General features: G+C 45.2%; 4 protein-coding genes across 7 annotated transcripts; 1 reads left to right on the top strand and 3 right to left on the bottom strand.

Annotated features, from left to right (window-relative positions):
- Nucleotides 1-12479: 12479 nt before the first annotated feature.
- On the top strand, nt 12480-17383 carry inka1a (inka box actin regulator 1a). The gene is made up of 2 exons (XM_078413830.1): nt 12480-12626; nt 16295-17383. The coding sequence occupies exons 1-2, from the start codon at nt 12576-12578 to the stop codon at nt 17276-17278; spliced, it is 1035 nt and encodes a 344-aa protein (XP_078269956.1). The 5' UTR covers nt 12480-12575; the 3' UTR covers nt 17279-17383.
- Nucleotides 17384-18372: 989 nt separating this feature from the next.
- On the bottom strand, nt 18373-253112 carry LOC144601779 (ubiquitin-like modifier-activating enzyme 1). The gene is made up of 25 exons (XM_078414193.1): nt 252970-253112; nt 247989-248055; nt 244702-244870; nt 244190-244324; nt 239665-239771; nt 236751-236841; nt 234911-235043; nt 232974-233071; nt 231610-231756; nt 229519-229695; nt 228834-228944; nt 222112-222192; nt 220686-220841; nt 214371-214536; nt 207785-207981; nt 185990-186054; nt 182587-182782; nt 172504-172578; nt 143228-143417; nt 138500-138588; nt 123899-123991; nt 96214-96405; nt 38462-38563; nt 31170-31270; nt 18373-24501 (listed from the first exon to the last, which is right to left on the bottom strand). Exons 2-25 carry the CDS (start codon nt 248042-248044, stop codon nt 24366-24368), a joined length of 3063 nt encoding a protein of 1020 aa, XP_078270319.1. The 5' UTR covers nt 248045-248055; nt 252970-253112; the 3' UTR covers nt 18373-24365.
- A 3395-nt stretch (nt 253113-256507) lies between these two features.
- traip (TRAF-interacting protein) lies at nt 256508-292049 on the bottom strand. Of its 2 annotated transcripts, XM_078414191.1 has the most exons (16): nt 291988-292049; nt 290495-290665; nt 287633-287690; nt 285658-285738; nt 282971-283010; nt 280795-280922; nt 280584-280678; nt 276961-277074; nt 275038-275125; nt 273496-273585; nt 269794-269882; nt 267191-267346; nt 266423-266468; nt 263895-264008; nt 261368-261418; nt 256508-260446 (listed from the first exon to the last, which is right to left on the bottom strand). In XM_078414191.1, the coding sequence occupies exons 2-16, from the start codon at nt 290590-290592 to the stop codon at nt 260339-260341; spliced, it is 1356 nt and encodes a 451-aa protein (XP_078270317.1). In that variant the 5' UTR covers nt 290593-290665; nt 291988-292049; the 3' UTR covers nt 256508-260338. The 2 variants fall into 2 exon arrangements, with proteins under 2 accessions (XP_078270317.1, XP_078270316.1); XM_078414190.1 differs by lacking the exon at nt 291988-292049 and having other exon boundaries at nt 290495-290759.
- Nucleotides 292050-301572: 9523 nt separating this feature from the next.
- On the bottom strand, nt 301573-395516 carry camkva (CaM kinase-like vesicle-associated a). 3 transcript variants are annotated; one of them, XM_078414187.1, is made up of 11 exons: nt 395283-395516; nt 347055-347162; nt 340955-341086; nt 333860-333934; nt 321174-321312; nt 316697-316817; nt 312061-312136; nt 311040-311176; nt 307025-307103; nt 306845-306941; nt 301573-304379 (listed from the first exon to the last, which is right to left on the bottom strand). In XM_078414187.1, exons 2-11 carry the CDS (start codon nt 347147-347149, stop codon nt 304119-304121), a joined length of 1212 nt encoding a protein of 403 aa, XP_078270313.1. In that variant the 5' UTR covers nt 347150-347162; nt 395283-395516; the 3' UTR covers nt 301573-304118. The 3 variants fall into 3 exon arrangements, with proteins under 3 accessions (XP_078270313.1, XP_078270315.1, XP_078270314.1); XM_078414189.1 differs by having other exon boundaries at nt 306854-306941; nt 395283-395514; XM_078414188.1 differs by lacking the exon at nt 395283-395516 and adding an exon at nt 394249-394328.
- Between the last annotated feature and the right edge of the window lie 96211 nt (nt 395517-491727).

Here is a 491727-nt window from a genome sequence, read left to right as displayed (position 1 = left end):
GGAGGTGATGGATTGGGAAAATTAGCCCTTAATTTCCCTCTCTTTGTGTTTTCAGGAGCTCTGTGTCTGGAGTTGATTACAGAGACATAAGGGAGACAAAGGAAGCACTTCAGGTGAAAGGGGGGAAGAGATGTGCGATCGATTCGCAGTCAAGTCAAGTCAAGTCAATTTTATTTGTATAGCACATTTAAAAACAACCCACGTTGACCAAAGTGCTGCACATCTGAGGGTTGGTTGTAAAAAAAGGAAGAAGAAATTGGGCTTTATAGACTTAAACGCAGGAACAGGAATTATCTTTGTAGGATCGAGTGAAAATAACAGGCCCACTGGTCATTGTGGCTTTTGCCATAGGGTTGAGATGCCAAATGGGCTATGACTCATGGACAGTATAGTGGTGCAGCAGTAGGAACATAGAAAACATAGAAACATAGAAAATAGGTGCAGTAGGTCATTCGGCCCTTCGAGCCAGCACCTCCATTCAATACGATCATGGGTGATTTTGGATGATCGTCATCCAAAATCAGTACACCGTTTCCGCTTTTTCCTCATATCCCTTGATTCCGTTAGCCCTAAGCTAAATCTAACTTTCTCTTGAAAGCATCCAGTGAATTGCCTCCACTGCCTTCTGTGGCACAGAATTCCACAGATTCACAACTCTTTGGGTGAAAACGTTTTTCCTTATCTCAGTCCTAAATGCCCTGCCCATTATTCTAAAAACTGTGACCCCTGGTACTGGACTCTCCCAACATCGGGAACATTTTTCCTGCATCTAGCCTGTCCAATCCCTTAAGAATTTTATATGTTTCTATAAGATCCCCTCTCATCCTACTAAATTCCAGTAAATACAAGCCCAGTCGACCCATTCTTTCATCATATGTCAGTCCTGCCATCCCAGGAATTAACCTGGTGAACCTACGCTGCACTCCCTCAATAGCAATAATGTCCTTCCTCAAATTAGGAGACCAATACTGCACACAATACTCCAGGTGCGGTCTCACCAGGGCCTTGTACAACTGTAGGGCCTCCTTGCTCCTAAACTCAAATCCTTTCGCAACGAAGGCCAACATGCCATTAGCTTTCTTCACTGCCTGCTGTACCTGCATGCTTACTTTCAGTTACTGATGTACAAGAACACCCAGGTCTCATTGTACCTTCCCGTTTCCTAATGTGACACCATTCAGATAATAATCTGCCTTCCTGCTCTTTCCACCAAAATGGATAACCTCACATGTATCCACATTATATTGCATCTGCCATGCTTCTGCCCACTCACCCAACATATCCACGTCACCCTGCAGCCTCATAGCATCCTCATCGCAGGCCACACAGCTTTGTGTCATCCACAAACTTGGAGATGTTACATTTAATTCCCTCGTTTAAATCATTAATATATATTGTAAATAAATGGAGTCCCAGCACCGAGCCTTGCGGCACCCCACTAGTCACTGCCTGCCATTCTGAAAAGGACCCGTTAATTCCTACTCTTTGCTTCCTGTCTGCCAACCAGTTCTCTATCCATGTCAATACCCTATCCCCAATACCATGTGCTCTAATTTTGCACACTAATCTCTTGTGTGGGACCTTGTCAAAGGCTTTTTGAAAGTCCAGATACACCACATCCCTTTTCCATTCTACTTGTTACATCCTCAAAAAATTCCAGATGTCAAGCATGATTTCCCCTTCATAAATCCATGCTGACTGACCAATCCTGTCACTGCTTTCCAAATGCGCTGCTATTACATTAAAGCTACTATTAGAGTTGCTGCCCTACAGCGCTAGAGGCCTGGGTTCGATCCTGATTATGGGTGTTGTCTGTATCGAGTTTGTACATTCTCCCTGTGACTGCGTGGGTTTTCTCCAGTTGCTCCGGTTTCCTCCCACATTCAAAAGACATGCAAGTTTGTAGATGAATTGGATTCTGTAAATTGTTCCTAGTGTGTAGGATAGAACTGGCGTATAGGTGATTGCAGATTGGTGTGCACTCAGTTGGCCGAAGGGCCTGTTTCCACACTGTATCACTAAAAATAAAAATAAAAATAAATCCATTCCTCTAGTTTAGTTCAGTTTATAGATACAAAGGGGAAACAGGCCCTTCAGTCCACTGAGTCCGTGCCGACTAGCGATCCCTGCACACTAACACTATCCTACACACTTGGGACAATTTACAATTTTACTGAAGCCAATTAACCTACAAACCTGTACCTTTTTGGAGTGTGGGAAGAAACCGAAGCACCCAGGGAAAACCCATGCAGGTCTCCGGGAGAATGTACAAACTCCATACAGACAGCACTTGTAATTAGGATCAAACCTTTTTACCTTTTTCAGAAGGAACATTTAAAGTTGCAGCAGATATCCATGTAACTCAGAAATAATTTAAGAATCAACTGGAAGCTGTAACAGGAGCTGTAAGAGTTTTACTTAAGGCGAATCATCAAAGATAAATTGAGTGACCTCTATATTTGCACATCTTCTAAGGAGTTTCACAGACATAGTGTGGAAACAGGCCCTTTGGCCTACCAAGTGCGCGCCGACCAAAGATCATCCGTACACTACTTCTAACCAACACACTAGGTGCAATTTACAGAAACCAATTAACCTACAAACCTGAACATCTTTGGAATGTGGGAGGAAACCGGAGTACCCGCAGAAAACCCACGCAGTCACAGGGAGAACGTACAAACTCCATACAGACTGCACCCATAGGATCGAACCCGGGTCTCTGGAGCTGCATGGTAGCGGATGTACCAGCTGCGTCACTGTGCCGCCCAAAGGATCTTACTGATTTACGGTAACTTTTTTGTACTGTGCTATGCAGCGAAGATTAACACCATCTTGGGATGCAGTCAGATTTCTCGTTTCAATTTCAGATAATTATACGCTTCTTCCAAACCTTTTCATTATTTTTTCAGGCTTCCCTCCTTCCTTCCAACCCCACTATTAACGAAACCTACTGGCTAGTGAATACAAGTCCTAAATTATCAGATGGTACATTGTGTTTTGTTGGATGTTGGGCTGATTTAAGGTTTAGACTTTAAGTCAGTACTGATTGACTGAAAGATACAGCATGGAAACTGGCCCTTCAGCCCACTAAGTCAATCATCAATCCCCTGATGACACACTACTTTACTTTAGTATAGAGATACAGCATGGAAACAGGCTATTGGGCCCACTAAGTCCACACCTACCATCGATCACCCATTCACACTAGTTCCATGTTATCTCACTTTCGCATCCACTCCCGACACACTGGGGGCAATTTACAGAGACCAATTAACCTCCAAACCCGCACGTCTTTGGGATGTGGGAGGAAACAGGAGCACAAGGTCTCAGGGAGAACGTGCAAACTTTCAAGTAAATGCTGAATGTTGTAGTATAACTTTAACAGCACATTAAACAGACAGATATTATGCACAAAATTACATTATTAACTTATTTCATGCATCATAAAGGTTCTAATGATTATTGTAGAGATTTGTGTTCTTGCTGATAACTCTTCCCCAACTAATTGGTTTGTAAGCTACCCAAGCGGACGAGATTCATATTTGCTTCTTTTCCATCCTGGAAGAAATCTAAGTTTTCTCTTCATCCATTTCCATCCACTCTAATGACTTGGCTTTGTGGGGGATGTAAGATAGAAACAGGGGTTGGTCGTTCATCCAGGTGAAGACACCAGGGACTGCGGATGCTGGAGTCTATCACAATAAAGAATCTGCTGGAGGAGCTCAACGGGTCAGACAGTATCTGCAGAGGGAAAGGAATGACTGATGCTGTGGGTTGAGACCCTGCATCGGGACAAAGAGTGGAGGAGGAAGATAGCAGGTAAAAAGAGGAGCGGGGTTGGGGCCAGTGGATGACCGGTGGATTGAGGAGGGGGTCAGGATGAGAGGCAAATGGAGCCAGGTAGGGAGGAGGAGCGGTGGGATTGGGAGAGATCAACAAAAAAAAGTTACAAAACACCAGCTGCCTCTATTTTTTCCGTTCTGTCTAAAGCTAGGGTGGCACAATGATGCAGCGGTAGAGCTGCTGCTTTACAGTGCCAGAGACCCGGGTTTAATCCTGGCTACAGGTGCTGTCTGTATGGAGTTTGTACATTCTGCCTGGGACCACGTGGGTTTTCTCTGGGTGCTCCGGTTTCCTCCCACATTCCAAAGACATTGTTAATTGGTTAATAGGTTAATTGGCTTCTGTAAAATTGTAAATTGTCCCTAATAAGGGGCCATCATTGGTCGTTGCGGACTCAGTGGGTCGAAGGGCCTGTTTCTGCGCTACATCTCTAAAGTCTACAGTCTAAATTGAGGAAGAAAGTAAGCTGAACCAACCAATTTGTGGGGACAAAGCCAGAGTCAAGTGGCAACATGTTGCTACTCTGTCTGAAGAAGTGTCCAGACCTGAAATGTCGCCTATCCATGTTCTCCAGACGTTAAAGATAGACACAAAGTGCTGGAGTAACTCAGCGCGTCAGGCAGCATTTCTGAAGAAAATGGATAGCTGATGTTTCAGGCCAGGACCCTTCCTTAGATGCTGCCTGACTCGCTGAGTGACTTGAACTCCTCTGACCCTGTTACCAACATTTATCACCTCATTACTTCCTTTCCTTAAAGAAGCAATGAGATAAAACGTTGTGTATTACTGTTAAAGCATTGCACCATGGCTCAATAGGAGAAAACACAGTTCTTGACATGGTTAATGATTCCCAAACAAGAGCACAACAAGCCTTAAGCACATGAGAAAACATTGGACAAACTTGACCAGATCACTAATCTCATTAATTCACAGCGTCATCCTGTCCAGACAATGTGATCTCATCAGATTTTTAATTATATTTCATTTCACCTCGTCTGTTAAAAATAACAAAGGTGTTAAATGACTTGGTGTCAGTAAAGTGTTTAGCAGGCCAGAACAATAAATATTATAAAGACGGTAATATATCAATTAAAAATAGCAGGAAAGCCTGAAAATTAAGCAGATCTTCAAAAAAGGAAACATTATTTAACAGGTACTCCTTTTTATGATTGTATTTGACCTGGAGATAAAGCTGTGGTAAAAAGACAATTAGATTTAGGAAAGTCTAAATGTGCTGCAATTTGGAAAGCAATTGCAGTGAGGTACATTTACCACTTGGGGGCAAAGAAGCCACACTCGAATCAGACGTTCAAACTGAATCTTTATTAAAAATTCAGTATTTTGCTTCAGGTATAGAATCAGGCGGCATGCAGGGTGACTTAACATTTTGGTTTGTTAGAAAGCCAATATTAAATTAATTTAATTCAACCGCAGTTTACTGCACACTAATTGGGATAAATTAATTCTGCAATGCATACGGTGAGTTAGTAACATTCCTATTTTTGTTTGGCTTTGTGGCCGAATTTGTGGTTAAGTAATTAATGCTGCTAAATTATAAAGTGCAGATTATCTTTGCATATGTGATCATGGCTGATCATTCAGCCCATAATGTCTGTGCTGAACGTGATGCCAAGACCATCATTTATCTTCTTGTGCATAACCCATATCCCTTCATTCCCTATGTATCGCCAAGAGTGTTTTATTGTCAGATATCCTAGACAGAACAATTAAATTTTTATTTGCAACAGCACAACAGAATATGTATAGCACCCTGTAAACAATATAATAAATGTGAAAAGAAGTTATATGTATATATAAGCACGCGCACACACACATTAAAAACAAACAATATGCCGATCCAAAAGTCTTTTCAAAACCAGTATCGTGCCTGCTTCAACCACCACCCCTGGCAGCGTGTTCCAGGCACCCACCACCCTCTGCGCATCTCCTTTAAACATTGCCCCTATGATCACCACACAGAACATTTTTCCCTGCATGGAAATATCAAATACTAGAAGGCCTCGGATTAAGGGAGAGGGGCAAAATTTAAAGAAGATGTGCAGGGCAATTTTTTTAGGCAGTGGGGGGTGAGGGCCTGGAACGCACTGCCAGGGGTGGTGGTGTAGGAGGCAGATATGATAGTGGCATTTTGGAGACTTTTGGATAGCCACATAAACATGCAGGGAATGGAGGGATATGGATTATGTGTAGGCAGATAAGAGTTGGTCTTGGCATCATGTTGGCACTGACTTTGTGGGCCGAAGGGCCTGTATGTCTGCTGTATTGTACTATGTTCAATGTTCTATGTATGTCCTGTTTTAATCAGGATAAATTTGATGAATTCAGTTTCATAATGCAGGTTTATGGTGCTGTCATCTCACTGTCTATTCTCAACTCGTACGCTTGATGATGCTATTAAACGATTGATTTTTTTCTGCTAATGAGGAAATCATTTAACACAACAAATTCAACCCTATGTAAGATCCCCAAGGGCAGCTTGTTCTTTATTTTTTAAAGTGTGAAAGTTTTGAGTGAAGTAGGGGAAAAAAGTACAAACTCTCTCCACCCAGCCTGGCCTGAAATAATAAAGTACTAAATCTCTCACGAAAAGCCTAGGGTAGGTGGGTGTGCCTCCCGGGGAGATTTGGCTGACAAAATGTAACACGGAGACTAATCAAGTTGAAACACTTCACTTCCGCACGCGCCTCTACCTTTAACCACGCGCCTTACCACTTATCCTTGAGAGTTCCCAGCGAACAGAACTCTCTCTCATTCAGCTGTGTAGACCCACCCACTGCTGGAGTCTGCTGGGAATCAATCCAAGCTCTTTAGGAGCCTCTGGTTACATTGGAAGAAATTATATTTGCAGGCGAATCTGAAATCAAACCATTTTCACTGTGGACACATCAGGAATTAGGACGGGTTAAAGAAGTCTGAAGGCAGTCTGAAGTCTGAGACAGTCTAAGGAAGGGTTCCGACCCAAAACATCCTTTTCCTCCAGAGATGCTGCCTAACCCGCTGAGTTCACAATTTATAGTAGAATTAGGCCATTCGACCCATTGAGTCTACTTCACCATTCAATCATGGCTAATCACTGGCCCCTAATCCCATTCTCCTGTCTTCTCCCTATAACCCTGACACTTGTTCTAATCAAGAACGTCTATCTCTGCCTTAAAACTATCCGCTGACGGCCTCCACAGCCCTCTGTGGCAATGAGTTCCACAGATTAACTACCCTCGGACTAAAGAAGTTCCTCCTCACCTCCTTTAATTCTAAGGTTTTGACCTCTGGTCCGAGACTTTCCCACCAGTGGAAACATCCTTTCTTTATCCACCCTATCTATGGCTTTCATTATTCTGCAAGTTTCAATGACTCCAGCATTTTATGTCTATCTTAGGAATCAGGTCAGGTTGCTTTCTGACCACAGAGAAACAATAGGAAAAAGGTATGTTCACAAATAATATTTTGAAATCAGCAGCTGCCTTGAAGTAGGGATTATAGTGTGACTGTTTACCGAAGCAGATTCCATTTCAAATCTAAGTAGGAGCGTATAATAGAGACAGCATGCGATCAATGGGCTGAACAGCATTCTGTGGACTTACCTTCCACAGTTGTAGATGCACCCTTTGTAGATGCATCTCTGGAGAACATGGCTCGGCGATGTTTCTGGTCAGAATTCTTCTTCAGACTGATTGGGGTAAGACAAAGCCTGGCAAATAAGACAATAAAAGGTACCGCTAGTCTCCCCACAAAGATGGTATGATAAATGATTAAAAAGGAAACAACGGCAGCTGAAATGAGAAATGAAATGTCAGTGCTTATGGTAGAAGAATCTTGCCTAAAATATGGTTGCCTGGTCTGAAGGCACATCAGTTCGATATTTAAGGCAGGCCAACAAACATTTTGTTCAAGGGCCTGATGCAGTAAGATTCAGTAATGCACAAAGCACAAGAGCTGTTTAGTGTTGTTTAGTTTAATTTAGAGATACAGCATGGAAACAGTCCCTTCAACCCATCAAGTCCACAACGACCATTACCACTACTAGTTCTGTTATCCCAATTATTCATCAGCAAAATCAAAGACAAGTATCACCCTGGTCACTCCCTCTTCTCCCCTCTCCAATCAGGCAAGAGGTACTGAGGTGTGAAAACACACACCTCCAGATTCAGGGACAGTTTCATCCCAGCTGTTATCAGGCAACTGGACCATCCTATCACCAACTAGAGATCAACCCTGACTTACCATCTACCTCATTGAAGGCCCTCGGACTATCTTTAATTGGATTTTATCTTGCACTAAACATTATTCCCTTTATCCTGTATTTGTACACTGTGAACGGCTTAATTGTAATCATGTACAGTCTTTTTGCTGACTGGATAGCATGCAAAAAAAAACCTTTTCACTGTACCTCGGTACGCGTGACAATAAATAAGCCAAACAAAGTTAAACTAGGGGCAATTTCACAGAGACCTCCAATCAGAGGCCATTTAACTTACAAACTTGCACATCTTTGGGACGAGGCAGCAGGTCTACCTGCTGTGCCACTGTGCTGCCCTCAAATTGCCTTTGAAAAGAAAATGTATAGACATTTGAGAGAGAATAATTTGTAGGGCAATGGGGAAAGACCAAGGGAATGGCATTGACAGGATTGCTAACTAAGAGCTGGCGTAGATTCAATGTCCTTCTGTTCTGTAATAACTCAATGGTTCCGTACCTTGACCTGTACCAGGACTGGTGTAAATATCAGATGCCTTTGCAGTTAACAGCCTTCAATGTGCATTGACCTGGAACTGCTTCTGCAGCTTTGATTATTTGGCTCCAGTCCTCAACTTTTCTACTAAATTTCCTTTAGCTCTTGAACAAAAGAAACAAGCGCTGGAGGAACTCAGCGGGTCAGGCAGCATCTGAGGAGGGGGATGGACAAACGACAGAGCTGAGTTTGAAGAAGAGTTTCAACCCATTCCCCAGCACAGATGTTGCCTGACCCACTGAATTCCTTCAGCAGTTTGCTTTTGGCTCACGATTCCAGCATCTGCAGTCTCTTGTGTTTCTGTCTTCCTTTAGAGGTGCCACAGTAGTGCAGCTGGTAGAACTGTTGCCTCATGGCGCAGAAGACCCAAGTTCGGTCCTGACCCTGAGTGCTCTCTGTGGGGAGTTTGCACGTTCTGCCTGTGGATTTCATCTGGGTAATCTGGTATCCTCCCACATCCCAAAGATGTGTGGGTTTGACCCTAGTGTGTATGGAGCGGATGCGAAAGTGGAATAACATTGAACTAATGATCGAATGGGTGATCGATGGTCAGCATGGACGCGGTGTGCCGAAGGGTCTGTTTCCATACTATATTTTTCAATCAATCAATCTTTTGCTTTACCTTTCTTTCTCCTTATGTATATATTTTTAGAAGGGTGTAGTTTGCAATGGAAACTCCTTTTGTCAGCAATGCAGTTAATTGCAATCCACTTCCACAATTTGTTAGGCACAAAATATTCAGGACCTTACAATGTTTCTTGTTAACACCTTTGCTTTAAGAGACATTTCACAGCTGGACATGACGACGGACTCCACAAATATTTATATCATCCGATTTTAGTTCCAATACCTTTCCTTGTAAACACAAGCAATTACAGACGCTGGCTTACAAAAAAAAGATACACAGTGCTGGACTAACTGAACGAGTCAGGCAGCATCTCTGGGGAAGAACACAAAAAGCTGGAGCAACTCAGTGGGACAGGCAGCATCTCTGGAGAGAAGGAATGGGTGACGTTTCGGGTCGAGACCCTTCTTCAGTCTGAAGCTTTTTGTGTCTATCTTCGGTTTAGATTGAAGACGCAAAAGTAGAGGTAAAAGAGGAGCTGGCCAGCTGTATGGAGGACAGAGATGTGATGGTGCGTCCATCACCGTGCCCGTCAGAAACCAGCACCACTGAGTCGCTAATGTTTTCAATGATTTAAAATTAATTAAAAAATTAAATTAAAATTAATTCGGTTTAAACCAGCATCTGCAGTTCCTTCTTACACATTTCTGGAGAACATGGACAGGTGATGTTTTGGATCGTGGTCCTTCTTCAGACTGATTGTGATGGGGAGAGAAAATAATCAATGCATTGTAGTTCATTTTCACCTATTTGATCGATTGTAAGGTACTGAATATTTTGTATCTAGAAATTTGTGGAAGTGGGCAGCAATTGACTATAGAGAATTAAAAAAGAGCTTCCATTAGAAACTTTGCACGTGTCATAAGAACCAACACCTTTCTAAAAGATATATACAGAGCAGAACATCATCACCTTGGGAGCTGGAGGTAAGACTCTGAAGGCTGTCAGATGATTGAGGATCAGTAAGCTTGTTCAAGAGTCAGAGCCAGTTTCTTCCTAGTTGTTTTAAGGCAACTGAACCATCTTCTCACCAGCTAGAGTGTGGTCCCAACCTACTGTCTGCCTACTCCCTACCTTATTGGAGACCTTTGAACTATCTTTAATCGAACTTTACCTTGCACTAAATGTTATACCCTTTATCCTGTATCCACACAGTGGATACTGTAATCATGTATAGTCCTCTCATTGACTGGATAGCAAGCAACAACAAAACTTTCACTGTACACATGTGACAATAATAATCTAAACTAACTCTGAAAAGTAAACGAACTGGTACCTATGCTTAGTATCTATGCCATATATGCAGTATCTATGCCATGTATACGGAGAATTTGTAAAATTCCAAGGGCAAATAATTTTCACAGCAATCACTAAAGTATAAAATGTCCTGCAGTTATGATAAATCAGGCTTGTAATGTGTAATCGATGCTCTATATTAGAGCTAACATTCCGTATTGAAATTTTCCCATCGATTAAAGGCAATCAAGATGGATAACATATTAAATTAACATGGCAAATTAGGTGGATAATCAACATGGTATTAAACAAACAGCATGCAGTGCTGTGGACTGTAAATTAGGCAGTCAGCACTACCAGGTCCATCACAAGTATTCAGCTCCTCACATTCAAGGGGTACTGCCTCAAAAAGGCAGCTGCTATCACCAGAGACCCACACCACTCTGGCCACACTTTGCGTCTACCGACTACATCACCCATAGAAACATCACCTATCCATGTTCTCCAGAGATGTTGCCCGACCCGTTGAGTTATTCCTCCCCTCCCTCTCTCTTCCCCCCTCCCCCCTCCATCCCCCTCAACCTCCCTAGGAGATAGATTTAAACTTTAAAATGTGAATAGCTTTAAAAATATAACACCGATTTCAATGAAACTTCTTCCATTAGCACCAAAGGGACGACGGTGAGTAAGGTGGGCCCAAAATTGTCGTGCTGTCGTGCACCGTTTTGGCTGTAGTTCAGGAACAAACAAACAAACAAACGAGAGTTTTAGTATATAGATTATTCGTTCCATTGAATTTCTTGATTTGGCTCCCCCCCCCCCCCCGCCGCATCTCAAGCTCTCTCATCCTCACCCACCTTTACCAATTTCTCCATTCCACTCTCTGTATCATCTTAACTGGAAGCGACGCAGAAAGTTTGTGGAAGACAAGAATACATGACAGAGTCCCGAGATTTCCCATACATTGTGCACCGGTGACAAGCACTGGGGACTTCACCCGGAATCTCCATTAAAACCCCTTCAGATCGTCAAGTCACTACGTTGCCATCAGTAATTGAGTGCATTCCCGTCCCATCAACTCTGCACCCAAGATTCAAGATATCTTTATTTGTCATCCAAAAAAACGGAAAGAACTATCTCTAAATCTAAAAAAAAAAAAAAATCTAAAATAACCGCTGTCCACGCGTAATACACGTGGGAGCGCTTGGAAAAAAAAAGTTGCTGATTCTTTATTAATTCTTATGCAAACACTACTAGATTTAATGACGCCGATACACAATATAATATAAACCTTCAGAAAGATGCATTTTTGAAATGAAAGTACTTTGGCTTTGCACGTGGAGACAGGGAGGCGCTGAAGGAAAAAGTTGCAAATTTATTATGAATCTTGGTGCAAACTTTACCAAGTTTTATTGCATCTAATTGCAACATGTGAAGAGCTTCAGGAAATTAAAGTACTTTGGCTCCGCATGGGGAGGGAGGCACGATGAGGAAAAAAAAAAAGTCGCAAATGCATTATTAATCTTATTGCAAAGTCTACCAAGTTTAAACGTGCTTAATTGCAATATTTAAGAACTTCTGAAAAGTGCATTTACGAAATTAAAATACTTTGGCTCTGCACTTTGGGGAGGGAGTTGCGAGGAGAGAAAAAGTTGCAAATACATTATTAATCTCATTGCAAACTCTCATTCCAAGTTAAAATGGAATATTTTAAGAACTTCAGAAGAGTGCATTTGTGAAATGAAAGTGCTTTGGCTCTGCACGTGGAAGAAGTTTTGCTGGCCCCTCCGTTGACACTTGGCGGAGTGTCAATTTTTCCACGTTGTAAGTCTCTAATGTATTCCGTGGATAATGTTACAGGGGCAGGGAATTGGCCCGGTTCTCCCTCTGGAGGACGGACTTGTGCACTGAATGGCTGTTTTCAAAGCAAGGTGGGGTGACGGGGGCGGGTCCGACGAAGGGGTATGTGTATATCTTTGTGCACAGAGGTTTTAAGTGAGATTGTCTGAATTTTAAAACAAAAAATATTGAGAGAGAGGGAACAAGGAAAAAAAAAAGAGTGAAGCCAGTTTCAAATCCCAAATGTAGGACTGAGATTTCCAGGAGGGAGACGGTACGGGAATGCAGGACATTAAACTCGATGATTTCATTTGCCATCTTCGGAAAGAAATGGTGAGTTCAGAAATATGAGATTTCTTCCGACGAATTCGTGTTAACTGCAATTATCTGAATGCCCCCTTCATTGGGGGTGGGATGTTTTGTCGGGTGTTATCTGGAGTTGGGGTTCAGACACACAGCACGGGGTTAGACTTGTAATTATTTGAACAAAAAATGCACTCAACAAATTTGAATTGCCTTCACTGTACTAAATGCATGCAGCATCAGGCTAAGGACTGCAGCTCTTCCAGATTTGTTATGGTTTCAGGTTGTGGTTTGGCTTTGGGAATTTTCCAGTCGGGGCATCCTGACTTGGGCTGTTAATTGAATCTTGAGTCATTTGGATGTTCCGGGGTGATGAGTTAGTGTGAGAAGTGAGGACAGAGGGCGAGGCTTGGCGGGAAATGGGGCAATAGGGGGAGAATCAGCTGGGCTAAACCCCAACAGCTGCTGTTTTCTTGTTCAGAGAAGGGTAGGGGGGGGAATGATTCGCTTCACATCAGTAGCTTGAATGCGAATTGTGAAAAGCGAGATTGAGGGAAGAATGGCAGAGGCTTCCTTTTGTGAAACAGGCAAGGTGAGTGTCCAGGTGTTCGCCGCCGTTTGCATGTCCCTACCTGCCCGCAGTCTCCACGCTACACAAGCTGGAATGTTTCACTGCTCCACCGCTTACTCATCCCTGAAACCACCAGAAGCAGCGAGCGAGGGCTTCAGAACCAGTTACAGAACCAGTGGAGAAAAACATTTTTTTCTCTCTCTCTCCCAAGACTTACCATTTTTTTAATCAACTCCTCTATTTAAATGTGAGAGGCAGAAATGTTGGGAGAAGGAGCCCCAGCATCTATCCTAGCATTACAATGTCCTTTCCTTGTATCTCTTTACATTTAATTTGGTGGATGAATTTTTGTTTTGATTTATCTGCATATTCCTTTCTCCAACTTGGGATATTGGTTTGGGAGGTGGGAGACGGGTTTGAGCTGGTCCCGTGGAAGGAGTGTGGGGTTTGACAGTCTGGACATCTTCATTGCCAATTCGTATGCTGGCGTAATTAAAGTCGACACAGATGGATTTGGGACCCATTCGCGACAGCTCACGCTGTAGTTAGCCACAGAGACGCTAGAGGGAGCATGTTAGTCACATCTATCACCCACAAAGGCATCGCCTCCACAGCAGTGATGGTTTGAAGAAAGAAAAGCAACCCCCTAAAAATGTTTCTCAGTACAAATTCCAGATGCATTGCTGAACAGTGCAAGCTTCTACAATCTCGCCTCACAATGGTCATTGTTCTGTGTGCAAAAACAAAATTGGTTGGGCAACAGTTGGAGTATTGTGTGCAGTTCTGGTGGCCTCACTATAGGAAGGATGTGATTAAGTCAGAGAGGCTGCAGAGAAAAAATAACAATAATGGTACCGGGACTGGAGTTATAAGGAGAGATTAGATAGGCTGGAAGGGACACAAAGTGCTGGAGTAACTCAGCAGGCCAGGCAGCGTCTCTGGAGGACATGGGCAGGCGACGTTTCTGGTCGAGACCCTTCTTAAGATAGACTGGGGCTGTTTTCCCTGGAGTGTATGAAGCTGAGGGGTGACGTTATAAAATTATGAGTGGTACAGAGAGGGTAGATGGTCTTTTTCCTGGGGTAGTGGAGTCTAACCCTAGAGAACATAGGTTTAAGGTTCGAGGGGAAAGATTGAAAGGGGATTTGACGGGGCAAATTATTCGCAGAGGTGAGGCGGTAGTGGGTATATAGAACGAGCTGCCAGAGGTAGTGGTGAAGGCCACTACATTTAAAACAAAGCATTTGGACAGGTACATGGATCGAAAAAGCTTGGAGGAACATGGGCCAAATGCAGGCAAATGGTTCGGTTTAGTTTAGATTGCCGTCGCGTCTACTGAGGTACAGTGAAAAGCTTTTTTTGTTGCGTGCTATCAGATCAGCGGAAAGACTACGGGATTATTACAAGCGTGTCGTGCACAGTGTACACATGCATGATAAAGGGAATAGAGTAAGAAATACTGCTGTTGGAGTAAAGGTTTAAAGGAGTAGAGTGATTGCAACGAATGATTGCAGATCCACTTCTGGGAACAGCATGCAGAGAGTCACCTGGCTTATGTGGGTGGAGTTAGTGTATATGAGCATCTTGGTCAGCGTGGACAAGTTGTGCCTGTTTCCCTGTTATATAACTCCGTAAATCTATCAAATCATTCTCAAGTGCCAAAACATCTATTGTGACAAATTGAACTTCATGGGAAACGATTAAAAGAAATTCTTATTGAAACGCACGTTTACAATTTCAGCAGAGATGTGCATTGTAATCGGAGATAATCCATTGCACACAGTAGGATACACACAACAGCTATTGAGCAACTGGAGGACAAAATGTCATCTTGACATTGGCACTTGAATATTTGTGGGTGTTGGTGGATTAATAGGGTTATTCTGGTCTGTGAGCAAAGGTGCACGCAACACACCTTGGTGTACATGGTCAAAGGTTACCAAAATTTGGGCATGGTAGGTCATTCTGTCTCGAGTCCAATATCTCACTATTTGGCTCATGAAGAAGCATCTCTGGAGAATACTGATAGGTTTTCTTTGGTATGAACCTGAGTACATGTGACAATAAAGTACTATTCGAACCATTGGAACTGGAGCACCCAGAGGGAACCCATGCGGTCATTGGGAGAACGTGTGAAATCCATACTAAGTCGTGATTGAACCAGGTTTTGTTCAGAGGTACAACTTGGAAAAAGACTCTTCGGCCCACCGCGTTACACCGACCAACAATCGGAAACAAGGATGTAAATGCTGAGTCTTTATAAGGTGCTGGTCAGACCGCATTTGGAGTATAGTGAGCAGTTTTGGACCCCATATCTGAGGAAGGATGTGTCAGTTAGCGCTGGAGTGAGTCCAGAGGAGGTTTATAAGAATGATCCCAGAAATTATTGAGTTAACATAATGATGAGCGTTTCATGGCACTGTGCCTGCATTTGCTAGAGTTTAGAAGGACGAGGGGGGGACCTCATTTAAACTTACCGAATAGTGAAAGGCCTGGATTGAGTGGATGTGGAGAGGATGTTTCCATTAATGGGAGAGTCTAGGACCAGAGGCCATAGCCTAAGAATAAAAGGATGTACCTTTAGAAAGATGAAGAGGAATTTCTTTAGTCAGAGAGCGGTGAATCTGTGGAATTCATTGCCACAGAAAACCGTGGAGGCCAAGTTAATGGATATTTTTAAGGCAGAGATTGATAGATTCTTAATTAGTACGGGTGTCGGGAGGGGTATGGGGAGAAGGCAGGAGAATGGGGTTGAGAGGGAAAGTTAGATCAGCCGTGATTGAATGGCGGAGTAGACTTGATGGGCCGAATGACCTAATTCTGGTCCTCTCACAGATTAAACACCCATACATTAGTTCTATCCTGTACTGTAGAGACAATTTACAGAAGCCAATTAACCTACAAACCTGCACGTATTTGGAGTGCGGGAGGAAACCGGAGCACCCGGAGAAAACCCCAGGGGTTGTAGGGTGAACGTGCAAACGCCATACAGGCAGCGCTCGAGGTCAGGACAGGCCGTGTGATTGGGTATAGGCTATAAACCCAGATCCTGACAAATTAATGACTTTTTCCCGCTGATAATGAGGACTTGAATAAGCAGTTCCTTGTGTTCTCTCTCCTTGCACAGATAAACATGAAGGAGGCGGGAGCATGCCTTCGGGATCAGATGCAGTGCATGATGCACGCTCTGCAGGACCTGAAGCAGATCCACAACATCAGCAGCCTGAGCCTGAGGGAAGAGGAGGGACGGAGACCCCTGCCCCCTCCCAAGGGGAGGACCACGCACAGCTTCACGTCCGATATCTCAGAGTCGGACACGTACGACTCTGCCTGCTGCCTGGCATCTCCCAGGAGCGAGGAGGAAGGGAGCCCCTCAGTATTTGCATCAAACTCCAGTGACAGGAGCTTGGAGTTTGACTCGGGCTATTCGGAGGCCTCTGGGCCTACACTGACGAAGGCTGCACGCGTTGGAAGCTCACCTTGCCTGAGAGAAAACAGACTTCCCCCTGTTGGGATTTTGAGAAACAAGATTGGCCTTGGGCCAAACAAAAAAATAAGACCCAAGTCTACCTCCGATGTTTATTCAGAACAGTCCTCTTGGAAGATATTTGACTATGGGGATCCCAATGACTGGACAGTGAACTTGCTCTCCCAGAGCAGGAACAGGCAGCCCCTGGTACTGGGAGACAATTGCTTTGCCGATCTGGTGGAAAACTGGATGGATCTACCGGAAGAGGTGGACGAGATGATGGAACCAAGGGGCAAGGATCACTCCAGCAGATGGCTTGGGAAGCCTCACGAGTTCATCCTCAACATCTCGGGAAATGTCAGGCGCAAACTGGCCAACATCTCCAGGTCTGATAGGTCAAAGAGCACGGATCCAAAGCACCAAAGCAGCAGAGACAACAGCCATGCGCACATGCAATCAAAGAGACTCTCTTGTCCAACAAATTTGGCTAATTATATGCCAAAGCTCTCTTATCTCCACCGTTCTCACTCTAGCATACCCCAGACACATGAAGCATCAACAGACTTTGATAAATTCATTGCTTTGATGAAAAGCAGAAGTCGGAAGCCAATTATTTGCAAGGACACAATTAGTTATGTATAGAATAAACAAAATGGACATTGAAGCTGATGCTTGCAATATGAGGCATACATTAATCCCATTTTTTATATCTCTTTGATATAAGCCAAAATGTATAAAACTATTTAGTTTGTGTTCATACATTTTTATATTTTATACATTGTCTTAAAATAAACATGAAGAATTATTTTAAGATTTTATTTGACAGAAGCTTGTTTATTTGGGTTTTATGTTCCAGCAGAGATAAAGAATGACAATTTATAATCCTTTCTGTAGATATTTATCTTCATTACTATTTTATGGTGCATCTCCTCCAAGCGAGATTTCCAATTTGATTCAAAGCAGAGCCACAGTCAATCTCAATCAGAATTGTTTTTCCATTTTGTAAACAATTACAACATTACGAAACACAACTATTTCAATTAGCTGTAGGTTCCCACAGCCTCGTTGACAATTATTTAAAGTATAGGTTTTAAGTTAAAGCTGTGTGGAGATTGCTGTTATCAATTAAGACACTAACAATTCTAGTTGGTGCAGGAGTCATTAAATGGAGGGCTTTCTAGATAAAAAAGTATGTGAGGATGGGAGTTTCAAAAAGGCTACAAACCAGCTAATAGTTTTATCAATGCCCGTGGAATTATGTAGACAGCAGGAACTACAGTTCTCGTTTACAGAAAAAGACACAAAGTGTTGGAGTAACTTAGTGGTTCAGCCAGCATCTCTGGAGAACATAGATAGGCGATGTTTCAGGCTTTGGACTGAATATCCATATCCATGTTCTCCAGAGATGATGCCTGACCTGCTGAAATCTTCCAGTACTTTGAGGCTTGCTAGTGAAATTATGTTAGTCACTACTTTGGGCACCTTGCTAATTGAGCAGGGTTGGATTAAATAAGGTGCACAATATAGTCAAGTCAAGTCAAGTCCATTTTATTTGTATAGCACATTTAAAAACAACCCACGTTGACCAAAGTGCTGTACATCTGATTAGGTACTAAGGAAAAAAATGAAACATACAGTAGCACGCAAACAGTTCACAGCGCCTCCTCAATGAGCCTCAAACGCTAGGGAGTAGAAATAGGTTTTGAGCCTGGACTTAAAGGAGTCGATGGAGGGGGCAGTTCTGATGGGGAGAGGGATGCTGTTCCACAGTCTAGGAGCTGCAACCGCAAAAGCGCGGTCACCCCTGAGCTTAAGCCTAGACCGCGGGATAGTGAGTAGCCCCAAGTCGGCCGACCTGAGGGACCTGGAGTTAGAGAGGGGGGTTAGAAGATTTTTGATGTGGGGGGGGGGGGGGAATGTCCATTTAGGGCTTTATACGTGAATAGGAGGAGCTTGAAGTAAATAAGGTATTACAAATTTCATTCAAAATCTAAAGTCTACAACTTCACGGATATATCCAATATTGCATAGTGCTTATCAAATGTACTTCTCACTCAGTAAAGGTGATGGACGTACTTACAGTGCAAGGCGACCAAAAATGAAAAGGATAGGTCGGGATTAGTGACATAGTGGCTGCAGAGTGTGTTCACATTATTGATCAGGACTATAATTGTCAGAGATGGCTACAAACGTGGTGAAAAACATTGGCTCCTTCACGAATATCTACACTCACTCTCTTCACCCAAGTAGTACAGGACCATGTAGAGGCCATTAACAAGAGCTAACAGGCAGATAGGGCGGCACGGTGGCGCAGTGGTAGAGTTGCTGCCTTACAGCGAATGCAGCGCCTGAGACTCAGGTTCGATCCTGACTACGGGCGCCGTCTGTACGGAGTTTGTACGTTCTCCCCGTGGCCGGCGTGGGTTTTCTCCGAGATCTTCGGTTTCCTCCCACATTCCAAAGACGTACAGGTATGTAGGTTAATTAACTGGGTAAATGTAAAAAAGATTGTCCCTAGTGTGTGTAGGATAGTGTTAATGTGCGGGGATTGCTGGGCGGCGCGGACTTGGTGGGCCGAAGGGCCTGTTTCTGCGCTGTATCTCTAAATCTAAATCTTAAAAAAAAAATCTAAATCCAGGACAAGATTGCAGTAGACGAGGAGAAAATAGAAAAAAAATCATGATTTAAATCATCCTGAAATAATTATGAAATTTAGGCCATAAAGATTATCTCTGAAGAAGGGTCTCGACCCGAAACGTCACCCATTCCTTCTCTCCAGAGATGCTGCCTGTCCCGCTGAGTTACTCCAGCATTTTGTGTCTACCTTCGACTTAAACCAGCATCTGCAGTTCTTTCCTACACATAAAGATTATAATTGACTAATTATTTACTAATATTAACGAACATAAAGAGCTTTAACGATTTTCATTACATTCTTCATATTCAATTAAATATTTTCGTTGTCATACTTCACATTAAGCCTATACTTTCAAAGGGTCTATTTATTTCTATTTAAAGTCCATCAGATAAGTGAAGAAAGCCCTCTCTCCTGACAGTCTGAAGCTCCAAATCTGACAGGAATGTACGTGATTGCTTTTTTTTGTTGTTTTGCTAGCATTTTCAGATATTGACATTTTCGTGATTACATTTTATCTATCTGCCAAGATGAAGTGTGTGATTAGTACTTGCTGAGTAAAATGTAGCCTAAAGGTTTCTCTCCCAACTCGCTTCTGTTTCCTTATGATATGGAAGGAGGCCCATAACCCCACCGCAATTATACCACCACCCAACCGCACTAGGAGTGGTTTACAGTGGACAATTAGTCCACCGTCCAGCATATTTTTGTATCTGGTGGAGTAAACGGCTGCATCTATAGGAACTCATGCAGGCACGGGAAGAACATGCAAACTCCATACAGTCAGCACCAGAAGTCAGGATAGAACTTGGCTCACAGCAGCGCTTCCTCAGTGCATTTTCAGCCAGTGCATTTGCATTCAAAGTCTTTACTTTTACAATGAGATTTGTGTTCACTAAGTGCCTGCGCTGAATATGTTGCATGTCCTGTCCCGACATCAAGTGTGAAGTATTCTTAAGTGTAGCAAATTCTCGGTGAAATCTATCCTTGACATTCTGACGGAGTGGGGGTCTTTATGTTCCGACAATGTGGTGGCACAGCTGTTGGAACTGCTGCCTCACAGCGCCAATGGTTCGATCCTGACCTCAGGTGATGCCTGTGTGGAGTTTGCACGTTCTCCCTGTGAACGCTTGGGTTTCCTCCGGGCGCTCCGGTTAACCCCCAACCTCCCAAAGAGGTGCGGGTTTGTAGGCTAATTGGCCCTAGTGTGTAGGGAGTGGATACGAAAGTGGAATAAAGTTAAACTAGTGTGAACAGGTGATCAATGACTGTCGTAGACTCGGTGGGCCGATGAACCTGTTTCCACACTGTATCTTTCAAGTATATCAATGTCAAAATGTGATGTTTACACAAGGGCTATTGGGGGGGGGGGGGGGCAGATTTATGAAAGTGAGAATGACAACTTAGGCCAATTATTATTGAGCTTGGGGAAAGCATTGTGAAATAGATTAATTCATGGTGCAGTACTGATTTGCAGCTTGTCTCATTCATACCACAAAAGATCTTCAACACGACAAGAATGACAGACGTGGAAGAAATATTTATCCTCAGTCTGGGTTAGACTCAGACGCAGACCTCGAGATGAAAGGATAATGCAGCCCAAGATAACTTGATCGGGGTTAATTTAAAAGCAGGTTGCCACAAGTGTGAAAGACAGAATCTCTGTCCACTATCTGCACTTCAGTGTCATGTTGCAATTATCTTTGCAAGATGTTTGCAGATAAAAGTAAAGACTTAAACCATTAGCCAGAGAGCTTCATTGCATTAGAAAAAAGATGTGCTTTGTGAGTCATAGTTGGATTTCTTAAAAATCGAGTCTTTTTTAAGAGGGTAAAGTGAATCGGATACTTGCCTTCAAAAAGGAAAAGAATATAAGAACTGGATAGACACATAGTATTGGAGCAACTCTGCGGTCAGGCAGCATCTCTGGAGAAAAGGACAGAGCAGGATGCTGACCCGAGACGTCACTTATCCTTTCTCCTGGAGCAGTAGTGGAGCTGCTGCCTCACAGCGCCAGAGTCCCGGCTTTGATCTTGACTATGGGTGCTGTCTGTGGGTTTTCTCCAGGCGCTCCGGTTTCCACAATCCAAAGACATGCAAATTTGTAGGTTAATTGGTTTCAATAAAGATATGAATTGTACATTGCCCCTAGTGTGTAGAATGGGGATCGCTGGTCGTTGCGGTCAGTGGTGTGGCAAATTGGATTAGTAAATTTGCAGATGATACTAAGATAGGTGGTGTAGTTAATAATGAAGTAGAGTTTCAAAGTCTACAGAGAGATTTGGGCCTTTTGGAAGGGTGGGCTGAAAGATGGCAGATGGAGTTTAATGCTGATAAGTGTGAGGTGCTGCATTTTGGTAGGACAAACCAAAATAGGACGTACAGGGTAAATGGTAGGGAATTGAGGAATGCAGTGGAACAGAGGGATCTGGGAATAACTGCATTGTTCCCTGAAGGTGGAATCTCATGTGGATAGAGTGGTGAAGAAGGCGTTTGGTATGCTTGCCTTTATAAATCAGAGCATCGAATATAGAAGTTGGGATGTAATGTTAAAATTGTACAGGGCATTGGTGAGGCCGAATCTGGAGTATGGTGTGCAGTTCTGGTCGCCAAATTATAGGAAGGATGTCGACAAAATGGAGAGGGTCAGAGGAGATTTACTAGAATGTTGCCTGGGTTTCAGCACTTAAGCTACAGAGAGAGGTTGAACAGGTTTATTCTTTGGAGCGTAGAAGGTTGAGGGGGGACTTGATAGAGGTTTTAAACATTTTAAGAGGGACGGACAGAGTTGACGTGGGTAGGCTTTTCCCTTTGAGAGTGGGGAAGATTCCAACAAGGGGACATAACTTCAGAATTGAGGGACAAAAGTTTAGGGGTAACATGAGGGGTAACTTCTTTACTCAGAGGGTGGTGGCTGTATGGAATGGGCTTCCGGTGGAAGTGGTGGAGGCAGGCTCGATTTTATTATTTAAGAGTAAATTGGATAGTAACTCAGTAGGTCAGGCAGCATCTCAGGAGAGAAGGAATGCGTGACGTTTCGGGTCGAGACCCTTCTTCAGACTGATGTCAGGGGGGCGGGACAAAGGAAGGATATAGGTGGAGACAGGAAGATAGAGGGAGATCTGGGAAGGAGGAGGGGAAGAGAGGGACAGAGGAGCTATCTAAAGTTGGAGAAGTCGATGTTCATACCACTGGGCTGCAAGCTGCCCAGGCGAAATATGAGGTGCTGTTCCTCCAATTTCCGGTGGGCCTCACTATGGCACTGGAAGAGGCCCATGACAGAAAGGTCAGACTGGGAATGGGAGGGGGAGTTGAAGTGCTCGGCCACCGGGAGATCAGTCAATGCGGACCGAGCGCAGTTGTTGAGCGAAGCGATCGCCGAGCCTGCGCTTAGTTTCGCCGATGTAAATAAGTTGACATCTAGAGCAGCGGATGCAATAGATGAGGTTGGAGGAGGTGCAGGTGAACCTTTGTCTCACCTGGAAAGACTGTTTGGGTCCTTGGATGGAGTTGAGGGGGGAGGTAAAGAGACAGGTGTTGCATCTCGTGCGGTTGCAGGGGAAAGTGCCCGGAGATGGGGTGGTTTGGGTAGGAAGGGACGAGTGGACCAGGGAGTTACGGAGGGAACGGTCTCTGCGGAACGCAGAGAGGGGAGGGGATGGGAAGATATGGCCAGTGGTGGGGTCCCGTTGTAGGTGACGGAAATGTTGGCGGATGATTTGTTGGATCCGCTGGCTGGTGGGGTGGAAGGTGAGAACGAGGGGGATTCTGTCCTTGTTGCGAGTGGGGGGAGGGGGAGCAAGAGCGGAGCTGCGGGATGTAGAAGAGACCCTAGTGAGAGCCTCATCTATAATGGAAGAGGGGAAGCCCTGTTTCCTGAAGAATGAGGACATCTCTGACGCCCTAGTGTGAAACACCTCATCCCGGGCGCAGATGCGGCATAGACGGAGGAATTGGGAGTAGGGGATAGACATTTTGCAGGGGACCGGGTGGGAAGAAGTGTAGTCCAGATAGCTGTGCGAGTCAGTGGGTTTATAGTAAATGTCCGTCACTAGTCTGTCTCCTGTGATGGAGATGGTGAGGTCCAGAAACGGGAGGGAGATGCCGGAGATAGTCTAGGTATATTTAAGGGCAGGATGGAAATTGGAAGTGAAGTGTATGAAGTCAGTGAGTTCTGCATGGGTGCAAGAGGTAGCACCAATGCAGTTGTCGATGTAGTGGAGGTAGAGTTCGGGGATGGGGCCGGTGTACGCCCAGAACAGGGATTGTTCGACGTACCCGACAAAGAGGCAGGCGTAGATAGGGCCCATGCGAGTGCCCATAGCTACGCCTCTGGTTTGGAGAAAGTGGGAGGAGTTAAAGGAGAAGTTGTTGAGGGTAAGAACCAGCTCTGCTAGGCAGAGGAGAGTGTTGGTAGATGGGGATTGGCTGGTTCTACGGTCGAGGAAGAAACGGAGGGCTTCGAGACCATCCTTGTGGGGGATGGAAGTGTAGAGTGACTGGACATCCATGGTAAAGATGAGGGAGTGGGGGCCTGGGAACCGGAAGTTATCGAGGAGATGGAGAGCGTGTGAGGTGTCTTGGACGTAGGTGGGGAGGGATTTAACCAGGGGGGATAGGATGGAGACGAAGTAGGTAGAGATAAGTTCGATGGGACATGAGCAGGCAGAGACAATGGGTCTGCCGGGACAGTTCTGTTTATGGATTTTGGGTAGGAGGTAGAATCGGGCCGTGCGGGGCTGGGGAATTATAAGTTTGGAGGCATTGGAGGGTAGATTGCCGGAAATGGTGAGGTCCGTGATGGTGCTGATGATAAAGGTCTGGTGTTTGTCGGTGGGGTCATGGTCCAGAGGTCAGCACGCCAAACTACCACAGCACCTCCCTTGTCAGCGGGTTTGATGATTAAGTCCAGGTTGTTGCGGAGTAAGTGGAGGGCTGCACGTTCAGGAGGGGAGACGTTAGAGTTAGTCAGGGGAGTGGAGAATTTGAGGCGGTTAATGTCACGACGGCAGTTGGATTAGTGGTGACTTGGGAGGACGGGAGGAGGTTGTGTGAATGGGGGAATGGGTGAAGTGGTCTCATTCTGCCACAGGTTCACCGGATCCAGTAGCAAACAAGGGGATTGTCAACCTCTTCGTCGTTTTCAGCACTGCAGATGATCTCAAGCGTTAGGAGCTTCACATGTTCCTCAATCGCCTTTTCACGGAACGTTGCCACAATTTCTGAGATTCTGAAGCAAAAGTAACAATTATTAATGGTTAGTTTTAGTTTAGTTTCGGGACTTTGTTTAGAGATACAGCATAGAAATGGGCCCTTCGGCCCATCGAGTCCATGCTGACAATCAACTAACTACCCATTCACACTAGTTCTACATTATCTCACTTTTGCACTCCCTTATATGGTATAAGATAAACCTTGATACTTTAACCCTCTGGGCACTAAACCTGAATGATTAAAAGAGGCAGCATGGAAGCACGCCCCTCGGTCGAAACGGATCTCTGGCGCTGTGAGGCAGAAGCTCTACCAGCTGTATCACTGCCCCAAATTTGAGATTTTTGGTAGTTTCATAGAAACATAGAAAATAGGTGCAGGAGTAGGCCATTCGGCCCTTCGAGCCTGCACCGCCATTCAATATGATCATGGCTGATCATCCAACTCAGCATCCTGTACCTGCCTTCTCTCCATACCCCCTGATCCCTTTAGCCACAAAGGCCACATCTAACTCCCTCTTAAATATAGCCAATGAACTAGCCTCAACTACCTTCTGTGGCAGAGAATTCCACAGATTCACCACACTCTGTGTGAAAAAAAACGTTCTCATCTCGGTCCTAAAAGACTTCCCCCATATCCTTGAACTGTGACCCCTTGTTCTGGACTTCCCCAACATCAGGAACAATCTTCCTGCATCTAGCCTGTCCAACCCCTTAAGAATTTTGTAAGTTTCTATAAGATCCCCCCTCAATCTTCTAAATTCCAGCGAGTACAAGCCGAGTCTATCCAGTCTTTCTTCATATGAAAGTCCTGCCATCCCAGGAATCAATCTGGTGAACCTTCTCTGTACTCCCTCTATGGCAAGAATGTCTTTCCTCAGATTAGGAGACCAAAACTGTACGCAATACTCCAGGTGTGGTCTCACCAATTCACGTACAAACCTGCATGTCTTTGGAATGCGTGAGGAGACCGGAGCACCATGAGAAAACCCACACGGTGACAGGGAGAAGGTGCAAGCTCAGTACAGGCAGCACCCATGGTCAGGATCGAACCCGGGTCACTGGTGTTGCAAGGCAGCAACTCTACCGCTGCGCCACCGTGTCACCTCACAAAACGCAAAGAATTCTAACTCCAATCATAATGAATTGACAGTTCCTTCACTTAAATAGTACAAGGGTCTGGGGAGTGATGTAGGTTGCTTCATGCAAATGTTCACTGTGGAGGTAGGAAACATGAAGAACAAAGCCATTGATTGTTCAACTCCACTACACAACTCTATTTTCTGGCTATCAATTTCATCCACCACCTTGGATGCACTCTTGCACTTCTACAGGTGTACGGGAGAGAGCATTCGGCTGCTTGCATCACGGCCCGTTTTCGGCAACTGGAACAGCCAGGAACAATAGACAATAGACAATAGGTGCAGGAGGAGGCCATTCGGCCCTTCGAGCCAGCACCGCCATTCAATGTGATCATGGCTGATCATTCTCAATCAGTACCCCGTTCCTGCCTTCTCCCCATACCCCCTGACTCCGCTATCCTTAAGAGCTCTATCTAGCTCTCTCTTGAATGCATTCAGAGAATTGGCCTCCACTGCCTTCTGAGGCAGAGAATTCCACAGATTCACAACTCTCTGACTGAAAAAGTTTTTCCTCATCTCAGTTCTAAATGGCCTACCCCTTATTCTTAAACTGTGGCCCTTTGTTCTGGACTCCGCCAACATTGGGAACATGTTTCCTGCCTCTAACGTGTCCAACTCCTTAATAATCTTATACGTTTCGATAAGATCTCCTCTCATCCTTCTAAATTCCAGTGGATACAAGCCTAGGCGCTCCAGTCTTTCAACATACGACAGTCCCGCCATTCTGGGAATTAACCTAGTAAACCTACGCTGCACGCCCTCCATAGCAAGAATATCCTTCCTCAAATTTGGAGACCAAAACTGCACATAGTACTCCAGGTGCGGTTCACTAGGGCCCTGTACAACTGCAGAAGGACCTCTTTGCTCCTATACTCAACTCCTCTTGTTATGAAGGCCAACATTCCATTGGCTTTCTTCACTGCCTGCTGTACCTGCATGCTTCCTTTCAAGGACACCCAGATCTCGTTGTACGTCCCCTGTTCCTAACTTGACACCATTCAGATAATACTCTGCCTTCCTATTCTTACCACCACAGTGGATAACCTCACACTTATCCACATTAAACTGCATCTGCCATGCATCCGCTCACTCACACAACCTGTCCAAGTCACCCTGCAACCTCATAGCATCTTCCTCACAGTTCACACTACCACCCAGCTTTGTATCATCTGCAAATTTGCTAATGGTACTTTTAATCCCTTCATCCAAGTCATTAATGTATATTGTAAATAGCTGCGGTCCCAGCACCGAGCCTTGCGGTACCCCACTAGTTACTGCCTGCCATTCTGAAAGGGACCCATTTATCCCCACTCTTTGCTTTCTGTCTGTCAACCAATTTTCTATCCATGTCAGTACCCTACCTCCAATACCATGTGCTCTAATTTTGCCCACTAATCTCCTATGTGGAACCTTGTCAAAGGAGGAGATTACAAAACGTGGTGGACACTGCCTGGTCCATCACAGGTACTGACCTCCCCACCTCGAAAAGGCAGTCAGCGCCATCAGAGACCCACACCACCCTTAGTCAAATTAAACCGATTCTTAAAGGTAGACACAAAATGCTGGAGTAACTCAGCGGGTCAGGCAGCATCTCAGGAGAGAAGGAATGGGTGACGTTTCGGGCCGAGACCCTTCTTCACCTGAAGATTGCAGTTGGTTGTAACTCCCTTTGAAAGTCTCTTTGAACATGAAAATGTGATCATGTAAGATTGGCGATAAGTTGTTCTGATTTTTATTTATTTTATAGTCAATGGACATAAAACTAAGGAGAGCCTGGGGAGATGGATTATTGATTCGCAAACACTCCTTGCAAGAATCAAGGCAATTTAATTTTCTTCTTACAGATTCGTTGGAGAATTGAATAAAACTCTGACCCGGAGGAACTGAATAAAGTGTTACCAATGGTTCTCTGACATTCTACACTGCAGATCTACATTTGTAAACCCCTTGTCAGTGCACACAGAAAGTGAAAATGAACTTGCTGAACTTCAGTAAGACTGGAGAATGTCTTACAGAGTGCACAGACACACACCCGCACTGCAGCAGGGCACTGCTATGGTCTGGTGTATGTGATAATTTCAAGAGATCCTGTGCTTTATTTTTAAAGCTGTAGGAAATGTCCTGGAGCTGTATCAGAGAGGAAATAGCCGCGGGCGGATGTTTACTTCATCCGTCAACCTGCAGCTAAGACTTTACATCCTTCAGCTGCTGGCTCAGAGGGTAACCTCCAGCCTCTGCAACCACACACACGAGCTGAAATGCAAGGTTCCCCCAGCAGTTACAACAATCAATAAAAATCCCAGGCAGTGAAAATTAACTTGCTGATCTTCAACGAGGCAGGAAAATCAGCAAGTTTGTTTTCGGAAGACTCCTTAAGGTAGCAGCCGAGGTTTGTGCACCTCAGCTCACTCCCTCCCTCCTTGGTTTAAGGAAGACTTCTTTACTTCAGGAGGGTGGGAGGGGGAGCGGAGACGAGAAGGATTTGAGAGTGCGACTCATTCACTGGAAGTGGAAGAGTCAGAAAATCTTCTACCCAATCTCCTTTGTGCCAACCAACCAACCAACCAACCAACCAACCAACCAACCAACCAACCAACCAACCAACCAACCAACTAACTAACCAACCAACTAACCAACTAACAAATGAACGGACTAACTAACCAACCAACTAACTAACCAACTAACTAATTAACCAACCAACTAACTAACTAACTAACTAACTAACCAGCCAACTAACTAAGAAATTAAAACTTACAAAGCTTAGTAAAGTTCATAACAAAGCATGTTTAAATATTTGTTTCTCATGCTGCTGTAGTTATTAAATATGCTATTATATAAATACATATTCATTAATGCTCTCATTTATTGTATGCATTAAACAAGGTTTCACCAAATGAACTTTAAGTAAACCACACGGCAAAGAAATGGAAGTAATGATTCATTTCTTGCTTGAGATAATCTAATTATTATTACATCCACATTTAGATACTTGGAACCATTAATTCCATCATTAAGAAGCAAAACAATCATTTACTTTTTTTCGGGACTTCATTATGGAGGGACTTTGGGGTGAAGGTCTGGGTTTAATTTAACTAGCAATCACTTGACTCTAAGCAGAGGCCAGTTAGCAATCAATAACTTGTGAATTTCTAGCGGAAGGGGACCTTCACATACAAGGACGTCTGTTACTTTGTTTGTAGAGGTGTATAGTGGCAGCTCCCACCACAATGCCTGTGGTCCTTTATTAAAGTAATTCCAAGCAGTTTGCTGCACAGACTATGCTGAGGTGCATAATCTTGCGATCAATGCAATTGCGTGTAATCACAGAGCCCTTTAAATGATGACGTGCAAGATTTACTACCCTCTTTCTTTAAACAGAAACCAGGTGGGATTCTGTGCCTCCCTACCAACCATTGAGGGAGTTGAAAGTGAGCACACTTGTTCTTCATTATAGGCTTTTCACATCATCAGAGTATTGCGAAAATCCAAAAGCAGATTATTAATTTAGATACATAGAACAGTACTGGAAGATTGTCAATTTAGTCTTTAAGTCTGCATAAAGATACACTTTATTCACTTATACACAGCATGTGTAATATATGCAAAAGGAATTTCACTCTGCAGTTGGCAGGTGACAAATAAAGCAGCATTGAACGATACACTTTAGAATGGCTAAAACACATAGAGTTATAATCATGCAGCACTTAAACAGGCCCTTTGGACCAACTCATCCGTGCCAACCGAGATGCCCCATCTAAGCTAGTCCCACCTGCCCGCTTTTGGCCATCATCCCTCTAAACCTTATCCATGTACCTGTCCATGTGTCTTTTAAATGTGGTTTAAAGTTCCTGCCTGAACTATCTCCTCTGGCAGCTTGTTCCCATATTCCCATCACCTTTTGAGTGAAAATGTTGTTCCTCAAGTTCCTATTTAATCTTTCCCCTCTCATCTTAAACCTATCTTGATTCCCCTACCCTGGGTAAAAGACTGCATTCACTCTATCTATTCCCTTAATGATTTTATGCATGGCTATGTTACTTCTCTGCCTCATGCACTCCAAGGAAAAACATTCTAGCCTGCCCATACTCTGGAGCTGATGCGTTATAATGCTGAGAACTATATTTTTAGATTTAAATTTTTTTTTAGATTTAGAGATACAGCGCAGAAACAGGCCCTTCGGCCAACCGGGTCCGCGCCGCCCAGCGATCCCCGCACACTAACACTATCCTACACCCACTAAGGACAATTTTTACATTTGCCCAGCCAATTAACCTACAAACCTGTACGTCTTTGGAGTGTGGGATGAAACCGAAGATCTCGGAGAAAACCCACGCAGGTCACGGGGAGAACGTACAAACTCCGTACAGACGGCGCCCGTAGTCAGGATCGAACCTGAGTCTCCGGCGCTGCATTCGCTGTAAGGCAGCAACTCTACCGCTGCGCAATCGTGCCGCCCTCTATATCTTTCCCTTCGACTTTGGCTTGATTGTTTTTATGTATAGTATTGCTATAGCTCAGGCCCTTGGTACTACGAATATCATTGTACCTTAATTGGTGCACGTGACAATAAAAGACCTTTGAAACCTTTGAGTCCTGGCAATCTTCTTTACACATTTTCCAGCTTAATGGCATCCTTCCTGTAGCAGGGTGCTCAAAACTGAATACAATATTCCCAATGTGGCATCACCAATGTTGTGTACAACTGTTAATTAGCTTCTGTAAATTGTCCCTAGTGTGTAAGATAGACCGAGTGTATGGCTGGTCAGTGCGGACTCGGTGGGCTGAAGGGCCTGCTTCCACATTATATCTCTAAACTAAATTAAGCCAAAGTCAAGTCAAGTCAAGTCAATTTTATTTGTATAGCACATTTAAAAACAACCCACGTTGACCAAAGTGCTGCACATCTGATTAGGAAAAAAAAAGAAACATACAGTAGGCCAGAGTGCAGAGATTGTAAAAAACATAAAACAATACTCTGCCTTACTTATGTTTGCAAACATGTCTCCTTCCTACTCCCTGCCCTGTCTTTAAAATGGTTTTTTTAAGGGCCATGGAGTATCCTGAGATTGTGAAAGGCACTGGATAAACACAAGACTTTCTTGTTAATGAAGGAAGTACAACAAGAAAGCTTCTTGATTAGTAGGGTGATCAGGGGTTATGGGGAGAATGGGGTTGAGAGGGAAAGATAGATCAGCCATGATTGAATGGTGGAGTAGACTTGATGGGCTGAATGGCCTAATTCTGCTCCTATGACTTATGAACTAATGAACTCGCGGATTATTTTGTAAGAGTCTTTCCACACTATCCAGTTCTGAGACACAGTGGTAAACTCCAGCTCGTTGCCTACAGTCAGAAGTTACTTTCACTTCAGTCTTTGTGATCATACCTTTCAGTTCCTTGACAGCTGTGGAGGCCAAGTCATTGAGTATTTTTAAGGTGAAGGTTGCCAGATTCCTGATTAGTAAGGGCGTCAAGGGTTATGTGGAGAATGGTCTAATTCTGCTCCTATGACTTATGAACTAATGAACTTATGAACAGGTACTTACCTCTGTTCTACTCGCTCCTTTATCATTGCCAGTTCTTGGTGAGAAGAATACACCATGCAGGCCCCACAGACAATCGCAATAACGTCCAGACTATGCTTCATCTGCAGAACGGCAAAGAGAGCAAGTTGAGAGAATTATTCTTCAGAGAGGAAGACAGGGAGGAAACTGAGGAGTTTTCCAATCTCTCCATCCCTGCAGCATGTGTTGGAACACAGCATTCATTGTGTTTTGTGCAAGGGAAAAATCCCAAACATTGTGAATTACAATTTAATTTTCTGCGAAGAGGAAGCAGTTTCCATCTACAGGCACCTCGCGTTTTATGCCCGGGTTACGTTCTTGCAAAGCAGCACGTACTTTAAGAACCATATTTAGTTTTAGTTTAGAGATATAGTGCGGAAACAGGCCCTTCGTCCCACCGAGTCCGCACCAACCAGTGATCCCCGCACATTAACACCATCCTACACGCACTAGGGACAATTTGCACCTATACCAAGCCAATCAACCTAAAAACCTGTACGTCTTTGGAGTGTGGGAGGAAACCGAAGATCTCGGATAAAACCCACGCGGTCACGGGGAGAACGTACAAACTCCGTATAGACAGCGCCCGTAGTCAGGATCGAACCCGGATCTCCGGCGCTGCAAGCGCTATAAGGCAACAACTCTACCGCTGCGCCACAGTGTCCGAGGAAGGATCTGCTGGCTCTGGAGAGGATCCAGAGGAGGTTTACAAGAATGATCCCAGGAATTAGTAGGTTAGGCTATGATGAGCGTTTGTCGGCACTGGGCTAGAGTTTAGAAGAATGAGGGGTGACCTTATTGAAACATAGAGAATAGTGAAAGGCTTGGATAGTGTGGATGTGGAGAGGATGTTTCCTAGTGGGAGAGTCTAGGACTAGAGGTCATAGCCTCAGAATTAACGGTCGTTCTTTTATGAAGGAGGTGAGGAGATATTTCTTTAGTCAGAGGGTGGTGAACCTGTGGAATTCTTTGCCCCAGAAGGCTGGGGAGGCCAAATCAGTGGATATTTTTAAGGCAGAGATAGATTGATTCTTGATTGGTATGGGTGTCAGAGGTTATGGGGAGAAGGCAGGAGAATGGGGTTAGGAGGGAGAGATAGATCAGCCATGATTGAAGGCGGAATAGATTTGATGGAGCAAATCACTTACGATCTTATGAACACGTAAACAAAACATATACATTTAAACGAGCGTAAATTTGAGCGCATTATTACAAAAATACATTGCAACAATTAGGTTCTGGTATTTTTAAAATTTAGAGATATAGCGTGGAAAAAGGCCCTTTGGCCCACCGAGTCCGTGCCTACCCATGGTCACCCGTACACTCATTCTGTCCTACACACTAGGGGCAATTTTAAAGAAGCCAATTAACCTACAAACCTGCACATCTTTGGAGTGTGGGAGGAAACCGGAGCACCCTGAGAAAACCCAAGCGGTCACAGGGAGAACGTACAAACTTCATACAGACAGCACCCGTAGTCAGGAACGAACCCGGGCCTCTGGCGCTGTGAGGCAGCAACTCTACTGCAATGCCACTGTGCCACATATTATTTAAACAAGCACATTATTTGCAAAAGACATAAATCAAACAGGTGTAAAGCACGAGGTACCTGTACTCATAGAATCATAGAGCACGGGAACAGGCCTTTTGGCACACCTTGTCCGTGCCAAGCTGGGCTGGTCCAATTTGCCTGCATTAGGCCCATACCACATTGAATCCTTCAATTCATGCACTGTAGGTTTTTTAAAGAAAAGCTTGAGCGGAAAGGAGGGGAGTTCTTTTCAAAGCACCACACCTGGCTTATGAGCAGATTTGTGCATTTCAATACGAATTTAATTATTATTTTGTCAGTTGTGGCAACTCCAGATGATAATTCTTTGATCTGTAAATTACCAAAAACCCAAAGAAAACACTTTACAGGCTTCAAGGCTTTTTTTGTGTTTTTCATGACTCCAGGGCTTGTTTTCCTCGATAAAACAGAACCACTAACAACATTCTGTCATAATTTAAAGCCCCTCTCATCCACTAATGGTGGAGACGGGCAATTATAAAGGGCACAGCGGTCCAGTTCAGATGCAGCAGCTCAGTGGCATGTTCACACTTGTAACAAGCAGCTCAAAGTAAGTTTGGTTCCTGGCCTGACAGCAATCTTCTGATGTTCACCCACTTTGTTAGAACGCTAGTGGCTCAATAGCAGAGTTGCTGTTTTACAGCGGCAGAGACCTGGACTTGATCCCGACTAGGGGTGCTTGTCTGTGTGGAGTTTGTACGTTCTCCCCGTGACCTGTGCGGATTTTCTCCAGCTGCTCCAATTTCCTCCCACAGTCCAAAGACGTACAGGTTTGTAGACTAATTGGCTTGGTCTAATTGTAAATTGTCCCCAGTGTGTGTGGGATAGTGCTAGTGTGCGGGGATCGCTGGTCGGCGTGGACTCGGTGGGCCGAAGGGCCAGTTTCCCCGCTGTATCTCTAAACTAAACTTGCCCCCACTGACATTACATGAGGATGCCTGCCAGATTGTTACTCCAGAGCAAACTATTTTTTTCCAGAAACTCTGATAAAAGTGGGTTGAAAGATTCAGGTGGCCTTGTCATCTGCATTGAAGTGGCTCAGTTTGGCTCTCGTTCATGTGTCACAACTTGAATTACCTGGGAAAAGATCACATATGGATGAGTTGGGATGAAGGGCCTGTTTCGTGCTGTATGACTTGGGCGGCACAGTGGCGCAGCGGTAGAATTGCTGCCTTACAGCGCCAGAGACCGGGTTTGATCCCGACTGTGGGTGCTGTCTGTGCGGACTTTGCACATTCTCCCTGTAACCGTGGAGATTTTCTCCGGATGCTCCGGTTTCCTCCCACGTTCCAAAAATCGTGCAGGTTTGCAGGTTAATTGGCTTCTTTAAATTGTCGCTAGTGTGCAGGATAACAGTAGCGTACAGGTGATCGTTGGATGGCACGGACTCAGTGGATCGAAGGGCCTGTTTCCACGCTGTATCTCTAAATCTAAAACAAAACTAAACGTCTGAAACTTTAAGTATCTGTCGTCCAGGTCACGCCAGAAGTCATGGATTTTATTTATGCTGCTTTCCCAGAAGAGCATATACTTTAAATATTAGACACAAAAAGCTGGAATAACTTAGGCAGCATCTCTGGAGAGAAAACCATCCCTTCCCTCCTGAGATGCTGCCTGTAACGCTGAGTTACTCCAGCTTTTTGTGTCTATCTTCGGTTTAAACCAGCATCTGCCGACACTACTTGAAATGTTATCTTTCATTGTCATCAACACTCTTGCTTTAGAATGTTTTACAGTCTACAACTCTCTGAGGTTTGTGCTCCACCAATTCTTCTTTGACTGTCATCATGCCATCATTGGTATTCAGGCCTTCAGCTGCCAATCTACCCTCTGGATCTCCCTCACTAAACCTCTCCACCTCCCGTCAGGTATTCCTGAGAACGTACCACTTTCACCAAGCTGTTGATCATTTGGCCCTACAACTCCTAATGTGACTTGCTGCCATTTTTTTTTTCATTAGCATTTGGATCATTTTACTACACTTCAGGTCCTAATATGTCTAAGTGGCTGCCTTACATGGGACTGAAGAGGCCTTTTAAGATGCACTACGTTTTAGAGATACAGTGTGGAAACAGCAGCCCAGTTCTATCCTACACACTAGGGACAATTTACAGAAGTTAATTAAACCTACCAACCTGCAAGACTGGAATGTGAGAGGAAACCAGAGCTCCCAAGGCAAACCTACACGGTCACAGGGAGAACGTACGAGTACAAGTTAGTGTGTCGTGCAAACTGCTATTGTGAATATTGCTCTTATAGGGAAGGGTAGGGGGTCACTGGGGAGAAGGTTATGAAGCCAAGGGGGCGGCTGTGGCCCAAAAACGTTTGGGAACCACTAATTTAGATACTGCTGTTATCTTGGATAACCTTCTTCATTGCCTACTGCACCACCAATTTTGGTGTTATCCACCAAGTTATTAACCATGTTAAACAACATAGTCATCCACATCGGCCCATCGAGTCTATTCCGCCATTTAATAATGGCTGATCTATCTTTCCCTCCCAACACCATTCTCCTGCCTTCTGCTCATAACCCTTGACGTTCCAACTGATCAAGAATTTGTCAATCTCTGCCTTAATGTATTACTCAATTACTTGGCTTCCATTGTGGCAATGAATTCCATACATTCACCACCCTCTGACTAAAGAAATCCCTCCTCATCTCCTTTCTATAGGTACGTCCGTTTATCCTGAGGACATGCCCCCTGATCTTGGATTCTCTCACTAGTGAAAGCATCTTCTCCACATTCACTCTATCCGGACCTTTCAACTAAAGCAACTCATGAAAATCTACTTTATTTAAAGTGTAATAGAAAGCTCGTGCAGCCCTGGGTAGGTTGTGTTATTGGCCACACTATCTGTGTCAATCTAACAAGTATTACTCTGCTCTGCAACAAATGCTACCATTGAACCCAAGATGACCTGTCTGTCCATCAGACGCCAGAAAAAGCTCCACTTACAAGTTTATTAGGTTCCCCAATAAGTCCTCGTGATGGTCGGTCTATTTATTTTTCCATCTTCCCTCTATTAACTCCTTACCTCTGTGGTGACACAACAATCCTGCCTCGGCTTATAAGGTAAACCTTGTTACTTTAACCCTGTGAGCGCCGAAAATCGATCGACTAAAAGATGCAGCATGGTAACAGGCCGACCGAGTGCAGGCTGACCATCGATCACCTGTTCACACTAGTCCTTTGTTACGCCATTTTTGCATTCATTCTCTGCACACTGAGGGGCAATTTACAGAGGCCAATTAATCTTTAAACCCCCATGTCTTTGGGATGTGGGAGGAAACCGAAACACCCGGAGGAAACCCACATGGGCACAGGGAGAATGTGATCAGCACCCGAGGTCAGGATCGAACCTGGGTCTCTGGGGCAGCAGTTCTACCAGCTGCGCTACGGTGTTGCCCCTAACGGTTTGTGGTTCATGGCAGATTTGACGAGGCTTCCTGTTGATGAGTACTCAGTGGGAATGGCATCGGTAATTACCTCACAAGCAATGCAAGGACCCTGCATACACCCTGACAAATGAAGTGGGAGGTTGGACACACACACACACACATGCAGAACCCACCCGGACGACCCGACCCTGCAACTCCGTCAGGACATCGGGCCTTCATGGTCAGGCCAAGAACCCTGCACTTACAACAACTGGGACTTGAAAATCTGGCCAAAGACTGATGACTTTGTATGCTGTCTCACTTGTGCTATACACTTGTACTGTATCTGAGATGCTTATCTCAGAGGTGCTTATGTATGGAAGGCCGAAGGGGAGTGAGCCAGCAACAGCGGTCGAGAGGAGCAAGGCTGATCTCCTCACGGCAGCAGGTCGCCCTTGGCCTGCCGCAACCATACCCGACAGCTGGCCTAGCTCGCCCGCCAGGTGAGAAAGTCAGACGGGGTGGGGGTGGGGGGGGGGGAGGGGGGGACAGTAAGCAGACCGGCGGCAGGAGGGGAGTGCAGGGTCTCAACAGGGGAGTGGGCCGCTGGAGGCCCTGCAACAGCCTGGGGCTCAGTGGACTGGACGCCGCACTATGAGGCCGAGCACGTGGACCGTACATGGCCTACAGCGGTGGAGCAACAGTGGAGGACACCATGGCTACGCGTGGCCAGGCCGACCATGCAACTCTGCCAGGACAACGGGTCTTCATGGTCTGGCCAAGAACCCAGCACTTACAGCGACTGGGATTTGAAAATTTGGCCAAAAACTGATGACTTTATATGCTGTCTCATTTGTGCTATAAACTTGTACTGTATCTGAGATGCTTATCTCAGAGGTGCTTATCTCAGAGATGCTTATCTCAGGTGATAGTTATGCTGAATTGTATACAAAAATGAATTTCACTGTACTATGGTACATATGACAAAAAAAGTGCCATTGAACCACTGAAACATACACCAGAGAAACAGACCATGCAGCTCAAATGGTCTTTAACAATGTTCGTACATTCATCTTCCACATGAACTGCCCAATGAATTATGTAACGATTGGGAGGGGGCGGGAGTATATTTGGTTTGCAATTGAAGGGTGGGGGGGTTAAAACAAAGATACGGTGTGCTGGAGGAGGTCTATTTGAGCAGGTTGGCATTGGGGAAGAGGTACTACAATGATAGAATGGTTCTCAGTTTATATTTATATCGGGCGCCCAAGCCAGGCGTCTCTCTGCGTGCTGGTCCCAGAAGTGGATCTGCAACCACTCATTATGATCACTCCACTCTTTTACAGGACTTTATCCTGCACTAAACATTGTCTCTTTATCTTGTATCTGTACACTGTGGACGGCTTGACTGTGATCATGTATAGTCTTTTCGCTGACCGGATAGCATGCAACAAAAAAGCTTTTCACTGTACCTCGGTACACGTGACAATAAACTAAACTATCAGTCACTCTCATTTGGTCTCTTTTATTTTAACATACATAGTTAGAGCCATCAGATACTACTTTAATTTAGATGGGCTTCTCATAGTATAGACAATAGACAATAGACAATAGGTGCAGGAGTAGGCCATTCAGCCCTTCGAGCCAGCACCGCCATTCAATGCGATCATGGCTGATCACTCTCAATCAGTACCCCGTTCCTGCCTTCTCCCCATACCCCCTCACTCCGCTATCCTTAAGAGCTCTATCCAGCTCTCTCTTGAAAGCATCCAACGAACTGGCCTCCACTGCCTTCTGAGGCAGAGAATTCCACACCTTCACCACTCTCTGACTGAAAAAGTTCTTCCTCATTTCTGTTCTAAATGGCCTACCCCTTATTCTTAAACTGTGGCCCCTTGTTCTGGACTCCCCCAACATTGGGAACATGTTTCTTGCCTTTAATGTGTCCAATCCCCTAATTATCTTATATGTTTCAATAAGATCCCCCCCTCATCCTTCTAAATTCCAGTGTATACAAGCCTAATTGCTCCAGCCTTTCAACATACGACAGTCCCGCCATTCCGGGAATTAACCTAGTGAACCTACGCTGCACGCCCTCAATAGCAAGAATATCCTTCCTCAAATTTGGAGACCAAAACTGCACACGGTACCCCAGGTGCGGTCTCACCAGGGCCCGGTACAAACACCTTTCTTTATTTGAACTACGTGCATTATTAAGGGCACTGGGTGCCTCTAGTTCTCTCTCACTCTCCATGTACATTAGCCCACACTGCCAAGCTCAAGCTCATAAAACAAAGAAATTAACACGGACATTCGATTCACCTTAAAATAAGCCATGAATTCTGCCAGTGTCATCTCATCACCGTTAGGTTTGATGCCTTTTACGTCCATACGATCCCACAGCGTCCATTCTGTGTCGCGGAACTGCAAGATTGAAAAGATGAAGTTACTCTCAGCATCACTGCATAAATTTTAGAGTCTAGTTTAATTGAGTTTATTGTCATGTGTACCAAGGTGCACATGAAAAGCAAGCTATTGTTGTGTGCTCTCCACAGTTTACAGATACAGGATAAAGGGAGCAATGTTTAGCACAAGATAAAGTGCAGCAAAGTCCGATAAAAGATAGTTCAAGGTTTCCAAATACACAGGACAAGATGTTAGAAATCCAAAGTGCCAAATGTCAACTTGCTCCCGGTGGTGATGGGAGGCTTATGCACTCACCTATGCTCCTCCGATGTTGAGAAAGGCTCGGCAGACACGTCATTGGGGTTATCGTAGGCACCTACTTTCATCGACGTTTCGCTGATTGGACCCACGACGTCTCCAGTAGGCTCAGCAGTGCATTCTGGCGTCCCAGAACCACCCCCCTTTGCATCTGCCTAGCCGGCTTATTTGGGAGACCAGATGGGGTCTTTCCTCTTCAGCCAGAGCCACTGCTAGATAGTAGGTCAAAACTGCTCTCTAGTTGTTGGTAGGATGGTTCAGTTGTCTGATCACACCTGGGAAGAATCTGTCCCTGGATCTGAAGGTATGTGTTTACATACTTCTGTACCTCTTGCCTGTTGGGAGAGGGGGTGAGACTGGTCCTTGATTATGCTGGTGGCCTTGCCAAGGCAACGTGAAGTGTATATGGAGTCAATGGAAGGGAGGTTGGTTTGCGTGATGGTCTGAGCTACGTCCGCAACTCTCTGCAATTTCTTGCGGTCTTGGACGGAGTTGTTCCCAAACCATGCTGTGATGCATCCCGATAAAATGCTTTGTAAATGGCGGGTGGTTTGTGTACACAGTTACGTGTGAGGATGGGGTGGGAACGAGATTTAGACTTGATAAAGCGTGGAAACAGGCCCTTCAGCCCACCGAATCCGCACCTACCAGCGATACACTAGCATTAACCTACACACTCAGGACAATGTACAATTTTACCAAAGCCAATTAACCTACAAACCTGTTCATCCTTGGAGTGTGGGAGGAAACCAGAGCATCTGGAGAAAACCTAGGTATAAATTCCATACAGACAGCACCCGTAGTCAAGGATGGAACCTGGGTCTCGAGTTGTATAAGGCAGCAGCTCTACCGCTGGGCCACCATGTTGCCCTTGAGATGGCTTCTAGTTTTCTCCCTGTCCGCGCATGTACTTTGGAGACACATCCAGCAGTTGGGTAATACAGATCAAGGGAAACATTGAACTCTAATAGTTTATTGTTGAAAACATTTCTTCAACTTAATGTAATACAACGCAAGTTTACATTCCAGAGCAGATGTCTTTATTTACTTTTAACTGCCATGTGTATGGTTCACCAGAGGATAAGCATCTTCGGAAGGCTTTTAAAGCATATTCCTTTACAGTGACACAGTAAACCGTAACTGGAACACACGTCTCTGATAAACCCCGAATGAATCACATCACGATCAGCCTCCAGAGGGAATATTATTTGACTTTTGCCTCCTTAGTTAAGCCGTAATCAACTCTAAGCAACTGAAGTGCTCTTTAGAGAGTGATCAGTTTGATTACAGCATTTTTGCACAGAGGGATTTTAATTCAGTTACCAGTCACCAGTTACACTTTCACCAATGGAGCCACCTTCATCAAAGTCTCTCTTCTGCTTTACCTGCAATGGCATATAACCCAGGTCAGTCTTAAGCTGCCAGTACCATGAATGGTGTACTCTGCATGGATAAACCCTGGGTAAGGGTTGTACAGTGGCACAGCGGTACAGTTGTTGCCTTACAGTGCCTTGGTTCCTCAAGCACTTTGTATTTTTGTCTGGCTCAGTAAGGGCATCCAGAGAAGCAGGTTTACTTGGTTGTAAAATAACATCCAATTTTTCAGAAAATCTGTTACTCCAGTGCCAAATAGCGCCAGAGACCCAGGTTTGATCTGTACAAAGTGTACACTCGTCTGTACGATGGTGTTAGTGTACGGGGGCGATTGTTGGATGCCACGGCCTCGGTGGGCCGAAGGGCCTGTTTCCGCGCTGTATATCTGAGGTCTCCAGTCTAAAAGATTGCCTCCACTTCTCTCCTTCCCCTCTACATTAACTTGCTATCAGTACAATTATCCATTCCTCCCACAACCTTTCTGCAGGATGAGAAAAATCATTACTGAGATATATAAATCTCCTGGCTCCTATTAATGTCTCAGCCACTGTTATTTCATCTGTCTTTGTGCCACTATATATTTTGTTGTTTCTTGTCTGGCTGCGTTGATGCATCTTTTGCAAAAGGTTGGGTAGGGATTGGGAGGGGGGGAGGGATGGAGGGGGTGGGGGGGGATGGAGGGGGGGATGATGGAAGGGGGGGGGGATGATGGAGGGGGGGGGTGGGGGGGGATGGAGGGGGGGTGGGTGGGGGATGGAGGCAGGGGAATGCTTCCTACAGCTGCTGCCGCTACCTCCAGTCCATTTCCTGTGTCCATCAATCCACACTTGAAGTGGGGGAGGACAAGGGAGGTAGGAGCGGAAATACTGCCACAGTCTGATGCCCAGTCACTACACTTAACACACTATGGTAACGTTAAGATTACCACAGGCCAGAACATCCAAACAACAGTGAGCAGGCCCTTAATGAGGAACAGACCTGAGCAGCAGCCTCTCTCTCTCCTTCTCCCTGCTCAAAGGTGAAACCCAGTCCATTTCACAACTTGCAAATTAAATGCAAACCAGCTAAACTGTTCAACATCTTCTGAAAGATTGGCTTTCTTTAACGCACACACACAGACACACACAAATTGGATCGTTTTTTACTGAGCACAGACTGGGCCTGTGCAGAATCAAATTAATTTTGTACGGTTTGGTGGGGTTGAGGAGGGGTGATATTAACTGATAAACAGAACCTCCTAAAAGTTGAAAAACTTGAAGGCAGTGTTTGGACGATCTAGGGGGAAGACGTAATTCTCCTAAGTAATGATATCTTGATACCCCCAACAGGAAAATTCACCATCATTACATAGAAATTAGTTATTTAAAGTAGGGAGAGCTTAACATCCCAAAGGAAACATTAATAGGGTTGCCAACTGTCCCGTATTAGCTGGGACATCCCATATTTTGGGCTAAATTGGTTTGTCCCGTATGGGACCGCACTTGTCCTGTATTAGGCCCATGGGCCGCTGTCGGCTGGGACAGTGTAGGCTAACGGAGTGTGTTTGGGGAGTGGGACCGAGTGCGTTTACCTAAAGGAGGTCGCGTAGCAACCCGTCTCCCGGCCCGGGCGGCCGCCGTTGGTGGAGCGAGAGCACGTGGCTGCTGGCTGGGTGAGGTCACATGGGGCACCTTGTGACCTCACCTTGTCCCGTATTTGGGAGTGAGATAGTTGGCGACCCTAAACATTAACCACCTTCACAGAGAAGGACACAAAGTGCTGGAGTAATTGAGCAGGTCAGGCAGCATCTTTGGAGAACATGGACAGGTGGCGTTTCGGGTTGAGACCCTTCCTCATACTTCTCCAGGGATGCTGCCTGATCTGCTGAGTTACTCCAGCACTTTCGTCCCTCTAGTTCTTGATTCCCCAACTCTGAAAATGTGTGTGTGTGCGTCCATAGGTATAACATGTCCTTGCACAGCCAGTAACTATATTTCAGATCGATTTAGGACACTTTGTGTCCTTTTGCCTCTTAACCAGCACCCACATTTCTTTGTTTATACATTTTAACAGAAAAATTAATTCGTTTAGTTTAGAGATGCAGCATGAAAGCAGGCCCTTCAGCCCATCGAGCCCACGCCCACCAGCAGTCTCCAAAACACTAGTTCTATCCTATATATTAGGGACAATTTACAGAAGCCAATTGACCTACAAACCTACACGTTTTGGGAGTGTGCGAGGAAACCTGAGCACCCAGAGAAAACCCACACGGTCACAGAGAGAAGGTACAAACTCTGCACAGATAGCACTGGTAGTCAAGATCGAACCCGTGGTGCTGTAAGGCAGCAATTCCACTGCTGCGCCACTTTAGGGAGATCTTATTATCCCAAAAGGAAAATTAATCATCTTCACATAGAAATTCAGATTTTAGGTTGTTGATCGGTCTGTCCATACTCTGAAGCTGGGGAAGGGTCTTGACCTGAAACGTCACCTATGACGTTTCTCCAGAAATGCTGCCTGACCCGCTGAGTTACTCCGGCTTTTTTGTGCCTATCTCGGAAGCTGACGATGGATAAATGCTGGAGGAGTGTGTGGGGGCCTTTGTGATAATGTGCATTCATACCACTCGTCATTCGCAAATTTCAGTTTTATTATGTTTAGAGAGCAATTGGTCTTTGACTCCTTTTTTAAAAGGTGAAAGCACGACATCTGAATTTGGACCCAGCAAGGATGGGAATCAGGAACTGTTCCTAATGAGCATCTGCGGCCCCAGAGGTTACAGTCCATTTCTTACGCAGGCTGCCCACCTCCCCCGTCACAGTTGCCCTCTCCTCCCCTCTAATCAATCACGCCGGCAGCTTTAACAGTGCACACGTTTAACCCCCGGTTAATGAGGTTTAACCTGCAATTGCTGCAAGCTTTCCAAGGCACCACTGGCTCACAATCTAAGTTCCTTTTTTTAAAAACCAAAAATAGATTTATTCAAGTATTTACAATACTAAATAATTCAAAACAAAACCCACCACCATAGAACAAGTTAAACAAATATTCTTAAATAACTATTTCCCCCATCCTTATTAAGGATGCATCCCCCCCCCCCCAATCCCCCAGGGCACCCGTGGACTGCGCATAGTCCCTCTCCAGTACCACCTGGGCATGGACGTAACCCCCAGAAAAGGGGCAGGCCGCCGGCTCGGGCAGAGCCCTCTTCCGCCTGGCGCCGTGACTCGCGGTTGGCCAGCTTGGCCAGGCCCAGGAGCAACCCAACCAGGACATCTTCAGCACTCCCCTCTCCCCCACGCACAGGGTGTCCAAAGATGAGGATGGTGGGTGTGAAGTGCAGCCAGAAGGCAAGGAGCAGCCTTGCAATCCAAGTTCCTTCCGCTGCTGGACGTTGGGGGGGGGGGGGGGGGGGGGGGGAGGGGGGGCAGGGTGTGGTGGAGACGCCCCTGAAACAAGGGAAGGGATATCACCCCTGGGAGGCAAGGGTTACGAAACACTACAAAATATAACGCCAACGAATGTATGTACAGCCATGGAGAATGACGGAGGAATTTTGCACAGTTCTTATTTTGTTGGGGGGCATGGTGGCTTGGTGGTAGAGTTGCTGCCTTACAGCGCCAGGGACCCAGGATATATCCTGTTTACGGGCGCTGTTTGTACGGAGTTTGTATGTTCTCCCTGTGACCTGCGTGGGTTTTCACCGGGTGCTCCGGTTTCCTCCCATACTCCAAAGACCTGCAGGTTTGTAGGTTAATTGGCTTAGTTAAAATTGTAAAATTGTCCCTCGTGCGTAGGATAGTGGAGCTGGTGGAGCGGGGATCGCTGGTCGGCGCGGACTCGGTTGGCCGATGGGCATGTTTCCGCGCTGTATCTCGGACTGCACTAAACAACACGACATATTTTTAATCCTGAATAAAGTTTATTTTGATTTGAATAAAAGGTCTTTGCCTGAGCCTTCGAATGACTGGGGATTAGTTTCAGGATCGTGTCCAAACATGCATATGGCTACACCCTACAGCAGCCACACACACACACGCACTGAACTCTGTTCAGGCAAGGTATGAGCATGAGTGGACAAAACCTTTCTTTATTTTTGTTCTCGGTTAAGGATGGGTGCTTTAGTACAAGATGGTGTTTGAAACAAGTCTCCCGCTAGTCCACAGAGTGGAAGCTCCTCAGAATGGGGCGCAATGGTTCAAATAATACTTCAGGAAACAAGTAACGATTCAGATGTGGGTGTGAGACTTCCTGAGGAAATTAGGGTCATAGAGCCATACAGTGTGGAAACAACCCCTTCTGCCCAACTTGCCCACATCGACCACCATGTCCCATCAACACTAATCCCACTTGCCTGCGTTTGCTAAACTTGTCCTATCTGTGTACCACTTCTTAAATGTTGCGATAGTCCCTGTCTCAACTACCTCCAGGTAGTTCCATACACCCACCACCCTTTGTATGAAAAGGTTACCCCTCAGATTCCCATTAAATCTTTCCCCCTTCACCTTAAACCCATGCCCTCTGGTTCTTGGTTCCCCTACTCTGGGACAGAGACTCAGAGCGTTTACCTGACGTATTCCTCTCGTGATTTTTATGCATCTCTACAAGATCAACTCTCGTGCTTCTGCACTCCAGGGAACAGAGTCCCTGCCTGCTCAACCTATAGCTCAGACCCTCTGGTCCTGGCAACCTCCTTGTAAATTTTCTCTGCACCCTTTCCAACTTGACAACATCTTTCCTATAACATGGTGCTCAGAACTGAACACGATATTCTAAATGCAGCCTCACCCACATCTTACATAACTGCAGCATGACCACCCAACTTCTATGCTCTCTTGCAGATTTGGGGCTTGGATCAGGAAAGCACAAATCCCTTAAAGCCCTTACTCTGTGAAAGAACTCTTGCTGTGATCACAATGGAGCATAGTGAGGCCCAGCGCAAATTGGCAGAACTGCATCTCATATTTCACTTGGGCCGTTTACACCCCAGCGGTATGAACATTGACTTCTCAAACTTCAGAGAGTTCCTCTGTCCCTCTCTTTCCCCTCCCCCTTCCCAGTTCTCCCACTGTCTTCCTGTCTCCGACTACATCCTATCTTTGTCCCGCCCCCTCCCCTGACATCAGTCTGAAGAAGGGTCTCGACCCAAAAACGTCACCCATTCCTTCTCTCCTGAGATGCTGCCTGACCTGCTGAGTTACTCCAGCATTTTGTGTCTACCTTCAATTTGAACCAGCATCTGCAGTTATTTTCCTACACAATAGAGCAACTGATTAATCTGGAAAAACAATTCTTACAAAATTCTATTACTGAATGCATCCACACTCTGTTAGCTAAAGTCATTGTAATGCCCAGATATGGCATGCATTTGGGTACATTGCACCACGAAGGCTTTCATTTCATTTTTGATAATTGAAAATAACTTTCAATTTCAGACCAAAGAATTTATAACAAGGTACAGCACAAGATATGGGTGGCACGGTGGCACAACAGTAGAGTTGCTGCCTTCCAGCGCCAGAAACCCTATTCGATCCTGACCATGGGTAATGGCTGTACGGAGTTTGTACATTCTCCCTGTGACTGTGTGGGTTTTCCCTGGATGCTCTGGTTTCCTTCCACATTCCAAAGATGTGCAGGTTTGTAGGTTCAATGGCTTCTGTAAATTGTCCCTAGAGTGTATGATAGAACTAGTGCAAGGGGGGATCGCTGGTCGACACGGACTCGGTGGGTTGAAGGGCCTGTTTCCGTGTTGTATCTCTAAAGACTAAAGAACAGGCCCTTTGACCCACATTGTCTGTGCTAAACACAGTGCCAAGACCATCTACACATACCTGCACATAATCCGTATCCCTCCATTCCCTGCATATCCATATGCTTATCCAAAAGTCCTACATGCCACTATCATTTCTGCCTCAACCACCTGCATTCCTGTACTCCAGGGAATAGAGTCCCAGCCTGCTCAACCCCTCCCTATGGCTCAGACCCTCAAGTCCTGGCAACCTCCTTGTAAAATTTCTCTGCACTCTTTCCAACTTGACACCATCTTTCCTATAACATGGTGCTCTGAACACAATACTTTAAATTGTGTCTAAAGGCAGGCACGGGTTATTGATTGTGGACGATCAGCCATGATCACAATGAATGGCGGTGCTGGCTCTAAGGGCCGAATGGCCTCCTCCTGCACCTATTTTCTATGTTTCTAAATGCAGCCTCACCAATGTCTTACAACTTCCCAACTTCTATGCTCCCTTGCAGATTTTGGGCTTGGATCAGGAAAGCACAAACTCCGACTGTGATTACAACAGAGCAGCTAGATAATCTTGGAAAACAATTCTTACAAAAAGATATCACTGAATGCATCCACACTCTGTTGGCCAAAGTCACTGCGATGCCCAGATATGGCATGCATTTGGAGTACATTGCACCACCCAGGCATTCATTTCATTTTCGATTATTGAAAATATCAGTGCGTTCCAGGCACTCACCAGCCTCTGAATAAATTTACTAACTCTGCACTTCTCCTTTTAACATTGCCACTCTCACCTTGAAGCTGTGCTCTCTGGTATTTGACTTTTCCATCCTGAGAAAAAGGTTCCGCCTGATTTCTTAGAACATTTGACCACAAAATCAAACCTAGGGAATGGAATGCCTGAATTTGCATTGGCACATCTCTACATTGTTCAAATGTGCAAATAGTTGGGTGACCATCAATTTCCTTTTAAATGACTCAAGTATATTGCCTGGTGAGCCTCCAGAATTAACATGCAACGTCACTGTTCCATGACTAGGGACTGTAATGTTAACGGTGAACTAACTAATTTCCGTATCCCAATTACTTTAGACTTTGTATTTTAGAGATGCAGCATGGAAACAGGCCCTTCGGCCCACCGACTCCACGTTGACTAACGATCACCCCTTACACTAGCACACGAGGGACAATTTACAATTTACCGAAGCCAATTAACCTACGAACCTGCACGTCTTTGGGATGTGGGAGGAAACCAGAGCACCTGGAGAAAACCCACGCAGTGACAGGGAGAACGTACAAATTCCATTGGGTGGGAGTATTGATCCCGGGTCTCTGGCAGCTGCAAGGCAGTAACTCTACCGCTGCACCGGTGTGCTGTTTACTCTTTTCTTTTTCCGCTTCGATCCTGACCACGGGTTCTGACTGTATGGAGTTTGTATGTTCTCCCCGTGACCTGCGCGGGTTTGCTCCGGGAGCTGCGGCTAAATGTAAATTGTTCCTGGTGTGTGTAGGATAGTGCTAGTGTACGGGGACCGCTGGTCGACACGGACACGGCTGGCCAGAAGTGCCCGCTTCCTTGCTGTATCTCTAAACTAAACTAAACATTGCTGACCAATTACTAGCCAGTAGTTTATACAATTTCCTGCCTGTGACCTAAACAAATAAATACATGGGGAGTTTTAGAAAGGAAAGAGGAGTGTAATCTCCACACCATCATTTCACAGTACAGTAGTGCCAAATTAGGTTCTAATTAACATTAGCAGCATAGCCTGACCCTGCTGGGAATCCAGTGGACATCCTAAGGTGACCCCCAGGGGTCAGAGTCCCAATAAACCTCTCTCACACTTCCCAGCGGCAAACCGGTTAATTAAGTCAAATTATAAACGGACTTACTTGAGGGTCGCCAAGAATGCAGGCTCATGAAAGGGCCGCTTTCAACTCCCCAGTGGTAACAAAGACAGCACACAATTGAGATGCTCATTCAGAGCGAGAGGAAGGATGGGTTAATGTACCGGGGCACAAATGCAGCATTTTGCACAAGACTTATATTATATTTTTCGCTTCAGCTTTTTATCTGAACAAGTCATCGTGTTCTTCAGCCAGATGCCCTGGGGGATTCTTTATCATGGCCGCCCCGTGACCCCCTTGTGGCACTCTGGTGTGTCCTCACTTCTGACTGCTGTACAAAGACCAAGCATTTACTCCAAAAAGTTAAAGCGGTTTAATTAATCACATGGCCAAACTCCCTCCCGAAATAAAATGAGTAAGACATTATAACATTTGCCTGAGATGGTGCAATTCCAAATTAGATAAATCGTGACAAAAAAAAAGACACCAAGTGTTGGAGTAATTGAGCTGGTCATGTCTTTGGAGTGCGGGAGGAGACCGAAGCACCCGGGGAAAACCCACGCGGTCACAGGGAGAACGTGTAAACTCCGTACAGACAGCACCCGTGGTCAGGAGCAAACCCGGGTCTCTGGTGATGTAAGGCAGCAACTGTACCACTGTGCCTCTCTGTGATGGGATTGTAGGAAGAATAAAAATGGATTTGTTGAGGAATAATGTAAAAATGGTGTGGATTAAGTTGGCGTGGACTGTGGGCCAGAGGGTCTGGTTCTGTGCTGTTTCACTCCATGTCTCTCTGTAACTGTGATTCAATGGTTCCAAGGCCTCAAACACCACTAATTGCCGCTGGTCATTTTCCTTCATACTCTGTGAAAGTACAATGTCAGGCCTTGTCAGATTTTGGATGTCCCTGGGAGAGATTTATCCCCAGTTCCAAAATAATGATATTAGTACAGCATATTGTTGAGTATGAAATGAGTTATTAGCCTGTCCCTGTGCTGCACTTTTCTATGTTCTACGCTCTAAAATTCATTTTGCTCTTGAAGTTGATTGAAAAAAAACAACATCCTTAGACACCTGATCACACTGATGAGCCCACAGCCGTCAGACCAAACGTAATAAACTCCATTCTGGGTCTTTTCATGCACTTTGCTTGGGGTTCTCCACTTCATCTCAGATGGTAAAGAGGTTGTCTGGGGCCTGGTGGGGGAAGGGTGGCATAGCGGAGGTAAAAGGTTGGAGAAAGGCTAACAGAAAGACCGGCTCCATCAATTTGGGATGAAGTCCCGAATGGATTTCTGTCTGCTAATAAGGATGGAAAAACACTGGTTTGAACCCAGGTTTGCAGTGTCCCTTAGATTGAGGTTTAGGTTTATTATTGTCACATGTACCGAGGTACAGTGAAAAGCTTTTTTTAGCATGCAGTCCAAATAGGTCAGATATACCATATATAGATACAATCAGTTTGGTAAATAGATAGAGCAAAGTGGAAGATGGCGAGTGCACAATATAATTCTCAGCTTTGGGCTTCACTTTATCTACTTTAGTAAGACACAGGGTGGAAACAGGCCCTTCGGCCCACCGAGTCCACCCCTACACTAGCACTATTCTACACACCAGGGACAATTTACAGTTTAGAGGCCAATTAACCTACAAACCTGCAGGTCTTTGTAGTGTGGGAGGAAACCGCAGCACCCGGGGAAAACACACACGGTCACAGTGACAACGTACAAACTCAGTACAAAAAGCACCCGTACTTAGGATCGAACCTGGGTCTCTGGCACTGAGAAGCGGTAACTCTACCGCTGCGCTACCGTGCACGCCCTACTTCAACAAACCATGATGCCTCAAAGCTGAACAATAACATCATACCCGACAGGATCAATTTGATTAATTGCAAGATACAGCATGGAAACAGGTCCTTTGGCCCACCGAGTCCGCGCCGACCATTGATCACCCATTCTCACTAGTTCTACATTACCACACTTTCTCATCCACTCCCAATGCATCCGGGGCAATTTACAGAGGGCCAATTAATCTACTAACCCGCACGTCTTTGCGATGTGGGAGGAAACCAGAGCACCCAGAGGAAACCCACACTGTCACAGGGAGAAAGTGCAAACTTCACACAGACAGCACTGGAGGTCAGGATCGAACCCTGATCTCTGACGCTGTGTGGCAACAGACTTAGCATCTAGAAATGCCTGCCCGTTTAATGTTAGAGTTGATTAGTATGATGCGCTGTCAATTTGATGCCACTTTGTTGGTGTCCTGGAATAATTTAATAAACGAGATTTGGGTTCATGCATTTTCAGACAGTTTTTGTGGGTAAGCCATTCCGAGAGCGTTTTAATTTATCTTTTGTGCTGAGTCAGAACATCGAAGGTTTAAACCTACCTCAGGAGCTGAATGCAGAATCTACACTGATAATTCAGTAGGGTATTCAGTGAAATACTGATGTTATCCCTAATCAAATCTAACCGGTTACAAATACCCAGATCCTTTATGCCAGAATCAATCAATTTTTCAATGTGGTGAAATTATAATCTGTCTCACTCTTATTTGGTGCCTTATTAGGTGGACGTGTTTCAACAACAAACGCCTCATACGATGAACTGGTCAGAAATTTGGCTGTTGGGGTAATATTGGCAAAACATGGGCTTGTAATTTAAACTTGCACCAACAAATGCTCTGCCCCTTTTGCACATCACTCTGTACAGTGGATGTGGACACAGCTTGGGGGGGGGGATGAATAGATTGTACTCCTGGGGTGCCATTAATCCTTGCCTCACAGCTGGAGATTTCTTACTGTTTATCTTCAACCCCCCTCCCCGGTTCTAATCACAGTGTGCTAAGGTGCAGTCGATTCATACTGGTGGCTAATCTTCGTTATTGGGCTCCAATGTGGGAGTTGCCCAAATGTCTTCTGAAGGTCCAAATATATTACATCTGGTGGATTTCTTCCTCTCTAGTTTAGTTTAGAGATAAGGCACGATAATGTAAAATAAACAAAAAACAAAAAAAAATCAGTAAATTAATAACTGCAATGCCAGCGGAAAAAAGCCCTAAATTGTTTCTGCAATAAAAGACATAGAAAATAGGTGCAGGAGTAGGCCATTCGGCCCTTCGAGCCTGCAACGCCATTCAATATGATCATAGCTGATCATCCAGCTCAGTAACCTGTACCTGCCTTCTCTCCATACCCCCTGATCCCTTTAGCCACAAGGGCCACATCTAACTCCCTCTTAAATATAGCCAATGAAGTGGCCTCAACTACCTTCTGTGGCAGAGAATTCCACAGACTCACCACTCTCTGTGTGAAGAAATGTTTTCTCATCTCGGTCCTAAAAGACTTCCCCCTTATCCTTAAGCTGTGACCCCTGGTTCTGGACTTCCCCAACATCGGGAACAATCTTCCCGCATCTAGCCTCTCCAACCCCTTAAGAATTTTATATGTTTCAATAAGATCCCCCCTCAGTCTTCTAAATTCCAGCGAGTATAAGCCTAGTCTATCCACTCTTCCTTCATATGAAAGTCCTGCCATCCCAGAGATCAATCTGGTGATCTCAAAACAGAGCGTAGTTCATGGTTTAGTGTCTTGTAGAGTTCAAGAGCATGATGGTTGTTTGGGAAGGAGCTATTTTTAAACTTGGTGGTCACAGTTTTCAGACTCTGGTACCATCTTCCCAATGGTAGGAGTGTAATGAGAGTGTGGTCAGGGTGGTGTGGGTCCCTGATGAAATAAGGCTGGCTGCCTTTTTGAGGCAGCGACTCCTGTAGAGGTCAGTACCCATGGTAGACTGGGCAGTGCCCACTACTTTTTGTAATCTCCTTTGTTACTGGGCGTTTGAGTTTAGTTTAGAGATACAACACGGAAATATGCCCTTTGCCCCACTGAGTCCGTGCCAACCAGCAATCCCCGTGCACTAGCACTACCCTAAACACTTGGGGCAATTTACAATTTTTACCCAAGCTAATTAACCTACAAACCTGGACGTCTTTGGAAAGTGGAAGGAAACCAGAGCTCCCAGAGGAAACCCACGCGGCCACAGGGAGAATGTACAAACTCTGTACAGACAGCACCCGCATTCAGGATCAAACCTGGGTCTCTGCCGTTGTAAGGCAGCAACTCTACCGCTGCACCACTGTGCCACCCCTTGAGTTGCTGAACCAGGCCGTGATGCAACCAGTCAATATGCTCTCTACTGTACACCTGTAGAAGTTCAAGAGAGTGTTCGTGGACACAACAAATCTTCTCAATCTTTGGCTGAGATGTTAAACTGTTTGACATGCTCACATCAACATAGGAGATCCCACGGGTTCGTATTAGGAGATAGAATGTTCGCTAGTGTCTTGGCCAATATAACATTAAAGAAAGTTAATTATTTGATGATTATCTCTGATGTTTATGGCAGCTTGTTGTATAGAAATAACGACTAGATTTTTTAAACGTTCCTACATTAACTGGGCAGCACAGTGGCACAGCTGGTAGAGCTGCTGCTTCACAGTGCCAGACACCCGGGTTCCATCCTGACTACTGGTGCTGTTTGTGTGGAGTCTGCTCCCTCACCCATGGGTTTCCTCCCACATCACAAAGAAGTGCGGGTTTGCAGGTTAATTGGCCTCTGTAAAATTGCTCTTAGTGTGTCGGGGTGGATAAGAACGTGGGATAACGTGGAACTAGTGTGAACGGGACAGGAAGGCCCTGCAGAGAGTAGTGCGTTCGGCAGAACGCACCATGGGAACTACACTCGTCCCCCTGCAGGACCTATACATCAGGAGGTGCAGATCCAGAGCAAGCAAGATCATGAGGGACCCCTGCCACCCCAGTAATGGACTGTTCCAGATGCTACGATCAGGCAAACGCCTCCGCTGTCACGCTGTGAAAACGGAGAGGATGAGACGGAGTTTCTTCCCACAGGCCATCAGGACTGTCAACTTTTATAACCCCAGAGACTAAATTTTTGTCGACACTTTTTGTGCTATGTTTAGTAACTTATTAACTTTATTTATATGCTGTAACTGTAATTCTTTTTGTGCACAACCCGCAGGCATTGCCACTTTCATTTCACTGCACATCCAGTATGTGTATGTGACAAATAAATTTGACTTGACTTGATGGGACATGTGACAATAAATTGAATCTTGAATCTTGATGGTCGTGTGGAATCGGGGGGGACGAAGGGCCGACACACACACACACACACGAAGGGCCCGTTTCCACGCTGCATCTCTAATCTAAACTACATCTCAGAATACTTCATTAGTTGTAAAGCACTTAGCGACATACCAGGATTATTAAAGGTGTTTTATGTGCAGGTGCTTTTATATTCTTCTATAGTTCCTGCAGACTGTTTACTTTTGGATAAATTATACCTTCGTTAGCCCGAGGCTACAGGCTTCTAAAGTAATAACATATGGCTTAAAAACAATTACATTCTTAGTGTATCAGATGTATTTCTGATCTCTACTTTTCTGATGTCAGATCCAAAAAGAAGAGAAAATTGAGCATTCATTCAGCCACACGTTGGTACTTGTCTGCTGAAAACGACACAGTGTTAATGATCTGAAATGCCTGCCTGTTTATTGTTGCAGATGACCTGGTATGCTGCCGTCTCCTTTGCTGCAAGATGAACAATGGCTTTATTTTGATGCTGAACAAGACCAAACTCAAGACAGCAGGCTGCTCGCTTCAAGGAATTAAACACAAAGGGTTTCATACATCGGAAGTAAAATTGAAACGGCCACAAATTGCACTGTGACAATCTGTCAGTTATACCGACCAGGAGCACTGGTCCAATGGAATAAAAGTGTTTCTTTCAAAGTTCTGATTGCAAGACTCACACAGTGAACAGAACTATGTAACCATTCAAAAGGCATGGGACCTCTGAAACTACAGTTCTCTGGTCCACTATTGAGACTGATCCTTTGTTTCTGGAAATAGAACACAAGACTTCATTCAGAATGCATCTTATTTTTAGCACCAGAACAGTGGACTTCCTTGGAGTAGATTTGGTTCTGTTAATTGTGGAGAATGAACTCAATTCATTCTACCCAACAATAAATAATAGAGTGATCTATACAGAGTGCTCAATTAATTGAAGCATTACGGGTGAGATTCCAAAATGATTGTGTTTTACATCCCAGTCATAAAAGTGCTGAACTCCTGTTTGAAAGGACTTCTCGTTCAAGCATCATGTGAATGCCCTTCTGTTCTGAGGGTTCGGTATCTAGAGCAATAAATAACCCTGCTCCCATTATGGGGACTAATTGCTTCAGGGAGAGAAAGCCAGACCATTTCAGATGGGCCAAAGAGCTTCTATCAGGTAATGGATTCCACTTCAAACGGCTCGTTAGTTCTGGCGGCACTGGGCCGACACACACTGACATACACAACATCGTGCATTTAGGTAGCACCTTTGGCATCAAAGAGATCTCGACAGATGGGACAAGAAAAGAAAATAAGAAAGCCCTGAAGGAACAGTTAGTTAGTGGATCAAAAGATTGAGCAAAAAATGTGGGCCAAGGAATTACTTTTTAAAATTAACTATTTTTGCATTGATTTTATATTTCATGCTGCAAAGAATTTCTAACCCATTTTCACGGAAACAAGTCTTTTACTAAGGTAGGAGAATCAAAAATCAGAGGACACAGGTGAAAGGGCCAAGGGAATAGGAACCCGAGGGGCAACTTTTTCCACTCACCATGGGGTGAGTAGTAGGAATAAGCGGCCAGAAAAGGTAGTTGAGGAAGGAACTCAAAGCAGCATTTAAAAGACACATGGACAGGTACATGGATAGGAAGGGTTTAGAAGGATGAAGACCAATTGAGGGCAAATGGGATTAGTTTAGATGGAGCATTTTGGTTGGCATGGACGAGTTTAACTAAAGAACCTGTTTCCTGTAGAACTCGAATGACTCTAAAGACAGCATGCCTTAGTGGAAATCCATTTTAATCTGCACATGTAACAAAGATTACTGACAAAGTGATTTTAGTTCTGTTTAGTTTGGAGATACAGGCCCTTCGGCCCACCAAGTCTGCGCAGACCAGTAATCCCCATACACCAGCACTATCCTACACACTAGGGACCCATTGATTTACTCCAGCATTTTGTGTCCCTTCTCTCCAGAGATGCTGCCTGACCCGCTGAGTTACTCCAGCATTTTGTGTCCCTTCTCTCCAGAGATGCTGCCTGACCCGCTGAGTTACTCCAGCATTTTGTGTCCCTTCTCTCCAGAGATGCTGCCTGACCCGCTGAGTTACTCCAGCATTTTGTGTCTGCACGAAGGACAATCTTGGATGGGGAGCTGCAGAAACCAGCCCCAGCAACAATGAAGTATCAGCAACAGATTTCCAAGTCAGGATGATTTGGTAACTTGGAAGGGAACCTGCAGGTGGTGGTGTTCCAATCTACCTGCTACCCAGACTCAGAACAGCTCTTGTTGCCAAAGCATTTCGATTTTAGAGATATATTGTGGAAACAGGTCCTCCGGCCCACCCAGTCCACTCTGACCGGTGATCACATCATACACTAGCACTATCCTACACACTAGGGACAATTTACAATTTTTACTGAAGCCAATTAACCTACAAACCTGTACGTCTTTGGAGTGTGGGAGGAAACCGGAGCACCCGGAGAAAACCCACGCGGTCACAGGGAGAACGTACAAACTCCGTGCAGACAGCACCTGTAGTTAGGATACAACCCGGGGTCTCTGGCGCTGTAAGGCAGCAACTCTACCGCTGCCCAACGTACAGCCCTGGTTCTTTATGTTTAATTTTTTTCCGGTTCTTCATGAGTCCTTTATGGTGGTAACAGACCTTGGGTTGGAGAAATCGTTTGGCAATTCTTTCAACTCTACAGTAACAAAATCAAGGAACTGCTGGAAATATTCACCTATCTGTTGCATTTTTGCTATTGTGTTCAGTTTCACTGATTGTTAATCCCCACTGGATTCCACAATGCATTACCTCATGGTCGCAGTCTTCCAGGTATTAATTATGTAAGAATTATCACTTCCAATTTACAATCATATTGGAAGGCACCGCTGCAACAAAATATCTACACGGCTGCTTTCATAATTGGCGCTACACATAGACCCAGACGTTATAATTAGTATCAAATCCCAAGACAGCAAACATCTCCCTTAATTGGCAACGAGAATATTGCCCCATTTCCTCGTCAACACATAACATCCCCGATTGCACAAATCTACTGTGATGGAGCTAAGAGTCTGGAACCAGCTTTAGATACAGCAGATACAAAAAATAATTTTCTCTCCTGTAGATCAAAGGAGACATTTGTAGTTTAAAAAAAAAAACCATTACATAGAAGTGGAAAGAAGGAACTGCAGATGCTATTTAATCCACAAAAGGACACAAAGTGCTGGAGTAACTCAGCAGGACTGGCACATCTCTGGAGAACATGGGAAAAGGTTTTGACTGTGTACCCTATCTCTGCCTGTCACAATTTGATATACTTCTATCAGGTCTCCCCTCAACCTCTTTCTGGAGAAAACAATCCAAGGTCTGTCCAACATTTCCTTGCAGCTACAGTCTGAAGAAAGGTTTCGATCCAAAAGTTCATCAATCCATGTTCTCCAGAGATGCTGCCTGACCTGCTGAGTTACTCCAGCACTTTGTGTCCTTTTGTGGATTAAATAGCATCTGCAGTTCCTTCTTTCCACTTCTATGTAACGCTTTGTGTCAACCATGAAGAAGTGGTCGACTTTTAAAAGACACTTGGTCAGCTACACAGATGCGAGAGGGTTGGAGGGATATGAGCCAGGCACAGACAAGTGTGATTTGGTTTGGCAACTCGGTTGGTATGGACCAGTTGGCTTGACAACAGACAAAACCCGTAGTCAGGATGGAACCTGGGTCTCCGGTGCTGTAAGGCAGCAACTCTACCCCTGCGCCATTGTGCCGCTGGAGTTACTCCAGCAATTTGTGCCTTTCATACATAAAGTGTTGGCTCCTACATCACATACCCAGCAGAAGCAACTTGAGGGCTGATGAGAAAACAGGGGTTAGGAATAAGTTAAACACTTATTCCGATACAGGAGGGGGGGACGGGGGACAGAGATTTGGGGTGAAGGCTCAGAGGTGCAAAAGCAAACTGTGTCGTCACTGTTTATTTCTTGTGCTAAAGCAGAAATTATTTTTGTGAGGCTCCAAAGGGGTCTGTCTTTTGTTGTCCCCGTTCACAAGAGACGCAAAATGGCAGTGTAGCCCACAGACGATGACAGAAATTATAATAACTTGCCTGTTTTATTTAACGTTCAGAGAAGCAATTACCTTACTTTTATTTGTTTTGTTAAACTGCTGCAGCTGGGGAAATGTTGAAAGAACCCAGGATTTGTAGATTTACAGACACTGTAACCCTTGAAACACCAGTCTTTTTCATTTATTGTGTTAACCGGGCAGTTGCCTGTCTCTTCAGAGCGGTCAGGGCTAAGGGGCATTTCTTTTATATGAGGGGCAAGGGTTGACACAGTGGTTTAGAATAGTGGAGCTATCAAAACAGAAATCAAGGCTGGCTTAAGACGTAGGGTTTATCTGAAACCTTGGCCATGGCAAGGTCGCTCCATCTTTAACGATAGGTTTATATTTTATTGCCTCTTGTCCGGGATTAGGCTCATGAGAGGGGTCTGGTGTACCGTGGAGCCGAACGTCCCGGAGGGTGGGCTGCCGAGGGCGAGGAAGGATCCGCGGCGCCGAGAGGGGGGGTCCCGGCGAGCGGAGCCAAGAGGCTCGCTCACCGCGCTGCCGAGAGCGAGGGGGGGGACCCCTGAGCAACCGTCGAGAGCGAGGGGGCCGTCAGAGAGCTACCCAGTGGGGGGCTGCCGAGAACAAAGAGGGGGACCCGACGGAGTAGGTGCTGCCGAGAATGAAGGGGGACGTGGCAGGCGGGGGGGGGGGGGGGGGGGGATTGCTACTGCCACAAGCAGCGGCAAGCAGCAGATGGGACTTTTCGGCAAACCTTAGTAACTTTGTCAAGGCCAAAATATGGCTGCCTAGGTGAGGCCTGAAATATGATTTTACTGGGTCGTAAGCAAAGCATTTCACTGTACCCAGGCACACGTGGAAATTTATCATCATTGAATCATTGTCTTTTCCTGTTGGGGATCCAGACCTTCACTCAGTGCTTATATTCCCAATTCCCAATTCTCCAGAGCCAACCATCCTTGTTCCTGGAAGAGCCGTCTTGCGGGCCAAAACTGCTCTGCAGCTGGAGTGTGAAGTCTCAAGCTTTCACCTCGTTTCTGGGCCAGTGACAAATTATTTGCAAATTCATTCCGATCAACTTGAAGAAGATTGATGGGATTCGGTAGAACAAGGCTACTGAACAGTCCTCCACAAGCCAGGGTACTGTCCGATTCACCTCTTCCCCACTGCGGACATTGGACTTTGTCTATGGAATAGTTACACTACAATGCTGAGAACTATATTCTGCACTCTGTATCTCCCCCTTCGTTCTACCTATTGTACATGAGTTTGGCTTGACTGTACTAATGTGTACTATTTTCTGTATAAGAAAATAACTGCAGATGCTGGTACAAATCGATTTATTCAAAAAATGCTGGAGTAACTCAGCAGGTCAGGCAGCATCTCGGGAGAGAAGGAATGGGTGACGTTTCGGGTCGAGACCCTTCTTCAGACCCTTCTTCAGACTATTTTCTGATTTGACTGATTAGCAGGCAAAACAAAGCTTGTCACTGCACCTCGGTACAAGTGACAATATTAAACCTAAACTGAAATCTAAATGTTCTTTGTGCGAGTGGGCTTTGTCGACTCTCTGGGGTTGTTCCTCCAGCTTACATTGGGCACCACTGGAACTGTATGGGAGGCAAATACTGAGCAAGGGTGGGACAGAGAATTAAAATGGCAGGGGGCAGGAAACTCAGCTCAAGGTTCCCTTTAAGTCAGATCGATTGGATTGATTGAAAGATAGTCTGGAAACAGGCCCTTTGGGCCCACCGAGTCCACTCTGACCATCGGTCACTCATTCACACTATTTCTATGTTATCCCACTTTCTCATCCACTCCCTACACAATGGTTTTGGGCATGGTTTTGGGAATAGCTCGATCCTAGATAGCGAGAAATTGCAGAGACTTGTGGGCACAGCCCCGATCATCACACAACCCAACGTCCCTTCCACTGACTTCATCTAAACTTCACGCAGCCTCAGCAAGGCCACCAGAATAATCACGGACCGGCCCTCCACCCCGGTCACTCCCTCTTCTCCCCTCTCCCATCCGGCAAGAGGTACAGAAATGTGAAAACAAATACCTCCAGATTCAGGGACAGTTTCTTCCCAGCTGTTATCAGGCAACTGAAACATCCTATCACCAACCAGAGAGCAGTCCTGACCTCCCATTTATCTTATTTGAGGCCCTTGAACTATATTTAATCAAACTTTACTGGACTCTATCTTGTACTAAGCGTTATACCCTTTATCCTGTATATGTACACTGTGGACATCTCGATCGTAATCATGTATAATCTATTTGCTGACTGGACAGCATGCAACAGAAAGGTTTTCACTACCTTGGTACACATGACAATATTAATCTAAACTAATAAAACTAAACTAAACATTAGAGCCAATTTTACATAGGCGCACATCTTTGGGATGTGGGAGGAAACCGGAGCACCCGGAGGAAGCCCACACAGTCACAGGAAGAACATGTGAACTCTGTACAGGCACTGCGCCCGAGGTCAGGATCGAACCTGGGTCTCCGGCACTGTGAGGCAGCAGCTCTACCATCTGCGTCACTGTGCCACCCATATATGTCCCGACGTGAAAATATATCGCCAGTCCTTCATTGTCCCTGGATCTAATTCCTAAAACCCTACCCTATGGGGGCACTACCCAGTCAGTGAAAAGACTGTGGGACAGTGGCACAGCGGTAGAGTTGCTGTCTTACAGCGCCAGGATCCCGGGTTCGATCCTTACTATGGGTGCTGTCTGTACGGAGTTTGTACGTTCTCCCGTGACCTGCGTGGGTTTTCTCCGGGATCTCCGCTTTCCTCCCACACTCCAAAGACGTACAGGTTTCTAGGTTATGTGGCTTGGTATAATTGTAAATTATCCGTTGTGTGTGTAGGATAGTGTTAGGGTGCGAGGATCGCTGGTCGGCTCGTGCCCGGTGGGCCGAAGGGCCTGTTTCTGCTGCTGCAGCTCTTAACTACGCATGATTACAATTAAGCCGTCCACAGTGTACAGATACAGGATAGCTTTGGAGAAGGTGGGTCATCTCCTGCTTCTCAAGGGCAATTAAGAATAGGTGTAAAGCTTCCGGGTTTCCACTAACACTCAATCCTAACGGAAAATAATAAAAACTCAGCTAAAGTAAAGGCTGACATTTTTTTCCAGGATTTCCCTTGACTTTAATGCTCAGTCCTAGTGTGCAAGGTATAAGTTTTAACACCCTTCCATCTGTGCCTAATCAGCAAAGCCATTCCTTGTCCTGAGCCTCTGATCTGAATGGCAGAGTACAGATCATTAAGCCCTTTGGTCCAGCCATTTGCTTACTTTGATGGCAGCAGCCCAGAAGGGATCACCAAATGTTTCTTTGTCTGAAGCTGATTACACACTGCCCTTCACACCTCAAAGTAGCACAAAGTCTCTGCTCATTAACACCTTTGAGCAGTGGAGCCTGATATACCGTCCCCACTTAAAAGCCAGTCCAACCCTGTGCCAATGTTCCCATTCACTTACTGAGAGCTTTGAGTACCCTTTATTCTGTATATGAACACTGTGAGTATGACCTACACTGTTAACTTTTGTTTGCAGATGTTTAACAGTGAATGTATGAGTTAACAGTGAATGTGCTGATGTAAACTGTGAAATGGTCACTGAGGTACCACTGGCTTTAGATTTGAGACTTTAGACATATAGTGCAAAAACAGGCCCTCCGGCCCATTGAGTCCATCCGCACCAGCCAGCGACTACCCCGTACACCCGGAGAAAACCCACCTGGTCACAGGGAGAACGTACAAACTCTTTACAGACGGCACCCTTAGTCAGGATCGAACCCTGGTCTCTGATGCTGTAAGGCAGCAACTCTACCACGGTGTCGCCCTTGTGCCACTATGCTGCTCTCAGAAGGCTATACTTCCGATGTTAATAATAATTATCGTGAGCACGTACAATTGCAAGTCTGATATAGACAAGGCAAACTGCAACCATACTTAATTTAAAATCACTCCACAAAATGGGAATCCATGTCTGTAGAGATTAAAATTGAACATGGAATATAGACACAATATCTGTACCCAACATAATGCCATGATAAATAATTCTCCTCTGCCTGCAAATGATCCATATCCCTCCATCCCCTGCATGTCTATTTGTCTATCTAAAAGCCTCTTAAACATCATATCTGCCCACCACCACCACCCCTGGCAGCGTGTTCCAGGCACTCACCACCCTCTGTGTAAAAGACTTGCCCCGCTCATCTCCTTTAAACTTTGTCCCCATCATTTTAAAGTTATTCCCTCTAGTCTTTGACATTTTCTCCCTGGGAAAAAGGTTCTCACTGTCTACCCTATAATTACTACCCACTATATACTACCCACTGTCTACCCTATCCATGCCTGTCATAATTTTATATACTTATAACCTCCGGTGACCAAAAAACCCAATCAATCTCTCCAAGGGCTCCTTGTAGCCAACAGTCTGAAGAAGGATCTTGACCCAAAACTTCACCAATCCATGTTCTCCAGAGATGCTGCCTTTCCTGCTAAGTTACTCCATCACTATGTGCCCATGCTATGAGGAGAGGTTGGACAAACCTGGATGTTTTCTCTGGAGTGTCAAAAGCTGGGGGGGGGGGGGGGGGTGACCTGATAAAAGTGTATAAAATGAGGAGAGGCTTTGATAGGGTAAAAAGGCGATAATATTAAATACTTGAGGGCATAACTTTAGAGTGAGAGGGGAAAAGTTTAAAGGACATTAGACCAAGTGGACCTGATGGGCCCAAACCTCTCCTGCATTGGTGCAGCACTCTCCCCTCCCCCTCCCTCCACCCCCTCCCCTTTTCCCACCCCCCCACTCCACCCCCTCCCCTTTTCCCACCCCCCCACTCCATCCCCCTCAACCCCTCTCATCCCTCCTCCCCCTCACTCCCTCCCCCCTCCCTCCCTAGGAGATAGATTTAAACTGTAAAATGTGAACAACTTTAAAAATATAACACCGATTTCAATGAAACTTCTTCCATTAGCACCAAAGGTGGGCCTAAAATTGTCGAGCTATCGAGTACCATTTTGGCTGTAGTTCAGGAACAAACAAACAAACAAATGGGAGTTTTAATATATAGATGTGAAAGGCAAGTTTCTTTAGTTTACCTTAGTTTAGTTTAGTTTATTATCACATGTACCGAGGTACAGTGAAAAGCTTTCTGGTTGCGTGCTGTCTAGTCAGTGGAAAGGCTATACATGATTGCAGTCATGCCGTTCAGTGTACAGATGGTAGTTGCCTGGAATGTGCTGCCAGGGGAGATGTTGGTGGCAGAGAGGATACCCTTAGAGTTGCTGCCTCACAGCGCCAGAGTCCCGGGTTCAACCCTGACTACAGGTGCTGTCTGTATGGAGTTTGCACATTTCCCTGTGACCCTTTGAGCTTCTGGTTTCCTCTCACCACTCCAAAGACGTAGGTTAATTGACTTCGATAAAAACGGAAAAATTGTGCCTAGTATGTCGGAGAGTGTGAGTGCACGGGGATTGCTGGTCGGCGTGGACTCTGTGGGCCAAAGAGCCTGTTTCCACGCTGTAGCTCTAAAGTCTAAAGTAAATTCTCTAAAGTAAAGTTAATTGTCGGTAGATTTCTCATCCCGGTCACGCCCTCTTCTCCCCTCTCCCATCAGGCAAGAGGTAAAGAAATTTGACGTCAGGGACAGTTACCTTGCATCCATAGTCCAGAGACAGCATCCATTGTCAGGATGGAATGTAGGCCTCTGGCTCTGTGAGGCAGCAACACTACTGCTGTACCACTGTGCCACTGTACTGCTGTTTCAGAGGATTTCAGGACTGGGAGAGATCACAGACCAAAAGGACAAGGAGGCCATGGAAGAATTGAAAGTTAGGATGGCGACTTTGAAGCAGACATTGGTAAGCTACAAACCTCACATCGGTCAACCAGCACCTTCCTCAACAACCAGAGGGATAGTTTAGGTTAGTTTTATTTCAGTATTGTCACGTGTACTAAGGTACAGTGAGAAGCTTTTGTTTGCGTGCTCTCCAGTCCAGAAGACTATCCATAAATATAATCAAGCTCGCCGCATCACACAGATGAAGTGTAAAGGGTGTAACATTTAGTGCAAAGATATAACATTGAAATCCGATAGAGTCTGATTAAAGAAACTGTCCCTGAATCTAGAGGTGTGCGTTTTCAAACTTCTGTACCTCTTGCCTGAAGGGAGTGGGAAAAGAAGAGGGAGTGACCAGGGTGTGACTCATCATTGATCATGCTGGTGGCCTTGCCATGGCAGCGTGAAGTGTAGAGAAGAGTCAATGGAAGGGAGGTTGGTTTGTGTGATGGCCTGGGCTGCGTCCACAACTCTCTGCAATTTCTTGTGGTCTTGCATGGAGCTGTTCCCAAACCAGGCTGTGATACATCCCGATAAGATGCTTTCTATGAACTTCCTAAGCCTTCAAAGAGGAAGTAGAGGCATTGGTGTGCTTTCTTGGCCATCGTTTCTATGTGGCTGGTCCAGGACAAGTTGCTGGTGATATTTATTTCTATGAACTTGAAGCTTTTGACCATCCTGCATCTCCTGTATATCGGCAAGACCAAGCACAGGCTCGGCGATCGTTTCGCTCAGCCCGCCTTAACCTACCTGATCTCCCGGTTGCTCAGCGCTTTAACTCCCCCTCCCCCTCCCGTTCCCAATCTGACCTTTCTGTCCTGGGCCTCCTCCATTGTCAGAGTGAGGCCCAGCACAAATTAGAGGAACAGCACCTCATATTTCGCTTGGGTAGTATGAACACTGACTTTTCTAACTTCAAATAGCCCTTACGTTCCCTCTCTCTCCATCCCCTCCCCTTCCCAGTTCTCCCACCAGTCTTAATGTCTCCGACTACATTCTATCTCTGTCCCGCCCACTCCCCTGACATCAGTCTGAAGAACGGTCTTGACCCGAAACGTCACCCATTCCTTCTCTCCAGAGATGCTGCCTGTCCCACTGAGTTACCCCAGCATTTTGTGTCTGCTTTTGACCATCTCTACTTCGGCACCATCAATGTATACCAGGGCGTGTGTACTGCTTTTCTTCCTCAAGTCAATCACAATCTACTTTATCCTGCTCGCATTGAGGGAGAGGTTGTTGTCTTGGCGCCATGTTACAAGGATCTCAATCTCCTTTCTGTGCCCCGACTCATCATTATTTGCTATCCAGCCCACTACGGTGGTGGGTGAACGGAACGTGGTGTGAGTTGAGATATGGACAGCAGAGACTAGCATGGCCAAAGATTGAACGATAGCGGACGATGGGAGGCCATTGAAGGCATTGGAGTAGTTGACAGAACACCGAGGCAAGAAAGGGACATTGGGTCAGGGTGAAGACGGTGAAGAAACAAATCATTGAATGGAAGCAAGACTTAGGTAACATAGCGCATCCATTTTAAGATTAAACCTCAAGCTGTTAATGCCGAAAAATGTTTAGTTTAGTTTCGAGATACAGCATGGAAACTGGCCCTTCGACTCCGAACCCACACTGACCATCGATCACCCGTTCACACCAGTTCTATGCTATCCCACTTTCCCACTCCCTACACACTAGCAGCAATTTACAGAGGCCAATTAACCTACACACCCGCACGTCTTTGGGATGTGGGAGGAAACTGGGGTACCCGGAGGAAACCCACGTGGTCACGGGGAGACTCCGCACAGACAGCACTTAAGGTCAGGAAAGAACGCGGGTCTGGCGCTGTGAGGCACGGCTCTACCAGCTTCGACACTGTCCCTTAAACCCAGCATTCAGCTACAGAACGCCTCATCTGAGGAGCACATTCAAGATTTCTTTTGGAATAGGAAAAAAGGGGAAGAACTGAGATTCCTTGTCATGTGAGTCTGGCCACTCCCAATGACTAATAACGTTTGAGTGCAGTAATAGCCTTATTTACTCATTGTTTACCATCACTTCACATAAAGGCCGGCTATTTTTATGTTTATGAAGCCTGCCAAAAACAAGCTCTTTCCTTTCGATGACAGGTGCCCTCGTGATGTGTTATTATGTTCCACCTTACAGTTTGGAGAAAAACAATAGTCGAAGAAAACTTCCCTTTATACTCACACAATAAGCTGCAAAAACAGCCCAGACGGATTTTAACAAAGGAATGTGGAGATTGAACCTCTGAAGGAGGTATTGAGTTGGATGACTAACACATCGTTCAAGGAAATTGTCTTCATTTCATGTCATAGGAGCAGAATTAGGCCATTTGGCCTGTTGGGTCTACTCTGCCATTCAATCATGGCTGATCTATCTTACCTTCTCAAAGCCCATTCTCCTGCCTTCTCCCCGTAACCCCTGACACCCTTGCTACTCAAGAATCTGTCAATCTCCATTTAAAAAATACCCAATGACTTGGCCTCCACAGCCATCAGTGGCAATTAATTCTACAGACTCACCACCCTCTGACTAAAGACATTCCTCCTCCTCATCTTCTTTCTGAAGGCACGTCGCTTTTATTCTGAGGCTGTGCCCTCTGGTCCTAGACGCATCCGCGAGTGGAAGCATCCTCCACATACACCCTATCAAGGCCTTTCACTGTTCGCTAAGTTTCAACAAGGTCACCCCCTCTTCCTTCTGAACTTCAGCGAGGACAGGCCTGTCAGACTCTGGGCACACGTTAAAGGAATACTTCAAGGAGGGAAAATAGTGGGAGAAACAGAGGTGTTTCGGGAGGGTATTTCAAATCTATGGTCCTTGGCAGGTAAAGGCAAAGACACCAAAAACAAGGTCATCCCTAGTGGAGATCACCGATGCCTTTGGTCTTTCTATTATTTAGTTTAGTTTAGTTCAGTTCAGTTTTGAGATTCAGCATGGAATCAGGTCATTCGGCCCACTGAGTCCATGCTAACCATTGATTACCCACTTACATTAGTTCTATGTTATCCCACTTTCTCATCCACTCCTTGCAAATTAGTTTAGTTTTAGTTTAGGTTTATTATTGTCATGTGTACCAAGGTACAGTGAAAAACTGTTGGTTGCGTGCTATTCGGTCAAAGACAAGACTGTACGTAATTACAATCTAGCTGTCCACAGGGTGCAGATAAAGGGTACAACTTTTAGTGCAAGATAAAGTCGGCTAAAGTCCAAATAAAAATAGTGCAAAGGTCTCCAATGAGATGGGAGGTCAGGACCGCACTCTAGCTGGTGAGAGGACGGTGCTGTTGATAACAGCTGGGAAGAACCTGTCCCTGAATCACGAAATTCAACGTTTCGGGTCGGGACCCAGTCTGAAGAAAGGTCCCGACCCGAAACGTCACCCATCCTTTTTCTCCAGAGATGCTGCCTGACCCGCTGAGTGACTCCAGCACTTTGTGTCTTTTTTTTTCTGAGTATAATTGTCTTTACTCAGATGGTAGCAAAACTGCGTAATTCTCTGCCTTGGAGGAAGGTGGAGACCAGATCGTTAGACATATCACGTGGTGTTTGATAAATATTTGAAAGAACGAAGATTTAAGGGAACTGGGAAACCGACAGAGAATTGAGCTGAAGCCTGCAGAGTTAGGCCATGTTCATATTGATTGGCAGGGCAGGCTAGAGGGATGAGTGTTTAGTTTAGAGATACAGCGCGGAAACAGGCCCTTCAGTCCACACTGACCAGTGATCACCCATACACTAGTTCTATCCTACACACTTGGGACAACTTACAGAAGCCAATTAACCTACAAACCCACACTGCCACAGGGACAACGTATAAACTCAGTACAGGCAGCACCCGTAGTCAGGATCGAACCTGGATCTCTGGCGCTGTGAGGCAGCAACTCTACCGCTGCACCACTAGAGTGGCCCTCTCCTATTTACTTCTGAGCTCAGTGTTTTGATTCTGGATATTAAAGGCCCACTTGGCTCAAACCTTCCTGATCAGACAATCCCTTCATTCAGGGAATAACTAGTGAATCTTAACTTTATCCCTCCAGGGCCAGAACAACCTTCCTTACATAAGGAGATCAAAAGCAATTGCAGTGCTCCTGATCTGGTCTTATCTGAGGTCAATAACAGCTGCTGCTCTTCCTATCTACTATCCAAGCTACCCGAGGCTTTCTTCTGACAATATCATGTGTTCTTTATAATGAACTGGCAATTACATTATAGATTTATGAAGGTGTCTTTTATCTCATCAAACATCCCACGGATCCCACCAGGCCATTCGGACAAAGGCTTAGCCAAAGGATGTATGTCTGAAGGAAGGCTTCTCAGAAAGAGAAAGCAAGAGAGATTCAAGGGTAGAATCCCAGAGTCATAGGACTAAACATCTGAAAACAAGTGAACATGTGCTGGTCAACTAAATGTCAGGGTTGTGCAGGAGGCCAGAATTGAAGGAGTGAATAAATCATTTTTAGATTTAATATATAGTTTTAGTTTTAGAGATAAAGCATGGAAACAGGCCTCTAGGCCCACCACCTCCGCACTGACCAGCGATCACCTAATACACTAGTGATAGAGTGTGAAATCAGGCCCTTCGGCCCAACTTGCCCACACCGCCAACATGTCCCAGCTACATTAGTCCCACTTGCCTACATTTGGTCCTCTGCTCTACAACACTCCCCAGAGCCCTATCATTCACTGTGTAGGTCCTGCCCATGTTAGACTTCCCAAAATGCAACACCTCACATTTCCCTGTATTAAATTCCATCAACCATTCCTCAGCCCACCTGGCCAACCGATCAAGATCCTGCTGCAATTTTTCATAACCATCTTCACTATCTGCAAAACCACCAATTTGGTATCATCTGCAAACTTACCAATCTTGCCGTGTATGTTCTCATCCAAATCATTGATATAGACGACAACCCTGAGTTCTATCCCACAGACCAGGAACAATGTACAGAAGCCAATTAACCTACAAACCTGCACGCATTTGGAATGTGTGCCAATGGAGCACCCTGGGAAAGCCCACGCGGTCACAGAGAGAATGTACAAACTCTGTACAGGCAGCACCCGTGGTCAGGATCGAACCCGGATCTCTGGCGCTGTAAGGCAGCAACTCCACCGCTGCGCCACTGTGCCGCCTGAATCTTAAAATTAGAGATTTATTTGGAGTGTAATCAGTCAACAGTTTTCATCAGTCAACAAAAAAATCAGATATTCACACTTCAAAGGGTTCACAAATGTTTTGGACAGAGTGATTGATTTTTGTTGGGTTAGGGCATTAAGTGATATTGAACCCAGACAGGTGTAAAATGGAGTGAAAGCATGAATCAGCAGTGATCTAATTAAGAGGGTAGTGGGAGCAGATTGATAATTTACACCAAGCATTCCTTTTAAATACACTATCTGATTCACTCACCGTCTCACCGGGAAAATCATCTGTTCCCACTGCGACTTCCTCTCGATGAAAATTGGCAGATCAAATATAAACTATGTTCAGCCCAAGTGGCAGCTTTAAGTACGGTGCCAAATAACACGAGCCTGAAACTTATTCACAATAATAATACCTGGGTAAGCTCTAGGCCGCATTGATGCAGGGTCTAATTCGACAAGAAGAGCAGCGGAGGCCTTCCAGCGTTTGAAAAATAATGTATTTTTAAATGGAAAGATACTGATTCAGCAGCAAGAAAGGTTAGCGGGGCTACTGGTGGAAGGCCTCACTTCGCCTCCTCCAGCTAGCGAGAAATGCATTTGCAGCATAATTCACAGAATTCAAACAGTGGTAATTTAGTGGGGCTTAATAGATCTCCCTCCCCTACACAGCATCCTTATGCGATGGGTGTGTAATGGAGATAGATGGCTGTTGTATTACCTCCCCTACATGACAGGTCTATCAAATTCCTTTTATTTTAAGTGAGATTCACTGTCTTGTCCCTTGTGCTCCTCTGCCATAAAGCTCAACGCTATTCACTTTAATGAGTTTCCAATCTGACTCGCCAAATGAAACGAATCCAGCCCAATTGCTTTTACTCAGTCCCGGGTTAGTGGCACTGTAGTTAATACATCGCCTTGTTGAGATGAGGTTGCTATTTGTCTCACTGTATAAACCCCCCCCCCCCCCCCCCCCAACACCCTTGCAAGCTGTTTCAAAGTGGACACAAAACAATCTCTCTCCTTCCCTCCCTCTCCCTTTCTTACGTTTTGCAGGTTCTGGTGTTTTTTTAAATTTCACAGATTAATCAAATTTAAACCACTGTGCTGACTTGTGGAAAGAGGTGTCAGAAATTTACAGGACAGATGGAGGCCATTTGGTCCACTGTGTTCATGCTGGTAAAAAACCTTCCACCAATTCTCTGATAGATTACTGGTTTCTGGAGTGCACACCCAAATACCTTTCAGTGATGACGGCTTCTGTTTCCACTAGTTTGGGGTTGGAAAGGAAATCTCCACTAATTTTTGCATGATATTTGTTTGATGATAAGTCATAGAGTTGTAGAATCATGCAACTCGGAAACAGGCCCCTCGGCCCAACTTGATGCCCCATCCATGCTAGTTCCATTTGCCCGTGTTCGGCCCCTCAGCCTCCGGTGTTCCTTCTCCCAAATCCCTGATAATCTTCAATCATTGAGTTCTAAGACTCCAAGACAAGAGTGCAGGGAAGATTCACAAGGTTATTGCCAGCATTTGAGGGCCTGAGCTATAGGGGGAGGTTGGGCAAGCTAGGACTTTATTCCTTGGAGCTCAGGAAGCTGAAGGGTGATCTTATAGAGGTGTACAATATCATGAGGGGAATGGATAGGATGAATGCCAAGTCTTTTACCCAGTATAGAAGAATCAAGAACCCAAGGACCTCAGTTTAAGGTGAGAGGAGAAAGGTTTACTAGGAAACTGAGGGGCAACTTTTTCACTCAGAGTGTGGTTAGTATATGGAACGAGCTGCCTGAGGAGGTAGTCGAGGCAGGGATTATTCAGCATTTAAAAGACACCTGGACAGGTACAAAGATAGAAAGGATTTAGAGGGCTATGGGTCAAATGTGGGCAAATGGGATGAGCTTAGATGGGGTATCTTGATCATCGTGGACGAGTTGGGCTGAAGGGCCTGTTTCCATGACTCTATGATCATGGTTGATTTGCCCCAGGTATCAACTCTTCTGCTATACCAATTCTCTACAACCCTCTATCGCCCTTCCTCTCCGATCTTTCAATAAATGATCTACCTTTGGGGCACCTTGGTCGGCATAGCCGAGTTGGGCCCAAGGGCCTGTTTCTTTGCTGCATGACTCTATGACTCCTCTTTAAATACCACAAAAGAATCTGAGAATATTAATAGTGTTCCGTTCTGATAAGATCAAAACATGAGATTGAGCTTCAGAAAAGTCTCGATCATTAACAGTAAACAACGAGGTAATGTTAATGTCCATGGCTGACACCATTTCCAGACTTTTCACCACAGGGCTATTGGGAGGGGAAAGCATGAGTTAATTGTTAATTATGTCAAATATAATTGTAAAGGCAATGCGACACAGTGGCGCAGCAGTAGAACGGCTGCCTCGCAGTGCCAGAGAACGCACACGTATTCTATCCTTACCACGTGTGCGTCAGTGGGCGGAGTTTCTACTTTCTCCCTGCGACCGCCCGGGTTTCCTCTTAAGTACTCCAGTTACCTCCCACATCGAAAAGATGTGCGCATTTGTAAGTTAAAGGCTTCTGTAAATTGCATCCTGGTGTACAGGATGGGACAATGGGTTGACATCGAAATAGTGTAGGAAGGAACTGCAGATGCTGGTTTATACTGAAGATAAAAACAAAATTCTGGAGTAATTCAGCGGGCCAGGCTGCATCTCTAGAGAAAAGGAATAGGTGACGTTTCGGGTCGGAACCCTTCTTCAGGAACCCTTGAAACGTCACCTATTCCTTTTCTCCAGAGATGCAGCCTGAACCGCTGAGTTACTCCAGCGTTTTGTGTCTATCTTTAACATACAAAAAGTGGACGGGTGATCGATGGTCAACATGGACTCGGTGGGCTGAAGGGACCTGTTTCCATGCTGTATCTCCAAACTACACTAAACTAATTAACGCTAGAACATGCCTATTACAGCTTACTGTGAGTCCTGTTTATTGAAGCATTTAAAGCATTTGTAAAGCTCAAGAAAGCGAATTATTGCAAAGTTAAAGCACTAAAAGGTAACATACAATACAATACAATATATCTTTATTGTCATTGTACAGGGGTACAACGAGATTGGGAATGCGCCTCCCATACGATGCAATAAATTAATTAGCTAATCAGTATTAATTTAAGCAAACCAATGAAACAAATTAGAAACAGTTTTAAAACAGAATAAAGTGCAAGTAGGTCTGTGCCGGTTCACAGGGAGACTCAGTGGAACTGTGACTGCAGTCTTTATGTTATTAATGAAAGGATATTAAAACAGTTTTTTTATTATATCCATCAGTTTTTGGAGCATGCCCACAAAGAATATTTGAAATTAATGCGGTGTTGACAAAAACTCACGCAAAGGGCTATAATGAAGGCTATAACCCAACTTAATAAAACCAAAGACTAAGAATCTCAGCTGTTTTCCACCCTTTCATAGAACTATTCAAACAGCAATCAAAATGGTGGCCCAAACAAACTTAATCTTTTCACAGAGAATGGCTGGGTGATGCTTTTCACGGGACAGCCTGTTCCATGATGGTCATGGAAGCTTTACTTTGGTTTACATTAGAGATACAGCAATGGAAACAGGCCCTTCGGCCCACTGAGTCCATGTCGACCAGTACACTAGCACTATCACATGAAACAATACACAATTTTTACCGAAGCCAATTCAGATGGTGGTGATTATGCGGAATAATCTGCCAGAGTAAGCGATGGAGGCAATTACATCGTTTAAGAGGTATTTGGGTAGGTACTTAGAAAGGAAAGGAGCAGAGGATTCTGGCCTAAATGCAGGCAAGTGGGATTAGTGTGGATAGGCATCATGGTTGGCATGGACTTGTTGGACTGAAGGGTCTGTTTCTGTGCTGGTCAACTCTATGACTCCCTAGCTCAGTTATTTTTAGCTTTGATTTGGGAATCAGGTCTGTGATTTAACCAACAAATCGCTAAGGAGGTGAGGGCTAATCCATGGAATGGTTCCACTGTGCCTTAAGGAGCACCTTTACCATCAGCACAAACCTTGCCTCCAAGATGAGACTTCTATTTATTGTTCCGAGAAACCTCCCTCAACGTTGCATTTCCCCAAATGCCTGTGATTTTGCAAACTCAACAATTAAGCCCTTAATTATATACATTTGCACAGAACGTAATCTTGTAAGTATTGCCAGTAAGTCACCAAGATATCATTGATAAAATCCTGCCGGTTTTAACTAGTTTTAGGGAGGATCAGTGGCGCAGATGGTAGAGCTGCTGCCTCAGAGCACTAGAGACCTGGCTTGGATCCTGACCGCAGGTGCTGTCTGTGTGGATCTGTTACATTCTCCCTGTGATGGAGTGGGTTTCCTCTGGGTGCTCCAGTTTATCCAACATCCCAAAGACATGCAGCTTTGTAGGTTAATTGGCCTCTGTACAATTGCCGAAGTGTGTAGGGAGTGGGAAAGTGGGATTACACAGATCTAGAGTGAATGACAATAGACAATAGGTGCAGGAGTAGGCCATTCAGCCCTTCGAGCCAGCACCGTCATTCAATGCGATCATGGCTGATCACTCTCAATCAGTACCCCGTTCCTGCCTTCTCCCCATACCCCCTCACTCCGCTATCCTTAAGAGCTCTATCCAGCTCTCTCTTGAAAGCATCCAACGAACTGGCCTCCACTGCCTTCTGAGGCAGAGAATTCCACACCTTCACCACTCTCTGACTGAAAAAGTTCTTCCTCATCTCCGTTCTAAATGGCCTACCCCTTATTCTTAAACTGTGGCCCCTTGTTCTGGACTCCCCCAACATTGGGAACATGTTTCCTGCCTCTAATGTGTCCAATCCCCTAATTATCTTATATGTTTCAATAAGATCCCCCCTCATCCTTCTAAATTCCAGTGTATACAAGCCTAATTGCTCCAGCCTTTCAACATACGACAGTCCTGCCATCCTGGGAATTAACCTAGTGAACCTACGCTGCACGCCCTCAATAGCAAGAATATCCTTCCTCAAATTTGGAGACCAAAACTGCACACAGTACTCCAGGTGCGGTCTCACCAGGGCCCGGTACAACTGTAGAAGGACCTCTTTGCTCCTATACTCAACTCATCTTGTTATGAAGGCCAACATTCCATTGGCTTTCTTCACTGCCTGCTGTACCTGCATGCTTCCTTTCAGTGACTGATGCACTAGGACACCCAGATCTCGTTGAACATCCCCTCTTCCTAACTTGACACCATTCAGATAATAATCTGCCTTTCTATTCTTACTTCCAAAGTGAATAACCTCACACTTATCTACATTAAACTGCATCTGCCATGTATCTGCCCACTCACACAACCTGTCCAATGGGTAACCAATGGTTGGCATAAACTTGTTGGGCCTGTTTCCACGCTGTATTGCTAAAGTAAACTACACACATGCATTGTGTCAGTACAGTTATGCAACTGTTTGGAGCTGATGTAATCCTGGGGTGCGATACAATTTCAATAAAACTATTAAGTTTTCCCTTTACCAGTTGTCAGTAACATAAATCAACAACAAACATGAATTAATTCACCACAGCATCCCATCCAGCACAATAGAGCATTGGTCTGGTTGTGGGTGGCACAGTTGGTCGAGCTGCTTCCTCACAACGCCAGAGACACAGGTTTCATCTCAACATCGGGCACTGACTGTGTGGAGTTTGCATGTTCTTCCTGTGTCCGCGTGTGGTTCCTCGTTGCTCTGGTTTCCACCCACATCTCAAATACGTGCGGATTTGTTGGCTATTGGCCCTGTGTAAATTGCCCCGTGTGTTGGGAGTGGATGAGAAAGTGAGATAACATGGAACTAGTGTGTACGGGTGATTGATGGTCGGCGTGGACTTGGTGGGCCGATGGGCCTGATTCCATGCTGTATCTCTGAACTAAATTAAACTCAGTTACTTTTACAACCTCCCTGAATTTCTAAAGGAATTATCTGTGTTTAGTCTCCTGCAAGGAGATTGGTCTGGTAACTTGAGAGGGGATTCAAGGTGCAGGCACTCTCTGCTAATAAGTTGGCCCTGGTGTGTGATGGTGATGTGTGAACCAAGATCTAGTCTGTGCGCTGTCTTTTGCCAAATTGCCTCAATTCATGGTTTACACAACTGAATCTCTAGATCAGCAGATGGCTCTTGAGCACACTCTGCTTCCTGTAAAACAAGCTTGAGAGGAGAGTCATCTTAATCGTCAGGTTTAGATTTTTTTTTTAGATTTAGAGATACAGCGCGGAAACAGGCCCTTCGGCCCACCGGGTCCACGCCGCCCAGCGATCCCCGCACATTAACACAATCCTACACACACTAGGGACAATTTTTTTACATTTGCCCAGCCAATTAACCTACATACCTGTACGTCTTTGGAGTGTGGGAGGAAACCGAAGATCTCGGAGAAAACCCACGCAGGTCATGGGGAGAACGTACAAACTCCGTACAGACGGCGCCCGTAGTCAGGATCGAACCTGAGTCTCCGGCGCTGCATTCGCTGTAAGGCAGCAACTCTACCGCTGCGCCACCGTGCCACTCTAGAGTTTAGAGATACAGTGTGGAAACAGGCCCTTTGGCCCACCGAGTCCACGCCGACCAGCGATAGTCAGTGCACTATTTCCACGTTATCCCACTTTCGTTTGTTACTGCTTTTAAGGTGAGAGGTGAAGGAGGAACCTGAGCGGCAACCTTTTACACAAAGGGCGGTAGGTGCATGGAATGAGCTGCCGGAGGAGGTAATTGAGGCTGGTACTATCACAACATTTAAGAAACATTTAGACAGGTACATGGATAGGACAGGTTTAGAGGGATATGGGCCAAATGCAGGCAGGTGAGCCTGTTTCCATGCTCATGCTGATAGCTCTATGACTCCACACAATAGGGGCTATTTACAGAAGCCAATTAACCTACAAACCTGCACGTCTTTGGAATGTGGGAGGAAAGTGGAGCACCCGGAGAAAACCCACGTGGTCACAGGGAGAACTTGCAAACCCTGTGCAGACAGCATCCGAGGTTAGGATCGAACCCGGTTCTCTGGCGCCGTGAGGCAGCAACTCTACCGCTGTGCCACTGTGACACCACCAGGTGTTCCAGCTCCTGGAAGTTGACTTCACAAGTTGGGCTGTAATTACAGAGAGGGATCGTGGCAAAGACCAAGAACACAAGGTACAGGAGTCATGTCTATGCAAAAGAACACAACCCCACTGTTAAGCAGCTGTTAGTCACATCTATCATAGATTTATATCTCCTTCGAGGCAGCTTGTTGGTGATAAAAGTTTCTGACAATCTCATGCACTGTTGCGATACTCCCAATGAGCTGTGTAATACAGCCCTGTAGTTCTCAGGTCCTTGGTGTTGGTGAGACTCTCTCATATCTAAAGCATGAATCTCAGAACGCTGTCACACTTGGGCCAACTCCTGCCCTGTTCCACTGCAAATTTAGCTTTTTCATCCATTATCTTTCATTCCCTTTCTAAAGTTATTTCTGAATTTGCCTCCACCTCACTTCAAGGCTGTGCATTCCAGATTTATCTTGCACTAAACGTTATTCCCTTTACCCTGTATCTGTACACAACTCGATTGTAATCATGTGTAGGAAGGAACTGCAGATACTGGTTTTACTCTCAGTCCGAAGAAGGGTCTCGACCCGAAACGTTACCTACTCCTTTTCTCCAGAAATGCTGCCTGACCCGCTGAGTTACTCCAGCATTTTGGGTCTGTCCAAATGAACTCCTAGCCTGCCATATCTCTCCAGATAACTCAAGCCCTTGGGGGCTGGTGACATACTTGTAAAACGTTCTCTGCACTCTGTCCAGCTTAATGGCATCTTTCTTAAAGCAGGGTGAGCAAAGCTAAACAATCCTCCAAGTGCTGCCTCACCAATGAAGGGATGGAATTCAGGGTTTGGCAGCGTACGATCTGGCTGCCAATGGAGATGAGGCCAGACTTGGAGGAACATAGATCTCTTGGAGAGTTATTAGCCCAGAGGAGTTTACAGAGGGGGGGAAACAGCCAAACAAAGGATCTCGGCTTTATTGAAGTGCTTTATTTTATTGGCCAACAGGCCGCATTCTTTCCTCGCTATTATATACACTTTGACTGGCTGGGAGCTTTGCTTAGACAAAGATGTTTTTAGGTGGAAATGCTTTGATCGATGGAAAAAAATCAGTATTCCAGAGAGAGGGAATCATATCTCAAAACGAAGTCCAAAAATTAAAAGATCCCATCATCAGTTCACCAGATGTGAAACTGCACGTCTCAGTCAGGCTCCGAAGGATGGACGGATGGATGATAATCAAAAGCTGCTGCTAATATCTGGCCCAGCTTTTCTCACTGCCTCTCTCTCTCTCTCTCACACACAAACTCTCTCTCCCCCCCCTCTCTCACTGTCTCTCTTACTCTCCCTCTCACACACATACTCTCTCCCCTCTCTAGTTCTCTCTCTCTCACGCACTCCTCTCTCTTTTCTCCCTCTCTCCTCTCTCCCGCACATCCCTCTTTCTCTCCACCCCTCTCTCACACCCTCTCTCCCTCTCTTTCTCTCCCATTCCCATTTGTTCTCTCACTTTCTCACTCTCCTCCTCTTGCTCCCCCTCTCTCTATCTTTGCCTCTCCCACACATCCTTCCCTCTCTCTCACTTTCTCCCCCTCTCCCTCATTGTCTCTCACACTCTTTCCCCCTCTCTCTCTCTCCCATTCTCACACGCTCTCTCTCCCTCTCTTTTTCTCTCTCTCACACTCTCACCCCTCCTCTCTCTCTCTCTCCCCCTCTCTCTCACACACTCCCTGGTACTGTGAAAAGCTTTTGTTGCGTGCTATCCAGTCAGGGCAAGGAGAATACATGATTACAATCGAGATCCTGGGTTATATACACAGGGGCATAGGGTACAAGAGGTCACCACAAACATTTATAAAGCATTGGTTTGGCCTTGGATGGCTCCATTGCCAGAGCGAGGCCACACGCAAACTGGGTGAACAGCACCTCATATTCTGCTTGGGTGGCTTACACAGTGGCGCATTGGGTGGCACAGTGGTAGAGCTGCAGCCTTACAGCGCCAGAGACCCGGGTTCGATCCTGACTATGGATGCCGTCTGTGCGGAGTTTGTATGTTCACCCTGTGACCGCGTGGGTTTTCTCCAGGTGCTCCGGTTTCTTCCCACATTCCAAACATGTACGGGTTTGTAGGCCAATTGGCCTCTGTAAATGTCCGCAGTGTGTAGGATGCGAAAGTTGAAGAACACAGAACTAGAGCAGGAGTTTCCATGGTCTGTGTGGACTTGAAAGGTCGAAGGGCCTGTTTCCATGCTGTGTGCCCGAACCAGACCAAACTAAAACCCAATGGTATGAACACTGAATTCTCCAATTTTAGATGACCTCCAACTAACTCCTGGACGTCCAACTATTTCTCCCCTTCCCCCTCCACCCCCTGCCCCTACTGTTCCTGCTACTTTCCTCCCTCTGGCTTCACAATCCCCAACACAAACCTTCTGTTCTTATCCCTGGCCTTTGTTCTAACTATCTTCCTATTAGACAATAGACAATAGAAAATAGGTGCAGGAGAAGGCCATTCGGCCCTTCGAGCCAGCACCGCCATTCAATGTGATCATAGCTGATCATTCTCAATCAGTACCCCGTTCCTGCCTTCTCCCCATACCCCCTGACTCCGCTATCCTTAAGAGCTCTATCTAGCTCTCTCTTGAATGTATTCAGAGAATTGGCCTCCACTGCCCTCTGAGGCAGAGAATTCCACAGATTCACAACTCTCTGACTAAAAAGGTTTTTCCTCATCTCTATTCTAAATGGCCTACCCCTTATTCTTAAACTGTGGCCCCTGGTTCTGGACTCCCCCAACATTGGGAACATGTTTCCTGCCTCTAACGTGTCCAGCCCCTTAATAATTTTATACGATTCGATAAGATCCCCTCTCATCCTTCTAAATTCCAGTGTATACAAACCTAGTCGCTCCAGTCTTTCAACATATGACAGTCCCGCCATTCCGGGAATTAACCTATTAAACCTACGCTGCACGCCCTCAATAGCAAGAATATCCTTCCTCAAATTTGGAGACCAAAACTGCACACAGTACTCCAGGTGCGGTCTCACTAGGGCCCTGTACAACTGCAGAAGGACCTCTTTGCTCCTATACTCAACTCCTCTTGTTATGAAGGCCAACATTCCATTGGCTTTCTTCACTGCCTGCTGTACCTGCATGCTTCCTTTCAGTGACTGATGCACTAGGACACCCAGATCACATTGTACGTCCCCTTTTCCTAACTTGACACCTATTAAATCACCCTAGCTCCCCCCTTCCCCTTACTTATGTTGCCCTGTTTTCCAGCTGTCTTATCCTCCTGTACAATCAGTCTGGAGAAGGGTCTCAACCCAAATCGTCACCTATCCATGTTCTCCAGCGATGCTGCCTGACCTGCTGACTTACTCCAGCTCTTGGCCTTTTGTATAATAGCCGGCATCTGCTGTTCTTTGTTTCTACATTTTGACTTTTGTGTCCATTATTTATATTTGCTCCAATTTATTAAACTTGTAAAGGCTTTAGAGATGATGCAAAAGATATTTACCAAAATGATTCTAGAGTTGAGGAACTTTAATTATTTAGATAGTCTGGAGAAGCTGGTTTGGGGGCAGATTGTCACATTAAACGTTGTTCCCTTTATCCTGTATCTGTACACTGTGGACGGCTCGATTGTAATCACGTATTGTTTATCCGCTGACCGGATAAGCACGCAACAAAAAACTTTTTATTGTACCTCGGTACACATGACAATAAACCTACTGACTGACCAACTAACATAACCCAATTAACCTACAAACCTGCACGTCTTTGAGTTGTGGGAGGAAACCAGAGCACCCGGAGAAAACCCACGTGGTCACAGGGAGAATGTCTAAATTCCGTACAGCCAGCTGCCGTGGTCAGGATCGAAACCTGTAATGCAGCAACTCGACCAACTGTGTCACCGCGCCGCCCATAAGAACCAAAACCCTAATAGGTGAAGATATTTCAGACAAAAAAAACTGAAGTGGCTTCAAAGGTAAGAATGTCCTGAGGAATTTGAAAATGAGGAAAAGACTTTTAAAATTGTTCCCTGAACTAAGATCCCATGTGGTTCAAGAGGCACTGAGGCAAGCGGGTCAATAGTATTTGTTTTGATGAGAGTTGGGATGCAGACTGCAGGACTCTGGGTGATCGACAGACTTACAGGGAGGCACGAGTGCACTGGAATAGACCATCTGACCACAGACATAACAGCAGAATTAGGCCATTTGGCCCATCATATCTCCTCTGCCACACGATCATGGCCTATCTGTTTTGCCCCCTCAAACCCGTTCTCCTGCCTTTTCCCTGTAACCTTTGACGCCCTTATTAATCAAGAATCTGTCAATCCCCGCTTTAAAAGTATCCAATGACTGGGGCTCCACTGCCATTTGTGGCAATGAATCCCATAGATTCACCACCATCTGGTTGAAGAAATTCCTCCTCATCTCTATTCTAAAGGTCCTTTTATTCAGAGGCCGTGCCCTCTGGTCCTAGACTCTCCCATTACTGGGAACATCCTTTCCACGTCCACTCTATCCAGGCCTTTCATTATTTGGTAGGTTTCAATGGGATCCCTCCTCGTCCTTCTAAACTCCAGCGAGTACAGGCCCATTCCCCTCACACATTAACCCAATCATCCCAGGGATCATTCACATCAACCTCCTCAATGGTCGTCGACAGGCAACAAAAACACAGATGAGGGTTTGCTAGCTAAAACCTGAGGCGGGACAAAGTCAGATGAGGTTAAAAGCAAGTATCTTCAGATGTGCCACAGGCATGGAAACTCTGACAATGAAGTCTTTCTTGTGGATAGCTCCAGTGAAAATCCGACGGGAATCTTTTCACCACATGAATGCAAAACCACATGAAACCAAGGCATCACCAGATATGTTCCTCCCCATTCCCCAACCTGTAAACAAACAGAGGGGAGGGGTCGCTGAATGTGGGGATAATGCGAGGATTGGGTTCAGTGAGGGGAAGACCCCCTTTGTAGGCAAATCCTTAAAGTACAGATGATTACATTGCATGACTTGGTGTCGAGACAACAACCTTTCCTCGCAATGTCAGCAAGACAAAGGAGATAGTGATCGATATCAGGAAGCGAAGCGGTCCACATGCCCCGGTTTGCATTGACGGCACCAAAGTAGAGATGGTTGAAAGCTTCAAATTCCCTGGAGTAAATATCATCAGCAACTTGTCCTGGACCACCCACATTGAAGCAATGGCCAAGAAAGCACACCAACGCCTCTTCTTCCTTAGAAGGCCTAGAAAGCTCAGCATGTCCCCAACAACTCTCACCAACTTCTACAGATGTACCGTAGAAAGCATTTTATCAGGGTGCATTACAGCTTGGTTTGGGAGCAGCAAGAATTTGCAGAGAATTGTGGACGCAGCCCAGACCATGGCACAAACCTACCCCCCTTCCATTGACTCCATTTACACCCCACGCTGCCTCGGCAAGGCCACCAACATTGTCAAGGACAAGTCGCACACCACCACTCCCTCTTCTCCCCTCTCCCATCAGGCAAGAGGTACAGAAGTGTGAAAACGCACACCTCCAGATTCAAGGACAGTTTCTTCCCATCTGTTATCAGGCAATTGAACCATCCTACAAACGACTAGGGAGCAGTCCTGAGCTACTATCTACCTTATTAGAGACCCTCAGATCGGACTTTCCTGGACTTTATTTTGCACTAAATGTCATGTACGTTATTCCCTTTAACATGTATTAGTACACTGTTGATGGCTTGATTGTATAGTCTTTCTGCTGACTGGTCAGCACGCAACAAAAACTTTTCAATCTGTACACGGGACAATAAACTAAACTCAAACAAAATGATTTAATATGAAGGTACAACAGTTATACCTCCTACTGTGGAAAACTATCCTTTAACGTTTGACTTTTGCCATACATCAGAAAAAATGTTCAGTCAGACAAATATAGAATCTGCCATCAAAACCATCCAAGTGCAGCTTCACAATGCATCAGGCAGTTTTGCATGACAAAAAAATGTTGGAGTAATTTAGTGGGTCAAGCAGCATCTCTGGAAAAAAGGAATAGGTGATGTTTCAGGTTTAGACCCTTCTTCAGACTGAGGATGGGTCTGAAGGAGGGTCTCAACCCGAAATGTCACCTATTCCTTTTCTCCAGAGATGCTGCCTGACCTGCTGAGTCACTCCAGCATTTTGTGGCAGATTTACATCTTTCTTTCCCGTTTTTAATCTTGACACCCATAAAAAGACATTGCAGGGGAATTTCAAAAATTGCAATTTTGAAGAACAGTGCTATTGTTATTGGCACTAGAACCATTTTCGGGAGAAATTGAAATTTTCAATACAGCATCCAAATTCAAATTTTCACAACAGAATATCCAGCAAGACAGCAAACGGGGAAAATGTTTTGCAGCAGTGTGTGTACGAAGGAGATAAAGCATCCATTGAGATCCTTCAATGAGTCGGCGGTAGTGCCTGTTTAACGGAGTTTGTAGTCTAAATACTCCAGCTTTGTTCTGGTGGGTAAATATGGAACTAATTTTCTCTTCGACTTCCTTTGCCCAGTAGGTGCACGAAGAGAGGACAGCACGCTTAATTGGTTTCAGTAATAAACTCCTCCTGAGATGGACTTCAGAAGGTTTTCATTGTAAGTTACAATGTGAGAGAAGAGGCATTTCCTGCTGCAGGGTCGACACATATTGAAACCAGATTGTCATGGGCTCCTCTGATCTCTGGTTCACTTCAGATACATCACAGACACACTGTCTTAAAACAGACCTTCAGCACTTTTTTTTGAAAGAAAGATTGGATTCAGTAGCATCTTACTGTGTCTCTTTTAACACTTTCATTGCCACGTTCCTGGGTGGGGGATAATTGTACTTTTAGTGCAGAAAGCCACATTGAGCCTCAGGGCAGCACAGTGGAGCAGCGGCAGAGTCGCTGCCTCACAGCGCCCACATTCCAAAGACATACAGGTTTGTAGGTTAACTGGCTTCCGTAAAATTGTCCCCAGTGTGTCGGATAGTGCTAGTGTACGGGGTGATCACTGGTTGGCGCAGACCCGGTGGGCCGAAGGGCCTGTTTCCACGCTGTATCTCTAAACCTTAAAGTAAATAAACAATAGACAATAGGTGCAGGAGGCCGCCATTCGACCCTTCGAGCCAGCACCGCCATTCAATGTGATCATGGCTGATCATTCTCAATCAGTACCCCGTTCCTGCCTTCTCCCCCTACCCCCTGACTCCGCTATCCTTAAGAGCTCTATCTAGCTCTCTAAAGTCTTCTTCCCATAATCCTTTACCACTCTTACCATTCAAGAATCCGTCAATCTCCACCTTACAAAACACCCACTGACTTGGCCTCCACAGCCGTCTGTGTCAATGGATTCCACAGATTCACCACCCTCTGGCTAAAGAAATTGCTCCTCATCTCCTTTCTAAATGTCCTTTTATTCTGAGACTGTGCCCTCTGGTCCTAGACTCCCCCACTAGTGGAAACATCGTCCCCACATGCTCTCTATCCTGGCCTTTATGCGGTATGTTTCAATGAGGTCCCCCCCCACATCCTTCTGAACTCCAGCGAGTACAGGCCCAGTGCCTGATCACATTACTTCCCCAGTGATTTCAACTCCCTCACACACACACTGCTGTGTCACTGCCATTAGACGTTCGGATAAATTAAAAATTAAAATAAATTAAAAAGTGAGGATCAAAAAATGGAAGAACATGGATGTTGATTGAAATGTTTAAACGCAGCAGGAACATCTTGATCCACAACCCCTGCTGTGTAACTGGGAACTAAAAGGAGAATAAAACTCTCGGAGACTCCTGGAAAAGTTGTGGCACTTGCACAGCCTGCACCAGCCCTTTACCCCTGCATCAGTTCCAAAGCCCAGACTATTTATTTATTTTATTAAAGAGCTCATGGAAAACTTGGGAAGAAAGTTGTTAAGGTATGGAAGGCACTGCCTGGAAGTGTGATTGATTGAATCGGAAGATACAGCATGGAAACAGTGCACACCAGTTCTATGTTATCCCACCCTACACATTGAGGACAAGTTTACAGACACAGGTCTTCAGGATGTGGGCAGTAAACAGAGCATCCAGAGCAACCCGCACGGTCACAGGGAAACAATGCAGTTTTACTTTAGGCTTCAGAGCTTTAGCAATGTAATGCAGAAATTTATTTTTTAATTTACAATTTTTACCAAAGCCACTTAACCTACAAATCTGTTCGTCTTTGGGAGTGTAGGAGGGACTGGAGCACCCGGAGAATTCCCACATGGTCACAGGGAGAACGTACAAACTCGGTACAGACAGCACACATAGTCAGATTAAACTCGGGTCTCTGGCGCTGTAAGGCAGCAACTCTCCCGCTGTGCCACCGTGCCGCCCCGAAAATAATCACTTGTCAGCCGGAGCAAAGACGCACCTGTGAAAGAGCGTGCTTCTATCTGTGTTTATGCGAGTCTGAGGCTGTGCCTTCACATGTCTGTGACTGCATGCGGCCCTGTGTTTGCGCCAGTGTGTGAGGGCACCCATATGTGTATTTGCATGTGTTCTTGTGTGTGCGCGCCTGTATCTGTAAGCGTTTATGCAAGAGTGTGTGTGCGTGTGTATATGCATTTGTCCATTAAAGGGTGGAGATAGGTTCATTTAAGCTTCTGATTATATTTCTGTTATGTCTGTGCATGCATGTACCTCCTTGCGTGTGTGTGTATATATATATATGTATGTTTTCATGCGTGTGTATGAGCGAGAATGAGGACACGTGACCATCTGCCACACATGCATGTGTGTGCGTGGCTGTGTTTCCCTTTATGCCCCATTCGCCTCTCATATTTTGAAATTCTTGGGTCGAAATGTTAAGATATCATGCCTCAAGATCGCTTTCCATTTGGGCTGAAACCCAAGACTCCAGAATCTTAGAGCTGGCACAGTGATAGGTTCAGCATGTTTTAGTTCAGATAGACAGCCAAATATTTTGGCACAGAACTTCCAGCTGAATACTATTACAGTCTTCACTATAACGGAGATACTGATGCAAGGTCTTTGTAGTTTGATCCCTTTCCTGAATTCAGCTGTTAACGTGTGTGTGAAAGGGAGAAAGTGGAGGGGGGGGGGAGAAGAAAGAGAGAGAGAGAGAAAGAGAGAGAGAGAGAAAGAGAGAGAGGATAGAGAGAAGGAGAGAGAGAGAGAGAGGAAAGAGGAGAGGAAAGAAGAGAGAGGAAAGAGGAGAGAGGGAGGGAAGGGAAAGAGGGAGAGAGAGAGAGAGGGAGGGAGAGGGAGAGGGAGAGAGAGAGAGAGAGAGAGAGAGAGAGAGATATTCATGGATGTATACCTATTTTTTGGGGACTTAATAAAATGACTTTAATTACACCAAGGCAGCCAGCTATTAACCCAGTTCCAGTAATAAACTGTCATTCTGATTCAATTATACTGTAGCACAAATGGATTTTCCTGTCATTTAGTAAGGGAGTGATTTTTTCAAGGTTGTATATCTGGAATAATGGTGACATGTGCAATAATCAGCCTGAAATCCAATCACCACTGTTGCTTGCAAACTGCAGTAAATTAGCTCTAAAGCATGAAACCGATCTCCAGCCTCGTGGGACACGGCTACATTTTACAGACCCACTGGCAGTGCTTCTGCTCACCTTCCATCTACTAATCATTTTAACCCTGCGAGTCCTGGCACACTTTAGGAGCAGCAGCCCTCTTGGTTAGTTTCAATGAAAGCTCCGATCTCCTTTAAGGTCACGTTTCTTTGCCAATGTGTTTGCTTGTCATAGTCTGGGAACTAGCCATTGTGCGATTGCCCGTATCACTGAACTGGGGAATCTGTATGAGCTGATTAAAGGTTGAAATTTCTTGGCCAATGCACAATCGTCCGTCAGCCAAAATCTAGAACACAGAGGTGATATTCAGCGGGAAATTATGTGTAAGGTCTACATTTTTGGCCTCTTCTCCCTTATGTCTTCTCATGCTCTCTCTGCATCTCCTGTGTTCTCCCTGTTCAACTAATTGGGCGGCACAGTGGCACAGCGGTAGGGTTGCTGCCTTACAGTGCCAGAGATCCGGTTTCGATCCTGACTATGTGTTGACTGTACGGCGTTTGTACATTTTCCCAATAGGTTTTCTCTGGGTGCTCTGGTTTCCTCCCACATTTCAAAGGCTTACATGCTTGTAGGTTATTCGGCATTGGTAAAAATTGTAAATTGTCCTTAGTGTGTGCAGGATAGTGTTAGTGTGCGTGGTGATCGCTGGTCGGCGCAGAGCGGCGGGCCGAAGGGCCTGTTTCCACGCTGTATCTCTAAACTAAAACTAAACTCATTAAAAACATTTTGAGCATAACGATTAAGTGTTCAGCCACAGGAAGCAGGTCACACTAATTCTTGCCCCTTCCTGTCTCCTGTATCACCCCCATCATCTCCTCATGCCACCTAGTCTTTGTAGTAGCACTGCTGATAGGTGCAATAAAATTCCACAATTCAACATTAATGAATTAGCAAGAACGGGAAACACGGTGAACTGGCAAAAAAATCCACGTTAAAACAAAGTGACTGTGACAGGCTCTCTTGTCAGACAGAAGATATAAAAGCTCGAAAACACGTACCATCAAATTCAAGTTCGCTGTTATCAGACTTAATGGTCCTTGCATGATCTAATGGTGCAGTCCCAATCTCCCAACCTACCTCATTGCAGTGTTTGCAGTTTTCATTGCACTTTCTCTGTAACACTGTGATGGTGCAACACTATATTCTGACACTCTTCTCTGTGCACTACCTGTTGTATCTATGCTTGGCTTGATTGTACTTATGTATGGTAGGATTTGATTGGAGAGCATGAAAAGTTTTTCGCTGTGTCTCCGTGCATGTTTAGTTTAGCTTATTTATTGTCATGTAAAGCTATTTTGTTGCGTGCTATCCAGTCAGCGGAAAGGCTACACATGATTACAATCAAGCTGTCCACAGTGTACAGATACAGGATCAAGGACATAATGTCTAGTGCAAGATAAAGTCCAGAAAAGTCCGATAAAAGATAGTCCGAGGAGCTCCAATGAGGTGGATTGTAGATCAGAACTGCTCTCTAGTTGGTGATAGGATGGTTCAGATGCCTGATAACAGCTGGGAAGAAACTGCCCCTAAATCTGTAACAATAATCATCAACCAAACCAACCTAGTTATTGCAGAGCAGCAGTGGAAGTTGAAGACCAATAATACAAAGTTTGACCAAAACTGACAAGAGGATGAGAGAAGGGGAACATCACGATGTGGTAATGAGGTAATGGGAAACATGTGGCTTAAAGACATCAAAGGGCAGGAAAATTTCAGAGTTTTCAGTTCTGGAAAAGACGATACCGCAATAAAAAACATGAATATCCTTCACTTTTCATAGCCCTACTACTGTAACGAAAGTGCTCTACACAAATATATTTAAAAAAAATTGAAATCACAGGGCAGCACATTGGCTCAGCTGTAGTCACAGAGAGAGTCATACAACATGGAAACAAGCCATTTGAGCCAACTTGCCCATGCTGACCAACATGCCCCATCTACACTAGTACTGCCTGCTTGCATTTGGCCCATATACCTCTAACCTTGTCCTATCCATGTACCTGTCTAAAAGTTTCTTAAACGTTGTGATAGTACCTGCCTCAACTCCCTCCTCCGGCACCTCGTTCCATACACCCACCACCCTTTGTGTAAAAATGTTGCGCCTATGGCTCTGGGTACATTTTCCCCCCCTCACCTACTACATTTTGTGTAAACCAGCATCTGTAGATCCTTGTTTCTACAATAAAAATGCAGGTACGATCCACTCAATCTCCTTCCATACAGCAGTCCCATCATCTCAAAAAACAGTCTGGTCTACACTGTCTTTCACAGAGCAGTGTGCTGCATGGCTAGGTTTTTGTAATCAAGTCTCCGGTGCGGGATTTGAACCCACAACCTTCTGACTCAGAAGTGATACTGCCATCCACAAAGCCGCAGCTGACACTGCAGAGAGGAAATGGCCTAGTCCATTGGGATTCTATTAAACGTCGGAAGACAGTGAGTGTGTCTGGCGCTTTAGAATTTATCACTCTAAGTCTGGGCCAATATCAGAACACCTTACCAAAGAACTATGTTTATATGCATGTACTGTTTAGTTGTGACCGAGCCAGACATCTGTCTGAGGGCGTCGAAGCACATTATAGGAGGCTGTCAGTGAAATAATCCCACAGCAACTGACTAGAGGCAGCTGAGCAAGGATAGCAACAACTGTACACAAGCAGTCTCATAACAAGTTAGGATGTGGTACATTTTTCAAGTGCATAAAGCCAAAACGAAAAGTGCGAATAATTGCAGAAAAGTCAGGCAATGTGCATCATATCCCCCATCGCCATAGAAACAGATGGATCAAGCCCGGGGCAGACACCTAAACAGCTCCCAAGATGGCAGCTGAGAGTGGCATCTCTTTGTGTGCTCTTCCCAGTGGAGGATCTACATTCACAGAGCCATTGCATCCTAACGCAAGGAAACAGGCTCTTCGGCCAACTTGTCCATGCCAACCAAGGTGCCCCGCAGGTCCATATGTGATCTTTCCATTCCCACCTTAAACCTATGTCTCCTGGATCTTGATTGCCCTACACGGTAAAAGACAGTGCATTTATCCTATCTATTCCTCATGATCTTATACCCCTCGATAAGATCACCCTTCCTTGTGTGCTACAATGAATAAAGTCCGAGCCTGCCCAACCTCTCCCTATAGCTCAGGCCCTCAAGTCCTGGAAACATCATCATAGATCTTCTCTGCACACTTGATTGTATTTATGTATAGTATTATCTGACCTGTTTGGATGGCGTGCAGGACAAAGCTATTCACTGTACCTTAGTACAATAGACCATAGAACAGTACAGCACAGGAACAGGCCCTTGGGCCCACAATGTTTGGGGCGAACATGATGCCTAGCTGAACTGATCTCATCTGTCTGTACATGATCTACATTCCTCTATTCCCTGCACCTCCAAATGCCTATCCAAAGGCCTTATAAATGCCACTATGGTATCTGCCTCCACCACTACCCCTGGCAATGCCTTCCACGCCCCCACCACTCTGTTTAAAAAACTTGCCCTGCACATCTCTGTTACATTTTCCCCCTCTCACCTTATAGCTATGGCCTCTAGTGTTGGACATTTCCACTCAGGGTAAAAGGCTCTGACCGTCTACTCTTTCCATGCCTCTCATATCTTTATATAGACTTTAGAGAGACAGTGTGGAAACAGGCCCTTCGGCCCACTGAGTCTGTGCCGACCAGCGATCACTCCGTCCACGAGCACATTCCTACACAATGGAGACAATTTACAATTTTTTCTACGGAGGCCAATTAACCAACAAACCTGTACCTCTTTGGAGTGGTGGGAAAAATCCAGAATATCTGGAGAAAACCCACATGGTCATAGGGAGAACGTACAAACTCTGTACAGACAGCACCCACAGTCAGGATCGAACCCGGGTCTCTGGCATGTAAGGCAGCAACTCTACCATGGCACCACTTTGCCCTCACTTGAACTTCTATCAAGTCTCCCTTCAACCTCCGATGTTCCATTGTAAACAATCCAAGTCTATCCAACCTCTCTCTGTAGCTGAAACCCTCTAATCCGGGCAGCAATCCCGTGAACCTCCTCTGCACCCTCTCCAAAGCTTCCACGTGCGACCAGAACTGCACGCAATACTCCAAATGCGCCCTAACCAAAGTCCCATCGAGCTGCATCGTGACTTCCTGAACTCGTGACAATAATTAAGTTAATCTAACCTAACGTCGGTTAATGGCAGCAGTGTCACCTGTAGCGAACAGCACATAAAGCTGCCAATTTTTTTTAAACAGACGGGGAATGCTGATCCTGGAATTATGACCGCCTGCTGCCTTCACACAACTTAGGGGACTTTACGTTCACTCCCCCATACCTGCCTGCAGTCTTATTTCCAAGTCCCGAAGGATTTATAGCGGAGATATGAAGAAAGAAAATATACCAACCATAAAATGCAGGGCAGAAATCAAATCTACATCCCGTGTGGGTGTGTTCTATTTGGCATGAAGGTGCTCATCCCCACCAGGGGTCCACAGGAGGATAAGCATCAGGAACACAGAGTTATGAAGCACTTCAAAAGCAGAGAGTGCTCCCAGAAAGAAGGAGAGAATATGTACTTATAATAATTATAATGCACCAGCATAATCAAGGACGAGTCTCACCCCTGTCACTCCCTGTTCTCCCCTCTCCCTTCAGGCAAGAGGTACAGAAGTGTGAGAACACACACCTCCAGATTCAGGGCAGTTTCTTCCCGGGTGTTATCAGGCAACTGAATCATCCCATCCACAACTAGAGAGGGGTCCTGAGCTACCGTCTGCCTCACTGGAGACCCTCGGACAATCTTCAAGCAGACTTTACTGGACTTTTTCTTCCACTAAAAGATATTTCCTTTGTCCTGTATCTGTACAGTGTGGACGACTTGATTGTCATCATGTATAGTCTTTCCGCTGAAGAAAGACACAAAAAACTGGAGTAACTCAGCGGGTCAGGCAGCAGATGTACTTGACATTAGGCAAAGAACATGGTGGGCTGAAGGGCCTGTTTCAGTGAATCTATCTCCCAATACACTCAACATACAATGTCATAGAGTGTGAAAACAAGCCCTTTGGTTTAACTTATGAGGTGTTTGCGCAGTAATCAACCAGAACCAGAACTTGCCCTGACAACCAACATGTTCCATCTACACTAGTCCCACCTGCCCGCAATGGGCCCATATCCCTTTAAACCTATCCTATCCATGTACCTGTCGAATGTTTCTTAAACGTTGTGGCATACCTGTCTCAACTACCTTCTCCGGCAGCTCGTTTCATACACCCACCACCTTTTGGGTGAAAAGGTTGCCCCTCAGAATCCTATTAAATCTTTCTCCCCTCACCTTAAAATGCAGTAGCTATGAGATATAATTACCACTGCAAAGTAATCGATAGACAATAGGTGCAGGAGTAGGCCATTCAGCCCTTCGAGCCAGCACCACCATTTAATGTGATCGTGGCTGATCATTCTCGATCAGTACAACGTTCCTGCCTTCTCCCCATACCCCCTGACTCCGCTATCCTTAAGAGCTCTATCTAGTTCTCTCTTGAATGCATTCAGAGACTTGGCCTCCACTGCCTTCTGAGGCAGTGAATTCCACAGATTTACAACTCTCAGACTGATTTTTTTTTTTCTCATCTCCGTTCTAAATGGCCTACCCCTTATTCTTAAGCTGTGGCCCCTGGTTCTGGACTCCCCCAACATTGGGAACATGTTTCCTGCCTCTAACGTGTCCAACCCCTTAATAATCTTATATGTTTCGATAAGATCCCCTCTCATCCTTCTAAATTCCAGTGTAAACAAGCCTAGCCGCTCCAGTCCATACGACAGTCCCGCCATTCCGGGAATTAACCTAGTAAACCTACGCTGCACGCCCTAAATCACTCACCAATCTGACAACACCAATGATCAGAAAATCTGATCTGTTTCAGTGATAATGCCAGAAGAAATATTGTATGTGTAGAAAGGAACTGCAGATGCTGGTCTACACTGAAGATAAACACGAAATGCTGGAGTAACTCAGCGGGTCGGGCAACATCCCTGGAGAAAAGGAATAGGAGACGTTTCGGGTTGAGACCCTTCATCAGACGTTTCGGTCCAGCCAGTCTACTCCGCCATTCAATCATGGCTGATCTATCTTTTTCTCTCAACCCCATTCTCCTGCCTTCTCCCCATAACCCCTGACATCCATACTAATTAAAAATCTGTCAATCTCTGCCTTTAAAATATCCATTGACAGCCTCCACAGCCTTCTGTGGCAATGAATTCCACCAAGCCAGTTTCGGAGGCAATAAATCCGCCAAGTTCAAAACCGAGGTGCAATTGAGTGTCTTATGGAGGATTTTGACTAGATCCGACCACTTTGTCCGTGCTCCCATTGAGAAGCCAGTGGGTTTTGACCTGTTCTGGAGATAAGGGTGCAAGGTATCAATGAGAAATATGGCTAAACCCTTTTTAAATGGGATCGAGACTAAAATCAGGGAGGTGACTGTGGTCATCCAGTACAAATGTTTGGCCACATTGTCCAAAAGACCACTTCATTCTTTTGTTGGGAGTCCAAAAAGACATCACCCAGTTTATTGCTGATGTAACTGTTGGCGATACTCCAGCCCTTCCACTGAGTCTAAACCAGGCCAAAATCCATCTTGGTTGGATCAAAGGCAGCATCTGAAGTTTAACTTCTCCCAATTCAACTGATGTGTGGGAGTTTTTGGCAACAAAGAAACATATGCTGTATCCCCAAATTGGAGGCAGACACAGTTCAGTGGACGCCCACACTCTCAATGGTCTCAGAATTCCCTGATCAATGTTAGACCCTGGAGTTTAAAGTTCAGGGGCCAGCTGGGGTCATCCCAAAGAAGAACCAGTTCGGTCTGTTGCTTTGGGAAACCTGAGTAAAATCAGATGGCGGGAGAATGAGCTTCTGGCACTCTGCCAGCTCTGAGTTGTCAGGGCAATCTGCCCAACTGCACTCTGTGCTTCCTTGCACAGTGTTGAGGGACAGAGGTATTCAAGATAGGCTTTAATACTTGGCCCCTTTCTGCTTTACAGACACCAAGTCTAAGGTGACACTCTTACACTGCACGGAGTGCTGCACATTTTGCTTCCACCATCGAAGGGATCTACAGGAGTCGTTGCCTCAGAAAGGCAGCCAGCATCATCAGAGACCCACACCACCCTGGCCACACACTCATTTCCATTCTTCCGTCGGGAATAAGGTACAGGAGCCTGAAAACTGTAACGTCCAGGTTCACGAGCAACTTCTTCCCTACAGCAATCAGGCTATTAAACACTACAACCTCCAAATAGGCTCTTAACTGAAGAAGGGGAGAATGGGGGGGGGGGGGGGGAGGGGAGGGGGGGGGGGAGGGAGGGAGAGAGGGAGGGAGAGGGGGAGAGAGAGAGGGGGAGAGAGGGGAGAGAGAGAGAGAGGGAGAGAGAGGGAGAGAAAGAGAAAGGGGAGAGAAGGGAGAGGGAGAGAGATATTATACTATATTTTGTTGTTGTTTATTATGGTGTTCACTATGTTTACATGTCTGTCATGCTGCTGCAAGTAAGAATTTCATTTCAGGTAAGGATTCTGTATCAGGACATGACAATAAAACTCTCTCTCTCTCTCTCTCTCATATGCCTCAAGGTGCAATATAACTGTACAACTTTTCATTTAAGATCAGCACAGTTTGAACCCATGTTTCCCCAGATTATATCAACGTACAGGTGAATTAAACACTGAGCCATCATTCTATTTTACAAGAAGGTTTCCTTTAATTGATGTTATTCTTAGTATATGCCTATTGATAACCTGTAAGGTGGGGCTCTTATAATGGAAAGTGCAGCTACCATCTGCACTGCCATCTGGTAGCTTTGGGCCAGCATGACAAAAACTACTTTTGGCTGATCCCGAACAGAAGTCATGATGTGATATGATCAGGAAGAGGCACATCTGTGCTCCTACACTCTTCCCCTTCCACAGACTACGTGGATCACATGATCTTTGCCAGATGGGTGTCCGATTTCACCGTCTGCTTCAGACAGACTTACCAAATAACGAAAGGCCTGGATAGAGTGGATGTGGAGAGGATGTCTCCACTAGTGGGGGAGTCTAGGACCAGAGGCCACAGCCTCAGAATAAAAGGACGTACCTTCAGAAAGGAGATGAGGAGTTTCTTCATTCAGAGGGTGGTGAATCTGTGGAATTCATTGCCACAGATAGCTGTGGAGGTCATTAATGGGTATTTTTAAGGCGCAGTGACAGGTTCTAGATTAGTACGGGTGTCAGGGGTTATGGGGTGAAAGCAGGAGAATGCGGTTCAGAGGGAAAGTTAGATCAAACATGATTGAATGGCAGAGTAGACTTGATGGGCCGAATGTTCTACCTCTGCTCCTATCACTTATGAATGTTCCTTATGCTGCCTAGTCATCATTTGGAGTATTGTGTGCAGCTCTTCCCACCTCATAACACGTCCTGCCCAGGTAACGAACGCCCGCCTTATGTACAGCCCCCTGGGACTGCAGGCACCTCTGTCATGTGGGCATTGAATGATGGGCGACGTCATTGTATCTTGCAGAGAAAACTGAATGGTTAAGTTAAATGCCCTGGTTTAACTACACATAGGCTCTTGTTTGCCCTATGTGTGGAGGGAGTGGACAGGGTTGGGACCTTTCTGCAGTCTTCTTCAACGCAACAACCCACACGTCTTTGGGATGTGGGAGGAAACCAGAGCGCCAAGAGGAAAACAACTTGGTCACAGGGTAAATGTTTAAACACCACACTGACAGCATCAGAAGTCAGGATTGTTTAGCTTAGTTTAGTCTATTGTCACATGTACTGTCCACAATGCACAGATACAGGATAAAGGGAATAACCCTTGTTGCAAGATAAAGTCCAGTAAAGTCTGATCAAAGATAGTTCAAAGGTCTCCAATCACCATGGGCACCCATGTGTCTACAGTGTGTGTCATCTACAAGATGCACGGACGTTGCCAACCAAGGAGGCTCTGATGCCTCCTTGTCGATCCCCAATGGTTACCACCAAGAAGATCAAGGAGACTGGCACATAGGACCATCAGCACTCATAGTATTCTCTCCAATTTGTGAACCATCTTGACTTGGAAGTACATTGGTCATCGTCGCTGGGTCTAATCCTGGACCTCACTATCCCAGAATGATTTGGGGAATACCTTAATCAATCGTCCGACAGTGGGTGGAAGAAGGTGTCTTACCATCACCTTTTTGAGGCCATCAAGGATGTTCAATCAGCCTAGGCTTTGCCAGCAGCAACTACATCCCACAAATGTCTAGCAGCTAAATAGCAAAAAAAAAAACAGAAAGTGACTTGGGAATATTATGTTTTTACACGGGAAAATGGTGTGATGCAGAGTGCACGACTGGAAGAGATTTGGAAGCAGATTCATCACTACAATTCCAAAGGGAGTTGAATAAATAGTTGAAACGAAAAGATTTACAGGAGTGGGATTAATTAGACAATCAACACTGAGATTAATTAAGACAAGTAGATGTTGGTCTGAATGGCCTTTGTTGCTACATCGTTCAATGATTCCATGGTGTCAACATTATCACTGGATTTACTTCTTAGATAGAACATAGACGAGGCCATTTGGCCCACAATGTCTGTGCCAACCATGATGCCAAGTTGAACTAAATGTCCTCTGCCTGCACATGATTCATATCCTCCATTAACTATATTCATGTCCCTAACTACAAGGTCCTTAAATGCCACTGTGTATTTGCCTCCACCGCCATTCCTGGCTGCACATTCCTGGCCCCCATCACTCTCTGTGTAAAAACTCGCCCCGCACATCTACTTTAAGTTCTCCCCCTCGGACGTTAAGGCTAGGCCCCCTTGTCGTTGATGTTTTTACCCTGAGAAGAAAGGTTCTTACTGTCTACACAACTTATGCCTTTGATAATTTTATATACTCTATCAGGTTTCCCCTCCAGCTCCATCGTTCCAGACAGGAATACCATGATATGCCTTAGGAAGGAGTTTCATTACATTTTGTGCACCATTTCTGATGGAGCCTTGCTGAAGCTATCTACCCGGCATGTCTGGGGAACGTGCAATGGATGTGGCCTGGATGATGGTCCCAATCACATTGGACCCAGAGAGGAAGGAAACATGCAGCATGTTGAAGTGAATGAGACTTGTTAACATGACTCTTTTTGTTGCAAATTTTGAGATTGCTCGATAGCTCAAACAAAGTATTTTTTCCAGGTACAGTTTTATTAATTTAATATTATTACAACCCACTCTTCATTTTGAAGTAGTGGTCCTGACCCGAAAAGACTGAGAAAGGGTCCCGACCCAAAAACATCACCCAACCCTTTTCTCCGGAGATGCAGCCTGACCCGCTGATTTACACCAGCACTTTGTGTCTATCTTCAGTATACAACCAGCATCTAGAGTTCCTTTCTACATAAGTCACCTATTCATATTCAGTTTAGTTTAGTTTGGAGATACAGCGTGGAAACAGGCCCTTTGGCCCATCGAGTCAATGTCCCTTTACTTTAGAAGTAAATGCCTCTTCTAACATCATTGTTTCATTTAGTGAGGCTCCGTGGATTTATGCCAAACGGTGAAGAAAACTTTAAATGAATAAAAAAACCTTCCGTCCACTGTGAATGGGTGATCGATGGTGGGTCAAAGGGCCTGTTCCCATACTGCATCTTTCAATGATGGGATGACTCAATGACTTCTGGAAGTCTTAAAAGGATGAACAACAAAGATTGACGTTTAGTCAACAATACCCCAGACTCCCACTGGCTCATCCCACTCTCCTCCAGGTCTCGGGTATGTATCTGTTTGTGAGTCAGGATGGGCTGTGCAAATGGATGCCAGAGGTAATAGTTTAGTTTAGCTTCGTTTAGTTTAGTTTAGGGGTGCAACGTGGAAACAGGCGTTTCGGCCCGCCGAATCCGCGCCGACCAGCGATCACCCCGTATATGCGGACTATCCTACACATGAGGGACAATTTACAAGTTTTACTGAAGCCAATTAACCGACAAACCTGTATGTCTTTGGAGGGTGGGAGGAAACAGGATCACCTGGAGAAAACCCACGCAGACATAGAGAGAATCCCGTACAGACAGCACCCACAGTCAGGATCGAACCCGGGTCTTTGGCACTGCAAGGCAGCATCTAGACCGCTGCGTCACTGTGCTGCCCCATCTCCTGCATTCTCCAAGCTACTCCAGCATTTTGTGGCTTTCTTGCGATCCAGAGAGGTCCAGAAGTAAAAAAGGAACAAAGTGTTGGGGTGACTCGGTGGGTCAGGCAGCATCTCTGGAGAAGGTGGATAGGTGACGTTTCGGGTCGGGTCCCTTCTTCAGACTGGTTGGGAGGTACACTGCCTGTTCTGCAGTGCTCTGTGGCAGATGGCGAGATGTCTAACGTATCTCAGGCTAAAGGCGTTGTGGAGACAAGCCCACCTACATTCTGTTTAGCTCAGGCTTCAGGCATCGGGGAAATGAGCCTACTCACCTTGTGCTTGCAAGCAGGAACAGGCATCGAGAAGGCAAACAAGGGCATGGCCAAGTTGAAGAAGCTATTCCTGTAGGCAGATCGTGGCCTGTCACCTTGCACCACCTTGTACAGCTCCAGGCAGACCAGGCCGGCCACCGCTGCCGTGGTCGTGGCGATCGCAGGGATGATCCTTCCAGCAATCAGTTTGCTCTGCAAGACACAACGACACAACAAAGGTTGAAGGAATATGTAGGAAGGAACTGCAGATGCCGGTTTAAACCGAAGATAGACACAAAATGCTGGAGTAACTCAGCGGGACAGGCGGCATCACTGGAGAGAAGGAACGGGTGACGTTTCGGGTCGAGACACCTTCAGACTGAGAGTCGGGGGAAAGGGAAACGAGAGATATAGATGGTGATGCAGAGAGATACAGAACAAATAAATGAAAGATATGCAAAAAAAGTCACGATGATAAAAGAAACAGGCCATTGCTAGCTGTTTGCTAGATGAGAACGGGAACCTGGTGCGACTTGGGTGGGGGAGGGATGGAGAGAGAGGGAATGCCGGGGTTACTTGAAGTTAGAGAAATCAATATTCATACCACAGGGTTGCAAGTTGCCCAAACAAAATATGAGAAGCTGTTCCTCCAATTTGCGTTTAGCCTCACTCTGACAATGGAGGACTAGGGGGACTCTGTCTCTGTTGAGACTAGGGGAAGGGGGAGCATGGGTGGAACTGTGGGGTACTGAGGAGATCCGTGTGATAGCCTCATCTGTGATGGAAGTTTGAAGGAGTCTGCCTTCATTATTAAAGGTATACGCAACCTGATATTTAGTGGAAACCAAGGAACTGCAGATGCCAATTTCCAAAGAAAACAAATCACAAAGGGCTGGAATAACTCAGTGGGTCAGGCAGTAACTCTGAAGAATACGAAGAGGTGACGTTTCGGGTCGGGGCCCTTCTTCAGACCCAAACAAGCTAGCTATGAACTTGCCTGCATTGAAAGCCATCCACTGCACATTTGCACTCGCATTTCAATTCCCTTTGTGCCATCAAAGTTGTTAAAGCAATGCCAACCTGTCTCTCTGACATAGAGAGGAAACTATTTAGACTATCTGAAGATGGGTCCAGACATGAAACGGCACCTAAAAGACGAAATTGCTGAGCATTTGGATAGCAGTAACAGGATCATTCCGAGTCAGCATGGATTTACGAAGGGGAAATCATGCTTGACAAATCTACTGGAATTTTTTGAGGATGGAACTAGGAAAATTGACAGGGGAGAGTCAGTGGATGTGGTGTACCTCGACTTTCAGAAAGCCTTCGACAAGGTCCCACATAGGAGATTAGTGGGCAAAATTAGGGCACATGGTATTGGGGGTAGGGTACTGACATGGATAGAAAATTGGTTGACAGACAGAAAGCAAAGAGTGGGGATAAATGGGTCCCTTTCGGAATGGCAGGCAGTGACCAGTGGGGTACCGCAAGGTTCGGTGCTGGGACCCCAGCTATTTACGATATACATTAATGACTTAGACGAAGGGATTAAAAGTACCATTAGCAAATTTGCAGATGATACTAAGCTGGGGGGTAGTGTGAATTGTGAGGAAGATGCAATAAGGCTGCAGGGTGACTTGGGCAGGTTGTGTGAGTGGGCGGATACATGGCAGATGCAGTTTAATGTAGATAAGTGTGAGGTTATTCACTTTGGAAGTAAGAATAGAAAGGCAGATTATTATCTGAATGGTGTCAAGTTAGGAGGAGTGGGAGTTCAACGAGATCTGGGTGTCCTAGTGCATCAGTCAATGAAAGGAAGCATGCAGGTACAGCAGGCAGTGAAGAAAGCCTTCGTAACAAGAGGAGTTGAGTATAGGAGCAAAGAGGTCCTTCTACAGTTGTCCCGGGCCCTGGTGAGACCGCACCTGGAGTACTGTGTGCAGTTTTGGTCTCCAAATTTGAGGAAGGATATTCTTGCTATTGAGGGCGTGCAGCGTAGGTTCACTAGGTTAATTCCCAGGATGGCAGGACTGTCGTATGTTGAAAGGCTGGAGCAATTAGGCTTGTATACACTGGAATTTAGAAGGATGAGGGGGGATCTTATTGAAACATATAAGATAATTAGGGGATTGGACACATTAGAGGCAGGAAACATGTTCCCAATGTTGGGGGAGTCCAGAACAAGGGGCCACAGTTTAAGAATAAGGGGTAGGCCATTTAGAACGGAGATGAGGAAGAACTTTTTCAGTCAGAGAGTGGTGAAGGTGTGGAATTCTCTGCCTCAGAAGGCAGTGGAGGCCAGTTCGTTGGATGCTTTCAAGAGAGAGCTGGATAGAGCTCTTAAGGATAGCGGAGTGAGGGGGTATGGGGAGAAGGCAGGAACGGGGTACTGATTGAGTGATCAGCCATGATCGCATTGAATGGCGGTGCTGGCTCGAAGGGCTGAATGGCCTACTCCTGCACCTATTGTCTATTGTCTATTGTCTATTGTCTAACTGTGTTCTCCAGAAATACTGCCTGACCTGCTGAGTTACTGAACTCAGGGTCCTGGTTGAGGGGAGATCAGATACAAATGTACAACACTCTGAGGGATGTAGATAGGGTAGACAGACAAAACCTTTTACCCAGGGAGGAAATGTCAAAGACAAGGGGCATAGCTTTAACATAACATAACAACACTTTATTGTCACTCGGCACAACACCGAGCGAAATTTCAGCAGTCACACAAAACACAGCAAAAAAGAAAAGAACACAGGACACCCGACCCCAACACAAACATCCATCACAGTGACTCCAAACACCCCCTCACTGTGATGGAGGCAACAAAACTTCCCCTCTCCTCTCTTATAGTGGGAGGAGCAACATTGAGTGAAGATGCGTGGGACAAGTTGTTTTACACAGAAAGTGGTGGGTATGTGGAACGTGATGCCGAGGGTGGTGGTGGAGGCAGATATAATAGTGGCATTTAAGAGGCTTTTAGATAGGCACATGGATATTCAGGGAATGAAGGCGCATGGTTCGCATGCAGGCAGGTGAGGTTAGTTTATCTTGGCATCATGTTCGGCACAGACATGTGGGCTGAAGGGTGTGTTCTTGTGTTCCACTTTTCTATGTTCCATGTAAACCTCTGAGAAATTAACTGTCTCAACTGGGTGATCTCATATCTTTAAACCGGGACTCCTACTTCTAAATTCTCCAACAAGAGGAAATATCCTCTACACATCCGCCCAGTCACGTTCCCATGATGGGGCAGATCTTAGCTTTGTGCAATCATGTAAAATTGATGTCAGGGTGTTGACAATTCATGGACACAGGAGACTTAGGAGAATTGTAAAATGCTCTGGAGTTGGTGCCATTTAATTGACACAACACCACTATACACTGTTGTTGTTGTTGCTCATCCTTCGGGTTCGAAGATGACCATAACTTCACTTTCAGTTGGAGGATTGGTGACTGTGGGTCCGGAAGTGACTGGTGAGGCCAATCCGGGCTCGGAAAGCACGCCCACACGTAGGACACAAGTGGATGGGTGCTGTAGTGGAAGTGGAGGTAGCCCGGGCCTTGCGCGCGGTGCGTTTCCTCTGGGCCTCTGCAGTGCGTCTGTTCTCTGCTGCACGGGCTCCTGTGGTGGGCTTGCTACGCCAGGTTGGACGGTCCAGAGCAAGAGACTCCCAAGTGCTGAGGTTGATGTCCAAGTCTTTGAGGGACACTTTGAGGCAGTCCTTAAACCGTTTCTTCTGTCCTCCTACTGAGCGCTTGCCCTGACACAGTTCTCCATACAGAAGCTGTTTTGGCAGTCAACTCTCGGGCATTCTGAAGGCATGGCCTGCCCATCTGGTTTGGGTTTTCCGTAGGAGGGTGTGGACGCTGGGGATTCCGGCCCGTTCCAAGACCTCTGTGTCGGGAATTTTGTCCTGCCACCTGATGTGAAGGAGTCTGCGTAGGCAGCTCAAGTGAAAGTGGTTGAGCTGTTTGGCATGTCTGCTGTAGACAGTCCAGGCCTCACTGGCATAGAGAAGAGTGGTGAGTACCACTGCACGGTAGACCTTCAGCTTGGTGGTAAAGCTGAGTCCTCTCCGCTCCACTAACCCCAACTTAAATACGCAAACGAAGAGAGACAGAAAGAGACGAAGAAGCACATACATAAAAGGAAGGAGTTTGGAAATAATTAGAATTCAAGAGACAAACACAGACAACAATGTCAGTAGACAGGCCCATTTATTTCTGTTGATGAAGAACCCTTTGGGAAATCAACTGATCATGTATAAAGATTGCAAATAGAAAAATCCAATTAATGTTCATGCTTTCAAAGCAAGAATGTGCAGCAGGGACTATATCCTTACCTCTGCATCAAATTAAGACTTTTATAATTTTTGGAAGCAGTCGTCACAAAGGAGTATTAGGTGTTATTCTTGCCCCAAGGATTTAAACCCATGTGTCATGCAGGTTAATAATTACAGGCAGGACTGTCTGCCTTACACAAGGTATCCTCACTGGTGTGAGTTTCTGGGTGACATCATCTTTCTGCATGCAGGCACTCAATTAAGTGGGAACAAATTATTGGTAAGACATAAAATGCTGGAGTAACTCAGCAGGTCAGGCAGCAACCCTGGAGAACGTCACCTATCCATGCTCTCCAGAGATGCTGCCTGCCCCCGCTGAGTTACTCCAGCATTCTGTGTCTTTCTTTGGTAAAGTACAGTTCCTTGTTATTACAAACCATTTGGGGTGGCACAGTGGCACAGTGGTAGTGTTGCTGCATTACAGCGCCAGACATCCGGGATCGATCCTGATTATGGGTGTTGGCTGTACAGAGTTTGTACGTTCTCTCTGTGACTGCGTGTATTTTCTCCGAGTGTTCCGGTTTCCTCCCACACTCCAAAGTGCTCCCCCGCTTACGATGCTTCGATTTGCGATATTTCGACTTTGCGATGGTGCAAATGCCAACGACCCGTAGCGAGCCGCAGCTCGCTGCCGGCCACGTGATCGCGTGGATTTAATGCATTTCGACTGACAATATTTTCCGTTTCCCATGGGTTTCTCGCAATGGAACCCCATTGTAAGCTGAGAAGCACCTGTACACGTTTGTAGGTTAATTGGCTTCGGTAAAATTGTAAATTGTCCCTTCCATTGACCATTGATACCTCATGCTGCCTCGGCAAGGCCACCAACATAATCACGGATGTGGCACCCTGCCTCTTCCTCTTCTCCCCTCAGCAAGAAGTACGGAAGTGTGAAAACGCACACCTCCATATTCAGGGAGTTTCTTCCCAGCTGTTAACAGGCAACTGAACCATCCTACCACCAACAAGAGAGGAGTGCTAATCTGCTATCTACCTCATTGGAGACACTCGTACTATCTTTGATCGGACTTTACTGGAATTTATCTTGCACTAAAAGTTATTCACGTTATTTTCTTTATCATGTATTTGTACACTGTGGCCGGCTCGATTGCAATCATGGATTGTCTTTACGCTACTGGTTAGCATGCAACAAAAGCTTTTCACTCTACCTTGGTACATGTGACAATAAACTAAACTAGTGTGTAGGACAGAGCTTGTGTACGGGATGATCACTGCTCGACACGGACTCGGTTGGCCGAAGGGCCTGTTTCCTCGCTGTATCTCGATCCCGCTGTATCTCGATCAGTATCACGCCGCGAGTCTAAAGTAAAGCCGAAAGCAAGCTGCAAAGGAAATGCCAGCGAGGTGCTTATATTTCTCTTGTGGTTCAGGAGCACCTCGAGTGCAAGGCTTGCTCAGCTGTGGAGAGCAAAACAGATATTTAATTTGATGAATTAGTTTGTCTGCAAAGAAACATTAGCAGCCACGGAGAGTCTGGGTCTCGGCGTGAACTTTATCCTCATACTGTAAGCACTGAGTGATTCTACCCAGCTGTGCTGAAGGGGCCAGTTAGCAGACAAGGGAGAGTCACCTTCCCCAGGATTCATGGTTACTGTATGTCTGCCCACTTCCTTTTCCCATCAAAGCTCGTTAATATTATTTGGCTGATAGGGTGCAGAGTCCTCTTAGCTTGCTTTGCTTTATGACCGGGGATAAGATAATGCCCGAATGCCTGGGAAGGAAAGTGGCTGAATATTAATGCCAGATTGCAAAGCAGTTCCCCCGCCGTGTGCAGTTGTCATCTTCTGCAAATAAATTGAAAATCCCACAACAACTTACCAAATACATTTTCAATGGTTCCCAAACCTCTAGTTTTTTCCAATTATGTAATCCCCCCCCCCCCCCAATGTGCCTCTCTCATAGAGTTATACAGCATGGAAACAGGCCCTTCTGCCCAACTTGCCCACGCCGCCCAACTTGCCCCATCTACACTAGTCCCACCTGCCTACGTTGGGCCCAGATCCCTCTAAACCTGTCCTGTCCATGTACCTGTACAAATGGTTTTTAAACATTGCGATAGTACCAGCCTCAACTTCCTCTTCCGGCAGTTTGTTCCATGCCCCTAACACCCTACGGCGGCACGGTGGCGCAGCGGTAGAGTTGCTGTCTTACAGCGAATGCAGCGCCTGAGACTCAGGTTCGATCCTGAGTACGGGCGCCGTCTGTACGGAGTTTGTACGTTCTCCCCATGACCTGCGTGGGTTTCCTCCGAGATCTTCGGTTTCCTCCCACACTCCAAAGACGTACAGGTATGTAGGTTAATTGACTGGGTAAAATGTAAACAATTGTCCCCAGTGTGTGTAGGATAGTGTTAATGTGCGGGGATCGCTGGGCGGCACGGACGGTGGGTCGAAGGGCCTGTTTCCGCACTGTATCTCTAAATCTAAACCCTTTGTGTAAAACAAGTTGCTCCTCAAGTTCCTAATAAATATTTCCCCCCTCACCTTAAACCTATGGCCTCTGTTTTTTGATTCCACTACTCTGGGTAAAAGACTGTGCATTTCCCCTATCTATTCTTCGTATGATCTTATACTCCTCGAAAAGATTACCCCTCATCCTTCTGTGCTCCAAGGAATAAAGTCCTAGCCTGCCCAACCTCTCCTTATAGCTCAGGCCCTTCAGTCCTGGCAACATCCCCGTAAATCTCTTCTGCATCCTTTCCAGCTTAAAAACATCTGCAAATAAATTGAAAATCCCACAATCAACTTACCAAAGAGATTTTGAATGGGTTGCAAACCTCCCACCGCACTCTAGTCTTTTGTCCCATTTACTTATGTAATACCCTCCTCCCCTCGCCTCCCCCTGGGCCTCTCTCCTTTGTATTCTTCCCAGGTGAGGCACCATATGTGGCTGAGAGACAATAAGTCCTTTTCCCAACAACTCAGCAACCTGGCGATTAAAGGAACTGCAGATGCTGGAATCTTGTGTACAGCACAAAGTGCTGGAGTAACTCAGCAGATCAGGCAGCAGCTGGGGAAGGAATGGATTGGCGACATTTCGGGCTGGGACCCGTCTTCAGACTCATTGTGGTGGGGTGGGGAGGTGGGGGAGGTGAGGGGGAGGGGAGGGGAAGAGAAAGCTGGATCGCTGGCCGGCACAGACTCGGTGGGCTGAAGGGACTGTTGTATCTCTAAACTAAACTAAATTACACATTGTTTTTTATCTGAACCGAGGTAGCAAGCAGACTGGGCAATCGCCCAACCATTTCTTCCCATGAGGGGAGCTGCACTAGCAGAGCAAAACCTTAAAGAACATTGGAGAGTCTGTGCATTTACCCTATCTATACCTCACATGATATTGTGCAACTGTACAAGAACACCCCTCATCCTCCCGCGCTCCATGGGATATATAGGCCTCGGCTACTCAAACAGCTCCCAGAATGCCAACCAAATCTCTTACATAAGAGCATACAAAATAGGAGTGATAGTAGTTATTTCAACATCTCCTGCTAGTCAAACATATTCTTGCAGATAATCAGAGTCAGACCTGCTGGAGACTAAGTATTTCATGGCCTTTCAGAGCCGAGAGATTTTGGGCTCAGTTTTGAAAAGCAGGAATGTCGATTAAGTCACCAGAAAATCAGCTGTACTGTGAGTCAGCTGCAAAATGTTCCATGTAATGTATTAATATCCAAGAGCTAGCTGGGTTACTTCTACTCAACAAGATGCATAAAACAGTCACGCAGGCACCTGATCCATTGGTAGAAAGTCCCAGGCAAAATAATACTGAAGACAATGTACTCAGAATGGCCGAGACTAGACTTCAGAGATACAGTGTGGAAACAGGCCCTTCGGCCCACTGAGTCCATGCTGACCAGCGATCACCCCGTACACTAGCACTATCCTACATACTAGGGACAATTTACAAATGCCAAACCTGTAGGTCTTTGGTGTGGGAGGAAACGGAAGCACCCAGAGAAAACCCACTCGATCACAGGGAGAACGTACAAACGCCGCACAGATAGCACCCGTAGTCAGGATCGAACCAGGGTCTCTGGCGATGTGAGGCAGCAACTCAACCGCTGTGCCGCTGCGCCAAGTTGACTAGCTCATTATTACACGCTCCTGCTATAGTCCTGAGCTAACGAGGGTTAAACTCATGTCAATGATGGTTTACTCAAGGTACCACTTGGTTGTTTTATTTATCTCAGCTGAGAAAATTCAACATGACCAAAATCAGTTGTAGATGTTCAGATTTACCAATTCACAGCTCCATTTCTGGGCTGCAATGCTATAGTTGCTGGGTTATAGTCGTAGAGTCTTACAGCACAGAAACAGGCCCTTCAGCCCAACTTATCCATGCCACCCATGGGGTCCCATCTGCACTAGTCCCACTGCCTGCATTTGGCCCATGTCCCTCTTAACCTTTCCTACCCATGTCCTGCCCAAATGTCTTTTAAATGTTGCTATAGTACCTGCCTCAACCACCTCCTCTGGCAACACATTCCATATATCCATCACCCTCTGTGTGAAAAAGTTGCCCCTCAGGTTTTTATAAAGGTCATAAGTGATAGGAGTAGAATTAGGCCTTCGGCCCATCAAGTCTACTCCGCCATTTACGCATGGGTGATCTTTCTCTCCCTCCTAACCCCATTCTCCTGCCTTCTCCCCATAACCTCTGACACCCGTGCTAATCTTTAGCCTATCTATTCCCCTTATCATCTTTCTCCACTTCTATAAGATTACCCCTCATCCTCCTTTGCTCGAAGGACCTGCCAAACTCCCTTTAACTCAGTCTCTCAAGTTCCGGCAACATCCGATGTTTTGGAGAGGGTGCAGTATCAGAATGCTGCCTGGATTAGAGGGTCACCAAATGCTGGAGTAACTCAGCTGGTCAGGCAGCATCATTGGAGAACATCAAGAAGCGATGTTTTGGGTCTCGACCAGAAGAAGGTTCCCGACTCAAAACATCACCTATCCGGAGATGCTGCCTGATCCGTTGAGTTACTCCAGCATTTTGTGTCTCTTTTTTTAAAAACAAGCATCTGCAGTTCCTTGTGTCTGAATTAGTGTTTAGCTATAAAGAGAGGAGAGGTTGAACAAATTTGGATTATTTTGCTCTGGGGTGTCGGAGGGCGAGGGAAGACCTGATAGAATTATAAGAGGCGTAGATAAGGTAGATGATTAGAATATTTTTCCAAGGGTGTTAATGTTAAAGGCCAAAGCTTTAAGGTGAGATGGACAAATTTTAAGGGAGATGTGTGGGAAATGTTTTTTTTACACAGAGAGTGGTGGGTGCCTGGTATGTGCTGCTGGGGGTGGAATTGGAGGCAGATAGGATATGGTGGCATTTAAGAAGCTTTTAGATTGGCACATGGATATGCAGGTAGAGAAGATTAGTTTAACTTGGCATCTTGTTCGGCGTGGACATTCTCGGCCAAAGGGCATGTTCTTTTGCTGTACTGCTCTATGTTGCATGGCCACTGAAGAACTTTTAAGTTGCAGATTGCAAGTTCCTAAGTTCAGCCAAATGACACGAGAAGACTATTTGCTTTAGTGGTTGAGCGACAAATATTGGAATTCAAATGTTGAACGCTCCTGTTCTGTTTTGAAATGTTGTCACACAGGGTGTTAGAACCATCCGATACTGAGCAGATAGGACCTTGGTTTAAGGTCCTATCAGAAAGATGGGATCTCAGACACAGCAGCAACCCCTCAGTATTCTATTCAAGTGTCAGTGGAAACAAAGGTCACCATCTCAACTGCATCTAACTAGTTTAGCCTGATTCAACCTGATTGAGAGTACTGTGTTCAGTTTTGGTCACTATTTTACAGGAAAGATGTTGTCAAGCTAAAGATTTACGAGGATGTTGCCCGGATTCGAGGGTCTGAGCTATAGGGAGTGGTTGAGTAGGCTAGGACTCTATTCTTTGGAGCGCAGGAGGATAAGGGGTGATCTTATAGAGGTGTTAAAAATCATGAGAGGAATAAATAGAGTAGACACACAAAGTCTCTTGCTCAGAGCAGGGGAATCAAGAACTAGAGGACATAGGTTTAAGGTGAGGAGGAGATTTAATAGGAGCCTGAGGGGTAACATTTTCACACAAAGGGTGGTGGGTGTATGGAACGAGCAGCCGGAGGAAGTAATTGAGGCAGGGACTATCGCAACATGTAAGAAACATTTAGACAGCTACATGGATAGGACAAGTTTAGAGGGATATGGACCAAACGCAGGCAGGTGGGACCAGTGTAGATGGGACATGTTGGTTGGTGAGGGCGTTGGGCCGAAGGACCTGTTTCCACACTGTATGACACTAGTTGAGATCATTTAACTAAACTCTGATTGTAGTTCACTTTTCCCAACCTAAAGACCAGACGATAGAGAGGGTTTGTCTGGTGAATCATTCAGGGAAGATTTTCTGCTGTAATGCCAAATTGGTCTCTGACCAAAATAATTAGTCAAAGAACTTTTATTGAAGGACGTGCAGAATTAAATTTGAGACTGGGTCATTAATATCAAGAATTCTCAATTTCCCATCTATTAATGAAGAAGCCCTCAGCTCACATGGATGTAGTGACTGTCAGGAGCCCATCGAGTGGGTGGATATTGAAACCAATACAATGAAGTAGGGATCGTAACACATTAAGTAATTGCTGTCATTACAATTAATCATTCCGCACCATTATATTCAGCGCCCAAACCGGTTTGGGTCACTCCCGATTCACAGTGGTGTACGGTAGACCTTTTCACCGTTGGATATTATGCAATGGTGGGGCAGCGGTAGAGTTGCTGCCTCGCAGCGACAGTGACCCAGGTTCAATCCCGACTACGGGTGCTGTCTGTACGGAGTTTGTACGTTCTCCCCGTGACCTCTGTGGATTTTCTCCAGGTGCTCCGGTTTCCTCCCACACTCCAAAGACGTGCAGGTTTGTAGGTTAATTGGCTTTGGTAAAATTGTAAATTGTCCCTCGTGTGTAGGAAAGTGCTAGCGCACGGGGGTGATCGCTGGTTGATGCAGACTCGGTGGGCCGAAGGGCCTATTTCCGTGCTGTATCTCTAAACTAAACTAATAAACACAGTATACGGTTAATCAAGACTTTAAAAAAAATTGTGATCTTAGCGTAGCTGGTAACGCCAACAATTCTTGACCATTCTTAACTTCCTTTGAGTAGACGGTGGTTGAGATGCCTTGGTTTTATCTTAGTCTTAGAGATTATCGCCTCAATTTATTCTGCAATGGCTACGACTTAGATAGGAATGACTAAGGTAAAGTATTTCCTTTGGTGATCCAATCAAGGGCAAAGGGACTTTATCTTGGTTTTAGTTTGGGAGATACAGCGTGGAAACAGGCCCTTCGGCCCACCAAGTCCGCTCCGACCAGCGATCAGCCATACTCTAGTTCTATCCTACACACTCGGGACGATTTTACAGAAGCCAATTGACTTGCAAACCTGCATGTCTTTGGAATGTGGGAGGAAACCAGAGCTCCCAGGGAAAACCCATGTGGTCACAGGGAGAACGTACAAACTCTGTGCATACAGCACCCGCCGTCCGGATCGAACGGGGGTCTCTGGCGCTGTGAGGCAGCAGCCTGACACTAACTCGCCTTCTCACTTTCCTAGTTCTGATGAAGGGCTCTGAAATGTACATTCTGTTTCATTTCCCATCGATGTTGCCAGACCAACCGTGCATTTCCAGCATTTTCAGTTCTAATTACAGCAGAACTCGATGGGTCTGACAGAAACAGGAAAAGCAAGTTTACTGAAATCAGTTGAATACTGCTGATTCATATTTATCAGATCCCTCCAATTACCTCGCCCCTCCATCATCTCATTCTACCCTACAAACCTCAGCTGATCCAGCTCCTCCAATCCTGGCCTCCAGCACGTCCCTGATCTCCACTCCTCACCATGGCTGACTGTTCCTCCAGCAGCCACGGTTTTTATGCTTGGGAATTCACTCCCTGTATTCCTCCACATCCCTCTCCCTTCTCGTTTTGCTTGTTAAAATCTTCCACATAACATAGAACATTTGATTTTATAGGTACAATGTGGTAACAGGCCCTTCGGCCCGCTGAGTCCGTGCCGACCTGCGATCATCCCATGCACTACTATCCTACACAGGAGGGGTAATGTGCAGAAGCCAATTAACCTGTAATTCAGCACGTAAATTCATAAGTTATAAGAGCAGAATTAGGCCATTCGGCCCATCAAATCTATCTGCGCCATTCAATCATGCTGATCTATCTTTCCCTTTCAACCCCATTCTCCTGCCTTCTCCCCCATAACCCCCGACACCCTTGGTAATCAAGAATCTGTCAATTAGGTTTAAGGTGAGAGGGGAACAATTTCATAGGAAACTGAGGGACAATTCTTTTTTTTTACACACAGAAGGGTGGTAGGTGTATGGAATGAGCTGCCAGAGGAGGTACTATCACAGCGTTTAAAAACATATGGACAGGTGCATGGATAGGATAGGTTTTTGAAGGATATGGGCCAAATGCAGGCAGGTATGACTAATGTAGATGGGGCATGTTGGTCGGCATGGACAGTTTGGTCCATGGGGCCTGTTTCCAAACTGTATGAGGAGGTATACTGTATAAGTCGGTAGAGGAGCCCAAAAAATACATATTTAGGAGCCAACGGCTGAATGGCATGTCAATAAGCAAATGATCATGATGAGGCTGTTGTATTTCAATAGACAGGAAACTGAAGCATGGTCAAGGAATGGATGGTGATGCAGGAAGATGCTGATGTTTAGTTTAGTTTAGAGATACAGCACGGAAACAAGCCCTGAGCCCAAGTCAAAATCGACCATCGATCACCCGTTTACTCGCTATTACTCAATATTAACCCACTTTCTCATCCACTCCATACACACTGGGAGTCAATTTACAGAGGCCACTTAATCGACAAACCAGCACGTCCTTGGGATGTGGCAAGAAACTGGAGCACCCGGAGGAAACCCGCATGGTCACAAGGAGAACGTGTGAACTCCACACATAGACAGCACCCGATGTCGGGATTGAATCTGGGTCTCTGGTGCTCTATGATGTGCCACTGTGCCGCCCTTTATGTTTGAATTATTCAGGATGGGCAAGGAGGGCATGGATGCTCATTAGATGATTATAATGCCCCAGAAAATTGTGCAGTGCAGCACTAAATGAGCAGTATGTGACCGACCCATCCAAATTGTGCCACAGAACAGCACAATGGTAGAGTTGCTGGCTCACAGCGCCAGAGACCCGGGTTCCATCCCGACTATGGTTGCTGACTGTACGGAACCTGTACGTTCTCCCTGTGACGGTGTGGGTTTTCTCTGGGTGCTCTGGTTTCCTCCCACTTCCCACAGGCAACCAGGTTTGTAGGTTCATTGGCTTCGGTGAGTGGTCCCTAGTGTGTAGGATTGTGCTAGTGCATGTGGATTGCTGGTCGGTGCGGACTCGGTGGGCCGAAGGACCTGTTCCCGTGCTCTATCTCAAAAGTAAAGTCAAAAGAGTGAACGGAGCTCCTCTGTGTGAACTTGCTGGCACAAGGGAAGCCCTTTGTATGTTGAATGTGTAGGTTGCTGCATTGGTGCTGCTTGTGCAAGCACAGATGGCTCTAGTGGACTTTAAACTTAGCCGATTGCATGCATCCAAACCATCTGGCAGATGTAGATGTGTGCTGCTGTGCCTGAACCGCCCCATCATGTTTACAAGGCAGTAACAAGAGCTCTGAGCGAAAGGGAAAAAAAACCCCCTCAAAAACTGCCGGGTCTTAAATTCATTAAGATTTGAATGGAACAGGAATCTGAAGCTCAGAAGGACACAAAGTGCCAGAGTCACTCAGCAGATGAGGCAGCATCTCTGGAGAACACGGATAGGTGATATTTTGGGACGGGATCTTTCTTCAGATTGATCAGAATAAAGAAGGGTCCCGACCCGAAACGTCAGGTCCAGAACAAGGGGTCACAGTTTGAGGATAAGGGGGAAGTCTTTTAGGACCGAGATGAGAAAGTCTTTTTTCACACATGGAGTGGTGAATCTGTGGAATTCTCTGCCACAGAAGGTAGTTGAGGCCAGTTCATTGGCTATATTTAAGAGGGAGTTAGATGTGGCCCTTGAGGCTAAAGGGATCAGGGGGTATGGAGAGAAGGCAGGTACGGGATACTGAGTTGGATGATCAGCCATGATCATATTGAATGGCGGTGCAGGCTCGAAGGGCCGAATGGCCTACTCCTGCGCCTATTTTCTATGTTTCTATGACAGCTATCCATGTTCTCCGGAGATGATCCCTGATCCAATGACTGACTCTGGCACTTTGTGTCCTCTTATATAAACCAGCATCTTGTTTCAACATGGAACGAGTGTGAACGGGTGATTGCTGACCAGCATGGACCCCGGTGGGCTGAAGGGGCTGTTTTTATGCTGTTTCTCCAAAGTACATAGCAACTGCGATATTGGATATATTGCGATATAAGGAGTAATTCCAGGAAGAGTAACTAGAAATATTGATGTTTAGTTTAGAGATACAGCATAGGAACAGGCCCCTCAGTCCACACCGGCCATCGATCAACCGTTCACACTAGTTCTCTGTTATCCCACTTTCTCATCCACTCCCTACACACCAGAGATAATTTACAGAGGCCAACGAACCCACAAGCCAGCACGTCTATGGGATGTGAGAGGAAACCGGAGCACCCGGAGGAAGCCCACAAGGTCACAAGGAGAACGTGCGCCGAACTCCACACACAGACAGCACTCGAGGTCAGGATCAAAACCGGGACTCCGGCGCTGTGAGGCAGCAGCTCATCAGCTAAAAACAAAGCTTCACGCTGCACAATGGTACACGTGACAATAATAACAATAAACTAAATAAACTAAACTGCGTTCTGGCATTACCACCCACATCCTTTGTGGAGCATCGAGCATTGACCTCGAGCCTTTACATGTAGCAGCAATGTCAGCTGTACGTAGGATCTGTGCCTGACGAATTAGCAATGGAAGTCAGTCGCCCACACAGAAGCCTTGCCCCACTGGAAACACTCACAGTACCATCGCACTGCATAACACATTGTTTATTCTACAGCAGAAAGGAAACTTTCAGACACCAAGCACAAGGAGTTATTTTACGAGTGAGAAGGGCCGGCGATAGAAAGGGCCAGCTGCTGTTAAGTCTGTGGGTCTGGTAGGTATTCCGACATGCACAAGGCTGGCGGCGTTTGCCGACCTTTCCTGGCTCCTTGCATGACAGATTCCTGGCTCTGCCTCGGCCCTGGATCGCCGGCCAGCTTTGTGCTCCCCACGGCTCCCTTGCAGAACTGTGGGAAGTTCATTAAGGCTGATCATCTGGGAAAAAAAGCCGCAATCCCTCAGGAACCCCTCTGGCACATTTGCTGGCCGAGCTCTGGAACAATGGGCAAGTGGAAGCTAGAACTAGCTGCACTGTTGCCTTGTGTGTAAAAGAAAACCACCAAGGCTGACAACCTGTGTCAACTTAAAGGCCAAGCTGCGCAAAGTTTACTCTGTCTAGTTTCTTGTCGCTGCGGTGCAGATTGCTTTCTTATCTTTGCAGGCAGCACAACGCACGGTATGGGCTTTCTGCATGACTTCACCCAGGTATCAGGTTAATCCTGGAGGATTCCAGCACCGCAGAATATTGAGTGCAAGCCCATGGCTATTTACTGCCTTCACTTCCACTACTGTTTGCATCGGTGTAAAGGGCGGCATGGTGGCGCAGCGGTAGAGTTGCTGCCTCACAGCGCCAGAGGCCCGGGCTCAACCCTGAACACGGGTGCTGTCTGCACAGAGTTTGTATGTTCTCCCTGTGACCACGTGGGCTTTCTCCAGGTGCTCCGGTATCCTCCCACACTCCAAAGTACAGGTTTGTAGGTTAATTGGCTTCTGTAGATTGTCCTAGTGTGTAGGTTAGTGTGCGGGGTGATCGCTGGCGGTATGGAATCGGTGGGCCGAAGGGCCTGTTTCCGCGCTGTATCGCTAAAGTTTAAAGTATAAAAGGTTCATTTGCTCCAAACGATGCAGAGCCAAGTCCATGTCTCCTTAGAGAGGGCTGGTTACATTTCCCTGAGATTGACTGTCGAGGAAGGGGCTGTTTATTAAATTGCATCCAGATTCTCAGGCGCACAGGGACCACTGTTTCAGATCAAAATAGCGATAATAATCGTACTTACTGGAATGAACAGTTAAAACCCGACCCAGTTCTGTACAGTCTAGCACGGACACAATTACTTACAATTCAGTCAGTTAATTACCCCTTGGTGCATTAAATACCTGCAACCAGTAGACAGCTGAAGCCATGATGATATGGTCTTCAATTTGAAGAAGAGTCCTAATCCGAAACGTTACCTACCCATTCCCCAGATTGAAGAAGGGTCCCGACCCGGTTCTTCGGTTTGAACCAGCGTCTACAGTCCCTTCCTACACACCCGACCTGAAATGTCGCCTACCCATTCCCTCCAGTCTGAAGAACAGTCTTGACCCAAAAGGGACAGTGGCAGGGGGTGGATGCTGGTTCCCGGTTTCAGCAGCATACACACAAGGTGGGGGCGACACAGTGGTAGAGCTGCTGTCACACAGCGCCAGAGACCCGGGTTCCATCCTGACCTTGGGTGCCGTCTTGTGTGTGGAGTTTGCACGTCCTCCCTGTGATCCTCGTGGGTTTCCTCCGGGTGCTCCGGTTTCCCCCCACATCCCAAAGACATGCAGGTTTGTAAGTTAATTGACCTCTGCAAATTGCCAGTGTGTAGTGGGATAACAGGTCGGCATGGACTCAGTGGGCCGAAGGGCCTGTTTCCATGCTGTATCTCCAAGTTAAAGATGAACCGAGATACAACATTGTAAAGAGTGTCTTTAACCAAGCTGTAGAATTCCAGACACTTCAGCCAGTGTATATTATTGACTTTACTTTCATGACAAATTTTCCCACTGATTCCCAATGTCCAAATGTATCCTCCTAACAAGGAGTAACCCTCACAACATCCTCCTGCCTGCACTCTCCAGCAACCTGCTGTGAATGCATGAGCCCAGATCACACCCTCCTCCCTCTCATGAGGAACATAAGCGCAGTTACAATTATCTTCCAGTTTGTTGTTTCATTAAATTGTTCAGAACCAGTTAGTCCACCAATTAAAAACAAAAATCAACAGTTCCCGTAAGTTTAAACAAAAGTTCCTTCAGGATTTGAAACTCCCAGCTAGAAACCTACGGTGTGGTAAACCCTAGGTGACTTTTTACAAGAAATGAGTCACCCTCTGAGCTTCTTGGGCAGTGGCCAATACGTTTGGCAACTGCTTTGAGTTAAAGAGACCATGTGCCGCTAAAAGTCAAAGTGTCATAGTCATAACGCGTGAAAACAAGCCCTTTGGCCCAATCTGCCCTTGCCGACCAACATGTCCCAGGTTCACGAGTCCCACCTGCCTGCATTTGGCCCATATACCTCTAAACCTGTTCTATCCACGTACCTGTCTAATTGTTTCCTAAACGTTGCGATAGTACTTGCCTCAACTAACTCCTCCGGCAGCTCGTTCCATACACCCAACACCCTTAGAGTGAAAACGTTACCCCTCATATCCCTATTGAATCTTTCCCCCTTCACCTTAACATGTCCTCTGGTTCTTGATTCCCCTGCTCTGGGTAAGAGACTCTGTGCATCTACCCGATCTACTCCTCTCATGATTTTATACAGAGATCACCATTCTATAAGATCACCCCTCATCCTCCTGCGCTTCAAGGAATAGAGTCCCAGCCTGCTCAACCTTTCCCTATAGCTCATACCCTCGAGTCCTGGCTACATCCTCGTAAATCTTCTCTGTACCCTTTCCAACTTAACAACATCTTTCCTATAACATGGTGCCCAGAACTGAACACAATACTCTAAACGCAGCCTCACCAATGTCTTGTATAATTGCACCATGTCCTCCCATCTTCTATACTCAATACTCTGATGAAGGCCAATGTGCCTTTTTGACCAAAAGCACAATCTCCACATTACTTGGCACGTGCATTGCTTAGTTATCAACTTCAGGTAGCATGGTGGAGTACATACCCCGATCAATGGTGACAAAGTGGAAATGGCTGAGAGATTCAAGTTGCTTGGTGTTAATATTACCAAAAAACTGCCATGGACCGACCATTTTGATGCAACAACCAGGAAAGCACATCAACGCCTCTACTTCCTGAGGGGACTAAGGAAATTTGGCATGTCTCCAATGACTCCTACAGATGCGCCAGAGAAAATATACTGTCAGATTGCATCAAAGTTTGGTTTGGAAACAACTCTGCCCATCACTGCAAGAAATTGTAGAGTTGTAGATGTAGCAAGCCCAGTCCATCACACCACCCAGACGATCCCACATTGACTCTATGTACACTTCACGTTGCCTTGGAAAAGCAGCCGACATAATCAAAGACGTCCTATCTTATCATTCCTTCTTCATCCTGCTCCTGGCATGCAAAGGTTGAAAGTGCGCACCACCAGACTCGGGAACAACGTCTTCCCCTCTGTTATCAAGCTTCTGAACAGTCCTTCCATAAGCTAGGGTACCGTCCGATTCACCCTCATCCCATTGCGGTCATGGGACTTTGGCCGTGGAACTGTTGTGCTACAATGCTGAGAACTATATTCTGCACTCTGTGTCTTCTCCTTCGCTCTACCCATTGTACTTGACTTTGACTTGATCGTATACATGTATGGTGTTATTAGCTTCACATCGATTCATTGGAGCCAGGTTTTAGTCTAATCGCAAGGAGGTCCAAGTTGATTTGAGATCCATGGACTATTCACAAGCCGAGGATGACCCAACGTAACACAAGGAACTACAGATACTAGAATCTCGCATAAAACACAAAGTGCCGGAGTAAGTCAGTGGGTCAGGCAGCATCTCTAGAGAACATGCAAAGCTCTGAAGAAGGGTCCCGACCCGAAACTTCACCTATCCATGTCCTCCAGAAATACTTAGGAAATGTGTAGGAAGGAACTGCAGATGCTGGTTTAAATCGAAGATGGATACAAAATGCTGGAATAACTCAGTGGGACAGGCAGCATCTCTGGAGAGAAGGATTGGGTGACGGTTCGGGTCGAGACCCTTCTTCAGTGATGCTGCCTGAATTACTCCAGCATTTTGTATCTATCGCCCAGAAATACTGCCTGATCTGCTGAGTAACTACAGCACTGTGTGTTCTATACAGGATGTTCCAGAGTATTTTGCAGCTAATAAAATAACTCTTAAAGTGAAATAACTGTAATAAAGTGGGAAATGTTTCCAGCCAAGTTTTGCACTCTGAGCAGTAACAAAGGGCAATGCAACAATGTTAAAATAACCAGATACTTTGTTTCAGTGATGTTAACTTAGCAGACAATTATTGGTCGGAACAATTGGTACAGCTTTCTTGTAATCTTTGCCAGTCTGTAGGTCGTGTAGGCAAAATGCCGAGACTGTGGATAAACTCACAACACAGTCATCACAAAGAGTCTTGGGACCTGTCATTTACCTTCACTATAAGGTTTCTTACCACCATGAAACCAGGACGAATAGCAAAATCCCACAATAAAGAAGATCACTCCGATCAAAAATGTAAGAAGGCGACAGAGAACAGGGTGAATAATTCTCAATAGGTCACCACTCAGCTTCCTATACACCAAAGAAGAGTCCCAGTCTATCCTAGCCTCTCCCTATAACTCAAGCCCACGTGTCCAAGTAACGTTCTGGTGAATCTCTTCTGCATCCTTTCCAACCTAATGATAATGTTCCCATAGCTGGGCAACCAGAATTACACACAGTATTCTAAGTGTGGTCTCACCGCTGAGTTGTACAGCTTCATCTTGATACGCCACTTTGTCATCTTGATGTGCCAGCTTTTGTATTCAATGAGTACAAACAAATAATTTGATGAAAGGGGGCTGCTAAAGCACCAAAAGTTTTTTAAAAAAGAAACGTCCCGACCCAAAACATCACCTATTCATTTTCTCCAGAGATGCTGCCCGACTCACTGAGTTACTTCAGCACTTTGTGTCTATCTTGGGTCAAATGGTTATTGGAAATACTTTATATTACATAGAACAGGACAACACAGGAATGGCCCACGATATTTGTGCCAAACATGATGGCAAGTTATACTGATCTCATCTGCCTGCACATGATCCATATCCCGCTCGTTTCTACACTTTCATTTCCCGATTCAAAATCCTCTTAAAGGCCACTATTGTATCAGCCTCCACCACCATCCCTAGCAATACGTTTCAGGCCCCTACCACTCTCGGTGTGAAAAACTTAACCTGCACATCTCCATTAAACTTTCCCCCTCTCACCTTATCGCAAGAAATTGCAGCGAATTATGGACGCAGCCCAGACCATCACACAAACCAACCTCCCTCCCTTCCTTTGACTCCATTGCTACCTCACGCTGCCTCAGCAAGGCCACCAGCAAAATCAAGGACGAGTCGCACCCTGGCCACTCCATCTTCTCCGCTCTCCCATTAGGCAAAGGGCATAGAAATGTGAAAACGCACACCTCCAGATTCAGGTACAGTTTTGTCCCAGCTGTTATCAGGTAAATGAACCATCCCAGCATAACTAGAGAGCAGTCCTGAACTACTATATACCTCATTGGTGATCCTCGGACTATCTTTGATCGGACTTTACTGACTTTATCTTGCACTAAACGTTATTCCCTTATTAGGTATCTGTACACTGTGAATGGCTTGATTTTAAACGTATTGTTTTTCCGCTGACTGGTTAGCACGCAACAAAAAGCTTTTCACTGTACCTCGGTGCACGTGGCAATAAACTGAACTAGTTATGCCATCTAATGTTGAACATTTCCACCCTGGAAAATAAGTTCAGTGTCATAATGCTTCTCATAATTTTATATACTTCTATCAAGTCTCCCCTCAACCTCCGATGTTTCAGAGAAACCAATCCAAGACTATCCAACCTCTCCCTGTAGCTCAAACCCTCTAATCTGGTAAGCCTCCTCTGCACTATCTTCAAATTCTCCACAATCCTCCTGTAATGGGATGACCAAAACATACACACAAACTGCTGCCTAACTAAAATCCTGTAGAGCTGCATTATGACTGAGCTCCAGGGAGAGGATGGCAACTTTTTCACACAGGGGCTGGTGGGTGTATGCAACTGTCAAAGGAAGTAGTTGAGGCAGATACAATAACAACATTTAAAATATATTTTGACAGGTACATGGATAGGAAAGGTTTTGAGGGATATGGGCCAACCGCAGGCAAATTGGAAGTAGATCTGGAGAAAAATGATTTGTGACATTTCTGGCTGGAGTCCTTTTTCAGACTCTTCACGTCTGAAGAAGGGTTATGACCCGAAGCTTCTCCCATTCGTTTTCTCCAGAGATGCTGCCTGACCCGCTGAGTTACTGCAGCACTTTGTGTCGATCTTCAGTGTAAACCAGAATCTGCAGTTTCTTCCTACACATTCGGGCAGATTGGACTAGCCTAGATGGGCAGCTTGGTTGACATCGATGAGTTGGGCTGAAGAGCCTGTTTCCATGCTAGATTACCCTATGACTATATTATCATGTAATCAGAGCCAGGCCCTCAGGTGCAAATGAAATATGATTTTTAGAAGCAGACACAAGGAACTGCAGAAGCTGAGATCTTAAGCAAAACACAAAGTGCTGGTATAAGTCGGTGGGTGAGGCAACATCTCTATAGAACATGGAAAGGTGACGTTTCAGACGAAAGAAGGGTCCCGACCTGAAGCATCACCTACTTATGTTTTCCAGAGATGCTGCCTGACCCGCTGAGTTACTCCAGCACTCTGCGTTTTGTTTTATAAAGCATGTGGATTGTACATATAAGACACAGTCCTATCCTTTTTCCCCGGTCACTGCAATTAATGTCCTTCAGTAGTAATTAATAGTATTTAGAGATTTCTCTGTCAATAATTTAAAATACTAACAGACTGTGAACCACAGTAAACTTTGCCATTCTAGAGCTTGGTTCCCTTTAGGGTTACAAAACAATTGTGGGAAATCGTGTGTCAGTCTGGGAGGCTGTATTGTCACAATGAGGTGGCAGAGGAAACGTTAGATGGGATCAGACAATAGGAACTTTAATTAGATTAGCGGGAGTAACTTATACCACTCAGCACAGACTATGTGTGCATAATAATAAAATTATAATATACAATGTGATTTTGACAATCCACTCCCCGTCCTGAAGTTGCTAATCTCACAAATGTGTGTGTTTGTCTGCTTGGTGGGCTATCAGCCCAATTCACAAAGCCAATTGACTGATAAGCTTTCCCTCCCATCCTGGGCTGACCCTCATGAGAAGGGGAGGGAACACGCGAGGATATTCTATACTTAGTTTTCATCAGACCTCTCTGCGTAAGAGATTCGATAGAGTTGAAAGAATGGAAAGAAAGTTTGCTCTCTACTAATTCACTCCTATAGCTCCGAGCACAGGTTTAGAGGGATATGGGCCAAATGCAGGCAGGGCCTTTGTGGCCAGCTACAGATGGGATGGTAAAATGGGGCCTCTTGCGGATGGACTCAGTGGGCTGTTTTGTGCACACTGTACTGACCGGGGAGATTGTGCGTATGTACGGGGATAGTCTAGCTGAGCTGTATGCAAAATCTCTTTTCCACTGTACATAGAAACATAGAGAATAGGTGCAGGAGTAGGCCATTCAGCCCTTCGAGCCAGTGTCGCCATTCAATATGATCATGGCTGATCATCCAGAATCAGTATCCTGTTCCTGCTTTCTCCCCATATCCCTTGATTCCGTTAGCTCTAAGAGCTATATCTAACTCTCTTGAATACATCTTTCCTCATCTCAGTCCTAAATGGCCTACCCCTTATTCTTAAACTGTGACCCCTGGTTCTGGATCCCCCCAACATCGGGAACATTTTTCCTGCATCTAGCCTGTCCAATCTCTTTAAGAATTTTATATGTTTCTATAAGATCCCCTCTCATCCTTCTACACATGATCCTGGTACACGTGACAATAAAGAAACCATTGAACCACTAGTGTCGACACAAAAAGCTGGAGTAACTCAGTGGGTCGACTCGAAACGTCACCTATTCCTTTTCTCCAGAGATGCTGTCTGACCCGCTGAGTTACTCCAGCTTTTCGTGTCTATCTTCAGTTTAAAACAGCATCTGCAGTTCCTTCCTACCCATAACCACTAGTGTAGATGGCACGTGTTGGTCAGTGAAAGGTATGTTGGGCCGAAGGGCCTGTTTCCACGCCGTATGACTATAATTGTGAAATTTGCATTGAAACAGATGTGAAAAAGACCGCAAGGCATTTCGACTCACTATTTTAAGAAGTTATTAACTGGCTCACTTAATATTTCCTCTGCGGCTCACTCCATATTTCTGCAGCACCTTTCACAAACTCAGGAATCCCAACGCAGTCTTCACTTTAGACTTTAGTCCAAAGACTTTGGACATGCAATGCGGAAACTGGCCTTTCGACCCACCAAGTCTGAGCTGATCACTAAACACCCTGCACACTAGCACTATCCTAGCACTATCCGACACACAAGGGACAATTTACAATTTTACAGAAGCCAATTAATCTATAAAACTGAGCAGGTCAGGCAGCATCTCGGGAGAGAAGGAATGGGTGACGTTTCGGATCGAGACCCTTCTTCAGACTTTCGTCTGAAGAAGGGTCTCGACCCGAAACGTCACCCATTCCTTCTCTCCCGAGATGCTGCCTGACATGCTGAGTTACTCCAGCATTTTGTGAATAAATCGATTTGTACCAGCATCTGCAGTTATTTTCTTAATCTATAAAACTGTACGTCTTGTAGGTTAATTTGGCCTTGGTAAAACTGTAAATTGTCCCTGGTGTGTGGAGGAGTGCTAGTGTATGGGGGGATCGCTGGTTGGCGCGGACTCGGTGGGCCGTAGGGCTTGTTTCCGCGCTGTATGTCTAAAGTCCAAAGACGTTTCCACTCAAAGAGGCTAAGAAAGGGAATTTCAAAGTTTTTTGCTCCTTGGCTGCATTAACAGGGTGAGCAAACATGGGAGAGATCAGATATCTCGGAGGGTTTTGGGCTGGGGGGATTTACAGAGATGGAAGGGCATGACACACGGAGGAACTTTGAAACAGGGATCTCGAGCTGCGAGAGAGTTTGGAAGTTAGAGTTAATAACCGGAAATAGCAAAAGGTGAAATTAGAACTTAACACAAAATGGAGCGAGGGTAGGGTTAAATGCAATCTCTTCACCCTGAGCCAGAATGTAGACTTTCTTCCAGCCAACCATCGTTCGGAAGAGTTTGAGAGAGAGTGCCTTTACAGGAGGATTATAAATCAATACAGAGACTCCATCTGCCTGCCATCACTTTTAATATTATTATAAACATTCTGCTTTAGAAGCTGTGTGGATGTTAAGTGCACTGGCACTGCGCCAAGCTTGTTTTCACTTTGAACGCTGGGAACTTTGGCAGAAGGGGAAGGCTGGATTTGACATTACTCCTCGTTGAAGCCAACGAGGGTGCATACCGCCCCCAGCTAAAGGTTGGTCTAGAATACTTTGTGCTGAACTTGTAAACAGAGTGGACGAGAAATTGAGTTCACTCTTATTTGGTGTGGCGAATGAGCTTTCTGAATTGGGTTCCGACTTCAAAGGGTCCCGACCCGAAACATCACCTATCCATGTTCCCCAGAGATGCTGCCTGGCCCACTGAGTTATTCCGGCACTTTGTGTTTAACTCAGAAAGCATTGCTGCCCTCTGTATGTTTCTCCAAAACAGCTAAATAACTCAATCGGGAAACTTACTTTAAAAACAGGAATCACAGAGGGGGCGGGGAAGCAAAACATTCGGAAGAAGGGTCCCGACTCGAAACACCACCTATCCGTAGTTCTCCAGAGATGCTCCTGACCCGCTAAGTAACTCTGGTACTTTGTGACTTTTTTCTACCCTTTAAACTGAACTGCAACACAAGAAACTGCAGATCCTGGTTTACAACAAAAAAAACTGAGTGCTGGAGTAACTCAGCGGGTCAGGCAGCATCTTTGGAGAACATGGATAGGGGACGTTTCAATCCGGGACTCTTCTTCAGATCAAATTTTAATAAACTGTTCACCCTGTGCTGCGTAAAACACGACCTGCCCAACAGCAATGCATGCAGAGACTGTGGAGAGAATGTCGCTGGCGAACACTGGAGGGCACAGTAGCCCAGCGGGTTGAGCTGCTCCCTCACAGCGCCAGAGACCCGGGTTCCATCCTGACCTCGGATGCTGTCTGTGTGGAGTTTGCACGTTCTCCCTGTGACCGCGTGGGTTTCCTCCGGGTGCTCCAGTTTCTTCCCACACCCCAAAGACGTGCGGGATTGTAGGTTAATTGGCCTCTGTAAATTGCTTCTACTGTGTAGAAAGCAGATCCGAAAGGGGGATAACATAGGACTAGTTCTGATGGATGACCGATGGTCAGCAGTGGGCCGAAGGGCCTGTTTCCATGCTGTAAACGAATAATATGCAGGAGGGAGAGGCAAACATAATCAGGAAAGATCGGACAGGCTGGGTTTGGGTTAAAGACTGACCTATTAAACTCTGGCCATGATAAACAAGGGCCTGGAGACATTCTCACTTGTGGGAGAGGCCAGACTGGGGTCTTTAAATATAAGACAGACGTTAGTAAATGCAGACTCGTTTAGAAACTAATTTAGACAGAGGTAACCAGCGAAAGGGAATGCTGGGGTTCTGAGTACTAAAGCACCAAACGGGAAGGTAAAGGTAACGGGTAGACGGATAGAGTGCAAGAGTTACAGGTGGATAGAGCGTAGCACTTAGAACAGTACGGCATAGGAACAGGCCCTTCGGCCCACAATGTCTATGCCAAACATAGGCACCAAGTTAACCTGATCTCCTCTGCCCGCACGTGATCAATATCCCTCCATCCCCTGCACATCCTTGCGCCTATCCAAAAGCCTCTTAAAGGCCACTGTAGTACATGCCTCCACCACCACCCCTGGCAGTGCGTTCCAGGCACCCATCACCCTCTGTGTAAAACAATCTCAGCCCCGCACATCTGCATTAAACTTTGCCCCTCTCAGCTTAAAGCTATGCCCTCTAGCCTTTGTCATTTCCACCCTGGGGGAAAAAGGTTCTTAATGTCTAACCTATCTCTCTCTCTCATCATTTTATATATTTCTATCAGATCAATAGACAATAGGTGCAGGAGGAGGCCATTCGGCCCTTCGAGCCAGCACCGCCATTCAATGTGATCATGGCTGATCATTCTCAATCAGTACCCCGTTCCTGCTTTCTCCCCATACCCCCTGACTCCGCTATCCTTAAGAGCTCTATCTAGCTCTCTCTTGAATGTATTCAGAGAATTGGCCTCTACTGCCCTCTGAGGCAGAGAATTCCACAGATTCACAACTCTCTGACTGAAAAAGTTTTTCCTCATCTCTGTTCTAAAGATCCATGTACCGCAGCCCAGTCCATCACACAAACCGACCGCCCTTCCATTGACTCCATCTCCACTGCCTCAGCAAGGCCACCAGCATAATCAAAGACCAGTCTCACCCTGGTCACTCCCTCTTCCCCCCCTCTCCCATCAGGTAAGAGGCACAGAAGTGTGAAATCGCACACCTCCAAATTCAGGACCAGCTTCTTCCCAGCTGTTATCAGGCAACTGAACCATCCTGTTACTAAAGAGACAGTGGTCCTGACCTACTATCTACCTCATTGGAGACCCTCAAGACTATCTTTAATCAGATTTTATCATGCACTAAATGTTATTCCCTTCATCCTGTATCTGTACACTGTACGGCTTAATTGTAATCATGTATAGTCTTTTCGCTGACTGGCTAGCACACACCAAAAAAGCTTCTCACTGTACCATAAACGTAACAGAACTAAACTAAACTATCGGAATGAGTGACCTGTCCTCAGCACTAAAACATCAGCATGGACTATCTAGGCTCTGTGCCTCTGTGCCATAAATTCTCTAAGATGCAGAACAGCTTAACCCAACATTTCCCCCGGGTTTAATAATTGCTGGCAGTTCTAGCTGCTCCCCGACTCCTCCCTGCGAGTATCCTGTGGTAATTGTCGGCATCGATCTTGCTGCGCAGATGTTACAGTGACAGATCGCCGGTGGTGACAGGTGAGGTGAAAGCTGGGGACCAGCATTCAATCCGTCCCGGGTAAATGGCCGAGCGCACTGATTGATTGCTTCTCTGGTGTCACTAATCCTGCAACTGTTAGTTCGGGGCTCAGGGATTCCGCCTCAGTTCACTCGGCAAACATTAGACAAAGATCAGCATGCCCTGTGGTTGGCGTCCCCTCCTCTTACAGCGGAGGATCGTGTTCGCTGGCTTGTCTGTGCGTGCCATTGCTAGGTGCTCTCCCCAGGTGCCTGCTCCCTACCTTGTGGCGGTCTGCCGGTGGAATGCTGTAATTCTCCGCCCTCAGGTTAGAAGCAGCCATGATGAAATCCATGTGGACGTTAGTGTCATCGTCCTGCAAAATAAAACATACAAGAAATTGCGGGTGGAAATAAATCAACTATTTTAGTTTAGTTTACTTTAGAGATGCAGCATGGAAACAGGCCCCTCGGCCCACCTACCCCATTACACTAGCATGCACTGCACACGAGGGACAATTTACAATTTTTACCAAAACCAATTAACCTACAAACCTGTACGTCTTTGGAGTGTGGGAGGAAACCGGAGCTCCCAGGGAAAACCCACGCGGTCACGGGGAGAACGTACAAAGACCATACAGACTGCACCCATAGTCAGCATCGAACCCACGTCTCTGGTGCTATAAGGCATCAACTCCACTGCTGTGCCACCGTAGATCACGTGCAGGCAGAGGAGATCAGTTTAACATGGCATCATTCTGCACCTAGCAATGGCACGCACTGGCAAGCCAGTGAACACGATCCTCCACTGTAAGAGGAGGGGATGCCAACCACAGGGCATCGTGGGCTGAAGGGGCTGTTCCTGTGCTGTACTGTTCTGTGTACTATCTTCTATTTCTGGGCTTTTCTCTCTTCCCCTTTAAGATACTTGTTAAAACATTCTTCCAAAGATCAAGGTCATGGGCCTCAACATTCATGTGCTTACTCGTGGAAGGAGAGACAGGAAGCAGCAAATTGTAGGCCAGTCAGCCTAACATCTGTTCCATGTTCTTTACCCAGGATTTATTTTTGATCTCTGTTTTGAATGAGCAGAATATCTGAGCCTCCATGACCCTCCTAGATAGAGAAGTCCAACAGTTTTCACCCTCCATGTGAAAAAAAATCTCTTTATTGTCATCATACAAGGCCTACATCTTTTTTTTCATACAGGATGATGGCATGGTGGTAGAGTTGCTTCCTTACAGCGCCAGAGACCCGGGTTCCATCCTGACTACGGGTGCTGTCTGTACGGAGTTTGGACGTTCTCCCTGTTACCTGCGTGGGTTTTCTCCGAGTGCTCCGGTTTCCTCTCACACTTCAAAGACATTCAGGTCTTTAGGTTAATTGGCATCTGTATATTGTAAATTGTTCCTAATGTGTAGGATAGTGCTATTGTACCAAGTGATCGCTGGTCGGCGCTGACCCGGTGGATCGAAGGGCCTGTTTCCACGCTGTATCTCTAATTCTAAAGTCTAAAGCAAACGGCAACTTGGAAAGAAATGTCAGCGAAGTGCTTCTATTTCTCCTGTGGTTCAGTATAAGGCTCACGTACAAGGCTCCTTCGGCTGTGGAAGGTAAACAGATATTTCATTTGATGAATTAGTTCAGTGCAAGATAAAGTCCAGTAAAGTCCAAATAAAGATGGCTGGAAGGTCTCCAATGAGGTAGATGGGAAGTCAGGACCGCTCTGAGTCACACAGCGTGGAAACAGGCCCTTCTGCCCAACGTGTCCACACCATTGTTGGTGAGAGGACGGTTCAGTTCCCTGATAACAGCTGGGAAGAAACTGTCCCTGATTCTGGAGGTCTGCATTCTCAAACGTCTGTACCTCTTGCCTGATAGAAGAGGGGAGAAAAAGGAGTGACCAGGGCAAGACGGGTCCTTGATTATGCTGGCGGCCTTGCCAAGGCAGTGTGAAGTGTAGATGGAGTCAACGGAAGGAAGGTTGGCTTGCGTGATGGACGGGGCTGCATGCACAATTCTCTGCAACTTCTTGCGGCCTTGGATGGAGCTGTTCCCAAACCAGGCTGTGATGCATCCCGATAAAATGCTTTCTATGGGGCATCCTCGGAGGTTGGTGAGGATTGTTTGGGACATGCCAAACCTCCTCAGCCTTCTAAAATCCTCCAGCACTTTGTCTTTTTGTTCAAGATTCCAGCATCTGCAGTTTCTTGTTTCGCCAAGGCTTCCTTCCTCATGTATTCAATACCTCTTGAAATAAAGACCAACGTACTATTTACCCTAATCACTAGTTGTAGCAGCACGGTGGCCTTCAGTGATTTGAGCACAAACGCATTGATCCATTGACTGTCCACACTCTATTGCTCCATTGCCAGACTGAGGCCACATGCAAACTGGAGGAGCAGTACCTTATAATGCGCTTAGGTACCTTACAACCCTGTGGTATGAACATTCAATTCCCCGATTCTAACACTCCCCTTCCCCCTTTCTATTTCCTGTGCCCCCCATCCTCTTGCGACCCATTCTCCCGCTGTCCCACTCCCTCATCCTCCCTTTCCCCTTCCACCTCTCTCCCCTCCTCTGGCTTTTCATTTCACATCTCTTCTCTCCTTATCTGACACCATTTTGTCTCTTTTTCATCCCTCGCCTTTGCCCACCCATCTCCCAATAAAAAAGAAGTCACCCGTATCTACCTATGACTTGCCAGAATTTATCCTGCCCCCGCGCCTTTTCCAGCTATCTCTCTCCTACTACAATCAATGTGAAGAAGAGTCCCGACCCGAAACGTTGGCCATTCATTCCTTCGACAGGTGCGGGCTGACCCACTGAGTTCCTCCAGCACTTTGTGTTCAACACTACTCAGTTGTTCACCATTTAATCAATATTCAGCATTTTGGTTTTCTGTAGGGACGTGATGGTCTCCATATTATATCCCATCTCGCCCTGCTCTCGCCCATTCACTCCGCTCGTCCATATCTCCAAAGCATCTTCACATCTTCCCCAACACTCAATCTCACTTCGTTCAGCATCATCTGCAAACATTTGGTCCCCTCAGTCATAGAGTCATACAGCATGGAAACAGGCCCTTCGGCCCAACTTGCCCATGCCGACCAACATGCCCCATCTAAACAAGACCCACCTGCCTGCTTTTGGTCCATATCCCTCTAAACTATTGAGGGATAAAGGCCAAAAGCTCATCATTGACACAGATTGTGAAATAGGTGCTTTAAAGCCAGATATCCAGATTTAAGAAGAACTTCTCCTCGACAGCTATCAAACTCGAGAACCAATCCTGTATATGAAGGAACTGCAGATGCTAGTTTAAACCAAAGATAGACACAAAATGCTGCAGTAACTCAGCGGGACAGGCAGCATCTCTGGAGAGAAGGAATTCCTTCTATCCAGAGATGCTGCCTGTCCCGTTGAGTTACTCTATTGTGAACCAATCATCTCTTTCACACGCCATTCCTGGAGGTGTTGCCACGTACTCTGACTCTTAACTCCACCTCATTTGGTTATTCCGTTATTGCACCAATATGTTATTTTGCATTAATTCAATTTGCACCTCAATCTTTGCTTCAATCTGCTGCTTTGCATTTGTCGTTGTATTTATTGTTGTACTTAATGGTTTTGGGTAGACTGATGGGACTGAAGGCTGATAAATCCCCAGGGCCTGATGGTCTGCATCCCAGAGTACTTAAGGAGGTGGCTCTAGAAATAGTGGAAGCATTGGAGATCATTTTTCAATGTTCTATAGATTCAGGATCAGTTCCTGTGGATTGGAGGATAGCAAATGTTACCCCACTTTTTAAGAAAGGAGGGAGAGAGAAAACGGGGAATTATAGACCAGTTAGTCTGACATCAGTGGTGGGGAAGATGCTGGAGTCAATTATAAAAGACGAAATTGCTGAGCATTTGGATAGCAGTAACGGGATCATTCCGAGTCAGCATGGATTTACGAAGGGGAAATCATGCTTGACAAATCTACTGGAATTTTTTGAGGATGTAACTAGGAAAATTGACAAGGGAGAGTCAGTGGATGTGGTGTACCTTGACTTTCAGAAAGCCTTCGACAAGGTCCCACATAGGAGATTAGTGGGCAAAATTAGGGCACATGGTAATGGGGTAGGGTACTGACATGGATAGAAAATTGGTTGACAGACAGAAAACAGAGTGGGGATAAATGGGTCCCTTTCGGAATGGCAGGCAGTGACCAGTGGGGTACCGCAAGGTTCGGTGCTGGGACCCCAGCTATTTACGATATACATTAATGACTTAGACGAAGGGATTAAAAGTACCATTAGCAAATTTGCAGATGATACTAAGTTGGGGGGTAGTGTGAATTGTGAGGAAGATGCAATAAGGCTGCAGGGTGACTTGGACAGGTTGTGTGAGTGGGTGGATACATGGCAGATGCAGTTTAATGTAGATAAGTGTGAGGTTATTCACTTTGGAAGTAAGAATAGAAAGGCAGATTATTATCTGAATGGTGTCAAGTTAGGAGGAGGGGGAGTACAACGAGATCTGGGTGTCCTAGTGCATCAGTCAATGAAAGGAAGCATGCAGGTACAGCAGGCAGTGAAGAAAGCCAATGGAATGTTGGCCTTCGTAACAAGAGGAGTTGAGTATAGGAGCAAAGAGGTCCTTCTACAGTTGTACCGGGCCCTGGTGAGACCGCACCTGGAGTACTGTGTGCAGTTTTGGTCTCCAAATTTGAGGAAGGATATTCTTGCTATGGAGGGCGTGCAGCGTAGGTTCACTAGGTTAATTCCCGGAATGGCGGGGGGATCTTATTGAAACATATAAGATAATTAGGGGATTGGACACATTAGAGGCAGATAACATGTTCCCAATGTTGGGGGAGTCCAGAACAAGGGGCCACAGTTTAAGAATAAGGGGTAGGCCATTTAGAACGGAGATGAGGAAGAACTTTTTCAGTCAGAGGGTGGTGAAGGTGTGGAATTCTCTGCCTCAGAAGGCAGTGGAGGCCAGTTCGTTGGATGCTTTCAAGAGAGAGCTGGATAGAGCTCTTAAGGATAGCGGAGTGAGGGGGTATGGGGAGAAGGCAGGAACGGGGTACTGATTGAGAGTGATCAGCCATGATCGCATTGAATGGCGGTGCTGGCTCGAAGGGCTGAATGGCCTACTCCTGCACCTATTGTCTATTGTCTATTGCTTCCTCTGTGAGTTTCATGCAAACTAGGATTTTCATTGCACCACGGTGTTTATGACAATAAATGAATTTATTTCTGTTGAGTTTAGAGATACAACGTTTGTTGTATGATAACCAATTCTTGACCCACATTGCTACACCAGACTCAATTCCAGGTGCTTTAGCCTCTTCTGTGGAATCTTTATGATAAACCTTCAGAAAATCCAACTAGGTCACATCCATTCCTTTCCCCTTATCTATCCTACTAAATACTTGGTTCAGTTCAGAGATACAGCAGGGAATCAGGCCCTTTGCCCCACCGACTCCACACCGACCATCAATCACCCGTTCACACGAGTTCTGTGTTATCCCCCTTTCACATCTACTCCTTATACACCAGGGCAATTGACAGAGGCCAATTAACCTCCAGACCCGCAGGTCTTTGGGGTGTGGGAGGAAACCAGAGCACCCAGAGGAAATCCTCGCGATCAGAAAGAACTGGCAAATGCCAAGTAAATAGTGCCCGAGGTCAGGATTGAACCTGGTTCTCTGGAGCTGTGAGGCAGTAGCTCTACCAGCTGCGCTGGCCCTCTTCCTTAAAGAAATGCAGCAGATTAGTACGAACATAACTGTCCTTTGGCAAATCGCCTCTCCTCTATCCTATTATTCTTTGCAAGGGACTGCAGATGCTGGAATCTTGTGCAAAACGTTGGAGGAACTCAGTGGGTCAGGTAGCTTCTGTGGAGAACAGGCCATATTTTGGGCTGGGACCCTTCTTCAGACTCAATTCAGATTATTTTCAAGGTATTCTGTTAGTACATCCTTCATTATAAATGCCAGCATTTTTCCTGAGCTTGATGCTAGGTTAACAGGTCAATAACAGGTCCCCCACTTTCTCATTCCCTCCTTTCTTACGCAGTGGGTTCACACTTGCTGCTTTTCTCAAAACCAATTCCAGAATAGACAATAGACAATAGGTGCAGGAGTAGGCCATTCAGCCCTTCGAGCCAGCACCGCCATTCAATGCGATCATGGCTGATCACTCTCAATCAGTACCCCGTTCCTGCCTTCTCCCCATACCCCCTCACTCCGCTATCCTTAAGAGCTCTATCCAGCTCTCTCTTGAAAGCATCCAACGAACTGGCCTCCACTGCCTTCTGAGGCAGAGAATTCCACACCTTCACCACTCTCTGACTGAAAAAGTTCTTCCTCATCTCCGTTCTAAATGGCCTACCCCTTATTCTTAAACTGTGGCCCCTGGTTCTGGACTCCCCCAACATTGGGAACATGTTTCCTGCCTCTAATGTGTCCAATCCCCTAATTATCTTATATGTTTCAATAAGATCCCCCCTCATCCTTCTAAATTCCAGTGTATACAAGCCCAATCGCTCCAGCCTTTCAACATACGACAGTCCCGCCATTCCGGGAATTAACCTAGTGAACCTACGCTGCACGCCCTCCATAGCAAGAATATCCTTCCTCAAATTTGGAGACCAAAACTGCACACAGTACTCCAGGTGCGGTCTGACCAGGGCCCGGTACAACTGTAGAAGGACCTCTTTGCTCCTATACTCAACTCCTCTTGTTATGAAGAATCTGTTCAAATTTAGACCATAATTATCATACAGTGTGAAAACAGCCCAACTTGTTCATTCTGACCAACGTGCCCCATCTACTCTAGTCCCACCTGCCTGCGTTTGACCCATATCCCTCTTAACCACCCAGGTACCTGTCTAAATGTTTCTTAAACCTTGTGATAGTACCTGCCCCAACCATGTCCTCCAGCAGCTAGTTCCATACACCCACCACCCTTTGAGTGAAAAAGTTGCCCCTCAGATTCCTAATAAATCTTTCCACCCTCACCTTAAACCCGTGTCCTCTGGTTCTCAACTCTGTGCATTTACCATGTCTATTCCTCGTGATCTTGTACACCTCTATAAGATCACCCTTCATCCTCCTGCACTCCAAGGAATAAAATCCCAGCCTGCTCAACCTCTCTCTATAGTTCAGGCCCTCGGGTCCTGGCAACATCCTTGTAAATCCTTTCTCTACACTCTTTCCACCTTCACAACATCTTTCCCATAACAGGGTGACCAAAACTGAACACAATACTCGTATGTGTGGCCTCACCAGGAGCCTGGACAGAGCATGCATCTAATTCAAAACTCTGGGGGGTAGCTGGTCAGTCCTTGGGTTATATAAACTTTCATGGTTAATAACTTCAGTTCCATTATTTGGACTAATATTTACAATATAACCTTGATATAACACATGTATCAGGGGAAATTTTAAAGAAGCATTACAAGCTGTCCATGTTATGAGACATTAATATTTACCCAATTCCCATCTTGGGCTACGTCTAAAACTACGACATAGCAAGGCATGGTGATTCCTTAAGTTCCTTATTCTTGCCCCAGTCTTGTTTCTATGCCAGATTTTTAGTGCCTTCCTTCATGAAGACAGATATAAAGTAATTGCTTAATTTATTTTCCTTCTCATTGTATATGACTAGGACTTTATTCCTTGGAGCGCAGGAGGCTGAACGGTGATCTTATAGAGGTGTGTAATGTAATGATAGGGTGAATGAACAGAGTCTTTTACCCAGGGTATGGTAATCAAGAACCAGGTATAAGGTGAGAGGGGCAAGATTAAAAATAAGCCCGAGGGGCACCTTTTTCACTCAGACTGGTGGGTATATGGAAAGAGCTGTCAGAGGAGGTAGTTGAGGCAGGTGCTATAACAGCACTGAAAAGACACCTGGACAAGTACACGGATCGGAAAGGTTTGGAGGGATATGGGTCAAATGTGAGCAAATGGGACTGGCTTAGATAGGGCATCTTGTTTGGCATGGGTGAGATGGGCTGAAGGGCCTGTTTCCGTGCTGTATGATTCTATGACATCCTTGTGATTTCTTCTCTCAGTCTGTTAAATGACTCGCATTTGCCCTTGCAAAACGTTTTCTTTTCCCATCCCAGTCTACCAGCTGGCTTTTATTATACTCTCCAGCATAGTTGTCTTGCTTTTACTTTTATCATGTTCTCAGTCTTCCTTTGTTGGACTCTTAAAACATTTCCATCCCTCAGGCTTAATGCTTTCTCTGGCAACTTTGCAATCATCTTCCTTTGATTTAATACTATCTTTTATTGCTTTAGTCAGCCACAAATGAATCATTTTTCCTTTTGGGTTTTTGTAACTTAAAGGAAGATATCTTTTTATGCATTATTTCTTTAAACGCGGTCTACTTTCATCCTTTCAATACATTCCATCAACCACAATCCTTTCAGAAATCTAAACTAAGGAAACTATGAAGTTAAGACCTGTTTTTCTATTGAACTAAACTTTAAAAAACGTTGCAAAATTCTATCATTGTCCGATCATTCTTCCTCAAAGGCTTGGGAACAGCACAATTATCAATTAACCTGAGTTTGAGTTTAGCTTATTGTCATGTGTGCCGAGGTACAGTGGAAAGCTCTTGTTGTGTGCTGACCAGTGTTTCCGTCTGCAAGAATCAAGAGTGTTTAATTGTCATATGTATTGGAAATGGAACAATGTAATTCCTACTTGCTGCAGCTTTGCAGTCCATTTACATGATCACACATGCAAAACCCAGAGGTTTAAGGTGAGAGGGGCAAAATGTAATATGAACCTGAGGGGCATCCCATTTCAAATCCTTTTTAACTTATCTCAATCAGATGTTCAATCTTTCACGCTCATGGCCACACAGTGCATAGGGTGGCACAGCGGTAGAGTTACTGCCTTACAGCAACAGGGACCCAGAATTCGATCCTGACTACGGTTGCTGCCTGTACGGAGTTTGCACATTCTGCCCGTGGGTTTTCCCCGGGCGCTCTGGTTTCCTCCCACATTTCAAAGACGTGCAGGTTTGTAAGTTAACTGGCTTCTGTAAATTGTCCCTAATGTGTAGGATAGAATTAGTGAATGGATGATCGCCGGATGGTACAGACTCGGTGGGCCAAAAGGTTTGTATCCATGTTGTATTTCTAAAACGAACGAAAACTAAAACACACAAATAAATATACGGTAATCAATAATGCAATAAATTATCAATAAAACAGGTAACCAGACTGTAATAGAGCTAAACATAAGTCTGTGGGGCAACCAAAACAAAGATCATATTTGATGAGGTAGTGGTTAGTGTTGTGTTCAATGATTGTGGATGATCAGCCATGATCACAGTGAATGGCAGTGCGGGCTCGAAGGGACGAATGGCCTCCTCCTGCACCTACTGTCTATTGTCTAATCACCCCATACTCCAGCACTACCCCAAGCACCAGGCCAATTTCAATTTTTACTGAAGCCAATTAACCTACAAACCTGTACGTCTTTGAAGTGTGGGAGGAAACGGGAACACCCAAAGAAAACCCAGGCGATCACAGGGAGAACGTACAAACTCTGTAGTCAGGATCAAACCCTGGTCTCTGCCAATGTAAGGCAGCAACTCCACCGCTACACTACTGTGCTGCTTATGGGGGTAAACGAAGAATAAAAAAGGTTTAGTTAAGCATTCGTGCAAATGGGTGTTGGATGGCTAGTGCTGATCGGATGAGCCGAATAGACAGCATGTGACTTTCAGTCCGAAGAAGGGTCTCGACCCGAAACATCACCCATTCCTACTCTCCACAGATGCTGCCTGTCCCGCTGAGTTACTCCAGCATTTTGTATCCACCTTCGATTTAAACCAGCATCTGCAGTTCATTACTACACATTTTGCATGCTCCACTGAGAAATCTCCCTAAGGTATGTCCGTCTCTCTCCGATGAGAGTTCTGCATTCACTTGTTCCATATCTCTCTACATCATCGTCTATATCTCTCGTTTCCCTTTCCCGTGAATTTCAGTCTGAAGAAGGGTCTCGACCCGAAAAGTCACCCAATCCTTCTCTCCAGAGATGCTGCCTTTCCTGCCGAGTTACTCCAGCGTTTTGTGTCTATCTTCGGTTTAAACCAGCATCTGCAGTTCCTTCCTGCACATTCAGACTGCATTTATGCTGTATAAGTGCAAGATGGTTCGGGATGTCCCGAGATTGTGCACAGTGCTACATATCCAAATCTCCGTGCTGTTAACTTTATCTAAACCCGTTTCCTTACTGCCACTGGGACAGCCAAAGAAAACTCTTTTTAAACAGAGCACTTTTGAACTCAAATAGGATTGAGGCAAACAGACCTGTACAATATCCTGACATGAAACCTCTTCATTTCCTGGAACAAGTTCCAAATTGGTTGGAATCAAGATCTCAGCCATTGTCCCATCCCCATTGCAAGTTGGATCAATTTAGAATTTTAACAAAAAACATTTGCAGCTTCTCCACCTTTGACCCTAAAACATCCGTTTAACCTCTGGAGCAAAATGAAAGAGTTTAACGGCCGCAGGTCAATTGTGATGCCGCAGATTGATGTATTACCTTCTCAATAAGAGAATAAATCCATCAGGCTAGTGACAGCACTGTAATCTGCCACAGTCCCTATTTTAATAATAGCATTCCCTAACCCTTCCTCTTAAATACAAACCTTTCACTTGCAGAATTTTTTGATTTTCATTTTGGTTAGACAGACACAGCTTTGGGGTCAGATGTTATTAAATGTACTTGGAAGGCAACCACCTCGTGATAATGTTATGGCACGAGAACATAAGAAGCAGACCATTCGGCCCTTAACAGTGTCCCGTCGTTCCAACAAGATCATTGTTGGTGTTCCACATCGCACACCATCACAGGGCGGCACAGTGGCGCAGCTGGTAGAGCTGCTGTCTCACAGCTCCACAATCGATCCTAACCTCAGTTGCTGTCTCTGCGAAGCTTGCACACTCTCCCTTGCGACTGCGTGGGTTTCCTCCGGTTTCCTCCCACGACCCAAAGAAGTGCGGGCTTGTAAGTTAATTGGCCTCTGTAAAATCATCCCCTAGTGGTTGCGAAAGTGGAATAACATGGAACTGGTGTGAAAATTGGTCTGCGTGGACTCGCTAGGCCAAAGGGGCCATCTCCGTGCTGCATCTCGTAACCAAAATTAAACGCTATTTCCCAACCCTGTTCCTAAATCTTATAATTCCTTTACCTCAAAATCTATCCATCAGCTTGAAATACATTCAATGCCTGTCTCCACAGCCCTCTCAGGCAGAGATTTATCATCTCTGATTGACAGAATTTCTCTTTATCTTACCACGAGTGCGTCTACCTCTTAGTTTTGAGATTACCCCTTATTTTGAGATTGCGTAGAGAAGGGATGCAATAGTGGGATAATATAGAGCCAGTGCGAACCGTTTGGTCGGCATGGACGTTGCGGGCCAAAGGGTCTGTTTTCCATGCTGTATCGCTAAAACTAAATTGGCGATTTAATTTTAGTGAGAGAAAGGGAAGGAGAATGAAAAGCAGAGAGTAAGAATGAATACATTGTGAAGAGCAGAGGCCGAGGGCCAAGAAGAGTTACAGCAAAGTGCAAAAGGTGATGGGCAAAAGAACGAAGATAAAGGAAGCGAGCAAAGAATGAGACGAGCAAGTGTGGGGAGAAGAACGAGAGTAATGAGAGAGAAGAAATAAGGATGGGGTGGGCCGAAGGGCCTGTTTCCTTCCTCCCTTCCTATCATTACTCCACCTCAAGAATTGTCGTCATTGGGAGCGTAGTTCTTTTGAGAAGATCTTAAAGGATTTTGAAATGCACAATGGAAAAGCCAAGTGTATTCTTTTTTCCCCTATTTACCACTTCCTCCTCGATAACCTACAGCACAGGAGCACCTCAGGGTTGTGTTCTCAGTTCCCTGCTCCACTCACTCCCACGACGGTGTAGCCAGACACAGTCCCAATACCATTTTTAAATTCACCGTTGTTGGACGAATAACAGGTAATGATGACAATAGACATTAGACAATAGGTGCAGGAGTAGGCCATTCGGCCCTTCGAGCCAGCACCACCATTCAATGTGATCATGGCTGATCATCCACAATCAGTACCCTGTTCCTACCTTCTCCCCATACCCCCTGACTCTGCTATCCTTAAGAGCTCTATCTAGCTCTCTCTTGAATGCATTCAGAGAATTGGCCTCCATTGCCTTCTGAGGCAGAGAATTCCACAGATTTACAACTCTGACTGAAAAATGAGTATAGGAGGGAGATTGAAAATCTGATTGAATGGTGCCAGAACAACAATCATGGTCTCAAGGGCAGCAAGACGAGGGAGCTGATTGTTGACCAGAAGAGGAAATCCAAGGATTCATACACCTATCTTCATTGACGTGGTCGGTGGAGGAGAGAGTCAACAACATTAAGTTTCCGACCACGAATATCTCTGAAGATCTGACCAAGAACCAGCAAACTGGTGCAATCATAAGGAAAGCCCATTAACACCTCCACTTCATTGGATTCTGTATGTCGACGAATACTCCCTGGAGCTTCTACAAGGTGAACATGGACAACATGTTGACTGGGTGCATCAAGGCCTGGTTCGGCAACTGGAAACGCTCAGGAATGAAGATTACAGAGAGTGGTAGACATTGCCTAGTCCAGTCTGGTACTGACCTCCCCACCATCGAAGGGATCGATAGGAGGTGCTGCCTCAAAAAGGTAGCCCAGTATCAACAAAGACCCACACCACCCTGGCCACACTCTCATTTCACTCCTACCACCTGCAAGGGGTACAGGAGCCTGAAAACCATGACCCCCAGGTTCAAGAATAACTTCTTCCCAGCAACCATCAGGCTCTGCACAACACTAACCTCAAGTATGAACTTCTACAGAATGCCTGAGACTTTGGATCTTTGCACTAACATTGTGGTTACAAATGTTTTGATTTTTTGTTTATTAGATACTATATATGTGTATTGAGTTTACAGGCCTGTTATGCTGCTGTAAGTAAGAATTTCATTATTCCATTGTCAGTACATACGATAATTAAACATTCTTGACTCGAGTTCCAGACTACTCAGCCAGTGGAAGAGTCCTGACCTGAAGCATCATCAGTCCATTTCCACCTACAGACGCTGCCAGACCTGCTGAATTCTCCCAGCACTTTGTGCTCTGCTCCAGATTCCAGCATCTGCAGACTCTTGTGTCTCTTTATGACAAAATTGCCATCCCAGGAATCAGTTTCATGAATGTTTGTTGTTCAACCTTAATAGTGAGTACAGTAAAACTTCAGTACACCAGCATCATTAGGACTCTGTTTGTGCTGAACTTTAGGCTTTACTTTTAGAGATACATCGTGGAAACAGGCCCTTCGGCCCACTGAGTCCATGGTGACCAGCGATCACACTGTACACTAACCGACACACACTAGAGACAATTAACCTACAAACCTGCACGTCTTTGAACTGTGGGAGGATACCGGAGCACCCGGAGAAAGCCCACCCGGTCACAGGGAGAACGTACAAACTCCGTAAAACAGCACCCCTCGTCAGGATCGAACCCAGGTCTCTGGTGATGTTTGACACTGGAGTAACAGATTTTCTTAAAAATTGGATGTTATTTTACAACCAAGTAAACCTGTTTTGTCTGGATCCTGTTACTGAGTCAGACCAAAATACAAAGTGCTTGAGGAACCCAGCAGTTCAGGCAACATCTGTGGAGGGAAATGGACGGATGGGTCATGTCCGAAAGGTCCTGAAGCGAAAAGTCATCTGTCTATTTTCCTCCACAGATGCTGCCTGGCCTGCTGAGTTACTCCAGCACCTGTTTTTTTGCACCATATTCCTGTTCCTGTTCCATACTCATCATTGTCTTTGCATCAAGAAATATTCTTCTTAAATGTGTAGGAAAATAACTGCAGATACTGGTAAAAATTGAAGATATCACAAAATGTTGGAGTAACTCAGCAGGCCAGGCAGCATCTCAGGAGAGAAGGAATGGGTGACATTTCAGGTCAAAATCTGAAGAAGGGTCTCAACCCGTAACGTCACCCATTCCTTCTCTCCTGAGATGCTGCCTGGCCCGCTGAGTTACTCCAGCATTTTGTGATACCTTCTTCTTAAATGTGTTCAGTTGTCCTGGCCCTTTACTATCTTCTGAGGTAGAGAATTCCACTCTGAGTGAAAGATCTTCTGCAATGCCTGACTCAATATCCCAAGACTGTGACCCCTGACCATAGACCTCTGGCCTTGGAGAAAATATCCTCCTTGCATCCAGTGTGTTGAGTCCTGTCAGTGATGGTAGTTTGGGGTTAATAACACCAACACAACAAACTAGTTCGTCTTGCCCTCAGTGGTGCGAGCACGTCACTGAACTAATTGCATGAGCACCACAGGACTAGAGTAGAGGTCAGCTGAGATCAGGAGTACTCCACTGAACTTGTCAACACAGAGGGCCTACAAGTGGTAGAGCTGCTGCCTTACAGCGCCAGAGTCCCAGGTTCGATCCTGACTGTGGGTGCTATCTGTACAGAGTTTGCACGTTCTCCCTGTGACCACGTGGGTTTTCTCCGGGTGCTCCGGTTTTCTCCGACATTCCAAAGACGTACAGGTTTGTAGGCCGATTGGCTTCTGTAAATAATTCCCAGTGTGTCGGATAGAACTAGTGTATGGGTGATCGCTGGTCTGTGTGGGCACGTTGAGCCGAGGGGCCCGTTTCCACACTGTATCTCTAAAACTTAAAAAAAACCCGAATGGAATCCAAAGGCCTGGATGGATGGAGGATGGAATACCAAGAAAACGAAGTGGGAAGGAGAAGGAAAAAAATAACTTGTTTAAGCCGAACGTTACCAATGAATCAGCAGTAGGTGTGGCTGGATTTACCTTCTCAAAATCAATGGGGTGCATCTCACATCCACTGAAGGCTTCACGGGAAGAAAGGTTCTTCTTCAGTTTTTCTAAATGGTTCTCATCTGCACCAGGAAACAATAAGAAAGTGAGTTTGGAGCAAGTTAATAGGGAAAGAAAATACACTTGCTTTTCTATTATGCATTTCACATTCATTTAAGATCTTCTCCAAAGCACTATGCTCCGAGTGACTCAAATTCTTGTTGTGGAGTCACCTTTGATTGATTAATTGAAAGATGCAGCATGTAGGCAGGCCCTTCGGCCCACCGAGTCCATGCCAACCATTGATCACCCGTTCACTCTAGTTCTACGTTATTCAACTCTCTCATCCACTCCCTACACATGAGAGGCGATTTACAGAGGCTAATCAACCTACAAACCCGCACTTATTTCAGCAAGCACCCGGAGGAAACCCATGTGGCCACAGGGAGAACTTAGAAACTCCACAAACAACAGCCGAGGTCAGGATCCAACCTGGGTCTATGGCGCTGTGAGGCAGCAGCTTCACCAGCTGTCTCACCGTGCTGCCTGTGTCAAATCTATTTTATTATGTTAGAGAAGAAATGTAGAGACAAGTAAATGCTGATGCTGGTTTACATAAAAAGGGACATAAAGCGCTGGGGTAACTCAAATGATCAGGCAACATCAATGGAGAACGTGGATAGGTGGTGTTTCAGGTCCGGACCCTTTTTTCAGACTTAGAAGTTCTTCATAGTAGGCATCCTTGAGGTGATACAAGGAACTGCAGATGCTGGGTTACCAAAAAAGACACACACAAGTGGCTGGATGAACTCAGCAGGTCAGGCAGCTTCTCTGGAGAACATGGATGGGTGACGTTTCGGGTCAGGACCTTACATCAGACTGCAAGACTACTTCAGTGCACAGGAAACCTGGTCTTAGGACCTTTTACACACACTGATTAGAGCAGTCTGACTAACATCACTTCTGAAAGACAGTCTCTACAGCAATGCTGAGCTGCCTAGAACGGCATTGGATATCCACACTCCCTTCAATTTAGTCCTCAAATGGAGTGGGATTTGAAGCTCAATATTCTGGTAGAGATGCAGAGTTTGGTTTAGTGATACAGCTTAACCCACCGAATCTGCACGGACCAATAATCACCCTGTACACTAGTTCTATCCTACACACTAAGGACAATTTACAGAAGGCAATTAACCTACACATCTGTACATCTTTGGAGGAAACCAGAGCACCCAGCTGCCTGACCAGTTATGTAAACCAGCATAAAATCCAACGCGGTTACAGAGGGAACGTACAAACTCTGCACTGACAGTACCCATTGTCAGGATCGAACCCGGGTCTCTGGCGCTGTAAGGCAGCAACTCTACCTCTGCACCACCCCAAACTAGAGGTCTAGAGTGTTGTCAACTAAACAAAGTCAGTACACCATAAGTTGGAACTAACGAGAGCTCAGTCCTACTTTGTAAGTAGAGTATACCTTAGCTTTATCCTTTAAATAACGTTTTGTCTTCTTGCAGCACAGTGGCACGGCTGGTAGAGCTGCTGCCATACATTGCCAGAGGCCCAGGTTTGATTCTGACCTCGGGTGCTGGCTTTGGGGAGTTTGCACGTTCTCCCGGTGACCAGGTGAGTTTCATCCAAATGCTCTGGTGTCCTCCCACATCCCAAAGGACGACGAGTTTGCACCTTAATAGACCACTATAAAATAAAAGGCCCCAAATGTGTAGAGTGTGGATGGATAAGTGGAATAACATGGGACTAGAGCGAACAGGTGATCGATAGTCAGCATGGACCCTGTGGGCTGAAGGGTCAAAACTAAAACTAAAACAAAATCAGGAAAATTCACATGGCCACAAATAATCAGATATTTGTGCATTTAGAGTTAAATAAGATTATTTTGGTTTCTGTCGTCTGTTGGAGTCAGCTATTTTATTGCCTGCACTCCAATACTGGACCAAGGTGTTGGTGAAATGATGCAGAGGGCAGTAAATAGATATTCTCAGCCCCCTGAGGCGGTTAATGAAAGGCAATTGTGCTCCAGCCCGATAAACTGCTGACACGCTGTTTTGTTGAATTCAGCCTTGGGTGTTTAATGTCCGTTCAGCAGGGGAAAATCACCCAGGCATTTAAAGAAAAAATATTAAAGCATTTTGTGTCCGCAAATGGGCACGCTCACATATATCAGAGTGAGCGCTCTGACAGTAATGAGAACCAGCTACACTCACCCAAGGACATCGTCAGAGCGTGTCTACTTGACTATTTACACAGCCGATCTCATCACTTGCAGACTCAATGGAAGCTTTTTAAAAAGTTTAGTTTAGTTTGTTATTGTCACGTGTACCGAGGTACAGTGAAAAGCTTTTTTGTTGCATGCAATCCAATAGGCGAAAAGACTATAGATGATTGCAATCAAGCCGTCAACTGTTAACAGATGAGGATAAAGGGAATAACATTTAGTGCAAGATAAAGTACTGCAAAGTCCGATAAAAGATAGTCCGTGGGTCTCCAGTGAGGCTGATGGCAGGTCAAGGCCGCTCTCAGTTGCCTGGTTACGGCTGGGAAGAAACTGTCCCTGAATCTGGATGTATGCGTTTTCACACTTCTGTAGAGTGAAAAGCTTTTTTGTCGTGCTGGAATAACACAAGGAACTGCAGATGCAGGTTTGCGGGGGGAAAAGACACAAAGTGCTGGAGTAACACAAGGAACTGCAGATGCTGGTTTGCAAAGAAAAGGCACAATGTGCTGGAGAAACACAAGGACGACAGAAGCTGGTTTACAAAAAAAAGACACAAAGTACTGGAATAACACAGCAGGTCAGGCGGCACCTCTGGAGAACACAGAATGGTGACGTTTTGGGTCGGGACCCTTCTTCAGTCTGAACAAAGGTCCCAACCAAAATGCCACCTATCTATGTACTGCAAAGATGCTTCCTGACCTGATGAGTTACTCCAGTACTTTGTATCCTTCCTTGTTCTTGCTTTTTTGAAAAAGAAATAGTGCTGAATTTACATCGCTACCAAGGCACCACAATCTAACTCCAAAACCTGGACATCAATATTTAGAGTTGCTGACACAATTTGATAAGGTTTTGGACTATAAATCACGATCGCTACAAAGCTGTGGCTCTTTTCACATATTATGAACACAGAACAAAAAGACAATCCTGGCTCAGTAAAACTTCCAAATATTTGGGGGAGAATAAGACTATTGAGGCTTAGAACTAATGTTAGGATCACAGTCCAATAACTGGGCTTTCTTTCTCACAAGTGACTAGCTCCAGGCAAAATGATCTGGTGCAGGAAATAGTGTTGGTCAACCATTTTCGTCAAAGAAATAGGAATCAGTGTGAAGACCATTCTTGATGCATTTTCAGGCAGTTCGTTTGCTTGGCTTGTTTTAAGAGTTCAAGGAACAGGTTATTAGCCCGACTGTTTTTTATGTCATAGTTTGTGGAATCCAATGAGAAGAATATCAAGGAGGCAGAAACAAAGAACATCATCAGCCTGAGGAAGGGTCTCAACCCGAAACATCAACGGGTCTGCATGGCCAGGCTAAGAACTCAACACCTGTAACAACTGGGAGTTAAAAATGGCACTAAACTTGACAACTTTTCACACTGTCTCAGTGTACTATTCCTATACACTTGCACTGTATCGAAGATGTGCTGTATCATAATCATACTTTATTAGCCAAGTATGTTTTGCAACTTACGAGGAATTTGATTTGCCATAAGTGATAGTTGTATTGAACTGTATACAAAAATGAATGTCACTGTACCCCGGTACATGTGACAATAAAGTACAATTGAACCATCATGCTCCCCAGAGATGCTGCCCGACCTGCTGAGTTACTCCCGCACTTTGTATCCTTTTGAGAAAAGTAATAATGCAGCCTGGACCATCCATATTGAAACAATGGCCATAAAAGCCCACTAAAGCCTCTATTTCCTTAGAAGGCTTAGGAAGTTCAGCATGTCCTTAACAACTCTCACCAACTGCTACAGATGCGCCGTAGAACGCATTTTATCGGGATGCATTGCAGCATGGTTTGGGAACAGCTGCATCCAAGCCCGCAAGAAATTGCAGAGAATTGTGAACGCAGCCCAGACCATCACACAAACCAACCCTCCCTTCCATTGACTCCATTTACACCTCACGCTGCCTCGGCAAGACCACCGGCATAATCCAGGGTGAGTCACACCCTGGACACTCCCTCTTCTCCCCTCTCCCATCGGGCAAGAGCTATAGAAGTGTGAAAACGCATACCCCCAGATTCAGGGACAGTTTCTTCCCAGCTGTTATCAGGCAACTGAACCATCCCACCAACAACTAGAGAGCAGTCCTGAGCTACTATCTACCTCATTGGAAAGCCTCGGACTATCTTTGATCGTACTTTACTGGAGTTTATCTTGCACTAAATGTTATTCACGTTCTTGTACACTGTGGATGGCTCAACTGTAATCATGTATTGTCTTTCCACTGACTGGTTTGCATGCAACAAAAGCTTTTCACTGTACCTCGTGACAATAAACTAAACTCAGCTCAACTCTGATGGAAACAGAGGCTTTTGATGCAACTTTGCTTTCGATTGTTACACAGCTGAAAGGGAATACAAGTGTCATCGACTAAAGAACAATGGAGTGTTACCACCATCTCCCATTCGTGTGTGATTACCAACATAACACTCACAAAACACAGAGAATGGTCATAAAGTTAAACCTACCCACTGAATCTTCAGCTGCTTCCATTTCTTGGTCATTGGTGTGGATTGTGACCCCTGACTGTGGGGTGAATGACGGAATGACGACAGACTGAAGGATCTGCTGGATTACAACTCTGTCCTTCGACCCTTTTATGGAATAGTTCTCCGCGAAAAGGTTTGATGCGGCCACGATGTAGTCCATGTGGAGTGGCTATTATAAAAGGGAAAACACCATGTCATTAAATATAAGCACTGCATGGAACACTGATTAAAATAGGGGTGCAACTTCATGAAAGAAACAGGATGAAACCAGCCAACCTTTAATCTTGTCCTGTGGTTAGTCAGTCATAGAACTATATGGGTAAGAAGGAACTGCAGATGCTGGTTTAAACCAACGATAGACACAAAAGGCTGGAGTAACTCAGCAGGACAGGCAGCATCTCTGGAGAGAAGGAATGGGTGACGTTTAGGGTTGGGACCCTTCCTCAGACCAACTATATGGATTGAAACAGGCCCTTTGACCCAGCTTGTCCGTGTCGACCAAGTTGACATTCTAGGCTAGTCCCAATTGCCTGCATTTAATCCATAGCTTTCTAAACCCTTCTTAATGCGATACCTGTTCAAATATCTTTTGAAAGTCGTTATTGTATCCACTTCTATAACTTCTCCTGGCAGTTCATTCCAGATATGGACCACTCGGAATGACAATGTTGCTCAGAGGTCCCTCTTAAATCTCTTAATATGTACTTATTGACTATGTACTAAATATAGCCAATGAACTGGCCTCAATTTATAGAAGCCATTTAACCTACAAACTGCACGTCTTTGGAATGTGGGAGGAAACCGGAGCACCTGGAGAAAACCCATGTGATCACAGGGAGAACATACTGCGAACAGACAGAAGTCAAGATCGAACCTGGGTCTCTGGCGCTGTAAGGCAGCAATTCTACCGCTGCGCCACCGTGCTGCCCCATTTCGCTAGCATGCAAAACAAAGCTTCTCACCGCACCTTGGTACCCATGACAATAACAACACCTAAACCTAAGAATTGTGATAAGCTGTCTTTTGTCTCAAACTGTTTTTGTTCATATCAACTCAATCGGACGCTACCTTTCACCGGAAGAGAAAGGGGGAATACTTGGACATAGAAGGATGCCATTCAGCCCGTCAGATCCTGCGCCAGCAATCCCTTTGGTCTCATTCCTTTTCTCCTTAGCTCCTGTATCTCTCTCATCTCAGTCTGAAGAAGAATCTTGACCAGAAACCTCACCTATCCATGTTCTCCTGAGATGCTTCCGGGCCTGCTGAGTTACTCCAGTACTTTGTGTCCTTTCAGGCACGAGTGAGATACACTAGGCTCAATTTTCTCATGCCAATCAATACCTGAATACAAGAAATGCATCACCAAAAAAATACCACTCAGAAGCGAAAATGTGGTACGTAAACCATTCATAACGAATCCTTTTTTGGAAATCTTGAGATACTGGGTTTGTTCATGCCTTGTTAATTTGAAGTGGGAATTTGTTTTGCTTTTTTTAAAAGAGATGCAGTGTGGAAACAGGCCCTTCGGCCCATCGAGATCACACCGACCCCACGGTCACCCACACTGGCTCTATCCTACACTAGGAACAATTTACAGAAGCCACTTAACCTATAAATCTGCACATCTTTGGAGCATGGGGGGAAATCGAAGCACCCGGAGAAAACCCACGTGGTCACAGGGAGAGAACGTGCAAACTCCGTACAGTCAGTAACCCTAGTCAGGATTGAACCTGGGTCTCTGGCAGCAGGTTACTACCAAGGCCAAGCAGTGAAAATATCATTCAAAAGACTTAAACCACTTTTTGGAAACCTTGAGACGTTGGGATTTGTTCACACCTTGTTAATTTGAGGCGGGGAATTGAAAACAGGAAAAGTAAGAAATACGTACGCATTATCATAGAGGAAGCGGCGGGATTTATGAAAATCTAACGAATGAATACGGATGAATCATTGAAACTAATCACACAGCTCCCATACCGGTGAATTCTATTAACAAAAGGTAGAACCAGTCTATCTGGAATAAATGTTGAAATATAGGGCTTGTGGTTGATGCAATAGTTTAACAGAAAATACATTGGTTCCATAAAATATTTGCAGGTAGGAGTGTTCCAACTAGTCTTTTGCAGTTAGAACATAGAACAGTACAACACAGGAACAGGCACTTCAGTCCATCAGGTCTGTGCTGCACATCTCATCTGCCATACCCCCCCATTCCCCGCATATCCGTGTGTTTATCCAAATGCCACCTTCATATCTTCCTGGCAGTGTCTTCCAGGCACCCACAACTCTCGACAAAAACAAAACTCGCCCTGCACATCTCCTTTAACTTTACCCCTCTCAACTGAAAGCTACGCCCTCTCGTCTTTTCAGTCAGAGAGTTGTGAATCTGTGGAATTCTCTGCCTCAGAAGGCAGTGGAGGCCAATTCTCTGAATGCATTCAAGAGAGAGCTAGATAGAGCTCTTAAGGATAGCGGAGTCAGGGGGTATGGGGAGAAGGCAGGAACGGGGTACTGATTGAGAATGATCAGCCATGATCACAATGAATGGTGCTGCTGGCTCAAAGGGCCGAATGGCCGCCTCCTGCACCTATTGTCTATTGTCTTTTACATTTCTACCCTGATGAAAAAACTTCTGACCGTCTAACCCCATCAATGCCTCTAATAATTTAATGCACTTGAATAAGGTCTCCACTCAGTCTCTGGCGCTCTAAAGAAAACAATCCAAGTTTGTCCAACCTCTCCCTATAGCCAAACCCCTCTAATCCGGGCAGCAGTCTGGTAAACCTCTTCTGCAACATCTCCAAGGCCTTTGTCTCTCTTTCCAGTTACTGCCTGATCTACTGAGTTTTCTCGGCGATTTTTGGTTTTGTTTCGAGTCCATTGCTTTCTTACTCAGTGACAACAGTGGTTCTGACAAGCCCCGATTGACGTTACTTTCAGGGCACCACCAGTTTGACCACCAGAAAATGAAAATTAACGCCGTCGAGGGTTGCACTGAGTTCTGAAGGTGCATTGAGGCTGCAACTCTACCGCTGTGCCACCCCAACAATGAATTCCAACTCTTCATTGTCTCTCTGTCAAAGCGAGACATGGGTGGAACCACATTTCAGAACTCACCGAATGAGGTAACCAGGAAAAAGCAAAGGAGAAGTGGGTCAACACCCTCTTCTGCAAAGCAAATAGTGCTGCAGAAAATGAAAGTGGAACCAATTGAGGCTTCTCCATCTTCAGATGTGGCCTCATCTCCTAAATGTCGGGGAGAGGCCATTTACCATGTGAACTCCGCTAAAAATTCATAAGTTATAGACGCAGAATTAGGCCAATCCACCCATCAAGTCTACTCTGCCATTCAATCATGGCTGATCTATCTTCCCCTCTCAACCCCCTTCTCCTGCCTTCTCCCCATAACCCCTGGCATCCTTACTAATCAAGAATCAGTCAATCTCCGCCTTAAATATATACACTAATGGCCTCCACAGCCTTCTGTGGCAATGATTTCCACAGATTCAACACCCTCTGACTACAGAAATTGCACCCCATCTCTTTTCTAAAGATCCATCCTTTTATTCTGAGGGTAGGCCTCTGATCCTACACAGGTTTGTAGGTTAATTGGCTTCTGTAAATTGTCTCTAGTGCGAAGGGTAGTGCTAGTGTATACGGTAATCGCCAGTCATCTCGGACTCGGTGAGCCACGCTGTGTTTCTAAAGTCTAAAGTATAAAGGCTGTTGGCTTTGAACACTGTGCCTGCCATCGGGATTTGGTTTTGGTTATTGAAAGATACAGTATGGAAATGGGACCTTCGGCCCATCGAGTCCATGCTGACCACCGATCACCTGTTTACACTAATTCTGAGTGATCCCACTTTCACATATATTCCCAACACACTAGCAGCAAGTTACTGTGGCCAATTAACCTACAAACCCTCATGTCTTTGGGATGTGGAAGAAACCAGAGTGCATGGAAGAAACCCACATGGTCACAGGGAGAAGGTACAAACTCCACACAGACAGCACCCATGATTAAGGTAGAACTCGGGTCTTTGGCACAGTGAGGCTGCAACTCTACCGCTGTGCCACCCCGACAATGAATTCCATCTCGTCATCACATTTTAGGTAAAACAAAGATTCTTCTCGTCTCTCCTCAAATCAGTCCACTCGAGTGTGCAGCCAGTCCTAATTGCTCTGTATTGGCATGTGGACTCTATAGCAAAAGCCACAACCTTTTTTGCGGCACAGTGGCGCAAGGGTAGAGCTGCTGCCTTACAGTGCCAGAGACCCGGGTTCAATCTTAACATCGGGTGCTGTCGGTACGGAGTTTGTACGTTCTCCCCGTGACCGCGTGGGTTTCCCCCGAGTGCTCCGGTTTCCTCCCACATTCCAAAGACGTACAGGTTTGTAGCCTGATAGACACAAGGTGCTGGAGTAACTCAGCGGGTCAAAGGCAGCATCTCTGGAGAAAAAGGATGAGTGATGTTTTGGGTCGGAAGAAAACTGAAGAAGGGTTCCGACTCGAAAAGTCACCCATCCTTTTTCTCTGGAGATGCTGCCTGACCCACTGAGTTACTCCAGCACTTTGTGTCTAAACCAGCATCTACAGTTCCTTCCTACTCCAGGTTTGTAGGTTAATTGGCTTCAGTAAAATTGTAAATTGTCCGTAGTGAGTAGGATAGTGCTTGTGTACGGGGTATTGCGGGTCGGCACGGACTCGGTGGGCCGAAAAGCCTGTTTCCGCGCTGTATCTCTAAAGTCTAAAGACTCAAAAGCGATACAGCTGGCCATCAATATAAAACTCAATCGTTCTGAGAAAAATGTTTGTGAAACAACAATTTACAAAGACAGGAACAGTTAAAAAAACAGAGCTGGGAATGATAACTTTACAGTGGCAAACCTAAAAGAGAAAGAGCTATTTTAAGAGCCATTGCTGGGAGTAACACATTGTATCAGTTTCTACAATAATGGGCAAGTCGCAGCAAGCCTGCACTGAGGGTGTGATCGCTTGAAACCTAAGAGGAAAACAGAACTGTTCAGCTGGCAGTAGGAGATACCAGCCCAGGAATTCTAAAACCATAAAGTTACAAAGAGTGTACATGCTACAGACTGCCAGCCCACTGTCTCCAAATTCCATTGCTCAGCATAGGAGCGGTTGCATTGAGCATAAGAACATGGGGCAGCACAGTGGAGCAGCGGTAGATCCTGACTACGGGTGCTGTCTGCACAGCGCTTTCACATTCTCCCACATTCCGAAACGTGCAGGTTTGTGGGCCAACTTGCCTTTGTAAATTGTCCCTGGTGCGTAGGATGCAAAAGTGGGATAACATAGAACTAGTGTGTTGGTAGCACAAAATGCTGGAGTAACTCAGCGGGTCAGGCAGCATCTCTGGAGAGAAGGAACGGGTGACGTTTCAGAGTGAAGAAGGGTCTCGACCCGAAACGTCACCCGTTCCTTCTCTCCAGAGATGCTGCCTGAGCCGCTGAGTTACTCCAGCATTTTGTGATACCTTCGATTTGTACCAGCATCTGCAGTTATTCTCCTACAGTAAGTAGTGTGTTGGTGATTGTTGGTCGGCGTGGACCAGGTGGGCTGAACGGCCTCTTTCCACGCTGCACCTCGAAACTAAATGAACTAAAAATCCTACGGGTGATCATTCCAGGTGTAGATGCTCAGTGATACATATGACACAGTGCAGGAACAGGCCCTGTGACCCACAATGTTTGTGCCAAACACAATGCCAAGATAACTGATCTCAATTGCCCACACTTGACCCATATCCCCCGAATCCCTGCATATCAATGTGCCTATCTAAAAGCCTCTTTGTTACTATAGTTTCTGTGTCCACCGCCACTCCTGGCAGCGTGTTCCAGGTACCCACCACACACTGTGTAAAAAAAAACTTGTCCTGCACACCTCCTTTAAACTTTGCCCCTCTCACCTTAAACCTATGCCCTCTAGTCTATAGATTTCTCACTTTCCGAAGGCAATAAAACTTCTCCCTGTCTACCTGATCTTTGCTTCTCGTAATTTTATATATTTCTATCAGAGGAATCATGAATCATGCCTTTTCTCTTTACCGGCTCTGAGGAGATGTGTGGAACGATACTGCACAAAAGGAGGCCATTCAGCCCATCGTGCCGCGACGGCCCTTTAAAGGACCCCTCCCTTTCAGCCCTTCCTTGACTGCTCTGCAAATGTTCACCCTCTCCAGCATTTATTCAATTCCCTTTTGAATGTTACTATTGGTGTCAGGTTCCACCGCCCTTTCAGGCAACTGAAAGAGTCAAGAAACCTTCCTGATCTTCTTGGCCGTGCTTGTATTTTTATGTTTTCTAGCATCCTGCAAATGTCTCGTATCACTCGTACCCCAGTCATTTTCCCGCTCCCATCAAGCAGAAGATATAGAAGCCTGAAAACCCGCACCACCAGACTCCCCTCTGCAATCAGGCTTCTGAACGGTCCTTCCACAAGCTAGGGTGCTGTCTGATTCACCTCCACCCCATTGCGGACATTGGACTTTGTCTCTGGAACTGTAACGGTACAATGCTGAGAACTATATTCTGCACTCTGTATCTTCGCCTTCGCTCCACCTATTGTACATGAGTTTGGCTTGACTGTATTTTGTCTTTGTGTTTTTGTTGTTTTTTTTGTCTTAGTTGTAGTTGTGATGTGGTGTTTTGTGTTTGTGTACTATGTGTGTATGTGGGGGGGAGGGGGAAACTAACACTGTAAATATGTGTCCCTTCCGAACGGAGACCCGACCTTTGTTTTCTGGGCCGTGTCTCCGTTCCTGCTGCGGCCTACCATCGGCCCAACTCCTGGAGCTGTCAGCCTCCATCGGACTTACCATCCAAGTCCGTGGATCGGACTTACCATCACCGGAGCCGGCCGTCTTCGGAGGCTGCGGGAGCGGCTGCGACTTGCCTTAGGTTCGGGCCGCGTGGATTCCGACATCGGGAGCTCCGGCAGCGGCAGCATGTTCGCCCACCCCGGATCGCGGGGCTTGGGGCGCGGACATTTCACCGTCCGGCGCGGCCTAAGATGGCCGCGGGATATTTCTCTGCTGGGCGGGGGTTTCAATGTCGGGAGCCACGACCGCCCCGACGTGCAGCAACAGCGGCAGCGACAGCGTGTTCGCCCGCCCCGGATCGGACTTATCATCAGCGGAGCCGGCCGTCTTCGGAGGCTGCGGGAACGGCTGCGACGCGACGCGCCTTGGGCTTGGCCCGCTGTGGACCGTCCGGTGCGGCCTGCAACCACAACAACCTGACCGCGGGCGAGGACAGCAGGAGAAGGGAAAGACATTGTGGCCTTCCATCACAGTGAGGAGAGAGAGGACTGGAGGAGACTCACTGTGATGGATGTTTCTTTGATGGATGTTTCTTTTTTGTGTGTTTTTGGGGTTGGGTGGTTTGAGTGCCTGTTTGATGCTTTTATTGTTGGACTGTGTTTTTGGGGGTTTTGGGGTGTGTGATTTGAATGCCTATTTAATGCTTCTATTGTTGGACTGTGTTTTGGGGGGTTTTTGGGGTTGGGTAATTTGGGTGCCTGTTTAGTGCTTTTATTGTTGGACTGTGGGTGATTGAATTAACATTTTGTTCAAGATGGCCGCGCCGTTGTGTTTTGGCTGCCTGCCACTGTATGTTTCTTTTTTTCCTAGTCAGATGTGCAGCACTTTGGTCAACGTGGGTTGTTTTTAAATGTGCTATACAAATAAATTGACTTGACTTGACTTGACTTGGCAATAACAACCCAAAACCTAAACTTCATTTTGTTCCATTTTAGCTGCAAATTGCAATATTCACCTGATTGAAGATGGCACTACCTTATATTCTTTGTACAAGTCCCACCCAAGTGTGGTGAACACTATATACCAGCATTTCCACACTGAATTAAATTTCCCTGAAACATTACAATGGGACTGAATCACACTGGCCTTTATTTTTCCACTGCCTCTCTTTCATTTAAATCATTTTCTCTGTTCATGCAGTTTCCAAAACAGTTCCAGTTAATTACACTTGAAAAGAGTTTTGGGGATGGTCACAGGTTTCTAACTTAGAAACCTGATACCGTAGGTGAGGCATTATTTAAAAAAGAATCATCCCACATCGCTTTTGAAGTCCAATATTTTTTTCATTCACGTTCACGTCTACAGAAAATAAAAACGTTTTTGATTCTGCCGATGAATAGTTTCACAGCTCAGGCCACAGTGCCTCTCTTCCACTCTTGCCTCTCCACCATCACCTGCTCTTACTTTGCCATCTGCTTGTCTCAGGTCTATAAAAGGCAGAAATCTGACTCACATTATTTCTCTCAATGGGCAGGCTTGTGGTTTATCGCCTCAACCCATTTTCCCGAGCAGGTGCTCAAACAGAAAGTGCTGGGGTCAGTAAGAAGTTGCAAAGGTTCTTCCTCCTTGTGAAGACGGTGGTACAGCTCCAGAGACCCAGGTTCGATCCTGACTACGGGTGCTGGCTGTACGGAGTTTGTACGTTCTCCCCGTGACTGTGTGGGTTTTCTCCGGATGCTCCGGTTTCCTTCCTCATTCCAAAGACGTACTGGTCTGCAGGTTAATTGTCCCGAGTGTGTAGGATAGAACTAGAATATGGGTGATTGTTGGTCGGCACAGACTTGGTGGGCTGAAGGGCCTGTTTCCATGCTGTATCTCTAAACTAAACTAAACTAAACTAAACTAAACCGCCCCCAGTACCAGCTTAGTTGGGTCCCCTGCTAAGTGCGAAGAATTCGCTACATTTTTCACCAACAAAGTTGAGAACATTAGAATGAACATTTCCCCTCCCACCCGTGACCTAGCTGTCTCACTAGTCTGTTCATCTAAATTGGACTGCTTCCAACCCGTCACTCTATCCTCCCTTGCAAAGCTTGTCTCCGCTATGAAACCTGCAACCTGCCCCCTTGATCCTGCCCCCACTGCCCTTCTGAAGGATGTCATTGCAATAGCCGGTCCCAGCATCCTCTCTATTATCAACAGTTCTCTGGCCACTGGCACTGTTCCAACCAGTTTCAAGCACGCGGTGGTCCAGCCCCTACTGAAAAAACCTAACCTAGACCCCACCTTGCCTAGGAACTACAGACCCATTTCCAAACGGCCATTCCTGTCAAAAGTCCTTGAAAAGGCAATTCTAAACCAATTAGTGCCCTACCTGCACCAAAACACCATCCTGGAAAGTTTCCAGTCAGGTTTCAGAGCCCACCACAGCACAGAGTCTGCCTTGTTGAAGGTACACAACGACCTGCTTCTCGCCATCGACACCGGCGACTGTGCAATCCTGCTCCTTCTCGACCTCAGCGCAGCGTTCGATACAGTGGACCACACCATCCTTATTGACCGTCTCCGGTACGCGGTTGGCATTGATGGCACTGCCCTGAGCTGGTTTCGCTTCGTACCTCAAAGATAGGAGTTTCGCCATCAACATAGGCAGTTATTCCTCTGCTCCAGCTAGCCTCTCCTGCGGAGTTCCACAAGGCTCCATCCTAGGCCTCATTCTCTTCTCTCTATACATGCTCCCCCTTGGCCAAATCATTCAAAGGCACGGCATTTCTTTCCACTGCTATGCCGATGACACTCAGCTTTACCTCCCCCTGAAACCCAACAACCAGTCAAATTTAAACAGCCTCTTACACTGCCTTGAGGACATAAAATGTTGGATGGCACAGAACTTCCTCCAATTAAATGAGAGCAAGTCTGAGGTCATCCTATTCGGCCCCCCCGACTCCATCAAATCGATAACAGGCAGTCTTGGAAGTCTATCCTGCCTAGTCAAACCGCATGTCAAAAACCTCGGCATGATATTTGACTCTGCATTAAAATTTGATAAGCAAGTCAACGCTGTGGTAAAAGCCAGCTTCTTCCAACTTCGAACCATAGCTAAAATCAAACCTTTCCTCCAATACGACGACACAGAAAAAATCATTCACGCTTTCATTTCCTCCCGCCTAGACTACTGCAACTCCCTATACACTGGGATCAGCCAATCTTCCCTGTCCCGCCTGCAACTGGTCCAAAACGCCGCAGCGAGACTCCTGACGGGTACCCGTAAAAGGGACCACATCACCCCGATTCTGGCCTCTCTCCACTGGCTCCCTGTACGGTACAGAATCAACTTCAAGCTCCTCCTATTCACGTATAAAGCACTAAATGGACATTCCCCCCCCTACATCAAAAATCTTCTAACCCACCTCTCTAACTCCAGGTCCCTCAGGTCGGCCGACTTGGGGCTACTCACTATCCCGCGGTCTAGGCTTAAGCTCAGGGGTGACCGCGCTTTTGCGGTTGCAGCTCCTAGACTGTGGAACAGCATCCCTCTCCCCATCAGAACTGCCCCCTCCATCGACTCCTTTAAGTCCAGGCTCAAAACATATTTCTACTCCCTAGCGTTTGAGGCTCATTGAGGAGGCGCTGTGAACTGTTTGCGTGCTACTGTATGTTTCTTTTTTTTTTCCTTAGTACCTAATCAGATGTACAGGACTTTGGTCAACGTGGGTTGTTTTTAAATGTGCTATACAAATAAAATTGACTTGACTTGACTTGACTAAACTGAGAAAGACACAAAATGCTGGAGTAACTCAGCCGGTCAATCAGCATCTCTGGAGAAAAAGAACAGGTGATGTTTTAGGTCAAGACCCTTCTTCAGACTGAAGACCCGACTCTTTTTCTCCAGGGATGCTCCCTGACCTACTGAGTTACTCCAGCATTTTGTGTCCATCTTCAGTCTAAACCAGCATCTGCAGTTCCTTCCCACACATTTTGTCACCTGCTTGTGAAGAATTGATTTGATTTGCCCAGGTACTACTTTCCAAAACAACAATCACCTATTAAGTTGCAGAAGTACATGCCTCATGTAGAAGCCAAGTCATGAATCATAATCATACTTTATTAACCAAGTAGGTTTTGCAACATACGAGGAATTTCATTTGCCATAGACATACCAATAAAAAAGCAACAGGACACACAAAATAGAGAGGGGGGAAGAGGGGAAGAGAGGGAGGGGAAGGAGAGGATGAGAGAGGGAGGGCGAGGGAGGGAGGGGAAGAGAGGGAGGGGAAGGGAGGGAGGGGAAGAGAGGGAGGGGAAGAGAGGGAGGGGAAGAGAGGGAGGGGAAGAGAGGGAGAGGGGAAGAGAGGGAGGGGAAGAGAGGGAGGGGAAGAGAGGGAGGGGAAGAGAGGGAGGGGAAGAGAGGGAGGGGAAGAAAGGGAGGGGAAGGGAGGGAGGGGAAGAGAGGGAGGGGAAGAGAGGGAGGGGAAGAGAGGGAGGGGAAAAGAGGGATGGGAAGAGAGGGAGGGGAAGAGAGGGAGGGGAAGGGAGGGAGGGGAAGGGAGGGAGGGGGAGGGGAAGAGGGAGGGGAGGGGAAGAGGGAGGGGAAGAGGGAGGGGAAGAGAGGGAGGGGAAGGGAGGGAGGGGAAGGGAGGGAGGGGGAGGGGAAGAGGGAGGGGAAGAGGGAGGGGAAGAGGGAGGGGAAGAGAGAGGGGAAGAGAGAGGGGAAGAGGGAGGAGGAAAGGGAAGTGGAGAGGGAGGTGGAGGAGAGGGAGGTGGAGGAGAGGGAGGTGGAGGAGAGGGAGGTGGAGGAGAGGGAGGTGGAGGAGAGGGAGGTGGAGGAGAGGGAGGTGGAGGAGGAGAGGGCGGCACGGTAGCGCAGCGGTAGAGTGGCTGCTTTACAGCGAATGCAGCGCCGGAGATCCTGACTACGGGTGCTGCACTGTAAGGAGTTTGTCCGTTCTCCCCGTGACCTGCGTGGGTTTTCTCCGAGATCTTCGGTTTCCTCCCACACTCCAAAGACGTACAGGTATGTAGGTTAATTGGCTGGGTAAATGTAAAAATTGTCCCTAGTGGGTGTAGGATAGTGTTAATGTGCGGGGATCGCTGGGCGGCACGGACTGGGTGGGCCGAAAAGGCCTGTTTCCGGCTGTATATATATGATATGATATGATATGAGGAATTGGGCGAGGTGAGGAATTGGGAGAGGTGGAGGAGAGAGGGCAAGGGGTTGTGAGGGGGAGGGGAAGGGAAGGAGAAAGGTAGATTGAGCGTATAGGAGCACAAACACGTTCTGAATAACCACATCACTTCCCAACTGCCAAGAAAATCCATTAATTGGTTGACACACTTGCACGCACAGATCAGTGCCAAGGTTATTAAACAACAGCCATCATTCTTGCCAGGAATCTCAAACGAGTATGAACGAGCACACTTGCATGACTCTGACGGAAGATGCATTCTGTGCCGTGACTCATGCCTTTTTAAGAGAAAGGAGTGTTTTACTTTGAAACAGGGCAAGATTGCTACTGAGGATGATATTTAGTTCATACACTGGCATTAACTAACAGAAGCTCTTCCAGTAAATACACTCGAATCGACCTGACAAAATGGACAATTTCCTGCAGGTATGTCTGCATGTGCAAAAAGCAAAGATAGACACAAGGTGCTGGAGTAACTCAGAGGGTCAGGCAGCATTCCTGGACCACCAGTCTGAAGAAGGGTCTCGACCCGACAACGTCACCCATTCCTTCTCTCCTGAGATGCTGAGTTACTCCAGGTTTTTGTGATCCCTGGAGAAAAACGTTGGGTGACGTTATGGGCCGAGCTGCAGAAGGGTCCCGACCTCAAACGTCACCCGTCCTTTTTCTCCAGAGATACCGCCTGACCTGCTCAATTACTCCAGCATTTTGTGTCTACCTTTGGTATAAACCAGCATCTGCAGTTCCTTCTTTTTAAATTCTACTAGACCAAGTGGACCCGTTGGGCCCAAACCTCTCCTGCATTGGTGCAGCACCCTGTCCTCCCCCCCTCAACCTCCTCTCCCCTCTCCCCCCTTCCCCCCTCCTTTTAAACCTAAAAATGTGAATAACTTTTAAAATATAACACCGATTTCAATAAAACTACTTGCATTATCACTAAAGTGACAATGGTGAGTAAGGTGGGCCTAAAATTGTCATGCTATCGTGTACCGTTTTGGCTGAAGTTCAGTCACAAACAAGATAACAAACGAGAGTTTTAGTATATACTTGTAAGAAACAAATTCAGTCCAGCCAATTTGCACCCAATCAGCTTTCCCTGAAAATAAACAGAGTTCAGAACATAGAGTTACATCTACAGAGGAAGTACAGATTAGAATAAAGTGCAAGTGCTTCTACAAAGTAGATTGGAAGACCGGGAATCTGTCCTTAGCATATTCAGTGTCCTTACAAGAGTCGGGTAACAGGCACTTGGACAGGTACATGGATAGGAAAGGTTTAGAATATGGACCAAATGCGGGCATAGACCTGGGTTCAATCCTGACCTTGGGTGTTGTCTGTGTGGAGTTTGCACATTCCCCCTGTGACCATGTAGGATTTCTTGAGGTGTTCCGTTTTCCTTCCACATCCCAAAGATGCGCTGGTTTGTAGGTTAATTGGCTTCTGTAAATTGCCCCTAGTGTGCAGTGAATGGATGGGAAAGTGGGATCATGTAGAATTAGTGTGAATGGGTGATCGATGGTTGGCATGATCTTAGTGGGTCGAAGAGCCTGCTTCCCTGTTGACTGATTCTGTGACTCAGGGGGGCGGCACAGTGGCACAGCTGTAGGGTTGCTGCCTCTCAGCGCCAGAGACCTGGGTTCAATCCTGACAATGGGCGCTGGCTGTCTGTACGGAGTTTGTACGTTCTCCCAGTGACCACGCGGGATATTCTCTGGGTGCTCCGGTTTCCTCCCACACACTAAGGACTTACAGGTTTGTAGGTTAATTGACTTTGGTAAAATTGTAAATTTGCCCCAGTGTGTTAGTGTGCCGAGATCGCTGGTCGGTGTGGACTTGGTGGGCCAAAGGGTCTGTTTCCACGCTGAATCTCTAAACTCTAACGAATCTTTTCCTGAACCTGATAGAGTAGGTTTTCAAGTGTTTGTATCTTCTGCCTGGCAGGAGAGGGGAGAAGTGGGAATGACGGGGAGGGGGGATGGGAGCTCCCGCAGAAATGCCACGTGGTCACAGGGAGACCAAAATCCTGGGGTTCCTTCCCTAATAACACTGTGGGCTACAGATACATACTGCAGCTGGTCAAGGCAGCTCATCATTACCTTACGGGCAACTGGAGAAAGGAAATAAATGCTTTTCACCTCGTGAATAAACAGAAAATAATTACCTTCAGTAACTCGCAGTTTTAAAAAAACTCCAATACAGTAAAAATTAAATCCAATTTTTATTCCAGTTTGGACGTTAACATTGGGTTAGCCAGTAAATCTAAGCCCTGTGACTACACAGTTAGTCATGGGGTCATGGAGCTACACAGGACGGAAACGAGTCCTTCGTCACAACTCGTTCATGTTGATCAATTTGCCTAACCCTGTCTCTGCACCTGGCTGATATCCCTCCAAACCCTTCCTATCCTAACACGTACCTGTCAAAATGATTCTCTTAAAAATGTTGTCATCGGACCCACCTTTTAGTTTTTCTCTTAGTTTAGAGATACAGAGCGGAAACAGGCTCTTCGGCCCACTGAGTCATTGCCGACCAGCGATCCCCATACACAAGCACTATCCTAAAAACTAGGGACAATTTACAATATTACCAAAGCCGATTAACCTACAAACCTGTACGTCTTTGGAGTGTGGGAGGAAACCAGAGCACCCGGGGAAAACCCACCCCTACAAACAGTTCCAGTACAAACAGCACCCACAGTTAGGATCGAGCCCAGGTCTCTCACTCTGCAAGGCAGCAATTCTACCACTGTGCCACCACTCCACTTCCTCTGGCTGGTCGTTCCATATAACAACCACCTTTGTTTGACAAGGTTGCCCCTCATGTCTCCTAAATCTTTTTGCTCTCGCCTTAATTCTATGCCCTCTAATTTTAGACTCCCCTACACTGGGGAAAAGACTGTGGTTCTTCACCTAATGTATGCCTCTCATGATTTTATACACCTTTGTAAGGTCACCTCTCAGCCTTGTGAGCTCCAGGCACAAAAAAAAGCCCAGCCTATCCAACCCTCTTTCTCATTCAGTCCTCCAGACTTGATGACATCCTGGTCAATCTGTTTTGCATCTTTTCCAGTTTAATGACATCCTTCTCATAGCTGGATGGCCAGAATTGTACACAGTACTCCAAATTTAGGGTGGCACAGTGACACAGTGGTAGAGTTGCTGCCTTACAGCGCCAGAGACCCGGGTTCCATCTTCACTATGAGTTTTACGTTCTCTCTGTGACCACGTGGGTTTTCTCCGGGTGCTCTGGTTTCCTCCCACACTCCAAAGACGTGCTGGTTTGTAGGTTAATTGGCTTCTGTAAGTTGTTCCTAGTGTCTAGGATAGAACTAGTGCATGGGTGATCGTTGGTTGGCACGGACTAGGTGGACGAGAGAGCTTGCTTCCACACTGTATCTCTAAACTTAAGCTTAAAACTAAACTAAACTTATATATTACTGTATCAACATCTGGTACAGCTGTGACACCAAGTCCCAACTCCTGTACTCACTAGCCTGCCTGATGAGGGGTCGCGTGCCAGCTACCTTCTTTACAAACCTGTCGGCCTATGCCATTACTTTCAGGGAACTATGTACCTACATCCCAAGGTCACCCTGTTCCACAATATACCTCAAGGCCTTACTATTTAATGTAATGTAATGATACTTCATTGTCACATGTACGTAGGTACAGTGAAATTCGTTATTTTTACATACAATACATGAAGTACGCTGAGTCGTCACACATCTGGCGCCGACAAAGTTACAAAAGTACTCATTAGAATCCTGATGGTTCCTCCTTGTTCTCAGTGGCCCCCTGGGCCGGGTCTTTCCCTTGTTCTCAGCGGTCCCCCTCCCCTTCCACCCCACTGGGTCACTTAGTTCTAAGCAGTCCTCCCTGCGCCGGTTCCCTTTTGTTCTTGGGACCCCCCCCCCCCATCGGGTCCCTCTTTGCTCTAAGCGCCTCCCCCCCACCGGGTCCTTCTTTGTTCTTGGTGGCCCCCCTTTCCAACGGGTCCTTCTTTGTTCTTGGCGGCCTGACTGACTCTCAGCGGCTCGTCCTTGGTCCCACCGCCTCTCCCACTCGTACGCTTCGCCAGCGAGCCGATCCTCTCCTCTCTGGTCCTTCAGCCTTCAGGCCCCGGGCAGTGCCACCCGCAGCCCACCTTGGGCACGGGAGGTTAGATCCCTCCCGCACCTCCCCCTACCAACCCTTTGTCCAGCGTCTGCCGGTGTCACCGACTCTCTCCCCCTTCCGGTTCCCTGTCTTTGCGGGGGGCGAGTGGGATGTAAGACTTGCTTTGATTTGTCTTGCCAAACTGCAACACCTCACATTTATCTGCATCTGCCACTCCTTGGTCCATTGGCCCACTTTAACAAGAACTGGGCCAATCATAAACAATCTTCTTCGCTGTCTACTAAACCACCAATTTTATTGTCACCCGCAAACTTACTAACCAGTCCTCCAGAATCCACACGGTGAAGTCATTCACTGTGAAATTTGTTACGCTTTCCACATCTTGGAGGACAAAGAAGACAGACACAAAATGCTGGAGTAACTCAGCGAGTGAGGCTGCATCTCAGGAGAAAAAGGATGGTTGATGTTTCGGGTCGGAACCCTCGTTCAGACTGAAAGTCGAGGGGAGGGAACTGGTGGTAAGAAACGACCAGAACAAAGCAGGGCCGGCAACAGATGACCAAGGAAGGGTGGAGCCCATCATGGCCCATTGCTGGCTGGGGAAGAGGTGATAACGAGGGGATGCAAGGATGCGAACAGTGGAACTAGTAGGACAATTAGGATGGGGGATTGAGGGAAGAGCAGGGAGAATGCAGGGCTTGTTTCGAAGGCAACATTGGACGAAAATATTTTAGAGATTAAATTCACAATTTCCACACTTCCACCTGACACGCTATCTGACTTGTTTTGAACTTGTACCCACATTTTGTATCGTAAGAAATGCCGAGAGCATGAAAATATGAAAAGAAAGGCTGGCAAACCTGAGATCACGGTTCTTCAAATCCCACTTTGGACAATATTGTGATGAAATTCCAGTAAATTATTATTCGTTAATTCACTTGACAAATGATGGCCCACAGCTTTTCAGTATTTCACCTGGCAAACTTTGCGGAAAGTTCCGGAAGGTTTCCCACAACAATGCATGGCTGATATTGGACCAGGAATCTTGCTTTCAGGATGTGGTGACACTTGCTGCCCATCCCCAACCGTTTGGACAGCAGCTCCAGAGACAACTCCTGACCTCCCAGGGAGAGCCTCGGGCTGTGTGTCCATGTTCACATCACTCCCCAAACATTGTGTGTTGGTGCAGGATGGCAGTAGCAAGGTGCCAACGGGTCCTCCTTTGCACATTCTTTTTGGCAACAGGTAGTAGTGGCAGTCCAACTATACTCCAGGTTTTGAGCAGTGTGAATGTTATACGGGCCCTCCACCGATTTTCCAGCACCACTGGGTTCCAGAGTCTGGCTGTCTTTCCCTCTCCCCTGACTCTCAGACTGAAGGGTCCCGACCCTAAACGTCACCCGTTCCTTTCCTCCAGAGATGCTACCTGACCAGGGTGAGTTACTCCAGCATTTTGTGTCTGTCCCTGCAGGATTATCCATTTTGCCGGACCAACAGAGGCCACGGCCTAGGCCAAGAGGGGCCGAGATGCCAACCCCCCAAAGTTGGACTCGGAAATCGGCTATGGATCTGCGGGCCGCGCTGGGGGCAAATGCGACCCGCCGATCGGCCGCAGAAGTCCCAATGAGGTTGAGGTCGGCCAACTCACCCTGCCTGGGCGCCACGTTCTCGGCATTTTCCGGGGGTGGGTATTTCAAGCGCACTCTCGTAATTTTGTCCAGGTTAAAGGAATTGCCGGAAAAAATAGATGGTGGACCCGTACAACTAAATGGCTACAATCATGGAAGTTACTGCACAGAAACCTTCAAATTCCATTTTTAAAAAAGGCAAAAAGTGCCAGAGTATCACAGTGGGTCAGGCAGGATCTCTGGAGAACTAATTTTGTTATCCTTGCAGCTTTTTGGAAACTCTTTTCATTGCAATGACTGAGCAAAGCAATTTTAGCCACATAGTTCAACATCGAGGCACAGTGGTACAGTTGGTGGAGCTGCTGCCTCACAACGCCAGAGACCCGGGTTTGATCCTGACCTTGGCTGCTGTCTGTTTGTATGTTCTCCCAATGACCGTGCGGGTTTCCTCTGGGTGCTCCAGTTTTCTCCCACATCCCAAAGACGTGCAGGTTTGTCGGTTAATTGGCCTCTCTAATTGGCCCCTTGGAGAATCCTAGGCATAGCTATGGGCACTCACATGGGCCCTAGCTATGCCTGCCTCTTTGTCGGGTACGTTGAACAATCCCTGTTCCAGGCCTACACTGGCCCTATCCCCGAACTCTACCTCTGCTACATTGACGACTGCATGGGGTGCTACCTCCTGCACCCATGACAGAACTCACTGACCATCGACTTCACCTCCAATTTCCATCCTGCACTCAAATTCACTTGGACCATTTCCGACATCTCCCCAAGGTTTCAGTTCTCACCGTCTCCATCACAGGAAACAGACTGTTGACCAACATCTACTACAAACCTACTGACTCCCACCGCTATCTTGACTACACTTCTTCCCACCCTGCTTCCTGTAAAGATTCTATCCCTTACTCTCAATTCCTCCGTCTACGCCGCATCTGCGCCCAGGATGAGGTGTTCCATACCAGGGCATTCGAGATGTCCTCAGTCTTTTAGGGACATGGGTTCCCATCATCCATTATGGACGAGGCTCTCACTAGGGCCTCCTCTATATCCCGCAGCTCCGCTCTTGCTCCCCCTCCCCCCATTCGTAACAAGGACTGAGTCCCCCTTGTCCTCACCTTCCATCCCATCAGCCGTCGCTTACAACATATTATCCTCCAACATTTTCGCCGCCACCAACGGGATCCCACTACTGGCCGGATCTTCCCATCTCCACCCATTTTTGCTTTCCGCAGAGACCATTCCCTCTGTAACTCCCTGGTCCACTCGTCCCTTCCCACCCAAACCACCCCCTCCCCAGGTACTTTCCCCAGCAACCGCAGGAGATGCAACACCTGTCCCTTTACCTCCCCCCTCGACTCCATCCAAAGACCCAAACAGTCTTTCCAGGTGAGGCAGAGGTTCACCTGCACCTCCTCCAACCTCATCTACTGTATCCGCTGTTCCAGATGTCAACTTCGCTACATCGGCGAGACCAAGCGCAGTCTCGGCGATCGTTTCGCTGAATACCTCCGCTCAGTCCGTCTTAACCTACCTGATCTCCCGGTTGCTTTGCACTTCAACTCCCCCTCTCATTCCCAATCTGACCTTTCTGTCCTGGGCCTCCTCCATTGTCAGTGAGGCCCAGAGCAAATTGGAGGAACAGCACCTCATATTGCACTTGGGTAGTTTACACCCCAGTAGAATGAACATTGACTTCTCTAACTTCAAACAGCCCATGCTTTCCCTCTCTATCCTCTCCTCCTTCCCAGTTCTCCCACTACTCTTCCTGTCTCCGACTACATTCTATTTTTTCCCGCCCCCTCCCCTGACATCAGTCTGAAGAAGGGTCTCGACCCGAAACGTAACCCATTCCTTCTCTCCCGAGAAGCTGCCTGATCCAGCATTTTGTGTCTACCTATTGAGTATGGAAGTTGGGAGCTCATGTTGCAGTTGTATAAGACGTTGGTGAGACCGCATTTAGAGTATTGTGTTCAGTTCTGGACACCATGTTATAGGAAAGATGTTGTCAAGCTGGAAAGGGTATAGAGAAGATTTACGAGGATGTTGCCAGGACTAGAGGGTCTGAGCTATCGGGAGAGGTTGAGTACGCTGCGACTCTATCCCCTGTAGGGCAGGAGGATGAGTGATCTTATAGAGGTGTATAAAATCATGAGAGGAATAGATTGGGTAGATGCACAGAGTCTCGCCCAGAGTAGGTGAATCTAGGACCAGAGGATATAGGTTTAAGGTGGGACATGTTGGCCTGTCTGGGCAAGTTGGGCCGAAGGGCCTGTTTCGACACTGTATCACTCTGACTATATGACTCTAAACATGTAGGGAATGAGACAAGAATGGGGGCGGCATGATGGCGCAGCAGGAGAGATGTTGCCTTACAGCGCCAGAGACTCGGGTTCGATCCTGACTACGGGTGCTGTTCTGTACGGAGTTTGTACTTTCTCCCCCTGACCGAGAGGATTTTCCCCGGGTGCCCAATTTTCCTCCTACACTCCAAATACATGCAGGTTTGTAGATTAATTGGCTTCTGTAAAAATTGTAAATTGTCCCTAGTGTGTAGGATAATGTTAGTGCACAGGGTGATCGCTGGTCGGTTTGGACATGGTGGACCGAAGGACCTGTTTCTGCGCTGTATCTCTAAACTGAATTAAATTAAAATAACCTAGATGAAATCCCGTCTTGTTGAGTAATATCCTCTTTACTGAGCTAATCGCTGGCAGTGTGAATATCCCATCTCAGGGGATTCATTAAGTGGGTGAGGGAAAGCCAAGGGATTTTAGTCGTGAAACTCCACTCTGCAAAGCAGGAAACTCCCTTGCCTGTTTTCCTACAGAAGAATTGTTGCTGTCTTCCGACCCCTCTCCTCTCCTCATACTCTTATATTTTAACTATTTTCCCCCAATCAGGAAAATATGGCCCAACAATGAACCAGTGAATGCACTTTGTAGGGAAGATAAACAGATATGGTTGAAAAAAAAAGCACTGAAACTAGACTTGCATTTGGGAATTTCTAGAGGGGTGGCACAGTGTCAGAGTTGCTGTTTAGAGAGCGCCAGAGACCTGGGTTCGATCCTAACTCCAGGTGCTGCGTGAATGGAGTTTGTACGTTCTCCCTAGGACTGCCTGGGCGTTCTCTGGGTGCTCCAACGCTGATTCTCACAACATTGGAGCTATTGGGTTCCTCTGGTGATTTGCGCCTGAACTTATCCCACTACCTCCAATTCCAAATTATATTGCAAACCCATCTTCACGGGGAACTGAAATGACAGTTGATTTAAAGTCTTGGCCCACTCCACCATCAAATTTTAGACTTTAGAGAAACAGCGCGAAAACGGCCCCAATGATTCCCCACTGACCAGTAATCATCCGTTCACTGGTTCTATCCTGCACACCAGGGACAATTCACAGAAGCCAATTCACCTACAAACCCATACGTCCCTGGGATGCGGGAGGAAAGCAGAGCACCTGGAGAAAACCCACGAGGTCACAGGGAGAACGTACAAACTCCGTACAGACAGCACACGTAGTCAGGATTGAACCCAGGTCTCTGGTGCTGTAAGGCAGCAACTCTACCGCTGTGCCACCGTGTCTCCTTTCTCTGTGGAAAACGTTACTCCTTTGCTTCTTATTAAATATTTTGCCTTTCACCTTAAACCCACCTATGCCCTCTAGTTCTTGACTCCCCAACACTGAGAAAAAGATTGTGTGCATTCACCCAGTATATGACCCTCGCGATTTAATACATCTAAGATCACTATATGTAGGTTAATTGGCTGGGTAAATGTAAAAATTGTCCCTAGTGGGTGTAGGATAGTGTTAATGTAGGGGATCGCTGGGCGGCACGGACTTGGAGGGTCGAAAAGGCCTGTTTCCGGCTGTATATATATGATATGATATGATACTCAGTTTCCACGGAACATGGTCCAATGTCTCCATATAACTCAGTCCCTCCAACCCTGGCAAAATCCTTGTAAATCGTGTTTTTAGTTGAGAGATGCAGCATGGAAACAGGCCCTTCAGCCCACACCGACCATCAATCACCTGTTCACACTAGTTCCATGACATCCACCTTTCTCATCCGCTCCCTACAAATTAGCGACAATTTCACAAAGGCCAATTAACTTACAAATCCAGCACGTCTTTGGGATGTTGAAGGAGACCGGTGCACCCAGAGGAAACCCACACGGTCATTGGGCAAACATGCAAACTCCACGCGGACAGCATCCCAAGGTCAGGATCGAATCAGGATGCCTCTCTTGTGGTGAGAGGCATCAGCACTACCAGCTGCACCAACTCTTTCCAGTTCAATGGCATCTTCCCTGTAGCAGGGTGACCAAAACTGAACACAATACTCCAAGTGCGGCTCACTAAAGTCCTACACAATCGTAACATAATGTCCCAATTTCCATGACAGTGCCTTTATTGATGAAGGGTTGGGCTGAGAACGAGCTTTCAGAGGTAGTGGTTGAGGAACATTCCCTAACAACATGGGAAACATTTGGAGGAATACGAATCAAAAGCAGGCAAATGGGATTAGAGTAAATATGCATCTTGGTTGACATGCCCATGACAGGGCCTGTTTCCATGCTGTTTGACTCAAGGACTATAATTACTACATTCCTATCATCATGGTTAGGAAAGAAAACTGCAGATGCTGGTTTAAATCGAAGGGAGACACAAAATGCTGGGGTAACTCAGCGGGTCAGGTAGCATCTCTGGAGAGAAGGAATGGGTGACGTTTCGGGTCGAGACCCTTCATTATGGTTCTACGTTGCCCAAACCTCTTGCATCATAAAGGCTCGGGCATTTTCCTTCAATTGTTCTTAACTGAGCACTTCACTATCGATGGGATGACGGGAGGTGAGGCGGCCAACAATGTCAAGGACCTACACCACCCTGGCCACGCTCCCATTTCACTCCTGCCATCGGGAGGTAGGTAGAGGAGGAGTCTGAAAACCGCAACCACAAGGTTCAGGAACCTCTTCTTCCCAACAACCAGCAGGCTCTTGAACGCTACAAACACCAACTAAACTTCGAACTACGAACTGTCTTGGATGCACCAGGGAATTGGGTCTGTTGTCTTGTACTAATATTGTTTAAAAAAAATAATGTATTGAACTTTTGTTTGCTTATTATGTTATGTAGTGAGTACTGTGTGTTTACAGGCCAGCTATGCCGCTGCAAGTTAGAATCCCATTGTTCCATTTTTGATACATTTGACAATTAAACACCTCTGGACATCCAGTTGACAGCAACATCGGATCATAAGACCATAAGACATAGAGACAGAATTAGGGCATTCAGACCATCGAGTCTACTCTGCCATTCAATAATGGCTGACCTACATTGTTTTTTCTCAATCCCATTCTCCTGCCTTCTCCCAGTAACCTTTGATGACCTTTCTAATCAAGAACCTATCAATCTCCACTTTAAAAATACCCAGGCTCGGCGTCTACAGACATCTGTGGCAATAGGTTCCACAGATTCACTACCCTCTGGGCAAAGAAATTCCTCCTCATCTCATTACATCTTTGCTTTTATATTCGAGTCCTCTGGAAATGAATGCTAATATTGCACTCGCCTTGCTCACTACCGACTCAATCTGCAAATGAACCTGTAGAAACTCCAGCGAGTAGAGGCCCAGTGCCGTCAAACACTCAACTTCATGCACAATCACAGAATGGGATGTGGCTTAGCAAGCGTTGAGACTGTAGTTGGCTGGCTCATACACCACCAGCTAACTGCAGCAGTCTGCTTCACAGAGAGCCTTGGGCAGGTTAATCTTTCACACAACACTGTCTCTGGGCACCACAGATAAGCAGGTATCTGGCTTTCGTTTCCGTTCATTTTATTCAGCTCGACGGACACAATGAGCTGCATGGTGAGTAGAGCCGCTCCCTCACAGCGCCAGAAACCCGGGTTCGATCCTGACCACGGGTGCTGTCTGGAGGGAGCTTGTCTGTTCTACCTCTGACCGCGTGGGATTTCTACAGGCAGGTGCTCTGGTTTCCTCCCACACTCCAGAGACGTGCAGGTTTGTAGGTGAATTAGCTTTTGTAAATTGTCCCCAGTGTGTGTTTGGGTGATCGCTGATTGGCGCTGACTCAGTGGATGCCTGTTTCCATGCTTTTTCTCTAAACTAAACACTGCTCGTCTCAAGTTGTGCTTCTCTACCGAGTGACAATGTAGTCTCTTGCAAAACAGCTTAGTGTAGCAGGACAAGAAGGAGTCCCGGCAAAAACTAATTGGACACGAGTTGCGTGCACTAGACGTGTTTATTCTCTCCAATACAGCTCCCTACTGCACCCCAAGTCACGGGCGTTGCCCGGCCTTAAATACCAACTCAGGTACCGCCCCCATGTCTAGCGCCTCCCACACCGAGACGCCGCCCTCTAGCGCTGATGGTTCGTTCTGCCCTTGGGTTGCCACCAGGTGTCACCACATTCGGATATTTTGCCATGTTGAAGGTGCCAATTAAATGCAGGCAGTTGCTGGGTTTGTGGTTTGCTTAATAACCTTTCGTCTGAGGTCACAAACAAAATAATGGATCGGAACAGAATAATGAACTCAAAGAATGTGCTCACTGATCAGTATTGGTTTAAGTTGTTCACTAATGTGTATGTTGCTGACAAGGCCATCGTTACTTATCGTTGCAAAGTGGTCCTCGAACTGAATGAGCCACAGATGGAGACTGTGGAATCACAAGGATCTGCACTGTATACACACACACACTTGCCTTTGTTGGACGGGACATTGAGCACCAGAGCTGGTACTTTGGCCTCTGGCTCGCTACTGCCAACCTACAAACCCGCATGTCTTTTGAGTGTGGAAGGAGACGAATGCACCCGACGTCCTCACCCATCACCGCCCCCTGGTTAGACCATCAATGGATCCGCTGCAGTTCGCCTACCAGACTCGCATCAGGGTGGAAGGCGCCATCATCTACCTACGGAACAGCTCTTTCACACCTGGAGAAGCCGGATAGCACTGTGAGAATCATGTTCTTTAATTTCTCCAGTGCGTTCAACACCATCCAGCCAGGGGTTCTGGGGGGCAAGCTGGAGCCCACAGGAGTGGATCACCACCTCACATCCTGGATTCCGGACTACCTCACCAACTGATCACAGTATGTGAGGACAAAGGATCTGGTCTCGGACATGGTGGTCTGCAGCACTGGGGTTCCGCAGGGAACAGTGCTAGCGCCATTCCTGTTCACCCTGTACACTGCGGACTTCAGGCACAGCTCTGCAAACTCCTATCTACAGAAGTTCTCTGACAAGTTAGATAGAGCTCTAGGGGCTAGTGAAATCAAGGGGTATGGGGAGAAGGCAGGCACGGGTTATTGATTGGGGACGATCAGCCATGATCACAATGAATGGCGGTGCTGGCTCGAAGGGCTGAATGGCCTCCTCCTGCACCTATTTTCTATGTTTCTATGACTCTGCCATCGTCGGCCTCATCACAGGCGACGATGACAGGGCGTACAGAGAACTGATCAAGGAGTTTGTGGACTGGTGACAGCGGAACTGCCTCCGGATCAACGCGGGGAAAACCAGGGAGATGGTGGTGGACTTCCGCAGGCGCAGCCAAGTCCCCTCGACACCGGTGAACATCCGGGGAATGGACATCAAGAGGGTGGATTCTTATAAGTACCTGGGTGTCTACCTCAACAATAAACTGGACTGGACTGAAAACACCGATGCGCTATACAGAAAGGGCCAGAGCAGACTTTATCTGCTAAGGAGACTCGGTTCCTTTGGAGTGCAGGGGGCACTCCTAAGGACCTTCTACAACACGGTGGTTGCATCGGCCATCTTCTATGGAGTGGTCTGCTGGAGCAGCAGCATCTCAGCGGCGGAAGGGAAGAGACTCGACAAGCTGGTCAGGAAGGCCAGCTCTGTCCTGGGTTGCCCCCTCGACTCAGTGCAGGTGGTGGGAGAGAGGAGGATGATGGCAAAGTTAATATCGCTGCTGGACAACGACTCCCACCCCATGCAGGACACTGTCACTGCACTGAGTAGCTCCTTCAGTGACAGACTCCTTCACCCCAAGTGCGAGAGATATAGGAGGTCCTTCCTTCCCGTTGCTGTGAGACTGCACAACCAGCACTGCTCCCAGCAGACAAGTCAACAGTAACAGTTAAGAACACACAGAAAACTGATGACAATTTATCCTTGTCTTTACTTTTATTTGAAATGTCTTGCTACCCACTTTGCTGCTGTAACACTGTAAATTTCCCCGGTGTGGGACGAATAAAGGAATATATTATTAATATTAAAACCCACGCGGTCACAGGGAGAACGTACAGACTCTGCACAGGCAGCACCCTTGGTCAGGTTCGAGCCCGGGTCCATGGCGCTGTGAGGCAGCAACTCTACCGCTGCACCAAAGTCGTGTGGGAACTGTTGAGCATGTGCAGGAAATCTTAGGGAGCCAGAGGCCGAATCATTGGCATTTCCAAATAATCATGGGGCAGATTATTTGAGTTGTACTCGAAAGCCCCAAATATCACGGGGTGAAGAGTCTTTTGAGGGAGAGTTCCCAAGCTTCCCTTCACTTTGTGGAAAATAAATTCCCCTGGACTTTTTAAACAAAATAGTCAGACTCTGATTTTATGCGCACCCGCCTCTTGTTTTCCTCTATCAAAGCAAAATATTGCCCTGTACACATCCCATTTCAAATCCTTTTGAACTAATCTCAGTCAGATGTTCAATCATGCATGCTTATGGCCACACAGTACATAGGGTGGCACAGTGGTGCAGCGGTAGAGACCTAGGTTAGATCCTGATCCTGGCTGGCTGTCTGTAATGGAGTTTGAACGTTCTCCGTGATTGCCTGGGGTTTCTCTGGATGCCACGTTTCCTCCCACACTCCAAAGACATGCAGGTTTGTAGGTTAATTGGCTTTTGTGAATTGTCCCTAGTGTGTAGGATAGAAGTAGTGTATAGGTGATCACTGGTCGGCGTGGACTCGGTGGGCTGAAGGGCCTGTTTCCACGCTGTATCTCTAAACTAAACTAAACAAACAAGTTGGTTACACACAGTGCAAGTCTGCAAGCCCCACATTAATCTATCAAGCCCTATTGATTGACACAGAGTGCTGGAGTAAAAGGGATGGGTGACGTTTCAGGTCGGGACCCTTCTTCAGACCCGATCGGAAATGTCACCCATCCTTTTTCTCCAAAGATACTGCATGACCCGCTGAGTTACTCCAGCACTTTGTGCCTATCTTCGGTATAAACCAGCACCTGCTTCTAGCCCTGCTGATTGTTGCTTTGAATTGGAGTTCATAAACAATCAAAGAGTTTTAAAAAAAAACATTAGCGTCTTATGAGGGTAAATCGATGACTGAATACTGGCAGGATTCCAGGTTTGAAATTGGTTTTGTTTACTGAATGAAGTGCCGCGATTTGTTTGTGGGTTAATTCTCTTTCCAAGCATCCTGACCGAGCTGTGGCTTTGTTGCTGCTGGCAGCATCTCCACCTCACCTCCACTCCTCACCTCACTGGCCTTGCGGTGCCAGGCAGGCAGGCAGGCAGGCAGGCGGAGTGTCAATGGAACAATGCGGAGGAAACAGGTAACAGTTGGTTTAAATTAAGCACACTTCCTGGAAAGCCTCAAACTTCCTTGCAGCTGAAGGTTTTTGCAAGTTAAAAAGGGTGGCTATTGCCACGGTTACACCAACAGCAGGCCTATCTATTGTTGGAAGGAGCTGCAGATGCTGGTTTAAACTGAAGATAGACACAAAATGCTGGAGTAACAGCGGGTCAGGCAGCATCTCTGGGGAAAAGGAATGGGTGACGTTTCGGGTCGAGACCCTTCTTCGGATTTATCCATCTCTCTACCTATGGAACCAGGGCACAATGAGGAGATTTGTAGTTTGGTTTAGTGTAGAGATACAGCGTGGAAACAGGCCAGTCGTCCCACCAGGTCCGCGCCGACCAGCGATCCCTGCACCCCAACACTATTCTACACACGAGGGACGATTTACAATTTTACCGAAGCCAATCAACCTACCGGAGCACGCGGAGAAAACCCACGTGGTCACAGGAAGAACGTACAAACTCCATATAGACAGCACCCGTAGTTAGGATTGAACCCGGGTCTCTTGCACTGTACGGCCGCTACTGTACCGCTGCGCCACCGTGCCACCCCAAGATACTCCATTGCGGTGCACCAACCCCTCCACTTCTCCCCCTTGAAATGCTCTCCCCCACCCTCACTCTTCCAAAAGAAGTAATGGTCATCTTTACGTATTTCCATGAAACCACAGCACAAGGTGTGGGGTTTCCTTAGGGTGGTAATCATAGATATTCAGCCTTTTGAAAGTCATGCAAAACATCAGATGACTGACATTCAATCTCGAGAGAAAACACAGCATTCAATGTTTGCAATTCAGATAATTCAGATGTCCCCTTTTAAACATGGAACTTCTTCCTTCTATCCAGAGATGCTGCCTGAGTTACTCCGGCATTTTGTGTCTATCTCTTGTACTCGCTGGAATTTAGAAGATTGAGGGGGGATCTTATAGAAACTTACAAAATTCTTAAGGGGTTGGACAGGCTAGATGCAGGAAGATTGTTCCCGATGTTGGGGAAGTCCAGAACAAGGGGTCACAGTTCAAGGATAAGGGGGAAGTCTTTTAGGACCGAGATGAGAACGTTTTTTTTCACACAGAGAGTGGTGAATCTGTGGAATTCTCTGCCACAGAAGGTAGTCGAGGCCAGTTCATTGGCTATATTTAAGAGGGAGTTAGATGCGGCTCTTGTGGCTAAAGGGATCAGGGGGTATGGAGAGAAGGCAGGTACGGGATACTGAGTTGGATGATCAGCCATGATCATATTGAATGGCGGTGCAGGCTCGAAGGGCCGAATGACCTACTCCTGCACCTATTTTCTATGTTTCTATCTGCGGTGTAAACCAGCATCTGCAGTTCCTTCCTATACAGAGAACAGCACAGCACAGGAATGGGCCCTTCGGCCCACATTGTTTGTGCTGAACATGATGCCGAGTTAAACTGATCCCATCTGCCTGTATATGATCCATATCCCCCTATTCCCTGCAATTTCATGAGTCTATCCAAAAGCCTCTCAAATGGAACTATTGTGTCTGGCACCACCACCACCCCTGGCAATGCATTCCAGGCCCCCACCTGCACAAAAATGCCCCACACACTTCCATTAAACATTCCCCCTCTCACCTTATAGCTATGTCCTCTCGTGTTGGACATTTGCACCCTGGGAAAAAGATTCTGACGGTCTATCCTATCCATGCATCTCATAGTTTTAGATAGTTCTATCATCTCTCCTCAACTTCCGATGGTCTAGACAGAGGAAAATAATCCAAGTCTATAGAAGCACTCTAAGCATTCTGGTAAATCGATGCTTGTCCTGTAATGGGATGTCTAGAACTGCACGCTCTCCTCCAGACATGGCCTAACCAAAGTCCTCTCGAGCTGCATCTGGGCCCCAGTGTCAATAGGCAGATGCAATACTCTTAATGAAGGAGTACCCGGCTGATCAAGGCAGGTGAGTGAAAGGAACTTACGTTGTTGGGATCAAACTCCAGAGGATGAGGACATCTCTTGGAACCTGACCAAAACAGAGCTCCCGAGGGTGTAGCCTGGAAAAAGATTAAGAAGACCCGTCAGTTGAAGTCTCGCGCAGACAAGCTTAATTCATTCAATCTAGTCTGCTATAAGGGTAACTGCTGACTTTCAACCATTTCATGATAAGTGAATGGGATAAGTCTTTGACATCAAAACCCCTATGCCAAATCTTATCACTTAAATCTCCATACTAAAATCAAGCTCCAAGACCTGGGTGGGTGTCACAGCAGGTAGAGCCACTGCCACACACAGTGTCAGTGACCCGGGTCCAATCCTGACCTCGAGTGCTGTGTATGTGGAGTTTGCACGTGCTCCCTGTGACCGCGAGGGTCTTTCCTCTAGATGCTCCAGTTTCCTCCCATGCCACAAAGACGTGCAGCTTTGCAGGTTAATAGGCTTCTGTAATTTGCCTCGATCTTAGTTACAACGTGGAAACAGGCCCTTCAGCCCGTCGAGCCCATGTTGACTATTGTTCACCTGTTCACACAAGTTCTATGTTATCCCACTTTCTCACCCACTTCCTACACACTTAGGGCTGCCCATAGTATTTAAGGAATGGGATAACATAGAACTAGTATGAACAGGTGATCAATGTTTAGTGTGGACTTGGTGTCCAAAGGGCCTGTTTTCATGCTGCATCTCTAAACTAAATCTAAATATGTTTCTACTCATCTCTACTCAGCTTTTCATGCTGAGGGTGAACAGACCGAAAAAGATCAAGACTGTTAAATAAAATGGAATTCGGGGAAGAAACAAGTTTATTTCCTGTAATAAACATGCATTTAAATGACACCTCTCGTGAATCCCCAAATTTCTTTACGGCACGGTGGCGCAGCGGTAGAGTTGCTGCCTTACAGCACTTGCAGCACCAGAGACCCAGGTTCGATCCTGTACTGAGTTTATACGTTCTCCCCGTGATCGTGTGGGTTTTCTCCCACACTCAAAAGACGTACAGGTTTGTAGGTTATTTGGCTTGGTATCAATGTAAATTGTCCCCAGTGTGTGCAGGATGGTGTTAATGTTCGGGGATCACTGGTCGGTGCGGACACGGTGGGCCGAAGGGCCTGTTTCCGCGCTGTATCTCTACACTAAACTAAACACATGTACTTTTCAGTAGTTACCATCTTTTTATTGGGGAAATACATATTTGTGAAAACATTCCTGGAGAGCTGTGCAATTGTTGCATGCAAATGGGAATCATTTGTAATAGTCATAGAGTTATACAGTGTGGAAACAGACCGACCAACATGTCCCATCTACACTAATCCCACCTACCTGCATTTGGCTCATATCCCGCTAAACCTGTTCTATCCATGTACCTGTCTAAAGGTTTCTTAAACATTGCAATTGTACCTGCCTCAACTACCACTTCTGGCAGCCCGTTCCATACACTCAGCACCCTTAGTGCGAAAAAGTTGCCCTTCAGGTTCCTATTAAATCTTTACCCCCCCCACCTTAAATCTATTTTCTCTGCCCTTGTTTCTCCTATCCTGGGCAAGAGACTCTGTGCGTCTACCCGATCTATTCATATGAAAGCCCAATCTGTCCTAAAGCTAAATACACGGACACCCATACTATAGACAATAGGTGCAGGAGGAGGCCATTCGGCCCTTCGAGCCAGCACCGCCATTCAATGTGATCATGGCTGATCATTCTCAATCAGTACCCCGTTCCTGCCTTCTCCCCATACCCCCTGACTCTGCTATCCTTAAGAGCTCTATCCAGCTCTCTCTTGAATGCATTCAGAGATACTAATCAAGAATCTGTCAATCTCCGCCTTAAAAATACCCACTGACTTGGCCTCCATTGCAATCTGTGGCAATAGATTCCACAGATTCACCACCCTATGACGAAAGAAATTCTTCCTTATTTGGATTTCCTCTTTAAAAGTTTTTTTATGCAAATAATCCGTTCCAAGTATGAGAGCAACAAAGGTAGATCATTAACTGAGGTCTAAGATTGTTTTGAGTATATACTGTAAGCAGATTGTCATACGAAAGTTAAACACAACCTAACCAACGTTGATATTGACACATGCTAAAAGCCTGCATTCTTAAGTTTAAAGCAATAGGATGCAGCAAGCATCCCAGGGTATAAGTCAGTGGAACAGTAGAGATGATTAAAGTTCTTGCTTGTATCCTGTTCTTTCATCTGCTCTCAGACCCTGACTCATTCCTCTAACAATATGCAGGTGGAGATACAATCTTGATCCTTGCAGCGAACAGAGGGATATGGGTTATGTGCAGGTAGATAAGTGGGGGGTATTGGGACCATGTTCAGCACAGGCATTGTGGGCCGAAGAGATTGTTGTTGTGTTGTATTTGTCTTGTATTGTTCTATGTTCTCAGTATTTATAACTTCTGCTGCTATTCAAGTGAGTGGCCACTCAAACATCTTGGCAAGCAGGCATCTATTTAAACATCAAATCTCACCGTGATAGATTGTTAACAATTCTGAAGGAATGAGCTTTTTCCTCTAACTAACTTGGAACTAACTAAGAGTTCCCGGCAAAACAACCATCTGGGCAGACGTGGGTATAAAAGGGCAACACAGTGGAGCAGCAGTAGAATGACTGCCTTACAGCGCGAGAGACCCGGGTTCGATCCTGACTTCGGGGCTGTCTGTGTGGAGTTTGCACGTTCTCCCCGTGACCACATGGGTTTTCGCTGGGTTTCCTCCCACATTCCAAAGACGCCCGAGCTGGTCGGTTAATTGGCTTCTGTAAATTGTCCCCAGTGTGTAATATAGAACTAGTGCACGGGTGATCACTGTAGACTCAGTTAATTAAAGGGCCTGTTTCCCTGCAGTGTCTCTAAATTAAACTCAACTAAGATGTGGGCTAAAGATGGGGCATGCTGGTGGGCATGGGTGAGCTGTGCTGAAGTGCCTGCTTCCATGCTGTATGACTTTGACTCTGAATCTCTGACCGCACCTAAGATCAGAGTTGAAGCTGGGTCTCTGGCGCCATGAGGCAGCAGCTCTACCAGCTGCACCACTGTGCCGCCCGGTCCAAAAACATCACTTTTCTATCCTAACCGAGACCCATCCAATGGAAGGTTAAGGCACGGTGAAGATGGCTTATTCACAAAATGCTGGAGTAACTCAGCAGGCCAGGCAGCATCTCAGGAGAGAAGGAATGGGTGACGTTTCGGGTCGAGACCCTTGATCGGACATTTTTATGATTTTATAATGGTGAATAAACATAAGCGGGAAAAGAGTAATGATTATCTTTGCATGGCACACATTGCTGGCAAGCCTAATGGTGCCAATCCCCTTGCTGAAATAGGTTTTTCTTTAAAAATATAACTTCCCTTTTCCTGATCCAAAAATAAGCTTTGCTTAAAGTTCAGGCTTGCATTAAAAGTAAAAATTCTTTACATGTTCTTTTAAAAACAGTGCCCACATTAAGACAATATACTTTTTTCCCCAAAGCTGCAAGAATTCCGTCTCCACATCTGTCTGCCTCGCACAAGTTAGAAACCAATTACGTTTTTGTTTTGGGATACAGGGGTCCACAGAGACTTATTTTTGCCAGATTACATGGCGCTTTGAAATCTGCAATCTATCCACAGCAGGACATGATGGTCCACGTGCCAAGACAAAGCCTCTTGTTTTCATTCTGGATTAACCTTTACTTGTCTTGCCCTCTAAAGCTACTCTGCAACAAGCCAGAGTCTCACAGCTCACAGAAGGCAGATGGGCCTCAACAGCTGGTGTTAATTTAGTGCTCCCGTTCATTAGAAAAAACCCAGCATTTTAGCAGCGGCACCAACTCTGCGCTCGTGCATTAGAGGCGTGGGTAACATGGTGGACTGACCAAAATGAAATCTCTTGGCTAGTTTAGTTTGGATCATAAGACATAGGAGCAGAATTAGGCCATTCAGCCCATCAAGTGGATAGGAGACGCTTGGAGGGATATGGTCCAAAGGCAGGCAGGTGGGACTAGTGTAGATGGGACATGTTGGTGTGTGGGAAAGTTGTGCTGAAGGACCTGTTTCCATGCTGTAAGACTCTAAGCCAGCTCCGCCATTCGATCATGGCTGATTTATTTTTCCTTCTCAACCCCATTCTCCTGCCTTCCCCCCATAACCTTCGACACCCTTACTAATGAAGAACCTATTAATTGCCGTTTTAAAAAAAAACAATGCAATGACTTGGCCGTTCCACCGTTCTGTGTAGCAATGAATTCCACACATTCACCACCCTCTAACTAAAGAAATTCGTCCTCATCTCCATTCTAAATCCGTTGAGACTGAAACTTCACCCATACGCATTTGGCCATCTAATCCCTTCCCTCCAGAGTGCCTCATAGTTCTTCATTCTATCGGCAATGCTACCGCCAAGCTCTTGTTCCTCACCCATTTGCTTTCCTCGGCCATTGGCAGCCATGTTTGCTGCTGCCCAGGCCCTTGCTGGAACTCCCATACAAAATCTCCACCTTTACCACCCTCCTCAAAAACAGATTCTTTGACCTAGCTTTTTTCTCACCTTGTCTTGGTTTAGTTTAGGGGGGTTTGGCGGGGAGGGGGGTGGAGGGAGGATAAGGGGGGTTGAGGGGGATGGAGTGGGGGGAGGGGAAGGGGGAGAGGAAGGTGGGAGGGGAAGGGGAGGAGAGGGAGAGGGGGGTGGAGGAGGAGCGGAGAAGCGAGGGGAGGAGGGAGGGAGGGGAGGAGGGAGGCGGGTGGAGGATAAGCGGGGTTGAGGGGGATGGAGTGGGGGGTGGGGAAGGAGGGAGAGGAAGGTGGGAGGGGAAGGGGAGGAGTGGGAGGGGAAGGGGGGTGGAGGGGGAGCGGAGAAGGGAGGGAGGAGGGGGAGGAGGGAGAGAGGGAGGGGGAGTGGGGTGGAGGGAGGGGAGAGGGGACGGGAGGGGGGGGGGAAGAGGGGAGGGTGCCGCACCAATGCAGGAGAGGTTTGGGCCCAATGGGTCCACTTGGTCTAGTTTGTTCTAGATCTCTCTACATCATCATCTATATTTCTCGATCCCCTTTCCTGTGACTTTCAGTCTGAAGAAGGGTCTCGACCCGAAACATCACCTATTCCTTCTCTCCAGATGCTGTCTGTCACGCTGAGTTACTCCAGCATTATTTGCCCATCAATGGAATGGAGGTTGGTTTGTGTGATGGTCTGGGCTACGTCCACAACGCTTGGCTATTTCTTGCTCCTGCATTGTTCCTTGTATCTCCAGATCCCTTACAGACATTAGTTTAATAACACTGTCATCAAACTACATTCAAGGCTTACATAGGACATAGAACTATACAGTACAGGATCCGGCCCTTCAACCCACAATGTCTGTACCATACAGACTTGCCAAGTTAAACTAATCCCCTCTGTCTTCACATCATCCATATCCCTCCATTCCATGTATATCCATGTGTCAATCTAAAATCCCCTTAAACACCACGATCATGCCTGCTTCCACCACCACCCCTGGCAGCCTGTTCCAGTTACTCGCCACTTTCTGCTTTACAGATACAGTTTGGAAAGGCCCTTCAGCCCACCAAGCCCTCGCTGACCAGCAACCACATGTACACTAGTTCTAAGCCACACACTAGGGAAAATTTACAGAAGCCAATTAACCTACAAAATTGCAGATCTGGAATATGGGAGGAAACCGGAGCAATCATAGAAACATAGAAAATAGGTGCAGGAGGAGGCCATTCGGCCCTTCGAGCCAGCACCGCCATTCATTGTGATCATGGCTGATCATCCACAATCAGTAACCCGTGCCTGCCTTCTCCCCATATTCCTTGATTCCAGTAGCCCCTAGAGCTCTATCTAACTCTCTTTCAAATTCATCCAGTGAATTGGCCTCCACTGCCTTCTGTGGCAGAGAATTCCACAAATTCACAACTCTCTGGGTGAAAAAGTTTCTTCGCACCTTGGTTTTAAATGGCCTCCCCTTTATTTTGGAGGAAACCTACATGGTCACAGGGACAGCACCCATAGCCAGGATCAAATTCGGGTCTCTGGCGCAGTAAGGCAGCAGCTTTACCACTGCGCCACTGTGCCGCCCACTAATTCTATGTTATCCCACTTTCACATCCTCCACACGAGGGGCAATTTGCAGAGACCGATTAATCGACAAGCCAACACATGTTTGGGATGTGGGTGGAAGCCAGAGCACCACAGAAAACCCACGTGCTAATTCCACACAGGCAGCATCCGTAGTCAGGATCGAACACGGGTCTCTAGCGCTGTGAGGCAGCAACACCTTTGCTGCGCCACTGCGTTGCTCTTGGTAATAACTACTAATAAACGATACCAATAATAACATTATTGCCATTTGCACTGCTAGATTGGGATGGTTTTGATCTAAAGATAGCCCAGCCTTTAATAAAAAGTATCGCGAAGTAGAAGAAATCGATTGGGAAGAGTGGGACGACGAATTGGGAGTTTTAACAAAGAGATGGCACGAGGAAAGCTGGAGGCCCAGATGGTATATCTGGGCGAGTACTAAAGTCTTGTGCTACTCAGCTTGCTCCAGTGCTCACCACAATATTCAACCTCTCCTTGGCAAAGTCCGTGGTCCCTGCATGCTTCAAAAGATCCATCATTGTACCGGTGCCAAAGAATGCCTCTCCAGCGTGTTTAAATGACTACCGACCGGTGGCCCTCACCTCGGTTGTCATGAAATGCTTTGAGAGGCTAGTCAAGAAGCACATCTGCGCCCTCCTTCCTCGCAACATGGACCCACTACAGTTCGCATACCGTCCGAACAGGTCCACGGATGATGCGGTCTCCCAGGTTCTACACACCGCTCTCTCTCATCTGGACAATCAGGGGGGCTATGTGAGGATGCTGTTCATTGACTTTAGTTCAGCATTCAACACAATAGTCCCCAGCAGACTGGTTGAGAAGCTGCTGGAACTGGGGCTTAGCACCCCTCTGTGTGCCTGGGTCCTGGACTTTCTCACTGCCAGGCCCCAAGTGGTCAGGATGGGGGAACACACATCTAGCTCCCTCACCCTGAACATAGGATCCCCCCAGGGCTGCGTCCTTAGCCCCCTACTGTACTCCCTGTACACACATGACTGTGGGGCCAGGTTCAGCTCAAACTCCATCATCAAGTTTGCTGATGACACTGTGGTGGTGGGCCGGATCTCCGACAACGATGAGAAGGCCTACCGGGAGGAGGTGGCTGATCTGGCACTCTGGTGTCAGGACAATAGCCTCCTCTTGAATGTCACTAAAACAAAGGAGCTGATTGTGGACTTCAGAAGGGCTAAACATCCAAGGACGTACACGCCACTGGAGATAAATGGGTCTATTGTGGATAGGGTGAGCAGTTTCAAATACTTGGGAGTCCGCATCGCAGAGGATCTGACGTGGGCAACGCACATTGCCGCACTGGTGGGTAAGGCTAAGCAGCGCCTTTACCACCTTAGACAACTGAGGAAATTCAGAGTGTCTCAGAGGATCCTTCATTGCTTCTACTCTGGGGCTGTAGAGAGCATCCTGTCCGGCAACATTACACTCAGGTTTGGGAACAGCTCTGCCCAGGACAGGATAGCCCTGCAGAGAGTAGTGCGTTCGGCAGAACGCACCATGGGAACTACACTCGTCCCCCTGCAGGACCTATACATCAGGAGGTGCAGATCCAGAGCAAGCAAGATCATGAGGGACCCCTGCCACCCCAGTAACGGACTGTTCCAGATGCTACGATCAGGCAAACGCCTCCGCTGTCACGCTGTGAAAACGGAGAGGATGAGACGGAGCTTCTTCCCACAGGCCATCAGGACTGTCAACTTTTATAACCCCAGAGACTAAATTTTTGTCGACAATAATAGTAACTTATTAACTTTATTTATATGCTGTAACTGTAATTCTTTTTGTGCACAACCCGCAGGCATTGCCACTTTCATTTCACTGCACATCGTGTATGTGACAAATAAATTTGACTTGACTTGACTTGACTTGGGCTCAGTGGCCTCTTGATGTGTGGTGAGATTCCACGATTCAATTCTGCTTAACATTAGCTGGACACTAATTAACGGCCGTCAAATACCCACCTTCTATTAAAAAAAGTCAAATATTTGTTCATATTTGTTTTGCAATATCGCAGTTTTTCCATGCACTGATTTATATTACATTAAGTGCAGTTTTCGAATATTGGGCAAAAGCTGCTCATAATAAATCTGTTCTTAACAGGATATTTTGCCAACATTAAATTGATTCATTAGGAAGATGGAGGGGAGTGGGGGAGGAGGTTCGCAGAAGGGACTTTCCACTCATCAAGATAAGAGATGATAGTTCAGACAAATTAATTTTATTTACATGGAGCACTCAGTATCAGGGTCAATTAGTTCAGGCCGGGTACAGACAGTAGACTATACTTTACCTAATAAAGTCTCATAAACCCAGGCTCAGGAAAGCATTCTGCTTGTGCTAGTGACACACATTACGCCTGCCAAGCACGATCGCTCAAGCAATGCCAAGTCCTGTAAGGTTGTGAGCTGAGTTGTACAGTGTACTTAAACTGAACAAGGATTTGAACAACAGCTCCCCCAGTGTCATAGTTGGCAAATGCACTACGGGGTCAATGGGGATTGACCTTTAGGCAATTTAGGATACAGACCCTATTGCCCAGAGGCAACTACAGCAAAGTAAGTTGCTGACCAAAGGTCGGAAGAAAGGTCTCGACCCTTCACCCATTCCTTCTGTCCAGAGATGCTGCCTATCCTGCTGAATTACTCCAGCTTTTTGTGTCTATCTTCGGTTTAAACCAGCATCTGCAGTTCCTTCCTACAGCAAAGTAATACAGTGCAGTAGTCAGTAAACTAACTGACAATAAAGGGCTTGGAGGTGATAGATAGAAGCAACGGATAGAAGCAAGGGGGGACCTCAATGAAACTTACCAAATAATGAAAGGCCTGGATAGAGTGGATGTAGTGAGGATGTTTCCACTAGTGGGAGAGTCTGGGACCAGAGGCCATAGCCTCAGAATAAAAGGATGTACCTTTAGAAAGGAGACGAGGAATTTATTTAGTCAGAGGGTCGTGAATCTATGGAATTCTTTGCCACAGAAGGCTGTGGAGGCTGTCAATGGATATTTTTATGGTGGAGATTGACAAATTCTTGATTAGTACGGGTGTCAGGGGTTATGGGGCAAAGGCAGTAAAATGGGATTGAGAGGGAAAGATAGACTTGATGGGTCAAATAGCCTAATTCTGCTCTTAGAACGTAGTAACATGAACAAAGGGCTGCAGATAGACACAAAGTGCAGGAGTAACTCAGCGGGTCAGGCAGCATCTCTGGAGTAAAGGAATAGGTGACGTTTCGGGTCGGAACCCTTCTCCAGACCTCCAAACCCTTCTGACGAAGGGTTCCGACCCGAATTGTCACATGTTCTTTTTCTCCAGAGATGCCACCTGACCCTTGAGTAACTCCAGCACTTAGTATCTACCAGCATCTGCAGTTCCTTCCTCCACAAAGGGCTGCAGATTATGGAATCTGATAGAAAAGGAAGATTAAGAGGAACCAAGAGAAACCCATCTAAGCTGGTCCCATGTTCCAGTGTTAGGCCCATATCCCTCTAGATCGTTCCTATCCAGGTATCTGGACAAATGTCTGTTAAACTTTGTATTGTACCTGCCTCAACTACTTCATCTCCCACCTTTTTCCATGTACCAACCATCCTCTATGTGAAAAAAAAATTGCTCCTCATCCGCCCATCAAATCTTTCTTCTCTCATCTTAACCCTCGAGAGGTTTGAGATACAGCGTGGAAACAGGCCCTTCGGCCCACCGAGTCCACGCCGACCAGTGATCACCCCATACACTAGCACTATCCTACACACTAGAGACAGGTGAAAGGTGTATAGGGAAGAAAATCTGCTATCCACCTTAAAAAATACTGTTCTGTCCGTGACCATGTAAAGATCTCATCACTGCTCCTGGAGTAATTACTCGTGTTCAATTGCAGTGCTGAAATACAGAGTGATTCCAATACAGCAGACATCATCCATTGCTCCCCATTCCTACACTCCCCGCTCCCCCCTCCCTCCAGCCTCAACCTGTTACCTTGTCAACTGGGAAGTTGTGTAGAAGCTGCCGGAGAATGTTGTTGTACTGCGTCTGCCAGTGTCTTCTGGCCCAGGCCACACAGTCGGCCCAGGATTGGGGCTTATCGGCAACCAGACCCTTGTAAACGCCTTCCAGAATTTCCAAAGCGTGACCTTTCTGGAGCGTCATTGTCTGATCAATAAAAGAAGGGCCTCTGTTCGATGTAAAGAGACAGTTACCATTAGCGTCTGAGCTCCAGTCAAGAAGCAAGATTATGACGTGTGCTGTAATGTAAAGATGGTGTGCAGTGGATGTGAAGGGAAGTCGTTTTAATAGGACAGTAAATGAAACACATGTCTTGTCCTGTAAGTTTTCACATGAGGGTGACAGGGCGATGGAGTTGCTGCCTCATAGCTCCAGAGACCCGGGTTCGATCCTGACTATGGGCGCTGTTTGTACAGAGTTTGTACGTTCTCCCCGTGACCACCTGGGGTTTCTCTGGGTGTTCCGGTTTCCTCCCACACTCCAAAGATGTACAGGTTTGTAGGTTAATTGGCTTCTGTAAATTGTCCCTCGAGTGTAGGATAGAACTAGTGTACGGGGGATTTTCGGTCGGTGTGGACTCGGTGGGCTAAAGGGCCTGTTTCCATGCTGTATCTCTAAACTAAACTCTAAAACTCTAATGCTGTGAATAAATCCAGTTTGTGGCAAATTCCACCACGAAAATAATGGACTTCTTAGTGTTAATTAATAGTCTAGTTGATGGCTGCACTGGCTGTTAGGTGGGTTCCCATTTAGACGATGGAGTCGTAGAATCACACAGCACCAAAAAAGGCACTTCAGCCCAATGCATCAATGCTGACCAAGATGCCCCATCTGAATTATTCCCATTTGCCTGTATTTGGCCCATATATCGCACTAAACCTTTCCTAACCATATATCGAGTGCAGGGGGAGAGTGGGGGTGGAGAGGGTGCTGCACCAATGCAGGAGAGGTTTGGGCCCAACGTGTCCACTTGGTCCAGTGTCTTTTGAATGTTGTCACTGCACCTGCCTCAACTACCTCCTGTGGCAGCACAATCCATAAGCACAGATGACCTAGACCTAAATGTTTCCTACTGGTGCTGTGTGGTGGAATGTGCACTGGACTACTCATCCATCTTGAGTATTGGACCTTGGTGACCAGACACAGCAACTTAATAGCTCACGTTCAGCTGGAAGCTGGTGACCCCTTTAAATTCACTACCACTGATAAACAGGGAACGGAAACGTAAGCAGAGGAGCCGAGATGGAGGGAGGAAAAGTCCACGTAAATCACAGGTGCAGGATTACTTTTGTTTGACAGACACGATGTTTATTGAAGTTCCACCTACTTAACTTACTGTCAGCAGACAAAGATAAACAATCTCTTCAATAGACTGCGAGGTTGAAACTATTACCTTTTTAAGACAATTTCTTCGCTCGAAGCTCAAAGAGAGAGAGGGACCTCACGGCTAAGAGAAGACCCTGTTCAGACTCAGTGAGATGCCATAAGTGGGCAGAAAGAAAGCCCAGCAAGAGATCTTGCTTTCAGAGAGGGAAGCCAGGTATTATTGACGTGCTTGCCTCAGCAAGTGCCTTCTGGGGATTCTGGCTTGTCTGACTGTTCCAAAGGGGCAGTACTTGCTCTGCGAGATGTCCAAACTCGTCATAGATGCAGCTCAGAAACAGGCCCTTCAGCCCACTTGCCCATGCCGGCCAAGATGCCCCATGTACGCCACTCCTGCCTGCCCACGTCTGGCCAATATCCCTCTCAATATTTCCTATCCATGTACCTGTCCAAATGTTTTTTTTAAATGCTCACAAAGTGCTGGAGTAACTCAGCGGGTCAGGCAGCATCTCTGGAGAACGTGGATAGGTTACGTTTTGGGTCGGCACGCTTTTTCAATCCGAGAAAGGATTCCGACCAGAGACGTCGCCTATCCATGTTCTCCAGAGATCCTGCCTGACCCACTGAGTTACTCCTGCACTTTGTGTTCTTTAGTGTACACCAGCATCTGCAGTTCCTTATTTCTAGTCTTTTAAATGTTGTTATAGGAATCCCTCGTATTATCTGTAATAGAACTTTTCTGAACTTTATCTTGCACTAAACGTTATCCCCTTTTTCCTGCACCTGTACAGTGTGGGCGGGTTTGATTGTAATCATGTATAGTCTTTCCGCTGACTGTTAGCACGAAAAAAGTATTTCACTGTACCTCAGTACACGTGACAATAAACTAAACTATACTAAGTACCTGCAGCAACCACCACCTCTGGCACCGTTCCATTTACCCACCACCCTCCGTGTGATAAATTTCCCCTCGGGTTCCAATTAAATCTTGTCCCTCTCTCCTTAAACCTATATTCCCAGGTTCTTGATTCCTTGTTACTCTGGGTAAAAGAATCTGTGCAATCACCCTATCTATTCCCCTCATGATCTTATGTACCTCTATAAGATCACCCCTCAGCCTTCTGTGCTCCAAGGATTAAAGTCTTTGCCTGCCCAACCCTATAGCTCAGGCCCTCGAGTGCTGGCAACATCCTCGTCGTTCATCTCCCCAAGATCCCCAACACTCCAATCCTCCTCAGATCCAGAGTAATTCTCCCCATCTTCACACTGCACTACGGCCACCTCCCACACAACATCACCCTTCCTCCTCTTTCTCCCCTGCATATCACCCCCTCTAATTCCGAAACACACCCTAAGCGTAGGAGGATGAGGGGTGATCATATAGAGGTGTATAAGATCACGAGAGGAATAGATCAAGTTGATGCACACAGTCTCTTATCCAGAGTAGGTGACTCAAAGACCAGAGGACATAGGTTTAAGGTGAAGGGGGGGAAAGATTTAATAAGAACCTGAGGGGTAACTTTTTCACACAAAGGGTGGTGGGTGTGTGGAACGAGCTGCCGGAGGAGGTATTTGAGGCAGTTACTATCGCAACGTTTAGGAAACATTTAGATTGGTTCATGGATAGGATAGGTTTAGAGGGATATGGGCCAAACGCAGGCAGGGTGGAACATCAACATGGTGTAGATGTGACATGATGGTCGGTGAGGGCAAGTTAGGCTGAAGGGCCCGTTTCCACGCTGCATGGCTCTATGACCTTACACTTCCAGTCTTGTGCTTCCACACTTCCAACCTTTGCGACCCCACCCCATTCTTCCTTTCCCCTTCCATGCAATCTATTGTCCGGCACCCTCTGTAATCTCCTCACCCATCTCGCCACTCTGTGCTCCCCACTTACCCGGCCCCTCTCATACACTTTCTGCATTTGGGATGTGGGAGGGAAAAGGACTTATGGTGCTTTGCTCTACATTGTGACAACGACTGGTTTCTTTGGACGCTCTCTCCTCTTCTGGAAGATAAACCGGAAGGAACGAAAATGAAGAAGTCTACTTACTCCAAGTACTTGTTGACATTCTCTGCTGGCTGCTTGAACAGTCCTTCAAACTGGTCCCGAGCCCACTGCAAACAAACACATCCAGTACATCACTGTCTAATCCACGGGATAACGGCATGGCCCACCCTTGAACTCAGAGGACAAGTTAGTTGACATGTTGCATAGTGTGAGATAGATAATAGACAATAGGTGCAGGAGTAGGCCATTCGGCCCTTTGAGCCAGCACCACCATTCAATGTGATCATGGCTGATCATTCTCAATCAGTACCCTGTTCCTGCCTTCTCCCCATACCCCCTGACTCCGCTATCCTTAAGAGCTCTATCTAGCTCTCTCTTGAATGCATTCAGAGAATTGGCCTCCACTGCCTTCTGAGGCAGAGAATTCCACAGATTCACAACTCCAGATTCAAGCCCTGTTCTCTGCTTTGGAGATTTGGACTTTAGAGATAAAGTGCAGAAACAGGTCCTTCGGTCCACGGTCCGCACCACCCTTGGATCACCCCGTACACTAGCACTATCCCACACAATTGGGACAATTTACAATAGCTAATTAACCTACAAACCTGCACGTCTTTGGAGAATGGGAGGAAACCAGGGCACCCGGAGAAAACCCACACGGTCACGGGGGGGATGCACAAACTCTGTGCAGACAGCACCTGTAGTCAGGATTAACCCAAGTCTCTGAGGTGGATGGGGATGGAGACATTACTGGAAAGAAAGGAAACAAAACAGAGTCTTTTCCTGTTTTTTTTTATCCATTGACTCCTTCCTGGTACGCATTGCGAGCAACATACATTTTAGGCTCAGCTGAGATGCCCCAAATAGTTCAACAGCTTAGTGATTTTCAATACAGCTGGCATGGCACAGTGGCACAGCTGATAGAGCTGCTGCCTCACAGCGCCAGAGACCCGCGCTCGATCCTGATCTCTGGTGCTGTCGGTGTGGAGTTTGCAGGTTCTCCCTGTGGCTTCAGGTTTCCTCCAGGTGCTCCGGTTTCCTCCCTCAGCTAAAAGCTCTGCAGGTGTGTAAGTTGATCGGCCTCTGTAAAATTGCTCTGAGTGTGCAGAGTGGATGAGAGAGTGGGATAACGTAGAACCAGAGTGAACGGGTGGTCGAAGGTCGGCATGGACACGGTGGGCCGAAGGGCCTGTTTCCGTGCAGTATCCCTCAACAGAACAGTCATTCGCTCGATCCAGCTTACTGATGCTCCAACAGAATGAGAGCAGAATGCAAAACGAGAGGAGCAAAAGAGCGAAGATAGAGGACGGCGAGCGAAGAGGGAAGCGAGCACGTGCGGAGAGAAGAACGAGAGCGACGCGAGAGAAGAAATAAGTGCAAGACGGAAGGCAGAGCAGCGAGAGCGGAGAGACAAGGAGGAGAGCAGAGAGGTTGAAGAGCAAGGAGAGCAGCTGGAAGTGAAGAGCAAGAGAAGAGGAGAACAAAAATAGAGAAGCAAAGGAAAAGATCAAGTCGAGGAGAGAAAGAAGGGAGAAAGCAAGAAAGAGGAACAAAAGTGAAGGGAAAAATGTATGGAAAAGAAACGGATGAAAGGGGAAAAAAGGAAGTGGCCAGATATTTGTCTTTATGTTGAAGTTGACAGAGGGAGAAACGGTGGAGGGGGCAGCTGGGGTAAGGTCCAATGCTTACTTAGAAATGCAGTAAGGAACCTCTTGGAGCCACGTCAGGGAGAAGCTAAGAGAGTGCTTTACCATCCCATCCAAGAGAGAGAGCCTCTGACAGAGCCACTGTCCCACAGTACTGCACTGTACTAGCAGCCTAATTACCCGCACACCAAAACACAAGTGAGAAGAATGTCCCAATATTCACTAATCCCTATGTAATCACACAATGTTATTCTGCTTAAACACCATCACACGGAGGAAGTGAGTCTCCATTTGTTTAAATTAGTTGGATCTGGAGAGTTGACATATACCAAGAACCTCACGTAAACACAGACTTCCCTTCATCGGTACGGCGATCTTGACAGGGGCTGCACCAGGGAGTGCTTTAATACATTTCACATTGAACCTTACCCTGCAATGTGCTTTAATGTTTATAAAGTGCAACAGTAATAAGAACAGCTTCCCCAGGAGTTCAGGTAACCCCATCTATACCAACTATCAGAGTGTAGTCCATAATAAGTTCATAAGACATAGGAGCAGAATTAGGCCATTCGGCCCATTGAATCTGCATCGCCATCCGATCATGGCTGATCCATTTTTCCCACTTAACCCCATTCTCCCGTCTTCTCCCCGTAACTTTTGACGTCCTTATTAATCAGGAAACTATCAATCTCCTCTTTAAAAATACCCAATTACTTCATTGCTATCTGATGGAGGGAGGGGGGGAGAGAGGGGGGGGGGGGGGAGAGGGGGAGGGGGGGAGAGGGAGAGGGACCTCCCTTTAGTGGCTCTATAAGGTGGCTCACAGCATTTCAAAGTGAGCATTGGAGTCCACTCCAGCTGCCTCAAGCACCATTTCTCTCTGTCAACCTCAGCAAAGCCAATTATCTGGCTACATTTTCCTTGTCTTCGATCCCCTTTGATCTCTCGTTTTCATGACATCCTTCCATATCTCTATGTCTCCCCTCTCCCCTGACTCTCAGTCTGAAGAAGGCTCTCAAGAAGGCTCTCAACCCAAACGTCACCCGTTCCTTCTTCTCTCTGAGTTACTCCAGCATTTTGTGTCTATCTTCGGTGTAAATCACCATCTATCTGCAGTTCCTTCCAACCCCCTTCCTTTCTTTCCCTCCTTTTCTTTTTAATAATTTTTTCCTTCACTATTCCCCCCTCTTTCTTGCTTTCTCGCTATTCTTTCCCTCACTCGCTTTCTGGCTTGAGTTACATTGTTGATTCAAACATTGGCTTCTTGCTGCCGTTTCACTTGTTAAACATGTTGATATTTTTACAAGTCCCAGTTCTTGGAATGATCATAATCAAGCACACAATTCTACACTGATTACAACCAATCAATCACCGCTTTAGAAATACTAGTTAAAAATACTGGTTTTCAATGAAAATCCGTGGGTCAGGTTAACAAGGCTTTAACATTTCCCTGGATGGTTTTTCTTTATAAAAACTTGTTGACTTTTGTTTCAAGGGAAAAAATTGTTCACTTATTTACATAGGACAAGATATACCAGAAAATAATAAAAGTAGATACAGATTCAGACAAGATCCAGACTCCAGATTCAGGGCCAGGTTCTCCCCAGCTGTTATGAGACAACTAACATATTTTACAGTCCTCTCACTATATTTATATTTTACATAATTTTATATTTATATTTTATATTTATATTTATAATTTTATATTTATATATTTATAATTATTATTTATAATTTTATATTTATAATTTTATATTTATATTTTATATTTATATTCATAACTTTATATTTATAATTTATAATTTTATATTTCTAATTTTATATTTATATTTTATATTTATAATTATTATTTATAATTTTATATTTATATTTTACATAATTTTACAGTCCCCTCACTAGCTAGAGAGTGGTCCTGACCTACCTCATTGGAAACCTTTGAACTATCTTTAATCGGACTTTAATTTACACAAAAGGTTGCACCCTTTATTCTTTATCTGTGCATTGTGGATGGCTTGATTGTATTCATGTATCGTCTTTTCATTGACTGGATAGCAACCAAACAAAAGCTTTTCACTGTACCTCGGTACATTTGACAACAATAAACTCAACCAGATCAGTGATATCTGATCGGTTCTTTTTGTTTCAGCAGTTGCTCTTGTTCAAGCCTGGAGTCACCATCGATTCAGTGTTGGAAATCAGAAATCATGTTGGGTTCCTTGTCGACAATGAATCCTGCAATGGGTTCTCTTCCCACGCTAACTCCATGACCCTTGTGTTCCCCCAGGATCCATTCTCAACCTCTGCCCTCATCCTTCCTCTTTCTCATTCCCATGGTCCTCCTCAGAGACTCCAGCTGACAACGCAGGGCCAGTTTCCAACGACAGACCGATGACACTCAGCTTTCCTTCCCACCACTTTTCCCTTCCTTCGCTGCCTGTTTCATTGGGCTGATTATCTTCACCGAGAATGAAGCCGACACTTTGGTTTTCCATGTTTAGTTGTAGTGTCATACAGCAGGGCGTCAGGCCCTTAGGCCCAACCTGCCCTCGCCGACCAACATGCCAATCTGCACTAGTCCCACCTGCCTGCGTTTGGTCCATATCCCTCTAAACCTATCCTATCCATGTACCTGAATAAATGTTTCTTTAATGTCGTGATAGTACCTGCCTCAACCACCTACTCTGGCAGCTTGTTCCACATTCCTACAACACTTTGTGTAAAAAAAGGTGCTCCTCAGGTTCCTATTAAATCCTTCTCCCCTCACCTTAAAACTGTTTTCTGGTTCTTGATTTCCCTACTCTGGATAAAAGACTGTGAATGTACCCTGTCTATTCCCCTCATGATCTTGTACACCTCTACAAGATCACCCCTCATGTGCTCCAAGGAATAAAGTTCTAGCCTGCTCAACCTCTCCCTAAACCTCAGCTTCCAACAAGTCTCACGGGTGGATTTGAAAGGTCCCACAACACTTCTTGATAAAGAACAGGAAAGTTCTCTCAACTTTAGTTTAAAGATACAGATCTACAATACGGAATCAGGCCCTTCGGTTTACAGAGTCCGCGCTGACCAGCGAACCCCGTACACTAGCACAATCACACGAGGGACAATTTACAACCATTACCGTAGCCAATTAACCTACAAACCTGCACTTCTTTGGAGTGTGGGAGGAAACCGGAGCTCCCAGAGCTGAGGAGCACCTGTTTACAAACAGCACCCAGAGTCAGGGTCGAACCTGGGTCTCTGGTGCTGTAAGGCAACAACTCTACCGCTGTTGCCCTAACTTCACTCGTCAATGCTTTTTCCTAAACTAACTGCAAAAAAATAGATTACCTGGTTCCATTGCTGTTTTTGAGGAACTTTGCTATGGGTAAAATTGCTCTTTTGTGACTTGCAATGCAACCATGCCTGCATTTACAGACTTCATTGGCTGTAAAGTAGTAGGAACACCTTTAAAGTAAAAGGGCAACTCTGCAAGAAACCTCCTCTCTTGGTGGGGTGACGTCATTGCAACACATGTGATCATAAAACATCACCAGTTGTAAGCCGATGGAAATACAGTTGCCTACATTGAAAACACAGATAAGATGAGTTAATAGAAATATAGGGGAATGTACAGTCGTCCAGTGCCCTCACCACCACCAAAAATCAATCACCACCAAGATGAAACTGAAACCAAGATGTTTTAAAGTCATTAAATAACAACTTACTTCACAAAATGGTGGAGTAACTCAGCAGGTCAGGCAGCATCTCAGGAGAGAAGGAATGGGTGACGTTTCGGGTCGAGACCCTTCTTCAGTCTGAAGAAGGGTCCTCTATCTTCAGTCTGAAGAAGGGTTTCGACCCGAAACGTCACCCATTCCTTCTCTCATGAGATGCTGCCTGACCTGCTGAGTTACTCCAGCATTTTGTGAAATAAATACCTTCGATTTGTACCAGCATCTGCAGTTATTTTCTTACACTTTAAATAACAACTTACAGTAGCTCCAAGTGCAAAATGTATAATTATACTGTTGATGGTCTGGCATGCTCACAGTAATTAAATAATTCACTCTAGCTTATTTTGTGGATACAATGGACTCAATCTACACATCACGCTGTCTCGGCAAGGCCACCAGCACAATCAAGGACGAGTCTCACCCCCGGTCATTCCCTCCTCTCCCCTCAGGCAAGAGGTACTGAAGTGTAAAAACGCACACCTCCAGATTCAGGGACAGTTTCTTCCCGGTTCTTATCAGGCAACAGAACCATCCTATTTGGAGACCACCAAACTATCTTGAACTAAACTTTATTGGACTTTATCTTGCACTAAAAATTATTCCCTCTATCATGTATCTGAATACTGTGCACGGCTTGATTGTAATCATGTAGAATCTATTCACTGACTGGATAGCATGGGCTGTACCTCAGTACACATGACAATAATGAACCAAACTAAACTAAATCTGATTTGCATCTTGAAGCACGCTCTTATTTTAACTATTCATAAGTTATACTTCACTCGTAGGTCTTTGGGATAGTCATAGAGCCATGCAGCATGGAAACAGGCCCTACCAACTTGCACAGGCCCCACGAGTCTCACCTGACCATATTTGGCCCATATTTGGCCCATATGGCTGTGGAGGCCAAGTCAATGGATATTTTTAAGGCAGAGACTGATAGATTTTTTTATTAGCATGGGTGTCAGGGGTTATGGGGAGAAGGCAGGAGAATGGAGTCGGGAGGGGAAGATATATCTGCCATGATTGAATGGCAGAGTAGACATGATGGGCCGAATGGCCTAATTCTGCTCCTCATAACTTAAATTCCTCCAAATGTGAGATGAAATCAGAGCACCCAGAGGAAATCCATGCGGTCACAGGGGCAATGCTTTTCTTTTAAAAAAAAGAGGTTGATTTTCTCTGTGTGAGTGACAGTGGAGCGAGCTGACCACTCCTGATCATGAAGGGTTAACACCTATCCTTGAGTGAAGGGAACAAGCTGAAACAAAGGCAATTGAGAAATATCATTCCCAGCCCAGTGGCCTGTGTTCCCTTTTGGGACAACGCACATCTACTGGACTCTAATGAGCAAATCTCAGAGAGATTAAACATAGGGAGGAGACAGGGGGCCCAATAGTCAAATGATGGAGTATCAAGGGCCATATTGTTCCATTTAAAAATCTCAACAGTGCGATATATCTTTCTGCTGCAGAAAGCCCAGGGGAATAGCACACTTTCAAAGTTTTACGTGGGGAGGTGGAATGGGGGCTGCATGTGGAAAAGGAGAGAGAGGTGCCAGTTTTTTTTTGCGTTTTGGATTTGAGTGCAGGCAAGGGAGACAGGAAATGAAATCAGACAATAACAAACAGTGAGTGGTGCCTGGGAACAAGAATTGAAACCAGCCAAGGTCAAATCAGATCTTAATACAACTCAGAACCAAACCACCTGCCCCCCACAACAAATAAATCCGGTGCTGTTTAAAATAAAGCAGGGCGAGCGATTTTAATGAGCCCATATTAACAGCTGTACGGGCACAAAGATTTACTAATGGTGTCTCATCCAGGTGTGCTCGCAAGCAATCCTGACCCCCCCCCCCCATCACGCTGGCCCAATGTGCGCTAAAATAAACAAACTTGCGCCGACATTTTGCATGTGAGAAAATCTCTTTCCAAAGCTCCGATGAAAAGACGAACTGAAAACGGTCTCAGTCCAGTTCTCCACTAATCCCTGACCACCAGACAACATCAAACCCTCTTCCATTCAGAGAATAAGTGCAGCAGAAGATTGTTCCTCAGCACACCTGATCGACAAGTGTTGGAAGGAGCTGCAGATGCTGGTTCACATCGAAAATAGACACAAAAAGCTGGAGTAACTCAGCAGGAGAGGCAGCATTTCCAGAGAGAAGGAATCGGCGACGTTTCGAGTGGAGACCCTCCAGCATCTTCAACACCTGAATGACAAGTTGCTTGAGCTGTTGTTAAGCCCGTTTCTCCATTTTGCCATCAGAGAGGCTGCACAGTGGCACAACTGATAGAGCTGCTGCCTCACCGTGCCACAGACCCGGGTTTGATCCTGACCTTGGGTGCTGTCTGTGAAGAGTTTGCACGTTCTCCCTGAGACCACGTGGGTTCCTTCCGGGTGCTCCGGTTTCCTCTCACATCCCAAGGACGAGTGGGTTTGTAGGTTGATCGGCCTCTGTAAATTGCCCTATCGTATAGTAGGTGGATGCCAAAGTGGGATAACTGGGAACTAGTGTGAATAGACTTGGTGGAAGAATATAGTTCACAGTATTTCAGTCCAAAGTCCGCAATGGGGTAGGGATGAATCGGACAGTACCCTAGCTTAGAAGTTTGATAATGGAGGGGAAGAAGCTGCTACTGAGTCCGGTGGCGTGCACTTTCAAGCTTCTGTACCTTTTGCCTAACGGGAGTGGCGACAAGGAGTGGCCGGAGTGAGACTAGTTTTGAAGGGCCCGTTACCGTGCTGTATCTCTAAACTAAACATTACTTCGGCCTTCTTTGGAATGAACTGTACTGGCAACACGGCACGGTGGCGCAGCGGTAGAGTTACTGCCTTACAGCGAATGCAGCGCCGGAGACCCGGGTTCGATCCCGACTACGGGCGCCGTCTGTACGGAGTTTGTGCGTTCTCCCCGTGACCTGCGTGGGTTTTCTCCGAGCTCTTCGGTTTCCTCCCACACTCCAAAGACGTACAGGTATGTAGGTTAATTGGCTTGGTAAATGTAAAAATTGTCCCTAGTGGGTATAGGATAGTGTTAAACTGCGGGGATCGCTGGTTGGCGCGGACCCGGTGGGCCGAAAGGGCCTGTTTCCACGCTTTATCTCGAAACTAAACTAAACACACAAGGTGAATTTGGTACCATCCTCGAGTTTTCATGTTGCTCTATCTCTGTCTCCATCTCAATCCTTGATATATGAAGTGAACAGGAACTTGCTCCAGAACTGACCCTGTGTGGAATCTATTCCCACTGTCACCCTGAAACATTGTACTCTGTTTCTGCTCTTTTTCTTTGCATAAACTTTTAATCAAATTTGATATCCTCCCTTTAATTCAGCATCATTTAACATGCTTCAGCAATCTGCCTTATGGCACCTTGTCAATAATATCTGAAAGTAAAATAAAAGTCAGTCTTGGTTAATGTGGCCATTATAAGACCATTTATTCCCTCGATCATGTATCTGTGCGCTGTGGATGTCTCGACTGTAATCATGTATAGTCTTTCTGCCGACTGGTTGGCACGCAACAAAAGCTTTTCACTGTACCTTGGCGCACGTGACAATAAACTAAACTAAACTAAATTATTCTGACTTAAAACCCCACCAGAGAAATAAATTTGCCCTATTTACCCAGTCAGATCATATGTGGCCTCTGATCTACTAATGTGGTTGATTCTTAAGCAACAAAAAAAACTGCTGGAGGAACTCAGCAGGTGAGGTAGCATCTGTGAAGGGAAATGGATAGACAACTTTTTGTGTCGGGACCCTTTAGTTTAGTTTAGACATACGAGCTTTTGTTGCGTGCTAACCAGTCAGCAGAAAGAGTATACATGTTTACATTCAACAGTGCACAGATACATTATAAAGGGAATAAATGGTCTTATAATGGCCACATTAACCAAGACTGACTTTTAAAAAACGTTCAGAAATTATTTACAGCGTGAAAATAGGCCCTTTGGCCCACCGAGTCCACGCCGACCAACAATCCCCCGTGCACTAGTTCTATCCTACACACTAGGGACAATTTTATTCTTAGAAGCCAATTAACCTACAAACCTGCACGTCTTTGGAACGTGGGAGGAAACTGAAGCACCTGCAGAAAACACACACGATAACAGGGAGCATCCGTGGTCAGAATCGAACCCGGGTCTCTTAAGGCTGTAAGGCAGCAACTCTACCGCTGCGCCACTGTGCCACCCCGTTCCTCAGTTAAGTTCATAAGTTGTAGGAGCAGAACTAGGCCATTTGGCCCATCAAGTCTACTCCACCATTCATCCTACAACGGGACCAAACCACTGGCCACATCTTCCCATCCCCTCCCCTATCTGCGTTCCACAGAGACCGTTCCCTCCGTAACTCCCTGGTCCACTCGTCCCTTCCTACACAAACCACCCCATCCCCGGGCACTTTCCCCTGCAACCGCAGGAGATGCAACACCTGTCCCTTTACCTCCCCCCTCAACTCCATCCAAGGACCCAAACAGTCTTTCCAGGTGAGACAGAGGTTCACCTGCACCTCCTCCAACCTCATCTATTGCATCCGCTGCCCTAGATGTCAACTTCTTTACATCGGCGAAACCAAACGCAGGCTCGGCGATCGCTTCGCTCAACACCTTCGCTCAGTCCGCCTTAACCAACCTGATCTCCCGGTGGCTGAGCACTTCAATTCCCCTTCCCACTCCCAGTCTGACCTTTCTGTCATGTGCCTCCTCCAGTGCCATAGTGAGGCGCACCGGAAATTGGAGGAACAGCACCTCATATTTCGCCTGGGCAGCTTGCAGCCCAGCGGTATGAACATTGACCTCCAACTTTAGATAGTTCCTCTGTCCCTCTCTTCCCCTCCTCCTTCCCAGATCTCCCACTGTCTTCCTGTCTCCTTTGTCCCGCCCCATGACATCAGTCTGAAGAAGGGTCTCGACCCGAAACGTCACCCATTCCTTCTCTCCTGAGATGCTGCCTGACCTGCTGAGTTACTCCAGCATTTTGTGAATAAATACCGCCATTCATCATGGCTGATCTAATTTTCCCTCTCAACTCCATTCTCCTGCCTTCTCTCCGAAACCCCTGATACCCATACTAATCAAGAATCTGACAATCTCCACCTTAAAAATATCAATTGACATGGCATACACAGCCTTCTGTTAAGGGACAATAAGGGCTGGACAATAAACACTGACAAATAACAACAGTCCAAGAATGATAACAGTCCATGTACAATGCTTCCACTTGATTTTCTCCACTGTGTCTTTCAACGATTAACTCAATTCTAAGCAGTTTTTTCCTTATCTGGAAAGGCAGCAATTCACCGTGACTTAAAATTATTCAGCCATGGTATCTTAAGTTAACTTTTACATCTCTTTAGACAATACACTGGCAATTTTCCAAGTGCCCTGGTAACTAGAAGCAGTGTGCATTATACAACAGATGGCAAAACTATGGCCAGTGGATTTCAATGTGGACAAATGCTAGGTTATCTGTTTTAAACCTTAAAAAACTGTGTTTAAAAATAGTGAAGCAGTGGCTATCTAAAGAGGCATAGACTTCCATGTAGATCAACCGTTAAAGTGTCATGGACAGGAAGTAATCAAAAAGGATAATGGATACCAGCCCTTACCATGTATACTGGAGTAAAAAGGAATAGAAATAATGTTTCAGTTGCACATAGTCCCTGTGTACAGCAGAGCCGTGAGCATTCATGGATGATGCACCCTTGGAAGGATATATTGGTCTTGGGGGAGAGACTAGGATATCAAGGGTTACATTATGAGGAGAAAGTATGCAAACTGGGATTGTATTTTCTGTAATTTAATAGCAAGGGAGTGATTTGAGCAAAGTTTTGAAGACACTGAATGAAAATGAATCGGACTGGTTGCAGTCATTTGGAAGAGTACATATTTCAAGAGAGAGTTAGATTTAGCTCTGAAGGCTAAAGGAATCAAGGGATTATGGGGAAAAAGCTGGAATGGGGTACTGGTTTTAGATGATCTGCCAAGATCATATTGAATAGCTCGAGGGGCCGAATGGCCTGCTCCTGCACTTATTTTTCTATGTTTCTATATTAACATGAGACACAGCAGAGTTAGGCCATTCGGCCCATCAAGTCTGCTCTGCCATTCGATCACGGCTGAACTATTTTTCTCTCTCAACCCCATTCTCCTGCCTTTTCCCCATAATCTTTGACACCCTTACTAATCAACCACTAAAAATATCTAATTTGAGCTCCACAGCCGTCTGTGGCAATAAATTCCACAGAATATTGGTTGTCGTTGGGTGGCAGTTGCGCAGCTGGTAGAGCTGCTGTTTTGCACCACCAATGACCCAAGATCCATCCTGACCTCAGGAGCCGTCTATGTGGAGTTTGCACGTTCTTCCTGTGATCACGTTGGTTTTCTCTGGGTGCGCCGGTTTTCTCCTACACCCCAAAGATGTGCGGGTTTGCAGATCTATTGGCCTTTGTAAATTGCCCTGAGAGTGTATAGAGTGACAACACTGAACTAGTGTGAACAGGTCAGCGTGGTCTCGGTGAGATAATGGGTCTTTGCAGATACAGCGTGGAAACACACTCTTCGACTCACCGAGTCCGCATTGACCAGCGATCACCCCGTACACTAATACAAACCCACACACACTAGGGACAAACTGCAATTTAACAAAGCCAATTGACCTACAAACCTGGAGTGTGAGAGGAAACCAGAGCACCTGGAGAAAACCCATGAGCTTACAGTGAGGATGTGCAAAATCCATACAGGCAGCATGCGTAGTCAGGATCAAACACGTGACTCTGACACTGTAAGGCAGTAACTCCATCACTGTGCCACCATCCCGCCTGTTTCCATGCTGTATCTCTAAACTAAAACGAAACTATTCTATTAACTGAACCAACAGATGTCTTTGCCGATAGTTTTGCACTAATCGAACCCTGGACTACTGTTATATATTCCCATACAACAAGTACGCATGGGTTATTGGTGGTCGGCATAGAAGGGACTATTTCAATGCTGTATCTTTCAATCAATCAATCAATTCAATCTGGCTTATACACAAAGCACAGCAACATGATTGAATAAGTAGTCGTCCCTGCACATTAGTCGTCCCTGCACATCCTGCAGCTGAATAAATAATAAGACATTGTGGGTTTGGAAGAGGAGGAATGTAGGTGGAGTGCGTGCATTTATATATATATACATATATATATATATTTGTGTGTGTGTGTGTGTATATATATTTTTGTGTGTATATATATATATATCTATGTATGTGTGTGTATATACATATGTATGTGTGTATGTGTATTTATATATGTATGTGTGTGTGTGTAGATATGTGTGTGTGCGTAGATGTGTGTGTGTGCGTAGATGTGTGTGTGTGTGCGTAGATGTGTGTGCGTAGATGTGTGTGTGTGTGTGTGTGTGTGTGTGTGTGTGTGTGTGTGCGCGCGTGTGATACATATATATCACAAGCCTAGAAACAACGAACTGCAGATGCTAGTTTACAAAAGAACATACAAAGTGCTGGAGTAACTCAGCATCTCTGGAGTACATGGTTAGGTGATAATTCAATTCGAGACCCATCTTCAGACATATCACAAGCCTGAATGATCAACCCCGACCTTTATACTTCTGTTGTAAATTGGCTTATAAATATTTCTTTGTGAGGATTGAAGGGCTTCTGGAGGCTTGGATGACAAACTCCTCGGAAGGTATTTTCTTGAGACCATCAGTTCCCTGAAGGTTTGTAGGAATTAGTCATGTCTGACCGCTGTCTTGAAACCCCTGCACTCAGGTAGCATCTGACTGCCTTCATGTCCATTTGGCCTGCGGTACAGGGAGCAAGCTGCTCGTGGTTTGGCAGCAATACTACATTGTGCTTTTGTTACTGCTTGTGTTTGTTCCTCAAGAATGAGAAACAGGCCAAAGATTCCAGTGGGAATGCCAGGCATTTCCGTCCACACAAACAATGACTGAGTTCACTTAATTTTTCTGGGAAGGTTCTGAAGCTGCATCAGTTTCTGGAGCAGACCCTTTAAATACAATTTCAAATTCCTCCAACTCAACTCTGAACTACATCGACTCGGGGGCCTTGTTTTTGTCTTTGCACTATTACTGTTTGTTTAGTTTAGATTAGCGACCAGAACTGTACATAATTCTGCAAATGTGGCCTAACCAAAGTCCCATAAAGCTGCAACATGACTTCCTGACTCAAGCCCCGACCAATGGTTTCTTAAGATTAATTGTGGCAGGGCTTAAAATTCAGACCTTCTGCCTCCAGGGTAGGAGGTCCACCAATTGAAGCCAAGTTGGGAACTATAGAAGGGGCACGAAGCAACAGATCACCCAGTAACTGAACGGAAAATGTTGCACTGCAGAGTCGGAGCAGTCTCTGACAGCGGGTCACAAGGCTTCTCTTTCAAGTCAACCCTGAAAACTTTGCATTTTCAAATGTTCTATCTTTCCTTTCAATATGGGTGGCACAGTGCAGTTGCTGCTTTACAGCACCAGAGACCCGGGTTAGATCCTGACTACGGGCGCTGTCTGGTTCTGGTTGATTATTGCGCAAACACCTCATAAGTGGTTATCTCGCGCAGGTCATGTACGGAGTTTGTACGTTATCCCCGCGACCGCGTGGGGTTACTCCAGGTGCTCCGGCTTCTTCCCACACTCCAAAGACATGCAGGCTTGCAAGTTCATTGGCTCCTGTAAATTGTCGGTAGTATGTAGGGCTGAACTAGTGCATGGGTGGTCGCTGGTCAGCACGGACCTGGTGGGCCGAAGGGCCCGTTTCCACACTGTATCTCTAAAACTAGAATTTGGCCTAAAAGCTTACTATGTGATTCTGGCATTTCAGCTTCTCTTCAACCAAGTTAAGAGGACCTCACAGGAAACTCAGACCCCTTTTGATTCTCCTTACCCCCAGCTCCTCAGCAATACATTATGTTTAGTTTAGTTTAGAGATACAGGGTGGAAACAGGCACCTTTGGCCCACTGAGTCCGCCCCGACCAGTGATCCCCGTATGCTAACACGATCCTACACACCAGGGACTATTTACAATTTTACCAAAGCCAATTAACCTATAATCCTGCATATCCTATGAGTGTGAATGGAAACTGGAACACCCGGAGAAAACCCATGCAGGTCACGGGGAAGATGTACACACTCTGCACAGGCAGCACCCGTAGTCAGGATCGGAACCGGTTCTCCAGCGCTGTAAGGCAGCAGCTCTACTGCTGTGCCACTGTGCCACCCTTACTCAAGTAGTACCCCCTGTCCCCTTGGTCTTTCCTGTGTCTTCCCTCCCACTCTGGCATGCTGCCATTTCTCACAACATCTCCCACCTGGAGAAACCCATGCAGGTCACGGGGAGAAGGTACTGTGCCGGCCTTATCGTCTGTCCAATAACCTGCATCTGTAGTTCCTTGTTTCTCCACCTATCACTTGCTCGGCTTTGTCCCGTCCCTCACCTCTGCTTTTCAACTTTCTCCCACTTACTCCAAACAGACTGAAGGGGGTCTTGACCCAGCACATCATCTGTCCATACCATCCACAGATGCTGCCTGATCCGCTGAATTCCTCAGCACATTGTGGTTAGCTCACGATTCCAGCATTCTTAGTTTCTCATGTACAACGCAGCTGGCTTTGGTGTGAACATCACCCCTCATCCTCTTGCACTGCAAGGAGTAGACTCCCAGCCTGCTCAACCTTTCCCTTTGGCTCAGACTATCGAGTCCTGGCAACATCCTCGAAAATCTTCTCGGTACCCCTTTTCCAACTTGACAACATCTTTCCTACAACATGGTGCCCAGAATTGAACACAATACTCTAAATGCGGCCTCACCAACGTCTTATACCAACTGCAATATGACCTCTCAACTTCCATACTCATTACTGAAGGAAAAATGTGTTAAAACAGCACGCCATGTTATTCATTCCAGGAACAGTCCGCCTTGCAAACCATTCTCGAGCGGCACATTCCACTACAATCTGCCGAGCCACACAGAGTGTAAGCGTCACAACCTCTAAAAAAAATATCAGCTTTCACATGACTCAGAAACATCCACTGGGGACTTGGAAAACACGACTGTTTTCCCAAATTGTAAAAAATGTGTTGCGGTCACCAAGGTCTGATATGAGATCTCAGAGGGGAGATATCTACCCCATCTCCCACCCCCCCCCCTTTACCACAGTAGAGGCTATTCAGGCTGACACCACAGACTGCAGTTCTACAGAGATTACACTCCTGTAGTTTAAGTGTCTGCATTAAGTGTGCAATTTTTGGTGCAGTGTTGACTCATTTATTCTAAACAAGCCGACCATCAATAATTTCTGCACGAAAGGAATTTTTAACTGGACTTAAATACCCCAGTGCATCTGTGATTGATTAGGTACTTGCTTCTTTCTCTAGAGTTGGTTAGCTCGATGGTACGAACATTGAGGGAAAATAAAAGACACAAAGTGCTGGAGTAACTGAATGGGTCAGACGGCATCGCTGGTGAGCGTGGATAGGTGATGTTTCGTGTCAGGACCCTTCCTCCGACAGATTTGTAGGAGGGAGGGTGGAAGAAAGCTGGGAGCGCTACACAAAAGGACACAAAGTGCTGGAGTATCTCAAGGGGTCAGGCAGCATCTCTGGAGAACATGGATAGGCGATGTTTCAGGTCGGGAGCCTTTCTTCATAACTTTCTCCATCGAATCACTCCATACATTTTACTTGGGTTGGGACATATCTTCAGACTGGATAGGCGCCGTTTCAGGTCGGAATCCTTCTTCACATTGTGTGAACATTGAGATCGCCATTTTTACGTAACAAAGCCCTTCTTTCCCTCCCCCCTCCTCCTCCTCCTCCTGTACATCTCCCCCACCCTGGTGCGTAGCCATTACTCCCACTATTTCCCCCTCCCCCCCCCCCCCCCGGCCGATCCCCGATCCCATCCCCCTATATTTGGTTTTGCATATCACACCTCTCCTTATCTGACAACCTTTTGTTTCCTTTTCATCTCTAGTCTTTAAGGCTGAAGGGCATGTTTCAATGCTGTATCTCTTAACTAAACTAAACATTGCACTCTAACTTGTTTGCACATGGAAGGAAAAGTGTTTGCAAAAGACACTTTGCCTGCACAATCTACTCCACCCATCTGCAAATCAACCCCCCCCTCACTGTATCCACCCATCACTTGCCAGACTTTCTCCTGCCCCCACTTCTTTTCCAGCTTTCTCTCCCTGACTACATTGTCTGAAGAAAAGTCCCAACCCGAAATGTCGCCTGTCCAATCCCTCCACAGATGCTGCCTGACGCCGAGTTCCTCCAGCACTTTGTGATTTACCCAAGATTCCAGCATCTGCAGTTCCTTGTGTCTCCTTTAGAGTGAGTTGGGGGCGGCACAGTTGTGCAGCTGGTAGAGCTGATGCCTCAAGCTCCAGTGATCAAAGTCCAATCCTGACCTTTGACACAGCGTATGTGGAAATTTTCCTCTCAGATCCCAAAATTGTGTAGGCTAGTGGCTTTATTGGCAACAAGAAATTGCCCCTTGTGTGTAGCTGAGCGGTAGGATCAGAATAAACAGATGCCTAGTAGACAGAATGGACTCGATGGGCTGAATAGCCTGTTTTGATGCTGTCTCTCTCTATGACTTTAAACAAAATATTAAGCATGCATCCATAGCAGGGCGACACAGTGGCACAGCCGGTAGAGCTGCTGCCTCACAGCACTAGAGACCCGGCAGGTTTCCTCCGGGTGCTCCAGTATCCTCCCACATCCCAAAGACATGCAGGTTTGTTGGTTAATTGGCCACTGTAAAATTGTCCCTAGTGAGCAGGGAGTGGATGAGAAAGTGGGATAACATCGGACCAGTGTGAACGGGTGATCGATGGTTGCCGTGCACTGGGTGGGTTGAAAGCCCCATGTCCATGCTGTATCCCTAAACTAAATTAAACTAAACGTTGCACTCCAAATTGTTTACACATAGAAGGAAAAGTGTTAGCAAAAGACACTTTACCTGCAATAATCTACTCCTTTAATCAGACAAATTTTGGAGAGAAAGACATCAGTGAATGTCCTTTGAATGGAAATGCCTGTTCGGAAGTGAAGGCCCACTCCCCTCTAACTTCAGACAGAACTCTTGTGATTTTTGTTTTCACTCTGGGTTTACCTTGGAGTCTGTCATTTTAAGGACCTCTTTGTAGAAGCTTGGAGACAACGGTGCGCTTCACTGGGAAGTCAAGTGTTTCTGGTTCATTGGTGGCATCGTGGCGGGAGAGAGTGCTCGTTCACCACCGAGTCCCTGACACACCACCATGGTTGGCCGGTCTCATAGATAAGTCATTCATTCTGTTGCTAAATCAGTCTCCTGAGTTTATTTATGGATGGCGATACTACGTGGACAGATTGACAGAGTCTGGATGTTAAAGAGGGGAGGAAATGACAGACGAGTAAAATGGATGGAGAAGTTCATGAAAGAAGGGTCCCGACCCGAAATGTTGCCTATCCATGTTCACCAGAGATGCTGCCTGACCTGCTGAGGTACTCCAGCAGTGTCTTTTGTTCAAGATTCCAGGTGCTGCAGTTCCTCGTGCCTAAACTTTATGGAGTACTAGACCAAGTGGACCCGTTGGGCCCAAACCTCTCCTGCATTGGTGCAGCACCCTGTCCTACCCCCCTCTCCTCTCTCCTCAACCCCCCCCCTCCCCTTCCCCCCATCCCTTTTAAACTTAAAAATGTGAATAACTAAAAATATAACACCGATTTCAATAAAACTACTTGCATTATCACTAAAGTGACAATGGTGAGTAAGGTGGGCCTAAAATTGTCGTGCTATCGTGCACCGTTTTGGCTGAAGTTGAGTCACAAACAAGATAACAAACGGGAGTTTTAGTATATAGATTTTAGTCCACACGAGACACGCCTTAGAACGAAACCTTTTAGCCACACTGACTGGGACCTTACTTAAACTGTGAATCAAAATGTACTTAAAAAAATAGACCCAGAAAGGCTCAAGAGGACCATTCTTAGTCACGTGTGTGACCAAAAATATTAAAAATTGTGGAATACATATCTTCTAATTCTGAAAGCATTACAGGTATATTGTTTTGTACTGTATATATGACATATATGTCGAAGTTTATCAAGTGAAATTTTTATATGTTATTAAGCTGACAATGTTTGCCACGTGACTGGCCACGTGTGTGACCTCACACGGAAGCATTTCTTATCTTACAAACTGTGAATTTTAAAAAGCTAAAATGTTCATATCTTTAGCAGACATGCGTTATAGTTCTGTAGGTAGGAAAAGAGCAATGAATAAGATTAATCTCTTACAAGAATTTTTTAATGTATTACTTTATCTGATGACGCCCGGTCACGTGTGTGACAGTTTGGTTCACTTTCCAAAGAATGGCCCAAGTGTGGAAATGCAGCATCTCTAGAGATTCTGTATCTTTTCAAACCTCTGGTTTCCCTCTCCCCTGACTCTCACTCTGAAGAAGTATCTCGACCGGAAACGTTAACTATTCCTTTTATCTAAGTGCTTATGTATGGTGTAGGAAAGAACTGCAGATGTTGGTTTAAACCGAAGCTGGACACAAAATGCTGGAGTAACTCAGCAGGACAGGCAGCATCTCTGGAGAGAACGAATGGGTGACGTTTCGGGTCGAGACCCTTCTTCAGACTAGGTATTTATTCACAAAATGCTGGAGTAACTCAGCAGGTCAGGCAGCATCTCAGGAGAGAAGGAATGGGTGATGTTTCGGTTTCGAGACTACCAGCATCTGCAGTTATTTTCTTATACTTCTTCAGACTAGACTGGGAAAAGGGAAATGAGACATACAGACGGTGATGTAGAGAGATATATAGAAGAAATGAATAAAAGATATGCAAAAAAAGTAACGATGATAAAGGAAACAGGCCACTGTTAGCTGTTTGCTGGGTGAGTACGAGAACCTGGAACCTGGGAGGAAACTGGAGCATCTGGTGGAAACTCACACAGTGTGCAGATTCCACATAAGCGGTGCCAGAATCATAAAGTGACACAGCACGAAGGTCAGGATTGAACCTGGATCTCTGGAGCCAAGGGTTAGCGGCGCTACCAGCTGTACCACTGTGCTGCTGAAAATTATAGTATTTGTAGTCGTATCTGCTGACTTTGATGACAGACCTAGTCAAGGTTCAATAACCGTTTCTCCCAGCACCATTTTACGTTTAGAGATACAGCATGGAATAGAAACATAGAAAATATGTGCAGGAGTAGGCCATTCGGCCCTTCGAGCCTGCACCGCCATTCAATATGATCATGGCTGATCATCCAGCTCAGTAACCTGTACCTGCCTTCTCTCCATACCCCCTGATCCCTTTAGCCACAAGGGTAACATCTCACTCCCTCTTAAATATAGCCAATGAACTGGCCTCAACTACCTTCTGTGGCAGAGAATTCCACAGACTCACCACTCTGTGTGAAGAAATGTTTTCTCCTCTCGGTCCTAAAAGCCTTCCCCCTTATCCTTAAGCTGTGACCCCTGGTTCTGGACTTCCCCAACATCGGGAACAATCTTCCCGCATCTAGCCTCTCCAACCCCTTAAGAATTTTATATCTTTCTATAAGATCCCCCCTCAGTCTTCTAAATTCCAGTTCCAGTATAAGCCTAGTCTATCCAGTCTTTCTTCATATGAAAGTCCTGCCATCCCAGGGATCAATCTGGTGAACCTTCTCTGTACTCCCTCTAAGGCTAGAATGTCTTTCCTCAGATTAGGAGACCAAAACTGTACACAATACTCCAGGTGCGGTCTCACCAAGGCCCTGTACAACTGCAGCAGAACCTCCCTGCTCCTATACTCAAATCCTCTTGCTATGAATGCTAACATACCATTCGCTTTCTTCACCGCCTGCTGCACCTGCACGCTTGCTTTCAATGACTGGTGCACCATGACACCCAGGTCACGTTGCATCTCCCCTTTTCCTAATTGGCCACCATTCAGGTAATACTCTGCTTTCCTGTTCTTGCCGCCAAAGTGGATAACCTCACATTTATCCACATTATATTGCATCTGCCATGCATTTGCCCACTCGCCTAATCTATCCAAGTCACTCTGCAGCCTCCTAGCATCCTCCTCGCAGCTAGCACTGCCACCCAGCTTCGTATCCGCAAACTTAGGGATGTTGCATTCAATTCCCTCATCCAAATCATTAATATATATTGTAAATAACTGGGGTCCCAGCATTGAGCCTTGCGGTACCCCACTAGTCACTGCCTGCCATTCCGAAAAGGACCCGTTTATTCCTACTCTTTGCTTCCTGTCCACCAACCAATTCTCTATCCACCTCAACACTGAACCCCCAATACCGTGTGCTTTAAGTTTGTACACCAATCTCCTATGTGTCACCTTGTCGAAGGCCTTCTGAAAGTCCAGATATAACACATCGACTGGTTCTCCCTTATCCACTCTACTAGTTACGAAAGGCCTGTTTCCATGCAGTATCCTTCAATCAAAACACACATCTGTGTGTGAAAACACACATCCCTTTCGTTCCAGAGTGGGGAGTACATGGGTAGGATGCCCTAAACAGCTTCCATTACTTGTGTTCCTGTAACTACAAACTGTGATCGCGTCAGGGAATCTAGATCTAGGAGGGCCAGGTTATAATGTTATGGAATATCATTGACTGTATTAAGGAGTCATACCTCTTTCTACAATTAACCACACACGTAGTCGTATTAAAACTATTTTCTTAATGACTTACTGTAAACAAAACCCTGCTGCAATCTCTTCAATACTCTCTTGAACTTCTGCAGGTGTACAGTGGGGAGTGTATTGACTTATGCATCACGGCCTGGTTCGGCATCTTGAACGCCCAGGAACAAAGGAGATTGCAAAAGGTGGTGGACACTGCCCAGTCCATCACGGGTACTGACCTCCCCACCACCAAAGGAGATCCACAGCCTCAGGCAGCCAGCATCATCAGAGACCCACACCACCTTGGCCAAGCTCTCATTTCACTCCTGCCATCGGGAGGAAGGTACAGGAGCCTGAAAACTGTAACGTCCAGGTTCAGGAGCAGCTTCTTCCCCATAACCATCAGGCTATTAAACACTACAAATAGGCTCCGAACTATATAGACTCGGGGCATTGCTTTTGACTTTGAACTATAATTGTTTATTTGTCTGCTTTTTTTTTTTAAATGAAAATATATTTCATATATTATACATACATATGAAAAACATATTACATATAAATTTATACAATATGAAAATATATTTTTTCATATGGTATATATAATATATATGTAATATATGTATAGATACTGAACTTTTTTGTTTATCACGGTGTTTACAGAGTACTATGGTCACATGTACTGTTGTGCTGCTGCGTAAGAACTTTGTTGTTCCGTTTTGGGACATGTGACAGTATAACACGACTTCAATCTGGAGCAGTTTAGGTGCTGGATCTAGAATTCCCAATCACTAGAATGATAAATATTTGTTTTATAATCACCTGCAATGTGTGCTCAATGGCATTGGGGAAATTCCTCAAGGTGCAGAAGGCTATCGATCTCTCGGTTGAATCCGGAACGGTCCCATAGGAGTCGGTGATGTGAGGTATGATGACCTGGACATTTGCCTTCGTGCCCAGAGTGCCCGATTCCAGCAGAGGTTTCCGATACAGCACACACCGGCCATCCATGTATTGTCCTGCAAGCAAGACGCCATGTTTACACACAATGTTAACTGGGCATGAGCATATTTTGATCCCAGCCTGTGCCTCGTGGTCACCGACACCCATCTCCCGAAGACGCATTACATAACTGCTGCAATGCACTTCCCAATGCAGGGACAGTTTCTTCCCAGCTGTTATCATGCAACTGAACAATCCTCTCACCAGCTAATGTGCTGACCTCCCATCTACCTCACTAGAGACCTGTGAACTATCTTTACTCGGACTTTATCTTGCACTAAATGTTATACCTTTCGTCCTTGATATGTACACTGTGGACGGCTTGATTGTAATCACGTATAGTATTTTCTTTGACTGTATAGCAAGCAAGCGCAAACTTTTCACTGTACCTCGGTACACTTGACAATAATAAACCAAACTAAACCGAACTAAAATGATGCCATTGCAAGGTGCAGCAGGCTCTGAGAGGCAACCGGGCCACAGCAGGTTGGATCTGAGGCTCAGACTGTGATTCCCTTGGTCTTCTCACTAGGAGTAGGCTAGTAGATCCCATCAAGCGAGATTAGGGCTGATCTTATTCTGGGCTCCATTCCAAGTCCTTACCTCGGTAATCTATCACCCCTTTCCTTATCGATAAGGTATCTACTTGTGCCTTAAAAATATCCAGACACCTGCTTCCCAGCAAAAACTATCTATTGCACTAGGAGGAGCTGTTTCCATAGAACACAGAACGGCAGAGTACAGGAAAAGGCCGTTCAGCCCACAGCGTCTGTGACAGATAGCACCCATGGTCAGGATCGAACCCGGGTCTCTGACACTGCAAGGCAGCAACTCTACCGCTGCACCACCATGCCGTGCCGTTGCCAAGTGCTGGGAAATGGGATAGATGGGTACCTGAAGGATGCCATGGACATGAATCTTTCCCATCGGGTTCCCACAATACAGTGGTGCAGCGGTAGAGTTGCTGCCTTGCAACTTTGTGATAGTGCCTGCCGCAATGCCGACCTTCAGCAGCGCATTACATACACCAAAAAGTTGCCCCTCAGGTTCCTATTAAATTTTACTCCCCTCACCTTAAACGTGTGGCCTCCGGTTCTTGATTCCCCTACTCTGGACAAAATACTCTGTGCATCTACCCTGTCTATTCCATTCGTGCCATTTGGGAAGTGAAACCAAGGCAGGACCTTCACAGTGAATGGCACAACCGAGGGAGTTTTGTAGTGTCGAGGGATCTTGGAGAGATCTACAGGCAGGTAGTTCCCTGAAAATACCATCATACTTGAAAGGGTGGCCAAGAAGGCTTTCGGCACATTTGCCTTCATCAGTCAAGGTATTGAGTCCAGACATTAGGACATCGTGTTACACTTGTAAAAGATGTTGGTGAGGCCACGTTTGGCGTACACATTTGTGTTTAGTTTTGATCACCCTGCTACCACAGACCGGGAGGGCATCGTTAAGTTGCAGAGAGTGCAGTGAAGACTTATGGGGATGTTGCCAGGAACTGAGGGCCTGAGCTATAGGGAGAAGTTGGGCAGACTGGCTCTTTATTCCTTGGAGCGCAGGAGGTTGTTGGGTGATCTGATAGAGGTATATAAAATCGTGAGGAAAAAGAGATAGGGGGAATGCAATCTTTTACCCAGAATTGGGGAATCGAGAATTAAAGGTCATTGATTTAAGGTGGGAGGGGCACGATTTTAATGAAAGGGAACTACAGATGCCGGATTATACCAAAGATAGACACAAAATGCTGGAACAACTCAGCGGGGTTCGGCAGCATCTCTGGAGAAAATAGATAGGTGACGTTTCAGGTTAAGTCTGAAGAAGAGTCCCAACACGAAATGTTACCTGTCCATTTTCTACAGAGATGCCACCTGACCCGCTGAGTTACTCCGGCATTTTGTGTCTATCTTTGGGGCTAGATTTTACCTTGGTTTCATATCCTTTTATTTCCATAGAAAGCATTTTATGGGAATGCATCACAGCATGGTTTGGGAACAGCTCCACCCAAGACCGCAAGAAATTGCAGAGAATTGTGGACGCAGCCCACAGACCATCACACAAACCAACCTCCCTTCCACTGACTCCATCCACACTTCACGCTGCCTCGGCAAAGGCCACCAGCATAATCAAGGGCCAGTCTCACACCGGTCACTCCCTCTTCCCCCCTCTTCCATCAGGCAAGAGGTACAGAAGTGTGAAACCGCTCACCTCCAGATTCAGGGACAGTTTCTTCCCAGTGTGATCAGGCAACTGAACCATTCTACCAACAACTAGAGAGCAGTCCTGAGCTATGATCTGCCTCATTGGAGACCCCTTGGACTATCTTTATCCGATTTTACCAGACTTTACCTTGCATTAAACTTTACACACGTTATTCCCTTTATCATGGGGTATGGGGAGAAGGCAGGAACGGGGTACTGATCGTGAATGATCAGCCATGATCACATTGAATGGCGGTGCTGGCTCAAAGGGCCGAATGGCCTACTCCTGCACCTATTGTCTATTGTCTATCATTTATTTGTACACAGTGTGTGGCTCGATTGTAATCATGTATTGTCTTTCCGCGGACTGGTGAGCACGCAACAACAGCTTTTCACTGTACCTCGGTACACGGGACAATAAACTAAGCTCAACCTCCCCGCAGCTCCCTGACTTCACGCCAACCTCAACACAAACATTCTCACATAGTCTCTTTCCTTCACTGCGATGTTACCCCAAAAGGACTCGGTCTTCAATGCTGATTTATTTTAGCGCAGGAGTCTTTGCCTTCTTTGATACTTGCTGCCTGCCTGGGGGAGGAATTGGCTGCAGCCCAATGTCTGCACAGCAGTGGAAACCCAGCTGTATTGTAAACAACTTATGAAGTGCCAACCGGGGCCAAGTACGAGGAGCTGCCTCTTTTGCTGTTGGGAACAAGGTTGAGATTATCAACCCAATTTAGGACTTCACACAGAAGACTCATTTAACTTGTGAGGTGATGACACACAATGTCAAAACTGGGCATAACTCCAAATGTATGTGGATCTTAAATAATCTTCCATTTACTGAGAGGAGGCTTACACATCAGATACAAGCTCAGATTGGGAACGATTTCAGCACCCACTGGGAGCGAGAAAAGACTTTTTAAAGGACTGTTTGCTGCCTCCAACTTTTCCAGCTTTCTCCCCTGCCCTGCCACAATCAGTCTCAAGAAGGGTCCCGACCCAAAACGTCGCCTATCCATGTTCTCCAGAGATAGACACAAAGTGTTGGAGTCATGCAGCGGGTCAGGCAGCATCTCCGGAGAAAATGGATAGGCGACATTTCGGGTCAGGACTCTTCTTCAGACTGAAGGGTCCCGACCCAAAATGTCACCTATCCATTATCTCCGAAGATGCTGCCTGACCGTTGAGTTGCACCAGCACTTTATCATGTCATAAGTGATAGGAGTAGAACAAGGCCATTTGGCCCATCAAGTTTACTCTGCCATTCAATCATGGCTGATCTCCCTCTCCCTCCTAACCCCATTCTCCTGCCTTCTCCCCGTAACCTCTGCCACCTGTACTAATCAAACTTCTATCTATCTCTGCCTTAAAAATATCCACTGACGGCCTCCACAGCCTTCTGTGGCAAAGAATTCCACAGATTCACCACCCTCTATCTACAGAAATTTCTCCTCATCACCTTCCTAAAAGAACGTCCTTTAATTCTGAGGCTATGACCTCTAGTTCAAGGCTCTCCCTCCAGTGGAAACTTCCTCCCCACATCCACTCTATCCAAGTCTTTCACTATTCTGTATGTTTCAATGAGGTCTCCCCTCATTCTTCAAAACACCTGCCCAGTGCCGACAAACGGTCATCATAGGTTAACCTACTTATTCCTGGGATCATTCTTGTAAACCTCCTCTGGACCCTCTCCAGAGCACAGCACATCCTTCCTCAGATATGGTGCCCAAAATTGCTCACAATATTCCAAATGCGGCCTGACCAGCACCTTATAGAGTCTCGGCATTACATCCCTGTTTTTGTACACAAGTCCTCTTGAAATAAATGCTAGCAATGAGTTTGCTTTCTTTACTACCGATTTGACTTGCAGATTAACTTTTTGGGAATCCTGCACCAGGTCCTTTTGCACCTGTGATTTCTGGAGTTTCTCTCCCATTCAGAAAATAGCCTAATCCCTTATTCCTATGACCAAAATGCATGGCTCCACACTTTGCCACACTATATTCTATCTGCTACTTCTCTGTCCACTCTCCCAACCTGTCCAAGTCCTCCTGCAGAGTCCCTGCTTTCTCTACACTACCTCCCCTTCCACCTATTTTCGTATCATCCGCAAACTTGGTCACAAGCCTTCAATCCCCTTGTCCAAATCATTAACATACAACGTGAAGAGACTGTGTCTTTGCTTGGGAGAGTTTGCTGACTCCTGCATTTCCTACAACGATGACCACACAGGTCAAAAACATTTCACAGACAGGGACCTTCTTTGAGGAGACACAACATTGCTGGATGAAAGGCAGTCATAGAGTCATACAGCATGGATCAGGCCCTTCAGCCCGACATGCCCATGCTGACCCATCTGCACTAGTCCCACTCACGAGGAGAGAGAGGACTGGAGGAGACTCACTGTGATGGATGTTTCTTTGATGGATGTTTCTTTTTTGTGTGTTTTTGGGGTTGGGTGGTTTGAGTGCCTATTTAATGCATTTATTGTTGGACTGTGTTTTGGGGGGTTTTTGGGGTTGGGTAATTTGGGTGCCTGTTTAGTGCTTTTATTGTTGGACTGTGGGTGATTGAATTAACATTTTGTTCAAGATGGCCGCGCCGTTGTGTTTGGCTGCCTGCCACTGTATGTTTCTTTTTTTTTCCTAGTCAGATGTGCAGCACTTTGGTCAACGTGGGTTGTTTTTAAATGTGCTATACAAATAAATTGACTTGACTTGACTTGACCTGCTTTGGCCCATATCCCTCTAAACCTTTTTATTCACAAAATGCTGGAGTAACTCAGCAGGTCAGGCAGCATCTCGGGAGAGAAGGAATGGGTGACGTTTCGGGTCGAGACCCTTCTTCAGACTGAAGAAGGGTCTCGACCCGAAACGTCACCCATTCCTTCTCTCCCGAGATGGTGCCTGACCTGCTGAGTTACTCCAGCATTTTGTGAATAAATCGATTTGTACCAGCATCTGCAGTTATTTTCTTATATCCCTCTAAACCGTTCCTGCCCGTGTACCTGTCCAAACGTTTTTTTTTAAATTTATTTTTTATTTTTATTTTTTAATATTTTTTATTTTTGAAAAGCATATGTACAAATAGAAATTTAAAAAAACACATTTGTTACAAAGTTCTTACATAGCTTCAATTTTTAAATTTTTGAAGAGAGAAAGTAAAAATAAAATTAAAAAAACTATAAACTTGGGGAGAGAGAGTAAAAAAAGTTTAAAAAAAGGATCTAACAATAAAAATTAAAGGGAGTAGATCCGGGAGACAATAACCACAGTTGTACATCCAACCCCTAACTCAAGTTTCAACTTTTAATTTAAATTTTTTATTTTAGTCCTGTGCCAAACACATTTACTTTTCTAAAAATTCAATAAATGGAGACCATATTTTTAAAAATAACTCAGGTTTGTCGATTAAGGCAAACCTTATTTTTTCCAAATGCAGGGTCTCTGTCATTTCCGTAGTCCACATTTTAATTGTGGGGGTTATTGGTTTTTTCCAAAATTTAAGTATTAATTTTTTCGCAGTTATTAGACTGTAATCAAGAAAATGTACCTGACTTACTGTAAAATTTGTAGTATGTTCTGATAATCCTAATATAATTAATTTTGCTGTTATAGTATCTGCCTTAACTACCTCCTCTGTCAGCTCGTTTCACATGTTAATTTAGTTTAGTTTATTGTCGTGTGGACTGAGGTGCAGTGAAAAGCTATCGTTGTGTGCTAATTGGTCAGTAGAAAGACAATACACGATTACAACTGAGCCTTCCGCAGTGCACAGATACATGATAATGGGAATACCGTTAAGTGCAAGATAAAGTCCAGTAAAATCTGATTAAAGATAGTCTGCGGGTCTCCAATGTGGTAGATAGTAGCTCAGGACCACTCTCTAGTTGTTGATAGAACGGTTGAATTGCCTGATAACAGCTGGGAAGAAACTGTCCCTGAATCTGGATGTGTGCGTTTTCACACTTCTGTACCTCTTGCCCGATGGGAGGGGAACCTCTCATGCCCACCTTCCTTTGATTTAAAAAAAAAGTTGCCCCTCAGGTTCCTATTAAAGCTTGCCCCTTTCACCCTAAACCTATGACCTCTGGTTGTCGATTGCTCGTCAGTCAGAGGTTAGTCTAATGGTGGGCATTGCTGCTCCAACAGCAGGTAGAACAGCTCCAACAACTGAAGGAGCATTCAGCCTGAAACACTCACGTGTCTGCACATTGTCCAACGCGTTTGCCAGTCCTGTCAGCTCCTCAAAGAACTCCTGGTTGTAGACGTTCTCCGTTTCTTCTCCCACCCGGTTCTGGTGAGCAATGACATTCATGAAGGGATTCATCTTCCTCACTGCTGCGGCTGCAGTCTCCGACTTCATTTTCTGTCCAGGTTTAAGACAAACACAGAGATGGGGATTATCCTGGTGGCCTTCTACAGCGGGACCAACTGAATGACGTGCGTTGGAAGCCATGCTAACCAACATACCATCAGATACACATAGAACAGCACAGCGCAGAAACGAGACGCTCCACCCACAATGCTCCTGCCAAACATGAAGCCGATTGATCTCTTCCGCTTGCTCAAGAGCCATATCCCTATTCCATGCACTTCCGTTTGCCTATCCAAAAGACTCTTAAATGCCTCTATCGTATCTGCCTCCACCCCCACCGCTGGCAGCACGTTCCAGGTGCCCACCATCCTCCGTGTAAAAGACTTGCTCTGGCCCAGTAGCGCAGCTGTAGAGTTGTTGCCTCACAACGTCAGAGACCCGGGTTCGATCCTGACTACGCGTGCTGTCCGTACAGGGTTTGTACGCTCTCCCTGAGACCATGTGGGTTTTCTCCAGGTGCTCCGGTTTCCTCCCACAATCCTAAGACGCTGGTTAATCCTTGGTTAATTGGCTTTGTAAATTGCACCTCGTGTGTAGGATAGATCTAGTGTATGGGGGTGATCGCTAGTCGGCGCGGACTCATTGGGCCGAAAGACCTGTTTCCACGCTGTATTTCTAAGACTAAAACAAAAACATCTCCATTAAACTTTCCCCGTCTTACCTTATAGCTATGCCTTCTAACGCTGGACACTTCCACCCTACGAAAAAGGTTCTGACTATCTACCCTATCTATGCCACTCATAATTTTATATGCTTCTATCAGGTCTTCCATCAAACTCCGGAGAAAACAATCCCAGTTTGTCCAAACTTTCCCCATAGCTAATACCGTCTGATCTAGGCAGCATCCTGGTAAACCTCTTCCACACCTTCGCTAAAGTCTCCACATCCTTCCTGTAATGGGGTGACCTGAATTGCATGCAATACGGCAAAATGCGGCCTCACCAAAGTACGATAAACCTTCACAGGTGCAGTTTTTGTGCTGTATCTCTTAGTTCAGTTTATTATCATGTGCACCGAGGTACAGTGAAAATCTTTTTTGTTGCGTGCTATCCAGACAGTAGAAAGACTGTACATGATTACAATCCAGCTGTCCACAGATACAGGAGAAAGGGAATAAAATATGCAAGATAGAGTCCAGTAAAGTCTGATTAAAGATAGTCTGAGGGTCTCCAAGGAAGTAAACGCTCTCTAGTTGATGATAGGATGGTTCAGTTGCCTGATAACAGCTGGGAAGAAACTGTCCCTGAATCTGGAGGTGTGCGTTTACACACTTCTTCACCTCTTGCCTGATGGGAGAGGGGAGAAGAGGGAGTGACCGGGGAGAGACTGGTCCTTGATTATGCTGGTGGCCTTGCCGAGGCAGCGTGAGGTGGGGATGGAGTCGATGGGAGGGAGGTTGGTTTGTGTGATGGTCTTTTTTGATGAAGGAAGTTGCATTTTAAAACAGGTCCCTGCAAGTCCACCCTCTGGTGCGGAGGGTGGGACAAATTCCTCAAGGGTCCACCGCTGACAAAGAGCACGAGGCCATTGCACCACGCAGGGTTAAACCAGAGCAAGACACAGACCCGACAAGCCGGGGAGGGGAGGGGATCCATCGTCAGCACAATGTCTGCACAACATGTGCCTTTAATCAACTTTCAATTAGATTTGGCGTTCCAGCGAACAAAGAGGGAGAAAGAAAGAATTGGCAGCGACCAGGCCTGGCGGAAATACAGAGCTGGCTGGGGAATCTGTCCAACTGCTGGAGCCCTCCTCTGAGAGAGACGTGGAGCTGGATCGCCACAGGGTGACAGCTGGTGTAGGGTACACAGCAGGCCAAGTGAAGGAACATTCAACAGGGAACAGTACAGCACAGGGACAGGCCCTTCCGTCCACCTTTAGTTTAGCTTCAGTGTGGAGAGAGTGTCCAGCTTCAAGTTTCTGGGCAGTCACATTTCGGAGGACTTCACATGGTCCACTAACACCGCTGCGCTGGTCAAGAAGGCGCAGCAACGACTGTTTTACCTGAGAACACTGAAAAAGTCTGGTCTGCCCCACCAGCTGCTGACGACCTTCTACCGCTGCACCATAGAGAGCATCCTAACGCATGGCATCCCTGTGTGGTACCTCAGCTGCACGGAGGCAGAGAGGAAAGCTCTTCAGCGGGTAGTCTATAGAGCTCAGAAGACTATCGGAACACAGCTACCAGCCTTGGAGGGCATCTGCAACACATGATGCCTCAGAAAAGCCACCAGCATTCACAAAGACTCCTCACACCCCTGCAATAGTCTGTTCGAACTTCTACCATCGGGTAGACGCTACAAGGCCTTCTACGCCCACACCTCCAGACTCAGGAACAGCTTCATCCCCAGGGCCATAGCTGCTCTGAACCGGTCCTGCTGAGCCGGATGGTCACATCGCACAGCGAACCGGCACAGACCTACTTTCACTTTATTCTGGTTTAAAACTGTTTCTAATTTTGTTTCATTGGGTTGTCTAAATTTATACTGATTAGCTAATTAATTTATTGCATCATTATTTATTAATAAAGGCACATTTCCAATCTCGTTGTACCCCTGTACAATGACAATAAAGATATATTGTATTGTATTGTATTATCACGTGTATCTTGCATATTTTTGGATGCTATCCAGTCAGCGAAAAGGCCATACATTAATCACAATCAAGCCGTCCACAGTGAACAGATACAGGATAAAGGGTGTATCGTTTAGTGCAAGATAAAGTCCAGTAATGACCGATTAAAGAAAGTTCAAAGGTCTCCAATGAGGTAGATGGTAACTCAGGACCGCTCTCTAGTTGGTGACAGGATGGTTGAGTGGCTGGGAAGAAGTTGTCCCTGAATCTGGAGGTGTGTGTTTTCACAGTTCTGTAACTCTTGCCTCATGGAGAGGGGAGAAGAGGGAGTGACCGGGGTGAGACTGGTCCCTGATTATGCTGTTGGCCTTGCCGAGGCAGAGTGAAGTGCAGATGGAGTGAGTGGAAGGGAGGTTGGTGGCGTGATGGTCTGGGCCGAGGGGCCTAATTCTGCTCCTATGACTGATGGTCCCTCAATGCCCTTAAGGGCATTTCCAATGTCTGTATTCTTTCCTCATGCATTTGACCTTCCAAAGTGCGACGCCTCATATTTGTCAACAATAAATTCCAATAGCCAATTTCCAAAATGCCTCATATTTGTCAACAATAAATTCCAATAGCCAATTTCCAAAATGCCTCATATTTGTCAACAATAAATTCCAATAGCCAATTTCCCGCCCATATTTCCATCTTATTATTTCTGTGTCTTACTACATCCTTTGCCAACCTTCCTTGCCAGATGCGATTCCACAAGTCTTTGTGTTGAATGCCAACGTACTATTCAGATCACCAAGTGAGAGGTGCTCCATCCTGGTATTGTCCCACCCTGGGCTTTCTCTGTTCATCCCCCAACATTGACGATTATCACTGGGGTGGTGTCATCCCGCTGGTACCTGAGTAAAGAGGCCATTCACAACGTGTACTGGTAGACTATCTTCCTTTGATTAGCAATGGTATCAGAGGTTATGGGGAGAAGGCAGGAGAATGGGGTTGAAAGGGAAAGACAGATCAGCCATGATTGAATGGCAGAGTAGACTTGATGGGCCGAATGGCCTTTATTCTGCTCCGAGGACTTATGATGAACTTCCCACAGAGAGCACGGCAGTCACAGTGGCAACACCCAGGCACGAGCTCGCCAGTTTCCACAGGGGCGGCTGGATGGTGCCCAGGGAGGGTTCTTCTGCTTGGCCACTGCACTCCACAGTCCCTCCACTGCTCCTTCACACTTTCGCCCGCTCTCCAAGATTTGAAATGTGGGGTGATGCTGCCACCTTGTGGATGTTTTACAAGGCAGAGTGACACGGGTCGAACATCGGCCCAACACATGGGCAGAGGGTCAATGGGCCAAATGTAGGCTGACAACAGGGTCGCCAAGCAAAGTGGCTATTGGTTGGTCAAAAAAAATTATGAACTGCTTTACTTATTTCCTTCATTAAAAGATGTGTCTGTGCCCATGTTGTGCACTCTCAACTCGGAACAAAATGCTCTTGTTTCACTTTAGACTTTAGAGATACAGCACAAAAACAGGCCCTTCGGCCCACCGAATCCGCGCTGACCAGCAGTCACCCTGTACACTAGCACTGCCTACTCGCTAGTGACTATTTACAATTTACCGAATTTTACCGAAGCCAATTACCCAACAAACCTGTACGCATTTGGAGTGTGGGAGGAAACCAGAGCACCCGGAGAAAACCCATGTGGTCACAGGGAGAACGTACAAACACTGAGCAGACAGCATCCGTAGTCATGATCGAACCCAGGTCTCAGACGCTGAGAGGCAGCAGCTCTCCGTACTGTCTTACAGCACCAGAGACCCGGGTTCGATCCTGACCTTGGGTGCTGTCTGTTGTGAGTTTGTACGTTCTCCCAGTGACCGCGTGGGTTTTCTCCCAGCTCTCCCAAACTCCAAAGCCGTACAGGGTTGAGGGGTTAATTAGCTTCTGTAAATTGTCCCCAGTGTGTCGGGTAGAACTAGTGTCAATGGGTGATCGCTGGTCGGCGTGGACTCGGTGGGCAGCATCTCTATTTTATAGGCTGCATTTCCACGCTGTATCTCTAAACTAAACTGTCCTGGGCCTCCTCCATCTCCAGAGTGAGGCCATACGCAGACGAGGAATGGCACCTCATATTCCACCAGGGTAGCTTACGTTTAAGAGGCATTTAGACAGGCACTTAAATACATGAAGCAAGACAGATACAGTTGTAGTGTGAGAAAGTGGGATTAGCGTCGATGAACAAGAAAAATCGGCATGTACATGGTGGCACAACAGTACGAATATTGAATTCTACAATTTTAAGTAACATCACCCTCCCCTCCCCCCCCCCCTCTCTTTCAAGTGTCCTCCACTCCACCCCAGTACACACCCATTTCTCTCCCTATCCCGTCCCTCTTTTGCCCCTCCTCCGTCCCCTCCCACCTATATCTGGCCTTGCATTTCCCTCCTAGTCTCTCATTGTCTGACACCTTTTCATTTCGATAGGACTGGAATATAAAGACAAGGATTTAATGCTGAGGCTTCATGAGGCGCTGGTCAGGCCACGTTTGGAATATTGTGAGCAGTTCCGAGCTCCGACCCGAAATGTCACCTATTCCTTTTCTCCAGAGATGCTGCCTGACCCAGAGTTACTTCAGCAGTTTGTGTCTGTCTGAGGAAGGATATTATGGTTTTGGAGAGGGTTCAGAGGAGGCTTACAAGAATGATCCCAGGGATGATTGGGTTAACGGATGAGGAGCATTTGAAGGCTCTGGGCCTATACACACTTGAGTTTATAAGGCTGGGGGGGATCCCATTAAAACTTGCCGAATAAAGAAAGACTGAGACAGAGTGGATGCGGAGAGGATGTTTCCAGTAGTGGGAGAGTAGGACCAGAGGGCACAGCTTCAGAATAAAAGGGCGTACCATTCTGGAGGTGAGGAGGAATTTCTTTAGCCAGAGTGTGGTGAATCTGTAGAGTTCATTGCCACAGATGGCGGTGGAGGTCAAGTCATTGGGTATTTTTAAAACTGCGATTGATAGTTTCTTGATTAGTAAGGGTGTTAAAGGCTACAGGGAGAAGGCAGGGGAATTGGGTTGAGTGGGAAAAATAGATCAGCCATGATTGACTGGTGGAGCAGACAGAGTCATAGACTCAATGAACTGAATGGTCTAACTAGGCTCCTAGGTCTTCTGGTCTTTTGTCTCCTTCTTATCTCTGGCCTTTGTCCACCCATCTGCCAATCTGCTGTCTCGAGAGGCTGAATGGCCTACTCCTGCACCTATTGTCTAAATCCCCCTCACCTGTATCCACCCATCACTTACGATAGACACAAAATGCTGGAGTGACTCAACGGGGCGGGCAGCTTCGCTGTGGAGAGAAGGAATGGGTGACGTCACGGGTCTCCACCTATCACTCTCCGGGCTTTGTCCCGCCCACACCTCTCATCCAGCTTTCTCCCCTCAGTTGGGAGAAGGGCCCCGACTGGAAGCGTCGCCTGTCCATTCCCTCCGCGGATGCTGCCTGACCCTCCGAGTTCCTTCAGCGCTTTGCCTTTAGGCGGAAAGGTCAGGGCGTTTGTTTGGACTCACCGTGATGTCGGTAGTTCTGAAGAGGAACTGCCGGTTGAGATTGGACCGCTCGATGGTGTCCATGTCGGTGACCGTGACGCTCCCCCCTGCTCCAGCCCCCAGGCCAATCATCGAGAAGTTCTTCAGCAGCTCGCAGCCGATGGCCCCGGCACCCACCTGCAAGGGTCAGTCAGAGTGAGAGCGGGGAGTGCCACAGCCACCCTGGGGTGGGGGCAAGGCGGGTGGGGGGTTGATGAGGTGGGTGCAGAGGGAGATGCAGAGGGGGGTGGGGATGGGTGTAGGGGAGGATGGGGAGGGGTGTGGGGGAGATGGGGAGGGGTGTGGGGGGATGGGGAGGGGTGTGGGGAGATGGGAGGGGTGTGGGGGGATAGGAGGGGTGTGGGGGGATGGGGAGGGGTGTGGGGGGATGGGGAGGGGTGTGGGGGGATGGGGAGGGGATGCAGGGTGAGGGTAGGGGTGAAGGGCGGGGGAAGGGTGGGGTTGGGTAAGTCTGCAGTGCCCAGAGTGCACTGGAGAGGTGGAATAATACAATGAAACCTAAATCAGATACAATAACAATGTTTCAGAGGCATTTAGGCTGGCATTTAAAGAGGCAAGGCAGGAGAGAGGCAGCTCTAGTGCGGGCAAGTAGATGAACAAAAAGGTCAGCAGGGACATGGTGGGCTGAAGGGCCTGTTTCTGCGCTGTATGACTCCTATGACTAGCTCGGGTGGGGAGGGGTGAAGCTGCGGCTTTGTTTACCAATTGGGTCAGGAAACGGAGGGCGATGTCAAGAGTGGGTTGTGATTAGGAAGGGTGTTTAATTGCCCTCTGGAATGGCTGAGCTGGCCATTCAAGGGCGAGGGGAGATGGGTAATAAATGCCCGCACTCCTGGCGCCAAAGGCTTGTGATTGGAACTTCCATGGCAAGCCACTCTTTACTTCAGACTTTACAGATACATTGCGGAAACAGGCCCCTTGGCCCACCGAGACCCTGCTGACCAGCGATCACTCCGTACACTAGCACTATCCTACACACGAGGGACAATTTAGAATTTTACCAAAGCCAATTAACCTACAAACCTGCACGTCTTCGGAATGTGGGAGGAAACCGGAGCACCGGGAGAAAACCCACGCAGTCACAGGGAGAGCGTACAGGCTGCACGCAGGCAGCACCCGTAGACAGGATGGAACCCGGGTCTCTGGCGCTGTGAGGCAGCAACTCTACCGCTGCGCCACCGCGCTGCTCCTCCCGCCCATCTCACTTGTGAAATGCGTGCGACTGAAATCTTTTTTTGCTGGGCGTCAAAGAATAATGCAATGGTTCAATGATTCTTTATCGCCACACATACACAGCACAGCGAAATTCTTTTGCACGACCCACACGCGCAGTCACCGTATTTTAAAACAGTCAATCTGACAGACTCAGACTGTGGTCTCCACTCACCAGGAAATACTTCTGTGCCTTCAGCTTCTCCTGAAAGTCCGCTCCAAAGATCGCAATCTGCCCATCATATCGACAACCTCTCTGCACAGAAAAACAGGCCGGTTTAGTTCAGTTTAGTTAAGAGATACAGCTTTGAAACAAGCTTTCATTCAGCCCACTGGGTCCACGCCGACCATCGATCACCCGGTCACACTAGTTCTATGTTGTCCCACTTTCGCGTCTATACCCAGCACACAAGGGACAAATTTTGGAGGCCTATATTCCATTTTATATTCCAATCTAAACTGTTATTGTCCGCTCATTCAGCACACTAGAACATTCCAGCAAGGGGTTCTTCCACTAATCTGCCCCTTTATCACAGTCCCCTTGCACTGATATCCCTCCTATCCCTCCCTCTGGGTTCACATTTCACTCCTCTTAACGTACAGCCTTTTGTCTCCCTTTGATCTCTTGCCTTTGCCCAACCATCTGACAATCAACCCCCCCACATAACCCGTATCCACCTATCACTTGCCAGGCTTGTCCTGTCCCCACTTTACTTCCAGCTTTCTTCCCCATTTCCCATCCCCTTCCACCTATATGGTCAAAAAGGCCTGTGGTACATTGGCCTTCATCAGTCAGAGTATGTAGTATAAAAGTTGGGGAGTCATCTTGCAGTTGTACAAGACGTTGGTGAGGCCACATGTAGAATATTGTGTCAGTTCTGGGCACCGTGTTGAAGGAAAGATGTTCTCAAGCTGCAAAGGGCACAGAGAAGATTTACTAGGATGTTGCCAGGACTAAAGGACTGTGCTCAAGGCAGAGGTTGAGTAGGAGGGGACTCTATTCCTTCGAGCGAAGGGGGATGAGGGGCGATCTTATAGAGGTGAATAAGATCATGATAGGAATAGATCGGGTAGATGCACAGAGGCTCTTGCGCAGAGTAGGTGAACTGAGGACCAGAGGACATAGGTTCAAGGTGAAGGGGAAAAGATTTAAGAGGAATCTGAGGAGTAACTTTTTCACACAAAGGGTGGTGGATACATGGAACGAACTGCCAGAGGAAGTAATTGAGGCTGGGACTATCCCAACATTTAAGATGCAGTTAGACAGGTACATGGATAGGACAGGTTTGGAGGGATATGAATGAATGAATAAGTTTATTGGCCAGGTATGCATATACAAGGAATGTGCCTTGGTGCTCCGCTCACAAATGACAACACAAACAACAACACCATTACAGTCTAAACATGTGGGTGAAAATAAATCAGAGCAAAAAAGAAACTACAGACTTTGGTTATTGAGTAGAACTATCACTGTGGAAAAAATCTGTTTTTATGTCTGGCTATGGCTGCTTTGACAGTCTGGACCAAATACTGGCAGGTGGGACTAGTGCAGTTGGGACATGTTGGTCGGTGGGGGCAAGTTGGGCCTGTTTCCACACTTTATCACTATGACTTTATATGCCTCCCTCTAGCTTTACATTTCCCTCCTCTTCTGCAATCTGACACCCTTTTATCTCCTTTTCATCTCTAGTCTTTGCCACTTACCCTACCCATCTGCCAATTAAACCCCTCTCCCTCACCCATATCCACCTATCATTTAAGATTGACATAAAGCTGGAGTAACTCAGCGGGACAGGCTGCATCTCTGGAGAGAATGAATGGGTGACGTTTTGGGTCGAGACCCTTCTTCCGATAACCACCTCCTCCTAACTATCCTTCGACCATGATCCCACAGATGAGCACCAGGCCATAATCTCAGACCATTTCTATCACACATTCCACCTATCACTTGCCAGGCTTTGCCCCACCAGCACCTCTCTTCCAGCTTTCAGCAATCAGTCTGAACAAGGGTCCCCACCCAAAATGTCACCGACCCATGTTGCTGCCTGACCCACTGAGTTACTCCAGCACTCTGTGTCTTTTTCCAGAAAGGGGTAACAGACTTCACACTCCAATGCACCATCCAATCAGCAATGTTTTAACGTTTTTTGGGACTTCCATCAATATTGACCCTCGTGTTTTATGGTGACTGTTAATTGTGTCAAATGCGAGCAACAATTACAATGTTTTTTTCCTACTCTAACTTACTTAGGCTGTGACTCTATTCCTTTGAGCACAGGAGGATGAGGGGTGATCTTATAGAGGTGGTGTATAAAATCATGAGAGGAATAGATCGGATACACGCACAGAGTCTTTTGCCCAGAGTATTGGAATCGAGAACCAGAGTTTAAGGTGAAGGGGGAAAGATTTTATAGGAATCTGAGGTGTAACATTTTCACACAAAGGGTGGTGGGTGTACGGAACGAGCTGCCGGAGAAGGTAGTTGAGGCAGGGACTATCGTAACAGTTAAGCAGCAATTAGACAGGTACATGGATAAGACAGGGTTAGAGGGGAAAATGGGCCAAACGCAGATATGTGAGACTAGTGTAGAGGGGACATATTGGACGATGTGTGCAAGTTGGGTTGAGGTGCCTATTTCTACCCTGTGCGGCTCTGTGACTTGGAAGCAGCCAATCTTTCACTGTTATCAGCACATACTCCAAACGCTTATCAGATACACAAATGTATCTCATCCACTGATACCTGTGACAGACATAGCAGGCCAGTTTAACCTAGCAACTTGCGTTAACACACTCTGGTCCAAGATAACAACCGTGCAATCAATTAACAACTTTGTTTAACAGCTCGTTCTGAGAATCTGTCATCAAGTAACGCAATCCTGAGTCAAGATACAGTTAAAAATAATCAGTCACAATATACATTAACCATTTGTATTCAGGCGATAGGTCAAAATCTGCAGATGGCACAAAGCCTTGTAGAAACAAAGAACGGCAAAGATCACGCTGTCTGAAGAAGGGCCTCAGCCAGAAACATCACCTATTTATTTTCTCCAAAGATGCTGCCTGACCCGCTGAATTACTCCAGCACTCTGTGTTTATCTTTGGTATTAACCTGCATCTGCAGTTCTTAGAAACAAAGTGCTGGAGTAACTCAGCAGGTCAGGCAGCATCTGTGGAGGAAAAGCATGGGTGACCTTCGAAGGGCCCCTACCCAAAATGTCACCCATGCTTTTTCTCCAGAGATGCTGCCTGACCCCTCAGTAACGCCAGCACTTTGTGTCTATCTTTGGCACAATGGATGGATGAGCTCTACTTCCACAACTTCTCTTGACCCTCTCTCCAGTCCATCGACCACCCTTCAAGATCAAAACAGGACCAGCAGGGGGCAGATACTCTAAAGGAAGAGGAGAATTCTGTTACATGGATAGACCAGGGAAACTGGGTGGCAGGGTGGCGCAGCGGTAGAGTTGCTGTCTTGCAGCGCCAGAGACCCGGGTTCGATCCCGACTACGGGTGCTGTCTGTACGGAGTTTGTGCGTTCTCCCCGTGACCGTGTGAGTTTTCTCTGGGTGCTTCGACTTCCTCTCGCACTCCAACGACGTGCATGTGTGTAGGTTAATTGGCTTGGGTTTGTATGCTTGGCGTAAGTGTAAATTGTTCCTAGTGTGTGTATTAATGTGCGGGGATCACTGGTCGATGCGGACTAGGTGGGCCGAAGGGCCTTGTTTCCGCGCTGTATCTCTAAACTAAACTACACTAAACTAAACGGATGGAGCTTCTTCTTGGAGTAGAGGCCGAGAGGAGATATGGGAAAGGAGCACAAAATAATAAGGAACTTAGCATAGCAAAAGGAGGGCACACAGCCCCTCATGTGTGATCTGCCCTTCTATGTTACTTTCCTGCAAGCACGCCATGTGCCTTAAAAAAAATCTAAGGCCCTGGAGAATGTGGACAGGCGACGTTTCAGTTTGCTTACAAACATCGCCTTTCCATGTTCCCCAGAGATGCTGAGTTGTTATTTTGCCAAAAGATGCCCAAAGTTTAAAAGATAAAATGTACTAATTAAATTAGATGGAAGATAGACACAAACAGCTGGAGTAGCTCAGCGGGACAGGCAGCATCTCTGGAGAGAAGGAATGGGTGATGTTTCAGGTCGAGCCCCTTCTTCAGATTGAAGACGGGCAACATTTTGGTTCTTCACGACTCGCTGAGTTACTTCAGCATTTTGTCATCTGCAGTTCTTTCCTACAAATTAAATTAGGTGGTCAGGGCCTAAATCAGCTTAAATGTGTAGGAAGGAACTGCAGATGCTGGTTTACACCGAAGATAGACACAAAAAGCTGGAGTAACTCAGCGGGTCAGGCAGCATCTCTGGAAAAAAGGAATAGATGACTTTTCGGGTCAAAACCTGAATGGTCACCTATTACTTTTCTGCAGAGATGCTGCCTGACCCGCTGAGTTACTCCAGCTTCTTGTGCTTATCCTTAATCAGCTTAATCGACTCATAGGACGGTGGGAAAAAGAGACACAAAATGCTGAAGTAACTCAGTGAGTCACTCAGTGTCTCTGGAGAACACAGACGCGTGATAACCCAAAATGTTGCCTGCCCATGTTCTGCAGAGATGTTGCCTGACTTGCTAAGCTACTCCAGCACTTTGTGTCTATCTTCAGTGTAAACCAGTATCTGCAGTTCCTTCCCACACATTCCAGCGCTTTTTGTGTCTTTTTTTAGTAAACCAACATTTGCAGCTCCTTCTGCCTCAATTTAAAGCCCTAATGCTGTGTACTGAATGCACTCGACAAATCAACCTCTGTAGGCATGTTGGATGCAGAAGGGAATATCTTCTCAACTCTGTTCCGAATGGTTGAACCCTTACCTTGAGCCTGATTTTAAACACCCCAGACATCCACTCCACAGGATAGAAGGAATGGGTGACGTTTCGAGTCAGGACCCTTCTTCAGACTGAGAGTCAGGGGAGAGGGAGACACAGAAATAAAGGATAAGTGGGAACATGAGATACCAAAGGGGATGAAGATCAAGGAAAATGGAAAATACGTTTCCACTTCGTCCCCTTTGATGTCACGTTTCACACCCTTCCATATGGATATCTCTGTGTCCCCCTCTCCGCTGAATCTCAGTCTGAAGAAGGGTCTCGACCCAAAATGGCATCCATTCCTTCTATCCATAGATGCTGCCAGGCCCGCAGAGTTACTCCAGAATTTTGTGTCTATCTTCAGTGTAAAGCAGAATCTGCAGTTCGTTCCTACACGTCCACTCCACATCTACCCACAGGTCATTGAGTCATAGACTCATAAAGTGATACAGTGTGGAAACAGGCCCTTCGACCCAACTTGCCCACACCAGCCAACATGTCTCAGCTACATTAGTCCCACCTGCCTGCGCTTGGTCCATATCCCTCCAGACCTGTCCTATCCATGTACCTGTCTTACTATTTCTTAGACGTTGGGATAGTCCCCGCGTCAACTACCTCCTCTGGCAGCTTGTTCCGTACACCCACCACCCTCTGTGTGAAAAAGTTACCCCCCAGATTCCTATTAAATCTTTTCCCCTTCACCTTGAACCTATGTCCTCTGGTCCTCGAATCCCCTACTCTGTGCATCTACCCGATCTATTCCTCTCATTAAGGTATTTATTCACAAAATGCTGGAGTAACTCAGCAGGTCAGGCAGCATCTCCTGAGATGCTGCCTGACCCGTCGAGTTACTCCAGCATTTTGTGAATAAATACCTTCGATTTGTACCAGCATCTGCAGTTATTTTCTTACTTTATTCCTCTCATGAGGTGTCTTGAGCATTTCTATGAGATTATCCCTCAATTCTGAGTGCATCTGCCCAATCTGCTCCGAGACCACGACACTGCACGCCCTCGTTGGCAAGAACGTCTTTGCTTCCACTGGTGAAGTTTGAAAACGCCTACCTCCAGATTCAGGATCAGTTTCCACTCAGCTGTTATCAGGCAACTGAACGGTCCCGTCATCAGCTACAGTGCGGTCCTGACCTCCCACCCACCTTACCGTAAACCTTTGAACTTCCTGTAATCGGACTTCAATGTTATATCTTTGCACCAAACTTTGCACCCTTTATCTGTGCACTGTGCAAGGATTGGCAGTATTCTAAAAATGGTCTTTTTTTCTGACTGGACAGCACGCAAACAAAAGCTTTTCACTGTACCTCGGTGAACATGATAATAATAATAAAGAAACAAACAGAGAAACAAGACCAGCAGACAGAGAATCAAGATCTAAAAGGCATTACAGAATGATTAGCAAATGGATAGGATTGCTCAGGGCGAAGGAGGCAGATCTAAGTGTGGCTTCCCAAAAGGAATTGGATGGGATTCGCAGCAGAGGGAGTGGGATTAGCTGCACTGCAAGACGAACAGGTTTGGAGGTCAATTAGCGTTGGCAAAAAAATGTAAATTGTCCCCAGTGTGCAGGATAGCATTAGTGTATGGGGTGATTGCTGGTCGGCATGGACTCCACGCCTGTTTCCACGCTGTATCTCTAAACTTAAATGCTGCACATGGAAGGAGTCAACATGGACTCATGGGCCTGAACAACCGCCTCGTACACTGTTACAGCTCCAGAGTTCCATAAAATCAGAGACAGCCCCGGTTTCATGTTTAGCTGAATAGACAGCTCGTTTGAGCCCAGATTAGGTCATGGCTTCGAATTCCAGTCCCGAGAGTCATGCGCACGATCTAGACTTTTTACATGGGATGTTAAACTTTCTATGGGGGTGTTTGGATTGGTTTAGTTTCGTTTGGAGATACAGCGTGGAAGCGGGCCCTTTGGCGCACCAAGTCCTCGGCGACCAGTGGCGGTAGGAAGGTGGGCCGAAGGGTCTGTTTCTGTGCTATCGGACTGTCGGACTCACCGGTTGGAAGGCTTCATCGCTGACATTGACGTCTTCACTTTCTTCTGGCAAACACTCGAGGGAATCAAAATACATCCACTGATTGAGAGGCTGGAACTTCCCCGTGCAAGCCTGGAACAACAGGTGAGAGAGAGGTGCAAGGTGACGACTGCAATAATTAAACAACATTTGCTTTATTCCATTTGCAGAGAGCCGAGAATGCAAGTTGGCCGACGGGGTTTACTCTGCTGAATCGTACAACATAGAACAGTACAGAGTTACAGTGGAAATAGGCCCTTCGGCCCACCAAGTCCGCGCTGACTAACAATTCCCACACCCCAGCACTATCCTACACACCAGGGACGATTTACAATTGTACATTTTTTACCGAAGCCAATTATGTTTTTAGTGTGTGGGAGAGAAACCGGAGCTCCCAGGGAAAACCCACTGGGGACAGAGGGCGAAGGTGGAAACTCCAGGCTGTAGTCAGGATCGAACCCGTGTCCCTGGCACTGTGAGGCAGCATCTCTACCGTTGCACCACAGTGCCGCCTCATTGTGGACGTAGCCCAGTCCATCACGCAAACTAACAACCATCCCCTCCAAAACCAACTCCATTCACACATCGCGCTGCACGTGACAATAATAAACCCATACCTTCATCACTTCCTGTGCAGCCACCCCACCAATGAATAATAAACCCATACCTTCATCACTTCCTGTGCAGCCACCCCACCAATGAATGCATTCATGGGGCTGAGGTCCCCAGCGGCAACAAAGGCCAGTTTTCGCACCAAGTCTTCAATCAGAGGGTCTTCTCCAAGCATGGAAGGCTCCTCCTCACACAGTCTCCTTGCGAAGTTCACCAGGGTCTCAGCATCGGTCTACAAGGAAGGTATAACAGACGGCGGAGCAGTTTGATATACTTCGCTTTGATTTTAGTGTAGTTTACTTTAGAGATACATTACGGAGACAGGCCTTCCGGCCCGGCGAGTCGGCACCGACCAGCAATCACCAAAATACTAGTTCTATCCTACACGCTAGGGACATCTTACAGAAGCCAGCTAACCTACAAACCTGCACGTCTTTGGAGCGTGGGAGGAAACCAGAGCACCCGGAGAAAACCCACGTGGTCACAGGGAGAATGTATAAACTCCGTACAGACAGCACCCGTAGTCAGGACCGAACCCGGCTCTCGGGCGTGCACTGTCTGGTAGCCTGATTTCTGGTTGCCAACTTTTGACCTTTATGCATCTGTGAATGAAGGTCGTACACCTGCATTGTCCTCGCCTTGCAGCGTGTCAAAGTGCTCGTCACCCGACAGCACAAGAAGGGGCCGCGACGACCAATTGAGGTTCATGCCAGTTCATGGAGCAGTAACATTGCCCCAGTAACTTCCCCTGCGATCCATCCTCCCCATCGTTCCAGTCACCAGCCCCAGGTACGGCCGCTCACCTCCACACCAAGCACAATTTAAGGGGGCAACTGGCCAACCTACATGCACACCTGGCCATGTCCTCCAAATATGCTTCCTGACCCGCTGGGTTCAGGGACAGTTTCTACCCAGCTGTTATCAGGCAAATTATCCATTTTATCACCATGCATTAGAGAGTGGTCCTGACCTACCATCTACCTCATTGGAGTTCCTTTAATTGGACTTTACCTTGCACTAAATGTTATTCCCTTTACACTGAGGACTGTTTGATTGTGATCATGCGTTGTCTTTCCGCTGATTGGATAGCACGCAACAAAAACTTTTCACTGTACGTCGGTACACGTGACAATAGACTAAACTAGAGTTACTCCAGCACTTGCAGTTCTTTGTGACTGTTTGCTATCTGTGCTGAACCTATCCCATTGATCGCTATCGCTGCTGGACTCAATTTCTGATCCAACTGAGCAGAGGGTCAGCATGCACTTCACATCTGGCCCCTCAGTCTTAGGCCAGTCATAGCTGGGACACCCATGTTTAAAACAGCGTTACCGAATTTCCCCACAAAGGAAAATCAGCCCACGTGGCTTGTTTATTTCTGCTTTATTTGAGTTAATATTAATGTTTTTACTGATTGTTTAGTTTAGTTTAGTTTAGAGATGCAGCGCGGAAACAGGCCCTTCGGCCCACCGAGTCTGCACCGACCAGCGATCCACGCACATTAACACTATCCTACACACACTAGGGACAATTGTATATTCTGCTTTTAGTTTAGTTTAAGAAGATACACACAAAATTGTGGAGTAACTCAGTGGGGCAGGCAGCATCTCTGGAGGGAAGGAATGGGTGACGTTTCTGGTTGAGACCCTTCTTCAGACTGAAAGTCAGGGGAGGGGGAGTTTAGTTTAGAGATACAGCATGGAGACAGACCATCAGGCCCACTGAGTCCACACTGACCAACGATCCCCATACACTATTTCTATCCTCCACATTAGGGACAATTTACAGAAGCCAATTAACTTACAAACCTGCACGCCTTTGGAACGTGGGAGGAAACCGGAGCGCCCGGAGAAAACCCACGAGGTCACAGGGAGAACGTGAAAACTCCATACAGACAGCACCCGTAGTCAGGATCGTGGGTCTCTATCGCTGTTTGGCAGCAACTCGACCGCTACGCCACAGATAAAAGATCTTTTATGCAAATGAAAGTGCAGAATTGCACTGTAATTATTTGTTTATCTGTCAGCTTTCTCCGACGGCACACTTGCGAGTTGGGTACATGGATGATGGATGGTCGGCGTGGACTCAGTGGGCCATTCAGTCAATGCTATCGGTCGACTCTGCCCACAGGTGTGGCAACACTCACCTTCCCCCAGGGTTTGGGGAGGCGGCTGAAGTCTCGGACAAACCGGTGCAGAGCCTGGAATGCAATGTGCAGGGTCCCCTGTCTGTCCGTCTTGCCGAAGTCACTGATCTTATAGCTCGGAGCCAGCAACGCCTCCCTCAGGCTTTTCTGCAACGCAGGAGGTGACAGTCAGCAAAACATTGGCTGGACCCAGCAGCCGCCATTTAAGTTTAGAGATACAGCGATGAAAACGCCCCTTCGGCCAACCGAGTCCGCGGTCGTCCTGTACACTAGCACTATCCCACACACTGGGGCCAATTTACAATTTTGTACCCAAAGCCAGTTAACCTGCAAATCTGTACGTCTTTGGAATGTGGGGGGAAACCGGAGCACCCGGAGAAAACCCAGGCGGTCAGGGGGATGAACGCATAAACTCCGTACAGACGGCACCCGCAGTCAGGATGGAACCTGGGTCGCCCGTGAGCCACACTAAAGGAAGGACGTGACTGAACTGGAGAGCGGTGTCGAGGAGACACACCACCGCGGTCTGGAGCAGAGTGCTCCTCTGCCTGGCGCGCTCCCACAATGATGGGAAATGCCTGCAGTGCAAAGCTGCTCTCACTGGCTACAAACTGCCTTTTGGACGGCACAGTGGCACAGCTGGTAGAGCGAGCCGCTGCCTCACAACGCCAAGCTCGATCCCGACCTCGGATGCTGTCTGCGTGGAGTTTGCACGCTCTCCCTGCGACTGCGTGGGTCTTCTCCAGGTGCTCCAACACAATCAGAGACGTGCACCCCTCCCCCCACCCCCACCCCGGTCATTCCTTCTGGTTCCCGCTCCCTTCAGGCGGAAGATACAGAAGCTTGAAAGCGCGCACCACCAGACTCAGGAACAGCTTCTTCCCCTCTGCTATCAGGCTCCTGAATTGTCCTTCCGTAAGCGAGGGTACTGTGTGATTCACCCCAACTTCATTGCAGACATTGGACTTGCATCTGGAACTGGTGCGCTCCAATGCTGAGAACTAATTTATATTCTGCACTCTGTACCTTCCCCTTCGCTCCAACTATTGTAACTGAGTTGGGCTTGACTGTATTTATGCAGAGTATTATCATATCATATCATATCATATATATACAGCCGGAAACAGGCCTTTTCGGCCCTCCAAGTCCGTGCCGCCCAGCGATCCCCGTACATTAACACTATCCTACACCCCACTAGGGACAATTTTTACATTTACCCAGCCAATTAACCTACATACCTGTACGTCTTTGGAGACGTACAACCTGATTAGGTTGGATAGCAGGCAAATCAATGCATTTCGCTGTACCTCAGAACACATGGCAATAATAAAGCTAAACCTAAACGTAGCTCGGGCCATACTTACGAAGGTTTTATATTGCGGCATCTTCACTTCCATTACAATGCCCCCATTCTCGTAATCACCAAAGCCACTCGTATCACAGATGGAGAAAGAATAATGATCTGAAACACAAGCCACAACCTCTGTGAATAAACAAACTTCACAGGTGACACTAGAACAAAACAGGATAGAAGTATTTTGAAAAACGCAAGAGTGAACGAGATGTTGATGAAGCCACATCCTCCCCTGTCAAGGGGGAGGCCAAATGCAAATTGGAGGAACAGTCCCTCATATCGTCCTTGGACAGCCTCCAACCCAGTGGCCCAAGCATCGCGGTTCGACGGGGCCCGCGGCCAGAGTCCCCTGGGTCTGAGGAGGCCGCGGCCGGTGCCTGGGTCGGTCGGTGCCATGGAGGCTTCCAGAGAGGACTGGCAGCATTCGTGGAGAGGCCGGTGCAGCAGACGAGGACGGACACGTGGAAGTGAGGACGCCCCTACCGAGGGAAGGAACAAAGGAGGACCCAGCTTGCGGGGACTGCGTGAGGGGGGAAGAGCAATATACGGACACGGCGTGGGGGGACTGCGTGAGTAAGGAGGAAGAGCAATGGGGACCCCGCTTGGGGGGGACCGCCCTGAGGGGGGGAGAGCAACGGGGACCCGGCGTGGGGGGGGGGGGACCGCCTTGAGGGAGGGGGGAAAAGAACAAAGGGGGAACTGGTGCGGGTTGGGGGGTGTAATGTGCAACTATTTGCAAAGAATTTCACTGTGACTTGTCACGGGTGACAATAAAGTATTCAATTCAATATGAATATTGATTTCCCTCACTTTATAAGTAACCCTTGCATTCCCACACTCTCTGCCCCTCCCCCACCCGAGTCATCCTGCCGAGTTTCACTGTCTGTATGCTCGTTATCACCTTCTCCACAGCCAACAACGGACCATTGTGGGCTCCACCTTTCCTTGATCATCGTCCTGGCTTTGCATATCTTTCATTCATTATTTCTATGTACCGTTTTTGATCTTCCGTTTTCCCCAACAGTCTACCCAAAACGTCACCCATTCCTTTTCTCCAGAGATGCTGCCTGACCCGCTGAGTTACTCCAGCTTTTTTGTGTGTATCTTTGGAGTATTGTGTTCAGTTTTGGTCACCCTGATATAGGAAAAATGTCATTAACTGGAAAGAGCGCAGAGAAGATTTATGAGGATATTGTCAGTACTTGAGGGCCTTCGGAAAAGAGAGAGATTGGACAGGCTAGGGTTTGGTTCTTTGGAGACCATGAGGCTGAGGTGTGTACATAGAGATGTATAAGATCATGAGGTTATAGATAAAGCACATGCACAGGGTAGGGGCATGAAGTACCAGAGGATATAGGTTTAAAGTGAGAGGGGAAAGGTTTAATTGCAAACGGAGGGGCAATTCTTTTCACACGGAGGGTGGTGGGTATATAAAATAAGCTGCCTGAGGATGTAGTTGAGGCAGAAACTATGACGACATTTAGACAGGTACATATATAGTAACGTTTTAGAGGGATGTGGGCCAAATGTGGGCAAAGAGGATCAGGGTAGATGCAGCACTTTGGGTCAGCATGAGCAAGCTGGACTGAAGGGCCGGTTTTCATACCGTATAACTCTATGTTCTCCAGAGATGGCGCCCAACCCACGTGACTATTTGCGTGCTAGCCACAATCACTCCACACTCTTACATATTTCTATACACTGTAAACGGCTCGATTGTAATCGTGTATTGCCTTTCCGCTGACAAAAACGTTTCACTCGACCTCGATACACGTGACGATAAACTAAATTGGCCGGAACGGAGGTGCTGCCTAACCCGCGGAGTTACTAAAACCAGCACTTGTGTTTTTCTACGTTCTGAGGCTGAGTCACAAATACCACGGTGGGGTGCCACTGCCATCTGCTGGCACTCGGAGGATCTGCACCCTCTGCCGAGCAGCTGCTCACCAATGCCCACGATTTCTATGGGTCTGCAGTTGTTCAGCTCCGTCATGCCCTGAACCTCCGAGAAGGTCACAAAATCCCCCATCTGAAATCCATGATGCTTCTCGTCTGAACAAGTCACCTGTCCTGGGTTCCCCTAAGCACACAGAAAGAGAAGTTTAGCAGGAATTTAATTGAAACACCTTCAAGTTGCATTTGTGATGCTTTTTCATAAACCCGAGTCTTCCTCCATCCCCTCATCTATTATGCCCATCTTCGGTTTAAACAAGCATCTGCAGTTCCTTCTTACACCTCTCATCTTCCACCCCTCCCTGCTCCTGCTCCCACCATTTTTCTTCCTCCCCCCCCCCCCCCCCCCACCTTTTCCCTTCTGTTCACCATCATAGAGCACAGAACAGTACAACACAGGAACAGGCCCTTCGGCCCACAATGTCATGGGCCATGGAGTCCACACCGACCACGTTCGCTAGTCCTGTCCTGCACACTTGGTGAAATTTACCGAGGCCAATCAACCTACAAACATGCACGTATTTGAAATGTGGGAGGAATCCAGAGAAAACCCACGCAGTCACAGGGAGAATGTACAAACCCCGTACAGACAGCTCCTGAGGTCAGGATCAAACCCGGGTCTCTGGCAAACCCAGTGCCAGACACCTGATGTGATCCATATCCCTCCATTCCCTGCATATTAATTTGCCTTTCAAAACGTCCCTTAAATGCCACTATAGTATCTGCCTCCACCACCAACTCTGGCAGTCCAGGTACCCAATACCCTCTGTGGAAAAATTTCCTTGAGTGTAAAGTCTACGACCTGAGAGCTTAGGATAGAGGAATGAGGAAGTGTCTCTGGGTCTTTGGATGTGGTATTGAGAATATGTCGATGGGATGAAATAAAAAGAGTTCTGTTCACTGAGAGGGAAATGAGTGGCAGATCGGAAATGCCAAAAAGACTAGAGGACATAGCTTTAAGGTGGGAGGGGCAAAGATTCAAGGATACACCCGGGCAAGTTTTTATTTCAGGGTGGTGGGTGCCTGGAACACACTACCAGAGGTGGTGGTGGTGGAGGCAGATTTGATAGTAGCATATAAAAGGCTTTTAAGGGCAGCAAAGTGGTAGAGTTGCTGCCTCACAGTGCCAGACACCTGGTTTGATCCTGACCACAGGTGCTGTATGTACAGAGTTCTTCCTGTGGCCATGTGGGTTTTCTCCAGGTGCTCTGGTTTCTTTCCATATTCTAAAAACATGCGGGTCGGTAGGTTAATTGGCTTCTGTAAATAGTCCCTCGTGTGTGGGATAGAACTAGTGTTTGGATGACCATTGGTTGGCATGGACTCGGAGGGCTGATTATACATATATATATATATATACAACTCAGCGGGCCAGGTGGCATCTCTGGAGAGTCCTTGTCTCCAGAAATGCTGCCTGTCCCGCTGAGTTGCTCCAGCATTCTGTCTCTACCTAAATTTTGGAAGGAACTGCAGATGATAGTTTGGAGCAAAATGGAACAATGAAATTCTAACATGCAGCAGCACAACAGATATGTAAACATAGTACTCTAATCCTTTCGGTGTGTGCTTATACATATATATATGTGTGTGTGTGTGTGTGTGTGTGTGTGTGTGTGTGTATAAAAAACACAGACTAAAAGGATTAGAGTACTATGTTTACATATCTGTTGTGCTGCTGCACGTTAGAATTTCATTGTTCCATTTTGGACAAATGACAATAAAACACTCTTGACAATTCTCCGCTGACAAGCTGGTGAACTCGATGCGGGAGTGAGACAGGGGAAGGGGCTGAGTGCGGACAAGGCAGAGCCGGACGTGAGTGGAGAGGGCTTACCTTGGTGATCCGGCATACATTGGCACGCATGGGTTCCTCGCCATTCTCATCCGTCACCTCAAAGTCTTCCCCAAAGTCACAGAACAGATGACTGTTTAAAGGAACCAGAAAGAAACTTGTTGGCGGAGCGGCGAGAGAGGTGGAGACCCACAGACACAGGATCAATACCGCACCCTGCCTCAACGCTCATTGGAAAACGCCTCTCCAGTTACTGGAACAGAACGCTGCCCGAGGGCACAACTGTATTCCTGAGACACAAAGAACTGCAGACGCTGGTTTACAAAAAAAAGGCACAAAGTGCTGGAGTAACTCAGCAGGTTAGGCAGCATCTCTGGAGAACATGGATGAGTCTAAAGATGGTCCCAACCCGAAACATCATAGCGTCATACAATGTGGAAACAGGCCCTTCTGCCCAAACCGACCAACATGCCCACCTGCCCACGTTTGGTCAAAATCCTTCTAAACTTATCGTATCCATGTGCCTGCCCAAAATGTTGTGATGGTACCTCTCTCAATTACCTCATCCAGCAGCTTGTTCCACATACCTACTACCCTTTGGGTTAAAAGCTGCCCTTTAGGTTCCTATTAAATCTTTCCCACCTCACCTCAAACCTATGTCCTCTGATTCTCGATTCCCCTACTCTAAGTAAAAGACTGAGCATTCACCCAATCTATTCCTCTCATGACCGTATACCTGTTCCATGTTCTCCAGAGTTGCTGCCTAGCCGCTGAGCTACTCCAGCACTTTGTGATTTTATTCCTGAGCTTGGAAGTGAACCACTGGGTGGGCAGAGTGGCCAAGTCTGTGCTGAACTACAATGAATATGAATCAGGTTTCTGCTCTCCGCACTTAATATAAAGCGTTGTCTTAAACTCCAGCAATCTCCCAGACAGTCAGGTGTTTAGACATGAGAGACACAGCGCAGAAACAGGCACACTGAGTACTCTCTGACCATCAATCACCCTCGACACTAGCACCATCCTACACACGAGGGACAATTTTACTGCCTGATGTAGCCTGATGAAGCGGGTGTTGTAAAATACCCACCCTGCCATCAAACCCTCGAACTGCTAGAGAAAATCCAACTTAATTTGGCTAATGTCATACAGCTGCATAGCAAGGAAATAGACCTTTTGGCCCAACTTGCCCAGACTGACCAAGTTGCCCTCCTGAGCTAGTCTCAATTGCCTGCATTTGGCCCCTCATCCCCTAAACCGTACCTAGCTACGTTCCTGTACAAATGTCTTTTAAATGTCATAATTGTACACGCCTCTATCATTCAACATTCAAGCGGTAGAGTTGCTGCCTTGCAGAGCCAGAGACCCGGGTTCGATCCCGACTCAACCCGCTCTTTTAGAAAGGAGACGAGGAGGGACTTCTTTAGTCAGAGGGTAGTTAATCTGTGGAACATTGCCAAGTCAGTGGATATTTTTAAGGCAGAGATAGACAAGTTCTTGATAAGACAGGGTGTCAAGGGCTATGGGGAGAAGGCATGAAAATGGGATTAGGAGGCAGAGATCAGCCATGATTGAATGGCAGAGTAGACTCTAGGCGCCGACTGGCCTAATTCTACTCCTATAACTTGTGAACTGACTATGGGTGCTGTCTGTACGGAGTTTGTACGTTCTCCTTGTGACCGTGTGGGTTTTCCCCGGGTGCTCAGGTTTCCTCCCATGCTCCAAAGACTTGCAGGTCTGTAGGTCAATTAGCATCTGTAAATCATCCCTGGTGTACAGGATAAAACTAGTGCACGGGTGATAGCTGATTGGCACGGACTCCCTGGGCCAAAGAGCCTGTTTTCACACTATTTCTCTAAAACTAATACACTTCCTCAGTCTGCGCATTCCAGATACGCACCACCCTTTTTGCAAAAAATGCTGCCCCTCCAGATCCTCTCTAAATCTTTCCCCTCTCACTTCAAACCCATGTTCTCTAGTCTTGGACACCCATATTCTTGGAAAAAGATTGTAACCATCTACCTTATTTCCATTCCTCATGATTTTATAAATCTATATTTTTTTAGATTTTTAGATTTAGAGATACAGCACGGAAACAGGCTCTTCGGCCCACCAGGTCCGCGCCACCCAGCGATCCCCGCACATTAACACTATCCTACACCCACTAGGAACAATTTTTACATTTACCCAGTCAATTAACCTACATACCTGTACGTCTTTGGAGTGTGGGAGGAAACCGAAGATCTCGGAGAAAACCCACGCAGGTCACGGGGAGAACGTACAAACTCCGTACAGACAGCGCCCGTAGTCAGGATCGAACCTGAGTCTCCGGCGCTGCATTCGCTGTAAGGCAGCAACTCTACCGCTGCGCCACTGTGCCGCCCTCTATATTGTCACCTCTCAGCCTCCAAGGTTTAAGGGGAAAAAAATACCCCAACCTATCCAACCTCTCTTTACACCATAGGACATAGGGGCAGAAGTAGGCCATGTGGCCCATCAAATCAATGTTAGATTTGAAGTGTTGGCTTCTGTCTATAACCCTGACACACTGAGTTGTGCTTATTCTTTATTCACGGAATGGATTCTGGTCGCCCCAGTTACAGAAAGGAATTGCAGGCTTCGGAGCGATTGCAGCGACTTACCAGATTGATGCCTGGATTAGGGAGTATTAGCGAAAGAAAGAAGTTGGACAGATTGTTTTTCTGGAATACCAGAGGTTGTGGGGAGACCTGATAGAAGTATATGTTCAGAAGTTAATAGGGGAGGAATTAGACCATTTGGCCCATCGAGTCTGCTCCACCATTCAATCATGGCGGATATGTTTTTCCCACTCAACCCCATTCTCCTGCTTTCTCCCCATGACCTTTGACATCCTTTTAACTCAAACCCCCCCAGATTCGGTAGTACTCTTGTGAAAATTGCTTGTCACAGCCCTTTGACGGGAAAGAATCTTTACCCAAATAGTCCTTTTGTATCTGCCACAATAAACTTGATGTTGTTCTGGTGGCAAAACTGCCCGACTTCCAGCTGCTCCTCCAGCAAGGAATTGGTCAGCACAACCACCTGAGAGGGAAATGATCCACAATTAACACAAGTGGAATCAACTCTGTAATGATTCACCAAGTTGGTGCACTAGGTACAAGGTGCAGTCCGAAGACCAGTTACATCAAAGTCACACAGCAGGAATCCTTAGGATGATCCTCAATGTGAACATGTCAAACAGCATGTTACTTGGTATTTAGTTTAGACCATTACTAGACCAAGTGGGGCCCAAACCTCTCCTGCGTTGGTTCAGCACCCTCTCCTTCCCCCCCCCCCACTCCATCCCCCTCAACCCCCCTTATCCTCCCTCCTCTCTCCCTCCCTCCCCCCTCCCTCCCTAGGAGATAAATTTGAACTTTAAAATGTGAATAACTTAAAAAATATAACACCGATTTCAATGAAACTTCTTCCATTAGCCACAGTTTAAGAATAAGGGGTCGGCCATTTAGAACGGAGATGAAGAAAAACCTTTTCAGTCAGAGAGTTGTAAATCTGTGGAATTCACTGCCTCAGAAGGCAGTGGAGGCCAGTTCTCTGAATGCATTCAAGAGAGAGCTAGATAGAGCTCTTAAGGATAGCGGAGTCAGGGGGTATGGGGAGAAGGCAGGAACGGGGTACTGATTGAGAATGATCAGCCACGATCACATTGAATAGTGGTGTTGGCTCAACGGGCCGAATGGCCTCCTCCTGCACCTATTGTCTATTGTCAAAGGGACGACGGTGAGTAAGGTGGGCCTAAAATTGTAGTGCTATCGTGCACTGTTTTGGCTGTAGTTCAGGAACAAACAAATGAGAGTTTTAGTATATAGATTGCCACGTGTACCGAGATACAGTGAAAAGCTTTTTTGTTGCATGCTATCCAGTCAACGAAAAGACTCTGCATGATTACAATCAAGCCATCCACAGTGTACAGATACAGGAGAAAGGGATATAATATTTAGTGCAAGGTAAAGTCCAGTAAAGTCTTATTAAAGATAGTCCGAGGGTTTCCAATGAGGTAGATGGTAGGTCAGGACCACACTCCAGTTGGTGATAGGTTTAATTTAGTTTCGTTTATTGTCACGTGTACCTAGGTAAAGGGAGGAGCTTTTTGTTGCGTGCTAATGTCAGCAGAAAGACTATACATGGTTGCAATCGAGCCGTCCACAGTGAATGGATAATGGGAATAAAGTTTAGTGCAACATAAACTCCAGTAAAGTCCGTTTAGAGATAGTCCGAGGGTTTCCAATGAGGTAGATGGTAGGTCAGGACCACACTCCAGTTGGCGATAGGTTTAATTTAGTTCTCTTTTTTTTTGTGGTTTTGTTTAGTTTATTATAAACATATACTGAGGCATTGTGAAAAGCTTTTTGCTGTGCGCTATCCAGTCAGTTAGTTTAATTTAGTTTATTGTCACGTGCGGTTAGGTACAGTGAAGAGCTGTTCGTTGCGAGCTAATGTCAGCGGAAAGACTATACATGATTACAATCAAGCCGTCCACAGTGTACAGATACAGTATAAAGGGAATAACGTTTAGTGAAAGATAAAGTCCAGTTGTTGCCTATATTGGACAACTTTAGTTATGGGGAAAGATTACATAAATGGGCTTGTTTTCCCTAGAGTGAAGAAGATTGAGGGGTGACTCAGTATGGGTATATAAAGTTAAGGTGATACTAAAGGGCATAGCTTTTGGGTGAGAGTGGCAAAGTTTAAAGGAGATGTGCAGGGCATCTTTTTTTACACAGAGGGTTGTGAGTGCCTGGAACATTGGTGGTTGCAACAGGGACGATAGTGGCATTTAAAAGGCTTGGATAGGCACACAGATATGCAGGGAATGCAGGCTGAAAGGCCATGGTCTTGGCATTATGCTCGGCACAGACCTTGTGGGCAGAAGGCCCTGTTCTTGTGGCTGTACCGTTCTATGTTCTACGTAAAAGGGTCGGCAGTCAGAATCATTTTCCCATGGTAGGGCAGTCAAAAGCAAAAGGAAATATGTTTACGGTGAGAGGAAGGAGTAATAAAGAAGAACTGACGGGAAAGATTTATTTTCACACAGAGATTGGTTGATATCTGGAACTCGCTGCCTCTCGTTGTGGTGGATTTGCCATGTCTAAGGGGCATTTGGATAGGCACTTGAAGGATGAATGCAGACAGGTACAATGGTCAGCGTGGACTCGGGGAACTGAAGGGACTATTTCTGCATTCTTTTGCAGAAGGGGCAAGGTTTAAAGGAGATGTGTGCAGCAATTTTTTATTATTTTTTTACACAGAGAGTGTTGGGGGCTGGAACGTGCTGGCAGGAGTGGTGGTGGGGGCAGATACTATAGTGGCGGATAAAAGGCTTTTAGATAGACACATGGATATGGTTGGAATGGAGGGATATAGATCACGTGTAGGCAGGTGAGATTAGTTTAACTTGGCACAGATATTGTTGGACAACTGCCTGCTCTAGCGTTGTACGGTTCTATGTTCTGACTCCAGCAGCATTGATAGAAAGGTCTAACACCGTTCCCCACCCACAGTGGTATATGATAATCCCCTGTTTATCCGGCAGATCTGTTCCCATAGCCGACCTCCAAGGCCCAACTTGCCCTCGGCGGCCTAGGCGGAACGTTCTGGTACTGTTGGACTCCTCTCGGGGGCCGTGACCTCTTGGTTCGGTGAAACGGATAATCTAGAAAGACTTTGGAACCAAGGGGGCTGGAAACTTTGGTGGTGGACCTATACATCGTCTGAAAGTTATTCCACTATTGACAATAAGCCGGCAAAAGCAGGGCATCTCTCCACACAAACACACTATCCTAGCTGAAGGCTTGCCTTACTGGAGAGCTTTCAATCCATCAACATAATTACTCAGGGCTGTCATGAGACACCCATTAGGAATGGGCCACTGTACAGCAATCTGCAAAAATAGGTCATAAAAACCTTAAATAAGAATACTCCCCGCTATCGGACAATAAAACTCAATGATTCCCATGGATGTTACAGCCACTAAAGTGCATGAACAGGCACATTTCCTCTCTTCCAGTCATTACTACATGCCTCACATGTGCCAGTCACAGTCCCCAGTCTCCATCTAAACTTGGATCAACATGGGACTTGCTCCATTAGCATCCATTATTTATGTTGTTTGCTCCTCTTGGCTGTCCTGCCCAACGATTAAGAGCAAATTTGCGACCGATTTTAAGTACCTCCAATCGCAACGGAAATCCTTACGGCAGAAAGCACTGAAGGTCTCAATGTGAACAAAGAGCATGTTACTTGGTATTTGTTTTAGTTTAGTTCATTATTAGTCCAGAACAAGAGGCCACAGTTTAAGAATAAGGGGTAGGCCATTTAGAATTGAGATGAGGAAAAACTTTTTCAGTCAGAGAGTTGTGAATCTGTGGAATTCCCTGCCTCAGAAGGCAGTGGAGGCCAATTCTCTGAATGCATTCAAGAGAGATCTGGATAGGGCTCTTAAGGATAGCGGAGTCAGGGGGTATGGGGAGAAGGCAGGAACGGGGTACTGATTGAGAATGATCAGCCATGATCACATTGAATGGCGGTGCTGGCTCGAAGGGCCGAATGGCCTCCTCCTGCACCTATTGTCTATTATTGTTACGTATATCGAGATATGGCAAAAAAGCTTTTTTGTGGCGTGCTATCCAGTCAGCGAAAAGACCATGCACGATTACAATCAAGCCGTCCACCGTGTACCGATAATGGTGGGAATAACATTTAGTGCAAGATAAAGTCCTGTAAAGTCCGATTAAAGATAGTCTGAGGGTCTTCAATGAGATAGATGATAGGTCAGAACTGCTCTCTAGTTGGTGAGAGGACGGTTCAGTTGCCTAGTAACAGCTGAGAAGAAACAGCCCCTGAATCCGGAGGTGTGTGTTTTCACACTTCTGTACCTTTTTCCCTGATGGGAAAGGTGAGAAGAGGGAGACTCATCCTTGATTATGCTGGTGACCTGGCTGAGGCAGCGCGAGATGTAGATGGAGTCGATGGAAGGGAGGTTGGTTTGTGTGATGTTCTGGGCTGCGTCCACAACTCCCTGCAATTTCTTGCTGAACAAATGCGCGTCTATGCTGGGTGAAAACCAGGGCTTAGTATTAAAATCCAAAAGCACAGGGTTCAAGGGCTGAAAACGTTAACTGTTTCTCTCACCACAGATGCATCGATGGTCTGCATGGACTGGATGGGCCAAAAGGACCCAGTTCCATGTTGTATCTCTGAACTGAATCTGTCTCAGGTGCAGCACATGGATGCAATCACAAAGATGCGAAAGTGGAATAACATAGAACTGTTGTGAACGAGTGATCGGCGTGGAGCCAATGGGCCTGTTCCCATGCTGTATCTTTCAATTACCCAATGCTCTGGATCTCACACGATCCCTAGAAGACTTTATTAAAGATCAGCAAACTTATCCTTGCAATTAAACTCAGTGGAAGTCACTGCAAATGCTTTTACCTTACCTGATGCTGATGTAGAACATCTTTTGTCAGTGTCCCAGTGTATGAGGAGACTGGAACATAACTGTTCAGCCCAACGAGATGCAGTTTCGATGCTTCTGCCCTGTTCTCCCCGATATCTTTCTCCGCCAGATAAAACTGAAAATAAAAAATAAAGTGATCAGGATATTCCTCTATATTCCGATAGATTCCTCAACCGCACTTTCCAGTATTTCAATGAGTTGCTTGAAGGAGACAGTTTCTGACAGGTGAAAGTCATCTGACTTTCGACCATTTGAACAACTTTAATTTAATGGATGCACAAGAGGCTGTGGATCCTGGAATTTTACGTTAAAAAAAAAAACAAATTTATGGGTGTCCTGACCACAGGTGGTGCCTGCATGGAGTTGGTACGTTCAAAAGAAGCAGAACGCACACACAAACACGATTGTAGGAATCTACTCCCGGGACTCGTGTAAAAGCATACAAAAGGCAGATCTGTTCATTTTGGGTATAATCATGTCTTGTCCACCTACCTGAGAGGAAAGATCGCTCCACTCTGTGGTCCCTTCGTCGTGTATCGTGACCGACTTGACTCCACCCAGGATGACGTTCTTGGCAATCTCCACCCCAAGTCCTTTCATCCCAGAGATCAACACGTTGGCTTTCTTCATTCGCCTCATGGCCTCGTGGCCCAGCACGTACCTACAGGGGAGATTCCGGCTTTTATTCCTTGACTGGAAACTGGGTGACCACCATTTCAAATGCTGAGAGATTGGGTAGTGCTGATTTAGTTTAGAGATACAGCGTGGAAACAGGCCCTTCGGCCCACCGAGTCTGCGCTGGCCAGCGATCCCCGCACGCTAGCACTATCCTGCACACTAGGGACAATTTGCAATCTTTTACCAAAGCCAATTAAACTACAAACCTGTACGTCTTTGGAGTGTGGGAGGAAACCGGAGCACATGGAGAAAACCAATGTGGCCACAGGGAGAATGTACGAACACTGTAGACAGCACCCATAGTCAGGATTGAACCAGGGTCTCTGGTGCTGTAAGGCAGCAACTCTACCGCTGCACTTCCATGCTGATATTCAAAGGGACCTGGCTGCCCTTGTGCCCAAGTCTCTGAGAGCTAACATGCAGGCATGGAAAGCAATTAATGGGATTTTTGTCCTGAGAGGATTTGAGTTCACAAGTCAACAGGTCTTACTGCAATTATAAAGGACCTTGGATATGAAGTTTTGGCCTCCCTACCCAAAACAAGATGGAGCTGACCCAGAGGGAGAGCAGCAAAGATTCACTAGATTGTTTCCATAATTGGCAGGTTAGCTGTAAAAATCGAGTAGACTATGCCTGTTATTCTCTAGATTTTAGAGGAATGAGGGATGCCATTGAAAAACACACATTTCCTACTGGAATGGATGCAGGGAGGATGTTTCTCTTGGTTGACAAGCCAAGAGCCAAGGGGTCACAATGTCAAAGCATTGGGGAGTAGGACCTTTAGGGCTTTGATGAGGAGAGATTTCTTCATGCAGAGTGTGATGAATCTTGGGGAATACACTAACCCAGAGGGCTGCTGAGTATTCACATGTGTAAATTGTCCCTAGTGTGTGTAGAATAATGTTAATGTGTGGGGATCGCTGGTCGGCACGGACTTGGTGGGCCGAAGGGCCTGTTTCCATGCTGCATCTCTAATCTAATCTAAAACAAAAAACTGCAGAGGCTGGTGTACATCAAAGATGGACACAAAGTGCCGGAGTAACTCAGCCGGTCAGGCAGCATCTCTGGAGAAAAAGGATGGGTGACCTTTCGGATCGGGGCCCTTCTTCAGTACGCCCTGCTGCCGAACAGTTCTTAGTGTGGAAGTTTCCCCAGGCGGGGTGAAGTATGCTTCCCACCCACCCTTAACCTCGGAACCAGAGAGGAGGTGTTTTTTCCGAGTAGATAATCACAAAGGGTCAAAGGTTCACTAAACGGATTTACACTGGACTAATCCCTTACCCTCGTGAAATGCAATGTTGTTAATGTTCTCTATTATCTTATCTCAGTTTAGTTTTTCGCTTAGTTCTTGTTTAGAGATACATCGTGCGAACAGGTCCTTCGGTCGACAGAGTCCACACGGATCAGCAATCACCCGTACACCAGTAGCCGAAACCCATTAACCTGTACGTCTTTGGAATGCGGGAGGAAACTGGAGCACCCGGAGGAAACCCACGTGATCACAGGGAGAACATGCAGACAGCACCCGTAGTCAGGATCGAACCCGGGTCTCTGGTGCTGTAAGCCAGCAACTCTACCGCTGCGCCACTGTGCCGCCTGATTGGGTAACATGCAGACAAAGATTTTCAGTGCATCTTGGTAGACGTGGCTATAATAAACCAAAACCTAAACCTTAACGACTTTATCTTGGTGGTTCAGTTGAGAACTGTACATCTTCTAGAGGTTCTTTGACTGCGGGTGCTGTCTGCAAGGAGTTTGTACGTTCTCTCTGTGGGTTTTCTGGCTTCAGGTTAAGGTTAATTGGCTTCAGTAAAGATTGTAAATTGTCCTAGTGTGTAGGATAGTGCCAGTGCACTGGGATCAATGGTCGGCATGGACGGTGGGCTGAAGGGCCTGTTTCCGCGCTGTATCTCTAAAGTCTAATTAATGCACGTCTGGGGCAGTTAAATGCGGGCCAGTCCCAATCCAACACATCATATAAGAGGGCAGCACAGTGGTGCAGCTGGTAGAGATTCTGCCACACACCGGCAGAGACCTAGTTCCGATCCTGACAATGGGCACTGTCTGTGTGGAGTTTGCACGTTTTCCCTGTGACCCTATCATATCATATATATACAGCCGGAAACAGGCCTTTTCGGCCCTCCAAGTCCGTGCCGCCCAGCGATCCCCATACATTAACTCTATCCTACACCCACTAGGGACAATTTTTACATTTTACCCAGCCAATTAACCTACATACCCTGTGGGTTTCCTCTGGTTTCCTCCCAATCCCAAAAACATGTGGGTTTGTAGGTTAAACAAGCCCTAGTTTGTATGGAGTGGATGCGAGAGTGGGATAACACAGAACTAGCATGAATGGTTCGAGTGCACTCAGTGGGCTGAAGAACCTTTTTCCATGCTGTATCTTTCAATCAATCACCATCAACATATCACATGTTATCATCACATCATAGGCAAAAGGTTAATTTTACTCTATTGAAAGCTGCTACTTAAAGGGGGAGGGAATTAGGATTTGGGAAGTGAGATTGGGGATTGTTTTTGAAACTTACACAGGTTTATGGATACTCAAACTGTACTGAATAAAATTTGGTTTGAATGATAAAAAAAAAAGCAGAATTGAATGATACAACACCAGAGGATTTAAGAATATCCAGGCACCCCACAGAATAAAATCATATACTGCAGTCTCTTTAAACTGCTCACCCAATACATTTTGACAGGACAGCACGGTGGCGCAGCAGTACAGCCTTACAGCACCAAGGACTCGGTGTTGTCCTGACTGCGGGTGTTGTTGGTACGGAGTTTGTACGTTCTCCCCATGACCGTGTGGCTTTTCTCCAGGTGCTCCGGTTTCCTCCCACACTCCAAAGACGTACAAGATTGTAGGCTAATTGGCTTTGAAGTTTGTAAATTGTCCTTGGTATGTAGGATAGTGTTAGCGTACAGGGTGATCACTGGTCGGCATAGACACGGTGGGCTGAAGGGCCTGTTTCCGCACTGTACCTCTAAGCTAAACTAAGGTTAGCTTTTCTCATATAGTGACCATGCATATCCACTCTGAGCGTTATTCTCTTAATGGCTTTGCTTCCAATTCTACTTACAGCTGCCGTGAATATAATCCTTCATCGATGTCCACTGAATCCACGTGAGTTTCCATGGTCACCAAACCTGAAGGCAACAGAAAGTGGGTTAACATTTGGTTAAAGTCGGGAGTGAAACTGAAATCTTTCTGATGGAAAAGGGACGTTGCATCTCATTTGCTCCAGGACTGGGTACAAACGCATTGCTTGGAAGACAAGAGAGCTGGTTGATCCAAGAACGTGTCCATTTAATGGGTTATTTTTTGGCTTTGGTTTGGATGCATCCTCTCTTTCCCTCACACTCCATTGTCTGCATTTCAGGCATCTGAATCGTGTGCTCTGGAAATTTGTTCCTAAACTCTTTTACCTTCCCGTTCTTCATACAAGTCCCACTGACAGCCTTCAGCATGCCCAACCTCTTTCTTGGTCACCGTTTTTAATGTTTCCTACCGCCACCTCTCTTTTCCAGCTCTTCTACCTCCCCTACTCCTATCAGTCTGAAGGGCCCCAGCCCAAAATGTCACCTATCCATTCTATCCATAGATGCATGGTGCAGCGAACAGTACAGCACAGGAACAGGCCCTTTGGCCCACAAAGTCTGTGCCGAACACGATGCCAAGATTAACTCTTATCGGCCTGCACAGAATCCATATTCCTCCATTCCCTGCATATCCATGTGCCCATCCAAAAGCCTCTTCAATGCCACTACTGTATGTGGCTCCATCACCACCCATGGCAGCACATTCTAGACAATAGGGTGCAGGAGTAGGCCATTCGGCCCTTCGAGCCAGCACCGCCATTCACCGTGATCATGGCTGATCATCCACAATCAGTACCCAGACACCCACCACCTGTGTAAAAAAAATACTTTCTCTTCTCATCTCCTTTAAACTTTGCCCCTCTCACCTTAAAGCTAGTGGAAAGTTCGGCACTCTGAGAAAAAGGTTTTGACGGTCTAGCCTATCTATGCCCATCAATGCTGTCTGACCCGCTGAGTTCCTCCAGCACTTTGTGTTTTCTTCAGGATTCCGGCATCTGCAGTCTCTTGTGCCTCCTTTCTAACTTCTTATGTTTATGTCGATAAGATGTAAGAGCAGAATTGGGTCATTTGGCCCATCCAGTCTACTCCGCCATTCAACCATGGCTGATCTATCTTTCCTCTCAACTCATTCTCCTGCCTTCTCCCCATAACCCCCGACACCCATACTAATTAAGAATCTAGCAATCTCCACCTTAAAAAAATATCCATTGACTTGGTCTCCACATCGGTCTGTGGCAATGAATTCCTGAATTCCACAGATTCACCACCCTCCGACTAAATAAATTCCCCCTCATCTCCTTCTTAAAGGTACATCCTTTTATTCTGAGGCTGTTGCCTCTGGTCCTAGACTTTCCCACTAGTGGAAACATCCCTTCCACATCCACTCCATTCAGGCCTTTCATTATTTGGTAAGTTTCAGAAGTCAAACGCACATCACATGTTAACCCAATCATCCCTGGGATCATTCTCGTAAATCTCATCTGGACTCTCTCCAGGGCAGTACATTCTTCCTCAAGTATGGACCCAAAACTGCTCACAATACTCCAAATACGGTCTGACCAGTGCCTTATATAATGCCTCTGCATTACATGCCTGTTTTTATATTCTAGTCCTCTTGAAATAAATGCTGGCGTTGCTTTTCTATTTTAACACTCACTTCGCAACAACTCTCCTATAAGTCCACCTGGACCATTTGTACTCGGGCGGCACAGTGGTGCAGTGGTAGAGTTGCTGCCTTACAGCACCATAGGCTGGGGTTCAATACCCTTTATAAGTCATAGGAGCAGAATTAGGCCATTCAGCCTATCGAGTCTGCTCCATCATTCAATCATGGCTGATCTATCTTTCCCTCTCAACCTCATTCTTCTGCCTTCTCCCCGTAACCTTTGACACCCTTACTAATCAAGAACCTGTCAACCGCTTTAAAAATATCCGATGTCTTGGCCTGCACCACTGTCAATATGGGCAGCACGGTGGCGCAGCAGTAGAGTTGCTGCTTTACAGCACCAGAGACCCCAATTTGATCGTGAGTACAGGTGCTACCTGTACAGAGTTTGTACATTCGCCCCGTAACCGCGTGGGTTTTCCCCAGGAGCTCCTCCCACACTCCAAAGACATGCAGGCTTGTAGGTTGATTGGCCTCTGTAAATTGTCTCTGGTATGTAGGATGGAACTAGTGTACGGGTGATCGCTGGGTGGCGCGGACTCGGTGGGCCGAAGGGCCTGTTTCTACGCTATCTCTAAACTAAACTAAAAGGAGAGTATAGAGGGCAAGAATGGGAGTGAGCAGGGGAGAGGAGAAACAAATGAACGAACGTATAGGAATTACAGAATTCTCAATTATAACAAGTTTCCCTTTCTCAGGGTCCCTAAGTAATAAGTGCAGCTTTGCCAACTCCGCACCAGATCTGGAGAAACAAAAGGCATCTTTGGCGACAATACTGAGTGCAGCCGAGAGTCTGAGCAAGGTTATGATAGTGGGGTAGGCGAGTAAAATCATTCTCAGTTTCAGATATTATCCTTTGTGCTTGTTGTGTTCAAAAAATAACAATAGAGTTCGTCCCATATCTGTGGAGGCTAGACATTGTTGTGCAATTTATTTTTATGTAATCCCCTTTCCTCTTAAAAACCAGCAGAGTTCATCCCACTTAAAAAGGGGATATCAGTCTGAAGAAGGGTCTCGACCCGAAACGTCACCCATTCCTTCGCTCCAGAGATGCTGCCTGACCTGCCGAGTTACTCCAGCATTTTGTGAATAAATACCTTCGATTTGTACCAGCATCTGCAGTTATTTTCTTAATATAGAACCATTTCCTGGAACTGTCATTGGGATTTACGTACAAGCACAGGGCACTTTCACTTTCCTTTTCAATGGTTTCTAATTGCAAGAGCCTCAATAAGTTTCATTTTATTTTCCACAAGTAATTTGGCATCTGTAATTTGGGAATCATCCCACTAGGATGAATCACCTCTGCTTCCTTAGAAGTCTTAGGAAGTTTGGCATGTCCCCAACAACTCTCACCAACTTCTACCAATGCGCCGTAGAAAACACTTTATCAAGGTGAGGGAACAGCTTCATCCAACACCACAAGAAATTGCAGAGAATTGTGGACGCAGCCCAGACCATCACCCAAACCAACCTCACTTCCACTGACTCCATCTGCACTCCTCCGCAAGACCACCAGCATTATCAAGGACCAGCCTTACCCTGGCTACTCCCTCTTCTCCCCTCAGGCATGAGGTGCAGAACTGTGAAAATGCGCACCTCCAGATTGAGGGACAGTTTCTTCCCATCTGTTATCAGGCGACTGAACCTTTCAGTTCTTCCCATCTGTTATCAGGCCCACTCAGGTCCTTTGGAGTGCAGGGGCCACTCCTAAGGACCTTCTACAAAACGGTGGTTGCATCAGCCATTTTCTATGGCGTGCTCTGCTGGAGCAGCAGCATCTCAGCGGCGGAGGGGAAGAGACTTGACAAGCTGGTCAGGAAGGCCAGCTCCGTCCTGGGTTGCCCCCTCGACTCAGAGTGCAGGTAGTGGGAGAGAAGAGGATTGCAAAGTTAACATCGCTGCTGGACAACGACTCCCACCCCATTCAGGACACTGTCACTGCACTGAGTAGCTCCTTCAGTGACAGACTCCTTCACCCCAAGTTCGTGAAGGAGAAATATAGGAGGTCCTTCCTTCCCGCTGCTGTGAGACTGCACAACCAGCACTGCTCCCAGCAGATGCGTCAACAGTAACAGTTAAGGAATACACAGTAAACTGATGACAATTTATCCTTGTCTTTACTTTTATTTATAATGAATGATCTCTTGGTATCCACTTTGCTGCTGTAACACTGTAAATTTCCCCGGTGTGGGACGAATAAAGGTATATTTTATTATTATATTATTTCTATCAACAACTAGAGGCAGAGAATTCCACGTTAATCATGTATAGCCTTTCCGCTGACTGGTTAGCATGCAGCAGAAAGCTTTTCACTACCTCGGTACACGTGACAATAGACTAAACTAATAACGGCAGGAAGGAGTTGGATGGGGTTCCTACATTCCAGAGGAAAGGGGTGGCGCGAATATCTAATTGAAATTAAAAAACCGTAGGAGTTTAGTTGGAAAATGGTGAGAGATGCTCCTGGTTGGCGAACTAGTCACGTTTTCAATACAACACTACTTGGAACTGAGACGAGGAAGGAGCTTTTCATTTGGAGGGTTTCATTTCTTTACCCAAGAAGACTGTGGATCCTGAAGATCAATCGGCTTGTAGATACCATCTGGACTAAGGGATATGTAGATGGACCTGAAGAGGAAGCATGAGAGACGGCAGATGCTGGAATCTGCAGCAACAAAACAAACTGCTGGAAAACCTCAATGAATCAAGCAGCATCTCTGGAGGCAAATGGATGGGTCAGTCCTGACTGATGCAGGCACTCAACACCAAAACCGACCATCTCTTTGCCTCCCACAGATGCAGACTGACCCACCAAATACTCCATGTGGGTAGTTTCACTTTTAAAAATTCTGGATGCCTACTCCTTCAACTTATTTCCGCGGGGGTAAGTTGTAAAGTAAAATCCAATTCGAGACATCGATTAAAGAGACACATTTTGGACCAGATTGAAAACTCTTTTTTTTTTTTTTTAATGGAAGAAATGAACCCCTTGGCTTGAGGGGTTGCGATGATACCAATGAAAGGACGAGGGGGGTAAAACGATGGGGCAAGGTGCAAGAAGGGTGTGCGTATTCAGTTCCTGAATACCTTCCACAAGAGTTGACCCCCTTGGTACCTGTGGAAGGAACCACAACAGAATTCTCAGTTATTCTTTCGACTTCAGCTGCCCAGAAAGCACTTGTCTGCCCGCCCTTGGGGGTCAGTCTGAGTGAAAATACTGATGGCAGGCGATGCTGCCCGTTAATGCCGGCACCATTCATTACCAAAGCCCGCACCGGTCGCTGCACGGTTACCTGCTCTTGCTTCTCTCTCTCTGCGCCGGCAGTCACTGATCCAAGCGACCCAAAGTTCAACCCAGCCACGGCGGGTTGACTCTGCTCGATTGGACAAGCTGAAAGCGAAAACACTTCCTGCCAAATCCTGCTCCTCTTAAAAGGGCAACGGAGTTTAAAAAGATTGCCTGGTGAGGCATGAAGGCAATGAAAGATTGCAACGTTAGATAAAGAGACAGTACTTCCAATCATTAGGGGCCATTAAAAAAAAGGTATGGACCAGAGACCATAAAACACTTCTGAGATTTTAAACTAGGAACCAGAAATGTATTTAATTTCCTCCAGAAACGTTTTAATTGTCCCCCCCCCCCCCCCCCCACCAACCACAGATCATGGAGGGATTCTGGAAATAACACCATGGGTTGGTTGGAGGTTCACACAAACCCACACCTATGCTGGCTCCCCTCCAGTGAAGCCAGCGAAGAATTAATTTGGGGGTGTGGAGCAAATCGAGTATCTAAATCAAACCTGCCCTGATCCCTCCAGTCAAAATCAGGCAAGGTGCCAAATTCAAAATTAGATTGTAAAGATGAAGTCAATTTGAATTATTGTCATATGCACAAGTATGGTGAAGGTGAGGCACAATGGAAATCTTGCTCGCATCATTTGATTGGCCATGGGTTGCGGAGAATGGAAGATATGGATCACATGCAGGGAGAGATTAGTTTAATGAATTGAATTGAATAAGAATTGAATTGAATAAGTTTATTGGCCAAGTATGTACACATATAAGGAATGTGCCTTGGTGCTCCTCTCGCAAGTAACGACACGAACATACAATAAACAATTAAGAATATAGCATTAAACATTAAAAGAAGACATTATAGTTTAAACATGTGAATGAAATAACCTAGAGCAAAAGGAGCTAGACTTTTGGCTATTGAGTAGAGCTACTACTCGTGGGGAAAAAGCTGTTCTTATGTCTGGCTGTGGCGGCTTTGACATTCCGGAGTTGCCTTCCAGAGGGAAGTGCTTCAAAGAGTTTGTGGCCTGTGTGAGGTGGGTCAGAAATTATCTTACCCACTCACTTCCTGCCCTTTGCAGTGTACAGTTCATCAATGGGGGGGGGGGGGGGGGGGGGGGAAAGGTTGCAGCCAACAACCTTCTCAGCTGATCAAATGATTTGTTGCAGCCTCTAGATGTTGTGCTTGGTGGCTGAGCCAAACCAGACCATGATGGAGAAGGTGAGGACAGACTCTGATGGCAGTATAGAATTGGACCATCATTTCCTGTGGCAGATTGTGTTTCTCTGTTGGGCCTTTTTGATTGTGGAGTCGTTGGTGGCCCCCCATTTAAGGTCCTTGGAGATGATGGTTCCAAGGAACTTAAACGACTCCACAGATGTGACAGATGGTGAGTGGGGGAGGGGGAGCTCTCCTAAAGTCTACTATCAATTCCACTGTCTTAAGAGCATTGAGCTCCAGGTTGACACGAAGGCACCAGGACGCCAGCTGTGTCACTCTCTGTCTGTAGGCAGATTCCTCTCCACCCTGGATCAGTCGAATCAGGGTTGTGTCGTCCGCAAACTTAAGCTTGACAGAGGCATCACCTTCCGTTGTGGGTCAAAGGACCTGTTCCTGTCTGCACTTTTCTGATTGATTAAATTGAAAGTTACAGGGGGAGCAACTTTTTCACCTAGAGGGTGGTGGGTATATGGAATGAGCTGCCAGATGAATAGAATGAAGCAGGTACAATAACAATGTTTAAAATACATTTGGACAGCTACAATTATAGGAAAGGTTCAGATGAATTTACTGTGAGCAAACTTTGGCCCCATATCTGAGGAAGGGTGTGCTGGCTCTGGAGAGGTTTAGAAGAGGTCCAGAGGAGGTTTACATTAATGATTCCAGGAATGAGTGGGTTAGCATTTGAGGGATTAACAGCACTGGGCCTGTACTCGCTGGAGTTCAGAAGGTTGAGAGGGGACCTCATTGAAAATTACAGAATAATGAAAGGTATTTTCTAGAGTGGACGTGGAAAGGATGTTTCCACTGGTGGGAGAGTCATAGCCTCAGAATTAAAGGGCTCTCTTTTAGAAAGGTGAAGAGGAGCTTCTTTAGTTAGAGGGTAGTTAATCTGTGGAACACATTGCCACAGAGGGGTGTCGAGGCCAAGTTAGTGGATATTTTAACGGCAGAGATAGACCAGTTCTTGATTAGAATGGGTGTCAAGGATTATGCGGAGAAGGCAGGAAAATGGGAATAGGAGGCAGAGATCAGCCATGATTAAATGGTGGAGTAGACTCGATGGGCCGAATGGCCTAATTCTACTCCTATAACTTGTGAACTTGGATATGAGCCACATGCAGGTTATGGGACATTTTGGTTGGCATGGACAAGTTGGGTCAAAGGGCTTGTTTCCATGTTGTATGACTCTATGACCAAATACGCCAATTAAGCTATCTTTAATCGGAATTTATCTTCCACAAAACGTTATTCCCCTGGACTGCTCAATTGTAATCTTCCAGTCTTTTCAACCTATTTTCATACAACAAAAAAGCTTTTCACTGTACCTCAGGTACATGTGACAATAATACACTAAACTAAAGCCAATCCTGTCCGACACAACTTTTCTAATTACAATCCTATGGAAATTCTTAAGACTGCACCCAGGCTTTTCTTTTAGCATAGAGATGGTGTGTTTGCACATGACCCTGAAGAAACCGTTGCATTCTGTCAGCAGACTCTTACGAGGATGTTTACATTGCTGATATTTGCAATCAGACATCAAATGATGCTGCTGCAAGCAAGATTTTCATTGTACCTGTACCTCACAGTACTTGTGCCTTTGGCAATAATTCAAATTGACTGGTGTGTAGGATAGGGCTAGTATACAGGGATAGCTTGTTGGTGCAGACTCGGTGGGCCTTTTTCCGTGCAGTATCTCCAAACTAGACATCAACTGTTAAGGGTCTCGACCCGAAACATCACCCATTCCTTCTCTCCTGAGATGAAAAAGAAGGGACTCGACCCGAAAAGTCACCCATTCCTTCTCTCCTGAGATGAAAGAAGGGTCTCGACCCGAAACATCACCCATTCCTTCTCTCCTGAGATGCTGCCTGACCCGCTGAGTTACTCCAGCATTTTGTGAATAAACCAACTGCTAAGGATTGGGTGGCTTTTTTTAAAGACATTAATTCACAGATCTTGTATGCTGAAAAAGAATGGGGTGAACTATTAGGAGAGTAACAAAGGCAGACAGATTGGAGCAAATAATGTAGAAAGGATACATTTGGAAGACTAGTTCATGTGAACCAAGGGTTATAAGACAGAGACAGACACAAAAAGCTGGAGTAATTCAGCGGGACAGGCAGCATCTCTGGAGAGAAGGAATGGGTGACGTTTCGGATCGATACCCTTCTTCAGAGGGAGAGTCAGGAGTGTAACAAGTAGACAAAAGGTGCCCAAATGGTTACAATGAATGAATGCGCTCCAGTCATTTGAAGAGGAAACAAGACACAAAATTCCACTTGGAAGTATTTATTGAGTTTGGGTATTTTACAACAAATATAAGTAGCCCCACAGATTCATGCCCAAGAAAGATAAAACACAGACTGGATTCAGCAATGGGATGAACACACACATTCAGCTTCAGTAAATTGGCACAAAACCAGTGCAATTACAGTTAGGACTATAGGAAGAGGCCAAAGTATGTCAAAAAAAATTAAATGCAAATGTGCAATGGAGCAAGGTTGTGATAATTGCCATGTGAAGTTAAACGCGTCACTATATTGCAATGGTAGACCTAAAATACTGCAATAATTTCACGCTTGGTCACTTCTACGACTTTTCCAGGCCATCGTAAATGGCAACTGTAATCTTTTTGAAATAATGGATCCCTCTGAAGCTTTCACTCAATTAGAACATTCAGCACATGAAATCGTTGTCCAACTATCTTTTTTCTGCTTATGTCTATGTTTCCATATAGAATTTGATTTGCAAGAGATGTTTAGGAGGTTTTGATGTTGCTTGGTCAATTACAAACAGGCTGAGTGTGTAGGAAGGAACTGCAGGTGCTGGTTTATACCGAAGATAGACACAAAATGCTGGAGTAGCGGATCCTCAGGAGAGATAATGACTTTCCACAGATGCTGCCTGACCCGCTGAGTTACTCCAGCATTTTGAGTCTATCTACAAACATGTTAATGCTATGCAAACCCATCCCAGTTTCTGACCGGGCAAATAAAAACGAGAAAGCTGTTCTCGGTGAAGTTTTTGGGGTAAATACACAAAACAATATGTTAAAAAAAATGATTACCATTTCTCAAACTAAACAAAGAGCTGGTGGAAAGAAACTTGACCAATTCTGCCAAATTCATTCTGCTCTTCTGTCATTTCAGAGTCCAAAACTGCACATATACAAGTCCACCACAATTACAAACCAAATGTTTTTGCTCAACAAAATTGCCAATATCCACTGCAAGATATCAGGAGATTTCCAACATTAATTATTCTCTACATTCAAATCACTCAACGTAGACTTTACAACCAATCTAATTAAAAAGTCATTGTGTCAGACCACAGTTAATCTTTTGTTCTAACAAAATCTTGATAAATGTATAATTTTTCACGGCAAAATAGCTCTGGATTTTAGGAATGAATTACTGAATGCAAGACCATTAAAATGTTACAAAGTAAAGGAAATTAAAGGGCATTGCTTGTTCCAAAGGGTGACACTCCATTCAGCTAAATATTTCTCCACCGGCTCGGATTCAAGCAGTATAATGGTGGCTGGTACAGGCACAATGGATTGAATAGCCTTAATTGAGTATAGAAACAAGGTATTGCAGATGCTGATTAATATACAAAAGGACACAACGTGCTGGAGTAACTCAGCAAGTCAAGCAGCATCTCTGGAGAATATGGATGACATTCTCCAGAGATGCTGCATGACCTGCTGAGTTCTTCAGAGATGCTGTGTGACCTGCTGAGTTACTCGTGTACTTTGTGTTCTTTTCCACCTATTTGACTGCTGTAGCATTATGTACATCAAGGCAGGATTGTAAGAACAGAAAGCACACTTTGATTTGCAATTTGCACTTTGATCCATTAGGCTCCTCTGAAATACTCAAATTGGAACACTCATTTCGTGAATCAGCAAGGGCCAAGGAGATGCCCATTTAGCTGGGCACTGCCAGCTGATAGATGGGATGTCATCACCTGGAAGGGGAAAGCAGGCTGATAGCTTGAGCAATTCCACACAGAAGTAAAACGTTTTAAAAAGGATCCGGCCAAACGAAGGATCAATACATATCGAGGCAGAGGGGGTGAAACAATTGCAGAAGAGAGAAATTCCGTGTTTTTGATATGTTCCCAATACGAGGGACAAATGGGTTTGGTTTACAATACAATATTAAAGGAATATTTTGGAAACAATTCAAGAGGACAGGTTCTTACTTTCACAACGTTTTCTTGGATAAGTGCTCTTTTTATAGAGATACAAATATTTAGTATGCATCAGCTTTCAATCAACTAGGTTTCAATCTTATTCAACCTCTGGACTTCAGTCAACCAAAGCATTTAAGGAGGCATTTTCAACATCACGGGACTGCTGCTGAAAAATCTGTGTTAAAATTAACATTTATGAAGAACTTCAGTTGAATCTTTGTGTTTTACAAATGACCACCAATAATTAAATTTGATTGAAAGAATACTTGAAGTCAACAGGGCAGGGGATCTGGGATTATTAGAGCTGCAAAACTGTTGAACCTCCCTGCCTTCATTGGCGACCTCTAAAAATGTCTGGTTGGATTCTGTACACTATCATGTCATCGATACCAGCAGGTATCCTCAATGCCATTGACTGTCACATTTAAGGAAATAAAAAGCAAGGTCAAACGTAGCACCTTCATAGATTATAAACATGACTTATTTTTCACTTTGCTAAAGAGCTTGAAAACAAAGAGACTGAAAGATCAAATACAGAGAAACGGCACTGATCAACATATGATCAACGCAACAAGACCCCTGCCTGACTAAGACACTGGACACCACTGTACATTGTTTAAAAACTGGTGTTTCTGCTGTGACACTATTAAAATAGCTATCAATTCAAACTCCCAAGTCAGCAAGAACTCCCACAGTACCTGAAGTGAGACTGTAAATCAACACAAAGATTGTCAAAATAGAGGCTTAAAACGGCGTTCAAAAAGTGATTAACTTCACAGTCAATGACAGGAATTTGAAGAATTCATTTTGAGAGCGCTACTCCTTTTGTGTGTGGTGCTGTATAAGGAAGTTGGTGAAGGATAATTGGGCCAGAGCTAGGAGCAAGCTAAATGGCCGGGGTAATGTAGACCAGAGGACACCAGACTAAAAGAAACACTCAAATGAATGATATTTAGTTAAACATCAGCATTTCAAATCCAGCCTAGAGTTGCTTCCTCCATTTTCTGGCAGCATGAGTGAGATGGTGGCTGGGTGCAAGATATTGAAAGAATGGTATTTGTTCATTCTTACTTAGTTTCTAAAATTGTGTAGACCTAACCCAAGTTGCTGCTAAAATGACAACACATTTAGAAAAGGATGTCTGTTGCAGGAAATAGGAAAATGTTTGAATGGATAATGCTTGCTGAAGTTAAAGCAAATTCAAAGGAGCAGTAATTTACTTTGCAACCAACTCATGCGAAACGTGACTTGGGAATGTTTTACTCTGATGCTGGAGGGTGGCGTGAGAAGTTATGATCTCTTGGCTGGAAGATGCAAAGTCTTTGCCAACAAGAAGTAGAAACACGGAACTGCAGATACTGGTTTACAAAAAAAGTACAAAGTGCTGGAGTAACTCAGAGGGTCAGGCAGCATCCATGGAGAAGATGGATTGGTGGCCTTTCAGGTCGGGATCCTTTTCAGGTTGAAGGAGGGTCCAAAACCCAAAACGTCACCTATCCATGTTCTCCATATATGCTGCCTGACCAGCAGACCGACTCCAGTACTTGTGTCCTTCTTTGCCAACAAGAGTTCATTTCATTTGAAGATTTTCCTCATGCTTTAACTGCCTCCAGCCCTGATGATGACAGTTTTAATTACTATATATCATGCTGCCTCTTCCTCTCTGTAATGCCAAGTGATTTCTACGCTCAACGACCAGGGTAGCTTCAGTAGGCTACCTATTGTTGAAACAATTCAAATGCACTGGCGAAGAAATTGTCTTTTTTCTTTTGAGATGGGTTTGAAGATTTTTCATATTGTATAATCCTTAGCAGGCCAGCCACACTTTTCCAGGAAGGGTTCAGGCAGTGCTATAAACACGAACAGACAATTCTCACTTGTTAACCCAGCACTCAGTACAGTTCTGCTTCATCCAATTGCCTTGTGTCGCTGATATTTGGGAATCATTTAAGGAAATCCTTTAGTTTGGGCTGATTACTGTTTGCAGTCATTCGTGTCACATTCTTCCTCTTTACTTTTAACGTCAGTGGACGTATTTCAGTCATTTTAGTCTGAAGGAAGTAAAGTTAAAGATAATCTTGAGAAAATGTGTAATATTTATGTGTAATGATATTTCCTATCATTTTGAAGTCACATGGGCACACAGTGGATCCCTCTGGATTTACAACACAGGACTAGAACACAAATATTCTGACAATGTAAACTTTAACTTTGAATTTAAAAATATACCAATAGTTCATAAGTTCTAGGACCAGAATTATGCCATTCAGCCCATCAAACCTACTCCGCCATTCAATCATGGCCGACTTATCTTTCCCTCTCAACTCCATTCTCCTGTCTGCTCCCCATAACCCCTGACACCCTTACTAATTAAGAATACATTCATTCTTATTTCTCAAATAAGTTAAATTTGTGCTTAAAAAAATCAAAAAAAATCTATTCTGTTTTGTAGTTTAGCAAAATCCGCAGGCGCTGCCACTTTCACTTCACTGCACATCTTGTATATGCATGTGACAAATAAACTTGACTTGACTTGACTAGGTTGCATTATGCTGCACGTCTCTCCAGCAATGTCCTCTTTTTCTTACACTTGCCTTGGTGACTCTGATCTTTTCCCAGAATCTATTCTTTGTCAATTCCTTATCCTCATTAACATGCTAGTGTGATCTGCCCCCGATCACACCCTCTCCAGTTTACAGACTATCATTCTGATGTGCAGTCTCCAATTTACTCTAGCCTCTACGTCAATTGATGCAATATCACCACTAATTCTATATGTTCTCCTGGCTGCTGCTTCCTGTTGAAGCACACAGTGTGCAGCCTTGGTGTCCCATATACCGCAGAGTTGAGGGTCCAATTCCTTAACCCTTCAACAGAAAACTCACCCATTTCCACCTCTAACATCCTATCTCAATCTATCATTTCCAATTTTTCTTTTCCCATTGTGCTCAAGCAAATCCAGCAAAAGATACAGGTTCAATGAACTTGGTTCTTCCTCCCAATCCATCAAAGCCAATCCGCACCTAAGGAGGAAAATGGATTAAAGAAGATCATCAACAGATAGTGAAGATAGCTGTGAAAGATTGCAGCAGGATCTGAATCGATTGGCCAAGTGGGTGGAGGAATGGTTGATGGAATTTAATACAGAGAAGTGTGAAGTGTTGCATTTTGGAACGTCGAACAAGGGCAGGACCTACACAGTAAATGGTAGGCCTCTGGGTAGTGTTGTAGAGCAGAGGGATCTAAGAGTACAGGTGCATGGTTCCTTGAAGGTCGAGTTGCAGGTAGTGAAGGTGGTCAAAAAGGCTTTTGGCATTTTGGTCATCAGTCAGAGTATTGGGTCTAGACGTTGGGAGGTCATGTTGCAGTTATATATGACGTAGGTGAGACCACATTTAGAATATTGTGATCAGTTCTGGACACGTTATAGGAAAGATATTGTCAAGCTTGAAAGGGTTCAGAAAAGATTTACGAGGATGTTACCAGGACTAGAGGGCGTGAGCTACAGGGAGAGGTTGAGTAGGCAGGGTCTATTCCATGGAGCGCAGAAGGATGAGGGGGAATCTTATAGAGGTGTCCAAAATCATGAGGAATAGATCGGGTAGATGCAGAGTCTATTGCCCAGAGTAGGGGAATCGAGGACCAGAGGACATAGGTTCAAGGTGAAGGGGAAAAGATTTAATAGGAATCCGAGGGGTAACCTTTTCACACAAAGGGTGGTGGGTGTATGGTACAAGCTGCCAGAGGAGGTAGTTGAGGCTGGGACTATCCCATCGTTTAAGAGACAGTTGGACAGGTACATGGATAGGACAGGTTTGGAGGATATGGACCAAGTGCAGGCAAGTGGGACTCGTGTAGCTGGGACATTGTTGGCCGATGTGGGCAAGTTGGGCTGAAGGACCTGTTTCTACACTGTATCACTGGACGCAGCTTAACAGGGAGGCTATTGATGCACACGGTTATCATAAGACAAAGGAGCGGAATTAGGCCATTCAGTCCATTGAGTCTGCTCTACCATTCAATCACTACTGATCTATTTTCCCCTCTCAACCCTTTAGCCTTCTGTTTGTATAGAGTACATTGGACAGCAACATCTTACAAACATTGGGGTGTTTCCAAACTAAACGTCAGGATGTTGCAGACTGATCTATACTGTTCTTCACATGTTTTGACACACTGGCACATCACTGCGTGACAGATTAGCGTGAACTTTCCCCCTTGATGCCATTAATAATGCCTGATAAAATATCACATAACATGGATGAATTTTTTAACACAGTAAGTCTTAATTACTGCTAAACAACCTCATTAGAGCTGAAATGTTTATTTTACTGTGGTCCCCTTGCACAACATTTGGAATGATGTTACAAAAGATTTATTTCCCACTTTTCAATGCTCCTCTCACAATTGGAGAAAAGCAATAAATGCCAGAACACAAAGGAATGCTGATGAACAGTACATAGTCCCCTGATAGTGACATCGCAGTAGAGGGCGTTGAAAGCATATTGCTTTCATAGGTTGGAGCATAGAATAAAACAGTTAGTACATTATGTTACAACTTTACAAAACACTGGTTAGATCACAAGTGGGGTACTGCATGTAGTTCTGGCCTCCATGCCATAGAAAAGATGTGACTGCACTGGAATGGAGGTACATCTAGATGTTCAACGTGATCCCACCAGTCACATTTTTCCATCCCCATCCCCTTTCGCCTTCTGTTGAGACCAATCTTTGCAACTCTTTGGTTTGCTTTTCTATTCCTACACAACCCCAGGAGATGTATCACCTATCCCTATACCACCTCTCTCACTTCCATCCATGGACCCCAGAAGTCCTTCCAGAACAGCGATTCACATGCATTCCTTCCAACTTGTCTACTGCATGCTGTGCTCCCGGTATGATCTCCTTTAAATCAGCAATTCCAAATGTAGACTAATCAACCATTTTGCCAAAACCTGGACTCTATCCGCTGGAACCCCAGGTTGCTCGCCATTAACTCCCTTACCCATTCTCACATTGACATTTCTATAGAGTTGGAGTAATCAGCGTAATCAGTAATCAGAGTAATCAGTAAGCATCTCTGGAGAACATGGATAGACAAAGTTTTGGGTCAGGTCTTTGTCTACCCATCTGCCAATAACCAACAATCTTTTCCCCATTCCTCGTCTCCTTCCACCTCCCTCTGGCTTCACATTTTGCACTTATTTTCCTTATATCCCAGCCTTTATTCTTCTTCCCATCTCTAGCCTTTGCCCACCCACTTACCAATCGAAACGTCACCTTTCCATGATCAGAGATGCTGCCTGACCCGCTGAGTTACTTCAGCACATAGTTTTTTTTGTTGTAAACTAGCGTTTGTCTACATCTGACTGAACTTCATTGGTTGTGAATTAGTTTGGGGTCTCAAGGATATATAAAGTGCCAAACGAAGGTTATATATTTTTTCTTTTTTCCGTAGCATTGATTTGGAGGCTGTGCCTCCCTCAGAGATGCACTTACTGATCCTTGGTTTCCGTGTTGATTCAAGAAGCTACTATACGACTTCTTTTGAAATAACACAGAATTTCGGAGGAATGTTGGGAGAAGATGGTCACACTCATCTTTGTTCATCATCTTAAGCATAACAAAAGCAATAAGATTACTTCAATTCATACATTAAATGCTCACGTAAAGTGAAGTGAAATAAGGTATAAATTCCCCAAAGTCCTATTTATCAAAATATTTAAGAACAGGATACAATTTTCTTCTAGACAAACATGGCTGCAGAACAATCAAATACATTCAAAGAAAGCTGCTAAATATAAAACACGTGGAAGAGATAGCTTTGCCTGACATTAATTAGGAAGAGTTGTTATGTCTCCACAAAAGCCTTTGTTTAACAATGGGGCTTATGGATGATAAGACTATCATGCCACTGTATGTTTCTTTTTTTCCTAGTCAGATGTGCAGCACTTTGGTCAACGTGGGTTGTTTTTAAATGTGCTATACAAATAAATTGACTTGACTTGACTATCAGGAAAAAAAAGTCAGCAGTTTCTCAGAACACAAATACTAATTAATAACTATAATTGAACAAATCATCACACAACCAGGGAAGCTAATCAGATGATATCTTTGGAAATGCTAATGAATTCAGTTTGAAAGCTTCTGTCACAAGAACAATCTCACAGGTATTTTTTTTATTAGACAGAGGAGAACTTCAGCACTGAATTGCAAGCTTGCCAACAAACTGTAGAAGCTAACTCAAAAGGCAGAGGTAAGCAGAGCTGTCATCTCTGTGCCTCCCACACCCACACTCACTCAAATCAAAAACTAATGGGGGAGTTAAAGATGACAAAGGAAGGGAACGAGAGGGCAGCGTTTTAGCTGTTAAAGATGTAATTACGGAGTGAAGTGCATCATTACATTTATGGTCACCACACTATTTAATATTGTATATATGGTGCCAAATTACACAATTATGTACAAAATCAATACCCCAAAAATTCTATAATTATTAATAAGTACCAGTAAACTGGTACAAGCAAGAAACCTCAGATCCATTACATGAACAGATCTACAACCATATTAGACAAGTTTATTGTGAGATGCGGTGGAATACAGGCACAATGAAAATCTTAGAAACAGCTAGAAACAGTCTATGATAGTATTGGCATGTTATTGTTACGTGTATCGATCACAGGAAACAGACTATTGACCGACATCTACTACAAACCCACTGACTCCCATAGCTATCTAGGCTACACTTCTTCCCACCCTGCTTCCTGTAAAGACTCTATCCCCTACTCCCAATTCCTCCGTCTCCGCCGCATCTGCGCCAAGGATGGTGTTTTCCGTACCAGGGCGTTGTAGATGCCCTCATCCTTTAGGAAACGGGGATTCTCCTCTTCCATTTTAGATGAGGCTCTCACTAGGGTCTCCTCGATACCCTGCAGCTCCACTCTTGCTCCCCCGCCCCCCATTTGTAACAAGGACACAGTCCTCTTTGTCCTCATCTTCCACCCCTAGTGCATAGGATAGAACTAGGTGATCGTGATGGTGGATTGAAGGGCCTGTTTCCACACTGTATCTCTAATCTAAACTAAAAGACTGGCTGAATCTCCTTAAACTTCTACGAAAGTAGGGCTGAAAATGACTACGAAAATGTGCTTTTAACTACAAAATTACAACCAGTATTGAGCAGCACACATTTTTTGTTCCAATAGTTATGAAACTACACATAATTCAAAGTTATGTGTTAGCAACAGCTAGTTCCCATTGCTTTATTGCAGTGATTTAATTTATTGCAACAATCATTGGTCTTTAAATACAAATCATGTCACTTAATGCCTATGACACTATTTCAACATGATATTTCTGAGTAGATCGATAAATTCACGTCTGTAATACATCATAAACGCTCTTAATTTTCAAACTACTGTTGGAAAGTGAATTCCATATGATGAATTTCCGATGAGTATATCAGATGTCACCCTTCAGTATGCCGTTCTAGTTTGCCGCAGTAACTCTGAATACCCCTTTCGCTTGCTTTTTGGCACCACTTGAAAGGCATTTTAAGGGGATGACACTGTTTATAAAATCTTAAGAGCTTTAGAAACATGCTCCAGAATTTGGCATTGAAAGTCAGGCTCTCAGATACATATGTACCGCAATATTGAAACATGCATGACGCGAAATCCACTAATTCAAGGGGAACTTAGGGTCACAATATTGAGTAGAATCTTTTTTCCATTAAAATTTATTTACCAATTTGAAAAGAAAGCACGGCAATTTACTGGAGGAAAATGAGCAATTTCCGATTTTAAAGACCCTTTGATGTGCTTAAACTTGTACTCCCTGGTATATTCTGAATTCCCTGATTAAGCAGGCCTGCTAATAATCTATGTGGCAATTCATCTTGGCATAATCACGAACCACCAGTTAGATTACACGGAAATTTCTTTGATCATTTTTCAGATAATTTAGAGACTTTGGTCTTCAACGTCAGCATTAGAATTACTGGCTGCTGGAAGGTCACAAGTACTCACCTTTGTGTTGTACAGAAATTTAGAGGATCGGTTTGGTGTGGATGACCTATAAAAGAGGTGAAAAAAATAGGTTTGTGACTACAAAGATCAGTTTAGTGTGACAAGCTTCAACAAAAAATATTTCTCTGAAAGCATTGCATTAAGTTCAATGTAGTCTATAAAGCATTAGTCGATAGAAACTCTATTCAGAAAAGTCATTTGTCCAAGTTATTTATATAAATAAATATTATTTCCTTCCCCTGTACCTGCAACACCATGCTTATATTACTGAACTGCATTACCCAGATCACAGAACTTGAAACATTTTAATAGCGGGAGCATCACCTCAAGGCTTACCAGCAAAATGAGAGGTGGGTTTAAAAAGCAAAATTGCCAACTTTAACATTACAAGTAGGGAGCATTTATCTTTCATAAAAGCATAAAATGCATTAAAAGCATAAAAACATCCTGGATCATACATAGCTCCTTGATCAATGTTGAGCAGTAACAGTCGCAAAGATTTATTGTAAATTAGGATGCCTGATTGGAAACCATTTCTTGCTAGACTCAGATAATAAATCACTACATGAATCAAGCAAAGTTATTTTGCTGATGGTGCTACTCCTGATGGAACTATATATCCACAAGATTTACAATGATTTCAAAAATATATTCTGAAACGACCTCACAAAATTAGATGGAACTCGAACAATACTATAAAAGCAAAGGTCTGTCTGCTATTTGCTAATACACTGCAAGATTCAGCCTTTGATGAACTCTAGCACTTACCCGTCTGTGTCTAGCTTGCTTTTCTTAGATGAGGTTCTCTGAAATGTTGGGGGAATATAATCAGGTGTGTTGAAGTCGTATGTCAGACAAAGATCAATATCCTCCCCAGTGACTGGCTTGTGTAGTTTAGGGTATTGTAAATCTGCAGGAGCAGGGCTGCAAGTACAACAATCATTTCCGTTTGCATGAGAACAACGCATAGTATTGCACCAACGCAAGGCCATTAACTATACAGTCTGAAGAGTCACAACATGAAACATCACCTGCCCATGTTCTCCAGAGATGCTGCCTGACCCGCTGAATTACTCCAGCACTTTGTCTTTTTATTGTAAACCAGCATCTGCAGTTCCTTGTTTCTAAACTATACAAGTTAACTACACAAGTTAATCCACACAAAGATCACTTCATTTTACTGTTAGAAGGGCTCCAAAACAATTCAATGCAGGAAGCATTACGTAAATGTAGACATTTTCCAAATAACGCAAGAGAGGGTCGTCTCAAGGTTTGAGGTACTGAGTACGTTTTTCAACACTAGAATGTTGAAACAGGACATTATAGAATTGCGCTTGAGAAGAAAGCCATTTTGCTTGTCCTGTATGCACAGATTCTTGCAAAGAGCTATCCAATTTGTCCCATACTCGCATATTGCTCTGATAATTTCACCTTTTCTAGCACATATTCAACACCCTCTTGAATCTTGCTGTGGCTGCAAGAGTGTGTTCAAATGACTGTTTTTCAAATGTTGGTGTAAAAGGCAAGTGTCAGAATCAAGGATCTTTGGTGGGTTGTACCATATACAGCATGTTCCCAAACATGCACATGCAAATCTGAGTGGTGAGATGGTTTCCATAGGAACAAAGATGACAGAAGGGAGAAAGTGGAAAAAAAATGTTTCATACCAATTAGATGGGTGCTTTTGCTAACCCCCAGGATAGACGGGGCCATTTGGCCCCTCCTGTTTGTTCTGCTATTCAATAAGATCAATAAGGTTTTTACTTCAGCACCACTAACCCATTGCACTCAGAGGTCAAGACTGTACAGACTTTGCACAGAAAATTCCACTACCATTTGGACCTCATTGAAACATACAGAATAGTGAAAGGCATGCAGAGTGGATGTGGAGAGGATGTTTCCACTAGTGGGAGAGTCTAGGACTAGAGGTCACAGCCTCAGAATTAAAGGACATTCTTTCAGGAAGGAGATGAGGAAAAATTTCTTTAGTCAGAGGGTGGTGAATCTGTGGAATTCTTTGCCACAGAAGGCTGTGGAGGTCGTCAGCAGATATTTTTAAGGCATAGATAGATAGATTCTTGATTAGTACTGGTGTCATGTATAGATAGATTCTTGATTAGTACTGGTGGTGGGGAGAAGGCAGGAGAATGGGGTTAGGAGGGAGATATATCATCCATGATTGAATGGCCGAGTAGACATGATGGGCCGAATGGCATAATTCTACTTCTATCACTTATGACATGACTGAAGAAATTTCTTCTCATTTCTGTCCTGAAAACCAAACCCAATTAGGACTGTTAATCCTAGCCAGGCGAACCATCAACTCCACTCCAAATCGTGCCCTGTCCTGTAAGAATTGTGGATGTTTGAATGAAAGCACCTCTCATTCATCCAGACCCAAGTGAATATATGCCTAATGTAATGAAAGGAACTACAGATGCTGGTTTATACAAAAGAATATAGCCTAGTCTGCTTATTTTTCTCATGTGACAATCCTACCATCCCAGGAATCAATCTAGCAAACTTTGATGTACTTCTATGACAAGGATATCCTTCCTTAACAAGGGAGATAAGATCTGAACACAATATTTCAGATACAGTTCTGCAAGGGCCTTATATAATTGAAGCAAGATGCCTGTACTCATATTTTACTTGTAATGATGGGTGAAAATAAGACCAGAAGACACAGGCACAGAATTAGGCCCTTCATCCCATTTAGTCTACTCCACCATTCAATCATGGCTGATCTATTTTTCCTTCTTAACCCCATTCTCTTGCCTTCTCCCCGTAACCTTTGACACTCGTACTAATCAAGAATGTATCAAAAACTGCTTTAAAAATACCCAATGACTTGGCCTCCACAACCCTCTGTGGTAATAAATTCCACAGATTCACCACCTTCTGGCTAAAGATATTCCTCATTCTCATTTGAAAGAATGTCCTTTTACAGAGGGCCGTGCCCTCTGGTTCCAGACTCACCCATTACTGGAAATATCTTTTCCACATCAACTCTATCATTATCAGGTAGGTTTCAATGAGATTCAATGCCCTTCATTATCAGGTAGGTTTCAATGAGATCCCCCCCCCCTCATCCTTCTAAACTCCAGCAGGTACTGGACCAGCTGGACGATCTCATCTGGACGATCTCAGGTGCTTCCACTTTTTATTCCATTTGCCATGTCCTTATCTTTTCAATTAGCCTATCTACTGTATATTATTACAAAGCCTCTCTGTACCCTCCCCACACTGCCATCTAGCTTAGTATAAACAATAATTTAGGTAAAATGAATTTTAAAGCATTTATTAAGATGGCTTCTTGAATATTTCTAAATATATTTTATGCCAGAAGCCAGATGACCTGATTCACCCACCTCTCAAAGATTAGACGGCTGATGGCTTCATTGGTACGATTCGGTGTACTCAGGGACTTCTGTAGGAATTCCACTTTCTTCTTTAAGTTCTGCAAAACCAATATTAAATGTACTGATGAAGGCTAAAAGCTGATGTGCAAGAGTGGAAAGAAAGAGTGTTAAGGACAGAGGCATATTATATATTCTCATGATTCACGAGGCAGCCATTTGGCCTAGAGTTTATATTAGTTTTCAAACCACTCTCATTCACCTATTTGTCCCACATTTCCCTGCAATCTATTTTTGCTCACATTTCCATCAACTCTATCCCAATTCTCCTACCACCCACTTACACAAGAGTAATTGGAAGTGACTAATTATCCCATCAATCAGCAAGTGTTTTTGGATGAGAAAAACAGAGCACCCAGGAAACTCAAGTGGTCACAGAGAGAATATGCAAACTCGAGACAGCTTTGATCTCAGGATTGAACCTAGGTTATGCATGCTGTGCCACTATAATGTAACAAGGGGAAAAGATTAAGAACTTCTGGTGTGTACACTGAACAACTAGCAAATGAGGAAGCTGGCACAAGTCTTAAGAAGGACCCAACCTAAAATGTTGCCTTTCCATTCCCTCCACAGATGTTGCCCCCTGACCTGCTGAGCTATTTCAGCACTTTGTGCTTTACTCAAGATTTCGGCAGCTGCCAATATAAGACTTATCTTCCGAATTGCTTGTTGGATCTTAAATTAACTTTATGTGATTTCATATTGGGAGGGCGATACAAAGCTAGGTGGCAGTGTGGGTTGTGAGGATACAGAGAGGCTTCAGAGTAACACAGGTGCTTCGTTTTATTCCATCTGCCATGTCCTTGTCTTTCAATTATTCAATTAGCCTCTCTGTGTTACTCTGAAGCCTCTCTGTATCCTCCTCACAACCCACACTGCCATCTAGCTTTGTATCAACAACATTTTTGGTTAAATCAATTGTAAAATAGTTATAAGACGACTTGAATATTTATAAATATTTGGCTTGAATGACCTATAAAGGAGAGGGCAATAGTCTGCGAGTAAAAAGATTATTTTAATCTGAGAAACTTCAACACAAAATATTTAACTGAAAGCATCGCATTTAGATCATTGCAGTCTATAAAGTAGTGCAGTAAATAGAAACTTGATTCAGAAGTCATTATTTATGTCTTATTATTTCCTTCCCTGTACCAGCAACACCATGCATATACCACTGTACTTCATTACCCAATTACAGACTTGAACAATTTTAATATTCGGAGCTGGACCTTAAGGTTTACCAGCAAAGTCTCTGACGAAGGTGGGGTGGTCAGAAATACAAAACTGCCCGCATTAACATTACAATTAGAGAGCATTTTAAAAAACTGCATAAAGTGCATTAATGCTGATCAAAACATCTGCACCGTGTTTAACTCAAGACGCCAACATCTGCCATTATAAGACTTCCTAATTGGCGCAACGGTAGAGTTGCTGCCTCACAGCGCCAGAGACCGGAGTTCGATCCTGAGTAAGGCTGCTGTCTGTACGGAGTTTGTACGTTCCCCCCATGATCGTGTGCGTTTTCCCCGTGCTCTGGCTTCCCCCCACACTCCAAAGCCAAACTGGTTCCTAGGTTAATTGGCTTTGGTAAAGATTGTAAATTGTCCCTAGTGTGTAGGATAGTACTAGTGTGCAGGTATCGTTGGTCAGCGCGGACTCAGTGGGCCTGCTTCCGCGCTGTATCTCTAAACTAAACAACTTATTTTCCTAATTGCTTGTTGGACTTTATGTTAACTTCCAGTGATGTCACATTGGATGAAAATGAATGAACCCAGGTACTTCCACCTTTTATTCCATCTATCATGTCCTTATCTATTCAATTAGCCTATCTATGTTACTCGAAAAGTTCTCTGTATCCCCCTCACAATCCTCACTGCCTCCTAGCTTTGTATCAACAACATTTTAGGTGAAATTCATTTTAAAGCAGTTGTTCATAGACGATTTGAATATTTATAAATATATGCTGAATTCCTGGCTCAGTCACCTCTTGAAGATTAGTTGACATTGCTTCATTGGTACTGCATCAGCAGTCTCCACAATTTCCACAGGATGTGCTAGAGAAGTGCAAAGCCAGTTGTTGCATTGGCAATGTGAAAACTCTATGCTATAGCGGTGAATGATTGGAAACAGGGCGCCATTTCCCAGCACAGTGTTTTGTACACATTAACTGGTACTCTTTATAATTGGTGAGCTCACAAGCACTGTGACACTGATTGTGGTCCATGCTCCAAATCAATACTTGCAACCAACATGTCTCAACAATGTCAAAAACGTAGAGAAAAAGAAAAAGAATTGTGGTTTCTACTCTCAGTAGTACTTTTGTCTGTTGTGTCTGTGAACTTACTAAAAAAAAATATTTGTATTAAGTTAACAACACTACAGGCAGAGGAGACTGCCAATGCTGGATTCTGCAATAGAATTCTAATGCAGAGTCTCGATCCGAAATATCAACTTGCAATATATCAAGTTTGACTTAATTGTATGTATGGCATATCTGATCTGTTTGGATAGCATGCAAAACATTCACTGCACCTCAATACACACAACAATAAACTTGAACCTACACTTGTTGTCTTCAGAGTGGTCGATTGACCCACTGAGTTCTTCCACCGTTCTGTTTTTGCACTAGAATTGAGCAAAACGTCTTCAAATAAAATGTCATTTGATGCTTGAAATAGGTTGGAGTGTACTATTTATTAATCATTTTAATCCATGGATAGCAAGAGTACTCTTTGTGCTGTGTCTTATGTTTTGGATATCTGCCTCAATGTCTCCTTTGAGGTTCAGCATCAATTGTTTTTCCCTCAGTAACCCTCCTGCACATTGCATTATCAACAGTGAAAAGTAAAAGTTGCAAACTAAACAAAGCAATGTGTTTTCACACATCTGTGAGTCCATCTACTCATCAAATGTAGCCAAGTCTCTCATGGTTTTCCATTTTTAATCTTGTCTTCTATTTTGAGTCTTAATCAAGACTCAGGGGCGGCACAGTGGCGCAGCAGTAGAGTTGCTGCCTCACTGCATCAGAGACCCTGGTTCGATCCTGATTACAGGTATGGTCTGTCCCTGTGACTGTGTGGGTCTTTTTCCGGGACCTCTGGTTTCCTCCCACACTCCAAAAAAGTACAGGTTTGTAGGTTAATTGGCTTCAGTAAAACTATAAATTGTCCCTAGCGTGTGGGATATTGCTAGTGTACGGGGTGATCGCTGGTTAACGTGGACTCGGTGGGCTGAAAAGCCTGTTTTCGGGCTGTATCTCTAAAGTGTAAAAGTCAAACTTATCACCCAAACTTGCCTCGCAGTGTAATTTAGTAATGAATCTTTCCGAGTTCGAGCTTTTCTGGTGTTTCAGTGCCAGCAAGTGTGGGCAATCGCACTATATGCCAAGTTACCTTTCGCTGATTCAGGGACAGTTTCTTCCCAGCTGTTATCAGGTAACGGAACCACCATATCATCAACTAGAGTGCAGCCTCGACCTACTATCTACCATCATTGGAGACCCTTGGACTATCTTTAATCGGACTTTACCTTTCACTAAATGTTATTTGTCTTATCCTGTGTCTCTACGCTGTGGACAGCTTGATTGTAATCATGTATAATCTTTTCAATGACTGGATAGCATGCAACACAAAAGTACATCAAAGCCAAACATACCACAATCTCTCTGTCGGCATTTTGCAAATCCTCCTGTGAGGCCTGCAAGTCCTCTTTCAGTTTCTCCAGTTGCGACGCACACTTTTGCAACTAAATGATAGAGAAAAAGCAACTTTAAATTAAAAATGATAAAGGCATGATATAAAGTAATGCAGCAATAAAAGATCGAATAAGGTCAAGGAAAAGAAATCAAGGAACTTTTTCAGCTTTTGGGTATATCCCCATAACTCATCGCAATTTTTAAAATAATTGTTCTTCCCCCTCCCACACCATATGAAAGCCCAAAGTCTGTGTCTTTTGCAGAGTGATGATTAATGATTGCTAATGCTGCACAATCCAAACTTACATTTATCTCGAGGGTAGACATAAAATGCTGGTAACTCAGCCCGCGGGACAGGCAGCATCTCTGGAGAAAAGGAATACCTTCAATTTAAACCAGCATCTGCAGTTCCTCCCTTACATTTATCTCAATTGCTCGGTTTGATGTTCTTATTGGATACTTATCCATCAAAGAGGCAATACCAATTAAACTAGCCATTTCCAAACCTTCAGGCTTAAGAAATTTTAGCAAGGTATTCCAGATATTAGAAATACAATCACAGATAAGATTCATCAAATCACTAAAGCTGCAAGCATCAAGTCCCAAGGCCATCTTTACAGCAGCTGGTTGCTCTGCCAGGAGATTTCATTCAAAATGCCAACCTTGCCCCAGGTGTCCTGCTCATTGTGACTTAATATCAGAACAGGTTATAAAAACATAATTCAGCTTTGTTCCTCTGCAATTCAGTGCCACTTGAAACATCGCGCCAGTTAATTCTCAGCTGAACAGATCTCCCTTTGTATTTTTTTTGATGATGAGCATGCACAGACATGTGATCAGCAATAATTGAATTGATGGAGAAAGGCACAGTAAAGCTACAGATACTGGCAGTGAAAGTCGGAACATTTTCCTCCCTAATGTAGGATGTTAAAATCAAGCCTCGACCTATCTAATTTTATCGGATACTAAAACAACTCTGCTTAATATGAATAACAGACACTTCCCAGTTAACAAAGATAGTGTGGTTAGCTTCATGGTCATCTATTTTGAACCGAAGAAAATCCCGTTCAATCTTTTATGTAGAAACAGAGTGAAGATCCTGTTTATCTACTTCGTTCTGTACTGATATTTTTTAAGTGAAATATAACAAAATGGTGTCTTACTACCAACATTGCTCATACAGATGACTTTACCTGCATGATATCTGAAAGAGGTTTATTAGCTGTATACTTATAAAGGTTACTGTGAGGCTGTGGGGAAAAAAAGTAAGATCATGGGATAGCTCTCTCAAAACATTAGCACAGGCACGTTGGACCTAATGGAACAATAAGAACATATTGCAACATATTTGTTTTATCATTTTAATAAAACTAAGCAGTCTGGTTGGAAAGTTATTTCCTAGCTTTTAAAACCTCTAATGAAAGTTTATGTTCTGTGTATTCTAGAAATTGATGTGATCAGTGATAGAATCTGTCATCTATTAGTCTTGAGGCAACACTAACCTTGCAGCTGGAAGTAAAATTTTCTTTCTTGAGCTTCTCAGATATATCCATAGAGGATTTAAATGTTGCCTTCAAGTTTTCATATTCCCTGTAGAAAATTTACACAAAGATAAGGTGCAACACCTGCTTCCTGGCTTATTTTGAAGTAAGAGTTTAATTTATCAAAACATCTAGAACAGATTAATCCATTTGACTGAAATAGCAGAGTAAATTCCAGAACAAGGTTATTTAGCAGTTTGCATCTATATAGATGTATGATGAAACGCATATTGTCTGGAACCAACTACAGCTAACGACCACCCAGAGGGGCAGACTGGGCTTTGTTATAATATCTCATCTGAAAGACCACCTCATTGACAGTGTGGTATTCACCCGAACCCGACATTACTGTGAACCGTCAGTCTAGATGTTTATGCTCCAGTTCTGAAGAGGGACTTAAACCCCCATCCCACTGACTCAAAGGAATAAGTGCCACCAATTGAGCCACAACTCACATTTTTAATATTGCCAGTGTTACTGTCATCCATAATTCTATAGGTATTTTGATGTTCTCATGGAACAATGAAAGATTTAATGTCTAGTATGCACTGTAAATGATTCTCTGGTGCTTTTCTTGTGACAGGTAATCTAGTTCTGAGTTAATTTCATAGCCATTGTGTGTAAGAACTATTGATTCCCAATAATAATGCCTGTCAGTGCATTAAAAGCACTTTTATAACAAATCTCCTGTCATTTCAATGGTGTTCCTACTCGCTTTAATGTCCAAGAATAGACAATTCATATATTTTTAAAAATAGTCCCCACTCCTTTGCTGTCCAAATTGGTTTGCAGGATTGTTAATTTATTATACAAAAGATTTAATTAAATATTTATTGGTGGACATTATTATATTGATAATTATGGTGCTTTCTCTCGCGGCACTTGGTCAATATTAAAAGGCAGAACAAAATATTTTTCTTAAATTCATTTTGAAATATTAATGGGAAACAAGGATTTTTTCCTGAGAAAAATATATCATTGTATCTTCCATATATACATAGCATTTTGATTAAATCCACTTGAATAGCAAATATATTTTAATTAGACATTTTGCTTACACGGTACTTATACTTCAAAGACTGACACAAAGTATTAGGTTTGGGATTCAGAAAAGAATCAATCTTACTTTGCAACATTAGACAATATTAAAAACGACACCGGAGTTTAAAAATGGCTAATTGCTAATGCACTCAGCAAAGCAATATAGTTTCAATTGTCCATGGACTAGGGGTTTGCTCCCTCGGTAGTACTCCCAATCTGCTGCACATCTGTGTTATACAGCTGCAGAGGTCTGTATGACAATGGCAGTCCCTGCTGCATTTGAAGGTGGGATTAATAGTGTCTGTACATTGTTCTTTTTACAGGCATTTCTCTCCCCTGCTGTGTTAGCTTTCCTCCACTTTTGTTTTGGAGGGCCTTGAAGAGTGCGTGGTTCCACTGTGATCTTACACTACTCAATGCTTAATCATCTTTATTTCTTCCGAATCCCAGCTCAGGAAAAAATATATACTTTGCAAATAATATTAGCGTTGCGCAAACATTTGCTACTTTTTTTGACATTTTACAGACATTCAAATTTAAGAATGTTGTAAATTTGCATCTGAAGCAAGCTTGTTAAATAAAAACAATCGCCTTGCGTAAGGTGGATCATCATAAAAGGATTTTATTGGTAGAAACAAGGAACTGCAGATGCTGGTTCACAACGGAAAGATACAGAGTGCTGAAATAACTCAGGCAGCATCTCTGGAGAACATGGACAGGTGACGTTTTGGGTCAGGACCTTCTTTCAAACTATTTTAAAAATATATATATATTTTATCAAATACCTTTATTGGTACTCCTTTGGATTGTTATCTTGTTTGATTACAAAACAATGCTTCTTACTTTTTCAAGGATACGCAGTAGATGGACAGTTGCTCAATTGCCGATTGTCCTATTCCCGCTTCCCGAATCATTTCTTCAACTTCTGGCCTCTGTGTTTGAAGCAGCAGCTGAATACTGAAAAACAAACACGGGCCAGGTTACAATCTTGTGATTCTATCATATCAATAACACAAATTTAAAAAAGGGGAGAATGTAGAGTTTTCTCCACATCTATCAAATGAGCAAGTGGGCCATATAGACCTGCAAGTTTGAATTCTGATCCACACTGCATCATCTTATTTGCCTGGAATATGTATTGACTGAGCTTCTTGTTTCTGACGAAAGTCAAATGACTTACACTGTAGGAGCAGTCACAGCAACACGAGAAGCGGACTACAAGGAGGATAGCCGCAAACACCATCATGTATGGGAAATGTGGCACCATGGGAAGGGGGGGGGGGGGGGGTGGTGTCTGAACATAGTCATTAAATCTTCAGGATAAAATTGGATGGCAAAAAGTTGATGAAAATCAAAACAATGAGTGGAGTGTATTTTTCCCCGATCTGGGAACAAGAAATAAGCAGTAGAAACAAGGAACTGCAGATGCTGGTTTACCAAGGAACGACATCAAATGATGGAGTAACTCAGCGGATCAGGCAGCATTCTTGGAGGACATGGATAACGTGTTCTCCAGGGATGCTGCCTGACCCGCTGAGTTACTCCAGCATTTATGTATTTACAAGAAATAAATAACCTGATCTGACTTGAATTGAGCTTATTTATCTGTGCATAACAATATTGGTATAATAAGACAATTTACATTTAACTTAAAGGTATGGAATACACCTGAGACCTCATTTTAGTGTGCTTAATTTACAAATACTGGCTGAGTGTTGGCAATGAGTTGCCCTTTGAGAATGATGTTATATTGTGAGGAAACAGCACAGATTAGCCACTTTCAGTGACATCTCTTACAGTATCATTGAAAATGGCACAAAATGTATTATTTTGTGAAAAAAAGAATGATATACTTTCATGACTCAAAGTTCTATGGAGCTGATGGAGTATATCACCGCTGTGATATTGGATTCAAGACAATTCACACACGGCAAACTCCCACAGAACAATTTAATAATGACCACATAAGCTGTTTCTCACATATCAATCAGTGAACCAGGGAGAGCTCCTATGCTCTTTCAAATTATTGCTGCAGGATCTTTTACGTCAACCTGAGAGAGCAGATGGGACCTCAGTTTAAACTGGATTTTTGTATTAAAACATTGTAATTTTATTGCCCAGTAAATGTTATATTATGTTTAGTAAGGGGGAGAAAAAAAATTGGAGGTGTTGAAATAGTACCAGAAAATCGTACTCAGTAGATTATGCAGCATCTGAGGGGAGATACAAATAATCTCAGGTAGATGATCTTTCATCAAACAAAGAAAAATTAGTAATCAGTTTAAATTACAGATAAAGCAAAGCAGTGGAAATAGCACAGGGAATGTTTGTGATAGACTGGAGACCAAGAATGAGACAAAAGGCAGTGGTGCTGAGGATGGTGAAGGTTTGTTCATCATAGCTGACTTGTCTGAATGAAATGAATGAGAACAAAGGAGAGAAGGAAAAAAGGCAGCTGGGAACCTTGTATTGCAAATCACTGTAGTTACTGGGAATCCGAAATAATAGAGGAGTCTATAAATTTACAACAGTTCAAACATCAAGCGCAGAGTGTAAAACAAAATTAACATTACCAGTTATCTGAGGTTCTTGTTTTAAAGATACAGCATGGAAACAGTTCCTTCAGCCCACCCAGTCCACACCAACATTGATTACCCATTCACACTCGTTCTGTTATACCACTTTTCCATCCATTCCCTACACACTAAGGGCAATTTATAGACCAATTAACCCACAAACCCGCATGATTTTGGGGTGCGGGAGAAAATCAGAGCACCTGGAGGAAATCCACTGTCACAGGGAGAACATGCAAACTCTAGATAGCACCCGAGGACACAAATGAACCTGGTCTCTGGCGTTGTGAGGCAGTTGCTGCACAAGCAGCAGTTGTATATCTCTCTTGAGACCTGGTCAACAATGCCCTCAAGGTCGGCTGCGGGAGGAGAGCCAGGGCATAAAGGTGGATGGGCGAGGAGAGGGACGACATGTCCAAGGAAGGCGATGGCTAGAGGCCTGCAGCAGTCTAGGGCTTGCCTGGATCGAGCACCACTCATAAGAACTAGAGCTTGGACTGAATTTTAAAGCCAGCCAAAACCTGGCGCCTCTTGCATGCAGGCCCAGTAGACTATTTCTGTACACTTTGCTAATCGGGGATCGTGCTTACGTCTGGCATTATTTAACTGGACTGTATGCAAGAAAAGGATTTTGTTGTGCAATCACGTGACAAATAAACGCACCATTGAACACATAGCTAGTACCTTGAGTGGCTGGTACACTCAACACACAGACTGCAAACTGGAAGGTGAAGTCTGAACAAGCTTGAATTAAGTCAGATATTAGACAGTTCTGCCTCATCCATATATCATTTTATGCCCATTATTTGTTCACGGAAAATATACATTATGGAATATTAGCATACTCATTTGATGGTTGCCATGAGCCAGTAGAAGGGTAGGCAGTCATAGCTTTAATAAGAAAAGCAGTTAGAATATTCAGGAGATCAAGAAACATCCAAGAGAGAAATAATGTTCCTAGTCAATGAAAGGTGGTAAATTTGAAACATTAACTTTATTTGTCTCCCCATTATGTTTTTCTTATTTAGGATGCCCTGCAGCTGATGCTTTGTTGCTCTTCAATTGCCAAAGCGATTGCTGTGCTACTACCGTACTTCACAACAATCAATCACTTTATAATATGCAGTGTTTTATCCTGTACATAATAGCTTTGTATTCTCCTGAGCTTCAAGTTACCAATTGGGATAGTTGTTTGCATTTCGATGGAAATGGAAAGGGGGGTTCAGAAAGGAATGCACGTGACAAACAATCAGCTCATAGCTCTACAATTTATCACGTGGTAAGTATAGCTATAAGATGACAACAAATGCAAAAGGTGATATAGAATTTAGTGATACAGGTATATAGATTCTTGGCCATTGAAGATGAGGGTTAAGATGATTTTAAAGTTCTAATGAAGTGGTTTGGGCTATCAGTGAAGACACATTTACTCTGAAATAAGAGACACACTGGGTCTGAAAGAATGAAGACAACCAGCAGAGTAACTCATAGCAGCAAAAGGAAGGGACGGACAGGCAGAAAAGAGTGCAATTGGTTTGGTTTGTTAGCTGGACCTGAACTAGCATGGGATAATTAGTCTCCTCCCATAGCATATGATTCTATGATTATTCATAGTAAGGCCATTACTGAAATGTGACTGAGTTTGTTGTGATTTATGAGCAGTGCAAAAATAATAATTTTCACTGCTTAAATAATAAATTAATTGTGAACCTAGATAATTACAAGGGGGGGAAATTAGTCAAAGGCTGAGCTGATAGAATTAGATGAAGAGGGGCATATGCATCATAAACACAAGCCATAGAACCGTTGAAGATAATGAGCTGGTTTGTGCTGTATATACTCTACAAATAACAATAGAAATTTGCAGGGCTGTTATAAAAAATGTTCTCATACTTTTCTACAGTTTTTAATTTCTGTTGAAGCCTGCGTGCCTCCTCCTTTGCAGATTTTGAGTCGTCTTTCTGGCGTTCCAAATATCTCATCTGCTTCTGTGAAAATAAAACCCATGGTCAATGTAAAGAAAGATTAATGCACCTGTGAATGGATGCACAAGGTGAATTACAGTTCAATCAGATAGATGAAAACAAATGTCTGGATAAAATACCTTGAATGTTGAGCACAGCATTTCTGCCCCACTCAGCTCCTTTGTCAAAGATTCTATTTTTGCATTGCGTTTATCCAGTGTGTCTCTCAGTGTATCAATGATGGATTGCTGGTCCTTCTTTTCTTTCCCTGAAACCAAATGCAAAGGTTATGAACAGATAAATACTCTTAACTTTCTTAATGCATACCATAAATAATGTCATTAACAGAATGAACTTGGCAGTCCATAACTCTCCAAATTTCTTGAATGCAACCCGTAAGAATTTGACCGTTTACATATATGCTCTACTCGCCTCTTTTAAGTCAGATTTTAATTTGATAACACATCTGGAAAGTGCTCTGAAGAAGGCTCCTGTCCCAAAACATTACCTATTCCTTGCCTGACCCAATGAGTTACTCCAGCAATTTAGGTCTGTCTTTGGTATAATCAGCATTAGCAGTTCCTTTTTATTACAAATTATTTTTCAAATAACTTTGACAGCAAATTGAATGCAGCATAATCCCAAAGACGGGAAATAGTAAGATTGCCTTTGAAAAATAATTTACTGTTCTGAGGGATTTAAGTTTACAGCCACAAAAAGACAAATGTAAATCCAATATTTTTTCATTCCCCAGATAACCATTTTAGGGTATATTAGAAGAGGATGATTGCATCAGTACGACTTCTTTTAAATAGGAAGATTAATGCAATCACGATGTTAATTGCAAAAGGAGAAATTGACAAGGACAACCCCAGTTTTCCACTATAGAGTGATGGCATTTCAAAAGCATGACAAATGTTAGCAACACTTAAGACACCATTGGAACAAGAAAACACCTGCCTCATATTTTAAACAATCATCCATTTTGCAATAGGATTTATTTTTTGGAACAAAACTACAAAAGGGCAATGGACAGAGTCTGAAATGATAGATTATCAATTGAAAAAGCATTTTGGATTAGGAGTGCATCTGAGGAATAGATAGCAGTGCCTGAAAGGTTGAAAAATACAGATAATTTTACAGAAGTGTTATTTCAGGGATATGTTATAAATATCGAATGGGATTTTCCAGTGATCAGACTGGAAACCATTATTATTTCTATTCACCCAATTAAAATTTCAGATTACTAAAATCAAAGGAATAGCTGAAAACTGACTGAATAAACTATACAAAATATGCAAAAGGACAAAATAATGGTAGATGATGCAGCATGCATACAAGAGGAAAATTGACAACATACAACTTGAAGATTGGTAAACTAAAGATGAAGTTGGAGAAAAAAATCTATGAATGTCTTAATGCTCTGGCATTTGCAGTCAGAGCTAAAAATATTCAACCAAAGTAAAAATTAACTCAAAGCCATTACATCATGACATCATGCAACTAAAGTTTGAGAATACAAGTCAGAAGAGATCATGATTAAAGTGCAGTGCTAGGCCAGAATAAACCTACAGGAGGAATGTTCTCTGGCTATTGGTTTAATGCTCCACACTTTGCAAATCAGAAAATAAATAAGCAACGTTCTGCCATATATACTGCGTATTAGAAAAATGGATCAAGTTCATCATTCTCCATGTGGGATGTCAAGAAGGCTCATCTTCTTGATTAGTAAGGGCATCAAAGGTTAAGGGGAGACGGCAGGAGAATGGGGTTGCGAAGGGAAAAATAGATCTGCCATGATCGAATGGCAGAGCAGACTTGATGAGTCGAATGGCCTAACTCTGCTCCTATGTCTTACGACATTTGTAATTGAGAGGAATGCGCAGGACGGATGAAGTTCCCTCCATTTTATAGCAGCCAGCAACATCAGCAGCGTTTAGGGGCTGCATGATCTGCCCTATCAAATACCAACCAACAACCTAAGTTTAGAAAGACAGCAAGTTATTAAATAGAAAATAAGTTATCTCCAAGGTTTAAAGGTGCAATCCATATGTCATAACCTTTCAGCTTTATTGGACATTTCACATGAAAAGACAAATGCAGTTCATGCCCACACAAAACTTATTTAAACTGATGCAATCAAAATGGTTCATGATTTTTAGATTAATAAGCAGATATCATTTGTATACATTTGAAAGTAGCATATGTAGCACATTTACTGTGCTACATAGTCCATTTAAACAAAAATTTGACTTCACATTTTACAAATGTGCCTCAAGATATTAATGGGCATGCTGAAGCAAAGTGCAATCCTACCTTTCAGTAACAGCTGAGATTTGATATTGTCCAACTCATTCTGAAAGTTTACAAGAATTAAAATTTCAGTCCACTGGACGCATAGAGCACAAATCTATAAGCAAGTATTTCAAACTCTACAACATTACTTTTAAAAAACGATTAAATCAATTGTTGGAACAGCATGCAATCACTTTGATCCATGTAATACAAGGTAAAATTGGCGGCCGGGTCTTTATTATTTCTGATTTAAATAAAAATGTGACGTATCTCCAGAATTAAATAGGAACTAAAATTGCAAACGTCTCGCCCCTTATACAACTAAATTACCAATTGCTGAGAAAAATAAAAATTAAATGAACAAATATAAAATATTAGAATATAATTGGGACAATTTCATTATAATAACTACATTCCTTCCTCTCCCTGCTCTAAACCAGCAGAAGGTACAGAAGCTTGAAAGTGCACTCAGGAACAGCTTTGTCCCCTCTTATCAGGCTTCTGAATAGTCCTTCCATAAGGTAGGGTACTATTCGATTCACCTCCACCCCATTGCGGTCATTGGACTTTGTCTATGGAATTGATGTGCTACAATGCTGAGAACTATATTCTGCACTCCATATCTTTACCTTTGCTATCTATTGTACTTGTGTTTGAACTGTTTGTATGGCATACCTGATGTTTGGATAGCATGCAAGACAAAGCTTTGCACTGTACCTCAGTACGTGACAATAATACATCTAAACCTAATTCATTATTATTTAACTATTCTGATGAATACTGAATCAGCACAAATTAAAATAACTTCTAACTAAATTTAGCATGTTCGTCAGCGACTTTGCATTAAAACTAAAATCAAATCTCAACAGGACAATTAAAGGTCATCGACCTAAAACATTGGCCCCTCGCCACTGATGTTGCCTGCTTTCCGAGTATTTCCAGCAATGAAGTTTTTAAAATCCATTTTCCAGCACTTGCCAGTTGATCAATTTATCACATGGTTTTAATTTCAAATTTTCAATATTCACATTTATCTCTTTTACATTGACTAGTTCAAGAAATATTTGATTAAGGTGCAATAAATGCATCAAAAAGCTAATGTAAACAATGCACCAGATCACTAATATAATTGTCTACATTCATCCTCTAAATCTTTCCACGATACAATTCGCAGCTCTATGGAATCGATCCATTTCGAAGCAGTGATAACCGTTCAAAGCGGAGTAGGTGCGATTGGTGCCCAGGCCCGAGTCAATAGATCCTGAAGCCCATCTTCAAACTGCTGCCAGAGATCTTTCAAATGTTTTCAAAATATTTTTGATAACCAGATGTTTAGAAGTGATTCAAATTAACTGGAAAGTAGATGTGTTTAAAATGTCAGCAACCAACAATTAAAGAAACTATAGTTTAAATTAGAACATGGAACTGAAAAGTACAGCACAGGAACAGGCCCTACGGCTCACAATGCCAATATAAACTAATCTAATCTTCCTGCACATGATCCATATCCTACCATTCCATGACATATCCATGTGTCTATCTAAAAGCCTCATGTGCCAATCTCAATTGCTTGCACAACCACCCCTCGTAGCACATTCCAGACACCCAGCACCCTCTGCATAAAAAATGCTCCACACATCTCTTTTAAAATTTGCCCCTCTCACCTTAAAGCTATGCCCTCTAATCTTTGACATTTCCACCCTTGGAAAAAGGTTCTGGGTGTCTACCCTCTCTATGCCTCTCATACTTTCATATACTTCTATTAGGTTTCCCTTCAACCTCGGATATTCGAGAGAACAAAAGACAATACATGCTTGCACGTTGTTACCTGCGGTCTGTGGTCTCTTATAATGAATGAGAGCACGCTAGTTCTTCCATCCAACCCTTCATCTCAGCACACTTGTGCTTTGCCATTGGACTTGGTGACAAGTCCCATGGAGGAGTAACAGTTCAGGTAAGCCTTTTATGTTTCAATGTGCATACACACATGACCACCTGTGAGGAAGATGTCACCAGCTGTTTTCTATGGAAATTCCAACCAAAGATTTCCATTACCAAAATAAATTAAATAAAACCAACTAAAACTGGAAATGACCACCAGAAGTCTTTTTTGGTCACTACGTTAATTTCACTAAATTAATCTTTCAACAATATAGTGATTCCTTTTTTTTACTTCTTATTTTAATTGTAAAATATTTCTTTGTGTCAAATTTAAGGCCACTTCAACTAAAAAAAAATCCCACTTTGGTAAACTATTTCACACCAAAACACCCGTCTTAAATTCTTGAATGGTCATTTTAACATGACAGGAATGTAGCTATTCCAGGCTGAAGTAGGGATTTTCATGTAGCTCCTCGCAGAATTTATTGAAAGCTAAATAAAATAGAAATGCTGAAAAGATTGCAGGCAGCATCTTGAAGTAGACCATTTATCTCTCCATAGAAAGATTCACCCTACATGCTGAATATTTTTATTATTTTCCTTTTTAAGAATTGTGGCATTAAAAATATTTTCTTTGGGATGACTTTTTAAATATCTCTGTAAGTAAAAGATATATTTCATCTATTCTTTGCCAGGTACAATATAGATTGGTTGCCTTCAATGATAAACATAACAACATTGACGGCTTGTTAACAAAAGCTTTACCGGGACCAGAATCTGCCGACAAAAAACTGAAATGAAAGCACTGAACCAAAACGTAGCCTTACCTGGAGGGTTTCTGCATCCAACACTTGCTCGCCCTCACCTACGTCAAAGAACAGCTTGTTGACAATGTACCTTGCACTGACCTGCAAAATACCAAGTGCAACTCACTCAGCCATAGTGAAATGTTATTTAAAGATAAACACAACCAGTAAAATGACAGTGCAGAAAGAAGAAAGTCCTCTGCAAAAGTCTAAGGTGTGTGGTAGTTCTGATGAAGAACATTCGGCCCGAAACATCAATTCTGTTTCTCTCTCCACAGATGCTGCCTGACCTGAATGTTGAAGCTAGCCATTTAAATTCTTGAAAACAAATTGTACCTCAACGGCGGGTTACAAGAGTCATGCAACAATTGCATGGCCATAAAATCCAATGGGGTCATTGGGGGAAACATACTGCATTCATTAAGTTAGGACTGTATGTAACTCCAGAACTAGAATAATTTGGTTGCAGCTTGAAATGGCCCCAAGCAAGTTATGAGGGATGGGGTCGGGGGGCATAATAAATGCTGACCTAGTCAAACATGTCCATATACTCAGTTAATTTCATTGCAGGCTACAAAAATGGGGAAAAACACCCATCCGTCAAAAAAGATCTACTTTGAAATCATGTAATGGCACACAATATTTCTGTTGTGAACATTACTTCTTCAGCAATACTGCTAAAAATGAATTCAAACTGCTTCCCAATAAGTGTCAAAGGCTGTAGTGAAGGAAATAACTTAAAAAGGATGCTACAATTCCACTGCTGGGAAAGTGTAATTGCACCCAATAAATTTACCTAGTTACCATAACTGCGGACAGCATCATTCATTTTACAAAAGCAGTTAGGAAATGGAAGAAGCAAATTTTTATATAAATACTACAATAAGACATTTTAATTTCTGCTCATCAATATTTTGCATATTCCTTTGTAGTATTAATGTTTTAAGTTGGGGAGAATCCTATGGGAGCAAAAAGATCAATATTTGTTTAGAAATTCAAAATGTGAGAAAGATTGGGACTTATGTCAGCACCGAGACAATGAACCCCGCATTCAGACCTAACAGTGTCCCTTAGCCCGATCTCTGAAGTGCTGGAAGTTCCCAAAAAACGTAATCGTGAGCCCTCTCTGCCCTTTGTGTAGCACAGTCTCGAGTACACTCTGACCACATTTGGTTTAGCCTTGGTTTGCACTTTGAGTGGTAAAATAGATTCAACTTACCATCAGACCTTACATTTTTTCCTTTTATTTAACAAAACAAGATTCAAACAAAATATTTAAAATGCTATATGGAATAATATAATATTTGCACATGGACTACAATCAAATACTGGTTTAAAAGTATCTCAGAGCACCAAAATTTAATAGTAAAAGCTAATAGCACTTTAATAGATAAATCTACATCCCGCCTATCAGAGACATAATGAATGCACTTTTCTCATCTTTTACAAAATAAAGGATCTTAACCATTATCCTCACACTATATGTGGGTAGAAGCAGATTAATAAGTAGTTTCCAAACCTCTGCCTCATGGAAGAAGTGGTTGATTTTTATTCAATTGCTTTGTACAACACAATTAAAATATTATTCATTGAGTAAACTATGTCCCCTTCCATAAACTCTTTCCCTTTGATCTTCTCAACCATCTCCCTTAATCTCAACTCTTTGTTTGATTCTGCCTGATGCTGAGAATTTCTAGCATTTACTTATATTTCAGATTTTCAGCAGCAGTTATGATAGGAGGCAGAAGGATTAATACGTAATGCAGACCCTGAGCTTACCTATTTCAATTTACACACGTATATTCTTTCATAACTATATGGACGAATAGTCTGCACAGAAGAGCTGGTGGAGACTCTCCCAGCCGAGAAATACCAAGGTAAAGAAAGCATTTACTGTATTGTACCTCTATTACCATTAATAATCACACCTTAAATCTGGATTATGATGCATGAGGCACTACAAGAGACATACAGTTAATATCATTGATTACCGTACCTGTATCCTACATTGAGGGCAGGTCCGAGAAGGAGCACTGTGGAACCACTGAGCGAGACTAGAGAGGCACAAAATTGAAAAGCAATCAGCTGCAAATAAACATCTTTTAAGTAACATTCATTTATTCTAGTGGGTGATGAATTAATCTCAAGAGTCATAGAGCTGTACAGCATGGAAAAGGCCATTTGGCCCAAATTGTTCATGTTGACCAAATTGGCATTCCATTTGCCTGTATTTGGCCCTTATCCAAACATCTGTCCAAATGGCTTTTGAAAGTTGTAATTGTATCCACTTCACACAGCTTTCCCAGGCAATTTGTTCCAGAGACAGACTACCCTCTTTAAGCTCTCCCCTCTCACCTCAAGCCTATGCCCTCTAGTTTTAGTATCCTCTACACTGTGTGGGAAAAAGACAGCAAATGTTATTTTAATCATGCTGCTCACAACATTTGTGTACTTCAATAAGGTCACCTTTCACTCCTATACTCTTGATTCTGATGGCTGCTGACTATTTGGGGGATGGAGGCTATAATTTTGCCCTACCCTCAGCTAGGTTTCTGTCATGATTTAATATCCCAATCCTCTTGTGTTGCTCGTATTCTTTACAAACAGATGTTTTTTTTAAATTGATTTAGAGGGCACAGACTTTGCTATCAAGACCAGCATTTATTCCCCATCCCCAATTGCCCTTGATAAATAACTGTTCAAATTGCTTGTAAGCTGTACAGAGTGGCTGTTTCCTACAAATCTCTGGTCAAGAACTGTACAAATGTGAAAAAAAGATTGTGCTCATGTTTTGACTTATTATATAACTGACACAAAGATCTTTAAAATCTTCCTGTTGAAACAGAGCTTGTTTGACTTCTACACTGCAAATATAATTCATTCCTTTCCACTGGTAACAACTAATTCACAAATTACTATTAGACTGGTTTCAAATCAGTGGAATAAGTGAAATTTTGGGTATCAGATGGTCCAAACTATAAGCACGAGGGCATGAATGAATGAGAGCATCAATGCTGGGTGGTCCTGATACCACAGATAATTGCACTGCAAGATACTTTAAATCCTCCATTTTGACATTTTGTAAATACCATCTCTACCACCTGATGTGGCCCCCTCCCCGAACCCCCTATCAGAAAACAGGTCTGTAAAATGCCAAGCAGCAAAGATAAAAGCATCTGGTCAGGATATACATCAACTCAATTTTCCTTTCATCTGTATTCTGCTGGCCATGCAGCAACTGTGTTCAGCAAGAGACTCGTCCTTGATCTCTCTGCCACTGCTCTTCAATCAATAGATGCAAAATAGTAATATAGAATATAGAAAAGCACAGCACAGGAATAGGCCCACAATATCTGTGCTGTACATGCTTAGTTTAGTGTATCGAGGCACAGAGAAAATATTTTGTTACATGCTAACCAGTCAGCAAAAGACTATACATGATTACAATCGAGCCACCCTCAGTGTAGATACATGATAAAGGGAACGCCAAAGTAAACTAATCTCATCTGCCTACACATGATCCATATCCCTCCAGTCCTTGCATATCTAGGTACCTATCTAAAAGCTTCTTAAGCACCACTATTATATCTGCCTCCACCACCACCCCTGGCAGCATGTTCCAGCACCTATCATCCTCTGTAAAAGAGAAATTGCCCCACATACCTCCTTTAAACTTTGTCCTTCTCACCTTAAACCTATGGCCTCAACTCTTTGACATTCCACTGAGAAAAATGTTCTGACGGTCTACCCAATCTATGCCCCTCATAAATTTTCCACACTTCTATCAGGTCTCCCCTCAGCTTCTAACGTAGAGGAAACAATCCAAGTTTGTTCAACTTCTCCTTGTAGCTAACCCAGGCAGCATTCTGGTACAAAAAGGCAAAGTGCTGGACTAACTCATGAGCCAGGCAGCATCTCTGGAGAACATGGAAAGATGACGTTTTGGGTTGGGACCTTTCTTCAGACTGACTATGGTGGTGGGGCATAAAGTTGGAAGGGAGGAGAGGCAGGACAAAGCCTGGCGAGTGATAGGTAGATACAGGTTGCGTGTGGCCTCACTCTTGAAATGCAAGAGGCCCAGGACAGACAGGTCAATATGGGAATTGGAAGGGGGGTTAAACTGGTTAGCCACCAGGAGAACCAGTTGGCCTTTGCAGATCAAGTGCAAGTATTCTGTGAAATCATTGCCAAGTCTACGCTTGGACTTGCTGATGTACAGGAGACCACATCAGGTACGCTGGATGCAGTAGATTTGGTTAGTGGAGATGCAAGTGAACCTATGTCTCACCTCCAAGGACTGCTGGGGTCTCTATATGGATGCGAGGGAGGAGGTATAGTGCCAAGTGTTACATCTTCTGTGGTTTCAAGAGAAAGTACCTGGAGAGGGGTGATTTGAGTGAACCAAGGAGTTGTGGAGGGAGTGGTCTCTGAGGCAGGCGGGAAAGGGTGGGGATGGGAAGATGTGACGGGTGGTGGTATCAGATTGAAGGTGGTGGAAATGTCAGAGAATTATTATTGGACGCGGAGGCCGGTAAGGTGAAAGGTGAAGACCAGGGGAGCGAGAGCAGAACCATGGGACACAGAGGATACGCGGGTGAGGGACCCAACTCTGACAGCCGATGGGAAACCATGTTTACTAAAGAAAGAGAACATCTCGGATGTCCTAGAATGGGAAGCCTCATCTTGGGAGCAGACGAGGCAGAGATGGGGAAATTGAGAGGGTGGGAGGAGGTGTAGTCAAGATAACTGTGGGCATCGGTGCGTTTGTAGTGGAACTCAGTTGATAATCTGCCCCTGGCTAGTTTCTGTAGTCTATCTCAAAACTAACAAAAGAAAAAACAATTGTTTGACTACTCACCAGTCACTGTGAAAAGTGTGTCCACAATGAATGGCAGCCACATCCCTGAAATTATCAAAGTAGTCTGAACAAATCGTACAATAGGCACGAATTGGCATACTTTCCTCCTACAATTAACAGGTACGTTTATCTGTGTTTGCGATTTCAACAACAACAGCAGAGGTCTCAGATCTAAAAGACAGAAACATTAGATTTTAGTGGACACAAGAGGTCACAGACTGAAGATAACCAAAAATGACTCATTTGGTACAAATAATGCAAAGAGCTTGCATTAAATCGTTTCGTTTTGTGAGGGGGCGAGTGACCGGGCGCTGGGGGGGGGGGGGAGAAGGGAATGCGGGCACAGTCTGACCCGGTCTCTCTCTCCCCTCACCCCGTCTAATCTACCTTTCTCTCCCACCTCTCCCCCCTCTCTCTCTCTCTCCCCCTTCACCCCGTGTCCCTCTCTCCCCTATCCCTCACCCGTCTCTCCCCTCACCCCGCCTCACTCTCCCCATCCCCCTCTCTCCCCTCACCGCTGCCTCTCCCTCACCCCTGTACCTCTCCCTCTCTCTCCCTCACCCATGTCTCTCCCTCTCCCCCCACTCTCCCTCACCCCGTGTCTCTCCCTCTGCCCCTCCCTTCCCCCTCCCTCACTCTCTCTCCCATCCCTCTCCCCCTCCCTCTCCCCCCCCTCCCTCTCTCCCTACCCCCCTTCTCTCTCCCCAGCTCTCTCTTTCTCTCTCCTGCCTCCCCTCCCCCAGCTCTCTCTTTCTCTCTCCTGCCTCCCCTCTCTCTCCCCCCTCTCTCCCTCCCTCCTCTCTCCCTCCCTCCCCTCTCCTCCCCCTCCCTCCCTCCCCCCTCCTTCCTCCCTCTCCCTCCCCCCTCCCTCCTTCCTCCCCCTCCCCTCTCTCCCCTCCCTCACCTCCCTCCCCTCCCCCCTCTCTCCCCCTCCCCTCCCCCCTCTCTCCCCCTCCCCTCCCCTCCCCTCTCCCCTCTTCCCCCTCTCTCCCCTCTTCCCCCCTCTCTCTCTCTCGCTCCCCCACTCTCTCCCATCCCTCTCCCCCCTCCCTCTCTCCCCAGCTCTCTCTCTTTCTCTCTCCCCCTCCCTCTCTCCCCCCTTCCCTCCCCTCCCTCCCCCCCATCATCTCCCTCCCTCTCCCCCCCCATCATCTCTCCCCTCCCTCTCCCCCCCCTCCCCTCTCCCCTCCCTCTCCCCCCCCCTCCCCCCCCTCCCCCCCCTCCCCCCCCCCCTCCTCTCCCCTCCCCCCTCTCCCCTCCTCTCCCCTCCCCCCCCTCTCCCCCCCCCCTCCTCTCCCCCCCCCCCCTCCTCTCCCCTCCCCCCTCCTCTCCCCTCCCTCTCCCCCCCCCCCATCATCTCTCCCCTCCCCTCTCCCCCCCCCCCTCTCCCCCCCCTCTCTCCCCCTCCTCTCTCCCCTCCCTCTCCCCTTCCCTCCCTCTCCCCTCCCTCTCCCTCCCATCTCCCTCCCATCTCCCTCCCCTGTCCCTCTCACTTCGCTCGCGGCTCCGGGCGCTGCCGCCAGTTGGTTTGAAAATCGCTCCTCACTTCCGGCGGCACCGCCCGCAGCTTCCGGGGGTTCAAGGGGGCGGGGAGAGTGGGGGAGGAGAGGGGGCGGGGCAGGGGAGGGGAGGACTGGACTGGGTAGGGTAGGGGAGGGGTTTGGGTGGGGGAGAGGTTTTGAGGAATGATCAATCGAGGGAAGGGTTTGGGGATAGGTGGGGTATTGAGGGAGAGGGGCTTCTTATGGGGGGCATTGAGGATGAGGGGCTTGAGGGAAGGGAGGGATTGGGATGAGGGGGAAGGCGTTTATGGGGAGGAGTTTGGTGGTAGGGGAGGAGGGGGAGAGTGGTTGAAAGGAAGGGAATGAGGCATGGGCAAAGGGGAGTGAGAGTGGAAAGAAGAGTTAGAGGCTAGGGAAAGGATTGAGGATGAAGGAGTGCTTACTAGCATGGGCATGTGTTAAGGACAGGGAATGGGATTGAATTGGATGGAAGGAGAGGTTTGAGGGTAGGGGTTGGAGTGAGGTGAGTGGAAATGGGTTCAAGGATGAGGAGATGGGTTTGTGGGTAGGGCAGGGATTGAGGATTGGGGAAGGGATGAGAGTAGGGAAGAGTGAGTGACAGTATGGAGGATGGTGAAGTTAAGGAAGACATTGAGTGCAGTACTAGATCTTAGTACTTTTGTCTAAAGAAGGAAATTTGATCTGACTCTCCTCACCTCCACTCACCTTATCTTTTCTACATCTCCCTCCTTGTTGTGAGCAGGATGGCCTGTTTTGAAGGGAGAGATTGTAGAATTGAGGAGAGGGCCAGGATGAAACAGGGGTGGAAGTAGGGATGATAATGAGAGGGAGCAATAAGATGGTAATGTGTGGAAATAATGGGGTGCTAGGGCAACCACAATCCCCTTGGTTAATGAGCGATTGGAGAAGAGGTTACGAGGTAATGATAGCTTATGGAACAAATGATAATGAGGACTTGTTATAATTTATCCTGATTCTGTACGCTGTGGGCAGCTTGATTTTAATCATATATAGTCTTTTTGCTGACTAGATAGTATGCAACAAAAAGCTTTTCACTGTACCTTCGTACACGTGACAATAAACTAAACTATTCTGATGGTGTGAATATAATGAGATAAGGGAGACATGTTTGGGGGTGAGAGGACATGATGCCAAACCTCTCCTACATTGGTGCAGCACCCTCTCCTCCCCCCTCCCTTCTCCCCCATCCCTCCCTCCCCCTTCCTCCTATCCCCCCTCCATCCCTCTCCCCCTCCATTCATCTCCCCCCTTATCCTCCCTCCCGCTCACTCCCTCCACTTCCCTCCCTCCTCCCTCCCTCCCTGAGAGATAGATTTAAACTTTAAAATGTGAATAACTTAAAAAATATAACACCGATTTCAATGAAACCTTTTCCAGTAGCACCAAAGAGACGATGGTGAGTAAGGTGGGCCTAAAATTGTCACGCTATCGTGTACCGTTTTGGCTGTAGTTCAGGAACAAACAAACAAACAAACGAGAGTTTTAGTATATAGATAAAGGGCAAAATGATGTTGGGGTATGATCGAAAGGGAAGGAGCACTATGGTTGGGTGGGTTGTGTTACAGGGAAGTGAAGGGATGATGGCAGTGGTCTTCTGAGTTGAGAGACTTGGGATTTAAGTTAAACTTTAGTGAGGAGAGCACACAACAATATAATAAAGATGTAGCACAACACTGTTAAGAGTTTTTCTTTGGATAAGTGCAGATTAAGAAAATTTGCCGTTTGGTCCAACACATCCTTTGGACTTTAGTGATACAGCACATAAACAGACCGGTTCGGCCCACTGAGTCTGCTCTGCCCAGCGATCACCCCTCCAGTAACACTATCCTGCATACTAGGAACAATTTGGCAATTTTTACTGAAGCCAATTAACCTGCAAACCTGCACATCTTTGGAATGTGGGAGGAAACCGGAGCACCCGGAAAAAACCCAAGCAGTCGCAGGGAGAGCAGACAAACTCCGTACAGACAGCACCCATAGGCAGAATCGAAGGGTCAGTAGCTGTTGTCTGGGGGGCGAGGATGGGGGGGGGGGCGTGGGGGGTAGAGGGGAATGCAGAGAAACCAAATTATGGGCTCAACAAACATCGACAAGTCTTTTCCCCTCACAGATGCTGCTCGGTCTGTACAGTTTGTTTTAACTGCAAGCTCTCTTGGGGTATCCTGAAAGGGATATTAAAGGTTTTATAGACATGTAAATCCTGCAGAATTAAGGCTTTGTATTCAGCCTCCCCCCCCCCCCCCCCCCCCCCCCCCCCCCCCCCCCCACCCAAGCCGATTATGCAGTCTTCTCTTGGACATGATTGCTGATACAATTGCATCCAGATTTAAGCTTGACCAGCCAATGAGCCCTGTACCACTGCATTCCACTGAGATCAGGAATCAGACCAGCATCATTCTGAGCTTCAGCCCTGACTTGGACTACAAACATGAATGTGCTCAATGCAGGCTCAGTACAACAAGCACAGAACAGAAGGCTACTTGTTTATTACACTTTTATTTTACACTCCATGTGGCAAAGGCTTGAATTAATAATATTCCTTTATTCGTCCCACACCGGCTAAATTTACAAGTATTTTTTGTATTGAACATGTATTTTTTGTACGTTTGCTTTAAAATTTGATTTCTGCTGTCAATTCTATAGAAGGTCAGGGATTACAGTTTTGCATATAAAATATAAACAGGCTTGACTGTCGAAAATCAGAGACGGGCTGCATTTATAACTAGAGTGAAAAGATTAAAAATATAGTGACTTGTAACCATAACAACTGCTGTGAAAGTTGAAGCTGATTCATCCCTGCACTTGGGCATTCGATTTTATTTGGTTGCTATGGGGCTGCTTTTTTTTTCCAACCAGGTTTCAATGCAAAGATTGTATTTTGGTGGATAGTTTCTGAATAATTCAGCTCCCTCATTTTTACAGTAAAAAAACACAAGGTCTTTGATTGTGTTCGTAATTAAATAAAACTTCTGAAAGTGCTTCACAGCAATGGAAAAAAAAAAAAACTGGAGGCAGAGAAATGATAAATAAAGTTCAATGGTGTTGACCAAATGCAGATAATTACATTAAATAATTGGATTTCTGTATCTGGAGGCTCTAAACATACCTGCCATGGTTGTGGTATTAATACTAACTCATATTACTGTTTGAAATTGCCCAGAAATTTGTCCTTGGTCTGCACTGCTAAAAATGCATTATAGTAATAGCTATACTTCTCTTTTGAAATTCTGTGCTGTTCAAATATATGGAATGAAATTTAGCAAGAAGAGCATAGCCAAGAAGAGGTTTAGGTTTTGATTTATTATTGTCACATGTATCGAGGTACAGTGAAAAGCTTTATTTTGCATGATCATATTATAAATATATGTACAATCTAATCAAACTCAAAATTTAATAGATAGAGCAAAGGGAAAAATACCGAGTGCAGAATATAATTCACACCATTGTAGTGCACCAGTACCATAGACAAAGTCCAAAGTCTGCAATGGGATAGAGTGAATCAGCTAGTACCCCAGCTTACTAAGGCAGAGATGGATTTGTGATTAGTACGGGTGTCACGGGTTATGGGGAGAAGGCAGGACAATGGGGTTAGGAGGGAGAGATAGATCAGCCATGATTGAATGGCGGAGCAGACATGATGGGCTGAATGGCCTAATTCTGCTCCTATCACTTCTGACCTTATGGTAGGACTTTTCAGAAGCCTTATAACCGAGACAAAGAAGCTGTTCCTGATCTTGTGGTGTGCATTTTCAAGCTCCTGTATCCACTGTCCGAAAGAGCAGGGAGAAGAAAGAATGACCAGTGTGGGAGAAGCTTTGGATTATGTTTGCTGCTTTTCCATGGCATTGTGAAGTGTAGATGGAGTTAATAATAATATCCCATATTTGCAGTTATTCTCCAAGAATCAATCTCAAGCCAAGCAAACTACTGTCAGGATCTTTTCCCCAGGGTGGAAATGTCAAGGACTAGAGGGCATACGTTTAGGTGAGAGGAGCAAAGGTGTGTGGGGCAATTTTTAAAATACAGAGAGCGGTGGGTGCCTGGGCCACGCTCCAGGGGTGGTGCTTGCGGCAAGATACGATGGTGGTGTTTAAGAGGTTTTGAGAAAGGCACATGGATATGGAGGGATGTGGATCACGTGCAGGCAGAGCAGATTAGTTCAATTTGGCATCATGTTCGGCAGAGGCATAGTGGGCCAAAGGGATTGTTCCTGTGCTATACTGTTCTATCTTCTTGCATGATTGGCTGAGAAAAGTGAATAGATCTTTGTCCTTCATTGTAAATCGCAAAGTTGGAAAGTTGAAATAAAAACTGGGAATGCTGAGAACACTCGGCATGGTAGGCAGCATCTATGGAGAGAGGATCACCGTTTACCTCTGTGGTCAATGATCTTTCATCAGAGCCATCGAAATGTAATTGACGTGAAATATTACCTCTCTCTCCACAGATGCTGCCTGACCTGCAGAGTATTTCCAGCATACTCTGTTTTTATTATTTTTGCTCTCACCTCAGAACTTCACTTTAACAACAATGTTATAAAGAGGAATTATGGGGGTATTCTCAATCGAGGTGTGATATATCCCTGATTTCTCCATAGATTCTTGTGGAATTTGCTTGCAACCGTATCTTGGAGATTACTCTTCAATTCCCGGGCAATCCTGAGAGGCTGGTGACTAGAGTTAAGGAGGATTACTGAGGAGGCAATAAAACACCCAGTAAGTTGACCAGCATCTGTGGAGGGAAATAAATTGTTGACATTTCAAGCTGGGACCCTGCATCAGGACTCATTTACTGAGGAGGCAAGCTGCAATCTGTCTGGCCCAAGTTGGAAAAGTTGATGTTCTGCAGTGCTGGCTCGAAGGGTCGAATGGCCTACTCTTGCACCTATTGTCTATTGATTTTGGTGTGTTGTCAATAATTTGTATTAGCTTGTCAAGGTATCACATCCCTTCAATTGCCCCAGCCTCTACCATCAAAAATATCACCACCAAGATAGTCGAACAGAATGAATCAGCTATCTTTAAATGACAGTAACAACTCTGTCCCCTTTCCAGTGATGGACAAGTGGCTTAAAACCATCTTACATCTTAAAAAGAGAAACTAAAAGATGCAGGATCATTTCAACAGTCGTGCTCAAATCTGTTCTTAATAAAGAAAAATATATGAGAAATCATTTAAAAATAGATACTGTTGTCTTTGAGGTTTCATTCTTAGTGCTATTCTACACATCATTCCTTGGCTGACAGCTTTTAAGAGACAGTTATGGGCCAAACATGGGCAAGTGGGAGTAGTTTAGATGCAGCATCTCAATTGGCATTGGGATGGGTTGGGCCAAAGGGCCTGTTTCCGTGCTCTATGACTGTAGCTCAATGACACTTAGGTTGTCATAACACTGTCGGTGGATGTTTGCATCATTTCAAGTATTTATTTCCTATTTCTATTCTGCTTCAATACATTTTTGCTCATTCAGTGAATAAATCCAACCCTTGCTGGGAATTTCCTCAAAGTCTGATGCCATTTTATTGTTGGTTTCCATTCGACAGATAAATGATAGATGCATAGAGTTCTGCAGTTGACATTGCCTGGGAGAAACATACACATCTCACTTGCAACCTTGGTATTGTGGAATTCGGAGGAATTTGTGGACCATGTTCTATAAGTTGGCCTAGTTTATCCCTGCAACTAGGTTTAGGTTTATTATTGTCATGTGTTCTGAGGGACAGTGAAAGGCTTTGTTTCGCATGCTATCCATTCAAATGAGATATTATACATGAGGGATAGGGGCCAAATGTAGGCAGGTGGGACTAGGGTAGATGGGGCATCTTGGTCGGCATGGGGTAGTTGGGCCGAAGGGCCTGTTTCCATGCTGTATGACTATGGCTCTCATTACAATCAAGCCAAATTCAAGTACAATAGGTAGAGAGAAGGGAAAAGATGCAGTGTGCAGAATATTGATGAGGGTACTGAAGGTGAGAATATTGGTGAGGTTTGCCAAGCTTTGCTGAGACACAGTGGAATGAATGCTAAGTTTGAAGGCATGCCACTCCTCCTTTAACCCACCCTCAGGCAACCTTCTCTTTTCCTTCCTGAATTCATGGTTCTTCTGCACTGACCACTTCTGCATCTACAATTCACGGTTCTGCTCCTAAACAAGCCCATCCTACGTCAACATGGCCCTCCCTCAGCCAGATCCCTTGTAGTTTTACATTTGCGCCTTTTCCCCTGTGCATTCCATGTTTCAAAGATAAAACTTGATCTAGATTGAAATGTGAAGTATGATTTTTTTAGCTTGATGGACAAATGATGCAGAGCATCTTACAATATGGTGACACAGCAGGACTTCCTTCATTGGAGTAGGATGTTTCAAAATCCTACAGCAGGAGTTGCTTTACAGTCATCATTCCCTTTCCTGTTTCAGTGCAAATCACACCAGGTGGGACATATCCAAAAGCAGATTTAATTTGTTCACATCCCAGAGGGAAGCCTGTGACCTTTTTGAAATTGTTTTTGTGCTTCAAGACCACCTATTGCCTGCACACTTGGGTTGAAACCGGTGTTGTGACTCCATCACCAAAGGCAAACTTCCTGCAGAGTTATGCTCCAACTTCCTCTCCAGGACTTTCAGATGTCATTTTATTGTTTAATATGATAAGTGAAGGGGAAGAACAATTATTAGGACTGAAGGCAATCTTATACGCAAGCAGGACTCTTCAGCTTCGAACACAGAAATTCCATTTTGCAAACTTACTAACTTCAGTTTTTGAATTCACTCTCCTTGCGGCACTTTTCCATTCATACACCTGAAATGCAACACTTGTTCCTTCTCACCATCTAGGGACCGAAGCAATCCTTTCAATGAAGCAGCGATTCACAAGCACTTCTCTGCCCAACACATCATTCTCCAACATTTCCGCCACCCGCAATGTGATCCCACCACCAGTCACATCTTCCCATCCCCACCACTTTCCATGGAGATCACCCCCTCTACATCTCCTTGGTTCACTCAGTCTTTCCCACAAAAACCTCCCCTGTACCTTCCCCTGCAAATGCAGGAGATGCAACACCTGTCCCTATACCTCCTCCCTTACCTCCATCCAGGGATCCCAGCAGTCCGTCCAGGTGAGGCAGAGGTTCACATGCAGTTTCCCTAACATCTGCATTCGGTGCTCCCGATGTGACCTCCTTTACATCGGTAAGACCAAATGCAGACTAGGCGACCATTTTACCGAACACTTGCACTCGGTCTGCTGGAGCCTGCTGGATCTCCCGTTGCGAACCATTTTAACTCCTTTCCCATTTCCATACTGACCTTCCTGTCATGGGCCTCATCCATTGCCAGAGTGAGGCCACATGCAAACTGCAGGAACAGAACCGCATATTTTGCTTGGGTAGCTTGCAAACCAATTTGTATAAACATCCAATTTTACCTAACTCCCCTCATTTCCCCCTAGCCTGTCTGGTTTACTCTCATTAATCTCACTATTCTGCCCCCACCCTCCTTGTCCCACTGCCTTTACGTTTTCACTCATCTTTCACTCCTCTCCTTATCTTAAACTGTTTTGTCACCATTTTTACTTCTAGCCTTTGTCCACCCATTTGCCAATCAATACCTTCCTCATCTGCATCCACCTATCACTTGCACGGCTTTTTCCTGCCTCGCCTCTTTTCCAGCTTTCTCTCCTCTTCTACAATCATTCTGAAGGGTCCTGACCCAAAATGACGACTATCCATCTCCTCCACTTTGTGTTTTACTCAAGATTCCAGCATCTGCGGTTCCTTTTGTCTTCCAATTAGTCAATTTAATTGACGTGGTCTCCTCTACATTGTAAAAACTAAATGCAGATCAGGTGCTACTTTGCAAAACACTGCATTCATCATGCCAGGATAAACTCGATCTTCTAACCCCCCCCCTGACCTGTATCTTTAGACTTTAGAAACACATCATGGAAACAGGCCCTTCGGCCCACCGAGTCCATACTGACCAGCGATCACTCCGTACACTAGCACTATCCTACACACTAGGGACAATTTACAATTTACAGAAGCCAATTAGCCAACAAACCTGTACGTCTTTGGAGTGTGGGAGGAAACCGGAGTACCTGGAGAAAACCCATGCGATCACAGGGAGAACGTAGAACCTCCGTACAGACAGCACTTGTAGTCAGGATTGAACCCCGGACTCTGGCGCTGTAAGGTAGCAGTTCTACCGCTGTGCCACTGTGCCTCTCCAAATGATCTATCTACCACTTGATTGGCTTTGTCTTGCCCCTCCCCTCTTCCAGCTTCCCCTCTCTCCCCCACTATCAGTCCGAAGAAGGGTCCCGACCCAAAACGTCACTTATCCATGGACTCCTGAGATGCTGCCTGACCAGCTGAGTTCTTGTACTCTGGCACTTTGTGTTTGTTTCAGGAAACTAGCATTTGCAGTTACTTGCATCTTCCACACCTCTTTCGGCTTAATTGCACCATTTTTTGTGCTACCACGGACTAGTATTTGTGTACTTTTGCACTGGCACCTTTTAGGCACAGACCTTTTTAGTTTTAGTTTGGTTTAGAGATACAGCATCAACACTGACCCAGTTTCATGTTATCTCACTTGCACATCCGACACACTAGGGACAATTTACAGAAGCCAATTCACCTACACACCCGCATGTCTTTTGATGTGGGAGGAAACTGGTGCACCCGGAGAAAACCCCATGTGGTCACAGGGAGAATGTGCAAACCCAGCACAGACAGCATCCGAGGTCAGGATGGAACGCGGGTTTCTGGCGCTGTGAGGCAGCAGCTCGACCGCTTCGCCATCGTACTATGGACACGGGTGGACATTTGTAATATATGTGCAACTTGTGTGATTTAATTGCAATGTATCTGTAATTTATGTGTCATTAGTTCAATTTATATTTGTGTGTGTCTATCATAGAAACATAGGAAAATAGGTGCAGAAGTAGGCCATTCAATATGATCATGGCTGATCATCTAAAATCAGTACCCCATTCCAGCTTTTTGTCCATATCCCTTGATTCCGTTAGCCCTAAGAGCTAAATCAAACTCTCTCTTGAACAAATCCAGTGAATTGGCCTCCACTGCCTTCTGTGGCAGAGAATTCCACAGATTCACAACTCTCTGGGTGAAGAAGTTTTTCCTCACCTCAGTCCCAAATGGCCTACCCCTTATTCTTAAACTGTGTCCCCTGGTTCTGGATCATTTGCCTTTAATGCTGCCGCAAGCAAGATTTTCATTGCATCATTGATTTCCATGCAATGATTTTCTTTACATCTTGAAGGATTTTCAAGATTTTCCTTTGCTTTACCTTTTTAACTGAGTTTTGCTTGATTGTATGTCCGCATAGTATAATCTAACTAATCTGGATATCATGCAAAACAAACCTTTTCCCTGTAACTCAATACACTACAATAATAAGCCAAAAAGAAGCATCCGAGCGGGAGGTAACAAGGAGAAAGAAAGAACATGGGAGGGAATTTAACATGTGTCTCGCATGAGAAAATAACACACTTGAAAGATTTTTTTTGTTTATTTTTTTTTAAGAGCCAAAATACCTTTTCTTCAAACAGCAGTTGTTCAAATTACAGGCCTAAATTCTTCAGCGATTTTTCAAACTATTTTTTAAAATTGACCTGAATTATTTTACATGTTACAGCACAATAAATTACACCATGTTTACCCACTGTTTTAATGTGACAAAATATAAGCATGCAATTACATGTACATGTTACAAATTGGCACGCATGCAACAGACCTGTTCTGTGTGCCTTGTCTTCTCTGCAGCACAGAAGAATCTGCACATTTCTGCCGATATTTTAACTCTTAACAAATATATTTCCAAATACATACACGTTGTTACAAATTTAGCTTCCTTAAAATTATTTAAATGTATATTTTTTTGTTTGCACGTTTCTGCAGGTTATCGGTTTGGAGATAATTCTGAGCAGCTTCTAATCTGTGTGTGGTTAGTCTGTGCCGAGGCACAGGTACACCAGCGATTTTTAAAGTACTCCCAAGCAAGCCACCTAGAATTTTTACACAAAAGAACTGCATTGCTTAAAATAATGCTCTATTATTACTAGCTTATAAAGTTAACACTATAAAGCACTGAATGCCCTTTCTCCCTCTGTCTATCAACACCGCCCCCTAAACTTTCAAATTACATACATTTTCATTCATAGAACATCTGTCAAAGATTTTGCCTTTAAAATCTGTATTGCCGGGCATGAATTAAAGGACATTTGGGATGCAGTATTCCAGGGATTGATATAATATTAGGTACTGTTATCTTATACTACAACCTCTTTTGTCAGCATAGCCAAGGCGTGCAACAATGCTGGTCGAAAACTAAGGGTCCGGCCTGATTTTGTTCATGACCACTTGACACGATGATGCATTAAGCACGGCAATGCATAGAATTGCAACCAACAAACACAAAACATGCTTTCATGTTCACTAGGAAAGTGGATGTTAAAAACTAGTAATAAAAGGTGTAGTACATCAATGTCTTGTGGAGGTCTGTGACCTGAGAGAATTCTGCTGGGGATGATGGCATATATTTTAACAAGGGGCTGCTTTTTAGCAGAGCTGTCGGATTTAAGGTCAGCTGAAATTCTGCACTGTGGTATTTTACTTGAGATCTTTATTTTACTTGCATTGTTTCATTTTTTAAAATTATATCATCAATTGTGTTTATCAATGTTATGAATAGGGTTCACTCTGCGAGCTTCATTCGAACAAGGATTTTCATTGCACCTCGGGGTATATGACAATTAACTAAACTGAAATCTGAGGGGCAATCTGTTTGCTTTAGGATGGGGAACCAATGTGCAAATTTATTTTCTTAAGGGCATTTTCCATGCTGCAAAGTTCAGGAGGTTGGGATTCATTCCTTCGTGATGTGGGTTGGGAGCATTGCCAGCTGTATATGAAGATCAGGGAATTGTGAGCAAGATTGCTTCGCCTTAGTTTAGTTTAATGTATTATCATGTGCATCGAAGTACAGTGAAAATCTTTTTGTTGCATGCTTTCCAGTCAGTGGAAAGACATTACATGATTACAATCGAGTCGTCCACAGTGTACAGATGAGGATAAAGAGAAGGTAAGAAATGTTGCTGATAGACACAAAATGCTGGAGTAACTCAGCAGGTCAGACAGCATCTCTGGAGAAAAGGAAAAGTTAACGTTTCGGGTCGAGACCCTTCTTCAGACTGAGAGTCGGGGAGAGGGAAACTGGAGGTATGGCTAGAAGTCATACTTTCCCACTCCCGTGACTCTCAGTCTGAAGGGACTTGATTTGAAACATCACCTATTCCTTTTCTCCAGAGATGCTGCCTGACCCACTGAGTTGCTCCACCATTTTGTGTTTATCTTCGGTGTAAACCAGCATCAGCAGCTCCTTCCTGCATAAGAAATGCTGCTATTGGAGTAGAGGTTTAAAATAGTGGAGCGATTGTAATGAGTGATTGCAGATCTGCCTCTGGGACCAGCAAGCAGAGTTGCCTGGCTTGGGCGCTATGATTCCCTCACTGAGAAATCAGTCAGCGCAAATGCCTTTTCTAGCACACAAGGCAGAGGGCAAAGCTCCCAGACACAAACAGGAGTAGGAAAAGTATGGACAGAGGGTCCAGTTGAATCAGGCTCATATTAAGCATGGTGTATCTGCAGATTGCTCGAGGAAGTGAAATTTCATGTGTTGCAAGAAGCTAATATGCGGCATGTGTTTTCAAAGTAAAAGATGAGGTGTCAGTAATTTTTTCTAACACAGTATGGCAAATAAGACAGCAAGCACAAACAAGCTTTGGCCACAGTTCTTCCTCCTGGATTTCAATCTAGACTCATTTTGCAGAAACAGTACCCACAATTGCCAATTATTGCTTCAAAATTTCACAGACCTATTAACACATGCCTTGTTGGATTTAACTGCGGCAATCGTTGCATCTGAATACCACTTTCATTTTTTAATTAATGCTTATGATCAGTTTGACTGTGCCTGCCATTTTAATAATTGATAAAAATTTTGAGCTACTTTTTAAAATGTTACACAATATGTTCGCTGCGTGAGGCAGTGTGAATCAGCCATTCTGCTCCTCCCACGCCTCAGCAGCAGGTTTGTGAGGGCTGGCCGCTTCTCCATTACACTTGGGGGAGGCTTTAGTCGTAACGCCGACCTTGGCTGAGTTGTCCGTCTGACTTTCTGGGGGAGGAGTGCTGCCGGCGGCCTTGTTCTCAGTTCCTTCCTGGGGCGCGGGCACTGAAGCCGGGGAGGCATTGGCCGTCTCGCTCTGTTCGGGTGCCCGGAGCCGCTTCATGATTGTTGTTACTCTCACCGCTTTCTGCATGTCAGAAGTATAAAAGGGAAGCGGAGATTAATCTCGGGTGTTAGTATGGCGAGCAATAGTGGTGGATTGGTGGGTGAAGGTCGTGAACGAGTTGATACGATGCAGAATCATTGAGTCAAAACATTGGTGGCACCCACCCGAGGTTTATAGTGCAGGGCTTACAGTGGCACAGCGGTAGAGTTGCTGCCTCACAGCGCCAGAGACCCGAGTTCAATCCTGACTACAGGTGCAGTCTGTACCGAGTTTGTACGTTCTCCCTGTGACCGCGTGTGTTTTCTCCGGGTGCTCCGGTTTCCTCCCACACTCCAAAGACGTATGGGTTTGTAGATTAATTGGCTTTGGTAAAATTGTAATTTGTCTCCAGTGTGTAGGATAGTGCTAGGGACGTGGACTCGGTGGGCTGAAGGGTCTGTTTCCATGCTATATCTCTAAAGTCTAAAGTAAAAGGGTTCATCTTAACCTCCGGGCCATCATTAGGTCAGACATTGGACATTTCACCAAATGAGGAGACAGATATATGTGGACACAAGGAGCTTCAGAAGCTGGAATCTTGCGCAGAACACAAAGTGCTGGAGTAACTCAGCGGGTCAGACAGCATCTCCGGAGTACACGCATATGCAATATTTTGGGTGGGGACCCTCCTGATTGTAGTGGAGAAGAGAAAGATGTAAGAGAGATGGAGGTGGGATAGAACGTGGCAAGTGATAGTTGTATACACATGATGTTTTTTTCTGATCGGCAGCGAGGTAGACAAAGGCTAGAGATGAAAAGGAGACAAAAGGGTGCCAAATAGACAAAATGGTATTGATAAGGAGAGAAAAGGTTTGAAGGAGAAGGGAGGGATATAAATGGAAGGATGTGGGGGGGGGGGGGGGGGGGGAGGAGGGTGGAAGATACATGTGGTTCTTTTGCGCATGTCCTTGTAGTTACATGTAAGGTATTAGGCAGATGCCCCCGAGAGAACTGTCGCATTTACATGGGTTTTAATGACAACCAGGTTCAAGAATAGCCTCTTCCCAACACCATCAGGCTCTTGAACACTACACAACACTAACTTCAACAATGAACTATGGAGTGTCTTCAGTTGCACCAAGGACTTTAGATTATTTAGCACAAGGATTGCAGTTATTATCTTTCTGAATTTTCCTTTATTATATATTATCTACTCCAATCAGTATAAAGAAGATGCTGCCTGACCTGTTCAGTTATTCCAGCACTTTGTTTCTTTTATTGTAAACCAGCACCTGCAGTTCCTTGTGTCTATGTGTCTTGTATGTACAAGCCTGTTATGCTGCTGCTAGTAAGAATGTCATTGAACTGTGTAAGAAAATAACTGCAGATGCTGGTACAAATCAAAGGTATTTATTCACAAAATGCTGGAGTAACTCAGCAGGTCAGGCAGCATCTCAGGAGAGAAGGAATGGGTGACGTTTCGGACCCGAAACGTCACCCATTCCTTCTCTCCTGCGATGCTGCCTGACCTGCTGAGTTACTCCAGCATTTTGTGAATAAATTTCATTGCACTGTTGTCAGTACATATGGCTTGACTTGACTCTTGATTGAAAAGAGAATGCGCATTCCTTGAACAGACTCAGTAATGGATTTTTGGTGCAAAATATTACATTCATCTACATGTCATTTTAATGTTCATTGATCCACACACTTTTATGACTTTCAGACATGTAACAGGCACAAATGTAAATCCTACTAAATGTTTTCACTTAATGATGAATGCAACATTCCAGTTTAGCTTAATTGGTAACATTATGCCGGGGAAGGGGCGGCAGAGTGGTGCCAGAGTGACCCAGAGACCTGGGTTTGATCATGACTACAGGTGTTGTGTTTACGTAGCTAGTACGTTCTCCCCATGATCGCGGGGGTTTTTCTCCAGGTGCTCTGGTTTCCTCCCACACTCCAAAGATCGCTGGTCACGGGGAGAATGTACAAACTCCGTACAGACAGCACCCGTGTTCAGGACGAACCAGGGTCTCTGGCACTGTAAGGCAACAACTCTACCGCTGTGCCATCATGCCACTTGCAGTGACAAAACGACATTGTTAACCGTTAAATAGAACTTTGTATTTGAAAACAATTTGTTGTTCTATGGAGGAACTGCTGGGTGGTTGCAGCGAATCTCTTACTCTGTTCTAGCGGACAATCGGCAATGACTGACACCATCTCCCTCCCCCCTCCATGGTCCGTGATAACAAGGGCTATCTGTATATCACATCTATTATGCACATGTATAAAACAATGGGCCACTGGTCCTGTAGACGTTTATCATTATGGTCTAGTTCAAGTTTCTGGTATTGGTTTTATTTACGTTAGGATCCATAAATGATGGAGGTAAAGTTTGTTGAATGAATCAAATGGCAACATGTATAAATACAGACACAAGCACAATGTTACAATGGTGGTTCATGCAACAAATAATTAAAGCCAGTAAAAGTGGTATTTACTTCAAGTACCTTCCATTTCGCTTTGGCAAAGTTTTTCTCAATCTGAGCACAGACTCCATCTTTGATGTTCTTGTCTGAAGCGGCATTTCCTGAAATCCTGAGAAGGAGAATATAATCAGGGTTATTAAAAGCAAATCTGAATATTTTGATGGGCCTTGGTCATTCCAATTTGACACTCACCATTCATGATTAATGGCTTCTTGAGCTGTTATCCTGGAATCCTGGTCAACTTCCATCAAACGACTCACCAGATCCTTAGCTGGCAGGGAACAAATGTATTATCAAAAGTTATACATGTGAAAAAAACAGCTGCCTGTTGCCTCACATTAGGCAAAAATGGCAAAAATGAGGGAGTGCAGCAAAGGTTCACCAGGTTAATTCCCGGGATGGCCGAACTGACATATGATGAAATAATGGATCGACTGGGCTTGTATTCACTGGAATTAAGGATGAGAGGGGATCTTATAGAAACATATAATAATCTTAAAGGATTGGACAGGCTAGATGCAGGAAAAATGTTCCCGATGTTAGGGGAGTCCAGAACCAGGGGTCACAGTTTAAGAATAAAGGGTAGGCCATTTAGGACTGAGATGAGGAAAAACTTTTTCACCCAGAGAGTTGTGAATCTGGGGAATTATCTGCCACAGAAGGCAGTGGAGGTCAATTCACTGGATGTTTTCAGGAGAGAGTTAGATTTAGCTCTTAGGGCTAAAGGAATCGGTGGATATGGGGAAAAAGCATATCCCCATAGTGACGGCAGGGAAGAGAAAAAGACATTTTTGGCCTTCCATCACAGTGAGAAGGGACTGGAGGAGACTCACTGTGATGGATGTTTCTTTTTGTTTGGTGTTAGTTGTGATTGTATGTGTTATTGCAATTTTATTGATTAATCTTATTGGTCTTATTGTTCAACTGCGGGTAATGTTTCATTTTACTACACATTTATGTGTATGTAACAAATAAACGACTATTGACTATTGACTATTGATAGGTACTGATTTTAGATGATCAGCCATGATCATATTGAATGGTGCTGGCTCAAAGGGCCAAATGGCCGACTCCTGCCCCGATTTTCTATGAATGGATGATGTCAAACATAGTCATGAGGAGGGCAATGAGCTCCTTGCCATTGCTGTCGGATGGAGAAGGAGCTGAGATATGAGCTTGAGCAGGGAAGGGATGGGAGGGATACTGGGATCATCTTGGAATAGCAATGGAAGGTATAGTCAGGTGGGAAGGGATTGTTTAGGGGAAAGGGGTGATCAGATTTTCCATGGAAGGCCAGCTTTGATGAGATCGGGGTAGGTTTTGGAGTGGAAGAGGCCTTGGTGATAAAGCTTTGTAGGACAAGAGGCAGGGAGGGGCCAATCGCCGAACTGCCGGCAATATCCTCAGGCCCAGCACTGGCTGAGTTGTAGGGTTTAAATTTAGCGTTATTATTTCACGTGTATCCATGGTACAGTGAAAAGCGTTGTTTTGCATGCTATTCAATCAAATGCTATCAAATCATGCTGTACATTCGTAAATACAATCAAGTCAAACTCAAGTACAGTTTGAGTACAAGAGAAAGATAGAGAGTGCAGAATAAAATTCTCAATATTGTAGCCCACCGGGTTCCATAGACAAAGTCCCATGTCCGCAATGGGGTAAAGGTGAATCGGGCAATACCCTAGCTTATGGAAGGACTGTTCAGAAACCTGAAATCGGAGGGGTAGAAGCTGTTCCTGCCTGCTTTCAAGCTTCTTGACCCCACCAGGTACACTGAGTCGGAGGGAGTGTTTGGGATTGTTGCTCCCATGCAGGCAACAAACAATGTGTCTCGATGGGTGAATGTGCAGGGCCAGTTTCATAAGAACACGGCTGATCTCATTGATAGATCCTACTTTATGCTCTCACCCGATCTCCGTGTGCTTTGAATTTCCCACAGAATTCCAATATTTCACAACTCTGACAAAATAAATTCCTCCTCATCTCAGTCTCAGTCAAATCTTTTATTCTGAGACCACACAAGTTTCTGAAAGATCAATCTGTACTAAGTACTCCAGACATACTCTCCCTAGAGACCTGTACAGTTGCTTCAAGCTTGCCAATTTTTGTAATCCATCCCGCACTTTGGTCAACGTGGGTTGTTTTAAAATGTGCTATACAAATAAAATTGACTTGACTCTTGCAATAAAGCCAATATTTTAACTTACCTTCCTAATAATTTTCTTTTCCCATTCATCCCCACCACAGTTCAAAATTTCCTCTTAAGACCCAGTCAGCCTCACCCCATTTTGCATCTTCTCTGATTTAATATCAATCTCCAGTCTTCTTCAAGCTCCCTCGTCCAGGCAACCCTGCTCCTACTCTTTTGAACGTAGAACAGTACTCAGCCGATCTCTTCAGAGCACAGGCACAGACCCTTCACCCCACAATATCTATGCCAAACATGATGCCAACATAAAATAATCTCATCTGCCTGCACATGATCCATAACCCCCCCCCCCCATTTTCTGCATATCCACGTTCCTATCTAAAAGCCTCTTAAACGACACTGTACCATCTGCCTTCACCACCACCCCTGGCAGCATGTTACCCCCCCCACTGTGTAAATAAATTTACCCCTCACGTCCTCTTTAAACTTTGCCTCTTTCACCTTAAAGTTATGCCCTCTAGTCGTTGACATTTATACGCTTCAGCTGCCAGGGTATTAATCCCCAAAATTCCCTCCTTAAACCTCACTTTCTAATAAAGCCGACCACAGGGTGGCACGGTGGCGCAGCAGTAGAGTTACTGTCTAACAGTGCTAGAGACCCGGGTTGGATCCTGACTGCACGTGCTGTCTGTACGGTGTTTGTACGTTCTCCCTGTGACCTGCGAGGGATTTTTCCGGGAGCTCCGGTTTCCTCCCACACACCAAACACGTACATGTTAATAGGCTTGGTAAATTGTAAAATTGTCCCTTTCTTTTAAATAGTGTTAATATGTGAGGATCGCTGGTCGGCCAAAGGGCCTGTTTCCGCATTATAACTCCAAACTCAACTAAACTAAAATTTGACCAAACCTTTAGTCATCAGTTCAAATATCTTCTAATGTGGTTTAAGATTGTAAATTGGAGCAAGATTGTACATTGGAGCAAGAGAAGGGTCCTCACTAGAATAATAGTTGCTCCTATATATTCATCTCTACCATTCTTGCATGTGGACAACCATGATTCAGTGTCAAGTAAAATGCAAACAGACAGATAATTGGATCATGGCCACGGTTGAGCCACCTTCCCCATTTTATTTTTTTCGCCAAACAGGGATGATCAATTTTTAGAGTTCATCCATGCAGTATTTAAATCTTTGCCATTGCATCAACCCTTTAAGTATAATTTACCAGTCTATCCTAGCCAATTCTCATCTCATACCTTCAAAGTCTCCTTTCTATATGTTCAGGACCCTAGTCTCTGAATTAACCGTGTCACTCTCCATCCTAATGCAGAATTCCACTTTATTATGGTCACTGTTGCCCAAGGGTCTTTGCACAGCAAGATCGCTAACTAATCTTTCCTCATTACACAATACCCAGTCTAGAATGGCCTGCCCTAGACCATCCATGTTCTGTGGAGATGCTGCCTGACCCGCTGAGTTACCTCTGCACTTTGTGTCTTTTTTTGTAAACCAGCATCTGCAGTTTCTTGTTTCTAAATTGCAGATGCAGTTTAATGTGGGTAAGTGTGAGGTTATCCACTTTGGTGGTAAGAATAGGAAGGCAGATTATTATCTGAATGGTGTCAAGTTAGGAAAAGGGGACATACAACGAGTTCTGGGTGTCCTAGTGCACCAGTCACTGAAAGGAAGCATGCTGGTACAGCAGGCATTCAAGTGAGAGCTAGATAGAGCTCTTAAGGATAGTGGAGTCAGGGGGTACAGGGAGAAGGCAGGAACGGGGTACTGATTGAGAATGATCAGCCATGATCACATTGAATGGCGGTGCTGGCTCGAACGGCCGAATGGCCTACTCCTGCACCTATTGTCTATTGTCTAAATTAAATTAAATACTTGAGATGTTGTGGGAACATTACAGCAGATCGACACAACTTCAGTTAAATGTGTAAATCAAGAAATATGTTATGTAAATGGAGTTGAGTTATAGACCAGACATAATTCAAGTGATAATAGACACCAGACTCAAGGCAGAGTCACCTAAGCACAGATTTAATGCTCACCTGCATCTGAAATGTCATCCCAGTATGGCGAATCAAACTCATAGTCTCCAGCCAGGATTTTTCGGAATAGGTTCTTGTCATGATTTTCATAATCCTCATCATCATTTTCGTCATAGAAAGGTGGATTCCCTGATAACCTGCGAGTAAAAAGGAATAAAGGACTGAATCAGCATCCATTTAATTTAAAATTAGATTACTCACTAGCTTGAGTTGAAATCAGTAACTCGTCCGGGATCCACTGCAGGAGTTGAAGACCTAATCCACACATCAGTGATTGTGAGGAATAGCGATACCAGGGGTGTCATCTTTCAGCCTTGATTCTAAATGAGGCCCCACTGATCCTTGTGGCACCCTTCTAGTTACAGCCTCCCCACTCTAAATTAACACATGTATTCCTCACCCCTGTTCATTAAACCAATTCTCAGCCCAAGGTGGCGCAGCGGTAGAGATGCTGCTTTACAGCACCAGTGATCTGGGTTCGATCCTGACTATGGGTGCTGTCTGTATGGAGTTTGTACATTCTTCCCTGTGACCGTGGAGGTTTTCTCCGGGTGCTCCGGTTTCCTCCCACACGCCAAAGACAAAGGTAAAAATTGTAAATTGTCCCTAGTGTGTAGGATAGTGTTAGTGTATGAGGATTGCTGGTTGGTGCAGACTCGATGGGCTGAAGGGCCTGTTTCAACGCTGTATCTCCAAACCAAACTAAAAATGAAGCAATCTTTATAACCGTTTCAGAAAAACATCCCATAATTAATGAAGCAGCCCGAGAGGGAATGGGAATTTCAAATGAATTATCATTCATGAAAACAATAACTATTGAAGAAATGAATATTACTGGAAGGTGATTCCCCATCCTTGCATCCCAAGAGTTTGAAGGTGGTGGATTGAGAGATAATGGGTGCAGTGGTTATCATCTTCGGTAGATAGCAAGGACAAGTTTTTGCAGTAAAAGCAAGCAGACTAATAGAAAAACATTCCCAATTCCTCCTGTAATCATGAGCCCAAGGGATGGCGTACGTACAGTATGTACATGATCACTCCGATAGCCCAGCAGTCAACTGGCCGTCCATATTTCTGTCGCCCGACAACCTCTGGAGCTGGAAAGAGACACAAAACAGCCAATCACACAATCCTGAGTAATATGGGGCAGAAGTGTTCACCCTCACTAATAGTGAACCTATTAGGGAGGCTTCACTTAACAAAGCACTCTTCAGGTTTTGCGAACTTTGATGTAGGTCATTGATAGAAGAATTAACTCATCAATATTATGAATGGTTCAGTATAGGAAGGAACTGCAGATGCTGGTTTAAACTGAAGATAGACACAAAATGCTGGAGTAACTCAGCGGGACGGGACAGGCAGCATCTCTGGAGAGAAAGAATGGGTGGTATTTCGGGTCGTGTCTGAAGAAGGGTCGCGAACCGAAACGTCACCCATTCCTTCTCTCCAGAGATGCTGTCTGTCTCACTGAGTTACCCCAGCATGTTGTGTCTATCTTATGAATGGTTCAGATGCATAGATCACGACTGGTTTGGATATGGTCAAATGAAGAGAAGCCATTTCCTTTAACAAATGATTCAAGGACTTGAGCTTGCAACGTTTAGGTTTTGAGCCGAATATATAAGGTGGTTGTGAAGATTCAAGATTTAGCTCTTTGGGCTAAGGGAATCAAGGGATATGGTGAAAAAGCTGGAACAGGGTACTGATTTTGGATGATCAGCCATGATCATATTGAATGGCGGTGCTGGCTCGAAGGGCCGAATGGCCAACTCCTGTACATATTTTCTATGTTTCTAAGATAGGCAGAAAGTGGTCATGATCTGGAACTCACTACCTGTGGAGAGGTGAGAGTCAGTCAGCACTTTCAAAAGGGAATTGGAAGGCAATCGAGAAAGAATAACTGACCATGGGGAAAGGGGGCGGCAATGGAACTGATAGGACTACTCATATAGGAGCCAGCCTTGTTTCGATGAACAGAATGAGTTCTTAAGCCATAGAAGTCCTACGAGTCAAACAGCACACAAACAGGCCTTTTGGCCCAAATAAACCATGCTGTCCGAGGTCTTTTGTTGAGCTAGTCCCATTGGCTGCATTTTGTCCATATCCCTTGAAACCTTTTCTATTGATGAGTCTGTCTAAATATCTTTTAAATGTTGTAATTGTATCCACCACTTCCACTTCCTCTGGCAGTTCGTTCCATATATTAAACAGCCTGTATGCGAGAAACAGCCCCTCAGGTCTCCTTTAAACCTATGCCCTCTAGTTTAAGGCTATTCTACCCTGGGTGACAATCTCCCTTATCTATGATTTTATAAATCTCCATAAGATCACTACACAACCTCCTTTGCTAAAAAAAAAACAATCCCAGCCTATCTAGTCTCTCCAACTCCAACTCAAGCCCTCCAGTCCTGGCAACATCCTTGTGAATGTTTTCAGTAACCTCTCAGGCTTAATCACATCTTTGCGATTGTATTGTAACCAAGACTGCCTACAATATTCCAGGTTCAATCTGACCAACATCCTATCCTGGTACAACATGACGTCCCAACTTTTGCACTCAACGTCCAATGAAAGCAAGTCTGCCACATGCCTTTTTCACCACCCTGTCAGCTTGCGTTTCCACTTCCTGAGTCACTCTAAGGTCTCTCTGTTCCACAACACTGTCCAGTGCCCTGCCATTCACTGTGTATGTCTTACCCAGGCTTAACTTCCAAAAATACATCACCTTGCATATTTCTGAGTTAAATTCCATCTGCTATTCCTCGGCCCACTTTCTCAGTTGGTCTAGATCCTGTTCTAACCATTTTCACTATCAACCACACCACCAATTTTGGTGTCACTTGCAAACTTCTTGATCATGCAAACCGATAATGTGTACTGCAGCAGGCCATCAAAAGAAACAATGGTTAATGCTTTAAGAGGAGTTCAATCCAGCATTTAAAAAACATTAAAGCAAGGATAAAAATGTTGAATCCTTCACACCACTTGTGACAGTTGACATGACTCACTGGCCTAGCCAGCATGTTGTTCCTGTGCTTACAAGCACTTGATGGAATATAATTTGCAAGACTGGGAGGGAAGGAGCTAGAGAATGGGACTGATTAAATTGTTTGCACAGGAGCCGGCACAGACTTGATGGAGCAAATGGCCTCCATTTGCTCCATCATGTTGTAACAATCTACTATTTTATGGTTCTCTCGTTGGGAGAAGGTGTCTCCAGTGGCAGTAGAGTTCATGAAATGAAATGATGAAAGGTTGTTAACCTGAAATGATCGCTCTACATTTCTCTCCCCAACCTTTGGCTCACATGGACTTCAGTAAGGTGTTCGACAAGGTTCCGCATGGTAGGCTGTTCTGGAAGGTTAGATCGCATGGGATCCAAGGAGAGATGGCTAAATGGATAGCAAAATGGCTCCATGGAAGGAAGCAGAGGGTGATGGTGGAAGGTTGCTTCTCAGACTGGCTGCCTGCGACTAGTGGTGTGCCTCAGGGTTCGGTGCTGGGCCCGTTACTGTTTGTCATCTCCATCAATGATTTGGATGAGAACATACAGGGCAAGATTTGCAAGTTCGCTGATGATACAAAAGTTAGTGGTTTAGCAGATAGTGAAGATGGTTGTGAACGATTGCAGCAGGATCTGGATCGATTGGCCAGGTGGGTGGAGGAATGGTTGATGGAATTTAATACAGAGAAGTGTGTGGTGTTGCATTTTGGGATGTCGAACAAGAGCAGGACCTTCACAGTAAATGGTAGGCCTCTGGGTAGTGTTGTAGAGCAGAGGGATCTAGGAGTACAGGTGCATGGTTCCTTGAAGGTCAAGTCACAGGTAGATAAGGTGGTCAAAAATGCTTTTGGCACTTTGGCCTTCATCAGTCAGAGTATTGAGTATAGATGTTGGGAGGTCATGTTGCAGTTGTATAAGACTGCATTTAGAATATTGTGTTCAGTTCTGGGCACCATGTTATAGAAAAGATATTGTCAAGCTTGAAAGGGTTCAGAAAAGATTTACGAGGGTGTTGCCAGGATTAGAGGGTGTGAGCTATAGGGAGAGGTTGAGTAGGCTGTGTCTCTATTCCATGGAGCGCAGGAGGATGAGGGGCGATCTTATAGAGGTGTACAAGATCATGAGAGGAATAGATTGGGTAGATGCACAGTCTTTTGCCCAGAGTAGGAGAATCGAGGACCAGAGGACATAGGTTCAAGGTGAATGGGAAAAGATTTAATAGGAATCTGAGGGGTAACTTTTTCACACAAAGGGTAGTGGGTGTATGGAACAAGCTGCCAGAGGAAGTAGTTGAGGTTGGGACTATCCCATCGTTTAAGGAACAGTTAGACAGATACATGGATAGGACAGGTTTAGAGGGATATGGATGAAGTGCAGGCAAGTGGGACTAGTGTAGCTGGGACATTGTTGGCTGATGTGAGCGAGTTGGGCCGAAGGGCCTGTTTCCACACTGTATCACTCTATGACTCCATGACTCTTGATTATTTCCAGCATTTTCTGCAAATGCAGTATCATACAACGCCTTCACAAAAACCATTATATGCAAGTTCTTATTAATTCCCACTACCTAACCCTTTATATACATTCATAAGTTGTAGGAGCAGAATTAGGCTCATCAAGTATACTCGGCCATTCAATAATGGATGATCTATCTTTTCCTCCCTACCCCGTTCTCCTGCTTTTTCCCCATAACCCCTGACAACCTTGCCAATCAAGAATCTGTCGATCTGCGCCTTAACAATACCCAGCGACTTGGCCCCCACAGCCGTCTGTGGCAACGAATACCACAGATTCACACCCTCTGACTAAAGAAATTTCCATCTTCATTCCTGAGGGCTGTAGGTAATAATTAAACTCCCAATGTGGCTCGGAGATTTATCAATGCACAGAATGTGGATTCCTTCTTGAAATTTACTTTGAATTTATGATCGTCTTTTGCCCTACATCTTACAATCCTACTTCAAAACATAATCAGTAGAAACTTCACACCAAGCAGATAGCAACAATGTTAAAAACACATGCTTTCAGTGCAATTCACCATCTGCTACCTCATAAAATAAACTGCAGGTGGAACAATTTAGTTCCAATAGTTTAGCTGGTGATTGTTTGTCTTTTAAGACGTTAACCAAAGTCTAGGACTGAAGAGCAGGGGAGTGTTCCCCATTCCTGTCCTGTGCATTCCAGAACTAATCTTGATATCTTGATGTTTACATGTACAAATCTCTTGCAGTACAATATATTAAATGTTGAATTTAAGGGTGGCACGATGGCGCAGTGGTAGAGTTGCTGCCTTATTGGGGCATGTCCTGGCTACAGGTGTCTGTACGGAGTTTACACGTTCTCCTCGTGACCACGTGGGTTTTCTCCGGGTGCTCCGGTTTCCTCCCACAGTCCAAAGATGTTCAAATTTGTGGGGTTAATTTGCCTCTGGAAATTGTCCCTCGTGTATAGGATAGAACTAGTGTGAACGGGTGATTGCTGGGCGGCGCAGTCTCGGCGGGCCGATGACCCTGTTTCCACGCTGAATCTTTAAACTGAACTAAACGTTGAGTGAGCACACTTTGGAAATCACTTCATTGATTGTAAATGCTTAAGAAAGTTTTAAAACTGGACTCTCTGCTTATCTCTCGCACATGTATCTGCGGGGCCTCACCTAGATACTCCGGCGTGCCACAGGGCTCTTTGATCAGACCGTTCTCCAACTTTGCCAGATGAAAATCGCTTATTACGATCTTGGAGTTTTTTAGGCGATTGAGATAAACTAAATTCTCCAGCTGAAAGAAGCAGCAGATGATAGCACAGGTTAAGAAGCGTTGGAGGGAAAGGACAATTATTGTTAGTAGTTGCTGAATGTCATGCTCATCAGCTGACTGGGACTGAGCAAGGACTGACAGTAATCAGTCAGTACATCACATCACATCAACAATTTAAAGACAACGTCGCAGAAATAACAGAAGTGGATTTAAAAAAAATTAAGAGCTTGGTTGTTGTAATCAGTGTGAACAACACCGTGCTGGAGAATAATATTCTGGAGAGAGAATTGATTATCGGACCGAAAGAAAAGAATGTTAAAAACAGATTCTTCGCAGTTCGACAAAATTGTGTATGTGATCTCCTTGTGCTAAACACTTTAATTCCCCCTCCCATTTCCGTACTCACCTTTCTGTCCTGGGCCACTGTCAGAGTGAGGCAAAACGCAAATTGGAGGAAGTATCTCATATTTCGCTTGGGTAGCTTACAACCCAGTGGCATCAATACTGACTTCTCTAACTTCAAGTAACCCTTGCTTTCCCTCTCTCTACATCCCTCTGCGACTAGTTTCTCCGTCCTCCTGATTAAATTTTACTGATTGTACACCTTGTTGTCACCTTCACTTCAGCTAACAATGATCTATTCTACATTTTCTTTGAACTTTATCCCCTTTGATCTCTCGTTTTCACACACTTACCCTTCGATATATCTATGTCTCCCTCTCCCCCGACTCTCAGTCTGAAGAAGGGTCTTGACCGAAAATGTCACCCATTCCTTCTCTCCAGAGATGCTGCCTGTCCCGCCGAGTAACTCCAGCATTCTGTTTCTATCTTGGATGTGACCAGTGGAGTATTCTGGGGTTAGTGTTTGGGTTCCAGCTGTTCACTATGTCAACGATATGGCTGAGGGAATACATTGTTAAATTTCCAAGTTCGTTGGTGATACTAAATGAGATGATTGTTGATTAAGAACGGAGTGAAGAAGTTTCAGGGTGATGTGGATAATTTGAACTAGTGGGCCTGACCACAGCACATGGAATATAATGTGGCAAAATGTGATTTTACCTGCTTTGGTGAACATAATAGAAAAGCAGAATATTTGTTAAAAGGTGAGAGATTGGGTGGTATTGATGTTTACGGGCTCCTGGGGGTGCTTTTACACAAGCCACTGATGAGGTACGTTCAGGTATAGCATAGATAGACACAAAGTGCTGGAGTAACTCAGTGGATCAGGCAGCATCTCTGAGAAAAACGATAGGCGACGTTTTGGGTTGGGACCCATCTTCAGACTTCAAGTAGGTTTGTAGGTTAATTGGCCTCTCTAAATTTCCCCTAATGTGCAGTTGGTGGGCTAACATGGAACTAGTGTGACCAGGTGATTGATGGTCAGCATGGACTCGGTGGTCTGAAGGATCTGTTTCCATGCTGGATAACTACTGCTGTATACTTGCCGGGTGGCATGGTGGCACAGCGGTAGAGTTGCTTACTTACAGTGCCAGAGACCTGGGTTTGATCCTGACCAAGGGTGGTGTCCGTACGGAGTTTGTACGTTCTCCCTGTGACCTTGTGCGTTTTCTCCGGGTGCACCGGTTTCCTCCCACACTCTAAAGACGTGCAGGTTCGTAGGCTAATTGGTTTGGTATAATTTTAAATTGTCTCTAGTGTGTAGGATAGTGTTCGAGTGCGGAGATCGTTGGTTTGCACGGACTCGGTTGGCTGAAAGGCCTGTTTCCGTGCTGTATCTCTAAACTAAACTAAACTAAAATTCAATAAATGTTCGCATCTCAAGATATCAATAGACAATAGACAATAGACAATAGACAATAGGTGCAGGAGTAGGCCATTCAGCCCTTCGAGCCAGCACCGCCATTCAATGCGATCATGGCTGATCACTCTCAATCAGTACCCCGTTCCTGCCTTCTCCCCATACCCCCTCACTCCGCTATCCTTAAGAGCTCTATCCAGCTCTCTCTTGAAAGCATCCTGCAACTGGGAAATGGAATAAAATATTCTGGTCCATAGCATATATTGTGCAGCACTTGCCCGGTGAGGTAAGGGTTAAGGCACGGGTATAATCATGGTGCAAAGCATATGGAGCCCCTGTGCGCGCAGAAGACTGAGATGTAAAGAGCTAGTCATAGACTTGTTGTGGAGACATATGGTGCACTCGCTGTCGAGCTGGGTATATTTTGAATACTTTTGTTTAAATCATGAGTGTTCTGACGCCGGTGCAGATTGGCTTGGAAGAGCTCTGAGCAGAAGCAGAGCTGACGGTATGAATTAAAAATTTAACAAAAAATAGCTTGGCCCAAACATTTGCTAAAAGTCGCTTGATAAACATCTTCAATGATGTCACCAAATCTCTCTTGCCGTGGGTTTGGCAACCTGCCAATCTCTCTCTGTCGTCAACACCTACCACATATAAAAATAATTGGAAAAAAAATCCACAAATAGAAAGTTGATGCTAATGTTCATCTTAAAGGATTACTCATTGTCAGACTCCATCAAGGGATAATCGTTTTTTTTTTAAAATCACTATTTAATACCCGTCCCTGCAGCCGATTGTGGTTGGCAGGCTATCTTAGATGCACTTAGATTCATTCAGAACTGGGTCTAGAGTCATGTCTAGGACAAGCCAGGTCAGGACAGTATGTTGTAGGAAGGAAATGCAGATGCAGGTTTATACTGAAGATAGGCATGAAATGCTGGAGTAACTCGGCGGGTCAGGCAGCATCTCTGGAGAATAGGATTAGGTGACGTTTCGGGTTGGAGCTCTTTAGATCCACGCCAGGGTCTGATGAAGAATTGTGACCAGAAACGTCACCGATTCCTTTTTCTCCAGAGATGCTGCCTGACCTGTTGAGTTACTCCAGCATTTAGCGTCAATCTTCAGGACAGTGTGTATCCATCCTGAAGAACGTTAGTGAAAAATATGGACTGTTAAAGATGATACTCACCATTACTGATTACTGGTTTTCATTCCAGATTTCTTTAACTAACTGAGTAAAAACATTTCATTCGCCGTGGTGCAAATTTAAACTCATATGCCTGCATTATTTATTTACTGAGAAAAGCTGGACACCATTGGGACGGTCAGCACTTGTTACTTACCCCTAACTGCCCTTGAGAAAAGTGGAGGTGAACTGTCTCAGGTGAAAATAGTCCCATGCTGCAGTTAAACTTACCACCCTCTACCTTTGCAGTTAAATGTTACAGGTTTGGGTGGATTTCAAGATGGGAAGCCTAAGTGAGTGAATGCAGTACACACTGTAGCCACTGTGAGTCAAAGGTAGGGAGGATGAATTTTTCGAGTGGTGAATGGAGTAGTAATCAAATGGACTGCTTTATCCTGGACGGTGCTGACTTTCTTGAGAGTCATTGGAGCCACATTTTTTCAGGTAAGTGAAGAATATTCCTTCACAATTCTGACTTGTGTCTTGAACCAGATCGAAAGGCATTGGGTTCTCAGAAGGTGAGACACTCAATGGAGGATACCCAAATCTGACTTGCTCTTGTAGACACAGAGTTTGTGTAGCTGCACCGGTAGGGTCTCTAGTCAATGATAACTCTTAGTTTGTGGTCATGCACATGATTAACTGGTGCTTTGATATCAAGAGCAGTTATTCTCATGTAGTCTTCCCAATTTATTGGCATTTAGACCAACAACATAAGAACATTAATTAAAGCAGGTCGAGGCCATTCAGCCCTATGTGCCTGCATCACCATCCCACAATGTCATGACTGACCATCTACCTCTGCAGTGTTTGTTTTGCACTATCACCTTATTCCTTGATTATTCTCATACCCAAAAATTAATCAACCCTTGGCCTTGAGACCCCCAAGGTATTTCGATCTGGGACAAGACACCAGCCACAACCTTCCAGGATAGAGAATTCCAAAGATTCCCCACTCTTCTGATGGAAGAAACGTCTACTTTCAATGGGCAGTCAGCACAGTGGTGCAGAGGTAGAACTGCTGGTTCTCAGCGTCAGAGACCATGACTCGATCCTCACTACGGGTGCTGCTTACGCGGAGTTTGTACGTTCTCCCTTAGACAGCGCAGGTTTTCTCAGGATGCTCTAGTTTTCCCCCACATTCCAAAGACATTTCAGGTTTGTAGAATAATTGACTTCTGCATGTTGCCCCTAGCATGTAGGGAGCTGATGCCAAAGTGGGATAACATGGAACTAGTGTGAAAGTGTGATTGATGGTCGGCGTAAAACTCGGTGGGCCGAAGGGCATGTTTCCACGCTGTATTTTAAACAATGTGGCAAGAGTTTTCTTAAAGGGGCAGTAAGGCAGAGGCACGATTGACCTGATGGAAACAATTTGATGCAAATCCAATTTAGTAAAGGACTAATTGATTTACTTATCTGTTACCTTCAGATTTCTGTGGACAATCTTGAGGGAATGCAAGTAAGCCACAGCCTCCAATACTTGTCGGATTACATTGCTGGTATCCCGTTCTGAATAGTATCCTTGGTCCAGAATCCAGTCAAAAACCTCCCGACCTGTGGCGCTGAAATAAATAGTAAGAGTTAGTCATGGAATCTACCCAAAATTTTCAGTGCTCCAATTTTCCAATGTGCTGTTGGTAGGCATGGTAAGAAGCTGCAACGGTTAACGTTTTAGGAGAGTCTGAAGAAGGGTCTCAACCCAAAACGTCACCCATTCCTTCCATCCAGAGATGCTGCCTTTCCCGCTGAGTTACTCCAGCATTTTGTGTCTATCTTCGGTTTTAGACCAGCATCTGCTGTTCCTTCCTACAACATTTTAAGATGGGTTTTAATTCCAGCAATTATAATAACCGTAAAGGAAAAAAAAAATTAAAGTGAGGATAAAAAAATTGAATCCATCACACTAGTTGTGACAGGGGACATGACTCACCAACTCAGTCAGTGTGTCGTTCCTTTGCACACCTCAGAGTGTGTCGTGTAGCTTTTGCTTCCATGGCAACACCTGCCCTTTTAAAATTACCAGCGCCATTAACAGCAGCTCCATTTCAAATAGCAAAGGTTTGTTCGAATGGAACAATTCAGTAGCTTAAATGGTGCCAACTCTGCGCCAATCAGTGGCTATATATTCATTTACAAGGAGTGGGCATTGCTGGCAAAGCTGGCATTGTTGCCCATCCCTAATTACCCCCCAATAAGGTCGTGGTGACTGGCAGACTTTAGAGATACAGCTCGAAAACAGGCCCTTCGGCCTACCGAGTCCATGTTGACCAGTGATCACCCCGTATGCACGAGCACTATCCTACACACTAGGGACAATTTATATTCTTACCTAACCCAATTAACCTACAAACCTGTATATCTTTGGACAATCTGCTTGGCAACCTTTGGCAACCTGTAACATTTAACTCCTTTGTTCCTGATGGCTTTGAGTGTCTTCAGTGCTGTTAGGAGCTTCATTCATTGAGCCAAACAGAGAGCATACCAGAAACTCTTAATGTGGCTAGTAGTCAAAAAGTCACGTAGTTACTTGGGTTTCTTAGGCACAGGGAACATGTAAAGGGGGCTTTCAGAAGATATTTAATCTCTAGTCCAAACCCTACTAAGTGTTAGTTGTTACACAGTTGAAAGATTGGTTCTGGTTGAAGAATGCTCCTGACCCAAAACATCGCCTGCCCCTTCCCTCCAAAGATGCTGCCTGACCTGCCGAGTTCCTCCAGCACTTTGTGCTTTTGCTCAAGATTCCAGCATCTGCAGTTCCTTGTGTTGCCATTACCCTGTCGCCCACATTCTGGGGTGGGGGGGTCACCATTAGCTGGCTCAGTTGCAGAAACCCCATGTCTACAAGAGCAGGTTAGATGTTTCGTATCCTCTATTGAGTAGCTCATCTTCCGAGATCCCAAGGGCTTTCGATCTGGGGCAAGACTCAAGTCAGAAGGTTTCTTTGTTGTTGGCACAACTTTGGTTTGCTTTCCTATATCTGAGGCAGACGTTTAGTAGATACATCCCATATTAATCCCCATTGTCGTCCCGCAGTTAAAATAATATCAGTCTATTTGAGCATGGCTGTAGCTTCTTGGGATTATTTTTTTTCCCCCCAATTCCTTTGCTGCTTATAGAACAGGTGGTCTTTCTTGGTCCTTTTTTATGCTCAGTAATTGACACTGATTGAGACTGCACAGTGGCACAGCAGTAGAGTTGCTGCCCTACAGTGCCAGAGACCCGGGTTCCATCCTAATCATGCATGCTGTCTGTGCGGAATTTGAACGTTCTCCCTGTTTTCTCCGGGTGGGTTTTCGCCGGGTGTTCCGGTTTTCTCCCACATTCCAAAGACATGCAGGTTTGTAGGTTAATTGGTTTGTAGGATAGAATGGGTGATTGTTGGTCGGAATGGACTCGGTTGGCCAAAGGGCCTGCTTCCATGCTGTATCTCTTATCAAAAACGAAACTAAAACCAAAAACTAAACTAAACCGTTATCATTCCTGTTTGCTGCAATACGTTGCCTGCATCAAAACCTTTGCATGATTTTGATATCTAACATGCATTTCAATGTAAACTTAAATTACAAGTGTTTTCTGATCTTCAGCATCGTCTAAAAGCCTGTTTACAAGTGCAGCATATGCTTTACACACCCATGAACTGTAACCAAATGATGCAAGCACACCATAACAACTCTATGGCACAGATTGTGTTTTAACTATGCGCACAAATTCTCAACAATTTAGTTGTGAGAAATTGACTCCACCATCTATATCGGAGCTAGTTAAACACTATAACTGATAGCACTGCGTAAATGAACAGCTTGACCCTTAGTCTCACCTGTTAAGATGGTTCTGTTTCCCCAAGCGTAATTGATTTGAAAGGTCACACTGTGGCACATTGAATCAATGTCCATTGAGATCTGCTGGAAGAACAAGCTGCCAGGGCTCATTTCTGCCCATTAGGAAATGATTTAGATAATCCAGTGGTTTCAAGATGAATCTATAACATTGCATCAGCATTGATAGCATGTTTTAAAGCACTGCACAGGAGTTGACAGTCCACGGGATAGAACCTCATCCCAAAGACATAACACTCCAACCAGGAAGGACTTTCAAGCCAGAAGCATGGAACTGCAGATGCTGCAATCTTGAGCAAAACACAGTGGAGTAACTCAGCGGGCCAGGCGATGTTTCAGATTGGGATTCTCCATCATACTCAGATGTCTGATTCTGAAGAAGGGTCCTGGCCTGAAACATCGCCTGTTCATTCCCTCCACAGATGCTGGCAGACATCTGGCATGAAGATGCTTCGGTCATTCGAGTCCGAAGAAAGGTTCTGACCCGAAATGTCACCTGTCCATTCCCTCCACAGATGATGCCTGACCAGTTGAGTTACTCTGTTTTTTGCTCAGGAGTTTCCACTGATGGAACTGTTCGCATCCTAGTATCCCTCTTTCCCTCTTGTTATCCCACCTTCCTCAGCCAACAATGGGCCATTATGGGCTCCACCCTTTCAGAGGTCATCTGTTGCCGGCCCTGATTTGTTCTGGCCTTTTCTTGCCTCCAGTGCATTCTCCCTCCCCCGCCCACCCCACTTTCAGTCTGAAGAAGAATTCCGACCCGGAAACGTCACCCATCCTTTTTCTCTAGAGATGCTGCCTGACTTGCTGAGTTACTCTAGCATTTTGTGTCTAGCTTCGAGATGAACCTGCATCTGCAGCTCCTTCATACACGATTTTGATATATTAATGTTTTGCTATTCCTATACAGAAGTTTGCATTACATCTCCCAGAAATGAGACAAGACAAATGGTACGGCAAACCTAATGTGTGGGTGAGTGGTAAAATCTGGGAAGAGGTGATGAGAATGTGGGAAAAATGTTAAAAATGGGATTGATTAAGTAAAACGTAGAACAGTACAGCACAGGAACAGGCCCTTCAGCCCATGGACATTGCGGCCTGAACGATCTGTTCCTGTAGTGTGTTTGTGATCTCTGCAGTCTTATTCAGCAAATAACCTACACACTATATTTGACACAAAATGTTGGAGTAACTCAGTGGGACAAGCAGCATCTCTGGAGAAAAAGGGATGGTTTCCTCCCACACTCCAAAGATGTACAGGTTTCTAGGCTAACTGGCTTGGTAAAATTGTAAAAAAATGTCCCGAGAGTGTGTTGGATAGTGTTAGTGTGCGGGGATCGCTGGTCGGCATGGGCTCGGTGAGCCAAAGGGCCTGTTGCATTGCTGTATCTTTAAACTAAACCAAACTAAACTAAAAGATGCTGCCTGACCCGCTAAGTTACTCCAGCATTATGTAGCTATCTTTGGTATAAATCAATATCAGTTCTTTGTTTCTACATTATTTTTGACAATAAATAATAAAAAACGGTAAATTGTGAATATTAATGTCATTAGCTGCTGATCTATAACCATTACCATCACTAATATTAGTGCTCCTGTGATTTAGGTTTCACCTCCTGGTGTCTAGATATATCTTTTTACTGGAATTGAACTGGAAGCTTAAATCAACACAAAGTCTTTCCCCTTAATCTTTACACTGTTGTTTGTTCCATGTTAAAATCCAAAAGTATAGTAATTTTCATCACCGATTTTCCCCATAAACCAGTATAAGGGTCATCTTCAAATTCGTATTATGGACGAGAAAGATCAATATCTATTTACTTCTTTAATGTTAATGAATTTTTGCTTAAAAGCCCCCCCCTTAAAAGCCTGGTGAGCCACTCAACATCCTAACCGTGTTCTCTGCCAGTGTTGCTGGCAAATGTTGCTTGGAGACTTTCTGCATTGCTGCCAAAGAAATTCTTTGCATATGAAAATTAAAAAGAAAACGCAGATGCTCGAAATCTAAAATTGGAAACTGAAAATGCTGCAAATAGGCAGCGGGTCAGGCCACAGCTGTGGGAAGGGAAGCGGAATTAACGTTTCAGGTCACAGACACTTCGTCAGTTGGGGATAATCACTGAACAGAAACTTAACACAACTAGCCTCGGCTACAGTGGCTACAAGAGTAGGTCAGAAATACGACCTCCTTTGGTAAATGACTCACCTCCCGACTCCACACAGCCTTTCCACCTTCTGCAAAGAATAAACCAGGAATGGAATAAGCCTTTACAGGAAGGGGTGGAGCAGAAGAGGTTTACCAGAATGTTGTAGGAAGGAACTGCAGATGCTGGTTTAAACAGAAGACTGACGCAAAAAGCTGGAGTAACTCAACACGTCAGGCAGCATTTCTGGAGAAAAGGAATGGGTGACATTTCAGGTCGAGAGAAGGGTTTACCAGAATGTTGCCTGGACAGGAGGGTATTAACTATAAGGCAAGGTTGGACAGACTTGGATTATTTTCGCTGGAACGCCAGCGATTGAGTGGAGACCCTATAGAGTGAGTTGGACCTATAGGCCTGTTTGTGTGCTGTATAGCGTGGAAACACGCCAACTTGCCCGCGCTGACCAACATATCTCATCCTCACGGCGCTTGTCCCACCTACCTGCATTTGGCCCAAATCCTTTTGAACCTATCCTATCCATGACCTGTACTCTTGTAGATTATTCCACAGTAAAAAAGAAACCATGACATCAAGAAACATGCACCGCCAAAAGCTTCATTTTATTCAAAAATATATAGTTCTCAAATCCAGTCATTTACTTGAACACAAGTGGCATGTACTGTCGTATATTTTTATCCTGTGGGACATCCTGGGGGGGGGGGGGGAGCAGAGGACAGAGAGGCCGTCGGGATTATAATGAATACTTTTGTAACTTTGTCAACAACCTATGCTCATCATTATCATCATCATCATCATCATCTTCAAATGCTGCTGACAACACTTTTGTGACCCTGCATCAGGCGTGTTCAATGTTGGCGGAGCCTTGCGTAAGAAACCTGAAGATTTGCGCTCCCTTTCTCACAACTGTCATCTTAATGAGGACAAAATGTAAATTCGGAAAGTTACATTTTCTCAAGAGCTAAAATTATCACGTTGCCAAGGGGACGGAATGCTGGTTGCTGACAGCATTCATTTCAAACCAGTCGGGAAGCTATTGTTGAAGCTTTCCAAAAATACAATGGGACAGGTAGGATTAGATAATCCGCAGTCCTCGAAGGAGCCCAGGAAATACTAAGAGCTCAACTTATTCATAAAAATGTTGCCACAACTCACAGCCAAGGGATGTTGGGGAAAGGGATAATCTGGAGTTGGGACATTGATCAGTCCAGCACAGGAACAGGCCAGTGGTCTGAAGAAGGGTGTCGACCCGAAACATCACCCATTCCTTCTATCCAGAGATGCTGCCTGTCCCGCTGAGTTACTCCAGCATTTTGTGTCTATCTTCAGTGTAAACCAGTATCTGCAGTTCCTTCCTACACAGGAACAGGCCCTTTGGACCTCAATGTGCCGAACATGATGCCAAGATGATCTAATCTAAAAAAGAAAGAGGAACATTTCGTTCAACTTATCCTTCCCGCCCAAGCTGTCTACCCGAGCTAGTCCATCTGCCTGCGTTTGGTCCATATCCCTCCCAACTTTTTTTACCCATGTACTTAATTAAATGTCTTTTAAATATTGTGATTGTTCTCACTTCTGTAGCTTCCTCTGGCAGCTTGTTCCATATACCCATCACCCCGTGTCAAAAAGCTTCCCCTTCAGGTCCCTTTTACCTCTCTCCCCTCTCTCGTTACATTCATTCCCTCTAGTTTTAGACCTTGGAAAAAAGACAGTGACTGTCCACCTTCTCCACACCCCAAAATATTTTATATACCTCTATACGATTATCCCTCAACCTCCTATGCTCCAGGGAAAAAGTCCCAGGCTATCCAGCCATTCCTTTTAACTCAAGGCCTCCATTCCTGGCATTATCCCTGTGAAGTTTTTCTGCACTCTTTCTAGCTTGGTGATAATGTTCCTGTACTGCACATGACACTCCAAGTGTGGTCTCACCAATGGCTTGTACAGTTGCAACATGTTCATAAGTTATAGGAGCAGAATGTGGCCATTTGGCCCATCAAGGCTACTCCGCCATGCAATCATGGCTGATCTATCTTTCCCCCTCAATGAATTCCCTCTCAATTAATTTCACCACCTTCAGATTCTTGGATAGTGTGGATGTGGAGAGGATGTTTCCTCTAGTGAGAGTCTCGGACGAGAAGTCATAACCTCAGAATTAAAGGATGCTCCTTTAGGAAGGAGATGAGGAGGAATTTCTTTAGTCAGTGGGTGGTGAACCTGTGGAATTCTTTGCCACAGAAGGCTGTGGAGGCCGTCAATGGATATTTTGAAGGCAGAGATAGACATATCCTTGATTAGTAAGGGTGTCAGAGGTTATGGGAAGAAGGCAGGAGAAAGAGGTTACGAGGGAGAGATAAATCAGCCACGATTGAATGGAAGAGTAGACTCGATGGGCCGAATGCCCTGACCGACAAAGGCAAGCATGTCATTTACCTTCTTCACCATCCTGTCTGTCTGTGTCAGGAGGTTTAATACTTGACCATATGCTGGTAAACATTTTAACCCTGTGGGTTTCCTTGAGCTAGAAATTGAGTTAAACAGACACAAGGAACTGCAGACGCTGGTTTACTAAAAAAAAAGATACAAAGTGCTGGAATAACTCAGTCAGGCAGCATCTCTGGAGAGCATGGAGTTAAGCGTCTGAGACAAATAGACTCAGAAGACAATAGAAGAAGTCACAAAGTGCTAGAGTAACCCAGTCAGGTCGCACCCCTGGAGATCATGCATCGGTGACATTTCAGGTTGGGACCCTTCTTCAGACTCCGAATCTTCAGTCTTCTTCAGATTTCTGGGTGGGTTTTCTCCAGGATCTCTGGTTTCCTTCCATACTCCAAAGACGTACGGGTTTGTAGATTAATTGGCTTTGGTAAAATTGTAAATTGTCCTTAGTGCATGTAGGATAGTTCTAGTGCACGGGGATAGCTGGTAGGAGAAGACTCGGTGGGCCGAAGGGCCTGTTTCCACGCTGTATCTCTAAACTAAACTAAACTAAGCAGGTGATTTCTTTCTCCAAAGCTCATTCATGAACCAGGTGCAGTTTTATAACAATCATTCTTGGCCAAAGACGTTTCCCTAAATTCCGGATTTCAATCTCCTGCTGCCTTACTGGGTTTTGAACTCATGCCATCAGATCAATAGGCAGGCCTCTGCGTTAGTAGTGCAGGAACTAACTACTGTGATACTTCACCACTGGTTTAATCCCTCAGGCTGTGCAACGGAATTCAAGTCCAAGTATGCATAGCCTGAAAATATCCCAAATCTAAATTACAAATTTATAAATGTTAACAGATGCTGTAAGTAAACATAATGAAAGTTTTATGCAGACAAGGAACTGTGGATGCTGGAATCTTGAGCAAAAAAACAAAGTGCTGGAGGAACTCGACGGCTCAGCCAGCATCTGTGGAGGGAATGAATTGGCTTAGTTTCAGGTCAGGACCCTTCTTCACACTGATAGCAGTGGGGAGGAAAAAACTGGAAAAGAGAGGTGGGGTGGGGAAACAAAACCTGGTAAGTGATAGGTGGATGCAGGTGAGGGGGGTGGTGGGGGGTGATTTGCAGATGGGTTGAATAAGTGACAAAGGCTAGAGGTGAGAAAGGGTCATAAGGATGACAGATAGAAAAGTACAGCACAGGAACAAGTCTCTTCGGCCCACATAGTCTGTGCCGAGGTTGGGAGGTCATGTTGCAGTTATACAAGATGTTGATGAGGCCGCGTTTACAGTATTGTGTTCAGTTCTGGGCACCAGGTTACAGGAAAGATGTTGTTAAGATGGAAAGGGTGCAGAGAAGATTTACGAAGATGTTGCCAGGTCTCGGGGGCTGAGCTATAGGGAGAGGTTGAGTAGGCTGGGACGCTATTCCTTTGAGCGCAGGAGGATGAGGTGATCTTGTAGAGGTGTGCAAAATCATGAGAGGAATAGATCGGGTAGACGGCCAGTCTAGTAGGGGAATCAAGAACCAGAGGACATAGGTTTAGGGTGAGGGGGGGAAAGATGAGGGGTAACCTGAGGGGTAATATTTTCACACAAAGGGTGATGGGTGTATGGAACGAGCTGCCAGAAGAGGTAGTTGAGGCAGGTAGTATCGCAATGTTTAAGAGGCATTTGGACAGGTACAAGGGTAGGACAGGTTTAGAGGGACACGGGCCAAATGTAGACTGGGGGGGACTAATGTAGATGAGACATGTTGGTCGGTGTGGGCAAGTTGGGCCGAAGGACCTGTTTCCACACTGTATGACTCTTTAACTCTACATTCTCCAGAGATGCTTTCTGACCTGCTGAGTTACTGTAGCACTTTGTGTGCTTCTGCGTATTAACCAGCACCTGTGGCTCCTTGTTTCTACACTCTTACTCTGTACTTCACTGAGTGCCAGCCAGAATTCTTGTAGTCAATTATTTTGTACAGATGTAAATATCTCTGGATCGGATTCCAGCAGGAAGAATAAATGAAACATTTGGACAGAGAGGAGCTTAAATTCGCAGGAATTGTTAGGTGGGGGAAGAAGACAAAAGGTCAGAATGCAATTTGGAATGAAAATAAGATAACATTCTCAATCTGGTAATGGGTTGAGTTTTCTCAAAGCTAGTTTACGAAAAAATAAATGCAGGGGGCAAAAAAAGTATCTGGAAATGTTGGATCAGATACACTTTGAATCTGCAATGAATCATACATCAAGAGTCTGTCACATTGAAGTTGTCTCCAGACCTGCAGTCAACATGCAACTTCAAAAGCTTTCCTCGGCTTTCATGGGTTTGACACAGTGGGCCTTTATTTTCGCAAATGTAAGCTGGTGCACAGACACACAACAAAACACAAGCTCGGCATCGGAGCAGATTTATCTCTCACATTCATGAACATATTTCAGTGTGGTGCCTTGGGCAGCTTCCAGTCCTGGAGGAAGTTATCTGCGGCAGAGAGCTTATTCAGCAAATATTTAATCAGGGCAGATGGCTGTGAGAAATTAAATAAAGATGAGTCAAGACTTGGCAGCCGAAAGAACGATAAAATATCAGACCAGCGGCAGTGGTTTCAATTGATTGCATCCTCACCTCTGAATTGAAGGTTGAAGGCCTGATCTGAAGAAAACATAGAACAGTGCAGCACAGGAACGGGCCCCTTGGCCCATGATGATTCAATTCAATTACACTTTATTGTCACATGCACCTAGGTACAATGAGATGCTTTGTTTTGCACACAACCTGGTAAAATCATACAGCAGACCTCACCTCGGCAGGACACAAGAGTCGCCACGTTTCTGGCGCCGACAAAGTTACAAAAAGTTAATTGAACAGTCATCTTCTCACAGTGGCGAACCAGATCTGCCACCGCATGTGACAGCAGTCCCACCCCCCGCTGGGTCCCCCTTTGTTCTCGGCACAAATCTGTCTGAAGCATCTTGACCCGAAACGTCACAAATCAGTCTGCAGAAGGGTCTCAACCTGAAACGTTATCTATCCCTGTTCTCCAGAGATGCTGCCTGACCTGCTGAGTTACACCAGCACTTTGTGTCTTTTTGTGTAGTTTAGCTTAGTTTAGATACAATGCGGAAACAGGCCCTTTGGCCCACCGAGTCTGCACCGACCAGCGATCCCCGTACACTAACGCTAGACTAAACACACTAGGGACAGTTTACAAATTTACAGAAGCCAATTCACCTACAAACCTGCACATCTTTGGAGTGTAGACGGAAACCAGAGCACCTGGAGAAAACCGTCACGATCACGGGGAGAACCGTATAAACTCCATACAAACAGCGCCCATAGTCAGGATTGAACTCGGGTCTCTGGCGCTGTAAGGCAGCAGCTCTACTGCTGCACCACCCTGCCGTGCTGTGTATTAACCAGCATCTGCAGTTCCTTGTTGCCGCATGAAAGGAAGGGAGCTCCCTTCACCATTACAACAGTCCTGCTGATGCACATCACCTACCACTTAAATTCCTGTTTCAGCAAAGCTGAAATAGGCAGCTGAAATCTCTCAGGACCAGGCCAGCATCAACCCCCAATTGATCTCACGAACACAACTGTGATTAAGAAACTAGATACGGAGCAATCTTTGAAAATCCCCTGGGGGCTAAATGTTGACAGTCCCTCAGCCACAGAACACCCTGTTCTCTTATACAAATGGAACACACAACCTTGCTGCAGGAGTTGCCATTGCTGCCAGCTACTTAATGTAAAGAATTATGAGCTTTCCAGTGTAATAAATGCAAAAAGCCTCCTAGGAGACCCACTTTATGCTAAACATTTCTCCGCCAATCTCACACCCTGGAGCTTGTTATACCACAGTACAGAGTCAAATCAAATATAATTCAGCTTTGGGACTGGGCCTCACCTCTTGATCATCACCAAAGTTCACCTCAACAACCATTCTTCACATTCTTTAAGAATTTAGAGATACAGCATGGAAACAGGCTCTGACCCACGAGTCCATGCCATCCATGACCCACGAGTCCATGCCAACCAGCGTCACACCAGTTCTATGTTATTCCACTTTCTCATCCACTCCCCACACACTAGCATCAATTTACAGAGGCCAATTAACTTATAAACCCGCACATCTTTGGGATGCAGGAGGAAACCCACGTGGTCACAGAGAGAACGTGCAAACTCCATACAGACAGCGCCCGAGGTCAGGAACGAACCTGGGTCTCCGGCGCTCGGACGCTGCAGCTCTACTGCTAAGCCGTTCTATTTGTGGCGTTTCTGGTCAGGGCTGGGCCTCACTTCATGATCATCCCCACAGTTCACCAAATGGATCCCGACTAAAATGTAACCTATCCATGTTCTCCAGAGATGCTGCCTGACCTGCTGAGTTATTCCACATTCTGTGTAAGCTGCAGGTGGTGGTTTGTGTAAACCAGCATCTGCAGTCCCTTGTTTCATCATCCTTTGTGCTGGTGCTTTGTGGAATGCTTACAAGGAAAATGTACAAACTCCACACAGAGAGCACCCCATGTCAGGATTGAACCTGGGTCTCTGGCGCTGTGAGGCAGCAGCTCTACCAGCAGTGTTTCTTTTTGTTTCTCTCTACAGATGCTGCCTGGCCTGCCGAGTATCTCCAGCGTTTCCTGAGTTCGGATTTCCAGCACCTTCGGTTTTTTTGCTGTACAGTTCACTATGTGTGAGGATAGAGAAGATTAGAGATCTTAGCGAGGAGAAAGGATGTATTTTGTGTGTTGGCCCTTTAGGTTGCTTTCACCAGAACGAGGCAGTTCTTTGCCTGCTGGCTTCAGAAGATCTACATACATCTATAGCAATCGATCCACTCTTTTAAATATTTATTCTAACGACACTAGCTGTTATGCTTATGTCACTGAAGATAGACACAAAGTGCTGGAGCAACTCAGTGGGTCAGGCAGCATCTCTGGAGAAAAGGAATAGGTGACCTTTCGGATCGAAACCCTTCTTCAGACAGGGTCGGGGGAGAGGGAAACGAGAGGTTATCCCCTCTTTCACAGCAAACAATGGACCATTGTGGGCTCCACCTTTCCTTGTTCATCGGTACCTGCTCTGATTTGTTCTGAACCTTTTCATACTAGTTTAGCTTACATAAGCCATGTGCTATATATTCAAATTGGTGCAAGGATGTTGTTCTTGTGATGCAGGCAACACAAATGACTGTGGCTTAGTTTCGTTTTTAGTTTGGAGATACAGAGTGGAAATAGGCCCTTCGGCCCACTGACCAACGATCACCCATGCATTAGTTCAATCCTACACACTCTAGGAACGATTTACAGAAGCCAATTAACCTATAGGTCTTTGGTATGTGGGAGGTAAACGGAACACCCGGAGAAAACACACGAGGTCACAGGGAGAACGTATAAACTCTGCACAGACAGCAACTGTAGTCAGGATCGAACCCAGGTCTCTGGCGCTGTGAGGCAGCAGCTCTACCGCTGCGCCACCCTTTCCTTGAAGTCAAATCCTTTTGAGCTGTTAATAGACTTGTTATCCAGCCAAAGGTCAGGGTTCCCTTAAAATTATAACAACATTTTATCTTAACATGTAAAATGTCAGATGGATAGATGGGGCGTTGGCAGCCATTTGGTCATCATTCATCAGGCCAGCTCCAGCCCTTCCCACCCCAGCTTTCCGATACCGTTCACTCACAGTTCCAGGAAGATGAAATATTCCTTGCGTGTTTCAAAGACATCCACCAGCTGCAATATGTTTGGATGCTTCACCCTGGGAGAAAGAACAAAGTGTTTCAGTATTGGCTGAAGAAGCAGGAAACCTGCGCTCCCTGAGGATAGAGAGAAGCAAATCAATACTAATGACGGTGAGAGCTGCAAACATCTCCAAAAGTAACAGTCTCTTGTGAGGACAAACTAAACTAAACTTTTCAATATACTCCTGTGTCTCATGTAATCTCTTTTAGCTTATTCTGACCATTTATTGAGCTGTCGTTTATTGCATATTTCTCTTTCTTTCATTTTTGCGTTAATGTGCCTGTAAAACTGCAGCAAAAGTAAGAATTTTATTCTTCCGTTCCTGACACTCAAACACTCTACACTCTTCATGCAGGGACATAAATGTCATCTATCAGGCAAGAGGTACAGAAGTTTGAAAACAACTTACCTCCAGATTTAGGGACCGTTTTTCCCAGCTGTTATCAGGCAGCTGAACGGTCCTCTCATCGGTTAGAGTGCAGTCCTGACCTCCCGTCTACCTCAATGGAGACATTTGAACTATCTTTAATTGGACTTTGTCAGACTTATCAATGTTATATCGTTGCACTAAATGTTGTACCCTTCATCTTTTATCTGTGCTCTGTAGTTGGCTTGATTGTAATCAAGAAAGAATGATTCCAGGAATGTGTGGGTTAGCATATGATGAGCGTTTGACAGCACTGGAAAGGATGTTTCCACTGGTGGGAGAGTCTAAGACCAGAGGGCATAGCCTCAGAATTAGAGGCCGCTCTTTTAGAAAGGAGGCGAGGAGGAATTTCTATAGTCAGAGGGTAGTTAATCTGTGAAACTCATTGCCACAGAGGGCTGTGGAGGCCAAGTCAGTGGATATTTTTAAGGCAGAGATAAACAAATTCTTGATTAGAAAGGGTGTCAAGGGTTATGGGGAAAAAGGCAGGAAGGGTGGAATTCAACAGCAAAGAAACTGGACGTGCGGCCCAACTTGCCCATGCGGACACTACCCACGTTTGGCCTGTACGCCTCTAAACCTTTCCGATCCACACACCTTTCCAAATGCCTTTGAAATGATGTATTTAGCACTTGCCTCATCTACCCCCTCTGTCAGTTCGTTCCAGATACTGTCCACCCTCTGTGTGAAAAAGTTGCCTCTCTGGTTCCTATTAAACCTTTCCCCTCTCACCTTAAAATGAATAAACCTCTACAGGTTTACTGTTGAAAGTATCCTCACTGGTTTGCATGATGGCCTGGTAAAGGTAATTCCAAAGCAGTGGAATGCAAGAGGCTGTAGAGAGTGGTGCACTCAGCCTGGTCCATCATAGGGTGTAGGAAGGAACTGCAGATCCTGATTTACACCAAAGATAGAAACAAAACGCTGGAGTAACTCAATGGGACAGGCAGCATCTCTGGATAGTAGCAATGGGTGACGTTTCAGGTCGAGACCCTTCTTCAGATGTCTGAAAAAAGGGTCTTGACCTGAAACCTCACCCATTCCTATCTAGAGATGCTGCCTCTTCTGCTGAGTTACTCCAGCATTCTGTGTCCATCATCGGGTACAGCCCTCCCCACCATCAAAAACATCTACATGAGCTACTATCTCAAGAAGGCAACATCTATCAGCAAGGATCCCACAATCCAGGCCCTTTCCTTGTTACTTCCCTTGTGCAGAAGGTGTAGAAGCCTGAAGTCTCACATCAGCAAGTCCAGGAACAATACTCTCTATAATAAGGTTCTTGAACCAACTTGCCCAGCCTCAATCCTACCTCAGTATAGAACACTACAGACCACCTCTTGCGCCACCATGTTGTTTTCTAATTGTGATTTGCAATAATGTTTAGTTTAGAGATACAGCACAGAAACAGGTCCTTCAGCCCATCTGTGCTTGCGCCGACCAGTGGCCTCCGCACACTGGCACTTCCTACACACACTAGGGACAATTAACAATTTTACCAAGCCAATTAGCCTACAAACCTGTATGGCTTTGGAGTGTGGGAGGAAATAGGAACACCCGGAGAAATCCAGGTCACGGAGAGAACGTACAAACTCCGTACAGATAAGCACCATTAGTCAGGATCGAATCCGGGTCTCTGATGCTGTAAGGCGCCAACTCAACTGCTGCACCACCGTGCCGCCCTGTCACATGTCTCGTTTCATTTTTCATTGCCTTTTCATCTTTTTTTGCATTGTCTTTTATTTTTGCCTTGCAGAATTTATATGTATTTTATGGTAAATCTATGGATTTGTGATGCTGCTGCAAGCAAGATGTTCATTGTGCCTGAACATCACTGTTTCTGTGCACATGACAATAAACTCAAATTGATAAACGACAATACTTACAATGAACAGAAACAAAGAACTGGCGATGCTGGTTTATACTAAAGATAAACATTTATTGCTGGAGTAACTCAATGGATCTGGAGTAAAAGGAATAGGTGACATTTGAGGACGGTACTCTTCATCAGAGGAGCCTGAAGGGTCTCGACCTGAAACGTCACCCATTCCTTCTACTCAGAGATGCTACCTAACCCGCTGAGTTACTACAGCACTTTATGTCTATCGTTGGTAAACTTATATGATATTTGCAGTGTATGAAATGTACTTCACTTTAAACCATACAACGTTTTTAAAAAAGGGGAAATTATTGTGTTTTTTGTTTTAGTTTACAAAATGACCAAACCAGCACAGAATAATTATCTTTCTGCAAAACGTTGAAATTATTTTTATTAATTGTTAAAATTATGAACCAAATCTCTGGATTTACAGACATGCCAAATGGGTGTATAGAGCTGTTTAATTAAGGATTTTAGAAGGCCTGTAAATACCAGGATTATGGATTGTTTGTGTGATTGCTGATATGAGGAAGGTGGAGATTTCAATGCCAAATGCTTATTTGACTGGCAGGAACAGCTAGCTTGGTGAGAGCCTGTATTTCCAGTTGCTGGGACTCAGCAACTTCCTTGGAGTCGAAGAATAGGCAGGCACGATTGAGACAGACTAGTGCATCAAGGTAGACCCAAAGTGCTCAGCGGGTCAAGCAGGATCTCTGGAGAAAAAGGATGGGTGACTTTTTGGGTCAGAACCCTTTTTCAAATGGACCTGAAATGTTACCCATCCTTTTTTCTCGAGAGATGCTGCCTGACCCACTGAGTTACTCCAGCACTTCGTGTCTACCTTTGGCATAAACCAGGGTCTGCGGTTCCTTTCTACACATGGTGCATCAAGCTAATGGATCATCATATGAATGTGAAGCTATGTACACACACACACACACACGTACATTTGTGATCACCAAATAACTAATTTCAAATGAAACTAATTTTTTCTTGGAAAGGAAAGTCACATTGGCATAGATGTGTAGGAAAGAACTGCAGATGCTGGATTAAATTGAAGGTAGACACAAAATGCTGGAGTAACTCAACGGGACAGGCAGCATCTCTGGATAGACGGAATGGGTCGAGACCATTCAGACATATTGGCGTAGCCATCTACAAAGGATATCAGCAATCTGCAATTTTAATGAATGAGATGAAATCATATTCATTTCAAGAGTCAAGAGAGAGGGTCAAAATTATTTTATTGTCAAATGTCGCAAAATTGGACAATGAGATTCTTACCTGAAAGAATAATTTTCAATAATAATTGATAATTTCATAAATAAAATGGTGAATATTTTATTAAATAATAGTTCATTTAATAATAATTAAAACATTCTCTTGCGCAAGTTTGGTGCATGTACAGATGGGGTGAAGATGTCTCTGTTCAGAGCATACTGTACACCACTCTACACTGCACACTTGTGGTCAACTTATAAAAAAGCTAGCTTACAGAGTCTTCAGGTAGCTTTTAATGATGCTATGAGGATATTACTTAAGAGACCTAGATGTTGTAGTGCAAGTGAAATGTTTGCGGCTGCAGGAGTTAATACCCTACAAGCCGTGCTGAGAAATTTAATGTATAAATTTATTTGCCGAATTAATGACTCTGAAAATGAGATCATCTTGGCATTATCACCAATAAGGTTTAGTACTACACGCTACCAATCACAGTTGTGGAGACATTGGTATAGTCGTCTAGTTGTTGATCACTGATGGCTGATGCTTTAAACCGTGCATTGTGCTTGTATGTAATTTATTGTGCTTTTGTTAGTAATTTGTTAGTAACTTACTATGCTTTTGTATGTAACTTATTGTGCTTCTGTATGTTTATTATATGTAATGTCTTGGCTTTTATCTGGACCTTGAGTCTGTAATAAAGTATTGATTGATTGAATAACCTTTTGATCTGAAGTGATAAGTAAGCAAGGTGATTGGCTACACTTGATTTTTGCTTATTACTGTATTAAATGCTGCAAATACGTTACTTTCGAGTGAAAATGAGTCACATAATACACTCGTTAGTTTAGTTTTAGTTTAATTTAGTTTATTATTGTTAGGTGTACTGAGGTAGAATGAAATGCTTTTTGTTGTGTGCTATCTGGTCAGCAGAAAGACTATACATCATTACAATGGAGCCATCAACAGTGTACAGGGAATAAAGGGAATAATGTTCAGTGCAAAATAAAGTCCAGTAAAATCCAATTAAAGACAGTCCGAGGGTCTCCAATTAGTTACTTGTAGACGCTGAAACAGTTAAGACTGCAATAGGTGTTTTTGAAGAATTGCAAATACATTTAGTGCAGAAATCCTATTTGTGGATAACTTTAATTGACTGCCTCGAAACAGATTTCTTGGAAGTAAAAAAATTGTCCGAGTCTGTCCTTATCAAATGGCGGCACTGCCCTAGCAGCTGCCGCTCACCTGCGGTCCATTTGTCTTTGTGTTTTTGTTGTTTTTTTTTTGTCTTAATTGTAGTTGTGATGTGGTGTTTTTGTGTTTGTGTACTATGTGTGTATGTGGGGGGGAGGGGGAAACTAACACTGTAAATATGTGTCCTTTCAGAACGGAGACCCGACCTTTGTTTTCTGGGCCGTGTCTCCGTTCCTGCTGCGGCCTACCATCGGCCCAACTCCTGGAGCTGTCGGCCTCCAGGGCTCTGGTTCGCAGAGCCCGCGGATCGGACTTACCACCACCGGAGCCGGCCGTCTTCGGAGGCTGCGGGAGCAGCTGCGACTCGCCTTAGGCTCGGGCCGCGTGGATGCCGACATCGGGAGCTCCGGCAGCGGCAGCGTGTTCGCCCGCCCCGGATCGCGGGGCTTGGGGCGCGGACATTTCACCGTCCGGCGCGGCCTAGGATGGCCGCGGGATATTTCTCTGCTGGGCGGGGGCTTCAATGTCGGGAGCCACGACCGCCCCGACGTGCAACAACAGCGGCAGCAGCGTGTTCGCCCGCCCCGGATCGGACTTATCATCGGCGGAGCCGGCCGTCTTCGGAGGCTGCGGGAGCGGCTGCGACGCGACGCGCCTTGGGCTTGGCCCGCTGTGGACCGTCCGGTGCGGCCTGCAACCACAACAACCTGACTGCGGGCGAGGCACAGCGGGAGAAGGGAAAGACATTGTGACCTTCCATCACAGTGAGGAGAGAGAGGACTGGAGGAGACTCACTGTGATGGATGTTTCTTTGATGGATGTTTCTTTTTTTGTGTGTTTGGTTGGGTGGTTTGAGTGCCTGTTTGATGCTTTTATTGTTGGACTGTGTTTTTGGGGGTTTTGGGGTGTGTGATTTGAATGCCTATTTAATGCTTTTATTGTTGGACTGTGTTTTGGGGGGTTTTTGGGGTTGGGTAATTTTGGGTGCCTGTTTAGTGCTTTTATTGTTGGACTGTGGGTGATTGAATTAACATTTTGTTCAAGATGGCCGCGCCGTTGTGTTTGGCTGCCTGCCACTGTATGTTTCTTTTTTTTTTTTCCTGGTCAGATGTGCAGCACTTTGGTCAACGTGGGTTGTTTTTAAATGTGCTATACAAATAAATTGACTTGACTTGACTTGACTTATCTTTTTTTGCAGGTAATAAGCAATGCACTGAAATGGATTAAACAAAGTGAAATTGTTCATGTACACATTTTGTCACAAAGAGGTAAGTGAAACAAGGAATTAGAACAGTAATGAGCTGGAAAAAATAGGGGAAGTTTGCAATAGAGATGAGAGAGGGATGAAAGTAGATATTCACTCGTGCCCAATATCTTCAGAAAGTCAAAGTATGAAAACGTGCCTCTAATTCCCACAGCGGTTTATTGAGGTGCAAAGAAGCAAAACCTTGGAGGAAGGTGATCACAAAGCTGAGAATCCTACTCTAAAGTTCAGGCAGAGATACCAACAATGATTTAAAGCCTCAACTCTTAGATTTGCCAGCATGTTAGGTGACCAAGATATAGCAAAATCATTCTACATGGATAATCATGGATCATCATATGAATGTGAAGCTCTGCACACACACACACATACACACCCAGGCACACACAAATGTAATTGCCAGCGTGTTAGGTGACCAGGAGATAGCAAAATCATTCTGCACACCAGCATTGCTTTGGTTCCAGTTGGGACCAGTTTGGCTTGAGCCTGAAGGAAATGGTTTCAAGTTCCAATACAAAAACTGATCCAAAACAAAGGTAAACTGGCAATTCTGTGCATCATTAATGGACACACATTGTTATTTTTGATTACATGCGGCTTTTGGTTTAGTTTAGTTTGGAGAGACATGGAAACAGGCCCTTTAGCCCACCAAGTCCACGCCAACCATCGATCGCCCGTTCACACTAATACCATGCTATCCCACTTTCTCATCCTCTCTCAACACACTAGGGGAAATTTCCAGGGGCCAATTAACCTACAAATTAACACATCTTTGGGATGCGAGAGGAAACTGGTGCACCTGGAGGAAACCCATGTGGTTGCAGGGAGAATGTGCAAACTCCACACAGACACCGTTCGAGGCCAGGATTGAACCCAGGTTTCTGGCGCTGTGAGACATCACCTGTATTAAAAAGAATGAAATGTTGACCTTTCTCCTGCCTGGGTTCACTCACGTTATGTAAGGAAGTCAAAATGTGGGTTGCATGCAACTTAAATGATGGTGATGGATTAACTTCACAATGGAAGAGGTGCCACAAGAGCAAGGACTTACATGTTTAAAATCATAATTTCATTTTTTGCTGCTTTTCTAACTTTTCTTCCATCTTTCTTTAAAAACTTCTTGCAAGTGTACATTTTCCCGGTAGATTTCTCTTTTGCCCTTAATATTTCGCAGAACTCCTCCCTGTTTTTGAAAAAGAGAGAGGAATAAAATGAGAAACCACAAAACGTCATCACTTAATTTCTGAAGTTCAGTAACAAATTCAACTCCATCGGATCAATGTTCGTTATATATAAATGACCAATATACGTTATATATAAATGTATATTATTCGTTATGTTTTAATGTATATAATTACTTGTATATAAATGATTTTTTAGAGATTCAGCGTGGAAACAGGCCCATCAAGATCATGCCAACCATCGATCACCCTTACACTAGTTCTATCCTACACACTAGGGACAATTTACAAAAGCCCATTAACCTACAAATCTGAGGAAACCGGAGCTCTCGGAGAAAACCCATGCAGTCTCAGGGAGAAGGTACAAACCCCATACAGATAGCACCCATGGTCAGGATCGAACCCAGGTCTCTGGCGCTGCATGGCAGTAGCTCTACTGCTGCACCACTGTGCCACCTTTGTGCTTGGGTCTTTTAAAAAATTGAGAAAAGGTACTACTGGTGAGGAGATAGTTGGAAAACTTGGGAGGACGCTGGCAGACTCGTTAAATGGGCCAACACTTCATACATTATTTAATGCAGAGAAACCTTAAATCCTACATTCTGGATAAAAGAATCAAGATGGAAAGGCAATGTAATCTAGAACAAAGAACATAGAAAACCACATCACAGGAACAGGCCACAATGTCTATGCTGAACACAATCCCAAGATAAACTAATTTCCTCTGCCTATCTCTCTATTACCTCCTCTCTAAAAGATTCTTATTTACCACTATTGTATCTGCCTGCACCACTACCCTGAGCAGCTCTTTTTGGGCACCCACCACCATCTGTGTAAAGAAACTAGCCTTGCACATTTATTTTAAACTTTGTCCCTCTCGCCTTAAAGCTCTGCCCCAGAGTCTTTGACATTTCCACCATGGGAAAATGATTCTGGTAGCAATATTCTGATGAAGATGGAAGCACAAAGGGTCTGGGGGGTCAAGATGGAAGCACAAAGGGTCTGGGGGGTCAAGATTAGTACATCTTTGAAGGTGGCAGAACAGCTTGAGAAGAGATTGGATACTAGGCTTTGTAAATAGGGGCACTGATTACAAAAGCAAGGAGTCTGAAGAAGGGTCTCGACCCGAAACGTCACCCATTCCTTCTCTCCCGAGATGCTGCCTGACCTGCTGAGTTACTCCAGCATTTTGTGAATAAATACCTTTGATTTGTACCAGCATCTGCAGTTATTTTCCTACAAAAGCAAGGAAGTCATTCTAATGTTCTCTGGATGAATCGATCTCAGTTAAATGTATGATGAGCATTTGGTGGCTCTGGGCCAGTGCTCACTGGAGTTTAGGACGAGGGGGGACTTCATTGAAACATCGAATAGTGAAAGGCCTAGATAGAGTGGATGTGGAGGGGATGCTAGTGGGAGAGTCTAGGACCAGAGGTGCAGCCTCAGAATAAAAGGACATACCTTTAGAATAGACAATAGGTGCAGGAGTAGGCCATTCGGCCCTTCGAGCCAGCACCGCCATTCATTGTGATCATGGCTGATCATTCACAATCAGTACCCCGTTCCTGCCTTCACCCCATACCCCCTGACTCCGCTATCCTTAAGAGCTCTATCTAGCTCTCTCTTGAGATAAGAATGGAGATAAGGAGGAATTTCTTTGGTCAGAGGGTGGTGAATCTGTGGAATTCATTGCCACAGATGGCTGTGGAGGCCGTCATGGGTATTTTTAAAGCGGACATTGACAACCTTACCAAGCAAGAATCTGTCAAAGGTTATGAGAAGGCAGGAGAATGGGTTTGAGAAGGAAAGACAGATCAGCCATGATTGAATGGTGGAGCAGACTTGATGGTCCAAATGGCCTAATTCTGCTTCTCTGACTTATGAACATGTGATGTACCATGTAGAATTTTCAACACAACAGCTCAGACAGGATTACATTAATAATTTGTTGGGGGTTTGACGAGGAAAGATTATACATGGTGCGATTATTTCCTTGGAGCAGAGAAAATTAAAGGAAGGTTTTTTTTATAATTTGTTAATTTGCAATTTGAGATATTTCAAATCATCAAAGTTTCCGATAAAGAAAGCAGAATTTGTTCATTTGCCAAGTGGGTAATTGTTTCAAATGTTTTTTAATTAGTGCTGAAGTGGGAAGTGAGCATGGTTCTTTTCCAATAGAGGGTGTGCAGATCCAGAATGGGAGAGAGTCAGAGTCATACAGCGTGGAAACAGGCCCTTCAGCCCAACTTGCCCACACCAATCAACATGCCCATCTACACTAGTCATACCGGCCTGTGTTTGGCCCTTTATCCTTCTAAACCTGTCCTATCCATGTACCTGTCTAAATCCTTCTTAAATGTTGCGAAGGTACTTTCCTCAACTCATCTGGCAGCATGTTCCATACACCCACCACCCTTTGTGTGAAAAAGTTACCCTTCAGGTTCCTATTAAATCTTTCCCCCCTCACCTTAAACCCATGTCCTCTGGTTCTCGATTCCCCTTCTCTGGGCAAGAGACTGTGCGTTTGGCTGATCTATTCCTCTCATAATTTTGTACACCTCTATAAGATCACCCTTCATCCCCCTGCGCTCCAAGGAATAGAGTCCGAGCCTGTCATCCTCTCCCTATAGCCCAGGCCCTCGAGTCCTGGCAATATCATCATCATCATCATCATATATATACAGCCAGAAACAGGCCTTTTCGGCCCACCAAGTCCGTGCCGCCCAGCGATCCCCGTACATTAACACTATCCTACACCCACTAGGGACAATTTTTACATTTTACCCAGCCAATTAACCTACATACCTGTACGTCTTTGGAGTGTGGGAGGAAACCGAAGATCTCGGAGAAAACCCACGCAGGTCACGGGGAGAACGTACAAACTCCTTACAGTGCAGCACCCGTAGTCAGGATCGAACCTGAGTCTCCGGCGCTGCATTCGCTGTAAAGCAGCAACTCTACCGCTGCGCTACTCATAAATCTTCTCTGCACCCTTTCCAACTTGACAACATCTTTCCTATAACATGGTGCCCAAACCTGAACACAATACTGACAATACTTAACACCATTCCAAAAAATGCTGAAATTCTAAAGCCACCATCCATACTCAATGACACCTTTCATAAGCTTCTATTTTTATTTCTGATCTCTGACACTCGTGAATTTCTTTTCTTTTTATTAATTCCAAAGTGTGAAGTTGGTTTATGGACATGATGAGATTCCAAGTGAAATTTAACACATTTCCTCAGGGATAGTTTTTGCAGAGGATAATAGGTAGTTCAAGAAGTCACTTAGGTGCAGTGGCGCGGCGGTAGAGTTGCTGCCTTACAGTGCCAGAGACCCAGGTTCGATCCCAACTACTGGTGCTGTCTGTACGGAGTTTGTACGTTCACCTGCGTGGGTTTTCTCCAGGTGCTCTAGTTTCCTCCCACATTCCAAAGACCTGCAGGTTTGTAGGTTAATTGACTTCGGTAAAATTGTCCCAAGTGCGTATAGGATAGTGTTAGTGTGTGGGGAAATAGCTGGTTGGCACGGGCTCGGTGACGGTGGGCTGAAGGGCCTCTTTTTGTGGTGTACATCTGTACAAAAAACTAAACTAAGGTATCTTCAAAAAGTCACTTGTCGAGCAACAATAGAAAATTTGCTAATCTGTGATACCAACAGAATTTCAAACGGTGGTTCCGATTTTAAATTACATTGTTCAGATCAATTGAAACTTCAATTAACCTTTGTATCCAAGAGTGGCACATTTCTACAGGTAATATTTCCCCAATCAAAACGAGTTAGAAAATCCATTCTGGGACGAGAAATCCAATAGCTAGAGCTCACAATCTTTTGTAATGCAGATTTTAAAAAGATGACTTTTTAAGAACAAAAGGCCAACGATTTATGTTCAGTCAACTCAACCACTCAGGAATTGACAATCAAACAGTCGTAACAAGTAGGCTCTTCAACAATACACTCCATTAAGTTATTTCATTGCCCTGTTAATATTGAGAGCAAAAACATTCCTTCAGAATTTTGTTACCCATTGAGTCATACAGCATCAAATAAGACCCTTTGGCCCAATTCATCCATGCTGACCAAGATGCCCCATCTAAGCCCATCCCATTTTTCCGCAGTTGGCCCAGAGAGAGTCATAGAGTTATACAACATGGAAACAGGCCCTTCGTCCCAACTTTCCCCAAGCCGACCAACATGTCCCATCTACACTGGTCCCACCTGTCTGCATTTGGTTCATATCTCTCCAAACCTTTCCCATCCATGTACCTGTCCAAATGTGTTTTAAATGTTGTTATAGTACCTGCCTCAACTACCTCCTCTGGCATCTCGATCCATCTTCCTACCACCCTCTGTGTGAAAACGTTTGAACTCGGGTCTCTGGCGCTGTAGGGCAACAGCTCTCCCACTGTGTAGCACAAACAGCCAGTTTGGATGGAAACTCAATTTCTCTCTTTCCACAGATGCTTCCTGACCTGCTGAATATTTCCAATTCTTTTTGTAGTTCACATTTGCAAATGTAGTGTTCTCTGACTCACAAATCTACACAATACAATTGTGACATTGAAGAGGCTCTTATATATAGGCAGATGGAAGTGCAAGGAATGGAGGGATATGGGTCATGTGCAGGCCTGTGAGATTAGTTGGACTTTAGACTTTAATTTAGACTTTAGAGATACAGCGTGGAAACAGGCCCTTCAGCCCACCAAGTCCTCGCCAACCAGCGATCACCTTGTACACTAGCACGATCCTGCACACTAGGGACAATATACGATTTTTTTACCAAAGCCAAACAAACTTGCACATCTTTGGGGTGTGGTAGCAAGCTGGAGCACCTGGGGAAATCCCATGCGGTCACAGGCAGAACGTACAAACTCCATATACATAGCATCTGTAGTCAGGATCGAACCCAGGTCTCTGCCGCTGTAAGGCAGCAACTCTACCGCTGCGCCACTGTGTCATGGTGTCATGCTCGGCACAGACATTGTGGAGGAATGGCTTGTTCTTCTGCTCTACTGTTCTATGGTCTATGCTTTTTACTGTTCAACAATGGCACAGCTGGTAGAGTTGCTGCCTCACAGCGCCAGAGACCAGGTTCGATCCTGACCTTCGGTGCTGTTTGTACAGAGTTTGCACATTCTCCCTGTGACCACATGGGTTTCCTCTGGGTGCTCCGGTTTCCTCCCATATCCCAATGACGTGCAGGTTAATTGGCCCTCTCTAAATTGTCCCGAGTGTGCAGGGAGTGGATGAGAAAGTGGGATAACATAGAACTAGTGTGGACGGGTGATCGATGGTCAGCATGCTCATGGTGGGCTGAAGAGCCTGTTGCTATGCTGTATCACTAAAACTAAACTCTCATGAGGCCATTCAACCTTTTTTTTTTCTTTGTGTGTTTTGTAATGTTTTTTTCATCAATTCAGTAACAACAGAAGCTGGAATTGCCTTAAACAAGTCTTTTATAATGGAGATGGAGTAGAGATTTTCTCTTAATTGATTGGATTTAACTAACTGGCCCAGAAATGAAAGGACACGTTATAAATTCACCATGTCTTGTTCAATTATCGTCTTCAGGTCGTCTTCAGGTTTACCATTCTGTATGACCACATTAAATCTCAATAAAACTATGCTACCAGGTATTTGCAGGTACTATCGCAATGTTTAAGAACCATTTAGACAAGTACAAGGATAGGGTAGGTTTAGAGGGATATGGGCCAAAAGCAGACAGGTGGGATTTGTGTTGATGGGGCTTGTTGATCGACATAGGCAAGCTGGGCCCAAGGGCCTGTTTTGGTGCTGTATGATGATGACTCTCTATGACTGTATATTAATATCCATCTTCTTTGTGTTTCCAGCAGTCAAGCTTTGTAACTTATTCATTGATTAAACTGTCCCTCGTTAAAGGGAAGGTAATATTTTACCATGATGATTATAATCTCCAGGAGAATCGATATCTTGGTGTATACTTACGTCTTGACTGTTTGTCCCAAGTCATATTTGTCCGTTACATCTGAAGGGTTATTATAATCCTTTTTGTCACCAAGTGTTATGCAACCAAAAGGCATTGCTGATGTTGGCCTGTGTGAGAAGCAAAACAAAGCCTTTAGTTAGAAAGTTCAGCCTTCCCAAGGTCCACATAGATTCAGGGCGTCCATTTTAACCATCTAGAAATGGTCTCGCCATCAATGGTGAGGCCGCATTTAAAGTATTTTGTTCAGTTTTGGTAGCCCTGCTGTAGGAAAGCTGTCATTAAGCTGGAAAGGGTGCAGAGAAGGTAGACACAAAATGCTGGAGTAACTCAGAGGGTCAGGCAGCATCTCTGGAGAGAAGGAATGGGTGATGTTTCGGGTCGAGACCCTTCTTCAGACTGGACCCTCAGGCAGACCTGCTGCCTGACCCTCTGAGTTACTCCAGCATTTTGTGTCTACCTTCGATTTAAACCAGCATCTGCAGTTCCCTTTCCTACACAAGGGTGCAGAGAAGACGCACGAGTATGTTGCCAAGACAACAGAGGGCTTGAACTGTAGGGAGAGGTTGGGCAGGCTAGGACATTATTCCTTGGAATGCAGAAGGCTGAGGGTTGAGGTGTATAAAGTCATGAAGGGAATAAATAGGATGAATGCACATTTTTAAGAGTAGAGGAACCAAGAAGCAGAGGATATAGATTTAAGGTGAGAGGAAAGCTTTAATAGGAAGCTGAGGGAATATTTGTGGGTATATGGAACGAGCTGCCAGAGGAGGTAGTTGAGGCAGGTACTATAATAGCATTTAAAAGAGACTTGGAGAAGAACATGGATAGGAAAGGTTTAGATGGATATGGATCAAATCCAGGCAAATGGGACTAACTTAGATGGGGCGGCAAGGACAAGTTGGGCCAAAAGGCTTGTTTTCATGCTGTATGACTCTAAGATAATGTCAAGGCCTGGCCAAGCCAGGTTTGGACCACAGTGGCCCAGGAGCCCAGAACCAGAGCATGATATCTGGTATCTAGAGATGGGTTCAGGGAGTCTTCCTACTATCCATAATGGCCCGTTATATTTATAATTCCGCAGTGTGGCATCCACTGGGTGCACGGAACTAAAAAGCAAGTATTTTCCAATAGAGTAAACCCTCGCTATAACGGACCACATGTGAAGGGAATGGTGTCTATTATTGCCGATTGTCCACTACAAACTGTATAAAATCATGCAAGGAGGTGTATAAAATCATGAGGGGAATAGATCGGGTGGATGCACAGACTCCCTTGCCCAGACTAGGTGAATCGAAGACCAGAGGACACAGGTTTAAGGTGAAGGGGAAAAGATTTAATAGGAATCTGAGGGGTACCTTTTTCACACAAAGGGTAGTGGGTGTGTGGAACAAGCTGCCAGAGGAGGTCGTTGAGGCTGGGATTATCCCAAAGTTTAAGAAACAGTTAGACAGGCACATGGATAGGATGGGCTTGGAGGGATATGGACCAAACACAGGCAGGTGGGACTAGTGTAGATGGGACTTGTTGGCCAGTGTGGGCAAGTTGGGCTGAAGGGCCTGTTTCCACACTGTATCACTCTATGACTCTAAACGAGTAAGGGGCTTAATATGCACATTACTATTGCAACAGCCAATAAACATACACTGGGCAATAAACAGTAAAGGACACAAAATACACAATACCTTGGGACGGCACAATGGCGGCACGGTGGAGTTGCTATCTTACAGCGCCAGGAACCAGAGTTCGATCCTGAACACGGGTGTTCCCCGAGACTGCGTGGGTTTTCTCCGGGTGCTCCGGTACACTAGTTCTATCCTACACACTAAGGACAATTCACAGTGTGTAGGACAGGCATACTGAAAGATATGACCACCACCGTAGTTATGTGGGAGGAAAGATAGAACCACTTCCAGTATAGTTCTAACCTGCACGCTGTGAATTGTCGGCAGTGTGTAGGATTGAACTAGTGTACGGGGATCGCTGGTCAGCATGGACTTGGTGTTTCCACGCTGTATCTCTAAATTAAACTAAGCTAAAAAGGATCACAAAACACTATTCAAATGTGTAATTCTCCAAAATATTAAAAATGCTTTCATCTGTACAGTAGTTTAGTTTTGTTTAGAGATATAGCGCAGAAACATGCCCTTCGGCCCACCGAGTCCGCGCTGACCAGCGATCACCCGGTACACCAACACTATCCTGCACACTGGGGACAATTTACAATCTTACCAAAGCCAATTAACCTACAAGCCAGCATATCTTTGGAATGTGGGAGGAAACCAGAGCACCCGGAGAAAGCCAAAGTGGTCACAGGGAAAACGTACAAACTCCATACAGACAGCACCTGTAGTCAGGATCAAACCCAGTTCTCTGGCACTGTAAGGCAGCAACTCTACCCGTGTGCCAACTTGCTGCCCAGTAAGGACAGTTGAAGAAACCGAGCAACATCAATGTACAATATCAGCAATATCAGTCTGAAGAAGTGGTCTCCAGAGATGCTGCCTGACCTGCTGAGTTACTCCAGCACTTTCTGTCTATCAACTCGATCTACAACAGTTTTGGTCTGCTATGACCGAAATCCATTATAAAGAGGCCCGTTAAAACAAGGGCTTACTGTACACGTGTACAGTTTCAAGGCACAGGTCGCTCCTACTGAAGACCTGTGGATGCTGGTGTCCGTTGAAGGGCGCCAAGCTAACCCTGTGCTGCTGCTTTTGAGACTCAAGTGATTCGAGAATGTCCCCTTTGGTGTCTGTCCATCCCCACCCTCCCACTTCCCAGCCAACAACATTGATCAACATTGAGCATTCAAGAGAGAGCTTGATGGAGCTCTTAAGGATAGCAGAGTATGGGGAGAAGGCAGGAACGGGGTACTGATTGTGGATGATCAGCCATGATCACATTGAATGGTGATGCTGGCTCGAAGGGCCGAATGGCCTCCTCCTGCACCTATTGTCTATTGTCTATCACGTTTCTGCTCTTTGCTTCAACTGATCTCTGGTCTGACCAACCTCTGCCAATCCCAACATTGTTAACTGGGTTCCCCCATTATCCTACCACCCACTACACTAGTTGCCAATATACCTCCCGCCCAACGCAACAGTAAGATGCAAGCGGCAAGAGTTCATTTGTCGTATGTTCCAAAACGGACCAATGAACTTCTTACTTGCAGCAGAATAATAGGTTTGTAAAAACTGTACACAATAGATAACATAATAATAGTTTTTTTTTAAAGCGCTCCAATATTAGCACAAAACAAAACAAAACTCCCTGTCCCTAGACTCCCTCTTCTCCCCAAGAAGTGCAGAGGTGAAAAAACACACTCCTCCAAATTCAGGGACAGTTTTTCCCCGGTTACCTGAACCATCCAGTCCACAACAAGGGAGCAGTCTTACGCTACCATCTACCTCATTGGACACCTTCGGACTATCTTTAATCAGACTTTACCGGACTTTATCTTGCATTATATATATTATTCCCTTTAACCTGTATCTGTACACTCATGATGGCTCAATGCGTAGTCTTTTCGCTGACTGGATTACACGCAACAAAATGCTTTTCACGTTCCTCAATACACGTGACAATAAACTAAATAAACTATACTAAACTCGTGCAACCAAGATAGTTTGTAGTTTAGATGGGTATTTGTAGTGCTTAATATGCTGGCTTGTTGGGGAAAAAGTTGCTCCTGAACCTGGGCGTTACAGGTTTCAGGCTCCTATACCTTCTTCCCAATGGCAGGAGCGAGATGAGAGCGTGGCTAGGATGGGGAGGGTCTTCGACAAAGCTGGCTGCCATATTGAGGCCTCTTGTAGATCCTTTTGATGTTCATTTAAGATCTAGACCAGCACTTGAATTGTCCAGGCATTGAAGGCTACCGGGGCTGGATAGAGTGGATGTTTCCACTAGTGGGAGTGTCCAGGACCAGAGGCCATTGCCTCAGAATAAAAGGACGTACCTTTAGAAAGAAGATGAGGAGCCATTTCTTTAGTCAGAGGGTGGTGCATCTGTAGAATTCATTGCCACAGGCAGCTGTGGAGGCCAAGGTCAATGAATATTTTTAAGATGGAGATTGACAGATTCTTGATTAGTACGGGCGTCAGGGGTTATGAGGAGAACGCAGGAGAATGGGGTTGAGAGGGAACGATAGATTAGCCATAATTGAATTGTGGAACAGACTTCATGGGCCGAATGGCCTAATTCTACTCCTATAACTTATGAACACGAGACCAAATGCTGGTAAATGGGACTAGTATAGATCAGTACGGTACGGTAGCGCAGCGGTAGAGTTGCTGCTTTACAGCGAATGCAGCGCCGGAGACTCAGGTTCGATCCTGACTACGGGTGCTGCACTGTAAGGAGTTTGTACGTTCTCCCCGTGACCTGCGTGGGTTTTCTCCAAGATCTTCGGTTTCCTCCCACACTCCAAAGACGTACAGGTATGTAGGTTAATTGGCTGGGTAAATGTAAAAATTGTCCCTAGTGGGTGTAGGATAGTGTTAATGTGCGGGGATCGCTGGGCGGCACGGACTTGGAGGGCCGAAAAGGCCTGTTTCCGGCTGTATATATATGATATGATATGATAGTACAATGGCTGGCATGGGCATGGTGGGCTGAAGGGCCTGTTTCTATTTTGCATGGCTCTGCGACTCTAACTCAAAGTGGGGGAATGGGATTGATGGGACCTTTCTGAAAGCCAGCACTGACTTGACGGGCCAAATGCCCTCCTTCTCCATTGTGAGAAAATAAGAGAAATCGGAAAAATACGAGAAAATAAATCAATCCCTGAGCCAGGCAAACGCTGGCTTATTTGTTATCGAGAATGTCCTGTGAGAACATGTGGCTTCTATTGATATCCACATCCTTAATCCATTCAAAGACTCCCGAGAAGAAATAAATGAAGTCTCCCAGAGTTACGCAGCGTCATCCTTGAGTTAATAAAGAATTTGTAAATCAGTTCAGTTTAGTTTATTGTCACGTGTAGGTACAGTGAAAAGCTTTTTGTTGCATGCTAACCAGGCAGCAGAAAGACAATGCATGATTCCAATCAATCCATTAACAGTGTATAGATGCATGATAGAACGGAGATAAGGAAAAGCATTTTCAGTCAGAGAGTTGTAAATCTGTGGAATTCTCCGCCTCAGAAGGCAGTGGAGGCCAATTCTCTGGATGCTTTCAAGAGAGAGCTAGATAGAGCTCTTAAAGATAGCAGAGTCAGGGGGTACGGGGAGAAGGCAGGACCGGGGTACTGATTGTGAATGATCAGCCATGATCACATTGAATGGTGGTGCTGGCTCGAAGGGGCGAATGGCCTCCTCCTGCACCTATTGTCTATTGATAAGGGAATAACGTTTAGTGCAAGGTGAAACCAAGGATAGTCCGAGGGACATCAGAGGTAGACAGTAGTTCAGCACTGCTCTCTGGTTGTGTCAGGATGGTTCAGTTGCCTGATAACAGCTGGGAAATCATGCTTGCGGCAGAAGGCTTTCCATGTAGAGCGAGTATCTCAGAGAGCTCACAAGGGCAGCAGAGGGCAAGCTCATACTAATTGCGCTGAACAAGACAACACACAACTGATTACTTGTACAGCAGGCGCCAGAATGAGTTATGATTGTGTTGGGAATGGAGCACTCTCCACTTTCAAATGTGCCTGGTCAGCAAAGACGGGTTGATGAGAGCAGTGCCCACAGGGAACACAATGAGGACTACGGTGAAAGATCCTGGAGACGGAGGGATTAAAAATTAGAATTGTTATTCGAGGAAAGATATTGTACAGCTGGAAAGAGTGCAGAGAGGATTTATGAGGATGTTGTCTGGACTTGAGGGCCTGAGCTGTAGGGAGAGGTTTTGGGGGGTGGCACAGCGGTAGAATTTAGATTTTAGATTTAGATTTAGAGATACAGCGCGGAAACAGGCCCTTCGGCCCACCGAGTCCGCGCCGCCCAGCAATCCCCGCACATTAACACTATCCTGCACACACTAGGGACAATTTTTACATGTTACCCAGTCAATTAACCTACATACCTGTACGTCTTTGGAGTGTGGGAGGAAACCGAAGATCTCGGAGAAAACCCACGCAGGTCACGGGGGGAACGTACAAACTCCGTACAGGCGGCGCCCGTAGTCAGGATCGAACCTGAGTCTCAGGCGCTGCATTCGCTGTAAGGCAGCAACTCTACCGCTGCGCCACCGTATTGACCTGGGTTCAATTCTGATTACGGGTGCTGTCTTTATGGAGTTTGTACAGTCTCCCCGTGACCACGTGGGTTTTCTCTTCGTGCTCCAGTTTCCTCCCACACTCCAAAGACATATAGGTTTGTAGGTTAATTGGCTTCGGTAAAATTGTAAAGTATCCCAAGTGTGTGGGATTGTGTTAAGTATACGGGGTGATTGCTGTTTGGTGTGGACAGCATCAGTAGTCAGGATCGAGCCTGGATCTCTGGTGCTGCAAGGCAGCAACTCTACCGCTGCGCTGCCGTGCCACTCCAACTACCTCATGCAACCTATTTATTTTTTCTTTCACACTACCTGATGTACTCATGCATAGTATGATTTACATGGGTAGCATGCAAAATAAAGTTTATCACTGTATCTCGGCACACATGACAATAGTAAACCAATTATTACCAATTACATTGCAGGATCAATGTGTTTCTGTAATTAGAGACATATTGTGATAAATTGATTTTGTGTCAAAATGTTACTCTGGTACATTGTACATGCAGCTCACACAGTCACGCTGAATACCCCAGAAGGAAAATAGAGTAGGTGTTAACAGATAGTGTATGTGGCCTTTATTTAAACTCTTGAGATAAATGACATATCCTGCTGCTCCTTGCTGTGCATCCTTTCACATTTTCATGAAGAGTTCTACAACGAGAACCGTGTAACGTTATAAATTATACATGATGAATCACAATGTCACAGTTTGTATTACATATTAATAAGAGTGAATATCTTCATGCTGCTGGAGTTTGATTGGTGAATTTAGACTTTAGCCTTTAGAGATACAGCATGAAATCAGGCCCTTCGGCCCACCGAGTCCGTGACCACCCCGTCCACTAGCACCACCCTACACACTAGGGACAATTGACAATTTGACCAAAGCCAATTAAACCCACAAACCTGCACGTCTGGGAGCGTGGGAGGAAATCTGAGCGCCTGAAGGAAACCCACATGGTCACAGGGAAAACGTACAAACTCCGTGCAGACAGCACCCGTAGTCAGGATAGCACCTGGATCTCTGGCGCTGTAAGGCAGCAACTCTATTGCTGCACCACCATGCCACCCAAATATACTTTACATCTCACTTCCAAAGTCTCAGTGAATCATTGGATATCTCTCAAATGAAGTGCTTTTGCTTGTTTTCTGATCTTTATAAATTCAATTTTACTTGGTGAAAACACGCACTGAGTAGTCTTGATAAAAAATAAATAATGTAAGACCTCACATTTACAGTGGTTCTTCAATAACAAAGTTTAGATTAGCTTAGAGATACTGCGTGGAAACAGGCCCTTCGGCCCACCGAGTCCACGCGACCATGATCACCCGTTCTATCCTAGATGCAAGGGACAATTTACAGAAGCCAATTAACCTACAAACCTGTATGTCTTTGGAATGTGGAAGGAAACTAGAGCACCTGGAAAAAACCCATACAGTCACAGGGAGAACAGCCAAACTCCATACAGACAACGCCCGTAGTCAAGATTGAACCGGGTCTCTGGTGCTGTAAGGCAGCAGTTCTACCGCTGTGCTGCCTTGTCAAGTTGTCTCAGATTGTTAAATGGCCATAATCTGCAACTCCAACCAGTCTCTCGCCTTCTGTTCTTAGTTCTGTCTCCAACCACCTGCCTCTCCCCTTTTCCACCTTTCTTATCCCCCCCCCCTTCCACCACCCAACAATCAGTCTGAAGAAGGATCTCGTCTCAAAACGTCACCTATCCATGTTCTCCTGAGAGGCTGCCTGACCCGCTTGAGTTATTTCAGCTATTTGTGTCCTTTTTGGAAACCGGCATGGTAGTTCCTTGCTTCTCCGCTCTGGTTAGCTACCCTTTCTATGCCTCTCATTGTTTAGTTTAGTTCAGCCATTAGAGGTGACGCAAGGTTTCTGGTCGGGAGTCTGAAGATGGGTCCAGTCCTGAAAATTCTCCTAATCGTATTCTCCAGAGAGACTGCCTGACCTGCTGAGTTATTCCAGCACATGGTGTCTCTTTTGTTTTTGTAAACCATCATCTGCAGTTCTTTAAGTCTCCACTGCAACAGCGGATTTCCAAATGTCACATTTGTTCAGTGGTTTCCACACCACAAACTCGATCGTGTTCTTGTAATTGCTTCCAAGATTTGAGTCATAATTTTGTTTCTGCCTTCATTTCACCTGTACTCTCTCCATACGATTTGGCTCAATCGTGCTCTGAGTCACCAGATCATTAGTAAGTCAGCAGGAGTATAAACTGTGCTGGAACGTGATGTTATTCTGCAGTTGAGTGAGAAGTTTGCTTAAGTAATGTCTCCCTGAAAACTTGTGTAGGAAGGAACTGCAGAAGCTGGCTAACACCTGCGATAGACACATAAAGCCGGAACAACTCAGCGGGTCAGGCTGCATCTGTGGAGAAAAGGAATAGATAACGTTTTGGGTCGAGACCCGTCTTCAGTGAGAGTCAGGGGAGAGGGAAACGAGAGGTATCACCTTCCCCACAGCCAACAATGGACCATTGTAGGCTCCACCATTCCTTGATCATCGTTGCTGGCTTTGATTTGTCCTTTTCTTCATAACCTTTGTCAGTTGACAACTCATTCCTGGGCTAATAACGTGGCTCAGTATCTTCCTCGATACATTTTCAGTCCATCTTTTTATTTCACTCCTTCGAGCAAGATCTTTGTATGTTTTCTCAACCATCTCTGTTGACGCAGTCTGAAAGTCATTTTCCACTATGTGATTAAACTAGAAAGATGGGTAAAATGAATTACGAGGATGTTACCTGGTCTGGTGGATTTGAGTTCTAAGGAGAGGTTGGATAGGACTTTTTCCCCTGAAGTGCAGGAGGCTGAGCAATGGTCTGAAAAAGCTGTATAAATCATGAGGGGCTTGATTTACTTAGTGTTTACGAAGGAACTGCAGATGCTGGTTTACATCAAAGATAGACACAAAATGCTGGAGTAACTCAGCGGGTCAGGCAGCGTCTCTGGAGAAAAGCATTAGGTGACGTTTCACTTCGGGACCCTTCTGCCGAAGAAGGGTCTTGACCCGAAATGTCACCTATTCCTTTTCTCCAGGGATGCTGCCTGACCCGCTGAGTTACTCCAGCATTTTGTGTCTATCACACTATTCCCCAGGTTAGTGGGGTATAAAACTAAATGCCACAGTTTTACATTGAGAGGGGAAAGGGTTTACATACGTTTACATACAGAGGGTGAAGTGTACATGGAACAAGCTGCTGGAAGAAGTGTTAGGGGCAGGTACAATTATGACATTTAAGAGGTACACTTGGACAGGTTCATGGATATAAAAGGTTTAGAGAGATATCAGTCAGTGGGACTAGCTCAGTTAGGCAAGTCGGTCAGCATGAATTAATTGGGCCGAATGGCCGGTTTCTTGTCTGTTTAGCTCTATGGTTCTGCTACCTTTAATTCGAAAATCAGGCTTTCATACCATGTCTGAATTCTAGTAGGGTAACCTTGACAACGCAACTGCAATTACATTCAGTTTCAAATTTCTGCATTCGACTGTGGAGTCATATTGAGATAAGAGGATGGCCAAACATTCAAAGTCTCAAATGTACCTATTCGCTATGCCAAAAAGTGTTAATAAAGGTTTATGGTCCATGACTAAATAAAAATAGCTGCCCAACAGTAATTAAAATAAACTTTTCACTTTAAAGATAATTCTCCAAACCCCTTTCTCATAGTCAGAGAGTCATAAAGCCATCCAGCATGGAAACATGCCATTCAGCCCAACTTGCCCACACCCACCAAGATGCCCCATCTACACTAGTTCCACCTGCCCGCATTTGTTTGTCCCTCTAAACCTGTCCTATCCATGTGCCTGTCCAAATGTATTTTAAATGTTGTTTATGGTACCTGCCTCAACTACCTCCTCCGACAGCTCGTTCCATATACCCACCACCCTCTGTGTGGCATATTTCCCATTTGTTTTTAGTACAGTGAAGGTGGCCATTCCGGCCTTTGGTCCCATTTCCCACTTATTTTCCTGTAACCTTTTCCCCCTCTTACATGCCCATCAACTCCCCTCCAAATCACCTGCCACCAACATAAACCAGGAGAAATTTACAATGGTCAGTTAACCACAAACACGGAAGTGGGGGGTGGGAGGGTCTGGGACAAACACACATGATTACAGGGAGAATTGCAAACTCCAACAGGGAGCACCCCAGGTCAGGACTGAACGCAGCTCACTGGAGCTCTGCAGCACATTGTGGGATGCCTGCGGCGGCAGGCAGAAGATAGGACAGTTTGGTGAACGTTTGTAACTTTATTGGCGCCAGAAACGTGGCGGGTCTTGTGTACTGCTTCGGTGAAGTCTGCTCCATTGACACCTCACGCTGCCTCGGCAAGGCCAGCAGCATTATCTAGGACGAGTCGCACTCCGGCCACTCCCTCTTCTCCCCTCTCATTAGGTAAGAGTTACAAAAGTGTGAAAACATTCAGATTCAGGGACAGTTTCTTCCCAGCTGTAATCAGGCAACTGAACCATTCCATCAATAACAACAGAGCAGTCCTGAAGTCATATCTGTCTCATTGGAGACCCTCGGACTACCTTTGATTGGACTTTACTGGCTTTATCTTGCACTAAACGTTATTCCCTTTATCATGCATTTGTACACTGTCTATGGTTCGATTGTAATCACGTATTGTCTTTCTGACTGGTTAGGCATGCAACAAAAACTTTTCATTGTACCTCGATACACGTGACTATAAACTAAACTCAAACTCAAAAAATATTATTTTACCAGGTTGTATGCAAATCAAACCATTTCACTGTACCTAGGTACATGTGACAATAAAGTATCATTGAACCATTGAACATTATACCTCATCCTCAACTGAAGCAGAGATATCTCACATACGTGACAAAATCGCAGTTCACCAACTTGAGCATTGATCATCACACGATGGACTACATCTCCAGCTCCATAACTGGAAGCATCATATATAGGTTTCAATGTATGCACAGTTTGGCCATGAACTAACAAAGGGTCATTGGTGAGGCCACTGAGTATTATGTTCAATTTTGGTCACCCTCCTCTCCGAAAAAAGCTGCTTGGCTGGAAAGAGTGCAGAGCAGGTTTATGAGTATGTTGCCAAAATCTAAGGGCCTGAGGTAGACTTTAGAGATACAACATGGAAACAGGGCCTTCCGTCCACCGAGACCGCGCCAACCAATGACACTAGGAACAATTTACAATTTTTTTTACCGAAGCCAATTAACCTACGAATCTGTATGACTTGAGTGTAGAAGGAAACCGGAGCACCTGGAGCAAACCCACAAGGTCACACGGAGAACGTGCAACCTCCAAACTGACAGCACCCATAGTCAGAATCGAACCAAGGTCTCTGGCGTCGTGAGGCAGCAACTCTACTAGCTGCACCTCCGGCTGTGTAGATCACCCAATGCAGAGTCTTGAGCCAAAATGTCGACCATCCCTCTGCCTTCCCAGATGCTGCCTGACCAGCTGAGTTCCGCCAGCAGCTTTGTTTTTTTGCCTCAAATTCCAGCATCTGCAGTTCCTTGCATCTCCATGTCTCTCTGGCTTCTGCTGCACACCATTCTCCCCAGTGAAGAAATAAAATTACCAGAGTTGACTTAATCACTACCTTGGTTTTAGACTTGGATGTCGAGGATATATATTATTTCCACCGACAATTAAAATGTTTATAATTTTAAATTGATGCTATTGTGGCAGATGGCTTCCATTGCATTCGTAACAGCTACCTGCATCAATCTCACTCATGTATGTTGTTAAGCTTTAGATCTCGAGTCTTGACTACTAGTTTATGATTATAAAATACAGTTACGATCGTTCCTCACAATGTACAAAATTAATTGTCAATTCAATCCGCCATCTCCATGGATTTCAATTTTGGAAGCAAGACAAATACGAGGTGAAGTGCATTTAATCACTTCAACTGAATTCATTCTTAATTAAACAACAAACAAATTTGACAAAGACAGAACTGTCTAGATAAACATTCAACGTCAAGACAGATCCTTTAACCTATAGAAACAAAGAACTGCAGATTCTGGTTTATAACAAAGATAGACACAAAGTGCTGAAGCATCTCAGGTGGTCAGGCAGCATCTGAAAAAGGATAGGTGACGTTTCGAGTCGGTACACTGAGACTCTGAGGAAGGATCCCCACCCAAAACATCAGCTATCCATTTTCTCCAGAGATGCAGCCTGCCTCTTTGAGTTATTCCAGCACTTTGTGTGTATCTATCAGATCCTTTAATCCAATAATATACTAGATTATTGTCTCCTAATTGTCCGATTCCTAGTTCCAGACTTATTATTGTCCATAAATTTTCCTCTCGTTTCACCACAACTTCATCATTACGAAACCTCCTTTTTGAGGGGCGGCTGATAGAGCTGCCGCCTCACTGTGCCAGAGACCCGGGTTCTTGACCTCAGGTGTTCGTGTGCAGTTTGCATGTTCTCTATGTGACTGTGTTGAGCATTTGACGGCATTAGGCCTACACTCGCTGGAGTTTGATGGGCAGAGTAGATTTGATGGGCCAACTGGCCTAATTCTGCTCCTAGAACATATGAACATGAATTTATGAACTGCTTGTGTTTCTTCTGGGCACTCCAGTTTCCTCCCACATCCCAAAGTGCAGGTTGGTACATTAAATATTGGAGGGCATAGCTCAGATGCTAGAAGGCATAGCTTTATGGTGAGGGGGGCAAAGTTCAAGGGAGGTGTGTGGGGCACCTTTGTTTTTTTACACAGAGGGTGTCGAGTGCCAGGATTGGTGGTTGAGGCAGAATTAATTAAAGAAGCTTTAGGATAGACGTGCGCTATATGCAGAGAATGAAGGGATATGGATTATACGCAGCTAGATAAGAGATGGTCTTGGCAACATGTTCTGCACAGACATTGTGAGCCGAAGGGCCTGTGCTTGTACTGTTCTTGTTCTGTTAATTGCCCACTGTAAATTGCCCCTGGTGTGTATGGGAGTGGCTGCGAAAATGGGTTAACACAGCTAATGTGAAAAGGTGATCGATGGTCAGCGTGGGATAGAGGGCCTTTTCCATGCTGCATCATTCAATCAATCAATCAATCAATCAATCATTGTTTTCTGAGAGAAATAGAAAGAAACTGCTGGAAATACTCAGCAGGCCAGGCAGCATCTCTGGGAAGAGAAACAGAGTTTCTGTTTCATGTTGAAGGCCCTTTGTCAGAACTGGGAAAGCAAGAAAGCTTGTTTGTTTTGAATTACAGAGCAGGTGGAGGTATTGAATTAAAACATACATCATGTTAAAAAGACATTTGACCCACTGAGTCCGCGCCGACCATCGATCAACCGTTTTAGACCAGTTAGAAATTATAGACCAGTTAGTCTGACATCAGTGGTGGGGAAGATGCTGGAGTCAATTATAAAAGACGAAATTGCGGAGCATTTGGATCGCAGTAACAGGATCGTTCCGAGTCAGCATGGTCTCTAAATTTGAGGAAGGATATTCTTGCTATTGAGGGCGTGCAGCGTAGGTTTACTGGGTTAATTCCCGGAATGGCGGGACTGTCATATGTTGAAAGACTGGAGCGACTATGCTTGTATACACTGGAATTTAGAAGGATGAGAGGGGATCTTATCGAAACATAAGATTATTAAGGGGTTGGACACGTTAGAGGCAGGAAACATGTTCCCAATGTTGGGGGAGTCCAGAACAAGGGCCGCAGTTTAAGAATAAGGGGTAGGCCATTTAGAACGGAGATGAGGAAAAACCTTTTCAGTCAGAGAGTTGTGAATCTGTGGAATTCTCTGCCTCAGAAGGCAGTGGAGGCCAATTCTCTGAATACATTCAAGAGAGAGCTAGATAGAGCTCTTAAGGATAGCGGAGTCAGGGGGTATGGGGAGAAAGCAGGAACGGGGTACTGATTGAGAATGATCAGCCATGATCACATTGAATGGCAGTGCTGGCTCGAAGGGCCGAATGGCCTACTCCTGCACCTATTGTTTATTGTCTATAAAAGTAAAGCTAACCTATTAATTGGAAAGTCCTACACAGTTCATAAGTTGTAGAAACAAGGAACACACACCAAGGCTCCCAACAAAACCTGATCAATGGAGACACAAAGAACTGCAGATGCTGGAAACTTGTGTAGAACACAAAGTTCTGAAGTAACACAATTGGTCAGGTAGAATCCCTGGTGGGTCATGGAGTGAGACTGGTCTTTGATTATCCTGGCGGCCTTGCCGAGGCATCGTGAGGTGTAGATGGAGTCAATGGAAGGGAGGTTGATTTGCGTGATGGTCTGGACTATGGGCTATGATGATCAAGTGATGATTCCTCTAATTCCCAGATATCCATGGAATGGTGATGGGAACTTGCAATAAGGCTGAAAACTGGGTCACAATCTAGTCAAGTCAAGTCAATTTTATTTGTATAGCACATTTTAAAACAACCCACGTTGACCAAAGTGCTGTACATCTGATTAGGTTCCAATGGAAAAGGAAAAAAAATGAAACATACAGCAGCACGCAAACAGTTCACAGTGCCTCCTCAATGAGCCTCAAACGCTAGGGAGTAGAAATAGGTTTTGAGCCTGGACTTAAAGGAGTCGATGGAGGGGGCAGTTCTGATGGGGAGAGGGATGCTGTTCCACAGTCTAGGAGCTGCAACCGCAAAAGCGCGGTCACCCCTGAGCTTAAGCCTAGACCGTGGGATAGTGAGTAGCCCCAAGTCGGCCGACCTGAGGGACCTGGATTTAGAGAGGGGGGGTTAGAAGATTTTTGATGTAGGGGGGGGGGGGGAGTGTCCATTTAGGGCTTTATACGTGAATAGGAGGAGCTTGAAGTTGATTCTGTACCGTACAGGGAGCCAGTGGAGAGAGGCCAGAATCGGGGTGATGTGGTCCCTTTTACGGGTACCCGTCAGGAGTCTCGCTGCGGCTTTTTGGACCAGTTGCAGGCGGGACAGGGTACAATGCACATGCTAAGATCACTACGACCAGTTTCTTTAGTTTAATTTTGGTTACTCTAGAGATACAACATGGAAACAGGCACTTCAGTCCACGCCGATCACCAATCTCCCCGTATACTTGTTCTATTCTACACAGTAGGAACAATTTATAGAAGCCAATTAACCCACAAACCTGTGCGGCTTTGGAATGTGGGAGGAAACTGAAGCACCCAGAGAGAACCCACGAGGTCACAGGGAGAACATACAAACTCAGTACAGCCATATGCCCGTAGTCAGGATCGAACCCGGGTGTCTGGCGCTATGAGACAGTAATTCTACAGCTGCGCCACTGTGTTGACAATATTTCCATCCCTGTTATGAATCGAACCAATCTTTACCTCTGGCCATTTTTTAAAGTTTATTGACCTCTTCATGGGCCTCTGGCGCTGTGAGGCAGCGACTCTACCGCTGCCCCACTGTGCTGCCACTTCTTATTTCTTACATTTCCAGCAAAGATTACTGAACGACAATCGGCAGCCTTTCTGCTTCTGAAAAATAGTTGAACAGTCGGCCTTTGAGTAGCCATGGAGACCATGAACTTAAATCATGAATTGGATCGTCCAGTTTCCTTTGATAAGATACACACAATCTTTACCCACCTGGCCATCGCAAGTGATGGAGCTTTCTCTTTAAGTTGAGGAAACAAGAATAAATTGACAGCACTAGGGTGCCACCAAACGAAGGTAACATTTTTAGAAGAGCTATTTAAACGCAGTTTGGCTGGCAGTCCAGCTGCCCGCTGTACCACAATCTGCTACAGTACAAATTCGCATACAGCAAATGGGACTTATTAATTTAATAAAAAAAGAGCTCGGTAAAATCTATAGCCTGAATGTTTTTTTTTCTTACCGCACAAATAAGGCCTTTGCAAAATGCTTCTCAGAATGGGGTACGGACTACTACAGAGCAGAAGCGAGTTCAGGGCAGGAGAACTGTGTTGGATTCCAACTGAGTGTCATGGCAACATCAGGGAACTGACATGGAAAAAAATATTTCCCCCTCATTATTATCGTGACAATGTTGCTCCTGAGAAATCTGGGTTTCCACTTGCTTCAGATGTCGTTTAGACTTTACTTTAGACTTTAGAGATACGGCGCCGAAATAGGCCCTTTAGCGCACGGAGTCCGCGTCGACCAGCGATCACCCCGTACACCAATACTGTCCGACAGACTAGGGACAATTTACAATTTTGCCGAAGCCAATTAGCCTACAAACCTGTATGTGGGAGGAAACCAGAGCACCCGGAGAAAACCCATGCAGTCACAAACTCCATGCAGACAGCACCCTACTCAGGATCGAACCCTGGTCTCTGGCACTGTAAGGCAGCAACTCTACTGCTGCGCCACTGTGATCTTAATTACTGCACGAGAGGCTGTCATGCATCTGTGGTAGAGAGAAATAACTAACACTGCCTCCAGCTTTATTCCAAGGAGACCTGCGTTTCTTTTTTGTTAATTTAAGCACATTAAAGATAAATATATTTTAATTTTCCTTCATGGAAATGGAATATGTAGAAGCGAGGAACTGCAGGCGCTGGTTTTTAAAAAAAAAGACGCAAAGTGCTGGAGTAACTCAGCAGGTCAGGCAGCACACCTGGAGAACCAGGATAGGTGACGAAATGTGTAGGAAGGAACTGCAGATGCTCTCTCTACATCATCGTCTATATCTCTTATTTCCCTTATCCCTAACCAGTCTGAAAAAGGGTCTCAAAGCAACACGTCACCCATTCCTTCCCTCCAGAGATGCTGACTTACTCCAGCTTTTTGCGTCTATCTAAGGATAGGTGACGTTTCGGATTGGGAACCTTCTTCAGACTGGATTACAAGTATTTCATATGCATTACAAGTTGGGCAAAAGGGCCCGTTTCCCTGCTATACGAAGGAGGGTCCCGACCCAAAACATCACCTATCCACGCTCTCCATGCACGCTGCCTGACCCGTTGAGTTACTCCAGCATTGTGTCTATTTTAGCTTAAATAGTACGAATGGTTTCCAGATAGAGTCGTAGAGAGTACCACAGCATGGAAACAGGCGCATTGTCCCACTGAGTCAACGATGTCTTTCAAACAACCATCTACACTAATGTTACACTCCTCCCAATTTATTTCCCCCCACTTTCCCATCAATCCCATATTCTATCATTCATCTATACTGGAGGGCTAATTAACCTACAAACCAACCCGCATGTCTTTAGGATGTGGGAGGGAACAGGAGCAGGGGCAGCATGGGTAGCTCACCCTGGTTGATTCCGACCACTGGTGCTGTTTGTATGGAGTTTGCAGGTTCTCCCTGTGGGCTTTCTCCAGCTGCCCAGTTCTCCTCCCACATCCCAAAATGGTGCAGGTTTATAGGTTAGTTGGCTTCTGTAAATTCCCCCAGTACACGAGTAGCAGAACTAGTGCATCGGCGATCGATGGTCGCCCTGGGCTAGGTGGGCCGAAGGGCCTCTTTCCATGCTGTATCTCTAAACTAAACAGCTGGTTCCTGCAGCCAGCACTGGGGCTTGATTTCCCGTCCACATGGTGTACCTGTGCTTTCATTATACATGTAGTGGAGTGGCAGATCTCACTGCCACGGATGTACACAGAAAATCCACAGCCATTTCAACGAGGACAAGACCCTATCGTTACGAGGCCAACCTGCACACATGGATGTCAAACATAATTCCAATTCACTGCTCTTTTTGTGTTCCTTTAATGTCTTACTCCAGGCCATTATTTAATTCATTTCTAAATCCCAAGAGTCAGCTATCTTAATGTATTAAAGATCCGTGAAGACACTATGCATAAGAAAAGCTTCTACCAGTCTTAACATATTTTTGCTCTTAACACTAAATCCACATTTACGATACTTTGCTACTGATTCACTGAGAGCAGAAATAAATGTTATCATAAACCATCTCAAATTTATGTTATCATAAACCATCTCAAAAAATTCCCTTTTAGCCAATGTTCCACTTCTTGTGGTCCTCTTATCTTAATCAGATCACTCCATTTCAGTGCCATCCCCAGTCTATATTTATGCCACCATGCATTCTACCTTCTCTCTGCAATGAGGCACCTAAATCATGGCTAAACTAATCATTGCCAGACTGTTTTCAGTTACTTTAGTTTAGCGATACAGCATGGAAACAGGCCCTTCGGCCCACCGTCCACGCTGACCATCGATTACGTTCAACACTAGTTCTACGTCATCCCACTTTCTCATCCACCCTCCTACACACTAGGGGCAACTTGCAGAAGCCAATTAACCTACAAACCTGCATGTCTTTGGGATGTCTTCTGGTTCTTGATTCCCCTATCCTGGGTAAAAGACATTGTATATTCACCTTATGTCTAAATTGAGATTCATTAGCCTTAAATATTTCTCCCCATTTAGGTTTATTTATTAATTTATTATCATTGTTTTGTTCACATCCACACTGATTTCATTGCTGCCTGACTTTGTATCCTGAATGACCCTGAATATGTGACTTTCCATCCATTTTAGTGGGCTACTTTAGATGTGAGGAGTGGTTGAGACCGGTCCATATTGGATATGCAACCCTTGTCCTTTTTCACCACCTTGTTTCTATACAGATGAATCCCTTACTCACAATCGGGGATTGAGATCAGACTGCCACGGAACACAAAATAAATTCTTCAAAACATGCACCTTGAAACTTTAACAATCTTTGGTGAGAAATTGCCCAAAGGTATGAATTGACTGATCTTAAATAGGACTGTGCAGAGCCTATCTTTCAAGGCTAAAGTGCAGCATTTGTTTTAGGTTTATCTTCGCTGAGAGATCCAGCGCGGAAACAGGCCCTTCGGCCCACCAAGTCCACGCCGACCAGCGATCACCCTTCACACTAGTTCTGTTATCTAAATTTCAAATCCACTCCCTCCAGACTAGTCCAATTGTCTACAAACCCATATGTGTTTGAGATGTGGGATGAAACCAGAGCACCCAGCGGAAACCCACACGCGGTCACAGAGAGAACGTGCGGACTCCACTCAGACAGCACCACAGGCAGGCGTAGTGAGGCAGCAACTCTACCAGCTGCACCACCGTGCTGCCAGGGTGGTCTGTAGAGTTCAGTTCTTTATTTAATGAAAATCAAAAAAATCTGCAGATGCTGGACTCCTAAATAAAAACAGAGCATACTAGAGACACTCAGCAGGTCAGGCAGTATCTGTGAAAAGAGAAACAGTTAACATTTTAGATAGATCACAGGAATATGTAACCAATACTGCGAATGCCAACTGGAAGATTCAATTCATCAACTCACCACAGCTGCTTTGACACCGCTTCTCAAGATTACAACACCTAACCTTAACCTGGAATGACAAGAGGCTATGACCTCTGGGGGGGGGGGGGGGGGTATGGAACAAGCCGCCAGAGGAGGTAGTTGAGGATAACAGTATACAAGATACTTGGATAGATCTACGTGGACAGAGTGGTCAGAGTAAGCATGGGGTGGAGAATTCAAGTGGCAGGCCACTGGGCCACCTACGATTCAGGTAATTCCAACTTTCTTTTTCAAAATCCAGATTTATTTATTTGATATTAAACCCTCCAATGTCAGGGTGGGGGTTAAAACTCCAGATCAGGGGACTGGGTGTCTGTTTACTAGTTGTGTACTTTAACCACTATGCTACTGTATACACATTAGAAGCTCAGCAGATTTGTAGGTTTTAAATTTGATATTGAAGAATTTTTGTTAGTCAAACTTAAGGCTGAGGTGACAAAGGTAGTCGTAAGGAATCAGGTCACAGATCAATCACGATGTCAATGAATGGCAGAAAAGACTCAAAGACCTGCTCACGCTTTTGGCCTTCAATATCCAATATATAGGAGCGGCAGTGGCGCAGCCTTGCAGTTGCTGCCTTACAACACCAGAGATCCTGGTTCGATCCTGACCACGGGTGCTGTCTGTTGGGAGTTTGCACATTCTCTCCCTGTGACCATGTGGGTTTTCTCCAGGTGCTCCGCTTTCCTCCCACACTCCAAAGATGTGCAGGTTTGTAGGTTAATTGGATTCTGCAAAATGTCCCTAGTGCGTAGGATGGAACTGGGTGGCATGGTGGCGCAATGCTAGAGCTGCTGGCTTACTGTGCCAGAGACCTGGGTTCCATCCTGACTCCGGGTACTGTCTGTACGTTCTCCTTGTGACTGGGTGGGTTTTGTTTGGGTGCTCCAGTTTCCTCCCACGCTCCAAAGATGCTAATCGGCTTGGTAAAATTGTAAATTGTTCCTAGTGTGTAGGATGGTGCTAGCGTATGGGGATTGCCGGTCGGCGCGGACCCAGTGGGCCAAAGGGCCTGTTTCTGCGCTGTATCTCTAAACTAAATAACTAAAGTGGTCCTCTGTTAGCGGCCAGTGACTGCTGAAAACATCGGTGCTCAGTGGGCTTCTTGTTTCCAAATTTACAGCAGTACCGTGGCACAGTCTATGTCTCAAAATCCTTCTTTTTTGGTTCTCTAGCCAATCTAATTATTGCAATGTCAAAGCAACTTCTATGTTCTGGAAGATGGAACCACACATCCCACTTCAATTTTAGACCCAGAAATCAAACACAACTTTTCTTCTTGTTTCTTTGTCCTCTCGAAAATGTATAAATAAGTGTTCAGCACAATCAGTATCCATCAGCTTTCAGAGTGTCAAAATGATGTTTTAATAAAAAACAAGCAAGCTTACTGCATTTCTGAATTCCATTAGCTGGCTTATTCCCAAGTGACAGCTCTATTGAGAGGTTTCTATCAATAATTATCCTCTAATTGACTTCACTGTGCCCATTTGGGGCTCCTCACTCAGAGCGTACTGTTGAGCATCAGAGAAGTGAATCATGGTTTTATTTTAGCAGCTGAACAACCAACCATCTACACGGCACATGAGTAATTTCTGACTACCTGGCCTAATGAATTTTTCCAGCACTCTCTGCATCCATTTACAATGCTATGTTCTTGAAGTGCCTGTGGTCTTCACTGCTCCACTGCCTTCTGCTCCCTAAACCAAGTTAGTTAAGTTTAAGAAGGGATACGAACAGTGAAACTAGCAGGACAACCAGGGTGTCCTGGGCCTCCTCCACTGTCAGAGTGAGGCCACGTGCAAATTGGAGGAACAGCACCTCATATTTCACTTGGGCAGTTTACAAGCCAGCAGCATAATATTGATTTTTCTCATTTCAAGTAACCCTTGCATTCCCTCTCTTTCCGTTCCTCCCCCACCCTGGTCATCCTGCTAGTTTCACTGTTTGTATCCCCTCGTTATTATCTCTTTCACAGCCAACAATAGACTATTGTGGGCTCCTCCTTTCCTTGGTCATCGTTGCCGGCTCTGATTTGCTCTGAACCTTTTCATACCTCTAGTTTCCCTCTCCCTTGATTCTCAATCCGAAGAATGGTCTCAACCCAAAACGTCGCCTAATCCTTATCTCCAGAGATGCTGCCTGACCCGCTGAGTTACTCCAGCATTTGGGTCTATCTTTGGTGTAAACCCACATCTGCAGTTCCTTCCTACACATTTAGTTTAGGTTAACATTGTCACATGTACCGAAGTATAGGCAAAAGCTTTTTGGAATACGTTTGATTACCAAAAGTTCTTCAATATCAAATTTAAAACTGCAAATCTGCTGAGCATCATAATTTGTTTTGTTGTCGTTTAGTCAGTGAAAGCTTAGTCAGCGAAAAGGCAATGACGATATGCTAAACTAAAGCGAAGAACAATTCTGACCCGAAACGTCGCCTCTCCATGTTCTTCAGAGATGCCGCCTGACCCGCTGAGTTAGTTTAGTTTAATGTCACACGTACCCAGTAACAGTGAAAAACGTTTTTGTTGCACGCTATTCAGTCAGCTTAAAGACTACACATGAATGCAATCAAGCCGTCCACAGTATACAGATACAGGATACAGATGCTCCCCAACTTACGATGCTTCGACTTACGATATTCCGACTTTGCGATGATGCAAACGGCAGCGACCCGTGGCGAGCCGCAGCTCGCTTCCGGCCACGTGATCACATGTAGCAAATAGACAATAGACAATAGACAATAGGTGCAGGAGTAGGCCATTCAGCCCATCGTTTCGACTTACGATATTTTCGGTTTGCGATGGGTTTCTCGGAACGTAACACCTGTATAGTGTTTAGCGCAAGGTAAAGTCCAGTGAAGTCTGAGCATCTCCAATGGGGTAGACGGTCGGTCAGGACCGCTCTCCAGATGGTGATAAGATGATTCGGTTGCCTGATAACAGCTGGGAAGAAACTGTCTCTGAATTTGGAGATATGCGTTTTCATACTTCAAACCAAAGATATAGAATTCCCAAAATTCTCTTTCCTTGTTTAAATTATTCCTGAAATGTCAACCCTCTTGATCTGCTATCTCTACATTCCAAAGCCGCACAGGTTTGTGGGTTAATTGGCTTCTATAAATTGTTCCTACTGTGTAGAATAGAACAAGTGTACGGGGAGATTGGTGATCGGCGTGGACTGAAGTGCCTGTTTCCATGTTGTATCTCTAGAGTAACCAAAATTAAACTAAAGAAACTGGTCGTAGTGATCTTAGCATGTGCATTGTGCCTAGATTGTGACCCAGTTTTCAGCCTTATTGCAAGTTCCCATCACCATTCCATGGATTTCTGGGAATTAGAGGAAACAGGCTCTTCGGCACACTGTCCATGCTGACCATCGACGATGGACTTTCTCATCCACTCCCTACACACTAGGGACAATTTACAGGGACCGATTAACCTACAGACCCGGACGTCTTTGCAATGCAAGAGGAAACCGGAGCACCCGAAGACAAACCGGAAGACGAACGCGCAAACTCCAAACAGACAGCATCTGAGGTCAGGATTGAACCCGAGTCTCAGTGGCAGCGGCTCTACTAGCTGCGTCTCTGTGTCACATCTATAGCTCAGAGTTCTGGCTGCTCATTACACTAAAATAACATTGGGGAACAGTTAAAGAAGTCTCTTCAAATTACAAAGCTACCAGAAAGTATTGTTAAATTAACAAGCAAAGGCAGGTAATTTAAGAGAGAAGTTAGGAAATCTTTAATGGCACAAATCAAGTAAATTTTCAGTGATGTGGAAGGAAAAGGTTCTAGATAGGAGCACAAGCAGTATCCGAATGTGCCAAGATCTTACATGGTGACAGTGCAGGCTCGATGGGGTGAATGGTTTGGTGATTTTATAAATGCAGTGAGATTACGTAGAAAGCATCTTATCGAGATTCATCACAACTTGTTTTGGCAACCGCACTCCCCGAGATTGCAAGAAATAGCAGAGAGTTGTGGACGCAGCACAGTCCATCACTTAAGCCAGCCTCCCCTGTCCATCGGTTCGGGCTATACTTCAAGCTACCTCGGAAACGCAGCCAAACACAATCAAGCGTCACACACACTCCTGTCATTCTCTTTCTCCCCTCTCTTTATCAAGCAGAAGATACAAAGGTTTGAAAGCTTGTACTGCCAGATTCTTCCCCACTGTTACCAGACTAATGAACAGACCTCTCATAACCAAGGATATAATCCTGATCTCCCAATCCACCTCATTGCCGCCGTTGCACATTATTCAGCTGCACTTTCTCTGAAGCTGTAACATGATATTTAGTTTAGTTTAGTTTAGAGATGCAGTCCACCAAATCTGATTATCGATCACCCATACACCAGCTCTGTATTATCCCACTTTCATATCCACTTCCTATACACTAAGGGCAATTTACAGAGTTCAATTAACCTACAACCCTGCACGTCTTGAGAATATGGGTGAAAACCAAAGCACCCCAGATAAAACCCAGATGGTTATTATGGTTATTCAGTGGTCCCATGGAGCAAAGCGGAGTGCAGAATCCATTTTCTAGTTTGTGCAGTCTGGCAGTTTCCTGGCTAATATCACAGGAGCCAGCTTCCTAAAACACCTCCAGATTCAGGGACAGTTTCTTCCCTGCTGCTATCAGGCAACTGAACCATCCTACCAAAAACTAGAGAGCAGTTCCGAGCTACCATGTACCTCATTGGAGACCCTTGGGCTATCTTTGATCGGACTTTACTAACTTTATCTTGCACTAAACGTTATTCACGTTACTTCCTTTATCACGTATCTGCATACTGTGGACAGCTCGATTGTTATCTTGCATTGTCATTCCGCAGACTGATTAGCACGTAACAAAGGCTTTTCACTGTACCTTGGTACACGTGACAATAAACTAAACTCAAATGCAAATTCAACTAAAGATGAATATGTGACTTTAAATCCCTGGTTGTCTTGGTGGTATGGTAATGCATGTCTCTGCTATAGTGGTTCAGAACTCTGACTCCTCTTAACACTATAATTAACAATTTACACTACCATGCCTGTATTCCTATCTGCATGTTTTAATCACGCCCACAGCTATTTCTGGGCAAGACTTCTGTCTGCCCAATTGGAAGTCTGTGGGGGGGAAAAAAATACAATGGATAGAATAGCACTAGGTAGCTGACAGTTCCTTTCTCTTGTGTAGGAAGGACTCGCAGATGCTGATTTATACCAAAGATACACACAAAATGCTGGTGTAACTTAGCAGCTCAGGCAGCATCCCTGGAGAAAAAGGGTAGGTGACATTTTGGGTCACGACCCTTCTTCCGACTGACCGAGGATAGACACAAAATGCTGGTGTAACTCAGCGGGTCAGGCAGCATCTCTGGCGAGAAAGAATAGATGATGCTTCAGGTCGGAACCCTTCTTCAGTCCCAAGAAGAATACCCAAAAACCAGTCTGAAGAAGGGTTCCGACACAAAACCATTTTGACCATCTCTCTCTCTTGATTTCAGTCCTTGTAAAAGTGTAGGAGAGGAGTTGGAACTTGGCTTCATGTTCGGCACAGCTATTGTGGACCAAAGGGTCTGGTCCTGTGTTCTACTGTTGGCTGTTCCATAATCTACACTTCTGGAATGCACTGGTTTTGTAAGCTTCGACACGGTCAGATTTCCCTTGCACCATAGAACTAGTGTGAACTGATGATCGATGGTTGTCATGGAGTCGGTGGGCCGAAGGGCCTGTTTCCATGCTGTATCTCTAAGCTAAACTAAACTAAAACAAAATGAATCTGAGACCCAGGAAGAAGGGCCTCGACCCAAAACATCACTATCCATGTCCTCCAGAGATGCTGCTTGACCCACTGAGTTACTCCAGCTCTTTGTATCCATTTTAGATAACTACAATGTTTTTCCCCAGGGTTAAAATCTCAAATGCTAGAAGACATGTTTATGGTGAGAGGGAGAATGTTTAATGGAGATGGGAGAGGCAAGTTATTTTTTAACACAAGGAGTGGTAGGTTACTCCTGGACAGTGCTACTAGAGGAGATGGTAGTAGTTACAAATGCATTTAGATATATATACACATGGATGTAATTTATATGTTCTTCTAAGAGGTCAAAGAGTCATACACCGTGGAAACAGGCTCTTCAGCCCAACTTGCCCAAACCAGTGTACAAAATCATGAGAGGAATAGATCGGGTAGACAGTGTCTCTTGCCCAGATTAGGGAACCGAGAGCCAGAGGTGAGGGGGGAAAGATTTAATAGGAACCCGAGGGGTAACCTTTTCCCCACAAATGGTGGTGGGGGTATGGAACGAGCTACCAGGAGATAGTAGTTGAGGCAGGTACTATCACAATGTTTAAGAAACATTTATACAGGTACATGATTAGGACAGGTTTGGAGGGATATAGGCCAAACACCAGCAGGTAGGACTAGTATAGATGGGGCATGTTGGTCGCTGTGGGCAAGTTGGGTTGAAGGGCCTGTTTCCATGCTGCATGATTCTATGACTATGCAGGGAATATATGGATATTAACCATGTGTATGCAGATGGGGTTGGTTTGATTGGCATCATGTTCAATGCAGGCATAGTGAACTGAAGGGGCTTTTCTTTAGTTTAGTTTCGAGATAGTGCATGGAAACAGGCTCTTCGTCTCACCGAGTCTGCGCCGACCAGCAATCCTACACAGCAATCCTACATGTTAGTATGCTAACACTATCCTACACACTAGGGAGAGTTTAAAATCTTTACCAAGGCCAAATAAGCTACAAACATTTTATGCCATTGCAGTGAGGGCGGAAACCAGAGCACCAGGAGAAAACCCATGCGGTCACGGGGAGAACGTACAAACCCCATACAGACAGCACCCACAGTCAGGATCAAACCCGAGTCTTTGGTGCTGTAAGGGCAGCAACACAACTGCTGCACCACCCTGCCATCTTTCCTTCTGCTATTCTATATACCAAGTTCAAGTACTACCACTGATCAAAATTGGGGGCTATTTTGCAGTAACTATTTGTACAGATTATTCCAAGTTCTATTCTTGCTATTACATCTATGACTTACAAAGAATCACATTTAAATACCTTCACAGACACTTTTATATGCATGTCTAAATCTCTAGCACACCTTCAGTCTGCAGTTTGTCAATGTGGCTGTTAAGGTAGAGTTTATTTTTCAATTTCAACTCAAAGTTGTGAAGATTAATGCAACAGACCTGCTGCTTATCACAACATTACACTGCCTGCTGACTTTTTATGAGACTTTATAAATGAATGCTTTCTCAAACCATTTAAAAAGCATAGATCTCTATTCAATTGTCCTTCCCAGGAGATATGTTCGAGATTTCCGAGAACAATTCATATGCAGATTAACTATCTTGTATTGTTCCATTACTGACAGCGAGTCGGTTAAGTTGTAATTTGAAAGTAAGGGAATTACAATACTTCAATATGATATGTCTGACTACAGCAATGTAACTTAAAATATAGTGATAAAATACTTTAGCTACAGGAGAGACTATCCGAAGCTGGATTGAAATTGACAGCAGAATGTAATTTGAGAATAGGAGTCAGGAAGTCACAAAGCAGCTCTATAGGACTTTGTGTGTAGGAAGGAACTGCAGACGCTGGTTTACAATGAAGACAGACACAAAGTGCTGGAGTAACGTTTTCAGTCTGAAGAAGGATCTCAACCTGAAATGTCACCTATTCCTCTTTATGGGACTTTGGTTGGGCTGCATTTAGAATATTACATACAGTTCTGCTCACCCCATTACAGGAAGGTGTGTGAAAGCTTTGCAAAGGAAGCAGGAGAGGTTTAGATCATAAGATTGTGTGAGAGGAGCAGAATTAGGCCATTTGGCCCATCAAGTCTATTCCGCCATTCAATCATGGCTGATCTCTCTCTCTAACCCCATTCCCCTGCCTTCATAACCTCTGACCCCCGAATGCTTCCTGTATTGGAGGGTATTTCCCAGAATGCTGCCTGTATTAGAGGGTATTAGCTACAAGGAGAGGTTGGGCAAACCTGGATTGTCTTCTCTGGAACATCTGAGGCTGCGTGGGGACCTGATATAAATATAGAACATTGTGAGAGGGATTGTGGACTCGAGGGAATATTTTCCAGTTGAGAGGAGCAAAGTTTAAAAACGAAATGTGGGGCATTTAAAAAAAATCTTTTTTTACAAAGTGATGAGAGCCTGGAAGTGTTGCCAGGGGCTCTAGTCTGGACCAGGCTGATTTGGAACATGAACCACCAATGCACCAAGAGATGTACATTGGAGACCAATAGACTCCAAGGGAAAACATTTCACAGCCACAATTTAGCAGGATTTAAATGTTTAAAAAAAAGTTATTAAAACGTTCCTCTAGTTTAAGCTGCATATCTCACCAAGAAAGAAAAATGCCTCCAGACCGTTGCAAATTACCACAGATAATAAAATTAAATATTAAACATTTTGACCATTATACCCATAACTTAGCTGCAATTTCTTGTTCTTTCATAATTTAAATAAGGTATTCAATCAATATTTTCATTGTCATCGTGATTGATATTAGTTTTTAAATTTCAGGTTCTATTCAACTCAAGTAATTAAGATGCCCCACAATCTCTGTCTTTGGTGATTTGAGGTCATAATAATGTGCTAGGCGTAGAACTAGGCCATTCGGCTCATCAGGTCTACTCCGCCATTCAATCATGGCTGATCTATCTCTCCCTCCTAACCCCATTCGCCTGCCTTCTCCCCATAACCTCGCTCGTCTCAGCCTCCTGAGGAAGTACAGCCCCTGCTGAGCCCTCCCGGCCAGGTGTGTAGAGTTGAGAGACCAGGAGAGGGCAGCAGCGAGGCGCACCGCTAGGAATTTGATGTTGCTCATCCTCTCCATGATGGACCGATTGATGTGCAGGGGGGAGTGGGCTGCCTGCCTTCTCCTCAAGTCTACAATCATCTCTTTGGTCTTGGTGACGTTCAGAGACAGATTGTTATCTTAGCACCAGTTCACAAGCTGCGCCACTTCCTCTCTGTAGGCAGTCTCATTGTTGCCTCTGATGAGGCCCACCACTGTAGTGTCGTCTGCAAATTTGATTATTTGGTTGGTGTTGTGCTTGGCGGCACAGTTGTGGGTAAGTTGTGCAAGGGTGCAATGCTACCGGAGCGCCGCTCCGGCACCTAAACAATTAGCACTGCAACACTGAAGTGGTGTGAATAGTGGTGGAGTAAGCACACAGCCTTGTTGGGCTCCGGTGTTCAGGATGATGATGTTTGCGGTGTTGTTGCCAACAGACTGACAGTGGCCAATGCGTTCAGAAGGCCAGGATCCAGTTGCAGAGGGGGGGGGTAGAGGCTGTGCAGGGAGAGCTTCCCCACCAGCTCCTGACGGATGATCGTGTTGAATGCCGAGCTGAAGTAAAAAAAATAGCATTCTAGCGTAGGTGGTTTTTGTTGTTGTCTATGTGGGAGAGGACTGCATGGATGGTGGAGGAAATGGCATCTTCTGTGGTGCGATTAGCGAACTGGTGGGGGTCTAGTGAGGTGGGGAGGCTATTCTTGATGTGTCCCATGACTAACCGTTCGAAGCACTTCATCACGATGGGGGTCAGTACCACAGGACGGTAGTCGTTGAAGTGGGAGACAGATGACCTTTTTGGCACCGGGACGGCGGTGGCGGCTTTGAAGCCGGTGGGGACGGTAGCCTGGCTCAGAGACATGTTGAAAATGTTTGTGAGGACATCCGCCAGCTGGTTGGCACATTCCTTGAGCACACGACCAGGTGTGCTGTCTGGTCCTCTCCGTGGGTCGACCATGGTTAGGGCTCTCCACACGTCGGCTGAATCCAGGATTATTATCTGCTCCCCGGGGGCAGGGGTGGACTTCCTCCCATGCGTGGTGTTAAGCACCTCAAAGCGAGCATAGAAGTCATTCAGCTTGTCCGCAAGGGGGGCATCGCTGCTGTTGGAATGTGATTCTCCTTTACAGTCCGTGATGGACCGGATACCCTCCCACATACTTCTGCTGTCTGTCTGTCCCTGGTTTCGCCGGTGGCCGTGGATTTTCTGTGCGTCGGCCTGCTTTGCTCTCTCGATGTTCCGGGAGAGCTCGGTTCTTGCAGACCTGAGGGCTGCCTTATCCCCTGTTCTGAAGGCAGCGTCCCGGGTCTTCGGCTGCTTAGGGACCTCCGCCATCATCCATGGCTTCTGGTTGGCTCGTGTGGTGATGTTCTTAATAACAGCGACGTCCTCTATGCATTTATTGATGTAGCTGGGCACAGAATCGGCATAATCTCCAAATGTCAACGTGGATGTCGTATGCGGCTGCTTCCCTGAATATGTCCCAAGCTGTGGTTTGAAAGCAGTCTTGTAGTTCTGTAGTAGATCCTGCTGGCCATACTCTGCCAATGTGTTGCTTCTGTCTGTTTAAGTAGTGGTTTGCATGAGGGGGTGAGCATGATGGTGGTGTGAGTATCTGAGGTGGGGGAGGATGGGGAAGCCTTATATGCTTCCTGAATGTTTGAGTAAACCAGGTCTCGTTTGTTCTCCTTGCACATTCCTTGTATATGCACATACTTGGCCAATAAACTTATTCATTCATTCATTCTCCCCTCTTGTTGCAAAGTTGATGTATTGGTGGAATTTGGGTAATACAGTTTTTAGGTTGGCTTGGTTAAAATCCCCAGCAATCACAAAGAGCCCATCAGGGTGAGTAGTCTGCAGATCGTTGATAGCTCCGTAAAGCTCCCACAGTGCCTCCTTGGAATTGGCACTGGGAGGGATATAAACAGCCACAACAACAATAGCTGTGAACTCCCTCGGCAGGTAGAATGGCCGGCATTTAACCATCAGGTACTCCACCAGTGGTGAACAGATGGGTCTTGATTGTAGAACAGTTCACCAGCCAGTTGTTACTGATACACATAGCCCCCCTCCGCGGGTCTTACCGGAGGACAGGGCATTCCTGTCCGCATGGAACGGTGTTAGCCCCGCTAACTGGATGGCCATGTCGGGGATGTTATCATGTAGCCACGTTTCTGTGAGAATGAAGACGCAGCAGTCCCCCACCTCTCGTTGCCTGTGCAGCTGGAACTGTGCGGGTTTGTAGGTCAATAGGCTTCTGTACAATTGGCCCCTAGTGTGTAGGGGGTGGAGGAGAAAGTTGAACGAGAACAACATCGCACTAGTGAGAACTGGTGATCGATGGTCAGCATGGACTTGATGGGCCGAAGGACCTGTTTCCATGCTGTATCTCTTACCTAAACTAATCTTGTGCCAGGACAACAGGCCTTCATGGTCAGGTTAAGAGTTATTTGAGGGGTGTCCACACCACACCCTGCCCCCCATGTCCAGCAGCGGAAGGACCCTAGACTGTGGTCCTCCCACACAGAGCCTTGGCGTTGGCTGCACCGAGCTTCAGTGCGTCCCTCAGCACGTACTCCTGCAGTCTGGAGCGGGCCAGTCGGCAACATTCCCCGACGGACAGCTCGCTGTGGCTGGAGGCTCACAGGTTTCAGGCTGACCAAAGAGTGTCTTTCATCGATTTGATGATCTTCCCGCAACAGTTGAAAATGGACTATAATGGTTTAATGTTCTTTTATTATCACGTGTACCAAGGTGCAGTGAATTAAAAAAAATTTGCATACAGATTGGTAAGATTATTGCCATACACAAGTACAATCTCCAGTTAAGTACACAATACATAGAAAACAGCCCACTGAGTCCATATGCAAGTCGCCAGGTTTTGGCGCCATTTTCTGCCTGATGAAGGGTGATGACCCGAAACGCTGCCTATCCATTTCCCACCACAGATGCTGCCTGACCTGCTGATCTTCCAGTTACTAACATGTAACTATGCAGATGTGTAAAGAAGTAATGGAAAGTGTTTTCCTTGAAAAACAAATATAATTTGGTCTCTTGTAATTCAGATACATTATCCAAGATATGCTGATGTTCTTTCTAATGATACATTACTGGAATAACAGTTAGTTTTGTGCAATAATATTTGTCAGCTACAGTGGTATTCACTGCTGCAATAAAGACAACTAATCGGTTTTAATTTCAGATTTGGCACTTCATGTTCCACAGGTTGAACAATGATTATTTTGGCAAAAATTCTAAACTACATACAAAACTCTGAATTAGGAGCAGGAGTCAAGGACTTGCCATTGCACAAGATCATGGCCGATGTGAACGTAAGCACCATTCCACCTTTAGATTAGTTTAGTTTAGAAATACAGCATGAAAACAGGCCATTCGGCCCACCTAGTCCTTGACGACCATCGATTATCCATTCATACTGCTTTTATGTTATCCCACTTTCTCATCCATTCCCTACACACTATATGTCAATTTACATTAGCCAATTAACCTACAAACCTGCACGTCTTTGTGATGAGGGAGGAAACCGGAGCATCCGGACGGAACCCACGTGGTTGCAGGTAGAATGGGCAAATTCCACAGACAGCACCCTGGGTCAGGATCGAACTCGGGGCTCTGCTGCTGTGAGGCAGCAGCTCTACCAGCTGTGCCACTGTGCTGCCCACTTTGCACCTACCTAGAGGTGACTTTTCACCCATGCTTAACAAGAATTTATCCGTCTGTGTCTTAAAAATAATCAAAGACTGTATGTTTGGAGTTTGTACGTTCTCTGTGACCGTGTGGGTTTTTTCTAGGTATCCTAGTGTGTAGGATAGTGTTAGTATATAGGATGATTGTTGGTCAGCGCGGACTCTGTTTCCACAGCGTTTGCGCGCTGTATTTCTAAACTAAACTAAAACTAGGCTCCCTCCCTCACTTTGAACAAGATCATTCCAAAAGCACATGACTGTCTGAGAGAAAGGATTTCTGCTTTAGACTGTCTTAACTTGGTGGCCCTTCCAATACAGATTCTCTCTCAAGAGCAAAGAAATCCTCTCCACATCCATCTTGTCAAGATCCCTCAAGGTCTTATGTTTCAATCACATCACAACCAATACAACATGTCTAACCTTTCCTCTGCACTTCAAACCCATTCCAGGGGTTTGTAGAGTGAACCTCTGATTTGCTTCCAATGTAATAACATCCTTTCTCACATTAGGAGATCAATGTTATCACACAGTGCTCCAGTTGTGGTTGCTTCAGTGACCTCGTGTACAGATAGCATCATAGGGTCCCAGAGTCTTAGAGTGTGGAAACAGGTCCTTCAGCCCAACCTGACCACACCAACCAACATACCCCATCTACACTAGTCCCACCTGCCTGCATTTGGTCCACATCCCACTAAACCTGTCCTATCTATGTACCTGTCCAGTCGTTTCTTAAATGTTACAATAGTCCCTGCCTCAACTACCTTCTCTGGCAGCTCATTAAATACACCCACCACCCGTTGTGCGTAAAAGCTACCCCTCAGATTTCTATTAAATCTTTCTCCCTTCATCTTAAACCTATGTCCTCTGGTTCTTGATTCCCCTGTTCTGGGCAAGAGACTCTGAGCATCTACTCGATCTCTTCCTCTCATGATTTTATGCACGTCTCTATTATCACCCCTCATCCTCCTGCACTCCAAGAAATAGAGTCCCAGCCTGCTCAATCTTTCCTGATAACTCAGACCATCGAGTCCGGCAACATCCTTGTAAAAATGCATAATTTCCTTCCTTTTATGTTCTTTTCTCCAGAGATAGGTTTTAAAGAATGCCTTGAATGAAACAGAGAAAGGAAAGGATTTAATGAATGAATTCTAGAGCTGAGGGAAGTTGAGGTTTGTAATTAATAAATATGTGGAAGATCAAGAAGCCAGCATTGGAGGACTATGGGTGATGTCTGTTCAGAGTTTGTACGTTCTCCCTGTGACCGTGTGGGTTTTCTCCGGGTGTTCCGGTTTCCTCCCACACTCCAAAGACAATAGACAATAGGTGCAGGAGGAGGCCATTCGGCCCTTCGAGCCGGCACCACCATTCAATGTGATCATGGCTAATCATTCTCAATCAGTACCCCGTTCCTGCCTTCTCCCCATACCCCCTGACTCCGCTATCCCTAAGAGCTCTATCTAGCTCTCTCTTGAATGCATTCAGAGGCAGAGAATTCCACAGATTCACAACTCTCTGACTGAAGACGTGCAAGTTTGTAGGTTAATTGGCTTCTGTAAATTGGCCCCAGCGTGCAGGAAAGAACTAGTGTACGGGTGATCGCTGGTCAGTGTGCCGAGTATTTCTAGCATTTTCTAGTGAGATTTTCCGGAAGATACAGCCCAAAAACAGGGATTACATCAGTCGCCCATTCACATTAGTTCTATGTTATCCCACCTTTTCGCATACACTCCCCACATACCTGGGGCAATTTACAGAGGCCTGTTAACCTACAAATCCGCACGTATTCGGGGTGTAGGAGGAAACCAGAGCACCCGGAGGAAAGCCACGCAATCCTAGGGAGAACGTGCAAACTCCACACAGACAGCACCAAGCGTCAGCATCAAACCCAGGTCCCTAGCGCTGTGTGGCAGCAGCTTTCCCAGCTAGGTCACCGTGCCACCCTTTATAGAAATGAATCACAAATCTATCTTCCTTTTTCATTGCTAGGAACTATTCTTATGCATTGGTTTCAATTTTAACTGCAGTGGAGGTAATGCATTTTGTTTAGTACCATTTCATCTGCACACTCACGGTAATATTCCATCCAACTGGAATACCAGCTACATACAAATGATTTAAAATTTTTTTTAAAGAACGCTTTTGACAAAGATCACTTTGGAACACTGCACGCCACATACAGTTCTGCAAAAACATTGTTCTGAAATGTTCTGCCCAAGTATAGATCTCCTGACACCCGGCTCATTACTGTTTGCTAATTTAGCTTAAATAACAACATGCACCACATATAAAAATAACTGCTGGCTTGTAGAGTGCTCAGAGTTGATTCTGGGAAGCAATGAAACTCCCGGTTACAAAAAATAACAAGTCTGTGGTCCTTCACAAGAGATTAAATACCAACTGGAAAACAACACCAAGTCACCACATAGAAATTATTGTCTCTTCATTCATTGATTTTTAATCTATCCACATATTGCCCTCGCGTGTAGTTTTTTTAATCATGTAAGAAAGCACGATTTTTACTTCTTTGAGGGACATGAAAGGATTTCTTTAATAATGGGTTTCATGGTTATCATCTATAATGCAGGTTCTTTAATGGCTTCAATAAATACCCCGTCTGCCTCGAACTCTCAACAGTGTATCCATAATCCTTGCCTCTGGGTGCTGGTTCTGTAACATATTTAACATGCCACTTTGTTGGAGGGATAACCATTCTTCGAGTGTGAAGACTTGTAAGGGCCGTCACACAGTGGCGCAGCTAGTGAAGCCGCTGCCTCGCAATGCCAGAGACCCGGGGGGTGGGGTTCGATCCTGACCTCAGGAGCTGCCAGTGTGGCATTTGTTCATTCTCCCTGTGACCGCGTGGGTTTCCTCCGGGTGCTCTGTTTTCATGTTCCTAAGTTATAGGAGCAGAATTAGGCCATTATGGACCATCAAGACTACTCCACCATTTAATCGTGGCTGATCTATCTTTCCCTCTCAACCCCATTCTCCTGCCTTCTCCCCATAACCCCCGACACGCTTACTATTCAAGAATCTGTCAATCTCCACCTTAAAGTATCCATTGACTTGGCCTCCACTGCAGCCTGCGGCAATGACTGCCACAGATTCACCATCCTCTGACTGAAGAAATTCCTCCTCATATCCTTTCTTTTACTCTGAGGCTATGGCCTCTGGTCCTAGACCCTCCCACTCGTGGAAACATCCTCTCCACATCCATTCTATCCAGGCCTTTATTTGTTTCATCCCACATCCCAAAGATGCGCGGCTTTGTAGGTTAATTTGCAATCTGTAAATTGCCCCTAGTGTGGAGAGTGTGGATGCGAAACTGGGATAACATAGAACTAGTGTGAATGGGTGATCCATGTCTGGCATGGACTCATTGAGCTGAAGGACCCGTTCCCATGCTGTATCTCTCAATCATTTTGTTTAGTTTAGTTTAGAGATACAGAATGGAAACTGAGCCTTTGGCCCTCCTAGTCCGTGATGACAAGCGATCTCTGCACACTATCACTAACTTACATACACTAGGCCATTTTACAATTTTACCAAGCAAATTAGCCTATAAACCTGTACGTTTTCGGAGTGTGGGAGGAAACTGGAGCACCCGGAGAAAACCCAGAGGTCACAGGTAGAATGTACAAACTCCACACAGACAGCACCCAAAGTCAGGATCGAACCAGTGTCTCTGGCGCTGTGAGGCAACAACTCTACCGCTGCGCCACCGTGCAGGTTAATTTCATTCAATCAATTCCACTTCTAAGACTATTCAATGTCTGGAGGTGCAGACACAATCTGTTTAGAACTACACAGCAGTGGACAATATCAACTCCTTAGTCAAGTGGCACCAGGGCTAGGTTGCTATGGCTGGATTTGACTAACCTGCAGACATTTGATTGAACTTCGGGTCTTCCTGGTGTGAAAATAATTTTACTGTCACATTAAACCTCCAGCATCGTCTCACAACCAAATTAGTCCCATGAGATTACTGCAGAGATGTCGTGATTCTGTAAAAAGTTTCATGCCAACAGCTACATTGGGAACGCAGCAAAGAAGTGGGTGTCGAGTTCAACCTATTCTATTTTGATATATTTAGAAGCAAATAATTTTTTAAAGGCTACAGAGCCTCAAATTTTTTTTTTTAAAGTGCAGATTTAGCATATCAACATTTTTCAATATTTCCATGAATAATTGAAATGTCATCATTGTTTGTGAGGATGTAAACATTACAACTATAAACTGCTCAGCTTAAACTAAATAGCAGGTTACATGTTTGTGGAGAGAGAAGATTTAGGGGGTTGTTGCCAGGTCTCAAGGGCCTGGGCTACAGGGAGAGGTAGAGCAGGCTAGGACTTTATTCTTTGGAGTGCAGGAGGATGAGGGACGATATTATAGAGGCATATTATCATATCATATATATACAGCCGGAAACAGGCCTTTTCGGCCCTCCAAGTCCGTGCCGCCCAGCGATCCCCGCACATTAACACTATCCTACACCCACTAGGGACAATTTTTACATTTACCCAGCCAATTAACCTACATACCTGTACGTCTTTGGAGTGTGGGAGGAAACCGAAGATCTCGGAGAAAACCCACGCAGGTCACGGGGAGAACGTACAAACTCCTTACAGTGCAACACCCGTAGTCAGGATCGAACCTGAGTCTCCGGCGCTGCATTCGCTGTAAAGCAGCAACTCTACCGCTGCGCTACCGTGCCGCCCTTGAATGAAGAGGGGAATAGATAGAGTGGAAACACAGAGTCGTTCACCCAAGGTTGGGGACATAGGATTAAGGTGAGAGGGGAACGGTGTAATAGGAAACTGAGGGGCAACCTTTGGATTCAAAAAGTGGAGGGTAAATGGAACAAGCTTCCAGAGAAAGTAGTTGAGGCATGTACGATAGCAGCATTAGAAAGACACTTGGACAGGTACATGGATAGGAAAGGTTTGGAGTATGATATGGGTCAAATGCGGGCAAATGGGACTATCTTAGACAGGGCATCTTTGTCGGCATGGATGAGTTGGGCCAAAGGGCCTTTTTCCATGCTGTTTGATTCTATGACTAGATCCTTGACATTTATATTTGAAAACAATTGCCAGAAAGACAGAATGTGAAATCCTTGCGTACCGATATTTGAATTTGTAAGTTCTTTTAGAAAATATTTATCAGATTTGTATTGCACATATTTATGAATAGATGGTTAAATAAAAGACAAGAACAAGGCAATGCAATACCTCTCCATCCCAGTTCTTGTGCAAAAGACGCTTGGAAAAGCTCCATGCAACTGCATGAAGTCACATAGTTCAATACTGTAGTCAAAGGAACATTTTTAGCAAGACATTTTGATTTCCCCAAACAGTCGACATTGACCTTGGGACAAATTGTTACAATTCAGTGCTGCAAATTTGACAGTTTTGCACTCCAGCATTTGTTTACTGAGAGGGAGGTCAAGTTTTGGCTTAGTTTTATCATTATCATGTGCATAGAGGTGCGGTGAAAATCTTTGTTTTGCATGCTATCCAAATACATCAGATATACGAGTCCATGAATACCATCAAGTCAAACTCAAGTACAATAGCTAGAGCAAAGGAGAAGATACGGAATGCAGAATATATGTCTCAGCATTGTAGTGCATCAGTTCCAGTCAGAGATTTATACAGCATGGAAACAGGCCCTTGAGCCCACCTCGTCCATGCCCCCCAAGGTCCACAGGTACATTAGTCCCATACCCCTCTAAACTTTTCCTATCCATGCACCCGACTAAACTGGGAGATAACAGTACAACTTTATGGAACATTGTTTAAGCCACAGTTGGAGAATAATGTGGACAGTTCAGGTCACCACCTTGTAGGAGGGGCGAGATTGCACAGGAGGGGAGACAGAGAAGATTCACCAGGATGCTAGCTGGGATGGGATGTTTCAATTAGCAGCAGAGTCTGGACAGGGATGAGTTATTTCCTTTTCATGGAGAAGGCCACTTGGAGGGTGGCCCTAATATTCACAATTATGGGGGGGGGGGGGGGGGGGGGGCAGAGATCGTTAGGAAACTTGTCCCCCATGACAAACGTCTAAAACTAGAGGGTGTAGATTTAAGGTAAGGGGAAGAAGGTTTAGAGGGGGTCCGAGGAAGATTTATTTCAGTCAGAGTGTGCTTGTAATGCGAATTGCAAAGTTTAGTTTAGTGATACAGGGTGGAAATAGACCCATCGAGACCAGGCCGACCAGCGATCACGGTACACTAGCACTATCCTATACACCAGGGACAATTTACAATCTTTGCCGAAGCCAATTAACCCACAAGCCTGCACGTCCTTGGAATGTGGGCGGAAACCAGAGCACCCGGAGAGAACCCACGCGGTCATAGGGAGAATGTAAAACTCTGTGCAAGCAGCACCTGTAGTCAGGATCGATCCCGGCGCTGTAAGGCAGCAATTCTACCGCTACACCACCGTGCCGCCCCAGGTGTTGAAGACTATATTTCTATTTAAGCAATATGTATACAATGTTCACTCCCTCATTACAACAATGGGCCATCAGTTTTTAATATTGATTTTCAGTGGTGGAGATTGAACCTTCCCCCCCCCCCCCCCCCCCCCCCCGGGTAGATCCACCGAGTCTCTTTCCAGAGTAGGGGAACCGGAGGACATGGGGGGGGGGATTATTTAATAGGAACCCGAGGGATAACTTTATCACACAAAGGGTGGTGTGTGTGTGGAACGAGCTGCCAGAGGAGGGAGTTGAGGCAGGTACTATTGCAATGTTTAAGAAATATTTAGACAGGTATATGGATTGGGCAGGTTTAGAGGGATATGGGCCAAATGCAGACAGGCAAGTTGGGCCAAAGGGCTTGCTTCCATGCTGTAAGACTCTACTGAAAGATTTTAAGACTATTTGAACATCAAACATTCTGGATAACATGGTCTTCATCACATCATTATTTGGATTTAGGTTACCTCAGGAACTGATGAGGAAAAGTAATCAAGACAGAGATATAGCAATTCAGATATCTGCCACCTTGCAATATTAAAACACCTCATTCGCACGGCTGGTTTCAACTACAATAGAGTCTGCGGCAATATCATCCGCAGTCATTTCTTAAAATAAAAGTATTTCTAATCTCTTCCACTTCTCTTCCATTGTAGTTTATAGCATGAGGAATTGAAAGAGGAAGAGTAGCATGAGGATACTTTCTGATTAATTAAATTCTTTCAAACAATTCTAATGAAGAAAAGTAATCAGAATTCTTTGCAAGAGCTGAATTTGTGAAAAAGTAGCCTCATGCAATGTATCGTGCTGTAAACAAGGGAGAATTCGAGATACAAGATATTTGGGCGGCACAGTGGCGCAGCGGTAGAGTTGCTGCCGTACAGCACCAGAGACCCGGGTTCGATTCTGACTATGGGTGCTGCCCGCACATCGTTTATATGTTCTCCCTGTGACAGCGTGGGTTTTCTCTGTGTGCTCTGGTTTTCCTCCCACATTCCAAAGACTTACAGGTTTGTAGGGTAATTGGCTTCAGTACATTGTAAATTGTCTTAGGTGTGTAGGGTAGTGTTAGTGTACATGGTGATCGCTGGTCGATGTGGACTCGGTGGGCCAAAGGGCCTGTTTCCACGCAGCATCTCCAAAGTCTAAATACCTTTCATTATTTTGTAGAGTCAGCATGGCTCAATTGGTCGGATTCTTGGTGCTCCATTACAAGGGGAAGTCCTACTGCAGGAGCTGAACCCATAGTTTATACTGGTTAACTGGTGCAGTAAGAGCGCTGTCATATCAGAAGTAAGCCATTCTGACCACATAGTAAAGCATCTATCTATTTCTTTTGAATAGAGAGATGAAAGTTATTGATCCCTATTTACAGAGAAAGGACTATTGCTGGTGTGATATGGGCGTTGAAGATTATATTTCTATTTAAACAATATAATCAAAAACAGTCACTCACTTCCTTGCATATTACGGCTTTGTGCTTGGAAATAGTGGTAGCATTGTCTGGAAGAGTGGCACGGCTGGTGGAGCTGCTGCCTCACAGGCCCAGACCCCTGTTCAAACCCCACGCCCGGTGCTGTATGATGGCTGCAACGGGCCCTTATACAGTGGGGACTTTGAAAATGGCGCCAAAACCTGGCGACTTAGACTCAGTGGGCTGTTTCTATACATTCTGTACTTAATCTGGCATTGTACTTACGTAAGGCAATAATCTTACTGGTATGCGAAAATTAATAATTTCACCGTATCTCGCTACAGAGGATAATAAAAGAACCATTGATTAGTTTTGGCCAAGTACATTCACCTGTTCATTTCAATGTAACACCTAGTGTACGTACAAAGCAAAAAATAATTATCTCATATGTAATGTAATATTTTTTTAAACTTCCCGCTCAATAATATTCTGTTACACCAAAACATCCTGCCCTCCACTAATTCTTGTTTTTGATTAGAACAGTAGTGACAATGGGACCCTCTGCTGATCAATCAACAAGAAAGCGAATTATGGCTTTTCGGCTCTGTATGACACAGGGGGGGGATATATCTCAATGCTTATCAGTAATAGTAGGCAAAAACAGCAGGGCTCCTGCAACTACTGTTAAAGCAATTATATGTCTTGAACAGGAAAGTATGTTGCGAGTCATTGTCTGATACAATTTCGGTTTAATTTATTCTCCTTGTTTGTCTCTTCTCAGTTTTGTTAAATTAACCCACCGATCGTCCTATTCAATTCCACTGCCTGCTAGGATATCGCTGCCTTGTTATGGGAGAAAGGTCAGTCCTTTGTTCAGCTGTTGACCTCAAGAGAGGAAGGTGCAGGGCCAACTCATACCATGGTGCAGGATACTCAAGTGAAATGTGCTACGTTAAAAACAAAAAAAAAATTTAAACTTAAAATAATAACTTAAAAACATTTCAAAATCCCAAGGCTTTTTTTTAGGTATGTTACACAGAGAATGGTGGGGGCCTGAAATGCATTGCCAGGGGTGGTGGTGGACGCAAATCTGATAGTGGTGCTGAAAACGCTTTTCGGAAGGCACATGGAATAGAGCGATGTGGATCATGTACAGGCAGATGAGATCAGTTTAACGTGGCATCATGTTCGGCACAAACAATGTGGGCTGAAGGGCCAGTTCCTGTGCGGTACTGTTCTACGTTCTATGTTAATAATTTTGCCATTTAAGCCTATCGCATGGACAATTATTTCACAGAAGGAAGCTTACGTCTTGACATACACATAGTGTTTAATGTTGGGGAAGTGGGCGTAATGTTGGGGAAATTGTCAGAAAGAGGTCAGGTTTTTTTCGCGTGTTGCTGGTGGGAAGCAGCGACAATTGACACATAAATTGGCACATTTCTGTCCAAAAATGGACACAATTTCTGTACAATTCCATGTGCCGCACTGTGTAGAGACATTCAAGAGAAGAATGCCACCATTTAACAAATAATGGATTGCTGCAATGGACTCCAGTAGTGGAATTGTCTACTCTTTATTCTTAACTTTCCTGTAGACTTTGCCATTTGTTCAGCTCTACATCATAAGCAGCCGTTAGGATCATACAGCAAGCCCTTTGATCCAACTCATCCATACTGACCAAAATGCCCCATCCTAGTCTTGTTTGCCTCAAACCTTTCCTATCGATATACCTGTTCAAATGTCTTTCAATTGTTGTTAATGCACCTGCCTCAACTACTTTATCCAGCTTCATCTGGCCATAGTTTATAGTTGGTAATCATCATTCACACCATTATTCCCCGACACAATATTTGGTACTATTGTGTCGACCAAGCCTCTTGTAAAACTTTAATCTGAACTAAAGTCTCGAGGCTGCTGAGTAAAAGAGGCCAGTCTTTACTTTTTATTTAAAATGTTGTTCATCTCAAAACATTTAGGTCTCTCCTCCGTGGAAACAAAACATGAGGAAAAGAGTCAAAGCACTTGCTTTTTCTCAGTATTATTTTTTACCCCTTCTGCCTATTTGGCTAGAAAAGGCAGATTGAAGAAGGCAACAGGAATTAATTCCTTATGTAGAAAGCAATGCCAAATACACCTGCCCCAACCAAAGCAAAACACACTTTACCAACCTTTGAAAAAAAATGGCTTTCTTGAGACCCACAATGGTTCTTACGTGTGCCTCCAAGTTAAGTTGATCAATGAAAAGGTGATGTTTCAGTCTGAAGAAGGGTTTCGACCCAAAACGGCACCTATTCCTTTTCTCCAGAGAAGCTGCAACCCATGAAGTTACTCCAGCATTTTGTGAAAATCCTCGGTGTAAACCAGCAACTGCAGTTCCTTCCTATACATTAAGTTGGTAAGTGCTTGAAGCACTTTGAGTATTTGCTAAGTTTAGAAAATTAAGGCAATGTGCCACAGAGTGAATGTTAATTATCCGCAATGTGTCAGATTTCACTCGAGAAGCGCAGTCTGTGTTTAATATAACCAAATTAATAACTCCTCCTTATATATCTGAATTTGCTAATTTATTAAATGTTCAATTAAATGGGCCACCCAGTCTCAGTAGCCCTGACTGTTATATAGGTCGCATAAAATAATAACCTCCTAACCTGTTACTGTTAATAGAAGCCAACTAAAAATGTTTAGAAACCACCCTGGGACATTGTTCAAATTGCGTTTGGGCACAGAGATTGGGAGGAATTAACCAAGCATTAGCCAACCTATCTTGCAAACGCACACGTTGCTTCATTTAAACGTATGCAGATAAAAATTGCAGTTGCGTTAGACTTTGCAACTGATTCTTGCCAATATTCCCTTCTAAAGTAGGATTGCATAGTTGGAAAAATGTGTCCGATTTGGAAAGATGTCACCAAAGACAAATAAAAGATTACAGAAAAACCGTGCAGTTACACAAGTACAACCACATCTTAAAATGTGAATTAAACATCCATTTTAAATGTGCAGAGCACAGACTTGTTGGAGTTTGTCACGATGATTTGTGCAATGTGAAATGTTGAGTTAAATTTCCCTGATCTAGCTCATAAATCTCTCTGCAACTGACCATCTAGTTGGTGATGCTACTGAGGATCGATTGAATTGTCCTCTGCAAATCAAGTAATAAATGTTTTGTGTGCGAGTCCAGGTCAAAGCACTACTGAAGGAATCATGCAGGGGATAATAATGTGAAAAATTACATTTGCTCATCCGTGTGTCGTGACAGAGGTGTGTGATCGCTCCCCATGCCTGACCCTAAGCCGTGACTGAGTTGACCACACTACCTTCTCCCACCACCCAAGCAAATGCCCTTTTTCTATATCAGATGGTAGGAGTTACGAACATTTTACACAGTGGGTGTTGGAATCACTGTAACGCAAACGTAGTTCAGAAAATTTTAAAACCAGATTGTCTACATATATCTCTCCCACCCTCGACAATTGTCAGCAGGCCCAAAGGACAAGGAACGACAATATCCCAAGAATTATGTCATGCTTAAAAATAGACACAAATTGCTGGAGTAACTCAGCAGGTCAGCAGCATCTCTGGAGAACATGAATAGGTGACGTTTAGGGTCGAGACCCTTCTTCGTCGGAGGTGGAAGATTCTTGACCCAAAACATCATCTTTCCATGTTCTCCAGGTATGCTGCCTTCCCGCTGAGTTACTCCGGCATTTTGTGTCTTTTTTTTGTAAATCAGCACCTTATTTCTACAAACTCTTGTGCTTTGTTTGTTAATCTAGTGGCACGTTGATCTACCCTTGGCTTCTTCCGATTAGCCAGTGACGGGCTGCTCCTTGATCCATTGTTAAAAGCACAATGGAAGTGGGCACTAAAGGTGTCCGCGCCACTGATCTCTTCCACATCCTCCCATTCATTATCAGCCACCCAAGACATTCCATACTGAGGGAGCAAAGGTTTCTCTGAATAAACGCAGGGAAGAGTGAAGGCATCGTTTACAAAGTACAGCCACTGCTGTTCCTTCATTAGTCATACAGCATGGAAACAGGCCCTTCGGTCCAACTTGCCCACGTCGACCAGCATGCCTCATCTACACTAGTCCCACCTGCCTGGTTTGGCCCATAACCACATTGCCACAGAGGACACGTCAATGGATATTTTTAAGGCAGAGATTGATAATAAATTCTTGATTCATATGGGTGTCAGGGGTTATGGGGAGAAGGCAGGAGAATGGAGTTGAGGGAAAGATAGATCGGCCATGACTGAAAGGCAGAGCAGACTAGATGGGTCAAATGGCCTAATTCTGATTCTATAACATGAACATAACCTTTAAAACTTATTCTATCCATGTACCTGGCCAAATGTCACTTAAACGTTATAATGATACCTGCCTCAACTACCTCTGCCGACACCACATTCCGTATACCCACCACCTTCTGTGTAAAAATGTTATCCCTCAGCACCATGTTAAATCTCCCCACCCCCCTTCAACTTAAAGGTAAGTCCTCTACACAATTCCCCTCCCCTGCGTAAAAGACTGTTCATTTACCCTATCTATTCCTCTCACGATCTTGTACTCTATAAGATGATGGAACATAGACGTTTTTTTGATTTCCTCTCCACCTGTCCCTTTCTCCAACAACAGTAGAAGGCGATCTTGGTGGCCAATTTAGCCTTGGCATGATCGACCCACCATCGTTCTATGCCCTTTATATTCCACCTTCATATCCATGACTGGGTCCCATCCTTCCTCACTTGCTGCTGAAATCCCCAATCGTACCTGCACCTCTAGTCCTCCCATTCAGTGCTGGTCTGTGGTCCATGAGCCCCCACCCCTCTTTGTAAATGTGCAACGACACACAACCCTACTGCCCTGGTCCTAACTCCCCATTTACCCTGCCGCTGGCTCCCAGTTATATAACAGCACATCCTTATTGCCTGGTCCCTCCATGCCCCTCCCGGGCAGAACATAGAACAATACAGCACAAGAACAGGCCCTTCGGCCCACAATGTCTGTGCCGATCATGATGCCAAGGCCATCTCTTATCCAACTGCGCACAATCCCATATCCCACCATTCCCTGCATATACATATACCAGGCCAAAAGCCTCTTAACTGCCACTATACCGTACCTCCCCCAACCACCAACCCTGGCTGTGTGCTCCAGGCACTCACCACCCTCAGACTAAAGAACGTGCCCCACACATCTCCTTTAAACCTTGCCCTTCTCACACACCCCTCCAGTTTGAGCCTCGTGAGGAATTATTAGCCCAACCACCCCGAGCCCTGCCTTTAGTTGCCAAAAACCCTGGGATTCCTCCCTTAAAACTGCCCAAAGCCTTTACCACCTACCTGCCTCTTTGACCAAGTCTGTCCTCCTAGGCTTTCCGTTGGGTTGGATGGCACCCCTGCCGAGTGCTTTGGAACGTGTTGCGACCGCGGGGAAAGGCGCTACATAAATGCAAGTTAGACTGTTTTTTGTTGTTGTAAACAACGCTGGGTCGGATGTACACAGACAGCGCAGTTTGACACCTCCAGTCGTGATTTGCATCAGTTTTCCCGACGGTTCCGTTCACCGCTGAGAGTTTAAATATCTGTAGCCTTTGCCAATGCAGAGGCGAGATTCACACCAGCAAAAGATTTATCCCAGCGTTGGCAAATTCCCCCCCCGTGTTGGACGGACAGACGAGTTGCGATACAAAGTCACGGCACATAGGGTGCACATTTGGGGATGGGGGGGTGGGATGGAGGGGAAGCAGGTGCATTTATGTGGCCAATAACAACTTCCTCGCTCGATCGCCTTGCACGGCAGAACAAGAGGCACGCTGGAAGACACACTATAACATTATAGAGAGGCACTCTAGAAAATTATCCACAAAACGTGCAATGTTAGCGCCGTGAGGTTTAATATCAACAACACTGTGCAAGTTATTAAGCAAGATTATGAAGTTACAACACTATACCCATTCCTTCTCTCCCGAGATGCTGCCTGACCTGCTGAGTTACTCCAGCATTTTGTGAATAAATCGATCTGTACCAGCATCTGCAGTTATTTTCTTACACTTATATATATCATTATGTGTTTCAAACCGCAAGTGTAAATCCTACCGCATGCACTTAAAACGCTCAGCAGAATCTTTCTGCGTTTCAGGTGAAACTATCCAGGGACAAGTTAAGTCAAGTTATTTTTTTTGAATGGAATAGAAGCAAAATGTAATTGAAAAGACAAACTCTTTGGCGGGGGACAAGCGAAACGGTTGGGAAACGGGGGAACAATATTTTGTCAGCCGTTTTGCAAAAACCGAGTACGATAGAAAGCCAGGGATTTTAAACTGGAGTGCGCTATCTCCTGGCTGGTTTTAAGGGACGTCTTGGATGATTTTCCGGGCATTTGGTTTGTACAGGCACCTGGGATAGTGGGAGAGAAAACGCACCCTGGACTACCAATTAGTAGCAGGGTCCCGACCCTAAACGTTGCCTGTGTAGAAAGGGACTGCAGATGCTGGATTAAACCGAAGATGGACACAAAAAGCTGGAGTAACTCAGCGGGTCAGGCAGCATCTCTGGAGACAAGGAACATTGGGTAACGTTTCGGGTCCAGACACTTCTCCAGATTCCATTTCCCTCCACAGATGCCGCCTGACTCGCTGAGTTCCTCCAGCACTTTGCGTTTTGCTCGAGATTCCTGCACCTGCAGTTCTTTTGTGTCGATCAGTCGGTCTCATCTCTGGAAAAAACACAAACCCATCACCCAACCCAAGAGGTCGTCAAAACGGTTCCTGTCCACATCACCGCAGTATTATGCAACGGTGGGAAAAATCATTTATAACGCCGCGTTATACAAGGGGCATGAGAACATTATGATGGATGCTTGATTATTATATTTGTTGTGTGTATTGCATTGACGGGTCTGTTAAACTGCTGCAAATTGTTCATTTCATTGTTCGGCACATTACACCAAAAGACAGTTAATCACTTTTGACTCTTGAAGAGTCTATTTTACAACAACAACAAAAATGACACTGTGTCGGAGTAACTCAGCGGGACAGGCAGCATCTCTGGAGAACATGGATATACGACGTTGGGGAGGTCGAGACCATTCTTCAGACCCGACACGCCGCCTGTCCATGTTCTCCAGAGATGCTGAAGGAGGGTCTGAAGACGGGTCTGAAGAAGGGTCTCGACCCGAAACGTCACCCATTCCTTCGCTCCTGAGATGCTGCCTGACCTGCTGAGTTACTCCAGCACTTTGTGAATAAATACCTTCGATTTGTACCAGCATCTGCAGTTATTTTCTTATATTTCTCCAGAGATGCAGCCTGACCCGCTGAGTCGCCCCAGCACTGTGTGTGTGTGTGTGTGTGTGTGTGTGTGTGTGTGTGTGTGTGTGTGTGTGTATATGTGTGTATATGTGTGTGTGTGTGTGTGTGTGTGTGTGTTTATAAACCAGCATCTGCAGTGCCTCGTGTCCACCGTCTGTCTTAAACGTTGTTTTAAATTGAACGACTGAAGTTTTGAGCGAGAACGCCAGCGAGGTGCAGCAGACAGAGGTCCTTACATCTCAACTGGATCCGCCTGGGAGAGGGGGCAAAACTGACACAAACTGACCCGAATGCGAAAACTGACACAAACTAACACTCTCGGCGCATTCGGAGTCACTGTGAGTGAATGAATGCAAAGAACAATCTTTGTCAGACAGACGATGGTGCTGTTTCATGAAGTTGGGAGCTTTTAAACAAAAAAAACAACACCTCAACTAAACCCAGGCACATTTTAAACCCACGAGAGATCAAGTTATTTTTCTCCCCTCCAAAATCTCCTACCAATTCCGTTATTTGAAATTAAAACCCACCGCAGTCTCTCACCCCGAGCACTCCATGAAACTACCTGCTGAAATTCCTCCTCTTTTCACCCCGATCTTTGCACCGGGGGGGGGGGGGGGGGGGGAACAAAGGGGGAAGATCCACAACTTTGTTTATTTTTATTTATTGGCAAATCGCAAGTTAAATATCAGTTCCGAAGATATAACTAATAACGCGAAGGGAAACCTTCTCCCAACAGGGGTAAGTAAACGCGCAAAGAGGAACGAACACGAGTCTTTCTTGAACAAGAGAAGAAAAAATAGCTCTCGACTGGAAACGACACAGAAATCCACAAGAAATATATTCACAAGGAACTGACATGAAACAGGTAAAAATTACATTTGTTTTGGCTCCTTCAGAATCAAAGTCCTGGTCAAATTTCACCAGACCTAATAAATAACAGTGGTGATGTTAACACCACTGTACAGTACTCACTTAATCTCCTTGCGCTCGGAAATGAGTTGTCTTCTCCCGCTGCTCTGGTTCGAGTTAAGGTTAGCGTGCCACAAGGCAGCTCGACTCAGTGCAAGAAAGCGTTTGTCGTGTGTCCAACCAGTTCACCGGCTTGTGGTGGAAGGCGCGGCGCTTCGAGTGGCTCATGAGCAGCCCGCTCTGCGCTCTGCAGCCGGGCTCAGTTTGCCAGTGGCACACTGGGGGAAGAGGAGGGTCTACACAGCGACCGGCAGCAGGGCTAGGATAGAACAGCGCGGTGGGAGGAGTGGGGTGGATACTGGGATGGATACACCGCGCCTGGCATTCATATACCAGCCCAGTACTGATACACCACACCTGTACTGATACACCACACCTGAACTGATACACCACACCTGTACTGATACACCACACCTGTACTGATACACCAGTCCAGTACTGATACACCACACCTGTACTGATACACCACACCTGTACTGATACACCAGCCCAGTACTGATACACCACACCTGTACTGATACACCACACCTGTACTGATACACCAGCCCAGTACTGATACACCACACCTGTACTGATACACCACACCTGTACTGATACACCACACCTGTACTGATACACCACGCCCAGTACTGATACACCACTGATACAGTTTAGAAGGATGAGAGGGGATCTCATTGAAACTTACCGAATAGTGAAAGGCCTGGATAGAATTAATGTGGAGAGTATTTTTCCTCCAGTCATACATCCTAGGACCAGGGGCCATAGTGTCAGAATAAATTTATAAAGGAGATTAGAAGGAATTTCTTTGGTCAGAGGGTGGTGAATCTGTGGAATTCATTGCCACTGAAGGCTGTGGAGGCCAAGACTTTGGGCATTGTTCTGGCAGAGATTGAGAGATACTTGATTGGTAAGAGTGTCAAGGATTATGGGGAGAAGGCAGGTGAATGAGGTTTGGAGGGAAAGATAGATCAGCCATGATTGAATGGTGGAGTAGACTCGATGGCCTACTTCTGCACCTACGACATGTGAACTTATGACTGAAGAAGCAATCTTAAGGGGATTGAAAGTCTGACCCAAGTTTCTTATCTATTCTCAATCACGTTAATTGCTGTCACAAGGAAGATGCTTTCCCTACGTTTCAATGAATGTTTGTTCTTTATCAAGATAGGTTAAGTGTCACTACTATTAAAATTCAACACTTCTAGATATAGGTACAAGGTCAAGATGTACATATTCAAATGTTTGATTATAGATACAAGGTCAAGACTTGCACACTTTTAGATATAGCATTGTGGTACAATGCCAGGACTGTACACTTTGTGGATATAGGATATAGGTACAATGTCAACACATGTTCATTTCTAGATATAGGATATGGGTACAAAGTGAATACTTGTATGCTTGTAGATGTAGGATATAGGTGCAATGTGAATAATTGTATGCTTCTTGATATAGGATACAGGTACAATGTCAATATTTGATTGCCTCTGGATCAATTGCTGTTAAAACACAACGTACTTGTGCTATAACACCAGGATAAGCGCTCGACCAAGAAAGCCAAGCCAAAGTTGTGTCGAAGCTGCCTATGCACACTTATTCTATCGGACAATAACTGACTCAATTTTCAGTAATAAGCTGTCTACATGTTAATAAGCACAGAAAAACTAAGCATGTAGATGCCAACATATCATTGCGGTTTTTAAGTGATCTTTCATTCTTATAGGATATTGGTACAAGGTCAATACCTGTATGCCTCCTAGATATAGGATGTAGGTGCAATGTCAAGACTTGTATGCTTCTAGATCACCTCTTCCAACCTCATCTACCGTATCCACTGTTCTTGGTGTGGACTCCTATATATTGGCGCAGGCTCAGCGATCGTTTCGCTGAACACCTACGCTCAGTCCGCCTAGACCTACATGATCTCCCGGTTGCTAAACACTTTAACACCCCTCCCATTCCCATACTGACCTTTCTGTCCTGGCCCCCCTCCACTGTCAGAGTGAGGCCCAAAGCAAATTGGAGGAAGAGCACCTCATATTTCGCTGGGGCAGCTTACAACCCAGCGGTATGACTATTGATTACTCTAACTTCAAGTAACCCTTGCTTTCCCTCTCTCTCCATCCCTCCTCCACCCTAAATCTCTGACTAGTTTAACCGTCCTCCTGATTACATTTTACATTGCATGTCTCGTTGTCATCCTTTCCCAGCTAACAATGATCTATTCTACATTTTCCTTGAGTTTCGTCCCCTTTGATCTCACACTTTACCCTTCCCTACCTCTCGTTTCCCTCTCCCCTGACTCTCAGACTGAAGAAAGGTCTCGACTCGAAACGTCACCCATTCCTTCTCTCCAGAGAGGCTGCCTGTCCCGTTGAGTTACTCCAGCAAGTTGTGTCTATCTAGAAATAGGACATAGGTGCAAAGTCAAGCCACTTACAGTATTATTATTTAGATGCAAGATCATCAAGCTGAAGGGGGAACTCTGTTTTCCGCTCCACAGCTTCATCGGATCTGCTGTGTATTTCCCAGCATCTTCTGCTCTTATTTCAGGGTCTCGGAACAGCAGAGTTTCACATTGAACCAAGATCTTTCTGGCTGTGGCTGGCGGCTCCCCAGGATGTTGTCGTACCTCTGGACATTGGTGAATGACAGCGTTCAGGGCAACCTTGCCCCTGGTCTCCACTTGAAGTCCACATGGTGGAGACCAGCCTCATGGGGACTCCCTGGGCATCGCTTTTCAAATCCTCCACAAGGTCAGGAGAGACAGAGATCCATGGCTGATCTGTTCCCCAGCTCCATGCTTCCACTGACCACAAATGCTTTGCCTAATTTTAGGTTTCGTCGACATGCCGAAGTGATGAGTGATGTTTCGGGTTGAGACCCTTCAGAAGGGTCCTGACCTGAAATATCACCCATTCCTTCTCTCCAGAGATGCTGCCTGGCCTGCTGAGTTACTCCAGCATTTTGTGTCCTTTTTAGTTTAATTTAGCTTGGTTTAGTTTATTGAAAAGTGTACCTTTTTTATTGCGCGCTATCCAGTGAGCGGAAAGACTATACATGGTTACAATTAAGCTATCCACAGTGCACAGATACAGGATAAAGGGAATAATGTTTAGAGCAAGACAAAGCCCAGTAAAGTTTGCTTAAAGATAGTCCGAGGGTCTTTAATGAGGTAGTTGGTAGCTCAGGATCACTCACTAGTTGGTGATAGGATGGTTCAGTTGCCTGATAACAGCTGTGGAGAAACTGTCCCTGAATCTGAAGGTGTGCGTTTTCACACTTCTGTATCTCTTGCCTGATGGGAGAGGGGAGAAGAGGGCGTGACTGGAATGAGACTTGACCTTGAATATGCTGGTGGCCTTGCCGAGGCAGCGCGAGGTGTAAATGGAGTTAATAGAAGGGAGGTTGATTTGTGTGATGGTCCACAATTCTCTATAATTTCTTGCGATCTTGGATGGAGTAGTTCCAAAACCATCCTGTGATGCATCCTGATAAAATGCTTTCTGCGGCACATCTGCAGAGGTTTGATGAGAATTATTGGGGACATGTCGATCTTCCTAAGCCCTCTAAGGAAGTAGAGGTGTTGGTGTGCTTTCTTGGTCGTTTCCTGGTTGGTCCAGGACAATTTGCTGGTGATATTTACTCCTAGGACTTTGAAGGGTTCAACCATCTCTACTTCAGCGCCGTCAATGAAAACCGGGGTGTATGTACTGCTTCATTCCTGAAGTCAATTACTGTCCCCTTTGTCTTGCTGACATCGAGAGAAAGGTTGTTGTCTCAACACTAGGTCACAAGGTTCTCAATCTCCTTGCTGTACTCCGTCTCATCATTATTTGATATCCGGCCCACAATGGGTGGTGTTGCCTGCAAATTTGTAAATTGAATTGGATTTGTACACGGCTGCACAGTCGTGGTTCCATCTTCAATCATGAATGACACCGCAGAGGAGATACCTTCTCCGCTTCCCTCTCCACACTTTCAAACAAAACTCCTCAACCGCCTTGCCGAAGGAAATATTTGTTCCATTTTACTATTCAGACTTTGACACAAGGGTGTAGTTGGAGACACTCTCTGTGCCACCTCGTCCGAACAATGGCTGATTTCTTTGTCACCAAGGTACAGGCATGATCAGAACAGCTCACTGCCGTCAAGGGAAAATACACACAGTATTCACATCGAAGAAATGTACTGACACATGATCTTCTAGTTGCGTTTGTGGTTTGAACCTTGTCCTTATGCCACTGAGTGCTTGATTCAGATAATTGCAAGAAATACTAAATTGAGTGTTCATGGGAGCTTTTAGCTAAATTGATCATTTGCTGATTCTGTACCCCCTATCTATTAATATAGTATCTGCAAGATTAATAAAAGTCTACAATGCGTCCTGTGCTTTGTGTTGTATACTGCCGGACCCTGACGTGAGAGGACGCTGGCGCTGTTTATTCGCCGCTTCTCCGTTAGGATAGTTTGTCTGTTTGTTTCTATGTTATGATTGTTTTTGTAAAGCGCTTTGAGCTTCTGGTAAGGCGCTATATAAAATAAATGCTTATTATTATTATTATTATTATTATTATTATTATTATTATTATTATTATTATTATACCTGTGCTATTAACAAAGAACATGGTATTGTTAATTTTTGGGTGGCACATTGGTGTGGCTGGTATCAACTGTTGCCTCACAGCACCAAAGACCTGGGTTCAATCCTGACCTCGGGTGCTGTCTGTGTGGAGTTTGCATGCGCTCCTTGTGACCGCGTGAGTTACCTCCAGATGCTCTGGGTTAATCCCATGTCCGAAAGACCTGTGGATTTGGAGGTTAATTGGCCTCGATAGAATTGCCTGTAATTTAGTTTTATAGTTTTAGAGATACAACGTGGAAACAGGCCGTTTGGCCCACCGAGTCCTCACCAACCAGCGACCCACGCACATTAACACAAGCCTACACACACGAGGGACAATTTACACTTATATCAAGTATGCAAACCCAAGCCAATTAATCTGCATACCTGTACGTCTTTGGAGTGTGGGAGAAAACTGAAGATCTCGGAGAAAACCCACGCTGTCACGGAGAGAATGCACAAACTCCGTACAGGCAGCACCTGTAGTCGGGATCGGACCCGGGTTTCCGGCGCTGCAAGCGCTGTAAGGCAGCAACTCTACCGCTGCGCCACCGCGCCACCCTAATGTGTCGGGAGTGGATGACAAAGTGGAATAACACACAGTTGAACTCATGTGAATGGGTAATTGATGGTCGAAATGGGCTTGGTGAGCTGAGGGGCTTGTTTCCATGTTGTATCTCTGAACTCCACTAGGCAAACTAGCTCAATTCCACGATCCAGCGCTATTATCTTACCTTTTTCGTATGTCATGACTACTTTACTGAGGAATTGTTGAATGAAGTCACAATTAATCATCATCCCTATTCATCCTTTGAGCAGGTGTTCTATCACGGATGTTTAAAACTGATTAATGGTATTAACAGTGAGCTGTGATACAGTTGTCATCCTCAAGTCAAAATGGATGACGTAAGCACTTAAGCATGAGAGGCAAATCAAACCCACACTGTGAATGCGGCAATCCGGTTCAAAAAATAGACTACTTTGATACAAAATCGGTGGAGATATCTTTAGTTTAGTTTAGTTTAATTTAGTTTAGTTTAGTTTAGTTTAGTTTAGTTTAGTTTAGTTTAGTTTAGTTTAGTTTAGTTTAGAGATAAGGCATGGAAACAGGCCCTTCGCCCACCGAGTCCACGCTAGCCATTGAACAAGGGTACACCCCAGTTCTACAATATCCCACTTTCATCATCCTACACACTAGGGGCAATTTACAGAAGCCAATTAACCGACAGACCAGCAGACCTTTGGGATGTGGGAGGAAACCGGAGCAGTCGAAGAAAACCCACACAGCGAGAATGTGCAAACTCCACACAGACAGCGCCCATAGTTAGGACGAACCCGGGTCTCTAGCGCTGTGAGGCAGCAACCCTGCCGCTGAGTCACCGTGCCACTGCTTTAGGGTAACCTCTTTCCTAAAAGGCCAAAAGGTGGCTTTCAAGCCTCAGACAATGCGTAAAGGTTGGCACAGGGAATCACAAGGTGATTTCCACTGTGCGGTGCTGACTTTAAGTGACTTGTCAAGTCATAAAGTCATGTGCTTTCCCTTGTTTACAAATCTCTAAGTCGCCTTGAACCCGTAACTCTGTAAGTTAGGCCGCACCGACATCCTTGCTGATACGCTCTGACAATAACGAGTTGTGAATCTGCAACCTTCCAGTGCGATGGAGCTCTCAGTTCTGGCCTTTGTCACCCTTAGCTCAGTGCTTGTCCTTTTGTCTCCAAATCAAAGATTATGCTTTCAAGCTCTGCACCGAAGACTTGAGCTCATAATCCGTGTTGACATCTCAGCGCAGTTCGGAAAGTTTATTGTACTGATGGAGAAGAGTTTTAACCAAAGCTCTATCTGCCCTCTCAGGTGGACGTGTAAACCTCACGACATTACGTAATTAAAATGTGTCGAAAGGAACTGCAGATTCTTATACGTACCGAAGCTACCGAAGATAGACACAGAACTGACTTCAAGTTCACAAGTTCTAGAAGCAGAATGAGGCCATTCAGACCATCAATCTGCACCGCCGTTCAATCATGGCTGATCTATCTTTCCCTCTCAATCCTATTCTCCTGCCTTCTCCCGTTAACCTCTGACACCCTTACTAATCAAGAATTTGTCAATCTCCTCCTTCAAAATATCCATTGACTTAGCCTCCACAGCCATCTGTGGCAATGAATTCCACAGATTCACCATCCTAAAGAAATTCTTTATCTCTAAAGGTACATCCTTTTATTCTGAGGCTATGACCTCTGGTCCTAGACTCTTCCACTAGTGGAAACATCCTCTCCATATTCAGTATAAGAAAATAACTGCAGATGCTGGTACAAATAAATTTATTTACAAAATGCTGGAGTAACTCAGCAGGTCAGGCAGCATCTCGGGAGAGAAGGAATGGGTGACGTTTCGGGTCGAGACCCTTCTTCAGACTCTCCCTATTCACTCTCTCTAGGCGTTTCACTGTTCGTTAATAATGCCCATGTACATGCTTCTGACCACTAGGAAGAGGATGTTAGTCTGCCTAAATGCTAAGTACTGCCTTCTGAAGAAGGGTCTCCACCCAAAACATCACCCTTTCTTTTTTTCCAGATATGTCGCTGAGTTACTCCAGCACTTTGCGTTTATCTTTGGTATAAACCAGCATCTGCAGTTCTTTGTTTCTACATTTTGTCTGCTCCACTGTGAAATCTCCTCAGGGTCTGTCTATTTTGAAGAAGTTCTGATCCTCTCACTGATCAGGTCTGAAAAAGGGTCCTGACTGAAAATGCCACCCGTCCTTTTTCTCCAGAGATGTTGCCAGACCTGCCCTCCAGCGCTTTGTGTCTATCTTTGTCTGAATAGTTCCCTGCTTCTTGTGAACTTGGGCCATTAAAGATGGAATCACCACGGAATTACAAGCCTATTCTTTTGCAGCAGGTACACTGAGTTCAGGACAATTGGTTGAAAATAAATTGCCTAAAGGTAAAAAGTTCCAATTTTTCATCAGCTTATTGATCCTGACACTTGAATAATTCTTGACTGGTAGTTTACAGCCATTCACAATTGTCGTCCGTTTTCAAAGAATGCAAAGAATATTCACTTATTGCCATCCTGTTTTCTAAAAGCACATTACAGGTCCACCACCGGTTTTCCGGCAACTGGTGGAATGGTGCCTCCTTTAATCCGGACAAAATCACGGGAGCGCACTTGACATCCTCTCTCGGAAGTTCCCCCGAAAATGTGGCGCCTAGGCTGGGCGAGGCGGTCGATCTCAACCTCATCGAGACTTCCGCACAGAACGGTGGGTCGCATTTGCCCCCTGCGGCCGGGGCTCCGGAACTCTGGCCCAGCCGGAGCCGGCAGATCCGTTCCCATAGCTGACTTTCGAGGCCGACTTTGTGGGTCGGTATCATGGTCCCTCGGCGGCCTAGGCGATTGGCCGGTACATCCCGGACTCCTCACGGAAGCTGTGACTTCTGTTAGTCCGGCAAAACGGATAATCAGAAAGGTCGTTGTAAGTCAGCAACTCTACCACTGCACCACTGTGCCGCCCGCAAGAATGCCATGGTCAGTACTTAAAAGACACTTGAACGCACATGGATAGGAAAGGTTTAGAGGGCAATGGGCCAAACGTGGGCAAATGGGACTAGCTTAGATGGGGCATTGGTCAGGATCGAACCCGGGTCTCTGGCATTGTAAGTTAGCAATTCTACCACTGCGCCACCCTGTAACTCCCTAGTACCTGGCCCAATCATTTGTGTATGAACGATCTTGGCATCTTAGACTCCTGTTCAAACTTGTGTCGATCTTCTGTTTAATCCAGCATCTGCAGTTCCTTCCTACACTAAACTAAACTAAACTAAACTAAACATGGTTTATAATTCATTTGCACTTGAAATACCTCTGCCTGCTTTGGCTCCAGCCCTTTCTGATTATCCGTTTTGCCGGACCAACAGAATTCACAGCCTCCGAGAGGAGTCCGGGATGTACCGGCCAATCGCCTAGGCCGCCGAGGGACCATGATGCCGCCCCACAAAGTCGGCCTCGAAAGTCAGCTATGGGAACGGATCTGCCGGCTCCGGCTGGGCCAGAGTTCCGGAGCCCCGGCCGCAGGGGGCAAATGCGACCCACCGTTCTGTGCGGAAGTCTCGATGAGGTTGAGATCGACCGCCTCTCCCAGCCTAGGCGCCATATTTTCGGGGGGACTTCCGAGAAAGGATGTCAAGTGCACTCCAGTGATTTTGTCCGGATTAAAGGAGGCATCGTTCCACCAGTTGCCGGGAAAATCGGTGGTGGACCTGTAATGTGCTTTTAGAAAACAGGATGGCAATAAGTGAATATTCTTTGCATTCTTTGAAAAAGGACGACAATTGTGAATGGCTGTAAACTACCAGTCAAGAATTATTCAAGTGTCAGGATTGATGGATCGTCACTTGGCAGAAAAGGAAAATAAAAATCTTATTAGTGATTAATGGCGACGTTTTCCATGAGGTTAACTTCAAGAAGTAATAGAATGTGAATATTGGGCATTACATCACTACTGACAACTTTACGCTTCTCTGATGATGACAGGAAATAGAAAGATAAATGCTCTCACCTAAATAAGGCTGCTGAGCTAGCGATGAGCTCAGGGTGCTGTAAATGGCAGCTTCCCGTGAGAGCTCTGTGTCCTGGCAGAAGCCGGCACAAGCTGGTGCTCTTGGCATCAATGGGCTCCCTTATGGAGCCTGGCTCTTACACGTGGGCAAGGGCTCCAGAGCTCATTCATGCCCTTTGGCCACAATCTCTGTTCTTAGCCTAATGTCCCGCTAGTGGGAGGGTTTAGGACCAGAGGGCACAGAATAAAAGGATGTACGTTTAGAAAGGAGATGAGGAGGAATTTCTTTACTCAGAGGGTGGCGAATCTGTGGAATTCATTGCCCCTGACAGCTGTGGAGGCCAACACAAGGGGGATATTTTTAAGGCAACATATTGATAGATTCTTGATTAGTACGGGTGTCAGGGCTTATGGGGAGAAGGCAGGAGAATGGTGTTTAGAGGGAAAGATAGATCTGTCATGATTGAATGGTGGAGTAGACTTGATGGGCCAAATGGCCTAATTCTGGTCCTATAACTTATGAACATGAAAACAGAGCACCCAGAGGAAACCCACGTGGTTTTGCTCTTATAACATGAATTGATGAGCTTAAGATGAACTAATCTCGTCATCTGTAAGTGATCCATATCACTCCATTCTCTACATTTCCATGTGCCTATCTAATAGCCTCTTAAACGTCACTATCATTTCTACCTCCACCACTGCCCCTGGCAGTGTGTTTCAGACATTGACCGTCCTGTGTGTAAAATAACTTGCCCTGCACATTCCCTTTAAACTTGTGATAACGGAACTGCAGATACTTTTTATACCAAAGATAAATAAAACATGCGGGTCAGGCAGCATCCCTGGAGAACATGGATAGGTGACATTTGGGGTCGGAACCCTTCTTTAGACTATCCTTTAAACGTTGTTCCTCTCACCTTAGTCTTTGACATTTCAGCCCTGGTAAAAAGGTGCTGACTGTTTCTCTTATCTCTGCCTTCAGAGATAATCTACCTCAACCACCTGGTACTGAAGGGAGCATTCAGCAAATTCCACAGTCACTAAAGAATATCTGAGGTGGAGAAACAAACATCTATGGATGCTGGTTTACAAAAAAAGCACACAAAGTGCTGGAGCAACTCAGCAAGTCAGGCAGCACCTTTGGAGAACATGGATAGGTGAAATCTCAGATCGGGAACCTACCTCAGAATTTGGCTTTTGCTGTTTTTGCATAATCCATCCTAGAGTATAAGTAATTGCAGAGAATTGTGGACGCAGCCCAATCCATCATGCAAACCAGCCTCCCTTCCTTTGACTCCATCTACACTTCACGCTGCCTCGGCAAGGCCACCAGCATAATCAAGGACGAATCACATCCCGGTGGATGGCTCGTAATCATGCATTGTCTTTCCGCTGACTGGTTTGCACGCAACAAAAGCTTTTCGCCGTACCTCGGTACATGTGACAATGAACTAAACTCAAACTCGTAAACGAAACTCAGTGTTGTCTTTCCGCTGACAGGACAGCATGCAGCAATAAGACTTTTCACCGCGGTACACGTGACAATAAACTAAACTAATATAGGAGCCAGTTTTGCAGTTTTACCGTCATCTGAGATCTGTCAAGGTCTTGTCAACCTTATTCATTAATATAAGTGTTTATGGGTGGAAGTGACTAGAGTCAATAAGTCACTCCCTTGCAGCCTTGGAAGTGATTTTCCATTAGGTTCGCCATTCTGTAGTACAGTATTTCACACTAGATATCACTGATTCATTGCTTTCCAGGATTGTTCCTCTAGACCTAGGGCCGCTGAGAACAAAGAGGGGACCTGGCGGAGGTGTGGGGGAAGGGGGGGGGGGGGCTCCTGCCAATGTAGAGCGGCAAGCTGTAGATAGGACTGTTCAGTAAACCTTTGTAACTTTGATGGTGCCAAAAAGTGGTGACACTTGTGTACTGCCAAGGTGGGGGTCTACTATATGATTTTACCGGGTTGTATGCAAAACAATGTATCTCACTGTACCTAGTCAAGAGTGTTTTATTGTCATATGTCCCAGATAGAACAATGAAATTCTTACTTGCAGCAGCACAACAGGATGTGTAAAGATAGTACACTGTAAACAATATAATAAACGAGAGAGAAAAAAGTTCAGTGTGTGCATAAATGCACATACTCACAATTACACACGCACCAATACACACACACACACACAAATATATATATGTATATACAGTCTGAAGAAGGGTCTCGACCCAAAACGTTACCCATTCCCTCTCTCCTAGATGCTGCCTGGCCTCCTGAGTTACTCCAGTATTTTGTGATACCTATATATATATATATGACATGCACACAAATGTACACACAAAAAAAAAATAATAGTGTAATAATAACAATAATAGTCTATGCAGTTCAGAGGTTATTTGAGGTTGTAGTGTTTAATAGCCAAATGGCTGTAGGGAAGAAGCTGTTCCTGGACCTGGACGTTACAGTTTTCAGGCTCCTGTACCTTCTTCCCGATGGCAGGGGTGATATGAGTGTGTGGCCAGGATGGTGTGGGTCTCTGATGATGCTGGCTGCCTTTTTGAGGCAGCGATTCCAGTAAATCCCTTCGATGGTGAGGAGGTCAGAGCCGGTGATGGGACTGGGCAGTGTTCACAACTTTTTGTAGTCTTCTTCTCTCCTGTTGAGCCAGGCCGTGATGCAACCAGTCAATATGCTCTCAAAATATCATTGAATCATCGTGCTTTTTGCAGCAAAATCGCAGACCTCTGTTGGCCAGAATGATTTAATCGTCTCCATATCACGCCATGCTCCAAGGCTCATTTTAGTCCTATCCGACTCCCGGAATCTTGCAACACTGAGTGAATTCAGCAGACTACGCAGCCAATCACTTTGCGAAACTCTCTTAGCCAGCACACCAGCAAGGAAAAAGCATGACAAGATAAAAAAGACCGCAGACGCTGGAATCTTAAGCAAAAAAACCAACTGCTGCAGCAACTCAATGGGTCAGGCATCATGTGTGGAAGAAAATGGAGAGGCGATGTTTTGGGGCAGGACCCTTCTTCAAACAGGAGGAACATTATTAACTTTTTATAATGTTCCTCCTGTTTGAAGAAGGGTCCTGACCCAAAAGAAAGATTAGAGTATGTAGATAAAGATTAAGACAGCTAAATTGTTATGAACAAAATATTGAATATATATTTTGTTTATTCAAAAACTCCATCATATTGTGAAATCTTTATCTGAATGAGGAAGGAAAGGGATATAAATCCTCTGCCCTCACCCAGTTTGGGTTGTATATGACTGAATACTCGCAAAGTGGTCAATTTTTAAATGACTTCTCAAAGGCGTTATGAAATGGCAAATAATTGATGACGTGTAAGTGATGTCCCTATCTGGTCAATGGCATTGGTTTATTAATGTCATGTATACCGAGTTGCAGTGAGAAGCTTTGTTTGTGTGCTATCCGGTCAAATTATACTGCTGTACACATGATTACAATCAAGACATACACACGTACAAGACATGAAGACACAGAGTGCTGGAGTAACTCAGCGAGTCAGGCACTATCCTTGGAGAACGTGAGTAACCACCATTTCGGGTCAGTACCGTTTCCCATACCTGAAGTGTCAACTCTACATGTCCTCCAGAGATGCTGCCAGACATGCCGAGTTACTCCAGCGCTTTGTGTCTTTATTTGTAAATCAGCATCTGCAGTTCCTTGTCATAAGTTTCTAACTTATAGGAGCAGAATTAGGCCATTCGGACTCTACTCTGCCACTCAATCATGGCTGATCTATCTTTTCCTCTCAACCCCATTCTCCATCCTTCTCCCCATAACCCCTGACACCCATACTTATCAAGAATCTGTCAATCTGTGCCTTAAAAATATCCATTGATGGCCTCACTGCCGTCTGTGGCAATGAAATCCACAAGTTCACCACCTTCTGACTAAGGAAATTCCTCCTCGTCTCCTTTCTAAAGATTCGTCCTTTTCTTTTGAGGCGATGGCCTCTGGTCCGAGACTCTCCCACTAGTGGAAACTCCACATCCACTCTATCCCTGTCTCCCTCGTAACCTTGTCTGCTCCAGGGAAAACAGACCTTTCCATTCTCCACTGGAGTTAGGGGCACAATCATATTATGATATAATACCATCCATTGCCTATCATATCAAACACAGATCGACACCCTATTCCATGACCTACCATTACCTGCCATTTAAGTAACACAGATTAACAATCCAATTCTACAACATACACATAACTGACACCGTTTCACCGCTGCCAATTTATATATAGAGTAACTCAATTCAGCAGGTATCTTGTTGATGACACAATCTCATCAGACGACAAACTATGAAGGCTTGCTTGTCTGAAACATTGACTCTCTTTATGGACTAGCTGGCCTCTGAATATTTCTGGTGTTTTAGAACACTTAACATAGATGAGTACAGTTCAAGAATAGACCCGTCGGCCCACAATGTCTGTGGCGAACATGATACCAAGACCAACTCTTTTCTGGTTATGGTTCACTGACCCAGCAGAAATCTACACCTCAAGCTGCCTTGGCAAGACCACCAGCATTATCAAGGACCAGTCTCACACCAGTCACTCCCTCTTCTCCCCTCTCCCATCACGCAAGAGGTACAGAGGTGTGAAAGGCACACCTCCAGATTCAGGTACAGTTTCTTCCCAGCTGTTATCAGCAACTGAATGGTCCTCCCATCAGCTAGAGAATGGTCCTCGCCTCTCATCGACCTCATTGGAGACCTTCAAACTATCTTTAATTGGACTTCATTGTTCTATCGGCAATGTTATATTTTGCTCTGAACGTTGTACTCTTTATCCTTTACCTGTGCACTGTGGACAGCTTGATTGAGCTTTTCAACTTTTTATTTAGACTTTAGAGATACAGTACGGAAGCATACCCTTTGACCCACCGAGTCCACGCCGACCTGCGATCACCCCAAACACTAACACTATCCTACACCTACACAGTAGGAACAATTTACAATTTTACCAAAGCCAATCTGCATGTCTTTGGATTGTGGGAAACTGGAGTACCTGGAGAAAACCCACATGGTAACAAAGAAAACCTACTAACTCTGTACAAACAACACCCGTAGTCAGGATCAAACCTGTATCTCTGGGGCTGTAAGGCAGCAGCTCTACCGCTGAGTCACTGTGTGGCCCTTCATGCAAAGTCTTTACTCTGACCGGGTGGCATGCAAACAACCTTTCACTTGGTACAGGCGGCAATAATAAACTAAACTAGCCTTGCATCCTGTGGGTAAGGCAGTCTCAACAAGTCGCCAGCCTGCCAGTAAACTGAATGTCCATCACCACGGTAACCCTTTGTGTTCTGGACAAAACGTGTGCGCTCTCTTGAGCTACCAGGGATGCTCTCTTTCACTCGTGTTGATCAAAGACTCTGCTGTCAAATCCATCTGGCTGCCCGTCTATTATTAATATGTCATAGATGGCACCAGATTCACAAAGATTTCTAAATCTGAGTTTAAAGTGGAACATGTGGCGTTAGCTTAAGACTATATTTCGAAATGCAAGGTGGCAATATATATCGATGCGAGAGGGAAAGAATGGTGAGGTGGAAACACAGTTAATCAACAGTAATTCTGTCCTGACACAGTTACACGGACAGAAGCCGCTTGTGTTTTGACAACCTTGGACTTTGTTGTGCTTTACGTTTTTACCACTCAATGGCAACCATTACAGGTGTGACTGGCAGAGCGAGGATCTACTGTGAACTATATCACTTATAAGGAGTAAACATTAGAAACTCATCATCACGAGGCTTTGTTGTGACAAATGGCGTTGGCACGATTGTGGCCGGCACGTTGGTACAGGGCAGAGTTGCTGCCTTATGGTGCCAGAGATCCGGGTTCGATCCTGACCGTGGGTGCTGTCTGTACAGAGTTTGTACGTTCTCCCCGTGACCATGTGTGTTTTCTCTGGGTGTTCCGGTTTCCTCCACATTCCAAAGACGTGCAGGTTTGTAGGTTAATTGACTTCCGTAAATTATCCCTAGTGTGCAGGATAGAACTAGTGAACAGGTGAACTAGTAATTTGTCCCTAGTGTTTAGGTGTAGGATAGTGTTAATGTACGGGGTGATCACTGGTCAGCATGGATTTGGTGGGCTGAAAGGGCCTGTTTCGGCACTGTATCTCTAAACTAAGTACGTGTTTCTAAGCATGCAGAAGTGTGAACCATTTCAGAAGAGAGGGGTTCATTGCAAAGGCACTCTTTACCGCCCACCCATTTTCTCCATCCATGAAGTTGCTACCACACTGTGTGCTGAGCCAAGGGAAACAGTGGTCCATTTAATAGTAGTGGCCAAAATACCTGAGCTGGTCAGCGATTTTATAATGGGACAGGGTGGGTGGCAGGCATGAGAGATATGGTATATAGTTACGACACGGAATCCTTCTTGATTTATCTGCTCCATTCTGTCTGATCAACTCATCTGGACCCAGACTGACTAAATTACACCTCTGCCATCTCTCACCAACTTCCATTGTCTCTTCATCCTTCTCCCAACCCACTGAGTTACAAATAAAATCCAAACTCTTAATGTTCACTTACCTCAACTTACATTACCACCCTCTCTGTACTTTTTATACGGCATAGGAACAGTTCCTTTGGGCCAACATGCCCACTCCGACCAAGATGCCCCATCTCCACTAGTCCCACCTACCTGCGTTTGCCCCGTATCTTTCTAAACCTTTCCTATCCATGTACCTGTCCAAATATCTTTTAAGCTTATGATAGTCCTTGCCTCAACTACCTCCTCGGGCAAGCTTGTTCCATATACCCACCACCTTTTGTCTGGAAAAGTTACCCCCCAGGTTCAATTTTTCCCCTCTCACCTTGAAACTATGTCCTCAGGTTCTTGATTCAGGACAGTGAAACTAGTACGATGACTCGGGTGGGGACAGAGAGAGAGGGGATGCAAGGGTTGCTTGAAGTAAGAGAAATAAATATTCTATCGTTGGGTTGTAAGCTGCCTAAGTGAAACATGAGGTGCTGTTCCTCCAAGTTAAAGTTGTGCGAGGAATGTTTTTTACATCAAAAGGCCATTTGACATAGAAGCAGAATTAGGCCATTCGGCCCATCAAGTCCACTCCACCATTCGAACATGGCTAATCTATTTTTCCCTCTTCACCCCATTCTCCTGTCTTCTCCCCATAACCTTCGACGGGCGCACTAATCAAGAGTGGTGGGTGCCTGGAATGCTCTGCCTGGGGTGATGGTGGAGGCGGAAACAAGAGTGGCATTTAAAAGGCTTTTAGATGGGCACATGGATTTGCAGGGAACGGAGTGATACCAATCGCGTTCACGCAGAGGAGATTAGTTTAGCTTGTCCCCATGTTCGGCATGGACAATGTGGGCTGAAAGGCCTGTTCCTGTGCTGCAATGTATTATGTTCCATGTACCGAGGTAGCTTTAAACCTGCTATGGTGGCTGGCCTCTGATACATGGATCATGGAGTGGACAGAACAAAAGAAAGCTTAGTCCTGGCTGCAACTGTTGGCATTGAGAGTTATAATTACAAAACCCGAAGGAAGGGAAGCAGGAATTTGCCTGAAGAAGGGTCTCGACCTGAAGAGTCGCCCATTCAAGTCTGAAGAAGGGCCTCGACCCGAAACGTCACCCATTCTTTCTCTCCAGAGATGCTGCCTGACCCGGTGTTAATCCAGCATTTTGTGTCTACCAGGAATTAGCCATGTGGCCCAGCAATTTAATAAGATCATGTGTGATATTGTAGTTCAGATCCACTTTCCCGCCCGATTCCCATATAAAGCACCATCCTTTATTGCCAAGAAACACGTTCCTATTTATGTTTGGAGTCAGCTGTTCTACTGCTGTGCCATGTAACGTGTGCAGAAGTGAGGTTGCTAGGTTACGAGATTAGCAATCCAGAAACCTGGACCAATAAAGGGCTCAACTTCCACACTGGCAATTTGAATTCATGTTTTATTTGAAATGCTGATAAAAAAAGTGTTGATATCCAGAAGACGCTCAGAATCATTCTTGACTCATAACATTTGACAAGTGACGATGTCAGGAAGGCAATCGGATTCACCTTCAAATAATGAAGGGGAAGGGAGCCCTGAAAGAAGGGTCCCAACCCGTAACACGGCCTGTCCATTCCCTCCCCAGATACTGCCTGGCCCGCAGAAAACCCGTAGAAAACCTGGAGCACCCGGAGAAAACCCACACGGTCACAGGGGAAAATGTACAAATTCCGTATAGACAGCACCCCTAGTCAGGATCGAACCCGGATCTCTGGTGCTGCAAGACAGCAACTCTATCACTGCGAACCCATGCCGCCAGGCTATAATGTGATAGTCTATTTTGCAACTTAAACTGTTCCTATTTTGTAAAGCTTCATTAAAGTTATCACTCTGGTACTGAGACGCTGTGCCTTCAGATCATTGTCCTGCGTGTAACTACCCCTCTGTGAGTTGAGATTCGAGAAACTGAAGAAGTTAGAATCTTGAGCCAAACACAAAGTGCTGGAGGAACTCAGCGGGTCAGGCAGCATCTGTGGGGGGAAAAGGACTGTCAAAGTTTTTCGTCTGGAACCTCCGTCAGGCTGATGCCCCCACACACCAAATACTAGAGGGCATAGCTTTTGAGGTGAGAGGGGCAAAGTTTAAAGATGTGATGAGTAGGAAGGGAACTGCAGATGCTGGTTTAAACCGAAGATAGACACAAACAGCTGGAGTAACTCAGTGGGACAGGCAGCATCTCTGGAGGGAAGGTATGGGTGGCGTAGATGTCACAAAGATGTGACGAGCAAGTTTCTTGATTTTTCGTTCACATTACACAGAGGCTGGTGGGTGGCTGGAATGTGCTGTCGGGGGTGGTGGTGGAGGCAGACACAACTGAGGTGTTGACGAGGCTTTTGGATAGGCAGGTAAGTGTTGGTCTTGGCATCAAATGTAAGTACTGATTGAGAGTGATCAGCCATGATCGCATTGAATGGCGGTGCTGGCTCGAAGGGCTGAATGGCCTACTCCTGCACCTATTGTCTATTGTCTATTGTCTATTATCATGTTCAGCACAGACATTGTGGGCCGAAGGGTCTGTTCTTGTGCTGTGCTGTTCTATTTCTCCCTCGATCTTCCACACTTCCAGCCACCCCTCCTTCATACATTCATCTCCCATCTCCAAGTTCCTCATTTCCCTTTTATCCCCCCTCTTTCCCCTCCCCCATGTCCCCCTCCGCCCACATTTCTCCCTCCGTCTTTACATTTCACTCCTCCTCTTCCCTTCCTGTCTGACACACTTTAGTCTCCTTTTCACCTGCCTTTGTCACCTACTCCATCTGCCAATCCACAGCACCCCTCTCCCCCTCACCTGTATCCACCTATCACTTGCTAGGCTTTGTGCCGCAGGGGCAACACAGTGGGGCGGCGGTAGAGTTGTTGACTTACAGCGGCATAGACCCAGGCTCAATCTTGACAACAGGCGCGGTCTATACGGAGTTTGTACGTTCTCCCTGTGACCGCGTGGGGTTTCCCTGGGTGCTCCAGTTTCCTCCCGCACTCCAAAGATGTACAGGTTTGTAGGCTTCGATAAAAAAAAAAGTAAATTGTCCCCAGTGTGTAGGATACTGCTAGTGTACGGGGATCGCTGGTCGGCGCGGTCTTGGTGGGCCGAAGGCAGGTTCTCGCGCTGTTGATCTAAACTCTAAAAACTCTAAACTCTCTTATCCAGCTTTCTCCACCCTGATACAATCAGTCTGAAGAGGTGTCCCGACCAGAAACGTCACCTGCCCAGTCCCTGCACTGATGCTGCCCCACCCTCTTTGTGTTATTGTCTCTGGATGGAAGTTGGTTATTGTGATGGTGATGCGGTGCCCTCCACTGACGTTGCAGAAGTCACTCTGGATGCTGCCCAGTATTACTGCTGATAGTCCATGCTTTGTGAATGCTCGTGTAGGCTGGAGATGGATTGTGTTCTGTTCTGTAAGTCTGATCTGGTCACGGTGACCCACAATCGGGAGGTATCGACTTTGTCAATAGTTGGATTGCAGACTTTTACAACTGCTTGCCCTCTTTACCATTTAGGAAATGATTTATTATGGTTGTCGTAGACTTGGATTACTTTTATTTGCACTGTGGTCAACTGTTGCCTTGGTTCTTGGTTTCGTAAAAACCCTTCCCACATGTTACTGCAATGCTTCTAGAGAGTTCACCCAGAGAGTTGTGAATCTGTGGAATTTTCTGCCACAGAAGGCAGTGGAGGCCAATTCACTGGATGTATTCAAGAGAGAGTTAGATTTAGCTCTTAGGGCTAACGGAATCAAGGGATATGGGGAGAAAGTAGGAACGGGGTACTGATTTTGGATGATCAGTCATGATCACAATGAATGGCGGTGCTGGCTCGAAGGGACAAATGGCCTACTCCTGCACCTATTTTCTATGTTTCTATGTTTCTATGCTTCAATAGACATGAATGCTTTGATGCAATTGCTCTTGTCATCTTGTACTAGGAAGCTTTAGTTGAGGTTCTACATGAAAATTGATCGGCTTTTCTCTCCTGTGGTATGACAGGCTCAGTCAGTGTTTAGTTTAGTATATTTGGTTTAGAGATACAGCATTGGGGAAAAAAGCCCTTTGTTCCACCAAGATCACCCGTTCACACTAGTTATTCCACTCTCGCATCCACTCCCAACACACGAGGGGCAATTTACAAAGGCCAATTAACCTACAAACCCGCACGTCTCTGAGATGTGGGAGGAAACCGGAGAACCCACCCGATCATAGGGGAGGACGGGCAAACTCCACACAGACAGCACCCGAGGTCAGGATCGAACCCAAGTCCCGGACGCTGTGAGGCAGCTGCTCTACCAGCTGCACCACTGTGCACCACTGTGCACCACTGTGCACCACTGTGCACCACTGTGCACCACTGTGCACCACTGTGCACCACTGTGCAGCACAGTGCCAACAATTATGTTAATTCATGGGGTTGTGACTGCTGGTCTTTCATTCATTGTCTCAGGTTCACCATATGTTTTGTGATGTGTTGTGAATATGTTGTGAATCTGTGGAATTCTCTGCCTCAGAAGGCAGTGGAGGCCAATTCTCTGAATGCATTCAAGAGAGAGCTGGATAGAGCGCTTAAGGATAGCGGAGTCAGGGGGTATGGGGAGAAGGCAGGAACGGGATACTGATTGAGAATGAACAGCCATGATCACATTGAATGGCGGTGCTGGCTCGAAGGGCCGAATGGCCTCCTCCTGCACCTATTGTCTATTGTCTATTGTCTATTGAATGACAGGATAGATGTTTTGGATTAGTACTGGAATGCTTTTCAATTCTTTCTTGTCCTTCTGGGCTTCCCTTCATAAAACATAAACCACTCCAACCTGCCCTCCCAAGTATTATGGCTGCACCAAGCCCCATTGCCTCGACTGTATCAGTTTCCCGCAGCCCACAAATCTCTCCACTTTCAAAAAACTAGTTTAGTTCAGTTTATTGTTGTCACATGCACTGAGGTACAGTGAAAAGCTTTTTTGTTGCGTGCCAACCAGTCAGCGAAAAGACTATACATGATTACAATCAAGCTGTCCACAGTGTGCAGATACAGGGTAAAGGGTATAACGTTTAGTGCAAGATAAAGTTTTAAAAAATCCGATTAAAGATAGTTCGAAGGTCTCCCATAAGGTAGATGGTAGGTCAGGACCACTCTCTAGTTGGTGATAGGATGGTTCAGTTGACTGATAGCAGCTGGGAAGAAACTATCCCTGAATCTGGAGGTGTGCGTTTACACACTTCTGTACCTCTTACCTGAAGGGAGAGGGGAGAAGAGGGAGTGACTGGTGTGAGACTGGTGCTTGATTATGGCTGTCGGCCTTGCCGAGGCAGCGTGAAGTCAATGGAAGGGAGGTTGGTTTGCGTCCACAACTCTCTGGAATTTCTTGCGGTATTGGATGGAGCTGTAACCATGCTGTAATGCATGCCAATAAAATGCTTTCTGCGGCGCATCTGTAGACGTTGGTGAGGGTTGTTGGGGATGTGCTGAACTTCCTAAGCCTTCTGAGGAGGTAGAGGCGTTGATGATATTTATTCCTAAGAATACGTTTATTCCTAAGAACTTGAAACTTTCAACCATCTCTACTTCAGCTCTGTCATTGTGGAAGTGGGCATTACTTCCACTTTAGATACCTCTGAAATAGGGAATTCCAGAAGTTCGGAGTCCCTTGAGGCTGTTTTTAAGATCATGGTGGATCGTCCACCGCAACCACCATTTTCCCATCTTTTCCCAATCTACCTCAAATCCTCTAAAATCACAAAATCTGTCAATCTCAGTTTTGAATGCAATCAGCCATAGTTTTGAATGCAATCAGCCATAAAGTTTTGAATGCAATCAGCCATAAAGTGAGCTCAGCCCTCCAGGATAAAGAATTTCAACGACTTGATCACACTTTGAGTGAGGAGATTTCGATCCAACATTAGAGGGCACAGCTATAAGATGAGAGGGGGAAGTTTAATGGAAGTCTTTTACACAGAGAGTGGTGGGGGCCTGGAATGCATTGCTAGGGGTAGTGGTGGGAGCAGATATGATAGTGACGTTTAAGAGGCCTTTAGATAGGCAGTTGGAAGAACAAGTAGAGGGATATGCATCCTGTACTGGCACTTGAAATCAGTTTAATTGTAATAAGAAGGAACAGCAGATGCTTGTTTATGCCAAAGCTGGGCACAAAGTGACTCAGAGGGTCAGTCAGCATCTCTAGAGAAAATGGATAAGCGATATTTCAGATCAGGAGAAGGGTCTCGACCTGAAACGTTACCTATCCATTTTCTCCAGAGATGCTGCCTGACCCGCTGAGTTACTCCAGCACTTTGTGTCTATCTTCGAGATCAGTTACACTTGACATCATGTTTGGCACAGACATTGTGAGCTGAAGGGCCCGTCCCTGTGCTGTAGTGTTCCATGTTCCCTACTTCAGTCTAAAATTAGTTAACCTTTATTTTAAGACCTGGTTCTGCACTCCTAAGCAGAAGGAAACATGCTTCCCGTGTCTATCCCATCAAGCCCACTGAGAATTTAATTTGGTCTAATGTGGTCACCCCTCAGTTGGGTAAACTCCACAATGAAGTGGTTTAATCTGCTCCGTCTCTCCTCATGACAGACCTATCATCCCAAGAACAGTCTACACAAACCTTCCATAGCTTTGGGCCTTGGTTTTCTTGGTTGAGTGCTTATCCTGATGTTATAGCACGTAATTTGAGTTTTAACAGTAATTTAGTCATTCCTTTTCATGGAAAGGAGACCAGAGTTTTACTTGAATGCCGTTAAATTGTTGATATGGTGCTTTATATGTCACATGTGAAATTCTTTTTGCATTTTTACACATGTGGGCGCCGCCATGTTTTGGCGCCATTTCCAAAGTCCAAAGTCCGGTCGGCCCTGTCGGCCCAGGTTCCTTCAGGGCCTTCCTACGTCGCATTCGACCAGTGAACCGATGTCCTTCTCCTCGCAGTTAGTAAAGCCTCTGCCTCACATCACCAGAGACCCAGGTTCAATACCTGACTTCGGGTGCTGTCTGTGTGGAGTTTGCACATTCTCCCTGTGACCACTTGGGTTTTCTCCCACATGCCAAAGACACGCAGGTCGGCAGATTCATTTTCCGTTATAAGTTCACCCTATACTGTCGAATGATGATGAGAATATACAGGGAAGAAATAAAATTAGATTAATGTAAAATTGATGCAAATGGACAGTTGATGGTTGGCATGGACTTGATGGGCCAAAGGGCCTGTTTCTGTGTTATATCCTTCTGTGACTCTGACAGCAAGGCCCAACGTAATTGTGGCAAGAACCTTTACCCGTCTGCACAAAAATTGTGATTTGTACAGGACTTGGCTTCACTCTGATATGTGTTTCATTCTGAAGATCTGGCATCTTCTCTTCCTTACGATGAACTCGTCAGCATTCAGCTGCAGCTCAGCCCTTCCAATCCTTTTCATCACCTCTTGGAGATGACTGTCGAGCACGTAGCATTCTACTCTGCCGATTTGGATGTCATCTGCTGTACCTTCTGCCTCCTTGCACTCCGTAAGCCCTGACTGCTTTCTGCTGACACACATCCTGACTTATTCCAAAGCCAAAAGATAGATGTTAGAAGGCAGCCAACTTCATCAAGGACCCACACCACCTTGACCACGGTCTCATTTCACCCCTGCCATTACAGAAGGTATAGAATCTGAAAACCATGACCACCAGGTCCAGGAACAGCTTCCTCCCAACAACCATCAGGCTATTGAACCCTACAAACTCCAATTTAACTTCAAAATACAAATACCCTTGGTTGCACTAAGGTCTTCGGGCTTTTGATTTGTTTTGCACTAATATTAGGGTTTTTGATTGATTGAACTATTTTTTGTTTGTTTATCATGTTATAGACAATAGACAATAGACAATAGGTGCAGGAGTAGGCCATTCGGCCCTTCGAGCCAGCACCGTCATTCAATGTGATCATGGCTGATCATTCTCAATCAGTACCCCGTTCCTGCTTTCTCCCCATACCCCCTGACTCCGCTATCCTTAAGAGCTCTATCTAGTTCTCTCTTGAATGTATTCAGAGAATTGGCCTCCACTGCCCTCTGAGGCAGAGAATTCCACAGATTCACAACTCTCTGACTAAAAAAGTTTTTCCTCATCTCTGTTCTAAATGGCCTACCCCTTATTCTTAAACTATGGCCCCTGGTTCTGGACGCCCCCAACATTGGGAACATGTTTCCTGCCTCTAGCATGTCCAACCCCTTAATAATCTTATACGTTTCGATAAGATCCCCTCTCATCCTTCTAAATTCCAGTATATACAAACCTAGTCGCTCCAGTCTTTCAACAGTTATCTATTGAGTACTGTCTTTACTGACCTGTTATGCTGACGCCCTACGGGCCACCGAGTTCATGCCGATCCATGATCACCTGTTCACACTAGTTCTATGTTATCTCACTTTCCCACTCCCTACGCACTAGGGACAGTTTACAGCCGCCATTTAACCTACAAAACTGCATGTCTTTGGAACGTGAGAGTAAACCGGAGCAGTCGGAGGAAACTCACATGCAAATCCCGCACAGAGACCACCCACGGTCAGGGTGGAGCCTGGGTCTTTGGCGGCATGAGGCAGCAGCTCCACCAGTTGTGTCATTTTGCCACACTTATTGCCAATAATCAAGATTCTTCTTCATATTTCACATTCCATTTCTGGCATCAAGTCTTGTTGAAAGCTTTGACCTTTGCCAATAAGGATGTCATTTTTTTCCAGAGCTGGGTTTGGGTTGTATCCCATTCAATTGCTGGACTCAAGTCTTTCGCACAGAAGGACATCGTTAGACATCACACCACTGTGGAGTGTCAGTATGTTCAGTAACTTTGACTATACACCACATCTGATAGTGGACATAGCCCGAGGGTCTCCACTGTGGTAGATATTAGATCACGACTAGAGAGCAGTCCTGAACTACTATGCACCTCATTGGAGACTCTCAGACTATCTTTGATTGGACTTTACAGGCTTTATCTTACGCTAAATATTATTCACAATATCCCCTTTATCATGTATTTGTTCATTGTGCTTGGCTCGATTGTAATCACGTACAGTCTTTCCGCTGACTGGTTAGCACGCAAAAAAAGCTTTTCACTGTACCTCGTTACACATGACAATAATCTAATGACCAATGGTTTATTTCTTGGAATTCCGTTTTAAGCTAGTTATCAGTTATCACAGTTAAGCTACAGTTATCTACGGTTTGCTTGGTACTTTATATGGGAGTGATCAAGGGGATTAACAGATGTGAGGGTCAAAATCCTAAAAGCATCTGACTTCTTGATCAAAAGGGTAGATTGGGTTTGTTTTTCTTAAAGGGCGGATCAGCAACCACCATATTTCTTCCATTTCTCAGTAATGTTCTCCATTTTGTGACATACTGAGATCTACTGTAGATAAAGAGTCATCGAGTCATAAGCATGGAAACAGGCCCTACAGCCAAATTTGTGCATGCCAACTAAGGTATCATCTAAACTAGTGCAATATTCCTGCATTTGGCCCACATCCCTTCACTCCCTCTATATCCATGTGCCTATCGAAAACCCTTTTAAATGTCTCTATCGTATCTGCCTCCACCATCACACAGAGCAGTGCATTCAAGATTCAAGATTCAAGATTCAAGATAGCTTTATTTGTCATCCAATATTGGACGAAATTCAGTCACCCACAGTCCAACAATAAAAGCATTAAATAGGCATTAAAATTACACAACCCCAAAAACACACAAAAAAAGAAACATCCATCAAAGAAACATCCATCACAGTGAGTCTCCTCCAGTCCTCTCCTCACTGTGATGGAAGGCCACAATGTCTTTCCCTTCTCCTGCTGTCTTCTCCCGCGGTCAGGTTGTTGTGGTTTCAGGCCGCGCCGGACGGTCCGCAGCGGGCCAAGCCCAAGGCGAGTCGCAGCCGCTCCCGCAGCCTCCGAAGACGGCCGGCTCCGCCGATGATAAGTCCGATCCGGGGCGGGCGAACACGCTGCCGCTGTTGCTGTTGCTGCACGTCGGGGCGGTCGTGGCTCCCGACATTGAAGCCCCCGCCCAGCAGAGAAATATCCCGCGGCATATTTTAGGCCGCGCCGGACGGTGAAATGTCCGCGCCCCAAGCTCCGCGATCCGGGGCGGGCGAACACGCTGCCGCTGCCGGAGTTCCCGATGTCGGCATCCACGCGGCCCGAGCCTAAGGCGAGTCGCAGCCGCTCCCGCAGCCTCCGAAGACGGCCGGCTCCGCTGATGGTAAGTCCGGTCCGCGGGCTCTGCGAACCGGAGCCCTGGAGGCCGCCAGCTCCAGGAGTTGGGCCGATGGTAGGCCGCAGCAGGAACGGAGACACGGCCCAGAAAACAAAGGTCGGGTCTCCGTTCGGAAGGGACACCTATTTACAATTTTACAGTTCCCCCCTCCCCCCCACATACACACATAGTACACAAACACAAAAACACGACATCACAACTACAATTAAGACAAAAAAACAACAAAAACACAAAGACAAATGGACCGCAGGTAAGCCGCAGCTGCTATGGCAGCGCCGCCATTTTGATCCAGGCACCGACAGCCCTGTAAAGATCTTGCCCTGCACATCCCCTTTAAATTTTGTCCTTCTCGCCCTAATGCTCTGTCCTCTAGTCTTTGAGATTCCCACCTGAGGAAAAAGGTTCTGGCTCTCTACCCTAACTAAGCCTCTAATACATTTAAATGCTTCTATCGGTCTCCCCCCACACCCTCCGGAGTTCCAAAGAAAACATCCAAGTCTGTCCGACTTTTCCTTCTTTCCTGTAATTTTTCCATATGCCCTCAGCGTTCCCTGTTAGGGCATTTTCCATCAGAGACCCATCGTTTCTCAGGTTCACAGGGAATATCAGCTGGCGTTACATAAATGATAGGATGATGCTTTGTGTTTTCCCTTATCCAGTTGTAATTTTAGATTTAAGATACAAGGAACTGCAGATTAAAAAGAAATCACATAGTGCTGGAGTAACTCTCTGGAGCACATGGATAGGCAACATTTCAGGTCGGGACTCTTCTTCAGACTGACATGGATAGGCCGCATTTCAGGTCAGGACTCATCTTCAGTTCAGTTTAGTTTAGTTTAGAGATACAGTATGGAAACGGGCCCTTCTGCCCACTGAGTCCGCACCAACCAGCAATCACCCGTACCCTAGTTCTATTCGACACACTAGGGACAATTTTTTTACTGAAGCCAATTAACCTACAAACCTGCACGTCTTAGGAATGTGGGAGGAAACTGGAGCACCTGGAGAAAACCCACGTGGTTACAGGGAGAACATACAAACTCCGTACAGATAGCACCTGTAGTCAGGATCGAACCTAGGTCCCTGGTACTGTAAGGCAGCAACTCTACCACTGTCCCACTGTGCTGCCCTTAACTCCAGTAGAAGGGTCTCAATCTGAAAAAGCACCTATCCTTCTCCACCAGAGATGCTGTCCGAGTTACTCCAGCACTTTGTGTTTTTTGTTTGGTTTGAGGTTGTGGGTATATGTCTCACCCATTGTTGGATCTGAATGGCCATGTGGGCTTCATTTCTTGAGAAACTGTCACATCCAATGATTCTCTAGAGATGCGTGGGTCTAATATCTAGATTGTTCTTACACTCTCCCTTATCCTCTGAAAGGAAGATCATTAGGATTTTGTTTCCTCGCGTTGGTCTTTTTACACTTCCTTTTTACACTTCCTACACATAATGTCTTCGATTATTACTTGCACCTCATTCCCATTGATTGAGTTTGCCACATCATCTGCAGTTTGATCTAAAGGCACGATATTTTTTCTCCTCTCGGAATGTGTGCAGTCATCATTCACAGTTCCAGCATTCGCCTTCTGTTAGTCTGGGTTTTTTTTCTGTTATTTTGGTTGTCCAACGGCATTAAATATCCTGTCGTTCCTCGCGGCTCTTCTCTCCTTCTCTCATCGCAGCCATCTCTGGCCTTTGACCACCCAGCTGCCAAACAACTCCTCCTCCCTCACCAGCATCCACCTATCACTTGTGTAGGAAGGACCTGTAGATGGCGGTTTACATCGATGATAGACACAAAACGCTGGAGTAACTCAGCGGGATCAGCAGCACCTCATATTCCGCTTGGGCAGCTTACAACCCAGCGGTATGAATATTGATTTCTCGAACTTCAAGTAAACATTGCTTTCCCTCTCTCTCCGTCCCTCCCTCATCCTAATTCTCCGACTAGTTCTACTGTACCTCCTGATTAAATATTGCTGATTTTATGCCTCGTGGTCACCTTCCCTCAGCCCATTCTATATTTCCTTATCACCATCTGCTTTGATCTGTCGTCTTCACACCTTAACCTTCCATACCTCTAGACTCAAAGGTATTTATTCACAAAATGCTGGAGTAACTCAGCAGGTCAGGCAGCATCTCGGGAGAGAAGGAATGGGTGACGTTTCGGTTCGAGACCCTTCTTCAGTCTGAAGAAGGGTCTCGACCCGAAACGTCACCCATTCCTTCTCTCCCGAGATGCTGCCTGACCTGCTGAGTTACTCCAGCATTCTGTGAATAAATACCTTTGATTTGTACCAGCATCTGCAGTTATTTTCTTATACCTCTAGACTCCCTCTCCCCTGACTCCCAGTCTGAAGAAGGGTCACGACCCAAAACGTTACCCATTCCTTCTCTCCAGAGATGCTGCCTGTCCTGCTGAGTTACTCCATATTTTGTATCCATCTCCCACCTATCACGCCAGGCTCTGTCACCCGCACCTATGTTACAGTAGTCTCCCCATCCCCCCCTGCCCCCCACTCCCCCCCCCCCCACTACAATCAGTCTGAAGAAACATCCATGGATGCTGAAAGAAAGCATTGCAGATTGCTGACACAAAATGACACAAAGTGCTGGAGTAACTCAGCAGGTCAGGCAGCATCTCTGGGGAACATGGATAGGTGGCACTTCAGACTGAAGAAGGATCCTGACTCGAAACGTCACCTATCCATGTTCTCCAGAGCTGCAGTCTGACCTGCAGAGTTACCCCAGCACTTTGTGGTGATCTGGTTTCAGTTTGAGCTGCGCAATGATTCTTCCAAAGATCTCGTTGGGTCTTTAATTTTCTGACTCATTCAATTCCCAGTTGTTGAAAAAATCGAATGCTTTCTTCCCTGTTTATGAAAGGGCACAGTTGACCTTCTCCCTCAGCGATGCATTCCTCTCAGCCATCTCTCACACGCTCACTACCCACATTCATACACTGCTATTGATTTTTGTTTTAAAGGTTAAACTTAGCATTTAATTTGCTTATGTATCATGGAACATTTTTCACCAGCCTGTTGCCACCTAAATGTTCCCAGACCTCTGTTCACAATTATAGTTTAGGACTCAAATGTGTTAAGACTAGCATCCTGTTTATATTCATGCTGGAGGCAATATGTTGCCGAGGGATACATATGTTCTCTAGACGGGTTATAATGCTCAAGCAAGTAGTGTTGTACAATAAATATATATACTTCTATAGCAGTATAGAGCTCTATTCATTCCTGTAAAAAGATATTGCAAGCTGTATCATATCTGAACCTCACTCACCTAGACCTGCAATTTACCTCAACTTCACTTTATCCTTCAGCTCCCTGTCTGTGATTCCCACTGCTCTCCTGCTCGTCGACCTTGTTCTGACCCTGGGTTTTGCCTCCACTGCCCTATGTGTTTCCTCACCACTTGCCTGTGCCGCCATCTTGTGCCACATGGCTTCCAGCTCCGTTTCCAGGCCTCCCGCTTCAGGCCCAGCCGTAGGCCTGGCTCGCCCGCCAGTAGAGGGTGCTGTCGAGCCCGGCCCCTGCTCGTCTCCGAGGACCCGAGAAATGGAGAGGAGGGTGGCAGGATTCGGTGACAGAGGCAGATGCTAGAACCAAAGGGCCGGTAAGAAGAACCGGGGTCTTACCTTCCCGTCAGGCTGTCAGGGGTTATGGGGAGAAGGCAGGAGAATGGGGTTGAGAGGGAAAGATAGTTCAGCCATGATTGAATTGGGGAGGAGACTCGATGGGCTGAATGGCCTAATTCTGTTCCTAGAACGTATGTGGATATAAGAATGCTCCATCTACCCTTTCCTGCCCATTCCGAAGACTAGTCTGGTAAACCTTTTGTGAACTGCTTCCCACACAATCACTTTGTTTCTTAAACAAGAAGTCTGGTGCCTAGCATTCCCGATGTGATCCCACCAATATTCTGCTCCTATAGCTTTTGAATTTATGAATTTATGAACTTCTGCGCTCGAAGGTGGCCGGGTGAGGAGAAGAACGATGGTTTGCTGGACGATGGCTGCAACGGGCCTTTACGGCCAGAAGCAGCTTGGACTTTGAAAATGGTCAACACCTGGTGACTCTTGTATATGGTCTCAGTGGGTTGCTTCTAAACACCTTGTACTTAATCTGGGATTGTATTTATGTATGGGAATCATTTACTGAACTGTATGCAAAAAAATAATTTTACTGTGTCTCGGTACATGTAACATTGAACATTGATCTAGATAATTGTTCAGAACTGTTGTCTAATTGTGGTTGGATGGATCAGATAAATGAACCATATTCCAGAGGTAGTATGAAGTGCAGATGGAGTCAATGGTGGGGATTAAAATTACTATTAAAACACAAAGTACTTGTGCTAGGAAAATAACTGCAGATGTTGGTACAAAGCAAAGGTATCATAAAATACTGGAGCAACTTAGCAGGTCAGGCAGCATCTCAGGAGAGAAGGAATGGGTGACGTTTCGGGTCGAGATTCTTCTTCAGTCTGAAGAAGGGTCTCGACCCAAAACGTACGTTCTCCCCATGATTCCTTCTCTCCTGAGATGCTGCCTGACCCGCTGAAGTACGTGCTGTAACATCAGGATAAGCGCCCAACCTAGTAAACCAAGCTTAAAGCCAAAGTAGTGTCTAAACAGCTTATACACACTTATGCTATAAGTGACAATAACTAACTCCATATGCAATAATAAACTATCCACATATTAACAAGCATAGAAAAACTGATCATGTAGATGCCAGTGTATCATTAGGGTTACCAGGTGGGCACCTCCCTTCACTGGTGTTTCATTGCGTGAGGCCCACAACATCTTGGGAAGATCCAACACTGTCACAGAACCATAAAATATTGATCTCAGGTACCCACAGTATGGTCTGTGTGATGGACTGGGCTACATCCACAATTAAATCCCAAGTAAACGTCTTCATTATATACTATTATTAAGCCAAACTTTGTTTTAAGAAGCGTGGGCGGCACGGTGGCGCAGCTGGGCGGCACGGTGGCGCAGCTGGGCGGCACGGTGGCGCAGCGGTAGAGTTGCTGCCTTACAGCGAATGCAGCGCCAGAGTCTCAGGTTCGATCCTGACTACTGGCGCCGTCTGTACGGAGTTTGTACGTTCTCCCCGTGATCTGCGTGGGTTTTCTCTGAGATCTTCGGTTTCCTCCCACACTAAAACAAAGGAGCTGATTGTGGACTTCAGAAGGGCTAAACATCCAAGGACATACACGCCACTGGAGATAAATGGGTCTATTGTGGATAGGGTGAGCAGTTTCAAATACTTGGGAGTCCGCATCGCAGAGGATCTGACGTGGGCAACGCACATTGCCGCACTGGTGGGTAAGGCTAAGCAGCGCCTTTACCACCTTAGACAACTGAGGAAATTCAGAGTGTCGCTGAGGATCCTTCATTGCTTCTACTCTGGGGCTGTAGAGAGCATCCTGTCCGGCAACATTACAGTCTGGTTTGGGAACAGCTCTGCCCAGGACAGGATGGCCCTGCAGAGAGTAGTGCGTTCGGCAGAACGCACCATGGGAACTACACTCGTCCCCCTGCAGGACCTATACATCAGGAGGTGCAGATCCAGAGCAAGCAAGATCATGAGGGACCCCTGCCACCCCAGTAACGGACTGTTCCAGATGCTACGGTCAGGCAAACGCCTCCGCTGTCACGCTGTGAAAACGGAGAGGATGAGACGGAGCTTCTTCCCACAGGCCATCAGGACTGTCAACTTTGATAACCCCAGAGACTAAATTTTTGTCGACACTTTTTGTGCTATGTTTAGTAACTTATTAACTTTATTTATATGCTGTAACTGTAATTATTTTTGTGCACAACCCGCAGGCATTGCCACTTTCATTTCACTGCACATCGAGTATGTGTATGTGACAAATAAATTTGACTTGACTTGACTTGACTTGACTTGACTTGTATGTAGGTTAATTGACTGGGTAAATGTAAAAATTGTCCCTAGCATGTGTAGGATAGTGTTAATGTGCGGGGATCGCTGGGCGGCGCGGACTCGGTGGGCTGAAGGGCCTGTTTCCATGCTGTATCTGTAAATCTAAAAAAATATTTTAAAAAATCTAAATCTTCCATTTACAGTGTAGTCATGGCCAGATTTATTGTTTTCCTATGATATTTAATGACATTTTTTGAATGTTTGCTTTGGTTGTATATGTCTCCATGGATGCTTTCTGCTTACATTGAAGAGTTGATGGGATGAGGCTTCACATAACTAGTGATTCATTAACAACAGAGGTTGCTCATTGAGCAAAAGACCAAAATGACCCTGGGTTGGACAACCTGTTGACAGCAGTATGCTCACTCCAATGGCCCTAGTGGCTCACATGATGGAAGGGCTCTACTGGAATAGTCTGCAAGGGCGAGGTCAGATTCCTTGGTGAAGCCTGTTCTGTGTTTCTGTGTTTGAGTCTGAAGAAGGTTTCCGACCTGAGACGTCTCTTATTCCTTTTCTCTAGAGATGCTGCCTGACCCGCTGAGTTACTCCAGCATTTTGTGTCCATCTACTGTGTTTCACCATGATGTTTATGCTAACATGTGGAATTCCCTCCTTGAACCTTTCTAGACTCAAAGAGTTACACAGCCTGAAAACAGGGCCTTCGGCCCAACTTACCCATACCAACCAACATGCCCCACCTACACTAGTCCCACCTGCCTGCATTTGGCCCATATCCCTCTCAACATATCCTATCCATGCACCAATTGTATATAACTTTATAAGCTTCTTTAAGCTAATTTCTTAGCTCAAGCTAACATCATGGGGTCATGAAGACATATAGTCGGAAACAAGCCCTTTGGCCCAACTCATCCATGCCGACCAAGCTAAGATAATCTAATTTTCCCTCATTCGGTCCATAGATCTCTGAACATTTCTTATCCATGTACCTGTCCTAGTGCTTTTTAAACGTTTAAGTGTTGTTTAAGTGTTAGTTGTTGCCTCAACTAACTTCTCTGGCAACTCGTTCTATTTATCCAACACCAATTGTCTTAGTACCTCTGGAAGCAGTTATGTATCATGAGTTAGATTTAGCTCCTAGTGCTAAAGGAATCAAGGGATATGGGGAAAAAGCAGGAACGGGGTACTGATTTTAGATGATCAGCCATGGTCATATTGAATGGCGGTGCCGTCTCGAAGGGCCGAATGGCCTACTCCTGTACCTATTTTTCTATGTTTCTATAATTTGTTTGATAGTGCTCCCTTGAATTGTTTTGCAATTTTAGTACATTGAAGGTATAAATGCAAGCAGTTGTTGAAGGCCCTGACAACTTGCATTCCTTTGCCCAAAGTGTGTCGGAAGCAGCAAGAACTGTCATATTCAAGAATAATAACCAGATATCTACAAAACACATCTCCTGATTAAACCCATAGAGTACATCTTACACCATTTATCTCTGAAAATTCGCACATTCCCTGGGGGATAGATTATTGGCAAAATATACACTCTAAATCTTTAATGAAAGCTAAAGAGGCAAGAGAGAGTTAAGAGATTATAATGGTGATATTTCTCATTACTGACATCTTTAGTAAGAAGATGTCTTACAAAACTCAAATCAACAATTTAACGTATAACAAAAGAAGCACCCATTGAAGGCTGGAGGCAATGTCATCTTTCTGGGAAGATGGCTGTGTGCTGAATGCCTTTGATATTAATCTTGGTGACGGCTGTAATCCCAGTTCCTCATCGAAATACTGCATAACTGTTCTGACCTTTGATCTGTTTACTTTATGCTGTAACGTGACCGAACACTAACCCTAGTAAACAGAGAACACTTTCACTATAAAGTTCCCAGTGAGAAATGCAAGGCACCTGGTTGAGGTTTTGATATTAACAAGAAGCAAAATTCCAATAGATAGAACAGTACAACACAAGAACAGGCCCTTTGTTCCACAGTGACTATGCTGAACATAACGCTAAAACCAACTCATATCTGCCTGCCCATATTCCTCCACTCCTTGCCTAACCATATGGCATTCCGAAAGTCACTTAAATATGTATTGATTTATTCACAAAATGCTGGAGTAACTCAGCAGGTCAGGCAGCATCTTGGGAGAGAAGGAATGGGTGACGTTTTGGGTCGAGACCCTTCTTCAGACTGATGTCAGGGGGGCGGGACAAAGGAAGGATATAGGTGGAGACAGGAAGATAGAGGGAGATCTGGGAAGGAGGAGGGGAAGGGAGGGACAGAGGAACTATCTAAAGTTGGAGAAGTCGATGTTCATACCACTGGGCTGCAAGCTGGCCAGGCGAAATATGAGGTGCTGTTCCTCCAATTTCCGGTGGGCCTCACTATGGCACTGGAGGAGGCACATGACAGAAAGGTCAGACTGGGAATGGGAGGGGGAGTTGAAGTGCTCGGCCACCGGGAGATCATATCATAATCATATCATCATATCATATCATCATATCATATCATATCATATCATATCATATCATATCATATCATATCATATCATATCATATCATATCATATCATATCATATAATCATATCATATCATCATATCATATCATAATCATATCATATCATCATAATCATTTGATCAGTTTGGTTAATGCGGACCGAGCGCAGGTGTTCAGCGAAGCGATCACCGAGCCTGCGCTTGGTTTCGCCAATACTACTTAAATATGTATATTGTGAACGATTTGTTTATATTGCCCGAGCGAAGCTTGAATTAGGAGGTATTAACACGGGGAGAGGTTGGACAGACCCAGATTATTTTCTCTGCAACACAAGAGGTTGTGGGAAGACCTGATAGAAGTATATAAAATTACGAAAGGCAATAGATAGACAGGAGAGAAAAAAATAAAGGGTCAACATTGGGAAACTATTAATGTCACTGAGCGATAAGAAATTATCCTTCTGAGTTTTGGGAGTCATAACCTTGTGAGGCAAGATTGCACTTGCTCTGGAGTAAAGCAACGTTGAGATGATCTGCTAATTGTCTACCCCACCTCCATTCTCACTCCATTCCTGACTTTAGCCTTCTCTAGTATTCCCATAAAGTCCGACGTTAAGTTCAAGGAACTGCATCTCTTCTGACCTGACTACAGGTACTGTCTGTCCTGAGTCTGCACATTCACCCTGTGACCATGTGGGTTTTCTCCTGATTCTCCTTCCTCCCACATTCTAAAAATGTGCAGGTTTGTAGGTTCGTTGGCTTCTGTAAATTGTCCCTAGTGTAAGATATAGCTAGTGCAGGTCAGCATGGACCCATGGGGCTGAAAGGCCTGTTTCCATGCTGTATCTCTAAAATTAAAACTTTAAAACCAAAACATTCACTCAACACCATCTCTTTGATCATTCAGTTTCTCCTGCCCTCAAACGTAGAAAATACCTTCCCTTTTAGTTCTCCTCTCCTACTCCCCACTTTCTCTGCCAGTTCAAACTTGTTCCCTCTTTAACGTTTAATCTGAGGCCATTACCTTAAACATTAACTCAGTCTCTCTCCCAATGGATTCTGACTGACCTGCTGAACATTTCTTACCTTTTGCAATTTAATTCAGATTTGAAGCCATTGCGATGGTTTTTATGTGCACTGATGTAATTATATTGACGGTCTCAGCATTGCTAAGGGGACTGATTAAATCTATCCAGACAGATTCATCCCAAGAGTCAAAAGAGTTTAATTGTCATTTGCACCGACACCCGAACAATAAAATTCTTACTTGCATTAAATGGAACTACACAACAAATGAAGATTCAGTAAATGATCAGTTAATCCAGGGAAACCATGATAGTGCAGGCCCGAAGTACATAGTACAACCTTGTACAAACCCAAAACGTTACCTATTCCTTCTCTCCAGAGATGCTGCCTGACCTGCTGCATCACACCAGTCTTTAGTGTCTATCTTCGGCATAAACCAGCATCTGCAGTTCCTTCCTACACAAAGTCCATAATAGTTTGGTGCTGTGGTAGGGTTGTATTAGGGTTGTGCAGGGTGGTTTAAGAGTGGGGTAGGTGATGGGAAGAAACTGTTCTTGAACCGGGGGGAGGGGAGATGAGAGCCTGGCTGGGGTGGTGAGAATCTTTGATGATATTAGCTGCCTTCCTGAAGCTGAGGTTCCTGTAGATCGCTTGAAGGAAGTCGATACCCATGATGGACTGGCCAACTCTCAGCACTTTCCACAGCCTTCTTCATTGCTAAGCATCCACATAACCAACCCAGGCTGTGACGCAAACTAGTCAGTATGTTCTCCACCGTACACCTGTGGAGGTTCGATAGTGACAGCACAGTGGCTCAGTGGTAGAGTTGCTGCTTTACAGCACCAGAGACCCGGGTTTGATCATGACTCCGGGACAGATCATGACTTCTTCTGTCCCGCCCCCTCCCCTGACATCAGTCTGAAGAAGGGTCTCGACCCGAAACGTCACCCATTCCTTCTTGTCCCGCCCCCTCCTCTGACATCAGTCTGAAGAAGGGTCTCGACCCGATACGTCACCCATTCCTTCTCTCCAGAGATGCTGCCTGACCCGCTGAGTTACTCCAGCATTTTGTGTCTACCTTCGATTTAAACCAGCATCTGCAGTTTTTTTTCCCTATGACTACGGGTGCTGTCTGTATGGAGTTTGTACATTCTCACTGTGACCCGTGCATTTTCTCTGGGTGCTCTGGTTTCCCCCCACACTCCAAAAACGTAGGTTAATTTCCTTCAGTAAAATTGTAAATTGTCCCAGTATGTAGGATGGTGTTAGTGTATGGGATGATCGCTGGTTGGCATGGACTCAGTGAGCCGAAGGGCCTGTTCTGTGCTGTATATCTAAAGACTAAAGTAAAGTGTACCTGGTGATCTGTTGAATCTTCTCAAACTTCCGAGGAAGTAGAGGCATCGTTGAGCTTTCTTTGCAATTGCATCAAAGTGCGGGGTCCAGGTCAGATCATCAGAGATGCGTACACACAGAAACCTGAAACTGTTGACTCTTTCCACTGTTGACTCTTTCCACTGTTGACCTGCTGAGGAAGTCAGGTGATGTTCACATGGATTCTGCGCTTCCACCCTACAACACAATGGGTTTCCCTGGATGATCCGGTTTCCTCCCACATCCCAATGATTTGGAAGTAGTTAGGTTAATCAGTTTAGTTTAGTTTAGTTTAGAGATTCAGCGCGGAAACAGGCCCTTCGGCCCACCAAGTCCACACCGACCAGCGATCCCCGTGCATTAACGCTATCCTACACACACTTGGGACAATTTACACGTACACCAAACCAATTAACCTACATACAGTGCATTCAGAAAGTATTCAGACTCCTTCACTTTTTCCACATTTTGCTACATTGCAGCCTTATTTTAAAATGGATTAAATTCATTTTTTTAATCATCAATCTACACACAATACCTCATAATAAAAAAGCGAAAACAGGTGTTTAGAAAATTTTGCAAAGTAATTAAAAATAAATAACTGAAATATCACATTTACATAAGTATTCAGACCCTTTGCTATGACACTCAAAATTGAGCTTAGGTTCATCCTGTTTCCATTGATTATCCTTGAGATGTTTCTACAACTTGATTGGAGTCCACCAGTGATAAATTAAATTGATTGGACATGATTTGGAAAGGCACACACCTGTCTATATAAGGTCCCACAGTTGACAGTGCATGTCAGAGCAAAAACCAAGCCAAGAAGACGAGGAAATAGTCCGTAGACATCCGAGACAGGATTGTGTCAAGACACAGATATGGGGAAGGGTATAAAACAATTTCTACAGGTCCCGAAGAGCACAGTGGCCTCCGTCATTCTTAAATGGAAGAACTTTGGAACCACTTCATAGAGCTGGCCAAACTGAGCAATCGGGGAGAAGGGCCGTGGTCAGGGAGGTGACCAAGAACCCGATGGTCACTTTGACAGAGCTCCAGCGTTCCTCTGTGAAGATGGGAGAACCTTCCAGAAGGACAACTAAATCAGGCCTTTATAGTAGAATGGCCAGATGGCAGCCACGCCTCAGTAAAAGGCACATGACAGTCCGCTTGGAGTTTTCAAAAAAGGCACCTAACGGACTCTCAGACCATGAGAAACAAGATTCTCTGGTCATGAAACCAAGATTGAACTCTTTGGCCTGAATGTCAAGCGGCATCATTCATCACCTGGCCAATACCATACCTATGGTGAAGCATGGTGGTGGCAGCATCATGCTGTGGGGATGGTTTTCAGCGGCAGGAACTGGGAGACTAGTCAGGATCGAGGGAAAGATGAATGGAGCTAAGTACAGAGAGAGCCTTGATGAAAACCTGCTCCAGAGCGTTCTGGACCTCAGACTGGGGCGGAGGTTCACCTTCCAACGGGACAATGATCCTAAGCACACAGCCAAGACAACACAGGAGTGGCTTCATGACAAGTCTGTGAATGTCCTTGAGTGGCCCAGCCAGAGCCCGGACTTGAACCCGATCGAACATCTCTGGAGGGACCTGAAAATAGCTGTTCATCGACGCTCCCCATCAAACCTGACAGAGCTTGAGGATCTGCAGAGAAGAATGGGAGAAATTACCCAAATACAGGTGTGCCAAGCTTGTAGCGTCATACCCAAGAAGACTTGAGGCTGCAATCACTGCCAAAGGTGCCTCAACAAAGTACTGAGTAAAGTGTCTGAATACTTATGCAAATGTGATATTTCTGTTGTTTCTTTTTAATTACTTTGCAGAAAAATTAAAACCTGTTTTTGCTTTTTTGTTATGGGGTATTGTGTGTAGATTGATGATAAAAAAAAATAATTTAATCCATTTTAAAATAAGGCTGTAACCTAGCAAAATGTTGGAAAAGTGAAGTGGTCTGAATACTTTCTGAATGCACTGTAACTGTACGTCTTTGGAGTGTGGGAGGAAACCAAGGATCTTGGAGAAAACCCACGCGGTCACAGGGAGAACATACAAACTCCGTACAGACAGCACCTGTAGTCGGCATCGAACCCGGGTCTCCGGCGCTGCAAGTGCTGTAAGGCAGCAACTCTGCTGCTGCACCACTTTGACCGCCCAGTTGGGTCAGTGGTGAGAGAATCAGGGTGGAGTTAATGGGCATGCGAGTGAGATTGGGTTAGTTGGAAATAGGTGGAGGAATAGAATTGCACTGAGAGCTAGCACAGACTTGATGGGCTGAATGGCTTCATCCTCTGCCGTGAAAAATGATGTGGAAATGGACCACAAAGATAAGCATGTTTCTGGATTAGGAATAAGGATTGAGGGGAGGGTAGGGAGGTGGGAATGTGCCTGATTTCATTTTGGGTTAGTTGTTTATTTCCTTTCACTGTTACTTCAGTGTATTATAGGCCATACAATTAAATATTTTGATTAAAGACTATTAATTTTACAGAAACATTAAAAGTGGCAGATTGAGGCCATAGCCTTTCATGTAAGGAAGCTGTACAAATGGCCTGAGGAAAACACAAAAGTTCTTTTGATTTCTTTATAGTTTTCCCCCCGAGTGTTACCATTGATCAAATTATTTTGCAGAGGTAACAAAGGATATTGAGGAGGCTAGTGTGATTAATTTGGTCCATATGGATTTGTGATGGTGTTTGAAAGGTCCCACACTAGTTTAGTTTAGTTTGGTTTAGAGACATAGTGTGGAAACAGGCTCCTTGGCCCAGTGAGTCTGCGCGGACCATCGATCATTAGTTGTGTCCTACACATTACGGACAATTTACAGAGGCCAGATAGTCCACTAACCTGCACGTCTTTAGAATGTGGGAGCAAACCAGAGCACCTGGGGAAAACCCACGCAGTCACAGGGAGACCATACAAACTCCACACAGACAGCACCCGTAGTCAGGATTGAACCCTGGTCTCTGCCGCTGTAAGGCAGCAACACTACCGCTGCGCCACCATGCCATACATAGGAAATTGGTCAAAAAGCTTAGAACCATTGGGATCCTGAGCAGCTTGGAAATCTAATATTAACTTGACAGTAGAGGCAGATGTGGGCGGCACAGTGGTGCAATGGTAGATTTGCTGCCTTACAGCGCCAGAGACCCGGATTCGATCCTGACTACGGGTGCTGTCTGTACCGAGTTTGTACGTTATCCCTATAATCACATGGGTTTTCTCCCGGGATTCTCATGTTTCTTCCCATGTTCCAAAGACATACAGGTTCGTAGGTTAATCGGCTTTGGTAAAATTGTAAATTGTCCCTAGTGCGTGGGATAGTGTCAGAGTGCAGGGTGATTGCTGGTCGGCGTGGACCCGCTGGGTTGAAGGGCCAGTTTCCACGCTGTCTAAAGTCTCGAGGCATAAGGTAAAGGTAGGGGTGATTGTGTTTGAAAGTCTGTAACCAATGGTGTCCCACTGGGTGATTATAACACATTGATCAGCAATTATTCATGGCGTCAGGGAAGACAGCAGGTCAACAATGATTATACCATCACATAGGGTAAACTCACACAAAGAGATTTGGTTACAGAGGAAACAAGAAGGGTTAGGAACTGATCAAAGTGCATGTGTGGGTATTGACCCTCATCATCTTTGGGGAGACCAGGAGGTGCAGGCAGTCTCAGGCTTGACCCAGCATCTCAGTCTTGCTCCAATCCTACAAAGAGAGGCACAATTAGTGAGGAGTCCTCCACTTTCTCCTCACTCCCCTCCTGCCTGGAACTGCCTTGGTTTTTAAGGATTAGGGTTGATGAGGGACAGGGGCCGAATGGTGGCACAGCGGGAGAGTGGCTGCTTTATAGCGCCAGAGACCAGGATTCAATCCCGACTATATGGATTTTGTTTGTTCTCCCTGTGACCACGTGGGTTTTCTCCAGGTGCTCCAGTTTCCTCCCACACTCCAAAGACATACAGGCTTGTAGGTTAATTGGCAACTGTAAAATTGTAAATGATCCCTAGTGCGTAGGATAGTGCTAGAGTATGGGATGATCGCTGGTCGGCACGGACTTGGTGGGCCGAAGGGCCTCTTTCCGTGCCCTATCTCTAACGTTTAAAGCCCAAAGTAATGTCTAAAAAGGCATCGCAGATGCTGGTTTCCACGCTGTATCTCTAAAGTCTAAAGTGAAGTGTAAAGGTGCAGGTGAACTGATCCAATCTTGGCGAATTGGATGCAACTACTGATCCTCTGACTGTGGCTTTAGCTCAGCCCAGTCCTGGGCACTGTCCAGGGTACTGGAGTTCCCAGCAGTCGGGCACTGTCCGAGGTACTAGACGTTAGCTCCTCCTGGCCTGTGTGGGGTCAGAGAGGCCCTTAGGGAGGATGCGTCGCCACACATTGCAATGTGAAAAGGAATAAGCAAAGACAATGCATGCAATATTTATATAATACCAAACAATGTACCGAATGTGACTGCTAGAGTTAGTACTAGAGTTGTGTAGTCTTGCAGTAATAATTGCACTAATGAATGTGTTAGAATGTGACTGTCAGTATTAATTGAAATAACTTCTCAAGGTGTGCAGCTTTGTACTTTAAATGTCCTCAGTAAATTGTCCCTGGGGTGTAGGATAGAGCTAGTGGGTCGGTGGTCATTAGTCAGTTTCGGTTAATTCCGTTTATTTTAGTTTAGTTGAGAGATATAGTGGGGAAACAAGCCCTTTGGCCCATTGAGTCCGCACCGACCAACAATCCCTGCACACTAACACTATCCTACACACGCTAGGGACAATTTACATTTTTAACCAAAATCAATTACTCCACAAATCTGTACGTCTTTGGAGTGTTTTGTTTAGTTTAGTTTCATTTAGCTCAGTTTAGTTTAGTTTATTTGAGTTTGCTTTATTATTGTCACGTGTACCAAGGTAGAAATTAAAATTTTGTCGCGTGCTTCCCAGTCAGCGGAAAGACTACACATGAAGCCGTCCACAGTGCGCAGATACAGGATAACGGGATTAATGTTTAGTGCAAGACAAAGCCCAGTATAGTCCGACTAAAGATAATTCGAGAGTCTCCAATGAGGAAGGTGGTAGGTCAGGACTGCTCTCTAGTTGGTGATAGGATGGTCAGCATGGACTCGGTGGGCCGAAGGGCCTGTTTCCAAAATGTATCATTAAAACTAAAACTAAACCTTAGCAATAACAACTACAGGTTCAACCCTCTTTGAGAGATGTGTTCCAAAGTACTATTTGTGCTTGTCCTTGGAGTTGTACAGTTGCCATAGTGATTCCATGCACCTCATAATAATTCCTTTGGCCATTATATTCTTCCTTTAGGTTGCACTATTCTGGTCTGGTTATCTAGTATTTCTGATAATTTATTGTATTATTGATTATTGTATACTTATTTATTGTGTTAATGTGGGTGTAAAGCTGCAGCAAGTAAGAATTTTGCTGTTTAGACTTTAGATGCATGAGATACAGCACCGAACCAAGCCCTTTGGCTACCAAGTACGCACCGACCAGCGTTCACCCTGTACACAAACACTATCCTACACATCAGGTACACTTTACAATTTTACATAAGCCAATTAACCTATAAACCTGGACGTCTTGAGAGTGTGGGAGGAAACTGGAGCACCTGGAGAAAACCCACGTGGTCGCAGGGAGAATGTACAAACTCCAGAAAGACAGCATCCGTAGTCAGGATTGAACTCGGGTCTGTGGCGCTGTAAGGCAGCATCTCTGACATTGACAGATTAGTAAGGGTGTCAGGGAAAATGGGGTGAAGGCAGGAGAAAGGGGTTGAGAGTGAAAATCGATCAGTCATGATTGAATGGTGGAGTAGACGATGGGCCGAAGGGCCTAATTCTGCTCCGAGAACTTATGAACTTTACTGCTATGCCTCGGTGCCGCCCCTCTCCATTCCATTTTTGGTGCTGATGACTATTAAACACCTTCAATTTTTGACCTTTTCTCCAAATCGAGCTTCCGGTTTCTTCCTCTTTGCTTTCTAAATCTTTCCCAACTGCCCTTTACTAACCCCAGCCCTCCCAATACATCTCCCCTCCTCTATTGTAGCAACAGTCAGACTCACAGGCTAAGAATATGTGGATGCATTAGTCAGTACAAGGCTGTGGATATGCCCAGCAAGTGGATAAAGATGTGAGTTTCCAGTCTCAGTCATGTTGCCAAGTGGAGTTAAACCTTGCTGTGATAAAGTCCTGCAGCATCTCTGCACCACGCCTACCTTTCATCATCAGGTCATAGCCAACTCGCTGGCAAGCACGTTTACTGCATTGCTAGAACACTGCACATGCAAGTTGTTGAAAATAATAACTGGTTCGATACAAGCTGAGCAAGTGTAATTGGAAGTGAATACAGATGGGGGAGATGAAATTCTATTCCACTTTGCCAGCACTCAAAATACCATGGACATCAGACGCCAAAGCTGCAAACTACTGCTGCAGGATCGTGCACACAATATATTCCACATAAAGAGGAAGCATGACTAGATAACCTACTGTGCCCTGGGCAGAACAGTGGCAGAGCCATAGAGTTGCTGCCTCACAGCGCCAGAGGCCAGGGTTCGATCCTGACTCCAGCTGCTGTCTGTACAGAGTTTGTACATTCTCCCTGTGACCGTGTGGGTTTCCTCCAGGTGCTCGGGTTTCCTCCCACACTCCAAAGACATGCAGCTTCGTAGGTTGATTGTTTTCTTTAAATTGTCACTGGTGTGTGACAGAACTGGGCGACCGCTGGTTGGCGTGGACCTGGCGGGTTGATGGACCTCTTTCCATGCTGTACCTCCAAAACTAAAACTTTAAAACTAAAACTACTCGTTTGTTATTTGACAGAGGAAGAATTGAGAATTTATTCACCTTTCGATTACTAATTCCAAGGCGGCAAGAAATTGCAAGTCTGAAGAAGGGTCTCGACCCGAAACGTCACCCATTCCTTCTCTCCCGAGATGCTGCCTGACCTGCTGAGTTACTCCAGCATTTTGTGAATAAAAAGAAATTGCAAGAGTTGTGGATGTAGCCTAGTTCATCACATGGACCAGACTCCCCACCTCAACATAATCAAGCACCTTTTTCATCCCAGTCATTCCCTCTTCTCCCTGCTCCCCATGTGCAGAGGCTTTATAGCATAGAAACATAGAAACATGGAAAATAGGTGCAGGAAGAGGCCATTTGGCCCTTCGAGCCATCACCGCCGTTCATTGTGATCATGGCTGATCATCCACAATCAGTTACCCGTGCCTTCCTTCTCCCCATATCCCTTGATTCTGCTAGCCCCAAGAGCCCTATCTAACTCTCTTTTTAAATCATCCAGTGAATTGGCCTCCACTGCCTTCTGTGGCAGAGAATTCCACAAATTCACAACTCTCTGGGTGAAAAGGTTTTTTCTCATCTCAGTTTTAAATGGCCTCCCCTTTATTCTTTGACTGTGGCCCCTGGTTCTGGACTCCCCCCAACATTGGGAACATTTTTCCTGCATCTAGCTTGTCCAGTCATTTTATAATTTTATATGTTTCTATGATCCCCTCTCATCCTTCTAAATTCCAGTAAATACAAGCCCAGTCTTTCCAATCTTTCCTCATATGACAGTCCCACCGAGGATTAACCTTGTGAACTTACGCTGCACTGCCTCAATAGCAAGGATGTCCTTCCTCAAATTAGGAGACCAAAACTGCACACAGTACTCCAGATGTGGTCTCACCAGGGCCCTGTACAACTGCAGAAGGGCCTCTTTACTGCTCTACTCAAATGCTCTCATTATGAAGGCCAACATGCCATTAGCTTTCTTCGCTGCCTGCTGTACCTGCATGTTTACTTTCAGTGATTGGTGTACTCAGGTCTCGTTGCACTTCCATTTTTCCTATTCTGACACCATTGAGATAATAATCTGCCTCCTTGTTCTTGCCGCCAAAGTGTCTCACCTCACATTTATCTACACAAGACTCAGAAATAGCTTCTTCCCCTCTGTTATCAGACTTCTGAATGGTCATAGTCATAGTCATACAACATGGAACCAGGCTCCTCAGCCCAACTTGCCCATGCTGACCGAGATGCCCAGTCTACGCTAGTCCCATTGGCCCGTATCCCTCTAAACCTTTTGTATCTATGAACTTGTCTAAATGTATCCTGCCAACCTGTCCAAAGGTCCTCCCATAAACTAGGGTTGTCACAGCCAAGTGTAGTCACAATCTTCCAACCTACCTCATTGCGGACATTGGAGTTTTCTTGGAACTGCAACGCTACAGTGCTGTAAAACTATATTCTGCACTCTAGTATTTTTCCGTTTGCTCTACCTGTTGTACTTGCGCCTGATTGTATTTGTGTACAGTATTATCTAATTTAATTTGCTAACATGCACACAAAAGCATTTCACTGTGTCGCTGTACACGAGACAATAATAAATCAATGCCAATGATTGAAGAGTCAAGTCCCAATCCCATGAACCTTCCTTTCTGGGCTGGAGATTCTCGATCTGAATGGCAAGATTTAAAACTAAGCTCCCTCTGCTGGAGCCAAGAGTAAACTCATGCAACAAGTAGGAAGTTTTGGCTTTTCACTAGGGCAGCGATGTTGGACGAGCGGTTAAACAGAGTAACCCCATTTTCCATTTGGTGTGTTGTTGGTTAGGATGGTGGGAGAGGTCCCATCTAGACTCGGGTAGTGAGTCATGCTTATGGACGATAGAGTCATACAGCATGGAAACAGGCCCTTCGGCCCAACTTGCCCACACCGACCAACATGCCCCATCTACACTAGTCCCACATGCCTGCATTTGACTCGTATCCCTCTAAACCTACCCTATCCATGCTCCTGTCTAAATGTTTTTAAACATTGTGATAGTACCTGGCTCAACTATGTCCTCTGATAGCTAGTTTCATATACCTACCTCCCTTTGTGTAAAAAAAAATGCCGCTCAGGTTCTTAGTAAATCTTTCCCCACTGACCGTAAAGCTATGTCCTCTTGTTTTTGATTCCCCTACCTTGGGTAAAGGTCTCTGTGCGTTTACCCGATCTATTCCCCTCATGATCTTGTGCACCTCTGTAAGCTCATCCCACATCCTCCTGTGCTCCAAGGAATAACGTCCTAGCCTGCTTAACCTCTCACTGTAGCTCAGGCCCTCGAGGCCTGGCAACGTCCTAGTGTGTTCCTCAAGGGTTTTTGGGGTGCGGCAGTTTTAATAGAAGTGTTGGAGGACAAAAGAAACACATTTATTTGGAAAAATGCTCCTTTATATTTACAATATTAGCACTGTTTAGGGAACACTCGGAGTGTGATATGTACACCAGCTTGACTCAAGTAGATAAATGAACAATTAACAAATTACCATGTACTATGGGGAGGGTGGGGGCGGGTGCTGAAAAGCCTGATACTTATCAGAAAATTACCCTTATTAATTTATACTGAACTGTACAGGCTTCTGAAAAGCTGGGATAGAGGGTGAGTGCTGACAATTCACACTCCTGCAGCCTTAAGTGGACTGAACTGTAATCACATTGTACAAAACATACCTCCCACATAAAGCACCTCTACCACCCGGCAGCAAGGTACAAGGTTCCCGTCCACTGGCTTTGACTCTCGTGGGTACAAAAACTGCAGACAATCTTTCCCCACTTCCTCAAATTTCGACTAACTATGTACCGGACCCATTGGGCGGCACGGCGACGCAGCGGTAGAGTTGCTGCCTCACAAGCGCCAGAGGCCCGGGTTCCATCCTGACTACGGGTGCTGTCTGTGTGGAGTTTGCACGTTCTCCCTGTGGCAGTGTGGGATTCCTCCGGGTGCTCCGGTTTCCTCCCACATTCCAAAGACGTGGATGTTTGTAGGTTAATTGGCTTCTGTAAATTGCCCCTGGTGCGTAGGATGGAACGGGTATGTGGGCCATCGTTGGTCGGCACCGACTCGGTGGCTGAAGTTCCCATGCTGTGTCTTCAGTTTTTACTTTTAGAGATACAGCACGGAAACAAGCCCTTTGGCCCTACCGAGATCGTGCCGACCAGCGATCCCTGTACACTCCATTACAGCGATCCCTCCATCGACTCCTTTAAGTCCAGGCTCAAAACCTATTTCTACTCCCTAGCGTTTGAGGCTCATTGAGGAGGCGCTGTGAACTGTTTGCGTGCTACTGTATGTTTCATTTTTATCCCCCATTGGAACCTAATCAGATGTACAGCACTTTGGTCAATGTGGGTTGTTTTTAAATGTGCTATACAAATAAAATTGACTTGACTTGACTTGACTAACACTATCCTACCCACACTAGGGATAATTTACCACTTCTATCGAAATCAATTAACCTGCAAACCTGTAGGTCTTTGGAGTGTGGAAGGAAACCAGAGCACCGGGAAAACCCATGCGGTCACGGGGAGAACGTGCAAACTCCACACAGACAGTATCCGTAGTGAGCATCGAACCTGAGTCTCTGGCGCTGTTAGGCAGCAGCTCTACTGCTGCGCCACTGGTTGCTCCATATTAATCTCATTTTATCGAATCTTATTTCTAATCGATGTTCGGCATGGACTCATTGGGTGGAAGGGCCTGCTTTCATGCTGTATCTCTAAACTAAACTAAACAGCTACGACTGTTGTATTCATCATCACAATCGATCTGCAATCATTTTCTAAATAAAAACCTCTGAGAGTGTCATCCGCACATCAATTCTCACATTTCGACGCCTCAAAAGGATACATAAATCATCTTACATCGGGAGCTGGGAATTCACAAAGTGTTTATCAATCTGTAAGCGTGGCAGTAATTAACCTCCAGACCACTTGATCATCACAATGAGAGGCTGCAGCACAGCACCTGACAGGCAGCTCGAGTTAAAGGCAGCCCTATCTTGGCAGCAGTACAGTATATGACATGGAGTGTTATATGCTTCACTTCCCCTGCGATTATTTTCTTCCATGGGAGATCTGCGGGGGATATAAAGATGATTTGTAACTGTCACTGCCTATTGCATAACAAGTCAATCTGCGGGCAGGGTGGAAGGTACTTAAACATGAGCTTCATACGCCGGTGGACACACTTTTCCCAAGTCTATTGCCCTGTTTCGCTCAGCTTGTCCCATCCTTGTACTCCTCTCATTCTTACCGCCCCTTGACATCCGTATGTTGGACTGCATGCTGCGAGCTGTTCACTGTTACTGCTGGCAGTGAGAATTTGGGATCTGGGAGAGGGGAGGGAAATGGAGATAAGAGCAAAGATGAAAATAGCCATAACTTTGCTGAATGGCAAAGGATCAGCGCGTTGTGTGGCCGGCTCCTGCTTCGACTGAAGATGGACACAAAATGCTGGAGTAACTCAGCGGGAGTTACTGGGAGAACTCAGAAGGAATTCCTTCTCTCCAGAGATGCTGCCTGTCCTGCTGAGTTACTCCAGCATTGTCCAAGATGGACATTTTGTGTCCATCTTCGGTTTAAACCAGCATCTGCAGTTCCTTCCTACTTCTACTTTTCCTTCCTGCGTCTACTTTTCATTTGATGCTTTGATAGTTAACTTGCCACAGCCCAGGGATAGAACCTTATCCCGTATGACTCAATTCTCAATTCTACATTTAACACATTTGGCCACCAGTGTACAAATGTGTGAAAATAACAGCTTGTATTGATGTAGCATTTTTCAATGTAAAGTCCCAAGATTGTTACAGGAAGAATAATCATGTGGAGAGGATGCTTCCTCTTCTGGGAGAATTTAGAACTGGGGTCACTGTTTAACTCTAAGCGGTTGCCATCCTAAGACACAAATGAACAGACTGTTGTATTCATCATCACAATCGATCTGCAATCATTTTCTAAATAAAAACCTCTGAGAGTGTCATCCGCACATCAATTCTCACATTTCGACGCCTCAAAAGGATACATAAATCCTCTCTCAGAGGATCGGGAGTCTTTGAAACTCCCTTCCTCAAAGAACGGTGGAAGCAGTCTTTGAATATTTCATGGCAGAAGTAATTTGCCATAGAAAGGATTTAATCGGGGAGCATCATAACATGGTTTGGGACAGCTCCATCCAAAACCACAAGAAATCACAGAGAGTTGTAGACGCAGCCAGAGCAACATCACAGCCCAGACCAACCTCCCTTCCAGTGACTCCATCTACACCACGCTGGCTCTCCAAGACCACCAGCATAATCACGGACGAGTCTCACCATGGTTACTTCCTCTTCCCCTCTCTCCCATAAGTCAGGAGGTACAGATGTGTGAAACCCCATACCTCCACATTCAGGGACACTTTCTTCCCAGCTGTCGTCAGGTAACTCAACCATCCTATCACCAACTAGAGAGCAGTCCTGACCTCCCATCTACCTCAATAGAAATACTTGGACTATCTTTAATCAGGCTTTACTGGACTTTGTCTTGCACAAAATGTCATTCCCTTTATCCTGTATCTGTACACTGTGGACGGCTTGATTGTAATCATGTATAGTCTGTCTGCTTACTGGATAACACGCAACTAAAAAGCTTTTTGCTCCACCACTACATATGATTATAAAGTAAGCTAAACTAAACGATGAGGTTTGAAACGTTGCCGGAGTTAGCTGGAAGTGGAGAATCAATGTGACAATCAGGTCAATTCTGATTACAGGCAATGCCTGCGTTATAGGGAGAGGAGAGTTTGCATTCCGGGAAAATGTCTGTATTGTGATTTTCCGTAATATGAAGCCATGTCATCTTTAGGTTAGTTTAGTTTAGTTTAGTTTAGAGATTCGGCAGAGTAACTGGGCCTTCAACCCACCAAGTCCACGCTGATCATCAATCACCTGTTTAAACTAGTTCTATGTTATCCCACTTTCTCACCCACTCCCTACACACTAGGAGCAATTTACAGAGGCCAATTAACCTGCAAACCTATTCGTCTTTGGGATGTGGGAGGAGACCGGAGTACCCGGTGAAAACCAAAGGGAGAACGTACAAACTCCCTACAGACAGCACCCATAGTCGGGATCTCACCCGGGTCTCTGGCACTGCAAGCGCTGTAAGGCAGCAACTGTACCGCCGAGCCGCCAGTGATCACTGGTTGCCGCAGACTGGGTGGGCCGCAGGGCCTGTTTCCGCGCTGCGTCCCTAAAGTCTAAAGTCTAAAGGTTTAGTGGGATAGTGGCCAAATGCGGGCATGTGGAGCTGGTGTAGATGGGGCATCATGGGCGAGTTGGGCTGATGGCCCTGTTTCCATGTTGTGTGATTCCCTGACTCCGACAGTCCATTGTAACGTGGGGGCTGCCTGTATTAACCACTGATTGCGATTAGTTCCGTGCTTCAGTGAAGTGAACATGTTAAGGTGAGTAAAACAGGTGGCTGATACCCTTGCATGGGTTTAACGCTGACAACCAAAGATCGTTTAGTTTAATTTCATTTAGTTTATAGTTTATTGTCATGTGTACCATGGTACAGTGAAAAGCTTTTGTTGCTTGCTAACCAGCCAGCGGAGAGACAATGACATGATTACATGATAAATTTATTCTGTTGCTTCCAAAGTAAAGAAGGCTTTGCTAAAGCGGGCGTGTTGAAAGGAACTGCAGATGCTGGTTTATACCGAAGGTAGACACAAAGTGCTGGAGTAACCCAGCGGGTCAGGCGGCGTCTCTGGAGAAAAAGGATGGGTGATGTTTCGGGTTTGAAGAAGGGTCCCAACCTGAAACGGCACCCATACTTCAGAGATGGTGCCTGAGCCGCTGAGTTACTCCAGCATTCTCAAGTCAAGTCAAGTCAAGTCAAATTTATTTGTCACATACACATACTCGATGTGCAGTGAAATGAAAGTGGCAATGCCTGCGGGTTGTGCACAAAAATAATTACAGTTACAGCATATAAATAAAGTTAATAAGTTACTAAACATAGCACAAAAAGTGTCGACAAAAATTTAGTCTCTGGGGTTATCAAAGTTGACAGTCCTGATGGCCTGTGGGAAGAAGCTCCGTCTTATCCTCTCCGTTTTCACAGCGTGACAGCGGAGGCGTTTGCCTGACCGTAGCATCTGGAACAGTCCGTTACTGGGGTGGCAGGGGTCCCTCATGATCTTGCTTGCTCTGGATCTGCACCTCCTGATGTATAGGTCCTGCAGGGGGACGAGTGTAGTTCCTATGGTGCGTTCTGCCGAACGCACTACTCTCTGCAGGGCCATCCTGTCCTGGGCAGAGCTGTTCCCAAACCAGACTGTAATGTTGCCGGACAGGATGCTCTCTACAGCCCCAGAGTAGAAGCAATGAAGGATCCTCAGCGACACTGTGTCTATTTTTGCTGAAGAGGGGATGCAGCGTCCACAAACGTTCAGTAGAGAGTGATGAAACACAGCCTCAGGCATGAAATAGCTCAGCCTCTAGCAAACTCTTGTAAAGAGTCGCTCAAAACAGGACAGACTTTTAAATTAATTCTGTTAATTCGAATGTTTCGTTGTTGCAAGTTCCAAGCTATTTTTGGCGTTAACAGAGTAGCATTTACAAGCTCTCAGCCATTGCAAATGATGCTTTAATAATACAGGAAGAGCGCAGTTTTTGATAAACTGCCAACACGTTCTGTGAAAGCAGAATGTAAAATCCCATCGCAGAAACTCATATCCTTCTGTATATTTCAGTGGCTCCAATTTCTCTTGATCCATTAAAAGTTTGGATGTAGATTTGTCGTGTATTGTAACCGGGTAAATGTAAAAGATCCTGGGTATGGAACTAGAAGGGGGTTGTGTGTCGGGCTGGTGCTGGTTATGGGGTAGGGAAGTGAAGGTTCAGCATTGGGACTGCTGGTTGGCCACAGGTCAAACAGTGATCCTGCAGCCGTGGTTGGTAAAGGAGGGAAAGGTGAGGGCATACGGAGGATTTGAGCCTAACGATCAATGGCAGGATGAGAATATTACAATGAGGCTATTCTATACTGTGGTCTGTCTGGTTAATTAAAATGTTAGAAGAATCTCAGCCTCAGGAGTAGTGTTGTGAAGAAGTGGTGTGTGTGTGTTTTTGTGTGTGTGTGTGTGTGTGTGTGTGTGTGTGTGTGTGTGTGTGTGTGTGTGTGTGTGTGTGTGTGTGTGTGTGTGTGTGTGTGTGTGTGTGTGTGTGTGTGTGTGTGTGTGCGTGTGTGTGTGTCTGTGTCTGTGTGTGTCTGTGTGTGTGTGTGTCTGTGTGTATGTGTGTGTGCATGTCTGGGTCTGTGTTTGTCTGTGTGTGCGTCTGTGTGTATATGTGTGTGCATGCCTGTGTCTGTGTTTGTGTGTGTGTGTGTGTCTGTGCGTGTCTGTTGGTATCTGTGTGTGCATCTGTCGGTATGTATGTTCGTGTGTGTGTGTGTGTCTGTTTGTATGTGCATGTGTCTGCCTGTCTGTGTGTCTGTGTGTGCTTGTATGTCTGTGTGTGTGTGTCTGTGTGTGTGTGTGTGCGTGCGTGTGTATGTGTGCATGTGTGTGTGTGCATCTGTTTGTGTGTGTGTGTGGTGGTGGGTGTATGTGTGTATCTGCGTGTGTGCGTGCGTGTGTGTGTGCATGTGTGTGTGCGTCTCTTTGTGTGTGTGTGTGTGTGTGTGTGTGTGTGTGTGTGTGTATGTCTGTGTGTTTGTACATTGCTTCTTTACTGTATCCTAATAAGCCTAACAAATGTACAACCTGTTTCCCAATAATGCTCTCCTGATTAACAGAATGCTAAACTGAGGAAAGCAAGTGTAAACTCAGAATTTCAAATATATCTTTGTACTGTAACTAATCCTGAAGTCAAAATAATTTTTTGTCTTAATGTCTTATTTTTATATGGGAAGTAGTTAGTTTGATGGCATGTCACACATACAGACACACGCATACACACACACACACACACACACACACACACACACACACACACACACACACACACACACACACACACACGCATACACACACACACACACACACACGCATATTCACACACACACACACACACACACACACACACACACACACACACACACACACACACACACACACACACACACGCATACACACACACACACACACACACGCATATTCACACACACACACACACACACACACACACACACACACACACACACACACACACACACACACACACACACCCTCACACAAACACGCACGGACATACACACACACACAGGCGCGGACTCAGTGCACCAAAGGGCCTGTTTCCATGCTGTATCTCTAAAATAAACTTTGATCCCACACATCCGCCTTGTTATAGACAATAGACAATAGACAATATGACTTGACAATAAATAAAATGGACCAAACTACAAATGAGAATATAACGTGTAGGAAAGAACTGCAGATGCTGGTTTAAATCGAAGGTAGACATAAAATGCTGGAGTAACTCAGCGGGACAGGCAGCATCTCTGGAGAGAAGGAACGGGTGACGTTTCGGGTTGAGACTGACCAGTCTGAAGAAGGGTCTCGACCTGAAACGTCACCCATTCTTTCTCTCCAGAGATGCTGCCTGACCCGCTGAGTTACTCCAGTATTTTGTGTCTACCTAATGAGAATATAATATTATCAATGCACATACAAACATGACACGGGGCGGCTGCTGCATCAGGTAGTGCTATTGCCTCCCAGCCTCTGGGATCACATTGGTCTTCATGCCTGGGGTGTTGCCTGCGTGGAGTCAGGAAAATAAACCTTACTGGAATGACAATAGACAATAGACAATAGACAATAGACAATAGGTGCAGGAGTAGGCCATTCGGCCCTTCAGCCAGCACCACCATTCAATGCGATCATGGCTGATCACTCTCAATCAGTACCCCGTTCCTGCCTTCTCCCCATACCCCCTCACTCCGCTATCCTTAAGAGCTCTATCCAGCTCTCTCTTGAAAGCATCCAACGAACTGGCCTCCACTGCCTTCTGAGGCAGAGAATTCCACACCTTCACCACTCTCTGACTGAAAAAGTTCTTCCTCATCTCCGTTCTAAATGGCCTACCCCTTATTCTTAAACTGTGGCCCCTTGTTTTGGACTCCCCCAACATTGGGAACATGTTTCCTGCCTCTAATGTGTCCAATCCCCTAATTATCTTATATGTTTCAATAAGATCCCCCCTCATCCTTCTAAATTCCAGTGTATACAAGCCCAATCGCTCCAGCCTTTCAACATACAACAGTCCGCCCATTCCGGGAATTAACCTAGTGAACCTACGCTGCACGCCCTCCATAGCAAGAATATCCTTCCTCAAATTTGGAGACCAAAACTGCACACAGTACTCCAGGTGCGGTCTCACCAGGGCCCGGTACAACTGTTGGCTGAGTTCCTTCTCTTGCTCTGTTCCTTTTACCAAATGTAATCTATTCTGTTGCTTGCGTGCATCACATTTCCAAAATCTGTCATTTGGCGAAGCTGGAACATGGAACAGTACAGCACAAGAAGAGGCCCTTCGGCCCACAATGTCTGTGCCGAATATGATGGCAAGTAAATGCAAATTAATTTAATCTAACTGCATGTGATCAATATACCCCCCCCCCCCCATACTCTCCACATCCGTGCCTTTCTAAAAGCCCTTAATACCCCACAGTCATATCTGCTTTGACCATCACCCCTGGCAATGTTTTCCTGACACCAACCTCTCTCTGTTGATTCTGATCTGGTATTGTCTTTTCACTGACTGGGTAGCACGCAGCAAAAAACTCTCCTCTGTACCTCAAAACACGTGACAATAATAAACTATACTAGACTGTGTAAAAAGCTTTTCCAGCATATCTCCATTAAACTTCACCCAAATCATCTTATAGCTTTGCTTTCTATTCTTTGACATTTCGACCCCCTGCAGAAAGGTTCAGACTAAATACCCTATCTATGCCTGTCACCATTTTATAAGCTTCTTTCAGGCCTCCCCTCAACCTCCGACGCTCCAGAGAAAACAATCCAAGTTTGTCCAACCTCTCCTTATAGCTAACACCTTCTAATCCATGCAACATTCCGGCAAACCTCTTCTGCACTCTCCCCAAAGCCTCCACATCCATCTTGTAACGACGTGACCAGGTCTGCATGCAATGCTCCAAAGATAGACACAAAATGCTGGAGTAACTCAGCGGGTCAGGCAGCATCTCTGGAGAAAAGGAATAGGCGAAGTTTCGGGTTGAGACCCTTCTTCAGACTCTTTAGTCTCGATCCGAAACGTCACCTATTCCTTTTCTCCAGAGATGCTGCCTGACCCGCTGAGTTACTCCAGCATTTTGTGTCTATCTTCGGTGTAAACTAGCCTCTGCAGTTCCTTCCTACAATACTCCAAATGCGGTCGAACCAAAGTTTTATAAAGTTGCAACGTGGCTTCATGTCTCTGATACTCAAGGCCACAAACGATGAAAGCAAGCATATTATACTCCTCCCTTACCTTTCCATTCACTTTCTGCAGCCTCAAATGAACAACCTGGCTTCATTGGGCTCAGGACTGAGTGGTTAGTTTGCCACGTAGTCTCGGGGTTAGAACATAGAACAGCACAGCACAGAAACAGGTCCTTCAGCCCACCATGTCAGCACCAACCATGATGCCAATCTAAACTAATCCCATCAGCCTGTAGGTGGTCCAGAGACCTGGGTTCATCTTGACTATGGGTGCGGCCCGCATGGAGTTTGCATGCTCTCCCTGTGACTGCATGGTTTTCTCCGGGTCCTCCCGTGTTGCAAAGACGTGCAGATTTGTAGGTTAATTGTCTTCTGAAAATTGTCCCTATTGTGTCGGATAGAACTAGTGCACGAGTGATCATTAGTCGGCGCGGACTCGGTGGGCCGAAGGGTTTGTTTCCACACTGTATCTCCAAAGTAAACTAAACTAAATTACTTTTAGACTTTTGACTTTAGAGACAAAGCATGGAAACAGGCACCTTCGGCAAACTGAGTCCATGCCGATCAGCGATCACCCTTTACAATATCGTAAACAGTAGGGGCGATTTACAATTTGCACCAAATCCAATTAACCTCCAAACCTATACGTCTTTGAGATGTGGAAGGAAACCGGAGCACCTGGAGAAAACCCACACGGTCACAGGGAGAACGCACAAACTCCTCAAAGACAGCACCCGTGGTCAGGATCGAACTTGGGTCTCTGGTGGTGTAAGGCAGCAATTCTACCGCTGCACCACCGTGCCACATGCATCTGTTTCCTGTACCTCCCTTGGCAGCACGTTTCAGGCAACCACCACTCTCTGCTTAAAAAACATGCCTCACAACTTTAAACTTGCTCCCTCTTACTGTAATCCTGACCGTTCCATCTTGGGAATAAGACTGACTGTCTATCTTACCTGTGCATCTCATCATTTTATATTGAAATTATTTTCTATTGAAGTAGATTTTGAGATACCTTCTCCAGCACTTTATTTTTAATAAGCGCCTCTATTTCTTCTCACTCCTTGGTGAGGTGCAGCTATCATGAGCTATTTTTGTCCTACTTGTCACGGTAACTTTGTTATCCGATGTAGTATCAATCAAACTTTGCTATTCTTGTGAACATCTTTTGATTTCTTCAATACTTGGTGACAAACATGAGTGGTCGATGGACAACTAAAACTTTCAAAGGTATCGTTCTCAAGGAAAGTATAAAGGGTGAACAGTGAGACAGAAGGGAGAGGATCAAAAAAACGTTGGGCGTGTACTCAAGAATTTAAATTTGGCCACTTGCAGAGTCACACATGGCTGTCCTTGATATTGAAATGCCAGTCTTTCTATGCTCTTCCTGTTGTCCCAGTATGCTCACGGTTTTTGAGCGAGAGGGGGTTTGTTTCGGGGACAGATTTCTCCCTTCCTAATAATCATCTAAGGTCCTAAATGGTGACGGTGGAAGGTGAAGGGGAAAAGCGGCAGCCGTGAATGGTCCGTGAATTCACCTCCCGCTCTCACAGAGAGTGCCCGAAAGATCCGTAACAAAAAGAGTGGCACAGTGGCGCAGCGGTAGAGTTGCTGCCTTACAGCGCCAGAGACCTGGGTCCGATCCTGACCACGGGTGCTGTCTGTCGGGAGTTTGTGCATTCTCCCCGTGACCTCGTGGGTTTTCTCCGGGTGCTCCGGTTACCTCCCACACTCCAAAGAAGTAAGGGGTTGCCGGAGGAGGTAGTTGGGGCAGGTACTATTGCAACATTTAAGAAACATTTTGACAGATATGTGGACAGGATAGGGTTAGAGGGATGTGCGGCAATTGCAGGCAGATGGGACGAGTGTAGATGGGACAATAAACAATAGACAATAGACAATGGGGGCAGGAGGAGGCCATTCGGCCCATCGAACCAGCACCGCCATTCAGTGATCATGGCTGATCATTCTCAATCAGTACCCCGTTCCTGCCTTCTCCCCATACCCCCTGACTCCGCTATCCTTAAGAGCTCTATCCAGCTCTCTCTTGAATGCATTCAGAGAATTGGCCTCCACTGCCTTCTGAGGCAGAGAATTCCACAGATTCACAACTCTCTGACTGAAAAAGGTTTTCCTCATCTCCGTTCTAAATGGCCTACCCCTTATTCTTAAACTGTGGCCCCTGGTTCTGGACTCCCCCAACATTGGGAACATGTTTCCTGCCTCTAATGTGTCCAACCCCTTAATAATCTTATACGTTTCGATAAGATCCCCTCTGTTGGACATGTTGGTCAGTGTGGGCAAGTTGGGCTGCTGGGCCTGTTTCCATGCTGTATGACTATGACTCTATCTTCCATAAGCATGAGACCCTATCTGAGTCTAGGTCAAACTCCAACCAGCATCCCTCTGAACAACAAACCGATGGGACATGTTGGTCGGTGTGGGCAAGTTCGACCACGGGGCCTGTTTCCACACTCTAAGGCTCTATGACTCGCTATGACTTGACAATAAATAAAATGGACCAAACTACAAATGAGAATATAACGTGTAGGAAAGAACTGCAGATGCTGGTTTAAATCGAAGGTAGACACAAAATGCTGGAGTAACTCAGCGGGACAGGCAGCATCTCTGGAGAGAAGGAACGGGTGACGTTTCGGGTTGAGACTGACCAGTCCGAAGAAGGGTCTCGACCTGAAACGTCACCCATTCTTTCTCTCCAGAGATGCTGCCTGACCCGCTGAGTTACTCCAGTATTTTGTGTCTACCTAATGAGAATATAATATTATCAGTGCACATACAAACATGACACGGGGCGGCTGCTGCATCAGGTAGTGCTATTGCCTCCCAGCCTCTGGGATCACATTGGTCTTCATGCCTGGGGTGTTGCCTACGTGGAGTCAGGAAAATAAACCTTACTGGAATGACAATAGACAATAGACAATAGACAATAGACAATAGGTGCAGGAGTAGGCCATTCGGCCCTTCGAGCCAGCACCACCATTCAATGTGATCATGGCTGATCATTCTCAATCAGTACCCCGTTCCTGCCTTCTCCCCATACCCCCTGACTCCGCTATCCTTAAGAGCTCTATCTAGCTCTCTCTTGAATGTATTCAGAGACTTGGCCTCCACTGCCTTCTGAGGCAGAGAATTCCACAGATTTACACCTCTCTGACTGAAAACGTTTTTCCTCATCTCCGTTCTAAATGGCCTACCCCTTATTCTTAAACTGTGGCCCTTGGTTTTGGACTCCCCCAACATTGGGAACATGTTTCCTGCCTCTAACGTGTCCAACCCCATAATAATCTTATACGTTTCGATAAAATCCCCTCTCATCCTTCTAAATTCCAGTGTATACAAGCCTAGTCGCTCCAGTCTTTCAACATATGACAGTCCCGCCATTCCGGGAATTAACCTAGTAAACCTACGCTGCACACCCTCAATAGCAAGAATATAATTCCTCAAATTTGGAGACCAAAACTGCACACAGTACTCCAGGTTCGGTCTCAAAAGGGCCCTGTACAACTGCAGAAGGACCTCTTTGCTCCTATACTCAACTCCTCTTGTTATGAAGGCCAACATTCCATTGGCTTTCTTCACTGCCTGCTGTACCTGCATGCTTCCTTTCAGTGACTGATGCACTAGGACACCCAGATCTCGTGGTACGGCCCCTTTTCCTAACTTGACACCATTCAGATAATAATCTGCCTTCCTATTCTTACCACCAAAGTGGATAACCTTACACTTATCCACATTAAACTGCATCTGCCATGCATCCGCCCACTCACACAACCTGTTGCCTAAACAGCGCACCTGATTCACATAATGCAGGAACATGCACATATTTGTGTCTCTGCAGCTGCAATAAATAATACATTATTGCATTGCTATGTTAATAATTCAGAACACCGCCCTTAAATTTAAGTTTCAATCAAAGAGAGCAAGGTCAGCTTTTATGCACATCACCATCCGCTGACAGTGAATAGAGTTGTGTGAGTTATGTGCTTGTGGGAGTCCTTAGAGTGGTGCTCATAGTGTGTGCAGTGTAATAGACTGGAACCATGGAGAACTCTGAGTGGCGTGCAGGTCTATTTGAGAATTCTCCTGGAATGTGCATGGATACAACGTTCTATGCATGAACACATCGCATTTATGTACATAAACTGCAACCCTGATCACTGAGCATTTTCCGGTAGAAACAAGGAACAGCAGATGCAGTTTATTATGCAAAATGACACAAAGTAACTCAGTGGAGTAACTCAGCAGGACAGGCAGCATCTCTGGAGAGAAGAAATGGATGATGCCTTGGGTCGAGACCCTTCTTCAGACTCCTTTAAAACGGTCTGAAGTAGGGGCTCGACCCGAAACGTCACCCATTCCTTCTCTCCAGAGATGCTGCCTGTCCCGCTGTTACTCCAGCATTTTGCATCAATCTTTGGATAGGTGGCATTTCAAATTGCAATCCCTCTGCAGTCTGAAGAAGGGGTCCTGATCCCTGAAATGTCGCCTCTTCATATCAGTCTGAAGATGGGTCCCAAACTGAAATGTCACCTATCCATGTCCTTAATCCAGCACCTAACCATGTTCTCCAGAGATGCTGCCTGACCCGCCGAGTTACTGCAGCACTTTAGACTTTAGAGAGATACCGCGGAAAGAGGCCCTTCAGCCCACCAAGTCCGCGCCGACAACCAAACACCCTGTACACTAACACTATCCTACACACTAGGGACAATTTACAATTTTACCAAAGCCAATTAGCCTACAAACCTGTACATCTTTGGAGTTTGGGAGGAAACTGGAGCGCCTGGAGAAAACCCACGTGGTCACAGGGAGAACGTACAAACTCCCTACAAACAGTTGTAAGGCAGCAACTCGACACCTGTGCCACTGCATCGCCCTCTGTGTTCTTTTGAGCATTTTTCATGTTCTCTAAGCTTAACTACAATGAGTTTGACACACAGAAAGTCATCTGGATGTGGGTTTTATAACTCGGCTGTATTGGGCTTGGAATTCAGCGTTCATTTAAGTGTGAACTGGGATTTAGAGTTTTGTGGTGAGCGACCTTGAGGCACTAGTTAGAACAAAGAAGGAGGCACATATCAGGAATGGGCAGCAGGAATTAAGGAAATCCCTTGAGGTTACAGCAGATGCAGCACTACACGAAATAAATCTCCATTCTGATTGGCAACTCCAGAACTGTGTCTTCTGCGGGTTTGTGGGTTAATTGTCCCCTGTAAATTACCCTTGGTGTGTAGGGGCTGGATGAGAAAGTGGGATAACATAGAGCTCATGTGACCGGGTGTTCAATGGTCAACGTGGTCTCAGTGGGCCGAAGGGCCTGTTTCCATGCTGTATCTCCAAACTAAACCATTCAGTAAACTGGATTGCATTTTGTACTCTTTGCTTGTATGTATTTCAGATAATGTAATGTTACACTACAACTGTAAGGAGTGTCAAAAAGTGGTAATATGTTCTTGCCTCTATTTGAGTCATAGAGAGATGTAGGGTGGAAACAGGCCCTTCGGCCCATCAAGTATACACTGACCCTCAACCACCCATTTTACACTAATCCTAAATGACCCCATGGTGATTGATGGTTGGTGTAGACTCGATGGGCCAAAGGGTCTGTTTCCATGCTGTATCCCTCTACCAAACTAAACTAAACTAAACTAAACTAAACTAAATCAGTCTCAAGAAGGGTCCTGACCCAAAACATCACCTATAATTTTGCATTGGCTAGCCAAATGCACTCTAGCATATTGTGTCCATCCAAACTAAATTAAACAAAATTAACTATACTAAATGGATTTTTTTGGATGATATTTAATATTGATGAAAGAATAAATCTGAGGAAAGAGAGATGAATACCACTCGGCTATCGTGAGGATAAAGCCTTCAGAGATAGATGAAAGGAAAATGCTTCATGTCAATGACTACAATAGTACATTGGTTAACCTCTGAGTCAGTCTGGCTTCTTTTCATCTGATTCGCTGCTCTTCATGCCGAAAGACCTTGATCTGAGCCAATCTACCACAAAAAAACATTTGTGCTATTGTTGAATTCTCCACTTGTGAAAATAAAAATTCCAGTGACGACAGAAAGGGCAATAGTTGCTGTGATGAATTTAGATAGAAGACCACAAGGAGAAAGACACTTTGTGGCTGAATAAAATCTAAAGCTTGTCCTTCATGACAGAGAAACTAGCATCCTTGTTGGCGTCTAACAGCAAACAGGAAACTGCCCCTTGTGTGTTTTCTTGCAAAAGAGACTAAGATTTCAAATCATACCGATTCCTTAATTAGCACCAGGACATGTGACATTGGCCAACTCATAATTCCTAACCTATTTATATGAAACAGGCTAAAGTTGCCACTGGAAGTTAAAGAGAGAATGGTCATGTAAACTGGTAATTATTTTCTGATTGGTGTACATTTAGTGTCTTATTCTTTTAAAGTAAATTTCAACAAATGTGTTGATTGCTGATAAATCATGGACATTAATTAACAACAAAGACATCCTTTGCTTTCTAATAACAACTTTCAGCTGCTCAGGGTGCCTTAGAGAGCTTCATTTTGGTAGTGAACTACTCTTTGAGTTGAAGCATTGATATAATGGAGGCAGCTGGTATGTTCTGAGAGAAAAATGCACAATGTAAGTGCTGGAGTAACTCAATGGGCTCGGCAGCATCTCGGGGGAACTTGGATATATGACGTTTTGGGTCGGGACCCTTCTTCGGTCTTCCAAACAGACATGAGATAATAGATCAGCTATTCTGTTTCTTCTTGCGTTCTTTGTGTGAGTCAGAGCACCAGGGAGATATATTCTTCATTACTTTGATTATTGTTACGTCTTGTGTTCATCTGCATAGATAAAGTTTTGATTTCGCATCGTTTCCTCAGTACTGAACTACCTCTGTTCCTTCAGTAATACATACATGAAGGCTATTCATCCCATCAATCCCATGCTGGCTCTTGAAAGAACAATCTAGGTAAACTTTAGACTTTAGAGATACAGCGCGGAAACAGGGTCTTCGGCCCACCGAGTAGCGACAAGCGATCTCCCGCACACTAACACTATCATACACAATAGGGACAATTTACAGAAGCCAATTAGCCTACAAGCCTGCACGCCTTTGGAATGTGGGAGGAAACCAGACACAGAGAAAACTCACATGGTCACAAGGAGGACTTACAAACACTGTATAAATAGCACCAGTAGTCAGGATCAAACCCGGGTCTCGGGCGCGGCAACTCTACTGCTGCACCACTGTGCTGCCCATCGTCCTCGTCGAGTCATAGAGGTACACTGCACCATACACTCACAGAGGTACACTGCAAGAAAACAGGCCATTCGGCCCAACTAGTCCATAGGGAGAGCAAAACTATGTATTGTTCCAATGATAGACACAAATTGCTGGAGTAACTCAGCGGGTCTCTGGAGAAAAGGAATAGATGATGTTTCAGGTCAAGACCTTTCATCAGACTCAGTCTGAAATGTCACCCATTCCTTCTCTCCAGAGATGCTGCCTGGCTGCGCTGAGTTACTCCAGCATTTTATGTCTATCTTCGGTGTAGACCAGCATTCTGCAGTTCCTTCTTACTCATGTATTGTTCCAATTATGGACTCGTCAATACCCTGTTCACTTGTGGGAAGAGTTCTCTACTTTTGAATTCCAATGCCCTTGCGATAAATTTCTACACATCTTTCCTTACCACTTGAGAAGAAAAGTGCTTTCTTATTTTATTTACTAGATACAAAGGTTATGCTTGAAAGAGCTTAAAAATAGGCAGAGACCATTCAGACTGTTTCAGGTGTAAAAGAAGATTTAAAAACCTCATGTTCTTATTTGATGCAACTGGTTTGACTTCCAATAATTTTCTGACTCAGAACCAATTCACAGCTATAGTATCGGCTTTATTGGACTAATAAACAGTTCCTGTGCCTTCACAAATGTCTCTTTATCTATATTTACTTCAAGTGTTGCACAGCGAAAACTCAATGAATGGAACAAGCATGCATAATCTTTTGTTAAAGCAAGCGGAGGTTTCGGTATTTAGGCAACCTGTTTTCTGCTTTGAACATCCATTCTTTGTCATGTTCGATCTTGAGGAACATTAATATAACCAAAATATCAACGTTGAAATCTCGTGCCTTTTAGTACATTTCCTCTAATCCAGAGCGGGCCCCAATATTTTACTGAGGATAGACACAAAATAATGGAGATCCTTCTCTCCAGAGATGCTGCCTGACCCGCTGAGTTACGCCAGCATTCTGTGACTATCTTCAGTGTAAACACCAATGAAAATTTATGACTATTATTTACACCAATTTTACACCTTCCAGATATAGGATTGGCAGCTGTTCCCATTTTGTAGTCAAACCAGTTACAACATGGGAACAGCTGCCAATCCTATATCTAGATGGTATAAAATTGATGTAATTAATAGTCCTAAATTTTCATTGTGTATTGTGCAAATTCATTCCTTAAAATATTGAGGGAGGCGATTGGGACAATTTAGTTTAGTTTAGACGCATCATGGAATCAACCCCTTTGACCCACCGAGTCCACATCGACCAACAATCACCCCATGCACTAGTTTCATGTTATTCTAGTTTGGCATCCTACACACTAGGGACAATTTACAGAAACCAATTGACTTACAAACCTGCACGTCTTAGGAAAGTGGAAGGAAACCAGAGCACCTGGAGAAAACCCACGCGGTCACAGGAAGAATGTACAAACTCCGTACAGATAGCACCCGTGGTCAGGATCGAACCCGGGTCTCTGGTGCTGTGAGGCAGCAACTCTACCGCTGCGCCACTGTGCCGACCTTGATTTTGGATTAATTGTCAACCTATCCAAATCCAAATTCAGGAGCATCTTCTTCCCCTCTGTTTCCAAACCTCTGAATGTTTCTCCCATAAGCTAGGGTGTATTCTGAATCTTTCAACCTACCTCACTGCGGGAATTGCACTTTTTCTTCCGAACTATAACAATGTAATGCTGAAAGCTTCATTCTACACACTGGTATTTTTCTCCACCTTTTGTACTTGTGTGTGGCTTGATTGTATTAACCTATCAATGATGGCACAGTGGCCTTGCGGTAGAGTAGCTGCCTTACAGCACCAGAGACCTGGGTTCAATTCTGACTATGGATGCTATGTGTATGGAGTTTGTACGCTCTCCCTGTGACCACGTGGGTTTTCTCCGGGTGCTCCAGTTTCCTCCCACTTTCCAAAGATGTACATGCTGGTAGGTTAATTGTCTTCGGTAAAATTGTAAAATTGTTCCCAGTGTGTAGGATAGTGTTAATATACGGGATGATTGCAGGTCGGGGCGGACTCTGCGTGCCAATTGGCCCGTTTCCACGCTGTATCTCTAATGTGAAAGGTCTACAGAATAATATTATCTGATTTAATTGGATAGCACACAAAAACAATATAATAAATAATAAATAACATAATAATAAATTAATCCCATACCAATGCAGGAAAGTATCATATCATATCATATATATACAGCCGGAAACAGGCCTTTTCGGCCCACCAAGTCCGTGCCGCCCAGCGATCCCCGCACATTAACACTATCCTACACCCACTAGGGACAATTTTTACATTTACCCAGCCAATTAACATACATACCTGTACGTCTTTGGAGTGTGGGAGGAAACCGAAGATCTCGGAGAAAACCCACGCAGGTCACGGGGAGAACGTACAAACTCCTTACAGTGCAGCACCCGTAGTCAGGATCGAACCTGAGTCTCCGGCGCTGCATTCGCTGTAAAGCTGCAACTCTACCGCTGCGCTACCGTGCCGCCCGTAATAATAAAGTATCATTATGCTGTTGCTTAGGAAGCCATGTGGTAGCACGCTTTGCAACAAATTAATGTTCACACTGAGCAGAAATAGCTGGAATATTCAACACCTATATAGGTCAAATGTTCTGCCTTGCAAATAAACCTCTTCCTCTGTGTACATCAAACACACTGTTTATATATAAGTGCCTTCAAGCATTTGAGAAAGCATTACAAATTACATGCTCTATATTTCACATCAACCAGTAAGAGATTAAAAAAACTAACATGGTGCTGTTGTTTATTGCCGGGGGAATTGAAAGCACAAGTTGTGTGAGGTTATGCTTCAGTTATAAAGGATATTGGTGGGATCACATCGGGAATGCTAGGCACCAGGCTTCTTGTTTAAGAAACAAAGTGATTGTGTGGGAAGCAGTTCACAAAAGGTTTACCAGACTAGTCTTCAGAATGGGCAGGAAAGGCTAGACGGAGCATTCTTATATCCACCGGAGTTCATAAGTTCATAACTTATAGGAGTGGAACCAGGCCATTTGGCCCATCAAGTTTACTCCGCCATTCTATCATGGCCGATCTAACGTTCCCTCTCAACCCTATTCTCCTGCCTTCTCTCCATAACCCCTGACACCCGTGCTAATCAAGAATCTGTCAATCTCTGCTTTAAAAATATCCATTGACCTGGCCTCCACTGCTGTCTGTGGCAACGAATTCCACAGATTCACCACCCTCACCTCTTTTCTAAAGGTACAGTCCTTTTTTCCTGAGGCTTATGGCCTCAGGTCCTAGATTATCCCACTCATGGAAACATCCTCTCCACATCAGCTCTATCCAGGCCTCTCCAGTTTAGGAGAGTGAAAAAAGACTTGATTAATCTTGAGGGTTGTTGGATGTATGTAGGATCATGTGTAGGATAGATCTAGTGTTGGGTGATAGCTGGTCGGCATGGACTTGGTGGGCCAAAGGGCCTATTTCCACACTGTATCTCTAAACTAAACTAAACTAACTTTCAAAATGCTGACAATTTCATGTTTCATGTGAAAACGTCTTTTCTCCCTATAATGGATAGACATCAGATAGAATGAAGACACAGAGTGATGAAGTTGCTCAGCAAGTCAGGCAGCATCTCAGGAGAATGTGGATAGGTGATGTCTCGGCATAGGTCAGGCAGCATCTCAGGAGAACGTGGATAAGTGATGTTTCAGGTCGGGACGTCACCTATTCATGTTCGCTGAGTTACTCCTGCACTCTGTGTCTTCTTTTGTTCAGCATCTGCAGTTCCTCGTTTCTACATCAGACAGAATGAGTTGTGGATAACTGATGGTATTTGTTCATCACATTAAAAGAACGTCGAGAAGTATGACTTACTGAGCCTTGATCCAGTCTTAATCCTGGGTGGCTTCAGAAGTTAGAGATGAGATCCGTATTCAATGTGCACCATGTGTAGATGTGACATGGCCCCACAGATATACAACGTTTTTTACTTTGGATGTCACATTCCCTCTGACTGTTCAGATTTGTATCCAATATTTATCTAAGTTATTCATGGGTGAATAACGATGTGATGTCTCTTGAGGAAATGAATGACCTCGACTTTGTCAAAATAGCTCAGATCAAGATACTTTAGTAGAGAAAGCAATGAGAAAATTGAAAGGAAGCAGAAGTATCAATATTCCCCATTGTCAAGCTATTCTTTGTTTTATGTTATTGACTGTATCAATATTAAATGGCTTAGCAGTTCATAAGCGTTTCAGGACAAATGTTCCTACAAAACCATTGTCACCTGCACCAAGAGACTATCTACAAGATGGTGCTGGAGTATGGTGATAATTTGCTTGCTGGCCCCTATTTATCTACTTACATCTCTTAGTATCAGGCATATACTAATGAATGTTAGTTTCCTCTGTGGAAGCTCCCCACCAAATCTGCTGTGGGATTTGTGGGAAGAACTGAGCTGTTCCTCTATTATGTCTTAAAAAAGGGCAGCACTTCACTCTGTGGGAACCAAATTCTACTCCAGTGAAGTTGCCATTCAGCACTAGGCTAAACATGTCTGGTTTGAGTGGCCCACAAGTCATGTTCATAACTTATAGGAGCAGAACTAGGCCATTCAGCCCATCAAATCTACTCCGCCAGTCCATCATGGGTGATCTTTCTCTCCCTCTCAACCCCATTCTCCTGCCTTCTCCCCATGACCCGTGATACCCGTACCAATCAAGAATCTATCAATCTCCACCTTAAATATATCCGAGGCTTTAATGGTCCTGGACTCTCCCACTAGTGGAAACATCCTCTCCACATCCACTCTATCCAGGCCTTTCAGCATTCGGTAAGTTTCAATGAGGTTCCCCCCTCATCCTTCTAAACTCCAGCGAGTACAGGCCCAGTGCCAATAAATGATCATCATATGTTGACCCAATCATTCCTGGGGTCATTCTCATAAACCTCCTCTGGACTCCTCAAACCAACAAATTGAACACCTGCATTTCTTGTTTTTGTTGGGAAAATTACAGAATGCTGGATCACAATAGTTAACCCGACAAACAAGAGTACATGACTAACTTTTTTTGCAATCAAAAACTATATAAAAATGCTGCATGCTTGGAACCTGTAGAGTTGTCTCTTGATAGCCACAAAATGCTGGAGTAACTCAACGGGACAGGCAGCATCTCTGGAGAGAGGGAATGGGTGACGTTTCCAGGTTGAGACCCTTCTTCAGAAGACCCGAAAGGTCACCCATTCCTTCTCTCCAGAGATGCTACCTGTCCCGCTGAGTTACTCCAGCACTTTGTGTCTATCTTCAGTGTAAACCAGCATCTGCAGATCCTTCCTACGTGAGCTGTCTCTTGATTGAGCGCTCCCCTCGCCTAACGAGTTATTGCTTGCTTATTGCCGATAAAGTAGAAGTTAATTGTCACTCGGGTCTCGTGTAAAATTATTCCAACACTGTCTCCTGCCAACCTGGTAATCGACCAAAATTCTACTTCAATGGAATGCAGTTGTAGTCCGTATATGTGATGATGTCAATGTCTTTTTATAGCAAGAAAATGATGCATGTTCCAAGGTCAAACTCACCAATAGGTTTTGGCTCAGAAATTTCCTTTAAAAGATGAGGAGGAATTTCTTTAGTCAGAGGGTGGTGAATCTGTGGAATTCATTGCCACAGATGGATGTGGAGGCCAAGTCAATGGATATTTTTAAGGCGGAGATTGACAGATTCTTGATTAGTTCGGGTGTCGGGGGTTATGGGGAGAAGGGAGGAGAATGGGTTTGAGAAGGAGAGATAGATTAGCCATGAATGAATGGCGGAGTAGACTTGATGGGCCGAATGGCCCAATTCTTCTACTATCACTTAAGAGAAATCAACATAAATAGGCATTAAAAAAATGACCAGAACAGTGATCACATTATGAAATTGTGTCCAGAAAGTTTATTTGCATTAAAATAGTTTTTCTTTTATTATAGCCCACTCTATTCATTGAGTCACATGGCACAGAAGCATGCACTTCGGCCCAACTCATTCATATCGACCAAGATGTCCATCTACGCTAGTCCATTTGCCTGCGTTTGACCCATATCTCCCTAAACCGTATGTGTAGGAAGGAACTGTAGGTGCTGATAGGCACAAAATGCCGGAGTAACTCAGTGGGACAGGCAGCATCTCTGGAGAAAGGAATGGGTGACGTTTCGGGTCGAGACCCTTCTTTTTGACTCGAAACGTCCCGCTGAGTTACTCCTGTATTTTATGTTTCGCTCAACCATATCCCCATTTGAGAGTTTGAGCATTCAACACCCATCATCAAGAGAGAGTGTCAAGGGAGTTTAATTGTCATATGCACCCACAATGGAGCAACAAACCTCTTACTTACAGCAGCTTAACAGGCCTATAAACACAATACACATAGATAATATATAAATAATATATTATAATAAACCAAAATTTAATAAATTAATAATTCCAATACCAGTGTAAAAAGAACATTGTCTGTAGTGTAAACCTTCATAGTTGAGATTAGTGTGCAGTATTCAAGAGCATGATGGTTGTTGGGAAGAAGCTTAAGACTTTAGTCTTTAGAGATACAGTGTGGAAACTGGCCCTTCGGCCCACCGAGTCCGTGCTGACCAGCCATCACCATGTACACCAATGCTACCCTACACAATAGGGACAATATACAATTTTACTGAAGCCAATTAACCTACAAACCCGCACGTCTTTGGAGTGTGGGAGGAAACCGGGTCACCCAAAGAAACCCCACACGGTCACAGGGAGAACGTGCAAACTCCGTACAGACAGCGCCCACAGTCAGGATCGAAGCCTGGTGCTGTAAGGCAGCAGCTCTACCACAGCGGCAGTGTGCCGCCCCATTCAAACTATACTTGAACCTGAGGTTCACGATTTTCAAACTTCTTTCCCTTCTTGCCAATGGCAGGAGGGTAATGAGAGCGTGGCCAGGGTGGTGTGGGTCCCTGGTGATGCTGGCTGCCTTTTTGAGGCAGTGCCTCCTGTAGATCCATTCGATGATGGGGAGGTTAGTACCCGTGATGACGGCAGTGTCCATCACTCTTTGTGATATCCTTCACTAGGCACTGCCAACCCTTGTGTGAAGGTATCTGTTAGACAAAGTGCAATGAGAGGCACCTTCTTTCCCATGGTCCTCTAAGCATGGAGGCTTTAGTTAATAACCTGATAAGTTTGGGAGTCTGTACATAAAAGTATAATTATTATATCACTCTGTCACACCAAATGAATGAATGAATGAATGAATGAATGATACTTTATTGTCACATGTACCTAGGTACAGTGAGATGCTTTGTTTTGCATTCAACCCAGTAAAATCATATAGCAGACCTTGCCTAGGCAGTACACAAGTGCCGGCATGTTTTTTGGTGCAAGTAAAGTTGCAAAAGTACTGAGCAGTCTTAGCTACTGCTTGCCCCCACCCTCCCCTCAATGGGTTCCCCCTTCGTTCTCGGCTCCTCTCTCCGACCGGCATGGGCATGCTGACATGTCACGCCTGTGCCCTGTGTCTGAGCTAACTGGTACAAGATATCAAATGTGCTTTCTTGTGGATGCTATCCAATTCGGCTGCCGCACGTACATAATTAGTTCATTAAGCTTTCCTTGTGGCATCAATACAATTGCCGCAGAGACGGTGACACGACTAATAATGGGGTGTTACCTAGACTCCACAACACGTACGTAGGATACAGTCAGGATTTGGGAAGGAAAGCGCAAATCCCTAAAAGTGACCTGAGGTCTATTCCCGGGTATATTAAAAGATGATTGATTTTTCAAAGATTAATTTCTCCTCATGTTGAGCGTTGTAGTGTCTATTTGTAATCTTGGTGCCGGGATAGCGCCAGTCCAGCGTACTTTTGTTACTGGAAGATCACCTTCAGCCCAGAATGAGGCAAGGACACTGCAGAATTGCTGTCATTTGGGAGAGAAAAACACGCTCACTCTGTGCCATTGCTAAGTATAGAAAGTTTTGAGATACAGCATGGAAACAGGCCCCTTCCTCCCACCGAGTCCACGCCGGCCATCGTTCACCCGTTCACACTAGTTCTATGTTTTCCCACTTGCCCACCCATAGATTCAATTACAGTGTGAAGGGCATAATTTAAGTGCAGGAAGCACGAACGAGGGCACTGCATCAACTACAGAGGAGACAGCCGCAAGGTTTGACATAATAGATGTCAGGTTTAATTTAACATCAGACGAGGCTCCGTCGGTGAAGATCCTGTCACCTGTCACCAAGCTGGAGAGGGTTGCGCAGAAGATTTACGAGGATGTTGCTAGGACTCGAGGGCCTGAGCTATATTGAAAGATTGAGCAGGCTGGCACTGGGTGCGCAAGGGTGATCTTATAGAGGTGTCCAAAATCACGAGGAGAACAGATCGGATAAACGCACTGCGTCTCTTGCCGAGTGTAGGGGAATCGAGAACAAGAGGTTTAACGTGAGGGGGGGAAAGATTAATAGGAACCTGAGCGGTAACGTTTTTACACAAAGGGTGGTAGGTGTATGGAACGAGTAGCCGGAGGAGGTAGTTGAGGCAGAACATTTAAGAGACATTTGGACAGGCATACCAATTGGATAGTTTTAGAGGGATAAGGGCCAAACGCAGGCAGGTGGGACGATGGGGAATATCGGTGTGGGCAAATTGGGCCGAGAGACCTGTTTTCACACCATACGACTCCATGACTATTTATGTTGGGAAAGCCACCTTGGTCATGCTGACAAAGACGAGTTGGGCCGAAGGGCCTGTTTCCATGCTGTATAACTATATGACTATCTGGATCTAAACAGCAAGGGTTATTATTCCAGCAACAAACAGATGGTACGTTTCTGCCGTTTCTTCAGTGCAGGCACCTCTTGGGTATACATGCTGGTGTCAATCCAAGGCAATCAAACATGACAGGGTTCTTTGAAGGAGAAGGAATGCTTCATGATTGAATCCTCCGAGACTCAGACCTTGCAGTGCGACTCGCTGATGCCACCTCTTTGTGCAACATGACATCCTTCCACCCAGAACAACTCCAGCAATGCAATATGCACGAACCATGGACCACAATTGGCAAATATCAATAGCCATTACCACATTGGGAAAGCATCGAGGGGAAAGATATTTTCTCAGTCAGCAGCATTAAAAACATAACCGTATCCTCGGACTTTAAGGAAACTTAATTAGCCATATGGATTCCATCTACCTCCATACACAGGTCAATCAGCCAGTGCAAACTGTCCCTTGTGCATAGGTGAGTAGCAGAATCAGGGGATAGAGGTTTGGAGGGGTGGTTGGGGTCTCATGGGAATCTGGGGAGAATAAAATGGGTTGGGGACAGATTTTATGTAAAAATTAGTGCTTGATGGCCACGTTGCCAGCACAGTCTCAGTGGGCTGAAGGGCCTGTTTTCATGCTGCATCTATCTGTGACTCTAAGATTCTATGAACTGCATTTCAGAATTGGAGCATAATCAAGTCAAGAGACACAAACTGCAGATGCTGGTGGCACAGTGGCTCAACGGCAGAGTTGCTGCCTTACAGCGCCAGAGACCCGGGTTCGATCCTGACCACGGGTGCTGCCTGTAAGGGGTTTGTACATTCTCTTTCTGACCGCATGGGTTTTCTCCAGGTGTTTTAGTTTCCTCCCACGTTCCAAAGACGTGCAGGCTTCTAGTTTAAATGGCCTGTGTAAATTGTCCATAGTATGTAGGATAGAGCTGGTTTACAGATACAGTGCGGAAACAGGCCCTTCGGCCCACCGGGTCCGCGCTCACCAGTGATCCCCAATATCGTGGATCAACACTATCCTACACACACTAGGGACAATTTACACTTGTACCAAGTCAATTAACCTACAAACCCTGTACGTCTTTGGAGTGCGGGAGGAAACCGAAGATCTCGGAGAAAACCCACGCAGGTCACGGGGAGAACGTACAAACTCCATACAGACAACACCCGTAGTTGGGATCGAACCCAGGTCTCCGGCGCTGCATTCGCTGTATGGCAGTAACTCTACCGCTGCGCCACCGTGCTGCCCGTGGTGTATGGGTGATTGCTGTTGGGCACGGATTCATTGGGCCAAAGGGCCTGTTTCCATGCTACATCTCTAAACTAAACTAAACTAAATAAAAATACAAAGTGCTGAAGTAACTCAGTGGGTCAGGCAGCATCTCTGTAGAACATGGATAGGTGACGTTTTGTGTTTTTTTGTGTTTCATATTAAATGCAACAACGCAACAAGGAAATATATAATAAAGTATCACTGGGGCAAATGACAACTGTTTCTAAGTAAACCAGTGAAAGTCAAAGTGCGTAGTGCAACCTTAGTAGTCCAACGTGCATAGTTGTTTGGCACTGAGGTCGGGTTGATAAGTTGTTAAGTCCATAAGGTCTAGGAGCAGAATTAGACCATTCGGTTGATTAAGTCTACTCTGCCATTCAATCACGGCTGCTCTATCTTTCCCTCTCAACCCCATTCTCCTGCCTTCTCCCCATAAACCCTGACACCAAATACTAATCAAGAATCTGTCAATCTGTGCCTTAAAAATACCCATTGTTGTGGCCTCCAAAGCCATCTGTGGTAATGAATTCCAAAGATTCACCCAGCTCTGACTAAAGAAAGTCCTCTTCACCTCCTGTATTCTGAGGCGATGGCCTCATGTCCTAGACTCTCCCACTCGTGGGAACATCCTCTCCACATCCACTCTTTTCAGGCCTTTCTCTATTTGCAAATTTCAATGCGGTTCCCTCTCATCCTTCTAAACTTAGGGAGGGCACAGGGTGGATCAAGAACTTGACGGTTGGTGGGAAGAAGTGTCCTTGAATAAGAAGGAAATAGTTTTCCGACCCTGTACCTTCGTCCTGATGGTAGTGGTTCGATGAGAGCATGGCCAGAGTGGTGTGGGTCTTAGGTGATATTTGCAGCCTTCTTGAGGCATCAATTGCTGTAGATCCCTTTGATGGTGGGGAAGTCAATACCCATGATATTGGTGCCATTTTGTGTACCCATGACATTGGTACCAATGTCCACCATTTTCTGCAGCCTCCTTCGTTCCTGATCGTTCGAGTTACTGCGATGGAACCAGTTAGTATGCTCTACACCCTACACTTGTAGAACTTCGATGGAGTTTTCTATCATCTATTTGAATATCAACCACTCTATTGCACATTTAATGCTACCGACCAAGGGCAAATTTCCAGCCAAGTTTATTTTAAATGATGTAAAATGGGTTGAAAGATTGAGAGTATCTTTTATTATCCACTGGATCAAGTGGACCCGTTGGGCCCAAACCTCTCCTGCATTGGTACAGCAACCTCTCCTCCCCCATTCCCCTCTCCCCCCCCCCCCACTCCCTCCTCCCTTCTCCTCCCACCTCCCTCCCTCTCTCCCCCTCCCTCCCCTGCACCCTCCACTCCCCCCTCCCATCCTCCCTCCCCTCTCCCCCTCCACTCTCCCCCACTCCCCACTCCGCCCTTCCCCTCCCCTTCCCCTCCTCCACTCCATCCCCCTCAACCCCCTTTACCCTCCCCCTTCCCCCTCCTCTCTCCCCCCGCTCCCCTCACATCTCCCCCCCACTCCCCCTTCCCTCTCCCCCTCCCTCCCCCTCCCTCCACTCCCCTCTCCCCTCCCTCCCCCTCCCCTCCCCCTCCCCCTCCCCTCCCCTCTCCCCTCCTCTCCCCTCCCCTCTCCCCTCCCCTTTCCCCTCCCTCCCTCCCTCCACCACCCCTCCCCCTCCCCCCCTATGCCTTCCCCCCCACTCCATCCCCCTCAACCCCCATTATCCTCTCCACCCCCCTCCCTCCCTCCCTCCCTCCCTCCCTCCCTCCCTCCCTAGGAGACAGATTTAAACTTTTAAATGTGAATAATTAAAAAAATATAACACCGATTTCAATGAAACTTCTTCCATTAACACCAAAGGGACGACGGTGAGTAAGGTGGACCTAAAATTGTCGTGCTATCGTGTACCGTTTTGGTTATAGTTCAGGATCAAACAAACAAACAAACGAGAGTTTTAGTATACAGATAACAGTACGGCAAGGGTGCCCCGTGGAATAGGTTGAAGTGAAGTCCATGGTCTGGTTCATTGGCTATGTCTGTCTCTGGTCAGGTCAGTAAAACATGCACCAACAAATTTGATAGATAAAAGGTCAAACTTGTTTGACACATAACACATATACAGGTTGATCTTTGGCACTGGGCATGTCCTGAATTGTTAGAGACTTGACATGTTGAACCAAGGGTATGTCTGTGTATGCGGGTTGAAAGATAAACCCTCTGCCAATGTAGAAGATTTTCTTCAAAATTCCTACTCCTACTCACAATGTAGTGAAGTTTACCTTAAAGTAAATCTGAAATAAACGGTGGCGCAGCGGTAGAGTTGCTGCCTTACAGCGATTGCAGCACCGGAGACTCAGGTTCGATCTGTACGGAGTTTGTACGTTCTCCCCGTGACCTGCGTGGGTTTTCTCCGAGATCTTCGGTTTCCTCCCACACTCCAAAGACGTACAGGTATGTAGGTTAATTGACTGGGTAAAATGTAAAAATTGTCCTTAGTGTGTGTAGGATAGTGTTAATGTGCGGGGATCGCTGGGCGGCGCGGACTCGGTGGGCCGAAGGGCCTGTTTCCGCGCTGTATCTCTAAATCTAAATCTAAATCAAATAGGCAAATTTGAAAGCAAATTTGTACGCGAGTTGATGTCTTTGTTAGCCTGAAAGATAAAGTTTCTGTAAACTTTAGACTTTTGAAATACAGCATGAAAACAGGCACTTTGGCCCACCGGGTCCGCGGTGATCTGCGATAACCCCATATACTTGCACTATCCTACACACTAGCAACAATTTATAAGTAACAGAAGCCAATCAACCTAAAAACCTGTACGTCTTTGGAATGTGGGAGGAAACTAGAGCACCCGGAGAAAATCCACAGAGTCACAAAGAGAATGTACAAACTCTGTACAGACACTATCCGTAGTCAGGATCGAACTTGGATCTCAGGCACTGTAAGGCAGCAGCTTTACTGCTGCGCCACTGTGTTCCCAAAGTGATTTGCTGCAAAGCAGAGTCGCCAAGAGCTGCAGAGAATATTCGGAGGTGAGAGGTGTTAAATGCTTTGCACTAAATTTGATGCAGATTCTCCAAAGGGATATTTGTCTTTGAAATCGTTCTTCAATGCTCAGAGAGATGAGGATCGGAATATTTGTGATTTGCCTTCGATGCAGTACATTTTCCCCACTCACCTGGGGAAACGGGGAAGAAAACCAACCATCTGGTGGCAAGCATAAATTGAAAGGGAAACAGACTATAATGTACGTAGGAAAAGAACTGCAGATGCTGGTTTAAATCAAAGGTAGACACAAAGTGCTGGAGTAACTCAGCGGGACAGGCAGCATTTCAGGAAGGAATGGTTGACGTTTTGGGTCGAGACCCTTCTTCAGTCTGATGCTGTCTGTCCTGCTGAGTTACTTCAGCATTTTGTGTCTACAAACAGACTATAATGTTTGCTTGAAAATTAAATATGTATGGAAGCATTAATAATGGATGCCTTTACAATGTTAAAGACAAGTGGGTGCAAATATAAGAGCTTCCCATGTGAAAACTGATCTCCTGACTTCCTAGTCTACATTTCAGAAATCTTGTTGGAAAGGAAATCATTGTCGTGCTGAAATTTCTCATACAATCCTTTCAAACGCAGAATGACTACATTCGATTCAGTAGCCATGGGGAAGGCGACAAAGTGCTGCAGCTTGGTTTCTAGAGATACAGCCTGGATACAGGCCCTTCGGCCCACCGTGTCCGCGCCAACCATTGTCTGTAGAGTAAGAAAATAACTGCAGATGCTGGTACAAATCGAAGGTATTTATTCACAAAATGCTGGAGTAACTCAGCAGGTCAGGCAGCATCTCAGGAGAGAAGGAATGGGTGACGTTTCAGGTCGAGACCCTTCGTCAGTCTGAAGAAGGGTCTCGACCCAAAAGGTCACCCATTCCTTCTCTCCTGAGATGCTGCCGAACCATTGTCTGTACATCTTTGGAGTGTGGTAGAAAACTGGAGCATCCGGAAAAAGCCCACGTGGTCACTGGGAGTACGGACAAACTCTGTATAGACAGCACCCGTAGTCAGGATCGGACCTGGTGCTGTGAGGCAACAACTCTACCGCTGCGCCACTGTGCCGCCCCAACACATCCGAGTTGTCCCCCATAATGCAATACAGTTCTGCCTACAGCTTCATATCATATCATATCATATATATACAGCCGGAAACAGGCCTTTTCGGCCCACCAAGTCCGTGCCGCCCAGCGATCCCCGTACATTAACACTATCCTACACCCACTAGGGACAATTTTTACATTTACCCAGCCAATTAACCTACATACCTGTACTTTGTTAAAAGTTGTGCTCGACGCTTCTTATTTTATATTCCAAAAATTTCACCAATGATAACTTGATGATGTAACTCCCAGTTTGATTGTACCGTCTTCATACTGTTACCACGATTTATCTGATAGAGCAGTGTTTGATGTGAAACCTTTAACGCAAAGAAAATTATTTGCTGGGAAAACATGTGAGATGAGCATTCTGAAAGCTTCGTAAAATATGTGTTATTCTGATGTTTAATACTTTCAAGAATCTGTTGGGCACAAGAGCAGATATAACAGAATATTACTTATGCAATGGATTGCAGCAATGATAATGTTTTCACATAACAATGGGCCCAGAAGTGAATCTTGTATCTGTTTATATAACTACTTCAAATTTCTTTTAATTATAACTTTTTTGACTAGTTCAGCACTAGTCCACCTGGGCTCCTCATGGCAATTATTAGTTAACGTTGGTAAACTAGACATTAACCATATGCTGCTGCTCCCCTAACAACGACACAGATGCACAAGGAAGGGTGTCCATACAAGGGGACACTGCATTGCTCCTATCCTTTATGGTCTATTGCTCGAATAGCATTGGTGATGAAGAAGGCAACCGTTACTAGACATTGTTTCTCATGAATTAATTTGGGAAATAAAAAAAATTGATGGGCAGTGAAGCAGAAGGAAAAACCTTTTCACCCAGAAAGTTGTGAATCTGGAATTCTCTGCCACAGAAGGCAGTGGGGGCTAATTCACTGGATGTGTTCAAGAGAGAGTTAGATTTAGCTCTTAGGGCTGAAGGAATCAAGGGATATGGGGAAAAAGGCAGGAACGGGTTACTGATTTTAGATGATCAGCCATGATCATATTGAATGGTGGTACTGGCTCAAAGGGCCGAATGGCCTACTCCTGCACCTATTTCTCTATGTTTCTATGTTTTTCTATGAGATGAGGGACATAACAGGTCTGAGAAGCTGGAACTCACTTTTCATTCATTTATTCATTCATTCACTTATCTGTCTGTCTGTCTGTCTGTCTGTCTGTCTGTCTGTCTGTCTGTCTGTCTGTCTGTCTGTCTGTCTGTCTGTCTGTCTGTCTGTCTGTCTGTCTGTCTGTCTGTCTGTCTGTCTGTCTGTCTGTCTCTGTCTGTCTCTATCTCTATCTATCTATCTATCTATCTATCTATCTATCTATCTATCTATCTATCTATCTATCTATCTATCTATCTATCTATCTATCTATCTATCTATCTATCTATCTATCTATCTATCTATCTATCTATCTATCTATCTATCTATCTATCTATCTCTCTCATCTATCTATTTTTATACAGATCCATTCAGTAATCTAGTGGTGGAGAGGGTTAATCATTCATCTACTTGGCTTGTTCCACAGAGTGGAATTATTTACGACTGTGAATAATGATCCACCCTGCCTTGCACTCTTGTTGGTCATTACCGACCCAATTAAAATACAATTGCTTTGTTAAGGATTCAATCTGAGGGGATGAAATGATTAACATATTCCTGTACACATTAGGGAGTTCTTCCTAGAACTAGCAATCGCTGCAGAGTTATGCAACAAACCTTGTGGGAACTCTGCACAAAGTGCATTCTTCCGAGGGAAACGATGGGCTAATGCATTTGCGGTCAGCAGCGACGCTACTGTGAGTTTAGTTATCAGGGGAAATATTATGCAGTAGAAATGTGCCTTCGATTTTCATTCCTGAACATGTACCAAAGCATCACTGTTGGAACAAATATGTTTGATTAATTCTGCAGGGCTGCACAGTGGTGCTGCTGGTCGAGCTGCTGCCCCACTGCACCATCCACCAGGGTTTAATCCTTGACCTCCGATGGAGATTGAATGTTCTCCTTAAACACAGTTGGTTTCCACCCGCTGCTCCAGTTTCCTTCCACATGATTAGTACGGGTGTCAGAGGTTGTGGGGAGAAGGCAGGAGAATGGGGTTAGGAGGGAAGAGATCGATCAGCCATGATTGAATGGCGGAGTGGACTTGATGGGCCAAATAGCCTAATTCTACTCCTATCACTTATGACCTTATGACCTTATGACATTCCAAACACGTGCGGGTTGGTAGGTTAATCGGCCGCTGTAAATTGTCCCTGATGTGTGGGTGAGTGGTAGAATGTGGATAGAAGTTGATAGGAATATGGGCGGCACGGTGGCAAAGCTGTTAGCTCTGCTGCCTCATAGAGCCCGGGTTCGATCCTGACCACGGTGCTACCTGTTTGGAGTTTGCATGCTCTCATAGAGTCATAGAGTTATACACCCCCTCCGGCCCAACTTGCCCACACCGACCAACATGTCTCATCTTACGCTTGTCCCATCTGCCTGTGTTTGCACCATATCCCTCTAAATCCATGTACCTGTCTATTTGTTTCTTAAACGTTGCGATAGTCCCTGCCTCAACTACCTCCTCTGGCAGCTCTTTCCATACACCCACCACCCTTTGTGTGAACAGGTTACCCCTCAGATTCCTATTCATCATAATCATCATAATCATACTACAGTATGTTTTGCAACATACGAGGGATTTCATTTGGCGTACAGCCATGCCAATAAAAAGCCACAGAACACACAAAATACATTTTAACATGAACATCCACCACAGTGACTCCTCCACATTCCTCACTGTGATGGAAGGCGAAAAAAAAAGTGTTTTTTATTTTATCAGAGTTAAGTGACAAGGGAACAGAAAAGGTGCAAATTGCTCTTTTGAACTCATTGTTGAGTCTAGAAGGGCATAAAGCGCTTATCAAAAGATGAGTTATTGTTTTTTGAGATTGGAGAGCAGTTGCTGCCTTACAGCGCCAGTCAAGTCAAGTCAAGTCAAGTCAAATTTATTTGTCACATACACATACTCGATGTGCAGTGAAATGAAAGTGGCAATGCCTGCGGGTTGTGACTATGGGTACTGTCTGTGCGGAATTTGTGCGTTCCCCTCGTCGCTGTGTGGCTTCTCACCAGTTCCCACATTGTAAAGGTGCGCGGGTCTGTAGGTTCATTGGCTTCCGTAAATTGTCCCTAGTTGGAGGATTGAAGGAATGTACAGGGTGATCGCTGGTCGGCATGGACCCGGTGGGCCGAAGGGCCAGTTTCCACCCTGTGTCTCTGAGCTAAACTGAACTAAACAGACAGCACGGAACCAGGCTGACCATCAAACACCCATTACACTAATCTTACATTAATCCCACCACGAGTTTTCCTCATTCCTATTGATTCATCTACACACTTTTGCCAATTTACAGGAAAATTAACTGAACCTACCGTACCTAGATTTTCCACTTTATGGTTCAATTTCTCAATTTCAGAATCCTAGATGTTTCAGTCTCATGAATTCAATTATAATTACAGCTTTGGATGGCTGCAATAAACACTACAGTGATGGCAGAATTTCCTCAAAATTAATTAAATATTTTCACAGAATCTTAAAGTAAAGGAATTGTATGGCACGGAAACAGGCCTATTTAGCGTAACTTGTTCAAGTCAACACTAATGTCTATCTACGCTACTTTTATTCAATCTCTATATTTAATTCAAGCCCATATCTCTCCACACCTATCCCATCTAAGGATCTGTGGAGTGGCCTTTCAAACATTGTAATTCCACGATTGCCCTCTTTTCCGATCACCCAGACAACATCGGAGAAACCTGCAGATGCTGGTTAATACACAAAAGGACACAAAAGTGCTGGAGTAACTCAGCGGGCCAGGCAACATCTCTGGAGAACATGAATAGGTGACGATTCGGGTCGAGACCCTTCTTCAGACTGGCTTTTTCAGAGCCAATTTTGGATCCAGTTTGTCAACACATCTGGTATCTCACATCAGTTAAGTTTATTATTCTAAGTTGTTTATTCACCTTCTCACATCAGTTATGCCTAATGCCTTAACCTTTCTGGCCCAGTCTACCATACAAGACCTGGTCCAAAAGCCCTACTAAAGTCCATGTAAGCCACTTCTACTGCTCTGCCCCCACCAATTTTCTGAGTCACTTCCTCAATAAACTCAATCAGAATTGTCATTCATGATCACGTGCAGTTTAGTAGGTTAATTGTTAATTGTCCCTTGCGTGTAGGATGGAACTGGTGTATGGGTGATAATTGGTTGACGCGGACTCGGTGGGTTGAAGGACCTGATTCCGTGCTGTATCTTTAAACTAAACTGAACTAAAGGGTGGGATAATGTTGGCCAATATTAATTTCTCCATAGCATGCAAACAAATGACGTGGTCAGGGCCTGTTTCCATGTTGTGTCTCTTTTTAAAAAAAAATCTGTTTATTAGTTTTTACAATTATTTCAACAATGAACAAACAATACGCGTAAAGATACACCCCCACCCCCCACCCCCCGCCCCATCCCAGACGTAGAGATAAACATTGACATTAGTAAAACAAATACAAAGTAAAAAATAAATAAATAAATAAATAAATAAAACGATTTTTTTTTGATTACAGACAAGGGAGGAAGAGTGTAGGCAGACATATAAGCAGTCAGCACTTTGGTTTATCCCCATTCTCTAAAACAATCATTAAAGTTTTTGCATAATTTAGAAACGGTAACCATGTTTCTTTAAAGCTTTCCTGTGAACCTTTGAGAGAGAATCAAATCTTCTCTAGCTCCATGTTGTATCTCTAAACTAAACTTATCTAGTTTCTGAACTAAACTAAACTGAACTAAACTAAAGAGTGGGATTATGTTGGCCAATATTAATTTTTCTTTCCCATGAAAATGAATGAAGTGGTCATTTATCCTTTTGGTGTGTGTGAAAGCTTTCCGTGTACAGATTAGCCGCAGCATATCCTGCTTTATGAAGCAGTCTGAACTTCAAAGGCATTTAGAGCATTTAGAGGAACTGCAGATGCTGGTTTATACCGAAGATGGACATAAAATGCTGGAGTAACTCAGTGGGTCAGGCAGCATCTCTGGTGATGTTTCAGGTTGGAACTATTCTTCCGATTTGTGTCGATCTTCAAAGGCAGTTAATTAGCGGTGAAGTATTTTGGGACGTTCCAGAGGTCATGGAGAGTGCTAAATAAATGCAACCAGTTTCTTTTATTAATAAAAAAAAACCTCAATAAAGACATTTGGGTCACCAGCTTGCTTCAGAAATTAAATGACGGTCTTCATTCCTAGCTGTGTAATTTTAGAGCCATTAACTGTACACTATTGTGACAACTTTTCAGAAGCTTCAAAGCATGCGATTAAAGGCTTGTATCCTTGAAGCTCTCTAATGAGTCTACACTTCCGCGCAAGCTGGAAACACATGCTGCGAAAAGCATGACCTTGCATTCATCTGCCACTATGTTTTAAAAAAATTTTTTTGCAAATAGAACTGCCCTTTTTATCATTAATTGAGCATTTCCCAGTTTAAAATAAAATAAAAATCCAGTAGCTTGGCTTCCTTTTATGTGCATGGTCTGATCCACAGTCAGTGACAATTACCAAGACATTTATAAAATAAAAGTAGGGTAGAAAGAAACTGCAGGTGCGGATTTACACCGACGATAGACACTGAGTGCTTGAGTATCTTAGTCGGTCAGGCAGCATCTCTGCAGAAAAAGGATGGGTGACATTTTGGGTCGGAATCGTTGGGCAGCACGGTGGTGCAAGAGTAGAGTTCCTGCCTTACAGCACTAACAGCGCAAGAGACCCGGGTTTGATCCCGACAATGGGTACTTATTCACAAAATGCTGGAGTAACTCAGCAGGTCAAGCAGCATCTCGGGAGAGAAGGAATGGGTGACGTTTCGGGTCGAGACCCTTCTTCAGACTGATGTCAGGGGGGCGGGACAAAGGAAGGATATAGGTGGAGACAGGAAGATAGAGGGAGATCTGGGAAGGAGGAGGGGAAGAGAGGGACAGAGGAACTACCTAAAGTTGGAGAAGTCGATGTTCATACCACCGGGCTGCAAGCTGCCCAGGCGAAATATGAGGTGCAGTACCTCCAATTTCCGGTGGGCCTCACTATGGCACTGGAGGAGGCCCATGACAGAGAGGTCAGACTGGGAATGGGAGGGGGAGTTGAAGTGCTCGGCCACCGGTGGAGATCAGTTCGGTCAATGCGGACCGAGCGCAGGTGTTGAGCGAAGCAATTGCCGAGCCTGCGCTTGGTTTCGCCGATGTAAATAAGTTGACATCTAGAGCAGCGGATGCAATAGATGAGGTGGAGTTTGCGTGGGTTTTCTCCAAGATCTTCGGTTTCCTCCCACACTCCAAAGACGTACAGGTTTGTAATTTAATTGGCTTGGTATAAATGTAAATTGTCCCTGGTGTGTGACAATAGACAATAGACAATAGGTGCAGGAGTAGGCCATTCAGCCCTTCGAGCCAGCACCGCCATTCAATGCGATCATGGCTGATCACTCTCAATCAGTACCCCGTTCCTGCCTTCTCCCCATACCCCCTCACTCCGCTATCCTAAAGAGCTCTATCCAGCTCTCTCTTGAAAGCATCCAACGAACTGGCCTCCACTGCCTTCTGAGGCAGAGAATTCCACACCTTCACCACTCTCTGACTGAAAAAGTTCTTCCTCATCTCCGTTCTAAATGGCCTACCCCTTATTCTTAAACTGTGGCCCCTTGTTCTGGACTCCCCCAACATTGGGAACTCCCCCTCCTCCTAACTTGACACCATTCAGATAATAATCTGCCTTTCTATTCTTACTTCCAAAGTGAATAACCTCACACTTATCTACATTAAACTGCATCTGCCATGTATCCGCCCACTCACACAACCTGTCCAAGTCACCCTGCAGCCTTATTGCATCTTCCTCACAATTCACACTACCCCCCAGCTTAGTATCATCTGCAAATTTGCTAATGGTACTTTTAATCCCTTCGTCTAAGTCATTAATGTATATCGTAAATAGCTGGGGTCCCAGCACCGAACCTTGCGGTACCCCACTGGTCACTGCCTCCCATTCCGAAAGGGACCCATTTATCCCCACTCTTTGCTTTCTGTCTGTCAACCAATTTTCTATCCATGTCAGTACCCTACCCCCAATACCATGTGCCCTAATTTTGCCCACTAATCTCCTGTGTGGGACCTTGTCGAAGGCTTTCTGAAAGTCGAGGTACACCACATCCACTGACTCTCCCTTGTCAATTTTCCTAGTTACATCCTCAAAAAATTCCAGTAGATTTGTCAAGCATGATTTCCCCTTCGTAAATCCATGCTGACTCGGAATGATCCCGTTACTGCTATCCAAATGCTCAGCAATTTCGTCTTTTATAATTGACTCCAGCATCTTCCCCACCACTGATGTCAGACTAACTGGTCTATAATTACCCGTTTTCTCTCTCCCTCCTTTCATAAAAAGTGGGGTAACATTTGCTATCCTCCAATCCACCGGAACTGATCCTGAATCTATAGAACATTGAAAAATGATCTCCAATGCTTCCACTATTTCTAGAGCCACCTCCTTAAGTACCCTGGGATGCAGACCATCAGGCCCTGGGGATTTATCAGCCTTCAGTCCCATCAGTCTACCCAAAACCATTTCCTGCCTAATGTGGATTTCCTTCAGTTCCTCCATCACCCTAGGTTCTCCGACCCCTAGAACATTTGGGAGATTGTGTGTATCTTCCTCAGTGAAGACAGATCCAAAGTAACGGTTTAACTCGTCTGCCATTTCTTTGTTCCCCATAATAAATTCACCTGTTTCTGTCTTCAAGGGACCCACATTTGCCTTGACTATTTTTTTCCTCTTCACGTACCTAAAAAAACTTTTGCTATCCTCCTTTATATTATTGGCTAGTTTACCCTCGTACCTCATCTTTTCTCCCCGTGCTAGTGTGTGGGGATCGCTGGTGGGCCGAAGGGCCTGTTTCCGCGCTGTGTCTGTGTCTCTAAACTAAGGGTCCTGACCCCAAACGTCACCCATCCTTTTTCTCCAGAAATACTGCTTGACCCACTGAGATACTTCAGTATCTTGTGTCTATCCATAATGAAAGTTGCTTCTTTGTAGAATACCCTGGGCACATAGAGCGTGCCCTGATTAAATGTTACAATTAAAGCATGGGGGACCCAGAGTAAAGTAGAAGAAACTCACTCTTAGATGGTGAAGACAGCAATGAAATGGAAAGGGCTGAGAGCTTCAAGGACTTGACATAAATATTACCAACGATCTGTCGTGGACCAACCATATTGAAGTGATAGCCAAGGGGGCACAACATGGCCTCTACTTCATCAGGAGATTGAGGAAATTCATCATGTCTCCAATGACTCTTCCAAACTTCTACGTACGCGCCATAGAAAGCATACTGTCGGATTGCATCACAGCTTGGCTTGGGAAGCGCGCTGCCCAAAGCTGCAAATTACAGAGTTATGGACGTCGCCAAGCCACAGGCCAGACTTGGTCCTTGGTTCTTGGTTCTAGGTTCTTGGTCCCCCAAAATATTCCAAATGGAATTTAAACTGGAGGTGGCGGAGTATGGAGGGAAATGGAGGGAAATGGGTCAGGTACAGGCAGATGAGATTAGTTTATCTTGGCATCATGTTCGGCACAAACATTGTGGGCCAAAAGGCCTGTTCCTGTGCTGTGACTTTCTATGTTCTATGCTCTAACCAGAATAGACAGATTTAAGATGTGGAAGGAGATGGGGTGTATTGTTTTTAAACCTGACGGTCTCATATAATCATCCAACATTTTTGCCACCTCCAACGGGATCCCACTACTGGCCACATCTTCCCATCTCCACTCCTTCCTGCTTTCTACAGAGACTGTTCCCTCCGCAACTCCCTGGTCAACTTGTCCCTTCCCACCCAAACCACCCTGTCCCCAGGTACTTTCCCCTGCAACCGCAGGAGATGCAACACCTGTCCCTTTACCTCCCCCCTCGACTCCATCCAATGACCCCGACTGTCTTTCCAGGTGAGGCAGACAGGTTCACTTGCACCTTCTCCAACCTCATCTACTGTATCCGCTGTTCCAGCTGTACCTTAATGTGACAGCAAACTGACCTTGAAACCTTGAACTCCTGCACATCGGCGAGGCCAAGCGCAGGCTTGGCGATCGTTTCGCTGAACACCTCCACTCAGTCCGCTTTAACCAACCTGATCTCCCGGTTCCTCAGCACTTTAACTCCCCCACCCATTCCCAATCTGACCCTCCTCCATTGTCAGAGTGAGGCGCAGCGCAAACTGGAGGTGCAGCACCTCATAGTTCGCTTGGGTAGCTTACACCCCAGTGATATGAACATTGACTTCTCTAACTTCAAATAGCCCTTTCTTTCCCTCTCTCTCCATCCCCTCCCCCTTCCCAGTTTCCCACCAGTTTTACTGTAGCTGACCACATTCTATCTCTGTCCTGTCCATTCCCCTGACATCAGTCTGAAGAAGGGTCTCGACCCGAAACGTCACCCATTCTGCCTGTTCCGCTGGGTTACTCCGGCATTTTGTGTCGACACCCGGTCTTTAACACACCAAGGCTCTCAGGTAAAAGGAATTGATTATGTGCATAGCCAATTACATAGCCTACAAACCTGCACGATTATGTACTCAAAAAGGGTGGGTCTATAAAGCTTTAGTTTAGTTGAGTTTAGTTTATGCAGCGCAGAAACACGCCCTTCAGCCATCCAAGTCAGTGTCGACCAGTGATCACCCGTACACCAGATCTATCCTACAAAACTAGGAACAAATTACATAGCCAATTACATAGCCTACAAACCTGCACGCTTTTGGAGTGTGGGAGGAAACTGGAGAAACTCGGAGAAAGCCCACGTGGTCACAGGGAGAACATGCAAACTCCGTATGGACAGCATCCGTAGTCGAGATCGAACCCGGGACCCCGGTGCTGTCAGACAGCAACTCTACCGCTGCGCCACTGGAGTGAAGGTCTTGCTTCAGCCTGAAGAAGGGTCTCGACCCGAAACGTCACCCATTCCTCTCCAGAGATGCTGCCTGTCCTGCTGAGTTACTCCAGCATTTTGTGTCTACCTTCGATTTAAACCAGCATCTGCAGTTCCTTCCTACACATAAGAGATCAATGAATATGGATGATTGCTGTGAAAGGCTCCAAGGTCTGATTGTCCTGCTTTATTTTACTATGTTTCTATTAATTGCTCTTGAGAATCGCTCACATAGTTCTCTGAATGGATATTTTTAGTATGGGGTAGGGAGCTCCACGCAGTGAAGCTGGATGGTTCATTTTCAAGCGTGCACGGTGTGTGACAGTGGAAATTCGAAGATGATGGCGTCTTCATTCTGCCCTTCATCGCAGATGCCATGGGTTGAGGAGAAACCATGGGTGGATGTGCATTGTGTTGATGGTATACACTGCAGCCATGCTACAGTGGTGGAGGAGGAACCAATTTTGATGTCAAGTCAAGAGTCAAGTCGTCAAGAGTGTTTTATTCTCACATGTCCCAAAAATGGCATATTTAGTTTAGTTTAGTTTAGAGATCTAGCGCAGAAACAGGCCCTTCGGCCCATCGATTCCACACCAACCAGTAATCCATGCACACTAGCACTATCCCACACACACTAGGAACAATTTACAATTTTACCATGCCAATTAGCCGACAAACCTGTAAGTCTTTGGAGTGTGGGGGGAGACCGCAATAAATCAACTGGCTTATGAAGATGAAAAATATTTTTTTTGTTGTTATTTTCATTATCTTGGTTTTTTTTGCGTGTTAGTATGTTACAATTACCAAAAATAATCCCTCACTAACTTATCATGGAATGATACAGCACGGAAACAGACGCTTCAGCCTAATCCTTCAGAGCTAGATAGAGCTCTTAAGGATAGCAGAGTCAGCGGGTATGGGGAGAAGGCAGGAACGGGGTACTGATTGAGAATGATCAGCCATGATCACATTGAATGGTGGTGCTGGCTTGAAGGGCCGAATGGCCTCCTCCTGCACCTATTGTCTATTGTCTATTGTCTAATTCATCCATGCCAACCAAAATGCCCCATCCAAGCAAGTCCCATTTGGCCATGTTTGGTCCATATCCCTTTAAACCACAGAAGGCAGTGGAGGCCAATTCACTAAATGTTTTCAAGAGAGTTAGATTTAGCTCTTAGGGCTAAAGGAATCAAGGGATATGGGGAAAAAGCAAGAACGGGGTAATGATTTTGGATGATCAGCCATGATCACTTTGAATGGCTGTGCTGGCTCGAAGGGCCGAATGGTCTACTCCAGCAACTATTTTTTATGTTTCTATGTTTCTATAGGCAGAAGAAGGGTCCCAACCTGCTTACTCCAGCATTTTAAGTCTATCTTTGGTAAAATTCGGCATCAGCCGTTCATTTTTATGACATTATTCCCTCTAGACCTTTCCCATCTATGTACCTGTATGCTTATTTTAAATGGTATTGTAGTACCTGCCTCAACGACCTCCTCTGGCAGCTCGTTCCATACACCCACCACCCTCTGAGTAAAATGTTTGCCCCTCAGGTTCCTATCAATTCTTTCCCCTCTCACCTTAAATCTACAGTATGTTCTCAGGTTCTTGATTCCTGTACCCCTGGGTAAAGGACCCTGTACATTCACCCTATCTATTGCCTTCATGATTTGAGAGTAATAAATAGTGCCACATAAAAATTGGAAAGGACAGGTTTAGATGGATCTGGACCAAAGGCAGGCAGGTGGAACTAGTGCATCTCGGACAGGTTGATCGGTGTGGGCAAGTTGGGCTGAAGGGCCTGTTTCCACGCTGTATGGCTCTATGACTCTATAACTGTTGGGTCAAGGCATCACCGGCTGTCAGAACCATTCTATGAGTGCAGCAGGCTGTGAAGTTCTAGGTCACACCAAACTGCTGGAAATGGGCTTCAAATGGAGAACGGATCGTGGGGCAATGTTGGAACCAACAGCATAGTCCACAGCGTGGTGGCAATGGAAAACCTGCCTCGTTATATCTGGAGTTATCCAAGAGATGTGTGAAGTACAAAAAACTTCCATTCAACTTCATGTTTTAGGTGAGTGCGCATTCGAAATCAGCTTAGATATTAACCCAAAATGTAATTAGCCACATAAGGTTACAATAATCCACTTTTACTTGCAATTAAACACCTTCCAGTGCATTCAAATGTTTGATTAAATTGGATAATTACAGCTCATATTGCAGAGAACTCCAGTGAAAAGCACGTTGTAATGTACAGATCTTCTCCAATCCTGTTTTCGACCCCATATATTGATTTATGATCCATAATTTCTACAATAATGTGTAATTTTTGATAGTCATAGTCATACAGCATGGAAACAAGGCCTTGGGCCCAACTTGCCCACACCGACCAATATGCTCGATCTACACTGGTCCCACCTGCCTGTGTTTGGCTCACATCCCTCTAAACCTATCCTACCCATGTATCTGTCCAAATTGTTCTTAAACTTTGTGATGGTACCCTTTTCATCAGAGTCCTCATGCAGCTTGTTCCTTATACCTACCATCCTTTGTGTAAAAAAAAACGCCCCCTCAGGTTCCTATTAAACCTTTCCCCCCTATTCACAAGAATTCTATCCTGAAACTACTTTTGTGAAGACTTTGTAAAATGTTCTGAAGTTTTTTGCTATAACAGTACTTAAGCTTTATGAAAAAGGACACAAAGTGCTGGAGTAACTCACCAGGTCAGGCAACTGAAGAACATGGATAGGTGACATTTCGGGTCGGGACCCTTCTTCAGACCGGTCTTTGTTGCCCTTACTCCCATTCCAACCAGACTAGCTCTCCTCCCCCCCCCCCCCCACCCCTCACACCCCTCCCTCCCCTCTCAGGCCTCATCATTCTCCCCACAGTATCTCTCCGAGCCTCCCTCCACTAATCTGTCCCATTCTGACCCCAGCCCTCAATACACTGCTAAGCCCTATGGATTGGTATAAGCAAGATTGTTAAATACGACAAGAATCCAAAGAATAAACAACCTCAAAGTGACATAATGAAGATAAACAACACTGTAGATGCAAGCAATCATGTAGATGCAAGCAATCCTGTGATGACATAAAGTGCACACCTTTGAGAATCATAAGATTAAGTCAAGACCTGAAGCCCTATTAGCCATACGTATCTACAAGTACCCTAATTACAGAGATATTATACTACATCCACCTATAATTCAAAGCCTAATTTACGGACTGCCTTAGTCTCTATTCTGAATGGTTTAACTGTTGATAATCACTATTTGAGCGGTCCCCACTTCCAGCTAATGATACAGTTTAAACACAGTTTCTATATTTTTTAGGTGAAGCACATTGATTTCTGTGGAGTCATTTGTACAGAGGTTATAATTTACAAAGAATTTCCAAAACACAAGTATCGTTCTTACAATGTGAGGAAAACATCACAATGAATTGCAGATGAGGACGTCATCCGTCAAGGACATAGTCTGGGGAGTGTGTTCTGTGCCGTTTCTCTGTAACTCTTAAGCCATCCTCCTGTTTTCTAATATTTATACTGATCTTGTACCAGTTGGCATCATTTGTACGTGCAGTTTTGCAACTGCATTGATAAGGCCAGGTATATGGCTTAACCCAACTAAGTCAATGTGGGCCTGAACATAATCATGATAAGGTTTGCTGTGGATCCCACGATTTACATTTCTTGGAACAGGAGGATCACACTTTTATTTTACTTTACACTGTAGACTTTAGAGCTACAGCGAGGAAACAGGCGATCCAGATACATGTGGCAGGGGATGACATGAATAACGTGAATAACGTTTAGTGCAAGATAAAGTCCAGTAAAGTCCGATCAAAGATAATCCGAGGGTCCCCAATGCTCAGGACTGCTCTCTAGTTGTGGTAGGAAGGTTGCGTTGCATAACAACAGCTGGGAAGAAACTGTTCCTAAATCTGGAGGAGTGCGTTTTCACACTTCTATACATTTTGCCCATCGGGAGAGGGGAGAACAGGTAGAGGCTGGGGTGCAACTCGTCCTTGATTATGCTGCTGGCCTTGCCAAGGCAGTGCAAGGTGTAAATTAAGTCAATGGAAGGGAGGTTGGTTTGTGCGATGGTCTGGGCTGCATACACAGGTCTTGAGGTCTTGGATGGAGCTGTTCCCAAGCCATCCTGATAAAATGCTTTCTACCTGAATATGAGAACAGAAAATGATGGAAATATTCAGTAGCTCAGGCAGCACCTGTGGGAAGAGAAACAGGGTTGACGTTTCAAGGCAAAGATCCTTCATCAGAACTTCCAGAGCTATCCCTGTTTCTCTTCCTACAGATGCTGGGTGATCTAGTGAGTTCTTCCAGTATTTTTTGTAGTTACTGTGGGGCAGCACGGTGGCGTAGAGTGGTAGAGTTGCTGCCTTACAGCGCTTGCAGCACCAGTGACCCGGGTTCAATCCCAACTGCGGGTGCTGTCTGTACATAGTTTGGAAGTTCTACCCGTGACCTGTGTGGGTTTTCTTTGAGATCTTCGGTTTCCTCCCACACTCCAAAGACGTACAGGTATGTAGGTTAATTGGCTTGGTGTATGTGTAAATTGTCCCTAGTGTGTGAAGGATAGTTTTAATGTGCGGGGATCGCTGGTCGGTGTGGACACGGTGGGCCGAAGGGCCTGTTTCCGCGCTGTATCTCTAAACTAAACTAAACTACTCAAAAGGCCATATTTCAGTTACTAACTCAACCACTGCACATTTCTAACAAGGTAATGTTAAAAACTCAATGCGAGCTGAGCTCCTAGAAAAGCATTCGGTGCAGAATCAATGTCTTAGGTAAAATCCAAGAGGTTATATTTATACTTGCCAATTAACTTTAATATTTCAATAAATTTATGAGTCATGATCAGTTGCTTCTAAATACTGTATGGACTGTGCTCTTTAGATCAATATTGATACTGCCTGGTAAAATGTTTGCAAACACTATTGAAGTTAAATAATTGATTTGCTGCTGCCTTACTCATGCCTCATTCACTCTCGGAATAACAATTGCTAGGCCGCAGAACAGAGGCAAGAGCTTCACTTCCAAAGGCTCTTTGAAAGTACTCTACCACATTGTTCATTCCCTCAAGAAACTATTCTCTGAAGATGGGATGGTAAACAAACCTATTTCTGCGCGCACGGTGCACAGTGAGTGAATATTTGAGATGGTGCATTGTCTGAGAAACTTAGAAGGGCCAGCTACATCAATATTTTTAAGGCAGAGGTGAATAGATTCTTCATTAGTGTCAGGGGTTATGGGGTGAGGGCAGGAGAATGGGGTTGAGAGGGAAAGATAGATCAGCCATGATTGGATGGCGGAGTAGATGATGGGCCGAATGGCCTAATTCTGCTCCTATGACTTATGAACTTATGAACTTATAAACACCCTGCCTCCAACAGCAGATGAGAGGCTGTGGATCCAGTGACAAGTGATGCCCTAAAGTCTTTCCACCATTTATAAGGCAGTGGCACAGCGGTCGAGTTGCTGCCTTACAGCGCCAGAGACCCGGGTTCGATCCTGATTACAGGTGCTGTTTGTACGGAGTTTGCACATTCTTCCCGTTACTGTGTGGGTTTTCTCCGGGTGCTCCGGTTTCCTCCCACACTCCAAAGACGTACAGGTTTGTAGGTTCATTGGCTTCAGAAAAAATTGTAAATTGTCCCTAGTGTGTAGCATAGTGTTAGTGTAAGGGGATTACTGGTCTGTGCGGACTCGGTGGGCCGAAGGGCCTGTTTCGGCACTGTATCTCCAAACGAAACTAAACTAAATTTGGAACGTGGTAGGAAAACTCTACATCTCATTGAAGGAAAAGAGGGGGAAATAAAATGTGTTAGACTAGAATTAGTGTCAATGGTTACCAGAATGATGCCAAGATTAGGTGGTACTAGCTACAGAAAGAGATTGGACAGACTTGGACTGTTTTCTCTGGAACGCAGGAGATAATGCAGAGATCCGATAGAAGTATATAAAATTATAGGAGGCATAGATAGAACCTTTTTTTAAATTAGCTTCAGTAAAAAATTGTAAAATTGGCCCTTGTATGTGTAGGATAGTGCTAGTGTATGGGGATCACTGGTCGACGCGAACTCGGTGGGCTCAAGGGCCTGCTTCCATGCTGTGTCTCTGAACTAGACTAAAATAAACTAATGATGGACACAAAATGCTGGAGTAACTCAGTGGGACAGGGAGCATATCTGGAGAGAAGGAATGGGTGACGTTTCGGGTCGAGACCCTTCTTTAGACTGAAAGTCACGGGTAAGGAAAACGAGAGATATAGACGATGATGTAGAGAGATATAGAACAAATTAATCAAAGATATGCAAAAAAGTTACAATGATAAAGGAAACAGGTCATTGATAGCTGTAGCTAGGTGAGAACAAAAAGCTGGTGTGACTTGGGATGGGGAGGGATGGAGAGAGGGGGAATGCAGGGGTTACTTGAAGTTAGAGAAATCAATATTCATACCACTGGGTTATAAGCTGCCCAAGCAAAACATGAGATGCTGTTTGGATTATTGATACCAATATTTATCAATACATAATAGTAGAACATCCACTGCAATTTGTTAAATGTTACTTGTATGGAATACTGTAAATCCATATTTAAATCCTTTGCATATAAAATATTTATTTATTATTTTTACAATACCAGCATCTGGCAGTACACAGAAAACTGAACAGTGACCTTTAGTTTTACTTTTAGTTTAGAGATACTGCCTGGAAACAGGCCCTTCGGCCCACAAATCTGCACCAACCATCGATCACATACACTAGTTCTATAGGAAAATATCTGCAGATGCTGGGAATTTACAAATCGAAGGTATCACAAAAAGCTGGAATAACTCAGCAGGCCAGGCAGCATCTCAGGAGAGAAGGAATGGGTGACGTTTCGGGTCGAGACCCTTCTTCTGACCCGTCACCCATTCCTTCTCTCCTGAGATGCTGCCTGACCCGCTGAGTTACTCCAGCTTATTGTGATACACTAGTTCTATGCCATTGCAGTTTCGCATCCTACACCCTAGAGGCAATTAATCTACAAAGCACGTATTTGGAATTTGAGAAGAAACCAGAGCACCCGCAGAAAACCCATGCAGTCACAGGGAGAATGTGCAAAGTTCGTAGAGACTAGCACCTGATAGAGCCCAGGTCTCCAGCACTGTGAGGCAACATCTCTACTTCAGCGCCACTGTGCCGCTGGACGATGCATTGAAGGGCCGCTTCCATTTGTATCTCTCTATGACTCACTCTCTTTGACTGTAGGACCTACTATTCATTTCCTCGACTCTGAAATGTGGAGCCGTTAGCCATTGTCACCTATAGTTAAAAAAAGGATCCGCCAACTGCGAACCATTATCTCTTACTTGCAAAAGGGAATTACCAATCATTGAGTCATAGAGTCGTACAGCATGGAAACAGGCATTTTGGCCAACCAAGTCTGCACTGTGCATTATGCACCCATTTAGAACATAGAACAGCACAGCACAGTCATGGGCCCTTCGGCCCACAATGTTTGTGCTGAACATGATGTCAAGTTAAACTGATCTCATCTACCTGTACATGATCCATATCCCTCTATTCCCTGCACTTCCATGTGCCTTTGAAACCTCTTAAACACCACTATCGTATCTTCACCACCACCCCTAACAATGCATTTCAGGCCCCAACTACTCTCTGTGTAAGAAAACCTGCCTCGCACATCTCCATTACCCCCTCTCACTGTTTATCTATGCCCTCTAGGGTTGGACATTCCCACCCTGAGAGAAAGATTCTTACTGTCTATCCTATCTATACCTCTCATAATTTTATACACTTCTATCTATAGACTAGACGTTAGAGATACAATGTGGAAACAGGCCCTTCGGCCCACCTCATCTGTGCTGACCAGCAATCACACCGTACACTAGTGCGATTATACACAATGGGGACAATTCACAATTCACACAAGCCAATTAACCTACAAACATGTACATCTCTGGAATGTAGGAAGAAACCAGAGCACCCGGAGAAAGCACAGGGGGTCAAAGGGAGAACGTACAAACTCCCATGCCTCCTTCATGTAGGAAGGAACCATTAACCAGAACCTATAACATGTAGCTGGAGACTGGAGAAAATAAGCCTGAAGTTTGGCTTTGCTTTCCAGCACATCAAAACTCGGAAAGAATTTGTTAGCATGTAATGTTTTCAGAGCTTCAAGGTTCAAGGTTCAAGGTTTCTTTATTGTCACATGTACCAATTAAGGTACAGTGAAATTCAGATTGCCATACAGTCATACCAATAATGAGCAACAAGACACCCAAATAAATTTTTAACATGAACATCCACCACAGCGATCAAGTTCCCGCATCGGGGGGGCTCTCAGCTCCCCCGCGTCGGACGGTCGGGCTCCCGAGTCGGGGCTGGTCGAACCTCCTGCGGAGCTTCCCGGCATCAGTCTCTACCCGAGACTGCGAGCTCCTCGATGTTGAAATCCGCAGGCCGCGGTTGGAGCGTCGATCCCAGGCAAGGGATCGCAGGCTCCGATGGTAAGTCCACGGCCCTGCGGTGGGGCTCAAAGTCAGTCTCGAGCAAGACCGCCAGCTCCATGATGTTAGGCTGCAGAGCAACCGGAGATACTCCGGAAAACAATCGCATCTCTGGCAAGGTAAGAGATTGAAAAATTGGAAAAAGTTTCCCCCAACCCCTCCCCCCACCCCCCACCCCCTACATAAAACAAACCAGAGAACACTTAAACATACTCTTTAACACGTACTTAAAATAACAAAACAGAAGAAAGGACAGACAGACTGCTGGCGAGGCAGCCATTGCTTTTGCTGTTACATATACAATTTCGTTTCCTGCTTAGGGCAACGATTGTCAATATGGCAGTGACGTGTGGTCTCTGTTTACTGTAATTCACACATGAAATTTGCAATTAAGCAGTTTAAAACGGCATGGAAAAATTAATAAACATTTGTTTACACCCAATTAAACTGACAATCTCCAGTACAACATCGAAACCTCCCTTCAATATCCACGACTGGCACGTGCTGGATACCAGTTCTCCCTCAGTATCAAACACAGGAAGAGGAACGTGTAGGAAGGAACTGGTTTAAACCGAAGATAGACACAAAGTGCTGGAGTAACTCAACGGGACAGGCAACATCCCCGAAGAGAAGGAATGGGTCGAGGTCCTTCTGGGATTCAAAGAAGGTCATGAGAAAGTAAGAAAACATTGTTTTTTAAAAAATTCCAATAAACCTTAAATTAATTTGTTCAAAATGTGGCATTGGGATCGGCTTTCTTGATGAAACACTTAGCTTATGTGTTTGTTAACATGTAGCTCGCTTATTGCTGAATATGAAGTTAATCTGAAGAAGGGTCTCGACCCGAAACGTCACCCATTCCTTCTCTCCTGAGATGCTGCCTGACCTGCTGAGTTACTCCAGCATTTTGTGAATGAAGTTAGTTATGGTCGTAGCTTAGAGATAGAGCGTGGAAACAGGCCCTTTGGCCCATCGAGTCCGCGCCGACCAACGATCACCCTTACACTTGTTCTATCCTACATTGGGCCCATTTATAAGAAGCCAATTAACCTACAAACCTATACATCTTTGGAGAAGGGGAGGAAACCTGGAGAAAACCCATGCAGTCACAGGGGGAAGGTACAAACTACATACAGACAGCAACCGTAGTCAGGATGTAACACGTGTCTCTGGTGCTGTGAGGCAGCACTGCATCACCGGGCTGCCACCAGTTAGTCTACTGGTAGAGCAGTGAGCACCTTTCT

The sequence above is a fragment of the Rhinoraja longicauda genome, chromosome 17 (genome assembly GCF_053455715.1).
Source record: "Rhinoraja longicauda isolate Sanriku21f chromosome 17, sRhiLon1.1, whole genome shotgun sequence".
NCBI classification, from domain to species: Eukaryota; Metazoa; Chordata; class Chondrichthyes; order Rajiformes; family Arhynchobatidae; genus Rhinoraja; species Rhinoraja longicauda.
This window is presented reverse-complemented; position numbering and strand designations above follow the sequence as displayed.

Coding starts and splice junctions, on each gene's coding strand:
- inka1a (XM_078413830.1), top strand. CDS start 12,576: ATGCAGGACATTAAACTCGATGATTTCATTTGCCATCTTCGGAAAGAA. Junction 12,627..16,294: donor GCCATCTTCGGAAAGAAATG/GTGAGTTCAGAA, acceptor CTCCTTGCACAG/ATAAACATGAAGGAGGCGGG.
- LOC144601779 (XM_078414193.1), bottom strand. CDS start 248,044: ATGGAAACTCACGTGGATTCAGTGGACATCGATGAAGGATTATATTCA. Junction 236,842..239,664: donor GATACAAAAGGACTATTTGG/GTAAAGATTCTT, acceptor TCCTTTAAACAG/TCATCTGTTCTGTGACTTTG. Junction 186,055..207,784: donor CCATTGAGCACACATTGCAG/GTGATTATAAAA, acceptor GTTTGTTTGCAG/TGGGCTCGGGACCAGTTTGA.
- traip (XM_078414191.1), bottom strand. CDS start 290,592: ATGCCAATTCGTGCCTATTGTACGATTTGTTCAGACTACTTTGATAAT. Junction 266,469..267,190: donor AGCAAGCTAGACACAGACGG/GTAAGTGCTAGA, acceptor CCTCTTTTATAG/GTCATCCACACCAAACCGAT. Junction 264,009..266,422: donor AATTTCTGTACAACACAAAG/GTGAGTACTTGT, acceptor GTTATGCTTAAG/ATGATGAACAAAGATGAGTG.
- camkva (XM_078414187.1), bottom strand. CDS start 347,149: ATGCCTTTTGGTTGCATAACACTTGGTGACAAAAAGGATTATAATAAC. Junction 321,313..333,859: donor TATTTCATCTTCCTGGAACT/GTGAGTGAACGG, acceptor TATTTATTTCAG/CGCCACAGGTCGGGAGGTTT. Junction 304,380..306,844: donor CGAAATGGAAGGTACTTGAA/GTAAATACCACT, acceptor TCTGACATGCAG/AAAGCGGTGAGAGTAACAAC.